The sequence below is a fragment of the Camelus dromedarius genome, chromosome 16, assembly GCF_036321535.1.
Source record: "Camelus dromedarius isolate mCamDro1 chromosome 16, mCamDro1.pat, whole genome shotgun sequence".
Classification (NCBI taxonomy): Eukaryota; Metazoa; Chordata; class Mammalia; order Artiodactyla; family Camelidae; genus Camelus; species Camelus dromedarius.
In genome coordinates, this window is record NC_087451.1 from 28,233,044 (window position 1) to 28,658,924 (window position 425,881).

The 425,881-nt window shown below is 59.1% G+C and overlaps 5 protein-coding genes and 2 long non-coding RNA genes across 31 annotated transcripts; 1 reads left to right on the forward strand and 6 right to left on the reverse strand.

The window, feature by feature from the left end:
- Nucleotides 1-205: 205 nt before the first annotated feature.
- Nucleotides 206-5,398, reverse strand: PVALEF (parvalbumin like EF-hand containing). The gene is given in 6 exon segments (XM_064495392.1): nucleotides 206-619; nucleotides 915-987; nucleotides 990-1,046; nucleotides 1,262-1,374; nucleotides 4,756-4,903; nucleotides 5,024-5,398. Coding segments are annotated over 5 exon segments (465 nt in total). The 5' UTR covers nucleotides 4,758-4,903; nucleotides 5,024-5,398; the 3' UTR covers nucleotides 206-399.
- A 4,108-nt stretch (nucleotides 5,399-9,506) lies between these two features.
- AATK (apoptosis associated tyrosine kinase) lies at nucleotides 9,507-46,933 on the forward strand. 10 transcript variants are annotated; one of them, XR_010384516.1, is made up of 16 exons: nucleotides 22,219-26,273; nucleotides 26,398-26,531; nucleotides 29,348-29,495; nucleotides 31,910-31,989; nucleotides 32,488-32,606; nucleotides 32,791-32,878; nucleotides 33,605-33,738; nucleotides 34,973-35,057; nucleotides 35,139-35,260; nucleotides 36,703-36,852; nucleotides 37,299-39,942; nucleotides 40,031-40,178; nucleotides 40,348-40,527; nucleotides 41,110-41,278; nucleotides 41,530-41,713; nucleotides 46,877-46,933. XR_010384516.1 is itself a non-coding variant. In XM_031469298.2 (15 exons), the coding sequence occupies exons 3-15, from the start codon at nucleotides 26,487-26,489 to the stop codon at nucleotides 41,019-41,021; spliced, it is 4,317 nt and encodes a 1,438-aa protein (XP_031325158.1). In that variant the 5' UTR covers nucleotides 9,614-9,657; nucleotides 20,862-21,009; nucleotides 26,398-26,486; the 3' UTR covers nucleotides 41,022-41,187. The 10 variants fall into 10 exon arrangements, 8 of the variants coding, with proteins under 8 accessions (XP_031325157.1, XP_031325158.1, XP_031325156.2 ...); XM_031469298.2 differs by lacking the exons at nucleotides 22,219-26,273; nucleotides 41,530-41,713; nucleotides 46,877-46,933 and adding exons at nucleotides 9,614-9,657; nucleotides 20,862-21,009 and having other exon boundaries at nucleotides 40,648-41,187; XR_010384515.1 differs by lacking the exon at nucleotides 46,877-46,933 and having other exon boundaries at nucleotides 41,530-41,817.
- BAIAP2 (BAR/IMD domain containing adaptor protein 2) lies at nucleotides 43,124-102,866 on the reverse strand. Of its 11 annotated transcripts, none has more exons than XR_010384519.1 (16): nucleotides 102,707-102,865; nucleotides 88,446-88,521; nucleotides 86,937-87,023; nucleotides 68,753-68,814; nucleotides 68,058-68,129; nucleotides 67,328-67,465; nucleotides 57,363-57,515; nucleotides 54,784-55,008; nucleotides 54,470-54,671; nucleotides 53,664-53,865; nucleotides 52,656-52,724; nucleotides 52,056-52,218; nucleotides 50,225-50,259; nucleotides 47,743-47,789; nucleotides 44,747-47,622; nucleotides 43,124-43,834 (listed from the first exon to the last, which is right to left on the reverse strand). XR_010384519.1 is itself a non-coding variant. In XM_064495397.1 (15 exons), the coding sequence occupies exons 1-15, from the start codon at nucleotides 102,758-102,760 to the stop codon at nucleotides 43,146-43,148; spliced, it is 1,590 nt and encodes a 529-aa protein (XP_064351467.1). In that variant the 5' UTR covers nucleotides 102,761-102,866; the 3' UTR covers nucleotides 43,124-43,145. The 11 variants fall into 11 exon arrangements, 6 of the variants coding, with proteins under 6 accessions (XP_064351467.1, XP_064351469.1, XP_064351466.1 ...); XR_010384522.1 differs by having other exon boundaries at nucleotides 43,124-43,149; nucleotides 43,787-43,834; nucleotides 44,929-47,789; XR_010384520.1 differs by having other exon boundaries at nucleotides 43,124-43,149; nucleotides 43,787-43,834; nucleotides 44,747-47,789.
- A 24,210-nt stretch (nucleotides 102,867-127,076) lies between these two features.
- CHMP6 (charged multivesicular body protein 6) lies at nucleotides 127,077-132,867 on the reverse strand. The gene is made up of 8 exons (XM_064495401.1): nucleotides 132,744-132,867; nucleotides 130,630-130,739; nucleotides 130,455-130,542; nucleotides 129,812-129,898; nucleotides 128,927-128,992; nucleotides 128,609-128,689; nucleotides 128,010-128,064; nucleotides 127,077-127,365 (listed from the first exon to the last, which is right to left on the reverse strand). The coding sequence occupies exons 1-8, from the start codon at nucleotides 132,804-132,806 to the stop codon at nucleotides 127,310-127,312; spliced, it is 606 nt and encodes a 201-aa protein (XP_064351471.1). The 5' UTR covers nucleotides 132,807-132,867; the 3' UTR covers nucleotides 127,077-127,309.
- Nucleotides 132,868-139,328: 6,461 nt separating this feature from the next.
- Nucleotides 139,329-142,069, reverse strand: LOC135323143 (uncharacterized). The gene is made up of 3 exons (XR_010384389.1): nucleotides 141,171-142,069; nucleotides 140,530-140,881; nucleotides 139,329-139,626 (listed from the first exon to the last, which is right to left on the reverse strand). It is a non-coding gene; the product is annotated as an uncharacterized LOC135323143 (long non-coding RNA).
- Nucleotides 142,070-144,202: 2,133 nt separating this feature from the next.
- On the reverse strand, nucleotides 144,203-379,553 carry RPTOR (regulatory associated protein of MTOR complex 1). Of its 6 annotated transcripts, none has more exons than XM_031469283.2 (34): nucleotides 378,578-379,553; nucleotides 327,641-327,743; nucleotides 316,962-317,044; nucleotides 278,314-278,472; nucleotides 268,472-268,618; nucleotides 256,513-256,688; nucleotides 242,775-242,834; nucleotides 220,168-220,268; nucleotides 219,748-219,892; nucleotides 214,167-214,242; nucleotides 209,856-209,957; nucleotides 205,227-205,310; nucleotides 203,356-203,466; nucleotides 194,075-194,149; nucleotides 191,282-191,347; nucleotides 190,761-190,952; nucleotides 190,287-190,427; nucleotides 186,664-186,781; nucleotides 185,784-185,924; nucleotides 185,379-185,537; nucleotides 178,488-178,606; nucleotides 174,208-174,311; nucleotides 173,524-173,707; nucleotides 172,486-172,596; nucleotides 162,253-162,358; nucleotides 159,825-159,939; nucleotides 158,524-158,648; nucleotides 157,350-157,454; nucleotides 149,175-149,281; nucleotides 147,805-147,932; nucleotides 147,635-147,721; nucleotides 146,737-146,853; nucleotides 146,318-146,447; nucleotides 144,203-145,961 (listed from the first exon to the last, which is right to left on the reverse strand). In XM_031469283.2, exons 1-34 carry the CDS (start codon nucleotides 378,737-378,739, stop codon nucleotides 145,893-145,895), a joined length of 4,008 nt encoding a protein of 1,335 aa, XP_031325143.2. In that variant the 5' UTR covers nucleotides 378,740-379,553; the 3' UTR covers nucleotides 144,203-145,892. The 6 variants fall into 6 exon arrangements, with proteins under 6 accessions (XP_031325143.2, XP_064351472.1, XP_064351473.1 ...); XM_064495402.1 differs by having other exon boundaries at nucleotides 185,379-185,540; XM_064495403.1 differs by lacking the exons at nucleotides 327,641-327,743; nucleotides 378,578-379,553 and adding an exon at nucleotides 317,538-317,675 and having other exon boundaries at nucleotides 185,379-185,540.
- On the reverse strand, nucleotides 149,293-157,343 carry LOC135323234 (uncharacterized). The gene is made up of 3 exons (XR_010384523.1): nucleotides 155,995-157,343; nucleotides 155,780-155,825; nucleotides 149,293-155,091 (listed from the first exon to the last, which is right to left on the reverse strand). It is a non-coding gene; the product is annotated as an uncharacterized LOC135323234 (long non-coding RNA).
- Nucleotides 379,554-425,881: the final 46,328 nt, after the last annotated feature.

Below are 425,881 nucleotides of genomic sequence, written 5' to 3' on the forward strand. Positions count from 1 at the left end.
ACGCCGTTCCTCCCAGGAAAGCCCCCCCAACCCACACATTCCCCTGCGGCCACAGCCGTCTGCCCACCCTGCCTCCGTCCTTCTGCGTCCACCTCTGCCGCCCCTTAGGCCTTGACCCCTGCCTCAGATTTCCATCCCCATCTCGGAAGCCCCCACCTTATCTGCCCCCTTGACCCTCCCCAAAGCCAGCCTGGACCACCTCTCCTCTGCTCAGGCGCCGCAGCAGCCCCCCGGGCCCGGTGAAACTCCCTGCTCCACTCAGCATCCCCGAGACTCAGTCTCCCCATCTGTGGATTGGGGGTGTGGTGACCTCCACAGGCCGCTGTCAGCTTTGGGGCATGGGGTCCACGCCTGGCAGTGGGGAGCCCGCTCAGCCCTGCACCAAGACAGGCGCTGGACTCAGTACTGACGGCCTGAGTGCGAATGATTGCAGCGGGGGTGGAGGGTGGCCAGGGAGGTCCCGAGAGGTATCCCTGCCCCTCTCATCTCTGCTGCCCCACCTTCGAAGTCAATTCTTCCGTCCCCGTCCATGTCAGCCGCCTGCATCACGGCCTCGGCCTCCGCGTCCGTCAGTGGGGCGGTGGACCCGCTGCCGGAGACAGCGGTGGACAGGATGTGTCTGAGCCGGGGTGGGCGCGGGTCAGAGCTGAGGGGCACCTGGCCGGGGCCCAGTGGCTTTCGAGGTGCTTGCCCTTCACTTTACAGCTGGAGACACTGAGGCCCAGCTGGAGAGGCGTCTCTGGGCTGCGGCCCCGTGCTGTGGCCCAGGCCCCGGTTTCCTGCCTGGCCCCATCGCCCAGCAGGCCTGCTGGGGCCCAGTGGGGTACCAGGTCTTCTGGGGTGGGTGTGGTAGCCGTAGGCCAGGGGTGGGGCCCGGGGCTCAGGACCCCCCGTTCCTAGCCACTGGCCGTCACTTTATCTCATTCCACTCGACGAAGCCACTCTTGTCCTCATCCAGGGTCTGGAAGACCTTGCAGATGGCGCTCTCAGCTGCCCCAAGGCCTGGAACTTCTGCATGTTCTCAAACCGGATTTAGTTGAAGGAGCCTGGGGACAACTGGGCGTGTCACCAGGGCCACCCAACTTGGGGCCTGGCAGCCCTGGCCAGTGGGGCCAGGGCCCAGTGGGAACTCCCGCCCTGGGATGGGGGCTGCTGGGTCCTGTGCCCTCCCCCAGCCCGTGGGCTCCTGTGTCCAGCACGTCTAGTCCATGGCTGGGCGGGCCTGGGGAGCAGGTGCGGGTCGGGCCGGGACGTGCTGTACCGTAGTGCCTCAAGTTGGTGGGCAGCAGGTCTGCGTCCTTGTGCAACGGGGACGTGCCCACGGCCAAAACCATCTTCTTCATCTGGGAGGAGAAGTCCTCGCCCATCCTGGCCCTTCAGGGGACAGGGAGCCGGCTCAGCTGGTGTGCCGGGAGGAGTGCTCTGCTTGGACCCTGCACGTCACCAGCTCTTGCCCCTCGAATGGGGACCCTGGCACCAGACCAGCCCCCCGGCTGCAGAGGGCGGCTGGGGGGGTCAGCTGTCCCTCTACTCTGGAGCCCAGGCCTTGCAGAGGTCCTGTGCCCAGGCCCTGAGGCAGGTGTGTCTGAGCCCCGCCTCTTGCTGGCTGGCCACCTTGAGGTGTTCCCCACCTCACAGAAGACAACACTGAGGCTCTGAGCCGATAAGTGATGGACAAGGTCCTTCACTCTGCTCAGAAGAGGTGGAAATAGTGGCGCTGTCTGATCCCTCAACACTGCTGGGTAATTTCCTCTGTCCTTCAAGGCTCATCTCAAAGCCTCCTCCTCCAGGAAGCCTTCCGGGTTATCTGAAGCACCACCTCCTCCTGTGGGGACTCAGGGCCCAAGGCCTTGACCTCTCTCTCCTGGACCCCGGGCCACCAGGCCCTGGTCATCCTGGCTGGACACTAACCGCCAGTGGCGAAGCGTGGTGGGTGCAGGCCGATTTCGACCTGGCCCTGGACTGAGCAAGGCCCCAACACGCTTGGAGCGGGATGACCACCCCACCTTCCCAGGCGCTCTAGAGGGCAGCCTGCCATGCATCTGCCCACAGCCCCTGAGGAAGTGCCTCTGTCACTGTCCCCACCTCCTGGAGAGTCAGGCAGGAGCCACTGAGGCAGGTGGGATTCCAGCCAAGCAGGTGGGGTCTGGGCCCAGGCTGTCCTGTGCCCCGACGCCAGCGCCTTGTGACATGCTGAGCTCTCCGGCTGCTGTCTCCGGGGGGTTGGGTCCTGGGGCTCGTGGCACAGCAGCTATTTCAGAGGCCCCTCGGCCCTCTCCAGAGTTCATGGGGCAGTGGAGCCTTCTGGAACCTGCTACCGCCGCCAGGAAAGGCCGCCCAGTGGCCTGCGGGTTGCAAGCTGGCCAGGCAGTGGCCGGAGGGATCTACCTTCCTCCTAATAGAGAAGTCACGGGTCAAAGATTGCAGCTCAACCCTGCAGCAGGAGCAGGGCTGCGTCTTGCTTCCGGACCCCGGGCATGCCCCCAAGCTGCTCTGGGCCTCGGGCTCCTCATCTGTGAAGTGGGGAGACCCCTGCCTGCTCTGTCCCTTCGCAGGGCGGTACAAGGAGCCATGAGGGAAGGAGATGGTGGGAAAGGGTGCTGGACCCTGTGCTGGGCCTTGAGCTAGGGCCTCCACGTGTCCCCCGTGATGGCCAGCTCCCACAGCCAGCACGGGCGGTGGGGTGGGGGTGGTCAGCTGGGATCAGAGGCAGGTCCAGGCCATGAAGGCCCGCAGGACAGGCCCCACCACCTTGCATCTTGAGCTGAGACCCTGAGTCCCCTCTCCCACCCTGGAATCTCAGGGTCTACCCTGGAGAGAAGGGAGGCCCTGTCTGCCACTGGGGGCCCTGCCAGGGGCCAAGTCACCCGCTTTGTGGAGGAGGGACTGGGCCAAATTCCAGGCCAGGTCTGGCCAAGCCTGCGGTTGACACCCTGACAGCATGGCGCTGTGGGTGCCTGGGCTGGGCTGTTCGCCACCCCCTCCCACCGCACTGCTCTCTGGGGCACCCCCACAGCCCCCGCACGAAGGCAGGGGAGTGCGACCAGAGCTGGAGACAGCGGCGAGGCAGGGCCTGGGCCTCAGGCTGCAGCTGGCGTGTTTATAGTGCCTGACCCAGGGCCGGGGATGGCACCACACCTGGTGTGCCGAGCCCGGGGTGGGAGGGGGCTGAGGGGCACCACACAGAGCTGACCCTGAGGCCCCGTGCCCGGCCTCCTGAGGTGCTCCCAGTGCCTGAAAAGGCCCTGCGTCTTCGTGCCCCCTCCTAGAAGAGAGCCCCCGCCTTCCCCTTCAATCTCAGTGCCCTCCACAGCCAAAGCCGGCCAGAACTCTAAGGCCGAGCTGAGACCCCCACAGACCCCCACACATCCCCAGTACTGCTGTGTCCCAGACGCCCCTTCCAAGGCTGGCAGGGGCCTCCCCTGACCCCAGACCACCCTGGACCACCCATGTGGCCCTGCTGGGGGCTGCTGTCTGCATTTAGCCTCCCAGAGTAAATCACCAAATTCAGGCGCTGAGTGAGGAAAAGGCTTCGTCGGCTGCAAGGAGGTGCGAAGGGGTGATGGAGGCAGTAGTGGCCATCGGGATGGGGGCTGGGCATGGGGGCCCAGAGCTGGCTCAGCATGCCCGTCTGAGTCGCTGGGTCTGGGGGCCTTGGACCCTCTGTCGTGCCAGGCCCTTCCACCCTGTTCCCCGCCAGCACCAGGCTCCCTGCTGTCAGTGAGTGGGTCTCAGCCTCCCCTGCTGATGCCCGGCTCCCCGCCCTGCTCTCAGAGGCCCCTGCCACAGGCACACGCATGCACACGTGCTCATCCCTGCAGACCCAGCTGCGTCGGGCTGCCCCTCCCCTAGGCCTCCCTGGGGTACGCCCAGCACCCAGGGCCGCCCCTCGTCCTGTGGAAGACAAGGCCCCATCTCTCACCAAGCAGCTTGGGCAGCTCTGGCCCAGCTGGGCGCCCACACCCCCTCTCTCCTGCACAGCTCACCTCCGGCTGGCTTCCCACGAGGGTTCTGGGAGGCGGCTCAGCTGGGGGTGCTGAGAGGCTGTGGGGTCCCCCACTTCTATGCCTATGGCTTCCCAGTCTGTTTACAGCTTGGGGCTGCAGCTGTTCCCCTGCCTCCCCCACACTCCAGCCTGGCACCAGCTGCCCCCAGGGGCTCTCTGGCACTTGGCATGTCTGCACCAGGCTGGGCAGACTGACCATCAGTGGTGCCTGGCCGCCCCGAGCCCGGGGGTGGAGGAGGAGAGCGATGGTACCAGTGAGCGAGTGGACTTTCTGGCTTTCCCATGAGGTTCTACCCTGCCTACTGGCGTCAGGGGGGTGAGGGGGTGGCGGCCCAGGAGACAGCCCAGGAGTGCAGGCTGGCCTGCATGTGCGGGACGATTGGGTCTCCTCCAGTGAGCAGCCAGTCTTTTGTCCCTCGGTCACTGCGGGGGTCCGGGGAGCCACGCCGGGGCTGGCCGTCAAGGCGAAGGGAGGAGAGAGAGGTCTCTGTTGCGCAGGGTGGTCCCTGGGGGCCCAGGGAGCAGGGCTGTATGACCCCAGGGGGAGAAGAGGGGACCAGACCAGGACACATCACCAAGAGGCCCTCCCGGCCGTGGCCTACCTGGAGGGGGACGCCTCACTATCTGTTTGCTCTCTTGGCCTCAGTATCTCACAGCACGGTGCCCCGGGCGGTGCAGACATCTGCATGGCCTCTTCCCGACCCCCATCACCAGCTGTCCTCTGTGGGGTTTCTGCCCCGTCAACTTACATGGTGCTCACATGGCTCCGAGATCCACCTTCTTCTCCTGAGAGTTTATAGCCTGTCCGCCAAGACTCTGCAAGGCTATGATGCAAAGCATCTCCGGGTTCGGCCCGGAGTGGGTCCCAGCACTTGTCCTCAGAGGTGCGGTACGAGACTGGGTGGGAGAATGGGGACAAACGATGGATGACTCCACGGTCCCGCCACGTTCTCAGAAAGGTTACCCGAAAGCTTCCCAGCCAAGCCTGGGTGCCCTCACACCCCCCTGCACACCCACCCTACACTGCGGTCTGGTCCCCCGCAGGCAGCGCTGACATGGCTCAACGCGTCTGTCCGTCCGGTGGAACGTTACCCGGAAGGAGGCCCCGACACTTGCCACAGCACAGATGAGCCCCGGCAGCCCCACGCGGAGGGAAGAAGGCCAGTCACAAAGGGCCGCAGCGTCCACGATGCCGTTTGTGCAGATGAGGCGGCTCCACAGGGACAGGGAGTAGGTTGGGGGTTGCGGGGGGGCCAGGGGAGAGGGGAATGGGGCTACTGTTTAAGGAGTGTGGAGTTTTATTCTGGAGTCATGACAATATTCTGGAACCAGATAGAGGTGGTGGTTGCACAACACGGTGAATGCACCAAATGCCCCAGAATTGTCTGCATTTAAATGGTTTATCTTCTGTTATCTGAGTACCCCCAGCCCACCGCCTGGCCCCTGTGCGGAAGGGAGGCACTGCTGGCCTCTTCCAGGAGGGCGGGTCCATGCCCAACCCTGCTCGGGCTGTGAGAAGTGGGGTGGGGAGCGGGTGGACGGGCTCCTGGACCAGCACCTGCCGGAGCTGCCAGATGGCCAGTCTCCCCCGGCAGCCCCTTCTCTCCTGGAGCCCCGGCCCCAGCTTACGGACGATCTTTGGCCTGAGCTGGCCTGGAGGGGTCACAGGGACCAGCTCCACAGCTCCGGCGACACCGCCGTTCCCGGTGCCCAGGCACGGCAGGCACTGCCCCCTCTGGTCTCTCGGCACTGACTCCCTCCCTCGCCCCGCCTGCCTGGAACAACTTCAGGGGAGCAGGGCTGGCCTGCCCTTGGCCCCTCCTGCTGCAGCCTGGGAACCCCTGGGGAGACCCCTGCAGCACAGCCCTGCCCCGTGACGTGAGTCTAGACACGGAAAGGGAATTAGCTCTTCCTCTCCAGGGAGCTGTTTTTATATAAAGACAAAGCTCTTTTAAGCCCAGTCTCCTCCCGGATCATGGGGTCTCCCCCTGGCTGGCTCAGAACACCAGGCAGCATCTTCTTCCTGGGGAGGCCGGCACCCTTGGCGGATGCACCTGCCTTCCAAGGCCTCTTTGGCAAATGCCAGAGCCCCTCTCAGCCCGACTTGGCAGAGCACAGCTGCGGTGGGTGGGCTTGTTGGGGAGAGGTTCTTCTGAGGTTGGGGGACGGCCTTTCCCGTTGGCAGCGGCATACCTTCCCAGGTCCTCCTCCCCTGCCCGCAGGCGGGGCCACATCCCGGTGCAGCAGGAGGGCTGGGTGGGGGGAGCCCCTGGGGGTGAGATCCTGTCGGGCAGGGGTGGCGCTGGGGCCCTGCACTATGCTGCCCGGCATATGGGTTTGGGGACGGAATGTGGGGTGGCCTTTCATGCAGCAATGCTGATGGGGGTTATTACAGGAGGGACTCAAGAGGTGCTGGCTGGTCATCCCCCCGACCCTGTCCCTGTGTCCTTTACATACACAAGATACATCCGTGTCCTAATCCCGGTACCTGGATGGGAACTTGCTGGGAACCAGGGTGTTTGCCGACGTGACCAGGCACTCCCTGGGCTGCGGACTGGAGGGGCGTCAGGCCGACAGGTGAGCGCTCCTGGGCTTCCAGGCCTTAGGCTGCAGAGCGCCCAGCGCGGCTCCGCTCCGGCCTTGGTTCAAGGTTGGGGTAGGCAGCTCCTCGCAGATTCTCTAAGATATTGCGCTAAAACCTTCCTGCCCTTGATCACCGAGTTTCTGACAGCTTTACTGAGATATGATTCACGTGCTGTGAAGTTCACTGTTTCAGAGTGCACACATCTGTGTTTTCAAGTGTAGTCACGGGGCCGTGCAACCATCACCTCGATACAATCCCAGGACATTTTCATCACCCCCAGAAGAGGCCTCGTACCCTGTCCCCCCCGGCCTGGCTTCCTGTCTCCGCGGGTTTGCGCAGTCCAGGCCTTTCAGGTAAGCGGACTCCTGCGGTGTCAGTCTTCTTGCTTTCCTCCCTGAGCAGCGCGTCCGAGGTTCACCTCGCTACAGCGCCCGTCTGCACCGAGTTCTTTTCATTGCTCCTGATATGCCACTGTTTGATCTGTCAGCTTTTGTGTGTCCATTCATCTGCTGGTGGACATCATTACTGAGTTTCTGGTGACCCATAGAGCCTCCCTTACCTCACGAGCCCTGGTTGGCCCCCACCCTGGCCCCACCCTGCTTTGGATGTAGGACACCCCAGCCCCTGCCCACCCCCCTCAGGCCTGGCCCCTGCCCAGGCTGTGGAGGGCTCGGGGCCATCTTGCCTCCCCCTAGGCTGGGAGGACACATCTTCAGGGACCTCTTGCCACTGTGGGGTTGGCAGAGCCAACCCTATAGAAACCCTGGGGCAGGCTGGCCACCGGTCACCCTCAGATTGGCAGGGCCGCCCCTCCCACCCTCACTCCTGCATGCCCTGGCCCGAGCACTGGAGGAGCAAGGCGGGGAGAGCCACGGCTTACAGTGGGGGCTTTTCGTCCTTTCTCAGAGCTGGGGGGCGAGATGTTGGGGACTGGCCCTTCGGAGATCAGGCCCTTCTGTGTGCCAGTGTGCCATCCTGTGCACGTGTGTGTGTTCACAGACAAACCCGTGTCACAGAGGTCTTCACAGGGGGCCTTCTCCCCCTGGTCACTGAGGCTGGCCATGGCAGTGCAGTCTGAACAGAGACAACTTAGGGCCACTGGCCATTTCGCCTGCTTGTCCCCAGGGAGCCCCCCTACCCACCCTGCTGCGAGGAGTTCCGGGTGTCTGGGCACCTTCCTGGGGAACAGAGGAGGGCGCGCCACATGGGGGTGGGCAGTTTTGAGCTCCCCTCCTAGGTGGGAAGGGGAGACACCCCTCTACGGACCCAGCCCCCCACACTGGTGCGCTCCTGTGTTTCAGCTCTCAGCCAGCCTTTCCACGGGTGGCCGCTGCCCCTCCGCCCCGTGGGGTCGGAGCCCCTCCTACCGGCTGCACCCTCCGCTGGCCACGCCCCCTGTGGCTGGCTCCGCCCCCGCAGGGCGGCCCGTGGGACAACGCTGCTGGGAGTAGTGTCCACACAACCAGGGCCGGGGAGAAGGGTCTCGAGGTCCCATCCTCGTCCACAGGCCTGAGGCCACTGGGGCTGCCACAGCAGGGGACCCCGAAGGTCTGAGAGGAACGGGGGAGGCCCCTTCCTTTGCCCGTGGAGGGACTATCTACAAAGCGGCCACCCTCCCCCGAGGGGCCTGCCCTCGCCGTCCTTCCTCTGCCCCGGCCCACCCCTCGCCGTGGAGCCCTGCTCTCCGCAAGAACTTTAGGGCCCCTCCTTCTGCCCCACAACCCCCTGCCCTCCAGCGGGCTCGGCCAAGCTGCTTTGCTCATCTGGCCAGAGAATGAATGGACGGGTGAGAAAGTGAGTGACCCACGTTATGTAAAACTCAAATCTCAGCTACTCTCGAACTCTCTTTCCCGCCCCCGGGGGGTGGGGAGGGGCCGGTGCCCAGCCCCCCTGCGCCCTCCGCTCGCCTGCCCTCCTGCAGCCGCCGCATCCGTGCAAGATGGCGCGGCAGGGCGCGCGGCGGGCAGGAAGGGGACAGTCCCTCGGTGCCCGGCGCCGCCGCGCCAGCCCTAAACGCCGGGCGCTGTTATCTCCCAGGCGGGGGCGGCCGCTCCTCCACGGTTGTCGCAGCGTGGCACAGGCGCGGGCGGGCGGTTTGTGCAAAAATAGCCCCCCCGCCCCGCCGGCGCTGGCGCCGCCCAAAGGGCGCGGGGCCGGAGCTGCCTCCGAAACTGGCGTGTACGGGCGGCTTGCGGGGCCCCGACCCCCGCGCGCAGGGACCCGCGCCTCCCGGCCACCCCGCACGCGCTTTCGCATTGCTTCTGCGTGCCATCGTGCCCACCCCCGCGCGCGCCGCCGTGCCCCGCGCCTTCCCGCTCCCCGTCCCCCCGGCCTCCCTGCCGACCCCCGCGCCTCCAGGTGCCCCCTCCCGGAGTCTCTGTCCCCCTACCCAGTCTGTGTACCTTTCGCCTCCTAGAACCCCTCCCCCACCCTGCGTGACCCAGAGCCTCCGGGTCTCCCATCTTGCGTCTCTGTGCCCCCACCCGCACCTCAGTGTCCCCCTCCCCCTGTCTCCGTCTCTCTGCGTGCACCTTCCACCTCCCAGCGCCCCCCTGGTCTCCGTGCCCCCATCCTCCGTGCCACCCCCGCGTCTCCCCGTCTCCCATCCTTCGTCTCTGTGTCCCCCCCGTGCCTCCGTGCCCCACGACTCCGTGTCCCCCCAGCCTTCTGTTTCCCCCTCCGCGCGGCTCCGTGCCCCCCCCCCGGCCGGGTAGGGAGCCCCCCCTCCCCGTGCGCGCTCCCGCCGGTGTTTTCGGACTGCACCAGCCCGGGAGCCCCGCGGCGCCGCGGCCGGCTGGGGGAGGCGCCTCGCCTGTCGCCGCCGCCCGCACCCGCACCCCGCTGGCCCCGCGGCTGCGGCTGTGGGCGCTCGGCGGGACCCGGCGGCCAAGGCGCGCTCGCACCTGCGGCGGGGGCGGCCGTTCGGGTGATGGCGCGGCGCGGGCCGGGGCCGCGGGCGTCCTGAGCGCAGCGCCCGCCGGGGGATGCCCAGCCGCGGTGCTGGCCCTGGCCATGTCGTCGTCCTTCTTCAATCCCAGCTTCGCCTTCAGCTCGCACTTCGACCCCGGTGAGTCTGCTGGCCGCACCCCTTGCCAGCCCTCTGCCCGCTGCGGCTGCCCCTAACCTGCCAGACTGCGGACATGATGCTTCCTGAGCCGCCGGTTTTCTGTTTTGCATGGAAATTAACCCTTTCCCCACTCTGAGCGGAGCCGCAGAAGGAACAGCTTTCTGGACAGGACCCCCTAGAGGCCTGGATCTGTGGCGGTGGGCAGGCCTTGGGGCTGGGACCTGCACAGCTGAGGCCTCCAGCAGCGCGGGTGGGCAGTGGGGACACTGCCCTGTGTCCGTGGGAGCTTCCAGCTCAGGTAACTGGGGCAGGAGGGCCCGCATTGGCCCCAGTGTCCCGGGGAGGAGGTGGCCAGGACTGAGGGCCCTAGGAGGTGTGGGAGTGTGGCCCCCCAGGCCCAGGCTGCCATGGCCCCTTGCCGGCCTGCCGTCTTAGCGCGGGAGGCTCCTCCCAGGCTGGGAGCAGGCTCTGGGGAGCCCTGCCAGGCTACCCAGCCGACTGCATGGGGAGGTGGGAGTGGTGGTCAGCCCACAGGAAAGAACCCGCTGGACAGCGGCCGGCGCAGCAGAGATGGGCCTTCATGGATGCCCAGGCCCTCGGGACAGAGAGGGAGGCTGAGGTGGTGCTGTCAAGCTAGTGGTAGGGGACCTGCGGCCAGGCCCCTTGTTCCGCCAGGCTGGTGTCCCTGGCAGCCTGCTTACCAGGGCTGCCTGCCCTCCTGGCAGCAGCGGGCATCTGTGGTGCTCGGCTTTCTTCCCTGTGCCTTCACCAGTCCTGCCCGCCCCCCGCCCCCTTGGCTCAAGTGAGAGAGAAACCCCTGCCCTGGAGCCATGGCCCAGGGGCCCAGAGTCCCACCCACATGTCACTGGGGCTCTGGCACAGGCTGCTCCAGCCAAAACAAAGCCGGGTGAGCACGTGACGGGCCCTGCTGGGTCCCCCTCCCTGGAGCAGGGCCCAGTTCGTGCAGTGATGCACAGGGTCCCCAGGGCACGGCTCCATCTGAATGCATCTGATCCTGGCGGGGGAGCTGACAGCAGGTTCGTCTGCTGGGCTTAGGGTGTGGGTGTCACTCGCTCAGAAGTGACTTCCCAAGGCGACTCCCAGGGCTTGGACAACACGGTGTCACCCGTGGATGGCCCAGAATCTGGCAGTGACAGCCCTGGCTGGGCTCTGAGGGTAGGGCTGGAGGTGGGGGTGGAGGTGGCCCTGCGGAGCAGTCCCAGGCCCAGACAACCTTTAGGTATTCAGGTGGCTCCAGGCGGGTGTGCCAGGTGGGGTGGCTGCTGGCAGGGGAGGGTCCGACCTTGGAACCGTTGGCGGAGGTGGGTTGTATGAGCCAGGACTGACCCAGGGATGGGGCCCGCCCTCCCCCACGCCCTGCCTCTGTGCTCTCCGTGGGGCCTGGACTTACCTGTGTGCGTTCAGTTACCTTCCCCCGACACACACGGGCAGGAGACCCTTCCCCCATTTTCGAACAGAGGTTTGCTCCTCTTCAAATATTTGTCTAAACAGCTGTGATCAGTGTAATTATAATGTGTCAGTTTGAGGACTTAGAAGGGAAAAGGCTGGCAAGAGGCAAGGGGGTCTCCTCTTTGCAGGTGGAGTGAAGGGAAGAGCGGTGCCCCTTGGGGCGGGCCGCCCTAGATGGTGGTGATGGGTTGTGGGCTCGGTGCAGGCCTCCTGTTGGCCCCCACGTGGGCACTGGGGTGGAAGAGAGGTGGGGTCTCCTACCCTCCCGCTAAATGCCCAGTGTTCAGAGCCTGGCTCCCACTGCCTGGAGTCCCCCTGCCCAACGGTGCCTCCCTGAGCCTCAGTTTTCTCATCGGTAAAATGGGATAGTGACACCTACCCAGCCCCCCGGGCTCTGTTAGGGGTAAAGGGCCTGGTGAAAACTTGGCACTCAATGAACACAGACTGCTATTTTGGAGGGGGGTGGTGCATTCAGACAAGGCCACAGTGGCAGATGGCTTTCCTCCAAAGCAGAGAGAGATGGTTCTTTTTGAGGTTGGCTCCTGTCTAGGGGGCTACTTTGCTTGGGGTCCACCAAACTCAGAGGGCAGGGGACACTCGTGTTCGTGGCTCTCTTGGAGCTTGTTTCTGTGGTCACTCAACACTCAGGGGTGGACATAGTGACTCGGCCCCAGGAAGGGAGTCCTCACAATGTCACCAGGCCAGTTCTGCTGCCCACTGAGAGCTCTGCGTCCATCATGGGCTCTGTGGCATTTCCCATAGAGGTGGTGACAGTGGTGGCCGTTGCAGAGAGAGTGACGAGGGCTGAGTTTGAGGCTGAGGCCATGGGCACCCGCTTGAGGGGGCTGGGAGCCTCATTTTAACCCAGCGCCTGCCTGGGCCACCTCTCCAACATGGGCAGGGCAGGCGGCTTGAAGGGGCCAGGCCCGAGCGTGTGCTCCTGGGGCGATGGGCCGGCACAGGTGGGAGTCTGGAAGGGCTGCTTCCTCTGGGGTCCAGGATGTGTGTGACCCTGGGGGATTTCTGGGCAGTCACAGCCCTGTCACCTCGGTGCTGTGTAGCCTTGGGCCAGTCACTCAACCTCTCTGCCACTTAGCCTTGCATAGGTGAAACCTCACTCTGGGGAGACCAGGTAGGTGGTGCCTGGAAGCCAGGAATGGAGGGGTGATGAGGGTGCCCCATGGGAGTCAGGAGCAGCGGCTGGGGGAGGGCATGTGGCCTCGAAGGGGCAGCTGGAGCGCTCGGAGGCAGGGGACCGCCTTGTTTCTCACCCTGCCAGCCTCAGGCCGACCGTGTGCAGCCCAGGACCGCAGCAAGTGCCTGGCAGGTGCACCTCAATTCGAGCTCCGTGGTTTCTGGGCAGGAGCTCAGCGAATCTGGTGCTTGCCTGGGGACCCCCTGGGGCAGGTAGTGGACAAGCCCTTCCCCAAAGCTGCGGCCACCTCCGTGCCTCAGTTTCTTAATCTGTAGGTGGGAATTACTGTGGTGCCCACCGCTGAGGGTCCTGTGCAGATGGCTGGGGTCGGTGGTGTGGCACACTGGGTCAGGGCTAGTCCCTAGGTGGTGCCAGTCAAGCCTGACCCTGGGGCAAGGGTCACTGCGGGCCAGTCGGCCCGATCTGGAGTTTGGGGAAGTTCACAGAAGACAAGGCAGCCCCCCCCAGCCCCTAGCCTCTCGGTCACACTGCCCCCTGCCCATGTCCTCACCCTGTGCCTGGCCCCAGTGTGCATGGCCCTGGTTCCGGGGTGAGCATGCCCGGGGACAGGGCAGAGGCAAGGGGCTCCGGCTGGGCAGGGGCTGAGCTGCCGGGGGACAGGTGCACCTGGGGACTTGAGGGCTGAGCAGGCACCCGGGAATGGGCTTGTGCGGCCCTGGGGGTCCCGCTCCCACGCTGATGGACACGTGCTGGCAGTGCGGCTGGAACTCGGTGACCCACTGCTGGCCGCCTGCTGCCCACGGGCCCTGGTTGAAGGCAGATGCTACCTGGGCCCCCAGACAGGCTTTCCCAGACCGGCTCAGGCCTGGAGGGGGCAGCAAGGGCCTGCTGTTTGACCAGGGTCACCTCCTCTCCCCGTACCTCGCCCCCAGGGTGGAAGGTTCGCCTGGGGGTGGGTCTGTCGGGGGCGGGCCGGCTCAGGACCAGGGGTAGGTCACAGCCCCCACCTCCCCGGGGCAATTTCTCTGCATTCTGGCACATTCTCCAGGAAACCAGGCTGTGCCCTTCTCTCAAAGGGGCTGTTTCTCCCCCACACACCCCTGCACCCACACAGCCCTGTGCAGCTCACACATGCACTCGCACCTGTGAACACACACTAACGCACACATGCTCACAGATGCTCTGACCTGTGTGTAAACGTGATACGCACACAGCCTGGGCTGGGCCGTGGCCACTGCGGCCTCCTGGGTGGAGGTCAGGGTCGTGGCTAGGGGGAAGCCGGATCCCCTGCCTCACCCTTGGCCCTCAGCCACCCCCACCCCCTCTCACTTTAGTTGGTGGAATGAGTCACAGAGTCACGGTGGCCTGAGGCTTGGGGAGCCTGGAGCCGTCTCTCCTGGTGGCTGTCACCTGGTCACCTTTTCCTGAGGGTGGGCCGTACCTGGCCCCTCCACCTGCAGTCACCGCCCCTGAGCAGTCTCCGTCCAGGGAAACGTACTCCTCCCCGTGCCCCACCTTCCCTAGCTCGAGGGTCTCCTGGGTGGACTAGCGTTCCCCCAGATTCATGCCCACCCAGAACCTCAGGACAGGAGCCTGTTTGGAAATACGGTACTTGGAGCTGTGATAAGTTAAGATGAAGTCATCCTGTATCCTGGTGGCCTAAATCCACGTCTGGGGTCCTTACGAGAGAGCAGAGAGAGATTCGGGGGGCATCCAGTTCCCCATGATGTTGAGGGCAGAGCCGGGGTGATGCGGTCTTGAGCCAAGGATGCCCGGGGCCTCCAGAAGCTGGAAGAGGCAGGAAGGGTCGTGCCCTGTAGCCTCTGGAGGGCGCGTGGCCCTGATGTGGAACGTCCAGCCTCAGGACGTCGGACACTACACGTGCATCGTGACAGCAGCTCTGGACACTTCCGCAGGGCAGCTGTGAGCCCGTGGGATCTGGGCTGGGGCCGAGCCGGCCTCTGCCTTCACGCCTGCCTCCATCTCCTCTGGGTAAACTGGGGCAGCCCTACCCACCTGGAGGTGTCTGGCAAAAAGCACCGTAACACGTGTGCAGGCGACTCAGAACACGCGAGCTTGCTGGACCGCGGTGTGCTGGGACGGCGGCTGCGGCCCCAGGCAGCGCCCTCTTCCGGGCACCCGGGGCCTCGCTCCCTGGCCTCCGGCTGCCTCTCGGTAGGAACCAGCAGCAGCAGGACGGGCAGCCTGTGGCCTCCCCGCCCCCGGCAGAGGAAGCCGGCGGAGGAAACGAGGGCGGCGGACGCCGGGCTGGAGCCAGCTCCCAGGCGGCCTGGCCGGACCGTTGTGGTAGGCGGTGTCCACGCCGTGCCCTGCCTTCCTCTACCAGGGTGGGCCGGGGGCAGGGGCCGGGGTGCCCCAGGGTCAGGGAAGTTCTTCTGCTCAGGACAACTCTGGGGTTAGAGCGGCAGTCACAGCCACGCGGGAGCAGCACCCAGAGCTGGGTAGGTGGGGGTTTCAGGGAGGACGCGGGCTCTCCCAGTCCAGCCTGGGGGCCGGGGGTGGGAGGATGGGGGCCAGTCCTCGTGGGGCCCCGGCCCATGCTCTGGGTCTACCGGAGGAAGTGGCATGACAGGAGTGGGCAGGGCCAGTGCAGTGGAAGTTCTGGGCCACCTGAGGGTCACCTGTCACAGGTGAGGTGAGGTAGCAGGATGCTGGCCAGGAGGGTGGGGCGGGGCCCCTCAGGTCACCTCTCAGTGTGGGATGTGGCTGGGCCTGGCCTTGCTCAATCCTGGTGAGGGTGTGCTGGTGCCGTCTTGTCCTGCCAAGGAAGGGCTGGGTACACGGCACCAGGCAGCCCTGGCCAGCTGGCCTCGGGGTGTCCAGGGACGCAGCCTGCCTGTTGACGTGAGCCAGGTCAGCAGCAGGGGAGCCTGAGTCCCAGACCCCGACTCTGCTGTCACCCCTGTGCTGAGGCCAGCCTGGGGGGTGGGTGGGAGGTGGTGCTAAGGACGCTGGCTGGTGTCGTGAGGAGCCCTCACTGGGATGGGGGTGGTCCACTCTCTGGTCCCGCTGTCTTAAAATTCTTAGTGACGTTGAACAGGGGCCTCCTGGTCCCACTTTGCCCTGCGCCCCACACATTCTGCAGCTGGTCCTACTCGGGGCTGCCTGTCCAGCCTCCGGCCCTGCTGGGAGGCGTCACTTATAGAGGGATGCTGTGACTGTGTGACGGGCTGGCTCCCGGGTAGGTGGTCCTCTCCGCCTGCTGTGGGGCCCACCCGGGTGTCCTCACGCCTCTCGGAAGGAGGAACCCCCGGTTTCTGGGACACGCCACTGCCCACCCCTAGGACGTGCGTAGGAACACGTGACTGGTCCGGCTGGGCCTCAGGCCCGAGGTCGCTCCCTGAGGACCGCGTGCCACCCTGTGGCCTGGCCCGGCGGCTCCTCGGCCCCACCGTGGACGGGCACGGCCTCCTGCCGGCACTGGGCACTCTGCCGCGGCCTCTCCCTCCGTCCCTGACAGCTTTGTTGAGTTGAAATTCACGTACGGTACAATTCGCCCGTCCACCTGGTGATGTTCGCTGTGTATACGGAAGTGGGCAGCCACCCCCACCGTCAGCTCTGGAGGACTTTGGCCGGCCCTCCAGCCCCACCGGCAGCTCCTCAGCTACTTCCTGTCTCCAGCCGCGTCCGTGTGGACGTTGCCCCCGTGTCTCTGGATGGGCTGTGGGCAGCGGGCCCGGGTCTCGGGGCAGCTTTCGTGGAGGCCGCGGGCTGGGCCGCCCCACGAGCCCCCACCCAGCTCTGGGTGTCGCCGGCCGTGTCCCTGCGGCTGTTCTGGGAGCTCCGCGGGCAGCTGGACTCGCCTTCCCGGGGCTTGTTGGCCCTTTGGAGTCATCTTCTGGGGCGGCCCCGTGAGCCAGGCCTGCCCAGCTGTGGGTGCTACTTACACGTCCGGGGACCGAGCCTCGGTCGGGGGCGTGCGTTGGGCCGGGTGTGCCCGGCTCAGCCGGCTCGCCGGACCGGGGCCCGGGGCGCGGGGCGCGGGTGCCGCGGGTGCTGCGGGTGTGCGCCTTTCCCGATCCGTGCTTGGTGGTGTCGGGCTGGTGGCGGAGACGGGCTTCTGTGGCAGAATTTGCACCACAGGAGCCGGCAGAGGCTACGCGTAGAAACCGCTCCTTCCTTCTCTTTGGTCTGGAGAGGTGATGTTAACGTTTACCAGCGCACGTGGGTGAAGGCCGTCCTGTTAATCCCAGGAAGCTGCCTGGAGCCCTTCTGGTGTGAGGCAGGCACCCCCGGACGCACTTTCTGGCCCCTGGGGAGGAGTGACTCAAAGGAGTGGTCCCGCTGCCTCTGGGGGCCACTCAGCCCTGGGGGCGGCTTCTGGGTGGGGCCTGCTCAGGGCGGCGGGGGCAGGGTCGGGGCTCCTTCTGCCCGGCCCCCCCGCAGTCCTGTGCACGCCTGAGGCTGCCCCTGCCTGGCCGCTGCCCCTGCGGCCCAGCTCCCCCGGCCCACCTCACCGCCATCTCTGCCCCCAGCGGGGTCCAGGCAGAGCGCTGGAGGCCAGGACAGCGGGAGGCCCTGGGCTCGGGCTGCCGGCCTGTCCCCTAGCAGCTGGTGCTGGTGCTGGAGCAGGGCCGGAGCGCCGGACTCTGTTCTGTTCTTCCTCCTTCGATGGGCGGCCCCGCTAGTCCTGTCTGAGCTGACTGCAGCGCGGTGCCTTCCTGCGGGGCTCCCTGGGTCTGGCTGGCCACCTGTAGGTTTCCTCCTGGGTGAGTCCGAGCCTGGCTGCCTCCAGCTTCTGCCCAGCTGCTCCCCTGCCGCACCCCCACCCCCCTATGCTTGGGAGAGGGACTCATTCAGGATCCTCGGGACAACCCCGTGCTCCGCAGGTGTCAGGGCAGGGTCCCCAAGTGAACAAGATGGGCAGGCCCTGGCCTCCTGAGGGGCCACCCCTCAGGCCCTTGGGGAGGTTGGGAGCCGAAGGTTGTGCACATTGTGGAGGGACCGGCGAATGGAGGGTGGGGGCCGCATGGGAGACATCTTGGTGGGAACAGCCCCAGGAACAGAGAGGCGGGGCCTTGGTGCCCGTGTGCCCAGTTCTCACCCAGCCCCCGCTGAGCCGCCCCTGCTGTGGGCTTCTTGGTCATTTGGGGGGGTGGGTCGAAGGCATCCTGGGTGCCCACCTTGCCCGAGGACTGGTCTTGGGGTGGGTCCCAGGGCCTCTGGTGTTGGTGGTGACCAGCCGGGCCAGCTGTGTCACAGGCTGGCAGAAGGGACGTCACTCACGGTGCCGAGGTTCCAGTGTGTTCACATCCATTGCTGGTCCCGGAAGTGTCCGCCCCCCGAACTGTGAGCACGTGCTTCAGGAAGCACGTGTGAGGACACGTCTCCTGGTGTAAGAGGTGTGTGCCTGTGAGTGGATGCGACGTGTGTGTGGTTGCTGGGAGCCTGTGGGTGCGTGTGTCAGTGTGTGAGTGTGAGCTTGGCCGTGGCGGTCCGAGCACAGGTGAGGACGGAGGAGGCAGTGTGTGCCCACGTGGAAACGTGACAGCATCTGTGTGCACGTGTGCGAGGACGTGGGGACATGTGTATGTGTTCCCTCCCCCGTTCCCCGGCCCCGTGGGCCCCCGTCTTAGACTGGGTGACGTCATGGCCCCTGATCCCTGTGGGCGGCTGACACCAGCCACGCTGACTGTCCAGCCACCCTCTGAGGCTCTGTGGTCCGGGGTCTGGGAAAGAACCCTCCTGTGTTGGCAGCTGCCATGACCCTCGTGACCCAAGGGACCTGAGGGGGTGGTGCCTCCCAGAGGCTTGTTCGCGTGTCCAGTGGGCTTCGACACTGAAGCTGGCAGACGGCCGCTTAGCCGTTGGACCCCCTCGGGGAGGTGGGCGTGCTGGGGCCTAGGGGCCAGTGCGTCTGAGCAGTCAGGTCTCTGGTTTCTGTCTCCATCTGAGCTCAGGGATCTGGGGGAGGAGGACACGGGTGGGCCTGGGTCCTGCCTGGGAGGCGCCACGCGTGTGCCATGACCTGCGTCCCTCCCCCCACCGGGCAGAGGGTGGCCACATCCCTGCTGGAGGGTTCTGCTCCTCACATGTGGGTCCTGGGCCCTTGGGCAAACCTTCACCAAGAAGCGCCCGGGCCCCCCAGCGCTGGCTCTGCCTCCTGGCTGGCAGGTGGGATCGTGGTCGCCCCGGAGCTGTGCTTGCCTCCTGCCCTGGAAGCCCCAGAAACCTGCTCCTCTCTCCAGCTGGAGGCCGGGGGGTATGAGGGGCAAATGCTGGGCCGCTTGGGCTGCGCCGGACCTTGGCCCTGGTGGCCTGGGCACTTGGACCTCTGCCTTTCACGCTGGCCACTGGCCTCGGCCTTGTAACCCAGAGAGCACCCGCCTGGGTTGCACAACTCCTTCCTCTCCGAGATCCTGTTGCATCACTGGGCGGGCTTTAGGGGTGGGGGCACTGGTGCCAGGATGTCCTCAGATGCCCGGCCAAGGCCCTGCCCAGGCCTGCTGGTGACCCCGAGTGTGATGAGCCTCATAGGCTGCGGACCCCTGAGGAGGTCAGGCAGGGCCTCACCATGGGGTGGGGGGGGTCAGTGTCCTGGGCGGGGCTGGACGTGGGGAAGGGGCAAGAGGAATCCGGGAGCAGCTGGGGTCTCCCTTTGGGGAGGGGTGGGGGGTGCCCAGGGAGAAGGTTTGTCTGGAGGGGGTCACAGACTCCACGCTGGGTTTGGGTTGAGATGCTTGAGTTCACCCAGGGGAAGGGCCAGGGCTGGGTGGCCACTGGGGTCTGGGGCTCCATAGGAAGTGCTGGGGAGCAGGGTGTGGCTAGGGCCCTGATGGGGTCAGGAAGAGGGTACAGGCTGAGCCTGGGCCCACGATGGGGGGTCCAGCCCAGGACAGTGAAGGGGGCTGCTGAGGAAGTGGAGGGTGTGGGGGCCACCCCAGGACCCAGAATGCAGCCTGGCCTGCTGTCTGTCCTGCATCCTGGCCTTGAGCCCTCGGAGGGGGTCCACTGACCTCCGGATGGCTGGACTCACTGCCCCTTCTCTTGCCGGGTCAAGGCCACCTCCACCTTCCATCTCTGTGTCCCCGTCGCTTCCCTGGGGAAACCGTGCTGACATCTGGCCCGGTGGCCCCCTGGGTGCAGTTTGAGTGTGGGGTGGAGGGCAGAGGCCCGTGGAGACCAGCGCAGGGTCTGGGCTCTGTTCTGTGTACGCTGAGGCCGTGGGGGTCTTTAAAGACGGGGGTGACGGAGCTGGGTGTGAGTGAGAGAGAAAATCACACACATTTGATTCTAGACGCAGTGCGTGCTTGTAGGAAACGTGGACGGCGGAGACAGCCAGGAGGTACTTGCTGCCCAGAATTCTGCCACCCAAGACAAGCGCTGTTGACATTTTGAGATATTTTCTTCCAGTTTATTTTTTGGACGTGACTGTGATCAGGATTTATAAATAGTTTTGTGTCCTCTGTCTTGTTTTCAGCTCTACTGAGGTCTGATGGAAGTAGACTCAGCTGTGCGTGTTTCAGGGGCGCGATCTGATGGGTTTTGGCACACGGGCACATCACAACCCATGAAATGCATGTATTTCTGTGTATCTGGGAGACCCTGTGAACCCTTGACCTGAGTCAGAGTCAGACAGTAAGCGTTTGCACTGAGCTCAAAGGCCTCCTTGTGCACCTGCTTCTTACAACGAGCATGATGTCGCTGTTGCCCCGTTTATTTCAAACACCTTAAATCGCTCTCTCGGGGTTCTCTAGTGGCTGTGCCGTTGTTTTTACGGACTCCTTCTTTTATTGTGAGTCTCTCTGCTGGTTCCTACTCGGGCACCCCCCCCCCCCCCAGCATCTCTGTGCACAGCGGTCCCTGCCTGCAGCGGCCCCTGCCTGCAGCGGCGACGTGCCCCACCTCGGTTTTCACTCTGGGTTTGTGCGCCCTCCACCCAGGCTGTTCTGTCAGGCGAAGTTCCCAGACCAGGAACTGCTCGGCCAGGCGCCGGCAGGTCTCCCAGGTCCCACGCGCCCACCTCCGCCCACCCGCGCCCCAGCCCCGGCCCCCCGCAGCGCCAGGCCGCGGGGCTGGGCTGGGCTGCGAGAGCGCGGTGCTGGGGAAGCCGGCGTCCTGTCTCCTTTCGTTCCTTCAATCAAGGACGAGGCCGCGCGTTTTCTGGGGGCTGGATGAGCTCTGCTTCCGTGTTTGCGGGCCGACTGCCTTCACCTTGCTTGTTGATGTTTTGGGGCCTGGAAGGGTTTTTTTTTAATCTTTTTTGCTGATTGTGTGTCCTCAGGAGCAGTGACGTTAGTCCTCGACAAATTTTGTTTCTGGTTTGCGGTTTGCCTTTAACTTGGGGCTTTTATTGAATGTATTAAAACCATTTTTTTTATTATCTTTCTTAGAAGGGGGGTGATTAGGTTTATTTATTTTCTAACGGAGGTGCTTGGGACTGAGCCCAGGACCTCGTGCGCACTAGACACGTGTTCTCCTGCTGAGCTGCACCCCCCCTCCCCACAACATGCATGTTAACGTGGCCAAGCCCACTGACCTTTCGTGGTTCCGTCTATTGCTTTCGGCTTAAAAATCCCTCCCCGTTGAGAAGCCCAATTACCTGTTTTCCTCTCAGGTGCTACCACTTGACTCGTGGCGGTCACGCTGACGTTATTCTGACGTGTGGTCTGAGGCGAGACACCTGACCCCCCTACCCAACCCCCGCCTGCCTGCCGGCTCGGAGCTGTCGGTCTAGGGGTGTCACGGGGGCTGGTTGGTGTCAGGTGAGCTGGCGAGCATTTGCTGGGGTGTAAACGCCCCCGGTGTCACCGCAGCCCGGGAGGGAGGCGGGGACAGGCGCCTCGGCCCCGCACACACCGCCTTCATCATCACCGTTGGCGGGCGTTTTCCTCGTGTGGACACATCGGCTTTTACAACTTGTGTTTTCGCACGAGGGAGCTGGGCTCTGCAGTCCCTTCCCGTGGGAACTCATCTGAGTGAAGCAGAAGCCTTAATCACACCCAGAAAGAGCACCTCTTACACCAGAAGCGGGGCCCCTGCTGGGGGCGGGGGTGGGCTGCCCCCCACGGTGGGGCTTCCTTCCAGGGTCCCCGGCCCAGCCCCTGCCTCCGCCGGCCCCCAGGCTGGGGCCGCCCCTCGAGGAGCTTGGGCCCAGGGTTCGCCCTGTGCTCTCGGCCACCCACAGGCCCTGCTTCTCCCTGTGATGTCACCGCCCTGTTCCCAGTGTCCTGGCTCCCTGCCCCCGCCTGCGTGTAGCACTGCTGGACCCAGTTGGGGTGGTCTGCATAGCCCCAGGGCAGACCTGGACGGTGAAACGGACCCTCAGAGAGAACCGCCCAGGGCTCAGCAGTCCTGCGGGCTCTGCCCTGTGGGTGGCGAGCCCTCCTCCACCCCAGCTGGACCAGGTCAGGTGATCTGCTTGAAGTCCTCTGGCACCAGACTGGGGGAGTGGGGCCTGCAGGAGCGCAGGCAGTTTGCAGGAGCCGGGGGCTCACTGAATGGGGTACAGCCAAGGGCTTGGGTTGACCTTCAGCCACTCCCCAAATTGTCCCTGTGGTCTGGACTTCAACTGGGTGGGGGTTATTTTTTTACCTTTGGCCCTCTCGGCGGGGTGGGGGTGGGGGTGGCAGGGATGGAGCAGGTGGGGAGTGGCCACCCCGTGGCCTCGTTGGGGGACCAGCCTCTGTCCCTGTGGCCCCCCTCACCCTCCGCTCAGCCAGCAGGAGGCCTGGGGCACCTCTCAACCCACCCTTCGCCCCCTGCCCGGGGCTGGGTGAAGTGGGGGAGGGCAGGGGGAGGGCCTTAGGGTGGGGGGCCTCTGTGGTGTGTGCCAGGCCTGGCTGACATTTCGGGGTGGTGTTCCTCTATGGCATGCTCAGCGTGGGGTGTCCCCACTTCCAGATGGGGGAGCTGAGGCACAGGGGCCCACAGCTGGCGGGTGGGTGGGCTTCCAGCCCAGGGAGGCCCTGATGCTCCGACCACTGTCTGCCTCGCCAGGGGAGGGTGGGCAGGTGGCTTCTTTCCACCAGCAGCCCCCAGTACTGGCACAAGGTCACAGAGACTGGTGCCAGCACCTGCTCGCTGAGGGTAAACAGACATCCCAGGCATCCATCTCCAGTGGGAAGGACCCCGGAAGTGGCAGAGAGGGCAGGACCGCAGGGCCAGTTGGTCTCACAGTAGCCGAGGGCCCCAGAGAGCAAAGGAGGCTTCTCTATAGGGGGTTGGGCTCCCCCCACCTCTGACCCTTCCACCCCCTCTCCCGGAGCTGCACATGGCGGAGGTGGGCTGGGCCCTGGGCAGCCTGGACTGTGGCCCCTGACTAGGAGCTGCCCCAGGAGCCGCTGCCCCTCCCCAGGGCCCTCCGAGGCGGTGCCTGTCCGCCTGTGGCCATGTTGCTCTGCAGAACAGGCAGCAGCTGTGGGTGCTCATGGCGGTCTGGCTTTCCCTCCTGCTTTGGGGGTAGGGATGGGACCTCTGGGGACAGTTCTGCTGGAATAGGTCCTGGAGGCACTGAGTGGACAGAAATGCCTGTGGAGGCCTGGGGTCCCCCGAATGGGGCCCAGGCCAGGCATCACCAGCCAGCGGGGCGGCACCTCAGGGGGTATCCTCCTGTCACTAAGGTGTTAGTGGAGGCCACGGGGCAGGGTGGGGGTGGGTCCCAAGCACAGCAGCCCCAAGCCTGGACCCTGGCGCTGCATGCACCCCTCTGAACCAGCCACCACCCCCAGTCGCTGCTCCTCCACGCCCACAACCAGAGGCCGACCTTGGCCGCCCAGAGGAAGCCTGGTGCCTGGTGCCCTGCCCTGCAGCCCCCAGATCCTGGCCCCATCCTGGAGCCCCTCATGGTCACAGAAGGGGGCTGGCGTGTGCATACCTGCCTGTCCACCGCAGTGTTCTGTAGCTGGAATCAAGCCGGCACCTCACCCACAGCAGGAACCCCCGGCCAGGCTCTCCCTGCCCTGCCCGCCCCTGCCCACGTGCTGGCTCCAGTGTGTGGCTTGTTTGCTCCATGGAATTAAATCCCCGCCTGTGGCCGCTCTGCCCTTCCTCATGGCCCTCTGGCCCCACGTCAGGCCAGAGGGTCCTGGCTCCCTCCGCTGGTCAGCGCGGGCCATGGTTGTTTCCAGGCCCCGGGTGTCCCCCTGGCCCTTGCACCAGAGAGCGAGAGGGAGGGGGCAGTCACACCTCTCGCCAAGGTTGTCGAAGGAACGAAATGCGGTGCCTACCTCTCGAGCTCCGGGAAGAGGTGGGCCGTGAGTGTGGGCTCGGAGCGGACCCACACAGGCCTCCCTGGCCGGTGGGCGTTTCCTTGGGGTGGTGGAGGGGACTCAGGCCGGGAGCTGGGAGTCAGGCGTGGGCCCAGCCTAGGTTTCCACGCGCTGGCGCTGTCAGTGTTTGGGTGCGACTGTAACTTCCCGGAGCCTCAGTTTTCTCCTCTCTGAAGTGGGCACGATGGTACCCTGAGCAGGCTGGTCAGAGGGCCTTGGGAGGGGTGCGTGTGCATGTCCATGCTGTGTGGGTACAGCTGGGTTCTCGGCCAGCCCCTGGTCTGTCCTCAGGCTGCAGGCAGGGCACGGAGAAGGGCTCCGGAAGCCAGAGCTGGAGCTGCAGAGGGCGGCGGCCCGGGTGCAGGACTTAAATGGGTGAAGCCCAAATGCAGCCTCAGGGATCTGGAACTGCCTCCCCGAGCACTGGTGGCCCAGAGGGAGGCCTCAGGGATCTGCGGGTGATGCTGGAGGGGGCAGGTCCTCCTTCCCCCAGGTCCCCTGACTGCGAGGGAAGGGCCCGGGCGCACTGGTGACGGAGAGCAGTCTCCGAGCTGCCACGGGGCTCAGTGTCCTCGTGTGCAGAATGGTTCCTTCGGTGACACTCCCGACACCTGCTACTGTCTCCTAGGGGTGGGGGGCTACTGTGGTTTTGACTCCAGTAACTGACAGCTTTTGTAGATTTGGAAATTCGAGTCCAAGACCCTTTCTAGCCCTGCCGGTCTGTCTGGTCCTCTCTCCAGCCACACAGACCCGCCGTCAAGGATGAGGGCACTAGGCAGTGGGAGAGGCCCACCCAGGGCCCCACCTGCCCCCTCCTCTGCTGCTAAGTCGAGTACATCGTGCCAGGTGGCCCCCCGGCAGCTAGCTCTGTGGCCAAAGGTGGGGGGTGACCTGCAGGAGGGCCACCCCCAGGACTGGCACCCTTGGGGAGGCTGAAGGCTGGTTGTCCTGCCCACCCGCGGCCTGTGCGGCCCAGAGGGGCAGGTGGGCCATGGGCCTGGGGCCTGTGGCCTTCCAGGCCCTGGACCCAGCCAGCAGCAGCGGGAGACGCTGGGGCGCACACGTGTGCAGGCGGAGGCAGGAGGGGAGCCTGCTGAGCGCAGCGGGTTGCCATGGCAACCGCGCATCCTTGGGGGCTTCTGCGGCTTCCTGAGGGTGCAGCTGCCGTCAGGGCCGAGTTAGGGAGTGCTGTGTGCTCTGGGTGGGAGAGCCTGGTGGGGGCCTACCCTGGGGTGGAGTGGTGGCACACACACACACTCACACGCAGGCACCCCTGAAGCCTTGCCTGACCCCAGGGAAGGTATATCTCCCAGTCCCATGGGAGTGGGGGACGCAGCAGGGTTCCAGGGTCTCCAGGGGCAGGCTGAGCGGGTTTCCCCTGCTCTCCTGGCCCTCGGCCCCTGCTGGCCCCCCCAATAGCGGGCCTCTCTTCTCCACGTGTGGGTGTCAGGAACAGGCTCAGAGACCAGGCTGTTGGGCTCACACTGCCTCCAGGAAGCCCTCTCAGATACCCCATTAGCTGGCAGCCCTGGCTTCCCGTGGGGGCGCAGAAGACTCCGGAGCACAAGCACATTAGTCAGAGGTCAGCTGTGCCCCCCGGGGCAGGTGCCTCCCCATTGCTGAGCCTCTGTTTCCTCCTGTCCAGGGGAGACAGGTGTGGCAGCACCTCGGTGGCCAGTTAGGACCCAGTGAGGTGCTGCTGAGACCTGCTCTGCCCTGAGGGACCTGTGATGACAGGTGTGCTGGGGCGGGGCGTGACTGGGTCCTGAGGCATTCAGCCACTGGGAGCTGAGGGGTTGGGGTGCTAAGTGGGCAGAGGGGCTGGGCGCAGGTGGGAAACCTCCAGGGGCTGAATGGAAGGCAAAGTCCTCAGGGAAGGGGTGTGCACTGGAGCCAGGCTCGTGCGACAGGAGGGCAGAATGGGGTGGAGCTGCCAGCCCAGCGTGCTGTCCGGTTGGGACCCACCATGCTGTCCTGTGGGCGTCAGATGGGCCGAGCGTCCCCAAAGCCCTCGCTCTCCAGGGGACGGGGGCAGCTCGGAGCCCTAGTTTGTGTTTGGGGGCATGTGCTGCCTGGGCACCAGCTTCCCCATCTGGTGCGGGGCAGCCGTGAGGTGGGGGCTCCCATGGACCAGGTGCTGTAGAGGGGGGTTCCCATTGTCCTCAGGATGGAAACAGCAGCAGGGGGTCTTCGGTGGGCGCTCAGCAAGAGGGTGACTCGGAAATGCCGGGCTGTGTGGATGGACTCTGCTGCCTGACCTTGGGGACAGCGGGGTCCCCAGGCCTTGGAGGTAGACAGGTCTTGTATCTCCTGGCCCCGACCCCTAGCTGCCTGGAGCCTGGCACGTGGCCAGCAGGCGAGTCCGCAATCCCACTTAGTGGGGCCTGAGTCCCCCTCCCGACCCAACCCCGGTGTCTCCCAGCCCCTCCCAGCGCTGTCCCATAGCTTTGGCAATGATGACAGCCCCTAGGGCATGCTCTGGAGGGGTGAGGTGGTCAGTCTGAGATATGTGGGAGGAGGTCCCCGTAGCCCTGAGACCCTGACCTCATGGAGGGGTGTCCAGGAGCCCCCAGAAGTGGGAGTCAAGCTGGCCTTGGCAGCTCTGCCAGCCCCGTGGCCCCTGGAGAGGCCAGTGCAGCACCCAGGCTTGGGCTGCCATGGCCGCCCGCCCCGTGTGTCCACCTGCCCCGGGCCTGGTGGCTGTGCCTCCGAGTGTGGAGTCCTGGAGCAATGGTCAGGGTGCAAAGGCTCAGACCGCAGTGAGTCAGGGGGCTGTGGGGGTGGGGGCGGGTCTTGCTGGCCCCTTGGGTGCCACTAGGAGGCCGGGTGCAGCCTGGTGGCTGGGCCGCAGAGCCGCCCCGTAACCACTCTCTCCTTCGGCAGACGGCGCCCCACTCAGCGAGCTCTCCTGGTCGTCCTCTCTGTCCGTGGTGGCGGTGTCCTTCTCTGGGCTCTTCACGGTCATCGCCTTCATGCTGGCCTGCCTGTGCTGTAAGAAGGGCGGCATCGGGTTCAAGGTGAGGGCTAGGGACTGAGGGGGCTGTGGACGGGGCACCGAGGGCCGGCCCTCTGCTGTCCACTCAGCACTGGGCTCCCCTCCCTCCTGGGGACCGTAGAGACCCAACTGGGGTTCCCACAGCCCCGCCTCTGCAGTCGGGGGCTCTCAGGAGCCCTGCCCACTGCCTCCCCCATGCTGGGTCCCCCTAGGGTGGCATGGCCTCCTGTGCCAGCTTTGGGTCAGACTTCTGTGTTCGGTGCATGGGTCAAGCTCCCCAGGACAGCGAGGATGGGCCTTGAGGGGCTGCCGGAGCCCCTGGGCCAGTGTGGGCGGGGCTCTATGCCCGGGGGTTCCTCAAGTCCCTGCTCTTCAGATTCACAAGGGAAGCCAAAGTTGCTTAGACTTTCTGGCACCAAAAACACCTGGCCGGCTGGAGTCTTTGGACATTTCCTGCCCCTCGAGGAAGGGACCGTGTGCCGCATAGGAATGGGGGGACGGGGCAGCAGGAGCGGTCATTGCCCTCTTTTTCACACTGCTAAATGCGGGATCTGCCTTCTCTTAGGCTGCCCTCCCATGGCTAAGCTCCCGGGGTCGTCCTGGGCTGGTTCCAGGGCTGAGGTGCCCCTCCTGAGGATGGCCGAGGGGCACCCACTGGGGCGCTGTTCGCCAATTCTGCAAGCACCCGTGGCTGTCCCCCACATCCAGCTGCAACTTTGAGTGGGGAGGACCAGGAGAGAAAGCTGGGATCTGAGGACCCCAACCGGAGCCCCCGCCCCCAGCCCCGTGGGCCGCGTTCTGCCGATGTAGCACATAGCAGCCGGCCTTGGTCATTCTCCCGCCCACTCAGCAGCCCGGCCCTGGGCTGGAGGTCAGATTCCTGGGCCTGGCAAGCTTGGCAGGGGGCTGCCCTGGGCCCAGCACAGCGCCCCTTTCGTGTCCACACTCCGTGACCCACATAGTGGCGTCACCCCCGTTTTAGTGAAACAGCGCTTTTCCTCGCCCGCTGGTGCACCTCATCACAGAGGGGCCGGGGGAGCTGGCAGCTGCCTGGGACTTGCCTTTTAAGAAGGTGGCTTTGGCGCATTTCACGGCAGGGCCGTGCTCCCAGAGGCCTCTGAGGGGTCGGCCAGGGAAGCTGAGAGCTTGGGCAGCAGGGCTGTGGCCTCAGGTGTCCTCGCGCACAGCCGTGGCGAGCCGGCCTCCCTGGCCTGCGGGCCCGCAGTGCACTGGGCCAGGCAAGGCTGGCAGGATCCCGGGGCCAGAGTGGCGAGGTTGTGGGGGGGCTGCGGTGGGGCGGGGGCTCAGGATGGGGCTTGTGGCCATTGTATAAGTCAGCCCCTCCTCAGGGCCCTGCGAGAACAAGGCCCCAAACAGGGGCCAGTGCCAACCCCTCCTACCAGCGCCCTCCTCACCTCCTGGGGGACATGGTGCTGGAACATTCCAGCACCAGTGCGCCTTGGTGGGAGGGCCTGCCTGGCGGGCTCCTGCCTAGGCCCTGGGGGCCAGAACTGTGCTGGGGGAGGGGCTGGGCGGCGATGCTCACACTGTCTTACCTGATCGCCCGCTGTGCTGGCTCAATCCCGCGGGCCTCCAGGGAGCACTGTCAGGTAACGGGGCTGGGGCCAGGGCCGGACCCTGGTCGGGGTGGGCGGGCGTGTGTCCTCTGCAGCTGGGCTTACAGGGCAGCAGTGTGGCCTGCCGGGCCTTGGGGACGGGAGGCACTCAAGCCCTGTCCCCAGTGCCTCTGTCCTTTCTGGGTACAGACTGGAACCGGCCTGCAGGGACACCCCAGAGGGCTCCCAGCCTCTTTTGCAGCTGAGAAGACTGAGGCCTGGGGAAGGAGGGTCCCCGGGCCGAGTGTCCACAGGGCTGGCCCGCTGCAGCTCCCGGAAGTCCCTGGAGCGCTCGGTCTTCTTCCCACCTGGCAGTGGGCTGTGGGGCCAGATGGGCCCACGGCCTTGTTACTATGGCTCCGCTTCCGACCCAGGGTTTCTTGGGTTGACTTGGTCCTCAGCTCAGGAGGGGGCTTCCTCAGACAGACAGGTGTGGCAGCTGCATTTCAAAACAGCAGCCCGGCCAGGTGGGGCCAGCCCCGGTGCCCAGGGCCAGGCCCTCAAGGAGCCCAGGGGGTGGATGACCGCCTGCCGGCCTGGATCAAGGTCAGGGGCGCTGTGGTAGGTGGCAGTGCCGGCCGGGGGTAAAGATGGGGAGGTGCCCCCAGGAATGCTCCTTGTCCAGGAGGGGCGGGGGCACCTGATCACTTGACCGCTGGGGCAGGGGTGGTGGCGTGGTGGAGCCCCTGTTCTCAATCCCCAGCTGTGACTTGGAGGTGAGTGCCCCCCCCAGCAGGGGGCCATGGGCACGCCCCACTGGGTGAAGGCTGCTGGGAGTTAGGGGTGCTGAGAGGAGTTGGGGCCTGACTCTGGACGGGCAGGGTCAGCTGGCCTCAGCCTCCTGGTCTCTTGCCTCCAGCCCTGCACCACCCCCTGCCAATGTGGCACCAGCACCGGCCCTTCCCCCTGCAGGGATGGGCGTGGATGGGCTGAGGCTGGGGAGGCACTGCTGCCCGGGGACTCATGGCTCTGGGCACCCCCCCCAGCACAAACCAAACCCCACCCTCCTGGGGGCAGCTGGTGTCCCTGGAGGGGGTGGCTAGGGGTAGGTTCTGTTCTCCACCCTGAGGAGCGAGGAGGTGGGTGGCGGGGGCAGCTGGCAGGGGTGCCGGTGGGAGCTGGGCCCTGGGAAGAAAGGGGCCTTTCAGAGCCTAGCCTGCACCCCGACCCTCCCCATCTCGGGAGCCTGGAGCTCACCCCGTGTGTCGCCCGTTTGGCCCAGGAGTTTGAGAATGCCGAGGGGGAAGGGTACCCGGCCGGCTTCTCGGCACAGGGCTCCCCGGCGCCGGCAGCTCCGAGCGGACCTGACGTGTATGTCCTGCCCCTCACCGAGGTCTCCCTGCCCATGGCCAAGCAGCCAGGGCGGTCAGGTGAGTGGCCCCCAGGGGGCCCCAGGGGTGGGTGGGGTGCCGCTCGGGGGCCCGTGCTCCTGGGGAGGGCAGCCAGGGGGCTGGTCTGGGCCCCCTTCTGCTGGGACGTGGGGCGCGGTGAGCAAGCTTGGGGACAGCCCCCCCCCGCCTGGGGCTGCATGCAAAGGGGGTGGGCGTTGCTCCCTCCGGTCCTGGTACAGGCACCTGTGTGCTGGGAGGAGGGGCTTCTCCATGGTCCCAGGGATGCTTGACCCTGGACGTGGACGTGGGCTCCATTGTGCCCAAGGCCCACCCACTGCGGGGAGGGGCCACCTCTGTGGGCAGGGCTGTGAATGGGCCTTTCACTCAGGACCCTGGGGTCGGGGCAGGAGGGGCCCTGGTCCCCCGTGCCTGCAGGTTGCAGGTGCAGGCGGGGCCTCTTTTCATGTCTTCCTTGCCATGTCTCCCGTTAGCCCCATCCCAGGGCCCCCCACCAGGCTGGCTCCCCACGTGGCAGACACGGGGCCAGCGCCCCGGAGGCTGGACAGATCAGTCGTCCAGCTGGGCTTTGAACCCACACCTGCCTGATGCCTGCACTGCAGGAACCCCTGGTTGTGTCTGGAGCCTGGTGGGGGCGGTTCACCAGGCCTCAGGCCCCTGGCCCCCTCCCTGGCAGCTCCTAGGCAAGGCTCCTCCGGGAGCACCGAGAGGGGTGTCAGGCCCTGCTGGGGCTGTGTCGGCACCAGGGCCTGTTACCATGGGGATGAGCAGGTCTGCTCCCCGCCTGCTTCTAATCTGGGCCTCACCGGGCCCTGAGCGTGATGCTGCCCAGTGGGGAGTCCAGCCTTCATCATGGGCTGCGGGACCCCAAGGCAGTGGTCTGAGCCCCCAGAGCAGACCTAGGGGACCACCAGCTGCCGGGCCCAGGGCTCCAGTGAGCGTTGCTTCCCACCATCCCCCCGACCCCACCAATTAACGACGCAGGAATTTCAGGGCCCAGGGCTCCTCCTATTAAGTGGCTCAAAGGAATACCCATGGAACTCTGGAAGTGGGGGCTCCTCTGTAGGAGGCCCCCAACCTTCCAGTGGGCGACTCAGCCTGTGCTTACTCTGATGGACACTAGGAGCTGGTGTGGAGATGGGGCACCCCAGGGGACACCGCAGCCTGGGCCTGTCACCCACCCCGGCAGTGTATGTGCGAAAGAATCCTGGAGACTCAGCTTCTCTCGCTCCTTAGGGGGCTGTCTCTGGAGATTAGGGACACAGGGACCCAGAAGAAGGCAGTGATGGCCTGTTTTCTTCCATTTTTCAGCTCTGGTCTGTTTTTTGTAGTGTACGCTGCTTCTGGGCAGAGGAGAGATTGTGGGTGATGCTAGGAGGAGGGCGGCCCACCTGGGCAGCAGGTGTCACCCCTTGAAACTGTAGGGGAGGTCGGCCCAGCCAGGCACAGTCTCCCGGCCCGCAGCCTGGCTCTGTGGGCACTGCCCCTTGGGTGCGGACTCAGGACCCCTGGCCCGCCATGCCTCCTGCAGCTGCGAGGAGCACTTTGCCGTTGGCTGGCAGTCGGCACGCTCCACCTCCATCACTGCCCCGGTGTCCACTGTCAGGACTGCTGAGCCTGCCTGGGGAGACCCCAGGCCAGAGGGGGAGCAGCAGGCTGGGGCCCAGGGGGAAGAGCCTCAGGACTTAGGGCCCATCGGGACCCCTTACCCTGAATTCTGTTCAGCACCAAGGTCGGCGTTGCCCCAGGCAGCATTCCCTGGGGTCTCCAGTCCCTGGGGGCAACCCCTCACCCTTTGGGGCCCCTGGCTGCCAGGCTCAGCCCAGCCCCTGGGCCCTCCAGGAAGTTGGCGTGGGAGCAGAATTCGGGGAATCCCTTGGGGGCGCAGGCAGGGTATGACTGGGCTCAGCAGCTCTGGCCCTTCCTCCAGGGCCTCACTGACCCTTCCTCCCCGCTGACCTCACCAGCCCAGCCTGCAGGAGAATGGCTCAGTGTGTTCCGTACGGGGCTGTGCCAAGCAGCCCCCAACAAAGGAGCCTTTGGCGTGCCTGGCGCTGGAATGCCAGCCCGAGGCAGGGGTGGGGGTACAGGCCACTCCACTGCCGTCCTCCTGATGGCCTCCGCCTCGGCCACACTGCCTGCTCAGCGTTGCCCGTGCACTGGTCCTGACTGCAGGCCCCGCTGTCTCCTGCCGGGCTTGTCCCTGTAGCTTGGGGCACAGCCTTTCCAGACCCCCTGAGAAAGATGCCTGGATGCGGCTTGCAGGCGCCCAGTTCCCCTGGGCGGCAGACCTGCTCCTGATGGAGGGAGCGGCGGGCTCAGGGCGGCTTCCCAGAATGGGCCACACAGGCAGCCCTGCGAGGGCCCAGTGAAGGTGAGAGACGGGGTGATGACGGAGGCTAAGCTGGCGTCCTGAGCCCCCTGCCCTGTTACAGTTCAGCTGCTCAAGTCTGCAGACCTGGGCCGGCACAGCCTCCTGTACCTGGAGGAGATTGGCCACGGCTGGTTCGGGAAGGTGAGCTGCTGATCCTGGGGTTGTGGGGGAGGGACTGGCACCGTGGTCCTGCCTGGCAGGTGGAGACCTGCTTCTCCTAGGAGGCTCCCCAGCCTTGGGATTCCCTCTCAAGGCTCCACCCTGCTGGGCCCCTCCCTGGGGACGTCAAGGTCCTTCAGCCCCTTAGCGGATCCTAGGATCACACTAGGATGTGCCTCTGAGTGGGCCGGGGGGTGGGGGCAGGGAGCAGCACCTTGGTGCCGGCTCCTCCCTGGCCACCAGCTGGGGTGGGACGGCGGGGCCTTCCTCACTGCGGACCCCGGAGTGCCGAGTACACCTGGGGACCTTAAGGAGACAGGCGCTGAGAGACAGTGGCACAGCCAGGAGGGCCCACCCAGGTGGGTCCCAGGACCCATTTTGCAGACGAATAAACTGAGGCACAGAGCAGGAGGACCGGCAGGGGCCGGGGGCGGAGCCTGGGGAGGGTGGAGGCTGCCCCCTGGTGACGCCTGCCCGCAGGTGTTCCTGGGGGAGGTGAACTCGGGCATCAGCAGCACGCAGGTGGTAGTGAAGGAGCTGAAGGCCAGCGCCAGCGTGCAGGAGCAGGTGCAGTTCCTGGAGGAGGCACAGCCCTACAGGTAGGCGGGTGCCGCTGGAGGGGGCGGGCGCCTGGCCGGGAGGTGGGGGCGCGGCCCGCAAACAAAGGCAAGCTCTGTGCCGTCTGGCTCCTCCCCTCCCCTGCAGAGCCAGCCCCCCTCCCCGCCCGCCCGCCCCCTCCTGCCCCGCGTGCGAGTCAGGGGGGCAGCCTGTTGGCTCCCGCAGGGCCCTGCAGCACAGCAACCTGCTCCAATGCCTGGCCCAGTGCGCCGAGGTGACGCCCTACCTGCTGGTGCTGGAGTTCTGCCCCATGGTGAGTCTCCCCCGCCTCCTTGCAGAGGGCCCTTTGCTGGGCCTCACCCGGGGGTCCTCACACTCCCCCTAGGGAGGAGACCCCACCTCGCTAGGGAGGGTGGCTGTTGGGGCTGGGGGTCCACCGCACCCTGGGGAGGGCCCTGCTGCCCCCCCCGCCTCTGCAGCCCGGTCAGCGGGGGAGGCCCGCTCCCCTCCCTCGTTCACCACGCTTTAGTCACGGGGCTGCCCTGTGCTTGTAGCCGGCCCCTGGGGCCCCCTCCCACACCTGTAGCTCCAGCCCCAACAGGGAGGTGCCCTCCACAGACATGGGCCCCCCACCGTCTGGTTTCTGAGCCCCTGGCCCTGGCTGTGCCCTCCTGGGGCTTCCTGGGGTGTCTGGGCCCTCCTTGGTGGTGTCAGCAGGTCAGGGGTTGCCAGCAGACCCCCTGGTCACCGGTCCTGGGCTCCGTCCTGGCTGGGCGTCACTGCTGGTGTGGTCTGCCTGCCGCCCACAGCTGTTAGGTAGTGACACCTGGGCCCCCGTGGTCCGTATGCGGAATGTGGCCCCACTGACTTGTTTGAGGAAGGTCCCCCCAACCTGCAGGGTCATTCTGCTGCTAGCTGGCCTCTGGGGCGGACGCAGGGGCTCCTCTGGGCAGCTTTGGGCCCTGTGCGGGGGGCTGGTGGGGGCCTTGGGCGGGCATCCGCTCCTTGCCGGCGGTGATGGCGCTGCCCTTCTCGGCAGGGGGACCTCAAGGGCTACCTGCGGAGCTGCCGGGTGGCAGAGTCCATGGCGCCCGACCCCCTGACCCTGCAGCGCATGGCCTGCGAGGTGGCCTGCGGCGTCCTGCACCTGCATCGCAACAACTACGTGCACAGGTGAGGGCACGGGCGGCCCCAGGCTCGCTGCTTGGCCCCCGCCCCTGCTCTGGGGTTGCGGGAGGCGAATTCTGTTACCTGGGTGAGTCCTTGTTCAGCCTCTGGGACCACCACGCAAGGAACCTTACTAAGAACACCAGGCGGATGGACGGTTAAGCTTAGCGACCCACACTGTTGGTCTGAGGCCCAGCCATCCTCTGTCCCCAAGGTGGTCAGTGCCACTTGGTGGCCCTACACCAGCCCCTGCTCTCTGTCTGCCTCAGGCCCGCCCGCGGCGGGGACTGACTGTCCTGCTTCCCGCCCCGGCCCCTGAAGTTGGAGAGTCGGGCCGGGGTGCCCAGCGTAGGGGGGCGTGCCAGAAGGAGTGGCGATGGACGTGGCCCCACCAGCCCCGGACCCCACACGGCCGTCCTCCCCAACAATATCCTGGTGCTGAGTGATGACACATGTGACTCCAGCATCAGTGATTTTGTTGAAGAGGGCAGCTGCCAGCGCCTGGCTTGCCCGCCCGCCCGCCGAGCCCTCCCGGCCCCTGGCACTGTCTGTGCCCCCAGCACGGCAGCACTTGGCCAGTGTGTGCTGCCCCCACGTTTGTCCCGGCCCCCAGACCCCGACACCACAGGGCCACCAGGAAGGCAGAGAGGCTGGCAGCCGGGGCCAGCAGTGGGTGGGAGACAGTGGCGGGGTGATCACACGGCTGCAGCTCAGCCCTCCACACGCCCTGCCTGGGCCCTGTGTGGGGCAGGAGCCCCGGGGCCCTCGGGACCTCAGTGTCCCCACTGATGCCTGTCTCCCCGGAGCAGAGGCCCATAGTGTGGTGGGCGGGAGGAGGCTGCAGTGCCCTCAGGCTGGCTTGCTTGCACCACCCCCCAACGCAAGCAGACTGGTGTCCGAGGAAAAGGGGGGTGGGCTGAGGTCAGGGGCAGGGGTACCAGTGAGGCAGATCACGTCCACGGAGGGCCCCAGGCGTGTGCTAGCCGTCTCTGCGCCTCATTTTCCTTGTCTGTATTGTAACATTTGAGGCTCCGTCCACGTGGATCCTCTGAGATGCCCAGTGTTGGGTGAGGGGCCGGGACTCCATGCAGGGGGTGGGGGGGACAGCCTCTCAGACGCCCCTTTCCACCCACCTACCGAGCCGAGCCCAGGATGCCACTGGCGACAAGTGGCCCAGCCCCCTGGGGGCCCTGGATGCCCCAGCCCGGCCCTGTGGCTGACCCCGCCCTCCCACCCCCAGTGACCTGGCCCTGAGGAACTGCCTGCTCACGGCCGACCTGACGGTGAAGATCGGCGACTACGGCCTGTCTCACGGCAAATACAGGGTGAGTGGGCTGGGCTGGGCCGGGTTGAGGGCGCAGGGCAGGTGCCGGGCCACAGGGTGACGGGGTCCCGCGTGCCCGCAGGAGGACTACTTCGTGACCGCTGACCAGCTGTGGGTGCCGCTGCGCTGGATCGCGCCCGAGCTGGTGGACGAGGTGCACTGCAACCTGCTGGTGGTGGACCAGACCAAGGCCAGCAACGTGTGGTGAGCGAGGTCCCGGCGGCGCCCTCGAGCACGTGGCCCATCAAAACCCAATGACTTTATTCTCACTCACGACCATCAGACCTCACGGTGGCCCTGCCTGGTGCCTGAGACAGTGTCCAGTGAGGACGCAGGATCTGCAGGCTCGAGGGGTGCTGGGGGTGCCGGGGGCTGGGTCCCACCTGCCAGCTGGCTTCCTCCCATCAGAGGGCATCCAGGCTGGCCACTCAAAGCCAGGCCGTGTGCGTGATGACGTGGGGTCTGTCCAACCCTGTCGCTCTGTAGGAGGTGGCCAAACTCGGCCCTGGGAGGGATCGTGGGGCTCTTGTGCCACCTGTCCTTGCCCAGTGCCAGTGGCCCATGGCAGCTGGGTTGGTGGGGTGGCGGGGCCTGGGGGCCCGTGGAGGAAGTCCCACTCCTCCCAGGACCTGCTGGGCTGACGCCTGGAGACGTCAGGGTCAGGTGTGGTCAGGCTGGAAAGCCTGCCGGGAGTGACAGGCTGTATGGTGAGACATGGGGCCTCGCGGTGGCACCTGTTCCCATGAGAGGGGCCTGTGGGGGCTGGGGGTCTCCTGTGACTGCAGCCTGGGGCCACCAGGCTGGGCACAGAGCAGACATTCAGGCCCAGTACTGTGGCCTCTAGAGGCTGGGCCATGGTGGTCCCGTGCCTGGCCTTGACGTGCCTCTGCTTCCCCCTCCTGCTTCCTCCGAGCGCTCCAGGCCTCCCTCTGCTCCTGACGGACCCCTCAGGGCTGGATCCATGGCCCAGCCCTGCTCCCTGAGCCTTCTGTGGCCTCCCTTAGTCTCTACCTGTGCCCCCATCACAGACACTCCATCCCCTGGTCCCCGCCTCCCCATTCACTGACCGTCCCTACTGGTGAGGGCATAGGGCTGTGTAGTGTGGGTGGTCAGGGGCAGATGGCTGTGACTAAGGCCACCATGACTTCTCTTGCCAAATCTGTCCCTCCCTCGTGCCTCCAGTCTCCTGGGACAGCCTGGGTTCCCTGGGAGTTGGCTGAAGCCACCACCCACTGGAAGGGTTCCAGTTGCCTTCCCCCTGCCCACTCAAACTGGCTGGGGTGTCCCTAGACTCCCCCCCTCCGGGGGTGCCTGGCAGGAATGGGGGCTTCTCCAGGGCAGCCTCTGCACCTGGCAGCGTCGGCTTCACAGCAGGGGAATGAACGAGCAAATGAACAGACAGGTGGGCTTGGCTTGTGGGCGGCCAGCTGGGCTTTTATTTGTCCAGGCACCCTGGGCACGGGCTCGGGCTCGGGCTGGCCGTGTGGCGCAGCTGCCCGCTGACTGAAGGAGGGGGCCATCTTTTGGGAGGGGCGTCCCCAGACGCTGATGTCATGATGGGAGCTGCTTCTGGGCACCTAAGGCTGAGACCCTGTGCAGCAGTGGCATGCTGGCCACGCAGCCCTCTGATGGCTGTCACCCCACAGGTCCCTGGGCGTGACCATCTGGGAGCTCTTTGAGCTGGGGGCACAGCCCTACCCCCACCACTCCGACCGGCAGGTGCTGGCCTACGCCGTCCGGGAGCAGCAGCTCAGGCTGCCCAAGCCCCAGCTGCAGCTGAACCTCGCCGACCGCTGGTGAGGCCCCGCGGTGCTGGGCCGAGTGGGGGTCCCCACCAGGAAGGCCGAGACAAAAGGGGGGTGCTCCCAGTCCCCAGGGCACAGGTGGCTCCTCCTGACCACCTGCGTCTCAGTTTCTAGCTCACCCTGGCTACCCCTGGGTCAGGGGTGACCTCTGGGCCCCACCCTGTACCCAGAATGGAAATACCTTCAAAACACACAACACGAGCTCGCCTGCAGGCCGGGCGGGGAGAATCTAAGGAAAAGTGTCCTGAACACTGAGGTTCCCAAACCACCGGGCCCACCTCGGGAGATTCCCTTCACTGTCCTCAGGGGCTTTGGGGTGTGAGGAGGGGAACCCTGACCCCACGCTGAGGGCAGACTGGCTCACTCTGGGGGGCGGGGTCCCGGCTGGGCGGGACCCCCGTGGGGCGGGGCCTGAGCCTGGGCATCCCTTCCCGCAGGTACGAGGTGATGCAGTTCTGCTGGCTGCAGCCGGAGCAGCGGCCCACAGCCGAGGAGGTGCACCTGCTGCTGTCCTACTTGTGCGCCAAGGGCGCCACGGAGGCAGAGGAGGAGTTCGAGCGGCGCTGGCGCTCACTACGGCCCGGTGGGGGCGGTGCGGGGCCCGGGGCGGTGGGCCTGACACTGGGGGGCGCCGGCGAGCTGGCCGCCACCTCATCCTTCCCGCTGCTAGAGCAGTTTGCCGGCGACGGCTTCCACGGGGACGGCGACGACGTGCTGACCGTGACAGAGACGAGCCGCGGCCTCAACTTTGAGTACAAGTGGGAGGCAGGCCGCGGCACCGAGGCCTTCCCGCCGCCCGGGGGCGCACTGAGTCCGGGCGGCGCTGCGCGCTTGCAGGAGCTCTGCGCCCCCGACGGCGCACCCCCTGGCGTGGTGCCCGTGCTCAGCGCGCACAGCCCGTCGGTGGGCAGTGAGTACTTCATCCGCCTGGAGGACCCGACGCCTGCCACGGGCCATGACCCTGACTGCGCCGGCTGTGCCCCCAGCACCCACGCTGCGGCCCTGCGCCCCGACGGCAGCGACCACGAAGGTGACTCTGACGGCAGTGCCGCCGCCTCGCTGGCCATGGAGCCGCTGCTGGGCCATGCGCCCCCTGTTGGCGGCCCTTGGGGCCACTGCGACTACTACCCATGCAGGAGCCATGCCCGTGACCTGCCCTGCGCCTCGCGCTCACCCTCTCCGGGGACCTTGATGCTGGCAGAGCCCCGAGTGGAGGATACCGACTGGGGCGTGGGGGCCTTCTGCCCACCCTTCTTTGAGGACCCCCTGGGCACATCCCCCTCAGGGAGCTCCGGGGGCCGGCTGTCCCCAGGTGGGGAGCAACCGGGGGAGGCCGAGGCACCCAGGGCTGCCCAGCACAGACACTGGAGCTCCAACGTGTCGGCCAACAACAACAGCGGCTGCCGAGCGCCGGAGCTCTGGGGCCCGGGCCGTGCAGGCAGCTACCTGGACTGCCGCTCCGGTGTGAGGCAGATACTGTGGGCTGTCCCCGAGCTGGGCCGTCCCATGGCCCCAGACAACCTCAGGGAGCCTCTCCTTGGGCCAAAGGGGGCCTCCTCTGCTCAGGAGCTGGGCCGCTGCCTTGGCCTGCCCCCTCTATATCCTGGTGAGGGCCTGGCACCTGCCCCCTGCCTCATCACCTGCCCCTGGACAGAGGCAGCCGTAAGTAGGGGTGACAGCCCCCAGGCAGAGCCCAGGCTTGCAGAGGAGGCTGAAGGCTCTGCTGGACTCCAGCTGCCCCTTCCCTCCATCCCATCCCCATCTCAAGAGGGAGCCCCACTTCCCGCCGAGGAGGCCAGTGCCCCGCCCACCCTGCCTGCCTCGCCCACCACCACCAGCAGCCAGGCGCCTGCCACTGAGCCAGCCCGGACCCTAGACAGTGACAGCAGCTCCCCTGAGCTGGAGGCGCCAGGCAGTGAAGAGGAGGACACGGCTCAGGCCACTTCCGGTGTCTTCACCGACTTGTCCAGCGACGGCCCACGGGCTGGGAAGCCGGACGTGACACCAGCCTTCTGCTCCCTGCAGAAGCAGGTGGGGACCCCCGACTCCCTGGACTCCCTGGACATCCCATCCTCAGCCAGCAATGGTGGCGGTGAGGTCTTCAGCCCATCAGTTGTGGGCACCCCTGGAGGTCAGCCCCGAGCCCCAGACAGCGGCTACGACACGGAGAACTACGAGTCCCCGGAGTTTGTACTCAAGGAGGCGCATGAGCCCTGTGAGCCTGAGGCCTTTGGGGAGCTGGCCTCAGAAGGCGAGAGCCCCGGGCCCGAGACTCAGCTCCCCGCCTCTTTGGGTGGCCTCAGCGAGAAGACTCCCTACCGCGACTCTGCCTACTTCTCAGACCTGGACGCGGAGCCAGAGCCCCCCTTGGGCCCCGCGGAGAAGCGAGGGGGTGTCCCAGCCCCAGGGCCAGAGCCCCGCCTGGAGAGCCCGCAGGGCCCCAGGCCGCAGTCTGCACAGCCCTCCCCTGAGACTGAGGTGTCCGGGGAGGCGCAGGGCGCGGGCCCCGAGGAGGTGCCGCCACTGCCATTGCCCAAGGCCTCTTCTCTGGAGCCAAGCGCCTGCCCTGCAGGCCCCGGGCTAGAGCCTCCTTGGCCCCAAGACCCAGCCCAGGTGCTGCCTGTGCCCAGCCCTGGGCAGTCTAAGATTTTCCTGCTGACCCCAGTCCCAGCAAACTCAGAAGGCCACTGCCCTGAGCTCCAGGAAGCCCCGGGACTGCTGTCCGGGTCGGGCCTGCAGGAAAGGACAGGGGGCCCAGGTGTCCCCCGAACCCCACTCTGCTTGGCCCTGCCGGGATTCCCCGCAGCTCCGGGGGGCCGGCGGGAGGAGGAGGAGGACAGCGAGGACAGCGACGAGTCGGACGAGGAGCTTCGCTGCTACAGCATCCAGGAGCCAAGTGAGGAGAGCGAGGAGGAGGCACCGCCGGTCCCCGTGGTGGTGGCGGAGAGCCAGAGCGCTCGCAACCTGCGCAGCCTGCTCAAGATGCCCAGCCTGCTGTCCGAGGCCTTCTGCGAGGACCTGGAGCGCAAGAAGAAAGCCGTGTCCTTTTTCGACGACGTCACGGTCTACCTCTTCGACCAGGTGGGCGGCCGCCGCGGGCTCTGCGCGGGGGTGAGGGTCCTTGGCAGGACGGAAGCGGTGGGAGACACGTGCTGCTCTGTTCCTCCAGGAAAGCCCCACCCGGGAGCTCGGGGACCCCTTCCCCGGGGCCAAGGAGTCGCCCCCCGCGTTCCTGGCTGGCAGCCCGGGATCCCCGAGCGCCCCCGGCCGACCGCGCCTGGTTGACCGCTCCCCAGACGGGTCCGTGGCGGAAGAGGGTGAGCTGGGGGCGGGACGATGTGGCAGGGGGCGGGGCAACACGGGTGGGGGTGTGTCCGATTGTGCTGGAGGCGGGGCGAGGGGGAGGGGCCGTGCTGTGGTGTCATGCGCCGGGCGCGGCCTCCCCCACGAGCTCCGCGGTTGCCAATGACAGTGGGCTCCTTACAGGCAGAGGGTTCGAGTGGGACTCCGGCCTCCCGCCGTCGCTGGCCATGGAGTCCGCCCCGCCTGCCGCGTCCCCCAAGCCGGCCACGCCGGGCCCTTTCTCACGCTTCGCCGTCTCGCCCGCGCCCGCCTCTCGCTTCTCCATCACGCACGTTTCCGACTCGGATGCCGACTCCTTGGGAGGTGAGGCTGCAGCGGGGCTGGCAGGGGGTACTGCGTTGGGACAGTAGCGAGGGTGGCCTAGAGGGGCACCTGCAGGTCGTGAGGCCCTGCGCTTATTTCTGGCCTTCTGGACAAACTCAGGTTTCAGATGGGGAAACAGGAGCGCTTGGCCCCCCACCAGGCCTGCTTGCTCTGGCCACCTTGGTGCATGGCCTCGCCTCCCTGGGGAGATGCAGTGCCCTGCGCACAGCTGGCCCAGCACGCCGGGACCTAGGCTGAATGCTGCCTGGCTCTCCTCTACCTCCTCCAAAGGCCCCAGTCCACTGAGTGCCCTGCTCTCTGATGGCCCCCAAACCTGTGGCAGCCTCTCCCACAAGAACTTTCCCAGTGCCCACGGGTCTGCCGCATCCACTCCGCCCTCCCCAGCACATCTCAGACCTGATGGCCCTTGCCCACAAGAGCTGGTGGTGGTAGTGGCTCAGGTGCTCAGGTGGGGCCCTACTCAGAGGCCTTAGCTTACTCTCCCTCCAAGCTCCACTCCTGTTAGCCTCAGACCAGGTGGGCTCTTTCCTACCCAGTTGCCCCTCTCCCTCATTCTACTAGGTTTTCCTGAGATGCTCCTGGCCATCTTTTCCCCAGGCAGACCCAGCCCCTCCCCTCCCCTCCCCTCCCCTGCTGCCCTTGGCCTGTGACTGCAGCCTCCAGTGAAGGCTTGTCCCTGTCACACTGTGTGCCCTTAATAGATGTCTGAACAGAGAAACGGCATCCGAAGGTGGGTGTGTGACCCTGGCCAGCCCAGCCCTGTGTGGGTCTGTTTCCCCACCTGTAAGGACTCAGGGCGGGTGCTGAGCTTTGCCGGGCCTGGGCCCTGGTGGGCAGAGTAACAGTCCTTCGACAGGCAGGCAGGCAGGCCTGCTGCAGCCCCAGGCGGGGACTGAGGTTGGGGGAGGGGGTCCTGGGGGGAGGGGACGCCGGCTATCCCGCATCTCCCCACATGCTCATGGGGCACCTTCTGTTTGCCAGGCCATGCAGCAGGGGCTGGGGGCAGCTGTCAAGAGGCTTGAGGCCCGCGTGGTCCCCCGTTGGAGCCCCTGCTGGTCCTCCTCCCGGCAGCAGCGAGGATGGTGCCCACGAGTGGGGGGACCTCGATTCTGGCAGCAGTCAGCAGCAGCTTCCAGGGCTTCGCTGGTCCTCGCAGCCCCTGCAGGTGCGGCGCAGGAGAGGCCCCCACTCTGGCCCTGGGTGGTGGAGCAGCTGTGCCCGCCAGCCCCGCGCTTCTCTGCGGGCAGGATCTGTCCTGGACACTCGGTTTGCTGCTAGTTCCTGGGATGCTCTGCAGCCCCAGGCCGCTCCCCCTTGCCCCCCCGCTGTCAGGGGACCTCGCACGCCCTGCCCACCAGGTCCTGCAGTGCACTGCAGGCCACTGTGTCCTCACCCCATCTGCCGGTTCAGGGTTCCTCAGTGCAAGAAAAGGACCCCAGGCTCTGGTGCCCCGGCTCCTAGCCTGCAGCTCTCTCCTCTCCACTGAATCAGCTAGACCCGTAAGCTCCCTCCCCACCGGGTCCAGGGCCGCTCCTGCCTGGGCTCTGTGAGTGGGCCAAGCTGGGGGGCTTCCTGGCCCCAGTCCTGCCGCCGTGGCCCTGGTCTATTGGTGCCCGAGGCTGGCTAGTGTGCGCAGCTCCCCTCTGCAGAGCTCTGTCCAGCCTCGCCCAGCTGCCAAAGGAAAGTGGGTGGTTCACCCCATGGTCAGTGTCGGGGGTTCCTGTGGGAAGGGGTGCTGGGAGGGAGGGTGGGGCAGGGCAGCCCAGGGACTATTTTTGTAACCGCTGTGGAGCGAATGGAAATGAGATGCTTTTAAGTTATTGTTGCCAAAGAGACAAAGTTTATTGTTGCTTGGGGGCGTGTGGGTGGGGATGTCCGGGGTCTGTGCTGTCTTACTAGTTTGAGGCTTAGGATGCTGGTGTGATTGTCTTGTTCCTTTTTTGTTTGTTTTTTAAGAGAAATCAAAGCTAAGGGAAAAAAAAGCCTTCATGCCAAGCGTTTTTCTTTTGGAGTCTGCAGCTACAGCCCTGGGCAGGAGGGGGCATGGGCCGAGCCGGGGTCGGGGTACAGGAGGGAGCCCCCCGGTGGAGGGAAGCGGTGGCCTAGGCCCCAGATGTACCCGAGCTGGAGGTCCTCCCAGAACAAGGGTGGGGTCCGGCCCCTGCAGCCCTCTCTTCGTGTCTGGAAGGTGGCCCTGCCTAAGTAAGGAGGGGGGCCCACCCCACAGGCCTCTCTGGGGAGCTCTCGCCTCCACCTTTCCAGGGCTTTCCCTAGCCCGCAGCAGGGTGAGCCGGGAAGGAGAGTTTTAAGGAGTTGGGGTTTCTAGGCACCCCTACCTGGCCTGTCTCCATCTTCTGCAAAGTGAGACCTCTGCTCACCTGGGCCCCCACCCCCTCTGCTTCGTGTCCTGGGGTGTGGGCTGCAGGTGGCTCAGGGCTCCAGTGCCCCTCCCTGGAGGACCTGGGAGAAGCAGGCACACGCTGCCTGGACCTTCTCCCTAGGTAAGGACTGCCGTCACCAGCGTGGTCAGCAGGGCTGTTATCACAGCCACAAATGTTAAATAGCATGGATCCAATGAAGTTCCAAAATCTTGTATTTCAACTGAAATATAGAAGCAGCTAGGGCAGGGAGTGGGGCCCACCCAGGAATCCTGGAGCAGAACCCCCCCAATGGTACACAGCTTGGGGACAAACAAGGCCATAGCACCACCCACTCACCCTGGGGCCAGGGAGGGGCACTGGGGGCCCTCAGCCAGGTCTGGATGGGTGTTAGGCCTGGGCAGGGAGAAGCTGGATGGAGGCCCCCTAAAACTGCCAGCAGGCGTAGGGAGGCCCAGCAGAGCCCAGAGCGAGGGTCTGCCAGAAAAGTTAAGTGCTCATAGTAAATCCATCTTCCAAAGGGTGGCAGGCTCTTTTCCTGCCCCCATCCCGCCCGCAGGCTAACACAGGTGGGCAGCCTCTTTGCTAACCAGGCAGGGGTGCCCCTCATGGCTACGAGCTGACAGGGTGGCCTTCCTGCACCCCGGGAGCTGGCTCTGGGGATTGGCCCTCCTCACTCTCCTCTGCCATGGCCAGGTGCCACCTCCTGACCCTGGAGGGACAGCCGGGGCCCAGCCCAGGCCAGACTGAGGTGAGGTGGGAGGAGGAGGGCCTTGCAGATTTCCAGGTCAGGGCGGGGAAGGAGGGGCCCCATGGGCAGCGGGTGCAGAGGTGGCCTTCAGCTGAGGAGGGGAGCAGACCTGTCATTGGTCACCGTCGGCTTCAGCTGGACGCTGGCAAAGGGGTTCCTGCGGAGAGAAGAGGAGAGCGTGTCAGAGAGGGATGCTGCGAGTACTGCCCTACGCCCTGTGGGCAACCACCACCTGGACCCAATGGCCAGCTTCTGAGCTAAGAGCCGGTGGGCAGCGGAGGCTGCGAGAGAGCCAGGAAGGGGAGCCATCGGCAAGGCCAGCTAGCCCTCAGTGCACACCCTCCACTCCCTCTACATGCACCCCACCTCGAACTGCGCACCCTCCCAGGGCAGGGTGGGTGGGTGGGCGTGGGGGGCAGCCCGCTGCACCCTCCCCACCTGCCCCAGGGGCTGGTCCTTCCCCCCGAGACTGGGGCAGCCCCCGAGCTATGTGCACCGCCCCACAAGGCCCAGCGTCCCCCCACCGTTTGCCCGAGAACAGCAGCTGAGCCGACTGCAAGGACGCGGCTGTCGACACACAGGTACACGGACACAGTGCAGCAGACCACAGCAGCCCAGCCCATGCAGCCCGGGCCTAGAAGGTGGCGGGAGCCTCAGCCTGCCCCACGCCCACACGACACAGATGACACACAGGCACACGGGCAGTGACGGGGCTGGCAGGGCGGCTGCCGCAGGTCCCTGCAGAGGGCCCACTGCCTCCTTCGAGGGGAGCCACACCCGCCCCAGTGCCAAGGCTGCAGCTGACGGACAGATGGACGTGCCAGACAAGAGGTTTAGATGGACTGGATGAGCACGGGGTGGGGCCGGCACCCGGCCTGCTGCTCAGGGAAGCCCCTTCTCAGCTTCCCTGGTTGGCGCAGAGGACCTGCCCAAGGGGACCGCACAGGACAGCAGGCTAGGGGACATCGGACAGCCCCAAGATGACAGCACAGATGGCACGTGGGACACGGAAGGCTCGGCACAGACGGGGCCGTGTTCCCGGCGCAGCAGTGGGCTCTGGAGCCATTACCTGCAGCCTCCGGCGTGGCCGGGCGTCCAGGGAACTGGGCGGGCGGGCGCTCCATCCAGGGGCCCCAGAAGAGAGCACGTGGAGTGGGCACCCCGAGTTTGCCTGAGGACTTAGAGTTTTCTGGAAAACTGAGGCACTTTGGGGCTGTCTTTAAAAGGATAAACTAGCGAGAGAAGACTAACCCCAGCATGCAGCTTCTGTGTCTCCAAGACGATGCCTGAAGGTCCAGCAGCACGGACCACGTCGGCTCCCGCCCCCGGCTCAGGGCCCCTCCATCCTGGTGTGCAGGCCCTTCCAGCCTGGGGCTCCCTCCCTCAGGGCCTGGCTCCGGCTGTGCAGATGTGCTTCGGCTCCACTGACCGTGGACAGCTGCCTGCAGGCTCTGAAGCCGAGGATCCACTGTGACCAGTGATGTCTAGCCCAGGACGGCATGGAGGGCAGCCCTGCCCCAGCTGCCCTCTTGACTGGGCTCTGGTTCCAGAGGAGGGCTCCAGGCCCTTGGTTGTCCCCAGGCAGGGTCATGGTAGGAGGCCTTGGGGGACTAGAAATGGGGCAGGCTTGTCCATCCAGAGTTGGGAACCAGCCGAGGAAGGGACCCAGGGAACGGAGGACGGTGCCTGTGTTAGCAGGAGCTGGGGGCAGAATGTGGCCGAGTGTCCTGACGTGCCCTCTTTCTCACCAGAAAGGTCTGGGGGCAAACCCACGTTGTCACTTGAGGTCAGATCTTCCTGAAGTGACTGGCCTCTGACCCACACTTATCTCCTCCCCCAAAACAGTGACCAAAGCAGCACATGCCATCCACACTGGGCTCTGAGGAAGCAGGCGGTGGCTGCGAATACTCCAGGATCTGGAGTAACTGCCACCATAGACCCATGGGTGGGACACTCCCACCCTCAGCACCACACAGAGGGCAAGGCCCCCTTGGGTGCCCACCACCATCTGGAACATTCTGTCAAAGATCAGGCTCATGAGCTACCCTAAGGAGGGTGCCTGCCTTGGCCCCAGGCTGGGGGCCGGGGTCAACTCTGGGATGACAGCACAGGACAAGACTTGGTCCTGAGGCCACCGCAGACCCTCCCATCCTGCAGCTGTCACTGCCGGGCGATGGACGCCAGGGCCACGCCTTCCTCCCGAAACAGTCAGGGGGTGATCCGCAGTGAACCACCAGACACAGGACGAGATCTTGTGCCCAAAGAAAGCCAAAGGAGGACGTCCGAGTGTGCGAGGCTCAGACTGTAAGGAGGTCGGGGCTCCTGCCCTGGGGGTCACCGGGCACTTCGGCAGAGGAACATGGGGAGTGGGCTCTGTCCCCGGCTGTTGAGAGACTCCGAGCAGCGATGCGGGGGTGACAGTCACTTTTGCAGAGGATGCATTTGCTCCTGAGGTGGGGGCCGGCCTGGAGTCTCTGGCGTGGCAAAGGCAGGCAGTAGCTGGATCCCTCACCGGGAAGGGCTCTCCCCACGGCCCGGTCCTCTGCAGACTCCCGCAGGTCCAGGCTCAGGCTCACTGGGGGTCTGGGGCGACCACCTAGGGTTCTCTTCTGGATCCACTACTTGAGTGAGAAATGGGGCGGTTCTGAGAGCAGCCAAGGCGCAGCTCAGGTCCTGCGGTGACTCTGAGCGGAGGAGCGACAAGTGGTTACACGTGGACTTCGACATTATCTCAGATGGTTTCCTCTCAACACGTGTCTTCCACGACTTCCGGACGTCGGCCCTTCTGAACGTGTCATTCTTGTCCCCACTGCCGTCCCAGGGCTGCACACTCAGGCACAGCCGAGCGGGGCGCCTCAAACAAGCGGAGGGACTTCCGATGTGCCTGCCCCTGGTACAGGCATCAGGGCAGGCAGCCCCACGTGCTGAGTGCAGCCCCGCCCCCCGTGCCCCCCGGGGCTCTGCCCTGCACCCAGGAGTGGGGCTCTAGGCAGATACTGCACCAGCCTTCCTGAGCCTTCCCCCTTCCAGTACCCCCAGGGGGTGACAGCCAGGCCCCTGCAGCAAGGAGGGACCGGGGGGGGCGGGAGATGCAGGCCCCTCGGAGCATCTCAGACGAGGGACAGGGGCAAGGGAGGAGGCTGGCCCAGGACACCCACTACTGAGCTAGGGTCCAAGTCATTTCCACTCTGTCCCCCAGGTTCAGGAGCACTTATCTCCAGAATTCTCCAGCACTCGTACCGCAGCTCAAGAAAAAGGCCACAGCAGGAGGGCGAGGTCCAGTATCTGCTGGAGGGGCCCGGCCGCCTGCAGAGAGGACGGCACCGTGCGACGCCCCCGGGAGGGGGAGGGACCACCGCCTCCGTAAAGGGCCACCTGCCAGACTTCGTGTTCAGGGCTGGGGCATGGCGGAGAGGCGGCAGTGCCACCTGACCCAGAGCCAGGGGCCCCCACTCCCGCCAGCCGTTGGCGCTTGCTTCCCAGGGAGGGCAGGGAAGGGCCCCTCAGCAGGTGGGGGCTGAGACTGGCCTGGAGAGTCTAACGCAGCCCCTTGGAGCCACGCTGGGGTGGAGGCAAGACGGGCCAGACAGAGCTGCCGCATCCACCCGTCCCCTGCAGGGCAGCTGTGGGCACCTGCTCAGACCTGCCTGTGGCTCTCACCTGGGCACAAGCCATGGCGCTGTCCCCATCCACTCCCTTGTCTCCCCGGCCCCCAAGGAGCTCTGATACTCACCAACCTGGGAGACGGCCAGGCCCGAGGGGACCGGTCCGGGGGGCACTAGGCCAAAGGAGCCCAAAGCCGGCTTCGCAGCTGATCACCAGGCTCCACCCTGATTGTGGCCGAAGCACCCCGCGGAGGCAGGAGGGAACCCAGACGGGGCCGGGCCAGGTCTGCACGCTTCCAGAAGGAGGAAAGCCCAAGGAGAGACCCAAGGCAAGCGCAGGCTGGGGGCCAGAGCAGAGGCGGGCTCAGCAGCCCCGCAGGCCCCACCCCGGCCGAGATCAGGGGCCTCTGGAGCTGCTGGGAACACAGACCGACCGGCACAAGAAGCCACGACAACTTACTAACTCTAGTAGGGGCGGCTCAAAATCTGGCCACTTCCACATCGGCACTGCAAGGAAACACAAGCCTTGGTTGGTGTGAGCGGAACGGGCGGGAGTGAGGTCTGAGGACTCGCAGGGCCAGACCGGATGGAGGGTGGGGGCAGGAGACACCGGCTGCAGGGCGGAGCTGGCTCTCCAGCCCTTCGGGGGGAGGAGGTAGCAAGGAGCAGGGCTGCTCAGGCAGGGCGTCCCCAGACCAGCCCTTGTGGCTCTCACCCAGGGCAGGGCGTCCCCAGGCAGCCCCCAGGGAGAGCCGCACTGGCTGGCACTGGCTGTACCTCGGTTATTCTGTGGACGATACATGCGTCGGGGCTGAAAAGAGGCACCACACCCAACTCGGTGCAATAAATAAAACTTTTATTCAAACAACTGCAGCACAGGGCACAATTAAGATTAAAAAAAAAAGAGGAAAAGAAACAAGTATTTTCAGCGCTTTACGTCTTCACACAGCCGCGGTTTTGTGTCTACGTCCTTCCACTGCGCGTGGAATCCCTGGGTTTGAGGTCTCTCAGCAGAGCTAGAACGCCGACGCAGAAGGTTCTTTTTACACAGGTCCGTGCTCTGGCTTGTTTTTCCCTTAGTTATAAAACGGGCTCTGCCTGGAGCTGCTCTCCTCACAAACGCTACCAGCCACGTCCGAGCCCACGGGAGGGGCGGGAGGCTTTTGCGAAGTCACACCAGAAAGAGGAGCATCTGAAGTTTCGCGGGGCCGCGCCCTCGCTCCCTTCCCAGGGTCAGGGTGTGGAGACGCAAGGCCAGGGGCTGCTCCGAAGCCGCCGAGACACAGGGGACACGAGCGCGCCGATGGAGGGGGCAGGGACCACCTGCGCCACTGGGCCAGCCTCGTGCCCCTGCCCCGTGCAGCTGAGACTCCATCACAGGCTGGTTAAAGAAACATTTCCAGAACTCGTAGGCTTGGGGCTGGTCTCTGGAGGTCCTTGGAATGTCCGAGTGTGGCCAGACCCCTCCACGCCAGTTCACCGTGTGGTCACTGTGCCCCAAGGCTGGCGCCGCGCTCTGTCTGTACACTGTCAGACGGCGTCGGGGCAGCAGGCCCTCCGGAGCCCGGCCTGGGCGGCGGGCAGGGCCGGGCCGGGGCTGCGGCCTCCCTCACAGGAGCGGCCAGCTTCCTCAGGAGGCTTCCCGGGCTCAGCCGAACCCCTCTCTGGGCGCGGCCCTGGAAGGGTGCCCCCCGCACTCCGCCCATCCCGACAGGTGCCAGCGTGTGCTGGGGGATCAGATGCAGAGATAACAGTACGTACACCGGAGTCCATGCAGATCTGTTTTTTTTCAGGAAAAGTTCTTTTCCCGTTTTTCTTTTTTTTTTTTTAATGATTTTTTTTTTTTCAAACTTTAGACCCGGCTCTTGCTGAGCCTTTGAAAAGGGACAGCGCGTCATGAACACGGCAGGCGGGGAGCAGCGGCGAGGACGCCTCACCCGCGCCACCCGGCGGCAGGTCCCACCTGGCGGGACACACGGGAGGGGCGTGTAAACACGGGGTGCAGAGGTGGGGCAGCACCATGGACCCTGGGGGATCACAGAGTCTGGGGGCACCAACCAAAAGGCAGGGAGCGGGGCTGGTGGGAGAGAAACACCACCCAGGAGAAACCAACGGCGCCAAGGTGTAAACCGGTGAGGCCAGGCAGACGGGGCGCAGGGGCGGGAGCGCTTCTGGGCAGCAGCTGCCGGCGTCAGCGTCCTCACACTGTGGACACCAGCGTGCCGCTGCCGCTGCGGAACAAAGCACAGGACGGCTGCTGGGCACACGCCGCCCCGCCGCGGCCCTCGGCTGCTCAGGGTCGGCTGGCCACCGGCCCTGGGGGCAGGGGCAGGAGACCCCCGGAGCCAGGACAAGGGCTGGGCCCAGGTCGGGGCCCCAGGAGGCAGTGGCACCGAGCTGCCGGTGTGGGCTGGTTTTCGGGGGATGAGCTGGGGGGGAGGCGAACCCCCTCCTGGCTGATAGTGGATAAGGCGGGTCGACGCCGGGAAGGACGAGCAGGGCCACAGGGTGAAGGGGCTCCTGCTGTGCTGCAGGCAGCCCAGGGGGCTGCACTGGGAAAGAGTGGGAGCCCCGTGGTGGGGGCAGGGGGCCCCTGCTCTGGCTCAGACACAGGGCCAGGTGGGCTCCAACCCACCCCCATGGGAGCACAGAGGCAGCTCTGGGAGAGGCCGTTTCCCACTCGGCGATCTCTGGACTGCGGCCACAGGACAGGGCACCCTGCCCCTGCCCTGAAGATCCCATTCCACAGATGGTAGGGGGCACAGCAGGGTGAGGGACAGGGAACAGGCACCCCAGGCCTACTCACTCTGCCTTGGAGACACTGCGGTCTCCAGACAGGCCCCTGCAGAGCAGACCAGAGGGGGGAGCGCTCCATGGCGGTCCCCAGTGGAGCAGCTCCCCACCGCCCACAGACTCCACGGACGCATCTGAAACCCCCTTACCTGCTCACAGCCCGCGCCCCGTAGTCATCCAGGCCCTGTGGGGAGTGGTGAAGCAGAAGCAGGTCAGCTTGGGGTCCAGGGGGTGAGGCAGGGCCCGCAGGACAGGGGCTGGGTGGGCCAGGTGCCCCTCCTGACCACAGGGAGTGTAGTGTTGTCTGCAGCCAAGGGCATGAGAACGACGACAGTGACCTCCCAAGTTCACAGGGGGCCTCCTTGCCTGGCCTGTGTTCAGCTGTGGGCAGTGTGAGCTCACACTCATGGGCACGCTCAGGACAGGCCACCTGACAACCCCTCTCCACACACGACCCCCACGGACTGCACACCCTGCCAGTCACATGGCAGGAGCACCTGGGCAGGTGAGGGCTGCCTGGGGAACCCAGTGACACTGGGGGTATGGGCAAGTAACGGGGGGCTGGGCAGGGAAACCAAGCTGACAGGCTGGTGTGGGAGGGCAGCTGCGATGGATGATCACCTGCAGGCCCCCCATGCCAGCCTGTGCCGGCCCCTGTGCCTTCAGCGCAGCTGCAGCTTCCTGGCCCCTGGGGAAGGAGGGTGCGGGGCCATCAGCGGTGTTGGGAGCACCCTCCGTGGCCCTCCATGCAACAAAACCAAATCCAGAGACCATGAAGCGAGTAGCACACGGTGGTCAGACCCCTCCAGGCCTGGCCAGCTGTGCGCAAGGCCCCAGAGGCGCCCACGTGTTGCTGCTCAGCAGCCTGTCCCTGTGACCCCAAGGCACCATACCTCCCCTGAGGCTGGCCAGCCTCTCCCGGCCGCTAGGGCCGACCACCAGGGCCGACCACCAGCTCCAGCCTCACCTTCTCTGGAAGGCTCCGAGGGCCCAGACCCACCACCCCAGTCTTGCCCACTTAATTGTCTCAAACCATGTTCTCTCAAACTGCAAACTCCTGAAGACAGCCCTGGCCAACCCGGCACCTCACACAGCTTGTGCCAGGAAGCCCCTCTGTGAGGGGGGCTGGCGGGGTGGCCGCTCAGGACAACCACCAGGCAGGGAGGGTCCCCTACCATGCACGCAGAGCCTTCTCTGCCTCGTCCACCTCCAGCACCACATCACGCCGTCAGCGTGGGAGCCCTCAGCTGTCAGGTCACCTCCCTGGTGGTCAACCGAGGCTGCCCCAAGTTCTAGAGAAATGTGTTTTCTCCTCCTCCCTACTGCCTGGGGGGCTCTCGACCCCAACCTGAGGCCCGGCCCTGGAGACTGGCCCCTGCCTCCCACGCAGCCACAGCCGATGAGCGTCCTGGAGGTCTCAGCCCCTCCAGCCCCGAGCTTCCTGTTCAGAGCCGTGCGGGACTGTCCACGCTCACAGCCCAGCCCCACGGTGGCCTCAGGACTGCCACACATGCTGGGGGACCCACACCCAAGGACCCAGGCCTCGATTTTTTGACCCTGGCTCCCTGGTACCAGTGGCCTGGCCGTGGGTGTCAGACCCTGCCTCCCGAGGGGCCCAGAACCATGCTAACTAGGAGGTTCCAGTTCCTCATCAGGCCCTGAGTGGCAGGCGCCTGTGTCTGCACTCGGACCCATGACTGCAGGAGCTCCATGGCTCTCAGGGAAGGGTCCCCTGGACATCACGCCCTCCCAAGACAGCGTCCAGATGCCCCAGCTGAGGGGAAGGGCAGGCAGAGGAACCTGGGCCTTTTCTTGAGCCCAGAGACTGCAGATGACAACCGGCTGTGACCCCTAAAGTGGACCAGCAGGGGTGCAGATGCCAGGCCCAAACCCCAAGCACCCAGCCTTCCAGGGGAGGCGCCAACGTGGGGCTGTGGCCGAGTCCAGCCACCCACAGCCTGCTCGGGCCCCCGCGCTCACCTGGGCGAAGGCGGGCACAGCCACGCTGTACGGCCTCTGCTTGAAGGCGCCGGCCGTCTGGGCGGGGAAGGCCCGGGAGGACGTGCCATAGTCGGGGGGCGGGATGGCCAGGTCCTCCTTGTCCAGGAGGTTCCCAGTGCTGCTGCTCTTCCCCTGCTGCAGGCTGCGGGGACGGGTTGCCGGGGGTCAGCCCAGCCCCAGCCCAGCCGCCCCCAGCCTCGCTGGGCCCCTCAGAGAGAGCAGGACAGGAGGCTGCTCTCAGTGACCTGGGGTGCAGCCCTGCTGACTGGACCCCCTCCTCTAAATGGCAGCCACTCAGCCCCTCGGTGGTCCTGGTAGTCACTCTTGCCCTGAGGGCCAGAAGGACCTGGGGGCTCACGGGGAGTGGCTGGGGCCCCCCACCATGCACACTGCCCACAGGGGAGGGCTGCGAGGGTATGCCCCAGGCCTAGCGTAGGGCAAGGACAGTCTCCCCACAATGAGCCACTGAACAGGAGCCATCCCACAGTCATGATGACCACTCCTAACAGCACATCCACACCCCTGCATCTAAAGCCTCAGACGTGCAGTGCTAAGGGCACCTGCCGCCAGCACTCTCACCTCATGTGCAACCTGTCGCCACCGTCGCTGTCCAGAACCCGGGTGTAGGAGAAGGGGAACCAGCCCCGCCTGGAAGAGGAGACGCTGGTCAGAGTGCACCAGCCCCTTTGTCCTAGTGTGCCACCTGACCCCAAGTCCCACCGGTCCCCTGGCCTGGCCACACCCATCTGTGGAGGAGACGTGTAAATGCCCCAGAGAGACCAAGAGACCCCAGCTCCCACCGGGGGTGTTCATCCAGCTCTGAGCTCAGTGCCCTGGACAGGAGCAAGGCTAGGTGTGGGGAAGATGCCAGGACCCCAAGCAGGGTACCTGCTTCTTTTAACACATAAGTCTGGTCTCCGGCCAGGTGGCCCAGCTGGGCGGGGCCTCAGCCCCAGGTGGGCACACAGAGCCACACCACCACCACAAGACACCGTTCAGAGAGAAGCAGGTGTGGTGTCTGGGAAAGGGGGTGTCCCCCAGTGCCCCTGCCCCTCAGAACCCCCCTTAGGGTGGCGGCTGCCAGGAGGTCAGAGCGAAGCCCCGTCCGGCCTCTCCCTCCCAGGCTACGTAGGGAGGCACGCACCTGGGCAGACCCTGCCCCCAGCAGGGGTCTCTCACCCCGTCAACAGGCGTGGGCAGACAACGGTTGGGGGGGAGGGGCAGCTCCTGATGGGGCAGCCCCCGGGCGGAGCGAGAGCCAGACAGTGGCACAGCCTCTAGACCACGAGTATGACGTGAAGCCATGAAAGTGCGGCCCCCTTTGACCCATGTCCCTTCTAGAACCCAACTCCAAAGCTGGTCACACGTGCACAGGGCACGTGGGGAAGGCTGGCCTCTGCCGACTGGAGGCCGCACGCGGCAGCAGGGGAGGCGGGAGACGAGGGCACACGCGGGACGCACGGCAAGTCAGGGGATGGCGGGGGCCCGCGGCTGCGTCTGCTCGGGCTGGATGAGCAGCCTGCGGGAGGTGTGGGGCCTGGATGCCCAGGGGCCAGCAGGGCTGCTTCCCCCACCCCGGGGACTCACATCTTGGTCTTCTCGCTCTCGCCGTAGTGCCAGCCATCTCGGGCCTCAGGCACCAGCAGGGTGATGAGGTCGCCCTCCTTGAAGCTCAGCAGTGTGCTGTTGTCACCGGCCGCGTGGGAGAAGATGGCCTTCACCCGCATGCGGCCATTGCGCTCCAGGCCGGCTGCCATGGAGCTGGAGCGGGGCAGGGTCTTGTTCTCCGCTGCCGGGACGACAGGGCAGGTGTGAGGGTTCTCGCCCCAAGCGGGGAGACGACGCGGTTGGCCTGCATCAGCTCAGGTGCGCGGTGGTGGGGCGGCAGGAGGCCCCTGGTGGGCCCGGAGGTGGATGGTCCAGCCTGGTGGACACTCACCAGACCTCCGGGGCCCTTTGGACCCAGACTGCTGGGACGTGTGTGGACCCAGCCTCAGACCTAACACCTACCAGCGGGAGTACTTCCCAGGGCCCAAGCCCCACCTTTCTCATCTGCAGATTCGGAGCCCCTTACGGCCAAGGCCCCTGCGCGGCTGCAGGAGGGAGCGAGAGCCGGGCTGCAGGCAGGCGGAGAGTGGTCCCCTGTCCCTTGGTCCGGAAAGCCCTCCCCAGCATCACCCCTGCTCCTGTCATGGGCTGCGCTGCAGGGTCCCGGCCCTGCCCTGCCATGCTCACTTAACGAGGAGGCCGGCCCAAACCCAGGGTCCAGGGCAGGGACTTCACAGAGGTGGCGTACCCCCAAGCCCCCAAGCCCCCCACCCCAGCCCTCGGCCTGCCCTCAGGGTGGCGCCCCTCCTGCGGGAGGGGGGCAGGGCGGGGCCGGGAGCTCTTACTGGCGGCATAGCTGCTCTTGGGCGCCACACTCTTGCGCACGGGCAGCGTGTTGGAGTAGGAGTCGCTCAGCTTGCCCTGCGACTGCGGGGGGGGCGTGCTCTTGGGCGGGGCCGCCTTGCGGTCAGCCCAGGGGTTGTAGTCCTCGCTGTCCGGGCCCGAGACGCCGTTCATGACAGGCGCGTTGTCCTGGGCTGACAGCCGCTGTTGAGAAGAGGCAGCAGAGGCACGGTGTGGCAGGAGGGCCTGGCCTGGCGAGGCCATGTGGAGAGCCCCAACCCGCCACGCTGGAAAGCTTTCCAGAGCAAGGACTTACCCCCACAAATGGGGCCAGCTCGGGGGGCACTGGCAGGGGCTTGGCCCCCGGAATGGGGTCCGAGATGACCAGGTTGGACTTGGAGGCCGACAGGGCGCTGGGCAGGATGGAGCCGTTGCTGCTGGCCACCTGCTGCATCAGCTGCACGGCGCGGTCCGGGATCTTGTTGGGGTCCGCGCAGGCCTGCTGCCACAGGGGCAGCTTCTGCGCCAGCAGCTCCTTGCCCTGAAGTGGAGGTAAACAAGGTGGGTGGGAGCGAGGGCCGGCCGTGGCTCCTGCAGACGGGCAGGGCTGGGAGGGCCTCCGCACAGGGCCTGCAGCCGACCTCAGGATACGCCCCCGCCTCGGCAGCACAGAAGGCTTCTAAAGAGACACGCCTACCCGGGAGGGGGCGCTGCCCGGGCAGCTCTTCACCAAGCGGGGCACCCCGCAGCCAGCTCAGCCACCTGTGGGGCCCTGAGCCCCAACCCTGGAAAGGGGATGCAGTGCAGTGAGCCGTGCAGTCAAGGGATCCCCAGGAATGAGATCAAACCAAGGCCTGCCCTGGGCGGGGGCCTCCCCAGGAGCCCAAGGATGTTGAAATGCACAGGTGATCCCGTGGTCAGCCATGGGGCAGGCAGCCTTTGTGGACAAACTGCGAGATGCTGGGAAGAACACCATCCTTGCAGGTCTGAGAGTCAGGCCCCCACTCGGGCCTGAGAGCCCACCAGGGCCTGCCCAGGACACAGGCGGCCAGATAAGCACAAGGGCTGACAGAAGACAAGGAAACCACGGCCTGGAGAGGGACCCGGGGTAGGGTACAGCCAGAAGTGAGACACCAGCCTGAGACCCCCTGCAGCCCTTTCTAGAGTCCTGTGTCCATTGCATGGGGAGAGCCAGGCCTGCTGGCCCAACTGGGCTACCATACCTGCAGCAGGTGATACAACCCATGTCCCACTGCAGACCCCAGACCCGCTGGACGGAGCTACCCCCCGCCTGGAACAATCACGGTCTCCAAGACCTTGGAAAAGGCTGTCCAGCCCTCACTGCTTCTCCCCCTTTTCTTCCCACTTCTTCTGACCTGTGTCTGGGGCAGGGAGGGGCACCCACATGGGAAGACTGGACGATGCTGGACAAATAGCCCTTCTGAGCAGGCCATGGCCCTTTCCACCACCTGCTGGTTTAGACCAGGGGCCAGCAAACTACGGCCTGAGGGCTGGCTGCCCACCCGTAAATAAGGTTTGAGGACCACGGCCACACCTACGTGGTTTACACATCTGTGGCAGCTTCCGTGTGCGGTGGCCAAAACAGAAAACATTTACCATCTGGTCTCTGGTGGAGGTAAACGGCTGAGGAGAAAGCGGGTCAGCAGGGACCCAGCCCCAACAGGGGCAACCTAGGGTGAGGGTGCAGCCCAGGGCTCTACCAGGTGCCGACGGCCCCGGCGCTGCAGGGCCTGGAGCTGCACACCAGGCAAATGCCGGTGGCCAGCTGCTGGGGATGGGGGTCCTGCCCTCAAGCACTGGTGCCCTAGCCTGGGGCTCCTGCCTCTTTCTAACCCCTCAGGGGGCTGGGGTCCAGCTCCCTGGGAAGTTGCCTATCAAGTCTCGCTCATGCGCTGTCAGCTCCCCAAGAAAGCGGGCGGTGGCGTCCTGGGGCAGGACGGCTTTTCTGTCCTCCAGCCGCACGGACGAGCTCACGCGCTCCCTGACCAGCCGCAGGCCCAGCCGCCACCAGAGGGCGCACACGCCTGCTGCAGCCCTGCCTGGGGCTGCGTGGCAGTGCGGCCACTGCTGCTGGAACACTGCGGCTGGCAGCAGGTGCCCGCCCGCCCGGCGGTGCAGGTAGCGACGGGGCCCCTCCCACGTCCTGCTGCTAGCACAGGCCCTGGACGCAAAGCCACTTAGCAGGATGGCCCCACCCCAGCCTGCAGGGACACAGGTCCTGTCGCTGTCCTTGCCTAGCACCTGTGGTGAGGGCCCTCGGGCCAGCACCAGCAGCAGGGGCCTCTCCACGGAGGGAGGGCCTGTCTCCTTGGTGGCCAGGCCAGGGCAACCAGAAGCTGAGCCAGATCAAGCACACATGTGAGGCGCACGAACCCTGCTGACCCGCAGAACCCCTTATGGAAAAAGGACCAAACCAGGGCCTCCCTGGTCGGCTCAGCTGCCTGGCCACATCTATTCTCTCAGAACGTTCTGGAATGTCCCAGCGCACAGAGCTGATCCCACACCAGATCTACCTGTGGACTATGGGGAACAGAAAGTACACTGAAGCTGCCTATCCCTGCAGGGGAGCCAGTGTCCTCTGGGGCTCGCTGGCTCTGGGGGGGAGGGGTGCCCGGGGGAAGCCCTCGTAGTGGGCTGTCAGTGTAACTGCTCTCACAAAGACCCCAAAGCAATTTCTAACTAATCTTAAAACATCTGTACCCTTGACCTGGTAACTCTTCCTCCCCCAACTCTCCCTGGGGTCGGGATGAAACACACGGGGCACTGGGCACGGTGCTTTCATCACAGCTCAAGGCTGGGCACCCCGAGTTCCCTGGGGGAAGCAGCCTGTGTCTGCAGAGGCGTGCCTGGCCCCACACAGAGTGAGCACCTCACCTTGGAGTGGTAGGCGGCAGAGTTCTTGGCCACGGCGCACTGCTTCTCCACCAGGAAGCAGAACCTCCTCCTCTCCTCGGTGAGGGCAGTCTTGTAGCCGTCCGACACATAGCTCTCCAGCTCGCCCTGTTTGTTGCCGATCGCATCGATGTACTGAGGGGGAGGGAGGGCAGGCAGGTGAGCCCTCGGCAGGACAGCATCCACCCACCTCCAGTTCTGGGCAGCCCCACACAAGTGGAGCGGGCCACCTCCCAGCCGGCCCCCTGGCAGGGGGCTTGGCCACGTGACTCACTCTGGCCACAAGTGTGCCCTGCTGTGTCACTGCCCCCTGGCTCCCTGGCCCCTCTGAGCCCTGGCGGCTGCACATGTAGAGACCACACTGGCGGATAGCTCAGTGAGGCCTGGGGGCGGCATAGCACCTCCAGTGGCTCCTAATGCCAACCACTGAAAGCCACCCCAACGGCTGGTGCATCAGGAATGCTCAGCCTGCGTGGTGTGTCGAGATGACTAATTCACACCCAGATCCCACGGGGGTGGGCAGAGGATGCGGACGCAGAAGGCTGCCTGACGCTCGGGCACAGTGGAACGTTCTGCAGGCTGGAAAGTTTTGGTAATAAAGTCCTGGGCAGCTGTCACAGGAGGCAGGAGCACCGACATGCACCATCAGGGCCCAAAGAGCCCCCTCAGCGTCCGTGTGTGCAGGCCCGTCGAGCCCCGGTGGCTCCAGTGGGCACAGGGCCCTCCTGGCTCCCTCCTGTCTCCCCTCTCCTCTGCACCCACCGTCCATGAGGTGTGCAGACACCCCAGCCCTGGGGTCTCTGTCGGGGAGCAACTTTTCCAGAATCGAGCCCCGTCCTCAGGCAGGGGCAGGCCCGGGCCGCGAGGGTGCGGCCTCCCTGCAGCTCTGACTCCGTGTGGGTGGGCGGCAGCGCTCAGCTGGAGGGATGAGGACTAGCCTGCTTGCCGGCTGTGGGCTCGGCCCCCAGGCTGTCACCAGCGCACTGGCTCTGCCAGCCTGAGTACAACACCCTGGCACGGCCTGCCCTGCGCTGTGCGCTGTCACCAGAAATGGGACCCTGCTCCCTCTGCTCTGCAGACCACCTCGCCTCCCACACTGAACCCCACCTCCGCGCCCTGGAAGACCAGCTTAAATGGCCTCAATGTGGCCAGCCCACTACCCACCCCTGAGGGAGCGGCAGGGACACGGCTATGACCATGGGGCCCGAGTGCCTGAGAAACGTCTGAGGGGAGAGACCTCCAAGGCAGGGGGCGTCCAGCGGGCTCTGGGCCAGGCCTGCTCCCCACCCCCCTCCCTGCACCCACCACGGCAGCCTGGAGGCTCCAGAAGCTCTTCTGGTTACTAAACATGCCAGTGCCTCCTGCCCCCGCTGCCGCACAACCTCCTGCACCACGGCTCCTCTGGGAAGTGGGGGTGCGCCTGCAGATCGGGGGTGCTGCTGGGGGCCTGTGGAGGGCATGGTGGGCGAGGCCACGCTGTGGGGGAGCCCTCAGATGCCACCCAGCAGCCTGCCCAGGAGCTGGCTCAGAACCCTGGGGTGCCTGTGAGGACAGGAGGCCTGGGGGTGGAAACACTCCTGGACAGAAGGGCCTGGAAGGGGCAGGGCTTGCTCAGAGAAGGGACACTGATGAACACTCCTTCCCCTGTCGCCGAAACAAGCAACGCCCAGTGCTGGGGTGAAGCCCCCAAGGGCCCCAAGCTCGCTTTGCTCCGTGGCTGTTCTCTCCCCTCCAGGGGACGTTCGGACATGGACATGGCCTTGCAGGCTCCAACCAGCCCCGGACAGGGATACCTGCCTTAGCCCATCCCCACACACGGGCTCGGCTAGGGTCCCAGGAGCCCCCTAAGGGAAGGCTCATGAGAAGTCTCTGCGAGGTTCTGGAAGGAGTTCAGGGTTTAACCCCCAGAGGAAGCCACACCCAGGCCCTTCGTGGTGTCCCCACCTCCCACTCCCCCTTGAGGCTGCTCCAAGGCCAGCCAGGCCTGGGAGATGGGGACTCAGGGTGAGCCAGGCATGTGCAGACCCCACGCCCGGGCGGGACGGGCTGAGGCGCTTAGAAGGCCTAGTTACCACCTGAACAGGGACTTCGAGGAGGCAGGGGCGCCTCTGTGAGCGGTCGTCCCAGGACAGCGGCGCAAACCAGGACGTGGGCCCCCGGGGTCTGGCCGCCCCAAGCCGGCTGCTGAGCACAGCTCCTCCCCGAGCCGCCCGGTGTCCCCGTCGTCCTGCAGATGGTTTCTGGGTTTTCAGGCTGCGGCACCGTCTTTCACATCAACGCCCGTGCTCCCTGGAGGGGAGGGAAGCCAGCGCTGGACATGCAGGCGCGCGGCGCTGGCCTCATTAGCTGCCTGGCGGCCTCCCGTGACGGGACAAGGAGCGGTGGCTTACTTTTAAGATCTCCACTTATTCAAACAAGGCCCGACAGTGGCCCAGGTCTCAGGCGGGGTAACTGGAGGGTGGGCAGGAGAGCCATCCTGGTGGCCCCCAAGAGATGGCTGGCCCGAGAGGGGCCATGGGCACTGGGGGCCCCCACACCCAGCACCCCAGCCGGGACACACGCATGCCCTGCTGCTGAGGAACAGCGGTCCTCCTGACTCCTCTTCCAGGACACCAGCTCCTCACGGAGAGAAGCCACCACTTCACGGGGCAGATACTGGAAACTGAGGCCAAGAGAGGAGCGTCGGCCTTGAAGGCGAGGGACAGAAGGACGCCCTACCACGCAGGCTCCAGGCCCCCTGGCCGCTGTGGACAGGGACACCCCCCAAGATGCAGGAGTGTGCACGCTTTCTGGAAAGCGCAGAGGACAGAACACGCGTGACCCCACAGCCCAGTGACTTAAGCCGCAGGAGAAGCCACAGCCGTCCCTGCCCATCCCCCGCCCGGCTCCGGCTTACCGGGTGCCATGGCGACGGCACTGTAGAAACACCCAGCTGAAAGCATTTAAGACCCACAGAACGCGCCCACTTAGTCACCCTGGGCTGAACAGCCCTGTAATCCGAGAAGACAAAAGTGGTCAGAACACGTGTCTCCTCTCCCTCCGGAGCAAGTGACTCAGAGGGGGGGAGGAGCGCTGGCTTCGGTTTCCCCATGGTGGCTTTCCCACGTTCCTCAAAGCCCCACCAGCGCTGGGAACCAGCGCTGCAAGGATGAGGGACTTGACTAGCTGGGACGCACAGGAAGGAGCAGCAGGAATCTGATGCCCCCAGACGGCACTCGGTCACCGGGCACCTGCTGGCCAGGCCTATGCCCCCTCCCTGGTCTGAGGGACCCGACAACCCAGGCCCAGAACAGGGAGGCCGGCCCAGGGCCGGCAGGGGGAGCGTGGTGGGAGCTGTGGCAGTGGATTGCTGGAGACCCCTTCAATCTCATTTAAAGAAGGGCTCAGAGCAAGACTCAGGCCCGGGCTAACAGAGATAACCGCGCCCTCCTGCCCACATCCTCGGCAAAAAGGGCAGAGTCTCTCTGGCAGGCGTCAGGGGCCTGCTCCCCGGGGCCTGGGCTCCACGCCCACCTTGCTGGGTGAACCCCGCCAAGTCTCTGGACCCTCTGGGTCTCCATTTCTCCATCTGGAAAGCTAGGGCCCAGATGGTCCAGATCAGCTCTGCCCAGTAGGGCAGCCCCTGCCGAACGCGACCCGGGAGGTGAGCAGGTCACATCCAACTTCAAAGACTTAGGAGGGAAAGCAGGATGCAGAACATCTCAACGGTCTACGTGCTAACGTGGCGTTCTACACACACCCGGCTGACAAAACGCGCTATTAAAGCAGCTGCACCTGCCGTTCTGGGCACTTTTCACACAGCCACCTCTCAGGAGAGCTGTGTCCAGTGCTGCCCTCGAAGGCCTTCCCAGCTCTGATGGGAGCAGCTCCAGACTTCCCTTGGTGCTGTCCAGGCAGGCAGCCCGCCATGCGGCTCCATCAGGGGACCTGGGGGTGGTCATGGAGGGGAGCAGAGTTCCCCAGAGGACCCTGAGTGTCCTAACGCTGTGTCCTCTGTACACAGCAGTCCTGAGAGGGTGCAGCGGCCTCTGGCTTCTCACTCATTTTTTTTCCAGGTGGACAGACCCTTAACTGATTTAACTCTGAAGAAAGATGTCCCCGCTGCTGGGTTGCGGTGCCTCGTCCACAGACTGCCTTTCACACTGAAGAGCTTTTTAAAACAAGAACAGCAGACACAAGAGAGGCTTGAACCACTGCCGTCAAACTGCACCCGTCCACGGGCCAGCCCCTGCCGTGATCTTTCTTGAAAATCTAAATTATGGTTATTTTGTTTCTGCTTTGTTAATTACACACCCCTTTAAATAGCAGCGTCTCTCTCCTTTCTCGGAAGGCAATCTGGATGCCTCCTGGAATGAGGGAACCCAGGGAGGGGAGCAGACGGACGGGACCACCATGCCCCAGCTACAGCCCATGTCCCTCATCAGGTATAGTCGAGGCTCCGCTCTCTGCTTCTCAGGGAGGGAATGGGGAAGTGGATCAGAGTGGCTCTGGGCCCCTGGCAACCTCAACCCTGGGTGGATGGGTGGGCTACGGGTCGGGCCCTCTGCTCTCCCAACAGCAGGAGCCTGCCTGGAACGGCTGCAGAGAACCAGAGCTGGGTCAGCAGGGACATTCTAGGCCCTGGCTCTCTGGCTCCATCCACCAGGTCTGGACCACACTGGGGGTGACCCCTGCCCCACGCCCGCCCCAGGCCCAGCCACCTACCTCCTGCCCTCTCTTCCTGGGCCCTCACCTGCTTGCGTGCTTGCCGGCTCCTCCCTCGGCGCTCATTGCCGGCACTCGGGGTGGGAAGGACACCCCGTCTGGCCACACACCCCAGTGAATCCCGAAGGCACAAACAACTGCTTGGATTTTAACAGTCTAGGTGCCCCTTGGAGCACAAGGGCTCCTGCTTGTGTTCAGTCTGTTCTAATCGGAGTTGGGCTGGGGGTGGGGCCAACGGAAAGCAAAACGGGAGAATTCCTCACCGAGTCCCTCAGGATGCACCGGGGGGACATGCACCCTGCCCAGCCCTGCCCGCACCGCTCCCCGCAGTGCCCTGAGACAGCCCTTGGCACCAGCCACACCCCCACCCAGACCCTTCAGGCTCTGATGGTCAGAAGTCCTAGAAACCACTGACCAGCAGGGAGCCAGGTGCCCAAGAGAGACCCCAAAGCTTTGAGAACCCAGAAATCAGGCTACAGCACGACCACTCACACTTGCGTGCCAGGGGAGGGGACCCTGGGCCAAAGAGACAAGTTCCTGGGTGAGGCCTGTCACCACACCCTGTCCCCGGAGCCCCCTCCACACAGGTGGGCGTTTCTTGTTGGCACCTGGCCTAGTGAATCTGGCAAGGCCTGGAGGTTCGGGCAGTGACTTCGGCCGTGAGGTCAGCACCTGGTGAGTTCCCTACTTTCAGACAGAACCCCTGTCCTAGTTTGTGCCCCAAGTGCCTAAGTGCCTGTTCCCCGACCTATAATTAAAATCAGTTCTTTAAAAAAAAAAACTGTTCTTTTTGTAGAAGTCCCAAAACACAGTCTCAATTATCAGCAGTTCCCAAAAATGGCTGACACTGACCCAGTCCCACTCACGGGGACCCTGTCACGGACGGACAGATGGACACGCTCGCTCTTCCTCCCCCTGGGGCATGTCCGATCAGCTCCCCCACCCCTTTCACCACTCCATGGACAGTGACCACCAGACATGGCCTGTCTTCAGTGCTTCACGGGCGCTGGCCCAGGGGGATAAGACTGGCCATGCCTGGCAACAGAGAGGCCTTGGGGGAGGCGTGTAGCTGCTCCAAGGGTCCACCCCCTGCCTGGTGGGCACCCAGGCAGCCTCTCCACCCTCCCTGGTGAGTGTCCTGCACACACTAAGCCCGAGATTGGGAGAGGCAACATGTGGGCCAGGGGCTCCAGAAGGCACACACGATCCCTGGGAGCGACTCCAGAAAGACCACCCATCTCGGGAGCACGGAGCAAGCCCACGCCCAAACCCACACACAGGAGCCCCGGGCAGCGTCTCCACACCTGGAAACCAGAGTCACACGGGCTCCGGCAGGCCGGGCAGCCTACCTCCTCTGTCAAGAGGTGCAGGTAGCTTGAGTCAGGCCAGGGGCTTCTGCGGCTCGAGGACGCCCGGGCGGGGCTCCCTGTGCCAGACGTGGGGCCCAGGGCCACCTCCACCTGCATGTACTGCCCACTGGGCCACACATGGCTCAGGCCCCTGGTGAAGACCCCCCGAGTCCGAGAGGCCCTGGGGAAACAAGGAGGCTCTGAGGGAGCAGGGGAGGCCACTGGAGCCGGGGGCTCACCACTCAGGTCACACTGCCTCTGGGGGTCAGTCCCCACCTCCCGAGGGGCCCCAACAGGTCAGGATCCCGCCCCGACAGATGACAGTGTGTGGGCATGTCTGCCTCGAAGCAAGCAGGCCTAACAGCCAGGACGTCCTGCGGGCCCAGGCGAGGCCAGGCTCTCCAGGTCGGGGCCACAAACTATAGCCTGGATGGAGCTGCCCTGATGGCCGGTCCACTACCAGAGTGGCCCGCGTGAGAGCTGGGGATAAGCCACTCAGACACAGAGAGACGGGAAAAGCAGACTCCTGCTCTTCCTCAGGAAAAGAGTGTCTTGAACAGGCCACTTCCTGGGACTAGCAGGACCTCAGCCAAGGCTTCCGGCTCCCAGGCCAGGGCGGGGCCTCCCGTGAAGGGGCGGGGCCTCCCGTGAAGGGGCGGGGCCAGCTCAGCCCAGGCATTTCCTCCCGGGAAACGCGGGAGGGGCGGGGCTGCCACACCCCTCCCAGCCCTGAGAGAGGTGGCTACACCTCAAAGCAGAGCCAGTCCCGGCTCCCGGCCAAGGTCTGCAACGGCTGCAAGAACCAGAAGGAGCAGCCCCAGGTGCCAAGGTGCCCTCAGCTGCTCCGGGGGGGGGGGGGGCTGGGCATCTCAACAAGGCCACCAGGCAGGACAGGAACGTCCACCAGACAGGAGGCCAGCGCGCCTTCTGCCAGCTCAGAGCGCACCAGGCGCCCACCCCTCCAGCGCAGACGTGGGGAGAGGGGCTGGCTCCACGGCAGCCCCAGCCTGGCCTCTCGGGTTCCACGCCCCCAGAGAGCAAAAACCACGCTGGCTGGACCGCCCCTTAGCAAGATGACCGGAACAGCGGCACATACTGGCTGTCTCCGTGCGACCTGCCTGTGTCGTGCGCCAAGAGGGGCAGCGTGGAACACAGCCCCCAGTCCTCCCAGAGAGAAGTGCCATTACTTGAGAAAGAATCACTGCACTGAAACCCTCGGGAAGCCGAGTCAGGTGGAAAAGGCGGGGGAGGAGGAGGAGCAGCAACGATGGAGGTGGGGCAGACGAGGGGAGCTGCTTCATCCAGGCCCCGGGGCCCGTCCTGCTCAGGAGAGGGAGGAAGGCGCAGGTGCCCCTCACGAAGGGGGAAGCAGGCTCAGAGAGGTGAAGGAGCTCACCGTGACCACCCGGCCTGTGCACAGGGGCACAGCTGGGATCCATACCAAAATCTGGCTGCCAGGGCCTTGTGGCTGTGCCCGGATGGGGGGACAGGCCAGCCATGGTCCATCTGCAGGCACCTGGGTGAAGAGCAGCTGCTACAAGTTCTGGGAGGCCTGAGTGAGAAGTGGGGGTGACCGGGCCTCACAGGGCAGCAGAGCTGTGCTGAGAAGAAAAGGCAGAGGGAAGGCTCGGTTGTGCGGTGACCCTCGGACACAGGAAGAAAGGTCATCATTGGACGTCTCCAAGGCCCCAGGAGGCCAGGGAAGACGTGGCCGGCCTCGCCAAGCCAGGGGACGAATGGGAGGCCTCCTGCAGGAGAGAAGACCCTCCAAACTACCTGTGCGGGAAGACTCGGGTTTGCAGGACCCGCCCTCTCAGCCCAGAGTGGAGCAGGGGGCGCAGTGGAGGCCGGGAGGGGGGTCAGGGCTCTCCTGGAGAGAGAGCTTTTGCAGTGGGTGGAGGGGGCTGGCGGGCTGAGGGGGCTGCGCCGCTGGGGACCAGAGGTAGCAGAGTCACGATGACTCGGGCCTATGTGGAACTGAACGACGCCAGCGCGTCCTTCTCTGCCGCAGGACGCGCTGGACGGGCACAGACCCTGATGGCAGCAGGGCCAGCTCGTCCAGACTGAGGGCCTCGGCTCAGCGTGGAGCCTCTGAGTATGGGGCCCTAAAAGAGAACGAAGCACAGATTCCTGACGGTAAACACGAGCGGAGCACTGACCTCGTCCCTGCGTGCGTGGGCCTCGAAAACAGCCGACGGCGAGCAGCCAGACGCAGAAGGCCACGTGGGACTGTTCCAGTCACACTGCTGGGGGTGGGGCTGCTGATGGCCACTGAGAGCACCCCAAGTGGGCGGGGGGGACGGTTATATGACTCTACGAAATACACTCGGGAACTACTGAGCTGTGCGCTTTCAAGGGGTGATCTGCACAATATGTGAATTCTCTCCCGATAGAGCTGTTCAGGAAAACCACTTTGGGGGTGGTGCGCAGGCTCCCCTCCCCTCTCAGCAGGCAGCTGAACCCCTGAACAAGCTGGTCTCCTGTCCCCATTGCCAGGCCATCCAACCAGCCCCCGGGGGTCCCTCCGAGGGGGCACTGAGGGTGTCACTGCCCTCCCAGGCAGTGGGGGAATTGTCCACCAGTCAAGGCTTTCAGGAAGCAAAAATGACACTGCAACAAAGGCGGGACAGAACAGAGCAACAGACACACACCTGCACAGGTGTTTCTGCAACCTCCTGCCCTAGCTCCCAGGAACTCACTCCTGGAAACGACTCAGATGGGCTCACGGCAGCACCCTTGCTGCGGGGGAAGGCCTTGAAGTGGTGACGGGTATGGACAATCCTTGAAGATGACAGTCATGAGACTGCGGACGTGGGGAGGGGACATTACAGAGAGGCAGGAACTGCACCATCGCAACCGTAGAAACACTTGAGTGAGGGCGGTGGCAGCGGCACAGAGGGGGGCGCTCCACCACCGCTCAGCCAACTACCACTCGGTAGATGACAGACCTCATCTGCTGCCGCCCCGCCTGTCCCCTCCACCAGGGGCCCCAGGCACGGGGTGGGGGGCAGGGCGGGCAGGCTGGTCGGGGGAGAAGGGCCTCCTCATTTACACCGCACTCGAAGGGGCCTGCTCCAGAGGCAGGATCGGCCTCTCAGACCCAGCGTGACCCTGAGGCCTTCGCAGGCAACAGTGTCCCTGCACCCCAGGGCTGAAAGCGTGCACCCACACACAGAGCACTGCAGACAGGGCAGTGAGGTGCCCTCAAGCTTGCCGCCCTGACGGCTGGTAGGGAGGGGAAGGGTGGGCTTTGAAAGGCGAAGGGTCCACCCCCAGGGGTCACCACCACTGCTGACGGCCGGGGAACTGCTTCCTCCTCATCTGAGACACGTGACGTCAGAACGGCGTCTGGGTCTGATCTATGTAAACTGTCCACGGGGTTCTGGTGAATCGGGTGTGTCGGGGTCATGTCTGCCACAGGACACACAGTCCTACCAACTGTTACCAAGGCTGTGCCCCTCCTGCCCCGGAGCGCCATCTGCCTCACGCTGCAGGGCTGCTGAGATGCTGGACCGGCCAGCGTCTGCCACCGGAGGCTCGGGGCCCGTGCTGGGAGCGGGCAACCATCGGCCAGTCAGAGTGACAGTCGGGAGTCCCTCTACGAGGCAGGGTCCTAGGGGACAGGCGGGGAGGCTCCCTCTGCCTTTCTGCTCCTCTGGCAGACTCTCAGGAAGGGGCTCTCACAGGAAGGGGCTGCGACCTGCTGGTTCCACAACACGAGGCGCCCGCTGCCCAAAATCCCCCGGGAGGTTGGAGCCTGGCTCTGCCTGGACCCATCGGGGGGCCGGCCTCCGTCCCTGAGGCCGAGGCGCTGGGGACGGCGGGTGGGCAGGCGTGCACCCCCTCGCCCTGACAAGGCCCCCAGGCCCTGTGCGTCCCCCACGTGCACCCCACCTGCAGCTCCTTGTCAGAGTACTTCTGGGGGTTTTTGCTCCCCTGGCTCTTCTTGCGGAGCTTCTTCAGCTCGGCCTGGCACTTGTCCAGCGCGTCCCCTTTGCTCCTTTGCTCCGCCTGGTACTTCTTAAGCGCGGCCTGAAGTTCAATAACAAACACGAGGCATGTGATGAGCAGGAGAGCCCCTCCCGCCCTCAACACGGCCACAGCGCCCGGACCCGGGACGGCTGCAAACCCAAGTGTGTGTGTGCGCGTGTGGGGCTCCCTGAAGGCCACGGCCCTGCCAACCCCGCAAAGACTGGGCTGGTTGAGACCCCAGCCCAGCCCCCGGGGTGTGAGCACCTCACGTGACCCGTGTAACAGAGCTCAGCCCCTCCCCCTTCTCATCACTGGGCAGAGGTGACAGGGCACGAACGCCTCAATGAAACTGCGGGCGGAGGAGTCCACACAGGGGCCACCGGGGCCACCTCACGGCGTCATCTTTACTAAAGGCAGCCGAGAGATGAGGGCAGCAAAACCAGCACGTGGGGCGTCAGAGGTGAGGGGCCCCTCGCCCACCCCCCCAGGATCATGTTTAGTCTCAAATGGACACGAACGTCAGAGGGGCTGCAGGAGCCCCAGGGGGCAGGAAGCTCATAGGAAGCTGAAGACCCTCAGACCCGGGGAGGGCTCCAACACAGCAGAGGCGGAGCCGCGCCAGGCGGCCCAGGGCATGGGCGGGGCTACTTACACTCAGGTACCTGGAGTCCAGCTCCACCTTCTGCTCCAGCTGCGTGAGCAGCTCATTGTGAAAAGACTTCAGCTGGATGCAGAGAGGAGAGCAGCAGTCAGCTCTGATGTACGACCCAGGGAGGGAGAGCCGGGCGGTCCCCACGACCACGGCACCAGGCACCCCAACGTGAGGGGCCCACCTGGTCTGTGAGTCGCCGACTCTGCTGTGACAGTTGGCCCGTGGGGCCAAGCAGACCCAGGGCTGAGCAGTGAACTGAAGTCCTGCCTTCCCATGCGGAAAACAGACTGCCTCCCTGATGTCCCCCATCCCGTGTGGGGGGGGGTGTCTCAGGCACAAGCTGGGCCGGCTGGGTGCTGGGTTGGCCTACAACCAGGGTGCACCTGTGCTTCCCTAGGCCCACCACTCGCAGTGTCCCAGCGGTCACTGACCATAAGACCCCATCTGGCCCAAGCCCTTTCCTCCTGGGTCCACTGCATATCCTCGGCCATGGGGGTCACCTCCCCAGCGTGTGACTCCTGTCCAGGGCCTGGGTACGTCCCCGCCTTTCTGAGCATGACCACAGGACAGTGCATCCTTCTCTAGTGGACACACAGCCACAGCATACGACCGGCTCCTCCTCCGCCTCTGGGGCACCCGCCCACCACCGCCGCCCCTCCGTCCCCGAGCGCCCACACCAGGAGGCTGGGACTCACCATCTCCTCCAGCTGATTCTGAATCTGCCTGTGGACCTCGGCCATCTGGAAGAGAACGTCGCCTGGGAGGCAGAAGGCAGGAGAGAGAAGCGGGAGGACTGTGAGCTACCCAGAGTGACCGTCCCGCCTCCCCCACTGCGGCCGCGGAGTGGACAGCAGGCCAGGGGCAGGGGTGCTTCTCCAGGGGACACCACCAAGAGGCGGTGGAAAACTCCAGAACAAGGGTGCCAGCCCTCAAGTGTGCACGGCTGCTTGGCATCTCTGAGGGCTTGGGGTCTCAGGTGCTGGCATCAAAGCCAAGGTTCACGACAGAGCTAAGAACCTGGAGACCCCACCTGTGCAGGTTTCAACCCGGCGTGTGAGCCCGCGAGCCCACGCATCTCCCTCACGGGCACAGAGCAAACAAACCTCCACAACGCCACTCATGGGGAAGACGGCCGGTGACCCTTTCCCACCCCGAGAGGAGCAGGGCTTCCCTCCTCCACCGAGGGCTCCGATCGAGCAAAGAGACGCGCTCCAACCACAGGCCCGCGCATTCGGGGACTGAGCCAACATATCCCCCAACCCTGGGGCTCCGGCCCCTGCAAGGGCTCTAGGACCCACTGGCTGGCTCTGGGACCCGAGGCCTGGCCAGCACCTGCGACCTCCATGCGAGAGGGCTCGGCTGCTCCAGAGCAGCGCGGTGTCAGGGGCACGTCAGGGACACTGCCTCTATCGGCGGATTCGCACGAGGCCGACTGAGAGGTCGGGCTGTGAGAGCGCAAGGAGCAGGCGGCCGCCAGGGGCCACATCCAGCTGGACGCCAAGGACAGGGGCAGAAGGGGACATGGGACATGGAGGAGTCTCGTCTCCGCCCTCAGCTGAAAGGAAACCACTGGGACAAACCAGCGGGCAGCAGGGGACAGGCCAGGCTGCCGCCTCCCTGCCCTGCCCAGTGCGGGCCCCCCGCTCCCCTGCGGGTGAGGCCTCCGGCACAGCCACGGCCTCTCAGGGCCCCTGATCTGACTGCACGGTGGGGACGCCGTCCCGTGTGTCAAGGAGAGCAGGCGCAGGGAGTCCAGACCCACAGGTCACTCTCTGGCCCCAAGTGCCCTCTCAAGGGACGTGAAGTCCGTAAATAAGACGCAGAGCAAGTGGCGGTGGAGGTCACACTGTCGGCCACCCTCTAGGCCCCAGGACTGAGAGCGTCCTGATCAAACAAACACACGTGTCCGTAAAAAGGCCGCACACGCCTAGCTCAAGAACATCCGAAAAACAACAGAAAACAGCAAGTCCTTTAAAAAAGGACTCTTGTTGCCAACAAGACTATGTGGAGCTTCTAGAGGATTCTGGCCCCCGCACCCCGGGCTCTCCCGACACACTGGGACCCCAGCGTCTCCCGTGTCCCCCGGGCCACAGCCATCTCTCGGGAGTGCACGCGGGGAGGAAGCACCAGGCCCCGAGCTGCGAGCCAGCGGCTGCACGAGCCAGTCCACACGGGGAATTTCCATCAGTTTTATAAGCGGACACACAGGTCCTCTTCCTCCGAGTTCCTTCCATGGGTCTTTGGAGCCCGTGGGCCGGCCAGAGCCACACCTCGTTCCTGGGTGCCGTGACCCTTCCTACCTTCTCTGGGCTTGAAGGACAGCATGGCGTGGGGACAACCTCCCAGGCCCAGCCACCAGGGGGAGGAGGCTGCCAGGCTCTGCCAGACCCCGTCTGGGAACCAGGTCCGTGTCCACGGCACAGGTGGGCCCTGAACTCGAAAAACCAGGTTTAACAAAACAGCAGCTCAGACCCAGGATGGCCAGAGCAAACAGCAGGGGAGCGGGATTATCAGCTCAAGAGCCACCGCCCCACGGGGCCGCCAGGGCCCAGGAGTGGACAGAGGGTCGGGCAGGTAGGCGGCCACCCCAGGGCCCTGATGGGAGGGCAGCCGGGGCCACACCCGCACGGAGGGAGGGGGAAGGCGTGAGCAGCAGGGACAGGGGAGGCCACAGGGTTCACATGGGTGCCACGAGGCTCCACCAGGACAAAAACAGAGAGGTATCTGAGAACGAGGCGACGCCCCTCCTGTGTTTACCCAGCGAGGCAGGCAGCCGGGGCAGCGGTGACTCACCTCTGGCTGCACGCCCTTCAGCTCTGAGTTTTTAAATTCCTGGTACTCCCAGTAACCTCCAACACAGCCTCACGTCTTTAGACTAAGAGTGGAGCTTAGCACCCGGGGCACCACCCCTCCTGGGGAAGGCAGGGGCTGGGCTGGGGCAGCCGGTGCGTCTTCACACACACGGGTACACACACAGGAATGAACATCGGAACAGGAGCTGTACTTCCACGCAGATACAGGCGATGTGCCGGTTCTCTCTGTCCCCTCTAGCAGTCCGGCCAGACACAGGCTCCTTCTGTCTCGTGGCTAACACAGGACAATGGCAGGACAGTCACCACCACCTCTGCTCCGCACAACTGTGGCCTGGGGGCCGAAGAGCCCCACAGAGGGAGCGTGTGCCCCTGGAGAGAGGCCGAGCAGCCCCAGGAGCCAGGCTGGGCCCTTGTCCCCTGGGGTGGTGGCCTCGCCCTGGGCGACAGGGTCAGAAAGAATTGGTCCAGCTTTCCAGGGGAAACAGCCCCCCAATGAGAAGGCAACACTGGAGTGGGGGTGACCAGCCCGGAGGAGTCGGAGCCCAGGCCCCCAAGGACACTCACAGGTCGAACCACCACCCGATTGCAGAATGTTCCCGTCACTCCAGAAAAAGACCCTGTCCTCATCAGCGGTCACTCCTCCCTCCAGACCCAGGCAACCACTCATCTACCTTCCGTCTCTATGGACTCCGCCCCCTGGCCTGGGCATTTCGTGTCAACGGGGCCCGGCAGCACGGCCCTCTGTGTCCGGCCTCCTCACGGCGCACGTGTTGAGGCTCACCTGCGCCACAGCGGTCACGGCCTTCCCTCACAGCCGCCTGACGTCCCGCCTGAGGGGCGGCCGACCACGACTGTTCATCCCTGTCCGTCAGCGGACACTGAGGTGTTTTCAGTTCTGGCTGTGACAGACGGTGCTGCTATGACAATCCGCTCTGCTCGCAGAGCGACTTTATTGCATAATAACCCTAAACTCTGCCTGTACACAATTAGCCTTCACAATATGAGTTTTGAAGTTTTCCCATCCGCTTAGAGCTGAAGAGTCCACTGGCCAGCAGACCCCCGGGGAGCTGAGTAAACTGGGGGTCCGCAGCCAGCGCAGTGACCATGGGGTGGGGGGGCCAGAGCCTCGGACCTCCAGAGCCACCAGGCCCTCCTGACTCCTCTAGAGCTGGACCACGCGCCGCGCCGCCGGGAAGGGGCCAGGGCCTCCCCAGCACCACCGCCGCCTCTGTGGGGGCCGCTCCTTGCTCCGGGCTAGTCCGGGTCCCCTGGGAGGAGGAAACTGCAAATACTAACAGGAACTAATTCCACAAGGAGCCTGCCTCTCTGGCAAGTCTCGGTGACTCAGCAGTCACCCCTTCAAAGCAGAGGGCGCTGGCCCCTCAGCAGGAGGTAGTTTCTGCCAAACCTTGGGGTCACGAGCACCAGGGCTCAGTCCCTCTGCCTCTTCCTTACACATCTCATTTCACCATTGATGCGAGAATATTCCCAACAGACCCTCAAAAGCGAGCGCAGCCCCAGGCAGGAGCCTCGGCACCAGGACCCGGCCAGGACGCGTGCTGGCCAGCCCTGGGGACGGAGGTGCCCACCGGTGGGAGGAAAAGGCAGAAGCCAGAGCCCCCACGGCACAGAGGGGCCGCGGTGATGCGTCAGGACGCGCAGGGCTGAGGACGAGGGAGGCCCAGGAGCGGGAGGGCCCCGCGTCAGGGGACGGCCAGCGGGGCCAACACTCAGCACAGAAGCGTGAGCAGGACCACAGCTCCCCCGAGGGGGCGGCACAGAGCTGTCCTCCTCAGAGCTCCAGGTGAGGCAGGGCAGAAGGGCGGCCTCCCCGCCGTGCTCCGGCCTCTCCCGTCCTGTCAGCAGGCGACAGAGCAAGCTCAACTGCCCGCCTGGTGCTCTGAGAACTCGCAGTCGATGGCCGGGGAGGCCAGATAGCCGCAATCACTGTACACGCTCGGTGACACAGGACCCACATCTCAGAATCGCAAAAACATTCAAACTGGGCTCTTTGCGAAAAGACAAAAGATTCCAGAAGACTAGAGAAAATGACCCACACCAGACTTTTAAAAACACAGACTCAAGAAATTGTAGGCTGGTATCCTGATGTGACTGCCGTTATCTGGACAAAGGTGACCAGCCTACAGCCCGGGGGGCTGGCTCCCCGGCACCCTCCCCACTGCTCCTGCCTCCGGCACCCGATCCCTCTCTTCCGGGTAGAGGCGGACAAGCAGCTAACGCAAATCACAGCCGGTTCACCGGCCACACCCAGAGGGCTCCAGCCAGAGCCTGCTCTCATCTGTGCTCAGAAGACAGAACTTTTCCCTCCCAGCCCCACCTTCCAAACAGCGGGAAAGCCAAGAAAGTAACAGAGCGGGGACCCCCGGCCCCTCCCCAGGCTCCCAGCCCTCTCCCCGAACCCGGGACCGCACCCGCGGCCCTCCAGCCCTCTCAGTAGCTCCGCACCCTGTTTACCTGAGCACTGCCCTGAGAGCATCCAGAACAAGGCGGGCATGAACAGGCCTAACCACGGGTCACGAGGAGCGCGCTCAGCGGCACCAGTTCCCGTCCTCCCTCCGGGCGTCGGGAGTCCCTAACCCAGGAGACTCCTCACTGTTGTTGCGTCTTTCACGACGCTGACACTTTTAAAGATTCAAGCTGCTTTCTGGCTTTTTTTTTTTCTGTATGAAAAATACACGTTCTTATAATCTGCAAATGACAAGACATTGACAGGGAGTGTGAACCCGGGAAGGGGGAACAAGAAGGGGTGGGTAGGGGGGATGCGGGCCCCGGGGTCCGGCTGCTCACAGACTGGCAACGGACAGATCTGTGAAGCGCCCCATCCTGTTCTGGCCGAGGGTGGACCAACCTCCAGCCGAGGGCCCCTCCTGGACCCTCACGTGAACTCCTAATCCCAAAGGAGCGAGGATGGCATATCTGGAGGGTCTGAGTTAACACCTATTTAGGCTTCAAATAACACATTTTTGCCAAAGCAACACAGGCCCAAGGGAAATCGGCTTGTTGACAGCTCTGCTGAAAATGGCCAGCGGCCTGAGCTGACCCCCAGGGAAGGTGAGCGACAGACAGAATGAAGCCGGTAAGGGCCCGGCTGATGCCCGCATAACGGTGCGCTGCACGGACAGCCAGGTCCATACAACACACAGGTGAGCATCGCCTCCAGATCAGAGCGTCCGGGGCAACAGGTGAAATTCCTAAAGCAGATCAACCGAGGAAGCCGGAGGCCTGGCAAGGGAGGTCACAGGAGGCAGTGTCAGCCTCTGGAGGAGGGAGCGGGTGGGCTGAGACCTGGTTGGGGGAGGGGCAGGAAGTGCAGAGGGGATGGGGAAGTGGGTGGCAGTGGGAAGGAATGAAGGGGAAAGAGGGGAGGGGGAAGGGAGAGTCCAACACGTGTAGGGCAGGACTTCTGGAACCCCGGCCACACAGCGGGACCAGCCCCAGGGCAGGGACCAGCCTCTATCCTGGCGCCGTCCACTGGCTGGGGATGCCCGTCAGGGAGCGCCACCTGTGGGGCGACAGGTCCCAACAGTCCAGGTGTCGGCAGGGAAAGGGCTCCAGGCCTGGGCTGCCTCACTGTCTCGTGGTTGCCTGTGCATGTCTGTCCCTCATCCCAGGATTCAATCTGGAAGAACATGTGCATCCTGATTAGAGGCTGCGGCCGGCCCTCGCCCCGGAGAAGGGGCCGAGCAAACAAGTCCCCTGTGACTGTGACAATAGGAATCCTGGCACAGCTCCACCTGACATCAGCGGTCCTGCCAGGCACGCCCTCCACCTTTAAGCAGGACGGCAGGTGAAGCAGTTCAGAGGCTGGGCGAGGAGACAGGAGAAGCCCATAGCCCACATGCGTGTCTGTCCCCCCGTGGAGCCTGGCCTGGGCCGGCAGGAGGGCACCACCCACCTCTGCTCAAGGGGCAGGCTCCACCAGTGCCCGTCCCACCCCGCCATGCTCTTCATCCTTGGTGACAGTAAGGGCTGAGACCAAGTGCCCGCCTGGTCTCTCACCACCCCACCCCGACACCTGTGTCCTTCCCACTGTGTGAGGGTTGTGCCGGCCTTTGGCCCCAGCTGTGAAGATGACACTGCCCAGGCCCTGTGGCAGGAGCCCAGGGGGCTCCCATAAAGGCAGTGTTGGGGTGCAGGGGAGAAAGGGGGTATCTCTGGCAACAGTACAAACGTGGGGGGTGCTGATGAGAGACCAGCTCCCCAGCTGCCCCGACCTGGGGGAGATCCAGGGCTCCCAGACCATGCCGGGCGCTCCTGGAGCACTTGGCTTCCAGGACGGCATCCAGACTAGCCCCCAGGAGCAGCTGGATTGTGGCTGGGGAGGGTCCCTCCCCCAGCAAGGGCTGCCTGACGAGGCCCTCACCCCAACTCCAAAGTAGCTGACGTCGTCCCCCCGCTGGCGGTGAAACTGCTCAGAGGGCAGTCAGCCCCGATGCGGCCATAAATGAAGCTAGCTCAGAGGGCAGGGCAGCCCAGGGCTGTCGCCTGCACCTGTGAGGGCCGAAGCCCTCCCGTACCCGCAGGGGAGTGAGTGCCCCCTCTCTGGCTGCTGGCGTCCTCACAAGTCAGGCGGGGGCCGGAGATTCACGGGAACACCAGGTGGGGTGGCCACAAGGCTGTGGCCCAAGTGGACTTGAGAGCAGAACGTCCACAGAGTCATATCAGGGAGGCCAATGCTCCTTGGCACTGCGGCCAGACTGACCAGTGCAGGTGTCACGTGAGGGAGGAGGGGGTGGGGCCACGAGTCACCGTCTGGGAGGGCCCCCCAGCTCCCTGAGCAAGACAGGTCAAGCCAGGGCCACCCCGCCCCCCTCGCTGGAGGAGCCCAAGGTGGGGGAGTGGAGCTGGGGGACCACGTGAGGACACTGGCGAGCCGCACCTCCTCCCAGGCAGAGCTGCGTGCTGGAACAGCCCAGAAGCCCCTCGTGGTGCTGGGGCGGCGCAGAGAAGGCATCTAATCCTCCTTTGGAGACAAGGCCCCCAGCCCCATCTCCGTGGAGCTGGACTCGCATCTGATGAGCAGGAGGCACTGTTGCTGCCCAGCGGTCATGGTGCGCCTTTTGATTACCAGCTGCCACCAAGGGTGCCAAAACACTCGTTTCTCGAGGATCTGTCATCTCAGGAGGAGCCAGAGCTCCCGTTCCCTGCTGGTGGCCGCGGGCTCGGAGCCAAGAGGTCAGCGGCTCTAGCCTGGCTGGGAGCGCCCGTCACCTCCTGGAGCCTCTGAAGCAAGCATCTGTGACGCTCCATTATTCCAGCACCTTCTGGAGCGGAAAGGTGCCTCCGAGCTGAGCAGCACAGGCCTGGGCAAGGCAGGAGCACAGAGACACACAGCCCAGGGGTTGCAGGCACGGTGCCATGAGAGCCCCTGGGATGGGGCACAGGGCTCAGTGCCGAGGGACCCCTTCAGGATCAGCCACCAACCCCACCGTCCTCCCTGAGGGCCTGGAAGCCACCAGCTCCTCCCTGGGAGAAGCAGGTACTTCCTCTGCCTACAAAAAAGGCAAAAATGGAAGGTGGCCAGAGGGGTAACCAGGAGAAGAATCGATAGCTGTTGCCATGGTGATGATGGTGACATGGTGACAGTGACCCTCCCGACTAGCCGCTCTGAAGCAGGGAGAGTCCAGATGGCCTCTCACCCTCAGTGTTGTGTCCACAGCTGGATGCCTGGGCAATGGGGTGTCACGTAACGAGGCAGAGGAGAGGCCGACCACACGCGGCCAAACTGTCCGGGCTGGCCCCCTCCCTGTCCCAAGCCTCCGCCCTGCCTGCTCCAGGTCAGGTCATGGACCGGCATCGGTCACACCGGGAGTCTGCTCAGATTCCGGAGCCTCAGGCCTGCCCTGAGCCTCCCTGGACGCGTCCTTGGCTGATCCACGTGTCCTCAGGCATCCATAGTCACACGTGGCACCCGGGGTTCCAGGCTGGCTGCCCAGGGTGGGGGCAGCTTTACAGGGACAGCCAGCAGGGCGTGCAATGCATGGGCTGAGCCTGGGCGGCACGTGGAGGCGGACACAGGCTTGGCAGGGACTTGGGTCAGTCCTCTCCCCACAGGCCGGGCCCTGGCTGAGCCAGGCTCCTGCAGCAGCCTCCCCACGACTCGTCCACCAGACTCATCTCAGCAGACTCTCTACCCGCTGGCCTCACCACTATTCAGATGCCGTCTTCTCTCCTGCCTGATGCCACTCTCGAGGGGACGAGGAAATGGTGTGGACAGAGCACAGAGTTTTCCCCACGTTCCCACCCGGAGCAAAGATGTGAGCGGCCAAGGCCACCAGGCAGGGTGAACCGCAACCCCTGGCGCAGGAGGCCACCTGGACCTCCAGGGGCGGGCAGACCAGGCCCAGAGCTTGAAGGCGTGGTTGACCCTTACCCTAGGGCGGCCACCCTCCAGGGGTCAGAGCGGCCTGGGGAGGCTGCACCCCAGGCTGGGGAGGTGCTGCTGGTCCCCTCCTCCCCATGTGCCACGGGGCTCTCTGCATCAGCAGTGCTGGCTCACCACTGACCTGCCCACTTGTGCCCTGATTAACCGGCCAAGTGGATGTCAGCTCCCCTGGGGACAGTTTCTCGGGCAACAACTTGCTCTAAATCACGAGACACAAACGGGAACAAATCCACTTGGAGAGGATGAGCCGCCAGATGACCAGGCTTTTGCGGTCAGAGCATCCACAGGGCCTCTGACCCGCCTGCCCTCCTGCCAACGCCGGGGACCCAGGGGCCAGCACCCCGGCAACAGGCACAGACCTGCCACACAGGCCCCCACACCGGCACCTGCGCCCACCCCAGGCCCCTGCATGTGGGGGAGGCTCCATGGCTGCCCGCTCCTGGTGGGAGGGTAAACGAAGGAGCTGCTTTCCGCCTCACTCCCTGACGCACTGAGAACGCAGCACAGCTCAGAGAAGACATGGCGGGGCCTCGGGCCTCAGCGAGAGAGCTTCATGGCCCGGCTGGACGGGGTGTTAAAGGCCTGGGCGAGCCTCCTGCTGCGGACCCGGGGCAGGTGACATGCTCCCCTCTCAGCGGGAGCAGCCCCAGCCAGGTCCTCACAGACCCTACCAGCCCCACTTCGCCACCAGAACCAAGTTCAGAATGAACTGCGGCTGAGGAACCCCCTCCCTCCTCCCAAGCAGGATCCCCAGGAACCAGGCCAGAGACCCTGGGGTCACCAGTCACACCCTGCTGTTCCCTGTGGACGTTCCTGCCCCAGAGCGGCCCTCGGACCCCGATGAAGCACGGACACAGGCTGAGCCACCTCTCCTGCTGTTCCAAGGCCGCCAAAACAGGCAGATCCAGGCAGCACGCTGCCGAATCTCCCCTGACCAAGGCTCGATCCCGCCCCACAAAGTGCCCCAGGTCATCAGGGAGGGCGAGGTGGGCACGCTGGAGCCCCCAGCCCCTCGCACCAGGCATCTGAGTCCAAGGGCCCTGAGAAAGGACCCCCCCCGAACACCCCCGCCCCTCTCGTGGGCAGCACCAAGGTTAGGGTCTGCACAGAGCTGGGCTTGAGGACAGAGATGCCCCAAAAAAACTGGTGTCAAGACTGACACGGCCCAAGGTAGGCCAGGAGAGCAGGGACTCCTCCGTCCCTGGGCTCTGGTGACGGCCTGTGCCCAACACTGCTCCTGGTGGCTAAGGGACACCCCTTCCGTGTGCCATGGGAAATCAACATGGTTCCCGCTGTGTGGCTTTAATTAAGGCCTCCAAGCGGCCTCTGTCAGGAGGGTTCAGCAGTCACAGGCGGGTCCTGCTGCCAAGGTCTGACATCACGTGGACACAGACTGTCATCACCCACCGGCAGGGAAGGCTGGGACTAGCTCGGGCTCCCCGGCCAGGTGCGGACAGCCCTGCCTGATGCGGGAGGGGCCGTGGTGCGGCCCGACCACCTCCCGGCCTCGCAGAGCACTGGGGCCGACCAGGCGGGCACCTGGGCACCAGCTCAGACCCACCTCTGCCAAGAGAGTCACCTGGCAGCAGTCTCAAGGGCCGCCTGCACGTCTGTGACATCGCACGCAGGGACGGGCCAACCCCGCCGAGGAGCACCCCCGCCATGGGAAAGGAACCGGAAGAGGCAGCCCAGTCCCACGGGGCGAGCCCCCAAGGCGGCACGGGGCTGCCCGCCCCTGCACCTCGCTCGGGTAGCCAGGTGTGGCGGCAGCCGAAGGCCAGGGAAGGGGCCGGGCCACACCTTAACCTGGTGACTCCGTGGCCAAACCCGGCCCGGTTTCAGGTGCAGGGGAGTCACCTCCTGCTCATGGCCGCGCCCAGCAGGGAGCCCTGGCCTCTCCCCTGGGTGCCGGTGCACGTATGGCAGGGGTTGTCTGCAGGTGGCGGCGAGCTCAGGCCTAGGGCGCTGCAAGCTCACGCACGCCCGGAATCACAAACAAGCGGGCTCTTCAAAGGCAGAGAACACAACAGAGGTTCCGGGAGACGGCCAGGAGGGCCAAGCAAAAGAGCCGCTCAGCCACAGGCCCACAGCCGTGGACGGACGAGACAGCCAGGGCGAGGCCCCGGGCGGAGGCCGGACAGAGGCTCTGGGGGGGACGGGCCCAGCGTGCAGCTCGGCCACACACGAGGGAAATGGAGGGCTCAGGGCAGGCCGTGCCCCTCGCTGCTACTGCGGCCTCACGTTAGTCCCTCCTCCCTGCAAAGTCTAGAACATTCCACAGGACCTGTACCCTCAGCCTCCTGCACAGTCAGGGAGGGCCACAGGACAGCCGAGGAGACCTTCTCCTCGCATGAGTGATGCTGGCACAGCACCCGAGTCACCTGCCCATGTTCGCAGGCTGTACCCGGAGCCCAAGCACATCGGCCTCCGCTCCCCCTCCCTCCCCGGCCCCAACTCAGCAGTCGCTCTGGGAGAAGAGCTACGGAGGGGCCTGGCTGCAGGCGGCTGCCCGGCGGGCGGGAGTGCTCAGGTGAGCAGCTCCCTGGGGGCTCCTGTCGACGGCGGCACGGCTGTCGGGGGGGCTGCACAGTGGCCCCACACAAAGAACCAGAGCAATGTCCACGGTGGCGCCCCCGGAGCCAGCACTGGGGAGCAAGTGTGACAACAGGGGCTGACTGCGCCAGGCCCATTCTCCAGTGGCTGCGACGGTGGGATGAAGGGCCCGGAAGCCAGCCCGTCCACCGCCTGGACGGGGAACACGTGTGCTTCCAGCCCCATGGCCAAGGCCGGGCCTGCCGACGGCGCCCACGGAGGCTGAGAGAAGAAAGGAGGTGCCGTCAGGGACTCCACAGGAGCAGTGTCGTGGGCAGACGAGACAGCCGTACTTGGTCTGTGCCAGCCGGTGGGTTCTCCATCTGCTCTTTCTGCTTTGATGTGGCTTGAGAGGTCCAGTGACTTAGTTTAAGGTAGCAGGAGAGCCTGGAAAGGACAGGGCACTGCTGACCACGCCCAGGATGGGAGGGTGGCTCCTGCACTGTCCCCCTTCAGGGCAAAAGGGGCCTGACCTGGAGACCCCAAAGTCCATGTCAGAGCACTCCAGAAATACCCCCACTCCACACCGTGTTCCTCATCAGGCCACCGGCATCTCAGGTTGCATGAGTCAGGAGGATGGTGGGAGGTGGATGCACCCCACCCTGGCTGCCCCCAACCCACAACTCCAGCGCAAGGAGCAGGAGAAGCAGACGTGTTCACTCCCAGATCTTAGCAAGTCCCCAGATTCACGGTCTATCTGCTGAAGCATGAGCACCCGCAAGCCACAGTGATGGGCGGTCACCCTCCCCTGGGCCACGTCCTGGCTCTGCACACACCAGGGACTGGCCTGGAGCCTCGGACCCGGATGGGACACCCCCACTGCCCCGAGCTGCTGGCCAGCCCCAGCACACAGAAAACTGCGAGGAAGGCAAGCAGGACATGGCCTCGGAAAAGCCACCCCATGTACACCGATCAAAGAGGCAGGACGGACTCCATGGCCATGCCTGCCTGGGGCGGCCCTAGGCGAGCCAGCAGAGCCGAGGGTGGTGGTCGGGGAGCTAAGTCAACCGTACGTGTGGGTGGCCACTGGTGGGGATGAGAGGGCAGCGAGGGTGGGGAACACGGGCGTCCCTGCACCCCGACCAAGCAGCCTATCAAAGCACAGCCGGCGCCGAGCGGAGTGAAGATGACAGGCTGTCTCCTCTGTGAGGTCTGGAGCCCCTGCCCGAGGCCGCCTCCCGGCCGCAGGACCAAAGGCAGGGCGGCCACTCGCTCTCCACGGGGAGCAGGAACAAAGGGGCAGCTGCTGGGCTGCAGCGCGGCGACTGGGCTCCGACCTCGCAGGAGGAGACCTTGCGTCGCAAGTGCCTCTGCTCTGGCAACATGGGGTCCACCTCTGAGCAGCCAGTGCTGGGCTGACGGCAGTGGCGCACGTGCTGCTCAGGACCCTCTCTCTGCGCAAGAAGGACGCGGTGCAAGGCTTGTGGGAGACAGTGAGGAGGTGCAGAAGGGGAGGGGGTGCAGCGGTTAGACGAGGGTCCCACGTTGTCCTAACGGGCTGTGGGCCCAGGGAGCAGAGTTAGCCCCGAGGCTCCTGCCCTACATGGGAAAGAAAAGGGAGGAAGAACTGGAAGAACTGGGCAGGGATCCGCACAGAGGACGGAGCGGGAGTGGGGAGGGGCCGGGGTCCCTGCCACTGCCTGCCTGGCAATCCCTGACCCACAGCCACCAAGGGCCACACTCAAGCAGTAAGTCATCAACCAGACAGCAGACAAAGCCCCCATGCTGTGCGGTGTGCCAGGACCCAGACTAACTGGTCGGAGCCCAGCGCCTGGCCCGAGAGACTCCCTCCAGGCTGACACACCTCGACCAGAGCGCCCCCTGCCCAGGAGGCACTCACCCCTTGAGGTCTCTGGTTCACCCCTGGGACAGCAGGGACCTCCCATCCCTTCCCTCCCACCCTGGGGGAGAAAGTCGGCCGAAGAGAAACCGGTCAGAAACAAGCAATACTCCGGGACTGCAGACAGGAAGGGGCAGAGGAAACCAAACAGCGCGAAACAGAAGTCTGAAAGCTGGACTAGCGCGGACAGAGGAGGCGACTGCATGATAAGGTTCCGCTCCTCAGGAAGACACGACCGACATGACATACAGTTTACGCCCCCAGTAACACAACCGGAAAACACATAAAGCAAAAACCACAAAGAGACGGGCCCACCACCCTGGAGAGTAGAAGGAACGCTCTTTCAGCTGCTAAACGAGGTCAAACTGCTGAAGATTTGAACACAATTGGGAACCCCGCACCACAGTCGGGGAACATGTGTTCTTTTCAAACATAACAAGACACCTATAAACACAGGCCACACCCCAGACCAAGCAGCCTGTGGACGAACATCCCAGACTCAGTCATCTGGGAATCAGCACAGCCCCCTCCTCCAGGATCTGGACCAGCCTCTGGAGAGGGGGAGCGCATACAGACACCCAGGGCCACAGGCAGAGTCAACGAGACCAAAGAACTGAGGATCCGGGAAGAAAACGTTTCCAAAGAAAGTGACACAGTGACACTTGTTTCACAGGAACAGCGGCCAAAACGTACCACCAAACCCCAAACCCTCCACACTCCAGCCAAGGGCCCCAGGTCTCAAATTTCTACCAGGGCCTCATGGCAGGGAGCAGAGGTGAGCAGCTTGGAAGGGCCTGGAAGACCATGGCTCCTCAGCGGAGCCGGTGCCTCAGTGCTTGGGGGTCAGGTGGCCTGCTGGGCAGGGCTCACCCACACAGCGGGCGCACGAGAAGAGGATCCTTGAAAGCGGGTGTGAGCCCACCCGCTCACTGCTGTCCCCTGGGGGGACAGAAGGGCCCAGAGGGAGAGCCCCAGGGCATCACACTGGAGGCGGTCCCGCAGGACGGCACCAAGTCACCCCACGGCAGGGCTCGGTGTCAGTCCCACGGGCCAGCCCATGCAGAGCAGAATCCACCAGGAGTAACCCAAGAGGTGATGGAGAGAAGGGAGGATACGAGTTCCTCTCGCGTTCGTGGAATATTCTACGGCAGTGAACACGCAGCACGGCTGGCGTGACGCCAGGCAGCATGAACCCAGCTTCCCGCAGCCTGAAGCCCCAGTCCCTGCCCGCTGCTCCTCCACCAGATCCTTTCCGCCAAAGCACCTCGTTCTGCCCACCCTGTTTTCTGGTCCTATCCTTGCTCCTGCCCTCTGCCCCTCCGGCGCCCCCGATGTCCTCACCACGGGTCAGGGTCGCGGCTTAGGTTTCTGGTTACCTCCCCCTGGACCCTGGAGGCCACACGCCATGCCCACCCTTGGAATGCTGTCTTCTCCAGGCCCCCTCGGAACCTCCCCCAACAAACGCAGGAGCGTATCTGGAAATTGTGAAATACCCACCCAAGGACAAAGATCTCAAAAGCTTCCAGGAGGGAAAACAAAAAACTTACATTTAAAAAAAAAAATCAGCCAAAACGGCACTGAGGACAGGAACTGGGAGTCACAGGACAGTGGGGCTGACACCCTGAGTCCCAGGGAGGGCAGCCTCCCACCTGGAATTCTAAGCCATCAGCGCCAGGGAAGGCAGCACCTGCAGACAGACCCGGGCCCAGAAACGTACTCCCCACTTTCCTGCTTAAGAGCCACTAGAAGGAAGGTTGATCCCCCTACTGTGGGAGTAAACGGGACCCGGGGCCCAGAAAACTCGGTCCCAGTATAGAGAAGGGGTATCACAGCACAGCCCAGCTGCCAGCCCGGTGGGTCGGAGCAGGACTGGCTCCAGGAGGCAAGCTCCCGGGGGAGGAGCAGCCAGGTTAACGGGGCAGCTGCCAGCAGGGAAGGGCCCAGAGCGTGGTCTCAGCTTTGGGAGTGAGCTAATGATAGTACACAGACAGCTAAGCAAACGAAAAAGTGAGGCAATTATTAACTTCAGAAAAAACAAAGTTCTCGAACAGTAACAGAAACCACAGGCTATAGTTCTGGAAAAAAAAATCACTCAATTGAACTTCATCAAAATCAAACGTACCTATTTTAAACACACCATTACAAAAATGAAAAGCAAACCACACTGGGAGAGAACATATGCAAAATACGTATCTGATGGAGCATCTCTCCCTACAACACAGAGAGACCTTCCACAACTCAATCACAAGACAAACATCCAACCACAGAAGGAGGGGCAAAGATCCAAACAGGTACTTCACCAAATGACACACGAAAAGATGCCAGACATCAGTCGTTCATGGAGAAACGCAGATGTGGGAACGCCCCAAACTGGGAACTCAAGCGTCCGTCCATGGAAGAGCACACGAACCGCCGGGCGCGTCCACACAGCGCAAAAGCACGTGGTCTGGAGGGGTGGCTTTCAAAACAATCACGAGATAAGAGAGGCCAGACCCACAGCACAGCACATGCTGCAGTTTCACAGACGTGAACGCGGGCGAGTGCAGGCTGGACCTCGGGCAGAAAGCACAGCAGTGGCTGCCGGGCATGGGGGACGTGGAGTGGGGACACAGAAGGGGGACACGAGGGAAGGGGACATGGAGGAAGGGGAACGGGGAGGGGGCGACAGGGCCGATCCCGCCCGGGCAGGCGTGCACACGCGTGTCCACCTCATCACGCCGTCAGCGATCAGGCTGGTCCCTCTGAGCTGAGAAAAGGGTTCCTGTCACCACCTCGCAAATGCTACACCAGACACTGATTAAAGCAAAAGTGGTCACCGTTCTACTGGGGGAACAAGGGACAGTGTAAAAATGCTAAATCCAGATCTTCTAGAGTAAGAGTCGTTAAACAGTGTCCAAAATTAAGAAAAAACAGCGCAAACCCGCCTGTTTATATATATGGAAGCAAACACAGGCAGATGACACACAGGGCTGACAAGCGGGCCTCGGGCAGGGCAGCCAGGCTGGGGGAGGCGGCTCGTCTCTAAACCAGCATGTGCACTGCTTTATTAGAAATTCAACTCCGACTGCATGACCGGTGGTTCCCATCCCAGGCTCACACGAAGAAACGTCCACACAGACACTTGTGCCTGACCGCTGACTCCAGTGCTACTGAACCCGGCCAAGACGTGGAAGCAACCCCTGGAGTCCACACGGCGGAATATTACTCAGCTATGAAAAGAGCGGAGCTCTGACGTGCGCTACAACACGTGTACCTCGAAAACATGACCTTAAGTAAGAGAAGTCAGATGTGACCAGTCACAGTGGGTCAGTGCTCCACTCCACTGCAGGAACGTCCGAAGCAGTAAGTCCAGACAGGCCGCAGATCAGTGCTTCGGGGTGGGGGTGACTACTAATGGCGACAGCTTGCATCTTGGGGGTGAGTAAAATGTTTAGGAACTAGACAGTGATGGTCCTCAGCCCCATGAACATACCAGAAACCACCAGATTGTGTTATGCAGTGGTCAGTTGTACATGTGAATTAAGTCTCGATAAATCCGTTACAAAAAGGAAAAATTCAACTCCCAGAGCAGGGCTGGCATGACAGCGACCAAGAAGAAAGCCACACTGGTCTCTGCCCTGGCTCCTGACGCAGATCCTACATCCCTGTTATCTCCAGGTGATAGGAGCATCCTCGGTTCTAGGGAGGTGACTGTGGGTGGGAGCCTGGGTGGGGCTGATCCCCAGAAAGATCGCCAGGGGTTAGAAGAGGAACTTTCCGTCCCACCCCCACCCTCAAGGGAGAGAAGCGCTGGAGGCTGGGTTAACAACTGGTGGTGCCTGGAAATCCCTAAACCGCGGGGTCTGGATAGCTCTCAGGGTGATGGATACACCCACATGGGGTGTGCACTCCAGCTCCACGGGGACAAAGGCTCCTGTGCCCTCATGGACCTGCCCACTGCATCCTGCATCACGGCCTTTATGATAAACATAAAGCAAGCGTTGCCCCGAGTTCTGTGAGCCATTCCAGCAAATTACCAAACCTGGGGACAGGGTGGCGGGAACACAAACTGTAGCCAAATCAGAAGTGTGGGGACAGAAGGCCCATAACTTGCGCTGGCCTCTGTGGTGAGGGCAGTCTCAGGGCAGGACCCCAACCAGTGGGTCTGTCCTGACCCCAGGTATAGTGTGAGAAGTGATCTGAACTGTGGGAAAACCCACGTTTGGTGTCAGAACTGCTGGAAGCAGAGGAAATGGGGTCTCCTTTAGGCTGGCATCTCACCAGCTACCCCTGCTGACATGCACAGAGACTCCCATTTGGTGATGGACCCCAGTGAGCCCCTGGAGAGATTTCCAAAACCCACAAGCAAACCAGAAGCTCCTTGATTTAGGCCGGAGCCCCCAGCAGCTCCCAGAGAGGTGAAGGGACATCCTGCCATGACGGCAGGTGCAGCCCGCCCCCCTAATTCCACTCACTGGGCCTGTGGTAGGAACAACAGGAGCGCTGGGCAGGGCCCATGCAGGGCCTCTGAGCTCAGGAACAAGCTGGTTCTTGCCCACTGCCAATCACCAAAGATCCAGGCCTCTGTTCACCCCAAACATCCAACAGGGCACCAGCCAGGCTGAGCCTACAGGCCCGACCACCATGGCTCCCCCACCTCCAAGTCCTCACGGGGCCGCCCAGGGCAGATCAGCTCTGTGTCCCCAGCAGGCCAGTTTCCTTCCAGAGCCACAGAGCTGCAGACCCGCGGCTTTCTGGATGCTGAATAAAGGCCCACGTCCAGCCCGGCCCATGTGGGGCATCTGGCCTGCTCCCTCCTCTCGGCCCAGCGAGGTCCCCGAGTTGCGTGTGGCAGCCACGTCCCTCGCTGGTATTCTTACAAAACTGGCTCCTTGTTTTCATACCAGGGACGCCTCCCCAACGTCACTAAATGCCATCATTTGAGTCCATCTTTTCACACGGTCCCTGCACCGGCCGTTCAGGCTTTGCCACAAATCCCTATAAACACGGATCTGTCTCCTCGTCCCCAAACTTCCTCAGGGGACCCTGAGCCACCCGGGGCACCCCACTTTCAGCAGGGTGTGCACCCCACAGCCCTTGCCAGCTGCGAGGGTGACTGCTACTTCAGGGAGTCTCTTCTTAATGGACATGGAAAACCTAACCCCAAATCAATGAAGGACCAGACACAGGACAGGGTCCCAGATCTACCTGGGGACACCTGGCGACTTCAGAGGCCCTGGGGGTCTTACCAAGCTCTTTGGAGCCCTGGCTCTCACTGGCCAGCTCGCCCATCTTCACGAGGGCATCGAAGTAGCCTTTGGCCGCATACGTCACACCTGAGGGAGGAAAGAAGGGACGGTTACTTCCCTGGCAAGGCAGTGACAGGACCGTGGCACCAGCGCCCAGCAGGCTCCCACGAGGCAGGACCCGAGCTGTTTGTTGTCGGTGTTCCCTCATTCCCATCGTGAGAGCCCTTCCCGCGTGAGAACACGGTGTCCACTCACGTCCCGAGCTATTCAAGTCAAACTGCAGGGTGCCGCCCCGACCACGGGGAGTGGTCGCAATGTTCTCATGAGACACCAGCCCCGGGCGAGAGACCTGCAAAGCCAGGGGCAGGGAGACTCCCCAGCCAGCCTGGGCAGGGGGCTCTGTCACTGCCCCCGGTTGCAGAGCGAGACGTGTACCTGGGAGTGACATGCTCAGAGCGGGCGGAAGGCCTCGCCCCAACCCCACGGCGCCTCTTGCTTTAATCAGAGGCAAACCTGACCGCGCGGGACTCGGACCAAAGCTCTGGGCCTGCGGATTCCCAGGACCAGGCTCTGGCGCCTGCTGCCTGCTGCCTGCGGCAGAGCTACCCTCGGGATGTGGACACTTCGAGACCCCAGGTGTGCCCACTCACCCCTTCATCAGAGGAGCCCCCAGTGCCCTCAGGCTGAAGGGAAGCCGGAGCCCCTCTAGAGCAGGGCTACGGGGAGCACCTGCCAGAAGCATAATTACAATTTCTAATCTCTTTTCTCCAGAACCCGGTTAGGGGCTTACAACTGGGCAGTTGATCAAACTCTATTCAGGTGGCTTTCAATGAAGCACACAGTTTCTCTGCAGCCTGAGAGCGCGTGTGGGCTCCAAGCCCCAGCGGCTGGAGCTGTCTGCCACCCGGACGGGTGGGCTCCTTGGAACAGATGGAGGGCAAGCCAAGTGGGCAGAGGCCTGGCTGGCCTGGGGAGATGGAGGGCAGCTGAGGGACAGTGTGATGTGGCCAGTGGGCTTTGTCCCATCAGTCCAGGAAAACAGGCAGGGGCTACAGCCGGCTCCACCCACAGTCCCCACAGAACCTCGTGGGGAGCCCAGGCGGGGGCCTGTGCCTCACATCCAGGGACAAGGGCATGTGAGCCCATCCCCCAGCCAGGCCCTGACGGATTCACCACAAGGACATCGACACTACACGGCTGGGAAAGAAATTACTCCGCTCGGGGAGGAAGCACAGGGAGGCGAGCCATGTCCTGGGACGACGCCTTCCAGAGAGGACCAGTCACCGGCCTGAGCCACGAGGGCCGACCCCCGACCCCCATCTCCAGGGCTGCAGCCGCCCCGGCACTTCCTGGCCCCGGCGCGCGGTGCGCACTGAGCGTCGCGGGCCTCCAGGGTAAGGAGCCTCCGCCCTCCCTCCGCCAAGTCGTGTTTTGGGAACACCTTCCCTTCACATCAGGCCCGGGAGCTGTGCATCCACGGAGACAGCCCCCACACGCCGCGGGCCTCACCTGCCAGCGCCTTCTCGTAGTTCTTCCCCATGGCGATGAAGTTCCGGAGGCTGGGGTTGAACTGCTCCATGATGGTCTGAAACAGAGAAGAGAATAGCATGAGGGGCACGGGCCACCGGGCAGCTCCGGGCATCAGAACAGTGAGGGAAGAATCCCGCAGGTGCTACGCCCAGGGCGGAGACCACAAAGCCATGGTAAGGCCCCAGTCCAGTCCCAGCTGTGTCCTTGGTGAAGGCCCCAGGCCTCAGCCTGCACATCTGCACAGCGGGGTAGGAGCAGATCCCGCTGCATCGGGCCCGCGGATGACACAAGCGAGCACACGCCGGCCTCGTGGGCAGCACCCAGCACACAGCCGGGCTCAGACACGCTGCGCGGAGGGGCCGCCACCCTGTCTGGCAGGGCTGAGTCAGCGAGGAGGGCCCCCCGCAGGCCGCACACAAAAGGCTCCTCCGGCCTGGAGCCCCCTCCCACCAGGATCCTCACTCAACACGTCAATTACCAAGCACCAGCTCTGATTAAAGGCTGACGGCAAACAGCGCCAGGAAGGACCCAACAGGCTCCGTCCGCGCACCCAACGGACTCGAGCCTCGTGCCACCACCACCAGCTCTCAGACCGAAGGAATTAGGTTTTCACTGCGAAGGCCAAATGAATGTTTTAATTACAAGGCATAAAAACAGGCGCACGCAAACAACGGCCAAATGAGAGCTCCCCCGGGTAACGGGCCCTGACGGCCGGCTGCCAACCTCCGCCAGTGAGGACACTGCAAGAACTTTTAAGGAAAGGCCGTGGCCACATCCCACATCTTCAGTTCCTCCCTGTGATACGTGTCTGGTCTCTCCTGAGGACAAGGGAGAGACAGCGCAGGCGGGGAAGCGGCCTGGCCCCGTGGGCAGACTGCCGCAGCCCCAGGTGCTTCCACATGAACACAGTGGTGCCCTCGCCCTCCCAGCCTGGCCCACGGGACACCTTTCTGTCCCCAGCTCCTTCCTCTAGGCCAGCAGGACCAACGCAGGTTCCGAAAAGGGCTATGGGGTGTGGGCTCCAGAAAACCCCATACTTGTGTTTTCCATCGCCCACCCTGCCGTGCGGCCGGGGCGTCAGCACAGAGCAGGATGGAGACCCAGGTCCAAGGGGCTCACTGCCAGGGCTGGGCCACACCCCTCCACGCTGTGCAGGGAACCTGGGAAGGAAACATGCCCAACAAGTGCCGGGGTCCACGGGACAAGTACTCCTTCCCTCCTGGATGCAGCAAGGGTGAGGGCACCTGCCGGGTGCTGCACCGGGCTGAGGAACACATGGGGACGCAGCAGTCACCTCGTCAAAGTTCCGTCCCCACGGGGCCAACGTCCCACACCACACACTGGGCGGCAGAACAAGACAGCAGGACACGGCTCCCTCAGAGATGGGGAAGGGGGCTCTCAGTCGAGTGGAAGCACAGGGGAGACAGGACTGTGGCTGAGAGCAGAGAGCCACAGGCAGGGGCAGACCCAAGGCCCCGCGGCAGGGTCTGCTGGTGTGGAGCACGACGCCAGGAGCAGGGTAAAGGGAGGCGGCAGGTAAGAACAGACAGGAAGGTGCACGAACAGCCCATGGTGGGGACGCCCGCTTTCCCGGGCAGGACGGGGAAGCCGAGAGTCAACCCAAGTACGTTTGCTTCTTGGAAACATATCCTCCAGCTGCCCCAGGGGAGCCCAGATTGTAGCCAAGACCACGCAGCCGTAGACCCCTCGGAGCTGCTCAGAAACCTGAGTGACGGCGAGGCAGAGGGCCGGCCCCGGCAATGTGGGGCTGGGGGCGGGAGGGGGTAGAGGGCAGGACGAAGGTCAGTGGTTTTAGGGACACTGCAGTGGGGAACCCAAGTCTGAATGCATCCAATCCAAGGAGCACCTGGGAGTGGGGTTGGAGACGTCACCTAACAGGCAGCAGCTAATGAGGGCGCGGCGTCCGGGGGAGACGGAGAGGGGCTGTGGGCAGAGGGTAGGCGGCGGGGATGGCGCAGCCCCGCGTCAGGGCGGAGCAAGGCTGGAGGATGGCCGTGTCCTCGGAACAGAAGGGGCTCTGAACCTGCAAGGGCAGCTGGGTCCCTGCTGCCGGAGCGCCAGGCGTGTATGCGCATGCGCCCTGTCCGTATACGGTTTCTAGCTGCCGTGACGGGTACACGGCTGACACCGGCGAGGGTGGTGTATGAGCGCAGCCCCTCCCCGTGGCAGAAGAGGAGGCTCCACAGCTCCCTTCCTCTAGCCCCAAATATCCTGATGGACAGCAGGAAGGGGACCAGCAGAGGCCCAGGCCAACCAGGGGGTCACCGTGGCATACGCCCACGCCCTCCCAGTGACACACGGAACAGCGCCAGGTTTCACTTCCTCAGAGCAGCGCTGAGCTCACGCACCAGGAATGTGTGAGTGAGGGGGCAGGGCAGGAGCGCGGGGTGCCAGCCAGGCCACCTGGGCTGCACGGCCTAGTCACATAGCCACCGCCTCGCCGGCCTGGAGGCGGCGGCAGACGCGTGAGGGCTGTGGGGCTGGTGTCCCAGGGAGGCCCTCCCGCCCTGGCCAAAGGGCCACTCTTGCTCCCAGCGCCTCCCGGATGCTGGCTCCGGGCCGGACGGCGGGCTTCCACAGGAAGGCGCACGGTCACCCCGCCCTGGCCTGCAGATCGCTGATCTCCCAGAAACGCAGCCCCAGTGATGAGATGGGTCCGAGAGGACCTTGTCGGGAGGACCCTGGTGGCAGATCCTCTCCACAAGGAACTTCCTTGTGGGAGAGGCTCCTCCGGTGGGCGCCTCCCCGAGCTGGAGTCCATCACTGTGCTAGGGCGCACGCAGAGGCTCTTGGACCCAGCGGGCCATGCCGTCCCCAGGCCCATGAAGGGCCCAAACCCACCCTCAGAGGCCTTGGGAGGGGCCCAGCCACCCCCCACTGCCGGTGAGTGTCCCCACCCCGCCGGCTGCCCGTCCAGGGGCCTGTGCAGCCCCTCCCTCCACACACAGCGCACAGGCACCTGTGGGGCCCTGGGAGGAGACGCGTGCACCAACAGAGGCAGAAGCCCTGCCCAAGAGGGCCCAGGGCTCCGTTGTCCACCCCACCACGGAGTCTTCCGTGGGACTCTGATGGGAGGGAGCCGACATCCCACAGCGTGTGCAGGACGGGAGGAGGCGGCCTTGTCTACTTTCCAAGAAAAAGGGAGTGTCTCTCGTCACCAGCACCAAAGAAGTGCCAGGCTAGGAGGGAGGCCTCCCTGCACAGACCGTGCAGCTGCCCCCAGGGCCACAGGGCCTTGCTCACGCCTGCTGTGACGCTGGAGGGCCGCAGAGAGGCCCCTGCACGAGGCCACTTTCCTGCAGCCGGGACACAGACCCCACAACACGGCCAACGACCAGCAGCCTCTACAAACTCCGACCTGTGCTCTACAGGTAAGACCGACACCCCTCCAGACGCTGCCGTCGCCTCGACTATGTCTGGCGGCACCCCCCGCAGTGTCCGTGGGCCCAGCGCCATGAGGGCTCCCTGCCTCCTCCACCGCACACGCCGAGGGAGGGTCAAGGAGGGAGGGGGTCTCGGCCAGAGACGCTCACAAGCTCAGGAATGGCAGGCAGTGGCCCTCTTGCTAAGATGTCACAGAACTGGACATCCCTGCCACCCCTCCAGTCCTAGGGCCAGCTGCCCCATCCACCCTGGGACCCCAGCCCTGTGTGTCCACACAAGGGATGAGAGGGGCCGAGCCCAGCTGCACGGGCAGCATCGGCAGGACCCTGGGAGCTGCCAGCCCGGACAGAGGCCTTCCCACCTGGTCAACTCCCGGGCATCCTGGCGGCCTGCACAGTGACAACCACTTGGACTGACTTGGGTCCTGGGTCTCCACAGCCAATGAAGACCCAGGGCTGCAGGACACCCCCATCTCCAACTTGGCGTCACAATTAGAGAGGCCACCACAACTGTAGAAGGGAGCTCGGCCAAGGGACTGCTCTGCCTGCGCCCGGGGTCCGCTGTTCACCAGCTGGGGATCCTCTTTATCCCTCAGCTCCGCTCCTGGCGATGCACCCCCACCCCCAGCACCTTCCTGGCAGGGCTGCCACAGACAGAGGAAGTGACAAGCCTCCTGCTGCCGAGGAAGGCGGGCGTGTCTGCCTGCATCCCACGCACACGCGCGCCTGCGTGCATGCGGCTGAGCCACGCTGTGTTCTCTCTACACACTCGACCTCTGGAAGAACAAACTTAGGGACGAGACCATGCTGGGACCCTCCCTGCCACACAGGGAGGGACAGCCTTGCACCCTGATCACCATGAATCCCCACTGGACGGACTGTGGGTGCCACTGCCCCATCTCACAGGGGGACCAAGGGGATTAAGAGCCTGCCAGCTGGGTCCTGGTGGAGCCAGTCTGGCTTCAACTGCAGGCTGGCTTCATGGTCCAGCTCGCCCCTCCCTCCTCGGGCTGCAGAGGCCAGCAAGAGAAGACTAGGTGTCACCTGGCAACTCCACCAGCCCTGAGCTCCCTCAGGAGCCACGTTCCAGCAATGTCAGAACAAGGGTGAGGGCTGGTGCCAGGGTACCTGGCCACCAGAGGGACGGGCCTGGTGCCCGACTGCCCCCACCTCCCACCTCTGCGGCAGGAGGAGCAGCCACCAGCTTTGGGACCAGCAACTCGCGTCCAACGGTGTCACTGCCCAGAAGCTGCCAGGGCAAGGCGGCAGCGGCCCCCCAAGGGAGCCTACCTTCTACCTGCTGCAGCTGCCCCCCCGCCAGGAGCACAACACCTGAGGCCCTGGGCAGTGGGCCCGCTCACACTGCAAGAGGAACCCCCATCCTGAGCCAGGAAGCCTGCCTTCTCCAGCTGTTCTGCAGGACTCTCGCCTGGTGGTGGGCGGTGAGCGGGCGGGGCTTGGGAGGAGAAGGCTCTGCACCCCTCTGATAACTTGGACATCTGTCTTGGGGACCTTCTGGAAGAAAGAAAACCAACTCCAGGAGTTCTGTTAGTGCTGAGAGAGCTTCCTGGAGGAGGCAGATCTGCAGCTGGCTCTCTCTCGGTTGGACTCACAAAGATGACAATGGGTTTGCACTTTATAAAGTGAGGGGACACAGACGTTTCCAGAATAAACAGCCAGTGAGGTGAGGGTGGGAGAGTGAAGGTGGGGGGGGGCCCACGGGAAAGGCCCCCAAAGGAATAGGGACAGACAAGTAGCACTCAACACAGATTTCACCTCAACAGCACTAGGCTCCACTCCCCATGCCCCGCACGGGACGCCCCCAGGGGCCATGAGACCCCACAAACCACAAGGGCCCCCCACGCCAAACATGCACGTTCTAAGCCCGACAGCCCCCAGATGGGACAAGGGCCTGCACCCCAGAGCATGGGGAGGCTGAGAGTGATGCAGCCTCCCGTGGAGAGTGCACAAAAAAACGTTTGCAACAGAACCAAGCAAGGCCCTGTGCTGCCCTGGGACAGCCCCTCGCCCTCGAGTGAGGGGTGGGCCGCGGGGGGGCACAGCCAGCCCTGCCGGGAGCCAGAGGAGAGGCCTGGAGGGCAGCTGCGGTGGCCCTCATACTGTAGCGGGGGCTCCTGCTGGCCCCACAGCCCAGCCAAGGGTGAGGAGGGGGTGGTAGCGGCCAAGAAGCCGCCCTGCAGCAAAACAGTGGTTCTCAGCCTCCGTAAGCTTCCTGGGAAGCTGCCAATGTTATAATAAAGTGACAACTCGTGACTGTGACACAGTGCCCAGAGTGACACCTGGGAGCACACTGGCCTCCTACGAGGAGGGGCCGAGGGGCAGGTTCTGTGCTAGGGGATCTGGGAGGCCCCAAACCACAGGATGGGTGACATGAGGAAAAAGGCAAAATTCTGGCCAACTCTCCAGGTCCTGGTCTGAGGGCAGGGCCTTCCCAGCCCCGTGCGATGAGGAAGGAGTGGCCGAGCTCCCTAAGCTCCCCACCCACTCATGGGGCCGAGCAGCACCACCAAGTCCTGGGGCCCTGGACCCCTGCCCCACACCGCAGCCTTCTCTAGGGACCTGGGTCCTCAGGTGCCCCAAGCCCAACTGACCCCTCCTGATGAGGGCAGCGAGCCCCAAAGTGGGCTCAGGCTGGAGGGGGACAGCAAGCACCAGGCGGGGTCTGTCCCACTGGGAGAGCCGCCCCACAGGAACTGGACAAACCCCGCCAGAACAGGAGCCACACAGCAGGGTCCAAACGGGCCCCACCAGCCTGGCCACTTCCTTCCTATCCAGACGCACGTCCTGCCGTCCCGACTACAGTGGGGCACGGCCCCATGAGCACCAGACACCTGCCTGCCAGTGTCCGGGCCCGGCCACACCTGGCCCGACTGCTCGGCCCCGCACCAGGGCACCTGCCCGCCAGATGCCTTCTGTCTGGGTCAGCACTAGGCTGGAGCCTGTGCTCCCCGCAGTCACTCTCACGAGGAGACCACGGTATGCTCCTGGGGGTCTTCCCGGTGCCGTAACAGAGCACCGCCCCCGACCGCGCAGCAGGGAAGCGCTTCACCAGCCTGGAAACACACAGGTCTCTGCAGGCCCAGGCGTCCCAGCCCGCTGCCCCTCGGCTGCCGGGTGACAGGGGCTGACTCTGTCCCTAACTCCAGCACCTCAGAAGTGACTGTTCGGAGAGAATCGTTACAGAGACGACCAAGGTAAAATGAGGTCACGTGCGTGGGCCCTAATCCCACAGGACTGGTGCCCTTCTGAGAAGAGATCAGTGCACAGACAGGCAGAGGACGACCCGGTGAGGACGCGGGGGGAGGCCCGCACACACCCCGGGAGAGGCCTCCAGAGGCCCTGCCCCACTGACACGTGGAGCCCAGCCCCAGCAAGACAGGGTCAAAGGCGCGCCAGCCGCCTGGCAGCCCCAGGAGGTCGCCCCCAGGCCGATCCCCACAAGCCTCGCTCAGGCCCTGCCCTCAGTGCTCGTATCACCGCCGACAACACAACCAGCTCTGGTTACTGCCTGACCAGTTAGAACATTCCAAGGCCACTGACACGTCCTTGCCCCTAGGAAGGCTCCGACCGAGTTCCAGGAGGCCGGGCTCCCCGCAGGACGGGAAACACCATGAGCCAGCAGGGACGTGGCCCCGCGACTCCGGGGCTGCCCTCCGCCCACCGCCCGCCGCCAGGCAGGACGCGCTGGCGGGCCACGGGCCACGTGGCACCCGGGAAGTCAGACAGCGATGACGGAGGCCTCAGCATGGGCCTCCCCGCCCTCGCCACGGACCTCCTGTCCCTTGAGGGACTTCCCATCCTCAAAGCTGACCACCGCTGTCACCACTCACCCAACATGCCCTACGGCCAGGAAGGGCTCCACGGGTAAGAAAATGGTGACTCAGAACCGAAACACCCCTGCCTGAGGACCGTAGGATTCTCAAATGGGAAGACAAGGGCAGGCCTAGCTCCAGCCCGGGCTCAGCCGAGCACCCTGACGGCTGGGACATGCCGCCCACATGCCGAAGGCTCCCCCACCCGCTCGGACACCCAGGGCCCCCCGCAAAGCGGGGTCAGGGACAAATGCGGACACACACCACCCTTGAACGGTGCTGGGCCTGAGCAAACCATCAAAGGTTCCTCACAACTCGCAATTATCAGCAGACAGCAAAGCCCAGGTGGCCGTGGCCAGTGTGCCCCCTCCCCTCACCGCAGAGCCACAACCAGAGAGAGCATGAGACCATCCGGGCCCAGGCACCGGCTTCAGTCCCTCCCCAGCAGCGCCGGCGCAAGAAGCCCGAACACAGAACTCCTGCCCTGGCTGGGCCGCCTCCACCGGACCACCTGCTAGCTGGGACCGGCAAGACCCTGGATACCTAAGGGCAGGATGGGCCGTGGCCTGAGTTCCATCGGTCCCTGGACTGCAAAGGACGCCATCTCCCCTGGGAGGGAGCGAGTAAGAATAAACAGAGGTGTGGACAACAGACCCGTTCTGCCAGGGTGTCCACTGGGCGGGGCAGCGAGTGTGGAGGGGCCCCTGGCCCTCCACCTCGGGCACACCACACCCCTTCTTCTAAAAGCCCCACTCGCTCAAAGCAGCAAGGCCATCTCACCTTAGCAGGTCAGCTCTGACAGCCTCTAGGCGGAATTCCAGCTCCCAGGGCTGAGGGCACACCCTCTCCCCCACCAAGCTCCCACCCCTGTTCCAATGACAAGACGTCGGCTTCTTTCATGGCACAGACACCTGCGAAAGCCCAGCACGTTTCACGATCCATCGTGTGTGTCGCCACCCAGCACAGACTTGCCAGGTGACTGTCCCTGGCACAGCTGGACAGGGCAAGTGGGGACATTACACCCACAAACCACTTAGGGACGAAGGAGAACAGGGATCCTGGCTGTTGGGAAACCTCCTTTGATCAAGAAACAAGAAAACGCCAGCAACAAAAATGGCAGAAGGGGTGGGCGTAGCTCAGTGGTAGAGCGCATGCTTCGCACGCCCGAGGCACAGGGTTCAATCCCCGATGTCTCCAACAATTAAAAATAATACATGAACACAAACCTAATTACCTCCGCTGTCAAAAAAAAAAAAAAAGCAAAAAATAGAAACAAAACAAAAAACCCCAGCAAAACGAGGGTCTGAGGCCTTGGAAGGAAGCCCCCATTACCAACCCCTGGATGGCCAAGATGGGCCCAGAGGGCGTCCTGAGCCTGACGGCCGCACTGAAACGAAGCTCCAAAGAGGTTCTAGGAAAACCCTGCTGATTTACTCCACGTGCACTTGATACACGACTTTTAAAAACCTGTCCAAACAGTTCCAAGAGGACTATTTTCGTAGCTAAAAAGTAACTACTCGAAGAGAGAAAAGCGCTCTTTCCCCACTGGGGCCCCGACTCCTCCTCGCGGAGCACGGCCTCTCCCGGCACCTTACAGCTCAGGGTCCGCAGATCCCCGGGCATGGGTGGCCCTCACACACCTGGCCCTGAGGGTCTGCGGGAGGGCCCCTGGGGACACACCTCACAGCCCAGGACGTTGGGACTGGCGCCCCTACGCCCCCAGCAGGCCCTGGAGCCAAAAGGGGAGCCTGTAGGGCCCCGGGACCATCCCGGGCCCTGTGCTCACTGCAGGAGCGAGGCTCCACACAACCAGAGCCCGAGGCAGAAAAGGCGAGGTTCCCTGGACGTCCCACAGGAGCGAGGACCAGACAGATTTCCAAGACAGGATGGCTCCTGCAGCACAAGCTGGGAGGAGGGGCCAGCGTGGGACCCCGACTACCCTCAGGGTCCTGCTGACACCTCAGGCCGCCCGCTGGATGCTCACATGCAGGTGCAGACCCCCTGCCTGCTCCCAAGGTTTTCCCTTCCCAGACACAGGACTTGGTCTCCCGTCAGGCCCCACCTGCGCACCGCCAGCCGCCACCCCAGGTGCCCAGGACACAGCAGGACCAGGTGCTTCCCAGCCAACACCTCGACCTGCCTTCAAGCCCTGAGAAAAAGGAACTCTGCGTGGGGACACGAGCCTGCCACCTCCCTCAGAACCCACAGGGCTCTGGGCCACCGCTGAGAAAACAGACCATGGCAGGGTCAGACAGAGATGCAGAGACCAGGCTCACTTGTCCCCAAGAACTGACACCCATGGGCCAGTCAGTCCCACGCCGGGGGCCCCACAGTCAGGGACCATGTGGGTCCTGAGTCACCACACCTGGTTACTCAGAAGCAGGACAGGTGAGGACAGCATCTCCTCCATTAAGAGATACCTGGGAGCCAACCTCCTCCCAGGCCTGCTGGCTGGAGCCCCTGGGCGCCCGGGGGGGACGGGGTGCACCCCCGCGCACACCGTGCACCCTAAGAGTTGGGGCCTCGCGCCATCTCCCAGCTGCGCACACATCGGGGCCGGGAGCGTGCTGGAGGAAGGCGCCGGGGTGGTCCACACCCGTGGGCAGCAGATGGCAGCGCAGTGCGGACAGCCCCACCCAAGGCACCCATGCAGTGTCCGGAGGGCACAGGCCTGCATCGTGACGAGGACAGCCTCCCCCATCTGAGGCCCGAGGGGAATTGCCCAGGAAGGCCACGTGGGGTGGGCCAAGGACACAGAACAGGAGCCAGTGGCCAACGACCCAAGGACCCCCACCAGATCCCTGCTCAGGTGTGCCCTCCAGAGGACAGCACAGGCAGCCCGGGCCGAGGGCCATGCAAGCCTGGCGGGGATGGGCGAGTGACAAGGCCAGCCCTGCCTGCCACCCTCCTGGTCCCAAGCATGGCTCCCCAGACCTGCAAACTGGAGGGGACTGCCAGCCAGGCCCCGAGCCCCCTCCCAGCCCACCTCCCTGTACTCGGGAGGGAATGTGGCCCTCTGCTCAGCAGTCAGTCCTCCACTGCCCTTGAAAAGCCCAGACCTGGGTAGCCCCCCAGCACCACCTGTGCCAGAGAGCTAGGGAGAAGGCCCGGTGGACAAGGCCTGCCCTCAGCAAGCCTTAGTCTGAGGCAAGGTAGCAACTAGAACACAGCTCCCGCAGCACCCCACAGGCCTCCCCACTGACGCCCCACGAGCCTCCACCTGGAGCCTCGCATGCACATAGTCGGTCCCACAAGCCAAGCTACAGCCCCATCAAAGGACATATTCTCAGGGCAAGATCCACAGGGACCGTGGTACAGACAAGACACTCCTGGCCCAGGGAGGAGCTCTGCAGAGCCGCCGGACCCCACCTCACACCCTCAGACCCGTCAGCACACGTGGGCACAGGCCAGCAACAAGAGCCCTATGCCTTGGAGCCCACGACCTCTGGGACGTGACCTGGGCACCAGCAGCTGCAGAAGCCAGTCTACTCAGAGATCAGTGCGACAGAAAACCACCCCTGCTGCCCTGGCTACTCCAGAGAGGACGGGAGATGCAATGGTGCCGACACACTGGTGGTGGGAGGGCAGGTGCCACGCGGCACTCCAGGGAGCGGAGGCTCGAGTCCACTCATGGACAGCAGGGCCCACCGTCTCGTAGGAAGATGCCACCTCAACGAGGCAAGGAGCCCCTAAAGTACCTTGTGCACACGCCCCTGAACACACAAAACAGGCATTTGCACGCACATGTGTGCACACAGGCTCCCACACACACAAGCACATACCACATGCACACACACAGCACCAGCTCTGCTCCCCAGCAGGCATTTCTGTTGCCAAGGAAGCACCCATCAGAAAGTCCACTTCACCACACGATTGGAGCCAGAGCCACTCCAGGTGCCAGGCTTCTGATGGTGACCAATTGTATGGTGTGACTGCACAGCTGGCAGTGGGCTCTCACCTGTCCAGGTGGGCCCTTCCTGCCAGCACCGATGACCCACCTCACACCTGCCAAGACAAAGCCAACCAATGCTGGCTGCAAGAACCCACTGGCGACAGCCACCTTCGAGGGACGGCTTCAGCACGGCCAGGACGGCTTCCCCACAACAGCCGCAGAGCGAGCATGACCAGACAGCCTCTGGTAACCAGCCCTGCTGTGCTGAGCAAGGCACAAAACGCGGTGAACAACCACGCCCGAGGCCTTCCTAGAGCTTCCTCGTTCTCAAGCTGTCCCCCTCCCCACAAATCCTCAGGACAACATGGAGGCCCACAGTGCTGTTTCTGGAACCACTACCCTCCTCTTGGGATAAAGGACCACGAAAAAAACCACCACCTTGATAGTCACTCCCCAGAAGCCGGGAGCCAAGGTCAGCTGCTGAGGAAGGGCCGCCACAGCACTTGGGGGTGCCTGGAGCGTCTCCCAAGAGGGCTCAGTTTGGGCTTCATTCTAAGCAGCACAGCAAACCCCCACCTCTGTCCCTTGCCCGGGGCAACTGCTCAGGGCCGCTGGGGCTGCAAGCTCCACTGTGCGCACCCGCATCCCCAGGGGCCCAGCCCCGGGCCTGCCCCAGGAAAGCCCGGAGGGCTTCAGTCCCTGTCCCCCTGCCCAGGGTCTGAGGGCGAGTTCTCAGCAGACCTCTCAGAGCCTCAGCCTTTCATCTTCCATGAAGTTCCCCGAGGACACAGCTCCCACGGGAGCCAGGCTACAGAGAGAGAGATTAAGTTTAGCACTAGCAAGTCTTCCAAGGAGGAGAGTCAAAACTGCATTTCATTCTCGCATTTTTAACCAAGGAGGCCAAGGACAAGCGTCCCCGTCACGCCGTTCTCTGCCAAGGCAACCACCACGCAGAACTGCAGCTGAGTGGACAGAGGGACCAAAGCGAACAGCAGAACCGCAGCAGGGGGTGACATCAAGTAGGGCCACTCCCAGCCACTCTCCCACAAGCTGCCAACCCAGGCACAGAGGCGGCAGCGTCCCGGACAGACCCACCTGGGCCCGCGGTCTGACTGCACCTCGTGTGGGCCATGTCCGCCCGGCCGGCGTGCGAAAGCCATCAGACCTGCACCGACTCTGCGGTGGGGCCCCGAGCTCCCCAGGGACAAACCACAAGCAGCAACAGCGCTGCACTGGAAGCCTAGGCGGTCAGGCCGCAGGGCGGCGGCGCACCGCCCGCAAACCCCGCCTGCCCACCGAGCCCTGCAGCCCGCTCTGCAGACACCTGCCTCCCGACGTGTCCCACCCGAAAATCCTGGGTCTCTGCCACACCCTCCCATGGGAGCTCACTTGTCAGCTGACCCGCCGAGCACAAACCACAGTCCTGCCTGTTGAATACGCCCCCAAAACCCTCTGGTCTGCTGAAAGTCCCCAAACACTCGAATCCTAACAGTTTTCTGCCACCATCCTGCCGACAAACCTCACTTCAGACCTCCAAACAAATCACACCTCGGTCTAGAAGCTGCCTTGCTGCAACTACATGCATCCGACTGCCCAGCAGGGAGAGTTAGTTCCATTAAGGGTGATCCTGGGATTCCCCAGAGCAAAGCCACGCCACGAACCCCTCCTAATTCTTGCCGAGAAAGTTCCTGTTTAATGGTTTCAGTGCAGAAACAGGGAAAACAGGGAAGAAAAAATTGCCACCACTGGCACTTCTCTCCCAGTCCCTGCAATAATGAACAACTCGTAACAAAACTAATGACTGATAATTCAATAAAACTCCTTCCCTTGACAGCATTTCTTACAGAGCAACACCGCCAAAAGCGCATGCCGCCGACTCTACGCGGTACTAACACAAAAACCCCGAAGGCTGCTCCCTTCACGTGCTGCTCCGTCTGCTGTTTACCCGCCGCTCTAACATGGCTTCAGAACTGACTGAGTCGATCCCGACCGCCTTCAGGATTCCTCCAGGTGACCTAGCTGCAACTTTAAGACCTTCATTAGCAGCCATGAGACTCCAGCCGCCTCGGACTCCCGCTGAAAGCTAAAGCCCTCCCCCCGCCCCGAGGCCTCCCTCCGGGCGGCCAAGAGGGCTGGGCAGGCCGCTGGCTCAGGAGGCACAGCCGTAGTTGTTCGCACCATTAGGAACTGTTGCTCCGCCAGCGCGCTGCAATCCCATTCGGCCGCCATGAACCAGCAACCGCCGCGTCAATACCAACTCCCCAACCTCGGCCTAAGGCTCAACCTTCAGACACAGTTTTGAAACAGAGCACAGTTTTGTAAGAGGACCGCACGGACCGCCCAGGGCATGAATCTCCCGCGACGAAATGCCGCCGGGAACAGCCCTGAGCCCTCGGGAGCCTGGGTCTGTGTCGGTGGGGTGGGGGTGGGGGTCCAAGCCGAGAAAATGGATGCTGAGGAACAGAAACCTGGGTGCCTGTCAACCTGCACGCAAGGTGCAAAAACGGCCTGGGCGGGGGCGGCGAGGGGGTCCGCGGACTGCGCGCGCTCAGACCCACACTGGCGTTCCGCACCGGGGGATGCGAGAAAACTCCTCACACATCAGAAGCACAGGCAGGAGCGCCAGCCTCCTACACAATTAGTCTTCTCTCTCCGCGGTTACATAAGATGACGGATTATCTGTCCACCCATCCAACCTGCCCGCGCGCGACCTCCCACCCGGCCATGTCCATTAACACCCGGGAAGGAGTTGTGGAAAGGAAAAGCCTATTTAGAAAAAAGTGCCCAAGGCTTGCGTAACCGCGCCCGGCGGAGCCACCACGGGGCGTAGAGAGACAGGCAGCCACGGCCCCGGACCCCCGCAGCCCCCGGACCCCCGCAGCCCCTCGCCCGCGCCCCACTCAGGTCCGAGGGCTCCGGTCCCGGGGCGCGTGGTGGGCGCACGAAGAGGCCCGTGGAGGGGCGCGTGGGAGCAGCGCGGGGCTGTCGGCGCGTGGGCGCCCGGGCCAACCTGTGCCCGGCCGGCTATGGGTCCCCGCGGCCGCACCAGGATGACCCCCGAAGGCCCAGTACCCCCACCTTCCCGGGCGGGCGCAAGGGCGCGGGGCTCACCTTGTAGACATTTTCTGTGAGCCGGTGCATCTCTTCCGACCGAGACAGCGACATGGTGCTGGTCCGGCTGCACCACGGACCGGAGTGGGGACGTGAGCAGCGGCAGCGGCGGCGGCGGCGGCGGCGGCGGCGGCGACGACGGCGGCGGGTGCGGCGAAACGAGCGAGCAGATAGCGCACGGAGCCGGACCAGGAACGCGGCGTCTGGCCGGCGTCCACCTTTATAGCCGCCAAGGCCCCGCCCCCCCCCCGAGGCCCCGCCCACCGCGCGCCCGCCCCCGCCGCACCCGGATCACCGCCCCCGGCCGCCCGCCCCCGCCCAGCCGCTGCTGCTAGGCAACCGGCAGGCCCCGCCCCCGCTCTGCCTTCCCCATTGGTGAGTTCCGGAGAAGGGGGAAGGGGGCGGGAACGGGGGGGCAGGGCTTGTGGGCTGGCGCCAAGCAACGATTGGCCAGCGGCGCTGTCGATCCTGGGGGAGGAGGCGGAGGCGCGACGCGGGCTAGGGCCCTGGGAACAGCCTTGGGGGCCCCGGCGACAGCCGGGCTGGGGGCGGGGAGGCGGGGGCGGGGTGGCGCAGGAAGAAAGGAGCAGAAGGTGGCGGGGGACGAAGGATGCCGGCCGCGAACGCGCGAGGGGGCGGCACTCCGCAAAGTGGCGAGTCGTGGCGGCCGGGTGCTGGGCGCCTCTCCCCCGAGGGCGGCTCGGGTCAGGGACCCGCGCTGGGCAGGGAGGGTCCCTGGCGCTCGGACGCCTGCTTGGCGAAGGACGGTGAGAGGCCGGCGAGCTGCCCCGGGGGTCTGGCCACGACCCGGCACTTTCAGAGGTAGGTCTGCTGGGCGACCACGATCCCGGCCAACCCTTCCCAGGAGAGAGGCTAGACTTCGGGGGAGTAAGGACCTTGGGGGGACCCCCGGGGACGGAGGACCCTGGAGAGGGGTGGACCCTGGGGGACGACCCTGGGAGGGGTGCATCTTGAGGTGAGTGCTTGGGGCTAGAATGCTGGAGAGGGGTGGGCCCTCGGGAAGGAGGGTTGCGGAAGAGGACTCAAGAGGACTCGGGAGGGAGGATTTGGGGGAAGATTCTGGAGGGGGCAGCCATCAGGCAGGGTTTGGGTGGGGAGTGGGGAGAGGATCCTGTGGGGACGGAAACTCAGGGACAGAGAGGATCCTCCTGGTGGCAGAAGATCCTCCTTGGGGGGAGTTTCCTTGGGGAGGGAGGATTCTAGGGGAGGGCGCGGCAGGAAGGACCCTGTTGTGTGGGAAAACCTGGGGGAGGGGGAACGTTCCTCGGTGGATCAAGGGGTCAGAGCTGCCTGGGTTCTGAAGGCGATTTCTGGGAGGTTCTGCCGAGAAAGCTGATCAAGTTGGCACACAGGGTTCCCAGTACAATTCCCTTGAAAAAATACATAAATTATGCTAACGTAGAGGAATTACTTGCTTTACATTGTAAAACACCAGATCTGAGCGTTTCTCTTTAACTGGACCTGACACTTGCCAGCACCCCATCCCTGGACTGGCATCTTTTCAAGTGCAAGTGCTCAGGGAGATGGGCCCACAAGACGCCTGTCGGCCCAGCAGACAGCAGGGACTGACAAGGGCTTCCTCTGCAGGGTTGGTGCCCCACGTGGACCGCTCTGCTTCACAAGGATGCAAAGAAAAGGGAAGCGATACTCAGGAAGCACTTGGTGCCCCCTCCTAACCTGGAACCTTCGTTCACAGACGTGTCCTTTTTGGTTTTATTTTCTCCCTGCTACCAGCACTGGTCTCCTCCATTTTATTGCCTGCAGTCTTTTAAGGTAGAGCCCTGTGTCCGTCATTTCTGGGATTCTTTTGGTTGCAAGTGACAGAAAGCTAGCTCAAACTGGCTCTTACAGTGAGGGCATTGCTGGCTCACGTGACAGAAGGCAGGCCTTCTGCCTTCCTCCTCCTGCTCCCTTTCCTCAGGGCCAGCGCGATGCAGCGCTTGCTTCCATCCTCCTGGCCTAGGACTGAGGTCTGTTAACCTGACTGGGGCCACAGGCCAACGTGGAGCTAGGTGGGGGCTAGGGAAGAGCTGCGGCCTCGCCCAAAGGGAAGTGGAGTGGCCGAGACCTGGAGACTGGCAGGTGGAGGCTGGCCAGCAACAACCAGGGTCTCACCCCTCTGGGAGGGGAACTAGTCGAGGGAGAATTCCCCTGGGCTGCCTGCTCCCATCAGCTAAGAGACGGCAGAGGGAGAAGAGGGGTCCCTCCAGAAAGGCTTCCGTGGTTGAGCCCCGCCCCACCCTCTAGAAGATTCTGCGCACCAACACGCCCAACAGAACGCTCACATTGGGTAGCAGCTGCGGTAGGAGGCCCACCCAGGGGCTGGCCTGCCGACCAGGTGGGCTCATTGCTCTGCAGCCTCTACCTGGCAGCCAGGCAGGAGGTGAACAGCTGGGAGGGAAGCCATCAAGCAGCACAGAGTGCCTGCGGCTGTGAAAGTAAGTGCATGGAGCCGCGTCGCCCTGGGAAACGCATGGGGCTGATGGAGGTACAGAGCAGGACTGGCGAGGGGTTGGCACCTGGGCCGGAGAACCACGGTGAGAAGGTCAGCGCCTGGCCGGCAGCCGCCCCCAGCCCCCAGTCTGCTGGAGGTGTCCCTTTGACTGCGAGAGGAGGCCTGAGCTCCAGGTCTGGATCTCTTACTTAGGTGGCGGCAGTGTCTGGGTGGGGCTGAGTCCCACGGGTGAGGACCTCGGGCCCGAGAACTGCTCAGGGCCAGGCAGTGGGCTGGACGCTGAGTCAGGAGGGTCTGCTGTCCCAGCACCTCTACCAGCCATGCTTCATTCCTTTCCCCCTTGACTCAGTTTGTTGGGGGTGAGCAGAGGGTCCAGTGACTTGCCTGGAGGTTGACCGTCAGTGCAGCTGGGAAATCACTGCCTAGGCTTGGGGTCTGGCCCACTCCTCCGCACAACCAGGAAGAGCAGCCACTGTCACGATGAAGCAGCTTTGCTCCCCCCGACCCCCCTGCAGGGAAGAGCAGGAGGACCAGTGCTGGCCCAGGCGGTTGGCCCCAGAACCCCAGGCCCCCTGCCCTCGCCCGGACGTGGCCATTCTTCCTGCACCGTTTTGGGGGCAGGGAGAGGCTGTCTATAAATAAGCAGCTCATCCACAGTCACTGAGAAAGCAGACGGGCTGGAATCCGCCGGGTGCGGGCTCCCCGTCATCTCTGACTGCCGGTCTCATCTCCACGGTCTCAGCGACCAGGGAGGCGTGTAGCCATGGCGATCTCCAGCACCCCAGCTCTGACCAGTGACCAGAGGGCCCGCTGCCCTGTGCACCGGCCATGGGGCCTCGCACACGAGGGTGCTGAGCTGGGGTCCAAGGCAAGGGTCCAACCACGTGGTGCTACCGACACTGACCCCAGGTCAGCCGACCCCAGCACGGGTGGCCCCGGGGGAAAGGTTGTAAGCAGGGAGACTCAGTGCATCTCTTTATCAGCTTATTTTTAGTCGAGTTATGTAAGTGGCTTCATCTCAGCGTCACGTAGGGAGGGGGGTCTCAAGATTTAATTACAGGATGACAGCCTCTGCTTTTCAGGCAAGCTGTTCTGCTGGCAAGGCAGGCACGAGGACTTGTGAATTTTTGCTAAACAGAAGGGGCCCTTTCTGAGGGGACCACAGAACTCTGAAGGGTTTCACCACCATCTCTCTCTGACCAGCCCAACCCGGTTTCTGCTGAACTTGGCCTAAGGGGGTGGCAATGTGGCTCATATCACACTTGTCAAGGGAGCTGCCTCTTACCCCCGCCCCCAATCCTGGCAGCCTCCCCGTCTCTCTAAGAGAAGGATCCGCCCTGTCAGAACTCCTTCCTTTTCTCCTTCCTGGATTAAATCCCCTGTAGTCAGTAACCAGAAAGTTCCAGCACAAGAAAGTGCGGAGGCCTGGGCGTTGTCAGGACGGGCATCGGAGCGGGTCTCACCTCTCCATCCTCTCTGGCCTTTATTGCTTCCTCCCCCCACGCCAGGTGCTCTGGCGACTGGACCAGGCAGGGTCACTGGGCACAACTGTCCACATTGTGTCCAGAGTGCTATCTTTTCAGTGCTCAGCCTACATTCTTCACACCGTCAGTGTTGTCAGCAAGGATGCATGGTGGGTCTGGAGCTGGAAGGTCCGGGACTCCTGGAGGCCTCTGTCCTGCCAACGGGAAGGTCACCCCAGAGGCCTCCAGCACACTGTGGCTTTGTCTAGCAGGGGAAGCAGGGCACGTCTCCTACCACCGGGTGAGGCCTGGCATCTAGCCCGGGACTGTGGCTGGGGGCGTGGGCACGGACCAGAGGAGCATTACAGGCAGCCAGGGGCTCGGACGCCTGCAGCACAGAGGTACCCATCCCGCGCTGGCGTCGGAGGAGGAGCGAGGCGTGAATGGCAGGAGAAGCACTGGGAACCGGACCCGGCACGTGGCGAGCCCTCAGTGTGCCTTAGAGATGGGCACCGTCAGCAGCTAAAAGGGACCTTCCGAGGGCACCCAAGCGCCCGTGGAAAGGCCGGCGAGCAGCCACCCTTTACAGGGCGAGGCCTGCCGGAGACTGCCAGCCCTGGCATGGGTCCGCACGGGTGACGGGCAGACAGCAGCGGCTGGGGAGACACTGCACGCCTCAGCTGCGTGAGCCAGTGATGGGGCGTGGCGTGGACGTGCTGAGGAGGGCACCGAACCCCATCACATCCCAGCAGAGGGGCGGTCTGCAGACCCTGCCCAGCGCTCCTGCAGACTGTCATGCAAACCAGGGGAGTCCGAGAGACACTCCCTGCCAAGAGGAGCTGGGGGAGACGTGACGACTGGATGTCCTGTGGGACCCGGGACAGGTCCTGGAGCAGTAAAAAGACACTGGGCAAAAGCTAAGGAAACCTTAATAAAGTCCAGGTTTTAGTTGAGTCCACGTTGGTTTGTTAATTGTATCAAACGCATCACAGTGATGTGAGGTGTTGACAGCAGGGGAAACTGGGTGTGGGCTGTCTCTGCAGTAACTGTGTGAATCCAGTCCTAAAACGTAAAGCTTACGAAAGGCGGGGCCCCCATGGCCTTGGCACAAGCCTCTGTTTGGGCCTCGGAATCCGGAGTCTCTGGGGTCAACTGGTGGAGCAGTGCCCTGTCCCCACAGAGCACCCGGGCCAGCTCTGCCACCTGCCACATGGCTTCCATGCATGAGGCCAGCGTGGGGGACACGGGCCCAGCTGACACCTGCTCTCCTGCCACCCCAGATGTGGCCCTGACCCTCAGCCCTCCCCAGACTTTTACTTAGATTTGCCCTTCCTTCAAAACCTGCTCCCTTTTGACCTGAGCACGTTCAGAGGCTTTCTTCTCTCTAACTGAAACATTGGCTGCAGGCAGGACAGATTACACCCTGCACCTCCGTGACCTTGCCCTCTCCTCCCCCGGAGGGAGCTGGGCATCTGAGCCGAGCCCTGCCTGGGAGGGGGGTACCCCTAGATATGCGGTGCAGCTGTGGGAGCCGGCCTGGGTGAGGAGGGGACCTCCCCCTGGAGGCGGAGGAGTGTGGGCAGCCGCCCACGGGCCCCTCCTGGCCCTTTGTGGCTGTGGTCCAGCCTCCACTCTCTCATCAGGGCAGCCTAGAGTTCCCAGAGCCTCCCTGCCGGCCCACAGGGGCTTCCACTGAGGGTGGAGGTGCCGCCCTGTCCCCAGGCTGGGCGGGGAGACGTTCCCTGGCAACCAGCCCCCTTACATAATCCAGCGCATCGGCGTGACTCCAGGTGCCCGTGGGAGGCGGCGTGGGGGCGAGCGCAGGGGCGAGAACGAGTCTCCGAGTTTCACTCGGGTGTCTCTCCCCCTCTTGGCGCATCTCAGCGTCATCCTGCGTCTGCCAGCTCGGTCACCCACTTGCCTGTCAGAATAAAGTAACTGACAGTGCAGATTTAAACAACCCAGGCAGGTGATGGGGCCCCCGTGCCCGGGCCTCCTGCACGGGCCTAGGTGAGGCAGGAGGCCCGGGTGGTTGGAAGGGCTGCCTGCTTGGGCCCCATGGGCTGGACAAGGCCGGCCAGGGAGGGGCAGGCTCAGTCATCAGGGGCCAAGTTTGGGTTGGGGTGGGAGGGAGGCGCTGAAGCCTGGCGGCAGAGGGCAGGGGATCCCACCCTCCCCACCCCCAGCCGTCTAACGTGCAGACCCCGCTTGTGAGAGCGGCAAGATTGGAAGCTAAGAAAGCCATTTCCCTGCCCCCCATCATCAAAGGAACACAGTGCTTCAGGGGAGGAGACCAGCGGTGAGCAGCCCACGCAGGGGCCTCCAGGCCCACTGGGCTTGTGGTCACTCGACTTTTGGGGAAAGATGCGGAAAGACACTGGCCTCGCAGTCAGCGTAATGCCTGCCTTTACCCCTGAGATGGCGTCTTTGTTTTCTTGTTCTGCCTCTTAAATGACTTAAAGTGCACTGAAAGTGATCTGAGGGGTATTTTGGGAGCGGAGAGAAAGGAGTCTTCTCTGGCACCTGAACGCAGAGGACGCTCCAGAGAACGAGCCTGGATGCGTACTCGTGGGTCCTTCCCGGCAGGAGACAGGCGACCCGGACCTGCAGCCCTGGCTCCTCGGTGCCGCCTGCGGGTCCCAGACGCTGTGTGCTGCCTTGCGTGCGCGCAGACGGCTTCCCTGCCTGGCTGGCTGCTTCTAATTTCGGCGGCTGGAGGCTCCACACTCTCTTTTTTTATTCCACGTTTATTTAAAGCCAGATTTTAAAATGTTGTCTTCAGCCCTGAAATCTGATTTTTCCTTCTTGCCGCAGACCCTAAAACCCAAGCTAGGATCCCACAGTTCCCAAAGCAGGAGCTCTGAGGCCGACTCGGGTGGGTCTGGGGGTCACCTTGCCGGTGGGACGGAGGCCCCGCTGTCTGGCACCGTGAGAACGGGTGGTTGGCTGATGTTTTCCTATCAGAGTGTTCTTGTGTGGCGTCCACACAGCCAGAACACCAGGGCCCCTGGACGTCCTTGGTCCCCAAATGCATGAGGAGTGGTGTGCGGGTCGTGGGAGGGGCAGGGAGCATGTCCCCCACGGTGCCGTGTGTTCACAGGAGATGGGCGTCTGGAGCCACCGGCCTGTCGTCCCCTGGTCTAGGGTGGCTCCTCAAGCAGCCGGGCCTCTCAGGTCCAGGTGTGTCCCCTGGAGGTGGGACAGGGACCAGATGGGCGGTTCCCGCTGGCGAGGCAGCAGCAGCGGGCCTGCAGTGTGCCGACTCCTCCCCCATCTCTGCTCTTCCTGGCACTCAGGTCTCCCCGTTTCCCTTGTACTTGGGAACCGAGGCCCTACTGAGGGGCTCCCTGTGCTCTGCCTATAAGGACGCCACACGCGACCACACTGATGGGAAAGCATCGGCCAGCTGCCCAAACGTCGGCTTGCACAGCATGGGACAGCCGCTGCTGGCAGCGGGGGTGGGGGGGTTCCGTCCCATAGGCATGATGACCCCCAGACCCAGCCCGAGTAGTAGTGGGCGCCCAGGAAATGGGAGATCTTGTCCCCTTTGAGTAGCACCTAAATGCCCTCACCTGCTTCTGCAGCTCACCCCAGAAGGTGCTGGAAAGACTGTGATGAAGCTGGAAGGAGGCAAAACCAGCGAGGGGCCAGGCTGAACTCCGGAGGCCCTGGGGTGTGACAGCAGGACACCTGTCGGGGGCAGAGTGTATCTGTCTGACCACGAGCTCCCGGAGCAAATGGCAGGACGCCTGAGAGCAGAGGAGCTGGGGTCTTTGGAGGACTGTGATGTCCCAAGTCCAGGTCTTCAGTGAAGCCAGACCTCGAGCCACAGAACCGCCCGGATGGCTGGGCAGGTCCCAGCAGGCGGCCCCACCGCGGTCCAGCAGAGACCGGGCTGGAACTGCTCCAGCTGCAGGGGTGCTGGTGGGGGTGGGCGCCCGTTTCTGTCGAGAACCTGGCAGTCGTCCGGTTAGCACTGAGACCTGCTGCCCAGCTTTCACATCCTTAGGAAGCGTGGAGAGTTTCAGAATTTCTTCACTGGCAGGTCTGGTCAGAAAGCAACAGGATTTTGAGAAAAATTATTTTAGTGTCAAGTTTGAAGATATCATTTGCCCCGCCAGGCTCTCTCTCTTTTTATAATTCTCAAAAATGGGAACAGACATTTTTGCAGAGGCTCATGGAAAACTTTAGCTATTGCCTAGCTGTCCAAACGAGAAGAAGATTCCATCACGGGATCCAGATGACCTTTAACCCCCAGCCCGACCCGACACCAGCTGCACGCCACCTCTGCAGTGTCACTCTGTCACCGGCGGAGACCGAGCCCCTGTGGAGATCCGGCGGCTCGCCCCTGGAAGCTGCTGTTAATTCTCACCTGGATTTTGAGATTTTCTCTGCGGCCGCGGGAGCCCCCAGAGTCCTTTGTGCAGCCTCAGGCCTCAGTTTTCGGAGCCCCTGGGGCTGGAGGTGTTGGATAGGGTTGTAATTTTCCTTTATCCCTTGGCTGGTAGACTTCCCACCAGGAAACCCCAGAGACCTTGATTTCCACCCCAGGAAAGTCAAAGCCGAGGCTCCCCACCAGGCACAGGCTCCTTGCTGGGAGCCGGTGGGCTTTCTGTGCGCCCTCCCGGAAAGCTGAGGTGGTGATCTGCAAGTGGTTTGGGGCAGGTCGGGTCTGATGGGGTGTCAGCTGCAGCAGAGCGGCCCTCTGGTGTGTTTTGCTGGACAGACTCCGGCCTCCAAGCTCCCAGCCTGGCGTCTGGAGCTCGGCCTCCCTGAGTTCGGTGGTGAGGACTGAGGATTCAGCCGTGCTCCGGATATGACCCAGCACACGGGCCCTGGTCTGCAGAGGATGCAGGCGCCGCCAGGGCTGGTGGCCGGGGACTCCACATCGCGGAGCTTCCACTGCCACCTGGTGGACAGTCGAGAGAGGTGACGTGGACACGTGGCAGGTGCAAAGTGGTGGCCGGGGCGCCGATGGTCCGCGTGAACGTGCAGAGGGTGGCGGAAGGTGGTGGGCGGCGACAGAGATGGCGTCTCCAGGCCAGGTGGCGGTCTCTGTGCTTGGCTCTGAGTCTGGGCAGTCAGCGGCGGCGGCCAGGGCACCAGCCTGGTGGGACTAGAACTCTCCTAAGACAGGTCTTCAGCAGGGAGGGGCTTCCTGGAACCTGCGGACGGAATGTGGTGCGGGCTGTGCGGTGTCCCCTGGTGCCTTGCCCTCTACGAGAAAACGGCTCACTGCGATGTGTGTTTTCAGAGAGCCCCATGACAGCTTTCCTTTTTAATTGAGATAACATTCACATAACGTAAAATTAACCACTTCAGAGCACAGTTTGGTCCACTTTAGTGGCATTTAGTACATTCAAAATGTGCGGCCCTGCCTGTCTAGTTCTAGAACATTTTCATTACCTAAAGGGGACCCCTTCCATTAACGGTCAGTCCCCATCCTCCCACCCCAGCCCCTGGCAGCCACTGCCCTGCTTGCTGTCTGTTCAGTCATTTCACGTAAACAGAGTCGTGCGGTATGTGACCTCCTGTGCTCGCGCCCGTCACTCCGCGCTGGGGGTCCGTCTGTGTTGTGTGCCAGCGCCTCATCCCCGTCTTACGCCAAACAGCGTTCCCACGCGGGGTGGACCCCGTCTCGTTCATCCACTCGTCCGGGATGGGCTTAGTCCTCACCACCTTTTGGTAACTGGGAATAGCGCTGCTGCTTGGAGCGGGTGTGGAGAAAAGGGAGCCCTCCCACTCTGCTGGTGGGGATGCGAATTAGTGCAGCCACCGTGGGGAACAGTGTGGAGGTTCCTTATAAAACTGAAAAACAGACTTGCCCTGCGATCCAGCAATCCCACTCCTGGGCATGTATCTGGAGAAAATTCATATTTGAAAAGACGCCTGCACCCCAGTGTTCACAGCAGCACTATTTACAACAGCCAAGACATGGAAGCACCTAAGTGTCCATCCACAGCTGACTGGACAAAGCAGATGTGGTCTAGATACACAGTGGACACTACCATTTGCAGCAACATGGATGGACCTGGAGATTATACTAAGTGAAGTAAGTCAGAAGAGAGACAAAATCATAGGTTATCACTTGTATGTGGAATCTAAAAAAATGACACAGTCGATCTTATTTACAAACAGAAACAGACTCACAGACAAAAAATAATAAACTTATGGTTACCAGGGAGGAAAGGAAGGGAGGGATAAATTAAGAATTTGGGATTAACAGGCGCACACTACTGTATATAAGATAGATCAACAAGGACCTATGTAGAGCACGGGGAACCATATTCAATCTCTTGTAATAACCTATAATGGAAAAGAATCTGAAAAGATATATATACCTTTACACATAGAGCTGAATCATTAGGCTCTCCACCAGAAACTAACACAACGCTGTAAATCAACTCTGCCCGATAAAAAATTAAAATTTAAAAAAAAAATAGTGCTGCTACGAACATTCACGTAGGAGTTGAGGTTTGAATGCCTGTTTTCAGTGGCCCCTAGGAGTGGACTTGCCAGGCCACGTGGCACTTTTATGTTTATTTTCTTTCTTTAAATTTCAGAAGGGTTACTTTTGGTGGGGGAGGTAATTAGGTATGTATGTATGTGTTTATTTAATGGAGGGACTGGTGATTGAACCCAGGACCTCATGCATGCTAAGCGTGCACCCTACCGCCGAGCTAGACCCTCTCCACTATGTCCAGTTTTTTAAGGAACCCCCGAGCTGTTTTTCCTAGCGCTGGCGTATTTCGAGTTCCCACCAGAAGTGCGTGATTGTTCCAATGTCTCCACAGTCTCACTAACACTTGTTATTTTCTGTTTTTTTAAGTTCTAGCCACTTTAGTAGGTACAGCGTGGCATGTCCTTGTGGTTTTTGGTTTGGATTTCCCTGGTGCCTAACTGGGTGTCTTCCCGTGTGTGTGGCATCCTTTTTAAAAGGAACCAGACTTCTGTAGAATTTCAGTACCTTTATTTCAGAACTCCATCGGGAAAGTGAGCCTGGGGACGCCCTGGAGGCCAACCAGCCTGCACCTGGGCCTCCCCTCTGAGGCTTCTGACCAAAACTCAGCTCCCCAGCTGGATGAGCCAAGGGAGCTGAAGGGAGCACCAGATGAGGGGTCAGCTAGCTACAGCCCGAGGGCCAGACCTGTTTTTGTGAATAAAGTTCTATTGTACACAGCCATGCCCACTTGCTCATGCAGCACCCCCGCGCTGACAGCGCCCCACAGCGGCAGAGTTGGGTAGTCAGGGGCCACACCTCCCGAGACAGTCACTGTTTGGCTCTTTGAGGGAAGTTTGGCAGCTCCTCCTCCAGATGATTTGTTCCAGCAGGTTAAGAGTCAACCTTTTCCTCCGCAGGGCGAAGCTGGACTTGGGGTGGCTTGTGGTTTGGGTAAGTCTGTCTGCTTCTCTTTCCATGGGGTGGTCCTCCAGGACATGAGCCAGAAAGCCGCAGGTGAGCACCGCAGCCTCCTTCGCTGGGCCTTGTGTCCTTGGCACTGAAGGATGGTGGGGCTCCCACATTAGCTCTTTAACTTGCATCTTCACACATCTTGCAAATTTGTTAAAGCCTTGAAGGAAAGATCAGCCCCCAAGTCTCCATTCCTGTCATGATTAGACGCCCCTCAAATCTCCAGTTTTGTCACTGAACGCAGCAGGAACCAGTGCTTGGCAAGCACTGCCTGCAGATGGTCAGCTCATCTTTCCGTGGTTCTGCCCGCTGTGGGATCTTAAACTGTTCATTTTCATTGCTTCTGATGGTTTATCTATTCTCTCTAGCTTTTCTAGTTCTTAGCAGGAGCACTGATCTGCCATACGCTGCTCCATCCTGCTTGAGAAGGCGGTTTCCTGTGTTTAAAATTTTAATTTCAGTCTCCATTTGTTCATTGCCACTAAACAGAAACACATACGGAACTTTGTACACTGACCTAGTATTCTGTTACCTTGCTAAACTTACCGATTAATTCTAGTAGATTTCTTACAGATTCCTTGTTCCCAATCTTACGGGGAAGGCATCCAGCCTTTCAGCATGAAGTGTGGTGTTAGTTAGAGGGTTTTTGCAAATGCCTTTTATAAAGTTAAAGAAGTTCCCTTTGTTCTGAGTTTGCTAAGAGTGTGTAAAATGCTTTTCCTGCGTCTGCTGAGATACACAGTTTTTCTTTAGTCTGTTGATAATGGTAAAATACATTGATTGATATTTGAAGATTGAACCAACCTTACATTTCCAGGATAAATCCCATGTGACTCATCCTGTAATAAGCAGGCTATTCCAGGACAAAGACCCCGTTTATATGTGTTACTAGATTCAATGTTAACATCTTGTTGAGGGTTTTGCATCTGTGTTCGTGAGGGGATTGGCCTTCAGTTTCTCATGACGACCTCATGTGATTTTGGTAGCAGGGTAACGCTGGCCTCATAACACAAGCTGAGAAATGTTCCTTCCTCATCTACTTTCTCTAAGAGTTTGTGCAGAATTGGTACTAAGTCTTTCTTTAATGTTTGGTAGAACTTAGTTCCTTTAAGAGATATAAGGCTATTCAGTTTATCTATGAGCTTTGAGTTCAGTTTGAGTGAGCTTTGGTAGTTTGTGTCTTTCAAGGAATTTACCCATTTCATCTAAATTGTTGAATTTATGGGCATAAAACTAATATTTCCTTAATATCCTTTTAATGTTTATAGGGTCTGTAGTGATGTTCAGTTTTCATTCCTTTCATTTCTGATGTTGCAATTTGTATCTTTCTTTTCCTGATCAGTCTAGCTCAAGGTTTATCAAACTTACTGATCTTTTCAAATAATCGGTTTTTGCTTTCATTGATTTTCCTTTAAAGTTTCTGTTGTCACTTTCACTGCTATTACTTCATATGTTCTGATTACTTTGGATTTAATTTGCTCTTTTCCTACCTAATTAAGGTGAAAGTTTAGATGATTGGAAGCTTAAAAAAATAAACATTTAATATTATAAATTTCCCTTAGAGGAAAGTCACTGCTTTACCTACAATCCATAAATGCTGCTGTGTTTTCGTTTTCTTCACTTCAAAATGTTTTCTTATTTCCCTTGTGATTTCTTCTTTAACTCATGAATTATTTAACATCTGTGGGTTTTCCAGATCTCTTTGTTACTGATTTCTGAAGTAATTCCATTATAATCAGAGAACATGCTTTGTTTAATTTCAATCCTTTACCATTTGCTCAGGTCTCTTTTGTGGCCCAGAGCATGGCGTCTTGGTGCACGTGCCACACGCGCTTGAGCAGAACGTGTGCTCTGCTGTCGTTCGGCGCAGCTGCACACGCGAGTCAGGTCGCGCTGGCTGGTGATGCTGCTCGGGTCTTCCGTATCTGTGACGACCGTCTGTCTCTCACCGAAGGAGGGGCGTCTGATCTCTAAGGGACTGTCTGTCCTTCAGTTGTCAGGTTTTGCTTCCTGTATGTTGAAGTTCTATTGTTAGGCAAGTACACATTTAGGATTGTTACATCTTCTTTTATTATTTTGTAGTCACCCCAGCGATATGAATATAACCACTCCAGATTTCCTCTGACTCGTGTTGCCACGGTATGCTGCCCCCATCTGTTTACTGTTAACCTAGCCCGGTCTTCGTCTTTAAAGTGGGTTTCCTGTAGACAGCACATAGTAAGGTGTTATTTTTCTTTAATTTCAAGTTGACCGTCTCTGTCTTTAGTTGGTCTGTTTAGACCATTTACATTTAATGTCATTATTAAAGTAGCTGAATTTAGGCCTGCCATTTTGTTTTCTGCTTGTCTCCTCTGTCCCCCTCTCCTGCCTTCTTCTGGATTATCTGAGAATCTTTTTACTATTTCACTGTAATTTATCTACTGTGTACCATCTCAGCTAAAATGTGGAGGCCTTCTCCCCATGGAGGCTCCTCCACCTCCCCACTTTGTCTCATAGTTGTCTAGGCATGTTTCTCTTCTCTCTGAATTTATACTGATGGCCAAGCTTTTTGAACCTGTAAATCAATGTCCTTCACCAACGTGGGAAATTTTCATCCATTATTTCTTCAGAAGCTTTTCTGCTAGAATCTCTTCCGCTTCTCCTCCTGGGATTCTAGTGACACACATCAGTGCTTTGGACATTGTCCCACAGGTTCCTGAGCCTCAGCCCGCCACCCCCCCACCGCTGATCCTGTCTCTCTCTCTCTGTTCTCCAACTGGATAATTTCCGTTGCTCTGTCTTAAAGTTCACCGAGTCTTTCCTCAGTCATCTCCTTTCTGCTGTTAAACTGTTCAGTACTTTTTTAGATTTTCGGCATTGTATTTTTCAGTTCTAAAGTTTCCCTTTTGTTCGTTGACATGGTTTCTGCTTTTCGGCTGAGAAGTTCCACCTTTCCCTCTGTTACAGGTGTGTGTGGCCTCACCTGTGTGACGCAGTTAAGTAACTGCTTCAAGGTTTCTGATAATCCCACCGCCTGGACCATCTCTGAGCTGGCATCTGTTGACTCTCTCTCCCCCTGCACGGTGTGGGGTTGTCACATTCTGACCGTCCTGCTGTGTAGACTCGGTCTGTTACAGTCCTCTGGAGAATGTTGTTCTGTCTCAGCAGCCCAGCAGCCCGGTTCGTCCAGACCACCAGCCCCGCCTGCCTTCAGTGGCCAGTGGGTCCCACGTCAGTTCAGCTGTCAAAGGCTTTTTGTTCTGCATTGGGTCTGTCCTGTGCATGTGTAACTTGGAGGCAAGCCCAGGACTTGCACCGTTTTGCCCAGAGTGCAGGTCCCCTCCCCAGCTCTCCCTCTCCAGGACCCCTGCACGTCCCAGAACTCAGCTCCTCTCTCAGAGTTCCTCTTGCCAGAAAGACAGATCTATCAGGGTTTGGGGTTGGTGTTGCTGTGTGGTCCTGCGACAGAGGATGCCTGGGGCAAAAGGGAAAGGGGAGACAAATGGAAGCCCCTCCCCGATGTGGGTCACAGCCGCAGGTCTGGACTCGCCTCCACAATCCACCTGCTGGGGATCGCTCAGCGGAGCCCTCAGGGGGCTGCTTTTCTTTAGTTTTTTTCCCCTTGAGCTTCAGTTGTAGCAGCGACAGAGGTGCGCTGAGGGGGACTTGTGCTGCCACAGGGGAGCTGGACCCTCCATGTGTTACTTTAAAACAGAAGAAAACCCAAAGTCACTGACCTGTAAACATTTCCGCTTTGAGGATTCAGCTTTACTCACGACTCGGAGCCGCACTGCGCTCGGCCCCCTTGCTGGCTGTGTGCCGCTCAAGCCAGAATTACAGTGTGTTTGCGGGCGCGGAGGGAGGACGCCTCAGCATAGTGGGAGCCACAGCCGACAGCATTCCCTGTAAGATCAGGAACAAGACGAGGATGCCCACTCTCACCACTTTTATTCAGCAGTTTTGGAATTCCCAGCCACAGCAATCAGAGAAGAAAAAGAAATAAAAGGAATCCAACTTGGAAAAGAAGAAGTAAACCTGCCACTGTCTGCAGATGACGTGGCACAGTCCACAGGAAATCCTAAAGATGCCAGCAGGAAGCTCCTAGGACTCTTCATTCCTGGAATTCGGGACAGTTGTAGGGTACAAAATCCATGTACAGAAATCTGTCGCATTTCTATACACTAATATCAGAATTACATTTGAGTATCAACAAAATATCCGAAGGAGAAATCAAGGAACCGGTCCCATTTACCACAGCGTCGAAAGGGATGAGACACCTAGGAACAGACCTGCCCGAGCAGGCAGAGGCCCGCGCCCAGAGAGCTGCGAGATGCCACACGTGGGTGCAGAGGTGTGCCGTGCTCCTGGACTGGAAGGCTCGATGTGGTTGAAACGACCACACTACCCACAGTAATCTACAGACTCAGTGCCGTCCCCACCAAAATCCCAATGACATTTTTCACAGACTTGAACAAATAATTTTAAAATTTGTATGGAAACACAAAAGACCCTGAGAAACCAAACTATCTTGAGAAAGAAGAACAGAGCTGGAGGAATCACGCTCCCTGACTTCAGACTAGACCCAAAGCTATAGTAATCAAAACCGCATGGTACTGGCATAAAAACAGACATGTAGATCAACGAAACAGGACAGAAGTCCAGAAATAAATCCACACACCTACAGTCAATTAATCTACGACAAAGGAGGCAAGACTATACAATGGAGAAAAGACAGTCTCTTCAATAAGTGGTGCTAGGAAGCCTGGCCAGCTGCCTGCAGAAGACTGAGATTAGAACATTCTCTAACACCACACACAAAAATAATGGATTAGATGCCGAAATGTAAGACTGGATACTGTAAAACTCCTAGAGGAAAACATAGGCAGAGCTCTCTTTGACGTAAACTGCTGCAATATTTTTTGGATCTGTCTCCTGGAGTAATGGAAGTAAAAGCCAAAATAAACAAATAGAACCTAATCAAACTTATAAGCTTTTGCACAGCAAAGGAAACCGTCAACAAAACAAAATATTTGCAAACCATGTGACTAATAAGGGATTGAATTCCAAAATATACAATCAGCTCACATAGCTCAATAGGAAAAAAACGAACAACCCAATCAAAACGTGGGCAGGAGATCTAAATAGACATTTCTCCAAAGAAGACATACAAATGGCCAATAAGCAAAAAAAAAAAAGATGCTCAATATCGTTAATTATCAGAGAAATGCAAATCAAAGCTATAATGAGGTATCACCTCACACTGGTCAGAATGTCTGCAAATGACAAATGCTGGAGAGGCTGTGGAGAAAAGGGAACTCTCCTTCACTGCTGGTGGGAATGCAGTTTGGTGCAGCCACTGTGGAAAACATTATGGAGATTCCTCAAGACTAGGAATAGACTTACCATATGACCCAGGAATCCCGCTCCTGGGCGTATATCCAGAAGGAACCCTACTTCAAAGAGACACCTGCACCCCAGTGTTCATAGCAGCACTATTTACAATAGCCAAGTCATGAAAACAGCCTAAATGTCCATCACCAGATGACTGGATAACGAAGATGTGGTATATTTATACAACAGAATACTATTCAGCCATCAAAACTGACAGCATAACGCTATTTGCAGCAACATGGATGTTCCTGGAGAATGTCATTCTAAGTGAAGTAAGCCAGAAAGAGAAAGAAAAATACCGTATGAGATCGCTCATATGTGGAATTAAAAAAAAAGAAACATAAATGCAAAACAGAAACATACTCACAGACATAGAATACAAACTTCTGGTTGCCAAGGTAGGGGGGTGGGAAGGGACAGACTGGGAGTTCAAAATCTGTAGATACTGACAGGCATATGCAGAATAGATAAACAAGATTATAGTGTGTAGCTCAGGGAAATATATACAAGGTCTTGTGGTAACTCACAGTGAAAAAAAAATGTGACAATGAACATATGTATGTTCATGTATAACTGAAAAACTGTGCTCTACACTGGAATTTGACACAACATTGTAAAATGACTATAACTCAGTAAGTTTTTTTTTTTTTAAAAGAAAGTCTACAAATAACAAATGCTGGAGAGGGTGTGGAGGAAAGGGAACCCTCCTTCACTGTTTGGAATGTAAATTGGTGCAGCCACCATGGAGGACTGTATGGAGGTTCCTTAAAAAGCTAAAAATAGAGTTAGCATATGATATAGCATTCCCACTCCTGGGTACATAACCAAAAAAGACAAAAACCCTAATTAGAAAAGATACAAGCACTCCAATGTTCACAGCAGCACTATTTACAACAGCCAAGACATGGAAACAACCTAAATGTCCATCAACAGATGACTGGATAAAGAAGAGGTGGTATGTTTACACAATGGAATAGTATTCAGCCATAAATAATGCCATTTGTGGCAACATGGATGGACCTAGAGTAAAGTAAGTGAAGTAAGTCAGACAGAGAAAGATAAATATCATATGACACCACTTACATGTGGAATCTAAAAATAATGACACAGATGACCTTACTTACAAAACAGAGACAGACTCACAGACATAAAAAATGAACTTATGGTTACCAGGGGGGACGGAGGGGAGGGATAAATTAGGAACTTGAGCGTAACAGATACATGCTACTTGATAAAAAATAAACAAGGACCCACTGTGTAGCACAGGGAACCATATCAATGCCTCGTGATAACCTATAATGGAAAATCTGAAAAAGCGTATATATACGAGTGTATCGCTACGCTGTACACCTGAAAGCAACACAACACTGTGAATCAGCTGTATTTAGATTTAAACAGCGGTGTCTGCTTGCCCGCTCCCTCCCCGCCGTCCTGCGCGCACCGAGGGCGGCCCGGCCCGGGCCGGCCCGGCAGCAGAGACACAGGGCGGCCCGCGTCACCCCGCCCACGAGAGGCTGCTGGGCCGGGGCGCGGGCGCGCGGGCCGTGGGCCCGAGGGACGGGCCCCGGGGGCCTCTCTGTGGCAGAACAGGGCTCCCCTCCGGGACAGCGCCCCGAAACACGGAGCTGCCCGTGTCCCCTCGGACAGACGGATGCGTTCCCGTGGCTTCTTTAAATCAACAGCTATACTTAAGTTAAATGCTACTGGTTTAGAGCTAATGTAGAGAAACGGGGGTGGGTTACTTTCACACTGTTTGTAAAAGAAAATGTTTCCTAAGGAATAAGTGGGGTAAGCGGGCCGTGAAGAGGGCAGTCCAGCAGGAAGACGGTGCTGTACTCAGGAACGTGTTGTGTTCAACCGTAGCTCCTAAACACACCAGGACAACGCACGAAGCAGCCCCCTGGCCGCAGAATCACAGGGGCCCACGCCTTCCGCCCACGGGGGGCTCCCGCTAGCTGCCACGTGCCCGGCCAGCCGGCGAGCACTGGAAGTGTGGGGCGCCGCTGCTGTCACAGCGGGGGGAGGCCTATCGTACGAGCCGGGCCAGCACAGCACCCACGTCACAGCCATCCCCGCCCTTCTCTGCGGCACCTGCTGGTGCCTGAAGCAGAACTTCAGATCCAGCCTTTCCGTGCTGATGGGGCGGCACTGTAAACATCGGCTGGCGAGGGGATAGCTGGGTCCCACAAGGGCGATGTCCTATTAGGGAGGCTTTGGGTCTCACTGAGGACGCCGCCTCTGCGCCCACATTTCACCCGCAGATCCTACTAAAACACATCACTGCCAAACAAGGATTTCTGTGAACCCCTCCCTATACTGGCCTTTCTGGGTCTTTACATGTCTTTTGTTAACACGACTGCAGCCATCACTTTGCGTGTGGGCTCTGTGATCTGTTCTCTCCTGTTCCCCTCCCGGCCCCAGTCACAGCCTGGGGGGGCCTCCCCACTGCGCGGACGCCGAGCCGCTCGTCGGTCCACCCCGGGCAGCAGATCCACCCCAAACACACCATGATCAAGCTCACATCGCAGGGCTGGTCCTGGAACATCATGAAGACTGACCTAAAGACGGGTGGGCAGGCGCCACCTGCCCCAGCCCAAGGAAACGGAGAGAAGAAAGGAGAAAGGTGGGGAGGGAGGGACAAGCGGGAAAGGAAGGAGAAATGGGCTGGATTTTGCTGAGAAGCTTTGTATGGACGATGTTCTTCCTGTTCTTGGTATCTTGGGGAAGGAGTGGAACAGAAGCACACACAGTAGGACACTCCAGCGCTGTGCTGGGGTCTTGGCCAGGGAGATCAGGCAAGGGAAATGAAATCAAGGGCACCCAGCCTGGGAGGAAGTAAAACTGCCTCTATTTGCAGATGACACGGTCTCGTATACAGAAAACCCTAAGGATTCCAACAAAAACCTACCAGAACTAACACGCAAGCTCAGCACGGTTGCAGGACACGAGATCAATATACAAAAATCAGTTATATCTCTATACACTTGCAATGAATAATCTGAAATTGAAATTAATGGGAAAAGCTCAATTTACAATAGCATCAAAAAAAAAAAAACGTTAATCATAAGTTTAACAAAAGAAGCATGAAACCTAAACTCTGACAGCCGCAGAACGTTGCTGAGAGAAATTAAAGAATAGACGGGAAGACCCTGTCTTCGCAGCTCGTGAGACTCAGCGTGTCTGGGCGACAGCATCCCTGGGCTGACCCATGGAGCCTGCACGGCTCCATGGCAAGCTCACCCGGCTTCTTTTCAGAAACTAACGAGCTGATCCTGAAATTCACGTGGAAATTCAAGGGACCCAAAAGAGCTAATACAACCCCCAAAAGAACAAAGTGGGCGGAGTCACACTTCCTGATGTCAGAACTTACTGCAGAACTGCAGGAAGTGGGGAGGGGAGGGTGCAGCTCAGGGGCAGGGCACGTGCTCAGCGTGCACGAACTCCTGGGTTCAATCCCCAGTCCCTCCATGAAAAAAAACTGTAAAAAAAAAACCCCAAAACCTAAAAGCTGCAATAAGGATAGACGTGGATGGATGGCTGGTATCCGACAAAGGTGCCAAGGATTCAATGGGGGAAGTAACTGTCTTTTCAGACGGCATTGGAACAACTGGACATCCACACGCAACAGAATGAAGCGGAGCTGCCAACCTAGCACCGTATACAAAAAGTAACTCAAAATGGATCAAAGACCTAAGTGTAACAACTGAGCTATAAAACTCCGAAAAGAAAGCCTACATCTCCATGACCTTGGATTAGGTAATGGTATCTTAGATGTGACTCCAAAAGCACAAGCAACAAAAGGAAAAGTGATAAACGAGACTTCTTCAGAATTAAAAACACGCTGTTTCCAAGGACGTTATCAAAAATGTGAAGACAACCCACAGAATGGGAGAACGTGTTTGTAAATCTCCTATCTGGTCACAATCTAGTATCCAGAACACATAAAGAACACCTGCAACTCCGTAATTAAAGACCCAGCTTCCAGGTGGGCAGACGAGCTAAGCAGACGTGCCTCCCACGATGTACAGATGGCCCACAAGCACACGGGAAGGTGCTCCCCGTCACTCGTTGGTAGGAAAGTGCAAAGCAAAACCACAGTGAGACCTCACCGGACTCCCGCGAGGATGGCCAGGAGGAGGAGGCAGGAGACAGCTAGTGCTGGCAGGAGGGGGACAGGCAGAGCCCGGCACGCGGCCGCCAGGGACATAAATGGTGCAGACACTTAGGAAAACACACAGCAGCTCCTCAGCAGCTGAACGAGGTCACCCTGTGACCCAGTGACTCCACCCCTAGGTTTGCACCAAAGACATGAAAACACGCCTTCACAGATTCCTGTTCAGAGATGCTCCCAGGAGCACTATTCTTAACAGCCAAACAGTAGAAACAATTCAAATTGCCCATGAGGTGATGGACAAAGAAATGAAACCTGCTCCGTCCACACAATGGAGTATTACCCGTTCGTGAAAAGGAGGGAAGCCTGACGCTCGCCACGGCACGGCTGAGCCTCAAACCCTCCCGCCAAGCCGAAGGCCGCTCACTGTGCGACTCCGTTTACACGTGTCCAGAAGCGGCAAACCGGAGACAGGACGCAGACCAGAGGCTGCGGGGCCGCGGGGAGGGGAGCCGCAGGCACCAGCCGAGGGGACAGGGCTTCCTCAGGGACGACGGGCTGTGGTGATGGCCGCACAGCTCTGTGAACGAGCCTGAGCTGAGCACCTTACATGGTGAGCTGTCTGCTATGAGTTTCATCTCAATGAAGCTTCTACCCGAAAAAACACAGAAACAAAGTGAAGCCATCACTCTTCAGGGTCCGAGCAGCTCGCATCCGTGGTGTGACTTCCAGTCCTCAGCTGCTTGTGCTCTTGTTCCTCCAACTTCATTTCAGAACTTCTGCTTCTCAGGTGAGGTTCACTTCCCCCCACAAAAAGCTGGACCAGAGGACAGCGTCACTCACACCCCTCAAACCCCTCGCACCCCTAGACCAGCCGGTGCCGCCCTCAGGCACAGGTGGGGAGGCGTACCCCTTCCTCCCAGGACCAGGTCTCAGACTCCGCGGGGACGAGACCACGGGCGGCGAGAGCAGCCCTGGAGGGCACCAGGGCCCCCCAGCCCGAGACCTGGCCCTCGGCTGTGTGCAGGGGGGGTGGGGACAGGTGCACGGACGACGAAGGAAGAGATCTGGAGTGCTCCCATTTCCTGAGAGCCCCAGACACAGGGCCACGAGGAATGGTGGGCATCGCTAAAGGGCTGTCCTGGCCGAGGGGTGCCCCAGGCCGGATGTCTTGGCTTACTCAGTTAAGGCCAGCATGGGCCATGAGGCCAGCTCCCGCCAGGCCCAGGCCCAGCCCCACTGCCCCGACCCCAGCAGCCGAGCATCTGCAGAGATGGAAGGGGGGATGGGGTCTCCTCCCAACCCCATCCCCATGGGATGTGGCTGGCAATCTGGCTCTAGGCCTCCCCTGGGAAGGCAAAGCCCCTGTGTTGTCATGACAACGCCCCACGCTCCACTTATCATCACCAAGTTCTCCCCCGGGGCAGGTGGGGGTCAGTGGGAGACCCTATAGGGCAGCAGTGGGTGGGGAGGGGGCAAACACTTCTCCAGGGTGGGGCACACAGTGCGGCCAGGACACCCTCCCACGCCATCCTGGGCACATCCCATTCTGTCCCCACACCCAGTCCTGGTGCACTCTTCTCCCAGCCCCCTCCCACCCTCTACCTCCACACTGCGCACACTGTGGACGGAAGTGCCTCCAGCCCAACCGTCTGGTGCCTGGTCCTTCCCCCCACTGCCCCCGCCTGTCCTCCCGGGTGCCAGCTTGCCAGCTTCCCAGTAAGTCCCCTCTCTGGTCAGATGGTCCCCACAGCCCCCCTACTCCTCTCCCACCCAGCAGGCACAGGCTGCTCCCAGGCCCCCCTCCCCTCCAAGGCCCCCAGGCCCCACTGGTCTTGGGCAGATGCCAGCTCTGTCCCAGGTTTTGCACTCCACCGCGACTGGCTTGTGATCGTCAGGAGGCCTACGTCCCCCAGATCAGGAGGCTGGGTCACACTCATGCGGCTGGTGTCTAAGACCAGGGCTCGGCATGGGCAGGAGGATGTGTTTCCTCCTGGCAGGAGGGGCTCCCCCCCACAAGAGGGCCTGTGAGACAGGTGACCTCCAAGGCCAGAGCCCAGGAGTCGGCTCAAGGTCAGCTAGGTCTCAGGGTAGGGCCTCCTTCCTAGGTCCACAGGATGAACTTTCACAAAGAAAAAGGCAGCTTGATTGGTACATGAGATCTCAGTCCCTCCCCAGCTCCTGGGGCCTGCTTCCCCTCCTCAACTAGAACTGCCCTAGGGACCCCGCAGGGTCCTGGGGACAGTCACCACGCACTGCCAGAAAGAAGCCAGTGAGGCCCAGCAGTCAGACTGGAGCTGGCAGAGAGCCCCCTCCCGGCAGAGGAGAGCACTGCACCTGACAGGGGGCCTCACACAAAGCAAGGCTGTCCTCCAAAAACCCAGGCCTCCTGCTCCTCTCAGACCTGGCAGCATGGCCGCACCCCGCCGTGCCCTCTGGGTGGAGGGCCTGCACACCCCCCGAGGTGGACGCCCACGTCTCCCTCCTTGCTGCTGCCTTTTCGCCCCTGGGGCACTGGCTTCTCACCTAGACGTAGGACTCCAAACTGGACCCCACCCCAGGGCACCAGAACACCCCCCTGGCCGGCCGGCCACCAGCCACGGGGTCACACAAAACCCTATAAACAAGGAGAGGCTGACAGCACCCCTTAGAAGGGAGGAGGGGGCAGAGAACTGCCCTGCACCTTGCTGCGGGCAGCTGCCCGGAGGTGACCTGCCCCGGCCGGTGCTGGAGCCCAGGCCGACCTTCTGCCCTCGGCTGGGCAGGGCGAGGACCTCACCGGCTCCTGACCCTGGTCCCCATGTGGCCCTGCCCAGGCAGGTGCCCTCAAGTGCCCCGTGTTCCAGGGGCCAGAGGGAGGAGCCACCCAACACCCCCTGCCCCTCCCACAGGCCCCAGCTCACCAGGCGGCAGGCTGTGTGGGCGGCAACTTTAATATGGGCTTGGCCTGTCTGCGGGGCTAGGAGGGTCCCCTTTGACTTCACCCCCTTGGGAGTGAAATCCCTGTGAGACTGTCTAATTCTGAAACGACCCATGAAGCAGGGAAGTCCTCTCCATCCTCCGCAGCCCCTACCTGGCTGCTGACCGCTCGCAGCCGGCATCTCGGGGGACCCGGCCGGACGTACTGGCTGTCCTGGAACGTCCCTTCTCGGCAGGACTGACCTCTGTGCACAGACTCGGGAGGGACGGGGTGTTTAGGGCTCCCGGAGTCGTCGATCCAGCAGGGACGCCCCTCCTGGCCCCTACCCCAAAACGCCGACAGATACACACAGAGAGCCTTCCACCCCAAATCTACATGGAAATAGCATGTCAGGAAGCCAGGCCAAGGCAGGGACCCCTGAACTGAAGCCCCCGCCAGCGGACAGGAGCAGCAGGAAGGGGGAGAGGGGAGGGCGGGAGGCGGGGTCTGATGCATCCCCCCACAGCGGACAGCGCTGGGGGACAGCGGCCAGCGGAGCTGCGCGCACCAGGACGAGTGACCGGCACCAGGCGCGATGGGCCCGCCCTGGCCCCAGGAACCACAGCCTTGGAAGCTGCGCTGGCTGCAGAGTTTGAACGTTGCCATTTAATCCAGAAACGAGAGCAGGACAGCGGCGCCCAGAAACGCCCCGTGGGCGTCCTGAGAGGGCGCCTGTGTGCGAACGGCTCCGTCAGCACCCGGCCGGCCGGCCTGGCGCCGGCCTCCTGGGAGCCCAGTCAGGGCCGGCCATGCACCCAATCTCTGGGCCCCAGTCCTTGGCAGTCCCTGCGAGTCCCATGTGAGGAGGCCGTGTTATGAGGCTGCCACAAGTTCCGCCTGCCTGGGCCCAGCCTTGACGGGGACTTTCTCTGTGGAGGAAACATAGACATGTCTGTCGCGCAACAAGACCCTGCAGGCGAAACTCCCCAGGAAGGACCAGAGGCGGCAAGGTGCCAGGTCCAGGCCTTTGTGCTCTGGGAAGGAAGGCACGGCTCTGGGGAGGCGAGTTGCACACAGACACCGGTGGGCCAGCAACAGAGCCGCACTCAAGATGGGACAGCAGCCCCTCCCCTGGGCTGGAGAGGAGGCCGAGGGGCAGCGAGGGAGCAGAGAGAGCCAAGGGGACTCACGGAGGACGAATCGGGGTGGAGAACTTCTGAGGGCGCGTGTAAGTCACGCCCGGGACAGCTGTCCCTGTGACAGTCCGAGGATGGCAGGTCCTGGCTGCACTGAGGGCGCCTGCCCGGCTAAACGGGCCCTTTCCTGGCTCTGCTTTCAGGACATGCCTCTTCAGATGGGTTTGGCTCTCACGAGGTTCCCCAGACCCCTCAGAAAGCTGGGCTCGACCTCAGGGTAAGGCCCCGCGTCCGCCTGAGCTCCCAAGCTGGTGCCAGCACATGGCCCAGCACCCGCGGGCAGTGGGACCTGACCCTCGCTGAGCAGGAAGGGCAGGACCTCGCGGCCGGGACACTCTAGGACTCACTGCTCTCCAAGGACAGAATGAGGACAGTACCTGGCTTCTTTTCGGGAAGAGGCTCCGAAGGAACCTCTGGCAGCTCGATCTGTTCCTGAAGGAAACAGGGTAAAGGCCGTTAGATGCAATCACCATGGTCCTTCTCTCGGGACGACGGCATCCTGTTTGCTTAGCTGCTCTCAGCGGGATGTCAGTGGGACACAAACCCTCCAGCACCCAACCAAGGTTGCGCCATCCCTGGCTTCCAGGATCCCTCCAACTCCCAACACCAAGGGCGCGGTGGCCACAAAAGATGGCTGCCCCCAACAGCCCGGACCCTGAGGGGCTCCCCGCCCAGAGTTCCAACTGATTTTGGGTCATGGGCTTTGAAACAGGCACCCATGCAGGTCAGGGGCCACGGGGCACCTCTGCTGTGGTCCCCTTGGGTGCTAGCACCGGGTGTGTCTGTGGTTCCCAGAGGGTACCCAGAAGCCCCTCGGGTTTTGAGAAGAACTGAATCGGTAAGTAAGTGAATCAGAAGTAAGGTGGCCTGTCACCCGAGTGACTGCATCAGTCTTGGGGTCCTGTCACCTGAGTGACCGTGTCAGTCCTGGGGTCCCGTCACTCGAGTGACCGCGTCAGTCCCGGGGTCGTGTTACCTGAGTGATTGCATCCAGCTCCTCCAGGATGGCATCTTCGTCCTCCTGCGTGAAGCTTCCTGCCAACAGCTCATCTATTTGCTGTGAAAGGAGGAGCGGAGGTGAGGCGCACGGCCCGGCTGGGGTAGGGAAAGCTAGCCCCTCACAGAGGAAGGAGACGGCCCCGGCTCAAGGCTCCTCTCCCTCGAAAGAAAGAAGGCAGCCGCCCAGTGGTGTGGGGAGGCCTGGCCCTTGAGGGTGGCGCTGGACACTCAGCAAGTTGGCCCTCGAGCTCCTGGGCTGGCAGAAGGCGGGTCCCAGTGACGCGGCAACACCTACCCGCTGGTACTCCACGGCCTCCTGGGTCTCGTCCAGTATCCGCTCCACCTCTTCTATGGACATCACCTGTCAGTTACAAGTTGGGAGTGCGTCAGCACGACACGCATCAACCCCTGCATGAAGCCACCCCGACCAACAGGGCACACGGCCTGGACCCTCTGTTTCTGCTAAATGAAGCCAAGTGGGACGTGACTCATCCTTGGTCACTTGTGTCCCAGGCAGGGCCCGTCCACAGAGGCTGTGGAGCCGTCAGACCAGTCTTTTCAGAAGCCTCAACTGACCTCCCTAGATCCTGCGGGCCCTTCTCACTGGACCTTCTGGCACCCAAATCAAGCCTAGTGCTAGTAAACAGCACAAAAAACGTTCTCCGGCCAGGCGACTTGATTTCTTTTGGGTTCAAAGTAGCACCTTTGCCTGACTGGCAGGTAGACCACACTGGACACTCAGAAAAGCAGTGTAACCTGGGTCTGCCTGGCCCCGCGTGCCACCCACTCGTCAGGAACGAGATGGGGTGGGGGCTTTGCCACGGCCTCTCTGGGCCTCACCTCTCCTTCTCCTGCCCACCTCCGTGCTGCTTCCCGAGAGGAGGCTGGGTTCACTTCCTCCAGGAAGTCCTCCAGATTAGTTCACCACAACCCTCCCCTATTCTAACCAGACTTTCCCTCTAGTCACTTTAGCATCTGTGAACCCAAATTATAGTTCGGGTCTCTATTCTCAGGCCACCATTCCTGAGTTTGTTGGTCCCACTAGACTGTCACCCTCTCCTGGTAGTGACTGGCTTTCCCATGCACCTGACAGCCTGGGTGCAGGGGTGGCCTCAGGGACAAGCCCTCTCCTTGTTCCGCCTGCTCCCCTCCTCTCTGCCCCCAGACTTGCAAGACTCACCTGGTGCATCTTATTCAGACACTCATTTCCGACCTGCAAACCCTCGAGCACCTTCATTTCAATCTGGGTGAACTCAATACTCTGGACCTGAGGGGGAGAGCCCTGTGGTCAGGGGCCGGCCTTCTGCCTCCTCACGCAGACCCCGCAACGGCACTGAGGATGAGACCACCGCCCATGAAGACCGCTGGGTCTCAGGGCAGACCATCTCTGCCCCAACCTCCCTCTTGTCCGTTCCTGCTGCCCTGAGCACCACCAGGGGCCTTGGTGGGCCTGAGAGGGCCCGGGAAGAATCTCAAAGTACCACGACTGCTTACTAGCAGCTCTGGTTAGCAACAGAGCAGAACTAGACTTGGGCCTAGAGCTGGGCCGCTCGGGACACCTCTCCCATCACCCGGGCAGACCCCCACCTGCCCCGTCCACCCCCCAACCCCACCACCCAGAAGGGGTCCAGCCCCCCAAGAGCCCCCGAGCCTGCAAGAGCCAACCTGCCCCCAGCCCCTGAAGATGGCCAGGTTCCCATCGAAGAGTCTCCCCTCCTCCTTAGACCCACTCCTTGGGCTCTGGCTGAGGGGTCCAGGGAAGGAAGGTGACACACTTCAGCCCCGTGGGGCCCACAGACGCCCCCGGCCGCAGCTGGGCCTACCATGGTCTCCAGGCTGGTGATCTGGTTTTCCGTCTTGTCCAGGAGCTGCTCCCGGTACCGCTTCTTCTTGAGCAGCAGCTTGGCCCGCCTGCAGGGGAACCCGAGCGGTGACACTGAGTGGCCTCCCGGCCCCCACCCCTGCTCCAGCCTCCCGGCCCCACCCGGCCCCACTCACTCCTTCCTGCCGTCGCGCAGGAGCTGCCGGGCGACCTCCCGCTCCCGCTCCAGCTGCTGGGTGATCCTCTTCTGGTACTGCTTTAGCCGGTCCCGCTGCTGCTTCAGTTGCTGCCGGAGAGCAGGCCTGTGTCCACACTGAGCCCGCGCAGCGCTACGCCCGCGCCAGGCTACCCAGTGCCTGGGAGAGCTGGCCTGGAGGCTGCCAGGGTCACGGAAGGGGCCCCCACCATGGCCAGGCTGCCCTGATCGCCAGCACTGGAAGCACACCCTCTGAAACAGCTCTCCGTGGGGAGAAGTCTGTCCCCCAGAGCATGTGGGGCACTGTCTGGAGTCACCCCTGCTTGTCACAGCTGGGGATGCCACTGGCCTCTGGGGGTGGGGGGCAGGGCTGCAGCTCAGTACCCTCACAGCCCAAGACACCCCCTCCCTCACCCTAGACAGCCCCTCGCCCTCAGCGCCCACACCGCACAGCCTTGCTGCCCGCCTGCCATCGGCAAGGAGCATGAGCACTGCCAGGCAGGTCAGGGAGCACTGCCGGCACCTCCAAGGCACAGAAACACAGAAGGTGCTGGTGACAGTCACCATGAGCCACCATCCCACCCAGCCACGGCTGGGGCCTGGGGCCTCCTCCCTCCTGGCTTTGCTCTTTCGTGGCTTCAGTGAGAGGTGCCCGGAGACCCGGTGCCAGCCTCTGTGCCAGTCCCCAGCTCTGGCCGCCTTTCCTCTGCGGGTGCGGCCAGGCTGCCCACTTTGTAAAACAAGGGGTCTTGGCAGAAGGTCACAGGACAGCACGCTGGAGCTCGAAGCTTCTCAACTCAGCTTTTCACCCTCAGAAATTATCAGGCAATGTTTTGTTCTACTGTGACCCCACCAACGTGATCCTTGGCAAGAGGAACGCCTCCTTGAAAAGAAACCCAAAGGTGAATCCCTAGAGAGGGAAGAGAGTAGCCTGGGGGCCTCCTGCTCAGCCAGAGGGGTCAGCCCAGCAGCAGAGGGAGGAGGCAGGGCACAGCTTGCTGTCCTGTGCGCCCGACCACACTCAGCACCCAAAGCTGCGATCTTCTCCAGCGACAAACATGCCTGTTGTCTCTTCTTAGACTGGAGAACTTCAGTTAAAAAGTTTCATAACTTATGGTTTCAGAAGCCACAGTTAAAACAACAACAAAAAACCAACCAACCGAAAAATAAAGAAACGTCACCTGTTACTTGGATTCGTTTCCTCTTAGTGCAAAAATCACATTTTTTTTGTTGCAAAAATATAGGGGAAAAAAAAAGAGCAAAGATAAACGCTGCTCACGTTTTGGGCTATCTCCTCCTCGACACATTTTCTCATTTTGAAAATGAATTATTCTTGACAGCCCATTTCACTTAACCTAGCCGGCGATTCTTTCTACAGAAACTAGCTTTTGCCCCAGCACTCCCTGGAAGGGACACCTGAATCCACAGGCAGGTACATCACCATCCAAAACTTGGAGGGTCTGGTGTGGTCTCAGAGACCGGCGTCTGGAGGGCGGCCCGCCAGCCTGGGGACCCTGGCGAGACCTCAGTGCCTCAGGGCCCGCACAGGCCACAGGTCGGAGCAAGGGCCAAGGCAGATCCCGAGCCCACTTGGAGTCCCAGTCACACGGAACACGACTGTTCCACAACCAGGGCCCGGTCTCCTTAAAGCCCCCGCTCTGGGCGCAGCGACAAGGCCACACTGCCCGGCCATCCCCTCCCCACGGCCTCCCGCCCAGGCGCAGGCCCTGGCTTTGCCCTAAACGGGCCACGGCAAAGCAGGGCAGTACCGGGCCGGGGCCGGGGCGCGGGGCTGGAGCTCAGGAACCGCACCTGCGGGCGCGGACTCGTCCACGGACAAGGGATGACCGCGGAACAGGGCGAGGCCGCACCGCCTCCCGAGACCCGAGGGGCGGCTCGGCCGCCGCACCGGGGCCGCCTGCAGCCCGCAGCCCGCAGCCCGCAGCCCGCAGCGCCCGCGCTCGCTCAGACTCGGTGGAACGGGGCCCGGGCACGCGCCGCACGGGAGGCCCACCGCCCACCGCGCCGGACGGGCCCCGGGAGCAGGGAAGCCCGCCCGGCCTCGGGCCCCCGCTCGCGGGGCCGGCAGCTCACCAGGATGGCCTTGTCCTGCTCCGTGACCCGGCTCTGCTTCTTGCGGCCAAACAGGTTGCCCATGGCGGCCCGCCCGGCCCGCGCCCCGCCACCGGCCCGGCCGCCCCGCCCCGCCTCGCCTGGCCCCGCGCGGCCGCCGTAGCCGGTCCCGACCCCCCCCCCCCGCTACGGCGGCCGCGCGGGTCCAAGCGCCGCAGAACGCGCACCGCCGCGGACTCGCCTGGGGAAGCCTCCCCGGACCGTGCATTCCACCTGCGTCTCACTACTCGCTGAAGGCTCAAATGACGGTTAGCATTTTTTAGCAATAAAGTATTTTTAATTAAGGTATGTGCTTTTTAAAGACAATGCAATCGCACATTTAATACGCTGCAGTATAGAGTAAACATAACTTTTATATGCACTGGGAAACCAACAAATTTGTGTGGCTCTATTTATTTTCATATTCGCTTTATTGCAAAAATGGAACCCATAATATCTCTGAGGTCTGCCTGTAGTAACATCAGAGGTCTTTTCTCACAGATCACTGTAACAAACGTAATAATAACGAAAAAGTTTGAAATATTGGAAGAGTTACCAAAAACGTGACACAGAGAGACAGGGAGTTCACGATAATGCACAGTCGTTCTCCGAGACCACCTGACCCTGCAGGGACCACAAAGGTGAGGTGGATGGGGATGCGACAGGTAAGGCCACACCTGCGCCTTTGAGATCCTTCGTGGCGGCACTAACCCCTGTAATCCCCCAGGACTGCAGTGTTGCTTGGAGTGTGCAGTCTTGGCAGGGAGGGGACATGGCTTCCACTGAACCCTTCCCACCACAGGTGTCCCTATGAGAGGCAGTACGTGGATTCTGTATGTCTGGTCCAATCTGATGTCCAAGAACTGGGGAAAGGGCTGCAGGGTGGGTCTGTGAGCTGACTGGCCCCACAGTGACCCCTGCACATACCCCCCGCCCACCATGAAACCCCCAGACTGGTGGCCCACTGTGGTGTCAGGGCATCCCCAGGACTTAGCATCCATTTAAAGCCAGTGTCTTTATGTGCCAGATGGGCTGGGGTATTTCCTTTCCCCAGCGCAGCGTTACTTTGGTCAGCAGGTGCGGGGTCCTTTGGGGACGTGGGGATCACTGTGTGGTATCGCTTACAGTGATGCTCCCTGGTTCTCCCTCAATCACGGGGCCCAGGGAGTGGGAAAGACTGGGGGTCTGCAAGAAGCAGCCCAGGGGTGGTGGGGAGACTCATTAAGGAGCCCACCCCCTGCCAGCTGCATCCCCAGAGGAGAAAAGTGCAGCAGTAGAAAGGGGAGCCCCCTCCTCTGCGGACCAGGCAGCATCACCCCAGCACTGCACTGACGCCGTGTCAAGCTCGCTGGCAAAGGAGGAACGTCCCCAGTTCTGGCTCCATCACCACGAGCCAGCCAAGGCAGTGGAGTCCCACAGAGGCCCTCACCAATGGCAAGACTAGTGCTCTGTGACTGCTGAGACCAGGTCACAAAAGGCTGCTGTCCTCTGGGACTTGCCACCAAGTGAGAGGAGCCAGCCACCCCTGGAGAGGCCTGCGTGGGGAGGGTCAGCACCACTGCCCGCTGGGTGGGTGCACAGTCTTGTTAGGGGAGTTCCAGTCCCCCGTCGGATGGGCCACACAGAGCAGGGATGAGCTTCCCTGTCGACTCCGCCTGCGTGCAGATCCACGAATCAGATAAATGGTGGGTGTCTTTTTAAGCCATTAAGTTTCAGGGTGAGGGGTTTGTTATGCAGCAGTAGTAACTGGAACAAAGGTAGGCACCTTGGGGAGGGTCTGCAGGGAATACTTCTCAGAATCCTTCACGGGGAACCCATCTTCCCCTCCGTTTAACCCTGGAACTGGGCGAGAGGTCACCCTCCCTCCACTGAGGTGCTTCACATTGGATCTCTATTTGCCAGACGTGGGCTGTTTCTTCATGGTCAATTTCAGCTTTCCGAGACTGTCTGTTGTTTGCGGTTGGCCAGGGCCAAGGGTACCCCCAGCACTGTCCATCATAACGACCGCTCAGAGTTTGCTGCACTTTCCTGGAACCTGCCCACCTTATCTCTGGGCCGAGCCCTCCCGGTTCCCAGGAGAAATCAGAGGCCCTGTCTGGACGGCAGCACCTCTACCCTCATTCCAGGCCTGCAGACCTTGGAGAGCTGTTCAAGGAGCCGAGGTCCTCACTCAGGGCTTTCTCCAGGTCTCTGTGCAGGGTGTGTGCTCGGGGACTCAACAAGGGGCAGGTTGCACCTGATACATTCATGTCTGGTCCTTATCTGCCCCAGCCCTTCAAGTTTCCTCTGTATTAGACCAGGGAATTGCTGGCATCTCAGCTGGGCCATGTTAAGTCCAAGTCCAAGTTCCCGGGTACAAAGGATCTTCTTATAGATGAAAGCAAACAGTAGGGCCCGGAGTCACAAGTGCCGGGGCCCTGTCCAGCTCGCCCAATGTCGGCCGCATCGCGCACCTGTGTGGTGAGGGTCAGCGATATCCTGGAGTCTTTGGGGTGTGATGGAGTTCTCACCTCCCTGGAGTCAGCTAGGATCTCACTGCAGCTATGGGTCTGGAGACCAGGGGTCACAGGGTGAGGTCTTGAAGAGAAGCCGTGTCCCCTTAGCAGGCAACTGCTTTTGGTGGGGGCTTCACATGGTGGGGGGCCGCCTCAGACAGGGAGCAGGGTGGCTTCCACCAGAAGGCAAGGCTTAACAGGATTATGCAGGAGGCGTAGGGTTCAAGGTCAGTCCCCTGGGCCTTCTCCATCTGACTCTTTCACACTCAGTGCTCTGACCTGGTGAGGCTGAGAATTCAATTTACACTGTAATCTTACAACCCGCAGGATAAGACGTGGGCAATGATTTCCAGCCACCATGTTCCCTCTGCAAGTAATCAGATTTCCTTTTACGGGGGTCCCGCCTACCGCCTGCTCTCCTAACTCTCCCTTGAACTCAGAATCTTAAGCCACTTGCTTGTCATTTTAAGAAATGAAATCTTCTTAGAGCAGTCAGGAAGCCCCAGCCTGCCCCATGGTCCTGACTTCCTCCGGAATGTTGCCTTGCAGCTGCTTGGGCTCCCAGGATCCGGCTGTCATGGAATCCAGGCAATCATGGAAAAGCGTGTGGTTGCACCCCTCAGCCACTCAGATCCTGTTTTTCAGATTGTGTTAGTCTGCTCTGACTGTCGTGACGGGTTCCCCCAGGCTGGGGCACTTAGACAATAGAAACTTAGTGTCTCATGGTCTGAAGGCTGGAAGCCTGAAATCCTGGTGTTGGCAGGGCTGGCTCTCCAGAGCCTGTGAGGAAGAACCTGCCTCTCTCCCAGCTTCTGGTGGTTTGCCCGCAAGCCCTAGCACGTGGAAGTGTAACTGAGCAGGACCCTGTGGGGCCTTTCCTAGACAGACCCCCCTGCCATGTCCTCTGCCCACCTCTTGTCTGTAGGAAAACTAGTCTCCTAGGCTTCCCGAGTTCCAAAGAGTACATTTCATCAGAGAAGTGAGAAAAGGCAGAGAGAAAGGAAAGCAGTCAAGCAAGACAAAATGATAACAGTTTAGCCACTAAACAAATTCGAGGGCATTTAGTTCCTTCTCAAGGCCTATAGATAATATTCTGAGCCATGTCCTTTGAGCTGTTTTGCAGACACTGAAACCCAAAGGGGTGGGGAGGAGTTAACTCTGTGCTGCCCACAAGCTCAGAGACCCCAGACGGGCTGGAACCAGGAGGCTGATGATGTTGACCCCTGATGACCTCACCACCGACCAATCAGAAGCATGTCCACGATCTAATCACACAGCCCACACCCCCTCCCTTACCCTGTCTTTAAAATCCTTTCCCTGAAAGCCTTGAGGGAGCTGGGGCCTTTTGAGCACCAGCTGCCTGGACTCCTTGCAGGACGCCCTGCAATGAACGCTGCACTTCCCTTCACCACCACCTGGGGGCAGTACATTGGCTTCAGTGCGCAACAGCAAGTGGACCCAAGTTTTATTTGGTAATGGAAGCATCATGCGGCCTCTGCCTCCGTCGAGGCCTCCCTGTGTGGGTGTCTGTGTCCAAATTTCCCCTTTTCATAAGGACAACAGTCATGTTGGATCAGAGCCCACACTAGTGACCTCTGTAAAGACCCTCCCCGCAAGCGAGGGCACATTCTGAGGAACTGAGGGGTCAGGACTCCAGCATCCGGGCATTTCAAGCAGGAAAGTGTTGATTACAGAGATTCAGCACTTCAAACCCTCGGACAGGTTCCAGGAATGAAGGTCATGGTCCTGTCACTGGGTCTTGGGGGAGCGCGAGCTTTCAGAGACTCGGGTTGCAGGAGACGCTTGGCGACGGTGACCCCCACCTCCACCTGCGCACTCGCGAGGGCCCCAGTCGGCCGCCTCCTCCACTGTCCACACCTTGGAACACTTCCTACCAGAGGAAATTAACCTAGCGTCTGATGGGAGTTAGCCCTGGAGTCCCAGGGAGGGCGACGACGGGTGGCCCTTACCTGACGTGCAGATGGGGGCACGCAGACGGCGTGCAAGGGCGGCCGCTGGTGTGCGCACAGGAGGCGCCCGAGGAGCACGTGGCGGGAACTGAATCTCCACCAACGCCTAGCCACGGTGGTGACCAGCATGGAAAGCCATCCGGGACCCCCCGCCCCTCACTGCTGCTGTCCACCTCCTCCGTCCACCGCTCGGCCCTGGCCTCCGCAGGGCGCCCACCTTCCCAGGCCTCCAGGACCTCACGCCCAGACGAGGGCGCTGATTGGCTTCCACCCGGGCCAATCAGCTGTGGCCGTGAGGGTTAAGGAAGGCTGATTGGCTGAGCCTGGGCATCGTGCCCGCACCTGAGCCAATCCTCAGAGGGGGGGCGGGCGCTCGCGGGCGGAGTGGCGGGAATTTCCTCCAAAACTGGCACTTTCTGAGGCCACAAGCCACCGGGGTCCTGGGACCCGCCGCTGGTGAGCACGTGGGCTGTGCCGATGTCTGGTCGGGGTTCGGGGTGGGGGGCCGGCCATGGATACATGTGCGGCGTGTTAAGAGCTGTCAGGGCCCTGGTCAGGGGTCCTGTGAGTCAGGGGTCCTGGGGGTCCTACCAAGGGGGTGGTGACAGAGGGGCAGAGAAGGTGGGGTGAGCCAAGGAACATTCTGGAAGAAGTCAAGGGACTCCAGGTCAAGTTCCAGGCGTTGGGTGTGAGCCTAGGAAATGGTGCTTTAGACACTGAGGACCCGCTGTGTGGATGCTACCTGGGCACCGCGGCTGGGGCAGCCCCGGGTGCGGGCCGGTGGGAACCCCCAGGGCGGGCATCCGGGCTGGGGGACGTCGTGGCGAGGGGGGGCGCTCAGAGAGGCCGGTGAGGGAGGGGCTGTGGAGCGTCGGGGGTACGGAGGCCCTGGGGGGTAAGGCCCTGCCGCCTGGTGACTCAGGTGAGTGGAGACGCTGGGTCAAAAGGCGAAACACATCTTTAGGAGGCTTGAGAGCAGAAGAGATACGAGGCCACGGGGAGGGGCGCAGGGCCGCAGGGGTGACCACCTTCCTGGACGCTTAGCCGAGCTACGGTCGCGCAACCGCGAGCCCCGCGGCGGTCACGAGGTGGCGCTGCAGGACAGCCTGGCAGCCGCGCAACAGTGTCAGGGCCTGGGATGTGAGCCGGCTCGGCGCGGGGGCGGTACTGGTTCCGGCACCCCAGCACCCCCTCACCTAGCACCCCACATCCAGCACCGGCCCCAGCACACTGGCCACCTGGTACCCCAACATCCCAGCACCCTGCACCAACAGGCAGTGACCCCCTAGGAGGCAGTGGGTCCAAGAAGACCCGGTGGAGCGGAGGAGGACCTGCAGGGGTCTGCCCTGGCTGGGAGAAGTCATCCCTCTGCCCAGCCCTTCACTCACGCCCTCATCCACCCATCTACCACCACCTGCTTCTTGAGCACCTGCCTGCCTGCTCTGGGTGCTGGGGTCACTGCTGCCTTGGGGCCTGCACGCGGCAGAGATCACAAGGTAATGCAGTGTCGTGATGCAGGTGGTGGGACATTGGATCAGGGAGGGCTTCCTTGAGGAAGAGGCATCCGATCTCAGGAGCTCTCCAGGCAGGGACAGTGAACGGACTGCGTGGGGTGGGAGGAGGGGACAGGTGGGCATGTGGGGCAGGCACAGGGCCGTTCTTCTGATCCCAGAGGCTGCTGGCCCCAACCTGGGAGGGTGGTCTAACCTGGATTTAAAGGTGGCTCCAGCTGCTCCCAGTTGAGAGGAGGCGTCATGGTGGCAGGTGAGGGGTCGTCCTGGTGGGAGCAGTGGGGGCAGGACCAGCTGACTGGAGGCAGGGCCGTGAGGGGAGGGGCGTCAGGGTGGGTAGTCCACGTGGGGTCTGCCTTGTGTTGGTTGAACTTGCTGGTGGCCGTCACCTTCCCTGTGGAGCTGGGGTCACTGGCTCCCCAGGCCACAGAGGTGGGTGTCCTGTGCGTGGCTGGGCTCCCCCTGCTGGCAGAGCACAGTGGGCACTGGTGACAAGCTGGGGGTGGGCCCCCCACCCCTCCCTCTGCACCCCTAATCCCTCCCCACAGCTGGGGAGCCTCTCTGGGAGCCCCCAGTCTTGTTTCCTGCAGGAGAGGCTCCACCAGTGGGCTCTGCTGGCCCAGAACCTGTGCCCCCAGTTTCAGCACCACACTTGGGGTGGGGGCTCATCCCCTCAGCTTCTCGCTGCAGCCTCTCCTCCAGCACGTGTGGCAGCACCTGGGTCAGGGGCTGGCCGCCTCACCTGGGTTCCCAATGCTCAGCCGCTTGTCCAGCTGCACACTTCCAGGGCCCTGCGGGCCTGGGGCTGAGACTTCCTGTGCCGCACACCTCTCCCTCCATGGCTGCATGTCAGCCACCAGGGCTGGGGGGCTCAGGATGTGCCTGCTGCCTGGGGAGGGGGATGGGGACATGAAGCCACCCCCACCAACAGGGAAAGGCCAGACCCCATCAGTGCAGGCAAAGGAGACCTTCACCCCAAGACACAGGTCCAGGGGCTGCAGTCAGCCTCCTAGGGAGCTTTCCAGCTGGGGGTGCCGGGGAGCGATGGGCGGAATTCCACAAGGATCGCTGAAGCCAGTTAGCTCAGGGGCTGCCAGCAGAGCCTAATTTCAACTCTCCTGCAGCCCATCCTTACCCTGGAGGCCGGGCCCCCTGCCAGGACCACCGGGCTCATAGGGGCCTCTGCCCTCCCCTCCGGGACTGGGCCTCCCATCCTGTCCCCGCTTGCTCTGGTCCCTCTATCAGGGGCGGGGAGCCACCTCCTCTGCTTGCCCCGCTCCCCAGCACCGCTGTCCTCTCTGGCTGTGGTCTGCCTCGCACATGGCAGGGGCTGCTCAGACTTGCCCCACCCCGAGGCAGTGCTGGGGTGGGGGCAGGGCTCGGACTTCAGCCTGAGGGTAGGGGACACAACTGGGCCCGTCCCAGCAGCCATCCTCCCTCTGGCCCCCGCTCCCCCTCTCCTGTCCTGGTGCTGCCCCGTCTTCGCATGAGGCACCAGCTATTCTTCAGGCCGCGTGGGCCCTCAGCCAGCTTGCGACTGAAGGGCTCTGAGAGGCCGTCCCCTCCACCCCTTCCCCCCATCCCATAGGGGCGCCTGCTGGGGCCCTGGCCTTTGCCTGTGTCACCCCACACACCAGCAGTCCCACGCTGAGACCGGCCCTGCCGCCGCCCCTCACTGCACGCGGGGCTCCCCTGGGTGAGCTCCTCTTTGCCCCTCCCTCCCACCGAAGCGCAGAGCCAGCGCCGAGGGGAAGACAAGAGTCTCAGGGGACCCCGGGCTGAAGCTGCTGACCCGGGAGGGGCCTTCCTGGTTCCAGGCGACACGCAGAGCAGAGCCTGGCGGAGGGCGGCCCACCTCCCCCGGCCGCGAGGTGCAGCTACGCGGTCCTTTACGGACCCCTTACGGCAGCCCCGCGGCGCCGGCAAGCGGAGGGTGTGGGGCTGGGCCCGGGAGAGCGAGGGGGCCTGGCCTGGCCCCGGCGTTTCTCCTGTGGCCAGCTCCCGCCTCCGTTCATCTCTCATGTTTGTGACCACTTGGTTTGTACTCGAGTCCCAGTGACAGAGTAAATGATGCTAATAGGAAAAATATGACTCTCTCTGCTGAAGCACGCCAGGCGCAGCCGAGGAAACGCTCGGGATCCTTCCTGTTTAAAACAAACCGTAATTTAATTCAGGAGTTCCAGCTGCTCAGGCTCTGGGTTTCCATGGCGACGGCTCCCCTCCCCACCTTGGAGCGGGCGCTGTGCGGGGAACCCACCTCCCTGCAGCCACCCTCACGCACTGGGGCCTGGGGGCCTTCCCAGGGACGTGGGGGCCACTGCCCCCTGTACAGATAGCTCTGGGGGGCCGGGCCATGACCCAAGCCCCTCCCAACTCCACACCCAACACTGGGAGCAGGCACAGACATCTTCCTTCCACCCAGCATCCACTCACCTCCTCTTGGCCAAGGATCCCCTGGCACTTAGAGGCTCTGCTTGGTGGGGGGGCTTGTAGACAGAGGGAGTGGTCAGCAGAATAAAGTCTCCCAGGGCCCCCATCCTAATCCTGGAGGCTGTGACCGTGTCAGGTCACGTGGCAAAGGGGATTAAGGTTGCAGATGGAATTAAGGTTGCCAATCGGCCGACTCTGAGGTGCGGAGGTTGTCCTGGACTGTCCGTGGGCTGGTGTCATCACAGGGTCCTTGAACGTGGGAGTGGGCAGAGTCAGTGTCAGAGTGGTGCCCTGTGAGAAAGGCTGCACCCTCTAAAACAGACAAACAGCAGGCTCATACCGTACAGCACAGGGAACTGTATTCAGTATCTTGTAGTAACTTGTGGTGAAAAAGAATATGAAAACAAACGTATGTTTGTTCACGGGTAACTGAAGCACTGTGCTGTGCACCAGAAACTGACAACACCGTAAACTGACTGTGCTTCAATAAAAAAATGTATGTTTACAATAAAAGAAAGACTCCACCCACTTTGCTGGCTTTGGAGGAGGAGGAAGGGGCCACGAACCAAAGGGTGCAGGTGGATTCTAGAAGCTGGAAAAGGCGGGAAGACGGATTCTCCCCTGGAGGCTCCAGAGGACCCTTGCTGACACCTTGGATTCATCCCCATGAGGCATGCATATGATTTAATTTAAACTCTAGGCAACCAAACTGCCCCTTCGTGGCCTCTCAAGCACGCTGTACATCTCCAGGACTGGGAGGAGAACTCCAACACATCTGTGGTGATTTGCTGCAGTGGCCACAGGGACTAACCCGGGGGGGTCACTGATCTGGGACCAGGGGCCGGTAGTCAGCCTCCTTCCGGCGTCCTGGTCCCTCTCTCCCACGCGTGCCCCACCCCCGAGCCCCTGGTCACAGCCCACCCACCCAGCCTCCCCTGGGCACTGCCCTCATCCTCAGCCGGGATGACACTGTCCACCTGTCGGGGCCGGTGCCCACGCCCACCACCCTGCCCTCCACACCCCCTTGGCCGAGCAAAGGTCTTTCGTGGGACCTTGGGGTAAAGATGTCTGCTGGGCCCCATTTCCTATCACGGGGATGACAGGAGCTGGTACCCAAGCTGTCTCTGGGGAGCCACATGCAGGGCTTGCTGACCACGTGGGCAGGAATGTCCCCACTCAAGATCGGGATGTGTCCAGGGATGGCAGCCACGGAATCTGATCTAGAATCGAGGGCCGTTTCAGGAGGTGGGGGACATGCCTGCAGGAGACGAGGCTCCAGCCCCACAGGGAGAGTGATCCGGCCACCCCAGGGCCCAGGAGTCACCGGCCAGCAGCCCAGGACCTTTCCAGGCGGGGGCCAGAGGGGACGCTGGCTTTGAGGACAGTCACGGGAAGGGGGTGGCCTGGGACTCGGGAAGGTGGGTTCCCGGAGTGGAGTGGAGAGGATGCAGCCGCCCAACCACTGACTGCAAGGTGGGAAACTTGTGCTGCAAAGACAAACAAGAAGTGGCCGCGGGAGCCCCCCTGGGGGTCTGGCTTGCAGACAGAGTGGGCGGCCCTTCCACTGTACAGGCATGGCCCCCAGTTAGGCCTTTTCTTGGACAAACTGTCCAGGCCACAGGGCTGGGTGGTGCCCAAGGGGAGGGCCCTGGCAGGCAGGGGGGCCTGGGCCCTGGGACACGGTTTCCTTAAAAGTCAGCCCCCACACAAAAACAGACACAGATCACTGGAACAGGATAGAAGGTCCAGAAATAAAGCCACACACTCATGGTCAGTTAATCCACGACAAAGGAGACAAGAACACACACTGGAGAAAAGAGTCTCTTCAGCAAGTCGTGCTGGGAAATCTGGACCACTGTCTGCAGAACACTGAGATTAGAACATTCTCTAACACTATGTACAAAAACAAACTCAAAATGGATTAAAGACCTAAAGGCAAGACCAGAGACTATAATAAACTCCTAGAGGAAAACATGGGCAGAACAGTCTTGGACATAAATCACAGCAATGTATTTTTCAAACCAGCTCCTGGAGTAATGGAAACAAAAGCAAAAATAAGCAAATGGGATCTAATTAAACTTCAAAGCTTTTGCACAGCTAAGGATGCCATCAACAAAACAGAAAGACAACCTACAGAATAGGAGAAAATATTTGCCAATGATGTAACAGACAAGCGACTAATTTCCCAAATATACAAACAGCTGAAACACCTTAAAAAAAAAAAAAGCAGCTCAATCCAAAAATGGGCAGAAGACCTAAACAAGCAATTCTCCAATGAAGACATACAAATGGGCAATAGGCACATGGGAAAATGCTCAGCATTGCTAATTGTCAGTGAAATGCAGGTCAAAACTACAATGAGGTATCACCTCACACCAGCCAGAATGGCCATCATTAAAAAGTCCACACACCATAAATGCTGGAGAGGCTGTGGAGAACAGGGAACCCTCGTCCTGGGGATGTAAATTGGTGCAGCCACTGTGGAGGACAGTATGGAGGTCCCCTTAAAAACTGAAAATAGACTTAACCATATGAACCAGCAATCCTACTCCTGGACACATACCCAGAGAAAAATAAAATTTAAGAAGACACCTGCACCCCAATGTTCACAGCAGCACTACTTAAAATAGCCAAGGCATGGAAACAGCCTAAATGTCCATCAACAGATGACTGGATAAAGGAGATACTGTACATATATTCAATGGAATACTACTCAGCCATAAAAAACAATGAAATGCCATTTGCATTGACATGGCTAGACCTGGAGATCGTCATTCTAAGAGAAGTCAGAGAGAAAGAAAAATACCTATGATATTTACATGTGGAATAAAAAAAAGGGGACACAAATGAATTTATCATTTATAACTTAGATGACTGATTTCTGGACTGTGTGTGAGCACACCTGACTGTCCTTTTGACTGGATTGCTGCCTTCTGTTCTTGTTTTGTGGTTGGCTTTATCCCTTTGATAACTATGTAAGTTTAAAAAGCTAAAGCTCTAAACTGTTCTTAGAAACAATGATCAGTACGTATATGTAAATTAAAAAAAAAGTGCCGTATATTGTATATATGTATTTACATGCAATATGTTGTACATGTGCAGTCAAATTGTAACAATTCTACCTGATAAAACTGAAAACGGAAAAATAGAAGAGCGGCCGGCCAGCCCTCTGCGCTTGTCCACCTTTTATTAACAGCTGTCTCTCGCTTTCACATTACAATCCCATGTTTCGTCAGTCTTTCAATTCTCATTTTGGTAAAATAAATAGAGATACATGAACCCTTAGGCCGAGCTCTCTCGAGCCTCTGTAACTTCATGATTGAGTTTTCGCATCAGGCTTGGGGGGGCCCTGGGCGGGGAGCCGCGGGACCAGGGGTGGGGCTTTGTCTCACGGCCCACGGCGCTCGCTCAGAACCTGGAGTCAGCCTGGGCGGTCAGCACTGCGTCTGTGGGTGGAGCTTGGCTTCCGGAAGGTTCCAGCCACCACCAGGAGCACTGGGTGCAGCTGATGGGCCTTGCGGGGGCACTAGCCTTCCGCAGCCCCCCTGGCCCCAAGCTGCTCGCTCGCCCAGAACTAAGTGCAGGCCGTCCTGGAGCCTTCTCCCGGGTCGCGGAAGGCGCTCCCCTCGCCTGGTCCGGCCGGACACAGACGCCTGGCCCCGCCACCCTCGGGCAGGGTCCACCCGCCCGGAGCCGCCCCCGCTGGGGCAGGACCGCCGCCCTGCATGAGGGGCCCTGAGCTTCGTCACGGCTGTGACTCACTTCCCACTGTTATTGGCGTCATGGGCAGAGTTAGCTAAGCTAGCTCACCCCTCTCTTTGAATAATCCTGATTCCCAAGGAAAATGGAAAAAACGCTTTTCAAAACATCATCATTGTGGTTGTGTCCTGTGTTCCAGGGGCGGCTGCCTGGCGCCCTGTCGTGGACACGCCTGGCACTCCCGTGTCCCCCGCCGTGTGAGCTGTGCCAGGGTGTGTGAGGACAGAGGGCAGGGTGGCACCGTCGCCCCCAGATACTCTGGGGCTCAGGCGGTCCCTCCACGTGTGCACATGTGACGCATGTGTGATGTGTGTGGGGCCCGGGCGGGAGCCTGGGAAGAGCAGCACTTTGGAGAGAAACAGGCCAGGGACCTGCCTCTCCCGTCCAAACCGAGCGCGCCGGGGTGGAGGCCCTGCCTGGGTGGGACGGTGACCTGGGCTCCGACGCTCGGCCGGGATGGGCACAGGTGGGGACCGGTGGGTGGCCGGCAGGCGGTTGGGCAGCCCCTTCCACTCGTGCCGCTTCCGTCCGTCCTCTGCTCAGTCCCCACGCCCGCCCCAGCCAGCCCACTGGTCAGTCCCCAGGAGTGCACGCCAGGGACCCGGGACACAGCCCGGGAGGCTGGCTTCCGTCTGGAGCTTTTGTGGACTCATGCTTGTATCACTTGGAAAATAAAACAAGTGTGCTTCCCCTTAAAAATCTCAGAAGAAAACAGGACAGGAAGGGGACTGCGCCGCACACTGATTGTGTCCTGGGGCCCAGGAGACTCAGCACAGCAGCGTCTGTCACACCGAACTCCAGCAGAGCCCCTTCCCCGGGCTCCTGGGCGTTGACAGCACAGACAGACAGACAGACAGACAGCGCGGGCCCTCCGTGGGCCCCCAGCAGCCGGGTCGAGACAGTGTTCAGGGAAGCACGGTGGGTCCACTATGTACACGGTGGTGGTGGCGGGCGGGGGGCAGGCCGCTATCTGACACGCTTCTCCACCGAGTACACAGAGATGTAGTAGTCGTTGCTCCCCACGGCCAGGTGAGGCTGTGGAGGAGAGAGCCGGTGAGCGCCGGGGAGGGCGCAGGCCGGGCCTCCTGACCCCCGGCCACCACTTTGGGCAGCGACGGCCATCTCCCCATCACGGGCACCTGCCCACAGCACCCGCATCTTTTCAGGATGGCCCCCCAGGGACAGTTCTGGGAACCTGCTGAGGTCTGGGCCACCCCTCCCCCGGTTTCTCCAGGGCCCAGGGAGTCACAAAGGGCAGGGCCCCTTCTCATCTGTCTGTCTATGCCAGGGAACTGGTGCTGCTCCCGGAATGAGTGCCGGGGGCGGGAGGCCTGGCTGCAGCATGCCCTGCCCCCCACTCCCCACCGCTCCCCCCGCAGCGGGACACAGACCCAGTGTGGGTGGAAGGCCAGGCAGCTGATGGCGCCGACCCGCTGGCCCATGAAGCCGTCGTAGTACTTGATGTGGTTGATGAGCTCCCCGCTGACGCTGTAGATGGCGGTGAACTGGTTCATGGAGCCGCTGCGGGCGAGGACGGGCTGGCTCAGCGCGGGGGAGCGGCTCCCCTCCTGGCACCCCTGCCAGAGGGCTCAGGCCGCAGGCTCTGTCCCCTCAGCTAGCCGGGGTGAGCGGCAAAGGGGCCCCACACGGGCTCCCCCACACGGGCTCCCCCACATGGGCTCCCCGACCCCGGGCTCCCCCACCCCGGGCTCCCCAATGGGCTTGCGTGCGGGCATAGGGCCCAGGGCTGACTCTGGGGCCCTTGGAGACACTTGGGGCAGGACGGGGGCTTCTGAGGGTCATCACCTACCAGGCGATCAGGTTTGCCTGGGGGTGGATGTCGAGGGCCGTCAGCCCCTTCACGATCTGCAGGACGTTCACAGACTCTGGCATCCGAGGGTCAAAGATGCGCATGTCTCCGTTGACGCTGCCAAGAGGGGTCACGGTGACGCCGGGCCACCCACACACGCCACTCAAGACCAAGGCTGCCTGGACCCTCAGCGCGTCCAGTGATGCCCCTGGGAAGTATGTGGGCCCACCCCAACGACCCCAACAGACGACAGGGACAGCCCCAGCCTCCTCCCCAAAGCCAGAAAGAGCCCAGCCGCAGGGCCGCAAAGCTGCGACACAGTGAGCAAGGCCGCGGGGGAGGCTCTGAGTTATCTGCTCATTTCCGGCCGGAGATTAGATTTTGTGCAGCCCGGGATGCGGCGACAGGAGGTGGCAGGACGGGAGGCCGGCTCGCCGCCCCCAGAGGCCACCTCCTCCCTGCCCCTGGCCTCTGGGGGCGTGGTTCCGAGGGCTGTGTTGTTTCCACATCACAAACAAGGGAAAGAGCATCTCTTTGAAGAGAGAGTGACTTTGTGACAGTAAATTACATTTGCTGTCCCTGTAACGGCAAATAAACATCCACTGCTCTCAGCACAGGATTGCTGGGCAGTGGAAGTGGATCCTCAGCGATCCCGGCACATGCCTCCTCCCTGCCCCCGCCCGACCGCAGGGCACCCATGGGCAGAGCTCCAACGGGAGAGCCTGCTGTCCCCTCCCTGTGCCGGCCCTGACCTTTCTGGCCAGGCCCGGGGCAGAAGCTAATTGCTACCCTGAAAGGCCATCATTTCCCAGCTGCTTAAATGCCAAGAACATATTTTAAATGAAGAGAAAACAATGTTTTTACAGGGAAATGTCTCATGAATATTCCTGCTCATTACCTGACACTCATGATGTGGCCCTCGGGGTGCTTCTGGAGGTAGGCCTTCACCACCCAGGCCGTGTGCTCCCGGTAGGTCATGACGCGGCTGGAGGGAGGAAGTCGGGTCAGTTTCAAAGGGCCGCCAGGCTCCGGGGGAGGCCGGGCAGGGGGCAGGTACAGCCCGGTTACCATTCACTGAGCGCCATCCTCCTGTCGTAGACACGGATGGAGCCGTCGCCGAGCCCGGCCACGATGAGGGAGCGGCGGGAGTCGCAGGACAGGCTCGTCACACAGCTGTCGGCACCCGTGGGGATGTCCTAGGGCCACAAAGAGACCCCGTGAGGCTGCCTTCACAGCCACCGTGGGTGCAGCCGTCACCACGGGGCGGAGCCGCCGCCTCCTCCAGCAGGGAAGCCGCCAGGGCCAGAGGAGCGGACGGGCGAGGGTCCGGGGGAGTCAGGCCCACCCCCACTGAGTGACAGCCCTGCAGCCACAGCCAGGAGGGCAGCCGGATTCCCAGGGCCACAGGCCCCACCGCCCGTTACCCTCCCCGCCGCCCCCCGCTTTCCTAGAAGGCAGGCGAAGCGCATCTCGGCAGGAGGAATCCTGGAGGGCTCCCGCTTAAAGTTCCTCGTTAGCTCGAGGACGGGCCTGGGGGAGTCCTGCTGCCCATCAATGTCAACTTCCCTCTCCTCCTGGCAGCTGTCAGTGCTGGAGAAGGGTGTGGGCGTGATGGAGGCCCCACGGGAAAGAGCAGGAGACAAAAGACAGGCCCCAAACGGGAAGGTGCTTCTCTGTCAGCGAGGCCCAGCGCAGACGGAAACCCAACGGAGTCTATTTAAAAGGTGGAGCCGGCCTGCCTCAGCCCTGCTTCCTCTGCGCCCAGCTCGGGGCCCCCACCTCCCGGAGCACTCTCAGGGTGGGGTGTGGGGACAGGACCCCAGGTAATGGCGCCAGTGTCAGGGTGTCCAGCTGCGTCCCAGGAAGGACTGGACGCAGCCGACTGTCATCACAGTCCACGAGCGCTAGGTGGAGGGGGCGTCACCTCCTCCAGGGCTGCAGCCCCCGTGCCCCCTGCAAGGAGCTGCGGTCTCTTCGTTCCGGGAGGCGGTCCCTGCCTGGGGCCCGCCACTCTCCCAGGACGTCTAAAGCAAAACCAACTCACTCCTCTCTTTTTATTAAAACCCAAAATAAAAGATGCTTTAAGAAGCACTAAATCAGATAATCATGCTAATTTAAAACAGACTCAGCCTGCTGCCTCCTGCCAGTCCCTAATCTGCACAGATAAAACAACACTTGACAGTGAGGCTGAGCGAGGCTGGGGTGCAGGTCCCAGGTCAGGCCCGACGGGCACAGGGGGACCAGGAGGAGGCCTGCACCTGCTCTCCCAGACCCTGCCTTCCCGCCCTCCAGAGACACTGAGGCTTCGTCACAAACTGCACCCCCGAGACCCTCATTCTCCGTCCTTGACTGGAGGGTGAGCGGCACTGGGGAGGGCGGGGGGTCTGCACACTAGTCCCAGGCCCCCCAGGAGGCCCAGCTCAGGCCGGCGTGGTTACCTGCACCTTCATCTCGCGGTCCGTGTCCCAGATCCGGACGATCCGCACGTCTCCTGAGCTCATGAGGAGGCCGGTCTCCTGCTCCCAGTCCACCACCATCCCGGCTCCTGGAGAGACAGACGGGTAGTGTCACCAAGGGAGCCTGTTCCCAGGAACCACTCAGCCAGCTGGGGCCGACCCAGAGGGTGGGTCCCAGCCCTACACACGATCCGGGGCCTTCCCCAGGTCCTGGCTGCACCCCAGCGTCTACCAAGGGGACAGCATGGCGCTAGGACCGCCTGTCCAAGAAGCCAGTGGCCACGGCCGGCAGGTCTGGGGACTCAGAACGGGTGTCAGTGACCAGGTGATGCTAGTCCTCAGGCCATGTCAGAGCCCCAGCCCCGCGTTCCCCGGGAATAAACGGCCCGCAGTGGCCCCTCTCGGTGGCAGGGGGCTGACTGCGGACGCCGGCTGTGAGTGAGCCAAGGGACCCCCGCCCGACGCCAGCCTGGACAGGGAGCGGGGGTGCCTGGCCCTCCGGGGGCAGTGCTGACACCTCCCAGGAATGAGGTTTAATTAATATTTAATTTTAAGTATTTCAGAGATACAGAACACACCAGAAATCCTTGTACCTAATGCCCTGATCTAACAGTTGCTAGTATCTCTGCAGTTTTGCTTTTTTTTTTTCTTTTTGAAAAGAAGTAAAATTACAGACACACTGAAAGCCTCACACCTGTGTGTCCTGTCCCCGGTCTGCAGGCCGAGGGCGCCGCTCCCCTGCAGGGGCGCGTGTCCAGAACCAAGACACACGCCTTCCATGTTTCAAAAAAAGTTGCCAATCTCAAGTGCAAGTGTATTTTCCAGCGACCTGCCTTTTCCCGGTAATGTTACACTTCGAGGTTTATCCGACTTGACAGACGAGGGTCTGGGTAACTCGTGTACCCTCTGGGTCACATGCCCTTGGGGAGTGAGCCTGTCACATCCACGACCCCCCGGCTTTGTAAACCACGCCACACTGAAGGTGTTTCCTTGCACCCTGCGCACGGGAGGCGGGGCCCTGGGAAGGGGACAGGCCCCACTCCCCAGGCAAGGCCATCTCGCCCCAGAGCGGGTGCCACACTGCACACTCAGCAGAAAGGGAGTCGAGAGTGAAGCCGTCACGCTGGATTCCCCTCCAAGCTCCGGCCTTTCTCCAACCCTGGACTCTCATATGCACGCGTCACCTCAGGCCCCCACTTGGACCTGAGCTCCTCAACGCTCCTTCCAGTGGCCCCCATGGCCTCCCAGCTGGCTCCCGCTCTGCTCTGGCCTCCAAACACCGCCTTGGGGGGGGTCCTTTTGCCAGGGAGCAGGTCCGGCACCTGGAACGCCCCTCTCCTGATGTCACACAGCCACCTCCTCGACCCCATGAGGCTGGGGATCTCCCTGCTCCCCACCCAGATGCATCACCTCGTGTGCACCCTGCTGCCGTGTCTGTTCCCCAGAATGTCAGCTCCCGAAGACAAACGGGTGAACCTTTGTTCCACCTCTTAGAACAGTTTCCCCACTGCAATGCCCCAACCCCGGGCAGGAGGCCACACCCCAATGTGCCAGAATGGCATCTGCTGGGGACAAGGCTATAGGCGAGGCCCTTGGCCCCATCCTCATATCAGGACCCGCAGGTGCAGGGGGGCATGTGACCCCCACCTGTCCAGGAGACCCAGTCACACGGCGATCGATCAGCCCAAAAGCAGAGCCTGAATCTCCACCTCCGGCCTCCCTCATGACATGCCCGCTGTGTGTTCACGTAAGTGAATCGCAGACGACGCGCCCGCCCAGGACCCCGGGCTTGGGGCGGCACCAGGTCCCTGCAGGGCTACAGATCCCGATCTGTGGACCGCCGCTGGGGTGGTCTTCCTGCCTGAGTGGGACACAGCTCCAGGCCTCCTCACGGGACCTTTCCCGACCACACCTGTGTCTTGACTTCCAGACACAGCAGAGCAGAGACGACCTGATTCATCCCGAGTTGGTAAAAGATGATGAAGAAGGTGACGCTTTCTTCCTTGACGTGTTGAGCACAAGGGATGAGACTGACGGCTGTGATGTAAGGACAACTCACGAGACGGGGACACTGTGGCCCTGAATCGGAGTGAAGCTCTCCCATCGTTTCGCTCCTGGGGGGCACGGCCCTGCAGAGTTTCCCGCCGTCTCCGTCCCTGGAGAGCCAACAGCCGGGGGGGGGGGGCATGCCCTCCATGGCCTCTTGGGCCTTTCCTGTTTTCCAGGAGCTTCAAGTGTGAGTCCATACGCTGCGCCTGCAGGACACGGGAGCGTCTCTGTCCTCCTGGTGCGTCTGACAGAGCCTGACTGGCACCGCACGGCTGCGGCCCCTCCCTACAGAGCTGCAACCCGAGAGCGTGAGGTCACACTCCACCTAGTGACCTCCACTGGACTGCCCGGGCGGGGCTGCGCAGCCCCTGGGGGCAGAGATTCCTCCCCTCCGCCAACCTCACCCTGCCTACAGCCCCTGGTCACGTGTTCTGGTCCTGAAACTAGCCCAAGAGGGAATTTCTTCACTAAAGTGCAGATGCACGGAGCAGCGGTGGTTGGACAGGAAGCTGGAACGAGTCAGGCTGGACAGCGCCGTGGGCCCAGCAGACAGCGACGTGAGAGACACGCCGTTTCAGAGGCTCGGGTCCCTGTGGTGTCTGCGATCAGCCTCCATGCTCAGTGGCCAGTCCAGACGAACCTGAGGACCCCGTCTTCTGGAACAGACCTCAGAGACCCCAACGTGGACTTGACCTCTGAGGACTGGTCATTCAGAACTGACCTCTGAGGACCTGCCAGGTGAACCTGATCCCTAAGGACTGGTCATCTGCAATTGCCCCCTAGGGATCTGTCATCCTGAAAGAGGCCCTCGGGGGCTATGGTTCTGGAACGCCAAGGAGGAGGACCAGGGCCTGCCCACCAGGTACACGTGAGAACCTCAGACCTGTGGGATGGCAACTCCTGTCCCCTCCCCAGGAACACAGACGCAGAGCCCCCCACGGGGCCAGGCCTCCTTCTGGTGCCCTGTGAACACCTGCTGGTCCTGGCCTGGGCCCGAGAGAGCGGCCACTGGGCCTCATCCATCTGCCTCCTGCACTGAGAGGCCTTCCTGTCCACCGGGTCCTGCTAACTAGACTCTGGATGTGCCTGTGACCCTGGAGGAGGAGGGCGGCGCGCGGAGGGTGTGGGCACCTGTGACCCTTGCCCCGCCGTCCACATCAGCCCTCTTCGCGGCCTCGCCCAGCCTGCTGCCCAGCTGCTCCCAGACCAGAGGCCCGGGGTTTACGTCCAGGTCACATGCACCAGTGCCGGGCGACCTGCTCACCCCTCTCCGGGGCTGCCGCTGCCCTGTCCTGACTCCCCTGGTCCCAGCCCCATGAGAAGGGCGTCCTCTGGCCCTTCTTTAGGGCTTCAGGGAACGGGACGCTGTCGTGTCTCTAAGACTGTGAGGAGCCCTCCCGAGAGCTGCCCTCCGGTCGCCGCTGTCGCCGCCGCCGCCGCCAGGTAAGCAGAGTGGGGAGGCAGGGGCCCTTGGGTTTCCTCTCTTCTAAGGCCTTTGCTGCATGTTGAGCTTTTTACCTGAAGAATCCTTTGTGAAATATAAAGTGTGAGTCCACACGTCTGTAGGAACTTCTCATTCTCAGCCTCCGCCGCACCTCCCCCCATTTCTGCCGGCAGCAGGGGCCCTGGGGCCACGTCCGCCTTCCTGCAGGGGACGTGATCACTGCAAAGAGCGACTCCCCACGACCCGGACAGGAAGTTCACCAAGACGCGGCTCACGCTCTACCTCGGACCCTGCACGTTACAGCTCAGGCGTTCACTCTGCTGCCTGGATTCGTAAGACCCCATCTCTTTACAATTTACCCCAACAGCAAGGCCGAGACAGAAAGGGGCACCTCGCAGCGCGGGTCTTCTCAGTTTGCTAACCCAGCTCTGCCGCACGCATCCACGGGCAACCATCAAACTTACACGTGGATTTTCAGATGGAAACAGATGCTGCCAGAGACTTGGCATTAAGTTCTGAAAAAGATTCTTTTCTGAAAAATGTGGCGGGAACACAAATCTCAGACTGAATGACTTCTCTGTGCCAACGGGACCGAGCCGTGCCCTTCAGGTGAGCCTGCGGAGCCGGGCCTCCCGCCCGGCGGGAACTGAGCCGCTGGGGGAGGCGGCCCCGCTGCAGCAGGCGTGGGTCTGGGCTGTTTTCTGTTCCTGGCTGTCACGAGGGTGGCCTGGAGCAGGATGAGAACTGGGCTGTCCTTGAGGGCAGGATGAGCCCAAGGGTGAGGCCACCAAGGAAGATGGGAGAGACGCGGCTCGGCGCTGGCAGGGCTGGAGCCGCGCCTTCGGGACGAGGACCGGTCCTGCCCCAGGCTTTCACTGAGGTTCCTCCCCAGAGCCTCACGCAGGCGCCTGGCCGGTCCCATGAGGTCCCTGGCCCCACGAGGTCCGAGTGCTCAGCTTCTGTACTAACGAGACTGCGCGGAGGGAGCAAGTAAGAAAACCAGTCCTAACCTCGGCAGGCGGAACAGCTTGGCGGGCGAGTGACAGGCGCCAGCTCCCACCCTGGGCGCTCACAGGCAAGACACAAGGCACTCACCTCCCTGCTTACTGCGGTCAAGATAGATCAAGACCTTTCGTGCCAGACCTGCGAGGAAACAGGGATTATGGGTTTGATGCGAGGGCAAGCCGGCCAGCCGGAGCCAAATCAGCCCCAGACACACGGCAGCGGCTTAGAGGAAGCCAGTGGAGGTGCTGACAGCCGCTCGGGGGCAGCCTCAGCCGGAGGAAACGGGCCAGCCTGTCCATCTCAGCGAAGATGGACCTACAGAAGTGAAAACCCAACTGTCAGGGTTTCTGGCTAAAAAGGGAGTCTCTCCCTGGCTGGGAGCCTGGGAGGTGCCGTGACTCGGCTGAAACGAGCTGGCGGCACTTCGAGTGAATGGAGGTTAGTGCCAGGCGCGCACACGGTTAGCGCAGCCAAGCCGGCAGGGGCTGACCCGGCCGCGCCGGAGCAGGAGCAGCGCGGCGGCCACAGGAGGGGAGATGGCGCCTCCGTCCGGGGTCTCAGCACCAGGACAGCTCTTCATCCCCAGGGGGCCTGGCGGCCAGCGAGGAGGCCTGGGAGGGGCTGTCCAGGCATCTGGGTGCGGTGGCCAGAGGACGGGACGTCCCACAGGACAGGGCGCACGCAGCTCCAGGGCGTGGCCGGGGCCCCGGGCTGCGGGGAGCCTGAGGGGGCAGCGTCCCCAGGCTAACTGCAGTGTGTGCATGAGTCTGTGTGCTCACGTGTGCACATCCATGCATGTGCGCATGTGCCCACACGGAGCCAGAGGCACGCTAGGATGACGCCGACACGCTGCACATTTCACACAACTTCTGGAAAGCAGGGGTGGGGCGCCTGTGGGAATAGCCTTCTCTTTGGCCACAAACCACGGAATCAAATCTTTGCAAACAAATCTTTGCCAAGACAGCGACCTGGCGAGTGGATTCAGAGCACAGGGGAGACCCTGCAGGCAGAGCTAACCACCGAGGGCATGCGAGGTCCTCTGGGTCTCCTGACCCACTGCCCTCCCCACCACACGCCCTGCACATCAGTGTGCACAGAGGACGAGACCCCCCCGCCCCATGCCCTCTGTGGCTGAAGGACTCGGTGGGCCAGGCCTCTGGGGCTCATGGCCGTGCAGGACCCCCGCCATGGGCGCGTGGAGAAGCTGTTGACAGCGGCCCCTCTTCCACACACACCGTTCACAGAGGCCCGGTGAGGCCCTTGCTGTGGAGAACAGAGCACCCCGTGCCCCGAGAGGTCACCTGGAACAGGGAGTGGGGGCTGCGGCCTCTGCCTGAGACGGTCCTGGGGGATGCAGCTGGCACTCTGAAGGGTCTCGCGCTGCGGACGTACCCCAGGTGCCTAAAAGCAACGTCTGTGGAAGTTGTTGGGTCTCCCCCCAGGGCTGCAGCCACGGCTCCAGTCAGAGGCCAGACTGCCTCCCGGGATGGGCAAAGAGAAGGCAGCCCGGTGCTGGCGGGCGGAAGGCTACCAGAAGTCGCCACAGGGGCCGGGATCCTACCAGACCCGCCCCTTGGTTACCGAGCTCAAGCTCCTCAAAAGTAAATTAAAACAAGGGGGCCTCTCGGGCCCTGACAGGGCTGTGGGCCCCTCACCGCAGAGGGGGGCTGCGGGGGCTGGAGGGTGTGGGGCTGAGAGCTGCCCAGCCAGGCTGCTGGGCTGCGGGTTCTCAGGCGCCCCTCCTGGCCCTGCAGACACAAGCCCTTCCTGTCTCGACCTCCCAGGCTCTGGGTCCTTTCCACCCCTTCCCTGCCCCCAAAAGAACAAGGAAATAACACTTTCCTTTTTGCTACGCCCACTGCTGCCTGATTGGAAGGCAGGGGGTGGACCAAATGAACCTGCCCAAAGCCCTCTCCCCCCACTTGCTGATGAAGACCTGGAGGTGAGACCCCCACCAGCTTCCTGGCCCCTCACCAACCATGCCTCTCCTGGGGAGATTTCTGAAAACCTGGGAAAGGCAGAGGGTCCAGCAGGAGCTGGTAGGAAACACTGGTGGAACCCACTCTCACGTTAGGGATGCAGTGCACACCTGGGCTGGGGTGGCTCTCCACGCACAGGTGACGTCCGCTCACGAGCTGGAGACAAGTGTTGGGGCACCCCGAGACAGTGCGAGGGTCAGTTCACTCACCTCAGCCTCCTTCCCTCCCAGCTAGGCAACCCCCGGCACGCCATCCCCCGACGGGCGCCCCCACACGCGCACTGGGGGAAAGGCAAGTGGCTTTGTGGGCAAGAAACCACACACACCTCTCCTGGGGTGGCAGGTGGGCAGCTGCGGAGGAAGAAGCCAGACCACAGCAGGTCTCCCGAGCCATCCCGTCCTCCGGCCCAGCCAGGAGCCCTGACCTGCTCTGCAACAGCCTGGCCCTGCCCTCCTGCACTGAGGTCTGCGTCGAGGGGCTGGTGGAATGGCTGGAGCCTGGGGCATGCCACCTGCTGGGAAGGCTGCAGGAAACTAAGGACTGAAAACTATGATTTGACTCGGCCAGAGGGTCCCGCAGTGACACCTGTGAGCGTGAACACCCGGGAACCCGGTGAGGCCATCAGACACCTGCTCGGTCTGGAGCCCGGCCCCCTGCAGACCCGCCAGCTCCAGGCTGGGGTTGGGCTGAGCGAGTGGGAGGTGGGGCTGCTGGGCAGGGGACAGGCTTTGGCTTGAAGATGGGAAAAAGCAGGAGAGAGACGAGGGACCCTGCAATGGCACTGTCACCACGTTGGCACAGGACCGGCCCAGAGATCTGGCAACAAGAAATGGCTGTTTTGTCTGAAGGAAATGTAAAAACATGGCTGACTCGAAAAATTAACAAATAAAGAAGTGTCTGCTCTGCAGCAGCCATGCCCGAGAGTCAGCATCTCCCCAGGACAGGTGCTTGGGTGGAGGCAGAGAAGTGGCCCCGTGGCATCTGCTGCGAAGAGCCCGGCCACGCGGGGCCAGGCAGAACCCCAGCCGCAGGGCCAATCAGTGCCACGCGGGGCCACGCAGAACCCCAGACGCAGGGCCAGTCAGTGCCACGCGGGGCCACACAGAACCCCAGCCACAGGGCCACGCAGAACCCCAGCCGCGGGGCCACTCGGGGGCCACCCGGGGCCACATAGAACCCCAGTCGCAGGGCCACGCGGGGCTACATGGGGACACACAGAACCCTAGCTGCAGGGCCGACCATGAGCTGCTCCTGCTTCCACTTTGTGAGGGCCCTGCATCCACACTGGACCCAGGGTACACAGCCTGGCAGCTGCGTAAGTAAACGCCGTGCAAGGGCTGAGCGCAAGGCTGAGCGCGCGGGGACAGCGGGGGACGGTGCTCTCACCGTGGCCGAGGGGCGGCCATGCCCACCAAGGGGCTGCGCACACGTCCTCCCTCAGGGACCAGGCACACGGGAGCCCCGTGCACTCAGCACCAAGCAGGTTAATGGGCGCAGAGAACACAGAACACAGCCAGGCCCCGTGGCAGAAGCCGGGGATACGGGTGGTGGGCTGGTCAGAGCGCGGCGGGACCTCCGCCTGCCAGGGGCCGTCCCCCGAGCAGGAAGCTGGTGGGTGGTGACCCGAGGAGTCTGGGTGGACAGGGCGCCTGCGGGACCCCCAGGTCGGAGAGCACCCACCTCGGGTAGTGGGCAGCATGTCGGAGAGCCCCTGCCAGGCCGTCACCATTTCCGGATTCTTTTCCAAATCGGCGAAGTTCTTCCAGACCCTGATGGCGCCGTCATCTTGGGATGAGAAGAGGAGGTTAAAACGCAAGCCTGTGCTCTGGGGTGTGGGCCGGGACCTTGTGGGGAGCCGCAGGGCAGAGCGAGGGCCTCAGGGCTGGGCCTCCACCCACCGAGCCAGTCTCCCCCCGGGGGACGGTACAGGGCCTCTCTCTCCGGCCTCCTGTCTGTGCCCCTCACGACTCAGGAAATGGTGGACGACTGAGTCCCGACCTCCACCCGGCTGCCCGTCGTCCCCACCCCTGCGAAGCGAAGCTCCAGTTGAGAACTCAAGCCTGGCCCTGCCTCTCCCCGGGATCCCACACCTGAAGGGCCCTCGGCTCCCCGTGCTGTCCCTGAGCCAGGACCCGCTCTCTCTGCCTCCGCGGGCTCACAGAGAGGCTAAGTGTGACCCGCGCTCAGACCCTCACTGGCCACGCTGCCTGCCCGCACCCCCACCGCCTGAGCCCGCAGCAGCGGGGGGCTGCCAGCAGGACCTCTCCCCACAGGTGTGCCCTACGCGGGGGGCCCAGGTGCACTTCAAAGAAGAGAAAGGAAGGCTGTCAGTGCAGACAGCTCGACTATCTCCACGGCTCCGAGGCCCAGGCCCGGCCGGGTCCGACAGGCCAGGCCAGGATGGGGTCACAGGGCAGTGAGCCTAGACGCCCGGCTCCCTGGCTCCCCTTGGCCATGTGATGGGCTGCGAGCCCTGGCACGAGTCCCGCTGGGCCTGCCCTGCTCGCCCTCAGTATCCCGAGACCCACTTGCCAGCCTCCGTGGGTGTCCTGGAGGCTAGAAGGACAGAGACCAAGGGTGCCTCTCCTGGGCAGGGGAGCGCCAGGTGAGGATACGGTCCTCGAGACACTGCCCAACACTCTGCTTCCCCTGTCACCTGTGGGTGAAGCCCTTCCCCTCTTAACTCTTCAGTGACAGTGGTGGGGGCCTTCACCTGGAAGCAGTCAGTCCCCTCTGCCAGAAGAAATGGTTGGGGTCGCAGGACCCTCCGTGTGAGCTCGCGCTGGGGTCTCGAATCTGCTCTCCTTCACCTCCGCATCGGGGTTTGGGTCCCCACCAGGCAAACCCCACTCACCCGTGGCCGTGAGCAGGAGAGAGCAGTCCTGGCCATTCAGATACTCCATGGCGGTGACCCGCGTGTACCGAGGGTTCCCGTTGTGGAAATAATCCAGCTTCTCCCCTTTCTCCCAGTCCCAAAAGCTTCAGGGAGTAAGAGAGGAAAAAGGCGGGTGATCAGGGAGATGCAAACAAAACCTGCAAGAAGAGACCACCGCCCCCACCAGGTCGGCCACCATCGAGAACACAGGGAGGCACGAGCACTGCCCAGAAGCCGAGCGGCACTGGCGGCAACGCAACGTGGCATGGCCGCGGTGGGAAGCAGGGGCGGGGCCCCCAGACGGCAGGGCACAGAGGCTCCACGTGCTCCCGGGCCCCGCGGGCGCGCCTGCAGGTGCGCATGCCCAGGTCGCAACGGCGCCATTCGCAGCAGTCACAAGGCGGAGGCGACCCAGCGCCTGGCGTCCGATGAAGGACCAAACAAACTGTGGTCCGTCCACACAGAACCTGTCCCGTCCCAGGAGGGAAGGATGTTCTGACACCCGCTACCACAGGGTGAACCTTGAGGACACTGCTCAGTGGAACAAGCCAGACACAGAAGGACGAATCCCGTGTGACTCCACCTCCGTGAGGCGCATGGACAGACAAGCACACAGAGAGCGAGAGGAGGACGACAGGGACGGGGTGGGGGGTGGCTGCCGGGGCCGGGCAGGGGGAAAGATGAGGGACGACGGCGGCGACGGCTGCAGAGCAAGCCGAGCGTGCTTAACGCCCACACGCTCGAGAACAGCGAAGACGGTAAGTTCCTCTAAACGTAAGTTTACCGCCAGGAAAGCAGAGGAATCGGCCACAGGGGGGACCCTGCGCTTCACAGGCCGTGATGGGAGCTGCCCTGTGGTCCTCCCCACCAAGCGAGCACTTTCTCCACGGCGTCAGGGCCGCCCTCGCTGTGGCTGAACGTGGTCTCGTTGCTAAGGCTCCATCGCACACTTGCTGTACCCACCCATGAGCGCACCCTCTACAGGCCCCCACTGTGAGTCCTGATGCCCCCGTGCACCAGGCACAGCTTGTCTAAGTGCCAGAAGCACACGTCACGGCCCGCGTGTCACGGTGATCAGAACCCTGGAGCGCGGGTAAGGGGGCCAAGTGCAGGCCCGGGGCAGGGGAGGTGGCGTGGGCAACGCCAGCAGGAAGGATGTTTCTCCGCGATTTCTCGAGCCCCTTCTCCCAAAACAGCCCAAAGGCGAGGGATTAGCAGCTTCCAGGCCAGGAGGGCGTGGGGGGGGGCACCTGCTTGTCAGCCCACAGGCACCCGCATACCAGATGCTGTCTTTGTCGGCCACGGCCACGCACGGCGTGAAGGGGTGAAACTTGACCACGGAGGGGACGCCAGGGTTCCTGTTCAGGAATATCTGGTCGTCCAGTCTGGTGATACCTGCCGAGGGAAAACAGGACGGTGGGTCTCAGCTCGCAGTGAATGCTGAAGACATGTATTACCAAGGCCGCCACCAACCCTCATGTCCAGGGACCTGGAGGGGTGCAGAGGGGAGCAGGGGCCACTGCACCAGTCGCACTCAGACCAGTGCCATCTGGTTAGGGTTTATGAAGAGTGCACCGAAGGCCTTGAGCAAAGCTCAGTGAGGCTGCGTCTGGTAACTCAGACCCAAGGTGGAAGCCTCGGTCTGGCCAGCACTGCCTGAGTCCAGCCACTGCCTGGGGGGCTCCAGTCCGGAAAGACAGTGACCTTGAAACGATGCGACTGAAGGACAGACGGTCAGGAATCTCAGAGAGGAGGACAGGGAATTTTTCACCAGCCCCGAAACAGGGCCTCGGAAACAGGCCCTCGCGGCTCTGAAGGGGGTTCAGAGGAACATAAAGAGGCTAAAAACGGTCCGAGCATCAGATGGACTCAGACAACGTCTGGAGGACCACATGGCTCATCAGAGCAGCCAGGGCCGGGCCCCTCGGCCCTGCCCTGTTGCGGAGGGCGGGCGGCCCATGACCCTCAGGCCCCGGCGTCACCCCTTCCTTGGCCGCTGGACGCAGGTCTCAGGTGGTGCACAGGAGAGTGGCCGTGACAGCCACGCCGCGTGATCCTGGCACCGGCCGGGTGAGCTGCTGTCGCCCACGGTTTCAGTCCTTGGCTGCCTCCTTTTGCTAAACCAGCCGACGCTGAAACCACCTGCTTATTAGGACGGGCCCCAGAGGGCTTAACCGCTGCCCAGAGCTGCCTTCTCCCTCAGCCACGGGTTCCCCTGGAGGGAGCCAGCATGGGGCCGATTCGACCGTGAGAGGAGTGGGCACTGTGGGCGCTCTGCACACACGCACAGGCTGGTGCTTGGCGGCGGGCTCACGGGTGTCATGGGGAGTCACTGAGAGAGGAGGGGCGTTAGCGCTGCCGAGGCCCTGCTGACTTGCCCGCAGGCTTCAGCGTTCACAAGCCCCAGCTCGCAGCTGGCCGCAGACAAAACCACAACCCCGGGAGGCCAGGCTCCGAGGCGGGTCTCTGCCGTCTGCACGCCCCCTGCCAGCACTGCTTGTGACTCAGTGGCTTCTCTTAGTGTGTTTTTGACAAGCACGTCTGTTCTTTCCACAAAGACTAAAAAGGAGAACCCCTGCCCCGGTTTATGAATACACTCCATTTCTTATGTTCTGGTCTGGAAAGCCTGGTTCTGCCTTCACTCCCAGCTCAGCGCTGACCAGAGCCTGGCCTTCACTGGCAGGTCCATTTGCCTCCAGACGCCAGACCGCGTGTGGCTGCCTCGGCGACAGGGAAACCCACGTGTCCTGCTGTCCCCGCCTGGAGGCCCGGGGTCCTGAGGCACCGCCACCCTCCAGAAAGCAGCCGCTGACGCTGTAGGTCAGGGGGCGCCTGTCAAGCTGGGCGGCTCACTTGCTCCCCCGGGGAAGCTGCGGACACTGAAGCCTGTTCCTGAGCGGTGGCAGCGCCTCCGCAGAGGCCCAGAGGGTCGTGAACAACCAAGATTAGCTTCAGCAGGAGTGACCCCGCGTTAACGGAACGTGACCCGAGGCGTTTCCCAGGGAGAGCTCCCAACCAAGTGCTGCCCAAACCTCGCTGCTTCTGGGAGGACAGGGCCCGGCAGGGCTGGTGCCCCGCCAGAGCCAGCCCAGCGCCGAAGGCTCAGGGGAGCTGAGCCTGCCCTGCTCCCCACACACGAGGCTGCGGGGCTGGGTCGGCTCCCAGGCCAGCTGCCCGTGCTCTGTCCCTGTCCTGACCACTGGGTGGAGGCCCTCGCTCCCCCTCCCTCCCTGCTTCAGGTCCTGGTGGGGGCCTGCAGCTAAGATGAGGGGGCTCCCCGGGGACCCATGCGTCCACACTGCTCACCACCACTAAACCCCGGGGGGACGGGGAGCTGGGGGCACACGGCAGGGAGCACTTTGGACACCTCTTGGCAAATTCAGTAAAAGGCTTGGTGCAAACGTGCTGAAATACAGCTGAGTGAGGACCACCAGGGCAGGGTGATTGTCTCCCATCCCCAGGGCGAGGGCGCAGGCCTGGACTGCCAGGGCCCACGGAGGGAGGGCTCGTTCCTTCGCCCCGGAATTGACAAGGGGCAGAAGGGACGCTGGTCCCAAGCCTGTCAGTCAGACGGGAGCTTCCCTGGCAACAATCCCGGAGAGCTGGAGTCTCCCCAGGCAAGGCCACAGAGCCTTCCCGGACCAGCCCCCCAACCCCGCACCCCTGCCCCTGGAGCAGCTCCCCCTCCGCTGCCCGAGGGCCGCTCACCCTTCTGGATGAGCTGCCGCGCCTGCTTCCTGACGCGGCTGTTCCGCAGGAACCGCCACTCCCGTTCCTTGCGGGTCTGGCTCTCCAGGTCGTGCTCTTCTGGGATCTTCAAAACAAAGCACAATTAAAAGTGGTTATTCTCAGGTGAGAAGGTTCCTCACCCCGACATGTTGAAGACTCCGGGTCCCCAGTTGGGTCAGGATGCCCAGGGCCCCAGGGCAGGTGCAGAGCAGCACACGGCAACGGGGGGCAGTCACGGTGCCCCTGAAGCGGCTGTGTTCACGGCCCCCAGCTCTTCCCTCTGCCCCCTGCTGGCCGCTGGGCCTGGGACCCAGGGGAGGGCTGGCTGGCAATGTGACGGGGTGGGGGGTGCTGATTTAGGAAACTCCTGCCCCGAGGGCCCAACCGCGGAAGCGGAGCCAGCACCACTCCAACAGGGCGGCGGGGGCGGGGGTGCTGTTCCAAATCAGACGGACCTCGCGGGAGGTTAGGGATACGCGCCGCGTGTCTTCCGCAGGAGGGGCACAAAGGGCCTTGCTGCGCCGGACACGACATCTGCGCCTTCATACCCTAACTGCGAAATCAGAACCCTGGGGTGTGCTGAGACGTCTCTGCTGCTCTGCCTGACGCCAAAAGGAGCGAGGCAGCGAGTCAGAAGACGAGCAAGCTCACGAGGAGCGACAGCGGAGCAGGGCGGGGGCAGGCGGCCCGGAGGCCGGGGGCAGGCGGCCCGGAGGCCGGAGCAGGGCGGCCCGGAGGCCGGGGGCAGGGCGGCCCGGAGGCCGGAGCAGGGCGGCCCGGAGGCCGGGGGCAGGCGGCCCGGAGGCCGGGGGCAGGCGGCCCGGAGGCCGGAGCAGGGCGGCCCGGAGGCCGGGGGCAGGCGGCCCGGAGGCCGGGGGCAGGCGGCCCGGAGGCCGGAGCAGGGCGGCCCGGAGGCCGGGGGCAGGCGGCCCGGAGGCCGGAGCAGGGCTGCCCGGAGGCCGGGGGCAGGCGGCCCGGAGGCCGGGGGCAGGCGGCCCCGAGCGCGCGGAGGCCTCTGCCTCCCAGCATTTCACCGCTGTGCTCTTAAAAATCACAAGACCACACCCAACAAACCAGCGAGGACGCCCCGACGTGGAGCTGAGGAGACACAGCAGCCTGAGCTGCCAGCGCCCTCAGCGGCGGCGAAGTAGCCCCGGGAAGGCACCCGGGGCAGGCTGCCTCCTAACACTTGTTCCACTGCGTGACAACTGGAGTTCGTCAGAAAAGAAGTGACAAGCGACCAGTGACGCGGAGCAGCAGTAAGAAACCCCAGGTGAGGAGACTCGAGGCTGGTGCAGGAGCGCGGACCACACCTGAACAAAGCCCCTGTTTCTGTGGGAGCAAGTCAGGGGAAGGGTCTGGAAGGCGGTCCCAGTGGGAAGAGGGAGTGATGGAGGAGGCCGGTGGCGTGGGGGCTGCGGCTTGCAGCCCAAAGGAGGCAGCAGGCGGGCGCACGTGCCGGGGTCCCAGGCAGACTGAGCCCGTGCACAGCGGGCTCACCCCTGCCCCGTGCGGGGTCCCGGTGGCAGAGCCTGGTGCTCCCAGGAGCCCAGGGAGGGACTCGCAGAGTCGAGCTGAGCTGAACTGAACCGCAGCCCATCGTCCCGGGGACAGTCGCCAGCACCACGAGGACAAGCAGGTGGAGAGCGGCCGCCGACGGGGGAGAGAGACCAGGAGAGGACACAGAAGAGGCTGGGGAAAGCCGCAGGCAGCGGCCGCCAGGATGGGCAAGGGCCGGTCAGGAAGGAGGGCAGACGGCTTCCCACCTGGCGCCGCGCCACTGCCCGCTCCGAGGCCGCCTCCTGGCCTGCGGGCGGAATAGAAGCTTCCGAGTAAACAAAGCCCAGACCCAGATGCGCCTGCTGCCCCCAGGCAGAGCTGGAGGGACCGGGTGCCGGGTCATGGCTGACAGGGCCTGTCTCTGGGGCAGCTGGGGCTCGGGGGCAGAGGAAGGCCAGGGGGTCCCCAGAAGCAGCCACCTGGGCACTTCCCTGTGAAGCAGGTCCCTGGACGGTGAGACTGCGGGTCACAGGGCTGGGCCTTGACCCTCAACACCCCCCCCAGTTAAGGAGGTCCCAGTGCACAGGGGAAACTCAGAACGCACATGACGCTCAAGAGTGGGGCGAGCCCGACTGCCCCCACTTCCCGGAAAGGCTGGCCAGCTTGATGCTGGACTCCCAGCCGCCAAGCCCCCTGGGTTCCCGGGGTTCAGGGGACGGGTGCTCCCGCACCTGCCTCTCACCGCGGCACGTTCACCATCTCTCCCATCGTTGCAGCAGATGACCCCCCCCCCAAACAACGAGGTTGTCTCCGCGCAGGGAGGCTGTTCCACGGGCTGACCTGGCCCAACTGCACCACCTCTGGGGGGTGACCGCGCTGAAGGCCACTGGCCCATGAGGAAAGCGCTCTGAAGTGCAAACGAGGGACCCTGCAGGTGCTGCCACCCATACACAGGCGTTGTCATCACCGACCCCACCTCCCCAAAGTATCAGGGTGACTGACACGCGGCCACACGCTGTCAACTTCAGCCTTGGGGGCACAGTTCTGAGCGTGCCACAGTCATGCGGCCACCACCACAATCCACGTATGGAACAGGCACTCCCTCCCCCAAACTGCTACGTGCCCTCTGAGGCCAGGCCCTCCCCCAGCCCCAGCCCGGCAACCCCCCCAACCATTTTCTGTCCCTGCAGCTTGGTCCTGCCTTTTCCGGATGTTGCAGAACTGGACCGAACAGCTTGAGTCTGGCTTCTTCCCCTGAGCATAACGTGCTCGAAATTCATCCGTGGTGTGTACGCGTCAGTTTATTTCAAACACTGTTTTCTGGTGGCCAGTGTTCCGTCACGTGGCCCTAGCACAGTTCACTCACCGAGGGAAGTGTATCTGGGGTGCTCCCGGTGCCTGGAGACTAAGAACAGAGCCACTGTGAACCTCCACACCCAAGCCTTCCTCTCTCCTGGGAGAACACCCGGCAGCAGGGCCGCTGCGCTCCGCGTAAGCGTGTGTTTAATTTTGCAAGAAACAGCCGAGCGTTTCCAGGGCGCCTGCAACATCCTGCCTTTGCACCAGCACGGCGTGCACCCTCGGGAAGCACCTGGCGCCGACAGACCTGAAAGCGCCAGCCCTTCTCGCCGACGCGCCGCACCTCACTTGCCGACTCAACTTCCCTCGCGAACAGCCGCCGTGACACACGTGTCTCTCCCCGTGCTGCCCTGCCGTCTGTGTGTCTGTCTGGCCAAGCGTCTGCAGATCTCTTGCTCTGGTTTTAACTGGGCGGTTTGTTTCCTGGTTATGGAATTTCGAGAGCTCTTTACATAAACAGGATACAAGGTTTTATCAGATGTGCGTTTCGCAGTCTTCCCTTGGTCTGCGGCTCGTGTTTTCCTGTTCTTCACTGAGTCATGACGAGAGCAGGTGTCACTCTCAGCGCGGTCCAACTGGTCATTTTTTCTTGTGTGGTTTGCACCCTGCGTCTTAGTAAAGAAATCACCGCCTAACCCAAGGTCAGGAAGGTGTTCTTCCGGACGTTTCGTGGCTCCAGGCTTCCCCTTTAGGCAGTGAGTTGCCCACAAGGTGGGCCACCCTCTCTCCGCCGGACTGAACGGTCCGCGCGCCCCCGTGGGAAGCCAGCAGGACGGACGGACGTGGGTCAGCTGCTGGACGCCAGTCTGCCCACGTCCACGTGTGTCCACACACCACCCACGCCGTGACCGCTTTCACTTCACGGTGCGCCCCGTAGCCCGTCAGCAAGGGCCTCCGAATCTGTTCTACTTCAAAGTTGTTTCGGTTATTTTAGTTTACTTGCTTTTCCCCATACATTTTAGAACAGGCTTGTCGACCAAGAAGGAAGGCCAGCCTGTCGGGGTTTGACTGAGGTTGCACTGATCTTCGCATCACTTCAGGGAGCACTGACGTCTTACGTTTATTGAGCCTTTCAGCCCAGGAACACGGTCTGCATTGATTTATGTCCCCTCTGAGTACTTTCATCACTGTTCTGTATTTTTCACCCTTTGGATCTTTTCTTTTTTTTTTTTTTAGATGTATAGCTAGTTTCTCATGTTTGGGGGGTGGTGTTGTAAACGGTTTAATCTCAATTTCCAATTGTCCATATAAAAATAAACAGATTTTTGCACAACGACCCTGTACCCTGCGATCTTACTACATTTACTCATTCCAGCAGCATTTTGCAGATTGCTTGGGACTTCCCACGCACACGGTCACGCCGTCCGTGAGCAGGGCCAGGCTTGCCCACCCCCTCCATCCGTGCACACCCCCCTTGCCTTGCCCTCGCCAACCCCGCCCCTCCCCACCGTGGATGCTGAATGGGAACGGTGAGGTCAGACATCCTTGCCTTACACCTGATTTTAGAGAAAAAACACTCAGTCTTTTACCCGTGAAGAAATGTTAACTGCAGGGTTTTGTAGGGGCCTGTATGAGGGTGAAGGAGATTCCTTCTGTCCCTACTTTGCTGAGAGTTTTTACTCTGAATGTTGCATTCCATCAAGTCCTTTCCGTGTGGCTACTGAGATGATCATGCGATCATGCAGCTACTGAGATGATCACACGGTTTTTCTTTATATGATACAGAAATGACACATTCAATTACATGATTAAAGGCATTCAATCCACTCTGCGTCCCTGGGGTAGGACGCACGTGGTTACGAGCGGGTCCCCGCTTCATGTGCTGCTGCATTTGACTTGTTAATATTAACGTTACGCCGAGGATTTGGGGTCCACGTTCACAAAACGCTTGCAGACGTTTATTCCTGCAGTGTCTTCGACTGGTTTTCAAACCAGCTGTAGTACAGAACGCACAAAGGACAGCCCCTTTCCCGGATTTAAGTCCTGCCTTCTAGAAGCAGCTGCCGGAGGCAGTGGGCTTCCTCCAGGCTTCCTCTGACGCTGGCAGGAATTTACCGAACCACAGCATCTGAGCATGTGTTTTGGACACTGGATTATTTGACCTACTGAGTCAAGACATCCAACCAAGTCCTCACGCAGACGGAGTCACTGACTTGAATGGCTCTGTCTGCTGCACAGAACCATCTTCTTTTTTTTTTTTTTAAATTGAAGTATAGTCAGTTTGCAATGTTGTGTCAATTTCAGGTGCACAGCATCATGTGTCAGTCACACAGGAACACACATACATTCCTTTTCATGTTCTTTTTCATTATAGGTTCCTACAAGATTTTGAATACAGTTCCCTGTGCTGTACGGTAGAAACTTGTTTATCTATTTTACATACAGTAGTTAGTATCTGCAAATCTCAAACTCCCAATTCACCCCTTCCCACCCCTTTCACCCCCTGGTAACCAGAAGTTTGTTGTCTACGTCTGTGAGTCTGTTTCTGTTTTGTAAATAAGTTCATTTGTGTCTTTTTAAAAGATTCCACATACGAGCGATCTCATACGGTACTTTTCTTTCTCTTTCTGGCTTACTTCACTAAGGATGACCATCTCCAGGTCCACCCATGTTGCCGTAAATGGCACTGTTTTATTGCTTTTTTGTGGCTGAGTGGTATTCTGTTGTATAAGTACACTGCATCTTCTTTGTCCAGTCACGTGTGGATGGACACTTACGTGCTCCCATGTCCTGGCTGTTGTCAGTAGCGCTGCTGTGAGCACGGAGGTGCGGGTGTCTTCTGGAATTAGTTTTCTCCAGATATGCACCCAGGAGTGGGATTCCTGGGTCATAGGGCAAGTCTATTCCTAGTCTTTTGAGGAATCTCCACACTGTTTTCCACAGTGTCTGCACCAAACTGCATTCCCACCAGCAGTGTAGGAGGGCTCCCTGTTCTCCACAGCCTCTCCAGCATTTATCGTTTGTGGACTTCTGAATGACGGCCATTCTGGCTGGTGTGAGGTGATACCTCATTGTAGTTTTGATCTGCATTTCTCTGATGATTAGCAATACTGAGCATTTTTTCACATGCCTATTGGCCATTTATATGTCTTCACTGGAGAATTGCTTGCTTAGGTCTTCTGCCCATTTTCGGATTGCGTTGCCTGTTTTTTTTTGTTAATAAGTTGTATGAGTTGTTTATATATGCTGGAGATCAAGCCCTTGTCTGTTGCACTGCTTGCAAAACTTTCCTCCCATTCCGTGGCTTGTCCTTTTGTTTTGTTACAGTTTCCTTTGCTGTGCAAAAGCTTATTAAGTGTAATTAGGTCCCATTTGCTTATTTTCGCTTTATTTCTATTGCTGGGGTAGACGGCCCTAGGAGAACATCGCCAAGATTCATGCACAGACCCATCATTTCTAATGCAGTTTCCTAATCAATATTCTCTCGTTCTCAACTTTCTGCTATTACAAGTAACCCTGTAACGAGCATCTCTAGATGGCCGTTACCACACATAGATGCACCGTAGTGGTTGCAGGATCTGCTTCTCAGAGCGCGGTTGTTGGTTTCTGGGCTTACCCATTAAAAAAAATTTTTTTTTAATTTTAATTTTAATTCATATTTTGGGGGGGTAGTTAGGTTTATTTATTTATTTATTTATTTTTTTAATGGAGGTCCTGGGGACTGAACCCGGGACCCCACGAACGCTGAGCTGGTGCGCTACCACGAGCTATGCCCACGAGCTATACCCTCCCCCTGGGCTTACCCATTCACAGTGTTGATAGCTGCCACAGAAAGGCCCCACACCAAGCTCGTATTCTGCCACCCACCAATAGTATCTGAGAGTTCCCATTTCCCCACACCCTGGTAACCCATCCTCTGGGCAAAATCAATCTTTGAAATTTGCCAACCTTCGAGTGAAAAAAAATTGTAATATTTTTGTAATCAGAACAAATTTCAGTGTATCTTTTTTTTCCTGTAAGCACGTAACAGACCATTTTTAATGTTCTTTCTTAAGCAGATGTGAGCTCTGTAAACCAACTCAGGGAAGACAGAGGGGTGGTTTCATCTTTCAAAGGAGAACCAAGTCCAGAAGGTAGTGAAGCAGGAAGCCCCACGAAAAAGACCGGCAGGACCCCCAGGCAGGGCCACTACTCTCCTGCCAGCACCATCCGGTTCCCTGGTCCAACGGCCATCATCTTGCTTTTTGCCTCTGAAATGGCTTGCTGCTAAGAAAGTGGAACTTACCCCTAAGATTCTATTGGTTCCCTGAGCTAACTCCTGATTGGTCCATTTGTAGCACCTCGTTTGCATAGAGCTCACTCCCGACTGGTCCATTTCTACAAAGCTTATTCCTAACTAGTCAAAACAACGTATTTGCATATGATGTTGCAAAGTATAGACTGGCAGCCTATAAAAGCCTGTGTAAACCTACAGACGGGGCCCAGAGCTTGGAGTGTTAACTCCTCTGGGCCCGCTGGTGTAATAAACCTGAGCTCTCCAACCGTCTGAGTGCTGCTTGGTCTCTCGCCCGGATCCAGGTTGCTGTAACACTGAGCTGTAACACACTTCGCAGCAACAGTAGTTCTTTTCGGTCACGCAGACCTCTGGGAAATCTGACTGTGAGCTGATAGATGGCAAAAACTGTCATTACAGTCACGTTTGGGGTATTCAATCCTACCGACCATTAGCTGCCCGTGACTATCATATTGCGCATAATTTTGTAACCTAGTAAGTATTACCTGGTAAACGCTCACCTCTGAAGTTTTTAGAGTCTGAGGTTCTTCTCTCCTTTCTGGGACCTTCCTAGCCTCGAGCCATTTTTAGCTGGCACAAGAAGCAGCCCAATAAACAAGTTCCTAATGCCTTTCATTGCACACACATGTCATTAGCTGATTAATTAAATTAATAAAAGTACGCCCTCGTGAATACCACCTGAAAAAAGTAGGAAGAATTTCTTTTAAAAGCTAGCAATGAGATAAAATGCGTCCTCTCCCAAAGCTTGGATGACGCCTCTAATTAACGTAAAAGAACAGTCACGCGGGCCCGAAGCGCCTGGCACTTCAGCTGCCGGCAGGGATTACGGCCCAGCTGACCACAGCACAGACACAGCAAGACACAAAACACAGCACAAAAGGGGACTTAGAGCCTGACCATAACAGAACTTCATTTTCAGTCACAACACCTAGAATCTCATTTCAAGCTATACCCACGAGAGTCTGTTTCTGCAAACGTGGCCAGGTCGGCGGAAACACCGTCTCCTCCCTCAGCACTGTTTGCTGGCTCCTCCTGCGGGCTCAGCGCTGAACAGCGAGTTAATCCTGCGGGGACCCCCCTCACCCCATCTCACTGTGCTGCCCTCACATTGGGAGCCAGCACGACACACCAGGACAGACCCCTGGGCTGACAGCCTCTGTCTCTTCCCGGCCAGCACCTGGCGGGCCTGCCCCAGCGGGAATTCGCAGACACATGTCCAGGCGCACACACGAAGGAACACAAAGGCAGGAGATCTGCTGCCACATCTGAACAGAAGTCACGGGACATGACGGAGAACAGGCATATCCAGAGATTTCCAGAACAGCAGCTCATCACTATGCCAGCAGTGACTGTGAGTTACAGCCACTGTTGCCTCCGAACGAGGACGGACCAGACCACCGAGAGTCCAAGCCGTGTGACCTCACTTCCTTACACAGGAGACGATGTCCCGGAAACAGAACTTCTGTTACTAGACTGACCTAACTCTGAAGGAGACGGTGTGAACCACAGATCTGAAGGGAGACTCGCCCCCAGCACCAGGGATGCACATCTCTGGGGACACAGTCCAGTGTCTGCCCATCCCTCCTCTCAGCCAGAGCAGCTTGCAATGTCCCGTCTACAGGTGGACTGGTCAGCAGGGACAGGCCCAGCCTGGCGGGGACCCCGTAACAGGTCTCTACTGTCTCTTGGCATCATTTCTTTAATACGTTTTGTTCTGACTATAAAGATACTCCGTGCTAAGCGTGGAAAATGTAGAAAAGACAGAAACGAGTCAGAATGACACAAATTCAGCACCACCACTGACACGTCGGGGTCTGCTGCTTCCCGGCCCCTCTCGCACCCAGATGTGAGCACAACTGTGGTCATTCTGTGGCCACCTTACGTCTTGCTTTTTTTCCTTAAATTTTTTTTTTTTAAATGTAGGTGCTGGGGATTGAACCCAGGACGTCATGCATGCTAAGCACACACTCGGCCAATGACATACCTCCTCCCCCCTAAAAAGTTTTATCATGAGCATCTCCTTGTTATGTTAACTTCAAAGCTTCATTTTTTAACGTCACCACGGGTACCGTGTCACATACTTCACGCTTTTTACCCATTCTCCTCCTGTCGGACGTCTAAGTGCACTGTTTTCGCTGCTGAGACCTCTCCCTTCTCAGCAACAGGGCTCAACAGAGGACTATGACCTGCCTCAGGCACTAGAACGACTGTTTTGTGTTCTTCTCGACACACATCAGTATCTCTGGCGGGGAACAGAAGGCAGGAGAAGAGTTGTAACAAAGTCCAAGTTCTCCGTGGAAATCACCTGCATGTGCAGCTTGAAACCTAAGGACAAACAAGCTGCGGCTTTCAGCTGGGAAGCCTCTGTGGGTGGGGGGGGGGGGGGCTCTGTCAGAACGGAAAGTCCGCGAGGAAGCCCCACAGTGAGGCTCCCTGCAGCCAGGCGGACACGGAGCCCCTGTCCCGCCCTGTCCCCGGAATGCGGGGCCCAAATCTGCAGCCATGGAACACACGTCACGCCACATCACGAAGGTGGCGCGTCAGACCTGGAAGGGGGTGTCCCGGAATCAGCCAGACGCGTTCGGTTGGCCCCGGTGGACAGGTCCTTCGAAAACGTGGCTAGCTGAGTCCGACAGCCCCCACGCGGTGAGCAGCCCAAGCAGGCCTGGGCACCTGGGACGAGCTCGCCAACCCAAAGGGACGCACCTCACACTGGCGAGCTCAGCAAAGTCAGGCTTCTTCCCCATCATTTTTTTTTGGGGACAAAATGGGAAGGTAAATTGAGTCTCTTTCTCTTGCTGTTTGTCTAACTGTTAACATCAGCCATCGTGACCGTGACTTGGCACTCCCTTCAACAGCCATGTGTAACAAAGCAGGAGGCTGGCTGGCACAGGGCTCCATGCGGCTGCACCCAGGCTAGAGGGGGTCACGGTGCGGGGCCCGGGGAGCACAGAGAGTAAACCAGTGGGGACGCAAGCCTGAGCTCAGAGCAGAGGGCTCGAGGCGCCCAGGCCCGAGGCCGGGGCCCTGAAGGCCCATGGGCATTTGTGGGGACATGGGGAGCACACACTCGCCAGGGTTCTGGCTCCACCGCCCAAGAGCTGAGGACGCACGGCTACCTTCATGACGGGCTGGGCAAAGTACCGGGCGCTCCAGTCACAGAACCCCGTCTGCATCGTGGCCGAGATGAAGCTTCTGTGTCCAGCCGCATCGTCCGGGTCGTCGGTGGTCTTTGTGGTGTCAGGAAGGGAGGAAGGGGAAGAAGACAGGAACAGTCAGTCATGTCATCCCCGAACCCCCGGGAGCTCAAGGCCGTCCATCCCTGGAGCCCAAGGCACAGGGCCAGTGGTCCGGCTTCTGAGGACAACATCACCGAGCCCCCTCACTTCTGCGTCCCGGTGACCAGGGGCCCCGATGATCAGCACAGGGCTGCGAGGCCCAGGGGCTGGCTGAGACGGCCTGGGCTGCAAGTCCCCACACTCCCCATAGCCGCCAGGTCGCCCACCCCCGTGGGCCCCTGCTGCCTGGTACCGGGGCTGACCTCTGACCGGGCCGGTCCCACAGGTTCCGGTGAGAGTGGGGCGCGCAGGGACGCTGCCTGCTCTGTGGCTCTGGGGCCAGCACGCAGCGAGGAGCAGGTCGACGGGGACTCCTCGGTGCTCAGAGCTAAAATAGCTGGTGCTGCTCGCTGGGACCAGTGGTGGGGCCTCACCTCGCCCCTGCCCCACCATGCTGCTCTGCGTGGACCAGCACCCAAGGAGCGTGGCCGCCCTGTTACGTGTCCTCACAACCCTCCCAGCAAGGACGCCACTCCCCACCCTCCTGAAATGTTGGTTCCACTCAGCGGCACTGACCGCACCCCCCGGCTGTGGGGGAATTGAATCTTGATGGAAACAGCAAACAGCCTGCTCAGAATCACTGCTCCCGCAGAGCAGCGGCCACGTCGAGCGGAGGCAAGTGCTGTTTACCGAGGAGCAGAAGCAGGCCAGCCCGAAGAGCCTCTCGTTCCAGAGGCTGCGGCCACCAGGGGAGTGAGCCTGGACCCGGGGCCGCAGGCACAGGAGGGAAGCCCTGCGACATTCGCCAGGGCCGTGGCCGGCTCACGGCGTCCCGCATCCTGACCCCACGAGAGTCAGGGTTTACAGCCACGTCTGTACCTGGTCTGGGCCCTTGTCAAACATCTTCCGTGTCCGGGGGAACTGGTGGGAGTGGGGCGTGTACTGCACCCCCACTGGGCCCGCAGCGCCCGGCCGGCCTGGAGGCAGGTCTCGGCTGACTGGCTGCTTGGCCACGTCGTTGGTCAGGCTGGAGCTGCTGGTGCTGGAGGTTGGCGGGGACCCTCTACCGTTGGGGAAGAAGAACATGGGTTTTACCCAGAGCCAGTGCTCAGAAACCAAACCCTAAGCAACTTCTGGGGTCGCCCGCCCCCAGTCCCACAAGTGGGCCCAGGGTCATCGGCCCAGAATGCCCTCGGCTGCCCGGCTCGACTTCCAAACCCAGCTGCTCGTGCAGCTCCTGCCTGCGGGTTCTGAGCATCGTCCTCCCCGAAAACGGGGGCAGCGCAAGGCAGGTGCAGTGGGACCGCTAGTCTGCCGGGCTCTGCTGCTGCCCAGGACCCCATGCTCGGCCGTGTGGACACAGACCAGTGAGAGGAGGGTTCCCCACCCCGGCCACCCGCTGCGGGGCACAGACCCTCTCTGACAAGTTCTGAACAGAAATCGGGTTCTGTTAACCTCTGCTGTTACAACTGTGCAGAGGAAGGTGGGGGAGGACTCAAGGAAGGGCTCAGATGAGAAGATGCGGGAGGGGCCCCCAGGTCCCAGGACAGTTGCCCCACTTACCCCGCCTGGTGGATGTGGACGCCCTTGTTGGTGGGGCTGGCGGGCGCCGACTGCGTGAGGGAGGAGGTGGGGAGGATGCGCTGAGGCCGGGCGTTCACTGTGGCCTGAAGGAGCAAAGGGACAGGTGAGGTGGGCGGTGGCCGGCGACAGCTCGGAGGCCACAGGACTAGCACAGGTTGGCGCTGCTCTTGGCAGAGAGAGTCTCACAGCAACGTAAGGTCCCATCTGAGATTCTCCCCCGAACGTCACCCTGCAGATAAAATGATCTTCTTTTGCTTTTCTGGAAGAAACCTGTCTGGGTCTAGGGAGGCTCCGGGATGACCCCCTCGAGATGCTGTCGTAAAACCTGGCTGGGACTCGCGAGGAGTCGGGGCCAGGAGTCAGGGAAGAGGCTCTCCGTGCTCCCTTTTGGGAGGGCCCCCTCCCTGGCCTCCCCGCCCCCTAGGAGAGAGCAGCTTCCTGGTGAAGCCTCAGCCCCTCACCTCCCGCTGCACAGCCGACCTCGTGCTCAGAGGAACCCGGCCCAGCTCAGCCTGGGCTCCTCGCGGAGCAGCCCCTGCAGGATGAAGCCCAGATCCGGGTGTGGGCGCGTCCTCCCACAGCAGGGGTGGGCCTGCCGCTTCACCCTGGGAGGGGGTCTGCACCGGCCTGAGCAGGCCTGCAGGAGGGGAGTGGCTTTTTCAAAACAGGGAGGAGGAAACAAGAAACAAGAGGAGCCTCGACCTCTGTGGGGTGAACTCCAGGGGAGCCTGGGACTGGCTGCTCCCAGAGGACCGAGTGTTCTGGACCCTTCCACTCAGCAGTCAGGGCACCGTATCGACATTCAGCCAACAGACAGAAAATACAGAAAACGGAGCAACCAGTGTGTCATCGCTGCCTCCCAGACAATCCTTCACTTTGAAATAAAAGCAGCAAGAGCTGAATTATAATCAGCCTTTGAAAAATGGCTCTTATCTTTTGCATTATAAAAGCCGTACTGTTTGCTTGCCTTGCTGGGTATTTAATTATTTGGCCAGCTCTGCACACACGGACACCCCCACAAAGCCTGAAGGCCAAGTGGTCCCGTGCGGAGTCTAAAAGGAGAAGAGAAATCACAGCTGAGAAACTCTGAACTTAACGTGTCTCTTCAAAGTTTCCGGAAAATCAGTGGGAGGTGATGGGGGAAGGCGGAACACTTTGGGGCTGAATTGAAGATTCAGCAGAGTCATCACCTTTCAAACGCTCCCTGAGCTCAGGGGGTCCGCTGCTGCCTGAGCTGGAGCCCGACTTCCCCCGAGACCCCAAAGGGAAGGAGTGGGCGCGGGTGAGTGACTGCCCCCCTCCCGGCCCCGCCTGGTCTCACGTGGCCCAGAGGGCGAGCGGGGGCCCCGCTCCGGCGCAGTTCACGCCAGCGGCGGCTCCACGCACACCTCGTTCTGAGTTCCTTCTGGAGACCCTGAGGGCTGGGCACCCATCAGCCGGGGAGACCCCACGACTGGTGATGCATCCTGGGGTCGCAGGCTTGGATGAAGCTGTTTTGCCTCACATTTCCTGTTTGTGCACCAAACATCGCCTCCATGGTGACCATGTGTTCTGTGCGGGAGCCGGAGGTGCCTGCGGACTGCCCGTCGGCGGAAGCCATGGACAGAGGCCCTGGGAGCCGGGGCCAGAGGGAGGCACCCCCGGGGAGGCCCTTTCTGCACTGCTCCCAGCTGCCGTTTTACAGAGAGCAGAGCACGTGGCCAGGAAAGGGGGACAGAGAAATGGCAGTGGCTGGTGCTGGATGCCGGGGTTGGGGCTGCAAGCTGAGGATGATGCAGAGCAGGTCTGCAGGACCCCAGGGCCCCGCGTGAGCCCTGTTGGCCATCCACCCGTCCTTCTCGTGCGGCGACTCCCCGTCACCTCCCTGACGCTGCCCTGGATGCCCTGGACCAGCAGATACACTGAGACGTCCCTTCCTGACAAGGCTCAAGGACAGAAGAGAGAAACAGAGGGGGGTCGCCCTCACCTTTCAGAGGGCAGCAAGCATCCGGTTAGAAGGCAGACCCTTGGGGCAGCTGTATCCTCTCAGCCCGATTTGCAGGGACACGGGCACACGGGCATGCACACACATGCACACTCACACACATGCGCACACCCCAGCCCTGCCTCTGCTCCCTGCCCCACACAGTTCATGGGGGGGGTCTCCAGCCCCCCGAGTGCCTTCTTCACTCTGAGCTCGTCCGCTCGACCATGCTGCCTCACGTGGACACGGGAAAGCCCAATCCACGGCAGGGAAAACATCCCACGGGAACGTGGGCCACAGGGCGGGGCATTTCCCAACTGCATCTCGGAACAGTTGGGGTCGCGGAAGCCGATGGGGGCTTCGGGCGGCTCTCGGGGGCTGGAGTGTTTGTTTCAAGAGTGTGCCTGTTAACCGCACACTGAGGGTCTGGATCCACGTGTGAGGGGCTCCCAAGAGACTGTCCACAGTCGGCTCTGGGCTGAGCACGAGGCAGGCCGCACGGGCCGCCTGGCCTGAGTGCGGACACCTGTAGCAGCAGGAGGCTCTGCTGACCTAAGAGGAGGTCCTCCGTGAGCTGCACGTCCCACGTAAACAACGTGCGCCTGCGGCGGGTCGGCAAGGCTGCGCTCTCAGGCTCTGGCGGTACTTTGGAGTGTGCTTTCCTGGGTATCTCAACCTCTGTTTCATTTACTAGTGACTCAGGCCGCTGGCTCTGCCTGTAATTAAGTGTTAACCTCTGATTTCCAACACGTGGGCTGCACGCGCCCGGCAGCAGACGCGGCTCCTGATGGTCACGGCACACTTTTTAACATGAACCTTCTTGTAAATATTAAAAGTAGTGATTATTACGACACGTGCCCCTGACGTCTGAACAGCCGCAGCGGAAGCGTCGCTCCCAGTGCCCCCGAGACCCGGGCGGCAGGAGCGGCCCGAGGGGGCGCTGTGGGGCTGGCCCCGGTCCCGGGGCACTAGCCTCTGCTCTTCAGCTCTACGTGGTTTGAAATTTTCCACAATAAAAGCTACAAGCAAAACCCAAACCCCAAGCCCGCGGGAGCTGGGCTAAAGCTCGAGCTGTGTGGATTCCTGCATAGGTGGCTGGCAGCGGCGCCTGCGTCTGGATGCAGAACTCTCTGGGGCGTCTCAGAGCAACCGGGCCGTCGTGACTTTGATGAATAAAACCTTGGCTTCAGACTCAAATATCTAAAATAGGCCTGCTCCCTGCGAATTGAAATGCAGCCCCTCTTTGGTTAGAAGAGAAGAAAGACGTGTTCTGAAACTAAATTGGGGACAAGAAAGGATTTCCTTAGCGTTCACACTGCTAGATTCTTCAGTAGCAAAGTTTACTCTTAAAGCACGCATGCACGCACGTAGCCTGTGCTGTGCCCCTGCCAGCTCTCCCAGGGCACAGACTCCAGGCGGCCCGCTCTGCTCTCCACCCTCAGTGCGGGCGTGCCTGTGGGCGGGCCAGCCGCGCGCGCACGGGGTGTGTCACCTGAGGTCTGCGCTGCGGGCAGGAGGCCACGTGCCACTTTGCCGAGTGCTCCTAGGGCTTGGGCGGAGAACGCTGTGCTAAAGGCACGAGGCTGTGTCCCGGGTCGCTGTGATCTGCTGGTAGAGCTGGGGGGGCGACGGGAGACTAGACAAAGGGTGTTTGATCGCCCTGAGGTGGGGTGCCCTGGCTCACAGCTGCACGCTTCACACATGGCCCTTGACGAGGTGTCCCTGCCTCGCGGGCCTGAGGGACTCCTAAGACGAACAGCTCTCTGCGGGCAGGTGTGCTGTGATGAGCTTACAGCTGTGAGACTTCAAGGCCAGGCGCTAGATTACAGACACACACACACACACACACGAGGCAGGAGCCAGCCTTCCCAGGGGCCCTGTGCCCTCAGGCAAGCGGCCACCAGGGGAGGAACCCCTCAGATGTGAACGGGGGCAGGTAAGGACGGAGACACGCCAGGTAAACTGTAACCCGTGAGGCACTTCCCTGTACTCCTGCAACTTGTCTGTGAGCCTGAAACTTCAGCAGAAAGCTACGAGAATCTTTAAAAATGCCGCGAGGAATGGCTTCTTTGCAGCCTTTGTTACTGCTCCATTCCTGAAAGGTTAACTGCCACGAAGACCGTCCAACCGCCACACACAGCGGGAAAACCAGGAACCCGTGACTCTGCACAGGAAGCACTTGCTCCGAGTTTCTGAGCCGTGGTGGAGGAGACCTGAGGGCGCCCGGCGGTCCCTGTGGGGACTGTCACAGCGGGACCCGGGACGCGAGAGCTCCGTGGGGACGCCCCCCACGTACCTTGTAGGCGATGCTGTTGAGCACCTTCATGGCCAAGTCGGAAACGTCTGGGTAGGGGTCTGCAGCCAGATGCAGCAGGACTCTCCAGATCTGAGTGTAGACGCTGTTGAAGGAGACCCCTAGGAGAGAGCCGGAGAGGCTCCATCACGACGAGCCACCACTGCGGCTGGGCGGGCCGAGGCGGCTCTCTTTTCTGAAAACCTGACCAAGTATCGGGGGGAGGCTTGAAAGAACTGGGCTGAGGGAGGCCCGGTTCTGTTGCCTGACTCAGGGCCCAGAGACGCAGGACTGCTGGGGGTAGAGAGGCTGGATCTTTCCAGAAGGAGAAGTCAGAAAGGGGCAGGACCTCCTTGCAGCCTTGCCGACTGGAGGGCACCGCCCAGCCCCGGAGCGGTGCTGATTTAACGCCTAGATTCCCGGAAGCCCGTGGCCTCGCGAGCAGGGGGCGCTGGCCGGGCCCGCCCCGAGTCTGCATTCGGGGCCTGCTCTGGGCTCCGCGACTCACTCAGTCTTCTGCCCACACCCGCCTGCGGCCCGTCCCGAGCTCCCCGAGCCCCCGGGACCCCCAGGCACCCAGCACTTCCCGAGTGTGCTCTCCACATGAGGGCCTCCGCGTACTGGGGGCCAAGGCAGGTGAGACAGGACACAAACGAGATGGGGTGAATCGTGGGCACGAAGGAAAGGAATGTTTATGTGGGGGGCAGGCTCCCCCGTGAAGGCGGCTCAGTCCTACTTAACCTCACAGTCCTGGCCGCAGGCATCAGCCCGGCCTCATAGCAGAGGACAGCCAGGCCCAGCGTCAACCCAAAGGACGAAGGGTTGAGACGTGCACCCATCTGACCCTCAGGCCAACACCGCCCCACGACCCGGGCTGCCTCGGCAGCGACACCCGTGGGTGAGGGTGGCTCCTTCTGTCACAGCAGGACCTGGAGGGTGGGGAGCCAGCCACATGCCCGCATCCTTTAGGTCTGGGGGGAGCTGGACAACCTGTCAAAAAGCCAGTGCCTGTCCAACAGCAGGGAGTAAAAGAGGACCTGAAACGAGCCGGGACCCCCACGCCCCCTGACCCCACGCCCCCGGACTGGCCAGCTCCTGGTGGAGCCCCGCCTGGGCCACGAACGACTTAAACACCAGAGTGCCGTTGGAGGCCCATGTTCCCTGATGGACACCACTGTTCACGGACCGGGTTTTACACGACACGTTCAAATCAGAGAGGCTGGACGGAGGTTCAGAGTGAAGGTCGGTTTCTCATGTGAGTCCGGCGTGGACACTCACGGACACATCCTAGCTCACCTCAACCAACACCCTCTCTCTCGCCTGGGAGGCGGTACGGCTCGGGGCCCCTTTCTACGGGGACAGCGGTGTCCGCGTGTGCACGGCGGCTGCCTGCTGCACACGCCCGTCCCCAGGGCACCGGAGCTGGAGGAGCAGACCCCTCGCTGGTGACTGGTGCACGTGACACCTGCCTCCCCGAGGCCCTCCCGCACCCTTCCGTGTAGAAACAGAACAAAAACCTCAACTCTCCAATGTGAGCAGCTCTCCAGACTGACGTAGCCTGAGGGGCTGCTTGCCAGTCAGTCCAGAATCTCTGCAGGGACGTTTCCTAAAAGCTGCCCCCACCCCAGACCGGCCACGGGGGCACCTGCTCGGTGACGTGCGGGCCGGCTGCTACTGCTTCTTGTGTTCAGAGAGGAGGAGGGCGCAGTCACCCCACATCTGCTCGGCCGGGACGGCCCCGACTCCCGAGACGCAGCACGGCCACGGGCGCGGCTCGCTCAGGACGGGGAGAAGCGCCCCGCACCACGCCCCCACGTGAGGCTCCCAGAGACTCCTCGCACCCTTCCAGCCCCTGGCCTCCTTGCGAAGGGCGCAGGAGTCTCAGCCTGACTGCAGATGACGGACCCGGGGCAGCGGGCAGCTTGCGGAAGGGGGGACGTGGGCCTCCAAGGAGCCCCCGACTGGGTGATGGCTCAGGACGGAGCCTTCGTCTAGGTGCCTCTGGTTTAAATGCGAGGAAGGGGTGCGGGGTGGCGTGGGGGGTCCCAGCTGGGTGACCTTGGGACACGATGTGGGGGTGGCCGATGCAGAGCCGGGGGGGCACAGGGCCACCCCCAGGGGAGTCTGGGCACTGAGGGAGGGTGCACGCTAGCGGCTACCGTCACTTTACAAAACCGCAGCTTCGGTTACTGCCGTTGACTTTCTTGCAGATTTTGACTTTGCTGTCACACGGTCTGTGATTCAGCAAAGACACAAAAGCATCTCGTTTCTCTGAGTCTTTGGCCACAGTGACTGGTGCACGATTTACCAGTGAAAGCACAGAACCGGGACCTGGAAGGGCTGTCCCTGCCTCACCCCTCCCCGGGCTGGCCACCACCTCTCGGCCACTCTGCTCTGTGAGCCACGCTGGCTATAAATCTGCTGTGTCCACACCGCAGCGGTCCGACTCCCGGCCGCACTGAGCCCGGGCCAGAGCGAGGGCGGGGGGCGCGGTCCCGGGGCGGGGCTGGGGCGGGGCCGGGCTCGGACACGGGGCCCCGTCTGGCTCTCCCGAATTCCCCATAAACGCTGAGAGCCTATTTTCGTGTCTAGACTGAAAGTAATAAAAGATTGTAAGTAACGGTTTTAGGATTCATTTTTCAGAGCAACGACCGCAGTTTTCTAAATAGCATCCGATGCAGGGAAGTTTGCTCCAGGCACTGTGGCCGACCGGCTCCCAGGGGTCCCTCGGGGCGGGAGAGCGGCTGAGGAGGGAGTGAAGCTGTGCTGGAGGCTGGGTCTTGGGGCGCCGGCGTGGGCGCTCGGTGGGGGTGACGGGGATGAGGGTCCCTCCAGGAAGCCGCCCCGGGTCTTGGTGAGCCTGACTCGGAGCCCCTCTGGGGGCCCGGCTCCCCTCCCCCCTCACCGGCTGCACTGGGCAGCGTGTCTCCACGGCCCTTTCCAAGTGCTGACGCACTTAGTGGGGGCCTTCGATTCAGGGTTTTGGCCACAGAAACACAGAACGTGTGGCATCGTAACCAGCGCTGCTCCCGACGCCTGGCCTGGAGCGCCTGCCCGCCCACCCGCCAGCCAGCGCGTGTGGCTCCCCCTTCTTGGCCCAGCTCTGCCCTCTTCCAGCTCCTCCCTGATGCCCAGAGCTCCCGGCCGTGGGGTCCGGAGCTGCAAGAAGGTCTCCTCCGTTGGGGCTTCCTGACACCGGGCGGAGAAGGGGGAGGGAGGCGGGAGAGGCTACTTCCTGGCCAGTCACGATGACGTCGGGGGACGCAGCGACACCCCAGCCGCAGGCAGAGGCTCCGGAGGTGGGCAGGGGCCAGACGCCGACCACAGGCGCCCCGCGGGAAGGACAGCTCTGCCCGGCCCTGCGGGCCTTGGGCGATCCAGGCAGTGCCGGCCTTTCCAGACCTGGGGCAGCTCCTCGCTCTCCTCCGGCCCCAGGCTCTCCAAGCCCAGTCCGTGTGGCTGGGGGCGGGGGCTCTGGCCTGGGTGCTGGGTTTGAACCCTGATCCCCCCTCCCCGGCAGCGGCAGCCTGAGCGTGGTGGGAGCACGAGCCGAGGCCAGTCCTGGGTGGGCCCGGAGCTGGGAGGGCTGCCTGGGGGACCCACGTGGCAGTTGGGCCAGGTGGCCGAGTGGTAAGAGACACACAGGATGCACCCATCAAGGAAGGTTCCGGAACGTGGTGACACAGGGCCGGGTCCCCGTGCAGGTTTACGGACGCCGGGCAGGCACGGGGGATCTGGGCGGGCGGGGCTTCGCTCCAGTGGCACCGCCCTCAGCAGGCGAGACCTCGAGCAGACGGGGAGGGCCTGGTCTCCTGGGAGGAGACGGAATGAATGGACGTCCTAGTTGCCGTGGTTTTGAAACCCTCTTCTGCAATATTCAGTCAAAGAGGCTAAAGAGATTGCTGTTCTTTGGTTGAAATGAAAGAAAAAGTGGCTCTAAATAGGCAAATGTTGCAAGTAATGGGATTGTGTGCAGGTTAGGAATTTTAAACACTTATGTAAGCACCGTGGCTTCCAGGTGGAAGGGAGCCGTCTCACCGAATACGAATGAGCTGGCGCCGGGGTCCAGGTACTCCGTCGAATCAGTGCCCCGCGAGCCCCAGCTCATTTGGAAACTTCTCCGCTCAAGTTTTCAAAGATTTGAGCGATGTACAGATAAAACTCAGTGTTCCCCAGTAAAACGTGTTCAGGAGTCAGACTGAGCGCAGAAGAGGGCTCTCAAGTCCCAGGAGAAGGACGCACAAGGGCTGGCAGGGGTGGCCGTGCCCTCCAATCAAACACCGACCCTTCCCCATACACCCTCAGACCAGGGCCAGGGCAAAACGACACTCACCCGTCAGACACCGAGCTGTGTCCCTGGAGGGGTCGGGGCCGTGCGCTCACCCCGGGCACGTGTGCCTTGCACACCAGCACCCGACTCCGGGCCCGCCAGGCTCAACGGCGGCAATGCCGCGGCTGGGACCTCTGTGGTCGCCTCCAGTGTCGGGGATGCCCACGAGGCACTGAGGACACCCGAGGGCAGGGAACACCGCAGGACAGGGGGACCTTCTGCTATCAACGGCCCCACGATGACGCACCCCCTCCTCTCCCTGCGACACGCGTGCTCAGAATCCCACGTCTGACTCCGTGGAACGTCCCTCTCTTGCTGAGCAGCTGCACGTCTGAAGTGGAGGCTGCAGAGTGGACGACCCTCCCCTGAGAACACAGGGAGGTGCCGGACGACACGGCAGCGGGAAGCCATAGAGGGGGAGGCTGCAGCCAGACGAGGGTCTGGGGTGGAGGCAGGCGGCCATTCAGAGAACCCGGACAGGCCGGCCGACGAGGGTGCGGCTTGGGCAGGAGGCTGGGAGGAGGGGCGGGCTGCCGGACAGATGCTCCGGGGACAAAGAGGGTCACAGGTGACACCTGGCTTTGGGCCCCTTGGCTGAGTGGATGGAGGGCCGCTTTTGGTGTAGGGAGTGGACACCCCAGGCTGGGGCCGCCAGCTTCAAAGTCTGCGGGGTTCGTACACATCCTTCCTCCACACACCGGGGCCCTGAGAAAACATCTGCTGAACGAAGGAAGGGACCCCACGTTCCGGGAAGAGCGGGAGGAGGCGGTCCCCATAGGATGTTCCCAGAGGCAGGGGAGCAGGAGGGAAAGCTTGGCAGTCAGGTCCCGCGGGCCTGCGGGTGAACCGTGGCCCGGCCGAACCTCCCCACTGCAAACTAAGGATGGCCTGTACACTTTGTAAGTGGATGGGAAAAAAAATCCAAAGAAAAATGAGGCTTTGTGGCGTGTGAACACCTTATGAAATTCAAATTCCAGCTCACGAACACAGTCCACCAGAACATGGCCAGCTCCCTTGTTCACGCCCTGTCTGTGGCTACTTTGCAACCACAGACACTGTCCCAGCCGAAAAGCAGAGAACACCCACTACCTGGCGTCTCACAGAGGAGGGTGGAAGGCAGCTGCAGCCTGACTCTGGGGGCAGGCGTGAGGGCTCCGCGGGCGGAGCGCATGGGGGAGCGTGCGTGTGAGCACGTCCCCATTTCCCACACTTTTCCTCTGTCACTTAATACATGTTTCCATTACAGACACACACACAGGCACGGGAACTGAGGTTCACGAAGACCTGGGTTTGAAAGACTGCTGCGGGCCAGCCTGGGAACGTAACTCTGCTAAAGGAAGGTGGTCTGGGGGGAGGGGCAGCTCGGGGCACAGCACGGGCTCAGCACGCACGAGGTCCTGGGTTCCATCCCCAGGGCTTCCGTCGAAAATAAAAAATAAGCCTAATTACTTCCCTACCCGCTAAAATAAATAAATAAATGAAACCAAGGCCTGGTTCTTTAAAAAGAAAAAAGAGAAGGTGTTCTCACTCAAGCCAGACGTCCTGGTGCTGGCGGGCCTGCAGTGCTGGCGCCTCCGCTGGCGCGGCTCTGCCTTCGGGGCCCTGGGGTATTTCAGCAAACGACCGAATGCGCATACCCGCAGCGTTACTTCTCAACTTGCACCGACAGGCTGGCATTTCTGAGCGGAGCTCTTTGTCACGTGCGGGTGCTGGGTGAACAACGAGCCCCTTTCTGGCCTGTTGAACAGTCCCTAACCCTGGACCCTACAGTCCCTCCCGGTCCCCACGGGTCCTGCAGAATCAGAGCCGGAGTCCCGAGTCCTTCCTGGGGCCACACAGGGACCCCCCCCCGCCCCCCCGCAGATCACGACAGTCAGAAGCAGCTCGCATCGTCACCAGCGCCCAGAGCATGCTCTGCGGTGGATGGGTTCCCAAAGAGACGCACACATAACCAAGATCGGAACGTTAATGAAGGCCGTGCCGGCCGAACAGGAGGGTGACTGATGGCACAAATCACTGCAGAAACGGGAATGGAGGGGCCCAGCGGACACGTGAGCTCAACCTCGTCGTCATCGAGGGACACAGCTGACACCACGGCGAGTGCGTCCCGTCCCTCCCTCGGATGTCCCGAGCCTGCAGCAGGACTGGGACGCCGCTCAAGGCCGAGCACGGACGACTCTGCCCCCTCACGGGAACTTCAGGTGAAAGCACAGAGGGGTTCGGCCGGTCCCGCCCAGAACCTGAGAGGGAAGGCTCTGACCTCTGACCTCGCACACGCACTCTCTGAGGGGCCCCGTGCCTCTCAGACGCCAGGAGCCCCTCTGCCCCGTGTGACACCCCGGGCGTCTCCTGGGGGCAGAGACCCCGCTCGGGGGCAGCAGGGGGGTCTGCAGCCTTTCCGGCGACGACTAGCTCCCCCCGACAGCCCGGTCAGACCGGAGCTGAAGGGCGAGGAGGCTCGGCCGCCTGGGAGGACGGCCCCCTGGCCGCCCCCCACTCCGCCGCGCTGATTCTCCAGCCGACCGGGCCCAACGCGGCAGGGCAGGCGGGCGGGGCCGACTCACCGATGAGGGAGTTGAGGGAGGAGTAGGAGCTGACCCGGCGCATCTTGTCGATGGTCTCGAAGGAGAGGATGTACTCCTCGTTCTCGGGGCTGCCCAGGGTGCTGCTGGCGCTGCTGCTGGTGCTCAGGTTCCCGGGGGAGAAGGCCACCGAGCCGCCGGCTGCTGGGACAGCGCCGCGGGCAGGTCAGTGAGCGCCCCCATCCCGGCTCTCCGCGGGGCCGACGCACCCCAGGAGCAGCCGGGCCCCGACAGGCCTGCAGGGTGACTGCCGGCCACCCGGGTCCTGAGCCGCGGCTTCTGCTCACACCCAGGTTAGCAGGTAGCAGAAGTGGGGGCACGTTCAAGAGAAGGTTCCGGAAGACCACCCAGAGCCGCCCATCAAGCCCCCAGCCTCCAGGGCCTTACATTCCTCTGTCAGGCTCAGGTTCTGCAGAGACTTGTTCAGGTTTCTAGCTGTGGTGACAGCGCGGATGTTTCCGTAGGAGCTCACGGAGCGCAGCCTGGGGGTGCAGGGGCTGTCCCGCACCGGGGTCAGACTCCCACCCTCTGGCAGGAGAGAAGGGAGAGGAGGGTTAATGGGGGCTCAGGAGGGAGATGGCCGTGACAGCAGAGGACAGTGGCTTTCCCAGGGACGACATGATGCTTCAGCAGGGCCTCCCACCGGGCAGGTCTCTGACATGGGTGTGGGGATCAGCTGGACAGAGCTGGACGAGGTGAGTGCCCTGGCGAGGGGAGTGTGGGGGTGACTGGGACCCTGCTTATTGTTCTGAGAGGTCAGCTGCAGCCGCCCACACGCACCGGGGCCCCTGAAGTGCCAGGACCGCTGCCCAGGAGCAGGGCAGAGCAGAGGACCCTCCCCGGCCTCTAGCCCCCGGCAGGCCGGCCGCTTCCCTTCCCTGATGGACTGAACGCAGCAGGGGAGGGGCAGCCCAAGACGACGGGATATAAATCTGGTAAAAAGGGTAAGCGTGAGAAAAGGAGCTGCCTGACGTGGCTTGCCAAAACGTGAGACAGACACCGACGTGAGGACTCTTACGGAAGATAGAATGTGTTCCTTTGCGAGCCCAGACGGAAAAGAGTCAGAGGGTCAGAGTGAACCCCTTCCCTGCCCCTTCTGCTCTGCCGGGAAGACGGGCCTCGCAGGAATCCGAGCAGCCAGGACTTAACGTGTGAGCTCGGGGTGCAGCAGAACCGAGGGGACTGCTGACAGCCCTGAGCAGGCGCCCCGGCCGGGCGGAGCCTTGCAGACGCGTGCCCGCAGGGGCCGCATCTGTGGGGGCCGTACCTGCGGCGGCTGGAGAGGGCAGCGGGTAGTTCTTCTCCTCCTCCATGAACTGCAGGGCCACCGTGCAGAAGTTGCTCTCGTACTGAACCACAAGATGACTCAGCGCCACCACCAGCTCCTGCCGGGAGAAGGGACAGCAGCACTGACGGGACGGCAGAGACGCGCACACGGGCGCCAAGCGCTCGAGCCAGCACGGAAGAGGAGGGGGAGACAGAGCCGCGCTCGGACCACAACAGGGCTGCCTGCTCAGCGAGGCCCTGCAGCGCCCGTGTGGGCAGAAGGGCTGAACAGCCACGTGGTCAAGGTCCCCCCTCAGAGGGACGCTCTGGACACCAGCGGAGGCATTGCTGACCGTGAGGGGTGAGCGGCACGACTGAGGGCCTTGTAGGGACGCAGGACAAAGGCCAGGGAAGAGCCCTCCGGCTTCCTATGGTCAACACCATGGCCGGGCTGACGATGGTCATGACCAGACTGACAGCTGGGAGAGCGTGTGCTCCCCGGTCATCACGGTGGGCCTGTGCACGTGAAGCCGCCCTGACTAAACGCAGGACTCCCTCAGGGACAACAGCCCCTAAAAGGCAGTGAGGAGGCTCCACAAGCCCCCAGGGCCAGCTGCCTCCTCGAGGAGATGAATTCCGCTCACTGCTCGGGGATGGCTGGTGCCATGTGCGCCCGGAGGCCTGCAGGCCTGCAGGCTCCAGGAAGTGACCTGGCCGCAGCTCGCCCAGCCTCTCCCATCACTAGTCAGGTGGTTCCCAGAACTGTCTTACTGCGCAGTTTAGAAAAGCACTTAGCAGAAGGCCGAGGCCTGAGGGCCCCTTCCTGCTGCGCGGACCCCCACCCCCCGAGGCTGGGAGGGCTCTGCCCAGGCCCCAAGGTCTCGGCGGCAGCCAGCCCGATGGGCGTGGGACGGGGCCAGGGTCCTCTCGTCAGCACCCCTCCTCTTCTGCGAAGTTCCTCCCACCTCTGCCTCACGCACTCCTTGACCCCGGCATGTGTGTCCTTACTCCAAACCCACCCCTCGCGGGCCCGCCTCCCTTAGCATTCCAGGATGGCCACGCGCTCCCCAAGTGCTCCCAGAGCCCACAAGACTTGCCCAGGACCTGCTGGCCCCACCCCTTTCCGCTCGCCCCGCGGGCACCCTGGTCTGTACCAGGAGCAGAAACTGCTGGTGGCTCCGGCTGGGCCTTAAGCTGCCCTGCCCCATTGCTCCCCAGCGGTTCTGCCCCCACCTGGCAGGTCTGAGCCTAACGACCCTGGGCAGGGGGCTGTTGAGAGGCCCCGTGGGCCCTCCTGGAGAAGGCGAAGCCTGTACTGTCTTCGAAAAGCGCTTGCTGTCTCCACCCTCTGGAGTGGTGAAAAGGCTGCTGGACCTGAGGCAGCTTAACTGGTTCCGGGGACTCGGATCCTTTGATTCGGGTGAAGTGGAGATGGGGGGGGAGGTTGAGGGCAAGGCCCACACGGAGCAGCCATGGGTCAAGTCTTTCCTGCTGGGCGGCAGCCTTGGGCCCTGGCCCTCAGAGGTCCTCAGAGGCCTGCAGTCGGGTCTGGCCAGGGTGCAAGCTGGGCGCCAGGCTCGCGTTAACCTTAGACCTTGGAAGCAGACTGACTTGGTGCTGGCACCATCAGACGTGAGACCCTTTCCTGGCAGAGCCGGTCCCGCCTCCTCCACGCTGCAGCCCCCCGGCTCACACTCAGAACACGCAGGCCTAGCCCACACAACCCCCGAGGAGCCAGGACTCCCGCTCTGGGCCTGGGCACCCGCTGTCCCCTCGGCCTGGAAAGGCTCAGCCCCGCCTGGTTCAGGCCTCGCTCAGGTGCCTCCCCAAGCACCTACATCACCCCAGGCTCCCCCAACTCTACCATCCCCGACCCTCCTTCGGAGCAGTCGCCACCTTCAGATCAACACCTGTCTGCCTGTCTCCAAGTGCAAGTTCCGGAGGCCTAGCGGCCCAGGGCCCAGCACACAGGAGGCATTTAACCGGTATCTGCTGACGAATTAAGTCTCCTCCCTTCAGATACAGCACGATCGTTAACAGACGGTTTGTTTTAAATGAGCTGCCGTCGGGATCCAGGGATGTGACGCCTGGGCATGCGCACGGCCGGGTGGAGCCTAGTTAACGCTCCGCTGTGGTCGGCTGCAGGGCAGGACAGTGTGTCCCCAGGGCCGCCCCGACTCTTGAGTTCCCACGACGAGCGACTGGCTGACGTCCGATTTGGCCCACGGTCACGAAGTGCCACTCTCGGCTCCCATAACTGCAGGGACGGAGCAGCGTCTGCTCCACCGAGACGCTCTCTGGGCTTGCCAAGAGGCTCATCTCCGACCCGGCCCCGTTGCCTCCACCAGAGACTGGACCCCGGGCACCGATGGGGAAGCGCCCTCTGACGCTGTTCATCAGGTCAGGGTGGACTCAGACGTCTGTTAAGGGAGGGGCCCGGGTACGGCTCCCCTGTGGGTCTGTGGTTACCAAACAAACGTGAATGAGAGCTGAAGGAACCACCTGTGTCCTGCCCTCCCGGCTGAGGGTGCGCTGGGCGAGGGGCTGGGCCGGCAGCCCTGGGGAAAGGCAGGGTGACAGCGGGGCCCCAGGCCTGCCCCCAGCCTGGCCCTTCTCCATGAGGTGCGGGCGGCGTGCTGACTGGGCAGTCTGGATCCTGCACCTCCTGGACAAGTTCAAGTTCAAAAGGGTTCCAGGGGCTGACAGGAATTTGCTGACTCGATTTATCACGTAATCTCATTAAACAGTCAACAAGCTTAAAAGCCTTCCCTCTGCTGTCACTGCCGCCTCCTCCAGGACACCGTGCTGCCACCGTGCAGAGGAAACGGGGCGACCTCTCTACATTTGAGACATATGGCGCTAGGGAACCCTGCAAAACACGCGGCTTCTCGTTTTCCTAGGACTCACTCAAGCCTTAGCTGAGATCAGCTTACGGAGCGCGGTGCCCAGAGCTGGGTCCCATTTGGGACCCCCGGCCCCGGGTCTCTGACAAATCCAACCTCCCCACTCCTGGGGCACAGGGACCTCAGACACGCTGACAAGCAGCCTGACACTGCAAGGTCACACCTAGGACAACGCTGCCCTCCTGGTCACCTGGGACAGTCTCTGCTCCCAAGTCCACCCTGAAGCACGGCCAGCGGCCAGCAGTGTGCCCCCCATGACCCTTTTTGGCTGGGGGAGGGGAGGGGGGCTGAGCTGTGCTGAGCTGACTTCTGACAGGGGCGTGAGACCGTGCGGGGAAGTCGTGGTACTTGTACACCTGAACAGACAGTACGAGTTTCAACTGCGTAAGACGGTTCCGTTCAGCCGCCGGCAAGCACAGGGGCAGGGCGGGAGCCCACTGCGCGAACCCCTCCGTCTGTCCGTGGGTGGCTACTGCTCTTCTGAGTCTCCGTGTGTGTATGTGCTGCTCCCAGGCAGGAAGAGCTACCATGCAAGCTGCCGGGAGACGCAGCCTGCTAAACGCCTGTAAGGGAAGCAGGCACCCGAGTATCTGCTGAGGAGACGCGCTCCGGAGAGAACTGAACACCTGAGGCCGGCTCCCCGCGGGAGCGGCCAGGGCTCTGAGCGGTGCTGTGCGCAGGTGGTGGTGCTCAGGGCTCCCAGCGGGCGGGGGCCACGCACCTTGCGGACCACGGGGCTGCCGTCATTGATCAGCTGGGCCAGCATCATGGCCACGTTGTGGTCGATGGTGGTGGAGTGGTCCGTCCTCTCCGCAGAGTTGCCCACGAACGTGCCGAGCGCGAAGACCGCTGCACAGCGCACCTGCAGGCGGACAGGGCGGCGGTCACGCCCCGGCTGGCTGTTTGGGCCTGAGCTCTGGCCAGGCCCCGTGGGCCGACCTGTCACGGCCCCCTCGGCCAAGCTCTGCCCACGAGGACGAGCAGGAGCTGGGGAGGAGCAGGAGGCATGTCGCCGACCCACCTGAGTGCCAGGTGGCGGGCTGTGCAGGCAGGAACTCTGGGGTCAGAGCCCTGACCAGGTGCGGGGTGACCAGGGAGGGAGAGGGTCAGGGAGAGGGGACGAGGGTGGGCAGGGCGGGCCTCTGCGGGGGCTGCGGTCTCCGTGCCGCCCCTTCCCGGGGTGGGGGGGACTCACCTCGGGGATGGGGTCGGAGAGGAGGCTGCACAGCTTCTCGTGCGCGCTGTCCCGCACCCCGCACCAACGCGCCGAGTCGAAGTTCTGCCAGATGCGCCCCAGGCAGATGCCCACCCACTGGCGCAGCAGCGGGTGGGGGTCGTTGAGCTGCTCCAGGCAGATGGCGATCAGGTTGCCCTGGAGACAGGCCTCCTGCGGGAAGGGCCACGCGCGTGTCACCCCGACCCGCCTGGGGCGGGGGGGGGGGCCGGGCTGGACCCCCCCCCCGTCACTCGGGAGACTTGCTCAACCCTCCTCATTTGAAACCCCACCCACTTCACGTCACCCTGCAGACGGCGGCTAAATCGATGGTCCGGCCCCCACCCACCCCCACGGCGCCCCCGGGGCAGACGTGCTCCCGTACCTGCCCACCCCACCCCCACCCCCACCCCCGAGGTCACTGCTTCATTAGACGTCCAGAACCGCAGTTCCTCTGGCCCCCAAAGACAGGGGCTCAGGGCGGGGCCGCACAGGACACCCACCTGCCCGGTGTTGTAGCTGTTGACGATCACAGCCAGGATGAAGGCTGTCATGGTCCTGTGCTCAGCCTGGAAAAGAGACGTCACTGCGAGTCGGCACTGCCCTTCTCCATGGCGGGGACTCCTCGTTCCCACACCTCCAGAGCCGTGATGCTGAGCCCTACGTGCAGCTGAGGTAGGGGACCCAGCTTTACTATCTTCCGATTTGAGTCCACAAAGGGGAACAGCCCTTTCAAAAGGGCCTGGCAGCCCCGGGCGGGCCTCTCGGAGGACAGGTGGGTCCCTGACGCACTGAAGGCCTCTCTGAGGCTGCCCCCTCGGAGGCCGTCCTGGTGATCCCGGGCCCTGGCCACCCCCGCCCCGCCCAACCTGTGGAAGCGAGCCGCCCAGTGCAGCACGCTGGTGGCAAGGTGACCGAGCACTGCCCTAAGTCGGCCTCACCTCTCCCGCTCCCGGTCCTCAGGGGGACGGACCACTCTCGTCCCTCCTCTCCTCAGCGCTCCCTGACTTGGACACCAGCCTGCGTCTACCTGTTAGTGGCGCCTCGCGTTTCTAACATGCAGGCTGGACCCCTGAAGTGGGTCACCCTCCGCGTCTTGCGGGGACTCCGAGGCTCCTCCTCGCCGTCAGCCCCTCACACGAGGGGTGCCGGCTTACCCTCGCAGCCGTGCTCACTGAGATAACAGTGTCTGCTGGTGCCTGGCTCCCCTCCCTGGGCCCCACTCCCTCCTGAAATGTGGTGTTCTTGGCCGCCTCAGTGGGGTCGGCACAAGGGTCCGGGGTGACGGTTCCTCCGGGCTGTGAGACCTCTCGGCGGTCTTCGTTCGTTACTCTGACGACTGCAGAAACCCTCCTCTTTATCCTGGTTACTTTCGAGGTTTTTCCTCTTGCCTTTGACGTCTCTGCTTCATGACGATGAGTCTTTGTATGGATTTGTTCTTATTTAATCTTCTCAAGACTCACTGTCCTTCCTCAACCTGAAAACTCATTTCTTCTTTTGATCTGGAGAAGCCCCCGCCACCACCCGCCCGGCCGTGCGTCTCTGCTGCTGTCTCCAGCTCTCCCTGCGGCTGGGGGGTCGGCGTCGGAGCCGGCGAGCCCCACACGCCGGCCTTCAGGCCCCTTCCCATCTCCCGCCTCGTGCTTCCCCCAGGGCTTCCTTTACTGGCCGCGACACTCTGCTGTTTAACTCGCCCACGGAGCTTCCAGTTACGGTGCCTGTCTTCCATCATGGGTTCTTTTTGTTTTCCCCCAAATCTGCCTTTTTATTAAAAGACTCTAGTTGGTCATTTTTGAGGACGACTGAAGAGGACGGAGAGCGTGGTGACACCAGGCACGGATGTACTCTGAAGAAGCAACACAATGGTTGATTGTTGGACGTAAGTGAAGCCACCTGCGGGTTAAACCTTTCTAAACACACTTATCCGTGTCGCTCTCCAAGCCTCGTCAGGGAGCCCCGGTTCCAGCTCCCGGGGGCAGGCCCTCCACCATGCCAGCTCCGCTTCATCCCCTCGTGCTGGCCCCTGGAACCCGCACGCCTGGCGCGGGCCTCTGTGCCCCGCCGCGCAGGTGCCCTGCAGACAGGGCGGCCTTTGCCCTTCCAGGCAGGCCCCGAGGCTGCACATTTATCTCCGTGGGGGGTGTCTCCGCTTCTCGCGAGGCCTCTCCGGGCTTTGTTCCCAGATGTGCACGGCAGACGGACCAGCTCTTTTCGTCCACGTCTGGTGACAGGCACCTCGCCCCCAGGCCCGTGCGCCCGTGCGCCCGTGCGGAGCCCGGGGTCCCTGTGACGCCGCCCGTCCCACCGCGTCCCTCCTCTGGCTTGGTTTTGGCACATGGGGATTTCCTTTCCTTTGTTTCAAATCTGTGTCCTCAGAACCCCCAGGTGTGTGTAGCTGCAGCGGGGCCGATCCATCGGCATCGCTCACCGTCCGACTCTCCCTGGAGAGCGGGCAGGTGGCCGCTTCCCACGCTCGTGCAAAGCATTGCATCACCTGCCTGTGGCGACGCCAAGCACCACACTCAAGTTAAAGCACACAGGTTGTATTTATCTTTTCTATGACCGTCCTGTGTTTAATGTTCTCTGGATTTAAAAAAATCTGTTTTTTATTATCATCATCATTTAGTTTAGAAGACCAGCTAGAGGGCGAGATCACACACAGAAGTTCCTTTACACAACCTAAGCCGCCTGAGCCCGTGAGAGCGAGCCGTTACGCTGACAAAACTAAGTTATACTAAGTCGTTACTTAGGGTGAGGACTCTGCCCTCTACATTGTGCTAGGAGCTAGAAGGAGGGAACATAGAAGTGAATTAAAAACTGTTTACAGGAAGTCACTCTATACGTTATTTGTGGATTATGAATTTATAAATAACTTAACACAATAAAGCATACTGAAAACGTGGACGTCCTTCCTTCCTTCCCCTCCCGTCCTGACTCAAGGCGCACGGCCTCCCGTCCCGGCCAGGACCACCCCGGTCTCTCGGGTGTACGAGTGCCCCGGTCTAACTCAGCGGCCAGCATGCGCTGGAGCGGGGATGCCACTCCACTGCAAAGGCATGCCAGGAAACGGACTCAGGGGAACCACCAGCCCAGCCCATGTGTCAGGGTTCACTGCGACTCTCATGCAGAGAAGCAGCAACTGAGACAACGTGTCAGGAAGCAAAGGGCGCCGCCTGCGGGGGCGTCGGCGGGCCAGCACCCCGGGGCCCTCTGCTTGGAGGGCTCCTGCAGCGCCCCCGCGAGACGGGCCGCGGGAGCTCGAGCGCGGGGCCTGGAGAGCGGGGCGTGGTCCTTACCGGCATGTAGGGGTCCGCCAGGACCGAGAGGAAGTACTTGTGGCCGTTGTCCTTCACCAGGTCGGCCTGGCACGACTGTGGGGAGACAGGAGAGACAGTGAGCGCAGGCACCTGGAAGGGTGCCCTCCTCTTCTGGGGATGCGTGAACAAACGAACACGCAACGAATACTTCACGCCTTAACATTTTCTCAAGTCCAGTTTCCATTTGAAAAAACAGCGAGAGTGCGTTTTCCCTGGCGTGGGAAGCGGCTGGCACCTCACACGCCCTCAGAAGCACGGCAGCTCCTGATGGGTGGAGGTCCCTGGCCTCCAGGCTAGTTCCCTGGAGGCCCCCTCCCCGTGCTAGCCCGGGGCCCATGCGCCCCTCCTCACGCCTGGCACCTGAAACCACCCCGCTTCTGCAGCCCCCAGCCCAGCCCGCAGCTGTCTCGTGCCTTTGCTGGGACTTATGTAGTCTGTGTGGGTATAATATTTACAAATCACTTGGGTCACACGGTTACATTTTAACAGGTGCTTCCTAGGGGCCCCACTCCTGCCCCAGGGGAACAACTCCAAGTGGAAAGTGCATTTAGTGCTGGCAGGTCTGTGTGGATGCGCTCACCTGCCCAGCAGGGTTCAGGACCACGGGCTGGGGCCTGGAGGAGACCGCCAAGCGGCTGTGGCCCACGGGGAGGAGGGGGGTCCAGGGGGAGGAGGCGCCCAGCTAGGGGCACCGGATGAAACACGTGACCTGCGGAAGCGCAACGCGGCCCCGCAGCGCAGTGTACAAGCCACAGACGCTCTCGCTCTGGGAAAGGCTGACCCACGGAACACGGCCACGCCGTTCACTGGGCTCCGGGGGAATATCCAGAAAACCTGCCCCCAACATTGAGGGTAACGCGTCCCTAGGGAGATGCTGAATTCCGGCAGCTCCCGGCGTGCTCCGCTCCAGGGGGTGAAGGCTGCTCAGAAGAGGGGTCAGCATCTTAAGGCCTGAGTCTCAGACGGCACTGCCACACGGCCCCGGCTCTCGGGGCGCCCGCTGGCTGGGGCAGGGCCTGTGCGAAGCCCTCTCAGGGGCCCGTGGGTGTGCACACGGAATGTGCTGTTCACTGCAGCCCGGAGCCCTGCCCCCCACCTCCCCCGCCGCTCCACTCCCCGGGCTGCTCTGATAACGAGCTGTTGTCAGTCACATCAACAAACTAATAAGGTAGCTACTGGACTCGGCTGTTTCACTGGGAACTGAGCGAGGCAGAGGGGCGGTTGGGAGCAGGGCACCGGGGCTCGGGTTAGCAAGCTGGTCCCTGGGGCCAGGGAAGCCAATTAAGCGTAAGCTTTCAAGTCACTCCCAGAAGGGACCCCTCGCTCTGAATGAGGTTTTGACAAGTGAGCTCAGAGGCGTCAGCGTGAGGCCCCCTCTGCAGAGACTCGTCCAGAAGTGCCGGGAGAGGGCACGGGGGCGGCCTGCAGCCTAGAGCCCGCGCCCGAGGACACAGTCACCTTTATTCTTACACCAGAGGCTTGTCAAGCCAAATCGAGGCCCACACATTCACAGTGAGGCTCCTGAAGCACAGAGCGATGAAGTGTCACCAAGTCCCATCCTCCAAGTTGACGCTGAGGCACACGTCAGAGCACCTGAAGCTGCAGCTTCAATGCACCTTCGGCATCAGAGACGGTGACGATGTTTACACTAAAAGGTCTGTTTGGACGAGGCTGTCAGGCAGGTAGGAACCACCAAACACGCTCTCTGGTCACGCCCACCCTCACGGCCAGCCCTCAGCGGGTGTCCTTATGAACCGGTTTAGAATCTGCTCAGATTCTCACATCAGCCACCTCAGCCCTGTCTGTGTCCACACCTGTGGGCTGGCAGGCGGGCTGGGGACCTGCAGGGCACGGCTCTGGCTCTCAGAGGACGCTGGGACACAGGCCACCGGGCCCCGCTCACCTTCCTGTCCTCCCGCCTGGGGCCGAGTGCCTCCTCATAAGGAAGAGAAAGCAGTCCTTTTAACAGCAAAGGCCCAGCAACGCTGGCATAGGCGGGGGGGAGAGGCTCTGCCAACCCGACCGCCTCCAGGGAGCTGCTTCCAAAGGCTCGATCTGTGTCTGTCTGTCTGTCTGTTCTCACAGGGTCAGGCTGCAGGTGTGACTGCTTAAGGCCGGAGGCGAGGACGAGCCTGGATGCGAAACGGTTTTTCCTAAGCAGGTGACCTCCCCCGCCCCGCCAGCTCTGATGCTTCCGTCTCAGGGTTTTCAGGGAATTACATTTTTAAGACGGGGAAAGGGAGGCGAGCAGGAAAGACAAGCAAAGAAAAGGGCACCCAAGCACCTTTCACCAAGGCAGCAGCTGGAGGTGCGGTTTGCAAACAGACGAACGGACGGACAGAGAGACCAAGGGGGCAGAGAGCAGGATGAGGCCGACCCAGAGCCGTCTGTCACTGCCTGTATTTATTATACTTTCGGCAAATTCTTAAGGTTTTCTTCGTGGCCTAACATATATGGTCAGACTTCATGAATAGACATTTAAAAGAAGGAAAAATGTTTACAACTGGGTCAGAATTCAATACACATTCCTTCATTCTACCTCACTGTAAGCCTGCTTTTAATAAACTAGCAACGCTTAAGTGCACAGACATGTTACACCACCGAGCACTCACAGTCACCCTGAGAGGGAGGAAGTTACTGTAACTCCCCTTAAAAAAAAATCGAAGTGTAACAGACCCACGTCATATCGATACCATCGTAAATGTTTTCAGCAGTTCATACAGATTGGCTAATAGTGGATTACGTAAGGCTGGTTTTTGTGTGTTCACCTTCCTAGTTTCACCTATCAGTTTGTAGATCCAACCAGCTTTTCTACACGGAGAGTCATGCTGTTTGGAAACAGTTATACTTCCGTCCAGCCTGCGTGGTTTTGCTGCCTCGCTGCACGACCCAGGCCTTGCAGCACACCTCTGGGACTCCTCTGTGGACTCCCCTCTGCGGACTCGCCTCTGCAGACGGCCAGGCCGGCGCCCGGCTCCGCGCCTGGCCCTGGGGCTCAGACGGGCACCACGTGGTGTGACGTGGGCTCCAGCATCTTCGAAGGACGCTGTCTGTCACGTGGAGGGAGTTCCCTCGTTGGTCCCTCGTTGGCTCCTCACTGGTTTGCTGAGAAGTCCTTTTATCTTCCCAGTCAGGAATGGATTTTAGATTTGGTCAAATGCTTTCTTTCTCTCCACTGATGAGATGATAATACGGCTTTTTGTTTGTTACCACGATGTTACTTTTTTTTTTTCTGTCTTTAAACAAGTTAACATTCCTAAAGTAAGTCCCCCTGGGTCATGACGCATTGCCCTTTCACACCGTGCGGAATTTGATTTGTGAAGTTTGGCTGAACATTTTTGCGTCCACGGTCACCAAGGACACAGGGCAGCAGCTTTCTTTTCCTGCCTGGTTGCAGGTTCAGGACGCAGTGAGGCTCGCGGGATGGTGCAGCAAGTGCTTACCGCCACCCACGTACTTCATCAACGTTTGGGCAGAATTCACCAGGGAAGCCACCTGGACATGGAGTTCTCTTTGCAGGAAAGTTCTTAACCACAAACCTGAGTTTTGAAGCAGGTCCAGCGCTGTTCGGGTTATCTTCCCTCTAAGGGAGCAGCCGTGCCATCCGAGGAACTTATTTCACCAAAGTTGCCACAACTTCGGGCATCGAGTTGCTCACAGACTCCCTCACCGTCCCTCCGGATGTCCAGAACCTTCGGTGACGCCGCCTTGCTCACTCCTGACTTGGGTCTTGTGTCTTCCTTGTCTGTTTCCTCATCAGTCTGCGCAGTTACTGGTCTGCTCAAGGCAGCAGCTTTCTTTCGATTGAGTGAATCTTTTCTGCTCTCCACTGTGATCTTTGTTATTTCCTTTCTCCTGCCTCCTCTGGATTTGACTTGCCTTTCTTTTCCTAATATCTTAAGGTGGAAGCGGAGGGCAATGATTTGAAACCTTTCTTCTTTTCTAATACACGCATTTAGGACAGAAACCTCCCTCGCGGCACCACTGATCTGTGTCCCACAGTGTGTTTGCACTTTCATTCAAGGTATGTTTACTTCCCTTGAGACCTCCTTGTTGAAAAAAATTATTTTAAAGTTCTTATTTCGTTATTTTATATACTAATGTAAATGTTTATATGATTATAAATATTCATAATTATGTACAAATTATACCAAGCATATAAGTTATATTAAAGCATACATATTTCCCAGCTTCACGGAGGTGTAATTAACAAAAACTTGTATACATGTAAGGTGTAAAACATTTGATTTAAGTATGTATTGTGGAAAGATGAGCACAATCAAGGGGACTAACACAGCCGTCATTTCACACAGGTACCATTTTTTTCTCGGTGTGACAAGGGCTCCTAAAACCTGCCGTTACGTACACAGTGCAGCACCGGTAACCGAACACCAGGCTGTGTGCAGGCCGCCAGAACTCGCTCACCTCGTAAGGGGAGTCGGTCCCCTCTGACCAGCCTCTGCCCGCCCCCCCCCCAGCCCCCGACAAGCGCCGTTCTGCTGTTTCTGTGATGACTTTTGCGGCTCCACAAACGACTGAGACTGCAGCTTTCGTCTTTGTCTCGTCTGGCTTACTTCACTTAGTACAATGTCCTCCGGCTTCAGCCATGGTGTCTCCGATGGCAGGATCTCCTTCTTTCTTATGGCTGGATGACATTCCACTGTGTGTGTGTGTGTGTGTGTGTGTGTGTGTGTGAGAGAGAGAGGTTTCCCTGTCCACTCATCCGCTGATGGACGCAGAGCTGGCTTCCACACACATCTTGGCTGTTGAGAACAACGCTGCAGCGGACTTGGGAGCGAGGTACCTCCTTGAGACACGGACTCCATTTCCTTCGGATTTGCACCCATTAGTGAGGTTGCTGGACTGTGTGGTGGTTCTGTTTTTAAATTTCTGAGGAGCTGCCATGGTGTTTCCACAGTGGCTGCACCGACTTACATCCCCAACAGCGCACGAGGGCCGCCTTTCCCCACGCCCTCGCGGGGACCCATGAGCGCGTCTGTTTGATGATGTCTCACCGCGGCTTTGACTGCGTTTCCGATGGCGAGTGACGCTGAGCACCTTCTCGTGCGCCCTTGGGCCGTCTGCACGTCGTCATTGGGAGAACACCTGCTCAGGTCCTCTGACTGTTTTTAATTCAGTTTTGTTTTGTTTTGTTTTGTTTTTTGCTATTGAGTTGTCCGAGTTCCTTGCAGTGTACTGTGGTATTAATCCCGTGTCAGCAGATGGGCTGCACACGTTTTCCCACACTCGGACCTCCCGCTCTGAAGGCTGTTTTTTCATTTTGTTGATTGTTTCCTTCGTCGTGAAGATTTCAGTTTGATGTAGTCCCACTTACTCATTTTATACGTAAATTTTTATAACTATAAATAAACGTGAGTTTATGTAAATACTTATGTTGCTTATACAATTTCACATTTATATTTTATTACATATTTTAATTTACATATTTACATTACTTAAATTTTTATAATTCAAAAATTTTTAAATTGAAGTACAGTCAGTTCGTAAGGTGTCATTCTCTGGTGTACGGCATCATGTTTCAGTCACATACATACTTGCTTTCACCTTCTTTTTCATTGTAGGTCACCACAAGATACTGAATACAGTTCCCTGTGCTACAAGGTAGGTCCTTGTTTACCTGTTTTGTGCACAGTAGTTAGTATCTGCAAATCTCAAATCTCAATTTGCCCCTTCCCACCCCCTGCCCCCCAGTAACCGTAAGATTGAAAAGCATCTTAACCGTTTAAAGAGTGCAGTTTACTTTCCACGTGTTTGGAGATTTTCCTGTAACCTACTTTGGTTCTGTGTTTGCTTCCACTGTGGTTGTGGAATTCACCGTGTGCGATCCCACGGCTCTCAGACGCGCTGCGGTTTGCTCTGTGGTGCAGGACGAGGTCTGTCGTGGTGTGTCCCTGGGGCGTGGAGAGGGTGCACGGTGCACAGCCGTGTGGAGCTGCTGCAAAAGCCAGACACGGCCCAGCTGGACACGTGCTCCAGGGAACATTCCCGGGTTGGCTCCGACGGGTCCTCCCACGTACTGAGAAGGGAGGAGTGATGGCTCCTCCCCCTCCCCTGCAGCTCCCCCAGTTTCCAGCTTCTGTGTGTTCAAATGCTGGTACGAGGTGAGCGAACACCCCGACCACATCCTCACGACGAGGGGACTCCTTTGGCCTCAGGAGACGACATGTTACCCGGTGACACCCTCGGCGCTGACGACTGCTGGCTGTGTTAACAGGGGCACTCAGCCTTCATTTACCCAGTGGTCACACGATGTAGCTTCACGTCTAATCTATTTGTGTCTTTTATGCAAAGTGCGTTTCTCTGAGGCTCATTTAGTTTGTTTTTCTTTCTTTTTAAACCCAGCCTGACAATCTCCGCCGTCTAACTGGGCACCTAGACCATTCACACTGTGATTACTGAAGTCATGCTGCACTCTTGCATTTTCAAAAGTTATCTGCCCCGGGTACGGATTTGCAGGACACTGAGGACGCAGCCCGCTGTCCTGGGGCCATTACTGCGCCCGACAGGCGCCCGCTGTCGCCCTGACTTGGCTTCTCTGCGCCTGCGCTTGCTGGCTGCTTTCAAGCCCCTGGATCCATGTCGTCTTTGAGCGCCTTGACGAGCAGGCGCCCTGGTGCCGCCTTCTCCGCTCCTCTTCCTTGGGCTTGTGGGTTTCCCAGGTCTGCAGGTTTACACTTTTCATCAAACTTGAGACTCTCTTAGCCATTATTCCTTCAAGTGTTTACTCTGCCAGCCCCCTCTGGGGCTCCAAACACACACGCAGGTCACTGGCAGCCGCCCCAAGACTTGGAGGCGCTCCCTTCGTTGCACAGAGGGGCCTCTGCTCACCGCGCTTCTTTTTGGAGAGTTTTTAATTCCTGTGTCTTCAAGTTCACTGATTTTCCTTCTGCAAAGCTCAGCTGGTTGCTCATCCCACCCAGCACACGTTCCCGGCCAGGCCTGCAGCCTTCATCTCCACAGCTCTGAGCTGGGTCCCTCCAGCACCCTTCACGTCTCAGTGGAGCTTTTCACGTGGAACAGACTCCTCATGACTGTTCTAACGTCCCCGTCTGGTCATTCTACCGTCTGTGACAGTCCAGGAGAGGTTCTGGGGGGCTGGCTTCTTTCTCCTCGTGATGGACCATGCTTCCCTCCCTCTTCACGTGCCCGGTCACTGCCGCTGGTGGCAGTGAGAGCACAGTAACGCGGAGCGCGGGGGACGCGGGGGGAGACCCTCCGGGACCCGACTCCGCGGAGAAGACGGGGGCCCTGAGACGTCAGGAAAGGGCTCGCCGAAGGTGCTGTCCCGAGGCACCTTCTCACCACATCAGAGCCCCCACGGCACACGTCGCCCCTCAGATGGCACACGGTCCCTCTGAGCCTGCCGCCCTTTCCTGAATGCCCTCCTTCCCCAAGGCTGAAGTCCCTCCTGTCCCCTGCATCCCAGGAGCCCCTCACGTGATGGCCTCGGCTGGGACTGCAGCCTTAGCGGCCCCGCCCTCTCAGCCCTGGGAAGCCCCCGGGGGGTGGGCAGCTCCCTGGCAGGGGACATGGAGTGCTGGGGGGCTGGAGCGCCTCGCTGTGCCCCCGACCCTCAGGGCGGCCACATCGAGGACTCACTCCGGGAGCTCGGAGCTCCACTTGAGGACACGGGGCCAGAACAACTCCCGAGAAACACCCTGAATTTAATCTCATGGAAACTCGGCCAGGGTGATGGTGAGAAGGAAGGAGGACGTAAACAACATTCAGTCTCAGCCGGAAACATGAGAGCTGCCTCTCAGCGAGGTGACTGCCTTCAGACAAACAGGTGCTACGGGCTGGGTAAGCAGCCAGCTCGCAGGACGGTCCCGACGCCCGCGGGGGTTTACAGAGCGCTGATGGCAAGGGCACTTCCTCAGCTCCTCCAGTGTCATTAAACGTGGGACCCCCCCAGCACAGAGCAGATGGTGAACGCGGGCCCGAGACACCCCGAGAGCAGGTGCGACGGAGACGCGCTGCAGGACCAAGGGCTCGGGTCCCCTCAGGGGCCCGCAGCAGAGGGGGTCACGTGGGCCAGGGCCTCTGGCGGTTTCAAGGCAACCGTGTGCAGGACCGGTGTGTGAGCATAGTGGGGTCTGTCACCTCCTGGCCAGCAGTGCTGGCGTGGGAGTCCGAGGGTGTGAGCTGCACAGAGTCCCAGGCAGTGGGCGGTGACAGTGGTGCAGGGGCCTGGACGGAGGAGGGGCTGACACACTGAGCCGAGGCCCCCACCCCCTCCTCCTGTGGAGCCGGGACCGGCCTCCACTCTGCACGGTGAGGCCCCTGCCTCCTGCCCCCTGTTCTGCAGCTCTGCTGGACCCCCCTCCCGTGGGTGGAAAGGGCACCACGCAGATCACAGCGCTTCCATGACAGATTTGCCCCGGGATCCTGGGCAGCTCCTTAAATGACCATTTTCTTATCCGCAAATAACGTGCGAGGTCACACTGACAGCCTGGAGCTGATGTGAGAATCAAGACTCTTCACAGGAAAGCCCTTGGCCCTGGGCGACACCCACACTCACGAGAGCACCCAGTGGGCGGCTCGGGGTCCCACCTGAATGAAGCTCGGTTCTCGTCTCCAACTAGAGACCGTCCAGGTCACTGTTCCGTCACAGACAGCAGACCCACCCACGGGCGCTGCCCTTCCCCCGCGGACCCTCGGCAGGCCCCCGGCCCCCTCTCTGTGTCGCACCAGGGCTCTGCGGCCGGATTGCCGGTGCGTGGCCGCTCTCGGGGCTTGTGTCCCCGCTCCCTACGTGCGCCCTTGACCCAGAGCCTCCTTCTTCGTGTCCTGTAACCCAGCGCCCCAGCCTCCCCTCGACAACCCCCGTCCACCCTCCCTTCTCCCTGAGCCTTCGTGTCCACAGGCCCCTCGAGGACTCGCTGTCTCATCACCGGGTGGACGGGCCTGTCTTCATCGCCCGGACCACACGCGAGGCTTCATCACTGGGGTCTCCCCCACCGTGGCCGCCTGCCCCTCTGTCAGCTACACAGCCAGCCCCCCACACAGGCTCAAGCTCACACCCACCCGGCCCCCCACCTCTGGCCCTCCCGCCCCCAGGCCACCTCCACAAGGAAGCGGGTGGTCGTTGCGGACTGGAGGGTGGCCGTGGGCAGGAGCGCACCAGAGCCAACAGGTGAGCGGAGGGCTGGGGGGACAGACCAGGGCTGGGCCCCTTCCCGGGAGGGAGGGAGGGAGGGAGGTGGTGGCAGGCGGAGGCCGGGGAGGACAGTGGTACTCACGCTGTCCACGGCGAGGATCTTGGCCCAGATGAAGACGAGGAGGGGCCGCAGCTCCCGGGCTGAGCTCTGGAGCAGCTTCAGCACGTAGGGGAAGATGCCCACAGACAAGGCCTGCAGGAGGGGGAGTGTGAGCCTCGGCAGGGGCAGGGCACGGTGTCCTGGTTCCCCGGGGACGGTGCCCGCCTCACCCTGGCCCTTCCTGGGGGCCTGCCTGCTCCGCACCCCGCAGCTGGTCTAGGGTGGCTTTCCCCACGGGGACCTGAGGCTCCTGGGACCCACCGTCCTTGCCCTCGGGGGCCCTGTCTGCTCTCAGCACCAAACCCCAGGCCCCTGAAGGGTGATCGCCACATGGGGACCCTGTCTGGGCCTCCACCTCTTGCCTGCCAGTCGCCCTGGAGGCAGATGGTCAGAGGGGCTGGGAGTAAGAGGGGAGGGGGTGTCTCTGAGCAGGACACCGGACGAAGCTCATTACATCAGTCACCTCGGCTCTGCTCTGTCCATATCCGAAACTTCACGGAATTCTAATGACATCCCAAGGCACCCCCTTTCAGGACAGCTAGGGGGGCGCCCCGCCCAGTGGCCCACAGCAGGCCCGGGCCCGTCCTTGTTCACGAGGGGCGAACGTCGGTTTCTTGCGGTCGGGCCCTCACCTAGGGGCCCAACCTGCACCTGTCACAACACCTCACTGCCCGGCACCTGTTCACACACGGGCGCAATTTCCAACTGGCACAAGCTTAACTCTTTAAAGGGCCAAAATTAGCTTGAAAAAATTAACCACATAAATGAGGCTCCCTCTGAAACGTCATTAACGCACATATCCTCGTCTCTGAAAGAGGACGAGCGAGGCGGCCGAGGCCCTTCCGCAGCGACGCAGCGGCAGCAGGTGCACGGGCCCCGGCCGGCCACGAGGTTAGGGGACGCCCGGGCCTCCACTGCGCGCACCTGCCGCGCACTCTTCGCGCTCAGGCCCCTTGGGGCACCGGGCTGGCGCCGGGCACGGAAACGGTCTGCCTGCTTCTCAGTCTCCCCTCTTCTCCTTCAGCGCTGAGCTACAACCACCACTCTTGGTCGACAGTACATAATGAAACAGCTGCTGAAATGACCCGAGACCTCCTGCGTGCCCAGCGCCCAGCGCCACCATCACCCAGTGGCCCGGCATCCTGACTGGCCCGGCCCACTGGCCCCTCGCGTGCCCCCGTGATTTCTTTGGTAAACAGTGTTCGTCTCTAAAAAATAGGGCCACGTTGACGAAAACATGACCACATACCAGTACCACACACGAAAACACGGACAGTTATTCTTTAATAACATAAAATAGTTCATGTAAAACTTCTAATTGCTTTATGAAGGTTAATTGCCCGATTTTAGCTTTCACACTTTGATTTGCAAACAGAGCCAAATACGGTGCAAACGCTGCAGCTGGTGTGGGGGCTCCCGGCCCTGCCTTGGCCTCCAGGCCCCTCTCAGCACCTCTTTCCCTCGTGTTCTCTAAGTGGACCCCTGGGCTCTATTTTTGTTGGTGTTTTGTTTTAAATGGCCGTTTCTACTCTTCTGTAGAATGAATAATAGAAAAGCGTTTCAGAATTGTGCCTAAAATCTGAGTGACTGTCCTGAGAGAACACGAGCCACGTGTGGCCAGGTCAGTCCCTCCCTGACGAGCGTCCATCAAGGACCCTTTCCGTCCTCGAAGGTGAAGCCCCACAGCAGACAGAAAAGGGGTCCCCGACGGCGACAAGAAAGGCACACAGGGCGTGGCCCACGGGCTCACCGGTCACCCCCGTGGCCGCCCTCGGCCACACGGCCAACGTCCCTGGACTCCGTGATGGTAACATGGGTCTGGTGGCCCCCCCCCCCCAGCAGGAAGCACGTACCAGGCTCACCGCCCAGGGACCCAGGTCCAGAAACCTCCCCAGCAAGTCCAGGGCCCTCAGCCGGTGCACCTGGCTCAGCAGCACCTGAAACGAGAGGGGACGGCGTGAGCGCAGGCCCTCGCGCGGGAGCTGCTCGCCGCCGCTGGCGCTGCTTCTCTGCAGACAGGCTGGGGAAATGCCCCTCCTTCCCCAGCAGTAAGGGGCACCCCCTGGAGAAAGCAGAACAGACGCTTTTCAGCCGTGTTTAAGGAAAAGCTCACTGATGACACAGGACACTGACTTCCAGACGCGGCTCTCCGTGTACGCGCCTCCCTGTTACTCTGCGCTCGCAGGTGCACCGCTGCATCTCTCACCTCCTCGCTGACTGCATGAGACTCAGCGACTCTCCCCCACACCCCTGGACACGCCTGACCGGCGCACTGCCGACGGCAGCGCCGAGCTTCATGGCTGTAAACGTGCGCAATTCACTTAGTCTCCCCGCTGCCAGATATTTAAGTTGTTATCAAATTTCTGCTGTTATAAACAGCACTACGATAAACACCCTAACGGGTTTATCTGCACATTTATGTGGTTCCCCTCAGGACAAACCTGTGAAGTCAAGTCACAGGATCACGGCACACACACGTGTATCGCCAGGCTGAACGCCGAGCAGCGTCGAGTCCGCGCCGGCGCCACGGGCTGGGTGGCCTTGGGCAAAAACTTCTCTGAACCTTAATCTCTTAATTCATATGTAACACAGGACTCACTACATGGGTTCCATTAAATGTAAGACTAAAAGCTCCCAGGAAACACTCGTCCATATTACACTATTACTTGCTTACATGATGGTTAATAATAAAATGCCCTTTTAATCTGAATTTCTTTGATTACAAGTGAGGCTGAGTATTTCCTCATAGGTTAATTGGCTATTTCTCGAGTAAACTGGTGCGCGTGCCCTTCTCTCCTCCCTAAGCGTCTGGCTTGTTCTTACTGACATGAAAGAATTCTTTGTAGATTAACACCAGCCACCTCCGCCACGCACTTCCCTCTTTTCTCCTGTGTTGTATCAGTTCTCAGCTCTCACGGAGTCACCTTACTGGCTCTTCCCCGTGGTGTGTACGTGCACCAGTCCCCGGGGTGAACGCACACGCCACGATTCCCAGTTGTCCCAAGTGTGTGGGGCACTTACCGTGTGCGGCCGCCGGGCTGGGTGCTGGGGCCACTGGGACCAGCAGGCCCCCTCCTGGCACGACACCCAGCGCTGCAGAGCAGGGGTCACACGGCCGCACTGCAGTAACCACTGTGACAGCGGACACACAGCCCGGGCCGCCCCCAACTCTGGGGGTCTGAAGGCTCTCCCTCCCAGTGGGCACCGTGGGGGTCCCCGGGTCCCAGGCAGAGGGGCTGGGAAAGCTGGGGCTGTCCGAGGAAGGGCAGGTGGCCAGTCTGATGGGGGCGGCTCCAGAACCAGCCAGGCCTGCACACCAAGCTAAGAGCGTCAGTCTTTCCTAAGACAAGCCGCAGGTGAGCTGTCCAGCATACCTGCCGTGGGACAGGCTGGCAGGAGGCCAGGGGACCCGGCTGCCGCCGTGACCGATGGAGAGAAAGACATTCCAAGACAGCCAGCAAGCACAACTGACCGGAGGGTGGGGTCAGGGAAAGGAGACGCGGGGAACAAGGCTGGGAAGGAGGCGAGAGGGAAGGAGCAACGGACATGCCAGCTGGCATGGGGTGGGTGCAAGGGGGAAGCTGGGCAGAGGGGTGGAGGGAGGGGCAGGAGGCAGGACAGGGGGAGGGTGGGTTTTAGCTGTGTGCCTGCTCCTGGGAGATGTCGGCAGCCGGAGGTGTGAGAAGAGGAACTTGGGCCGCGGGGACATGGACCCCGGGGACGCGGGCCTGGCGGGAGAGCAGAGACGGCACAGCCAGAGCAGCAGTGTAAGGGGCGAACGCGGGCTGGTGGGAGCTCGAAGCGGGTGGGGGGGTCACAAGATGGGGGACAGAGAGGCAGCGAGAGAGGCTGGACAGAGCAGAAGGAGGGCAGGGATCTCCAGAGGGAGGCTGGGGTGCTCCCCGGGGGCGAACAGCCTGTGACTGCAGAGGAGCCAAGCAGGCATCTCTGGCTGGTGGGTCGCCCATGGTCAGGGAGCGGGAGGCTGGCTGCAGCCACCGGAGGGTGAGCTGTCTCCCGCTGGCTGGGGGCCTGTGTCCCTGCCACGGCTGCGAGGGGGACGCCAGAGAGCATGCTTTGTGTTTGGAAATGCTGGGAGTCTCAGGCTAAGGAGCTGGGAGGTGGCTGGGGGGCTGTTCACGGGGCGTCTGACCTGACCTGATCCTCTCCTGCTTAGCCCAGGGCTATCACGGGCCCCGCGGCCAGGAAGGCAGGTCAGACAGCAGGAAAGTGTGAGCTTTGGGGGCAAGTGGCCCGACCTGCTCACTTCCTGCCAGTGTGGCTCCAACCACACCCCCGGGGAACTTCGGGGTTCTCATCCACAGGGCAGAGATGGTGACACGTGGCTTGTTTTCAGAGTGAAAGCGGACGCAGCGGGCACAGTGCTGGCAGGCGTGAGGCCTGTGAACGTCCCCGCCGCCATCCCAGCACCCAGCCACGGGTGTCTCCATCGCTCAGAGGTGACTGCATTGGCTATATTCGTCCTTAAAGAAAACGGAGCTGCCAGAGGTTCAAGTTTCTAGATGGGCCAGGGTGAGCCGAATCTCGGGCTGTGAAAGGAGGTGTAATTCATCAAAAATCAAATACATTTAGCTCTGGTCAAGGTTCTGTTTTCTCTGAGTCACTTTGTTATTTAAAACACCGTCAACGGGAATAAAATTCTGTTTTTCAAGGAAATAGTAGAGCCATCTGCAGTGGAAGAGAAGGCCACGGGGCCAAGAAACCGAACAGTGCGGCGCCTGTATCACCTGCTCTCCGTGTGCACTGCCCAGCAGTGACGGGCGTCCCTCCGGGGTCTTGTTTATGACAGCAGAAGCAGAAAGGGAAACCAGGCCATGTCCCTGCCACCGCTGCGCTGGTGAGACGCCCGGGAAGCATGGGGGGGCAGCCCCCGCATCAGAGACACGGCGTCCGTAGACGCTCGGCGACGCCGGGCTTCGTGCGGCGGGGACTGAGCAGCGGCAGGGAGTCCTGGTTAAACGTCTAGTGTTGGTTCCTAAACGTGATGTCTTCCTTCCGATTCCTTCTGCTGATTAACGTTGTTAAAAAGCTGAAGCCCGATACAAAATTAATTTTGAAAAAAAGGACTGGCTTTTGTTTGTGTTTGTACATAAATCCCTGTTTCGGTGCGCCCGGCCCTGGGGAAGTCCCAGAGATCAGCGTGGCGAGCTCAACGAGGGACTGGGTTTCCTCTGTTGCAAACTGAAGATTAATTGTGATGACACGAACACCCAGACCAACACCGAGCTGCCGGGGAGCCACCTTCCATTTGCCTCGTGCTCAGGGCTGCATGCGGGTCTCTGGGCTGAGACGGTCGGGCAGAGCTGCTTCCTGAAAACAGCCTCGCAAGCCTCGCAAGCCCCTCCCGGCGTGGGGGATGCGACGGGCCGGCTCCTGGGGGCCCGAGATCAGAGGTTCTGGAGCCAGCGATGCACTAACATGTGTCATGGCGACGCCCAGTTGCCATCCGGCTGCCACTCCCTCACAGCCCTGTACTTTCATACCAAGAATTCGGTTCGTAAATGAAACGGCACCGTGAAAGCAAACAGGGCTTCCTGATGAAACACCCACCCTGAGCTGCGGGGCCTCTGGAAGGTCCCGCCTTCCCTCTGGTGCTTCCTGCTCTGCCTGGGGCTTCTGTGCCCCTGGGCCCCGGGGAGTGCGGACAGCCTCATCGAGCCCAGGCAGGGCCACCAGGCCAGGAGGCCACGGGGTCCGGCAGTGCTGCGATCCCTCCTTCCTACCCCTTCTGTTGACTTGTATTTTTAAAAGGTGAAAAAGGCCATCAGGGCTGGTCAGGAAAGGCGTACTTCTAGGCGTACAGCTGCACGAGGGGCTGGGGCCTGAGCGGAGCGGCCACTAGCCCCAATGGCCTCAGCCTGAGCTTCTGGGTGGGAGCGCCTGCCCTGGCAGTGGACAGAGGACCGGGGACTGGAGGGCCGCGACATCCCTGATGAACGTTCTCTCTCCTGACTCCCTGAGGCACTGGGGGTATTTCACGGATAACGGGGCCCAGGTTCTGGCAAACTAACGGAATTAATGAGAAAGAGGGTGACTCCGTGGGCAACGACGCACAGCACCACGGGGCACAGCCTCCCGGGAAGTGGAGAGGTGACGGCGGCCACGCTGGTTTGTCAATAACCTACGGGTGCCAGGTGTGGCGCCCACGACCACCTGTTCGTAACTTGCTCAGCCTCTCCCCTTCCCCCGGGGGTCGATTTGCAAGTCTCGTCCTCCCAGAGAGAAGGGGCGACGGTGCCTTGGAGCTCGCTGGTGTAGCCATGGGGGGGAGGCGGGGCCCCGACCACACCCCAAATCAGTGTTTCATGGAGGGCAGAGAAGGCGCCTCGGTGACTCGGCCAGGGGAGCCCTGGCAAGGCAAGGATGCTTCCGCACCAAAGGCTTCTGGAGGGAGCTGCACACACAGCTGGGGTGAACGAGGCCCCGGGAGGCCCCGAGATGGCCGACCTGAAGAAACTCACCTGTAAAACGATGGGAAGCTGCTCAGGTGGGTTCCTGTTCTCCACGCCCATCGTGAGCCACACCTGGAAGGCGGTCAGCTGCTCAGCAAAGAAGGGGCTGTGCTGTGGGAGGAGCAGAGCGTTAGTCAGGCCCCGGCTCCTTCCGCGGCCCGGCCCTGCACTCCCGCCCGCCACCCACTCGGGGCAGCGTGGCAGAGGAGGTGAGAGGCAGGCCGTGTGGGCGCCAGACGCGGTGGATGGGGAAGCTGGTCCCGTGAACTGAGGTGGGAAGACTGTGGGGGAGCACGCGGGGAATTCAGCCTGGACGCTTGAATTCAGGGCCTGCTGGATGCGCGCGTTGAGGGCGTGGGGGCCACTACACGAGCCCACGGTTCAGGGGCAGGTCTGGGCTGAGACACAGATCCAGCTGGAAGGTAGGTGAGAACGAGAAGTGACCCTGGGCCGAGCCCTGTGCCCCAGCGGTGAGGGGCCGAGGTGGCGGGGACCCAAGGACGAGACCTGCGGGGGAGGCAGGGGCAGGCGGGAAGCCGGGGTGGGGGTCTGCAGGGGGGATGCGGCCGGCAGTGTCCACGGCTGTGGAGAGTCAGGCAGGGCCAAGGTCCAGAGCTGACTGCGAGACGGAGGTCCCAGAGACTGCTGAGGATGTAACGGGGGTCCCTGGGGTTGGGCAGACACACAGCCCGACTGGGCTCAAAACCCAAGAGAGGACGACTCGGAGATCTAAGAACAGACAGTCTTTTGAATGAACTTGGCTGCAGGGGGGAGGTGGGGCGTGGAGGGGGCTGATGGGGAAGGAGGGTCGGGGCGGGTGGTGTGGACAGGAATTTCTTCTCAGAGGTGGGAGCGCAGGGCGTACTTGTGAGGAAGGAGCTGCTGGCGGGGGAGGCAGGGGCTGGTTGGGGGCCCTGGCAGGTGGGCGGGTGGCACGTGGCCCTCCGGGATTGGGGCACAGGGACGTGGCTGATGTGGCGGGACTCCCAGAGGAGCCGTCTGTGGCTCCTGTCTCTGGGAGGTTGGGGGGGGGTGCCACAGTCGGGTGGAGGGGAGCGGGAGTGGGGCATATCTGATCAGCCCACTGGGCAGCAGGGTGTGGAGGGCGGTCTGTGCCCACGCTGGCGCCAAGGAGGGGTGGCCCTGACTGGTGACGACCTGGGCCAGGGAAACCAGAGAGGCAGTGGCTCAGGAAGGGGGTGCCCAGGGCGGTGGAAGGAGGTCTGGGGACCGAAAGCCCAAGTAGGGGGACCGCTGAGTTTTCTGTCTCCCAGGGTCCTTTCCCCCAAACACGCGGTCCTGCTGCCCCTGAGCCTCAAATAGAAGGAATTCCAAATCTCTGCACCCGCCCACTGCTCTTGGCCACAGTCTTCACTTCCCCCCCAGGAAGAGCGGGTGTCCGTGTGTGAGGGAGGAGGGTGGGAAGGCTGGGATGCGGGCCGTGACTCCCAGGTTCTGGCAGGTGTAGGCACGTACGTGTACGGACTCTAAGCCGTGGGCAGGGCTCCGCGCACCTGGGAGCCAGACTCCAGGGCGCTCAACGCCGCGCCTTCCAGACGCCCGGGGGTCAGAGCCACAGCGCTCTCACAAAAAGTCAACCTCACACAAGAATTCGGCAGAGAACTTTCACACTTGGGGATTCAAGTTCTTGCAAAATCAGCTTACATGAAGTTAGTCAAATCTGGAGGATAACCTGTAAATTGGAATGCAGCCCCCAAAGTGGTTTCCCTGTTTTTAAGTGTGAGTTACTTACAAACTGGTTTGGAAACAAAAGTCCTATGAAGGGCTCCCTGCCCGCACCTGTGGGAGGCCAGCTGGGCAGAGAGCGAGGGAGCCCTTGGGTCTGGGAGGGAGGGGAGGTGGAGTCAGCTTTGCCCTGTGGACAAAGTGTGCTGTGAGGCTGCGCTCCTTGAAGCAGTGGGAAGCTGACAGGTGAGACCAGCCGCCCAGCAGAAGCAGGACTCGCACTCTAACAACACTCCACAGAGCAGCTCAAGGGCTGCCCCGGTGCACCCAGGACGCACAGGTGATGCCGGGGCCAGACCGCACGGCTGCCTCTCAGCGTGCCAGGGTGACTGTGCGGACTCTCGGGGGGAGAAACGGAACCCAGGCTGAGTGTCCTGGAGGAGAGCTCACAAGTCATGGGTGGAGGCTCTGAGTCACGAGCCACGTGTCCTGGGCCTCCCAGGACGATTCTGATGCCAACTGGTCGGCCCACATGTCACATGGGCCAGGGGCCTGAAAGCAGGTGCCAAGGGCGATGGACTGAGAGCAGGGGCCCCAAAGGGCCCCGCCGGACCACCGGGCTGATCCCGGTGACCAGAAAACCCACTTCTCTGGGCACTCCTGTCACAAAGGCACCAGAGCACCTGGCCACACCTGTGCACCTGCCTCAGGCCCAAAATTTAAGAGGCACCAAAAAAACACAGTAATCAAGGTAAAAAAATACCTAACGCAACATTTAAGAAAATAAAAATGACTGTCAAACCCACAACGACAAAGTATCACAGGTCCGTATGAGACAGGCCCGCGGGGGAGTCGGGCGGTGGGGCGGCGGGAGCCGGGGCAGGAGGGGCCCCCAGGGACCCCTGACGTGCGGGTGCCGGACCTGGTGCCTGCGGACTCTGTGTGTGTTATGCTTCCTCAGGAGTGAAAACCGAATGAAAAAGCTGGTGTGTGGCCGACGTCAGGTCGCCCTCCCCGACACAGGCTGGCGAGGTGACTTCTGCATGCAAGAGTGACTGCAGCGGATGGGAGACGCGGGTGAAGAGCCCCAAGGAGAGACCTGGCCCTGGCGGGGGGGGGGGGGGGCACGGGACCCTGCGAGGCCGCGTGCAGCGCCGACCCCCTCCCACGCGAGGGAGACCAGGCGCGGAGCACAGCGAAGCCCAAGCCGGTGAGGCTTCCCGAGCCGTGTTTGCGGCAGCAGGCCCAGTCTGCGAGAGCGCGGGCCAGGGGACCGGTCCCCTCGGGCGACGCCAAGCACCCGCGGGAACCCAGAGAAGGCCCTGCCGGCGCCGCTCCGGGGTTCAGAACCAAGACCGGCTTTAGGTGCGCTGAAGGTGCAGGTGGGCGGAGAGCGGGCCGAGCCGTGGGCGCAGACCCTCAGCGGGGGCAGGTGGGGGCTCGCTGCAGAATTCTCCCAACTTTGCTGTAGGCTTGAACATTCATAATAAAATGTGGAAAGATTCAAACAATAAAGCGGAAGGAAAGAGAAGACAGAACAGAGGGAGGACCTCTGAGTCCAGTCACCGCAGCCTTGAGGGGCACTGAAGTCACCTGCGGAGTCAGCACGCACGCCCGCCGCACCCCCACAGACAGGCACACGCCCCGCAGATACCCGCGCGCACGCGCACGCACACGCACACGCACACGCACACAGCGCACACACCCGCCCTTGACTCAGTACCTTAGGCGCCTCCCTGTGGCCGTGATGTGAACTACAAGTTGAAAACTCTTGCAATGACCCTCACCTTCCCCGGACACGGTGCCTCTGACCTTGCTCAAGGGCTGTGTGGACACCAAGGTCCAACACACGCCACGCACAGGCTCTGTGCTCCAGGCCTCATGTGTCCCCTGAATTGGATACAATTATAATTCCTGATTTAAAACAAGGAAACTGAGGCACCGGGGGCAGAAGGCGGGGAATAACCTGCGCACGGTAGTGTCCCCGGGGGGGCCGAGGTGACGGTGTGAGAGAAGGCCAGTGACTCTGGCCCCGACCCCACCCTCCTTCGGCTCAGCCTCAGGGGGCTCCAAGCCCACAGACTTCTCCAGGGGGGCCTCACCCCTGTGCCCTCAGCCAACACTCAGCAGATAGACTGTGAACGGAAGAAGGGCGTGGCACGGGCAGGGGAGGCTGGAGGGGCCCCTCATGAAGACGCCCAAGGTGGGGAAGTCAAGTCGCCTCGGCAGCCGAGTGAAAGGAGGTTAACTCAAGACCACCAGGCCCCACCCAGGACGCTCGCCCAGGGACCAGACCTCCGCCTGGGCCAAGCCCCAGCCTCAGAGGTGTCCGCACGGCCGCCGGGCAGCAGGGCGCGAGTCCCCAGCGTCCTTAGCGGTGAAGAGGCTCAGGACCTGGGATGAGGGAGTGAGCCTGGGAACACAGATCCCCGCCCACAGCAGCAGGGGAGAGGCTCCTAGGAGTGGACCACACCGAAATCTAACTTTAGCCCTGGGGACCCGACCTGAAACACTTCCGGCGCACCATCTCTCCCAGGCTGGAGACGGCGTCTCTGCCCCAAGCGGGCCTTGCAGACCAGGTGTCCAGAGGAGCGGCCGCCGCATGGACCACGTGGGCGCCCTCGGAGGACTCACCCGAAATGCCGTGCCTTCCTCGATGATGGTCGGCAGCTGGGAGAGACAGATGTCGACGGCCAGGTCCCAGGCTTGCCTGCGGAGGGAACCAGAAGGACCCACAACGCATTAGTGACGGCCCGCCGACAGGGCCCTGATGGCGGAGCCACAGCCTGGGGGGCGGGCACCAGGAGCTGGCTGGCCTCGACCAGCCCACAGCCGCCTGTTCCCATCCCCCGCGGCCCTCCCTGGGGATCGGCACCATCCGGAGGCACACCACTCGCCCAGGCAGGCGGCGCTCCCGTGCTGGGAAGGGCGCGCTCAGCCGCCCCCCCAGCTCCCTGCGGCATCGGACCCGGCTGCGCCGCCTGCAGGACTCTGGGCCTGGAACTCCGGCGCGCCTCCCAGGGTTGGCTTCCCGCCCGTGAGCCGGGCTAGCGACGCTGTCCCCAGGTCCGGCAAGGCCCTGGCGGGTGGCGGCATGCAGGGACACCGCAGCGGTGCTCAAGGCTGACTCCACACCAGACACGCAGTCCCCTCGCTTTCCCTGGGGTCACAGGACGAGGCGCGGGTCCTCGTGTTCTCCCCCTTCTTCTAGAAACTGCTCCCCATTGAAACAAAGACAGCGACAGTCAGACCAGGGGCTTAGTCTCTGGACCTGCCACAGCTTCCCCAGCGCCACCCCCGGCACATGGTGGCCGCGCTCGGGCTGCCAGACTGATAACCGCCCGCCTGTGGGCGGAAGGCGCCCTCTCACGCGTTTTCATAGGGGATCAAAACACACATGAAAAGTGAAAACACCCAAAACACAGCAAAGTGTACGATAAACAGAAGATCAGAGGGCTCTGCTTCATTTTCACGTGTACGGCACGTTTCTTTTCCCCCAGACCGGCCCCTCCGCACAAGCTGCCCTGCCCGCACCGACCTAATCAGGAGGCAATCAGGAGGTAGTCGGAAGTGCCTCAGAGCCGGGCAGTGAACGGCTCCCAGGGGCTCAGCAAGCGCCCCGGCTGCGGCAGGGTGGCTCTCGCAGCGTTGAAGGGGGGGGGGCGCGCCTCCTCTTTGTCCAGACAGAAGAAAGTCAGTCACTGCACTTAAGCTCCAGAAAGAGGCTTTGGATTTGACCAGATAAGAAGTTTCAACTTGGGAAGTGAGAACAAAGTGTCCCGGTTGGGTCGGTGACGTGGGCGGTCAAGTGGGCAGGGCCCAGGCAGCCGGCGGTCTTGCTGCGGCCGACACGTGGGCCCCCTAGCACCGCGCCCGGCAGGCCCGCGGGCCCTTGGCCGGCACCGCCTCTGGGTAGCCGGGCTGCCCTGGAGAGGCCCCCACCGCTGCCGCCCAGCCCCTCCCGGGTGCGAGCCGGCCCCGCGAGGCTGCCTCGGCCCGGGAGACGGCCTTCTGAGCAGTGTGGCTGGCACAGTCTGACGGCCCCACGGCCTGGCCCCCAGCGGGTCCAACCCCCAGGAGCTGAGCCCTCTGCCAGGCGCACATTTTGGTTCCAGGAAAGCAGCTCAGAAGAGGCCCTGGAGCGGGGGGGCTCACCGGGGTCCTGGGAGCGCGGCAGGGCCGAGGACTGTCTAAGTGACAGGGGCCAAGAGCTCTGCTCAGGCTCCCGGAGGACAGGAGGGAGGAAGGGCACCTGAAAACACCTGAGACCTACTGGACACTGAGTGGCCAAATGAGGCCGGGAGCCCGCGGCAGGCTGGCGCTGGGAGCCGGCCCCCACCACGGGCCTGGGGCTGTTTGTTCTGTGCACGAGGACAGGGTCAGAAGGAGGACCTCGGAGTCCCCTTAAGCACTGAGGTCGCGTGGCAGCGTTCCCAGCAGCAGCACGGAGCTCTGCTGAGCATCTACTTGGTGGGTTAAAACTGGCTGCATTTTCTAGGATAGAATCAAAACCAACTTGGAGTCTTAATTTGGGCTTCTCACCCGGGTAAGTGGGAAGTGGGTCCCGTAAATCCTGCGCCGCGGCGGCAGGTGCGCGTGCTGGCGGAACCAGGGAGGTGTCCGTGTTCGCACTTCCCACGGCCCCTGCGACCAGCGCACTGCGCCCCCGGGAGGGAGGACCCGGGCCTCCCCGCGCCCCGGTGTGGAGCAGCGGGGCCTGTGGGCCGTGGGCGGCCGATGAATCACGGCCTGGAAAACGTGCCACCCAGGCAGGAGCTCGGGTTTTCAGGAAACGGGCTCAGATGGCAGGGGCCCAAGGAGTGGGCTGGGTGAGGCGCCTTCCAAGAGTACCCGGCTCCATCTGCACCCGTCAGTCAGCGGCTGGGCTCCCTCGAGGGGGAGGAGAGCAGGTTACCACTGCGGAGAAACGCGAGGTTTCGGGACCCACTGAAATGGAAAGTGAAGGCGAACGACTCCCCGATGGCTTCGCATCAAAAATTAAACAGCAGCCGAGCGGGCGCCGGGCCCTTCATCTCCGGCGCCGCCTGGAGCCCATGTGAGCCTGTGGACGTCCTGCTTTAACCTCAGTTCTGTCAGGCTCTGTTCCCTGCCCTCTCCTCGCCCGAAAGCTCAGCCTCTCCGTCACCACCCACGGAGTACAGTAACGAGATGGTAAATTATTTATTCCGAATGCTCTTTCTGACTGCTGGCTGTGCACTGGCTCCCTGGGGACGCACAAACGTCGGTCTATTTACAAGCAATGGGCATAGTTGTCATGAGCATCATCACCTGGGTGAGCCCGCTGAGAGCCCACTCGGCACCGAGCACCCGGGCGCCTCGGACCGCGGGGGCAGTGTGCAAACTCCAGTGCAGCTGCGCTGGCCTTGGGGTTTCCAGGACTCACGTTTCCCTCTCTTTGCAACCGAGCCCACTGGCTGTTCCCTCACCACCACCCTCCCACCTCCCCTGAGGGCAGGGCTTTGGGCAGGACACTTGCCACCCAGGACAGGGACCACGGCCCCAGCCTCCCGGGACCAGGAGCAGCCATGGCCTCGGGGAGAGCGGAGGGGCCCCGTGCCCCGCCCCGTAGAGCCGCTGGATTTGGGGTTACCAACTATCCGGTATTCCAACCACCGCCTCTAACCACCTGCAGGGGAGAGGCAGAGCACCGGAGAGGATTCGCACCCATCCTAGTCAGCCGCCTGGGCGAGGCCACGCCCCACGCAGCCGCCTGACCCGTGTCCACACCAAGTATTTCTGATCTGACTTGACAGAAGACAATTCTGCACGACTTCATACAGCAACAGAGCTTCTCGCCAGCCCTGAGCGGTGGTCTCCTCCCAACACCCAGAACACGGCAGCCCGGCCCACCCGGAGGGCTCCCTGTTGGACGCCAGCTGGAGCGCAGGACGCCCCGGGGAGAGCAGCCGTCCGTCTGGTCAACAAGGAGGCTGGCGGGGGGTGGGGGGCTCGCCCCTGGACACCCCGGCGCGGTGCTGCTCCTGGGAGACGCGCAGCCGCCCGGCTGCTGGCCCACGGCTCCTCTCCTCTCCCACCCGGTCGTCATCCTGAGGGCACGGGTCTCCTCCAGTCAGAAGCCTGACCTGACATTCGACTCCCGACCAAAGTAGGTTAGTGGCATAACTTTCAATATTTCACGGGCCTGCCTAACGCTTACTCTGGCAGCAGACTCACGCTGGCTCTGCTGTCAGGAAACCCTCATGCGGACAGGACGTGGGCTTCGTGCGTGTGAGCCTCCCGCCGAGAGCTCGCCACCGCCGACTCCTGTGAGAGGAGCCCCGAGTCTCAGCCGGGGGCCCCTCCCAGCGCGGAAGGACAAGAGGGCGTCTGGCACGGCGACAGGCGTCACAGGCGTCGCCCTAAGAAGCCCCTGTGCTTCCAGGCGTCTGGATCCCAGCTGCACTGCCGTCCCGGCAGGCGCCAGGGCTGCCCAGCCTCCCCTCTGAGCGCCACTCTTCTGACGGACGGCTTTCCTCGTCCAAGGCTGTCGGAGGGCCTCTCAGTCCTGTTCCTGGTTCCCGGGCTGGGACGGGCGGACGCGACGCGGACAGGGCAGCGGGGGCTGGAGAGAAGCAGGAGGTGGCTGGGAGCGTGCTGGTCGAGGGGTGGTCGGGGGTGACCCCACGAGTACCCCCACAGCAGCCTCACGCTCACCCCGACTCTGAGTCCGCTCCCCACGGAGCCCACCCCGCAACAACCAGAATTTGCCTAAAAGGGAGCCAGTAGGAGGCCCGGCCACAGACAGCACTCTGCGGGGTCGGGGCCGTGCAGGCTGGGGACCCGGATGGCACCCCTGTCCTCAGGGTGCACGTCAGCCACCTGAGGCCCCCGAGTGCACAGGGAGGTCAGGGCCAGGAAAGCAGAAAACCCTGGGGGTGATGTTGCTAGGTTTCCGTCCATGAGCAGATGGGGCAACGACCCGGCTGAGCTCCTGTCCCTTTTTCTTCCCTTTCTTTATAATTCATGGTTTATAAACACCCGGCTCAGAAGAAGCAGAACTTAAGGCACCGCCTTCCTTGCGGGACGAGGCTGCTTGGAGGGTCTTCTCTTCCAGAAACGCGCGTCTTCTTCCTGATCACTCACTCCAAGCGCCCAACACCCCTCCTCCAGCTCCTGTCTTCGCGGATTCAAGGAACCGCACCCGCTGTCCCGCCGCTCTGTTCTCGCCGGAATCACACTGCCACACAGCCGGCTCCTCCATGGAGGTCCAGCCCCGTCCCTGCTCCCCGCAACTCTGTTCTGTTTTACCCTAGAAATGCTTGAGGAGGCTACGGCTGGGGCATGTCTGCGTGTGATTTCTACCGACGGTCTGGTGCGCAGGGGACCCTGGATTTAGCCCATGGATACGGGGGCTGAGTCTGGATTTTCCCTGAGTGGACGAGAGGCAGCGAGTTTCCCGAATCCTTCCTGGTTCTCTGGGTTTCCAGAGCTGGGGGAAAGTGGCCTGCATACATTAAAACGCAAAACCAGAAACCACTACCCAAACAAACCTGGCCCCGACAACACACCATGAAACGGCCCCGGGGGCTGGGCGAGAGTAACCCGCGCTCCTGGAGTACTGGCGGCGGGGCTTCCCCGGCCAGACGGAGCCGGGATGCATTCTCCCTGATGCTGCCCATCGAGCGCCCCCCAAACGGCGTACGTCACAAGAGCAAGGGAACGGGAAGAAACCAGGGCCTTCAGTCACAGGGTCTGGACTCGAGCCAGCTTCCCCGTCACGTTGTGACCTCTGTTCACAGTGGTGTACGGAGCGGCAAGCCAGTTCTGCAGGGAATTTACAGTCAACGTAAAAGTGTCACGAAGACCACACTCGTGTGTGCGTGAGTGTGTGCAGGTGCACGCACGTGTGAAGCGGACGTGCCAGTTAACTGGCCAGGAACCAACAGTTTTACTTCTCTGGAGCAACCCTGGACACAGGTCAGGAATCCAGCTGGCAGCTTCTTTCCTCGACACCCACCCACAGCCAGAAACCAACCGCGGGTGAGGACATAGGGCCCCGGAGGCACTGGTCCCGCCCGCTCAGCCCTCAGGGGACTCAGGCGAGCCTGGGGACAACCCTGTCGCTTGCTGGCACCACCCCGGCCTCCACCTTTGGAGGCACGCCTGCCTGCTTGGCGTCGGCTGACCCCACGACCCTGGGAGGAGCGAGCACCTGGAGAAGCTGTGCCGGCGGGCTGGCCGGGGAGACACTCACCACATGGCGTGCATGTAGGTGGGCGGCAGGCGGGGGCTGCTGACCGGGGTGCAGTTATACGACCTCATGATCCTCTCTGCCAGTAAGAAGTTTCGAAACAGACTGGCCACCAGCAGGTCCTGTCTGAACAGCTTTTGGAAGAGATCTGGAGACAGAGTAAAAAGATGTGTTCAGTGACTCACATCCAGCGCTTAAAGCAAATACGCAAATTTACTTCCAACATAACTTGCTGGACAAGCAAGTTGGGACAAACACACATATTTCACCCTGGCGGTACACGCACTCACATTTTCTGGTTTTAGGAAACACGGACGGTACCAGCAACTCTGCAGAAGACGCACCCGCCCTGCAGCACCCCGTCGAGGGACCCGTCTCCTGAGCCCAGGCAGCCCCCCGACCCCCGCCCGCCGCCAGCCTCACCCCGAGGAAGCACGTTCCAGGCGATGGTGTCTGTGATGGCCGTGAAGATCCAGTTCAGCTCGCCCAGCGGCGTCCTCCTGTCGTTGAGCCGCCCAGGGATCCTAGGAGACATGAAGCTGTCATGGCGACCAGCATGGGAGCGGACAAGGGGCGTCAGACCAGGGGCAGGAGAGGCTCGGCCACCCGGGGGATTCTCCAGACTCCTCCACCTCTAACCTCATTCCTTAAAACCCAACTCCCATTTCACTTTCTCTCCCCCCCCCCCCACCTACACAAAAGCAGCGGACATGGTGTGATGCCAGCTGGGAGCTCTGCCAACCTGGGAGGCCCTCGGGGCCTCGGGGTCGCCCACTGCGCTCAACACTGCACCCTGAGGCCACGGGGTGCCCACCCTAGTCAAGACATGCCCTTCAGGCAGGGTCTGGGGCAAAGGCCTGGCCTCCTCTCTGGGCTGAGCTCTTCACCCCATAATCTGCTCAATGTGAAAATAAAGCCACTCAGGCCCAGATCCCGCCTCTTAAGTTGACGCGCAGGCCTGGGCACATCATTACTGGACGGAAAATGCCAGTGGTGGGGACGGCAGAGGCAGGGGGTCTGAGGGGAGCTGTGCTCGCGTCCCCACTGGGGGACCCAGACAGGCTACTGAGGGACATTCTGAGTGATGCTTCGTCCGTGGCCTCAGGAGTGTGAGCTGGCTGGACCCTTCTGGAAAGGACAGACACGCGGAGGCCAGAAAACGTCTGTACCCCTTCCTCAGCAAGTCTGCTCCCAGGAATCGGTCCTGAACCCAAACAAAGCATGGGGAAGCGAGGCCCACAGTGGAAGTCAGAAACCCCCTGTGTGACAGCAGGAGAGAAGTGGCTAATCCCAGCACAGCCACGACACAATAACCACGAGGTGTGAGGCCGCCATCTGTGAGCGTCTGCTGCTGTGGGCGAGGCCTGCCCTGCGACAGCAAGCAGAGAGGCAGACAACATCGTGCTCCCCGGCCACACAGAGCACATGCACGGGGGGGGGGGGGGGCGGCCAGAAGGAAAGGCCCGAAGTGCAGTGGCGGGGATGCTCCCGTGCCCCACATCTGCACGCAGTCAGCACCTGCTAGATGCCCTGTGCCCGCGGGCTCCCTCCTCGTCCTGGGCCCCGGGTGAAGCCACATGTGGGCAGGGACAGGGCAGTGGGCAGCCGGCTGGTGACCCGATGGCATTCTTGGCAGACGGAGGGTCTGCCCGAGTCTATTTCCAAACCCAGACGAGGCGCCTCGCTCAGGCGTAGCGCATCCTGAGCAGGCTCCCAGACCCCCCGCCCCGCGGCCGAGCCGCCAGGGAGGGGACAGAGGGCCCTCCTTGTCAGGTGGTGGTCGGCATGCATTTAGGTGTGTTTTTTCAATCCTCATCTTGTGACAATTACCGGCAGACAAACACAAAACCCGACTCTCCCCATGGCCTCTCGAGCTGCCACTGGTGACCTTCACTAAGTTCACTGAGAAACCACAGACCAAGCCGCCTGCCCGACGATTTCAGACCTGGGAACTGCGCAACCGACCAACCACCGACCACCCAAGGCCTGCCTTCTGCATCCCGCAGACGGGGGTGCCACACTGGGACGTGGTGGGAGCCGGCCCCGCTTCCCTCCCGTTTCATGTCACATAGAACTGAGTCCCACCAGAAACTCCGGTCTCCGTTTTCCCCCGTGTCTGACCCTAAGACACGTCAAACCCCGGCCCGCCCGGGGCCGTCCGCCCCGCTGACGCCGGGCTGCGAGGGAAGGCCGCTCGGCCGCTGGAGTTCCCTTCAGCCCTCCCCCCAGTTTCATCCGTAATCAAGGTGGCCCTTTTACAGCGTCAACCCACAGTGTTAATCAAGGACTGACTTCTATGCGAAAAGCACAAAGAGCTGTAGTTTAGGAATAGATCACGGAACTGGGAGGAGACAAAGCCCGAACTCTGGCCCCAGCTGTGCTGTGTCTGGGTGACTTCTGGCGTCTGGGTCCTCTGCTGAGTCACCCAGACGAGTCTCATATGCAAAGTGGGGACCAAAATAAAGAGGAGAGCACTGCTGAAGGAGAAGCAGCAGACGCCGCCTCAAGCTCCCCACCGTCACTGCCAGCCCGCATCTGCTCCCCGGTATCTGGGCTCACCAGCTGCGTTCAGCACCGCCTGCCGTCTGCGGCCCAGCCCGCCCCCGGGTCTGACGAGGTCACCCCACGTGCGTGCCCCCCTCCACCCTCTGCCTGCGGTCCTCGCGGCTCAGACTGAACACGTCTAAAGTCAAGCTCTCCTGTGTCTTCTCCCCACAGCCAGTGTCCCCGCTCCCAGTGTCCCTGGGGAACCCTCTTCCTCAGGGCTCAACCCCAGAGGCAAGCCCACCCATCCTGCCCTGTTCCTCAGCCAGGCTCCGCGCACACCTCACTTCCCGCCGGACATGCCTTCCACCTGCAAAGGTGTCCCCGCGGCCCCCGTGACCCACTCCCAGCCTGCAGCCCCTAGGTTACCTTTCCTCGGAACCTACAGGGGCCGCTGCTTACCACTGCGGGGTTTTCAGGAACCTCCGAGCTACCTCGACCCCGACGAGACCCGGCTCAGAACACAGGAAAGCAGCACCCCTCTGGCTGGAGGAGGGAGGTGGGGAGCCCACCAGCCCCCGGGTGGGCCGCTGCCAGGCCCACGAGGGGCAAGGTCACTGCCGACCGAATTAGGGAAAAAGGCCCCACTTGGCTTCACGGCGTCCATCACTGCCCAACTCGACACATTAAGCTTTGAAACTAGCTCCCTCTGCTTGGGCCATTACCTCGCAGTAGGACAGAAACACCCAGCTCGGTCTCCTCTCATCTGCCCACTAGGAACAGCCTCCCGCCCGCTGTGGGCTGGTTCTGGCTCAGTCTGGACAAGTCAAGCGCCATCCTCCCCGTCAGTGACCCCGACAGCCTCTGTTAGGGTCCTTCTCAGCTGGACCACCCTGCACCTCCCAGGCACGCCCTAATCACGGACACCACTTCTCCGTGCTTATCCACCACCGCTCCATGCGCGGTAGCTGTCTGTGTAAGAAGAAAACAAATCCCTTATGGGCAAGATTTGCTTTCCTTGACATAAACCAGCCCCCCAGATCCTGGCGGAGCGCTAAGCACTCGGCGAGCGCACAGCCCGCAGCTCTGACCCTCCTTACTTCCTGACCTAAAAACAACCGCTCCCATGCGCGCCAGCAGCTCCCAGCCCAAGCCCGAGGACGGCCGGCGCACAGCGGGGGAGCGTGGTCGGGGACACCCGCGGGCGGGGAGATGTCAGCCGGGGGAGCACCGAGCAGCCCCCACGCTCGGCCTCCTCCCGCCCCCGCCTGGGGTCCCACCAGGCCTTCAGGTGCTGCTGAGGCCCCCACAGAGTCAATTCCGCAGACGTCTCTGTGGTAAACGACAGGTGCCCAGGCCAGGCCTCCCGCCAGGCCCCGGGCGCTCGGGGAGCGGTTTCCCGGCCTTCCTCGAGCCGACCCATCTCTCAGCACTGAGCGCCTAACGCTTAGCAGGTGCTCCGTCCACACGTGAGGAGTGGCGGGCGGGTGGACGCCCGCTGAAGAATCACAGCTCTCCGCAAACAAAACATTAAGTGCACACCTTTGGTCTCCAAGAAAATGACACAAGCTCACTAAAAACTCTCACGTGGTAGGAATACAAGTTGTCCCAGCTTCACCATCTGAAAGCAGCAGAGGCATTTTGGCGACCCTTCCTCAGAGAGCACTTCGCGCACAGAATCAAGCAGCTCTAAGTGCACCGAGACGACCATGCGCAAAAAGACGCCGCACTTCCTGCTAGAAACGCCCACGGACACACGTAGAAAAGAGGCCTGGAGGGCCTGCACCAAAGCAGGAACGCTGGCCTTCTCGGCTCGCTAGAGACGACGAGTGATTCTAACCCTTTTTGCTTATCTGTATTTAATTACACACCTTGGCTGAATGCGTACTACTTAAATAATAAAGAAAAATAAAACCTTTTCTTTTAGTAAGAGGGAGGCTAAACCAGTTTTCCCAAAAAGGGAAAATACTTTTAAAAAATGCATTATTTTGTGAACTTATATCATCTCGTATTCAGTTCAAATAAAGCAAGATACATCTTTGTTGCTTTAAAAGGCTTCACGGAAATGATGGTGCAGAGAACCTGGGGCTGGTTCACTTACATAACGCAAATAATTTGTTACTTAGAAATGCCCTGTGATTAAGAAAACGGGGAGGTGAACCTAACAATCTCTTTTTAAAGTAATGCTTTTGAATATCCAGATTGGTCCATACCGGTCAGATAAATGCGGACAGATGGGGCCGAGGGTCCCAACCTGTGGGGCCGGGTAAGGGCCAGCGCTCGCTTGGCACCAAAAGGAGTCCCTGGACAGGTGTGCAAGGCCACCTTCTCAGCTAACGCCCTGCTGAGACCAGACACGCACACACACAACAAACACACCTCAGTCACCCTGAAAAGTCAGCTGGGCGGGAAAAGAAAGCCGCTTGGAAGAAACGAAGGTGGGGAGAGTCTGCCCGGATGGCGCATTCTGTGACGTGTTCACTCGTGTGCTGGCGTTCTGCTGGCCCAGACCAAGCCGCGGCTCCACAGCACCCCCTCCAATCTCGCTCTGCTTAGAACTGTGGGCAGGCCAGCACTCCAACACCGTCTGAACTTCCTAGCACACAGCGCCTTTCTTCTAGCCATTCAGAGGTTTCAAGCGCTGACAATCCAAGTCCATCCCAGCATGCGTGAAACCTGCAGTTTATAACACGTGATGTGGTCTGTGGCCTGAATATCCGGTCTGCAGGCTTACAGTCAGAGGAGAGCCCCGCGTGAACGGGACTGCAGGGCTGCGCCTGGGTAGTCGGGGGTACAAGAGAGACACGAGTGAGGACACCTGCTTGGAAGTGGAATCACACTTGTTTAAACACAGGAAGCTTACAGACACTGCACCGCAGCGCTCAACACTCACCCGGGGACGCGCAGCTGCGCGGTCACCGGGGCGCCAGCTTAGGGCTGAGTCAGCCAGGCCCGAGTGACATCTGCAAACCCGGGGGCGTGAGGTTCAATGACTCCCACAGGGTTTAGATGACGTCATGGGTTCTCTTCCTGGCAACAGCAGGTGGGGTGACTCAGACCATCCTCCCACTGAGAACACCTAGAAAGGCCGTGTGTGCGTGTGTGTGTGTGTGTGTGTGTGTGTGTGTGTGTGTGTGTGTGCGCGTGTGCGCAAGTTTACTAAAGGCACTGGAAGGCTGGTAAGGCTGTGGGGAATTATGGAGCCAAAACCTGAGAGAGGGAAGCCTAACGCTTGAGCTGCCATCTGGGGCTACGTTCCTCCCGGGGGCATCTGGCAAATTCCAGACAAGCCTGAGCTGAGTGTGGCCGACTCACAGGGCTGGACAACGAGCAGCGAGAGCCTGCCAAGGACAGGGGGTGCTGGTAAGACGCCCTAGGCTTGGAGCTGGGCACGGAGGGTGAACTGGAAATGACTCAGACCTCACAGCCTCAGATCACCCCACATCTCTGTACAGTTTCCATTTCCAACTTGCAACAGGCAATCAAACACAGCCGGGCATTTAGAATAACCACAAATGGAATACAATCTATAATAATTTTGAATCACTATGTTGTGGACCTGAAACTAACACAATATTTCAATTATACCTTAAAGAAAAAAATCCCCAAACCCAGGCATTTACACGTTTGAAACCAAGAAAAGAGGCCGGACACAAGAGCCAGGTGACAGCGGTCACAGACACCGACTCCGCAGTGACTTGACTTAATATCCTCATGGAGTCAACGGACAGGACGGAAAATCCCGGCAGAGAGTGGGAACCTGTAAAACAAACTGGAAATTCTAGAACCTCAGGAACTCCGAAGCACAGTAAGAACTCAATAAACAAGCAGACCAGACAACGCTGAAGAGACAACAGAACCTGGGTCAGAAAGAGATGCTCAAAGTTAAACATAAAGAGACAAAATGCTGAGACGTAAGAAAAGACGTCTAAGAAGCAGTGGGTATTGTGAAGAGACCTAAGGTGCGCATATGGGCGTCCCAAAAAGAGAGAGCGGGGAAACGGAGCGGAGGCGACAGTCAAAGACACGATGGCGGTGGATTTTCTGCAGCCGATCGACGGCATCAAGGCACCGTGACTGGGTGAGCTCGGCTGTCGTAACAAAACGCCGCAGACTGGGTGGACTAGCCAACTGAAATCTGCTTTCTCACAGTTCTGGAGACCAGAAGCCCATGATCCAGGTGCCAGCGTGGTCAGGTCCTGGTGAGGACGCTCTTCCGGACACGCGGACGGCCGCCCTCCCTGGTCCACAGACAGCGCCTCTTCCCCTTCTTGCAAGGGCACCCACCCCATCACGGGCCCCGCCCGCATGCCCTCCTCTCACCCATGACTTTCATCTCCTAAAGGCCCCGTCTCCAAACACCATCTCACCGGGAGCTGGGTCTTCCACATATGAACTTAGGGGGCATAATCCAGTTTGCAGCACTCAGGTTCAAGAGATGCTGTACCACAGAGTAGGACAAATATAGAGAAAGCCCCCAGAAGCAAAGCAAAGGGAAACTGCCAAAACCTAAGACAAAGAGAACTTCTTAAATACAGTCAGAGGAAAAAGTGCATATAACTTTTAAGGGAACATGTATTAGGAAGGGTCTGCCCAGGAAACAGAAACCATGCCGGTAAATTAAAGAGAAAATGTCGTATTAAATATTTCAACTACAAATTGGAGATTAACTAACTACTAAGAAGGACAGAGAATTCTAAAGAAGGCAGGAGTGCTGTCTGCAGGAAGCAGACGCTACCTCGTGGGCTCAGGAGCGTAACCCAAAGAAGGAGCAAATGTGGATGAGGCCCCAGCCAAGGCTAAGGTTTAGATCTTGCTGGAGAGACTGTGGCTGCGTCCCACCGGACTGCAGAGATCGTCACCCCTCAGAACACAGGTGCTTAAGTCCTTAATAAAATATTAGTAAGTCAAATCCGGCAGTGTATCAAAGGGCAACGCACCATGATTAAGTGGGATTTATCACAGGAATGCAAGGTTTGCTTAAATCAACATTTGAATATATGAGTTTCTTCTGTACAGCCCAGGGAACTATATGCAATATCTTACAGTAATCTACCATGAAAAAGAATACGAAAAGGGATGTATGCACAGACACATATGACTGAGACATGATGCTGTACACCAGAAATTGACACACTGTAAACCGACTATACTTCAGTAAAAAATTAACACTTGAACGTCAATAATGTAATGCAACTTATTAAGAGATTAAAGGAGAAAAATCAATCTTCCCAATAAAGGCAGAAAAAGCATTTGACAAATTTCAACACTTGTTCATTAATAAAAACTCTCAGGAAACTAGGTAAAGAAGGAAACGCCCTCAGTCTGACAAAGGACGTCTGTGAAATAACCACAGCTCACATTACATCTGCTGAAAGGAGATAAAATGTCTTCCCCTTGATCCTTAATTAGGGTCACGGCTTGGATGCCCAGGTTCATCACTTCTATTTAACTCTGCAGTGGAGTCACCAGCCAGTGCAATAAAGCAAGAAAAATAAATTAGAGACACAAAGATTAGAAAGGAAGGAGTGAAACTGTATTTATTTGCAGATGACATAATTATACACACAGTGGATCCTAAGGAATCTATAAAACGGTTGTCAGAATAACTGAACTCATCACAATTAGAAAAATGAGGTTATTATACAAAAATCAGATGCATTTCTATATGTTATCATTGAACAACTTAAAAAGTGAAATTAGGAGGATGGGTATGGCTCAGTGGCAGAGCGTGTGCTTAGCGCGCACAAGGTCCTGGATTCAATCCCTAGCACCTCCATTAAAATAAATAAATTAATACATAAATAAATAAACCTAATTGCCCCTCTTCCCCCAAAACCAAACCAAACAACAACAAAAATAAACAAACTTAAAACCTGAAATCAATTTAACAAACTATTTGCAAGAGATACACAGTTAAAACTGCGACGTGTCAAGACAACTACGTCAGCATGCGACCCTGATCACAGAGGGTGGACCCACCTGCACTGTGCAAACATCAGCGCAAACATCTGAATTAGACTGAGGACTCCAAGAACCGGAAGAGGGGAAGAGGGAGCACAGACAGGTGAAAACACAAGCACTGCAGGCAGAAAGGCCGGGTGTGGCTCTGGGGCTTCTGCCCGCTGCTCCTTCATGCTCGGCCCCTTCATCTAGGAGGCGCCCATAAGAACTCGCTCTTGGTTAAACTACGTGAGACGACGTGGCGGGAGGCACTCGGGCAGAGGCACACTCGGCTCTGATAACAGACAGACTCTCAGGACAGGACGGCGAGGAGGGTGTTCAACAGCGACCATGACACAGGCCTGCAGCCTCCACCTCCCGGCCGTGCCTCACATTCCAGAAACTAAATGTGACAGCCAGCACCCGGGGAGGAAGGTCTGGCCCAGCAGCGCCACGTGGTGGGCGTTCGCGGCCCCCCAGGCACGTGCACGGGTGCACTGCCGACTGTTAAGCTCCTCTCTGGACACCAGCCCTGATCTCACTGGCCAGACTCTGAACAGAGGCCCAAGGACCCCGCCCTTGCGCGGTGACCGGCAAGCACCTGTCTCTGCTTCCACGTCGTGAGACGCACCCCTGCGGAACCGCCCTGCACAGCTCCGAGCACTCCTGCCCGCAGATAACCTCACTTGACGCTGCTTTTGTCACAGCCAGAGAGGCCGGAGGTCATCTGCTGAATTCATAGGGTTAAAATAAGAAGTAAACAAGGACGAAGTCCTGCTGAGGTAGAGTCTGAAAGACTTAAGTCACTGGGGAGACACACCCCACTGCGGGATCAGAAGCCCCAGTGTTGTGGAGACGAGAGTTCTCCTCAGACCGATCACACATCAGTGCAGCCACAGCACAAACCCCGGCAGGCTCGCTGCAAGCTGATGAGCTGACTCCAGAACTCACACGGAAATAAACGCAAGGAGCAAGAAGAGCCCAACCACCCTGAAAGGGAGCAGACGCACGACAAAGCCGCAGCGACGGGGACGGGGTGGCCCTGGCACAGCGCGGGCAGTGCTCACGGTGCCGGCACAGGCGGGAGGGCCACGCTGTCGCAGTCCAAGCGGCTTCTGCCAAAGGCACGAGGTAACTCAGCGTGAACGTCCTTCCACGCCGGAGAGGGAACGCCGCACATCCCTACGGACAGAAATGGCCCTCGACTCCCTGCACGCCATGAATAAAAGTGCCCTTGAAGCAGATCATAAACTTAAACATAAAAGGTAAAATCAAAAAAAAAAAAAAAAAACTTTAGGGAAAAATAGGAGAAAATCGTCACAACGCTGGGGAAGGCACAGATTTCTTAGGTGGGACACAAAGTATAAATCACAGAAAAAAGACTATTAGATCAGGTTTTATCCGAATGAAAAACCCCTGGTCTTTAGGAGACTGTTGTGAAAATGAAAACAAAAGTCAGGCTGACCAAAAACGTTCACAAGACATAGGTCTGCAGACGACTTATATCCGAAATACGTAAAGGGCTCTTGAAGACAAACAACAAAATTAAAGAGCTGCCAAGAGACACGGAAGTGTATTTTATTAAAGGATATAAATTACCGGCCAGCAGCGCGTGAGGAAAGAGCTGCCCGACACCATGAGGCAAACGCAGGGGAAGGCCCAGGCCGCAGCACTGCCCCCGGGACGGCCGGCTCAGAGGGCCGGGGCGCCAAGGGCCGGCGCGGGCGGCGCATCCGGCCCAGCCGCGCGCCGCTCGGAGCAGGGGCGGGAAGTTTCTGATCGAGGTAAGCACACACTGGCCTACACCCCGGCCCTTCCATGCTTCAGACACAAAAGAACACATCACCGCCTTCTGTTTACCGCGAGCTCTAGAAAAGGCAAGGCTAACGTGTCACTGCGAAGAGCAGGTCAGCGGCTGCCCGCCTGGGGGGAGGTGCGAGGGGCCTTCCAGGATGCACTGCGGGTGTGACGGCGCCTCCGTGTACACACCTGCCACGACGCACCAACCTCTGCACTTAAAGTGAGTTCGTTTCATTTAATGTAAATGACATTTCAACCACGTCGATTTAAAGTGTACAAATAAATGAAAGAAATTACAGCATCTTCAAAGAATAAAAGCAGAATTTTTCACTGGCAAACCTGCACTAAAGGGAATAAAGAAAGAAGACCGTGGGGCGGAAGCTGAGAGTCAGGAAAGCGAGAAAGACAGCAGAGACTCAGGCATGAGGGTGAACATGAGTGAACATGACTCTCAAAACGCTAACAACGTTTCTGGACATGACGCCGCACGGAGCGACGAAACAGACGACACGTCACGTAGAACTCACCGCACATGCGCAAGGAGGTCAGTGAAGTCAAGTGCCCCACGGCCCTTGCCCGTCTGGGAGGCGGTAAGAGCACTGATTTCCGTTGGGCTCTGATGAGCCGGGGGCACCGCAACTGGCCTGAGGGCCAGATCCAGCCAGCAGCCTGCTTTTGGTGTGGCCGGCCAGCTAACAGCGAGCTTCATCATTTTAGAGGATTGTAACAAAAGATAGAGAAGAATAAACAACAGAGATTGGATGTGGCTCACAAGGGCTAACGTGTGCACTGCCCGGCCTTCAACAGAAAACACCAGCAGCCCACGGCTCTGGGGCGGCCGCTCGCGCGCAGGGGAACACTCGGCGGGAAGCCAAAAGCAGGCACAACTGCTGTCAGTCCAGAGATGGCAGGTGAAGGAGGAGGAGGACTGGGAGGCAAGGAAAAGAAGTGGGGGAGAACAAGAGGCAAACGGGGTGGCAGGTTCAAACGCAAATGTGCCAACTGCTGCACTGAACACAAAAAGGCCACATACTTCAATCAAAGTCAACAATTTTCAGTCTGGATTTATAAACAGAGCAAAAGTCAATTATGTCCTGCTAAAAAGAGATGCACGCCAAGTACATACAAAGTGACAGAAACACACATCAACCTCCTTAAATAAACATATAATTATATATATATATATATATATATATATATATATATATATATATATACACACACACACACACACACATAAAATTACACACACACACATATGAAAAAGACACACGCTACAAACACTAACAGAGGACAGCTGTCCGGCCACACCACCACCCCACGAAGTGGACTCTACAGCAAAGGTGTTAAAGAGACGGAGTGACATTTCTTGGTGACGGGAGGTTCGCTTCGCTTCACCAGCAGGGGACTCAGTCGTGGTGGATCCGCCTTCTGCAGTTCTGAAGGCAGAGCAGGCGGTCAAAAGGCGCACGGGCGTTCAATTTTACAAAGTAAAATGGCACTAAATCATCAAACTTACTTCTTGAACAAGACAAGGCTGCAAGCTGAGCTGTATGTACCAGCAACACTGATGGGAGACGCGGCGGGTTACAGGAACCCGTGAGGTGGCCTAGGCAGACGGCAGCACGGGGGCTCGGGAAGACGGGAGAAGCTCTCACGCACCGCGGGACGGACAGGTCAGTCGTCCCGGCCTGTGTGTGATCTGGCCTGGATTTACGTGAACGGGAGCAGCCCGTCTCGTGGCCTGTTTACTGCATCGCACGTCTGCTTTGACCACAGAAGAGAAGAGCGCTTTATCAGAAGGAAGGCCGCGTGAACACAAAGATAGCCACCCCACGCCGGCCTCCTTCAGAGCGGAGCCCCTCCTCCCACGCCCAGGTCCCACCGACTCGCTGTGCACGCGCTCCTCTGCCTCTTGAAACCCTGAAGCGAGGTGCCCCTGTCAAGTCTGGCGTCTGTTCTCTGTCCTGACAAGATACAAAACCGTGCGGGGAACCAGCCTTCCCGGAGCAGCTCCTCGGCCTCCGAGGGGTGGCCTCCCGGGCCGTTGTCCTCAGCTTGGCTTGAATGAGAGCCTCTTCTCTTCCTTATTAGAGGCTGTTTATTGACTGTTCCCGTTGACAGCGACTACCTACAGGGAAAGATGGCTGACGTATTAACAGCAAACCCAAGGCTGCACCGGTAGGGGCTGGTGTGTCCAGGTCCTCGGGAACAGAAGAGGCTTTCAGGCATGTTGATCACAACGCCTGGGGAGAAACGCACCTTGCACGGTGACCTGACATACACACATACACGGTCACCTGTAAATACACACGTTCAAGGAACAGGACCACAGAGCATTCATGTCACTAGGAAAGCAGTATTTTCTATCCTTTTCTTTCTTCCTTTTTTTTGTTTTAATGCAAGGCTATGACCCACCAAACTGATTTCAGAGCCATGAATAAACCATGATCTGCTGTTTAAAAACACTGACTTAAATGAAGCTCTTGCTAACTTCTCCTGGAGGATGTTGGCTCAGGGTTATCAAAACGGCCTGACGGGGAACAGCACTTGCGAGACGACACAGATTGGAAAATCGCGCAGTTCTCCCTCTCAGACCCCACACAGGCAGCACGTGTCCTGACGGTTTTAAACATCCGCGCTGAGCCTCTGAACCGAATGGCTGGTGTGTGCGGCTGTGCCCTCCCATGTCTCTCCTCCTGCGCCCGACAGCTCCCACAGAGCAGAAACCTGCATCTTTAGCCATGAAGCAAATGCACAAAAGATGTATCTTAAAATTACGAGTGAGAAGGAGTGATGATTTCCGAGGCTCACGGGGGAGCACCTCCCTTCTCCCGTGGCTGGGACAGGCGATAAAGCACCACCCGCCCGGGGCCTGCTGGCCGGCACCCGCCCCTCCGGAGGCTGCAAACGCATCAGAGGGACAGGGGCTCAAAGGGAGGAAGGGAGCCGTTTCCCACCTGCTTACCAGCTCGTCTGTGGCGCAAGGAAAACAGACCCTTTTGTTAAACAGTACAGAAATAAATCTGAGCCGGCTTTCCTGTCTCAGGCGGTTCCTGAAAACCCGATACTCTGCTTCCTAGTGTCAAAAGTCATCTTCAGGCAGACCCCTTCGCAAGAGTCGAGGCCTGGGGCCAAGCAGCGCCTCCTCCAGGCGGAGTTCTCTGGAAAGCCCTAAAAAGCCCGTACTATTCAGAAAAGGCAGCTTCTAAACGGAGGGGAGGAGAAGAACCCAGTCGAGCCCCCGGGAGCCCTTCCCGCTTGAGAGGCTGTTCTGTAGATGCCTCTTCCTGGGCGTGCTGGGGCCCCTCACTGGCAGCTCCTCTGCAGTCTGGTCTAAAGGCGGCGGGAGGAGGGGCGAGCGTGGCTTCCTCCGCGGCGGACCTGGACGGACACCTCCAGGTGTTGGAGAGAGGCGGATCCCAGGCTTCCTGGTCCGCGACGGGACTGGGATCCGGGCTCCCTCCACTCCTTGTGCTGAGCGGGACAGCCAGCAGCCCTGCTGGGAATTCTGTCTCTCCGTGTCATCAGCCCAGCACCAGGCACACACGCGGCCGGCACGGAAGGGTACACGTCTCCACACACCCACGCAGCAGCCCGGTGACTGGAACTGGAACAACTAGCTCCATCTCCAGTTGAGGTTCTGACCACGCTCCAGGGCACCTTGGTGTCCCTGTGACGCAGCGAGCCGAGCCACACCCCGAGAGGCCACTGTGACCCCACTAAGCGCTCCTGCTCTCAACACTGGACCTACGGCGTCCTTCCTGGGGCCGCGCCCGCGGTACAACCACACTTGTGGCCGACTGTCTGGGCGGCTCCGGGGGGCCGCTTTCCCCACCGCGCCAGGCTGGCTCCTTTGGGCCAGGGGGGCCTCGGTTCAAGGGTCCCCTTCCAGACAGGCCTTCCCTGCTGCTCAGAGAAGTACCAGTCCTGTGTCACGGCCCCACCAGCACACTTCAGAGCATCATATATTTTAATGTACAGTTCCATGTTTCCTTCTGATGTTGGGACCGTAAGGTCAGTGGGAGGGTGTCTTGTTACCGCCCAGAGCCTCGGACAGAGACCGGCCAGTCCAAGACAGGAATGCTGGATCCTGGATGCAGAAAGCTCAGAACCTCAGGAGCCCCCTCAAACGTGGGCATCGAGCGGCAGGTCTGGGGACCACTTCCACGTCGAGTTCAGCTAGACCTCGGACAAGCTGTCAGAGAAGGGTCACCGAGAAGCAGACAGACGGGGGGGAAGCGCCCAATTCAACAGGGACGGGGGGACGAGGCGCCAGTTCAGGCTTATCTCAGTGTCACCGACCTCTGTGAAAGCGTCCCCAGGGCACCAGCCACCCTCAGCGACATGTCGCCACCAAGAAGGCCAACCCAAGAGTGACGGGTGGGCCCATGCCGAGCCCCTGCCTCCCGGATCCCACCACCCATCAGAGACGCGCAGACGGGTTCCTCTGGGGCTCTGGGGACACGATGGCACCAGGAGAGGACACGAATGTGGGGAGGCTGACAACCCGTGTGGCGCTGCACAGGCCTGGACGTGGTCCCGCGGTGAAGGACACGGAAGCTCTCTGGCTCCCAGGGCGGCTCACCCACAGCTCCCTCCCCGACGGAGCCTCCTTCCCGCTGGCTGGAGAGGACGGACCTGGGAGACCGCACTGGGCGGGCGCACCTGACCGCGCGGGATGGGAGCGCGAGGCCCTGGGCGACCCGAGGCCAGCTGGCTGAGGATGCTCTGGGCCAGGGAGGACCTGCTCTGGTCTCAGCACAGCCCTCCGCCACAGGCCCGCCAGGCACGCACGTTCCCTGTGCTGCGCCGTCTCGTGGGGTTTTTTTCCCATTTCATTTCTAAATTAGCTTCCCGTGAATCATTACTCATCAGTGATGGGCAGGCGCTAATGAATCACTGACTTTCACCTTCAACCAGCCGATACAATGTATTCCTGTCGGTAAGAAGTGTGCTGCTTGCATCAAGCCTGGAATCCTTTGACAGTTTTCCTTCCCAACATAACACATGTGCACAATTCCGACTTGACAGCGGAGTAAATTCTCATTACGGCTACCGAGACCAGAGTGGTAAGCACGGCCGCGGCAGCCCCGAGCCCCTCGGCCCCTTCCTCCGTGCCCACCTCTGCCCCGGTGTCCCCAGCTGTGGCGGGGGGGTGGGTAACCCTGGGCAAGGCTGAGGGAGGCCCGGGCGAGCCTTAGCCAGCCCCCGGACGTGGCAGGTGCTCGGAGAACGTCACCTGCTGATTTTCTCCCTCACTCTGCACCAGGCGGCCGCGGACGCCCCCATATTCTCAGGCAACAGTTCTTGCACGTCCTTCCACTCGAGCCGTACCCGCAGGACTCACATAAGACCAGCACTCTTAAGATGGAGACCAGAGCTAAGTTAACAAAATGCTCGAGGTTTCCAAGCAGAAATCAACCCCCAATCCAGACCCAGCTCCAGCCACCGCTCCCGGACCCAAGGGGCTAAGCTGCTCTTCGAGGTTCCGACGAAGCAGGATGTGGCAACTCGTTTTATTCAAGACACCAGGTTGTTAGCTGTTTAAAATACGCTGTTTACACAATAGATGTTAATTATGAATAATTTTTGGGTGCGCTCTGCGCCTCCAGTGATCAGAATACTAACCAGCAGCCTCGTGGAACAGGTTCCACGTCTCTTGGACTCCCCGGAGCTTTCTGAACACCCCGATGTTCCTAGCACTTTGTTTCAGGGCTGAAAAATGTCCCTTAATTTCCAAGCACGGATCGCACCGCCAGTCTCTCAGAGGGCTCGGGAGGTAATGCGCCCTGCCGTGGCAACGCGCCCTTCCTCAGGCTGCCGGCTCGCCGAGATAATTAGAAACCGGGGGGTGCTCAGAGAAGGTTCACTGCAATTTACTTCCAGACACAGCAGCTTAATTAGAAAACAAATTCCTTCCCAGCTTTAAAGGCTGCTAAGTAACCGCCACACACCCCCAGTGCCTCCTCCCGCGTCTGGTGCTCAGGCTCTGACCCACACGTTCTGCAGATCTGATGAGGTGGCCGAGGCTGGGAAGGGGTTAATCCCTGACATCCGGGAACCCCGTGCAGCAACAGCTGCTTGAGACAAACCACATTCATCACAGAACTTGTGTGAAAACTTCCACCAATTTCTCTGGTGATGGCGAAGAGGAGGGTGAGGACCCCCTGGAGCTGGAGTTCGGGCTGCGTAGGGGCAGCGAAAGAAGGTGACGGAAGACAGCTGGAAAGGCAGGTCGTGGAGGTGACGCCTGGAGCCCCCACAAGCCCCCATACCTGATGCTCCGGGCCCCTCGGCTCCTGGGGGCCCCTCAGACGGGTCGTCTGCCGTGCAGCCTGAGCTCAGGCCGACAGTAACCTCTGGCTCCCGGGACGGAGCCCTTTCCTGCCTGCACCGCAGGAAGGGAGCTAGTGGCCGGGCCCAGCTTTCAGAGACCGATCTCTGGGCCTCAGGGCCTCTGGGCCAGGGAGGTGACACCCCCTTGGCCATAGGCACAGGGGTGACAAGGTCGCTGTGGCATTCTGCATAGGGCCAGGCCGGACCCGCACAGACCAAGACCATCAGGGCGGATGCAAGCGGGGTGAAGGATGCGGGGGCGGCACGTGGGAGCCCACTAGGCCGTGGCTTCTGCAGACCAGCCAGGAGACCCCCGGGGAGACGGGGGTGTCCCTCCCTCACTCCGCTCCTGTCGGAACCCCAGGCCACCTGGCACAGCGGGAAGACGCGCACACGCCCGGCAAACGTCCACCTTCTCTTCTGCCTCCATCCCTGGGCTTCGACGCTTGACTCCTCTCACATCCAGAGGAAAGGATTTCAACTTGTACCTGAACCAAAACACAACACGACACAAGAGGCGCCTGGGTCTGAGTCTGGACGGTGGCTTCCTGCTCTGTGGCTGTGGGCAAGTCACTTCACCTCCTAAAGGCTCAGCTTGCTTGGTGGTGCCGCCGGCAAGGATGGGGTGAGCCTCCGTGCAAGACACGCTGGCACCGAAGCCCCCGCAACGTCTCACTGGACGCCCCCCGCCCCTCCTCAGGTGTGTCCAGGCCACGTCCCGAAGGCGGGCGGCGCTGGTGCAGAGGAGGGGCATCCAGTGGACAAAGGGCACCTGGTGGAGAACGGCTGGCCCAGATGACGGCACTGCCCACAACGCGGAGGGGACTGGTGAGACAGCCTGGTCAGCCCACCTGGGGCAGCAGTGCATCGCGGAGCACGGCGTGGACTCCCCAGCAAAGATCCGCCCCGCACGAGTGACACGCTTCACCGACGTGCAGGTCGGCAACACAGTGAGCCGCAGCGCAGAGGGGACCCCACGGAGAGACAGAGCACAGCCCCGGAGGGGCAGAAGCTGAGAGCCCGCTGCAGCCAAGAGCTGCGTCTTCTGACCAGACCTCCCCAGAAGACGGTTACGAAACAGGTGAGAGCACCGAGACGTCTCCCCCGGGAAGGCGCTCCGTGCGCGGCAGGCATGGCAGCCGGGGGCCTGCTGCGTGCGGGCGTGCTGCGGTCCTGCCCAGCCTCGGAGCCGCAAAACCAGATCTGCTTCTTGCAAACTTTTATTACAGACCGTTAGCACAGCTGGGGAAAAAGATCTAAAAATTAAAAACACAACGGAACAGCATTTTCTTTTAAAGGGAAAAACGGAGGTGAAGGACTTGCACGTCCTCAGAAGCAGGTCTCCGGAGGGCCGGGAGACACCCACCCGGATCTCGCCTCTGCACAGCCTTAAGTACGCAGTCCGCCCTGGCAGGAAAGCCAGACGCTGCTCAACCCCGCACGCCCGCTGACCTGGGTGGCCACGGGGCGCCGCCTGCAGGAAGCGCGATGCGTGTGCGTCCCAGGTGAGTGGGCTTCAGGGAGCAATGGCTCAGACCCAGACCAGCGTGTCCTGAAGAGTGACCTGCGGCGAGGACTCGAGGGTTGCAAGGTGACTTGTTCCTACTCTTTTGGTCACACCGTCACACCTCACACTCCACCAAAGTCTGGAGGGTAAAGTGGGTTCATTTCGGATATCATCACAGTGCCAATTAACCTGCACAATGAGCTTTTCTAAAATGAAACCTCTCTGGAGAGGCCATTACCGCTTTTTAAACTGCGCAGCTGGACGTGCGCATATAATTTTCCCTAAGTGGCATGGCGGCATTCACCTGAGGGTGGGCGGGGTCAGTGTACCAAAGACACTCTGCCCCCTCAGTCTTCATCGGAAACCTAAATGGCTTCAGAAGTGCACAGTGGTATCGCCCACTATCCAGGCTGCAGCTTGGGGAAAGCGTTACGGGAATAGAGCACCGGGGGTGGGGGTGGGGGTGGGGGGTGGGCTGGCGCCCAGAGCCGGCAGCACCACACGCTCCTCAGACGCGGGGCGCGGGGCGTGTCCCACGAGCGTAGCTCCTGAGGGGGACACGAGGACTCCAGCCACGGCTGTCGCAGTCCGTGGTCTTCCCCCCACACCCCCTCCTCAGCCTGATCCCCACTCAGAATGTTATCTTTTTTTTTTAATTGAAGTACAGTTACAACGTGTCAATTTCTGGTGCACAGGCGGCATCAGGACGTACTCTGACGTTGCCGGCTACTAATTACGTTCTCCTTTTTAAATTAACACACAGACGCCCCGTTTGTCAGCATTTCACCAGCATTTCGCGGGCACGGGAGTGGGGTGGGGGGGCGGGGACGGAGAATAGAGGACCCTGTGAACCAGCCCTCGGAAGCCCAAGTGTGGGCTCACCAGCTGAGCTGGGAAGGCCACTCAGTGCCGGGGGGCGGGTGGTCAACACCGAGCGTTTCCAGGAGCACTGGTGGCCACGACGTCTGAGGGCCCGGCTCAGGGAAGTAGTGCTCCACGAAGAGCGCTAAAACCTTACCGTGTGAGGTGCCCGCTTCTGCTGTTCAGCTGTCACTAACGGGTAGGCGCAGCGAGAGTGACGGCTTCCTCCCCGTAGGAAGCGCCCCCCGCGTCCTGGCGGGTCCCCCCGCCCCCGCCCCCAGGCCCAGGGGTCCCTGCTGCGCCTCCTGCTGTCCTTGTGACCCCCCCTTACAGGGCGTCTTCCCCGCATCACACATGCGTCTCACCCGAAGTCGGGCCGCGGTGAGTTGGCTTTTCTGGGCACGCGGCGCTGCGACGTCAGCCCGGTAGCTGCGACCACCGCTGCGCTCAGGGGCGGGGCTTCCCGCCACCCCCCGCCCCTCCAGGGGCTCTCGGAGCGGCTCTCCCGAACTCCGCTCTCCTGTTCTCCCCACACTCCCGTCTCTTCCCGGAGGTCACACGAACGGAGCCAGACCAGGTCCCCTTTCACCCCACGCAGGACTTCTGGGAGCCCGTGAGGCTGTGGCCCGGCCGCCCTCACTTCTTCCTGGTGTGGTGCCCCCTGTTCACGCTTTCGCCCCCGAAGGACACGCTGGTTAAGCTTTGGGTGGTGATGAGCACAGCTACTACCAACCACCCCTGTACGGACTCTGAACCCAGCCTCCACTCCTCTGCGAGGAGTCCCGGGAGCAGGCCCACGGGCGAAGGCGTTTAAAGTGCCCAGAGACCGCACCCCTGTCCGCGGAGGCCGCACCGTTTGGCCTCCGCACAGCACCGCGGGGAGGCCTGGCTGTCCCACGTCCGCACGGCCCCTCGTACCATCAGCCTTTCTTGTTTCGGTCCCTCTGCTGTCCTGCTGTGGTTTAATTTGCGTTTCCCGAACAGTCAGTGATGGGGAGCATCTTGTGTGCTTGTTGGCCATTGTTAAATTCTCTTTGGTAAAGTGTTTCTCCACGTCTTACGTTCATTTTTAAGTTGAGTTGGTTTTTTTCCTCTTATTTTTGGGTTTGGAGATATCTTCATGAATTCTGGACGCACATTCTTTGTCACCTATGTGATCTGCAAATATCTTTCCCAAGTCTGTGGCTTGTCTTTTCTCTCTTGTAGCAGTGTCTTCCAGAGAGTAAACATTTTAAATTTTGATGAAGTCCAATTTACCAATTTCTTCTTTTGAGGATTGTGCTTAGGGTGTCAAGTTGCTGTGCACATTTTAAATCTGAGACAGTGACAGGACAGGAGCCACCGTCCAGACACCAAAGTCGTAAAGGGAGGGCCTGCGTGTGGGAGGGACCGCAGGGACACGTCCAGAGACCTGGCTGCCAGGCTGTGGGTGGGAACTGAATGCCAGGTTCCTCTTCAGTAAAATGGGGGTTAACTAAATTTAAAAACAATTTTTTTAATTATGCAATTTTTAAGAGCTCTTTTTAGTCTAGAGAACTCAGAACATGTGACACTGTCTGTCTAGGCCCCTGTGGCTCATCAGACAGGAGCAGAGCTCAATTGGGGACGGTTACTACTGCGCTGAGTGACCAGGAGGGGCCAGGCCAGACGGAGGCGGAGCCGGGACCCCGCCCAGCATGTGAGACGGGGTGCGGGAGGGCCAGGCAACCGAGCCCGCTCCCAAGAGCTCTGGAGACACCCACAGTCACCGGCGGTCACCTCGGTGACGAACAGGATGTCCTCCAGACCGAAACCTTGTCGGGGAACGAGCCAGACAAGCCAGGCGACCGGGCAGATCAAGCGTTCTCTCGTTTCAGACTCCTCTCTGCATGGCGCTTCTTGACGGCTGCACTGTGTGTTTAGCACCCTCTGGTCCCAGCCCTCCTGGAGGTGAGGGGGGTCGTGCGGGTGTGGCCGGGCCAAGGGCACACGTGGAGGCCAGTTAAAGTGCACACTCAGCGCCCGAGCGCAGTGACCCACGGGCACGGGCCGCCTGACGTAGACAGGAGGGGGCACGGCCAGCAACGCACACTCCCTGCCGTTACCAGATCGCACCAGCTCTCCCCAATTTGGAGAAAATCAGCAGGTACTTGTGCCCAATAAACAGTTGTGAGAAGAAGGAAGAGGCAGCTCTCCACCGCTGCGCCTCACACCACTGGGGGGGCGCGGAGGTCCCGACGGCGCCCTCCCCGACCCCTGTGAGTGGGACACACTGGTCTGCAGTTCCCGCTCTGGCCGAGCCGGCGCAACCGGTTCCGATCACAGCTCTACTGCGGGCTCCAAGCCCAACCCCACGGCCCCACCAGGCGGGCAGCACCGCTGTGTCAGTGCACCCCCCACCCCGGCCCCGCCCGGCCTTGGCGGCGCTGCCCTTCCGGCAATGGCGCCTAGGGCTCCTTGCTCGCGGGGCAGTGGAAACCGAGACGCACTGGGAGCAGAGGGACCACGGGCCTGCTCATCTCCCTGCTGGCACCAGCCGGGGCCCATTACCTCCTCCTCCTCACCACAGCCCGTCCTGCTTCCTGAAGTGAACCGGTGCCATGGCCAGTCACACGGTTTCCTTAGACGTTCATCCAAAATTTAATAGGTGAAATTATACTCAATCAATTGCTTGCAGGTGTCCTAACTATATTTTGTTGATTCCTTCTTTTAACTGTATTTGTACTTATATTTTTACAAGTCTAAGTTCTCATAAAAAAATTAAACACGATGGAAAAAATTAGTCCCTTCACACTGTGCCTCCCCGATTCTTGCTCCAAATTCCACTCTCCTGCCCAGAGTGCAATGCAAATTCTCACTTCACGCCTCGAGACATGCACACAGTCACACGGTGTGGTCAGCACCCTCCTCGTATCTGCCACGTGACGAGCGGTCCCCATGGGAAAGTGGGGCACTGAGTCCACGGTGCCCTGTGGTGCCTGTTCAGGCCAACATTCTTGTATGTTTCCTCTGATCTGTGGGCAAGTCGTTTTCCAGGAGAGTAACCTAGAAGCTTGCTTCTCCTACCCGATTTAAGTAAATTCAGGCCTTAGCTGTTTTAGCATGTGATTTTGTATACCAAGACTTAGAGAACATCTATCTTGCACGTCAGTTCTAGAGAAAGTGGGGTTCAGCGCAGAAGCGTTAGGAACCACTTCAGTGAATCAGGATGAGTGAAATGGACATGGAAACAAATAAACAAAAAAAACAGGTCAAGTTTAGGATCTGCAATATGCAGAGACTTACCTTCATGTGCAGAGACCTCCGCGTGCAGAGACCTCTACGTGCAGCGATCTCTACGTGCGGTGATTTATGTGCAGAGATCTCTACGTGCAGTGATCTCTATGCACAGAGATCTCTACATGCAGTGATCTCTATGTGCGGGGACCAACCTGCACATGACTGGTCTCTGTGTGCAGGGATTTCTATGTGCAGAGATCTCTACCTGCAGGGATTTCTACGTGCAGAGATCTCTACCTGCAGAGATCTCTACGCGCAGTGATCTACGTGCAGAGATCTCTACGTGCAGTAATCTCTACGTGCAGAGATCTCTACGTGCAGTGATCTACGTGCAGAGATCTCTACGCGCAGTGATCTCTACGTGCAGAGATCTCTACGCACAGTGATCTCTACGTGCAGTGATCTCTACGCACAGTGATCTCTACGTGCAGTGATCTCTACCTGCAGAGATCTCTACGCGCAGTGATCTACCTGCAGAGATCTCTATGTGCAGTGATCTACGTGCAGTGATCTCTATGTGCGGGGACCGACCTGCACATGACTGGTCTCCGTGTGCAGGGATCTGTATGCTTTGCTTTGGCTCAGTGTCGGGAGTATTTATAAATGTTCAAAACAGTTCAGCTTTTCTTCCTTTCCTTTTAACGTGGCTCCGCACTCAGCTGTGTCCCATGCTACGCACTGACATAACAATCACAAGCGTGACCTCAATCCGAGAACAAAAGAACACCCCACATGAAAGGAAACATCTTGAGCTGATAGGTACTTCTGAGAATCAAGAGTGAAAATGGGAGACTTCCCATCACACCGGAGGCCACAACAGCTTAAGAACCTGACTTACTTTTCTATCAGATCCAGCGTGACTCCAGGCACCAGACTGACGCATTTCTGCATGCAAAACCTGCAGAGAGAGAAAGGAGAGTGAGTCACAGCAGTGGGATATTGGACGGAAACGCAACAGTCCCACAGGAAAATCAGAGAGTGGAAGGTGGGGACGGGGACTGTTACGCTGAAGAAGTAAACCCAGATTTTTTTTTCCATCAGCGTTTAGGCTTAGGAAGAAAATCTCCCTGAACCTGTCCAGGGGCAGGAACATGAGAGCGGCGGCGGGAGGAGAGGAACACGCCGGGGGGCCAGCGGGGCAGACCCTGGGCCCGGGGCAGGGCGGGGGGGCGGGGGGACTCCACAGGAGAAGTGTCCACCCGGATGATGAACAGACAGCACTTTTCTGTTTTCCTTCTTGAGGAAGCAAGCTGGAGAGAGTGATGCAAGAATCAATGAGCCACCTCCAGGCACATAGAGAAAATCTGTGAGCGCAAAGAGAAACGAATTCAATGGTAGCATTTTAATGATCATAAAGTCACAGGAGTCAGAGCTGTGAGACTCAGTCCTCTCTGCAGAGCCCTCCTTCCTGCAGGGCTGGCGGCCTCCTGGAGCCCTGAGCGGTGGTCGGGCTCCACCTAACGTGTGGGCACTGACAGAAGGTCCGGAACCATCTTCCCTTCTTCCTGCAGGGGGGTTGGCAGCTGGCAGGGCAGAATCAATGGGGGCGCTGGGTGAACAGGCAATTTAGTATTTGTCGTGGGAGAAATGGAAAACATTTAACTCGCCTGCTTTAAAAATTCAGAACAAATAACCCCCAGTAAAACAGCAGCATCAGGCTCGCAACAAATACACCTGTGAAATGTGTTTCTGCGTCACTAGCTGGACGGGAGGCGTGGGGGAGGGCTGGGGAGGGCTGGGGAGGGCTGCGGGCTCAGGGAGGGGCCGAGGACAAGGTCCGGCGCACTCAGGAGACAGGAGAGAAAGACAAGGCGGCAGAGAGACCTAGAGGCCAGGGGACAATGGACCTGGCTGTGAAGATGGAGCCTGGTGGGACACCGGCTCCCAACCCGCAGCCTCCGTGTGGGGACCCGCGCGCCCCGCCGGCCAGCGCTCCCCGTCCACAGAGCAGAAGCGGCAGAAGTCAGGGCCACAGCTGCCCGACAGGCCGCAGCCCTCCCAGGTGCAGGCGGCGGGCTGCCCGGACGCCCCGCCCATCAATCGTCCAACACCCCCTTCTGCTTACTCCGCACCAGCCGCGGCCGCCCCCCGCCCCCGCGCGGCTCCGACAGCGGCTGCACGTGGCTCAGGGTCCCCAGCGGACAGCCACGGTCCGCAGGAAGCGCATTTTCCACTCCAATTTGGAGCCCTGTGCAGACAGGGCTGCTCCGTTGTCTTTTCCTCAGCGGCACACTTACTGCCTGGACCGCTGTCTTCGTGATGACAGAATAGCCTGTACCTGACTAATCCCCTTGTCAACAACAGTAACAGAAACGCAGAAAACGAGCCCGGAGCAAGCAAACAGACACGGCGAAAGGGAAGGGAAGGGCGCTCTGGGCAAGATCCGCCCTAACCGGCTTTCCCACACGTGCTCCCCCACTCCCACGGCGCGGGGCACAGGGCTCCCCGGGAGCGCCCAGGATGGGAGATCAGAACCCCAGGCGGCCAGGAGCCAAACTTGCCGAGCAAGCTCTCCTCCAGTCCGGGGCTGACTGCGTGGGTGCGGGACCAGACCCAAGGGGCCCCAGGGACACCAGAGCTGAGGGGCTGAACACGCAGAGTGGAGGTTTCCACACCTGCTCGCCAGTGTGCACGCGGACGGGGACGGCCGGCGCCACGTCAGGGGGCGCAATCAACACCCGGGGCTTGCATGGACACCCGGACGGCTCGTGCCCTTAGCTACAACCAGGGTCCGGGAGTCAGAACCACACCCCAGAACTAGGACCAAAGTCAAAGGCAGTCCTACAGCCGAGAGACCACAAGGTCAATTACATCATCTGCACAGAGCTGGACGCTCTTCGGGGGAAGACAACAGAACCCAGAGTTTCTCATCCACGATGGAGGGCGTCCTACCTAAAATCAAGAGGGAAAGGTTAACAGTGCCAGACTCAAAGTTGACCACATTCTGGAGTCAGACTTTAAAATCATCAAAATAACCTAATTATTACAGATGCTGCCCTGTAACTCGCCCCGGTACAGCAGGCACAGTGCAGGAGCTGACGCACACGACGTCGCCTTTTTCAGTCTGTGCGCGCGGCGACACGGGCGCCTGAGGCACAGCTGCGTGCGTGCGGAGGGTGGGCGCGGCCCTCCTGGGGGAGGCGGCTCTGACTGTCTCATCGAGGCTGAGCACACACACTTCCCGACTTCTTGCCAATCCTGGGTTTATCAGCAGAAAAGGAAAACAAACCTTCCGCCTCGCTGACAGGTGAGCAGTGACGCATCGCTGGAACTTCTTTGACTGTTACTGAGGGCAGACGCCGACCAGGGATTCTCCCGGTCCTCTGTATCTTCCTTTCGCCTGCTGCCGCTCCACGCCCTTCTTGTCTGGGTGACTTTAAGTGTTTACACGCGGACAGAGTTGACACTCGGTTACCCGTGACGCGGTTTCCCCATTTTACAATTTTACTTTAGCTTTTGTTTGTTGTTTTCTTTGCCGTACAAAGCTTGAAAGCAGCATCTAACAAAATCCATCACATCCTCTTCAGCTCTTTAATTCTAACTGGCAGCTGTTACAGAAACTACTTCTGTGAGGTTTTTTTACGTTTAAAACCTCAGTATATTTGGAATTTATTTTACTAAGGCAAGAGGTAGGGATTAAGAAGAATTTCAAGTGGTCAGCCGTGGGCCCCAGGTAATAACCGAGCACTTCATTCTTTTTCCAAATGACAGCCTCTTACGTAACAGACGCTGTTTCTGGAATTCTCTACCCTGTTCCAAAGATGCAAATGTCGGCTCCTACTTCACCTGCGCCTTCAGAATGCATGTCAGTAACTAGCAGGACAAGTTTCCTTTCACAAACCTAATTTTTAAAAAAATTTTCATGGCCATTCTCAAACATCTACCCTTCCAGTTGACCTTTAAGAGCACGTCACCAATGTGTGTCAAATCGACGGTTTAATTCGGGGAGAATTTCTACCCTTAATCTTCTGTCTCAGCGTGGAGTAGCAGCGTGGCCGCTCCCTTCACGTGTTCAAACGGCCCTCCGCACCCATGAGCCAGGGCTGTGGACCTTCTGCGCACCTGTCCCAGGCGCTCAGCGTTCTCGCTGTTACTGCTGCTCCTGCGAGCCAGGTTTACTTTCCCGCCCAGTATTTCCTCGCTGGCTATTTGTAATATTTAAAAAGGGCGACAATTTTAAGGAAATTATTGTGAAGTACACTCTGTATGAAGCACATACAAGACACAGATGTGAGTTTAAGGAATAATAAAGTTACAAAACCTAAAAGGCCCCCCGCGGCCCCGCCATGGCATGTGCCCCGCGCCCCGTGGCGGCCTGGACACCCGTGGTACTGACTTGTATTCACTTAGCGACCAGTCGCGCTGCTGAGCACGCACATTACTGCTGATAGTTTTCCAACAGGTTTTACTGGCTTCCTCAGTTGTCGCAAAGTTAAAACTGAGATCAGACACAAACAATGCAAATCTGCCTTCTCGTTAGAATGTGTGCACCTTTCACTCCGTTCTCATACCTGCTCATCATATTGTCTAGTGCTTCCAGGACAGTTTGTTGAGTGAATTCCAGCTGGGACACCCCCACCCTCAGATCACACAGAGACACAGCGCTGAGGCATCAGCGCAAGATGGGAGCCGCTGGGTTTGAGGACAGTTTCCCTCATGTGAAGGAAGTATTCTTCTGTTTTTACTGCAAGTTTTTATTAAAACTCATTTTTAATTTTATCAGGTTAACTTTCCTCCTCTCACCTATTAAGACGATGAATTCTACTAATAGGCAGCTTAACAGAAAGCCACCAGCGCAGCCCTGGACGAGCTCACTTGGCCAGGCACACGGCCCTCCCACTCCGCCACAAGGCTGACTGCTGGCGTTTCACTATGAAGTCTTTGCAGTGGCAGCACGCGCACGTGCGTACAAGTGTGTGTCTGTGTGTGCACATCTGTGCGTGCGTGTGTGTGCCCCTGTGTGTGTATGTACACGTGTGTACAGGTGTGTGTACAAGTGGGTCTGTGTGTGTCTCTGTGTACAGGTGTGTGTCTGTGTGTCTGTATATCTGTGTGTACAGGTGTGTGTCTGTGTGTGCGTGTCCGTCTGTGCGTGTGCACACACACCGCACCTGTCGGGCCTGGCGCCCCAGTCGGGGCAGCTCCCTGCAGAGAGCGGGCAAGCTCCCGCTGGCTGAGGCGCCGCCCAGGCTCACACTGTTTCGTTACCACGTCTTCCATCCCATGTTTCGGGGATAATTATCTGTTTGTTGAGTCTTCACTGTTTCATTTTTCTTGCTTCTCATTTTTTAAAATTGCTTTCTGTTTCCTATACTCTACTTCTGACCGATTTCAAGGTCACCCAAACTTTGGAACTAACCTTGGCTTCTTAAAGTGTTCCTTCCCTTGCTAGTTCTCTTTTCACCTTGATGTACAGTTTTCTCATCTCAATGTTCATTTTTTCAGAGCCCACTTTTCTATCACTTCACTGAGGGCACCAGGCATGTGCTGCCTCCTTGCCGGATCCCCGTGTGACCACACCTGAGTTCATGCTGCTCAGGTGACTGGGGTGGGGGCTGCTCACCAGGAGGACCAGACCTGGATGACAGGTGGGGACTTTCAGCCCCACGCTGACCTCCAACCTCTGACCTCAGGGAGGAGGGGGGCTGGAGACTGACCTCAGAGGAATCCTGAACGAGAGCTCCCAGGCTGGTGCTCTCTGGAGGGGTGACCCCGCTCCAGCGGGAAAGACGGGGCTCCCAGGGTCTCGCTCAGCACCTCCCGGGCAGGCCCAGCCAGCACCTGGGTCAAAGGGCAGACGTGGGGCAGGAAGGGTCTTGCGGAACTGAGCCCCACTGTGGGCTGCTACTCGAGCTCTGATTCAGCCCCCAGAGTGCCGGCTGGCGTCCCGGGGTCCTACGGGCTGGCACTGCGGCCTCCGCAGACGGAGGTGACGGAGACGCCATGAACCTCCACAGATCCGCCACGTCCTTCGGAGCGTGAAGCACGCTGCCAGGATGTCAGGAATCTTGGAGACAGCTCGAAGTGGCAACGTGCTATTAAAATAAAACAAGCAAGTTCCCTGACATCTCACTTAATCCAGCAGGTTAAAAAAAAGACAAAGCAACAAACAAAACCACACATGAAACAGTGTCAATCATCTGGTGTTCGCAACTAAATTAAACAGTACATCATGTGTATTATTAGGAGAAAAAAAGTAGAAGACACTCTCCTAACTTACAAACTTTAAATAGCTGCCACTTTTAAGCGGACAGAAGGGCCTCCTCTCCTCGGGAGCTTCTGGGCCAGTAATCATGACAGGCCACAGGTGAGGCCCCGGAGCTGCTGTCCCGGCAGCCGGCTCACAGGGAGCTGGGCATCCTACCGGCCGGGGGACACAGCGCGCCTGGCCTGTGCTTCCTGCCGCACCTGGTGGTGAGCGGACCCTGTCTGCCCAGTTCCCAGGAGGAGCCCGGGGGTTTGCCGGGGTCCCGAGCATGTGCCGACTGACAGCAGGAGAGAACCCTCAAGGGCACAATGCGAACGCTGCAAGGGTCCTGTTATTTTGATGCAAAAGAGATGAAAAGGTCACGACAGTTGTGGTTATGTGTTTACATATGGAGGGGAAACACCATAGCGTCTGCCATTTACTAAAAGCAGCCACAAAAGGAAACAGAGCACATGACAAACGCGAGATCTGGGTGACGTGTGCAAGGGGGCTGTTTGTTCTCTCGATTGTGCTGCAGAAAGACTGAGAGCCGTCCTGTGATGGGGGGCTGGGGGCAGAGGGTCAAAGCAGACGTCCCTACGTTGAGTCGAGGTCAGGACAACGGCCCAGGGAAGGATCTAACTTCTCGCAGCTTAAGCAGTTTGTGTCCATTTTGGAAGCAGGGCACGATGTAACGGGGGCTACTCCCAGCCAGCTCCTCCCTGGGGTCATTAACAGTCGGTCCTGGCGGAGAAGCCCCTGCACTGATTTGCAAAAGCAGGAAACCAAGACTCTATCCCAAGGGGTCAGCTCCCACTCAGGGGGTGATGCTCACGGCCCCCAACCACAGAAAGACACCCGGAACACACAACAAGCTCCCCTGATGCGCTTCCAAGCCTTCCGGAGCCTGTTTCCATGGAATTCGCCTCGTATATTTAGAATCCAGCTCGTTCAGGACAAACTCAGATGCTCCAGGCTCCTTGGCCTGATTCAGATCCTAACATGTAATTTTACCTGATAAACTGAAAACCACCAGGATGGTGTTCACACTGCCAGCCGACAACGCTGAGGAGTGACACATACGCGTCCCCTGGAGGGAGCCGGTAGTGGGGGGGGGGGGGGCAGAGGACAGGAACTTCCCCCGGGAACACAGGGCCCCGATCCCCTTCCCCAGTGACCCTGTGAGCCCCCGCTGCACAGCCCTGATGTGCAGGCGTCTGTGCGTGCCCTGACAGTGCTGAGGGGCGGCTGGGAGGCGGGGGTGGACGCTGCCCCCCCCCCCCCCGGGAACTGAGGTCTCTAGTACAAAGGAAAACAGGGCACAGAGGCCGAAAGGCAGTGTCTCCGCAAACGCACCTGTTCGCGCCCACACGGCAGCGGGGGCCTCGCCTGTCCCTGCTTGTCTCGGGTGCAGGATGGCCTTACGGCAGACCCAGAAAATCAGAATTTATATGAAAATTAAGCGGCCCTTTTCTTGAACCGAGGTGCGGGGGCCTGGACCCAAGACCTCGTGCAGGCGAGGTACCTGCTCCACCACTGGGCTCCACCCTCCCCAGGTGATGCTTTCAAATCACAGAACCGAACCCGTAGCTGGCATCCTCTCCCGCGTTTACTAGCACATCTCTCCTGCCCCCTGCTGCGCGCCTTCTGCGTTAGGAAGCTCCGCCCTGCCCTCATCTTCCTCTCCATCCACAAGTGCACACTGGGGTCAGGGCGCGCCTGCGGGCACACAATGCAGGCGATGCAGGCGAAGACAGGGCCACCCCCGTGAACAAGGAGCCTCCCGAGGGTGCGGCGGCCGAATTTCGAGCCAAGTACCACCCGAGGGCCAGCTTCACAGGGGCTGACCCTGTTTAAACACATAGCCCGCAACGCGCTGGGAGCAGCAGTGTGCGCGACACACGGCCGACCTGCGAGGATCATTTTAGAATCAGTCCCCATCACGGGGAGCTGATGTCACTGCACGGCTCTGAAGTCCCTGCACGTCCGGCGGCCCCAGCCAAGCCCTGATTCCTCTCCAGACGCAAGTGAGAGAAGAAACAGGCTGCAAGGGATTTCACACAGGACTGGAGACCAAGAGGGACGATACGACCAACCCCGCTGGCGTCCCAGATGCTTTACGCACTTTATGGGAACAATGCAGACGGCCCTTCCTCCCTTCCTCCCTCCCTCCCTCCAGAACCGTGGACTCTCCCCTCAAGGAGACCCGAGGGCAGCAGCCAGGTCAGAATGCAGCCACCAGGCTGTGCACGCAGGGTCAGCGCAGACTCCATCACAGACTCCCCGCGCGAGGCTGCGCCCCAACCACGCAGAGAACCGCCGGGTGCCCCGCCACCGCGACCGTGCACACAGGCCCCGCTCCTAAAAACAGTGTAGGAAGGAGCCGCCTGTGAGAAGCCCCCTGTGCTTTAAACCCAGGAGCTCTTCCTGTGAAAAAACTGGAATTCTCTGACTCACTTCCCAGGTTTATCTCCTAAGTGAGTGCTGGGGAGAGGAGCCAATGCGGAGAAGGGCTTGGGGTTTAGGGCGGAAGCTGCGAGCTGGATCCGAGAGAGCTCGTGGGACTGGAGGGAAGATGTGGACGTGACCCCTCCACCTGCCCACCCCCCCAGCTCAGCCCGCCCTGCGGTGTCTCCCAGGGACTCCGGTAAGAGCAAGGTCAGGACAAGGTGGTTTATTAAGCACCTTCCGGGCCGGACAGTGCGTCCGTTTGCCACCCTGAGTCCCACTCCACAGGGGCAGAAGGCCAAGGTGCAGACGCTCTGCGCCCACCAGCCAGCTACGTGGCTGTGGGCGAGCTGTCCGCGGACCCGAGTGCCAGGCACTCCCATGGGGCAAAGGCCTCGCGACAACTGAGTCAGAGCAGAGGAAGGAAAGACGGACACCCCAGAAGAGCAGAGACGCCCCGGCTGAGTGAGGGTGGGGCTGGGCGCAGCCGCCCTCCGGGGACCACCGCCAGGAGCCCACGGGCACGCCTGTCTAACAGGCAGCAGAGACGCAGAGAAGCCCAAACACCAGCAGATGAGGGCTGCGCACTCCCGGGCCCAGTTCTGATCTGACCGCTCTCATCAGCAGAGGCTGCGTTCAGCCTTGTGCCGGCCACCCACGGCCTGTCTACGTGCTGTCTTCCTCCGGACGCCAGGCACCCTGGTGTCCCATCTCACAGTTAAGGCTGGACGGGCCGTGCCCCAGCACCTACGTGCTCCTGCGCCCATGTCTCTGGTCACACTTAAGGAAAATAAAACACCATGATTCTGATTCCTGGTGGGCAGGCCCCTTCTCAATTAAGTGCCTGATAAGTACCAGGTATTTCAGTGCCTTGTGAACCGTGAGTCGCTGCCCCCAACTCAGAAGCAGGCGGACACGGTGGTGACACCGCCGGTCCAAGGGCTGCAGTGGACCCAAGCCAGGGGCACCAAACCGGCGGCCACGGCCACATCAGGTCAGCTGGAGGGAAGGAAGCCCAGGCAGGCCGTCGGCTTCTCCGTGATCCCTCAGCCGTGGAAGCACCGGCAGAGCAGCTCCGGGAGGGGGTGAGGGGCGAGGACAAGCCCTGCTGAGAGCTGAGCGGCTGCCCGGCACCCTGGCAGCAAACGAGCGAATGCAGGCTGATTTTCCAATTACCGTCTAAATGTGAGCTGTGTTCCTTAACGTGCCGGAGACACAATCTGTCCATGTGCTCCTAACCACGTAGGAGGCCTGGAAATTATGACTTTACCTGCTGTCTATCCTGATCTACGGTTACGGTTTCAGGTCAGCGGCTGGAGACGCTGGCCTCCACGGAGACTCTCTCCAAACTGGCCCTCAAGCCTCCGGAGGCAGGGCAACCCCAGGGCAGGGCGGGCGCAGCCTGAGCCCAGAGAACCCCAAATGCCTCTGCTCACACAGGAAAGCCCTGGCTGCATCAGGATTTCATCCCCCCTCATCAGCACGTGTGCACGAGCACCGAAGAAGGAGAAACACAGATGACGCTGGCCCCCAGCCCCTGTCCCTGCGCCACCACAGCGTGGGCAAGCCCGCTCCTCACAGGATACCGAGTGCCCGTGCACCCAGACGGGCGCCTCAAACAGGACACCAGGCACCTCATTTTTGTGGACAATCTTGGTGCTTTTATAGGGAGCAGCTTAAATCCGTACGAGGAAGGCCAGTTTACTGCAACACCCACGTGCAATGGTGGAGCTGTCACACCTGGTCCGGCACGGCCGCCCAGTCGGCCCAGTGAGGTTGTCTTTCCAGTGCTTTTGTCTCAGATTCTTCTCTGATGTATTGAAGTCATCACTGCAGCCTTCTTCTGGCTCACAGCTCTCCTCGTCCCTCCTCTGATTCTCAGCCTCTCAGATACTTTGCTGTGAACACTCGTCCTGTGACACACGCTGTGTATCATGACGACTTTTACCCCATCTTTTAGGAGGCGGATTCAACTCGCTTACACTGAGATACCACTTTCCTTTCAAAACCCATTTCGGTGCCTCACTTCTCACTTTCCACTGACCACGCTTTACTTTTTCTCTGTCTCTACCTTCCTTTGGAGAGAAGCAGCTGTCTGCCCTTGCGTGGGCACGGCGCACGCGGTGCGCCCTTTGGTTGGGCGTCTCTAGCACACCGGGGCCTGTGCCCGCACTCCTTTTCGCGACCCATGTCGTGGCAACCTGAACTTCAACTCTGCCTTCCTGGCCTCTCCCTCTTCCCATCTTTACCTCTTGGTGAGAACTCTGCAACCCAGCTCCCCAGCCCTGATCCCCCCCGGTCACACCCAGAACGCTGCCTTTCAGCCCACCCCTAAACTGCCAGCTTCCTCAGTTATACCTGCCGTGGCCCCTGCGCCCCCGACCTCCCTCTGACTGCGCCCCCCAGGACTCTGCCCGGCGTGCCGGGGGCGCCTGTCGGCCTCACTGCTCCTGGCCAGGAGCAGCTCACTCCACGGAGGAGGGGTGGGTGCCGTCCTTCCCCCCTCCCCGCCTCCCTTCTTTCTTTCTGAGCCCCCGACGAACTGAGCAGCTGGCACCCTCCGGCCCTCCCGGGCCCAGGGCTCTCAGCACCCAGGGCCCCACGTGGTCCGACTCCGGAGTGGACCAGCAGCCTGAGGACTGGGCTTGGGAGGGAGTCGGCGCCCCGGCCCTCTGTCTGTTTCAGTTCCTTTCTTAACAGCACAAACCAGGTTCCCGCACGTCCATCAGCTGCTATTAAAGGGGCTGTCACAGCGCACTGGGATATTCGCCCCGACCGAGTGTGTGCCAGACGGGAGCGGTGAGAGCACGTCGCCTGGTTTGGGGAGAAAAAACCTGTTCCTCCAAGTGGGCACACGACAGACCACACCATGTGAAGGACTTCGGAAACGACCCCAGAGCCGTGCCGGGGTTTGAGCAGTGGGACCAGGTTACGGTGACGGCTGTACTGTGAGGGCCACCAGGGCAAGAAATCCCTTTAAATAAATTCAAGTTAAATCTACTACCACTGAGGTCTAAGACGCAAAGTGAGACGTGACTACAAAGTGAGCTGGTAGGACAATTCCATTCCTCAACACGTCCAGATGGTTCTGAGAGGGTCCCTGAACTTCCCTGCCTTCAAATATAAGAAGTAAGGCAGTCATTTCATACAGTTTTGTATAAAGCAGAAGAAGATCACAAAACATACGGCACTGATTGGATGGGCAGGCAGAAAGTTCTCTCCAGAATGAAGCTGCACTTCAGAAAACTACGGAGAACAAATGGTTAAACCCAGCTTCAAAAACCAGCAACAGTTATGTTTCCAGTGGTGACTGACTGATTCTTGGCTGCATCTTCAGGACAACATACAAAGCACGTGCCGTAAGTGCCACACAATGCGGAGCAAGTGTCTGCAGGGAGAAGGAGCAGGGCGCGGCGTGGGGCCTGGCCGGGGCGGGGCTGGCCAGGCACGAGGCCGAGGCCTTCCTGCAGGCAGAGCGGCGCTCATCCTCCGCCCTCAATGCTTAAACTCCTCGAAACCCCTCAGTGTAACTGAAAGAGGGAAGCAAGTGTCCTGACCCCTGTTCTGCCCAAAATGACATGTGCCACAGCCACCAGCAGATGCGGGGCTGCGTGCAGCCCCATGCGATGGCAGCGGTCTGCTGTACGGCCGGCCCCACAGCTAGTAAAGTGCCTCTGGGTGATCATTTTCAGTCGCACACAAATACATCCATAATAAAGCCAAACAGCGCTCTGCCGCTCAGTCAGGCAAGCAGGAAACAGCCTAAGGGGGAGAACATTTTGGATTCCTATGTTACATCAACGTACACGGTGAGCAAAGAAATCACTTATATGGAAAGTAATGCAATTGCTCATTTCAGGATGACAGGAATGATTGGTTTCTGAAGGTAAGAAAGACTGAGGCAAAAATGAAAAACCAGAGAATGATGCCTTCTAACAACCACTCCATCACCAGGTGAGACCTCTCAGCACACGGGCCGCCACGCACGCACACGCGCCGCCACGCACACGGGCCGCCACGCACATGCACACGCGCCGCCACGCACACGGGCCACCACGCACACGGGCCACCAAGCACACGCACACGAGCCACCAAGCACACGCACACGCACACGCACACGTTCTGTGCATCTGAAGGGGGCTTTATTATGTTTACGGGGCACGTAACGCCCTTCGGCGGCCGTGCCTGATACAACTGCATGGTTGTTCCTGGTTGTGCAGGGCTTTCCTGAGCAGAGAGCCTGTGTCTGGGTTACTTATTGTCCAGGTCACTTCCTGACCACCAGCAGGCACCCGTGGCAGCTGTTTGCAGGTAAAATCCTGGTTCCGTTCTTGGAAGTAGTGGTTGGCAAACTACGGTCTCCAGGCCAAATCTGGCCCAGCGCCTGTTTCTGTAAATAAAGTTTTACTGGAACACAGCCACGCTCATTTGTTTACACGACAACAGAGCTGGGACCCTCTGGCTCGCAAAGCCTAACCTGCACGCCACCTGGCTGTTCAGAGTCTGTGGATCAGACCCCATCCTGAGCTTTCCTACTTCTGTACACCCAAACTCCAAACCCTAGAGCCCTGGACTTGGTTACATGAGACACAGAGCGTCAGCACAATGACATACTATGCAAGCACGAGAAATGACATTTAATATGAGCTTCCCATGGTCAAGGATCAATTTATTATAATGCTAAGGTCTAAGTATATGAAATTATAAATTCAGTCTAATCACATCACTGCAAAAACGTATCTGCTTAGGAAAAAAGAAGAAACATTGTGATCCCCTGGCTTGGCACTTGGCAACCACTAAGAGGGGACCCTCAGGCCCCATCTCATCTCATCTCATCTCAACTAGACCATCCACTGTTGAGGGCAACAGGCTTCTCTGCGGCCAGGACCGTGCTTAGCATGGGTTTTAAGCACACAGCTGGCATTTAGTAAGCTATTTCCTGGACAAGGAATAAAATGAACGACTTCCTGAGTCATCTGGACCAGAGACTTTCCTGAGGTCACGTTAATGGCACCATAAACCTTTTCTGACAGCGATCACATGGAGTACACTCAGCAAGAAAAACCCACAAAGGAGTGACTGCAGAGACCTGTGTTCAAGGGCGGCGCGGCCACCAGGAGAGGGAGGGGAGGATGGGTCGGGGCTTTGCCACGCAAGGCAGGTCCGCTCTCTCCCCGTCAGGGGTCTTTCACAGTCAAGGCAACCTCGGGCCCACCACCCAGGCTCCTGTCACCGCAGGGGGCCTCCCGAGGGGCTGAGTTCAGCATCATCGTTGCCCTCACGGTCCTCGCTGTCCCCGCACTTTCCCGGGGCTGCTGGGGGCGCCGGGAGCCTGAGCGTCAGAGTCGTCAGGACCCCAGGCAGGAGGCCGAGGAAGGCGCCCCCAGGGAACCCACGTGGCTGCACCAACCCCCGTGCCTCTCGGGAGAGCTGCCTCCTTTCCTGCTGGGTGCTAGCTGCTGCGTGTATTTCCAGCAAAACAAAACACTTAAAAGTAGGTGTTAAAAGAGCAGCAAGACGGCCTGGGGGAGAAAAGGGGATGTGGAGCCACGAGGGACCAGGGTCTCCTGCCCGGAACCTCCCGCACGTTTGCTCCGTCACACCCGAAAGAGCTCTGCACTTCTCAAGAGACGATGGTAAAATGATCGTGGTTTTTTTTTTTTTTACTGCTGAGAATACACTGAGACTCTACTAAACTCAAGCAAGGAATTAAATGGCTAACGAGGCCGTCTCTGTTTTCAAAGTGAAGTCCACTGCCCAGCATGACTGACCTTGACCACCTGTGGCCCTGCCCCCATTAGCGAAGGTACCCAGGGGCTCCTGGGAACCGCAAGGCAGGGACCCGGGGACAGACATCCTGATCCAGGGGGAGAGCACACGCCTGAACTCGGTCCAGGATACCTGGGTGATTCCGCACCCCGAGCTGCGGGGCACCACTTACCAGCGCAGGGCGATCTTGATGGGGGTGGTGAGGCAGGATGTGAACAGGTCGGCCGGCAGGTCGGGGACCATGGGCAGGAGCTCGCTGGCCTCGCAGGCCGCCAGCTGGATGCAGTTCTTCATCGACGGCGGCAGCGGCATCTGGGCGAGCGGGTGGCCCGGGTTAATGGCAGCGACCTGGGGCGGGGGGGACAGCGAGGAGGAGAGCGGCTCAGCTGTTGTGCACCACAGATGGGGCCGGGGACGCAGCACCCAGGGAGGGCACCCCGGCCCATTCTCCGGAGGGGATGCTGCTGGATGCCTCCAACATGGCCCAGCATGACATGTACACCTTAAAAAAAAAGTGTACATCTTAAAAAAAACACACACACACAACGCATTCAAAGTTTAAAAAAACTGCAGGACTGTCAGATATGAGCTGGATACTCTGATCCCAGGACCCTGCCACGGCCAAGCACGCTCCCCCGGCGCTAGCGGGCACGAGTCCCTCCCCGCCACATGCCTGCACACACTGGGCAGTCCACACGGGCTAGGCTCTGACTCTCAGAAACAGTGAGGTGTCCGAGAATTCACAGTGCCCTGGCCAGTGACAGGTAGGGGGCAGAGCGCACGACGGCCCGCAGAGAGGCAAAGAGGAGCACGGTGGGGACCCGACCCCCACCCACCCCGGGACGCGCCCCAGCTGGTGGCAGCAGAGCACCGCTGGAGACCTCTGACGAGGAGGAGGCAGACCCCAGGAGGCGGCGGGAGCTGCCATCACCACCGAGCCTGCGGTCCTGACCTGAGGCTGGTTTTCGCTCGTGCTCCCACCTGGACCCCGTGAACCCACGCCCCGGGCCCGTGACGCTGATGGGCGCCCGCACATGTGCGTTAAAACACACGCAAGCCCCGACGGCTCACGCAGAGCTGACACCGGTCACCACACGTCCACTGCTGTCACGTTGCTGCTGGTAACACCTGAGGTCTCTCAAACGCGAGGCGGTAAAGGTCGTGCTGTTACTAATTACCTGTCCTACTACAGAACACACTTCAAATTCTAGTATATGTCATAATAAAGAGAACTTTTTCATTTTAACTTTTTAATGAAAACAGCAATTTCTAAGAGGAATGGGTTTTTGGTTTTGTTTTCCTACTGTGGTAGAATACACATACTGTAGATTCACCATCTTATCCACGGCACTCAGGACATTCGCACGGAGCCACCATGGCCAGAGTGGGTTTAAAGCAGAGGGAGAGGGAGGCGCAGAGTCCTGTTCGGTCCTCTCCGTGGCCCCAGCGGCACAGGCTGAAGCAGCACCAGGGAGCAGCCTGCTCCGCAAGGGAAACTGGTCTCAGGTCGGGGTGACAGGCCCGCTGGGGGTGACAGGTGGCGGCGCGTCAGCCCTGAGTCACCGGGAAGACGCAGACGCTGCAGAGGTGTCAGAGCCCGCGGAGGCCGCGGGAAGCGCTCCGGCTCCGCACTTTGTGCAGGTGCGTCTTCTCCAGGGGGGAGGAGGGAAGGTGACAGCGGCTGAGGTCAGGCCCAGGGAGCCGGGGGGAACTTAGGGGGAACACAGTGCCCACCACGAGTCCGGGGACGGAAGCGTCCTGGGACGGAAGTGGACACACACCTTCTCGCGCGCGTCACTGCCAAGGGGCACCGACGTGATGGTTAAAGAAGCAACGTAGATGAGAAGCAACAGTCACTTGTGTAAAGCCCAGATTCATGAACAGCAGGAGCAACCTCTTCTGTCAAATAAAAATGAGATGCAAAAAACCCCCACAAAAAAACAAAAACAAACCTAGATTCAATGTTCTTAAATGCTGGTGTCACTCACCAGTTTCACCTTTCCTGCTTATAATTTGCTTCCACAGTACAGCTACCCCTGAGAACAGAACAGCAGCCCCCAGCGCCGCGGCCTGTCCGTCTTCCTGTCGCCTCTTCCTGACCTTCCGAGGCCTGAGGCTCTCAGGAGTGAAGCATTTGCCACACCAAGGCCACCCTTCTGCCCGGGGGAGGCAGCGTGGGGCGGGTGGCCACGCACAGGCAGCCACGTGGGTACCAGGGTGGGGGGAGGCCCTGACGGCGCCGTGCGGTGCTGTCTCGGCTACAGCCCGCGGCCCAACCACACCTGGCCCAGAGCCTTGAGGGTACAGGGCCCAGGAGGCAGAGGAGACAGGGAGCTGTAGGGACGTCTCCATCCCGAGTAAGTCCCCAAGAAACTGAACTTCCCAACAAACGCCAGTGTCTCCAGCAAGCCCTGCAGCGAGGCGGCCCACAGACAGGCATTAAGTGCGGCTGCGGGCAGTCCAACCGCAGCACACAGTGCAGCCCCGCCGACTCCTGCGGGCCTGTCATCACCTCCCTGCACAAAGAAGGCACGTGTGAGCCTTCCCGGGAGGTAATTAGAATCAGTATCTTTTTTTTTTAAGTGACATTCTAGGCAGAGGATTCCACCAACATTTCATTTTTCAAGCTGCTAACCCAGTTATAAAATTTTTAAATTTAAATTTAAAATTAAAACACATTGTTTCGGTTTTGTATTTAAAGAGACCAATCTTTTCATTGAAATCAGTCTTTGCAAACAGCCCGCGTGTAAGGCAAACTCCTCAAAGGTGGCCGGCAGAGCAGTGAGCCAGCCCAGCGGGGAGCCACCAAGGAGCCGGAAGGGCACGCCGAGACACGCTGTCACCCAAGGGGCTCCTCCTGGGAACTGAGAGACGTGAACACTGGGGAACCGTCCATCTTGAAAAGCTTGCTAGAGCCTTCTGGAGGGTTTGGGAAGGGTCCAGAAAAATCTTCAGATGCGATCCAGGGCAACCAGATCCAAGAGAGACAGCTGCTCCATCTTCCACACGTGCGGACGACGTGGGGCTCGGGCGCCGGGGCTCCCGGGAGACAGGCCAGCAGCTCGCACAAGGCCTGGAAGCGCCCGCTCCGGAAGCGCGGGGTGCGGGGTGTCGCGGAGGGGCACTTGCGTTTCTCATTTTCTAAATAAAACTTGGGACGTCTGGCTGCTGCTCTTCTCCACTCAGATGAAGAGACATCTGCACAGAGATGAAGGCACAGGCCATCTCAGAGGCTCTAACAAGCAACTCCCTGAAAATAGCATCTACTTGGTAATAATTTCAGTTCCAGCTTAAAGAAATTTTTATTCTCAGTTCATTAACACCCACTTGCAATGGACATTTGTGCGAAGCTCAGGGAGAGCCTGGGGCCCGCCGAGGAATCAGACGTGCCAGCCCAGCTCACGTCACAGATGTTCACGGCTACCTATCACGTACTGCACTCAAACAGCAGACACAAAGTGGAAGCAGTAGTTTTTAAATACATAATTTTTATCAGCCTCTATACATCGAATATTAAACAGCAATTTAAAAGTAAGGGTCCCTATTGCTGGGAACTGTGACGTCTAGGCCGAGAGCAGAAGCCACCCTGCCGGGTTAGGCGTGTCGGGACAGCGAGGAGTCCCAGGTTGCGCCCTTCAAAGGGCAGCTGAAGAGAGAGCGCCTTCGGGGGACAGTGCATCATGACAGTCCTGGGAGTTCACCCGAGCGGCCGTCCACTGTTTTAAAGCCATTGCATTGCTCACCATCGAACAGTTTCTAAAATGCTCTGGAATCTTCCAACAACTCAGTGAAGACGCTTGACTAGAAACTGCAGCCAAATTCTTCTCCCCAGTTACTCTTAGACACTCAGCAACCGGAGACAAGGAGGCACTCAAAACCCCCGCGAGCTTGACACAGACGCCTGTGAACCGCGTGGACACGTTTTCGGTTCTCTTGGGTGTAAACCTCAGGGTGGAGTCGCCGCTGGGTGACCTGCAGCTCCAAGTGGAGCATCTGAGGACCTGTCAGACCACTTTCCGAAGCGGCTGCACCGTCTTATGTCCCCGCCAGCGGTGTGGGAGGCTCCAGTCTCGCCGCATCCTGGCCCGGCTTGCAGTGATCCCTTTCTGCTCTGCTCACCCGGGGTGTGAGGTGCACCTCACTGGCTCTGCTCTCTGACTCCTGAGGGACTGACGCCGCCCCTTCCCAGCCTGACCACGCTGGCTGGAACTCCCAGCTCCACGTGGGTGCGGACGGTCAGAGTGGCCCGCCCTGCGTTGCGCCCACCTTGGGGGGACACTGTCTTTCACTGCCGAGGACGAGGCTTTTATATACGCTCTCTATCAGGCCGAAGGCGCTCCCCTCTACCCTAGTTTGCTAAGAGATTTTTTTTTAATCAAGGAAGGATGTCGGATTTTGTCAGAAGCTTTTTTCTGTGTGCCAGTCGATGCGAGCAGATCTTTCTTCGTTAGTCTGTTGGTGTGATAGATTACATTAATTGATTTTTTGAATATTACACCAGATTTGCATGCCTGGCACAGAGCCCACGCAGTCGAGGAGTGTAATTCTTTTTAGGGAATGCTAGAGCTGCAGTTACCTCACAAGTACGTCTGTGGGAGAGGGATGGTCTGCAGGAGCTTCTTCCCCCTTTTGTAACGTGCATCCATCTTGGCTCCACAGTAATAATAACATGCCCTGGGAAGTCTTTCCCTCCCTCTCCATTTTCTGGAAGAGACTGTGTGAGGTCGGTTAATTCTCTAGACGTTTGGCAGAACTCTCTAGTGAAATCATCTGGGCCTGGAGATTTCCTCCTCAGGAACTTTTAAAATTGCAAACCCCATTTCGTGATTACTCATGCTGTCTGTTCCGTCCCAGGGAGACCGGGTGGTTTGCAGTTTTGGAGGAGCTGGCCCGTTTCTTCAACGCCGTCGAAGGTATGAACGTAAAGCTGTCCAGGGTGCTCCCTCATTATTCCTCCCACGGCTGCAGAGTCCCGAGTCTTCTCTGTCCTTGTCGCTCTTGCCAGAGTTTCATCCGTGTTACTATTTCTGAGAATCGTTTTTTGTCTCGTGGATTTTTCTCTTTTTCGTTTTCAGTTCCAGTGACTTCCGCCCTCACGGGCACTAGCTTCCTCCCCTTCTAGTTTCCTGAGGCAGCGCTATGGCCTGAATGGCCGTATCCCCCAAATCCATCTGCTGAAATCCTGACCCGCCGAAGGTGATGGCGTGAGGAGGTGGGGCCTGCGGGAGGTGAGGGCGACTGGGGCCGGTGCCCTTGGAAACGCAGCGTGGAGCCCCCAAGCCCGCCCACCACATGGGGCGCGGCGAGCAGGCCCGGCGCCCGCCAGGAAGAGGCCCTCACCCGAGGGAGCTGCCTTCCAGCCTCCACACTGTGGGAAACAAACCCGAGTTGTCTGGGAGCTGCTCCGTCCGCGGCGCTGTGTCACAGGAGCCCGAGTGACGGGGACGGGAGCCTGGACCACCGCCCCGACTCTCCCCTGGTCTCCAGCGCCGCGCCCCGTGCCCCGGCTCCCCCGGCTGCACCCGACCGGTGCAGACGTGCAGGGCGACCCCTTTCATTCGACTCATGCATCTTCTTTCATTGCCCTTCAGACCCCTGACCCATCAGTTACGTGCTGATTCTCTGTTTCCCGTCTGTCGCGACTTCTGGTTGATCCCACTGTAGTCGAAGCGCTTTCTCGTGTGACTTCAGTGAGCCAAAGCGCGCTGGGCGAGGCCTGCTTTTCGGCCCAGGACGTGCTGTGCCTGGGTGGGTGCTCGCTGCCACTGTTGGCCGGAGGGCGCAGGGGACGCCAGGCAGGGCCCTGTGACTGACGTTAACAGCAATGGCTGTTTCATCTGCAAAGAAGGACGAGCGTCTAACCTCCTCTTCCCCGGCCTGCAAGCCTCCTGCTTGTCCCCTCGCCACACCACACACAGGCTCACGGCACCAGGGGGAAGGGAAGGGGGTCCGTGGGAGTTAACGTCTCTTCCCTGCTTCTGACCCGAGTGCTAAAAAAGCCTCTTACCCGCTCGTCTTAGCTCCCGAGGCTGGCAACGTCCTACCTGCCCTTCTCCCCGAGCCTGCCTCTGAGATCACCGCCTTAGTGAAGACACTGCTCTGGCCGCCACCAGAGGCCCCGCAGCCTGTGCTCCACGGATCCTTAGTGGGAAAACGTGACCTCAAGACCCTCAAGCTGGCGGAGGTAAGGCCTGCCCGTGACGGCCACCAGGGCCGCACACAGGGGTCCTGCTGGAGCCACGGTTCCCTGCACCGTATCCCGTGGTGTCTGCCACCACCTGTGATCCAGGACAGTAAGCAGTTTCTGCCATATTTAAAAATAGATGAAATTAGAAAAGAGGATCAAACCCTAAGATTTAACTCAGAGAAGCTCCCAGGTTTATGCTGGCTGCAAACAGTACATTATATTCACAGGTTTGGGTTAATAATTGTCTCTGCTTTTACATTTCATACAAATCAATCAAAGCGCAAACACATCCAGTGAATCACGACACATCTAAAGGTAGTTTACTCAAGTGTGTGTCTGCTTGTTAGCCCAGATCTATAAACATTCCCCGAGTATCTCCTTTATACGCGGCATCCTCGACAGGTTCACGTAACAGATTTAAATCCGGCTGACAACACCAGTAGAAGACACTGCAAGACAACACACTTAATTGTCAAACTAATTGCATAAAAAACTGCTCTATGAGGTCAGCTGAGGCAGACTGCAGGCTCAGGGACGTGTCTGTGACGGGAGCAGAACCCGTTACGCCCTGGAAGCCGACTGCGTTAACGACGCACTTGCTTGTCTGTGGATTTCATCTAATACCGTCAGTGGCGAGGGTTCCTAAACTTTTTACGCAGAGAAATCACTTTTCTTTCACCCAAAGCCTTCAAACTAAGGGATCAGGAACAGTAAAAGGTGCCGACAGAAAGGAACTGGATCTGCCCACACCCCGCGGAGGGGACGGAGCACAGGCCGGCAGCAGGGCGCCTGGAGACAGCTTAGGGACCACTCCACCGCGTGGGCTGCGGCGGGACTGAGAGTGAAACACGCTGCACGCCAGGAAATGTCGCCCAAGGGGAAGGTGTCGTGCCCGCGAGCTCAGACGCCAGGTGCCCTCCCCCACCCCTGCCTTACTGGGGGTCAGGGTCCTGATCTAGAAGCTGCTTTTCTCACCAGCGCTTTTCTGCGACCCTTTCCACTTTCTGGTTAGCACCCCAGCTCATCAGAGCACTCAGGGACCAGCCCCTCTTCATTTCCACAGTGGCTGTCTTGTCCCCAGCCAGGCACCGCCCTGTGTGTTCAGATTAGCCCCTGTCCTCCCCTCTAAGCAGCGGAAAGGGTAGCATTTCTCCTCCCATCACAATGCGTGTGTGTGTGTGCACGTGTGTGAGAGAGGTGGGGGAGAGGGAGGGAGACAGACAGGGGACAGAGAAGGAAGAGTTTCAACTACATTACAGGTTTCTTACGAATGTGTTTTGAAAATGTTCACTATTATGAATTCTTATAGCTTAATTCTATGTAAAGCATAAGGCACAGAGGGTGGGCCTGGCCCACCTATATGAAAAAGAAGGCACGAGAGGGTCCAGAGTGTGTGCAGAGAGGCAAGAGGGGACAGGGCCTCATCGGCCGAGGCGTGGGGGCGGCCCTGTCATCAGGACCACCCCTGCTCACCTCTGCCTGGCCCTGGCCCCACGCTCCCCGCCAGCCTTGGAGACGATGAGGCGTAACCAGCCACGGGGAGTGTCCCCCAGAAGCAGAACTGGCAGATAAAACTTAATAAACCATTGCTAAGACACTGAAGATCCGTCTTCCCTTCCAGTTACGGGACCAGCTACAAGAATTTTGTATTTAAAGTAAAAGCTGTTGCCAAAAATTTCAATTCTCCTTTTCTCTCTCTCTCCGGCTCAACACATACACTGTACACCGTGGACAGAAATACTCCTTCCACGGCTTCTGTCTGAATGTAGGCAGTGGGACCTCTGAACCTGTGGTCACAGCCACAAGGCCACTGGGCAGACCTCTCAAGTGCCCCTTCATATCTACTGCAAGAAGCAAGAGGGACAGTTAGTGAAAACAGCCCAGAACTCCACAGCCGCCATCAACAGTGCGTGTGGGCAGGATGAGGGCACACATGACGCCCCATCAGCGTCTGGCACGCACCCCAAGTCCACTCCTGTGTGCCGCCAGCCCCCAGCGAGACTGGGGGTCTGCATGAGTTCCCCTAAGAGGGAGCTGGGGCAGCACTGCGCGGCCTGCCCAGTCAGCCTCCACGCAGAGGGACACACGTGACCACCGAGATAAACGCCAACCTGCGAAGGATGCTGTGGGGAGACGAAACAGCCTGGGCCCCCACGGTGCTGCTGAATAATTAAATCATCTGCTTCGGAGATCGTAGCGAGAAAGACAAACTGTTACTCACGTAGAAACCAGCAGTGAGGTTCTTCACTACTTACAGCTAGAAGCATCCAAGGGCAGACGCACAGCCTGAGAAGATGCCTCCAGCAGAACAAAGGAGAAACTCAAGAAGGCGACAGGGGTGGGATGCGGAGCACAGTGGCTGCAGCTGCGCCCAGGAGAGGGGTGCAGGGAACCCCGGACCACAGCCGGGGGCAGACCCGGCCGGAACAGTCAGCCTCGGGAGCAGGGAGGGACCCGCGAAGAAGACACCCTGGGAAAGAGGCCTGTCCGAGGCCTGGTGCTGCCCCTGCAAACTTGGAGAAGACGTTAAACCTCTCTTTCAAGAAGAAGAGAAAATCTCCAGGAAAAGCAAAGTAGTACACGAAAGCTGCTGCGGAAACGGAGACCCCAGCGCCCGGCTCAGCCATTGCATGAACAGCACGCACACGGCTGCAACCAGGGGGCTGAAGGTCAGCATCCGTCACTTCCTAGAATCAGCCCCCACACACAGCACGGGGAGACCAGGGAATACGTCCAAGTGCAGGTGGCAGAGCAGGGAAGGCCGGGACACAACAGAATGCCCAAGAGCCTCCACCCAGAAGACGGTGGTGATTACTGACGCAACTACATAAAACCACAGGGCGTTATCTCAAATGGCAGGGGCTACAAAAGACAGAGAACCCAAACACAGCGACAGAACTAAACGGCGGTGGGGACACAGGGCGGGCAGTCGATGACTTGCCCTCCTTGCCTTCTCTTTGGAACCCACAACTTGACACACACAAGACACGACGTTAAGCCTCCCTGTCACGCGTCTCCTGGCTGTCAAAGTTCTGCTGCACAGTCCCTCCGGTCTGTTCAACAGAGCTTACTCATGGCAGCTCTGGTTTTGGTTTGCAGGTAGCAGAGAGCCCAGAGATAACCTAGAATTTATGACTCCAGAAGGCGGGGTGCAAGCACGCTGGTCGCACTTACAGAGACACTCACGAGAGGAAGCAGCAGCGTGAACTGGTAACACGGGTCCCCGGCAGCGGCAGAGTCCTGGCCAAGCGGTGTGGACCGGGCGCTGTCGTTCACCGTAAGCCCTCGGCAGTAGTTAATTTTTAAAATGACGGCATGTGCTAGTTTGCTAAAAATTAAAATATGTATTTTAAAAAGAACATTGAAAGCAGAGAGAATTGAAGACTTTCCTTAGGTTTTCAAATTACCAGACTCACAGACACAGAGAGCAGACTTCCGGTCACCAGGGGGTGACGGGGGTGGGAGGGGATAAGCTGGGAGTTTGGGGTTCGCACCTCTTGGGGAGCGCGGGAGCTGAGCTGTCTTGACTGTGGTGGTGGTTTCTCAAGTGCACACAGCTACCAGTCATCAGAGTGCACATCTGAAGTGTGTGCGCTTTACCGCACAGGAATTACACCACAATAAAGGTGTTTAAAAATTTTTTTCAAATTACAAAGCAACATGACACAACGAAATGTGTGAAGATCACCGAGTGACAGGTATGCGCTTTCCTGGCTCAGATGAAGTTTCGACCGTGAGCAGTAATGGACGCGGTGCTCCCGGACAGGCGTCCTTACGCCCCACCGCGCTCCCCTGAGAAGGAGTCCACGGCAGGCAGCCCTCCTGGTCCCGGCGGGCACGCGGGCTGAGAGCACGGAGGCTGATGGGCATCTCCTAACACTCACGTCACTCGTGTGTCTGACTTTGTTACTTGGGGGTTTTCTGGCCCAGATCACTGTTTTCCTCCATTGTATTTAATCATTTTTTTACCCACTTTATTTTTCAAACTCAGGCACAAACCCTTTTACCTGCCAGCTTCTTTCAGTTCCCACGTTATCATCCACCCAATAAAGGTGTTAAAATGTACCGACAGCTTACAGCGAGTCTGGCCAACTGCAGACAGGGAAAGAACTTTTAAAAAGAATAAACCTAAGAGGTTACTACACAGGATTGCTGTTTCTGCAGCATAAAAAAAAAAAAAAAAAGCTAACATGAACATTGAGGTATTAGCTGGGAGCCAATTTCATCATTTTAATTTCCAGCATTGATGTAAGAGACCAGCCAACAAACAATAGCTGGTGACGGTGAGCGCCGTGGAAAACGGTGAGACTTACCCGCACTGCCATCCCGGGGGGGGCGGGGGGGGGCGCGACCAGCGGCGGCGCTGGTTACGAGACGTCTGGAGTGACTGCACCGCCAGCTCGGGGCCACTTCCGATAACGCTTTTGTCATTTGCTCTCCTCCAAGAGGAATTACTCAAACATTTCTCCCCAAAAAAAGACGCATGGAAAACTCTTCTGTTGCACTGAAGGAAACGAACAGTTTCTTGGGCTGACTGATGGCTGGCGGCACGCGGGGCGCAGGCGGGACCGGCAGCACAGAGGCCCCGGGTGCCGCACACACCTCCCGCGCGGGACATGCTCTGGTCTTTCCTTGACGACCCTGAAGCTCATAACTTGGGGATAACAATCAGGCAGGGGTCTTCGGCACTTTAATTTACATATTTTAAATGTAAACCAAACAAAAATGTTTGCAATACTTATGACTTGATATGAGGGGGGAGGGTGCCCTGCATGCACAAGGTCCTGGGTTCAATCCCCAGCACCCCCATTACATAAAATAATTTTAAAACAAATTAGCCTAATTACCACCCGCCCAAGTTAAAAATACACATATTTATTACTTGACACGAGGAAAAGCAAATCTCCTCCTGGTGCTCTGAGTTCTTCACCGCTTATTAGGTAAACTATCCCTCGGGTAAACAGACGAAACGCCGAAAGGCAAGGGAAACATTTAACGGCAGAAGACTGGGCCCCTCCCTTCCCTCGTTACAGAACGCAAAGGTAACGGTGCTGACAGCTCTTGGCGCTGGGCCCCGCGTTCGAGGACGAGTGGCGGTGTATTCATCGGTCACGCTGCTGCATGTCCTGTGCAAGGGCTTCGCTGGTGAACGTAAAACATTAAACTGCACGGCAGGCTAAATTCTACCAGGCAGAACTTCAGATTCCACTACTGACTATTTCAGCCACATCCTCTGATGAAAGATGGAAAACATAACAATGCGGTAGAACTGGACAGACCCAAAGGGCTGGAGGAAGCAGGTGCTCAGGACCAGCCCTACCCCTGAGCTGAGAACCTCCCGCACGGCGGAGCTGGGGCCACGGCCCCGGAGGCTGCAGAGGGTTTTATCCTCGCTCGTGCGCGGGCCACCGGATGGAGGCCTCCTAGCTGAAACTGCCTCTTCAGCTTCTCTTTAGAATTCACTCTTTCATTCAAACACCAAATATTAATTAAAACAACGAAGTAAAATGTCTCTTTGTGACCAAGTACTTGGCTCTTCAGTTTCTTAAACAGAAGCCACCGATGGCGGCTGCTTAGGTCTGTTTCCGTGTTTAGCTTATGGGTTTTTTCTCCCCAAACACACACAAAAAATGAGAGCAGTAACAAAGATGCCACTGGACCTGAAGTCTAGGCCCAGACATGGGTCCATTTCTCCGAAAATAAATGTGTCTGCTTTATTTTCACATTTATCTCGGAGGCAGAGCCCACTGGAGCACAAATCAGCCCTATTAATGGTATCAATTAATGTTTGGATTAAAAGTGGCACTGGGTAAAATGAGATGGAAAAACAAGCCTCGCACCGAGGCCATCCCAAGGTCTTTGCCACCACAGCCATGCCCCACCCTGGCCCACGCCGCAGCCCCGCGCCCCCGCCCGCCCAGAAGACCCGGCAGCAGCCCCTCACCTCCAGCTCCTGCTCCCTCTGCAGGGCAAACTGCTTGAAGGACTTGACGATGAGGCCGGCGTTGGAGCAGTCGTAGACAAAAATGGACGGGCTGCCCATCCACGTCTGCAGGTCGTATATGGACAGGGGGATGTACTGGGTGTAGTTCTGGAAAGGAAACAGCGCAACGCGTGACTCACAGCGGGACTCTGACTCGCCAGCACCTGTGCCTCGGGGTGGATGCCGCATGCTGGGTCTGCTGGGTCTGCTGCGGAGACTGAGCTGCCGCCCCTCCTCTGCAAACAGCAGCGAGCTAAGCTCCCTGCCACCTGCCCACTCGCTCTTACCTGTTTTATCGGGAAGAACCAGGCGGTTGTCACAGTGGGACCCCAGCCCCGGGCTCCTCCGGAGGTGCCACCCGGGCAGCTCTCCTGGGCGCTGCAGGCCGTCCCTCCAAGTGGCCACCGCAGGGCCCTCCCGTCCCCCTGAACTCTCCCACCGCCTGCAACCAGACCACAGCTTTCTCCTAGAAACCCCAGGGGTATGCCTGTGATGTGCGCCGCTGCCCGCTCCCCGCTGACTCGGCCGCTTCCCCAACACGATACACGAGAAGATGAGCTCTGGAGAGTGCGCTGGGCCCCAGACGCACGTGCTTCCCCTCCTGTCCCCTCATTTTGGAGCACCTGGCAGCATCCTAGCCTCCAGAAGATCTAAATCACACGTGAGGGGTATACATGGACTTGGCCCTGTAACTCTTTTCAAGTCACAGAACATTAACGTGTTGACGTGAATCTGCGCGGCGAAGCAGCTTTCTGGACGCCCTGCACTGCTCAGTCCTCAGAAACCCCCCGGTGGTCGCGGCAGAGGGAGGAAGGCTCCTCGTCTCACCAGGGAGGTGGCGCCAGCCCTCGCTCAGAGGTAACGCGTCCGCAGCTCTTCTGCACGGAGCCATCACCTCCGTCCCCTCCTCTGGCACCAGCAGTGTGGGCGGCGAGACTGGCAGAAATCAATTCTAAGCACTTAGAGCTGAGATGACTGTGGTTCCTCAACGCTGAGCCCCAAACGCTGCCTCCAGCTTTGCCCAGAGGATCGTTTCCAGTGCGACAGGGACCGGGGCCCGAAGACGGCGTCGGCGGTGGCGGCGGCTTCCTGGATGGGCACGCCCAGCGCCAGGCCAGTCCCGACCGGGGGGCCCAGGAGGGGAGCACGTGTCAGCGGGTGGGGCAGGGGGTCCTCCATCACCCGGGGGCCACGCCCCCTGCCTCCCCCTAGACTGACCTCGCCCGGTGGCCGGTGTGTGCACCGTCACTGCCCGAGCCAAGAGGACACGCGGGCACCCTCTGTCTGAGCAAACTCACTGAAGGACTCTGAAGACGGCGGTTCTTCCCTGATGAGCCTGCAGAGGCGGCGCCTAGTCAACACCAGCGGGCGCCCTTTAACGGACTTGCAAGTGGATTCTAAAGTTAGTGCGGGACAAACGCATGAGCATTGCAAAATAAAAATTTTTTTAAAGAAAGAATAATGAGAGGGGACTCGGGCTACCAGACATTAAATACGCCATAAATCTACAGTGATTACAGGACAGCGTCAGGGAAGGTGGGACAAACCAACCAACAGGGGAGAACGCCCAGAAGCAGGACCACAGGCAGCGCTGCGAGGAAGGCGGCGCCTCTGACCCAGCGAGGAAAGAACGCACAGGTCAGCAATGACGCCGCGAAGCCCAGGCCACCGCTCGCACAGCCTTCTGAGAGTCCTCACACAGAAGGGCAGGGCAGACTTCCAACTGAACATGGAAGCAGAACAAGAGGTTTTTCAATTTATTTGGTGTAAGAAAGACCTTAAACATACACAACCTAGAAACCTTGAGGGAAGCATGACAACGTGAAAATTATACGTTATGATGAAGACACACACCGCAGACAAGCAACTGAAGACGAAGGTGGGCCCAGCGCGTGTGACAGAGTGACCGGAGTGTGCGCGTGTCTGAGCTTCCGCTGCACATCGACAGACATAAAGCAACAGAGACGCACGGCACACACAGTCCACTCAGAAGACACACGGCGACCTGGGCATGGACGCCCCCTGGGACCACGGAGACGCAGGCTGACGTGAGAGCTGCCCGCCCACCTACTCTCCTCCCCCAGCAGGCTGGAAGCGGGCAGAGAAGATGAACAACAGCCACACTGACCAGGATGCTCAACGGGGCGTCAGCGTATCGTTGGTCGGCGTGCGCACTTAGGAAGCTTTTTTGGAAGACAATTTGAGTGGTGCTTAAAATTTTTAAGTGTACATGCCTTTGACTCCCAGGTGTCCATGCTACAGAAATACCTGCATTTGTGCACAGAAACGTGCGTGCAAGGACGCTCAGCACTGTCTCTGGTAAACCCTGGAGGCTGTTTCAACACCACTGTGGAACAGACCGTCAGTCTAATGCCTATTTTTTCTGCCTCGTCACCAGTGCAGGTGGAGTGGAGCACGGGGCCCAGCTTCCTCTGCATCTCGGTCTGATCTCAAAGCCAGTTCTGGCTGATGGGACATGATCAGAAACGTGTCCAAATTACAAGTGCTGCCCTCATGCTCACCCCTTCCTCCTTTTCTTCATTCTTTTTTTTTTTTTTGCCTTTAATACAGGTGCTCAGGGTGGAACCTAGGACCTCCAGCACGCTAAGCACACACGCTGCCACTGAGCTATTACCCCTGCCCTCCCCCTTCCTCTTCTCCTTCCCTCGAGAATGTGTGACAGAACAGGCCACCTTGGGCCACACCAGGGACAAGCGCAGAGGACAGCAGGGCTGTGTGATGGGAGGGGCCTGGGCCCCACGTCCTGACGAGGCCACGGCAGGCCCCCCGGGGACCAGCACTGCCTGGCGTGGATCCTGCTGTTCCAACACGGAGGGATCAGCGAGCACAGGGGCCACACGGCCGCCCCTGAGGACCGAGGTCAGTCCTACGCATGGACAGGGAGCGACGCAGAGGCTTGTCACATTTTTCAAAACACAAGTCTCAGAACCTCTCACATAACATGACCCCACTTTGTGCGTAAAGCACCCCATCCCCAGCACGTGGACTGCACGGAATGAGGACCTGGCAGGAGTGTGCAGGGTGAACGGTCCTGCGAGCAGGACTGGAGGGCCGCGGGGCTGCTGGGCGCTCCCTCCTGCGGCGGGGGCCAGGGCCCGAATGCAGCGGGGGAACGTCACACCTGCTTCTTCGAAGGCTGCTCCTCTCGGGATCTTTCAGAACAGAAACTGTGTTTTCGTTGAAAGACAAGATGCACACGTCTGTTGGAGGGAGGGAAAGGCGGCCTCCGGGTTCACTGTAACACGCCTGGGTGCTCACTCAGCGTCTCCTGAGGAGCAGGAACGACACACTCTCTGAACAAGTAAAACGCCACGTCCCCAGAGCAGGACCCGAGTGAATCGGGTGGGGGGGCGAGCTCCTCCAGGGGCCCCCTCCCCAGCCACCTCCCACCCTCTGTGGACACACAGCCCCCACTGCTACGGGGGAAGGAAGGGCCGAATGAACCCCTTCACAGGGCAGGGATGCCCCTGCACCGAGAGGAGAAAGGCCTTCAGCATCGGCCTGGGAAATCCCAGCGTCTCTACATGCCGGTGCCACTCAGCGGTCCAGCTGAGGGGGGCACGACCGAATGCGGCCACCACGGCGTCCATGTGACTGTCGGAACCGGCAAGGCCATCATCTCTGCTGCTGTCCAGGCTCAGCCCCACAGGCCCCAGAGGCAGCAGAGCAGCACAAAGGTCACTTTGACACGCCATGTGCTGACTCTTCCTTTCTGAGCCAAAATTTTTTATAGTTCTCTAAAATCAGAAGTTACTGTTTAGATTTCTGGATACAAAATTACTTAACGGTGACTCAGTAAAATAACGAAGCACCATCCATCAGGAAACGCGCTGAGGGATCTTCCTTCCATTCCCGTGACCGCCCACTGCCGTGGAAAGGGCTCGGAGGGGCCCTGAGCCACCTGGTCCCACGGGCGGGCGGGGTCATCCCATCTTTACTGCTCATCCCAGGGCGGCACGGCAAGGAGGCTCTCCGAACGGTCTGCAGCCTCCTGGCTTCAGTTATGAGAGGGGCTGGCCTCCTACACCGCCCACCGGGATGTGCGGTACAGAGAGCGGCAGCAACACAGGTGGGCTGCGTGGTGGCGGTGGCCTCTGGGGAACCTGCTGCGAAGCACATGCCTCCGCGCCAGGGACGCTGGGGACCAGTCACGTGGTGTGGGGCTGCTGGGGGCCAGTCACGTGGTGTGGGCCTGCCAGGGGCCAGTCATGTGGTGTGGGGCTGCCCTGGGCACTGAACCAGGGTTAGGTGAGCAGCAAGCCCGGCCTCAGCCACCACCTGCCAGTGGCCCCTCCTCAGCTGTGACCACCAAAAAGGCCTCCAGTTATCGCCAAAAGCCCTGGAGGAGGAGCCCTCCCTGGAGAGAACCGCTGCCTTTGAGGAGAGGTGACTTCATTGGAAACGTTGTCTGTATCAGCTGCCATTAGCAAAGCCTGGACAGTCCAGCACCCTTGGGGAAGACAGGATCAACTCCACTAAAGCACGCCGAGGAAAACGGCCTTGGAGAACGGGTCCCTGTCAGGACGCGAGCAGGTGGGTCTCATTTCCCAACCCGGAAGGACCCCGGCGCTTGCTGAGCCTCTGGCCAGAATTCCCACCCTGCAGAGGGCGAGGGGCAGCCTGCAGGGTGGCGCCCCAGAGCCGCCGCCAGCCGACGGGCAGAGGTCTCTCCGTCCCCTGGGATGTCCTGGCATCTCCTCGCTGAACCAACCACACAGGCTGGAGAATTCAGAGTCTCCTGTGACCAAAGGCTGCCCGGAACACGGCAGAGCCTTTCAGGCAACGCTGTGGTTCTCCCCCACCAAGAACTGCAGGTACAGAGAATTCCTGGTCAGAGCGTCTCTCTTTTCTCTTGGAAAAATATATTCGAGGCCGTGTTTTCATTTCAAACAAAGAAATAGAAATCGGTTTTAGATAATTCATTAATTACAACCCACTTTACCCGCCAGGTCAAATTAAACATCAAGGAAATAAAAAAGGCACCCACTTCATCAGCCTGCGGGCGGCGGGGGTGGTTCACCGCAGAGCGCCGAGCCCGGGACAGGAGCTCGGGGGGGGGGGGGGGGGGAGGCGCCCTTCTCCAGGGAAAGCAGGCCGCCTCCGGGGAAGCAACTCCCCGTTTTCGGGGCGATGCCAAGTTCAGGGGCTCCCTGACTTACAGTGGTTCAACTCACGCTTCTTCAATTTTACGATGCTGCGAAGCGATACGCAGTCGGGTAGAAGCCGTACTTCGAATTTTGACCTTTTCCCGCTGGCGGCGCGCAGCGCCGCCCTGTCCTGTGGCGCCGGGCCCTGCAGGGAGCGCGGCTCCCGGGCGGCCCGCGACCGCGGCCGGGACGAGCCCCGGGGCCCAGACGGCCGCTCCGCTTTTCACCTCGGCGCCCCGCTCCACCCGCCACGTGCGACGCCCAGCGCGTCGCCCCGAGGCGGCCTCTGCGCCGCACGCGGTGCCGACCGCAGCTCGCGGACGAGTCCGGCGCGTGTGACGCCGGCAGGCTGGGCGAGGATGTTCCGCGGGCTCGCGGCGGCAAACGCGTTTTCAGCTTCTTCCAACTTAGGATGGATTTGTCGGGCACAACCCCATCGTGAGCCGAGGAGGATCTGTACGTCTTCTGCAAGGAGCCCAGCATGAGCCAGAAGCCTTGCCCCCATTAAGGCGGCGCCTTCCGGAGGGCTCCCGGTCAGGCCCCTTCGGGCCGCGCGCTGCGCTCCGCCCTCACGGACAGGTAGCGCGTCCCCGTGGCCCGCGGCTTCCCCGGACCAATCAGGGGTCTGCGCGCGCTCGCCTCCGAGGAGGGCCGGGGAGCAAGCCCGACAGGAGACTCCCCTTCCTTCCGGCCCGAGAGGCCGCGCGCGCGGGGGCGGCTCTCGTGAGCCGAGCGCTGGGGTGCGCGCCGCAAGCAAGGGCCTAGGCCCTCGAAGGAAGGGCTGCTGGCTTTGCTGACGCTTCTGCCTTTCCTTAGTTACAGCTAAACAACCGTTCGCCTCATGAGTGGTTCTAAACAAATGGTACTTTAATAGAATTTATTGGTTTTGGAAAACTGCACGGTACTATCAAATAGACGTTTCTTATTCTGGCTTACCGTACAGCTCATTACTGACGCTGTTGAAAGATGGATCATAAAGGTTTCGGAATGTGCTATTAGCAAAAAGATACATTTGTGACTTCCTAAAAGCAGTATTTGTGCCAGACCACTTCCCCATCTGTTATAATTACTTTATCCATATTGAGGGTGCAGCATGCCAACCCCCAAAGCTGTTAATTTTATTTGTAAACTTGACCTTTCTAGCATGTTGTTTGCTTACGGGAGTTGCAGACCATCAGTAAAAATTCTACTTCTTTGGGGCAAGTGATGGAAAGCTTGGGACTATCTCTTTATAAAAGCTTTAAAGTTCCTTTTTAAATATTGTTTTCTTGATGCTAGTAGACATAAAACCTCAGATCAATCATATCTTACTCGATTTCTCAGATACCCTCTATCGGAAAACCAGATTTACGGCGGAAGAGCTCTCAGACGCGCGTGCGTCGGCGCGGCCTACAGGGCCCGCTGGAACGCTGCTCTCTGAGCCCCTCCCCGGCACAGGCTGCGGCGGCCGTGGGCGGGGCGTCTAGTGACCTGCGTGTCTTATAAATTCCCTGAATGCTGCGGCTGGCGGTCTGGGACCCGTGCCCTGAGGACCCTGGCGCAGGCAGTGCGAGTGCGTGTGCAAACAGGGACGTCCACTTTCCAGTTCTGGTATCACCTGTACTTTGTGTGTGCGTGTGTTATAATTAAAAAAATTTTTTATTGAAATGTAGTTGACTCACAATGTGAGTTTCAGGTATACAGCAAGGTGACTCAGTTATGCATACACATACACGTATTTTCTTCTCAGATTCTTTTCCATTACATGTTACTACAAGAAACTGAACCGAGTTCCCTGCGCTGTACAGTGGGTCCTTGTGGTTTATCTGCCTTATTCACCTGCACTTTCTAGGCATCACAAAGAGCACGTCCCACCCCTCCCACCTAGTTGAACAGTCTACACAGAGCGACCAGGAAACATTCTGCTGATGTTATTTAAATAAAAATATCCAGCCAGCCATCAGTAAACACGTAAGGTTTTAACTATGAATTCAGTGTTTCTTGATTGACAGAAGGCTGTTCAGATTATCCATTTCATTTTGGGCCGCTTTTGGAAAGTTGCATTTTAAAAGGCATTTTCCATCGAATTTAAGTTGTTACCTGCGCTGGTCTGAAACTGCTGACATTCCCGTGACTTCTCACTGTCTGTGGCGCTGTCTCCCCTCTCATCCGAAATGCTGGTGTGTCTCCCCTTCCTTCCTGCCACCCAGCCAAAGGCTTGTCAAAGCTACAGATGTTTTCCAAAACCCCAGTTTCAGCTGTTAACCTCCTTGACTGCCTTCTCCATCCTGCTGACCTGTGCTCTCATCGCTGCTTCATTCTACTTACCTTGAGTTCAGGCTGCGCAGCAAGTTTTCTAGCTTCTTAGGGCAGAAACCCAGGTCTTCACTCAAGCCTTCCTTCCTTTTGCATACGGGCTCAGTAAGGCCACACGCTGTCACGTAAGCGCTGTTTTGCTGTGTCCTTACACTTTGACAAGTCACAGTTTCATTGTGGTTTAGTTTCAATTACTTTTATTTTCCCGTGTGATACTTTTGATACGTGCGTTATTTAATTTCCAAATACTTGAGGATTTTCCAGATATCCTACAAGTTCAGATTCTGTGGTCAGAGAATGCACCCCACACGAGTTCAGTCCTTCAGTCGTTCCTGAGACACACTGGGACCCGGCCCCGGGCCGCTGACGCTGAGCGCCCCACCGCACTGGAGTGCGTCCTGCGGGCGCTGGGGCCGTGCTCCATGACTGAGTCAGCCATGCATGGAATTGCTCTGGTCTCCTGTAACGGTAACTGATTTTTTTTTTTTTTTTTTTTTTTGCTAGAACAAAATGTACTATGTCTGGAGTTTTCTTTGTGAGGAAGTTTTTAACTATCAAGTTTATCTTTAATTTTTAACATCAGTTTTAACCTATCAATTACTGCCCGATGGTTATTCAAACAAGCAACCAGAATTCTAGACGTGTGCCCTTCTCCCCTTGGTCCTGGCAGTCTTGCTTTGTGTGCTCTGAACTCCCCTCTGGCCTCTGCACATTCGGGACAGCCAGCACCTTCTGACCAGCGTGTCACTGCGGAGCGCCCCTCTTCACCTGTGGCAATGCCCCTTGTCTCGAGGACTGTTTCCTGGTTAGTGACGTGGCCCCTGCAGCTCTCCTACAGACGCTATTTCAGACACACCTCTTTACGTTCCACCCTGTCTGCCTCTGTACTTCAAGCGCATCTCCCGTGGACGACACAAAGTTTGATATTGCTTTTTATCCAGTCTGAAATATACTCATGAGAAAACAAAGAAATTAAGCCTGAATATGGGACATTCTAGAGGATAACTGGTCTGGACTCTTCAAAGTCAATGCCCACTATTCAGAGAATGAAAACACAAGTCACAGAATGGGAGGAAGTATTTATAAAACACGTATTTAAAAGTGGGCGCAAGGTATGGAAACCCCACCAAGGAAAATGCACAAACTACAAGTTCATGCTGTACAGCACAGGGAACTATGTTCACTATTTTGTAGTGACCTATACTGAAAAAGAATATGAAAAGGAATCTATGTGTGTACATGTATGACTGAACCATGATGCTGTGCACCAGAAACTGACACAACATTGCAACTGACTGTAACTCAGTAAGTACACACACGTGCACACATACATACAGATGGCAGATAAGCGTTTGCAAAGTGCCCAGCATCAGACGTCATTAAGGGATCATCAACTGTAAAAACCGACGGAGGGACGTGCTGGGCGTGGAGGTCCGCCGAGGGTCCGCCACGCGAGCGGTGTGCTGGCGCTCCAGACGCCCACCTCCTTTCATCCCACCACAACCCTGAAGAGCTCCCGCAGTCAGGACACGGAGATCCAGGAAGGTTTTCGTCTGTCCATGGTCCAAGAGCTGGTAAGTGGCGTGGCTGAAATCTGGAGTTTGGTCCAGCACGTGTGGCAGCCTCGCGGCCAAGGGCTCACCCTGCAGATGGCGCCCTTCTGGGAGGACGCGGTGGGAGGCCAGAGTTCCCACCCTGCAGGACGGGCCCGGGGTGCTGGGAAGGGGTGCGCCTACCCCCCACTTCCACCCCAGGCTTGGACTGAGGGCTGCAGGAGGCCGGCCACGCTGACCTCGGAGAGAGCAGAGTGAGGCCCTGCCCGCAGCCCTGCCTGGTGTCAGCTCTTCGAGACACTGACATCGGTTCATCTTCCAGGAACGTGACTGATTCTCAAGGGAGATTCTAACTAAAGTGAGAAATCTCGTAGTTGTTTAAACTAGAAGGCCCATGTTCCTGAGGCCTTTCCCAGAGAAATGCGAACAACTCCCACCCCACAGAGGGAGGACAAGTCCCACGTGCCAGACCCCGTGACTTCCTCGACAGCCGGGGGGGACAAGTCCCATACACCAAACCCTGTGACTTCCTCGACAGCCATTCCCTCAATATGGTTTCCAAAAGAGACAGCTTGTGTGCTGGCCTATTCACCACCGAAGTCCAAGTGCTCCCCACCTTCCCACCAGGGGGCGGGCCCTTGGCCCTGTGTACTCCTCCCACATTTAAACGTCACTGTCCACAGACCCTGCAGAGGAACTGGGCCTGGGGCTGCCACCAAAACTAACAGATTTTCTGGCAGAAAGAGAAACGGATTCGGTTCACCGGAACCTCTTACGGCACGCCCACCTTGTTGAAGACCCAGATCTCGCCGTTTACGGTGGGCCTGGGCACCCCGTGGCCGTTGTAGTGGAAGAGGACCCGCTCCTCCTTGGCGTTTCGGCGTAGAGACGTGCAAAGCTTCTTCACCTCGTCCACGGTGGGGTCCAGGCTCTGCTTGTACCGGGCCTGGTGCAGGAGGAAAAGCAAGACACTCAGCAGGGATCACGGGGCACCTGGAGTCAAGACTCCACCCTGCACTCCGAGTGCGCCCCTAAGAGCCACGTGGCCCTGGACAGGTGACCCCCGCTTTCTCCAGCTACTTCACAGGGTGGTTGTGAAAATTCACAGACTCAACAGATGTTTACTGAGAGCGACTGACGGTCCCATCAGGTAAATGAGTCACGCCCACCACGCGGTAACACAGTGTAAAAGGCAGCACCACTGCGGTATCGAGAGCACGTCTCAGAAGCACTGGCTCTGTCTGGGAGAACTGTCTGGAACATGGACGAGCAACTCTCCTAAACACAGGAAGGTACGCTGTGCAGAGAAGCAAGGAGAGGAGGTTAGGACGCCGACCCCGGGGGGACGCAGCGGCCGGTTCCCGCTTAGTCACATCGCCCATTCCGCCCCCCCCGCCCCCCCCCCCTGGCCTGGACCCCTGCTGTGAGCAGAGCGTGCACACCGAGTTCACAGGCCCCCGCGGGGACGCAAGCGGCCAGCAGCCTTCATGAGCATGTGCACAGCAGACGGTTAGAGGGCGGACCCATAAGGAGCCCCCACTTCTAGGGCAACAAAGATGATGAAACTCAACAAGAAATGCACCAACAAGGGAACTTTATAAAACTCTCGTGGAAAACACAGAAGGAGGCCTGAACAAGCGGGAGCCACTCCCAGCCTGGGCAGGAGGCACCCACGTTCTGGGGACCGCCGCTCTCCCCAGGTTAACGACGTCCACGCGCTCCCAGTGAACGCAACAAGCTACCTCACGGAGTTCCACGAGCTGCTACCGAAGTCCGCCTGGAAAATAAACACACAGCGCAACACTGGAGAAGGAGGCAGGACGCCTCTAATTAAACGGAGAGGGCCGGGGACCAGAGACCCTCAGGCCAGGGAGCGACTGCACAGAGTCCAGAACAGGCCCAGCACAGCTCCCGGCCCTCCGGAGAGCCTGCTCCCACAGCCGCGGAGGCACGAACGCCGACGCCACCTCACCAGACACTGCGCCAGCTGCAGGACGGCCTGTGTGCGGGGGCGGCCGTGCGGTGAGGCGCGGGGGCTGGGGGGCCCGTGTGGGCATCGGGAGGTTCTCTGCTTCATGCTGACCTCCCTTTGCTCCACTTCAAAGAGCTTTCAACGGTAAACGCCCAGTTAGAAAAGAAGTGAAAAGAGCAGATCCATAACCCCACCGGGTGGGGCGTGAAGTGACGCGTGTAAAAGCCACAGCAGGACGCCAACAAAGACGCCCAAGCTGATGAGTCAGTAAAAAGCAACGTACTCATGTTGATTAAAAACATGGGCACAGTTACCAGAAAAACAGCTAAGAGTTTACCTCTAGGTGGGGAGTACGTGCTGATTTTTAAAAAATAATGTATATGTTTGTTACTTTGATAAACTTCTAAAACTATATTAAAAAACCCAAATTAAAAAAAGAAAAAAACCACACAACCCAGAGCCATGATGTCACTTAAAGGAAACCGTTAAGAAGGAGAACCATGAGCCATGGGGAAGCTGCGCCTGGCGGGGCCCCGTGCACAGGGATGCTCGGAGCATCGGCCGGAGTCATGGATGGAGGAGCAGCTCGGGCGCCCAGATGGAAGGCAGGCAGGGGCGGAGGACGGCAGGGCAGCGGGCAGGCACCGGCCAAAGGCCCTGAGCTGCGCCCCCCGGCATCGGGAGCCCCCCACCTCGTGGCCCCCAAAGTGGCACTCCTGATCCTCAGCTGCAGGGACACTGTGCTGCACGCATTCCCCCAGGCCGCAGGCGGGAGGCCGGGTGGCGAGGGCTCACTTGGCGCCCACACCCCGCTGCGTGCCCCTCCGGGACAGGCGACAGTGCTCCCTGCTCCGTCTGCGCCCCAGGCTTTACAGCGACCCCGTCCAGCTTCCCTCAGGCCCGCGCTCCTACGCGCAGACCCCGTGGAACTAGGTCCGTGAAGTCCCCACTTCGAGGTGGCCCAGGCACCGTCCCCCGAGATCGGCCCCACACAGGAGCGTTGTGCTCCCAAACCGTACTCTGGTTCGCGAGGCCCCGCCGCTCAGAGACATCAGTCAAGGCAGGGACGCGCTATCTCTGACCTCGGCTCCATCAAGGTCTTCCCCCATGAGGGGCAAAAACGATCTGGCCTCATTTTCTCACCCACTGCACAGAAAGGACACACTAATGGACCAGCATGAAAGGCACTGCGGATATTAATAATATGCCTCCTGGGGTTTACGGGAATTAATTAATATTTTTAAGGGCTTTGAAATGAGAAGCACTAAGTTAAATGTCACCACACCACGTTAAGGTTTTGTTTCAAGACTGGAATGCCTGGGACAACAGCTTCCCAGCGGGGGGAGCAGCGGGGGTGCAGGAAGTGTCTCATCGTTTGGGGGACTTGTGACAATTTCAGCTGAGCCTACGAAACGACAAAGCGAACCTCTAAGATACTGCAGACTGTGCGAAGCAATGCTACTCTAAGTCCCAATCTCAAGATGTAATAAAACACAAGTGTGGGGATTCCAGGGAAGGGCAGAGGAGAGAACCATGGAAGGAAGGGGCGCAGACAGACTGGCCCTCGGCTCTACGAGGGGAGAGGGCCCATCATCACATCACCTTCTCGTGGTGGTCTCCCGCCCCAGAGCGACACCTGCTAGTAACTCCACATGCTCTGCAGGCCCACGCAGGGCTGCTGCAGTCAGGCTGCAGCCCCCGTGGATGCGGCCCCCTCGCGCAAGGACCGATGCCAGGGGCTGGATGGCGTGGCCGCAGGAGGGGCTCCACTCCGTGGCTGAGCTGGCCCTCCGTGGTCCGGTGAAGCCACATGGGCGCTGTGGCCGTGCTTGCAGCAGGTTGGAGACAGCACTGGAGGAGGAGCAGGGCCTCTGCTCGGTGGGTCTCCTCCCGACAGAACCCTGTAACAAGGAAACCCGGGGCAGCGGCCACAGCCCCGCCTGTGCTTCTCCTGGGTTTCAGACGCAGATTACTGCGTGCCACCTGACTAGGACCTCACGAGTAACACTGTTTCCATCCTTCCATCCTTCTACGGCTGTGAGTAACACGTGAAGTTCAGATTCAAGAAACAGAAACGCCTGAGAGATTTTCTCAGAACTGTCCAGGAGGAACAAACATGATGTTAGAATTTGGGCCAGTTCTGCCTCTGGTCTGGGGTCCTGCAAACATTTCACCCCATCCTTCTCCTTCCCAAGTAGGAAGCAAGGACTTGCGGGGAAATGCTAGACAGAGGAAGGTCGGTCTGCTCAAAGGATACCCGTCTTTGGTGGTGGTCCCACATGAGAAGGATCCAGGGCCCTGGCGGCTCAGGGGCTTTCTGCCGACATCCCTAAAAGCCACTTCTTGCCGCTATAACCCTTTCCATACCCACTATCACTACCAAGCCGCTGCCATCACCACCACCATCTAACATTGTCATCACCACATCATCATCACCACCATCCTTGTCATCGTCACCACCATCACCACCATCCTTGTCATCGTCACCATCACCGCCATCCTTGTCATCGTCACCATCCTTGTCATCGTCACCATCACACCATCACCACCATCCTTGTCATCATCATCCTTGTCATTGTCACCATCATCACCATCATCCTTGTCATCGTTACCACCTTGTCATCGTCACCACCATCCTTGTCATCATCACCACCATCCTTGTCATCACCATCATCACCACATCACCACCACTGCCATCACCACCATCACCACCATCGTCTATTTCTCAGATTACTACAACCTCCCAGCTGATCTGCCAGCATCGTTTTGCTCTACCCAAATCCATTCTCCAAAAGTCAATGTCTCACTTGCTGAAAACCTTCTGACGGCTTCCCACTGACCTTGCAAACTTTTCACAATGGCCCGTAAGTCCCTGCGAGATCTCCATCCTTGACTCTAAGCCTCTGTGAGTCTTACAAGAAAGGATCTTCCCAGCCTGTTGCCCTGTTATGTCCTCACCTACCTTCTAGCCCTCGCCAGGCCCTCTTGCCGCTCCTCCTCCGCCCCCGACACCAGGTCTTGTCCGGATACTTTCTCTGCCATCTTCAAGTATCAGGTTGAACGTCACTCCCCGGGAACCCGCTCTCAGACGCCCCCTCCAGGAGCTGGGCTGGCTCCCCCGCTTTTATGCCAGCGCTCCCAAGCGCCTCCAGATGCCCCAGCACAGCATCTGTGACCCACGACGGCACCTGCTTGTTACTCACCTGTCTTCCCTGCCTCCCCTCCCTCCTGCCCTGACTAGGCGCGTGAAGGTGAGGTCACGGGGTCCCTGCTTCCCCGGCACCCTGCGGGGAGCGCGATGCCCGACCCAGAGCGGGTGCTCACTGAACACTCGTGCACAAACGAATAAACAAACACTTCCTACCAGGGGCTGCAAAGCCCAACGAGCTTTTCACAAAAAAAAAAAAAAAAAAAAAAAAAAAGCTGTTATATCTGAGATTTCAAGCTTCTATTTTTACTTATTTTGAGACTTGCTGAAGTTCCGCTCCCCGGGATGGAGCAGGGCGGTGAAGGGTGAAGCCAGCGTCTGGCTGCAGCGCCCAGGTCCCCGCAGGCAGTCTGCTGCTCAGCATGATCTCGGGACCGACGCCGGAGGAAACGCCCAGAGGGTCCGGCCCGAGCAGCGGAGGGAGATGCACTGACGCTATCCCTCATGGCCTCTCCTCGGCGGCCAGGTGACCTCCCGAGAGCAGAGTCCCTGTCAGACCCGAGGCAGTGGGAGCACAACCGCCCGCAGGGCAGAGACGCGGCTTCACCTGGGCACCGGCAGAGGCGTGCCCCCCAGGCCCACCGCTGCGTGAGAGGGCAGCCCCAAGACAAGGGGCCCAGAAGCAACGGCGTGTCCGCCAGGTGCCTGGCCGCAGACCGGGGGCCTTTCCCCTCGAAAACGTTGAGAGAAGAGGGAAAGTGACAGGTTAAGTGTTGGCGGGAGGCCTGGCATGTGTGTGATGTGCTCTCTCCTCCCCTGGCCGGAGGCCCAGCGAGGGGAGCGGCGGCCACACTGCCTCCCTCACGGGGCGGGGGCACACTGACAGCCCCCTGGAAGGATAACGTCATTAAATGATCTGCTCTGGTCTGGAACCTTCTGAACCTGTTCTGACTGTCATTATGGTGCTTAGACTGAGCCCACGGGAGGCGCGGGGTCTTCACGGCCGAACCCAGGGATCTCTGGAAGGCCAGTCCCCACCCCGCCTTCACTTCCCTCCCCCCGCGTCCCCTCCTCCCCACTCCCAGGTCTCTTGCCTCCTCCCCGCCCGCCCATCCTCCCCGTCCAACCTCAGATGCGGCTGTGACTCAGCCTCCCTTCTCTTCTCCCACCACATACGTGCTCCTCCCGGTGGCACCCCCGAGAACAAATCCACGGCTGGATCCCTCGCCGTGCACCACGCACGCCACCCTCTGGGCTCCTCCCTTAGTCACCGGCATCAGCCTGTGCTGAGTCCCTCCCATTCGTCCAGGACTTGCTCAGAGGACCTGGGACACGTCCTTCACACGTCGCTGTGCCACCTCTGCCTTCATCAGGGGTCACACACACTGCAGCTGTCCCCAGGCCTCCAGACCACCCTCCCCAGGTCTCTCCGTCCCATCACAGCTTTCCCTCTCAGTGGGGTGCCACTGCCCCGACAGCACCGCCACGCCTGGGCAGGACCAGCCCTTTGGCCCTCAGCCTCCGCGTCCCGTCTGGGGGTCCCGACCGAGCCGTGCCTTCCACGCGGACCTCAGAGCTAGTCAGCTACCAGGAAGGACGCGGGCACAGGGCTGTGCAAGACACGTTCACTGTCCTGCCCACTCGCATGCTTTATTTCTGTTTAGATGTGCTCACGATCTCACAGTACGACGCTACCTCGTGTAATCTTTTTCCTGCTGTTATCATTGTAAGACTGTTAGAGCGATGTAGTAGTCTTAATTAAATCTCTTAATTAAAAAACAAAGAAACAAAAGAACAACGACCACTCATCTTGTAAGTTGAAATGAAACACAGGGGTCCTGAAGTGCAAACAAGCGTTCGGTCTGCAAACCTCCCCGAGAGCCCCGTGGCTTGAGGGCTCGGGGTGGCTCTGAGAGTCCCGCCCGGGGAACAGCTGCAGTTTTCATCTAAAATGCAAACAGATCCCTCACAAACTCATCACCAAAACGTGGGTCTCGAACAATAAAACCCATCTCGCCAAGAGAAGGCCACTCAGAGCCCCTTGGGGAGCGGAGCCGGCCCCGCCCCGCCGCCCGCCCCCGGGCCTCGCCCTCCCTTCTGCGCTCTGGTCCTGCACCCGCGCAGCCCGAGTCTGGTCACTCGGCGCGGGCAGAACCCAGTGCACCTGCTCTGCAGAAATAAGAGGAGACCTTTAGAAGAAGCCTAGAAGCTCAGAAGTCACAGATCACTCCCCATATGCTGCTGGAACTGCAGGCGACACACAAGGCATCACATTAGGTCTCATTCAAAACGACCTCTTAGGAGGACCCGGCTCTGAGGGTGGCTGGCAGACAAGGGACGTTCCCCCGCGCGGTCGTCACTGCGGGAAAGGACTCCCGGCGCGCGGCCGGCAGAGGTCTGGCCTGGCACGCACGTTTGCTTCAGCAGCCCAAGCCCCTCCTACTGCAGGCAGTGAATCATTTCTAAAACCTATGCTCTGTCCTCTAAGAACCCCTCCCCGTGAGCCACAGGCTGCGAGGTTCCGGCTCAAACTGTCCCAGCACCCGCTCTGCCTGCCTCACCGGGTAGCCTGGTGCTGGACACCAACATTTGCACGGATCCCGCCGCCCACGCCCACCAAGACCCACCCAGGGCAGCGGTGTCTCATGGGAGGCTCTGGCTGGGCCACGGCCAGTGACTGGCCCACCTCACTGCGGCCCGCCCCACGAGCACGTTCTGGTCCGTTTCCGGGGCTGACAGTAATGCCGCCGCTGTCAACGCCGCGTCCCACCTGCAAGAGAGACAGGCTGCAAGCAAGCCAAGTTTCAGTGAGGCCTCCAGGGAGATGTGGCGTCCTCCTGGACCCCCTCCCCTCCCCTGCATCCATCCAGGTGACCGCTCTGCGCTGGCTCCTTCCCCCGGGGTGCAGTCTCCCCTGTGCTAACCTTTCCCCTCTCGATACTGGAGGTGAGCTGCCCAGGAGCGAGTCAGGGGTGCCCGCCGCTGAGCCCTGCCCCTCACAAGGGTTGGGGTCCCGAGATGGAGGGCCTGGCTTCACCCCATCAGTGATTCATCAGCTGTTCGAGCTGGGAAAGCTCACGAACCAAACCTAACCTCAATCCTCAATCCCTACAAAACAGCTAAAATACTCCTGCCTGCTGCGCAGGTGTGGGGACCACAGGAGAAGGCGTGAGTCACGAGACTGAGGGGAGGCGAGGACAGAGATCGGAACTCACACTGCACGTACCGGCCACTGTCCCAACCACCAGGTAAAGCAGGATTGCCTTACAGGTAGGGGGCTGAGGCACAGAGAGGTTCAGTAACTACTACCAGGTCACACAGCAGGTGTGTAGCAGGGCTCACGTCGAAGCCAGACAGCCTGAGGACATTCATGGAGATCTGAGACTGACAGTGAGCTTCCTTGAGTTGTCACAGACCAGAGGCGATCAGGAAGCAGGACAGAAGAGGCGTCCCTGCGTGCTGGCCCTGACTGGCTCCCGCATGGTCTCTGGGCTCTGACACCCCACTAACAGGAAGCCTTTCCCCTCAAGAAGGGTTGAAGCCCAGCCCGACCCCAAACGCCTGCCTTGACTGAGCAGCAAAGCCAAGAACCGCCTGGGGGACCCGGCCTAAACCACTCACCGTGACTGATTTTTCCAAACAATTCCATGTCAGCACTGAAAAACCCCACTGCCCCCTTCCGTGAAAGCTGGACGGCCTCCAAGCAAGGTCAGTAAACATTCGTATTTACTAAGCTTCCCGCGGGCAGAGAAGGAGCACTCAGAGCCAGTGAGGTGTGTGCAGCAGACGGAGTGGCGCGGGACCGGGGCCTGGGCACAAGGATCAGAGCGCCTGCTGGACGCAGGGACAGGGCACTCCAGTCTGCACCAGGCTCTGTGCCTCTGCAGAGGGCTTCCAGAAACAGCCCGCAAATGTTACCTTTGCCAGTAGCAGAGTGAACACGGGAATAAAGCAGCCCCCAGTGGCGGGAGGAGGCCGCACGTGGGGTCGGAAACGGGCATTTGTTAAACAGCTGCCCAACCGGGCCTGCAGAGCACCTGCTAGGTGCCCACCGCCGTGAACCAAGCCCGCACCACGCAGAGAGACGGGCACCCGAGCGACTCCCGAGGACGCGCTCACTGCCTCCTGCCTCCTGAGTCCTCCCGAGTCAGGCCCCCGATGGCGCCGCCCCAGGGCCCACCCCAGCAGGGGAGCCGGTCTGCCCGAGTCCACCTCCACCTGGTCCACGGCTGTAAACTCCAACCTCCAACTGCCACAGCTGCATTCTCACTGACCTGTCTATTTACTGTTCAGAGAAACCTCAGTCGATTTCTCTTAGTGCTGAAGATGACCCTCTCGGTGCAGGCTGAGCCGAGGAGCAGCAGGAGCCTCAGGGGCACCCGTGGTGAGCTGCAGGCGCCGGGGCCTCCACACCCGGCGGGGAAGGAGTCTCCTGCCTGGGCTGGTGCTCGTCAGCCCCACGGGAGGTTTTCTGGAACACCAGTCTGGACACTTCCACAGCCCCGGGGCAGAATGCCCTGGCCTGCTTCCCCAGCCAGCAGCGCAGCCTGACTGGCGCCCCCTGCGGAGGGAGAGTGGCCCTACCGACGGACGCCTGCGGGGAGGAAGTGGTGGACGCCAGCACCGAGGGCGGGGCCCCCGCACAAGGGCAAAGTCACGCCTGATGCCTCCAACACGCACCGTCCCATGAAGGGCAGTCTCACGTGGAATCAGTGCCTCTTCCCATGCATGTTACTCAGTAACAGTACTTCCGTCCTCCCCTCTTACTCTGTGGGAGAGGCAGGAGGGAGCCAGGGGGCTGGCTCCGTGCTCACAGTCCAAACACAGAAGCCATGTCAGGTGGGTGGGGTCTGAATCCACTTCTGAATTAAGGGCTCCTGTGGTCTCCGCAGATGGGTCTAGAATCCCCCCCAGCGGACATGAGAAACGCTCTTCTCATCAGGGAGAAATTCTGCACACCCGCTGCCTCCCCAGCGGCACATTCAGTGAGGTCTGCAGACAGGCTGGGTTCACACAGCGTGTGGGGTGGGATGGGGTGGGGGGTCTACTGGCACCTGAGGAGTAAATGCCAGGGGAGCTGCCAACATCCCACAACTATCCTCACAGACGTAGGGACATTACTGTTACAAAGATAAAGTATGTGGCCCAAAGTGTCAGTAGTGCTGGGTTTGAGAAAACCTGCTTTAGAGGAAAAAATGAAATTCTGATTCTAATGAGGACACACAGATTCTAATCAAGTGAAAAAAAGCAAAGTGGAGAAAAACGTGTATTACTACCACTTATCCAAGGAAGAGGACAACAAATGTGCGTGTGGGTGTGACTGCACACGTACACACGTGTGTGTCTGCTGGAATGTTTACACGCCACGCGCAGAAGGAAGGGGGCGGGAGCAGAAGCCACACTTCTTTGAATATACGTTGTTTTGTTTATCAGACTTTGCATCCATGAAAGATTTTACATAACTAAAAGCAAAATTTAAAAAATGTTTAAAGCAGTTCCTTATAAGCCGTGAGTAAAATGAGACAAATGAAGGTACCCGTGCGTCCAGGGGCGCAGGGCCAGGGCAGAAGAGCTCTCCGTGCGGCTCTGCCCTGGCAGCAGGAAGAGCTGCATACCCCCGGGCACAGCTCCCAGCAGCGGTATGCGCGGTGCTGGCACGGCCTTCAGTGCAGAGCGTAAGCTGGGGTAGAAGCGACGCTCGCGCTGGTGTCCACCAAGAGTCTGGATGTTTGGGGTGGGAGAGGCCACACAGCTAAGACCCAGGGGATGAACAAAACCCTGCAGTCCTAGGGCTGCAGTTAAGAGCTCGTAACACACTCTACCGTCAAAACACAGAGGGAGCGCGAGAATGAGCATGAGCAGTGAGCACCCCAGGCTCGGGTTAAGCTCTCTAAACACCAGTTCCCACCACAGGAAAGCAGAGCTCCTTGGAAAGCGGCTGATCCCGGGCCTGGAGCAGAGGAGGTACCGCAGGAGTGAGAACTCCCTGACCTGTCGTTCTGGACAGGGAACGAGTGACCGAGGCCACCACACCTGTGTCGAGAAGACCCGGGAGCCACCGGAGGAGGCTCCCTCTGCCGAAGACAAGACGACACGAGCATCAACGATCAACAAGTGCAACCAGCTTTCACGCCCCCTGCTGGTTGCCCTCGGGGAAGCCCACTCGCGGCTGTGAAAGGGGGAAGGGAACCCCAGTGCTCACACTGGCTTTCCGACGTGAACTGTGCTCCAGGCAACCCCAGTAACCGATGAGGGAGCTCCGCTCCACAGACACACCAGCTAGCAGACGACGAGGAGAAACAGTCACGGTGCCTTCGACAGCCTCTAACGCGCGGGGCCGGGAAGCGATCGAGGACCGCAAACTTCACAGACAGAAGGCGCCGTCACCATGCACACCAGCATCCACAGTTTGTGCCGAACACCCCTCCACTGGGCAAGCCTGGCCCAGACTGGGGGCGGGGGCAGGGGTAGGGGGCTGGCAAAACCCAGACCTCAAGGAACTCTTCAGGGCGTGAGCTGCTTTCCTCAACCAGTAAACTGCAGGAAGAGACAGACACAGGACGGCCGGAGCAGGACGGGGGTGCGGGCGGCGTTATGTTAATTCTGTGGGTTAACAGGGTTAGACCCGCCAACCACAATGTAGTCGCCTTGCTTATGTCCTGATTCAAATACACTCTGTGTGAGTGTGGTTTTTAAAGTCCTAATTACCTCTGAGACACACTGAAACGTTTGCAGATGAGACTACATGATGTCTGGGATCTGCTTCACAATAAGCCGGGGGGCTGGGGGGAGAGGGGGGCACAGCTGAAGGAGGACCGGGGACAGGCGGATCGCTGCTGAAGACGGGCAATGGGAAGAGGTCGGCACTTTCCATAATAAAAAGTCTTAAAACTAATAAATGAATAAGCCACAAAAACAAACAGAGACAAACATGTGAAAAGCATTTCAAAGTGTTCCCTTGATTAAAGAGAACTTTCTTAGAATTATTCTTACACATAACTTAATGGTAAACTCAAAATTGGTTGTTTTTTGGTGAAAATTTGCTTACATGAAGCATGTTGGCCAGACATTTAAAGAAGGTGCCCAGACAGGTGAAAAACCTAAATGTGCTGTTAGCACATAAGACACACGTACCAATAATCTGAAAGAGTAACACGTCTGGGAAGGAACGTTTCATAGATGTAGCTCAGATACTGCTCTGTCTCAGAAAACCCTCTCAAGCTTTATACACAACAAGAAGGCACAATAACGGTGGAAGGTTCATCCAGCCGCCTCTGATTCAGTGCAGACTCCCACCACCAGTTGCCATGGGTGCGTCACATTCCACAGCTGCCTGAGGAGAGCCAGGAGCTGCGTGTGCGGCGGGTCCCTCTCCCTGGGTAACCTCTGGAGCTGACAGGACACTCGGCCACATCATCCCCTCCGTCTGCATCAGAAAAGCACGCACAGTCCCGCCCCAGAGGCCAGACTTGGGCGAGGAGGCCAAAGCCCCGTCCTGCGCATCAGAGGCCGGAAGGACCCAGGGGAGACCAGATGTGGGGGCACAGTGACCGGGGCCCCCACGCAAGGCCAGCGCCCTCCCGGCCGCGCAGACCAGGTTTCTGTGAGTAAACACCGTCGTGCAAAGCTTCTCTAGGAGTGGCTGCTGCGGGGAACACAGATGCGGCTGGCCAGTCTCTGCTGTTTGGGGTGAGGAGTGTACCGACCGGCCCGTGAAGGTGTCCTGCTCGCCTCAAAGGGCTGCACGGAAACTAAGGCCGCAAACATGAGATCATCAGACAGATGTTAAGAAACACCTGAAGCAACATTTTCAGGCAGTCGTGTCCTTGCTAGCACCTAACTATCTGCAGTCCCTCAGAGCCGTGTGGGCTGGCTGCCGGCCCGCACCCCAGGCCGCCCAGGGCCAGCGCCAGCCCACGAGGGCCTCTGTGTGGACCAGGCAGCCGCTCCCCAGCCGGGCTGCAGCCCTTGGCTGGCGAGAGGCCACAGTCTCTGCAGAGGTACATCTGTCCCAGGAGCAGGGACAGAGGGACAAGGGGCACGGCGGGGAGCAGCGCGGGCTGCCTTCACGCCCTTCACCCTCCAGCAGAGCTCGCCTGCCCCACCAGAGAGGCTGTCGGGGAGGAGGCCATTTTCCTCTGCCTTCCAGGCCCTTCTGCCGGCCATGGACAGATTCGCAGGAGAAAGGCAAACCGAAGTTTGATAACACACGTACACGGGGAGACCCAGGAAGGCTGAGTAACTGGCCAAGACGGTTGAAGCCCTCACCCTGAACGGTACCTTCAGCACACATCGGTCCTCCGACGTCGGGCCCTGACTCCCTAAGTCCCTGCACCCCCACAGCACGGACACTGACTCCACGCCCGTGCGGCCACGCAGCGTGGAGCGGGTGCGGGCGAGCGAACAGTGCTCCTACACGTACGTCAGCAAAGCCCTAAGACGTCGATGATGTTCCGTAAAATTAAGACTCTCAAATACAAGACAGAACTAAAAACTAACGAAGAATGAAGACGTAGCAAACCTGACCTGACCTAGACTACCCGTCTGCTCCATCAAGCAGCACTCACTGGGCCCCGACGGCTGCCAGGCGGAGGGCGAGCCCTGCTGGCAGGACGCAGGTGGGGCCGCGGGAAGGGTGTGGTGTCCCCCCCAGCCTGGACCGAGGCCGCCAGCTGCCGTGGACGTGGGGGCACCGGACACGGTGCAAACCCCAGTTCCGAGCTTCAGAATTCGCTGTTAACCTCCTTCATTTTACATTTTAAAACTTAAACGCTGCACTGAGGCTATCACTTCATTCCAGTGAAGGAATGTTCAGAACACGAGGCAGCCGGAACTAGCCCACACACGCCTCGCACGCAGCCCCGAGGCCGCGCGGCGTCCAGTCCGCACACCCCTCCCCCGCGCAGAGAAGCGCGGCCGCAGGGACGCGCAGGGGGGCGGGGCGGAGGGCCCGGAGCCCCACCCACACAGGCCCCGCCCCGCCCCCCCCGCGCGAAGGAGCGGGAGCTGGCGTCCGCGCTCACGAGGCACGGCCTGCTCCCCGAGCTCCGTGACTTTCACCCTCGCAGCCTCCGCTGCAAAGGTTCCCATTAAGACAAGTCACAGGTGAGATTTAAAATAAATCACATTTAAGGGTCCGAAGTAGACGGGCTCAGACCCCTCCTGCCGGGCGGGGGCTCCCCACTCAGCCCCACAGCCACCCTGCAGAAGCGCGCCGGCCGGGGACACGCGTCTCCCGGACAGACACTCCTTCCCGCCTTCCCGGGAGCCGCGCTTTCCGGGACACAGACTCACTGCAGAGAAATCGCGACTGTGCAGACGGCTCGGGGGGAAGACGGAGCAGAGCTCTTCTCTCCATTTCCCGCAGCAAAAGGGCCACTCGCAGGAGGGGAGAGCCGCACGGGACGGGGAGGGACGAGCCACCTCCCAGACGCCGCTCCCGGGCCGAGTCTGCGGCCGTCCAGGGCTGGCCTGGAGTCCGACCACGCTCTCAGAGGCACACCCCCCCCGTCCTTCATCTCGAGGCACGGAACCTCGGAAACCAGCAGCCCCGGGCGGCCCGGGGGCCCTGGCAGAGCCGGGAGGCTGCCCCTCCCACGACGCCCCGGCAGGGTCCTGCCCACGCCCTCCCTCCCCAAGGGCAACCATCCCGGTACCTGGGAAGTTCTTCCCGGAGAGGATGAGCGTGCTCCCCGTGGGGGCCGCCTGCCCTGTCCCCCAGGTGACTCTGTGACTGTCCCACCCTCACCGCTGGAAGGGATTCGGCAGTCAGAGGCGGCTGGGAACTTACAGGCTACCCGGGAAGTTCTAAATTATGGAAATAAGGCAAAGCCTGGGAGAAAAACGGGCAAAAGGATTGAACAGATAATTCACAGCTAAAGGTAAGGAGGTGGCCCGTAAATACACAAAAGTGCTCAGCCTCACTTAGAATGGAAACGAGGGGACGGCGCTCACCCGGCAGGCTGCACACAAGAGCGGGCGTCAGGCAGCACCACGGGGCCCTCCGCCATTGGCATTCCACACGCCGCTGGCGGGGACGTAAAACGGTGCGCGATCCGCAGGTGGGGGATCTGACAGTGACCCCCAACCCACGTACGCACTACGTTTGACCCAGTGATACTACAAATTTACCATAAAGAGAACACCCTTAATTGTACAAAAAACGTCTCAGCGAGGTGACTCCAGGCAGTGTTGTACGCAGCCACAAAATACAGTCGCAGGGGCGTCTGCAGGCGACTGAACAGTAGCAGAACATCCAGAACATCCTGAGTGTGACACAGCCCTAAACACAACGAGGACAGCTCCTGGAACCCGATACGGGTGACGCCCAAGATTCACCAGGAAGGAGAAGCAAGCATGTAATATAACACCTTCTGTGTGAACGAGAACAGGAAAGAGGGAAATAAACATGTCTCTTATTTTAAGAAAGAAACACAAGAAAGATAAAGCTGAAACAAATGAGACTCGTCACCGGCAGGAGGGAGGTGGGAGCCACACTGCTCTGAGGCTGACTCCTCACACGGTGAGACTCGGGGGTGATGCTCACGCCTCCCCGGTTCCTGCAGGACCGACCCCCCAAGTCAGCGCACGGAGGTGACGGGAGCCACGAGCAGTGACACCCCAGAGCCTGGACCCCAGTTTCCAAATACCAGCTGCCGGGGAAAAGAACTGGCTCCTGGGGACACGGCCCCCTCCATGGCTCACCAGGGGAGGCGAAGGTGGGTCGGTCCATCTCGCTGTGGCAGGAAGCCACCGAAGGGAAGCGTTGTTTTAAAAAGTGGGGAGGGCATAGCTCAGTGGAAGAGTGTGTGCTCAGCAAGCATGAGGCCCTGGGTTCAATCCCCAGTGTCTCCACCAAATAATACATAAACCTGAATACCTGCCCCCCCCCAAAAAATAACTTTTTTCTAAAGTGAGCTTGAAGGGGTCACCAGCAGCCAAATCTGGAACCAGAGTTTCAAAATAAATACTGACAGTAGAAGACTATTCCCAGAAAAAATAAGAACTTTCTTTAACTTGATGATGACAGAAAAGAGTGAATAATTGAAAAAGTAAGTGGGGATGAAATTTCTCTCTTGTAGTAGAACACCAACTCCCAGACGCAGAAGGAAAAATGGAGTCAGAAAATCAGAAACAGGCAAAGGGGCAAAGGGTGCAAACTCCCAGCTATAAAACACATAAGCCGTGGGGATGTTTAAAAACAAAGAAAAGGAAAGGAAAGAAAACCAGCACGTGGCAACCGTCACGGGAACAGCCGATTCAGGGAGAGTCATCGATGGACACAAAACAACAAGAAATGGGAATGTCACACAGTCTCCAAGTGTCCCCACAAATTATCGCCTACAAAGGGGAAAATGGTCACTAGGCTAAGTGACCGAGGAGCCACGAGGGGGCCGGGCGCAGGCGGACGGGAAGGGCCGCCGGGGGGCAGGGGTGGAGGGAGAGCCACGCACGCGCGGCAAGTGGGTCTGGGACGGTTCCCGGCTTCTCGCCCGACGCCCAGTGAGAAGCACGTGCTCAGGCCGCGCCCCTCTGTGCTGACACCGTGGGCCAAAGCCAGCTGGCCTGCCCAGGGCCACCTGCCCGGAAGTGCCTCCTCCTTCACTGAGGGAGGAGGGTGACTCCCCCGGGGACCGGCTAAAGACAGGGAGAGGGAGGCACTCTGGTCCACGCTAAGAACACAGAGGCTCCACCTCCGTTTTCTTCCAGAGGTCACAAAGGGGCCAGACGTTACCAACCTGGCGGTGCGAAGGGTGGTAGTAAAGCCGAGCTTTCCCCGCAACAGTCAGGCTAGTTAACCGCGCCCGTGCCCGGGGACAGCATTTCCCCACACCCCGCGTGGGCTCGTTTCCCAGGCTTCTGAAACAAACCACCAGAAGCCGGTGGCTCAGAACAGAGACCTGCCCTCTCACAGCCACGGAGGACAGGAGTCCAAAGCCACGGCGACGGCAGAACCGCGCTCCCTGGCGCTCCCTGCCGGCCCTGGGCGTCCGGATGGCGGCCATGTCGCCCGCGTGCCTGCTCCACCCGCGCGTGGCCTCTGAGTCGGCCTCGCTGCCTCTCTGCCCGCCTCTTTCCAGATGCACGCAGGGCCGCCCGGTGAGCCGGGATGCTCCTCTCCTCGTAAGACCTTAACTTAATCACGTCTTTGGCCAGAGGAAGTGTCGTTTACCGCGTTGCTGCAGGAGGCGGTGTTCACCGGTCCTGAGGGCGCGGACGTGGGTAAGCCTCTCTGGGGACCACAGGTCAGCCTACCACACACTCTGGGACTCTGTCACTCCTGATGCAGGCAGGCCCGTACCACTGACTGATACTTAACGTGCTGCCGTGGTAAGAGACAGCAGGTGTGTCTGCAGGGACATAATGAATAATCAGAAAAAGCAGAGGCACTTCTTGTGAAGTGAGACAGAGAAACGCCCTGGGAGACGGCAGTCGCTGCAATAAAGGAAACTGCCCCCCAGATGGAGCCGTAAAGCCACTGCCCGGAGGTGAGGAAGTGGGGGCGCAGTGGCACAGGCTGCGGAAAAGCCTGGAGGCTCCCAGCCACCCTGATGACGCACCGCCGGCCCAGGGGACGCGCTCTGTTGAGGGGTCTTGCCCCGGTTCTGGAATCCCAGCCCAGTGCTCGCTCCCCCCCTTCGTGCATTTCTTTAAGGGTGTGTATCTTGAGTCAGAAAATGTGAACGGGCGACGGTCTGCTGTCAGGCCTTGTGCAAAACACAACTACAGGCAGACATCAGTCCTACTCTCCCCTCTTTTTTCTTATTTTGAAACGATTTCAGACACTCAGGAGCACTGACAACTGGCACAGAATTCCCGCCAGCCGTCACCCGGGACCCCCTAAGGTCGACATCTTACTTAAGGACAGTGCAGGCCGAGACCGACATCTGCGCTGGTCTAGCAGTATTAGCGCATCATGGACCCCACCTGAACTCCTCCGCCAGCACGGCAGCCCCTTCCCGTCAGGAACCAGGGCCGGATCCGCAAACACTCCTCAGTCCCCTCTAACCTGTGACGGGCCTGGCCTTGGACCTTCATGAACCTCACCGTTTTGAAGAACACCGGGCAGCCTTTTGTAGCACCTCCCTCGTTTGGGCTCCTCTGATGTTGAATCTTCAACATGACACAGTTCTGCCCAGAAAACCACAGGAGTGGCGTGCGGCCCCTAGGTGCACAAGCAGGTGAGCCAACGTCTGGTTACTGGTGGTGATAACTCTGCACACCCGGTAAGTAAAGTCTGCCAAGCTTCTATGCTGGAAAGTTGCTGTATTTTCCTTTTGTAATTAATAAGTAGCTTCTGGGAAGAGATTTCAAGACGAGTCAACTGTATCTGAACACTCCTTCCAAGACTAGTTCTAGCCTCTGTCAATGACTCCTGCCTGGAACAGACGAGGTTGCTGGGAATGACCCTGTGACCATGTGTTTTTGCATTTTGGAGGTGAATCTCCAGGGTTGATCCCCGAAGTGGAGCCCTGGGCCAGGAGGTGAGTGCCTGTGTAGCTGTGCTCAGAACTGCCCGCCCTGGCAGAGCGAGATGCCTCCTGTTCTCCCATCAGCAAGGGAGCAGGGCACCTGTCCTGCCAACACAACGTGTTGTCATCCTTCTAAACTGTCCTCCTTGTTTTTCTACATTGTTTTGGAGGAAAGATTTGGAGACAGGCATTTAAGACACAGCCACTGTCATCAGCTACGGGGCAGTCTCCACTGCTTCTTTTCTTGAAGCCTAGAGACCAGTGAGCAATACTGATACCAACACTGACATCAAGATGGTGCTGCTGATGGTGGTGATGGTGGTGGGGGTGGTGATGGTGGTGATGGTGGTGGTGGTGGTGGTGGAGATGGTGGTGGTGGTGATGGTGGTGACAGTGGTGGTGATGGTGCTGATGGTGGTGACGGTGGTGGTGATGGTGCTGATGGTGCTGATGGTGGTGGTGATGGTGGTGGTAGTGATGATGGTGGTGGTGACAGTGGTGACTGGTGGTGGTGGTGGTGGTGATGGTGTATCTTACAGAGTAGATGTAAAACCCTGCAGGAGAACAAAGGAGTGGGCATCTTCCCCAGGGTTTGTTTTGTAATTATTTTTTAAGGTACTAAGGATTAAGGATTCAGGGAAGGCTTCCAATGAAAATGACATCAAAGATGAGACCTGAAGCAAGAACAGAGTCCAGGTGGCAGCACAGAAAACTGTTCCACACGAGGGGAAAGGTCAAGTGCACGAGACGCTGAAGGTCGGCTGGAGTCTGGCGTGGGGGTGCGAGGGCTGCGGCAGCAGTGAGAGCAGGGACCAGATCAAAGCGACTTTTTAGTCCAGTTGAAGAGTTTTAGATTCTGTCCTGAGGCCAACAAAAAGGCATTAAAATGCTTTACGCAGGCCAAAATCCCTCTGAAATGATACCTAGAACGTCCCCAGAGTGGAGAACAAGTGCCAAGCTCAGGAAGTACGGCACAGTTTTAGGGCTGCACTTTCTTTATTACACTTCAAAAACAGAGGAAAGTTACGACGGTTTCAAATGCGCAGCATTTCTAAGCGTTTCTAACAGCACGCTGTAAAAGGCAAACACTAAGGCGACAGCTAAGAAAGAGAGAGGTGTATTTATTGCTATGGGTGAAAAAATGCTCATTCTCCTCTCACTGTAAGAGCTGCTCAGGACAAACTCCCGCGACATCTGGTCCCCTGTCACCCAGAGGCGGCCTGACCATGCCGGGGCCCTGACAGCAGACCCTGTCTCCAAACGCTGGAACCTAAGTCTGTTGACTTTTTACCACTTTTGGTTTTCAAGGTCTACCTGAAGCTGATTATTAAAATAAAAATCTTCCTACAGTGTTGACTCATATAAGTCACAAGAGGTGGTGCTGCGGGAGGACCGCCAGCCTGTACACTCAGATGTCCGGTCCCGGTTCTGCCCTCCCGGACCCCTGACTCCAGTGGTCACACAGGCACCGAGGATGGAGAACAGCCCCAGCCGTCCTGCACCCCTGCTGCCCTGCACCCCCGAGCTCCTGCTCTGCCCCCAACTCGACTCTGCTCAGACTTCCCCCAGCTGCCTGCTGACGATGCCCGGTATGCCCGGCCCGGGTCAGCGAGTACACAGCCCAGAAGGCAGAGCCCAGGGTCCCAGCGTGGGGACAACCTCACTCTCCCCTGCCGCCCTTGGGCTGCAGCCCAAAGATGATGACAGGCCCCGCCCCACAGTGACCCAGGCGCCCTGTGAGCAAGAAGCGCTCCTGGCTTTCGGACATGCTGGCCACTCTTTCTCTCGATAACCATCTCCCAACGTTTAAATCAAAGCTGGAGGTGACCCCACCTCCACAGTGACTCACTTCCCTCTGAAATGTCTGAGTCACTCAGATTCCATTCAGCCCTCATCTCTGCTTGACCACTCCCTGCCTGCCGTAACTTTCCGTGCCGACAGAGGAGACGTGGACCATCACAGGTCCGCAGGCACCCTACACACTTCTCCTCTCTTAACAAAAATCTCGCTAACCAGTACATTTCCAGAATTACTTTAGTTCTCAGGTGAACTTAACCCTACCCGCCTACTGACAGTGATTTATCACCGAGAAAGATCTCCGTGGCGTGAGGCGCTCAGCCACCTTGCCTATCTCCTGCAGAACCATCAGCCTGTGCCATTTAGGCCCTGTGTTTCGGTACAAGTCACGTCCCACAAAGCGGTTCACCACACGGCTCAGTCTTCAGCTTGGGACCTGGGACTGTGACACCCCTTGAAGAAACAAGCACAGAAGTCACATCTGCAGTGACACAAAGACGTGGTGACCTGGGTCCCTGGGCTCCTCTCACCACAAACAGCGGGACATGGGGGAGCAGGTGGGCAGGTGTGGTGGGGGGACCTTCTTAAAAATAGGGGTGAGCTGGAATGAAAGTGAAGAATACTCCGACCACATGCTGAAGCTGGGGACCCGGACGTGGACAGAGGCAGCAGCCCGACCTCACCCGAGCGGCAGCTGCCACGCCAGTGCTGGAGCTGGGCACCTGCAGCCGCAAGTCACCTGAGGAGCAGGGGACAAGGCCCAAGGCCCAGGCCAGCTGGGGGCCCAAGAGATGTCCCTCCAGAAAAGTGGGCCTGCAGAGGGCTGCAGACTTGGAGTAAGGTTTACCCAAAGTAAAACGCCCTACCGAGGAGCTGCGCAGAAGTGATCCGTGTCTGACCCAGGGGAAAGGCAGCGAGAAGACAGGCTGCCCGTGACAGGCACTCACACCGCCCGGGTGGGAGGGAAAACCTCAAGCCAGGGCTTCAAACAGCCTTCACTATCAAGGCCCCTAACTGGTTGATGGAAGCAAACCTAAGTAATTTCTGGGGGAAAAAACCAACCTCATCTCAAGCTTTGTAGACTTTACACAGCTGAATTCCAAAAGAAAATACTCATCAGTACTTTCAAAGTACGTTAGGATACAGGCATCACGGCAGGAAGCCAGCGAAAACAGGAGCTGACCCCGATGCACCAAGACTTCAGATTTCAGAGCAATGAGAGCAGAAGTAAGGTAGCTTCATCTGATGTATTTCAAGACAGAAAACCGAAACATGAGACAAGGACAGGCAGACGTGAAAAACAACTGCACGGATTTGTTTTAACCATTTTTTAATGTCCTACTAGAACTTAAAATAGAAGTGGAAAGGCTTTGCCATAGACTAGACATAACTAAACAAAGGATCTGTGAACTGGAAGGCAGGTCTGAAGAAACTAGAACATAACCACAGAGGTGAAGTAACAGAGCAACGTGAAGGCGGGGATAAGGTGACACCTTTGCAGAGCAGAGCGACATGAGCCAACAGAGCTGTAACGAGGTTCACATGGAAGGGGGCCTGGGCACAGGCAGTATCTGAACAACAACAGCTGTCAAATTACCGGCAGTTGTGAAAGACGCCAGTGCCTGCACCTTAGAAGCTCATGGAATCTCAGGCAGGCTGGCTGGAAGGAACCGTACAGCGAGCACATAAGAAGGAGCCTGCAGAGCCTGAGCAAAGGGAAGCTCTCACAGCAGACAGGAGGGGCGCACCGCCCACGGGGGAAGCAGGGTGCTTCCCGAAAGCACTCCCAGAAAGCAGGAGATACGGGCTCACAGCTCCAAAGCACGGGGAGGAGACAAGCGTCAAGCCGCTCCACACCCAGTACTTTCTAGAGCAAGGACACATAAAAACACATTAGGACGGCAACACTGAGAAAATTCACCCCCAAAGAGAGAGCAAGATGAGGGTGAGCTTCGGACAAGAGCAGACGATGACAAAGGGAAAGTCCGACAGGCAAGGGAACTGGTAAATTTCTGGGATAAACGAAAACAAACAAGCACCAACTGTATACGAAAACAGCGACACAACCCCAACCATACCCTCCGAGAAGGCCTAGGACGGGCACAACGCAGGGGCAACGACTGGCCCCCACTCCGGGGCTGACATCTCGCAACACAAACTTCTCCCAAAGGAAACCAGAACTTACCAGACAAGTGGCTTCTTCCAGGCCCAGGGCAGGAAAGGTACCGATGAGCCTGCACCATGTCGTCACCCGGAGAGCCAGGAGGCGCTACAGGAGCATGACAGACGAGGACACGCCACAGCCACCGGGAGCCACGCCAGCTGGGAGAGGCCCCCACCGGGTAAAAACGGGACAACCTGAGCTTCAATAATCATGAAAACTGCAGTGGACTAAAGCCATCAGATATGTTTAAATCCTTAAGTCCACCCGACACCGCAAGAACAGGGGGCATTCACGTCCAGTGTGGTCCCCGCACACCTGACTGCCGCTAACAGGGCAGGTGCCGGCGCGATGCCAACGGAGGCAGAAGCAGCGCTTGCACGGGGCGTGTCCTTCAGAACGCTCCCTCCCCCTGCCCAGCCGCCCTGCGCGAACAGCCAGAAGGAGCACCCAGAGGGAAAGTGAGATAACGCCCAGCCCACACTGTTCCGGCTGCCTTGGCTGATGCGCCAGACATGTCAGCGGCGTCACCTCGGACTGCCAGCCCCGGTCAAGCCTCCAGACAGTGATAGCCACCTGAACAACCTCAGGAGAAACCGGCAGAACTGCCCAGCTGGGCCCAGCCCAACCTGCACAACTGTAAGCAAGTAAACGCTTGCGGTTTTAAACCACTAGGTGCTAGAGCTCTCGGTCAAGGCAGCCACGGAAAACAGAGACAAACACTCTGCAGTTCGCTATCCAAAGAAGACAGTTGGGTTATTCTCAGCATTTACATGGGGCAGAATTAGCAGAAACTCTAAAGCACAGCACTCTCCTCCAGACCGCAGTGGCAGTCTCCTCGCCCTCGGGGGGAAGAACGGCTCAGAGTTTACCGCCTATTACTTGGGGCTGATGCCCACAGAACATTGCTGCACTTTCCTCAGCATTTACCTCAAGCTAAAAAGCACGATCTAAGGTTCCATCTACTAGGCACCTCACCCCCGTATCACCTGTAACAACCGCGCCACAGGCTGGCAACCCCAGCATCCGGCCAGCTCAGCAGAAATTGTATAAATCACAACCCACATGTATGTCAAGAGGAAATGGAAAAACAAATAGTGATTCTAAATGTGTTCCCTTGGTAACGATGTCGTCTTCCAGTTGTAAATAACAAAGTGCACCCAGAAGCAACAGCACACAGACGGCCAGTGGCGGGGAGGGCTGGCAGAGCCGAGCAGACAAGCGCCCGAGGGGCCTGGAACCCAGGGAAAAGGGCTCTCGGGCAGCAGCAGCGACTCACCCTCCTCCCGGCGAATGGAGGAAGACAAGACGTTATAAGATGTGTTCCGGGGCAGGAAGGGACAGACTGGGAGTTCAGCGTTTGTAGATACTGACAGGCATATGCAGAACAGATAAACAAGATTACACTGTACAGCACAGGGGAGCATACACAAGATCTGGTGGAGCTCACAGCGGAAAAAAATGTGACAATGAACATATGTTCATGTAGAACCGAAAACTTGAGCTCTACACTGGAAATTGACGCGACATTGTAAACTGACTATAACTCAATTAAAAAATGTAAAAGAAAAAAAAAAAAGGTATGTTCCCAGTGGCCACGCGGCTGCTCTGCCTGGACCTCCTCCCAGAGTGCCGACGGTCCCCGGGGCCCCAGCCTGCAGGACTAGGGCTGCGTGGGGCTCTCCGCAGAAAGGGCCGGAGCACCCTGACCTACAGCCCGGGGCCGGGTGTGGTGTGAAGTTTTGCTTTTTAGAGAGACAAGAATGCTGCATAAAGAAACCCACAGCCTTATCTGTGAACTAACCTATAAACAGTTCTATTAATTGGTTTTTTTCCCCTTTAATTCTGTAATTGGCCTCATGACATTCACGTCTGGTTTTGGTACCAAATATAGAAAAACTCTGACACCAAGTGTGGGAAAAGTTTTCAGAACTTCTGAATTTCTGACGTTACTTTTTGACAGGGCTTTCTTAAATCTCTGGGGAAAAACAACGAACAAAATACTAATGAAAAAGACTAACAGCTTCTGCACATAAAGGATATAAATAAAAACCACCAGCTAACGTCCCACAGCTGTGCTTTACATACACTGTCATCAGCGTGTGAGCAGCCGAGGCGTGCGCTGTCCACGCGCCCACTTCACAGGTGCACGCGCTGAGGTCCGAGCAGGAAAGCGTGCGCAGGCCTCGCTGCCGCTGCCGGGAGGCAGAGCGGCCCGAGCTCTCACTCCACCCTGCCCCCCGCCCCCCACCCTGGGAGAGCCAGGGAAACGCTCCAAGCACCGCTCCTGACCATTCATCTAAGGATTTATGCACCTCAGTGCTGTGACACTGAGCACAATGCGACAATGACCCCTCCCTTGCAGGCCCCGCGGTCACCTGTGCACAGAGTCTGACATGCACATTACAGGTCGCCTCCCACATGGCTCCCAGCAGGACACCCACGACCTCTTGTAAAGCTGCTTCTCCCCGTTCTTTCAAGGACTTTAGAAAACATCCCTTTATAGTTCCAGCAGCTCCCATCTCCACCCCATTTCTTAAGTGTCTTTTCTAAAGGAACCTTGGCCCACCTGAAACGCAGCTGCAGCATTTCACTCAGCGCTGCTGACACAGGCCGATGCGCCTTCGTCAGGACAGAAAGGAACCAACCAGCTCCCTGACGGCCCGGGGCCCGGAGAAGCACATGCTCCCCCCCACCCCGTGAACAAGCTTATCAGCAAGCACAGAGGGATGACGCCCTCCTCACAGCCTGGGGCTCAGAGGGCAGCGGCGCTGAGGCCGGGCGGGCAGGCGAGGACCCGGGTCACAGTGGAGCAGAGGGAAGCGTGGGGCCCCGCGCAGCTGGCCCCCCACCTGCACCCGAGCACGAGCACCGGCCCCTCACGGCCCAGCAGGACCCGCCCTCTGACAGAGGAGCCCTTGTGGCTGCGGAAGGGTTACGCTTAAGAGTGACCAGAATGTATAAGGAAAAGGTAGGGTCAGGCCAGATAATCCCGGTTAAAGGTCAGCACGAGGGCTGAGCAAATTCCATGATTATGAACACCTACTGTGCACTGGGCCCTACTGTGCGCTGGGCACTACCGTGCACCGGGCCTGTGCCAAGAGCTGGGACATGTCAGATCCTTCTTGCCCTCCTGGAGCTCAGAGCCTGACGGGGAGAGCCGGATACCAAACATAATAAATGTAAAAACTGTACAGGGAGTCAAAACCAGGGAGACAGATGGTAGGACAGTGGGTGTTGGGGGCTGGGAAGTCAGCATTGGGTTAGAGTTCCGGTTTTGCAAGACACAAAGAGCCCTGGAGACGGACGGGGTGATGGCTGCACAGCAATGCGAATGTACTTACCACCAACGAACCGCACACTTAACACGGTCAGGGTGCTCACGTTTATGTTACATCTATGTTACCACAATAAGAAAATGTGGGGAACAGCGCAGCATTTTAGAGGTGACAGGTGCTACCGAGGAACAGAGGGAACGGGCAGAACAAGAGCCGGAAGCACCACCAGCACGCGCTCCGCCCGAGGAGGCCCAAGGTCCGGGCGGACAGCGGCGCTCTGCACAGACTGACAGTGTCAGGGGGCAGAAACGGGAAAATCTAATGGGCAAAGCTGGCAAGAAAGTGGGTCCTACGTTAAACACGCAGTAGGACTAGGAGGTGGGCGGTAGAGCAGAGGAGGGCACAGCCAGGGGCCCTGGAGTGGAGCCACAGGGGTCAGAGAGCAGTGATGCTTTGACGGAGACGTCCCGAGCTTTCTAGCCTGAAAGGCAAGAGTGATGGCCTTGGTCAGGCAAGAAGCACTTGTGATAAGAAACCGGTCTGAGGAGAACCTTGCTCACAGGGAGCAAGGAATCAAGAAACATCGGTTCCAGGCCTGAGTCAACCTGACCAGCAAGCCCCCTGTCCGGCCAGGCCGGGCGCACCGCTGCCGGAGGAGTGTAGGGCTTTAAAGGGTCACTAAAGCCCTTCTGGGCCCAGCACATCCAGTTCCAGGCTGCTCTCCACTCGGACAACAGCTCCGTGAAGCGATGCTGTGGACTCCGACGCGTGAACAGCCTGGGAGAGAGAGGGGCTCAGGCCTGGAGAGGCACTCGGAAACCAAACATGGCCATGATGGCTGCAGAGAGAAAGGGGCGAATTCTCTGCATCAGCGTCCGATGGAAGCGGAGGGACGGGAGGAGAGGAGGAGCGACGGCCCAGGGCAAAGACAGCAGAGCTCAGCTGCCACGAGTGGCTGGGCCGCGGGCGGGCTTGGGGAAGAGCCGCCACGGGCGCCGCAAGAAGCAAAGTCTGGACGGAGTGGCGGGAGGCACGGGGGGCGCTCTTGCTGCCCCTCAGAGGCTGACCGCTTGGTTTTCTCCTGACGCGGGGCAGCCCGCCCCCCGCACACACGGGGAGGCCACGACGTGCGCTCAGAAGGCGACACGGGCCCGGGGAGGAGGAGAGCAGAGCCCTGACCACGGGGCAGGCGCCACAGAGGACATCTGCTCCTCCCACGCCGCTGAGCAGCCAGGGAGGGGAGCCGCCGGCGGGCTCTAAAGCCTTCTCTGGGGTGTGGGGGGAGCACTTCGGTCCCTCAAGCATTTGCTCAGGAACACGAGAGGAAGTCCCCAGGTCCTCTGGTCGGCAGTGCCATTATCCACGTTCAGGGAACACACCTGCTTCCAGACACTCCTCCCGGTTTGCTGTGACCCACCCCTGGCACATCCTGTGCCTGCCATCTGCCCCCCTCACCAGACGCCATGCTAACGGCAGGGACCATATTCGGTTTTGCTCAGACCCCAGCTTCGTGTAACCCCAATAAACACTGTCGATGAATCGTGACCCCGTCACTGAGTCCTGCCTGCTTCCCCTACAGGCCCTGGAGCTCGCGGCCGGTGGGCGGCACCCCGCTTCCACATCCACAGCGACCAGCCACGCGCCCTGCACATGGCAGACACCCACTGACACCTTGTTGCTCTGAACCAGGCAGGAAGGGCTTCACGTCTCTCCTGCGCTTTGCCCAGCGTGGCGACGAGATTCGGGGCGGCCCCGCCCGCGCACCCAGCCATGACCCCGACGCTTCTACCTCATCCAAAGACCCGCAACTTTGTCCTGGGGCCGCTTTCCAACCTCCACCTCTGATGTCTCTGCCAGGCTGGAGAGGGGACGAGAGTCTTCTCAAATTCACGCCAGGCAGAGGGTGAGGATAACAGAACGGTCTGTTTCCACAAGCCAAACTCGGGGAAAGGTAATTCTTTAGGTAACATCAAATGGCGATATTCCTAACAGCCCACGTCCCCCCTGAAGAAGGCAGAAAATGCAGCTCTTCCCCGGAGACTCACAACAGACATACAGCGCCCCTTCCCCCACCGAGTCCCAAGAACAGGATGGTGACAACGTGACAACGCACGCAGAACTCACGGTAACAGTCTGCAAAGAAAGGTAATGAGTGGCTTTGAGGGTTAACAGACAAGCAAGACTTCATCCTTCCTACGAAGGTCTTCCTTGAGTTTTTAATAGCTCATGTCACTTTTAAAGGAACATGTTCTCAAGAAGAGATGAGAACAGTGGCCCAGAAGCACCCCAGTAATTAGGTGGCGCCTTCAATTAGGTTCCCGTTTCTCCCTGGGAAACCTGCTTTGATGTGGAGCAGCCAGCAAACCTCTAATCAGGATGGCAGGCTGGGGCCCCGGGCCCGCGGCCAGCAGCAGCAAAGCGTACCTGCGATTTCCTTTCAAATGTCTTCGTTGACTGAGAAAAAGAGGGAAGAAGAACGAAGGGAGAAACAAAAAAATCCTAGACGGAAGGTCTCCGCAGCGCAGAAAGCAAAACCAAACTTTCCTTGTTCCTGTTGAGGAGTCTGCAGATTAAAACTCTATCAACACCCTGGACACGAAGTTTATAAAAGCGTCTCTGTCCTGTTGAGAAAAAACCCAGGTCCTTCGGAGGGGAATGAGCACTATAGATTTATTGCAGGTACTTCAGAGTTAACAGCCACACGACTGCAAATGTTCCATCCTTGAAACAAGCCAGCAGTGAGCCGACGCGACTCCCTTAGAGCCCTGGGCTCCTCTCCCCCTCGCCTCTTCCTGAACCAGCACCCTAGACCGCCGGACCCCCGAGGCCCGGGTGTGGGCCCTGCTGAGCACTTCTCAGGAGAGCAGCGGGGAGGCGGGGGGCGGGGGGGGGGGGACGAGCAGCAGAGCCAAGGGGCACCCAGCACCAGAGCCCACACTGGCCATAAAAATTTTCTCCTGTCTTGCTTCTGCTCCTCAAAAAGGGAACAAAAACAGACGCTGCTAAAGGCATGTGTCGTCGGGGTTAGAATGGATAGGTGTCTCTTGCTGTTGCCACTAAGAGAGCAGGACGAGCGGCCTCCAACGCCCCTTGCAGGACGCTGGAAGCCTGCTGTCCAGACCGAGGAGCCAGGGCCAGCAGCCGTCCCGCAGCGGGACTGCCCGGGAGAAGGGGTCTTCCAGCGGGACCCCCCCCCCAGCAGCAGAACCGGCAGGACCACGGGACAGCAGGCGGCCCTCTCCGTGAAGGCCGCCCCCAGGGACAGCCCACAGGCAGTCCTGCCCCTGGCACCGGAGAGGCAGCAGCCAGTCCTCCTCGGTGGATGGTCTGCGACAGCAAAACCTGTGAAGAGTGAGGTTTCCATCTGTCGTCACCAGGGAGTGACCAGCGGTGGGAGCCTGGGAGCCCGGTCACCCGACGGGCTTCAACACGGCGCTGAGCGGAGACACGCGCCACAACAGGGCAAGCTGACCCCCCACACACACACACATAGGCACACGCACATACACAGACACACACGCTCGCTCACACACACACGCATGCGCTCTGCTTACAGCCCGGTCAGGACGGGGCTGTCACCAGGGACGGACTCAGAGGGCTGCTAGAGCCACAATCACTTTCTTCCTTCTTACACCCAGGAATGGTAAAAGCAATTAATCTGATGAAGTTCTAAACCGTGCATGTTATTTCTGTGTGCGAGTCCGTAACAGGCACAAATGGCCGGACTCACTCCCCACCGCTGGGGGAAGTGGACGGGTTCAGAGGAAAACACGGCCCAGCGCCCGACCTAAGAACCCATTCAAAGGCAACCAAACATCTTCTGGCTCATTTCCGTCATGTTTTCACGTCTCCAGAGTATGTGGAGAAAACAGTAAATAAGATTTCTCTGCAGATTGCCTGGCTCTGCAAAGAAAAACAGATGATTTTTGTCATTTTCTCAATTCAGAGCTGCTTACAAAACATAATGGAAAACACACAACTACCCCAGGACCTGCAGACCCGTCCCTGGGTATTCACTCAAGGGAAACGAAAACACGCCCACACGAGGCTCTGACGCTCACAGCAGCCCCGCTCATCACAGCCCAAACGCGCACGGGCGGAGGCCGCCGGGGGACGGGCTTTGGTCCCCACGCGGGCTCCTGGGCCTTGCAGGGGCAGGACGGCAGGCACGCGGGACCTGGGCGAGCCTCGGACCTCGGGCCGAGGCAGAGCGCACCCCGGGTGCGAGGCCAGGGCGGGGCGAAAGCAACTCGTGACGGGGGGCTTGGAGAAGGCAGTTTCCTGGCCAGGAGGACGGGGCTGGTGAGGCTGGGGCGCGAGGGAGCTCCCGGTGATCACAGCTCCGCCCCCGGCGCTGGGGGTGGTTAACGGGGAGTGCACAGCCGGCAAAATTCGCCGAACTAACTACTTAAGAGCCAATAAACTGCTTGTAAAAAAGTTTGTGGGGTGGCATGTAAAAAAGAATGTTCTAAATTTTTAAAGATTTAAAGAGATAATACGAAATACATAAAACTGAAAAGAGGGCAGGCCTTTCCGCGCTGTTCTGACCGAGGACTACTGGAGCCCTGACGTGCGGGCTGTGAGCCCCAAATGGTGCAGACAGAGCCCCGGCCCTGACGCCGGGGACCCTGGACGACCTCGACCTCAGCCAGGCCAGAACCACGGAACCGCAGGGCTGCGCCGGGAGGCGCCGCCGCCAGCCCGCACAGCAGCGGCGGGCTGAGCGCTCCCCCCGAAGCCCGTCAGGAGAGGCAGGGCGAGCCCCCTTCCCGGCAGCGACAGGGACTCTGTGAACCAGGGTCTCCATGAGGAACCCTCGGCCCCCACGGAAGGGAAGCGGGGCGGGCGCGGTGCAGGCGGCTGTCACCGTCACTAGCTGCACCGAGCCCTCTCCCAGCTCTGCTCCCCGAGGAGTGTGGCTGTAATTTATGTCGAAGAGACGCTCTTTCTTCATAAAATCTAAGAAGCCGAAGAATGGAAGACGTTCCACTGCGTTACTGAACCCGACACGGAGCAGAGGAGCTGCTACACACGGAATCAGGCCGGTCTACCCGTCGCCCTCGCAAGGACAAAGAAGGAAAGGTGAGCCCCAGCGCCTGGATCGGGCATCCCCACACGGCCCTTTCTCACGCTCACAGCCCACTCTCCACGCCAGCCGGGCCCCCAGAGCCATCGACACACCCGCCTCCCTCGGTGCCAGCTCGTGGGCCTCGGAGGGGGCGGACCTCTCCACGGCGGGGGCGGACCTCTCCACGGTAGGGAGCGGACCTCTCCATGGCTGGGGCGGACCTCTCCACGGTGGGGGGCGGACCTCTCCACGGTAGGGAGCGGACCTCTCCATGGCTGGGGCGGACCTCTCCACGGTAGGGAGCGGACCTCTCCATGGCTGGGGCGGACCTCTCCACGGTGGGGGGCGGACCTCTCCACGGTAGGGAGCGGACCTCTCCATGGCTGGGGCGGACCTCTCCACGGTAGGGAGCGGACCTCTCCATGGCTGGGGCGGACCTCTCCACGGTGGGGGGCGGACCTCTCCACGGTAGGGAGCGGACCTCTCCATGGCTGGGGCGGACCTCTCCACGGCGGGGGGCGGACCTCTCCACGGCTGGGGCGGACCTCTCCACGGTGGGGGGGCGGACCTCTCCACAGCGGGGGCGGACCTCTCCACGGTAGGGAGCGGACCTCTCCATGGCTGGGGCGGACCTCTCCACGGCGGGGGGCGGACCTCTCCACGGCTGGGGCGGACCTCTCCACGGTAGGGAGCGGACCTCTCCATGGCTGGGGCGGACCTCTCCACGGTGGGGGGCGGACCTCTCCACGGCGGGGGGCGGACCTCTCCACGGCGGGGGGCGGACCTCTCCACGGCGGGGGGCGGACCTCTCCACGGTGGGGGGCGGACCTCTCCACAGCGGGGGGCGGACCTCTCCACGGTGGGGGGGCGGACCTCTCCACGGTGGGGGGCGGACCTCTCCACGGCTGGGGCGGACCTCTTCACGGGGGGGGGCGGGGGGGGCGGACCTCTCCACGGCAGCCTCCAGGGCTGGTCCAGGCCACAGGCCCCGTTCGGGGATTCGCTGCTGCCCTTGGCACCCCACGTTCGGGACTCTGATCTTCCACATGTGGGCCCAACCTGACCGCTGGCCAGTCACACCCTGGAGTCCACACGCACGGCAGCACCGATTGTAACACACACCCCGATCTCAGAGCCGTCCGCGTGAGCAGACTGGGCGCCCCGGGACTGGCAGCTGGTATCTTCATGAAAATAGAGAACACGGTGGAAAGTTCAGGAATCAATGAAGAATTGAACAGAAATGATGGAACAGAAAAATACAATGGAATCAAGGACTTGGCAGGCGGCTGAACAGCAGATTAGGCACCATTAACAGAAGGGGATTTGGGAGCTAGAGAACAGTCGGCAGGAAACTGCCAGAGAGACGTGCGGAAAGAAACAACCCAAGCAAAGCAAAACCCACCGAACAGAACGTAAGAAACACACGGGACACGCTGAAGAGGCCCAAGGCCCTCTGACTCCGGAAGAGGAGGGACAGAGGGGCTGGAGGGGAGCCTGAAGGGCAGTCACAGGGGCGAGGAGCCCTGCGAGCGCCCCGTGGGACGATGACAGCCACGGAAGAAGCTGCAAATCAGCTGGGGGTGGAGGGGCGGGCGCCTTCAAAGGACAAACACTGAGACGCACAGCTTCCTGACAGACGGGGCGGGAGCCTGAAGGCAAGGGGAGGTTCTCACGACAACACGTACAGCCTAGTCAGTTAAAAACCTCCATTATGAACTCCTACAGTTCAACAATAAAAACAAGTAACTCCACTGAAAAATGGTGTCCAGGGTGAATAGACAGTTCCCCAAGAGACAGACAGATGTGCTGCCAGCACAGGAAGAGAGGCCCAGCGCCCCCGGCCATCAGGGAAAAGCAGATCGATAATAACGTTTGTGTTTTTAACACAGAAAATAACAAGAGTTGACAAGGATAGGGAGCACCCGGAATCCCCGCACGCTGCCAGTGGGCCTGGAAAACGGCACAGCCACTGTGGAGAAGAATTTGCGAGCTTCTCAAAAAGGTCAACACAGAGTGCCATCAGGTCCAGCAGTCCCACTTCCAGGTGAACACTCAAGAACTGGAAACATGTGCCCACATAAAACCTGCACGCCAGCATTGTACATGACAGCCAGAAGGTGGGAACGACCCAAATACGCGCCAACAGACGGATAAACACGAAGTGGTCCATCCAGCCACGGGGACGTCGCTCACCTACGAAAAGGACTGAGTTACTGAGACAACACGCAAGCTCACGGATGAATCCCAAAAACGCTGTGCTGAGCAAGAGAAGCCAGCCACGGAAGGCTGCACAGTGTATGACTCCATCCATAATCTCATGCTCCGTGAAAATTATCTTAATTCTCTTAGACGTCTCCATTACATATCACACGAACAAGCAACTCCTTGACATTTAAGGGGGAGGGGTGTCCAGAAGCCTTTGTGAAGCCCCGGTTTCACAAATTACCGCTGTGACGTCTGGTTTCCCTATAAAACGCAGCCAAGTGTGACAGAAGCGGCCATTCCCCTCCAGCCCGTTCTCCTTCCCCCTTGACTGGCACCTTCTCACTTGGCTGGAATATAACTTGACAGCTCTCCTCATTTACACGTGGTGAGCATACGGTGGGCGCCCCGCCACCTCCGAATCTCGCACTCCGTTCTCTGCAAGCACCTCCTCGTCCACTTTCTGACTGAGAACCGGCACTTCCTCAGGCACCCTTATTTCCACCCCTCACACGTCCTGCAGAGCCGTTTACTCATGGCTCTGTGTCCCAGGCCTCCAGGTTAACTCGGGAAGCCAGCCCTGCACACGAAATCCGGGAAAGCCAGACATCTGAGCTGCAGTTTTAGTCCTTAAACTGACAGCATTTGGTCCTCATTTGCAATTTGTCACACACAGAGATAACTGTCTTGTTAAAAGGAACAAGAAGATGAGAGATGACATCCTGGGGAGGCTTGTTAAGGACAAAGTTAAGCCTGCATCTGCCTCTAAAAATACGGTACTTCAAGTAGGTCAGTTCACAGAGCAGAGTGGGCACAGGAGCCGGGGCAAGGGATGCCCGTCCCCAGCGGGCCCCCACCGCTCCCGGGAAGCGGGGAGCAGCCCACGGGCGGCCGCAGCCCCTCCCGGCGCACCCGCCCCATCCGCCCTCCTGTCGCACCTACACGTGTAGAAGTTAAGGAGTAACTTCTCGGGGTTAATCACGAGGAAGCAGCAGAGCCAAGTGCAACAAGCCCATGTTCTCCGCCTGGATACCAGGCTGTGACCTCGCCCTCCCCACAGAGAGCCAGAGTCCTGGTCACAGGACAGGCTCCTCGTCCTCCAGACGGGCTGCAAGACAACTTTTCTTCTTCCTCTTTAACGCCTCTGCTGTGTTTCTGAGGAGCCACAGGTCGTGCCTCCGCACGGCCCCGAGTGACAGCAAGGCCCTCCTGCTCCCTTATGAAAAGCAATGGGGGAGGAGTTGGCGGGGGGTTCTGGTTAAGCTGCTTTTCTGAATCTAAACTCCACATCCTGGAGGCTGTTTCCAATGCCGTGGCCTCTGGGGACGGGCAGGACGGGGGTGTGTGGGCGGGGCTGAGGAAGAGACTTCCTGCTGATGAGCATGGATCAGAACTCTCAGTGCACACAGTCCATGGAAAAGCTGTCAGGTGAGCAGTGATTGAAAAGAGGGGTAAAGATGACGTCTGGGAGCGCCGACAAGGCCAAAGCGAAATACAAACAGAATGTCTGTCACAGGCACAAGCCTTAATGCTCCAGGCAGAGAGCAGTTAAGTGACACCGTCAAACACTGCAGTCAGCCCCAAGAGGACCAGAAGACTCGGTCTACACGGCCGTGCAGATGTAACGAGCACCGGATGCAAAGTGCTTCACAGCAGACACTGAATTACGTAAGCTGGGAGCCTCCACCCGCAGTCCCGCCTGTGGCTGAGAGCTTGTTCGCAGTCTGTCACAAAAACACAAACAATGTGGACAGAGCCCAGCCTCGGGACCCAAGGAAGGAAAGGGCTGGGGAAGACAGGAGGAGGGGGACCTGGCCGGCGGGGGACAGAAAGCGGTGACAGTGTGAGGCGGCCCTGGGGGCTCTCAAACCCCCGCTACGGGGCTGTTTCCGCCGGCTGACCTGCGGTGTGTCTGGGGCTCAGGTCATGACGTGACCGCCCCAAGCAGGAGTCACCGCAAGAAACAGTCCACTTTGGTCTACTCCACAGATCTCTCCAGGGCACCTCTCGGGGGAGGACAGTCCTAGGAAGGTGGCCCCAGAGCCCGCTCCCTGGCACCCACCAGTTCAAGGGTCAACCCGAACACCTGGCAGCTTATCAAGCAGGCCCCCTGTCCGGGAGGAGGCGGGAGCCTGATCACAGCCCCCCAGCCCCTGGGAGACCCTGCTGCACAGAAGCACCGGGTCTGCAAATAGCACCTGTTCTGACCTAAACCCAGGGCGAGCCCGAGGAGTCCAAACTCGCCCCCCCTCCCCCCGCGGCAACCTGAGAGGCACGCGGACAGCTCTGTGATCAACACTGAAGGACGGAACGGTTATCACTTAAATTAAAACACAGCGGTTATCCCTGCCCAGGTGACTGGCCAGGTGCTGGAGGCCTGCTTTGGTCAAGACAGACTCCCCTCCCCCAACTCACGCCGCTCGGCGGCGAGCACTGTGAACACACACCACTGTCATCCCGACCGCAGGCCCTGTGACAGACCCGAGGGACAGGATGCACTGAAGGGAGGACTGAGCGTGAGAATCTGCCAAGTGCGATGCACCAGCATCCTGCGTGCAGTGACTAAGAACTGCCCCACGAGGACGCCCCCAGCTTCCTGGAGCCCCCGCAGCTGCCGCGGGCCAGGGCGCCACTGCCGACCCAGGGCAGGGCACAGCAAGGCACGTCCCCCCTCCGTGGACACGCTCTCCGGACAGGCGGGCTCGGTCAGGGGCACTTCAGACGCCTGCCGGCAGTGGAAGTCTTGCCAGATTCCTTCACCTACCTGAGGAAGTGCCAAGCACTCCCACCACATCTGTTTTCAAGCCACCCAGGAGAACCACACTGCAGCCCGAGGAAAGGTGGCGTGGCCTCACTGGTGGTTCGGAAACTCTCGGGGGAAAGAACCAGACAGACAAGACCCTCTGTTTGCCGTCTTCCACCAGCCCCAGCTCCTAAATCACACCTTGTACTAAACTGCCAGAACCCCAATTTGTTAGCAAGTCCTAAAAAGATAAATTCTTCACTGTATACGCTCTGCTTTATAATCTCCTGCTCCATCTCCCAATAAAACTTTCACTTGAGACTTATGATGAAACGAGTGAGGTTTATTTAACCGCAGGATTTTCAGCTGAAACAACAGTTGGCATTTTTCCTTCCATCTCCGGGAGAACACAAATTTATGTACCTACAAGGTAATAAGGCAAGGTCTTAAATTTAATCAGAGGAAATATTTCACCCGCGGCAAACTGATAAATTATTTAGAAAAGGGCTCCATCAGCCTGGCAAGGAAATCGGGCCAGAGAGTGTGGCCGATTCTGAAAAAAATGTCACCGTCATGGTTTCTCTAAACTCCTCTCAACCCCAAGTCACCTCTGTCAGAACGTTTCATCTGGAACAGTCAGAGCTGGAAGTGTGAGATGGGAAGACCAGAAGCCCTCTAGCACCGGGAAGGAAGCCAAGCCTGCAAGGCACGGCTCCTCCGATGCCGACAGGTTTCCGCACCCCGGAACTGGATGGAGGTCGCAGGATTCCCCAGCCCGCCCTTGCCCCCGCCCCTCACCCAGGGACTTGCGGAGGCCTGCGAGGGTTTCCGCAAATGCCAATGAAGATGACCTTCTTTCCCCTGGCCCGACCTACGAGCCTTGCAATAGCGAATACAGAGAAAGCGAAAACCAGACCTGTGGGCATCCACATCAAAGGTCTAGGAATCTAATAACGCCCCCATTGTTCCACTGCAGATGCAATCAACCTCTCCTTATTACTGCGGGAAACTCGAGAGCCCTGTGGAGTGCAATAAAGTGGCGTGTTTCGCTCTGCAATGTTTCAAAGGGCCTGATTTAGTTAGGAACCAGGCGCCCGCGCACAGACCTGAGAGCCGTGCCATCGGGTGCCAGGCCCCCCCGCCGCGGCCCACGTGAAGGTACATGGAGCAGGGAAGCGCGCCATGTGCCCCAGAACACATAGCACGACTGCCCCGTGACGGACACCAGCGGGCCACCCGGGCACCCCACTGCATCCTTCACCTTGGGCTTGTCTCTGAAATGCCCAAGGCCCACTAACGGTTTGCAGCAGCAAAATTCTAAACATTTTTATTGTACTTAAAGATGAATGTAATGGTCTTGGCACTTAGAAAAGCAAGCATCAAATGTTCATTGCAGTGGCCCTGCCTCCTGAGCACAGGCCGGTGGCCCAGCCCAGCCGCATGGATGCGTCTTTCCAGGCCGCGGCTGACGCCCTATTTCAACTCCACTTGGCAAACCAACCCAGATGGACTCCCCCCGCACCGCCACACCGGCACCTTTTCCTGAACATCCTATAATCTGGACGCATTCTCCCTTTGAACCAGCTCTCCTTCAAAACATCATTCTGTGGCTCTGTTCTTGAACTCCCACTGACTTTAACAAACTTCCTCAGACTAATGACCATCCCCCAGGGGACCGCACCGCTCCGCGCGGTTGCTGACACCCGCCCTGGGAAGATAACTACGCAGTCTGATATGTGATTCCACACTGTGGTTTCTGGACCTGCAGTCACTTCCCTGCATGTTAATGTTGCCTGCCCTACAGGTTAATGTCTCTCCAGACACCATGGAAGAAACTTGCTCTCAGGCAGAAATTCGGATTAAAAGTAATAACAGACCCTACTTTAGAAGACTCCGCTTACTGTCAGCTAGCATGAACTCGCTGGCGCCTCCCAAGCTAACCTGCTGGTAGAGCTTGCAGTAAGTCAACTCCCGGCCTCCAAAAGCAACAACAGCAGGATGGCCAAGAACCCTGTAAACCACACCAAACGGAATAAACACGTAATCTCTCAGTACATTAAATACGTATTCTGAAAGACTTATCTGTAATCATTCCTGTGCAATAATTCTTTAAAAGGAAGAAAGCAATTAAAATAGCAGAAGCCCTTCCTACAAAGAACACAGTCGGGAAACCTGAATTCATCTGGTCACGTTCTTTTTCAAACAAGTGTGTCTAGCAAAAAGCAAAAGCACGAAGTCAAACCGAGAAGACGGTCAGAAGCAGCTGAGTCAGAAAGGCATTCTTTGAAACTTCAGTGGCGCTGATTCTCCATCTCCCGGACGCTGGTGGCACCAGGTCTCGTGATGCCACCTGTGTGTGCTGTCCCACATGGACCGTAAGGTCGGTCTGCACCGCTCACTCGCCCCAGGTGCCTGCCTGGCCTCGCCGAGATCCTGGGGCACCTCTGACGTCCTCACGGAAGCTCTTTTCTGCTCATAACACCTGGCGTCTCAACCATTTTCAAATAAACACACCATCTCAGTATCTCTCCAGCCCTCATCCAAGCCGAGGCACGGTCCTCTCAAGAAAAAGGCTACCGCGTTTTCACATAAACCTTCAAGAGTCACCAGTTTGAAGGAGGAAGAAGCAAAGCCTTTAGACCTCGATCAGAATCTCCACTGAGAAACTACTTCAACAGGACGAGAGTCCGGGGCCGCCGACTGGACAGGTCAGAGGTGCGAGGCACAAGGACACGTATAGGGCAGAGGCGGTTCTTGACGCTTGGTCACCCCCCACCATGAGTGGCAGCAGAGACTCCGGAGGGCGCCGTCTCAGGCAGGAGCGCCCGCGCTTCTCCTGGAGCACAAGTGGCCCGTGGAGAAGCCTGGACCGCTCCCGTGGGGCGCTCCCTGCTAGCGGCGCGGCCGGGCCCACGGGCGGCACGCGGGCGAGCGGCCTGCTCCCGCCCTCCCCGGGGCGTCACACCCCGCTTGCAGAGGCGCTCCGTGAACACCCCGGGCGGCTCGCTTCCTATTTGAATTACTAAGCTCTCAGGCGAGTTAATGAGAAAGGCTGAAGGAAATAGGGTGGTGAGTGGTTTACAACGACGGGAGACCTTAAAGGCAGCAGGGCACAGCTATCACGTCGGACGTCACTTTAAAAAAAGCGTGTGAGCTGTAAGCAACAAAAGGCTGCCTAAAAGGAGCCTCGCCTTTCAATCAAAGACGGCGTATAACAGGTGCCATCTTTTGAGCACTGGCTGCTTTTTTCCTCAGCTGTTTGAAGACCGAAGGCGGGAGCAACAGCTCTAAGTAGTTGAAGTTGCAGAAAATTACTGAAAATACATTTCCCATATAAAATGAACCCGCAATTTAAGAGTAACGTGCAAATGCCGTTTCTTTTCTCAGTGTTTTGGGGGAAAGTTTAGGCAAAATAAACAGCAGGCCACCCAGTGAACATCTCTCAACAGGGCGCGCGCCTCCTCACGGGACAGAGGGGCGGCCAGCGGGTCCCCACCGGGAGCGTCCAGTCACGGCCGCACGAGGCGACGACCCGATTCAAGGGCTGCTCAACCCCGAGGCGCCGAGCTCGCGCAGGAGAGAGGGGAGGCTTACCCGCGGCTGCCAGTTCTCGTACTGCTTCTGCAGGTTGGCCCCGATGGTCTCCAGGGCCTTCTGGGGGCCCATGGACAGAGGATCTGCGGAGAAGCGGAGAGAGCGTTCTTTACTCGTGCGCCGCCGCCTCGCTAACCCCCCCGTAACTCACCCAGCACGCGGGCCTGAGGTGCACCTGGGTTCGCCCGCCTCTCCCCGTAATCTGAGTAAAAGTCACCGGCCCCTGGCCGTTTCCCTTTACCCGCATTCGCCATCTCAGCCCCTGGTTTCCATGCCCCTGAGGCTTCACCTCGGGCTCCTGTTCGGGCCCAGCGTGGGCCTCTGTCGGGCCGGGGACCCCGTGCACGAGGGGCCGAGCGCCCACTGACTCCCGGTTCACGTGCTCGCCTCACGAGCGGCCTCGGGGGCAAACAACCCTACCCGGCCACGCCCGAGGCTCACCTGGTCTCGGGGCCTCTTCACGCTCTTTGAAGTCGTGCGGGACCCCAGAGAGCTTTTGTTTATGTGGTTGTATCCATCGGCACTTACTACACTCAAAATTAAGGTGAGAAATTTTAAAAATGTTTCTATGCTTACTCATTTAAAAGCAGCAGCAAACCCATGGCGTGAGAACAGATCTTTTGTGAAAAATGACTTCTTCCCAAAACCGCGTAACGAGAAGGGCAGCGCTGTCTCACGTTTCGGCAGACTCCTTCAGAGCCTGGTTGGGGGGGCGAGGGCGGGCCCCCCTCCGGCCCCTGGGACCCCGGCGAGCCTGCGGGGTCGGGTCGGGGACGCATGAGTGTGTCTCAGACGAGGGGGGGCACCTGCTCAGTCGTGTCCGACCCCCCGGCTCGTCCCCGATACCAAAGCAAAGCTGGACAAGAGGTGGCGGCACAGACCGCCTGCCACGGGGACGTGAAGCCACGGCGCGGCCGCACCACGTTCAGGGCCGCCCGCCCACCCACGCTCTGGACGCGTCCGAGAGCCACAGATGATCCTGTAGCAGCAGCACCGGGCATCTGGAACACAGCGGCTCACTAAGCCACGCAGATCTCCGTCCCATCCCCTGACGTCTCAGATTTTACCACCGGCAACAAATCCTGTCAGCTGTTTCCCTTAAGGTGACTTCTCTCATCTTCCAGAAAGTGTCTGGCAAACACCCCAGGTCTGTCTGTCTGTACCCTGAAAACAGCAGATGGCTCAGCACACAAGGGCAGCCCCCTGACCCCCACGCCCGCGGCAGGGGTGCTCCCGTGGCTCCCCTTCCCCGCCGCTAAACGTGTGTGTTCAGTGGCTGAAACCCAAAGATGCTAGTAAACTCTGCTGCTTTCTCAGACGATCTGGGGGAAGCAGACAGTCTTCACTGGAATGCTCAGCCGAGGCGAAAACCACAACGCGTCGTCTGAGGCCCCGGCCTTCCCTCAGGCTCAGTGCAGCCGGTCAGCAGAGCAGAATAGCCAGTGACGCCTGAACATCATTGCAAACACAGTCCCCACCCTGCGGATCCCTGCAGGGGTCTCAGGAACCCACCGCGGTCCACAGACCACACTTCAATGGCTGTGGGAAGGTGTTTTCAACAGAAATTCTCTAATTCCGCTTAGAAAGCATTTTTCCCTCAAAGGAAAAGGTCAGGCCACTGGACGGGTAGAACACCTAAGTCAGCTTCTACCCAGTTCTCCTAACCGGCACTAATTCTCCACCTGACGTCCTGGACTCCAGATCGCTCCGCTTCCTCAGACGCTGAATTGCTGACCTCTCCGCACTCGCACACCAGCCTTCCCTCCTCGCCAGAGCCTCCCCATGGGCCTCTTTAAACTCGCAGTCGTCATGTGTGCTCGGCTCGAGGCAGAGCACCAGCAGGCTTTCAGCAGAGCAGCAGCAGCCCCTGCCCTCCAGCCACGTCCCAAGCCGCACCCGTCAGAGGGCAGGGCTGGCCTCTCTTCCGCCACCATCCCGCTCCCCCGATCCCTGCTCTCCCAACAGGGCCGCGTCACATCTTCACTAAGGTTCAGTGTTTTACGTTAGTGATGTTTGTGGAAATAGTACTCAGCCTGAGCCAAGTAGCGTCCTGAAGTGACATCTTTCTCGAACTGCTTTCAGTCTCCTGTTTTCCGTGTGGCAGCGCTAGTGCTGCCCCAGCTCCCCCGAGCTTCCCTCTCAGGCACTACCTTCCACACAGAGAAGTGCCTCAGCTCCCCTGCCCTCTCCCCGCCGCACAGCCCCACCCGGCAGAGGACGGGAGCAGAAACGGAATGGCTCCCAGGAAAAGAGCCTCAAGGGACCTGGGGACGATAGCAAAGGGGCTAATCCTGCAGCCACCAGAGCCTCAGAAAGAGAGAAGTGCAGAGCTCAAAACGCAGTTGAAGATACGATGCCTGGTAACTGCCCCAAACTGGTAAGAGACATAAACCAACAGATTCTGAAGCTCCGTGAGCCACAACCAGGACTCGCCCAAGGAAACCCCCGTCCCGGCACATCGCAATGCAGACGCTAACAACGAACGGCAAGGCAAGTCCCCGGAGGAAGCTCAGATCACAAGCACAGGGTCAGGGACGGGAGAAGCACTGCAAGCGGGACAAACAGAGCAACGCCCTCGGCCCCCATGAAGATCACTTCAGTCTGGGACTCGAGTGTGGGAGTGGAAGACAGGTCTTTTTCAGATACGCAGACACGCAATCTGTGTCTCGTGTTCTTCTTGGGGAATAAACCACAGAAGATCCAGGAAACAAGGCAGAGAGACAGAGAGAGAACTCGCAAGATACCCACGTACCCCATCCAGAGACCGCGGGGTCCAACAGGAACTACAGGGGCTCTTAAAAACAGTAAAAAGGAACCGATTATCTGAGCACTGGAAACACCACTGCTAGCACGTGTCAGATGTACGGGAATACATGTAAAAAAATAAAATAGACTCCTCAGTTCACAGAAAATTTAGCAAATAAAAGTAACTGGCAAATTTTTAACTACCGAGGAAAAGTTACGCACACACGTACAGACGAGAAGGGGCTCAGAGCCGCCGGGGAGACAGCTCTTTCTTAACACACCTTTCAGTGCTCTTTGGTTTTTAAGACATGCATGTGTTACTTGGAGGAAAAACAATAGTAAAAGCGAATTATAAAATTAAATAACAGGACTTCGGAGCTGGAAGGGAACTTTACCATGGACACGTCAAAGTCACCAAGGACTTTTCACAGAGACCCCCCCCCCCCGAGAGTCTGAGCCTGAGCTGCAGAGCAGGCCGGGCGGCTGATGCGCGGCTCTGGCGGGGAGGCCTGTGAATATCGGGCTGTCACTAACCTACTGGGGCAAGTATGGCAGACTCGTTTTAACGCGTAACTAAAGGAGCGAGAGGTTAACTTCATCACTCTTTGTCCTGGCAGGAACAGAGTGAAGGTCTCAGAAGACTGAAGATGACCCCGGGCAACTCCACTGTAACCTGAGTCAGACTGGCCAGAGCATGAGCGGGGACCTGAAAGGCAGAAGTAAGGGCCCAAAGCGTGTGAACAGCGCGAAGGGGAGCAGAACACGCCGCTTCCACAGAGAAACCACCAAATAATCGTCACATCGCCGCCACGCCTCGTGCAGGGCGCCCAGGGCAAAGCCAGGGCTGGTCAGAGGGCATCTGAGCCGCCCGCCCACACTTCCTCGGGGCGCCTGGGGCGGCTCTTAGGCACGTCCTCCAGAGACCCACCACAAAGACGGGGAGGAGGGGGAGTTTGTTCAAAGGCCCACAGGCTGCGGGCAGCGGGGGGTGGGGGGGGCATGGGGCGGAAGCCACATCTCCTTGGAAAGCCCAGCACCCCCTCACTCCATCTGCCCCAGGGGTTCCCGGAGGGCCTGTGGAAAGGTGCGGGAGGTGGAGGAGTGGCTGCCATACTGGCATCATCCTGCAGACACCGGAACCCTCATTAGGAGCCCCAGGCTGACGGCAGCCCCTCCCTGCTCCCCGGTCTCAGATCAAAGTACCGGCCGCCCAAGGCGGGAGCGGGGCAGCCACTGACCATTCATCAGGCCGGCACCAGCTAAGGGAGGCTGTCACATCCGATCCCCAGGGAATCCCTACGGCCAATTAGTTTTATGGTTTTCTCCCAAGAATCTGACAGCGAGTGGGAGAGGGAAGGGCAGAGGGGAAAGGATGAGGACCACAACAGGGCACGTGGTACCACATTCACTGAGATAAATAGCTAAATAATGTGAATAAACTGAAATTAAATCCCTGGGTGGGAAGTGTGGACAGTCCTGTCAATCTGACATGGGGTGAAGCGGGCAGAACATAAATTTTAAAAGGCAGGCCAGTCCTAGTGAAACACTTGTCTTCCGGTGCCTTCCTGGGTTTCTGTTTAATGAAGGAAGCGGGTGAGCGAGTGCGTGAGAGGGTTGGCAGGTGGATGGAAGGAAAGGTAGGTGGTAATTGGCATTTGTGTAAAATTTAATCTTCCTGTCTGCAAGACTTCCAGCGTGACCCTCTGTAATTCATGACGCTTGGAAGTTCACACTGACAGGAACTTAGTCCAACCTTTGCTACAACCCAGAAGAGAAAGCTGAAGTTTAAAATGGCCGGACGTGGGGAGGGTGCAGCTCAGCGTGCTCAGCGCGCTCGAGGTCCGGGGTTCAGTCCCCAGTGCCTCCACTAAAAAAAAATAATTTTAGAATACATAAGTAAATCTAATTACAGCCCCCCACCAAAAAACAAAACAGTCGAACAACTTGGCCCAAAGTCACAAGGGCACTGACGGTGCTGGCGCTCTTGCCGACCCAGAAAGTGGAGCCTTTTTTTGTTTTCAACCCACCACATCTTCTTCACACTCACACGTGCCAGCCACCAGGTCTGGCCCGCTTTTCCCTCCACAGAGCCTGCGCTCCACCACCAGGACTGCGGGGGTCAGCACACCGCACCCTCCAGCCAAGGCTGTGCTGGTCCTGCCGAGACCCCTCCTCCTGGCCGTGTCCCTGGACCCACTGCAGAGGGCAGAGGTCGGGGCCCAGCGGGGCCCGGTGACCTGCCTCCTCCCAACCCCTCTGGGGACCCGCACGGTGAATGCTTCTGAGATGCTGCTTCTGTGACACGCCCCCCAAGAGGCCTCCGGTGCCTCCACGTGCTCCCAGTTAGACAGCGCCCCAAACCAGCAGCGCCACCAGGCCCACCGGGACAGGGCAGGACTGGGGACGGGGGGGACGGGAAGCTGACAAGAGACCAGGCGGGCTTCCAGCCCGCCGGTAACATTGTTTCTTGATCTGGGTCTGATCAGTCTGGGGAAGTCAGCAACTACACCCGTGGGTCAGCACACCTGTCCACACGGATGGACGCTGCACCTCGGGACGCACGCGCTCCCTGCTCAAGGGATGTTTGCACTTGTTTCTGTCAGTGGACATCCCCCAAGTATTCGCTCACTGCCTGGCTAGCTGAGCACTGCCTGCCGGACCCAACTTCTCTGCGTGTCTTTCAAAGACTCCCACGTATCAGTTGTGCACCTTGAGCAACTAATTTTTGATTGAGGAAATACTTACTGGCAAAAAGGCCCCTGTGAAGTGGGAAGTGGTTCTGCCTGGCTCCGCGCTGCACTCGCCAGGGCACCACCTACATGCACTCTGTAAGCAGGAGTGCCCGGGGTGGGAGGTATTTCGTCTGGCTGGGCCCGGGGCGGCGCCGGGGGCCCCCTGGGTCCCAGGATGGGAGCCGTCACCCTCCGGGAGCCCTCTCTACAGCCAGCCCGTCCTAACCCCTCAGCCCCACTCCCCACTTACCCACAAAGTAGAAGCCCCACGCTGTCTCTCGCTGTCATATACAAACACCAGGAGCTGGATGGGTTCTCAAAAGAGCCAAGGGGTGGTGGGACCCCCGTCTTACAGGCCTCAATGTCTGCACAGCAGAGGGGGAGGGAGGCTGCAAGCAGTTACAGTCCTCCTTCGGGGGAAATGGAGAAACTGCTGAAAAGACCAGTGTGACCCGGCAGAGAGAACAGGGCTCTCAGCCAGGAGCCCCGAGAGCAAAGGCCCCAGCGGCGGGCACGGGGGAGGGGGGGGCTCCTCCGGGCTCTTCACACCCGCACGGCCTGTGCTGACTGCACAGCCCCAGCCCCCCGGGCGAGCAGCCCTACCCAGCTGAGCCCCCGGGGGCACGCCGGCCCCCGCCCACACCGCCGCGCCTGCCAGGAGGGGCTGCACCCAGCAAACACCCGCTGCCCGGCCGGCTACCAGCCCCGGGTCCGACGGCAGCCGCGGATGCCGCCTGCGAGAGTCTGCAAACCCAGGGGCTCCTCGAAGGTCAGCCCCACTGCTCACCCACTGACCCCGGCTCCCGGTGCCCGCGTGTGGAGGGAACAGGCAGGCGCTCTCCTCTGAGGAACAAAAGAAACAAAGAGAGCCTCCCAAGTGTTTCCCCAGCATCACAGCGCCTGCAAGCACCGGACAAACCCGGGCCGCCCTCCCCTGGCGCGGGGCCGCCAGCACAGGCGGCGGCGCGGCCACACCACATGGCCCTGCGCAGCACTCCGCTCGCCCGCAGGCTTCTCCAGCAGGTCTGGGCAACGTTCTTCAGCAGGATTGTTTTTAGTTTCCTGTTGCAGCATTTAATGCAGGGCATAAAACAAAACAGCCTCTCCCTGCTCTCTGAGTGTCACTTTCCTGAAATAAAATAGCATCTTCTTATCCAGGGACACGCAGGGCGGGCAGGACCAAGCCTGGGCCCCACGTCCGCCCATGTTGCCCGCTGCTTGGCGCCTGGGATCCCCCTTGCCAGCCGGAGCTCGGAACTGGGCCTTGGCTTTGGGGCAGGGAGGGTGGGCTGGCCGTCATCCCAGAGCACACAGTGTGTCTTCTACCTGATTGCTGGGCCACCAAGCTCCCCGTCACCCCAAAACCTACAGGGCCACTACAGCAACACTCGTGCACCACCCGCGGAACCTCTGGGAGGTGCGTGCAGAGCCTCACGTGCAGACACACGGAAGGGCCCGGAACAGAAGACTCCAGCCCCTCCCCCAGCCCCCAGACCGCTCATCCCGGAGATCAGAGCCCTTTCTACCAGCACAGCCTGGCTCATTAGTCTGATATGTGTCTGCGGCCAAAAGCAATCAGCTCCCGGGTGTCAGGAGCCTGGAGCGTGAAGGGGAGGCGAGCAGTGGGAGCCGTGACGCTCCCTCCACGCCCACCCGGCCCCCAGCTCTCACTCAGCTCCCGCCACAGCTGGTGACAATGCCGCCCTGGAACTCCTCTCGTGGTAGCACCCAGCCCTCCTCCCCCTCTGCCCGCTCCCTCAGGGCCATGCTCCGCTCCTCGGCCTCTGCCCCCTGCCCATCCTCAGCAGGCAACCCCCCGCCAATCCCTTCTCCAGCCAGAGACGTCTTCACAGCCATGTGCTGGAGACCGCTCTCCCCTGAGTGTTCCCGAAGGGCCTGACCTCACACAAAATGTCACCCCCTTACCTCCCACCAGCTGGCCCCCGACTCTCCATCTCGGTTACTGGTCTGTCATCCCCGCTGGGCTGGCCAAGCCTGAAACCTAAAGCACCTGCTGAAAATGCTGAAATTCCTTCCTGGACCTGGGCAAGGGGGGTGTCTGCTCCAGGACCAGGGGAAAGGAGGCAGCCCGGAGTGAACTGACCAGTCCCACCAGGGGCTGAGAGCCCGTACGGGGAAGGAAGGAAGGCATGTCCGTGGAGGCATGGCCCCCATGGGCTGCTGGAGCCCAGACAGCAAGGTGGCAGGGAGGACATGCTGGCTCATACCAGAGGATTCGTCAGCTTACAAACCACAATGGGGACAAAGGACACCGAGGCTCTCACTGTCGGGGAGGAGCTACAAAACGGGAAGTCCCTTCTGGGCTGGAGTGGGAGGCACGAGTGTAAGCGCAGGCCTCGCTGCACACAGGTAGTAATGAAACGCAGACGAGTGTGTGTGCACAGAAACACACGTTACGCACACGTGCGTTCCCTGGCTCTGTCCAGTGAGAGAGGTGCCGGGAGCAACCGCACGCTGGACAGCCCCAAAGAGAACACCCAGAGCCAGCCCTCGGCTTCCACACGCCCTACGCCCCCAGAAGGACCTGGGCTCCTCGGGGGCTGCCGATCCCAGGAACGGGGCAGGGACAGCAAGACAGACAGAAGTGAGGATGCCCTCCAGGACGATGGACAAAAGGCGACCCAAGCCGGTGGGAGTGGGTTCCCAACAGCTGAATGGGAAACAGGCCTCATATAAAGAGAGATGACGGTAATTCTGGACTATACTCCACTGATCAGAATATAAAACAGGGATATAAAGCTACAATATGAAATACGAAAAAGGACACCATGAGTTCAGGTGGAATACACTGAAAGTCTGACGAGGAAGGAAGTATTCACACAGTCAAGGCACCTCCTCCCTCGGAACGCTAACCACAAAGGGCGAGGGGGGCCCCCAGGAAGTGCAGGCAGCACCGCAGTCGCGTGGCGAGAGCGGTGCCGCCCGGCAACGCGCCGGCCGACAGCCACCTGCCACGAGGAGGCGGGTCTCCCGTGGCACTCCTGCCCATGGGGCCTTAATCCTGACTGTGATGGCCGCGTTGTTTCAACAGGAGAGAAACCTCCTTTGCAGGGATCGCACACTAAAGGGTTCGGGGGGTGGGGCACTGTTTCAGCAGCTTACTTTCCAATGAATCAGAAAAAAGGTCCTTAGTACTGTACTTGCAACTTTTGAAAATTTTTTCCAAAATATAAATTAGAACACAGGCTGCTAGACCCACTGCAAACCTGCTGAATCGAATCCCTGAGAGTTTCTTCTTCCTGTACCACATTGTTAAAATCGCCATCACGGGGACCCACTTTTCAATAAACACCAAATGGAAAATGTTCAACTTAGAAAAGGCATGTGCCCTTTTGAACTCAAAATCCACCGAAATCATTACAAAGTAGGTTACATTCCTGAATTGCAGAAAATTGTTAAGAACACAATATTAAAAAATCGATTCATTTTCTGGATTTTTCACACCAAGGAAGGAAGGAATTCTTTTCATTCTCATTAACATTGTCCCATAAATACTGACCAAGGAGACGGTGAGAGGTGAGGGAGGGTTCTCTTGGTTTCTGTTCGGCGGGGAGGGCAGGAGGTGAAGGGCCCCCAGGGAATCTAATAACAAACAAGGCCCTGGGCCTGGAAGGTGCAGCTCTGCACTCAGACACCACCACCCACACAGCCCCGCCGGCTCCCGCCTCCCCAGGAGTCCACACTGGGAGCCAGGCTGAGAAGCCCTGTCTTAAAAAACCTAAATGCAAGAGCAGTGAAAGAGGGAGGAAACAGGAAACAACTGATTAAATTCAGCTTTCTCAGGGGATAAATGAAGTGGAAACAGTCAGTGGTGACTAACAAGAAGTCAGTGTCAGGCGGCAGTCACCGGAAGAAGGCGCAGGGCCAGGAGAGCCTCTAAGAAAGCCGGCCTCGGAGGCCGCAGTCTCGTTGGGCGTGGGGCGAGGGCCCGGCTGCGGCCGGCGGCTGTCACCCTAAGGCACCCCCAGCAGCTAGTCGGGTGAGTAAAGGGGGAGAAACAACGTATTCTCCGGTTCCGATTGGAATAATTTATAACTTCCACTATTCAAAGCAAAGAGAATTTCTGCTTTTGCTTAGGATGGCGAAATCAGGGAGAGGGCGTAGAGAGGGCATCGCCCCAACCCTACCAACAAGGGAAGCCTGACAATGAGCAACGGAGGCAAAGGCAGATCCACGCCGCGAGGACTTCATTGGAAATCACACCAAACTTGAGGGAAGAAGTGACACACAATTCAGCACAAACTCTTCCATAAAACAGAGAAGGTGGGGCTAGCTCTCAGCTCATTTAATGAGGCCAGTGCTGTTCTGGGACCACAACCAAACACGCTGCAAGATAAGAAGACTACAGACCAGTATTCCTCGTAAACAGAGACGCAGAACTCTGTCACAGGCACGAGCACCCGAATCCACGGGACAGGTAAAGAAGAAACAACACAAGTGAGGCTTGTGCCAGAAAGTCAAGGTTGGCTCAGCGACCAAAGATCAGTCAATGTAATTTACCACATCAAGAGACTGAAAAAGAACACCAGGTGGTTACCTCCACGGATGCTGAGAAAGCATTTTAGAAGAGTCGACATTGACTCTTGACAGAAGCTCTCAGCCAGCTAAGAATAGAAGTGAACTTCTTACCTCGTAAAAGGCATCTTAAAAAGCTCCGGCTGATGTGGTACGTAGTGGTGAGGGCCAGATGCTTTCTCCCCAAGATTAGGAATGAGAAGGCTTCGAACAGCCCCCGGTCCAGCCGCCACTGCGCCGGGCGCTCCCGAGGACAGCAAGGGCAGCGCCCAGGCCCAGAGCGCATCTCCTCCCGGGAAGAGCCAGGCAAGCCCTCCCCGTGCAGCCAAGGCCTGACGCGAGCGGCCCTCCGTCCTCCCAGCCCAAGTGCTTGGAGCTGCGGCCACGTGCCAGGTGCAGGACACGTTTAAAGAGCAGACGACGCAGCCCAGCACGCGTGGCCTTACTGACCTCCCCGAGGCACTTGCTCCACTACAAGCCACAAGTGGGTGTGCCTAAAATAGCTCCCAGGTTGTCCCACAGCTGCAAAAGGAAAGGAAGTCTTCAGGTTCACACAGACCAGTGGCAGGCCCCCACTGGACGGGGACAGCAGAAAGTGAGCCCCCAGGCCCAGACCCCCACACGGTGGCCCCCAGGGCAGGCCGCAAGGGAGGGACCCACGCTTACCGATCCAGCATTCCAAACGCGCACAGGGGGTGGTCTTCACCACGTCGGGGGGGTCCACGCCGACGTTCAGGCACAAGACTAAGGCGACGCTGACCGTCTTCATCTGGGGGTGGGAGAGAAGAGACACGCACTTCAGTGTGGAACGCACGGGTGCAGCTGCAGGCGTTATAGCGTTCCCAGCCCGGCGAGGCCCTGCCTCCCCAGCCGGACCCTCACGCGCCCGGGATCTGTGCTGCCCCAGCAGCACGTCAGGAGTAACCCCCTTCCCAGGAGATGGGGTCTCAAAGGCAGGTATGGGGGCAGGGGACACATGGCAGGAGAGGCTTTTCTCGGGCTTCCTTGTGAGATGCTTCCAGAAATAGAATTTTTGATCAAAAGATATAAACATTTTTAGACACTTAATACATTCTGCCAAATTGCTCTGCAAAAACTCTGCACGGATTAACACTCTGACCAGTTCAGTGCTATACTCATCACTTAAAATTGTTCATCATTCAATGAGAGAAAAGTTGTCATTCTGATTTAGTGTGCATTCTTCAGTGTTAATAAGGCTGAATGTTCTTTTTCAAACATTTGTATCTTTTATCGTTTGTGCCTTTTCTACTCGTGTTTATACACCACTTATTTACTGATGTTAGTGGCCTCTCCTCTCCACACATTGCAGATTGCATCCACATTACCCGACGTAAATACTTCCCTGGCCTGGGGTTTGCCATGGACTCCTTTCCTGTTAGTGACATCCAGAGTGCTGTGCCCGTCAGCTGACACACCTTCCTCCACACCTGCCCAGTCCCTGCTCCAGGGTCCCCTCCCAGCTGCTCAACTAAAAAACTGGACTCGTCCTTCATTCCTTCACTTGCTCAGCAGACGCTCACTCAGCACCGGCCAGGCAGCAAGTGCTCTTTGTAGACACAATCAGTAAGGCAAAGACCACAAACCTCTGCAGGGAGCGGGGGTATCACTTCAACAGGCTGGTAGGGGGGAAGACGTCTCCCCTCCACCTGCTTCCCCTATGACCCCCTGCTCCTGATTCTGTCCACCTCACTACCCCTGGCTCCAGGCCACCAGCATGCCTGACCTGTGCTAGTCGCCCTCCGGGACCCCCGCCTCCCCCAGGCCAGGCTGTTAGACACATCAGTGCACCGCCCTGTTTTCAATCATTCCCTGCATCCTTCAGAATTCATCTCTGGCCCCCTGGACACACTATTAAAGCCCTGCAGTGTTGCAGAAAAGCGTGTTACAGCACAGTTATGAGACCAAGCAGCACTCAGAGAGTTGAGAACTCAGGTTTATTACACCAGCAAGCCCAAAAAAGTTAACACTCCCCTGTCTGTAGGTTTACACAGGCTTTTATAAGCTGCCAGTTTACACTTTGCAACATCATATGCAAATAAGGTGTAACAAAAGTTGACTAATTAGGAACAAGCTTTGTAGAAATGGACCAATCAGGAGTGAGGGAAATGGACCAATCAGGAGTGAAAGAAATAACCAATCAGGAGTGAGGGAAATGGACCAATCAGGAGTGAGAGAAATTACCAATCAGGAGTGAGCTTCATGCAAATGAAGCACTACAAATGGACCAATCAGGAGTTAGCTCAGAGAACCAATAGAATTTTAGGGGTAAGTTCCACTTGCCTAGAAGTAAGCCGTTTCCCAGGCAAAAAGTGAGATAAAGCCGCTGGGCCAGATGGTGCCGGCAGGAGAGTAGTGGCTCTGCCTCGGGGTCCTGCTGGTCTTTTTTATGGGGCCTCCCACCTCAATAGCTCCAACCCCGGCCTACGCCCCACGGCCGTCAGGTCTTACCTCGGTCCTGCAAGACCCCTGGGCCTTTGGACGCCTAGGCCTCTGCCTGGGGGCTCCTCGCCAGCCCCACAGGGAGGCCCCCGGGCCCGGTCAGAGCAGAGCCCGTGGCCCCCTGTCTTCCTCCGGCAGAGCCCGGGCCAGCCCTGCCCAGAGCAGCCCGGCTGCCCGGAGAGTGAACACAGGAGTTTCCTCGAGAGCGTTCACTGGTTTTACATTGAACCCTTTTAACCCCACTGGATGTGACTTTGGTACATGGTGCAAGATGAGGATTGTTTTTTTCTCAAAAATCTATGCAATGGTGCCAATTCCCCCTGTTAAATAATCTCCCCAAATCACAGGCTTGGGGTGACTCCCTTAGCATACAGGCCCCCCTAGACCAGATTCTAGCTCTGGGTCACACACCCAACTGATTAACATAATTTATCTTCACAGTTTTCACAACACTTGGGAGAGCCTAGTTTTCTTCCTTACAATCTTTTCTAACTTTTACTTGGCTGTATTTATATTCATCTATGTTTTCCCAAACTAAATGTTATTCAATTTCTTAATCCCATAGGAATCGTGATTAAAGGTTTAATCAAACTGCCTAGTGATAACACTGAGTATTTTAAATTGTCTTCTTTGATCCAGTAATTCCACACGTGAGAACCTGTCACAGGAAATACAAAATATAACAAGGGAGAACTTTCTAGGTGTAAAGACTTTCTTTTTTTAATTAATTAATTAATTAAGGTTTTGGTGGGGGGAGGTAATTAGGTTTATTTATTTATTTTTAGAGGAGGTGCTGGGGGTTGAACCCAGGGCCTTGAGCACACTAAGCATGTGCTCTACCACTGAGCTGTACCCTCCCCCCGGTGTAAAGATTTTCTTTACAGCTTTTCTTATCCTAGAAAACAAGTCAGAAAGACCTAAATTTTAAGCAAATAAAGGAATTTAGTTTAAGCACATCATTATATACTCTGAATAGAATGACGCTTAAGTTTAATTCTTAAAATGTTAAATGAATAAAAGTGGATTCAAGACACACAAAAAATTTCATTAAGCATATAAACTAAACTTGGCAAGACGTGACCGCCTTACGATGGTCTGCTCTTCCGTGTGGGAACACGGCGTGCTTCACTGCCTATTCAAATGTTCTTTTAACTTCTCTCAGCAATGTTTTTCCAGTTTTCTTCGCCAAGAAGGCTTGTTCGCTTCTTTGAAGATTGTTCCTGGGTAGCTTGTGAATATCTGGGGGTAATCCGCTGCTATACGTGTATCTTGCCCGGAGCAATTTCTTACTGATACTTGCTGATACATCACAATAATGCTTAGTCACTTCACTAAATCTTAATTAAACATAACTGGCTTTAGGTGACTCCCTTCAGATTTTGTCAGTGTAAAAATACACTGTCTGTGAATAATGATGAGTCTACCTCATTCTTTCCAACAGATCATTCCTCTTTTTCTCTTTTAGGTCCCACAGCGTTGCCCAGATCCCCCCAAATCACATTACTAACAATTACAAAATGATGATAGTGGTGATCTTTGCACCTGGTTTTAATAAAGCTGTCATAAATGTCTCATCATTAAAAGTGATGATGGTTACTGATGTGACATACGATAGTCTTTATTACATCAAGAAAACAGTCTTCTGTTCACAACAGAACTGAAACTTGTACAAGGGAAAGAAAAGCGTTTTTGTCTCTCCTCTCCCAACACTTAAAAAAAACCCATTTATTTATAATAATTTCACTTTTTAAGGGAACTGCACCCCTGCCTCCAAAGACATACTGAAGAGAGGAACACAGGCCAGAATCTTCTCATTCTGAACCGTAAGACACAAATGGTCCCTTGGCCGAATGTCGGGGGAAGGGCTGAAAAATCAATCAGACAGTAACAAAAGTTTTAGTTGTTAGTCATTTTCCAACATTTAACTGGTCAGTATCAATAATCCCATACAGCTGATTATTTTATAGCAAACTCAGTCTGAGGCTAAGCTGCCTAAAATTAAGTTTCTGGAGAGACCTGCGTGGTCTTCCTTCAGCCATGGTGAACAGCTACTAACGCCCTCACCAGTTTTAAATCAAGGGCATTTCCCCCGTGCTCTGTAACGGGGACTTTGAGGTCTCCACACCGCCTAGATTCCAACCCTGGGGCGAGTTCCAGGTCGCCTTCCTCAGCCCTCCCGCCGGCCACTCTGGGTGGACGGAGGCTTCCGCGGGGGAAGTGTCCTGTGTGATCGGGGTCTCTGCTGACCGTCCGCTGCGCCACAGAGCCTAGTCTGTCCTCGACCTGCGACGAGAACCCACTCCTGATCGCTGTGTTCCTTTCAGACGTCCGTCACCGGGGGGTGGGCCCCAAGGGGGCAGAGGAAGGGGGAGCCGCGGGCCCTGGGCTGCCGGGCCCTCGGGCACCCCCACGCCGCCCCTCCTCGCACCTCCAGGCAGCACAGCCCGACGGCTCCTCGGCTGAAGGGCCCGCACTCCCAGGGCTCACCCCCGCCTGGCCGGCGCCGGGCGGCGACTCCTCCGCCGCGAACCAGACCAGGTGGTGGTGCCGCCCCCCAGGGAGGCCCTCAGGGAGCTGGGATTTGCGTGCGGGCGCCAGGGCGGAACCGGGGGTCTGCTTTTCCTCCTCGTCTCCGTGGGGCCAGGGAGGCGGGGGGGGGGGGGCATTCCAGTGGTCTCCGACCCTAACCCTCGTCCTCCTGCCCGGGCCGACGCTCTAGACAAACTGCACCCCACCTCTACAACTGCAGGTGAGGAACTTAAAACAGGCAACGCTCAGGCAAATCAGCGGTCTCTGATGTAATCATAAGCATCGTGATCTCCGAGGCCCGAGGCCTTAGACAGAAACACTCCCGAAGCACCAGCTCGGCTCGAGTCCCGCCGGGCGGCACCGCCCGCCCCGGCGCAGCCTCCGTCACCCCAGACGGCACCCGCAGACGGCACTGCCCGCAGCACCTCGGCGGCGGCGGCGGCGGCCTGGAGGGCGGGGCGCCGGGGCGCCGGGCCCTGGGAGGGGAAGGCCGAGTGTGCTGCGCTCCGCCGCCGCCGCCGCCGCCGCCGCGCCGATGAGGATGTGAAGGGAGCTCATCTGACTCTTCCCGCTTATGCCACACCCCGGGGCCAGCTCGCCGCCCTGTCCCTTTTAAAAAAAGCAAGAGGGAGAGTCTCAAGAATATACTGAACTACAAGCGTGGATCTGGCCTAACACCTAGCTACCAGCTTAATTCCACGGCTGGGCAAAAGATATTACCAGTAAGTGTCCTTAAGCCAATCAAATGTATGGGCCCCCCTGCAAATTTTAATGGCGTTGGCGAGTTTTTAATTCTTAGCTATACCCTAAAGTGTCTTTTTGGTATTGTATTTTCATTTCTATGGTAACCTTATTACAAAAATTCTACATTCGTGGTTTTTAATAAGTTACAGCACTAAGAAAATAGAAGGGCTGAGGGAGGGTGCAGCTCAGTGGTGGAGTGTGTGCTCAGCATGCACGAGGTGTTGGGTTCAATTCCCCAGTACCTCCACTTAAAAAAAAAAAATAAACAAAAAGAAAAAATGTAAGGGCTATCAAATATAGTGTACCAAAAGTTGCATAAAAGTACATAAAATAACCATTTTGGACTTTAAAACATTTCTTCTCCAATGCGACATGATCGAAAGTGACAGTTCCATCCCTAAGGTTAATTCTGAATTTGAAGAGACTCATCCTGAGGTCTGAAACACCAGGTGGCCACTGAGAACGTGTGGCCGTGGACACGTCAGCTAGCTCCAGCATCTCCTGAACAGTTAATCCACTCACCCAAAGATGATGCGGATGACGTCTCAGACCCCGAGGTCTGTCTGGTCCTTAGAGTTCTGACTCCAGGACCGATCTCTCTGGCCACACTGGAAACTCCCCTAAAGGCACGGAGCAGGCTGCCTTGTGCTTCTGAGCCCAACCCAGAGGTCTCAACTGCACCTTGGCTACGAGGTGGGAGAGGCTGAGGGCAGCGGGGAAGTGAGGGCCCGACGCTGCTCTAACAGCCTGGGCAGCTTCCCGTACAATCCTCTGGTGCCAAATGTGCTGTGAAATTCAGGATTTTTCAGACTTTCTGAAGGATAATATGGTACATACCCCATACCTCGTATAACACACAGGGAAGGGTCTGGAGTAACAGTCTATTCAAAACCATCAAAATCTCCCCCGTGACGTGCACAGATGTCCACTATCAGCAGCCTCACACCAGGTCACATCCAGCTTTGCCACCAAATGAGCTGTGAGAATACTTCCAGAGTTTGGAGCTTCTGGATTTTGGAACTGCAGATTCACCACCCCTGCTTGAGAGCCTCTGTGTACGGCTTGTCACCCTGCTGCTTAAAAATACATTAATGCCTCTCACCAAAGAATTCAAAACAAAATCACAGAGAAGTCCTTTCTCGGCTTCTTCCTCCTTAATTGATCTGATAAACCATCTATTTTTTAAAAGACACAGCGGATCGAACCTGAGTGTAATTCACAGGCCGCCGCGCAGTGACACCCAGGCTGCTCTGCAGAATGAAGAGTTAGCAGGTTAAATGGCCAATCACTGCTCTCTGCTCCCCGGACTGAGTCTGACTCACTCCTACTGCTTCCAGTGTGAACCACTGAGCGTGATGGAAAAGAAACAGGAAGCAAGACCAGCCCTGCCATCCATGCCACAGCACTCACAACTCCCCCCGTTTGAGGCAAAGCCACCCAATTCCCAGCAGTGCTCATTAAGATTCAGAGCATCAAGCAAAAACTTTGAGCAGACCCGAAGCTACACAAATGCATAATTTATGAAGAAAGTCAGAAACTAGAACATACAGCAAACAGAGTAGCTACGCCACAGGAGGCGTGGGGGAATCGAGTTGTGGAAGAAAAGGAAAACCCGGTTTGCCTATAACCCCCCTCCCAGGGACGGCTGGGAAGACGAGAACAACAAACCTCGCAAGAAGCACATCAGACAGATTTTTTGCAACCAGACCCTTAAACAAAACAGGCCCTTCCCGGCCGGGCCTGCGGGTGCGGCCGCCGCTGGTTTCAGTGGGACTGGGAAGGTGTGAACGCCGTGTGTGACCCTGAGCCACAGGCCTAGTTCGGGTTTAAGCACTCTTTTTTGAGGCCAAATTCTGTCTATATTTCCCTGATTTTGAATCTACCTCTGCTCCCACAAAACAGTGTAATAAAAAGCAAAGACACAAGAGGCAACCTTTCAACATCAAAAATGAGAAAGTCTCGTCCGGGACTACTGGCTCAGACGTGCGCAGGGCCCCCCTTCCCACCCCACCCACACGCTCGGGACCAAGGCCACAGGCCCTCGGGAAACACAGGTTTCTAAAAATCAAATTAAAGAACTGCATACAAAATAGAGATCACAACTGCTTTAAACAAACGAAAGAAATCTCTTCTTAAAGGAATCCCATACTGAACATTTCTGTGGCTCCTTCATTAAACAGGAGTCCCCCCGGTGCCACCTTCGCAAACCTGGGCGTCTGTGATGGGGTTCGAACGCGACACATACACCCGCGGTCTGAGGAGCCAGTCCACTTGCACTGATGAGCCTGAGTGAGGGACAAAAATTACTTCCTTGCCTTTTCTTGTAGCACCTTATGAGGTGAAATTTAAATGTATATGTAACGGGCACATGAAACGATGCTCAACATCGCTAATTATCAGAGAAATGCAAAATAAAACTACAATGAGGTATCAACTCACACCGGTCAGAATGGCCATCATTAAAAAGTCTACAAATAATAAATGCTGGCGAGGCTGTGGGGGAAAAGGAGCTCTCTTACACTGCTGGTGGGAATGCAAACTGGTGCAGCCCCTATGGAGGACAGTATGGAGGTTCCCTAAAAAACTAAAAGTAGAGTTACCATGTGATCCAATAATCCTACTCCTGGGCATATACCAAGGGGGAACTCTTAATTTGAAAAGACACCTGCACCCCAGTGTTCACAGCAGCACTATTTACAACAGCCAAGACATGGAAACAACCTAAGTGTCCATCTACAGATGACTGGATAAAGAAGATGTGGTATATTTATACAACGGAATACTATTCAGCCATAAAAAAGAACGAAATAATGCCATTTGCAGCAACATGGATGGGCATAGAGATGATCATACTAAGTGAAGTAAAAAAAGAGAAAGACAAATATCATACATCACTTACACATGGAATCTAAAATATAATACATGTGAACTTATTTGTAAAACAGAAACACTCACAGACATAGAAAACAAACTTATGATTACCAAAGGGGAAAGGGGGAGGAGGGGTAAATTAGTAGTTTGAGATTAGCAGATACAAACTACTATATACAAAATAGATAAACAACAAGGTCTTACTATACAGCACAGGGAACTATATTCAATAGCTTGTAATACCTACAATGAAAAAAGATTATATATGTGTGTGTAAGTATATCTATACACATACCTACACACAACCGAATCCCTCTTCTGTACACCAGAAACTAACACAACACTGTAAATCAACTATACTTCCATTTTTTTAAAGTATGAAACTAAAAGTACTTGTTTGTCACAGAGGTATAAATAATATGAAGAAGATACATACACTTGCAAATTAACTCTACAGAATTCAACAATGTGCAGCCTAAACCCGTCAACCCTTCTGTTGAAGCCTGAGATCTGAGTGGAGGGGCGGTTGAGGGCACAGGTCAAAGAGCGCTATCTGTCACGAGCAGGAACATCGCACCACCCTTCCCGCGCGTTCCAGGTCACACAACAGTTGGTCAGCAGGCAAAGTCTGCAGTGTGCGCCCCGTATCTCAGTAGGGCTGTTGGAAAAGACGCCTTTTCAAAGGATGTTCCATGGTTTGGGACACCCTCAACAGAGCCTGAGGGCAGAGGGGGGCCCATCCGGGTCCTAATTACGAGTCCTAGTGTGCAAATGCACACACGCAGAGGTCACGGGTCCCAGGTGGCCATCACCTCCGGGGAACGGAGAAAATGGGCGGTCCCTCTTTGTAGCTGGCCCTTCTGTGAGTGTATTTTCAAATTTTCAACCGTGAACACACATTACTTCTCTAAGCAGAGGGAAACATTATAAAAATGACCGCATCCCACCAGTCAAGGATTTTCACACGTGTGCGTGTGTGTGCATATAATTGTTATTATATCCTGAAGGTACACAGAGGAGCTCGTTGGGCTGGCTGAAGCTTACACTATTATCCAAGACGACGAGCAGGCCAGGGGCCGGGCCGGGGTGAGGAACCCAGGGCAGCGATTCCCCACAAGCCCACAGGGACAGCGTGTTCTCACCCCCTCCTGAGAGCTCTGCTAACCCAGCTGCATGTGGGCTGACGACCAACAAACACCTGGTCTTGGCAGAGCAGGTGCAGCAAAGGGCTCTGTCTAAGCTCCTCCCTCCTTCCCGGGTTAGAACACAAGGCCAAGCCCACAGCTAAAACTGCTTTTGTGGGAACAACGAGATTTTCTGATTCAATAAACAGATTGATTTCAAGGTTGTTTAGAGCTTCCCGTTATTTCATAAAACACCGACGCCGCCTTACCACTCCTAATGTAAACTACAATTAGCAGCGGGGGGCTGACTCACTCATTCAGGACTAATCGTTCTTCCACCCTATTATCCAGCAATATGTCACCCATGGTGCAGACCTCATAAAAACAAATCTCAAAACAAACCAAAGTACACAGAGCTCCCACACCAGCTCAAGAACTACACCCGAGTGGCTGGAACACCTTGATAGCGGGCATCTTTGCACGCAGAAGCCGGAGGCTGCTACACGGGGCTGTTCTGCTCCCACGCAGCCTCCTGGCTGGGCCAACGTTATTGTGAAGCTGCTCTCAAAGGCCCCACCGCTCCCCGCGGACTGACAACAGCACCGCAGCCCGGAGCTGGCGCTCGGGCCCCTGCGTCGTCGAGGCAGACGCGTGTTCCCAGGGAGACCAAGTCGTGACGATGGCTAACATTCCCCGGGGAAGGCAGAGCCTGGAGGAAGCCAGGCAGCTGCTACAGGGAGACAAGGAGGCTGGCACCAGGTGTGGGGAGAGCAGGAGAGAAAGAAACCCCTATTTCAAGGAGAACTGGGGCCGGCATGTGCCGCTGGGGATATCGGAGAAGAAAGGTCCTGAGTGGCTGAAACTCCACCCCCACGGGGAAAGCCACAGGTGCCTGCCGTCTGTCCCCTCTCCTGCACATCTGATAGCCTCCCATGCGGTGGCCCCACCTTCTCAAGGCAGAAAATAAACACGACTGTGTCTCAGACTCGCTTGCAGCTGAGGGGTCGGTGTGCGGCCTGGGCGAGACACACTCACCCGAGAACTGGGTCCTCAGCCCAGCAATGCCGGGCCCCACAGGGGTCATCCCCGTGTCCCGGCTGTTCAGCAGCCACAGAAGCCCCTTGAGGTCTTTACAACCTCAGGGTCCAGCCTGGGTCCTCCTGGAGATCCTGCAACGCGGTCCTTTTCTGCTGAACCTCCGGGCGTGGGCTCCGACACCTGTAATGTAACACCCCGCGGGCCTGCCGTCGGCCCGCTCGTGGGGCACTCCTGAACCTCCCCACCTCCGACCTGCCATCCAGAAGTAACAGAGCTGCCGGCACCAGCTTCCGTCTAGATGACCGTGAGCTCAGGCGTACTTTTGGTGCCTTCAGACTGAGTGTGTCCGGGCTCGGGAAGATTCCTGACGGTGACGGTCCAGGGGCGACCCAGCTCTGGCCTCTCGTTTCCTCCTCCCCTCCGCAGACTCGGCCAGCTGGGCCGTGTGAGACTGGGGGCAGAGGGGCCGCCTGCTGGGGTAATCGCACCTTGGGAAAACCTTTGTGTGTCTTCCACCCCCTGATTTGCCGTTGGCTGAGCTGGAGTAACGCACAGAATGCCCAGAGTTAAATCCAGTGATGATTTTGGCCTCTGAATGTCTTCTCCCCCGGAGAGCCTTAGGGGACGTCGGCGGCGGCTGGGGCTGGACCCGAGGAGGAGCGGTTCCCGGCCTCACTGCACTCCGAGCGGCCACGGGGGCCAGAGACGGCAGCAGTGACCACGACCTTTGGAGTCGAACAGGCCCAGGATCCAGGGGTCAGTTCCTAGCCTTGCCTCTCACCAGCCGCTCTGAGTCCCAGGATCTGCTCCTCACCACCGCCACCTACTGCACACGGCTGTCGGGGGACCACGAGGAAAGGTGTGGGCCGGAGGTTAAAACAAGCACATCGGTGTACAGACAGCAAGGCAAATGACGGCCCCAGGCCTTCCACGTACAGGTGCGGGAAGAGCCAAGAATATCCCGTTAGGTGAAAGAAGGACATCGCAGAGCAATGTGTACAAACGCAACTTCTGCCGAAGAGAAGGAGGGACATGCAAGTGTGTGTTCCACCTGCTAGAGGGACGCGCCAGAGACTGGAGAGCCTCGTGCATGACAGAGCGGAGGGAGGGGGCACTGGAGGGTCCTCTCAGTTCACCTCTCCGTGGCATCTGGGTTTCTGAACACATGGATGTATGTCACCTATTAAAAATGTGTAGAAAGGTAAACTGACAGAATCACCTATCATTCTCAAAGTCAAAGGAATTGAGTGACCACAGTTAAAAATCTTAAATACAAATACATCCTTTCTACCATTGAAAACTTCAGCAATTTACCATCAGCCAAACTGCATCATTTTGTCGCAATAAATTGATGGTGTTCATTTGGATTTTATTGGCTTTACAGTTGGATTTATATTTCATTTCTATGTTGGTTTTGGATCAAAAACTATATAAAATTCGTTAACCATAAAGAATTCATATGTAGCATTCGTTTTTACATATCTCAGCAGCATTATAATAAAAATTCTATTTTCCTATTGTGAACAAGGATTTAATCAATTTTTTTAAAAACATGGATGGAGGGCACTCAGACGTGTGGCGCACAGACATGCAGCAAGCAGCCACCCGATGAGGCCTGAGCGTCCCAACAACTGACACCTGCCCGGCTCTGCAGCCCGGGGGTCTGTGCCGCGCCACCTGCCTGGTCAGACGGTGAGCCTCCAACCTGAGCAGCCCCCGCCAGTCATCCAGAGCAGTGCTTCACTCCGAGAAAGGCCCTGCTGATTGCACAGGGAGGTGTGCAAGGCAACCCTCCCCCCGCACAGGCCTCCACGTGAGTGAGCAAATGGATGCAAACAGATGCTCCATTTATCTACTGATAAATAGCTACTGAGACATATGGACACACTGTGAGTGAATGAGGGGATGGGTGTACAGAGAAACAGACGAACGAGCAGGTGAGCAGCACAGACGGCTGGCTGGACGATGGACGGATGGACGGATCCAAACAGAAGCCTGAGACTTGCCTCAGGCAACCAGTCCCACAGTCTCATCACCAAAACAAAGTGAGCACAACAGGACGACTCCCCAAATCCAAATTAATCAACAGCCTCCACAAAGGCAAGACGGGGGCGGAGACGTCGCTCACCAAGAAAACCGCCGCACACCTGCACGTATTTCTGAAGACTGCGCCAACACTTTTTCCGCGGCTAAGGAAGCCACTTCCTTAAAGATCTGGGAGTAGGAGCCATCATAGACAACAGCAGCTCGGTGCCCGACCCCCCGCCGCCCCGCAGCCCCGGAGCTGCGCGCAGCTGCTCGCACTTCCAAACCAGGACGACAGAGGACGAACAGAGCCAGCGTGACGCCGGTTCCTGGGCGGCACACCCATGTCCTTCTGACGCGGCCCCGGCTCGTTCTGGGGCTGGCCCAGCGCCGTGGACCCAGGGCCTGAGACGGGGCGGGCCCTCCTGGTGGCCGGCGGGAGGGATAGGTCTGCGAGGCCTACGTGTGTCGGGCTGCATGGGAGCTCTGCGGACCTAACTCCGCCTCCAAACACAGGTAAATTCCACCACCACTGTTTCAGCTTCTGAAACCGCAGCTCGGGAAGAGAACGCCCTGGGACCCAGCCAGGATTCAACCCCCTTCCATCTACTTCGCAGCCGGCGTGTCCGTCACTAGACGAGAGGCGTAGGCCTCCCCTCCCTGGCCCCACACAGCCTCCCTGTCCCGTGAGCCCTCAAAGGGCGCACGCACCGCACGGAAGGACCTGCCGCGTCCTCCAGCCCAAACCAGCCTCACCGAGCCTGAGGCTGGGAGGCAGTTTACAACTCCTCCGCTCTGTCTTCACCGCCTCCCCACTTTTTATTAACTCCACAAACTGAAACCTGAGAGGCTGCATAACTTTCATCACGAAACTATTATTTAGTAGAAGAGTAAGACCAAATCTCAAGCTGTCAGTAATTTCACTGCAAAACGCTGAGTTAAAAGCATCCAGTCTCTCTTTCCTCTTTGCCTGGCTGAAAACTTCACCTGGAGGTTTAGCAAAGCTGGCCCTTATGCCCCGGCCCCACGGCCCCCCGGGAGTGCTGGTGGACAGCGGGGCACACCCCAAGACCAGGAGTCTATAAGCCCTTATTTCACCGCGTTTCATTCAAATCCGTACAAAAAAAAGCCCCCTACAGTAATGTTGTTCTCAGACCCCGGAACTAGCGGCGCAGCCCTGACCCAGGGGATGGCGGGGACTGGAGCGATGGTGGCAGCCCAGCCCCGCCCGCAGTGGCTGCGGGCAGGTGCTCCCTGTGCACAGAGAAACCCTGAGCGCGCGGCCAGCCCACAGACCCCACCTTCCAGGCCATGGGGCCGCGCCACGGCTACCCTGCTCCTGCAGCAGCCCCCACTGCTCTGCCCTCAAAAGACCAGCTCATTCCTTCAGCCAATGATTATCCCTAAATTGACAAAGAGAGAGGAAATTATTTTTACCACTTTGTAATGCAAACACCCTGCACAGGCCCGCGTGGTAACAGCCGGATGCCGTTCTCACAAAAGCCACTCCACCCTCCTTTGGTACCAGCGTAGCTCAGGAGCTCAGGAACCTTCGGTTTCTGTCCAGTGCTTAACACGAAGCTCTACAAAACTAAGTCCTTCCTTCCCGCGCCGCTTCCTGCGACCTCCCTCGTGTGGCTAAGCTGTATTACGGTTCAGTCTTCAGCTGAAACGGGCTTCGCGCTGGACACTCGTTTTCCTTACGGGAGCTGGGAACTTCGGCACCCGCCGAGCAGAGGCTGCCCGCGTGACCAGCCCCCATCAACACCCTTGGCACTGAGTTTCTACAGAAAGTCCCTGGTCATCAGCATTCCACAAGTGTGGTCCCAGCTCGCTCCTGGGGAACTTGGGCGTGTTCTGTACGGCTCCGGCAGAGGCGCCCTGGAGCCTGTGCCTGGTTTCCCGCAGCCTCAGCCCGCGCACCTGCTCCTTGCACAGGCTTTCCTGCCTCCTTCCACTGTGATGGTCACAGCCACGAGGACCACATGCCAAGTCCTGGGAGGCTTCGGAGGGCTCAGCGCAGGGGTGTCCTGGGGACAGGGACGCAGACCAGACAGCAACCGCGTCTCTCCCCACCCCCCTCGCCCTTCAGAGGGCCCACCAGCAATCACGGTCGGCACTGGGTGGGTCGGGATGCACCTCCCACAGGCTCCTAAACTTATCGCTTCTTAGTACTTGATTACAAATTAGCCCTTTGGCCGATCTTAAGCGCTCAGAAAAACAATCATTTACGCCAAATCCCCCTCATCCTGAGCTTTCGGTGCTTTCACGGTTTCTTGATAGATTTCTCTTGGTGTGGAAACAGGATGAGATTTAGAATCACTTTCAATTTACTTAATAAAGTCCACGGCTTGCATTGCCTGGATGAAAGTGAGATTCTTCTCACTGATGGAGATGCTTTTCATGACGAAAATAAACGGCATGGTGAGCTGAGCAGACAGCGGCTCCACCGCGCACGGAGGAAAACCCCCAAGACACACGCACGTGGGAAGGCGCGAGGTGCGAAGCACCCCGCCTGCGACGACCATCATGCGGAGCGACCCAGGAAGCACAGGGGCCGCCCTGCTGGCGGCAAACCTGCGGAGTACGCCAGAGGGTGGGAGGAGAACTGGAATGCGTGTGGTAAAAACCTCCCGCCCGCCTGCGGGCCACGGCCCCGGCTCTAACGTGGGGTGCTTGCTGGGGTGGGGGGGCTCCACGGCCCGGGGCTTCGCGGCACCCACGCCCTCAGTGCTGACCCTCCTGGCGGGGATTCAGAAAGGGGCCGAGGGACAGCCTGTCTCTGCTCCAGGACGTCTGGGGCCTCGGCTGGCAGCGTGCAAAAGCCGGCAATGACTCACCCTGGAACCACCTGGAAGCTGCTTCTCTCACGCATCTGGCAGTTGATGCGGGTGGGACCCCAGCTCTGCAGCCCTGGGACACCAAAGCGCAGCCTCCCCTTGTGGCCTCCCCCGCGGGGCTGCTCCGGGCTTCCTTGTGGCTCGGTGGCTCGGTTCCCAGCACGGGCGCCCGGGGAGAACCAGGCAGAGGCAGTGTTGTCTTTAGCCCCCAAGGCACAGGGCATCCTTTCTACCATGGTCACGGGTGGCCCAGACCCACGAGGATGGAAAAGGGACGCGGCCTCTCAGGGGAAGAAGTGTCACCGTGTGGGAGGGGCAGGCTGTGTGGTCCCCAGTCTGTGGTCCCCCTGGCCGCAGTTCACATCCACCCACGTGCAAGTGCACCTGGCACCTCTCCAAGGCCCCGGGCCCCGGGGATAGCCCCCGCCGCTTGACGACCAGATCTCGTCACCAAGATCACGTCCCGGGGTGGATGGGGCTCCTCACAGGACCCCTCTGGTCCAAAGGCCTGGGCACTAAAGACACATACATGGGGTGCACGGCGCACACACGACACATACACAAGGTGCACACTCTGCACACGCACTACATGCACGCATGGCGCACACACGGTGCACGCACGACACACACGCACACACGACACACACGCACGCGTGGCGGGCGGCGCAGGAGAGCAGGGGCACCTGAGCCCGGCACCTGCTTGGGGCTCTGGCTGACTGTGGGGGTTGTGCTCTGGGGTGCATGGCACCGCCCTCTCAGATACACGCCCGCCGCCAGCAGGCCCCTGTGGGGCCCCCGTCCTCTGCTGTAGCTGCTCTGACTGCCCAGATCTGACTGTCTCGTGCATGCGTCCTAAGACTCTCAGATGCTAAGAACCTTCACCAGGCAGGAGACATGAACTACCTGGTAACAATGTAGCCCCAGTCCTTCCGGCTCCTAAGGACTGATCACCCGCACTCCAATTCCCAGAAAAAGCAGCTCCCGTTTGCAGCTGGGTAGTTTTCTCAGCCTGCTGTCTGCCTGTAGAAGTTCGGGGGCCCAAAGGTCTTTTTTCATTTTGCTCTGTTGCTTGCAGTCCAAGCAGATACATAATCTCTCTACAAACTCTGTGGGGTTTGTGTATCAACGGATAATCCACTCCACCAGACAAAGCCACACCCATGAAGAGCCCTTTGTCCCCACCTCCCGGTCCGGGCTCCCTGTCCTTCCGACTCTCAGAGGCCGGCATCCGAGGGAAGGACCGTGGGGGAGGCCCCACCACGGCCCAGATTTGAGGCCTCAGCGAAGGCTCCCACACATCAGCCCAGAGGTGCCACCTGCCTGGGGCCGTCTGTTCAGGTGAGGCCCCTTGCCCTGGAGACGAGGCTGAGAGCGAGACAGTTGATTTCTGACCCCGGCGGATCCTGCCACTGTCCTGCAAGGCTTCAGCTCATCTGCTCCTCCCCGGTGCTGCCACAGGCCCCGAGCAGAGGCCAGGTGGCTCTTGGGATATTCTGCCTGGAAATCTCCTGGACTAGACTAGATGGCTGGTTCCAGCAAACACGTTCTGTGCGATTTGCTCTTTGCCACGACTGCCACCCCAAACGTGCTGCCACCCATCGCGAGGAGCCCTATCCCTCTAGTTTGCAACGCCCACGCCCTCCCCAGGCAGGGGCCCCATCCGGCCAGGCCCGTGCGCTCACCTTCTGTCCATCCAGGCAGGAGGGGCAGACACCCCTCGCCCCGGCCCTGAACGCTTCCGCGAGGCCCTCAGACTGGCCCTCTATCTGTCCCAAAGCCAAGGCCGAAGGCTTTAGGGTTTTATTATGGCAACAGCTGTTTCCAGCTTCCAAAATGTGTTCACGTCACCCACTGCTGTTCATCGCCCTTACCCATCATCACGGGATTGTGCACAAACCCCGTGGGATGAGAGCTCGGAAGGGCCCTGCGGCACCGCCTGGCCCCTCTCGGAAGGGGCTGAGCTGCTAAAACCCCGCAATCTTCGTCCTCTGGTAAGGGCACATCACACTGGGCTCTGGGAAGACGTGAGGGACCTGTGAAGTGACGTGACGACAAGGCCCCTGGCTGAACCCAGCCACTCCCAAGTCAACCGCGGCGAGAGTCCATTCAAACATGGGGAAAACGTCGTCAAACGCACAGGGCCGCGCTCCCCACGGGCGCCCTCCACACCAGCGCCTCCAGGCTGAGAGAACGAAGTCTAAAACTCACACCACCCACCACCCAAGAAGCAAGTTAAACAGAACATAAACCTGGGTGCCCCCCCCCATCAAAGAGAAGCACTGCAGGGGCCCCAGCGCCGCCGGAAGCCTGCCCGAGGGGCCCCGCGCCCCTCTTGATGACCGCAAACGCACCAGCCCGAGGGGACCCACAGCCGCGAAGGCAAACATTAAAGACAAAAAAGCTGGAGTTACCGAAGCCTGCTAGCCTTTGAAAAGAGGAAAAAAAAAAACTGGAGAGGGAAGTTTTATAACATGCAGACAAAAAGATAAATATGCTTCTTTTTCACCTTTTTTTTAACATTTGCAAAGTCCTAATAGGTCAATCCTCTCTTACTGATTCCAGTCCCATCTTGGAAGACGTGAGATGAGGACCCAGTAGGGATGAGCAGGTTTCCTTAAAGGGAAACGTAACTAGGAACAATACGAATGTAAGCCAAGTGGCAGCCCCAGAGAAGCTGCTTCCGGAGCCCCTGCTCCCCATGCGCGTTTCCTCACAACCCACGTCCACGGTGACAGACCCTGTGAACCGAAGACAGCACGAACTAGCAACATCCCAACTAACCTGCCCAGCCTTTGGGTTCAAGTGCTAATATAACGAAAATGATGCCGTACGCGTTATCGAGACAAACTTACATCAGTCCAAAAAAATAAGTAAATATTATATTTTAATAAAGTTCCTAGCAAGCTCTCCTCAAAACACTGTATCCCAAAGCAGCAGGGCAGCTGGCTGGTGGCCAGAACCCTTACAAGAAAAATCCTAATAGCTTGGCCAGATTATTGAAAGCATCAAAACCAAAACTATATCCCACATACCGTATAAGCAGAGGGGATGCGCACACTCGTGCAGACGTCCCCGAGAGGGAGCTGTCAGCCTCCGTCAGGCCCGCACACCGCAGCCCGCGGGACGCCCGAGGCGCTGCCAGACCCCCCTCGGAGAGTCACGGGTCCACTGCCGTTGTTGTGCTTTGCTTTTTTTCTACCTAATGAAACTAGATGTTTAAGAAAAAGGCTGGGGAAACCCACCTGACCCCCACTGTGTGCTGCAGCAGACATAAGCCCCATATCAGCTCACTTGATCTATTTTTGTAAAGGTTTAAAATTCTAGCATCCTTCCCTCAACCTGGGTGAATGTTAGGCCACAGCAACCTCAAAGGCAGAAAGACCAAGCCCAATGTCTGCCGTATTTCATAAAACTATATACATAAACACGAACAAAGAATCATGAGACTGGCCCTTCTGCAAATACCAGTCAAATAATTTTTCTTATTGGAGTGCTCTCGAAGGTAGAAGATTTAGGCTGAGTGCCTTTGTAAACACCTGCGTGCCTCTCAGACCCAGCTAACTAGTCCGTCCATCAGTTAACCTGGGTGAAAAATGAAGTGAGCAGAAAGGATCACCGCCGAATTCAGGCACTATGGCGTTCTTAACAGAGCGGGCGTTTACTGAGCTCCTGCTGAAGGTTCTCGTACCCTCCCGGCTCTGACTTCTGAAATACACAAAAGCCAAAATGAAAAGGGGCAGTTGTCAGCAGGACAGATGTCAAAGGGCTGTATCTCCAAGCCCTTGGCGAGAAGAAGTCCCACTCCCCAAGTGGCAATGCCCCAGGGAACGGACTGCAGCCCTGCTGATTAACGTCGCCACACTTGAGAAATACAGAGCAGAGCCCGCCTGTGATGGATACTTTCAATTACATGTTTAATTTTCAGTAATGGCTAGTTCTCTCTGCTGATTTTAAAGGCTGTACCCTTGCGCTGTGCTCACAGCCCCAGACAAGCCCCTCCACGCAGAGAGGGCACACGCATCCCTGACTTTGGGAGCAGAAGGAAAACGCGTGTGGCTGCCACGCCGGCGTCCCGTGGCTGAGGGGCACAGGCTGCCCATAGGCAGGCGCTTCGCGTCACACTGCAAAAGCAGCACACAGAAAGGGGCCTGCCTCTGACAGTCGGGGTGCTGGTGCCGGACGAGGAGCCGAGGCTCGCCTCCCACGTTCAGAGGGCTAAAAGATCACTCAACACCACTTCCGTTTCTATAAGCCAGCAGCTCTCAATCTTTTTGGTCTCAGGACCCCTTTATGCTCTTAAAATTTGTGGCAGGTCTCAAAGACCTAACTATCAATATTTATCATGTGATAGAACAGGGTTTTTTTTCATTTTTATTAATCCATTTAAAATGAACAATTACAACCTATTACATATTAACATAAACGATATATTGGAGGGGTAGGTAATTAGGTTTCATTTATTTATTCATTCACTCATTCATTTAAATAGAGCACTGGGGACGGAACCCGGGACCTCGTGCATGCTGGGCACGCAGTCTACCACTGAGCTACATCCTCCTCCTGATAAATGATACATTTTTATTAAAAAAAAAAACAAAACCTCTGTCTTCTCAAAAAAAAAAATTAGAGGCGTGGCAATGTTTCTCCTTTTTAAGAACCACTTTACTGTCTGAATTCCCAGACGGCGGGTGGGGGGCGGGTCTCTGTCCGCTTTTGCATTCAGCCCGCTGCAGCATGCCCTCTTGAAGCGCACAGAGGAAGCCCAGCCCCCCCGGGTGTGCAGCCGCACACCTCTGCGTAGCTTTTCCAAATAGCTGGACTACTTCTTGATGCTGCACCAAAACTCAGCAAGCGGCAGCTTCTCAAAGGTTATTTGCAACGTGGACTCTGAAACTGTTTCAAAACCCTTTCCTGCTGTTACATTAAATAGCTGTGCTCTGCCTCACGCGCTGAGCGGCTCTTCGACCCCACGCACAGGTCATCTACAAACGACTGGTCGCCAAGGCACGCGGACCTTCCCAAGCTCGCCGCGCCTCCCTCTGCAACATCCGACGACCACAGTCGACGCCGCCCCTGCCATTCTCAGCAGGAGAAGCTTCAGGCACCGGGAAGCCGTCAAGTTCACAGTGGCAGATACAGGCTTCTCAACATTCTAATTTTCAGTCAAAACCTCAAATTTTATCATTGGCAACAAATGCCATCAGTTGTTTTCCTTGAAGTGACAGCTCGCTTCTCATTTTTAAGAAAATTCTTACAGTTGTTCTTTCAAGGAAAAACAGTGTTGTATAAAAAAAAAAAAAAACAAACCAGCTCCGCTTACAGCCCGGTTCCCCAGGTGCTCTTCCTGGGACAGCCATCGGGGCACAAGCCGTAGCGGAAGAGCTGTAGGATGCTGTGAGCAAGTGCTCTGAAGGGCCAGGGTGCGACCGTCCCTCCCCGCTTCACCTGAACTGAAAGCGTTGCTGGTTTCCAGTGCCGGTGCAACACCAGGAAGCACGCGGTGACCGTCCAGGGTGGGGCCACGCCGGCACCGCCGCTCCTGCACCCGGCGCACGGGCCCACAGGCCCACACACAGGCCAACAGCCTGGCAGTGAGTGCCCTCACCGCCCCCCGCAAGGGTCACGGAGTCTTGCAAACACGCTTTGAGAATTTTACTGAGTGTAGGAATGTGAAAACAGACTGCACTGGATTTTCTTTATCGGGAGGATTACAGGAATAATTAAAGTAAATGTTCCTTTAAGTATTTAAACAGAAACAGAAAGGTGTTTGTCTCCACAAATGCCCTATTCTGTTAGGACACTAAGTAACCATGGACGAAAATGAAAAGTTACAAAGCTACGTGATACTAAGACCTTTCGGGCCAGAGGTGGCAATTAGCGATCTGTCAGATAGAGGTTACCTGTCAGCTGTGTGGAGCTGTCCTGTCACTGCTCCCATAGTGCACAGCCCCCCACCACCACTGCCCCCCACCCCAGAGCAAGCGGCCAGCACCTCCTACCCACAGAGCAGAGCAGCCTGAGTCTCCCCCACGGGGCAACCCCAGCCCCTACAGTCCATTCTCAAGTCTCTTAAACACATGTCAAAGGACACCACTCCCCTGACAAAACCCAGCAGTGGATCCCCAGCACGTGTGACACAAATTCCAGCTCTTTACCAGGACCCACGAGCCCCAGCACAGCTCAGCCCAGGCCTCTCACTCCTTCTCCTCGCTGGTTACAGCAAATCCAGCCGTCTTCCCACTCCTCACCTGGGCCACCCCGGCTTCAGCTTCCAGGCCTCCAAGCGGGAAGCAGGTGCACAGGTCACAGCCGGGTGGACAGGGTAAAGCTGCACTGGTGAGGGGAAGGCATAGCCGTGAGCACAGACAGGAGAGAAGCTGAGAATAAGTGAGGAAGCGTCCACCACATGAAGTCGGGGGAGAGCAGACAAACCCGAGGAAAGTGACAGAAAGGAAACAAAGATCAGAAACTCTTGAAACAGAAAAAACATTCAAAAGAGAAGGTCGACAAAGCCCGCTCTCCAAAAACAACAACCCCCCAGAGCAGCGCCTCCCGCCGCCGCCTCCTCACCCGCTCCGAGGGGGCGGCCAGGCGCTCTTCTCCCGACGGCCCTCCTCACGGAGCCCAGCGCTGCGGGAAGCGGCACGTCTGTGTGCTGGACGCCGCAGCGCGTGAACAGTAAGAGCCTTCCTGTCCCCTCCACCAGGAACCAGCCCTCCTTCTCGAGGCAGTCCTGCCCTGCGGAGGACGGACGCTCTCGCGAGTAACCAAGGGAGAAGACACAAGGCGCAGATCACCACAGCCAGGACAGACGAGCAAGCTCCACGCACGTCGAAAAGAGGACACTCTGCACGACGCACCACCACTGAGGGTCTAACTTCCTAGATGAAGAATCAAGTTCCTAGAAAAACACAGCTCTCCAAAACCGACTCCTGAAGGCAGAGAAACATGAAAACTCCTAGAACCACTTGAAAACCAAGTCCTCATCAAAAACGTCCCATGGAGGTAACTTAGACCCAGATGAGTAACTGGGAAGTCCTACAAGTCGTCCTGAAAGCCAGGGAATAAACACACAGAAAACACCCCCAGACTCGTATCTATGCCAGCATAACTTGGGCTCTAAAACCCAACAAGAAAGAAGTACAAGGGGGGAAAAGGTCCCTCTCATCAAGAACACGGGTAAGCAGACAAGTAAACCAAACCCAGCAGCACACAGAAAGCACGAGACCCGGCGCCCACGCCGGGTTCTAGCCGGGATGCAGGGCAGGTCTGACTGCAGAACCGCTGTGTGTGCGTGTGCGCGCGTGCACACGTGTGTACGCGCACGTGTCAGCCTCGCCACGGTAGCACGCTGAAGGAGAAGAGGCACACGGTCACCGCAACAGATGCAGAACAAGCATTTAATACAACTTAACAGCCACTCAATATGAAAACAACTCTTGTAGCAAAAAGGGAGACTCCTTAATCTGATCCCAACTGTCTACCAGAAACTTACAGCAAAAATCATGCTTGATAGTGAAGGGCTGAAAGTTCCCCCTCTGAGATAAGGAGCCTGCTGAGGGGGCCCTCAGTTCCACCCCCCACCCAGTCCCAGTCAGTGTAGCACAGGGAAAGACAGAAAAGGAAAAGTGCATATAAAGATTGGAACAGAAAAAACACATCTGTCATTAGTTGCAAAAGATTAGGGTCATGCTTATAGAAATGCAAAAGAACATGTTGATAAATACTCAGATTAATAAGACTGCTCGGCAAGGACGCTGGACACTAAATCAGTGTATAAAGTCAACTGCATTCCCACACGGAAGAACAAATGATGTGAAGTTTCTAAGACACCACAAAACAGCGTGTCAAAATTCAAACACCTGGGAATAAATGCAGCAAAAGACATGAAAGCTTCTACGTGGTTAATTAGAAAACCTCATGTTGAAAGAGGTCCGTTCCCTGCCCAAATCGTCTGTGGACCTGCAGGTTCAGTTACACCACAGCCAGGATCTTGATGGGTCTCCCTGCCCCGTCAGTGGGATTCGACCCACTGATTCTAAAACGTCATGGAAATGGAAAAGGGCCAGAAAGGCCAAGACACTCGTGAGGAGGACCGAGACAGGATGGGACCGTCTGCTCTTCCAGATTCCATGACGGCACAGAGGTGAGGAGAGAGTGACAAGCAGGTCCCCGAACAGCACTGAGCGGGCGGACGCGGGGCCAGGCACACTCAGCCCTCGATTTACAGCAGAGGCGGCTCTGCAGACGAGCGACCGCGGTCCCGGCAACGAGAGGCGCGGGGCCTTTCCACACGCGCACACTCCTGCGAGGCCAGCAGAGCTGGCAGACAGCGAAGCGCTGCCGCACAGCGCGGGGGCTGCAGTCAGCACCCTGCCACGGCCCGCAGCAGAAAGGAGTACGCACATACATACGGCCGAACCTCTGTGCTGGGCCCCAGAAACCAGCACAGCCTTGTAAACCAACTGCGCCTCAGTCTAAAAACAAACTGGACCCGAACTTCACGCCATAAGCAGAAGGCAACGCCGGGTAGGCAGCAGCTAGTCTGACTGTGCGACTCATCCTCCGAGATGGACACTTCATGGAGCGGAAAAGGGCGCCACGAGCAACCACTCCAGGACGGCGGGCATGAGCAGGGACGGCGTCGGCACACTGGGCTCGCGGCACCCGAGCTGCAGACCTAAGGTCGACAGTGAGGCTGCGAAGCTTTCAGGGGGCACTACAGGACAAGGACTTCAACACAAGCATAAACCACAGGGGAGCCAGTCACACATTCAACTGCAGTATAATTGTTTCCTTTACCAAAAGAGTCCACAGAAAGACTGAAAAATCACATCACAGAGTAGAACAAGAAATGCCACCCATCAGGTACATTTTAAAAGGACTTAGTCTAGAACACACCAAGAATTCCTACAAATCAGCACAAAACAGCCAGCAGAGGGCCGGGCAAAAAGCCTGCATGGGCCTTTCACAGAGAGGCCAACCTAGGGCTGTACGCGGGGGAGAAGGTACTCAGTTCCACTAGGCACAGAAGAAACGAGAAAACCACGATGCAGTCACACCCACAGGAGTGACTGAAATGAAAATACGAGTTGGTCACACGCAGAGCAACCAGAACTCACACCCACAGCCGGCCCTCCGAGAAGCCACCGGCATTCCTTCTAGAACAGAACATCTGTGTACCCCGTTCGCCTGCATTTCTACTCCTAGGCTCTACCCTCCCCCCCAAAATCTGTGTAAGTGCTAACCAAAAGACTTCCGCAAACACGTTCGTAACAGCACCACTCATAACGCAGAAAACTGAGCGCTCCACACCTGCGGGCTGGATGCGCAGTCACCCACCCCATGGCAGCGGGACGACGGGGATGTGGCTCGGGACACTGTCCACACGTGCAGGGGCTCTGACACCAGGGCCAGCGGGCGACCTTCCGGCCGTGACGGTCATCGTCACCCCAGTGCTGCCGCCTGGGTATCCGCTTCACCGCGCGTTTGCTTTCTGTGTCTTTCTGTATACACAGCACATTTCTAAAACACACAGAGGTTAGAGAAAACAGAGCTGCAGAGGCACAAGACGGGTTCGTGTTTTCACTCCACATTTTCTGAAGCTGAGTTACAAAGCCGTCTGTTCGCTAATGGGGGAGGGAGGACTTTCTCACCACCGAGCATGTTAAAGGCCAGCATGAGGAACGTGAGCCACTCTCACACCAGCAAAAAGTCACGAAGACCAGAAGGAGCGAAAATCAGCAGAGGAAACGGCTGACACTCCAGCCAGACTTTGAAGAGCTGGAAGCCTCTGGGAACTCAGCCCCAGGACTGACTTCCAGCGGCTGCCTGAGGGCAGCTGGTGTGAAAGGGACAGGCGTCGCCTGGGGCCGCTCCCCGTGTCCACCCAGGACCTTGAACCTCGGCCCACGGAGGCTCGGGGTCAGGAGAGACCACGCAACACACAGACCCAGCAGGCGGCCAGAGGGCTCCCCGGGGACGCAGAGGAGGCGCCAGAGCGCCGCACGGCGTCCTGCTGTGTTCGCTCTGCAACGCCGTGGTTCTCGCTTCCTGGAGGAGGACATCAGTGTGCAGTACAGCCCTCCACGTGTCACCGGGGTCACGGCGTGGCTGCTGGCTGGGGCAGGCAGGAGGCATCCAGCCAGCTCCACGAGTCTCAATCCAGCCAAATCTACCACAACTCAAGTATGGGTCTGTCTCCCAGGCTCAATTTCAGAGAAAAATAGGCCTGTGTAAAGCTCGCATCTGCAGGAGAGACGGGGCGGGCTGACGCCTGGCTGACGTATGGCTTCCCACTTGAACCAGACAATTAACTCCGCGCCAGAATCGGAGGATGGATGCCCTCGCGGGGCCCCTCCACCTGCCCGGCGCCTCCTGACGCGCTGCCAACAGCGGCTGCGCGAGCAGGCCTGCGGCCGCGCCCCAGAGGCCTCGGGGCAGCATCCCACGCTCCCCACGGAAGGCCTGGAGCTGGCTGCGGGCACACGGGACGGCCCTCGGAAGCAGGTTCAGAATGAGTATTTTCCATAAATATCGCAGATTCTGAACCTCTAGTCACTACACAGTTTGTTGAATAGACATTCAAGTATTTTAAAACCCAATCCGAAAACAACAGTCTCCAGATGAAGTAAATCTTCAGGCACCTCCTCAAAACTACACATTATAAAACGTCTTATTTCTAACCTGCATGCAAACAGCCCCAAGTAAAGCTGCCCAAGAACACCTCTTCCTTCAACCACACAGCTCCTCCAGGCACACAGACCCAGGGTCAGGAGCCCCGCGCAAGGGCTGGGTGGCGCCCCTGGGAGGCGTGCGTCAGAGCCGCCCTGCTCTCCAGAAGCACCCCCAGGGAAAGACAACCAGCCGGAGCGCTGGAACAGTGACGGGATGTTACAAAACCCGGGACAGTCTTACACAGTTCCACCTTAACTCAGTTTCCGGCTGGCCCCCTTCCCCAGCTTTCCCTGCCTCTTCACATAGAAGCAAAATCTCACTCTCTTTTGGAAAAGCACAAAGAAGTTGGGGAAAAGGATAAAAAAGTCCAGATAACCAGCTCATGCTCTTTTATATTTCCTGAAATGATATAAATAATATGTGGCTCATTTTAAATGTTGGAACCTCTGGTAGCATCTTGTCAGTAAATATCCCACACATCTGAGATCATTTATTTTAATAAAGTTTCATGACTCACCAGCTACCAAAGACTTGATTTAATTCAAAGTTTGAAACATAATTCTCATTTTCTCATGATTAAAAAAAATGTTCTAAATAAATAATAGATCAAAGTAGCATCATACTGACGGCATCCACGTTCCAAACAGGCCGAGCAGCGAGGCGGCAGGCTCTGCAGTCAGAGGTCCTCGCGCGGAAAGGGGGAAACTAGGGGAGGTGGAGGGGGCGCGTTGAGGGAAATGAAACCATGGAAAAGGGCTTTCTGTGCCGCGCCCCTGGCCGCGGTAAAGAGCGCACACACAGGAAGCCCCACACCACACGAGGCCCGTCTCTCGCCGGGGGGTGTGGGTCCCACGGCGCTCTGCGTGGGCGGGAGGAGGCCCCGGGCTGCTTCCCACACACTCCCACTAGTCCTGACAGGCAGTTACTTGTGAGTCACTCTACAAAGTGTAAGTGTTTATATTGTTACACATTTTTTTAAGTTCCCCAGACTTCTGACCTTAAAAGCTCAAAGAAAAATCCAGCACAGCACCGCCCTCCTCTGACACCCCAGGTGAGCAGTTTCCCTGCAGCTCTCAGTAGAATCCCTAGCAACAAAAAATGAACTTCATTAAAGTGCAATTCAGGATGTTCATTTATCCCCCTTTACAACTTGGAAAGAACATTGTGCTCAGAACAGAAAAGGCTGGAGATATGAAAGCGTGGGGCTGCTGGCTCCACCTCCCCTGGCACACCCGCCTCGGCCTCCAGGCAGCCTGCCCTGCGGCCGGCGGCCACACCACCCAGCGCTCTGCAGAAAGACGCAGGTGCTGGCTCATCTGATGCGTCTACCTGCCTGTGCCTCAGGGCCCGGACACGGGGTCCAGCAGGATTCTGTGAGCACCTTTCTGGAGGAGACTAACAGCCACATCAGCGGGCTGGCCCCGAGTAAAGCGGGCTGCCCTCCTGAGCGTGGCGGGCCTTGTGCGATCAGGTGAAGGCCTGGCTAGAACAGAAGGCTGACCTCCCGAGGAACGGGGAGGCCTGCACCAGCCTCCAGGCCTGAGTCACAGCAGCAGCCCTTCCCCGGGTCCCCAGCCTGCGGGCCCTCCTGCAGGTTCTGGACGGATCAGCCTCTGCCATCATGGAGTCCACACTCACATCCTCTTGGTTCTCTTTCCCCGGAGACCGTGCCTCAGAGACCCCCACGCAAGTCAGGGACACGCCCGGCGGTGTCACAAGCAAACAAGAACAGCATGTTCCACACTTCTCAGTCATGGCCGAGGGCCCCGGAGGCCCGGGGACACAGGAGGACAGGAGGCAGTGAGCCACACTCTGGGACCCAGAACACACCCTCTCCCTTCAGGGAAATGGATGCTGGGCAAAGGTCCCGCTGTCTACACCACACAGTCCCGAAGGAAAAGCTAGACGTCCTCCTCCGGCCTGTGGCCACAGCAAGCTGAAAACCACGTGGCCGCGAATGCACCCGCAGGGCCGATTACCAGCCAGAGCCGGCCTCTGGCCCGCGGTGACTGCCTCCCCTCGGAGGAGCTCAGGCCTTTCCCAGGTAGGGCCTAGCGAGCGCCCCCCTCCCCACCAGAACGAGGAGGCCAGGATCCTTATTCTTGTTTTATAGATGCAGCTTCTGAGAACAGAGACGCCCAGCGGCTCGCTCAGCACAGCGAGGGCCCGGAAGCGGCACAGGCACCCCCAGTCCACCCTGCAGACCCCTCACCAGGGCCCTGGGGTGACGGGAAGGCAGCAGAGGACAAGGACGGGCCTCAAGCTTGCTCGTCCCCACGTGCACTGGAAGCGTGAGCAGAGCTAAAAATGCGATGCACGTTCTAACAGGAAGGCCTCAGGTTTAGGGCAGCCTGTGGGCTCTGCTGTCGTCCCCACAGTCCGTGGGCGGGGTATTGGCACTCACGTGAGCACGGCGGCGGCATGCGGTTCAGCGCGACGGGGCCTGGGGCCACGTGGCGCAGCTCTTCCCGAAGGACAGGGAGGCAGCCCTCGTGGCACCGAGCCTCGTGGCACCGAGCATCGCGGCCTCCCTAGACGCTCGCACCGATTCTCGGGAAACAGGTGCCAGCCCTCCAATGTGCAGGAGAGCGAGGTGCAGCAGGGCTGAAGAATCACAAAGCCCCAAGTCAGCGAGCAAGGCTCTCAGTTCCGGCCCTCCTGGCATCCCTTCCCGTTGCACGCAGCGCCCTTCTAGGCACACAGCAGTCCTCGTGTCCCGGGAGACGGCCGTCCCGTTACCCCGGAACGTTCCCAGCAGGAATTAGCTGACAGGGCTGAGTGTCCAGCGTCCCCGTGAGGGTCACTTCTGCTGGGCCGGGCCACCGGGGTCTGTCCCCAGTCGGCTCTCAGGAGCCACAGGCTGGTCCACTCCCTCTCAGATGCCCAGCGGCAGCCGGCCCAGCTGCCCTCTGGCCTCCCCCTCACTCCATGCAGCCCCTCTTCCCCACCACCGAAGGGCCTCTGCGTCCAGGCCCCCCGGGACTTTAGCCACTGTGCCCCGCCATCTTCTGTCTGTCTGGTCTTTGACAGCCTCTCAGAAGAGCACACCCAGAATTAAGTAAAACACTCCAGTGTGGTCTCAGAGGCCACGGACAGATGTCTACAGGGCAAGCACTCAGCTTTTTCACGTCCCTAGTCTTTGCACATGAACTTCTGAACTCCATCTGTACACATGCACGTGGTGGGAGAAGCAAGAACGGGAACCAGTGGGGGTGGGGCGGGGAGGGAGGACCCGAGGGGGGCAGGAGGGGCAGGAGGGGAGAGGGACGGAGGGCGGGGGGGCAGGAGGAGCCAGGCGCAGGCCCAGCAGTGCCTCCCCGTGTATTTTACCACTTTCCACCCACATTCTGCCCTTTCAAGATCATGTTCAACCCTGGTTCCGTCATCTACATTATCACCTGTCCCTCCCACTCCTGTATCCTCGGCAAACGCAGCGAGCGCTCCTTCCAAACCTTTCCCCAAGGCACAGACGAGAGTGCTGAACAGGACAGGGTGGGCACCGGAGCTCGAAGCCACGCTCCCGAGGGGCCCTCCCTCCAGGCTGGAAGAGCCCGGGAGCCAAGGGCCCAGGGCTGAGGCCCCGGAGCGCACCTGGGCCACAGTCTCACTCACAAACAGGCAAAGGGCACAACAACTAGCAAAGCAACACAACTGCCCCGACACGTGTGAACAGGCTGGGCGACAAGCACCTGAAACACGTAACCGAAACAACAAAGGGGCCAGGTCCCACCTCAGCACAAACAGCATGTTAACGGCAATGCCACGGGCTGGAAAGAAGCGTTCTCAGACCCACTAGCAGGCATGCAAATAGGAAACCTTCCATTTTTACCAAGTCCTTTGTTTCCCGTGTTTCTGATGCTTTGCCTTCTGGGGCCTTGCAGATCCTGGAGTGACTGCCCCTTTTCTCGAGACAATAAACAGCTCACCTTTCAAAGACAGAGCAGCCGCCACACCCCCAGAGCCCACACCCCCACCTGCCTCCCACAGGGGCCCTCGCTCAGGCCACTAACCACCCAAGGCCAGGAATCTGACACCGCAGGCCCACCCTGCGCCCCAGAGCCTGCAGACTTTGTTCAAACTAGCCATCCTTAGCCAGCTTCCTCTGCGGGGCCCCCTCCTTCCAGCAGAAGCCCCAGTAAAGGTGCTTGCCCACAGCGCCCCCCCACCCCAGGGCTTCCCCATGTGGCAGGCAAGCCCTCTGCTCTCGAGAACCGGAGTGAGAAACTGTCTTCTCATCGGCGATCACCGCCTGCTCTGCTGGCCTTAGTAAATACACTACATTTTCTGTTAATACGCCATATTGTAAAACACCCTCCTGAACAACAATTTTGCAAAATATGTCAGTATCCCTTACTGTGCTCACACCCAGGTATTTATGACTTCTAGAAGCATGTGCGAAGGAAACATCCAGAGGTCCGGATGAAGATTTATACATAAAGACTCTCATCACAGCATTGCTTACAACACCGAAAACTCAGAAGGGAGTTAAATGTCTAACAGAGAAGTGTGCAGAAACCACAGGCGCAGCAGCAACGGCAAACCTCAAAATTAAACAGCCTCAGGCCCCCGTGAACCCAACGGAAGCCATGTCTTTAAAATATGTAACTAATGGGAGGAAATACACACAACGTGATGTTAAGTGGAAAGGACTGGGGATAAACCTGTACGTAGAATATGATCTCAATTTTTGTATAAAAAGGGAGAAAAGAAAAATGTGTGTGTGACTCCAAAGAAATTCTCCTGGAAAAGGAAATAAAAATCGGGAGACGTAGCCTGAACTGTGGGAAAATACAGTCACACCAAGTGACCAGTACTTTTCTAAACATTTGTAAGTCAATCGTTTAAAAATTTCGGTAATTCTTCTAAAATACAGAAGCAAAACAGTCAATCACGGATGCAGAGCTGTGGGTCCGCCTCCCGGGCAGCGCTGAGGCAGGAATGATGCCACAGGTGGAACCCAGGACTCAAAGCCATGAGTAGAAATGAAGAGCTAATGAAGACCTTCGCACACAACCGCACTGAAATGCCCGATTCCGGAAACATGGCTACGGATAGGCTGGACGTGGGTTACAGACCTCTCTGAAATATCTTAGTTTCCTCTCTTTAAAACAGCCCGCGGGCAAGGCAGCAGGCTGGCTGAGGGTGCCGTGGACACGCGGCCGAGGTCCCTGACTCCCACCTCCTTCGGGGAAAGGAAAGGCTTGCTATTCCTCCGCCTCCCCCATCCACAGTGACCGCGAGCTTCCCAGGCTTCCAAGGCTCTGGTGGGACAGGTGACGTGTTGAGGTGGCAACTGAAGGGGTCTGCACGGTTTCTGAAGCCCCTCATTTGGGCGAGGCTGATAGGCGTACTACGGTTATGCAAGACTCAGCGTGCGAGTAAGAACCAGCCGCGGAACGAGCACGGACAGAGAACGGCCACACGTTCACCAAGCAGACCCTAAAGCACCGCCGGCGTGCATGAGCCCGGGCCCGACGGGGATGGGCACCCCAGGAGTGGCCCCCCTGGGGACCACGCTGGACATCCGCACTGCTAGGGGACAAGTTTAAAACGTGGTATTGCAGAGCTGCACGAGTTAGCTACTATTCCATGAATAAAACACTTTTCTATCCAAAAACGTAAGTACGAATACTTTTTCACTGCAAACGCCGACAGGGCACCTTGTCATGAACCTTTGGATTCTAACCAAGGATGGTGTCCCCACTTCTGCGGGGAAAAGGGAAAGAAAAACGTATTAGTGAGAGCAGTCTGTGGAAGAGAGACGACGTTTCAGGTAGATTGGGTCGGAGCAGCAGCGCCTCAGGGCGGCGGGAGCGGCACACGAACCAGGGCTGCGGTCTCTGCACCCGCCCTGCGGGGTCCCCTCCTGGCTCTCCGACTTCCAGAATCCACACCAAGGAAATTGGTCGTAACACGGGGGAAGGGAACCACGCAAGGTGAACCTGGACGGCTGACGACAGGAGACTAAAACGTGGACCGACACGGAGCCGTCAAAAATCAGTGAGAAGAACACTTAGTGACCCAGGAAAACGCCACGTGACAAGTGAAACAGGAAGACAGAGAGCTGCACGGCTGTCACGATGGCAGCAGTGCGACTGCGTAAGCACTGGAAGCGTGACGGGAAAGGAGACCAACACGCACCTGGCGGCTCTCAGCACCACTTCATTACTGTTACTGCTTTCTTCGACTTTTCAAATCTATGACGTTGCTTTCTTCTACAAATCTTCTAAAAAGGTGAAGAGGATAAAACGGTAAATTATAAAATGAAAGTAATTCACGTTCCAAGGCACAAAAAGGTACAGAACGCTATGGGATTTAAACAGGCAGCGGTAAAGGCAGGGTTCAGGAAGGGTGAGCGTTTGAAACAGACCTGGAAGATGCTACAGGCCTACGAGGGCCGGGAGGCGGGCCCCTGCCTTCCGGGATCAGATTTTCATACAGTTTGCAGTTGCAAAGGGTGTGACTGTGTGTGTCCGCGTCGACAGCCTTACAGCCCCACGCCCCACGACCTTTTGTCACACAGGGATGTAAATTCGCGGGAATAAGCAGAAAGCCTGGAATAAAAACAACTGCAACACAAGAAAGTAATACCATGCCTTAAAATTATGACTGTTTGTACACGAGTTAACACACTGTAGATTTTGAGCTCAAGTATCTTATTAACCTCATTTTAATTCACTAACTCAGTAAATGCAGCCTGCTGCGTTGTTAATTTAGCGGAAGCCCTGTTCGCTGTATTTCATCGGCAGCGCGCAGAGGGCGGAGGCGCTCCCCCTCTGGCTCCTCCCACACCTGGTGTCTCTGCTCACCGAGAAGCGCACTGCTGTGAGTGATTCACAAAAACCGAAGCCTGACATACCTAACCAAACACTCCAAGACACAAAAGGAGTGGGAATTCTGTAAGCCACAGTAGTTACTACGCTTACTTCCTTAGTAAAAAATTCTGGCATACAAATGTGGCCAGCTTGTTTCAAAGCCTCCCCCAATCTGTATCCCCCAAAATCAACTTCATTTCTCAAATTATCCCGGTAAAAATAAAATGCAGACATTTAGAATCATATGGATTACCTCTGACCCCCCTTCCAGCCATCAGCCCTGTACTAGACCCACTAAAACTGAGGAACTGTTTTATGAGATTGAAGAGCTAGTTCATAACACTTGTTTGATTAGTAAGTGGCAGGAAAGGGGCCCAAAAGCACCAGAAGTGTTCAATAGGCGTGTGGGAACAGGGAGGACCTCCACATCCGGCGATGATGTGGACGGCAAGGTCTTCCCCGCCCAGCCTTCCAGCTGGGGGCAGGGGCAGTGCAGGCCAGGAGGGGACCTGGGCCAAATGCTTTGCTGTCTTTTGATTTCCACCCTCCTCAACAGCACTGAGGAGCTGGCAAGCTGGCAAGAAACTACAAGGTCAAAATCTAAGGGAGAGCAGGGACCCAGAGGCAGCAGTGGATGGGGGTGCAGGGGAGGGGGCCTGCGAGGGAGGGAGGGAGTCAGGGCGCCCAGGCAGCCCAAGCAGGAAGCCTCAGAGGCAAGGCTCCCACACAGGCAGGGACCCCAGTGGGCTGTTCCCACAGGGCACCACCTCCCCTCCTCCCACAACCTCCACCGGGGGAGCTTGGCATCGACAGGCGCAGAAAAGGGGAGAAAGGAACAAAATATGGCCCCGAGGACTTCCGGCCACAGTGCCTTCACGCGTTTCTAAACAGCATTACTGATACATCATAAAGTCCACCTGTTTTAGAACATTTAGAGATCTGCCACCATCCCCACAATCCATCATTCCAGAAAGAAACAGTCATGCCCATATGAGGTCACTCTCCATCCCCCGCCCCCGCCCCCAGCCTAGTCTGGACGTGTCCCAAGGAATCATGCGACACGTGGTCTCTGTCCTGCCTGCGTTTTGCAAGCTCGGTTCCCAGCAGCAGATGGCCCAGGGAGCCTGGGCAGTGATTTAACATAAGCAAACAGAAGACCCAGAGAACTTCAAACTGAAACACTAGACAGTAACAAAATGCCATGCTTATATATTCAAATGAACAAAAAGGCAAATTGAAACTAGCTGCAGAGAACAGGAAATTCTTTTCAAGTGACCTGGTAATAAACCAAATAAAATTCTAAAAATTTTAAAACAAACAAAAAAAAAACAACATTAAGAACTCACTGGATTAAGAGAATGAACCAGAACACGGAAGGTGAAAAATTCGTCAAATGACAAACAGCAGCTTAGATGTAGCTAAAGAGAGGCTGCGTGAACTTGATAAAAAGGAAGAAATCGTCCACAGTGCTGCACAGAAGGACAAAAATTTTAGAAAATATGGAAAAAGAAGATGGAAAAGAGAGTGAGAACAAATCTGACTCGTTTCAACGACGTGGGGGAAGGACTTCAGCACCTGCCTGGCAGCGTCTAAGCCACAGCAGACGCAGGAGGCGTTGGAATGACCGCTTCACAGTGCTGGAAGGAAGTGCCAACCTAGGATTCCACACCTGGGAAAGGTAGCCTGTAAGAATCAGGGCTAAATAAAGACATCTTCAGATTAACCAAGAGAATGTGGCACTGGCAGACCCTCATGAGGGGAAATCCTAAAATCTTTCTGTCAAAGTAAGAGTGATCCCATATGGAAGGTCTGAGAGCCAAAAGGAGTGAGAGCCAAAACTCATAAATGTGCATTAATCTAAAAGAACACTGGCTGTATACACAAGAAAAAAAACCACTTATGCTAAAAAAAAAAGAAAGAAAGAAATAAAATATGTAACAATACTAACATGTAAGAAACGAAAGGTTAGGTGGATTTTCTGAAGTCTGATTTTGTCCAGAAAAATATGAAAGTTCCTGATTAACTTCGTACTTTTTTCTTTTGAGTATTCCTACTGTAATTGCTAGGGAACTATTACAAGAAGAGAAAAACACTATGTTACTTCAAAGATAGTAAAAGGGAAGAAATTAAATAGTAAATATTTTCAATCCATAGAAAGGCATGGGGTAAAAAAGAGTACAAGTGGGAAAAACAGGAAACACAAAATAAGATGGCAGATTTTAGCCCAAATAAAATGTAAACTGTCTAAATGCTCCAATTAAGAGATAAAAATGGTCAGACTAGACTTTTTTTACCCTAACTACAAGCTGTTTACCAGAGACATGTGAAAAACATGAGGTTGAAAAGAAAGGTTAACATACATAAAAGGAACGAAAAGCAACAGTGCAAACACTAAGCAAGAGAAAACAACGTGACTCTACTAATGAAACATAGTGCAGGCTAAAGCAAAGCACAGTCCTGGCGGTGCAGACAGCGGCTTCACAGCAACACAGACTCCCATTCACCGAGAAGATACACAGTTTTAAGTTTGTGTGACATAAAAAACAGCCTCAAAATATAAATGAAGCACAAATAGAACATAAGGAGAATTTGACATACTGACAATCATGGTGAGAGGTTTTAATACACTTCTCTCGGTTATTGATAGCAGTCAAAAAACTCAGTAAAGATGCAAACGATTTATACACGACAAATAAAATATCCGACTCCACGCTCACACACAGAACGTGGCGGTTACAGATACACATTACGGTCAATCAAGGACATGGAGAACACCAACCGCAGCTGACCGTGTGCAGCTTCAAAGGCAAAGCTCAACAAATTTCAAAGGACTGAGATCTGGAGTGTGTACACACACACAGAGTCGTGCAAGTCGCAGGACCCACCACACAAGGGGGTGCCGTTCACACGAGGGGGTGATGAAAGCAGCTCCCCGCAGACGCCCCGTGCCCCTGTTACCGCCTGCTGCAACCACGCACGTGTCCCCTGCTCAAAATGCAATCAAGCAAGACACCAAAAACCAATCCTAGGAAAAGTCCTCTACATTTAAAAATGACAAAGCACTCTTTTTAAAAACTCATAATGAAGTCATAATGAAATTTAGAAAATTTGAGCTGAACAATAACAAAAATACCACCTGTCAGAACTTGTTAAATGCAGCTAAGCATTTAATTTACATATTATAATTTATAATTTAGATATTTACAAAATGCCTGTATTAGAAAAGACAAATGATTGGAAACTGACAAGCTAAGTGTCCAGCTCAAGAATCTCCCCCTGAAGAACAGGGGAAAAGGTAACAAAATTCACCCAAGTAAAGTAGAAAAAAGGAGGTAAGACTTTTAAGTAAAGGAAGGAAGCATTAGCAAGCAAACTACGGAGCTTCACCAAAGCCAGGAGCTGGTTACTTGCAGGACTGGAAACGGGCCGTCTTCCGGCCAGAGCTGAGAAGAAAGGGCGGGCAGGCACACGCTCAGTGTCGGGGATGGCGAGGGCGCATCACCACGTGCCTACAGAAGAGCATGACGGACAGAAGCCTAGAAGAGATGGACAAAATCCCCTGAACATATGACTTACTGAAACTGACTTAGAAAAAAACCAAAAGGTGCAAATTTCCAGTTATAAGGTAAACGAGTGCTGGGGACGTGACGCACAACATGATAAACACAGTTGACACTGCTGTGCGATACACATGAAAGTTGTTAGGAGAGTAAATCATAGGTATTCTCATCACAAGGAAATGTTTGTTCTATTTCTTTAATTTTAACCCATATGAGATGATGGATGTTCACTCACTTCTGTGATGATGGATGTAAGTCAGACCACGATGCTGTGCAACATACAGGGCTGACTGCCAGTTACATCTCAATAAAACCAGAAGAAAAATAAATAATAAAAATAAATTAGAAAAAGTCTGCAAACGATAGATGCTGGAAAGGGTGTGGAGAAAAGAGAACCTCCTACACTGCTGGTGGGAATGCAGTTTGCTGCAGCTGTTATGGAAAACAGTATGGAGATTCCTCAAAAGACTAAAAACAGACTTCCCATATGATCCAGAAATCCCACTTCTGGGCACATATCCAGAGGGAATCTTAATTCATAAAGATACACGCACCCCAATGTTCATAGCAGCGCTGTTTACAACAGCCAAGACATGGAAACAACCTAAATGTCCATCAACAGACAAATGGGTAAAGAAGTTGTGGTATATTTATACAATACTACTCAGCCATAAAAAAGAATAAAAATAATGCCATTTGCAGCAACATGGATGGACCTGGAGATGGTCATCCTTAGTGAAGTAAGCCAGAAAGAGAAAGATAAATACCATATGACGTCGCTCATATGTGGAATCTTAAAAAAAACCCACAAACGAACTTACTCACAAAACAGAGACAGACTCACAGACATAGAAACTTATGGTTACCAGGGGTGGGGAATGGAGTGGGGAGGGGTAAATTGGGAGTTTGAGATTTGTAGGTACTAACTACTATATATAAAATAGATAAACAGTAAGTTCCTACAGTAGAGCACAGGGAACTATACTCAGTATCTTGTAGTAGTCTGTAACAAAAAAGAACGTGGAAAGGAGTATGTGCATGTATACGTGTGTCTGAACCACGATGCTGCGCACCAGAAGCTGGCACAACATTGTAAACTGCCTACACTGCAATTAAAAAATAAACAAACAAACAAACAAATAAGTAAGAGTTGGGGGGGATACCATTTAAAAAACCTAAATCACAACTTTTAAAAACTCTTTTTACAAGGAGAACTTTAGGACTATGTGGCTTCCCTGGCAGGTCCTCTCATGCATTCACGGGACAGACAGTTCAACGTTGAAGGGTCCTTCTCCACGGCTCAAGAGTTACCATGAGGCCCGAACCCGCCGGGCCACGAAGGAGGCGCCTGAGCTGAGGTGGGCTGACTTATAGCACCGATTCCCCGGAAATGTACCCAGGCAAGGAGAAAAGAGAAGGCTGGCTACCTGCTGGGGTTCTTGTGACCCTTCTGATCTGTGGGATGAAGAGCTGTCAAGTGGCCTTGTGGTTAGAACAGTACGAAACCAGTAAGAAAGGCTGCTCTGCGTCCACACACACACACCCCTCCCCACACACCCCCACTACATACACCCCCACCCCCCCACGCACGCACACACACACACACACACACCCCACCTGCACACACCCCTCCCCAGCAGCCTCCGGGCAGCCCTGGGGAGGAGTCGGGAAGTCATGCCCGCGGGCTCCTGATGCGACGGGAGATGCTGCCAGTGCTGTGTATAAAAATTAACTACATTCTATACGCACGCACAAAAAACATACACAACAGCATAAAAATTAGATTTTTACAAGATGCTATTTAGGACAGCATCAAGACAATATCAAGTACCTGAAAGAAAATGAACAAAAGACAGGCAACATCTGCACAGGGCAAGTGTCTAACTGTTTTAGGGAAACTCACAAAGACCTGCCTAAACCCATGAAGACACGCCGCGTTCATGGACAGGAACTCAATTTTGTGAAGATGTCGGACCCCCCAGACTGATACACAGGCCCTGTGCAATCCCGGGCACACGCCCAGCAAACCCAGTCCTTGAGCCCGCAGGCTAATTCTTAACTCCTGTGGAGAGCAGAGCAACAGAGCCAGGTGCTCTCGGAGGAAACACGCGTGAGGCCTCCGCCCGCTCGACTCCCGGAGAGCTCACGGTGAAGACAGAGGGGTGCTGCAGGGTGACTGCCGGGAGAGAGCAGGGGCCCCGACGGACCCGCGCTGACAGGGACTCTGGACACATGACAGAGCCTGCAGCGAGGGGCAGGGGGAGGTCTCCAGCAAAACTCACCAAGACAACTAGCTCTCTCCGTGGGGAAAAGCAAAAAGAACACTGGACCCCTGTACAGACCACATGCGACGTGCGCCGACCCCACACAGACCACAGGCAACGTGCGCCGAAGGCCCGTCGGGGGAGGGGGACGCCCACAGCCTTCCCGACGGGACAGGCGATCGCCCTCGCTACCAGGGAAGCGGGCAAGGAGGAAGTTCTGAGCCAGGATGGAAAAGAGCACAAAGATGAGAGAGAAAGAATGACAAATCTGACGGCGTCAAAACTGAGATGCCAAAAGACCCACGAAGAAAGCAGAAAGATGAGCTTCAGAGTGGAAAGGCACTTACAGTAAATATCCAAAATAAATAAAAGCTCCCAAAATCAGTAAGGGGAAAAAAACTCAACTAAAATATGGGCAAAACTCCAGAACAGGCTTTAAAAAAAGAAAGAGAAAAGACCACACGCTGGCCCTGCCCTGCGCCTGCCCACCTGCACCACAGAGAGCACGCGCATCCCAGCACCACCCCGGAGGCGGGTGGGCCAGCTGTGCACGCCCTGCCGTGAATACGTGAATACGACTGAGGGAAGGCGGGTCAATCACACATGGAGTCAGCAGCCTGGGCGGATCTCACACACGTAGCACTGAGAAAAGCAGCAAAGCCAAAACCCGCAAACGTAGCCGAGCACTCGCATAACCGCCAAAGCAGCAGCGCCGGGGCAAAGGTTTTGAGACGCTCGCGTAGGTGGGAAAACCACTGAGGCCAGTGAAGACGTGAGGATCACCCAGAAAGGCAGGACTTTTGCCTCTCAGAGGGAGGAGCTGCGATGAGGGAGGGAGGGAGGGCGCCTCAAGGACTCCAGGTGCTCCAAGGGTCTGCTTCCTGACCTGGGGAGGGGGACACAGGAGCGCTTTTTATAAATATTGGTTAAACTATAAATACATGTTTCATGCATTTTTTAACCTCATTTTTTTTTAAAAAGAAAGAAAATCAAGTCAAATCAGCGTAGACCTACTTAAATAAAACAGCTAAAAGAAGAGAGCGATCAGACGATTCCTTCCAGGGCTCTAGCGGTTCTTCACTCCAAACACGGGTTTCTGTACAAGTAGCCAAACCCTTAAGGCGGCAGGTCAGACCCTGCGCTGTAGGACTGCGAGGCAGTGAGCCCAGGGCAGCTCTGTGGCACCAAAACCGGAAAGGGCCTCACGTCTAAGTCCTCTTACACGTTGGGCAACTATTTCAGTTTCAGCCCCCGACCCACCTGGCTTTGCAACGCCCGGACGAAGTGCACACGCGGCTACCGGAGGAAGCTCTCCAACCCGGGGCCTGTGAGTGGCGTGCCAGGGAGCACGCAAGTCAGCTCTCCAAGCGCTCGCCTGTGCTACTCCTTGGCTCACCGACGCCGTCTTACATTTTAACGCCACATTTGGGTTGGAAAGCGGAACTCCACTGGCAGAAAACTAAGGCTCAGTGCAAGAAGGGCTATTAGTTGTAAAGAACCAGCCATCAACTGCTCCGCTCAGTGAAAGGCGACGGAGCCCAGCATCGCTCCTCTCCCCGACGCCTCATCTTCCTCGGCTCTTCTGCTCCACACCTGGGAGGCCTGCGCTTGCGGGGGGCGGGCGGGGGCGCCAGGACCAGACCCATCCTCTCACCACACACACTAGAAAGCCGAGCAAGATGCAGAAAACGCTTTTTCAGACGTGAAACGACACGCGGCGCCGGAATGCGATTCTTTAGAGAGAGCAAGCAAGCGCGGCAGCCCCGGACCCCTGAGCCCCGAGCAGGGACGGGAAGCGAGTTCCCGGAGGCTGGGGCGGCTGGAAGCGTGGCCCCAGGACCCACGGGGAGGGTGCCGCACAGAGAGCTGCTCCCGACACCGACACGGGCCCCTGCGCCCTGGCGGAGCGTGTGGTCGGCGAGACTCCGGGAGGCCAGGCCAAGAACCACTGGGTGAGGGTGGGAAAGACCCGAGTTCAACCAGTCAGAACCAAGGGACCTCCCTGAACACCGAGAGCATGCCCCGGGCCGGCGGCCGCCCCCGGGCACACGGCCAAACCAGACTTGGAGAAAGGGCTTCTCTAGAAGGGGGTCACCCAGGATTTCCTGCGAAGGGCCACAAGGTAAATAGTCCAGGCTTTGTGGCCACAGTCCCTGTCAAACTGCTCAACTTTGCCACCGCAGCAAGAAGGCAACACAGACCATCAGGAGCGACAAGGCTGTGCTCCAGGACTGACTCACGTGCCAGCAGCGGGTCAGGCTGCCAGCCCCGATCCACGGACCCCGGCCTCCCACCGCCTTCACGTGCATATCACAGAGATAAGCACTTACTTTTACATGTGTATAGGGCTTCTTGAAAACACAAACACGGTCACACCAAACAGTCTGTTCTGTGCCTTGGGTTTTTTTTTTTTAATGTGTGTGTGGTTTGTTTTTTAACTTAATATCTTAGAAATCTGCCGTCATCACCCGCCCCCCCACACCTCACAACTGAAGAAGGGCCAAGCCTCCTGTGGCCAGGCCGCCGCCTCCCACCCCATCCAAACACAGGCCTCCTTTCTCCTGAACTGGCCGCCACCCACACAGCCGACAAGGGCCCTGCATCCGCGTGGCTCAGGCCCGGCCCCTCCTGAAGCCCCCTCCTCCTGAGCCCCGACCCCAAGCCCCGCACCAGCGAGCAGCCACGCCCTCCCCTCCCACTGCCAGCCCAGCCTTGAACCGCTAGCTGAACGTCTCCAGACCCCGATGGGCTGCACTAAGCTGGTCTGCGTGTGCAGATCCCTCCCCAGGGTGACGCCGGGACATGAGCGGAGCCCTAGTCCCCCAGGTCTGGCCACCAACACTCACGTCCTCGCGGCGGGCAGGGCGGCAGGGGGCGCAGACGCCGGGCCTGAGGCCTGGGTCCGCATGCAGGCCCCACTGCCCACTAGCTGCGTGGCCTCCGGCAAGCTCTCGCACCTCTCCTGCCTCAGTTTACAGAATGGGCGTGAGAGTGCCTGCTCACAGGGCTGCCTGGGAGCTACGGGGACTGTCAACATGGGAAGCCTGGACAAGGCCCGACGCCGGAGAGAGGGACCCAGCGCTCAGCTGGGACTGCTGTCACCCACCCACAGGCAGAAGGACGTTAAGAGCCAGTCGCCGTGACAGTGCTGAGCGCAGCGGGGGCTCCCCGAGAGCTGGTTTGATGGTTACTCTTCAGGCCTCACAAGGGCAAGGCCGTCAAAATAGGTCATTGAAAACAACCCTTTAGGGACACACACAGCATCTCCCTCGTGGCGGGGCAGGGGCAGGGGAAGACGGACGCGGGGAGCACCCGGAGCGTTAACAGGGGCTTAGCAGGGTTTACATAATGGTATTTGCACTGCTGTGTTTTCCATACTTTCTAGACAATCTTACAAGGATTTTTTATTTTTATAATCTGAAGGAAAACAACGACTTTCCAAGGAACTCAGTTACTCTAATAAAAAAAATGGTAAAATATTTTTCAAGCACTTAAGCCCATTTTCAGTACAAAGTTTTACTTAAAGAACAAAAACTTCAGGGAAAACATCCACGCCTGCAGGCCCAGGAGCAACCCCCTTCCAGGAGAAGAGACCGAGGAGTGGGGATCGGGGGCCAGGCCCTGAGGCCAGACTGGGGTCTGCCGGCCCCGCCCGCCCAGGCCGGCACAGCCGCCCTCGGGGCCCCGCGGTCACGGACTCGGGGCAGCAGTGTGGAGCTGGTGACCTAAGGACACCCAACACGGCAGAGACAGAAGCCACCCTGTGTCCCTGCAGCAGTGTCGCCCGAAGACACTAAATCTGGACCCAGGCCGGAGCCAAGAGGGAACCCAGAAGGAGGAGAAGGCTGACTTAGCGTTCTGACGGGCGCTCTTATTTTGACACATCTTTAAACTGCTTGTCGGATCAACTTTAAGAGGAAAAGACTTTACGCAAGAAAACACCAAACTGAACGGTATTCCCTGTGCACAGCGGGTCACCGACACCCGCAGGCCAGGGGACAAGGGGTGTGGCCGGCGGGGATGGAGGGCGACCTGGGGGACGGGGCCTGGGGGCCACCAAGCAACATCCTCCACGTTCCCCACGGGAACTCTGTTTAAGGAAAACTTCCTCCAACGTCCAGGGAAAACAACTGCAGAGTGAAATTTCCATCTGTCGTCAGCAGGGAGTGACCAGCAGTGGGAGCCTGGGAGCCCGGTCACCCGACGGGCCTCAACATGGTGCTGAGCGGAGGCACGCGCCACGACACGGCGAGCTGACCGCCCCCCCACACACACACACACATGCAGACTCACACACACATAAGCACACACAGAAATCCCCCTCCCCCCCACAGCCAAAGGGATCATCTAAAATGCAGCCCCGAGCACATCGATGACCTGCTCTAAAACCTTCCTAAACTGTCCTTACAACAAAATCCAAATTCCTCGGGCCTCACAAAGCAGTCAGGACCGGCCCACTCACACCCATGCACACACATTCTGCTCGGCAAACGCTCACTGAGCACCTACCGCCAGTCGGTCACACGGGAGAAGCCGGGGATGCAGCACTAACACGACCACGTCCCTGTCCCAGTGCGGGAGATGACACACTACATGCTGAGGTGGCCACGCGGGCGGGGGCGCGGGGCCCCAGGGAGGGCGGGGGGGGAGCAGCCCCCAGAGCCCGGCTCTCTCACCTCCCCACCTCTGCACCTGGTTCCTCTCTCTCCTCTGCCCAGGTCATTTCTCCTCTCCCAGGTACCAGCTCAGCGTGCCCACCCTCCAGGAGGCCTTCTCCCCACTCCACCTGCAGCCACTACCACCCCAACACCCGGCCTCCAGCCGTGGGTCAACCCATCTTCCCCAAAACCGGTAAAGCCCTTAAAAGCAGGAGTTATTCACCAATGAGTCGCCAACACTTAGCACGGTGCCTGGCACAGAGAGGCACTCAAAACTACCGGCTGAATCTTTAAATCAGCTTTTTGCAACTTCACTACTCTTTCCCCCCCACACCCCCACCGTTAGACCCGCACACACTCACCCTCCGGTCAGGGACCCCCTACCGCAGGGGTCGGCCCAGCACCCGATATCCAAACCCCGCAGAGAACTCCTTAAACCACTTCCTGTGACTCAGGTGCAGGGACGTAACTACCGCCTGTGCTTTCACTGAACTTTTTCTCTAACAAAATTAAATTCCGCACGGGCCACACCCACATCTCAAGTCTCCTCAGAGCCCCCACCGCCCCAGGCTCAGTGCCACGTGCGTAAATGGCACAAAGTGCTCGTTAAGAACCATTATTTCCCCACAAAACACAGAATCGCTGAGACTTGCTTTCAGGGAGCGCACACTAACAGCTGCGGTCTGCATGCTTCCCTGCAGGTAACGTTTGCCTCGAACCACAGTGAAAGGGGTTGTGAGCCTTTCCCTCCCCAAGGGCTAGGCGTGAGCAATTCAGAAACCCGTGCCTTCCCACGAGGGGCTCAGTGAGGACACAGGAGCCAGGTTCCCACTGCTGGGAAGGAAGTGACACACCTGGAAACAGGGACAGAGGAGGCGGGGCCAGGAGTGGCCGCCAGCACGGAGACGCCCCTGCGCATCACGTTACAACGCACAGCTTTGGGTAGGAAATAAATACAGCCGGACGCGGATGTCCCCGCCTCCCTTCTCTGCCGAAATGGCGCACCAGCCACCGCGAGCACACTGAGTGCCAGGTCCTGCGTCTAAACTCCATCCTCCCCCAAAAGGAACTGGGAGCCACTGGAGGAAAGGCGGATTCCAGGCCGAGGCAGGGAAAGGCGAGGTGAGCGGGAACACCTCATTGCACCTGAGAGCTGAGAAGTGTTCAAAGCGGGGGCGTCAAAGGGCACTGACGACAGCTTGAAGAGGCCCTGCTGATCAAGCGAGTGATGACAGTGACACACCAACAACGCAGTGCGCTTTCTGAGACAACGCACAGGACTCCGCCCGAGGCCTGAGGCGGGGACACCGGGCAGACCCAGCTGGAGGGCCTGCCACCAGGCAGCCGCCTGTGCCCTTCAGAATGTCAAGGTCAACAAACCCAGAGACACACAGGGCAGCGGTGACCAGGGGCTGGTGGGGGTTAGTGTTTAACGGGGCAGAGTTTCAGTTTGGGACGATGAAAACAGTGAGCGAGGCCAGAGGTAAAAACTGGTGCATCCGGAAAGTGGGCTATGGGACTTGACGACACCAGTCTTACAATTGTTCTGTAAGTCTAAACGGTTTCAACACTAAAAAACAGACAAGAGTCACCATCCAGAGCAGAAGACCCATGTGAAAAGCGTACCGACGGCGGCCAAGCTCAACTCATCGCCATCGGCCGCCTCACCTCAGCCATCACCTCTCTGCTCGGCAGAGCCGGACCCGCCCAGCAGGTTTAAGTCTCAAGGACAGGACAAGGCGTCAGCACATCATGCCACATAGTTGCTGGAGTGGCCTCTTCTATGTATCGAATCAGCCTTACAGAAAGAAAGCACCGCCCCCTCGAGCCCACAGGAACGGGCACGGGGGCCACGGGAACGGGCAAGGGGGGGTCAAGGGAACGGGCAAGGGGGGTCACGGGAACGGGCATGGGGGGTCACGGGAATGGGCATGGGGGTTTCACGGGAAAGGGCAAGGGGGGGTCACGGGAACGGGCACGGGGGGTCATGGGAACGGGCAAGGGGGGGTCAAGGGAACGGGCAAGGGGGGGTCACGGGAACGGGCATGGGGGTGTCACGGGAAAGGGCAAGGGGGGGGTCACGGGAACGGGCACGGGGGGCCTGCCCCTCGCCCCACTGGACCCATTCTCTTGCAGCACAGAACGGGGCGTCCGGGGTGAGTGGCAGCGTGTCTCCCTCTAGGACGCGCACGAGACGTCCGGGGCAACAGGAGGTGGCCCTGAGGGGGGCCACTGGCTGCTTGGAAGGCAGATGCCTTCAGTCGCAGAGGCAGCACAGCGCCAGCTGGGAGGCGGCAGGAGCGGAGCAGGCCCCTCCGAGACATGCTCCTGGTTCCCGGTCGCACTTGACTGTTCCTGGACAACCACCTGATACCCGCAAGCCTGTCTTACTGGTTTAAGCCGGATGCCCGCTCTCTTTTAACCACACTAACAGGTCTCAAGCATTTGATAACAAGACACTCTTACAGATGCCTGAAGACTCCCAAAGAGCTTTTCTATAAGTTACGTTTACCAGTAGTTTCCATATTAGAAGTCAAAGCAAAAAAAAGCAACATATTTCCTTATTAATTCATTTAAAAATTATAAACTCATTACATTTTCAATAAATATTTCTATGAAAAATAATTATATTTTCAGAAAACTGCTAGGCCAGTGACATATTCTTTGCAAACCTCGTTAATGTCTGCCTTAATAGAAGACAGCTGAGCGCTCAGAGTCTGCATCCGTCTGCTGTGATACGTTGTTCTGGTTGAAGGTGACAAAAATATGGCCTCAGAAAGATACGCAGTTGGAAAGGGCAGAAGTAGCAGAAGAGCCAAACAACTGAAAATATTCCTCTTTGATATTACAGCAAAACTCAGTAAAGGATAGTTTCTTCTCTTAAAGGTTTGCTTCAGTCTCTCCGAATAGAGCAGAAAATAGGAAATTTAATCCATCTGAAACCACAGCAATGCCTTCACACCCTACTGTGTTAAAATCCGTCGGCCTAACTTTGGCTCTTGGACCCATGCGTGACTTTACAATATCAGGCACTGGTCACGTGGAAATACTGGCTCACTGAATTACGCAGATGTTCCAAATGTGGACACATTCCATTCTACAATATAAAAAAAATCATTACTGTTACCACCATCTCATCAGAAACATCTTTGAGCGCTGGGAAGCTCACGGCGGCAGAGACGGGTTTTCTGAAACTCTAAGTTCTACTTGGAAGCCCTCATTTCATCACCGGCAACAAACACTGCGAGTTGTCTTCCTTGGGGCGAGGCTCCCATGGTTGCTTCCGAGAAAATGCCCGCGGAGCCTGAGCTGCGGGGCGGCCGCCGCCTCCTCCCGCCCAGCCCGCGTCGCGTCCCGGGACAACCATGCAGCGGGCAGAGGATGGAAAAGGTGGGGCCCAAAGAGCCACGGTTTAAGAAAACAAATCATTTCCAGTGCTTTATCAAGGGCATTCTGAAGTGAAACCGTTTTTTTTTTTTTTTCACTGCACGCGCCTGGCACCAAGGAACACCAAGGACCAGCACGGTCTGGCGCCACCGGGTCCATCGGGGCTCGGGCAGTGTCACCATCCACGCAGCTGTCAGCACGGGGACAGGCCAGCAACGCAGGTCTTCCATTATCACAACAGAGGCAGCTGGGCTGCGCCACCAGCCTTCTGCTGCTGCTTGGTCGACAGTCTGTTTTTGTGTCCCCGCCACCTCCGCAGTCCCCCTCCCCAGACATTCCGTTCCGGCCTCCGGGGCCTCTCAGCGTGGCGCTGTGCACAGCTGTGCTCGCTGGTTTTCCACCCGGGCTTTGGGTCTAAGGCTCCACTTCCTTCCGCCCTTCAGGCAAGCCATCTAATCCGGCCTCAGTCCCCTCGTCAGTCCCACAGAGAGAACAAGCCGCAGGTGACAGAGGTGCTACTGAGCCTTCGAAGACATCACCCACGTGGAAGCCCTTTTTCTCGTCAGTGCATTTTTACTGAGTCCCTGCTGTGTGCCCAGCACTGTCCTCTACACTAGCAGAGACAAGGTCCTTGCTTTATGGTAAAAAGCTCATTTCTGGGGGTGGAGATTTGAAGAAAAATATCAGAGGCATAAAGAGTGATCATGAGCGACTGGGGAGCTGCTTAAGATGGGGTGACCAGGGGAGGCCTCTCTGAGGAAGTGGCCTGGAGCTGGGTGCCAGTGACAGGAAGGAGCCTGGTGTGCAAAGATCAGAAGGAAGAGCATTCCAGGCCTTTCCATCTGGGAAGCAGAAAAAGCAGGCGGGGCCAGAGCACGCAGCTCCGGGCACTAGGAGGCCAGGAGACAGGCCCGGTAAGGGAGGAACAGGATCTGATTGACAGTTTTAAAAAGTGCCTCTGACCCCTCTGAGGGATCGCCTGCAGGGCAAGAGCAGACCCAGGAGACCAGTCAGGACACAATTCTCATCGTCCAGGTGAAAGGTGGTAGCTGCCTGGCCTGGGCTCGCACGGTGGAGACAAAACAGGTGGTCCAATATGGGACACACTTCGGAGGCGAAGCTGACGGGCTCTACTGATGGAACGCACAGCACGATGAGGAAGAGTCACTGAGGATAAATTATAGACTCACAGCTTGAACAACAGAGTGGGCGGTGCTGGGGTGTCTTGTGATGGAGAAAACCCAGGCAAAGTGGACAACCAGGCACCTGAGACAGGAGCTCCGGGAGGTCGGACTAAAGACGGGGCTCTGAGAGTCATGGCGCGAAGCTGACGTGCAGAACCATGAGACTGGATGAGAGCAGCTAGCGAGGGGCGCGCAGAGCAGAGAACGGGCCCAGATCAAGTTCTGGGGGCTCCACACTCAGCCGCCACCCAGCACGGGAGTCTGAGGAGCAGCGACTAGTGACCTCGGGAAGACCTGGGGCTTCAGGAAGACACAGAAGCAAGTGCAGAAAGGGCTTCCTGAAGGAGGGAGTGGTCCACCTGGAATGCTGCTGAGAAGTGGAAAAGATAAGGACAGAGGAGTGATGGGTTTAGCAGCAACGATGACCTTGCGGAGGGCAGTCCGAGCATGTGGGAGAGAGTCTGGGTGGAGCCGGCTGAGGAGGGGGTGCGAGGTGAGGAAACAGGGAGTGAGGAGGTCAGGAAGTCTAACGATTCACCCTCCTCGGAAGGCAGCCTAGGAGGGTGAATCGTCAGACTTCCTGACCTCCTCACTAACACCTGACTGTGCGGACATCAGCTGGTGCAGTCAAGCACCGTTGCACAGCGGGTGACTAAGTCCGGGGCCCGGTTTGGGAAATGACTTCATCACTTTACAGCATCATCTCCCACACACGCAGGTACAGTGAGTCTGGGGACAGGTTTTTTCAGAGCCCTCAGGCCGTCCTGGTTCCGTAGGATCCGTCTGAGACCAGCTATCCCCACATGCCCACTTTCCAGTGGGAAAATGAGCTCTGTGATGACTGTAAAGTCTCACAGAAAAACACAAAGCGGGGAGTTACACACACCTCTGCTCTGGCCGTAGGTCTGAGAATGATTCATTTTGAACTGTGGTTTATATGCCCAGTTATTTGAAAACTATACATCAAAAATGCCACTGATGCGTATACACAGTCACTACACACAGAATTAACCAAACAACAAGCTAACTGGATGGTAACAGTATCACACTCACAGTAACTTAGTAATTAAAATGCAGTAACAGCGGCATCTGAAAACCAGGGATGACTCATACCAAGATGGTGGGAATCCCGACTGAGGGTGTGAGTGCCCTGTCGCTCTGTGAGGACAGGCCAAGGGCTGGTGGCAGAAAACTGCATGGCGTCGTCACTCAACTTTGGTCAAGATGTCAGTCTAAAGAACCGTTAACTCCACCAAGTGGGACGGCAGTAAGCTACCGCTAGTACGTACACACGGAGTACGTGGACTTGCATTCGGATCACGGCAAGAAGCAGTGACCGAGCCTGCACTGAGGGGGTGGCTGGCCCGGCAGGAGGAGTGGTCCACGGAGGTCCCCGCACGGGACAGCGGGCCCACAGCTGCGGCATCAGCCTGCGGGAAGCGGCCCGCCCGTGTGCCTGTGCGCGCAGGGCTCCTAGGATTGTGAGGTCAGACGCGAACCCCGCCGGCCACAGCCAGCTGCGCGGCTGCACAGCTTCACGCTTTGTAACATTTGAATTATTTCCACGATTTTAAAATTGGATAACTTCACATTTAGAAAAAAAAAAGTTTTCTGGCTTCTCAAAGAAAAGAACGAGAGAGAAAGGGAGAGAGACCTGGCCAAGGCTCCGCTGCCCTTTGAGCTGCAGCATGTGCTCTTCAGAAAGTCAGACGCCAGTCAAAGCTCAGCTGCCACTTCTCTGTGAGCCTGTGCCATTGCCCTCCTCATACCTGGCCTGCCCCACGTGTTCCCGCTGCCTCCCAACTCTCAGCATCACTTGGATCTGCACCCTTTGTCCTGGCAGAGTGTGCTGACAAGACCCACTCATGGTCTAACCAGGGGGAAGACTACAAGGACTGCTAAGACGCCGAGCTCTCAAGACTGAACCCAAAACGTTAGCTGCTGGTTTTCTTCTTTATTAAACAACTTGCAAAGGTCGGATACAGCAAACTTTCTCCCCTGGCTCTTTCTAAACAGCGATCTCAGTCATTACTCAGACTCACAGAACTTTCCTTCCCCTTAATAACTTATGAAGAGCTTCTCAGGAAATGCTGATCATTCACAGATTAATTTTAATTAGAAAATCAAAAATATATCCAATAATCAGTTTTGAACAGTCTGAGCATGGGTTTGGGGTAGCAAAGGGAACTACATTTCAAAAGGAAAAAAAAAATGCCCTTCAAGAAAAAAATAATCACAGTGACTTTTAAAATAAATCTTTTCATATAAGCATAGCAACCACAAAAGCTTTAAACTACATAATTAGTATAAAGATGTCCCTAGGACAGACTTTACACAATCTCTTCCAATGACCATCTCTCTTACTCCCTAAACTACTTTTAGATGAAACAAATTTTCCTAACCCTTTAAAGGTACGCCAAGTAACAAATGAAGCACCAGTTACCAGTGACTGACTAGAATTACCATAAGGGTAATCCTGTATATGCTCAACATCATATACTAAGAACAGTCTTATATAAACATATTCATGAGCCTGAGGCAAACACTGCGTTATTAACACCAACAACCCCTCTTATACTAAAATGTTCAAGTAAATATTGTCTCGAAGGAGAAAACAATACACAAATTATAAGCATTCATAGAGGAGACAGTCCCACCCTTTTGCTTTGGAAACCAGGAAATAGATGGTTAACTAAAGACAGATTCAACAAAACTGACTGTTTTCCTTCCTACCAGCTGCTTGTGAGTTGCTATCTACACTCTAACACCATGAAGACCCCCTAAAACCTAGACCCAAGTTCAACCCACCATACCCTAATTCCACTATCAGAGAAATTCCATCTCCACGTAACATGGGACCACATAACAGGAGGAAAGTCCAGATTCAAGACAAATTGTTTAGAAGGCTATGATGAAGTTCATTGTAACTTTAAAATAACTTTGCATTAATTTGTTACTAGCTGAACATTAGCCAGTAATCTTGTTTCCTTGTGTACTATATTACACATCTGCACTTCACCTAGCTTGGACAAAAAAAAGTAAACTAGCCACAAAAGTAGACCAACCACGTGGGTGCAAATATTATATCCCAAGTTGTCTTTCCTCTAACTATTAAGAGGGCTTAGTGTATCAAAGAGGGTGTACATACGTACAGTAATGTATTTTCTAACTCGCTTAACTTTTCTTGTCTGAATTAGGACTTAGTTTGAATCAAATTAACACTATCCAGTGAATAACTACCAACCAAAACAGCCTTTTCCACTTACAGACAAAAACTAGAGTCTGAAATGGTTTGTGCCTTCTGGTTGACTTGCAACATGTGGCTGGGAAAAAATATTGCCACTTTCCCAAGGGCACTCTCTGGCCCTGAACTTTCTTCCTTGAAAAAACTACCAAGATCCAAGGGGCGCAGTCGCAATCCACTTACCCGATCCTTCATCCTCCAGCTCTGAGCTAGGGATTTGGAGCCTTCGATTTTCTCACAGTGCCTCTTTTTCATAAAAGCCAAAGGCAGGTTCCAGTCTGTAAGGTCGGCCTCATCTTCCTCCCCAAGCCCCAGGAGAGGGGACTGCAGCATCTCGGACTCCATGAGCGGGGGAGGGGGTGGAGGAGTCCTGGGCAGTAAGCGCTCAAGAACCTCCAGCCTTAAAAACTTGTGTGTACTAGAACTGGCGGGGAAAAAAAAAAAAAAAAAAAAAAAAAAAAACAGAAAAAGGGGAAGTAGAAAAAGAAATGGATGGAGAGTGTGCAGAGTCCCTTACTCCGGCAAAAAGTCTGCGGTCCTTCTCTCTAACTCCGCGCGGGAAGTCGGAGCGGGTGGGAAGAGCGGTGAGAGCTGAGGGAACCCAAGGAGATCCGCACAGGCACACACGCCCCCAGATCCCAAGCCACCGGCTGCTTCTGAGGCTGTCCGTTCCCGGAGGGGCTGCGAGCGGAGCTGTCAAAGGCGTGCGGTACTCCAGGCCTCACGATGACCCTGCTCTCGGCCTCCAACGGAGGACAGGCAGGCCGCCCGCTCTCGGTGCGCGATCGCCGGCTGGGCTGAGGGCTCCGGCCGAGGGGAAGAGGTTCAGAGCGCCTCGGGCCTCCTCCAGCCACTCTCAGCCCTGCGGGTCCCGCACTCGCCGGAGCTGCTGCAACCAAGGCCAGGACTGGCCCATCGTGCTCGCCCGCAGCCGGCTCCTCAGCCCCGGACCCGCGCGGCCTGGCCGGCCCTGGCCTCCGGCCCCGTGGCTCTCTCCTGCCTGAGAACGAGTCCTGAGGAACCGGCAACACGGAGCCGCGGGTAAAAAGGGTAATGTGGGCTTATTGGGTTTGGAGAGCTTTGCCCTCTAGTTTGAAGCTACAGTGAAACTCCTCTCATCAGCACACCAAGGAGGACGCCATGTTGCAAGGCCCAGCATGCACCGCGCCCTACGGCGTGCCTAGTAGGCCAAACTTCTTCGGAGCGTTCTGGCCGTGTTTCCCAGGCGGCGGCGACAGAGGGCCCTGTCCCCCCCGTTACCATGGTTACCACAATTCCGCTTTCCAGAGTGTATCGCCATTCTTCAATAGATGCGTCATATCAAATCAGTCCTATAAATGAAACTGTGTTAATTTTTTAAAAAGCTTTTTATTATTACAAATGGACCTACGTGCTTCTGAAATTAAAGAAACTGACATTTTGCTTCCTCCAGATTTTGAAAAAGCAGCAAAAGCTTCAGATAGAACCATTGACAATATAACAAAAAAAATTGGATTTTGGGGGGGTGTAGTATCCTCCACAGTATCAATCACATTTTAATTTTTTCAGAGAACACTGAGTGAAAAAATTAATTTTGACAATTGTAACATTTTGTTTAATTCATCCTATTTTCTGAGCGGTTGATGCTTATTGTGATACAACATCACGTGCAAACAGCTGAAAGCTACAGATTTCCGTGCGTGGCAGCCTCCTGCGTGTCTTTACTGCTCTGCTCCGTGAACATTGCCTATTTACGCCGTGTGGAGAGCTGTGTCCCCTGCGGGGGGGATACAAACCCCCGGCAGCGCCTGCCTCCAGTGGTGTCTAGTGAGACACACATGGAACCGTGAGATAAAGCCAGGCAGGCGGCACAGAGGCTCATCTTCCCCTTTGCTCTTGGGCTTTGAGGTCAGGCCCACCTCGATCTGCATTTCAGCTGTGTCACTTTCTATCTCCGTAACCTTGGTCAGTCCCTTAACTACTTCAGCTTCAGTTTCCCCAGTTATACAGCTAGGTTAATAATACCCACCTCGAGGGATAAAATTAACCCGCGTGGATGGATGTGTGTATATAGTCAGTGCCCGATACAACGCCAGTAACACAGGTCTCCAGCTAGGGCGAAATCCGGCGGCCCTGGGGGCTTTATGAGTCTAAAACCTCATGCTGAGCTCTGAAAGTCCCCCTCTTTCTCAGTGTGGTTCTCTAGGGCCTTGACACAACGTGGCATTCCTTACCAAAATCTTGATGGCGCTTATGTTCCTTTTAACAGCTGGGTGGATAGGACACTGCCAGACTGTTCTCACCTAGCACATAGCAAGCGTTTAATAAAAATTCTTGGATTAAATTGCTATCATTCTAAACAGTCTCAGTTATTATATCCAGATGAGTCCAATTCTCCCACTAAAACTCAGGGCACAACACTGTAAAATGACTATAACTCAATACAAAAGAAACTCAGGACAAATTCACCAAAACACAGATGGAGGCTAAAATCTTCCTTTTCCTTGTTCTCTGTGGTTGGCAAAATATCCCCCATGTCACCAGCAGAGGCTTAGGGACTCAGGGGCCTGAGAAGACTTTGCTCTCCCCTGAAGGCAGCAGCACAACTCCGGCCGCTGCTCAGTCGCCCTTCCGCACACAGCAGTGAAGGCTGAGGTCCGCGGGCCCCGCCGCTGGACGCCACAACTACAGAAAAGCAGCAGCATTAAACCTGCCCGTTCCTAACTGGCCCTGTGACCTGGGGAAAGCCACTTAGGCTGTGTGCGCCTCGGTCTCCCTGCCTGTAAGGTGCGTCACCCTGGGAAAGCCCCTCTCCCTGGCTGCCGTCCTGGGTGGATGGGGTAGAGCAGCCCGTGGGACCCAACCCTGGCCGGCTGGCAGGATCACTTCGGAAACCGTTTTGAAATAAAGATGCCTGGGTCCCACCCCAAACCTGCTGGATCACAGGGAGACAGAGGACAGGAATTCAGGATCTGTATTTTTTATCAGGTAACCCTGACGACAACTCCAAATCAGTCGGACGTGGGGATATTAGGCAACATTCTCCCCCAGTGGTTCCGTGCCAGCCCGGGTGGGCCCTCAGTAAATATTTGCACTGGACAAATGAATACTGGGCGCAATCATCCAATCTCCCATCTACTAAATCGGAACACGACTCCCCCCTCCCCCCAACTACATCACAAAACACACCCTCTACTGTTTCACAAATGTGACCCCAGAACCAAGAGGCCTTTCGGAGTCCGTGCCCTGGGCTGAGGGTTGGATGCGCACGTTCTGAGCCCAGCCGACCACCGGTTCCTGCAGTCACCACCAGAACCTCTGCCGCTCTCCGTCCTCAGTCTCCACGTCTGAGACAAGAGAAACCTGAAGAGGGTGACTCACTAAGGACACTTAAGGGTCAAAGTTCTGTGCTCCATATAAAAAGCCGGAAGGGGCTGGTGAAGGCCCAGCTCCCAACCTGAAGGTTCAAGAATGGGCTGGAAGGGGAGGGTAAAGCTCAGGGGTAGAGCGATGCTTGGCACGCACAAAGTCCTGGGCTCAATCCCCAGCACCTCCGTTTAAAAGAAAAAAAAAACCCACCTGATTGCCCTCCCCCCACCAAAAAAAAAATAAAGTTAATTTTTTTAAGTGGGTTTGAATCATTTCACAGCATTGTGACATTTAAAACAAACCTCATTCCAGTGTGTCATGAGTGACCCTATTCACGTCCTAGAGAAGCGTTTGGAAGCGTAGCTTGAGGTTTCTGGAAGGCAGTGAGCACCAGCGAGCGTCTATGACTAATGACAGGCTGGAAATTCAAGGGCTAATATTTCCCACCTCGGCGATCTCATTACCACGGCGTGTGATCAGCCGGCCACTGGGGCCGGCAGTTCCGATTTCCAACGTCTCCAATTTTTCACAAGCAAGGACATTGCCTGCTTTCCACAAAGTCTCTAAATTGAGATGCTTTAATCATGAAAACTCAAAAAATGTGTGAAACCTGGACTGATTCAAGCTCTGATGGTGGGGGAGGGTGTGGATGACATCCTGCTGGGGGTGGACATCAGGCTGCAGATGCGGAGCTGGGAGAGGGGACGGGCTTTTCTGCCCAGTGCTGATGTCCAACAACAGAGTAACCTTTGACCTTCCTATACAGAAAGGGGGGACTTTGTCTTAGGATGTGAAGGTAGACCAGGAGACTCCTTCCAGCCCTAAGTCTCAGGCTACTTGGCAATCAGAAGCCAAAGACACAGCAGAGAGAGAACAAATCATAGAGAACCTGAGTGTGTAGGTCAAATACAACACAAGTCAGGGGGAAATCTAGGGGGAACAGCCAGGGCAGAGAGAGGGTCTGGACAGATGCCTGGGGTACGTAGCACGTTGCCCCGAAGAACCTAGGAGGCTGGGTGTTCACAGCCTCCAAGCTCGGCTGTTGGCTGATCTTTTATCAAAACACAAGACCATCAGAGCAGAGGCGTTCCATTTGCAGGCAGGATGGGCTGTGTTCCATCCTCCAATATTGCAGTTTCTCCACTAAAGCAATCAAGGACATTGAATGTGTTTTGTCACCAAGAATCAGGAGCGAGCCTGGAGGTCAAGCAACTCGAGAAAACCAGGTGCCTTGCTGAGCTATTGTTTTCCATTGGGGAGACCAGCCAGCTCCTGTCCTTCCCAGAGAAATCTGCGCTTAGCTTAAAAGAAACCAAAATAGACATAAAGTACTTTGCTTTTTGTCTGAGCATCATTACTCTGTTTTTAGCAGAATCCAAGCCACCCTCCCCCTGCAGGTCAGATGTTTTGTTGACAGCGAAGCGTGAAGAGGCGAGGAAGGGAAGTGACAGCGCTAGCAGGCGGAGATGGAGACGCGGCCGCAGGAGCCCACGTGAGCCCGCCTCCCTCCCTGCCCATCCCACCCGTCCAAAAATACGGCCACATCTGCGCACGCGCGTCTCACCCCCTGCAGCATGCCTTTCTGTTTTATTTACACATCTTTTACCCCGAGCAAGTGAGGTTCTGAGAAGCAGAAACAAACAATAATGCTATTCCATTTTTAAAAGGGGCTGACCCCCGATTAGCCCGGGGACTATGGTAAAAGATGTCTCGTATCAAAAACCTTCACCCACTGTCTGTATTTCTTCTTCCAGAATTGAGACTTTCTGCAGCGCCTCAGACTTAAAGAGCCGGCCGAAAAGGAAGCCCCCAAGGAAGGGAGCAGAAGTGGGTTCTTGGCCCCCGGCCGCTTCCTCCCCACGCTGGGGGCTGTTCTGTGTAGGGGGTCTGGAGACCCTAGAATTCGGAGCGGGGTGAGGAGCGGGGGAGTTGGAAGCAAACCTGCCCCAGGCCCAGTCCCCACGGGGCCCGGCTTGCAGCACAGGCGCCCAGCCCTTCAGTCTGGAGGCTGGCACACAAGCTCCGAGCCTTCACTGGACCAGACGCCCCGTCCACGGCCCTTGGGACTTCTTCGTGGAGAAGGGATGAAAGCCAGTGACTAGGAAAGAACAAATCTGCCTCCATATTCGGCCCGTTCCTTTGGCTCTGACCCTGTGCTCTTTCCTGGGCTGAGTCATTGCTGCTTCTGCACCTTTTGTAAAGAATGATGCCTATAACCTGGAATATACAGGAGGGCCCATTCACAAGGCTCTGTCCTTTAAGGATATTAAAACTTTTCCATCATATAAGGATAACACGTTGCAGGATAGAAAGTAACATTTGTTTTGTTCGAGGTTTACAGGGACACCGTGACCTGACCCACATGGACAGCTGCAAGAACAAAGGATTCCAAGAACCAAGAATTTCCAAGAACCAAGAAGTCTGCAACAGCCAAGCACACCCCCTCCCCTTGTGGTATAAAGGGAGCCTGAATTCTGACTTGGGGAAGATGGTTCTCCAGGACATTAGCCTGCCATCTTCTTGGTCTGCCTGTGTTCTGAGTAAAGTCGCTATTCCTGGCCCCAGTACCTCGTCTCCCGATTTACTGGCCTGCCGTGTGGAGAGCAGAACGAGCCTGGACTCAGCAGGTGACGCCAGGTCACAAGTTCCATTGGTGTGAGCGCCCTTCTTCCTCCCCCAGGACCCCAGAGGTGGGATCACTGCGACGGCGTCTGCGCCCAGAGCAGAAAGTGCGCTTAAAGGAAAAAAGAAAAAAAAAGCAAAGGAAAGCGCTTATGATAGAAATTCTATTGAGAAAATGTGTTATCCAATTTAAAAAAAAATGCCAACTGAAGTTTATAACCTTTTTTTTAATAGTATCTCCTACAGTAAGATTCTACTTTTAGGAAAACGCGAATAACACCACCACTTCTCTTTTTAAAGCCCCCATTTGTCACTTTGTGTAATATCCACATCCCATCCGTGATGCTCAGGTTCTCTGTGAGCACGAGGTCCTGTGGGAGCCAAGGCTAACCCCGCTGTTGCCTCTGCCTTTAATAAGGGGGATTAGAGGCCATGCCAGTAACTGAAATACTGTGATCCTGCTCGTGAGCGTTCGTGGAAAGCCAAGCCCTTTGCATGAGAATTAACTCGTTTAATCCTCCTAACAACCCCCCTGAAGGCTCCTGTTTTAGATCCAGCCAGGAAATTGAGACATAGAATGATTAAACAGCTTTCTCAAGATTTCTCTGCTGGCCAGGCCTGGGCGAGAGTCCAACCAGCACGTCCAAGGCCAGGACCGGGGGCCCCGAGAACCGCCTTGTGCCCCTGGGAGCCACACACACACCAAGGCTGAAGTCCCCAGTCTGGCGTTTCCGCGTCCTGGGATCCCGGCAGAGGCGCTGAACGCACCCCAGCCCCAAGTTCGTGGGTCAAATAGGGAAACTAAGAGTTTCCATCTCATAGAGATGTTGTAAGCATCAAATCAGCTAGTCCAGGCTCACTGTGAGGACTTGCTGAAGCTGGTTATCAGTAACCAGCTGCCATACGGTTAAATTCCATCTGGTCACGGACACCACAGCATGTATGCCTGAGCCTCAGAAGTGGATTTCCTTTCCTCTTTTTGTTCCTTTTTTTTTTTTTTGAATAACTTTAATTGTTTCTTTATACGAAAACCTTACATGTGGGGTGGAAGGGAGAGGTAAGAGCAGAATGTCCCGTTTTTCATGGGAGATAATAGTGGATCCGACCATAAACTGATTTTTAAAAAGCAAAGACACTGTAAACACATTGTGGAGAAGTGCTGAAATGAATATAAGAAGAAACAGCCCAACACGTAGACCACTTGCTTCAGGGCTGGGGTGATGGGGCGCGGGGCGGGCAGGGACCACCCTCCTCCCTGCAGATACTCCCAGAAATATTACTTGACATTTTAAACAGTAACACACAGTACTTTGACAATTTTTCTTAAGTTTAAAAAATAAAAGTCATAAACACTTGCTGGAGGAAATTGGAAAATGTCAAAAAGAATGAAGAAAAGAAATAAAAATTACCCATCAGTCCACAGCCCAGGGTAACCACTTTTCCATTTTATGTGTTTTCCGTCCGCCTTTTCTTTCTGGTATATATATATTTAAAATTCTATTTGCTTTTTACTTTAAAAAATAACATTCTGAAACATTCTTTTGAAAGTAAAGAACAAAGAAACACTTTTAACTCCACTGCTCAGACATAATTGCTATTAATATTTCTTTGTATAGCCTTCCGGGATATATTGTAAGTATTTCTTATAAATGGATACACTCATTTGTAAGATCTTGCAAAAAAGCACCACTCAATTTTGTGTAAACAACACTATTTAACAAACATTTCTTTGTTGTTGTTGTTGTTTTGGGGTTTTGGGGGGAGGGTAACTAGGTTTACTTACTTGTTTTTAGAGGAGCTGCTGGGAACTGAACCCAGAGCCTTGTATACGCTGAGCATGCGCTCTTCCGCTTGACCTATGCCTTCCCCGATAAAACGTTTCGTTTTGTGACTTGTCGTTTTCACTTACAACAGGAATATTTTCCCGAGTCTTCACGTCTCAGTGCTCTGCAGATCAACACTGTTAATGGTTGCGTGGACCCCAGGTGCAGATAGCACCTGAAAACTGTGTAGGGGTGACCCACAGGGAAGGACTTTAATTTTTTTTTAATTGTGGGCACAGCCCTCAGGGATGTCGCGTGTGGTCTTGACTTTCCCTTGGTTTCATGAAATTCAGCAAAGGGTAGACCTTTGGTTACAAAGACACTTGACCAACACCCTCCTATTCATTTCCAAAAACGTCCTGAGGGACCTGAACCCTGCGTGCGGGGCCTTGGAAGGCTCAGTGCTGGATTCAGTACTAATTACAACAGTCATCGGCAGGACAGCGGCTCGCATAGCGCACTTCCTGTGCGCCAGCCCCTTTCTGAGCACGTCATGCATATTAACTCAATACCCACAACCCGCCCATCGCCCCCATTTCACAGATAAGGAAGCTGAGGCACAGACAGATTAAGGAACCTCCCCAGGTTACACAGGTAACATGATAGAACCAGGATTCAAACCTTCAGGTTGACTCCAGGGCTAAGGATCCCAAATTCTGCTCCATCAGAATGGCCGGGGGAGCTGTCCCCTCCCCATTAGAACGTGAGGGGTGGCAGCTGCCAGGGCGGTCCCAGTGCCAAGACGTGGGGGTCCCACAGCCCCGAGGCCCCTGTTCTTAAGCACGGTGTGAATCCTCCCCGGGGGCTTGTTCCACCCACCGGCGCCAGCGTGGCGGCGGTGACGCGTTTCCTGAGAGGTGCTCCCCAGTCTAGCCTTGGAGAAGCGTGCGGTCATGGTGACTTGTCCCCGCTGTGCCTCGACGCAGAGCTGCGGGCGAGGGCTGGGTCCACAGCTGGGAGCAGCCTGGCCAGGCAGGGCTCCTGGGGGCTGGTAAGTTCTCGCCAGGCGACCAAATGCGCTGACTTCCGGGAGCAGCTCTGGCAGCACCTCTGTCTGGACATGTCATTAACAGTCCCCCCCTGACACGCCCCGCACGTCCCTGCTGGATGAGAAACCAGCCACCCTGCCTTTACCCACTCGTGGGACCCTCCACCCTCTACCCGTGGGTACAGTTCTGATCCAATTTGTGTTTATTTGGCTGTCCCTTTCCCCGGCTGGACAGGAGTCCCACGAAGACAGGGCCGCGTCTTCTGACGCTGTCCCACAGCGGGCACAGGGCCGGGGAGGGCGGCGGGCACACGGGCGGGGTTTGCCAAATGGCTCTGGTGAGCAGGGCCCCGCGGAGGCAGAAGGCCGACCGCTCGGCTGCCCTGAGCGCCCGGCCTGGCACGCGCACCGCACCTCAGGGCCGCAGCTGCCCCCAGCCCCCCACGTCTGGGCTTGCCTCCCAGGGGGTGTCGCGCCAAAGACACAACCAAGCCAACGTGCCGGGGGAGGAAGGGTTTCATTACCCGCAACACGTAAGGAGACCGGGATCCTTCCCGAAGCCGTGTCTCCGTGAACAGCACAACTGGGCAAGTTTCAAGCTAAGGGCACGTGCATCTTCATGGAGGGGCTAGAGCAGGGGAAAGGTGGCACAGAACTGGGGCCAAGGTCGCCGGAGCCCACGCTGTAGATGGCAGAAGTCCCGGAGGTCAGCGCGGCCGGCATCACCGCGCCCCAGGCCCTGGGCGCTCGGCCAGCGAGGCCACGAGGCGCTCGGCCTGCAGGACGGCGGGAGGATGTGCTTCAGGTTAACCTTTACCTTCACCGCTGACTGCTGCTCCCCGGAGGTGACTCCCCTGGTCTGGCGGCCGCTGTTCGTTGCCGTCCTTTCATCCCCTTAGAATCCATAACCGGGGAGACACCTCCCGCAGCAGGGGCGGGCACCGTGGCCAGGCGAGGTCACCTACAATGCTTCTCTTTTGTCCCGAAAGCCACATCTGGTTCCCTTCCTCTGGGGACCCCGACCCTGTCTGCCCACACTAGGCTGACCCCGTGGAGGGGTAAGCAGTGGGGAGGGCCCCTCAGGGTGGTGCTTGAGAAACCCCCACTGCCACCCCCAGAAGGATGACTGCCCAAAGGCTCAAAGGGCGAAGGCGAGGGGCCGTGCTGGCCTGACCATGAGGAGCAAAGTGACTTTATTTTGAGCCCCCAAGTGAGTAAACTGAGGCACGGGAACATCCTGGCCCCGGAATCTTGGCTTTTATCCCTGTCTGATCACTTCCTTGTCTTAGTGAAGAGCGGCTGAGTGCTGGACCCCAACAGCCGCAGCAGAAGGCCACTGCTCGCCCACACGACAGCTCGACACGGGTGTCTGGCGTGCCCTTGGGGGCTGTGGATGGAAGATGCTACCGGCCACATCAGTACACAGAGGATATGGGCCACCCCGATGGTGCACCCGAGGGGCCTCGGGATGTGGGATAACAGGACACTGGCCCTGAATAGCTGAGATGTCTTTCAAAGGGATGATTTCAGTGCGCCCAGATCTCTGCCTTCCATACACAGCAAAGCGCTAAGTTCCCTAACTTGGGATATCTGCTTTTCTTAATTAACAGTAATCTTTTTACATTCTGACTACCTGCTCTTTGTGGCACAAACTCCTTTATACCCTGGCCCCTCCGCTGTCTCCTCAGAGCGATCGGAGAGGCCGCCTCCCGGGCTCGAGTCCTCAGAACGTCAGCGGAATAAACATACCTCTCAGCTTCTAGGTTGTGTGTTTGTTTTTTCAGTCGACAGGATGGACTCTCTCTGTCTCGTGGACCCGGGGCTCTCGGCTAGGTGTCTCTCCCAGCCAGAGGGGGCAGCTCGGAGGGGAGCTGAGCTTCTCGGGGCCAGGTCTGTAGCTTCTGTCACTCAGCCATGTGCTACCGAGAGACTGCAAGGGAGACGGGGATATGTGGCCTGTGTGCCCGGGAGGAAGTGGAAATAAATTTGGTCAGTAAGGAGCTATAAAACTTCTTCCTAGAAATTAAAGAGTGAAAAAAAAAAAAGCAGCATTAGTTCACTAGGGGCTGCCGCCACAAAGTGTTACAAACTGGGGGACTCAAAACAACGGAAATGTACCATCTCGCAGTTCTAGAAGCCGGAAGTCTGAAATCCAGGTGTCCACAGGGCATAGCTCTCTCTCTGAAGGCTCCGGGAGAAAATCTGTCCCCTGCCTGTTAGGTTCTGGTGTTGTCTGCCATCCTTGGTGTTTCTCTGCCCGCCCAGCCGAACCCCGGCCTCTGCCTCTGTCACTGCATGGTGTCCTCTGTGTCTCTGTGTCTCCCCTCTTCTTACAAGGACTCCAATCATGTCAGATTAAGGGCCCCCCAAGTCATCTTAATTACATCTGCAAAGACCCTATTTTTAATCAAGGCCACAATCACGGGTACCAGGACTTAGGACCTGGATGTATGTCTCTGGGGGATATGACTCAGCGCATAGGAAGAACAACGGGAATGAGCTTGTTCAGGGTCCCTGAGACTTTCTCACATTGCTTCCAGGAGCCTCACTCCACTCTGCATACAGACCAGCGGAGCACGGTACCACCCACCCTCCTCACCAAGTCCGAGTGTTTGGGCTTCCCTCCTTGGTTTTATTATCTTGAGTTTTGCAAAGTCGATAAATGAACAACGGCGTCTCATCTGCGTTTTGATGACGGAAGACACAGAAAGTGCACCAAGCGCTCAGGAGTCAGGTCACCTGGTAGGACCAAACGCTGGGCACAGGCAGGAACTGGGCCGGCGCGCCCAGAGCCCTCTGGCTCAGGAGCCGGGAGGTGTCCGCAGGGCTGGGCGTGGCCCTCGCGGGACACAGCCCAGGCAGGGCCGGAGGAACCTGGAACTAGCCACGATCACAGCTCTCTTCTCACAGAAAGCAAACACCAGCAGGCACAGAGGACAGAAATTTCCATTTATCCATCTGAAATTAATGTTTCCAGCGAGCAGCCTGGATGGCTTTCTGCAGACAGCCCAGCTGCCGAGGCTGGGAGAGGCTTGTCACCGTGGCAGTCAGGCTGATGGTTGCAGGGACCGCGGCGGCAGACGCCTGGAGTAAGCCATCCAAGGGCCGCCGGTGCCACCGCACATCAGAACACTCTGTGCTGGGTCCAGAACAGCCCCCGCCCCCGTGAATCATTCACACCCGCCACCTTATGATATGTGACCGCGTTCCGGGCAGAGTGTCAGCCAGGAGAAAATTTGTAAATGTAATTTGTAGTCTCAATTTTTGTCATCGTTTTGGTAGTTATTTTCCCCTCATAACTCTCCATCTTCCTCCCATATTTTCCCTTCCCGGGTTTTTAATCAGAGGGATCTGTCAAGAGTGACTCTGGAAGTCTCTGCCTTCCCTCCTGCGGTGGCAGGAGCGCAGCCTCCAATCTCCGAGTTTATGTTTACGGAACGTATTTTTATTAACTTTGAGTGAAAGTGATTGCGATGGTTATCGCCTTTGGAAATATATATTCCCCGTTCCTTTATTTTGAGTACGGTTTTAATTTTTATGCATCTTTCAATCCCTGTTCCCCAAAGAGGTGGGGGGAGCAGCCGGGACAGGGGAGCATCCCCAAGGGGCGATCTCCCTGCTCCGCTCCAGTGGGGACCAGCCAGTCCCAAGTCAGCCTGAGGAGGGCTTTCCAGAGGCTTCTGGGAGCCCAGCTCTCATCAGAGCAGGGGGCTGAGTGAGCTTGAAATGAAAAAAAAAAAAAAAAAAAAAAAAAAAAAGACCAGCCTTGTAACTGTCAAGTTGATTTCCACCAGATTAAAAAGATCTGCATGATGAGAGCTGCGAGGCGGGCCCTGGGCTGGCGCAGAAACTCGTTTCTGGAACCAGAGGCTTCACCACTGACCTAACGTGGTCCATCAAGGTCAGAACCCCCAGCTCGGGTCCAAGGTCTGTCGCCCCCCCCTTCCCTGTAGCCTTTCAACACAGCCACCGCTGCCACGCAGTCTCCCCGCAAGCACTTGGTTAGATCACAAAGGAAATGAGAGTCAAGGAGAGGGCTGAATTTCCCACGAGCCAGTTTACTTTCCAAAAAGACAAGGTGGACCTGGGAACCCTCCACGGTGACCTGACACCACCCGGCGGCGTCACTGGGAGAGCGTGTGGTGGGGCTGGGTGCACGGCAGTGCGGGCCGCAGCGGGCCTTGGGAACGAGCCGGCTCTGCCCCTCGTGAGCTCTGAGCCCTGTTAGGCAGCTCACTTCCCTCTCTGCACCTCAATTTTCTCATCTGCAGAATGGGGGAACAATGGGCTTACCCAGGGCACCGAGTCCTGAGGGCGCAATGAGACAGGGCTTAGCAGAAATTTTGCAAAATGATTCTTATAAAACTTAAATCAGATTAGGGACCCTCCAGGGTGCAAAAGCCTCCAACAGCCCAATTCACAAAGGACAAACCTAGACATCTTACCATCACCACCAAAGCTTGGCAGGATCTGACCCTAGTACCTCTCTGACTGCCTGTCTCTTCACGGCCTTTCGCTGAGCTGCAGTCACAGTGAGCTCTGGGCTCCTCCTGGGACCCCCAAGCCAAACTCATCCTCCGCTCCAGGCCTTGCACGTGCAGCTCCCTCGGCCTGGAACATGCTGCTCCAGGTCCCCCCGTCTCCCTGCTCTCACGCCCTCAGGTCCCCCTCCGCCCCCCACCCCGGCCCTCCTCACCTCCTGGCACATCTCACCTGCACGGCTGACCTGTTCACCGCCTGCCCCCACCTCTGGAAGGCGGGCCCGGTGAGGGCAGAGCGGGGTCTGTCTCGGGCGGCTCCGGCCCCGTGTCTGCCTGGGAACAGGCACTCAGGAAATACCTGCAGGTAAGGGACTGAGGGGAATGGACAGCTGGAAATGAGCCCCACAAAGTGGAGAAGCCTCCAGAGTAGGGTGGCCCAGGTGCCCATGAGCTTGGCGTTTTCCCTAGCACCTGCCATGGGGACACATCACTCAACAAGCTGGACAAGGCCTCTGTCCAGGGGGTCAGGGCTCAGTGGGACACAGTGAGGGGCGCCACTGGTCACGGCTGGGGAGGCCAAGCACATCCCCAAATCGGGGGGTGAGGGAAGGCACCGGAGGAAGCAGAAGCTGGGAGGTAACGCTGCTTGGGGTCGGGGGTGGGGACATGCTGCTGGCGCATGAGTGGGCCCGGTAGCTGGAGAGGGTGGCCAGCTCCAGAGGGAAAAGGGAGGTCCCACTGAGCTGACCAGCATGTCCCAGTCACTTCTGTGTCCACAATCATTAAGGAAGGCAGCTGGGGGGCGGGGAGACCTCGGGCTTGGCTCTGACAGCCAGCAGAGGAGGGCCAGCCCTCCACCAGTCACAGTGTTCCCACTGTCCCAATGACCAACGACAGCATAGGAATCTGCTTCGGCGGCCCAGGTAAAATGTGGAGGGGTCCAAACCTGGGCTGGGGCTTGGAGGTAGGGGGAGAGGGGTCTGAGAAATTCAGGAGGTAGGACGATGGGGGCCCAGTGGTCGAGGCTGGGGCAGGGAGGGGCCCGCAGCGAGCACCCCCACGTTTCCAGCTCAGGCAGACTGGGCCCAGGGCACACGGGCCACCAGGCGTCCCAGCGGCGAGGTGCCCCCCAGGCCAGCACAGGAGCTGCTGACTGAAACGAAGGGAGGTAGGAAGAGCTTCCTTGGGACGCGGCGGAGGTGAAGGTGATGGAGGGCTGGCACGTGGTTCGAGCTGTGCGGGCAGAGCTAAGCCCAGTCAGATGGGGCAGGGTTCCAGCTGGAGGAGCTGGGACCGGGGGGGACTCTGGGGACTCTGGGCACAAGCAGGGCTGCTGGGGGCCAGGTGACACTGTGTGGCATAGCGTTGAGGGGGTCGTTCTGCAAGAAGCAGCTTGGATGTGTCCAGGGAGCACATGGGCACAGACACGGGCCCTCCCTCGAGGGTCCCTGATCACAGAGGCAGGTGACACCAAACCACAGCAGGATGGCCAGAAGGGACGAGGTCCTCCCGGCGACCCCCTGGATCGTGAGCGCATGTGAGGCTGCTTTCACGTGATTCGGAACAGGGACTATGGGTATGGGGGGGGCAGGAGGGGCTTTGGGCAACTGCTGCTCCGCAGGCCGTGACACTTGGGTGACACGTATGTGAAATGGCTGCGTCTAACCCTGCACAGCCATAGCTGCCCACACAGAGCACCGACCTGTCACACACCTCTCACGCCAGGTGTCCCGGGCCTCGGCACTGCTGACACTTTGGGCAAATGATTGTTTTGTTCTTGTTGCATTTCAGCATCTTTAAAAATTGCAGTAAGTATGCGTGACACTTGTAACCATTTCTGAGTGCGTAGTTCAGTGGCAGCAAGCACATTCACTCTGTTGTGCAGCCATCACCCCGTCTGTCTCCAGAACTTTCCCACCTTCCCAAACTCTGTCCCCACCAAACACGAGCTCCCCGCCCCGGGCGCCCACCGCTCTGCTTCCTGTCTCTGGGTCTGACTACTCCAGGGACACCAGAGACGTGGACGGGGCCACAGCGTCTGTTCTCTCCAGCTGGCTCATTTCACCGGGCATCACTTCCCCAAGGGTCACCCCTGCCGCAGAGGGTGCAGGGCTTCCTTCCTCTGTCAGGCAGAATATTACTCTGGGCAGGTGACTCTCCGTTGTGGGGCCGCCCTGTGTGTGGCGGGGTGTTCAGAAGCTCCCCGGTCTCCACCCACTAGGTGCCAGAAGCACTTACCCTCTCCCAATTGTGACAACCCCAAATGGCTCCAGAATTTGCCAGATGTCCCCCGAGTCGAGCACCATAGCTCTCTGCACACTTGTCTCTGAAGACCTGAGTCTCCCTTCACGTACCTGAGTGTCACAAAGGGCGAGGGCATCTCTAGGAATATGTCCCTAGCCCCTGGCCGCAGCCCAGCTCCCACAGCCCAGCAGAAAGTTCCAGCCACACACATTCCACGCCAGGATCGCTTCATAACACTAGGGCAGATTTTCAAAATTGCTGGTTTTAATACCCCCCCCCAAAACCCTCTTTTCTGAAATCCACATGAAGCATCCGGCAAGCCGCGTGCTGGCTACACCACCTCCTGCAGACTCAGTGCCGGCTTCTTGTTTTTTTACCTTCCATCTGGGGAGACATAAATCCTACTTAGAGTCAACCCTCAGGAGATGCGCAGAGCGTGTGCAAGTCAAAGATAAACAGCCTGCTTTGCCCTTGGACACATAAGCTGGATTTTCTTCAGTAATCCAGGCCCTTCTCGGAAACAGCCAAGAGCAAGGAAACTTCACAGCGCACACACACACACACACACACACACACACACACACACACCCCAAAAAGAGTGCGTCTGACAGTCGAGGCAGCTGACAGCCACAACTCTGGCGGATTCTCAGCACACCGCTTCCTCCTCCCAGACCCCGCCAGCACAGCTCCCGCAGACGCACGACAAGTTCTGCGTTTCCCTCCAGCCGCAAATAGCTCTGCTAATACCCAGCAACCCATGGACAAAATCTCTTATTTCCCAGGAAGCCTGGAACAAAAAAAGATACACTTATAGGGGCTCTGAGGACAAAGGAGGGACCCTGGGCCCATTGGGGTTTTCTTGGCAGAGAATGAACTTCATTGTGCATGTACAGTTCATCAGGCGTGGATTAAAAGTCACAGAATTTTGGAACTGGAGTCAATTGGAGCATCTGATAGTTAGTGAGAACAAATAAACCTACCCTCCAGGGCCAGAATGGAGGCAAGGAACGGTGGCCATCCAGCATTTGTTGGAACGTTCCAGAAAGGAGGCAGACTTGCCCCCATTCTTCACCTCCCTTCCCCAACCCCGTGTCCCTGCCCCCGTCACGTGACCTGTGGCTCTTCCCACGGAGGCAGAACGTGCTTCCCTGACCCTGGATTTCAGACTTGGCCTTGACACTTGATTTGGCCACTGAGACACCAGTGGAGTGGCAAAATCGGGGGCTGGGAACGTACTGGGGGAGGGTAGACTCTCCCCCTTGTTTGCCTCTTTCTCCAGAGCCAGAGGCTGCCCTAGTGAGCCCACCCACCCAAGGGGGGCAAGAGAGCCAACCTGCGGGGTGAAGCAGCCCCCAGCCCCCGCAGATCCAGGAGGGTCGGTGCTGCCGTGCAAAGCCCTGAGTTGGGCTGGCTTGTTATGCACCGTTCCTGGACCAGTAGCTGACCAACACAGACACGGCTCAATCACACTTCCCGGGGCGGGCCTCCAAGGTCTCGTCCTCGCTCACTGACTGGTGCAGGTGAGGAAAGCGTGACCTGACAAGGAGGGCATTGCCTTGTTGACATCTTTGTCATCAGACGGTGACACTTCTGCATGCTGCTTTGCCCCTCTGCACCAGGCGTGGGTGCGCCTGGGCCCTGGAACAATCCAGAACGAGGGTAGTCGGTCCGGGATTCGACTGCCTGTCAGCTCATTTGTGACAGCTCTCCAGTCTCCCCTACATCCCCACCCTCCCTGGGGTGCTGGGGGAGCCCCCACTTATGGAGAATGTTGGTCCTGGCACTCAGGGGCCACGCAACTGAGGAGCTTCACAGAGTGAGCAGTGGTCAAGCCAGAGGCAGGTCACTTTGAAGGAGGCAGAGTCCCCACTGCCGCAACGCCACTCTGGTGGCCATTCCCTCCACCCCGTTCCCTCCCATCACAGCGCCCCGCCCTGGACAGACGCTCGCACAGCCGGGTTCAAGGCAGCATCACTTACAACCACCAAGGAGCGGAAGCAGCCCAAGTGCCCATGGACGGATGACTGGGTAAAGCAGTGCGGCCCGTCCGCTCGGTGGACGCTCCCTCAGCCGTAAGAAGGAAGGAAACCCTGACACCCACTACGACGCGGATGAGCCTTGAGGACGTGATGCTCAGTGACATCGGCCAGTCACCAAAGAAATACTGCCTGATTCCACTCAGATGAGGTCCCTAGAGGAGTCAGATCCACAGAGACAGAAAGCAGACTGGTGCTTTCCAGAGGCCAGGGGAATGGGAACGGGGGCGGATTGTGTACTGGGCACAGGGGTCCAATTTAGGACGATGACAAAGGTCGGGTGACGGGTGGTGGTGCTGGTTGCGCTACAATGTGAATGACTGCACACTAGCCACTGACTGTACACTTAAAAATGATTAAAATGGAAAATTTTATGTTATAAATATCTCACCATAATTTTTAAAGGATGACCTGTCCTGTGTGCCAGCTCCTGCAGGCCCAGGTCCGCCCGGCTGTCAGACAGCAAAGCCCTCGAGCCGTGGGGTCAGCGGTCGCAGGGCACGCGTGGGGATGGCACGGCCGCCGCCCCCGCTCCGACCCCTGGGTTTCCTTGGTTGCAGCAGGAATCTCCGGCACCCTCATTGCTCTCACTCAAAGGAAGTTTCGACTGCTGACAGGGCCTCTGGGGCGTAGGGGCAGGCCAGCAGGGGGTTGCCCCAGAGGCCTAGCCACCCCCGCTCCCCGCCGCTGCGGGAAATCCGTGTGGGGCGCGCGTCCTGCGCCTGTCAGCGGACGGAGGGCTCTCAGTGGCTGGCGTCTGGCGGGAGAGTTGAGCCGGTGGGTTTTGTCTGGTGATGGGGGAAGAGTGTGGGAACAGCCAGGGCAAAGCCAAATGAGCAAAGACCCTGGAGAGAAGCCGGGAAGGCCTCGGGCCCTGCCGACCTGGGTGCTCATTCCAGCTCTGCCCCGCAGATGTGTGAGCTTGAGAAGGCCAGACAACCTCTCTGAGCCACGGCGTCCCTGTTGATGAAGTGAGCGTAGTAACAGGACCTACGCCTGGCAGCGTTTTGTCCAGGCCACCATAACTTGGTGTGAGTGAAGGCTTAGCCCAGCGCCCATCAGTCGCCATCAGTCCTCTGACAAGCCCCAGCCCGCCTCTGCGTGACGCCCTCCCCAGAGTATGGGCGGACTGGGGACTTGCTTCTGACGAGACCGTGGCAGAGGTAAGGACTGGTCGCGTTCATGACTGAGTCACGATGCCCGAGACCCCCGCCCGTGATCACTCCCGCTGGTCCCCCTCTCCCCTCCGGCGTGGTCGCGCTGATGAAACAGCTGCCACGCTGAGAGATGCTCTACGCAGAGGCCCACTCGGCGGGGAGCCGATCCCGCCAGCAGCCACTTGAGGGAGCAAGGAAGAGCATCGTCCCCAGGGGAGCCTCGGGAGGGACCGCAGCCCTCAGGGGACCAGGTCACAGCAGGCCACTGACCCACTGAAACTGTGGTAACTGCTACGTTGAGCCACATCCGTTCGGGATAATTTGTTACGCAGCAATAATCTAGACTCTTTCTCTAACTCTCTCACTTGTAACTTCACCTTCCAGTTATCTGCCAGCCCCTCGACCAGGATCCCCAGGCTCTCCCACATTCTGCCACCAACAGCACACACACACCCCACACACCACACCCTCCCACACACACCACACACACCACACACTTTATCTAATACACACTGGCTGAGACGGAATCTTCCAGAATCCAGGGTCTCCAGGGAGTGACGTCAGGAGGGGTCTGCGTGGGGTCTAGAGACTGGGGTCCCAAAGGACAGTCCTGTGCTGTTTGTCCGGCACTGCCAGGAGAGGGGCCTCTGACTCCTCTGTCACTTATGAGAAGGACCCCCAGAGGACCCCCTGCGCTTCCTGGCGGCTGCTGGTCCCCGCTGAGACCCCTCAATGCCCTTGGCCCCAAGTCCGTCTTCACCCCAGAGCCAGAGCCTGGCGTTCCCTGGTGCAGGACTAACCCACCTGCTCTGTTGGTTTTCCTGAGCATCCAGGAATCACCTATGTTTGCCACCCACACAAAATTTCAATTCTCACCTATAATTTGGTCTCCAAGGAAGAGCTGTTGGCATCTAAGTTCTTAGGACTAAGTTTGGATCCTTGAGGGCAAGGGTGGTGGCTGCTGTGCCAGGTGGAGAAGGGAGGCTGGGAAGGGGCCTTGGGCTTGAGTTCGAGTCCAGCGCTGCCCTGACACCTGGGCTACTTTGGAAGAGGTCTGGCCCGTCAGTAAGCCTCAGTCATGGCCCCTCAGGGGTCTGCTGCGGGAGAGACTTAAATGAGGTAACGTGTGTGAAAGACCCTTGTTTTCTGGCTTAGCTTCAGGGGAGATGAGCTACTGCAGGCCAGAGGCCGGGACTGTGGGACTGTGGGACTGTGAGCCTCCCTCCCACTGGAAGGAGTACATAGCCATTAGGGTCCATCATTCAGCCTCCTGTGAGTTGGGTTATCACTAGTCAGTTCCCCAGAGCCTGGGCTCCCAAGAGCTGAGAGTCTGGATCTGCGAGCTGGGGAGCCATCCCCCGGAGCCGATCCTCCTCCCGGTTGCTGAGCGTGTCAGGGCTCATCTTTCATGACATTGCTCCTGTATTGTCACAATGTTCTCCTCTTGCTTTAAAAGAACAACCTTCACTTGACCCTGCTGCCCAAGAACTTTTCCCTCAGAGTCTGCCAGGCTATGGCGGGCAGATGAGAATATGGGCTATAAATCAGGAGCCCTCATGACATTTGGATCCATTAATCCATCAAAAGAAGATTTGCTGCCTCTTAGTGTCCGCAGGGAGATCAGAAATCCTCTCCCACGATTGCCTGGAGGCTCAGGCACCACACGAGCGCTACTCAGCACTTCGTGCCGGGACCGCCAGGATTTTGTGGGATGTCAGCGCTCTTTCCTGCACCTCATCACTTGTGGTTGCACCGAGCCCCCAGCCCGGCCAAAGGCGTCTGTTCCCAGGTTGTCTGTGGGCCAAGAAGCTAATCTTGAAATGGCAAGGAGAACAGAAGGCACCACTGTAACCTCCGGGACCCAACAACATTCTGGACCGGGAGTTCTCTGAGAGCTGGAGCCACCTCTGTCCCCCAGTGCTTAGCCCTGGGCCTGGCAACGGCCGGCTGGGGGGTGGGTGAACAGATGCGTGAACGGATGGATAAATGGATAGATGGATGCGCGGATGGGCAGGTGGGTGGATGAATGAGTGGGTGAATAAAAGACTCTCTGGCCAAGGAGCAGAAGTTCTTACCCAGAATCTACCACTCAGTGGCTCTGTAACCTCCCTCAGTTTTAAAACGGGGTGGGCGTCGTTCTTACTCTGCCCATCCCATAAGGTTGTTGTGTGAAAAAAGTTAGATGCTGTAAATCACGTTCTTTGGCTAGCTCTATAGGATTACATTGTTCAAAAGAAAGTGTTTTCTTCAGCCTAATCAATGCTTCTAGAACTCACTGGCTCAAGCAACGACTTGACAAATCCTCTTCTAGGAAAAAGCACTTGGACTTTTTCAAGAGGCAGATTCAGAACAGGGGAGGCTTGGTCGACAAGCTGTCTCACCTCAGGCAGGGCTGCACATCGCGTCGTTACACCTGTGCCTCCTCCGAGATGGTGAGCTTGTGGAGGTTCGGTGGTGTGTCTCAGACCTGCGATCCCTCTCATCAGTGAGAATGAGTCACTAATCAAACACCGATTGCAGAGCTTTCAATAAAATAACCAAGTCACATCATTAGAAAAGACATGACTTCAACAAAGTTGTGATACACACACTCACACATACACACACACACAATGGAATACCACTCGGCCATAAAAAAGAATAAAATAATGCCATTTGCAGCAACGCAGATGGACCTGGAGACGGTCGTTCTTAGTGAAGTAAGCCAGAAAGAGAAAGAGAAATACCACAAGGTACCACTCACGTGCGGAATCTTTAAAAAATGACACAAATGAACTTATTTACAAAACAGAGACAGACTCACAGACATAGAAAACATACTTATGGTTACCAGTGGGGAAGGGAACGAAGAGGGATAAACTGGGAGGCTGGGATTTGTAGATATTAACTACTGTGTGTAAGTAAACAACAGGGTCCTCCTGTAGAGCACAGGGAACTTCATTCAATGTCTTGTAAGGGCCTATGATGAAAAAAGAACACGAAAAGGAATGTATTTATATATATAAATGAATCACTGTGCTGGACACCAGACATTAACACACACTGTAATTTGACTGTATTTCAATTTAAAAGAAAAGGAAATGGCATGACTTTATAAAAAGACGCAGAAATACCAGCATGAAGCACCTGCGTGAACTGTGTCCTTGCACAGCTCTGTACCTAGAGGCAGACGCTTGAAGTGGCTTTTTACCCACGTATAAGCCCTCTTTAAAGATGCACGTGGGGCTTGTGTGACTGTGAGGGGGAAGGGGCACCGGGAGGGGGCCCACGAGGAGCCTGCTGCAGGGGCGGACACACAAACGTGCCCGCTCTATAGCAGCTCACTGTGGCCACCATGGCATGGAGCCCAGGCCCACCGCGGTTTCCCCTGCCACTGCGGTCCCGGATGCCCTGTCTTCTTTCCCTGTCTCGCTGGCCTCCCTCCCCGTTTGGATGGGGCAGGAGGTGGTGAGGGCAGTAGTCCAGGTCAGAGGGGGGAAGGGCGCACCCAGCCAAGCGGGGAGGCTGAAATCCCATGGCCAGCGGCCCCGTCTCCTCTTCCTCCCCACCCCAGCCATGGTCCAGCCAGACCCCCAACGGCCAGGGCTGTAGTGCCAAGCGTGTGCTCTGCTGGGTGTACACAAGGGCACAAAACCACTCCTGAATTTGTCTGGGGCCCTGGACCAAGGCTGTCAAGCTAGGCTGGAAGGGAAAGGGGGTACACCCATCGTGGGCTTGTCCTCGGAGCACCCCAGTGTGCTGGCAGCTGCCAGCTGCAGGGCTCACTGGGGGGCAGGAACGAGGGAACACAGTGGCAGTTTTATGCATGACAGCCCAATGAAAAGGGCATAGCATTTACCTCGGCAAGTCTGGGCCTGGGGACTGGTGAACTGCCCAAAGCTGGCAAACAGCAGGTCCGCATCAGCCGCCCTGACTCTGAGCTGCACACACCAGGCTTCCGGAGGACAGGGGCCAGGGTAGCAGGGACTCAGCCGCATCAGAATTCCTAACCACAGTCTCCCACCTGGGGATGAAACGAAACAGCTCCATTCCTACCACACACCGTCCCCGGGGGCTGGACCCCAGGCAAGCTCTAATTATCACAGAAATCTCCAATTTCTGGGCCGGTTTCCAAGGCCGCTATTGTGGCTGTTTACCAGAGGCCGCCACAGCCGGGGGCCCCAGACTGATGGGCAGAGAACCCGAAACAGGGGAGGTGGGACGTTGCAGGAGGCCCGCTGAGGGTTCAGGACCCAGCCTGTGCCCTGGAGGACGTGGGTGAGGAGGCGTTCCCTGGACTTAAGTTGTTTAATCCCCAGTTGAGCAGAAAAGCTAGATGGGGCTCTGGCTGGGGGTCCCAGGTGACTTCTGGCTGCCCCATCTCTGCAGAGAGGTTGCAGGACTCCCCGGCTCCCTGCCCCAGGGCTCATACCAAAGCATGGAGGGGACTTGCCTTTGGTTGTCACAAGTCTGGGGACACCATGGTGCTGAGCGGGCAGGGGCCAGGGATGCCAAATGTTCCACACTGTGCGCTCGGCACCGTGCCATCGTTACTTCTCTGTGTCAGCTTGGCTGGGCCAGGGCACCCAGCTGTGTGGTCAACCGTCCAGATGTTGCTGTGAACATACATTTCAGATGAGATTCATCTATTTATTTTTCAGTGCTGATGAGAGCTGGTTTTTTTCCTTTTTAAAATTGTTTTAAATTGAAGTATCATCAGTTACAGAGTGTCGATTTCTGGCACACAGCATCAGACGGGGTGTAACTCGGCAGACTTTCAGGACAGTAGATGACCCTCTGTACTGTGGGTGGGCCTCGTCGAATCCGGCAAAGGCCTTAAGAGGAAAGACTGAGGTCCCCAGAACGGGGAGGAATTTTGCCTCCAGACCGCCTTTGGGCTCAAGACTGCAACGGCAACTCCTGGAAAGGCCAGGATTTTGGATTTCAGATTTCAGACGTGCCAGCCCCACAATCTCAGGAGCCAATTACTTCAAATAAGCCCTTTCCTCCCTCCACCCCCACCGCCCCGTATATATATCCTACTGGTTCTGTTTCTCTGGAGGACCCTGACTAATGCAGCCACCCTGCCCCCAACACCAGCAGGGCCCCCAGGGAGCCACCGAGTGGCCTGGCCAGTCCCACCAGACCCCCTGTACCCTGCCCCCACAAGGAAGGGACAGGACGGGAGGCCACCCTGCACCAACGGTCTGTGATTGGGCGTGAAAAGTGAGCCCCGTGGGGCAGCCTGTGGGAAGGCGAACGACGGCTGGAAGAGACAGTCTCCCAGGTCACGGAAGGAGGCCGAGTGGCCTGCAGCCCGTCCCCTCGAAGCCGGCCTGAGAGCCCGCCCGTGGGCCCCAAAGGCCGGCAGCCCCTCTGCCGACAGCCCCAGCCCGGGGCCCTTCTCCCAGACACGTGGGGACTCAGATCTACAGCTAACTGTCAGGCTGGATTGTTCAAGGCAACGGAACAGCAAACCCTCCTCAGCGTGAAGGCCCTGCAGTGCACGCCTGGCCTGTGTTTTCTGGTCAGACAGCCCCAGGGGCTGTGTTTGTTCTGAAGCCTCAGGACGTGCCCTTGTTGGGAAGGGCGGCTGTGGATGGAGCCCAGGGGAGCCAGGGGAGAAAGGGTAGTGCCAAGGAGCAGAGCTGTCCGGGCCGGGCCACGAGCCTCTTGGGGGAGCTCTGCAGATGGCTCGAGTGCTTAGAAAGCCTGGCTCTCCTGGGTGGCTCCCCCAAGGCGGCTGTGGCCCGGCGGAGGGGCCTGGATTCTTGACTCCGCATCTGGGTTCTGGCCACTCACTTGCCATGTGACCTTGGACAAGCCGCCTGACCCCTGGGTCTCAGCTTCCCCACCTCCCCACCTGGAATAGAGGCATCGAGCTCTGTGGCTGTTGGTGGCCCCCATCACCAGCACGATGCCGGCACCCCGGGGGCTGTCCAAAGCTGCCCTGCAGCCCGGCCCACTCCGCACCAGCCTTGCTCGTCTCACATGCAGACAGACAGCCCACGTCCCCAGGACAAAGCCTCAGCATGAACAAGAAAGCCCGAGGTGCCACAGTGACACGGTGACTTCGGAGCAAACTCCAAGATGCAGCGGCAGAAAGAAAGGCGGTGAGAAGTCCAGGAGTGACGGGGTCTGCGCCAGGAAGCCCGGGGCCGAGCGCGGAGCCCCTGCTCTGAGCCTTGAGGTACAAGGTACCAGGGAGGAGGGGGGCAGGGCCTTCCTCTCCCCAGAGGGAAAGGACAAAGCAGTCAAGACGCAGGAGAAGGAGTGCCTGTAAGAAAGGCCCGTCCAACACACACAGATGAAGACAAGGAGGGGCTCTGAGCCCCCCGTGGGAGACAGCCCAGGCACGCAGTCCTGTGGGGACGGGGAGTGGCCCTGCCCACTGGCCGCGGAGTGCTCACGTGCTCAGCTGTCAATGGGGAGCATCACCTCAGACAGTTGCTGCCCTGGATCGGAACGAAAGCCACCAACCTGGACAGCACAGAACCGGAGCGGGGCTGGAAGCAGGGGCGTCCCAGGAATGCAGGCCGGCGCCCCCTTGTCCCCGGAACTGCACGGGGCGGGGGGCGGGGGCAGGCGGTGTCAGTGAGCAAAGCCGCCCCAGAACAGCAGGGAGTCAGCAGGTCCACAGATAATCTCTAAAGCGGATGAAGCGAGAAACGGCGTTATAAGCACGTCATTCAGGCTCTCAGAGGCGACGGCTGGACAGTTAAAGATGAAGCCTTGCCCTTGGGGCTGAGAATGGAGGAGCAGGAGGGGAGCTCTTTATAAACCTCCCTCTCTGTACTGTTTGCTTCTTTTTGCTTTTCCTTTTCTAATTTGACTTTTTAAAAGAGCGCGTGCACATACTGGAGTGTTAAGCGGAGGACTGAGAAAAAGGAAGCCGGACCTTCGATCCCAGCTCTGCGTGGTTGGGGCCCTTCTCGCTGTGACTCTCAGTGCGGGGCGTCCTTCCCCAATGGACCCCCAAGGTCTGGTCTCCCACAGGCCTGCCCCACCGCCCCCTGAGAAGGTGCACCTTCCTTAGCCGTTTTAAATAGACAAGTCTGCACAAGGAGACGAGGTGGGAGGGCTGTAGGGGTTAAAGGGGCTTGAGCATGTGAAAGAACTTTCTAGGCAGGACGCTCCAGGAAGGCGGCAGGAGTGCAGATCGCAGCTACCAGGGTCTCAGACAGGTCTCAGACCACTGCTGCCTGTGGTCTCTTGAGAGGGGGAGTTATCAGGGGTCGGGTCCAGGCCCTGTCTCCATCCTCCCTTCCCGTATTCCACCGTCAAATGGTAGTGCTATTTCTTGGAGCCAAGAATGAACACAAGGCTAAGCCAGGACCAGGCAGTGTTCCAACCCCAACTCCACTCCTCAGGGGCTCCGGCCTGGGCACGTCTGAGGTTCTCCACACACCTTCCTAAGGAGCCCCTTCCAAAGAGGCCAGAACCCTTTCCACTCCCGCCAACAGCATGGAAGGATGCGGTCAGCTGATCCAGCTGTGGGCCCTTGAAGCGTCGCTTGGCTGGGCTGCAGACAGCCCAGCAAGCGGCGGGGGATCCCCCGCTGAGCTGTCATGGGGGGTGGGGGGGGCCCTGCCCCATCTCTGCCCAGCTGAGCACGGCCCACAGGCAGCAAGCGGGTCTGGTCCCAACCAGGTGAGACGCCCGGACAGGAGGCAGGTGTGCTTCGTGTTGTTTCAGTTATGACTTTTCACTGTGGTAAGACACACATACAGAACATTGACCATCCTAACCGTTTGAGGCGCACGGTTCAACAGCTAAGTCCATTCACACCACCGAGCGGCCGGCACCGCCGTCCACCGGCGGAGCTTCATCTTCCCAAACTGAAACTCTCTCCCCATGAAACACTAACTCCCCCAGCCCCGGTCCCCACCGTTCTGCTGTGTCCTTGTGAACCCGGCTGCCTCAGGGACCTCGTGTAAGCAGGTCACAGAGTGTCTGTCCTGTTGCGTCTGCCTTTTCTCACTGAGCAGCTGTTGTACGGATGGACCACGTTTCGTTTATCTGTTTATCCACTGCTGGACGTGGTAGTTGCTCCCATTTTTCTGGCCGTTGTGAATAGTGCTGCTGTGAACATGGGTGTGCATATATCTCTTCAAGACTCAGTTTTGAGGACATTGGCTGTTTCCAGAAGGGCCATTTATCTTACGGAATTCAAGGTACTTTCTTTAAAATCAGCACAGCAAACCCAGTGGAGCCCTCCTCCAGCCCCGGCTATTGCTGAGAATGTCTTCCCTAATCGGCTCAGACAGGCATTTCTACGCTTACCCCCATTTTATAGATGAGGAAACTGAGGCACAGAGAGGCCACTCATTGCAGAGAAGAAACTGTCCCAAGTCGTACACGAAGTAACCCTGTGGGGAAGGGCTGGACCATGGCAGTCCGACGCCCAAGCCCACGTTCCAAACCACTCTGCTCAGTGTCCCGGTGTCCCCGTGAAACCCGGAGAGGCCAGCACCATTGTCGTTCTGCAGGAAAACTCAAGTGTGGGCAACTGAAGTGGCTCCGCAGGCCACACAGCTCACCTCTGCCTCCCCCTGGGTCTTAGAGAGCTCAGTCCCATGATGTGCAGCCGCTCTGACTCCCCCTGCCCCCCCCCCATTGCCGCCTCTTCACAGTGTCGCTAAGACTTCGCTGCTTCTGAACCCAGCCTCGGTCAGCCCGCCCGCCAGCAGTTCAAAAGGCGCCCTGACATCGTCAGCCCACGAGAGGCACAGCGTCTGCTGAGCCCTGAATGGATCAGACAAGAGAAAGCTTAGGCAGCCGGGGGGAGCTAAAAGCCCCTAAAAGTTTAAAGAGATCCTGCAGATGGGTGATTGGCTCCCACTGAGATTAGTTTTAATCAATTATTAAGCCACAGTTTAATATTTTAAGAGTTTGCTCAATCACAGAGAAGTGAAAACATTTCCTGATTTTCTTCCCTTGTACCTTCCAAACTAAAGAACACAAAACAAGTGTAGGCACAGTGGCAAAGATTTTTAAAAATCCTCTTTCTTTTGAAATAATTGGATGTCTTTTTTTTTTTTTTAACTTCTTTTGTGTTCCCCACAAAGCCTCGCCCAGCGCAAGCCTGAGTGGGCGCTGCGTTCCGACTGCCCGACGCCCCAGGGCTGGCTTTGTTTGAGGAATATCAGGGTACGTCGCAGCGCCTTAAGGCGCCCTGGCTCTCCGGCGTGGAGGGCCAGTCCGGCCACTCAGGGTCTCAAGGGCCACATGGGAGAGCCCAGCGTCTGGTCCTTGAATCCTCACTGTCCATTCTCTGCAGGTCTGCCCCCATCCCCCAGCTCCTTCTCCCTGCCCCCCAATCCCTGACTTTCCAGTCAATAATGCAGAAACTGGGAAGCAGAGGACAGAGGGCAGCGGGCGAAGAGAAGGATAAAAGCACAGTAGCCACCTGCAGGACCAGCTCTGGAGCGAGAGTGACTGGGTTCCCATTTTTACTCTGTGATCAGTTACCCTTTGGAATCTGATACAGGGTGTCTTTTTCCATCATTCACACATCCATCCACCCATCCAACCATCCATTATTCATCCAGCCACCCACCCATCTCTCCATCCACCCATCTGTCTATCCATCTAACCATCCACCCACCCATCCATCCACCCACCCATCAATCCATCCACCCATCCACCCATCCATCTACTCATCCACCCATCTGTCCATCCATCTATCCATCTCTCCATCCACCCAGCCATCAGGGTGCTGGGTGCTAAACCAAAATGTCCTCAAGGCAAGCTGGGCACCAGGGAGACAGTGGCCCCTCCTCAAAGCAGGTAGGCCTCACAGGGAAGGGACTCTGAGCTCAGTCCTAGGAAACCAGAGGGGGTGTGGAGTTGTCAGCACTGGCAGAGGGCCCAACACTGAAGCACGGGCCCCAGAGCCCCTTTGCTTCCTCTGTCCCAGCTCCAGCACGTGCCGCTTCTTCAACACCCATTCTCTTGGAGCCTGCAGAGTGGGGGTTACTTAGAGTGGTCTGCATGCTGGGCAGACCCCCGCGTTTCCTGCCTGCCCCTGTCTTCCAGGGGCGGCTCATATGAGGTAGGGGTGGTCTAGACTGGCAGCTGTTTCTGCAGATTCCTCAGATTCATTTGCTGTATCTAGACCAGGCCGTGTCCTAATTAACACAGACCTTCAAGGTTGCACTGCATTTGCAGAGTTTTCTGAAACGGGCCAGCACTTCAAACTCCAACTACTTCCACCTCCCTACCCAGAATTTTCTCTTCCTCCGGAAGGCTGCCCCCTGATGTGCCAGCTGCTGCTCAGAGGGGGAGTCCTCTGCACAGCAGGAACATGAGAACCTGCTCTTGGCTTTTCTGAACTCCAAGCCTCACTAACCAAAGGGCACTGGATAACTGACTTGCCCCATAAAATTCACGGGTGACCAACACGCCCAAGAATTCCCAAGCTGCTCCTGGCTGGGAGTTCTGTCCCTCCCACACGTGGGCTGGTTCCACTGGACATCACCGCAGAGGGGGTGGGTCCCGCTCGGGAGCCGTGGCCGCGGGGACACTGGGCTGGTCTTTGGGTTTGATAGGAGGGTTTGCTTTACCTCTTCAGACAGGGGACCTGTGTATCCTGAAGACAGTCCATAAGATATTTATTAAGAAGAGTACCTATTTTTAACTAGGGATGATTTCAGTTCTATTATTCATGCAGCCTCGGAGGGCAGGCGCCATGCGTGGCGGCTTGCAGGAGCTGGGAGATCGCGCAGAGATGACTCTGAAATCAGAGATGAGGGGCCTGGGGGAGGGCACTGGGGGGGTTCTGGGCAGGGTTGTGGGGAGCAGCAGCTGATGTCGACCCCCTGACTTCAGCCAAACGTCCACATTCAGGGAACTGTTTGACCGAGCTAGCGAAAGCTTTGGCCTCGTTTTAAATCCAAAGCTATCTGCGCCCCTGGCCGACCCTCTCAAGACTCCATCTTACAGGGACCGGCCCTGAGCTGTGTAGGCATTGTGGAACATGACCCCTCAGCAGGAGAGCTGGGTAGACATCCCTCTTAGAGACAGGTGCCTGCCTTCCTGGCAGCCCCATGCTGACAAGTCTCGAAAAACAAGCTGCAACCTGTCAGAATCCAGAGCAGGACACGTGTGGCCACCTATAGGGCTGGTGGTGACGCCAGTGCAGTCACCCACTGCAGGACGAGCTCCCCTGGCCCTCTGCCCTCCACCGCCAGGGTCCTCGCCAAGCTGCGGGGCATCCGGAGCAGGCAGGAGGCTGCCCACAGAGCACGGATGAAGAGCAGGGCTGTGGGGTCGAGCACCGAGCTTGCATCCTGAGTCCACCAGGACCAGCTCCGGGCCCCAGGCCCAGTGCCTCAGTCATTCCCAGCCTCGGTGCTCCCATCCATAAATGGGGAGCCCAATAACCCACACCCCTCCCCTGAGACGTTCTAGTCAGTAGAAGATGCTCACGCCCCTGCTGCCCCAGCACCAGGCAGATGGTCAGCAACCAGAAGTGGACACAAGGATCCTGGGAACCTGGGGGCACGGGGCTCTCGCCGGGACATCCAGGCCACCTCCATTCTGCAGGTGAGGACGTGATGCGGGAGGGAGGGAGACGGACAGACAGATGGAGACTCTCACTGGGTGCCAGGCCTTGTGCCAGGCACACGTTATCTCAGTGACCCCTGAGCTGTGCCCTCTGCATTACTGCTGCCGCTCTCAGACGCGGAGCTGGTCCTCCCACACACACACACCTGTCCCTCCTCACGCACATTGGGCCACGGCATCGGGAGGACGTCCCTGGCGGGGGTCACACTTGGGCTGTGGCCTGCTGCTCAGCTGTCTGGGGCGCAGCCCCAAGGCCCCACCTGTCTCGTTCCCGGAGGTGGTGCTGTGCCGGGCACCCCAAATCCTTGCTCCAAGCTCCGGCGCCAGCCTGACCTTGCCCAGTGGAGCCCGAGCGGAGGACCAGACGGAGCGACGAAGGCACAGCGCCCGGGGTTTAGAGAGCATTGAGGGGAACGTGTGGCGACGGGAGGCAGGAAGCAACCAGGACGAGGAGGTCAGGGCCAGAGGCCCCGGGCAAACCCAGCTCCCATCCTGCCGTGAAGGGAGCTCGGCCGCGGCCGCAGGGAAGGTCACCGGGTCAGAGCGGCTCCGGCCCACAGCTCCCTGGGCCCCCATCCAGGCCGCAGGGGGTCGGGGGGCGTGGAGAGGAGGGGAAGGGGGACGCAGACCGGTGGTCCTGCTGCTCCCCTGGAGGGCCGGGGGAGACGCTTGCGCCTTCTGGGGCCTCCTCGGCTGCCCCGCATCCTGCTCCTCCCTCCCTTTGCCCCCTGCCCTCTGCCCTCTTCTGCTCTCACTCCTGAGAACCCCCAGATGCCAAACATAACCCACATAACGTCAGGCTGGCCTCACTCTGGGACGGCCCCCGGCCCCTAGTGAAGGCCTCTCCTTTGCCTGCTCCCCCTGCTGGAGTCCCACCTCCACCCTCTTCAGCTCTGCCGCCCCGGGAGACTTCCAGCCCCGAATCTCCCGTCCCCTCTGCTCCCAGGTGCGGGGCTCCCGGAAACATCCAGGGAATGTCAGAGTGTTTGGGAGCCACAGGTCGCATTGGAGGGGCCTCAGTAGCTAACCGTACAGTCTGAATCATCTCTCATGGGCCTGTATTTTTCCACGTTCAGAAAAGTGCTATTAAGTATAAAAATAATAAGTGAAAACACGCCATCACAATGTTCAAAGTAAAGAAGACAGAGGCTCGGGTTAGATGGGGGTAGAAGCCTCGCTGTCAGATAAAAACTGGGGAGCAGCCTAGGGACCCTCTGAGCCCTCTCGGACCCCAGGCTGCCGGGCCCAATGAGCCTGGCTGGACTCTAGGCCCCCCAGCAGCCCGCACACCTGCCCCTCTCCCCCTCCCGAGGAAGTTCCCACCGACCAGTGTTCAGTCCCATCTTTGACCCAGGACGAGGTCAGGCCCCCTCCCTGCAGCAGGCAGGCCAGGCACCTCCTCTGTGCTGGGGTGGGAGATGGGGACACCCCACAGGCAGCTGGGCCTCACCCCGGACCACCTGTGCGGGGCAGGCCAGGGCAGGACGAAGCTGAGGGCTGCACACGTGGCCCAGCCCCTGGAATTGGAGACCGTCACCGTTTCTGTTCTGCACCCCAAAGGCCAAGATTTATTGAATTGGTGGGACCTGCGCACAGGCACAGGCAATGCACGCGGACCAGGACTTGCACCCACATTGGCCTGGCTCCAAAGCCCCGCCCATACCCCCAGCTCTAGGTTCTGACCAACACGTCCCCATCTGCACACTCCACGTCCAGCTGCGGGGAGGCAGTGGAGAGATGTCACCCTCTGGCCTGCCTCCCCACCCTCCCGTGCCACCGGGGTAGGGGCACCTGGCTCATCCCCCACTCCATTTGCAGCCCAGAGAATAAGAGGTACCTGACCCAGAAACACAGAGCGCGAGCGGCTGATCGCCTCCCCCTGAACCCGCTGGCAAGGGCCGCCTTGCAGCATGCCAGGGCGCTCCGGGCTGGACACACCAGGCGAAGCTTGCCTACAGCCAAGTTACTGTTTTTATTTATGTCCCTTGGTGGAGATGCTCAAGGCTTCCCAGCAGCAAAATACTTTACCAATAGTCAGAGGCACAGGGATCCCAACCACAGGAATCCTGGAGGCCGCAGGCACCGAGAGCCCGCAGCCGCCCCGCGCTCTGTCCCGGAGCGTGGCCTGCGGAGGGCGCCCGGCTCCCTCGTGCAGGGAGGGGCCCGCGGGCAGGCGGGGCCTTAAGCTCCTGACCCACATTCCCGGCCGCTGCTGGCCCCAGTTGGCTGGGATGGACGGCACGTTTAGAGTGAAGGAGAACCCATTACGTCCAGACACGGTGCGAGGCACTTTCTGCATTTCTCCTCCTGACATCTTCCCCGCAACCCCATGTCCTAGTATCACTGTGTTTCAGACGTCCTTATTGGCGTTCAGAGGCGGGAATTTGGGCACAGACCCACAGCTGGTAGTTGGTGCAGCAGGACCCTAACCCGGGCTTGTTTGGGGCGTGGGGGGTGTGGGGTGCAGGCAAAGCTGTGCTCCTGTCCAGCTGCGTGGCCTTCAGAGGCGGGCAGGTTCCTTTCGGGCTCTTCCCGACACACACACCCCTCACCACCGCACCACCTCTCCCCAGCGAGCCTCCTTTGTTTCTGGAACCCAGCCCATTCCACCCCTCCCAGCTGCCTGGCCCACATCCCAGGGATAAGTTGGTGGGTAAGAGGTGAGCCAGCCTCCCTGCCCGGCCAGGCTGCGGGTGCAAGGGAAAAACTCTAACTGGGGTCAAGTTAAGCTGAGAAGGAAGTGGTTAGCGGGTACTGGTTACCTCACAGGAGAACAGAGACAAGAGAACCCAGCCTGGGCCGGGCCCGGGCAGCTGGGCCGACCCCTCGGCCACCGCACCGGTCAGGATGCGGGACCTGGCTCTGGTACAGTCTCAAGCATCCCGAGATGTCAGCTGCCACAAATGACAGGTGTCCTTTCTTTTCCCGCCCAAGGTCCAGCACAGGTCAGCCGGAGGCCTCCCTGCACCTCGGGCATTCAGGGACCGACCGAGTCACTGTGACGTGGAAGGTCTGGGACACCCTGGGCTGAAGTGACGCTCAGCCCCGATTCGTCTACTGCCAGAGGCTTCCAGCCACAGGGGCGGAGTGCGGCCCTATCTGCAGGGGGGGTGGGACTACTCAAGACAATTCATTGAGGACATGCCACCAGAGCCAACTGTCTGTGTCTGGGTCCCCTGGGAAGCAGGGAGCCCTTTGGTTCTTATAAGGAAACTGAAGAGGCTTTGGGGCAGGACCCCAGCCTCTCAAGGCCAACCCTGCTCCGGGACAGGACCAGCCTGGGAAGGGCAGAGCCCGCATCCCCACCAAGGCCAGGCGGCTCTGCTGACCCCCCAGAGCGCTGTGCAGGCCCTGGGACAGAGGACACGCAGCAGGAGCCCCTCCTGCTGAGCCCCCCATCCGAGCCGCGGAGAGCCTCCAGGCCTCCCACGCTGGGGACGGGCACTCCCCAAGTCCCGCAGAAGCCGAGGTGGCCGCCAGGGGCAGAGGGCGCCTGCCCATGCTGCCGGTGACAGGCCCTGATGCAGAGGGGAGCAGAGCCTTTGGCCTCGTGCCCCTCCTGCTGCCTTTGAGCTTGCTGCCCATCCATATCTCCCCTCGGGGGACCTCACAGCTGTCTTCCCAGCACCAGGACGTGTCACACTCAGTCCAGGCCGGTTGGTGACCGGCCACTTGCCACGCTGGCCTGCACGCCCCTCCCTGGGACGATGGTGATGACTCCTTCAGTGCAGCCATCACGGCTCACCTCTTCCAGAGAGCCTTCTGGAAGGCCCAGGATGGGCCGCCGGGGAGCCGGAGGCGAGGGGGTGGGGTGGAGAGGCTGCGACCCTGGGCGAATACCTCCGTGTAGCCCCAGCTCCTGCATGTGTAATGGGGGGTGGGGGCCACATGATCCAGAAAGCCCACTTCTGGGAGCGTATTTAAGAGAAGTGAAGGCAGAGTCTAGAAGAGATTCTGGTGCGCCCGCCTTTCTGGCAGCGCTGCCCACCGTCACCAGAGGGAGGAAGCCACTCAAGCTTCCGGTGAGTGGATACAGAAAGTGTGGTCCATCCAGACAGTGGAATCTTACTCAGCCTTGAAAAGGAAGGACGTTCTGACACCTGCTGCAACACGGGTGGACCTTGAGGACACTGCTCAGTGACGTCGGCCCGTCGCCAAAGGACAAGTGTGTGTGGTCCCACTTACATGAGGTCCCCAGAGGAGTGAGATCCATGGAGACGGAAGGCGGAACGGTAGGTGCCCGGGGCTGGAGGCGGGGAGATGGGGAATTCGTGTTTCGTGGGGACAGAGCTTCAATTCGGGAAAGTCAAAGAGCTCTGCAGACGGCTGCTTACCACCGTGAATGTGCGTAACACCACTGAACTGCACACTTAAAAATGGTTAAAATGATACATTTTGTTATGTATATTTTACTACAATTTAAAAATTTTTTAATTTAAATTGAAAAATTTAAGCGGTTAGAGTGGGGCAGTGCTGTGGTGCAAGGGCCTGGCCTGCACAACAGGCCAGAGCCCCCTAGCCCAGGACCACCGGCTTATCCCGTCCTTCACTCCCTCGTGCTATTCCAAGAACCGGAGCATCCTGAGGGAGGGAAAGACAAAAACGAACAGCAGCAGCATTTACTAATCAGTTTTACTAATTTATTTCTGCAGACCAGCCCCATTCTAAGAGCTTTATGGGGTTTGTCTAATTTAACCGTCGACACAGCCCAGAGAGGTGAAGTCACCTGTCTGAGGTCACAGAGCAGCGGAGCGGAGGAGCTGGCTCCAGCCCAGGTGTGGTGCCGAAGCCGCCTCTCACTGCCAGGCTCCCTGACCATCATCCCACTGCCTAGCAGTGTCCAGAGGGTGCTCCAAGCCAGGGCTCGCAGACTGCCTGGGAAGCAGGCCGGGAAGCCCGCAGCACCCCGGGGCCTGAGTCCTCTCTGTTTCCTGGGCAGCAGCCAGGCCAAGCTGTCTCCATTGCCAAGCGTGTGCTTTCTAACGCACCGCGGGCCTGCCAGGAAGGAGCTGTCTGTCCTGTTCCATCTGGGTGGCGATACCAGCCACGCTTTCCTGTCTGGTGGACCCCCTGGCCCTAGCACACCCTCCTTCCTGGGATGGTCCCCAGCTGGCCAGCTGTGTGGCCTGTGGGCCTCATCTTACCATCATCTGAGTTCACAGATTGCTTGAAAACTGCGATATTTGCCTTGCCCAATTTCCCCCAGAAACGCAGGAAGGCAGCCTGGGGGTGAAAAGTCCCCGCTGGGGTCCAGAGACCCTGGTCTAGCATCGGCTCTGCCCCTCTTCTTAGGGAACTTTCAAGTCTCAGATGTTCGGACCCCAGCTCTCGCCCCTGTGGTACCCATGATATTCCAGGGAAATAGACCCTCCAGGGGTCTTTGGGACAAGTCTCCCTGAAGGCTGGGGCTGTGGGTGGCCGTCTGCCCCACGTGGGCATTAGAGACACTGAGGGTTTGCCGTGAGCCCACCACGAGTGGACACAGATGTGCGCACTGACATGAGCGGTGCCCAAATCCTGTCCCGGACAAGTGGCATGTGACCTGTGTGCACATGGCCATTGAGCCCTCTTGGGGGGGAGGGGAGGGCACCAACGCCAACGCACCTGCCGCTGTGGGCGCCCCGGGCTGCAAATGCTACGGTAGCAAATCAGTTTTGCAAAGCAATTTGTCCTCGCTCTCCAGCTGGCCCCAGGAGGCTTAACTTAATCACTCTGGAACAATGTCAGAAGGCAGACCCGGGTACATGAATCCCGGCCTTCAGAGACGAGAGAGCCAGTGGCCTTGCCGGAGCCTGCGGGGGCTGACACGCCCCCAGGCAGAGCCCCCGCAGGCAGGGCGCTGTTATGAACTTGCCCAAGTGCCCATCTGTGCTCCCCCCACCCCCCTTGTTTCTCTCCCACCCCCCGCCAGAGCCAGAGCTCTCACGTGCCTCCTCCTCCCTCCCTGCAAAGCGCAAAACAACCCCCCACCCCAGTGAAGGCCCCTCCTTGGAAACGAAATCTCGAGGAGGGGCCTGTAGGCTGCCGGGCTGGTGGCATCACCTAAGCGCTCTCTGGGAGGGAGTGAGGTCCAGATGAAGAAGTAGGAATAACGGTGGCCTTTCAGACACCAGCGATTCCCAGCAGGGGTCCCATGGACTGCTACCTTGTCACCAAGGGCCACCTGCCCCACGGCCACACGGGGGGTGACAGTGGCACAGGCTGTCCCGGCTTAGAATTAGGAGGCCGTTCGCTATTCTCCAGGGAGTCATGGCACTGACTTTATGGGGCGGTGGGGTGACCAGAACTCAGAGAGGGCAAGTAACCTGCAGGAGGCCACACAGCCGGGTGTTTGGGGTGGGGTTGCAGCTCTGGTCCGGAGGGGCACGGGGTCTCTGCTGAAAGCCTCTCCCCGCCACCCTGGCCCTCCTCCAGTGCGCAGGCTCCTGAGAGCTGCCTTTCCCTGTGGCTGAGATGAAAGAGAAACAGTACAAGCTTTGGAGAAACCATTTCTGTGAATGGTCCAGTCACCCTCCCTCCAGCACCAGGAGCGGCAGCCCGGCAGGCAGCCAATCGGAAAGGGGCGGCTGCTCCCGCCCTGGGAAGGCCCCGCCCTCTCCTGGGGCTTGGGAATCCCCTCCCCCAGGTCTGCTCACCCCCCCAACCCGAAGCCTGTCCCTCCCTTTACATCCTGTTAAAGGGAACACTGCAGATTTAAACCACAAATTAAATTTTTAATGAAACCGCATAACAGTAGTGCCCGCTGCAGTGCAATATTGATGAGATCACAGTGTCCGGCCGGCGGGAGCTTGCCCTGGAAAGCTTTTTAGGATGTTATGCAATATGGAACCAAATTAATTATTTGCAACAAAGGGATCTGTGTCTCTGTAGTGCTGCTGGAGCCCAGCGAGTGTAAAATGGGAGCTTTCATTGCCGCCAGCTATAAATGGCAGCCCTGGGAAGGAAGCGGTGACTTCACAGACCCAAATACTATGAGTGTGAGGCCCAGATAGAAGGACAGAGCGGTGGGGGGAGAGGAAGCGTGCACGCGTGCGAGACAGAGACGGGGTGGAGAGGCCCCGCCAGGGAGCGGCAGCCTGGGCCTCCAGGCCAGACACTGCAGCAAAACGCAGCTGGTTTCTGGCTCGGAGCTCCCCCACCAAGCTCTGTGAGGCGCCCCTCACTTACAGCAGCAGCAGCGGGGCTGGGCACCTCCGGACTGGTCGGGGAAGGACACTCCCCACGCAGGGAGGCTGGTCCGTGGGGGTGAGGGGGTGGGGGTCCTGAGTCTGGCCATCAGGAGGTGGGCTTCCCTGCAGCCAGGTCTCCATCCTGCTGCATTCCCTCCCAGCCTCACCTGGTCCAGCTCTGATGTGGGTCCCCTTCTACGGGGTGCCCACAGCCCACCCAGGATCTGGAAGGCCTGCCGCTGGATCAAGCAGCCTGGCCCCTCCAGGCCAGTGGAGCTGGGCCCGCAGTACCCTCCCTGGAAGCCACACCCGGGTGCCTGGGCACTTACAGTCAGAGCAGACGGGGGTGGGGGTGGGGGAAGAGCCCACCCCCCAGGCAGGAGCTGGACCTCGGGCAGTGGGAGAGCAGGGAGCTGCTCTCTCCTCCTCAGCTCCCCAGCCCGCTTCATGCCAGCCCACCATTGGTCCTCGCTGTGCTCGTGACCTGGTTTCTGGGCAGGCAGAGAACATTCCTCCTTCATAGCTGAAGAAACCGAGACCCCAGAGGTGACCTGTCTGAGGATTTAGCACCAGTGTGTAGCCTGCACGCGGCTGGCCACTCAGGGCACGTCCAGGGTATCTGAGCAGCCCCCACGCGGCACAGACAGGCCACACTGCCCACCCTTCTCCACTTTCGCTTCAAGGCCAGGGGTTACGGACAGCGGGTGAAGCTGGGGTGTCCCCAGGCTGATCTAAGGGGTAAGGAGACAGAGGCGAGCAGGCCAGCAGGGCCATGTCAGAAGCATGAGGAGGGGAGACAGGGCTGCCGGGCCCCTGCAAAATCACCCAGGACGGCACGGAGGCCAGAGCCCATACGGTCAGCCCTGGAAGTCCCACAGAAGGGACGCCGCTGCCACGCGAGGCGTCCTATTGGGTGTTCTCCGCACCTCCACCCCTGCTCCCAGCCGCACCCCCCGGGTCACGGGGACAGCCTCCCAGCTTGTCTCCCTGTCGTTCAGGGCCAGTGCCGCACCCGTTCCCCACTGAGTGGCCAGAAGAAGCTTTCAGATACAGTCACCTGCACCTCTTACACTGCTGGTGGGAATGTAATGGGGCAGCCACCACGGAGAACTGGATGGAGACTCCCTTAAAAACTAAAAACCTAAAAAACATATGACATAGCAATCCCAGTCCTAGGCATACATCCGGGAAAGATGAAAACGCTAACTTGAAAAGATGCGTGCACCCCCGTGTTCACAGCAGCGCTATGTACAGCAGGCAAGACATGGAAGCAGCCTAAGTGTCCATCAGCAGATGACTGGATAAAGAAGAGGTGGTATAATATAGATACACAATGGAATACTACTCAGCCATAAAGAAGAATGAAATACTGCCATTTACAACAACATAGATGGACCTAGAGATGATCATACGAAGTCAGTCAGAGAAATACAAATACCATATGACATCACTTACATGTGGAACCTAAAAAAGTGATAAAAACGAACTTATTTACAAACTAGAAATAGACCCACAGACAGAAAACAAGCTTATGGTTATCAAAGGGGAAAAAGGAGGAATAAATTAGGAGTTTGGGATTAGCAGATACAAAGTACTATATACAAAATAGATAAACAGCAAGGACCTATTGTAGAGCACAGGGAACTGCATTCAATATCTTATAATAACCTATAATGGAAAAGAATCTGAAAAACTATAAATATATATATATATATCTGAATCACTTGCTGTACACCTGAAACTAACACAACATTGTAAATCAACTATGTGTCAATTTAAAAAAAACACCTGATCCAAACCCTTCTCGTGCAGTCTAGAGCCTTCAGGGTGACCTACAAGAAGGCCCTGCTGAACCCCACGTCCTCCCACTGCTCATCCCACGCTCTGTGCTCAACATGCCCACCTTGCTGCCTCGGGGCCTTTGCACATGCCCCTTTCCTCCCCTAGAAGACCTCTTTGCCCAGACGACTCTAACTCCTGCCTCAGAGCTCATCTTAAACACCGCTCCCTTGGGAAGGTAACCCCGACCCCCTGCCTGGGTCGAGGGTCTGCTGTGTGCTCCACAGATGCCCTGAGTCAGCTTGGTTCTCCCAAAAGCAGAGCCAGAGGCTGGTAGGTGGTTTACCTGTGAAGTGGTCCAGGAAGGAACAGGAGTGCAAGGGTGATGGAGTGATGGAGTTGGCCATGGCTGTGGGCACCTGTGCTTAAGCCCGGGGGACCTCCCAAGACGCCTATGAGCCACCCCAGGACCATCTGCCCGGGAGCACAGAAAGGTTCTTGCCCATCATTCTTTATACCATTGGTCCAGTGTGGCCCCACCCCCCACTTCTGAGCGTGCTGTTAGTGTGCAGAGCAGATTCCTGCCGGGGCAGGGGGAGAAGCCCCAGGGCCGTGAAGAAGCGAGGGCCACCTGGCTGCACTGGGGGCCGGGGGGAGCAGGCCACAGCCTGTTTAGATCTGAGTCCAGCAGTGGCTGCGGTGGGAGGTGAGGCCCAGAGGTGATGGGCGCGCTCCCTGTCACAGCTCCTTGCTGCAAGAATCCCTTGTTTAGGCGGATTTACCCCCACAGGAGGCTGGGGGCAGCTCCTCCTCCCTGTGCCCCGCGCGGCGCCCAGTGCTGTCCTGGCCCGTGGGCAGCACCGAGTAAAGGGCCCCGTTAGAAGGAATAAAAATGGATGCTCACTTCCCTCCCGGCTGGAGATGGACGGGCTGACCAGGAGCCATCAGGGAACACGGCGCAGGGTCCTCCGGGAGGTCGTCCTCCTCACCCCCGGCAACGAGCCTCAGGGACAGTCACAGCTAAGGCCAGCTGGCTTGGGGGACCCTGCCCGAGTCACTGTCAGCCAGCGGGGCTGGTCCTGAGCTGGGGTGGGCTGGACGGGTGAGGGTGGCTCTGGCCGGTTTCCTGCACGTTCCTGAGGCAGCACGGCCTCCTAGGGCACTGGGCTGTCTCTGTGCACAGCAAACAGTGGAACAGGAAGTGAAAACCTTCCCCAGAAGGAGGCTTTGTGACCCCAAGACATCCCAACAGGATGTCAGGATTCGTTCTTTTGTATTCTTCCCACCACATGACAGTTTAAGATTTCTCCTCTCTGCCCCACTCCTCACTCACACACACACACTCACACACACACACTCTCACACACACAGAACGGGTGTTTGAGGAGGGCCCCTCTCCCAGGAGCTCCTGTTTCATCCTCATGACATGCCCACACCCGCAGGATCTGAGAGGTTTGGACACTAACTCTGACTCAGGATCACGAAAAAAAGAGGTGGGTGCACAGTCCCCCTGCTTCCTGCCCGTCACATCAGCTCCCCTCCTGGCTCGGAGACCCTACCTGGGCCGGACCAGTGCGGCCAACAGCACCATGATATCACTCCACTAACCACCACCACCACGTGCCCACTGAGTGAGCCCCGCCCCGCTGGGTGCCTCCTGTGCGCCACCTGACATCCTCCTCACGTCCATCCAGAGTCTCGCAGCTGGTGGCCAAGGCCGTGACCCTGGAGCCCACGTGCTGGGCTCCTTTCCTGCCCAACATGCCTCACCCAGCCCCAGAGGGTGCCCACTGCATCGTTCTGATGTTGGCGTTCAGGGTAGGGGGTTGGCCAGAAAGTCGCTCACAGGTTCATGCTTCACCCCAGCCAGACAGCACCTCAGAGGGATCTTAACACAGCTGCTGGCGGCGGAGGCCAATGTTTTAAGAAGGTGCGTGAAATTGAAACATGAAACCAGGAAAATTCTAAACATCAACTGTTAGAAGCTCAGCTGGGAGGCTCTCGCACCTCCACTGTCTGGAGTTCCCGGCAGCACACAGCAGGCGCTGGAAGAATGTTTGCCGAATGAGTGAATGAATGAATGAATGAATGAGTGGAAACAGAAGGCCAGGTCTTGCATGACTGGAGTGAGCTGTGCTGCTCAGGCCAAAGCACTAAAACACAAGAAGCCTCGACCGCCTTATCTGTAAAATGGGGGAAATCGAACAGCAGGACAGCCCACTCCGAGCTGCCTCACAGGTCCCCCGAGCCCGGCGGGGAACAGGGGTGCTGGTTCGCACTGTGGCCTCTGGTGCGCTCGCAGTGCCCAGGGCCGTCGGCTCCTCCCCGAGCTGGCGGCCTGCAGCCTCAGTCCAGCGAGCCCAGGCCCCAGGGCAGGAGGCTTGTGAGCCCGGAGCCCACGCTCCCCCACCCCAGGTACGAGTGATGGCATCCAGGCACAGACTTTGTAATATCTGTGATCCCTCGCCGGTACATACCATTTTTATTCTGAAACACTTTTACGCCTCAACTCGCTTTATATTTCATATGCCCTCTCCTGGCGTTTGGCAGATGGTGAAATTGATGTGGAAGGACAGGCGGGCTGGCGGCCCCGGAACCCACCCCACCAGCCAGATGCCGGGAGCTCGAGGGAGCCAAACAGAAGGACACAAACGGGTTTCGGGGTGGGGGCTCCGGGGTCAATCCAGACCTGGCTTTCCAATTTACTAGCTCCGTTGTCAGGAGGGCAGGGAAGACAGTGCTGCGAAGCACTTTGGCGTCCGGTACCTGACAGCATCACTCTCGATTAGAAACCCTAACTGATGGTCCCTTGAACAGGGGTCCTGGGTGCGCTCCTGCGCCCTCTTCCTGGGTGGCCTCCCCACTGACCGGCTGTAGCTCCACTGTCCTCGGGGTGCCCCTGGGCCCCGTCATCAGCCCCAATCTCCCTCCTGACCTGCAGCCCCCGTCGGCTCAGGACCAGTCATCTCAGCGGACAGTATGGAGCATCTACTGGATGCTGGGTTGGGGGCCAAGCACCTGGACCTCATCATTTTAACCTCCTCCTGGCTGTCGAATAGCCACGTCAGACGCGACATGTCCCAGGGTGAACTCGTGGTCCCCACCTCCCTGCAGACTCTCCCCTCCTCAGTGGGTGGCATCACCACCCCCTCGCCCCAAGCTGGAAGAGCCAGGAAGCTTCCCAGTTTCCTTCCCTCTGCTCACTCCTCACACCCAAGTCATCACCACCGCCTGACGATTTAATCTTCTCAAATGTTCTCAGACCCATCTCTCTCACCCTGGCTCCTGCCGCCACTTCCTTCCCACCCCCCATCAGCCAGCAGCAGCCTCTCAGTCGGTGTCCCCCTCAAGTCTGCCCTCCCAGGCAGAACCTCCCACACTCGGGACAGCAGCTGTGCCTTCCTGCCGACAGGACCAGCTCGTGGCTCCTACCTTGGCAGCCCTCGTCCAAGCCTTCTCCTGCCCTGCCCTACACTTCACCCTTCAGAGATGGAAGACGGCCCCTCCCTCTACGCAGGCCCCTCACCCCCACCCCCACCCCCAGCACCGCCTGCGCCAGCCACCTCCCCCGGCTCATCCCTCAAGACCCTGCTCTGGGATCGTCTCCTCAGGAGACCCCCTGGCTGCTCAACCCCTCCAGCCCTGGAGGTGGGCCACCCGTCTGCGCGCCAGGCCAAGCGCCCTCAGGATGGAGAGACAGCTGTGTTCATCCCTGGCCCCGGCACCCGCCGGCTCCTCCATAGATGCTCTGGAAATATTTGCTGAACTGAGAGCAAACGCGATGGATATTTACTCTGTACTGAGTGCCCACGGTTCTGCCTGGTGCCAGAAACCCCTGCTTGGAGAAAAGTGAGAAGAGCTTTCCCCAAGATGGGAAGGGCTCCAGTCCGTGCCTGTAGCTTCTGTGTGTTGGGGTCAGCAAGTTACAGGTCAAGAGCGCCTGTTCCCCACCCTGATCCCAGCGCTGGGCTCGGTTCAGAAGTGGGGGAGGCCACTCAGGCCTCCGTGCTGGGCAGGCTGGGTCGGCGGCTGCCCAGGGTGGCTCAGAGGAAGGGGGCCCTCGCAGTGGAAAACCCCTCAGGGTGCAAGGAGTCTAAGGCCCGGTGGTGGGGACCCAGTTGTCCGACACTAATGACCACAGCCCGGGACTGGTCAGCCCCCACGTGGCAGCCACGAGGTTAGTGCTGTTCACATGAGGGGCATGAACTTGAACAGCCTGTGGTGAAGCAGGGGCAGCAGGTGGGGAGCTCCCTGTGCAGAGTCCAAGGACCCAGCCTGACCTGCCTCCACACAGGCTTTGGGCAGGATAGGCCACCGTCCCTTTTCGAACCTCCTCTCTGCCGCCCTGTCCTGTAGGTCTGGCAGCTCTTTCCCGGCCTGGGGGCAGGGGGTGCCCTGTGCTGGGCAGAGAGAAGGCTGAGTGGGAGCACAAAGACCAGAGCTCTGCCGTCACCGAACATGTGGGAGACCCCTGACGTCCCTCGGCTTCCTTGTCTGCCAAGTGAGGACGACGGCCCTGCCTTGCCTGAGGAAGGCAAGTGAATGAAAAGGGCTTTGCGAAGGACAGTTCCTTGTTTGCAAGACAGGGCTACTACTGCAGGGGTGTCCGAGAAGAGGGCAGAGGGGACAGCTCTGGTGGGGCCTCTCCCCCAGCTAAGCTGGACAGCAGGGACCTGTCCCCATCACACCAGCGTGGCTGGTGGGTGGGGCCTGTCAGGAGCAGAGCAGGACATGTCCCCGCACATGTAAAACCCTGCCTTGTTCTCCCATCCGAGGCGAGATGCCAGATCACCCAGCAGGGCCCATGGAATGTCCTCCACAGCGATGCAGACCAGACTCTTGTCTGAGGTGCCCACCGTGTCCAGAGCTGGATCTGTGGGAATCCCTGCCCTCTCCTCTTCCCAGATGGGGTCCCCAGGCCTTGCCTCACCCTACCCCTCCGCTCCCCAGTCTCTTCCCTGCAGGGGCAACTATTTCAAAAGACAGAGTGGACGCCCCCTGCTGGATGGGCTCAGAGTCCAGTGGTGGGTGGGCCCTGTGCTGGGTCCATCACCCTCCCAGCCCCTGCCTGTGGCCTCTCAGCACCCACCGCGCGCCCCCCTACTGCCTGCCAAAGAGGGGAGCTCTGCCCTGCTCTAGACCAGCTCATGGCCTTGGCCCTCGAAGAGAACAGAGTCAGGAGATAGAAACCACAGGACGAGTGAGGTCCTGGGCACAGCTCAGGCTTGAGCACCCTCCCTCCGCGACACTGGTGCCCCCAGAACGCTGCCTGACCCACCGTTAGTCTTCCTGTGCCTGCCTTTCAGCGCAGGCCACAGCCCGGGGCCTCGGGCCACGCTTCCCCACTGGCCCCCTTTGCTCCCCCTGCTCGGAGGTTCTCCTCCCCCAGCCCCCCAAGTCTAACCCCTGAAGGCCTCTCCATCCTCTTCCTGGTTGGCTCCCGCTGCCTGCTACATCTGCACGCTGACTGTTAAACACAGCCGTCATTAAAATTTAAATTACACACACTTACAATTATCTAAATTATATTGAGCACAAAGGTAATACGTAGTCAGAACTCATCACTTCCTAATTATTTCTGTTACATTTGACTATTATCTGTGCGTTTTAGGTTATTTACATCTATTGATACCCTGAGGTGGGAAAACCATACAATCATGTGACGCTGCCTCATCTCCTCCCACCCACGCTGCACGTGCACACGGCACTCCCCCCTCCCAGCCCCCCTCCCCGCGGCGGTTTGGGTACCGGGTATGGGACTCCAGCCAGACCCGGGGAACCGCATGTACACACAGGAGGGGGCCCCTGCATCCCCTCTCCGTCTGACCAGGCAGCTAGTCAACTTGGGGTTCCTCCTCTGAGGGTTGGGCAAGGCGGCCCTTCATTCGATTGTCTAGCCTTCCAAACTCTAGGGAGGGAGAGGAAGCCGCAAACACGACCAGGGTCGAATCTCGCCTGCCCTGGGTCCTGGGACCAGTTACAAGGATTTGAAGAAGGCAGAGAGAGACGCAGTCGAGTGCCCTCCCCTCCCCCCGCCACCTGTCTGAGTAGAGCCCGCGTGTCTGCGCAGGTGTCCCGCAGAGCGCCTTCTAGCGGACGCCGCGCTCCGCAGAGGTCGCCCGCGGGACCAAAGGGTCCGGGCCCTTGACCGTCCGACGTCCCCTCCCCTTGGGGCTCCGTACTTCCCTCCCAGCATCCCCAGCACCCCAGGACGTTGCCCCAGGGCCCCTCCTCCCCTTCTGACTCAGTCTACTCCATCCTGTGGGGATGGGCAGGGGCGGTTGGGAAGTTGGCCCTCAGTGCCCAAGTGCCGAGGTGCCAACCGCCGATGTCTCCCCTGGCGGTAAAAGCCCAAGTCCCTGCCTTGTGTCCGGGCAAGCGTCCGCTGCTCCTGGGGCCCCGGACACGAGGGTCGGCCTAGGGTTCCTGCTCCGTCCACACAGCCCGCCCCGGCCCCTCTGGGCTCCTCTCCCGCGCCCACGCGATCTCTGCGCCCGGGATAGCTTCGCTCCCAGGGTCCCGAGGGGAACAGCCTCCGACTAAACGGCAGGGAGGTCACCCCATCCGGTCTCGGGTTGGGAATGGGGGCAGAAGCTCTCGTGTCCCTCGCACAGGTGATTCCTCCTGAGTTGCGTGCTGGCCTGGGGCTCTCGGGTCACAGACCCACGTGGGACACTAGTGGCCAGCCCCCTCCCGCGGCCTGGGGCCGGGCCGTGAGCCGCAGCAGGTCTCAGCGCTCCGAAGTGGGCGAGTGCAATCGCCGTGGGGGAGAGCCCCGCACAGCCCCCGACTGTGGCGCGCCGAGCCCAGGACAGCCGCGTGCGGGCCGCGGGGTCCCTCTGGCGCCGGGAAACGGAGGCCGTGGCACACGCAGGACGTGTAGGGGCCGCGCAGGTTCGCATCTCCAGGCTCCGGGAGGGCTCAAGGCTGAAATGCCCAACAAAGGGAAGCGCGGAGAGCCCCGGGGACAGGGGGTGGGAGAAGGCCGACGAGAGGAAGGAGAACAGGGCTTCCCAAAAAAGTCTCTATAGAGCTGGCTTTATCTTCCACCCATGGGGCAGGAGGCCAGCCCCACAACACAGAGCTGCCCGTGGGTCCCTCCGAGCAAAGACTCACACGTTGTCAACAGCTGGGCCATCGCAGTGTGCGGAAGCTGCAGCATGAAGGGCTCGGGGTGTGGGACGCGGGTGTCAGCGGGGCCGCACGGAACATGACTCTAACCCTGGCTCGACCTCGCCCCAAGCCGGATCTCGGAGTCTTGGAGCCTCAGTGCCCTCCTCTGCACACTGGGAGCTTGGAGCGGTGGCTTCCCAAGCGCTTTTGGCTCTGATCCTCATTTGGGGGCCAGGGGCCCAGGCCCCGGGTCAGGAGCCCCGGACAGGGCGCCGGAAACTGGACGGGAATCTGCGGTGCTGCTGCCCAGAAAAATGGCGCCAATGTGTGGGTGGGTGAGTTGGGTGACTACGAGCAACGTGCCATTGTGTGGAGCTCCGCAGGTGGGACACCCCCCTCCCAAGGCCCGGGCCCCCTCCGCATCAGCGGAGAAGTGGGAAGAGCTGGGATGCATGGTGTCCAGAAAACCCAACACCCACACGGACACATAGACATGGACACAGGAACGGACCCCTACTCGCATACGGACACACAAAGACGTGCCTTCACGTCTCCGCGATGCGAAGGCGCTCGGGGAGCGCGGAAGGGTCCGCCCATGGGGCCCCCTCGCAAGCGCGGAGCCTCCCCCGGGGCTGCAGGGAGCGTCCAGCCCCAGCGGCACTGTCTGCCCGGAATCAAGCCGGCTTCGCTGGCAGGAAAGGCTTAATTCGCTAGGGATGCCTCCGAGAAGTGCCCGCCTGCCCCGCCGGCACGAGGTGGGGGATGTCATTCCCAGGAGACGTTGCCAGTCCCCAAAGCTCGGAGCTGAGGTGGGGGGGGGGAGCGCGGGAGAGCCACGAACGAGGTGGTGGGGAAGCCCCCAGACCCAGGGTGGATAGCATCTTTTCAGCTCCACATGGACAGCTAAGAAACATGGAGCGGCCTCGCGACCCCCTCTTGGGACTTAGCGGCGCCGCGAGGCTCCGCTCCCCTCAGCTCCCTCCCCTCTGCTCCCCTCCCGGAGGTGTCGACGACTTGAGTCCTTGGGGACCCGGCTCAGACCCCTCAAGTATTCAGTGCGGCCAAGCGGCTTGAGCCGAATTCTGTCGCCCGGGTCCGCCGTGGCCTCCCACCCGCCCCGAGCCTCATCGGAGCTTTGGGGACACTACGAAGGTGCCCCATCCAGAAGTCCAAGGCCTGG

Coding starts and splice junctions, on each gene's coding strand:
- BAIAP2 (XM_064495396.1), bottom strand. CDS start 102,760: ATGTCGCTGTCTCGGTCGGAAGAGATGCACCGGCTCACAGAAAATGTC. Junction 68,815..86,936: donor CCAGGGCTCCAAAGAGCTTG/GTAAGACCCCCA, acceptor TCTGCCTCCCAG/GCGACGTTCTCTTCCAGATG. Junction 52,219..52,655: donor GGCGACAGGTTGCACATGAG/GTGAGAGTGCTG, acceptor CCGTCCCCGCAG/CCTGCAGCAGGGGAAGAGCA.
- AATK (XM_064495393.1), top strand. CDS start 25,988: ATGCTCTGGAGGGGTGAGGTGGTCAGTCTGAGATATGTGGGAGGAGGT. Junction 36,853..37,298: donor CTGAACCTCGCCGACCGCTG/GTGAGGCCCCGC, acceptor CCCTTCCCGCAG/GTACGAGGTGATGCAGTTCT. Junction 40,179..40,347: donor CGGGTCCGTGGCGGAAGAGG/GTGAGCTGGGGG, acceptor GGCTCCTTACAG/GCAGAGGGTTCGAGTGGGAC.
- CHMP6 (XM_064495401.1), bottom strand. CDS start 132,806: ATGGGCAACCTGTTTGGCCGCAAGAAGCAGAGCCGGGTCACGGAGCAG. Junction 130,543..130,629: donor CTGCGCGACGGCAGGAAGGA/GTGAGTGGGGCC, acceptor GTTCCCCTGCAG/GCGGGCCAAGCTGCTGCTCA. Junction 128,993..129,811: donor GTCTGAATAAGATGCACCAG/GTGAGTCTTGCA, acceptor TGTAACTGACAG/GTGATGTCCATAGAAGAGGT.
- RPTOR (XM_064495402.1), bottom strand. CDS start 378,739: ATGGAGTCCGAGATGCTGCAGTCCCCTCTCCTGGGGCTTGGGGAGGAA. Junction 173,708..174,207: donor GTCCACATCCACCAGGCGGG/GTAAGTGGGGCA, acceptor CCCCAACGGTAG/AGGGTCCCCGCCAACCTCCA. Junction 149,282..157,349: donor CATGCTGCCCACTACCCGAG/GTGGGTGCTCTC, acceptor CTGTCTCTCCAG/GAGCCGGGATGGTGGTGGAC.